Genomic DNA, 563,522 nt, shown 5'->3' with positions numbered 1-563,522 from the left:
TTGCCTTGAGAACCCCATGAACAGTATGAAAAGGCAAAATGATAGGACACTGAAAGAGGAACTCCCCAGGTCGGTAGGTGCCCAATATGCTATGGGAGATCAGTGGAGAAATAACTCCAGAAAGAATGAAGGGATGGAGCCAAAGCAAAAACAATACCCAGTTGTGGATGTGACTGGTGATAGAAGCAAGATCTGATGCTGTAAAGAGCAATATTGCATAGGAACCTGGAATGTCAGGTCCATGAATCAAGGCAAATTGGAAGTGGTCAAACAAGAGATGACAAGAGTGAACGTTGACATTCTAGGAATCAACGAACTAAAATGGACTGGAATGGGTGAATTTAACTCAGATGACCATTATATCTACTACTGCGGGCAGGAATCCCTCAGATGAAATGGAGTAGCTACCATGATCAACAAAAGAGTCTGAAATGCAGTACTTGGATGCAGTCTCAAAAATGACAGAATGATCTCTGTTCGCTTCCAAGGCAAACCTTGGAATATCACAGTAATCCAAGTCTATGCCCCAACCAGTAACGCTGAAGAAGCTGAAGTTGAACGGTTCTATGAAGACCTACAAGACCTTGTAGAACTAACACCCAAAAGAGATGTCCTTTTCATCATAGGGGACTGGAATGCAAAAGTAGGAAGTCAAGAAACACCTGGAGTAACAGGCAAATTTGGCCTTGGAATACAGAATGAAGCAGGGTAAAGACTGATAGAGTTTTGCCAAGAAAATGCACTGGTCATAGCAAACATCCTCTTCCAACAACACAAGAGAAGACTCTACACATGGACATCACCAGATGGTCAACACCGAAATCAGACTGATTATGTTCTTTGCAGCCAAAGATGAAGTAGCTCTATGCAGTCAGGAAAAAAAAAGACTGGAAGCTGACTGTGGCTCAGATCTTGAACTCCTTATTGCCAAATTCAGACTTGAATTGAAGAAAGTAGGGAAAACCACTAGACCATTCAGGTATGACCTAAATCAAATCCCTTATGATTATACAGTGGAAGGGAGAAATAGATTTAAGGGACTAAATCTGATAGATAGAGTGCCTGATGAACTATGGACGGAGGTTCGTGGCATTGTACAGGAGACAGGGATCAAGACCATCCTCATGGAAAAGAAATGCAAAAAGCAAAATGGCTGTCTGGGGAGGCCTTACAAATAGCTGTGAAAAGAAGAGAGGCGAAAAGCAAAGGAGAAAAGGAAAGATATAAGCATCTGAATGTAGAGTTCCAAAGAATAGCAAGAAGAGATAAGAAAGCCATCCTCACCTATCAGTGCAAAGAAATAGAGGAAAACAACAGAATTGGAAAGACTAGAAATCTCTTCAAGAAAATTAGAGATACCAAGGGAACATTTCATGCAAAGATGGGCTCGATAAAGGACAGAAATGGTTTGGACCTAACAGAAGCAGAAGATATTAAGAAAAGGTGGCAGGAATACACAGAAGAACTGTACAACAAAGAGCTTCACCACCAAGATAATCACAATGGTGTGATTACTCACCTAGAGCCAGACATCCTGGAGTGTGAAGTCAAGTGGGCTAGTGGAGGTGATGGAATTCCAGTTGAGCTCTTTCAAATCCTGAAAGGTGATGCTGTGAAAGTGCTGCACTGAATATGCCAGCAAATTTGGAAAACTCAGCAGTGGCCACAGGACTGGAAAAGGTCAGTTTTCATTCTAATCCCAAAGAAAGGCAATGCAAAAGAATGCTCAAACTACTGCACAATTGCACTCATCTCACACGCTAGTAAAGTAATGCTCAAAATCTGCAAGCCAGGCTTCAGCAATACATGAACTGTGAACTTCCAGATGTTCAAGCTGGTTTTAGAAAAGGCAGAGGAACCAGAGATCAAATTGCCAAAATCTGCTGCATCATCGAAAAAGCAAGACAGTTTCAGAAAAACATCTATTTCTGCTTTATTGACTTATGCCAAAGCCTTTGACTGTGTGGATCACAATAAACTGTGGAAAATTCTGAAAGAGATGGGAATACAGACCACCTGACCTGCCTCTTGAGAAACCTATATGCAGGTCAGGAAGCAACAGTTAGAACTGGACATGGAACAACAGACTGGTTCCAAATAGGAAAAGGAGTACATCAGGGCTGAATATTGTCACTCTGCTTATTTAACTTATATGCAGAGTACATCATGAGAAACGCTGGGCTGGAAGAAGCACAAGCTGGAATCAAGATTGCCGGGGGAAATATCAATAACCTCAGATAGGCAGATGACACCACACCACCCTTATGGCAGAAAGTGAAGAGGAACTCAAAAACCTCTTGATGAAAGTGAAAGAGGAGAGTGAAAAAGCTGGCTTGAAGCTCAACATTCAGAAAACGAAGACCATGGCATCCGGTCCCATCACTTCATGGCAAATAGATGGGGAAACAGTGGAAACAGTGTCAGACTTTTATTTTGGGGGCTCCAAAATCACTGCAGATGGTGACTGCAGCCATGAAATTAAAAGACGCTTACTCCTTGGATGAAAAGTTATAACCAACCTAGATAGTATATTCAAAAGCAGAGACATTACTTTGCCAACAAAGGTCCATCTAGTCAAGGCTATGGTTTTTCCAGGGGTCATGTATGGATGTGAGAGCTGGACTTTGAAGAAAGCTGAGCACTGAAGAATTGATGCTTTTGAACTGTGGTGTTGGAGAAGACTGTTGAGAGTCCCTTGAACTGCAAGGAGACCCAACCAGTCCATTCTGAAGGAGATCAGCCCTGGGATTTCTTTGGAAGGAATAATGCTAAAGCTGAAACTCCAGTACTTTGGCCACCTCATGTGAAGAGTTGACTCATTGGAAAAGACTCTGATGCTGGGAGGGATTGGGGGCAGGAGGAAAAGGGGACAACAGAGGATGAGATGGCTGGATAGCATCACTGACTCGGTGGACATGAGTCTGAGTGAACTCTGGGAGTTGGTGATGGACAAGGAGGCCTGGCGTGCTGCGATTCATGGGGTCGCAAAGAGTCGGACACAACTGAGCGGCTGAATGAACTGAACTGAAAGTGAATCAGCCACATGTATACACATATGCCCTCTGTTTTGGATATCCTTTCCATCTAAGTCACCATAACACTGAGTAGACCTTCCTGTGCTATATAGTAGGTTCTCATTAGTTATCTGTTTTATACATCAAGAGCCTTGTCCTGGCAAAGGGCTTGCATAACTCAGTGAAGCTATGAGCCAGCAGGGCCAGCCAAGACTGACAGGTCAGTGAAGAGTTCTGACAAAATGCAGTCCACTGGAGATGAAAATGACAACCCACTCCAATAGTCTTGCCTTGAAAACCCCATGAACAGTATAAAAAGGCAGCAGTCCATGGGATCACAAAGAGTTAGATACAACTTGGCAATTGAACAACAAAGTGAATATAAGACTCAATTAAAAAAAATTTTTTTTCCTGTTACTTTTACCCCTATCAGCAGGCTGCTAATTAGAGAAAGCAAATGTCTCAAAACTCAGAATGGCACCAGACCCCTCACCAACAACATGCATTTTGAGATAACATTGGCACAAGGTGAGTCATCCTGGGCCATAAAACGATTGACATGAATCATGAAGAAAGGCAGGTTTCCAAGTCAATATATAGTTTCATTAACGTAGACTATGTGAATAATGTATGAGTAAAACATACTGGTTTGTTGAGCATTTATGGATTTTGAGTCTTAGGTGGAAACCAACTTGAACAAAGACCGAGCCTAGGGTAACTACATAGTTCATTAACATAGCTTAAGAAAAACATTTCCATAAGAAAAACGCATTCGTTAGCTCAAGGTTTGAGAAAAGTTAAGTTCAGGTGGAACCAGGTGTTGTCACGGCAACACAGAATTTTAAGAGAAAGCTTTTAATTTTGTATAGAGAAGGGAAAAAAATCTGACACTTGTAGTTTGTTCCCTCCTGTCACTTAGGAGAGAGATAAAAAAATGTCTGACACTTGCAACCTATTTCCTCTCTTTGGAGACCCCTGGCCTTCCTGCCTGTTACCCTCTCATTTCCCCCTTTTCTTTTAGGAGAATTACGTTGCCTAGGGAAAGGGGATGGAGAAGGCAATGGCACCCCACTCCAGTACTCCTGCCTGGAAACTCACATGGGCAGAGGAGCGTGGTAGGCTGCAATCCATGGGGTCGCAAAGAGTCGGACACGACTGAGCGACTTCACTTTCACTTTTCACTTTCATGCATTGGAGAAGGAAATGGTAACCCACTCCAGTGTTCTTGCCTGGAGAATCCCAGGGACAGGAGAGCCTGGTTGGCTGCTATCTCTGGGGTCGCACAGAGTCGGACACGACTGAAGCGACTTAGCAGCAGCAGCAGGGAAAGGGGCATAGTTCTCATTCCATAACTGCTTCTGAGCTGATAAGGTGCATTTGTTATGCCCGAAGTCCGAGTCCCCAAAACTGAGAGAATAAGATGTCCACCGCAATGCAAAAGCATAAAGGGGTTTATTGCTAGCTTGAGCTAGGGCTCAAGTCTCATCCAGCACAGTGGAGTCTTGATGAAAGAGCCCTGAGCTCTGAATCACAGCTGCTTTTATACAGGTGGTTCTTAGTACAGTTGGAGGGTAATGATTGGCTGAGCCCTACTCGAGTGCGATTTTCAAATCCCGCATCCCTATCCGGATTGGCTCAGGTTTGGCACCATCGGGGACTTTCCCAGGATGTGGTTCCCCAGAGTCATGACTCAGGTTTTAATCTGGTTTGGTGGATTAAAACAGATAACTAATGAGAACTCTCCTTGGGTGGGGCTTCCTGGAATTATGACTCATGCTTACAAGAGCCTGAGGCTTGGGCCTAGTGTGGCCTGTTGAGCCTGTCATGGCTCAGGTTAGGTCCCAACATTCACCCCTGTCTTTTGATCGTACAGAGGAATCTTCCTCAGCATTTTGGGGCAGAGCCTGATATTGCTGCCTAAGTACTAGTACCTGGACTGTATTGATGCACTCTTTAACAAATGTGATAAGTCTATTTAGGATACAAGGGCCAAGAGTGAGAATCAGTAGTAGCACTATGAGAGGGCCCACCAGGGTGGAAATCAGCGTTGTTAACCATGGGGACTGTTGGAACCAGCACTCAAACCATCTTTGTTGGGCCTCTCGTTCTCTTTCGTTGGGCTAGCCCTTCCCTTACTTTGGCCATAGATTCTCTTACTACTCTGGTGTGGTCTGCATAAAAACAATATTCTTCCCTCAGAGCCGCACAGAGTCCCCCTTGTTGCAGGAACATCAGATCTAACCCTCTTCAGTTTTGTGAGACCACCTCGGACAGGGAAGTTAGTGATTTCTCTAGGTGACTAACTGATTCCTCTATGTGGCTGATATCTTCATCTATAGCTGCCCGCAAGGAAGTGAACCCTTGGCCTTGGAGGGACAAAGCAGCTATCCCGGTTCCTGCTCCGGCGATCCCAAGACGAAACATGGTTGCTAATGTGATGGCCGTGATGGGCTCTCTCCTAACTCTGTTCCCTCCCAACTGGTTTGCTGTTTCTCCAGCCCAGTGAGTGTACATGACTTCTTCAGGGTGGTATAAGATCTTTGGCATTACAGCCACCAAAACACAAAACTCTCTACTCTGATTAAAAACTGATGCATGTAAACAAGGAGTCAGCCCAGTATGGGAACAGACCCACCAACCTCTTGCCTCAGGCACAATCCATTTTGTTTTATCTAGTCCAGTAAGATTGGCCATTCGGGTGCACAAGGGGGTCCTTTCAGGGGGAACTGTACCTATGCAAAGTCCCCTTCCCCAAACTTCTCTCATTGTGAGACCGACCCCACGTTCTCCCCAGTGACATTGAGGTGGATTTGCACTGGTGGACAGGTTGTAAGAAACATTTAAGCCTATCGCTTCATAATAGGGAGGGTAAAGGGTATAACAAAGCCAACAGGATTTAGTTGCATTCGGGTTGGCTGCCTTAACTAGATCCTATAATGGGTCTGACATTTTTAAGTCGAGGATGGGGGTCAAGGGGCTGAGGGCCTCTGTTTCATTGAGCTGGTTCCCCAGCTGAGAAATGAAGGGCTTAGGGCTCAGTGTTGTAGCCCCCTGGATCGGGTTTGCCTTAATTACTTTTTGTGAGTCTGGATTCTCGACCTGATTGGGGCCCACTCTTTGGGTCCGGATGGGTTCTATTGTCTGGCTAATAACCAGAATTCCTCCAGGGTATGGGCCGGGCCACCTGACATAGAACTGGAAATCCAAGACCTCTCCTGCTTAGCCGACTCCTGATTGAACATTACTTTCACCTGATCAATCTTGCACCAGGGTGTGTTCCGGGCTCTGCCTTCGATTATGTCTAGGGGATCGAGCCCCCAAATGTTATGCCCAAAGTCCGAGTCCCCAAAACTGAGAGAATAAGATGTCCACAGCAATGCAAAAGCATAAAGGAGTTTATTGCTAGCTCGAGCTAGGGCTCAAGTCTCATCCAGCGCAGTGGAGTCTTGATGAAAGAGCCCTGAGCTCTGAATCACAGCTGCTTTTATACAGGCGGCTCTTAGTACAGCTGGTGGGTAATGATTGGCTGAGTCGTACACATGCGCGATTTCCAAATCCCGAATCCCTATCCGGATTGGCTCAGGTTTGGCGCCATCGGGGACTTTCGCAGGGTGTGGTTCCCCAGAGTCATGACTCAGGTTTTAATCCGGTTTGGCGCCAGCGGGAACTCTCCTTGGATGGGGCTTCCTGGAATTATAACTCATGCTTACAGGAGCCTGAGGCTTGGGCCTAGTGTGGCCTGTTAAGCCTGTAGTGGCTCAGGTTAGGTCCCAACACATTGTCCCTAAATTGGTGAGTCAACATATTCTCCTAACCCTCATATTGAGAGTCTCTGATCCAAGGGCCCCAAGTAGTAATTGGAGGAAGCTGCAGCAGGCGCAGGAATTTGAGCAACCATTTGCAGCTTAAAAGTCTTCACATGGCTAGAAACAAATCCAGTTACACAGTTAACAGATGCAGGGAGCAAACAACAAAAACAGAACAATAAGCAAGGTTAAAACTCACATTATGTCCACAGTTAAGGTCCACAAATTGTTCACCAGTCCATTTTAGGGTTATTAGATGTCATCAGATTAAGAAGAGGCATCACATATGATTGCTGTTGTCAAAGGTATTTGCAGACTTGGAGAAAGTCCTTTCCCTGAAATGGAAAAGCCCAGCAAAGGAAGCCTTCCACTGTGGAAGAGGGGAGCACTCTACAGACCCAGCAGCTAGACCGATTGCGGAATGCAGCCTGAGAATGAGCCCAGGACAGGGAGGCATTGTCTTGAGGGTCAAATGGCAGACTCAGGGCTTTTGGAGTCAACAGAAGTAGGCTAACATAGATTATCAGGCCCATCTGAAAAGTAGAAAGTCAGAGCATAGAAAGTAAAGACATAAAATGATGCCACTTAGTTCTGGTCAGGGTGCCACCTCTTAACTCAAGTGTGATAGACCCACGAATCAGTTCCTGGCACTTTGACAGCTGTGGGAGAAGAAAGAATAACCTGGTAAGGGCCTTCCCAGAGGGGCTCAAGGGATTGGCCCCCAAATCCCAATGTTTTTATGAGGACCTCGGTTCCTGGCTCAAATAGAGGCTTGCTTGATTCAGAAGCTGAGTCAGGAGTTCTTTCAATGCCTGTTGAAAAGCTGAGAGCTGAGTTACATAATTAGCTAATTTTAAGGCTTCAGGGTCTAGAACAATGTCTGTACATAAGAAGGGATTTCCAAGAATATATTCAAAGGGGGAGAGTCCCTCCTTTTGGTGGGCAGTTTGAGCCCTCATTAAAGCTATGGGTAGAACTTTAAGCCAACTGTCCTGTGTCTCTTGAGTTAATTTGCATAGATGTCTGTTAATAATGTCATTAGCTTTTTCCTGAGGATTAGGATCTCCAGGAACAGTGTAAGAGATACTCTATCCCTAGAGCTTTTGACACTTCCTGAGTTACGGCAGCTTTAAAGGTGGAGCATTGTCGCTCTGAAGGTTCTGTAGCAACCCAAACCTGGGAATAATATCATGGATTAAAATTTTTATAACCTCCTTAGCCTGTTCACTACAACAAGGAAAAGCCTCAATTCATCCAGTAAAGCTATCCACCGAAACTTGAAAGCAAGAATATCCATTTGCTTTTGGTATATGAGTAAAATCAATTTCCCAGTCCTCTCCAGGATACTTTTCACTTCGCTGTAACCAGGATTTTGATAATGTTCTTTAAAGTTTTCATTACATTTTTACCTTCAAACAAACGAGAAGCCATCCGGCAAGTACTCTCTACACCTAAATGAAATTTCTTAAACCCTTAAGAATTTTCCATTGAGCATTTTCAGGAATTATTAATCATCTATCCTCAGACTGTAACCATCCTTTATCAGTTATCTTTGCTCCTCTTTTCTCATATCTTTCTAATTCTTCCTCAGTATATTGTGGTTTTTCCTGTTCCACAGGACCTGTCCAGATCAAAGGTGTCTGCAGTGCAGGGGTTTCATAAAGTGCCACCTTTCTGGCTTGACAGTCAGCCAGCTGATTACCCTCAGCTACTTTACTCTGTCCCTGCTGTGTCCTTTGCAATGCATAACAGCTACTTCCTTAGCACAATATATAGCAGTTAAAAGTTTCTCAGTCTCTCTGAAATGCTTAATAGATTCTCCTGCTGCCATTTTAAACTGTCTTTCTTTCCATAGTGCAGCATGAGCATTTAAAGTCAATAAGCATACTTGGAGTCAGTGTAGATATTTACTCATTGCCCTTTGCTTAACTGGTCAGAGCCACAAGCTCCGCTAACTGAGCACTGGTTCCCTGGGAGAGAGTTTGTTTCCGAAACCTGTTCAGCCATCACCACAGCGTAACCTGCTTTATGCTTTTTAACCCAAACAAAAGAACTGCCATCTGTAAATATTTCCAAGTCAGGATTGTCTAACGGGATATCCATCACATCTTCCCAAGCTGCATAAAGTTAAAAAACTGGAAACAATTGTGATCAGGTGCTACATCTAATTCTCTGTTCAGGTATCCCATAGGCTGCTGGTGAGGTCCTTGGGGTTGTGTCAAAACTCCCAAGGCCATACCTTTGTTTTTTCAGTGACAAACAAATTAAATTCTGACCCTGTGGGCAAGCTCAAAGTGGGAGCTTGCAGGAAAGCAGTCTGAAGAGCCTTGAAAGCCTTTTGAGTACCTGGAAACCACAGTAGTTTGTCGGTTCGGGCCTGCGGAGTTTCAGTTATAAGTTTATATAAAGGCTGGGCAAGTTCCCCATAACCCGGAATCCAATGTGGCAGTAGCCTGTGATTTCCACAAATCCTCTCAATTGTCTTAAAGTCATAGGTAGGGGATGATTTAGTACAGGGTTAATTCTCTCGGGGCCTATGGCCCTAGTCTCTCCTGATATGATTAGGCCCAGATATCTAACAGACTGTTGACAAAGCTGAGCCTTTTCCCTTGATGCCTTATAACCACAGCCTGCCAGAAAGTTTAAGAAGCCTTCTGAAGCTATTGAACAAGCTTCCTCTGTCTCAGCACAGAGCAGAATGTCATCCACATATTGTAGCACCACTGCCTCAGAGCTATTAAAGTACTGTAGATCCCATGACAAACAGCCCAAATAGCTGGGGCTATCACAAAATCCCTGGGACAAAACTGTCCAGGTTAACTGAGAAGCTGGCTGAGTAAGGTCTTCAAAGGCAAACAGAAATCGACCTTCCTCTGCCAAAGGTACACAATAGGAGGCATCTTTTAAATCAATTACTGAGAAATATTTGGCTTGTTCAGAAATTTCACGCAATACAGTATAAGGATTAGGCACCATGGGGTGTAAAGGAACTACAGCCTCATTTATCATCTGTAAATCTAGAATTAGTCTCCATTTATCATTTGACTTCTTTACACCCCAAGATAGGAGTGTTGCATGGACTGTTACAGGGAATTAAGAGTCCCTGCTCCTTTAAATCCTCAATGATGGGTTTTAACCCCTCCTTAACCTCATGTTTCAGTGGATACTGCTTTTGATGTGGAAATAAGTACAGGTCTTTGACCTTGACAATGACAGGAATAGCATTTTGCGCTCGACCCACAGATTTTCCATCAGCCACACTCTAGGATTTACATTTTGTTCAATTAATGGGAGAGAAAAGGAGGGCTTCATATTCATGAAAACAGAGGCATGGACCTTGCTCAGTGAACTCCTCTCCAAAAGGGGTGAGGGAGACTGGCACAGTCAGAAACGCATGTGAAAAATAGCACAGAGTCCCAGTTGTAGCTTAGAGGACGACTGAAATAATAACATTTGGCTCATCCAGACAGTCCCATCATGGAAGTGGATTGGGGAGAAAGTGGACCAGGGGCTTCAGTAAGCACAGAGTAAGTTGCCCCAGCATCCAGAAAGAAATCAACAGATTGGCTCCCACAGTTATTAATACCTGGGGTTCCTCAGGTGTAATTAGGACAGGAGTTTCTGTGGGGACCCCTGGGAACCTTCAGTCCTGATTGTTTTGAGAGTCTGGCCCCTGAAACCTACACCTCTGGGGGCAGTCTCTCCTCCAGCATGGTCCCTTGCAGACCAGACATGGAGCCGGGGGCGGCTTAGATGCCTGAGAGCTATCCCGCTTGAGGTGCCCCTCCTTTCCACAGTAATAGCAAGCCCATCCCTTTTCACCTGGGTCCCTCTGGGCATTTTTCTCAGGCCGTTTAAGAACAGTTCTGACAGCCATCACAAGGGCTTCTGCTTGTTTCTTGGTCTTTCTCTGCCTTTCTTTTTCTCATATTCCCTGCTGTAACAGACTGTCTGAGCCAGTTGCAACAGATTATCTAAAGACTGATTTGGTCCATATGCCTGTTTTAGTAGTTTACAGTGGATATCTGGAGCCAACTGAGGGAGAAATCTATCTTTTAACATCATTCTTCCCTCTTTACTTTTGGGAACAAACAGTAAATCTGCAAAGGGCTTCCCTCAGTCTACCTAGGAATTTACCAGGAGCTTCCTTCTCTTCCTGTTCTATATTTGCCAATTTGGCCTAAAGTCTTAGCACACACTTGCCTGGGTCCTTCAAGAACACATCTGCCAATGACTCTGACCCCGTCTTCCTTTAGCGGTGTTATAGTTCCAACCTGGGTCTATAGTTGGGACCGCCTGATTCCCAGTGGGGAGGGCGGCTATCTCATCCTCCCTCTTCCATACTGATTCATTACCAAGCCATTCAACTCCATAAGCAACAGCTTTCCCCAAAACTCGAGTTTTTGAGTTGGGAGTTAGCATTTGCCCCAGGATATATATCACATCCTTCTAAGTAAGGTCATAAAGCAGAGTAAGGAGATGAAAGTTTCATACCCAAATCTATACCCTTAGGACATAATCTGGCACATCTCACAGAGAGAAAAAGGGCAACACATATGCTACTTCCAATCATGTCCCTTGTTTTCCACAGAACCTGTCTAACTGTAAAACAGTATTATAGACCTTCCAACCAGCCACTGTTCACCATCCTCCAATGGATACTGTGGCCATGTAGTATCACACAGGAAGATCAGGCGTGTCTTCTTTAAGCTCTGAGGATCAAATCTATCCCAGTTTTTCAAAGGAGTGAGGCTGGAGTTGTTAGCTCCCATCTGTAAGAGAGAAAAAAAGCAGCCAGTGCTACCTTTCTACCAGAGACATCCCTCCCTGCTCTAGATGGGGGTGGAGACAGGTCTTCCGGCTAAGCTTCCTTCCCTGGCTGGAGTTAACCTGTCTCTTACCAACACAGGTATGACACTACTGTCTCTCCCAGTTCACCACACCAGTATAACTGATACAAAAGAGATGGTGAAGGGCTGGCCAGTGAGGGAAAGTGATTTTGTTCTCAAGTTATTAGGTCCAGTCCTTCCAGTTCATTCCCACAGATTCCAGAGAAAGAGTATCTAGGGAGTTGGGACAAAAGCCACTGGAGCGCCTCCTCTGGTCCACTGAGAGCTAGAGTTACCAAAGGGAGAAACCTGCTGTACTTCCTATCTGAATAACCTTTAACCTGAGAAATGCTCCTAGAGCTAGAGTGCCGGGATCCAGAGTGAGGAATTCCACCCGTGACAAGGTCATGTGGCAGAGCTCTGATGGCAAGGCTAATCAGACCTCAGGTTTTTCCCCTGGAATTTCCTGAGCATCCACCCCCCAAAAAATAAGAATCGGCCTGCTTTTCCACTCTTCTGACATTCTCTGGAAAAAGTCAATTCAGGGCTTTAGTCTTCTGCATTCGAAAGAATGTTTCAATCCAAAAACCCCTCTGATGGCTTTCTAGCCTGCGTGCAGGACTCGTACAGCTGCGCATGTGATTGTTTGAGGCCTCCTGACCGCAGGAGGCACAGGAAGCTTAAAACATCCTAGGAATGTAGGGGCTTCCGAGGAGTCAAAATCATTAGAATAGGACTGATTAAAAGTTTCATTTGTTGAGCCAATACTTGCTGCCAAATTTTCATATCCTTTATTTTTAGATATAGTTGGTATATAGAAAAACAAGTAGTAGACCTGGTATTAGCAACATTAGATCTTTGAGTTAAGTACCTTCTTTGTTATAACCTACTGCGCCTTTGTTCTATAGAGATGTAACTTTAGCTCTTTAAGGAGATGCAGATTAAAGAAAAACACTTAGGGGAAACGAAATTAACATACATTAAGGAAGAGAGCCAAAAGTGTTAACAAGCCTCTTGGCCAGAAGATAATGTAAATCACCTGAGACCTTTTGTATACAAAAAGATATACAGAAAGAGTCTGGGCTGCTAACTACATAATTTTGTATTACCCATTGATCTCTATGTATAATCAAAAGTATAAAAGGCCTTGAAGGACAATAGAAGGAGAGCCAGTCACTGGACTGGTTTCCCCCGTGTAACCTCTTTACTCTAATTTCAGGCTGAATTCCCATCTGGGGCGTGGAGACTCACTTTGTCTACTTACTTGTCCCAGCTTTTAAGATCCATAAGAGAGAGCCCAAGGCGGGGCACTCTCCGATATTCAAACAGGTGCCAGCGGCCTAACGTAGATGGTGCAAGCTCCTTGTCTGGAGCTTTATTGGTTTTCCACGTAACCCAAGTTAATCAGCCTCTTCTCTCCACTTAATCTTCCTACTACACTATTTCTTCCTAATCTAATCTTATATTAATAAATAAATGAGTTTTCCTCGCAGACTCCGTCCACCCTTCAAATTCCCTGGATCCACCAGGGCTGGACCCCGGCACTAGAGCTCCATCTAGCTTCCGAACTTTCAACCCCTAGAGAGGCTAGGCACTTCCTGACTATCAATCCAAGTGTGGGACCTAAGTAAGAGTACACAGTAACAGCACAGATCACAAGTCCCTTGAAAGCCTGTGATCCAACAGTTTAGGTTAGTAGTTCTGATTCCCAGGAAGTCATGAAATGGTCGAAGAGACTGGAAAGTTTGACCAAGAAAGGAGAGCTTGGTCCACATGCTTCATCCATCTCTGGCCATTCCCCAAAGGAGACACTGGGTGCCTCTTGACATCAGCTGCTGCTGCAGCTGCTAAGTCGCTTCAGTCGTGTCCGACTCTGTGCAACCTCACAGACGGCAGACCATCAGGCTCCCCCGTCCCTGGGATTCTCTACTCAAGAACACTGGAGTAGGTTGCCATTTCCTTCTCCAGTGCATGAAAGTGAAAAGTGTAAGTGAAGTCGCTCAGTCGTGTCCGACTCCTCGTGACCCCATGGAATGCCGTCTACCAGGCTCCTCTGTCCATGGGATTTTCCAGGCAAGAGTACTGGAGTGGGTGCCATCGCCTTTTCAGCTTGACATTAACAGGTCGGTATAATCCCCGACAGGGTTTCCGCCATAAGCCGTATAAGGTCACCACAGAACTGCAGATTAGGAAACAGTTCTTGCTTCATACACGTGTGTCTCTTTCAATCAATCACACACACAAGCACACTGCAGAGTTAGTAAAGTACAGCAGAAAACACGTTTGCTAGGAGAACAAAGAACTAGAGCTCTAAGTAGCATTCTTACCTTGTCCTGAAGAATCCCAGATGAGACCCCAAGAGGAAAAGTTGTTGCTGAGCCATGAAAGACACGGGTATTCTTGACCTCTGGAGGGGAGGAACTCAATCCTGGGTCAGTGACGAGGCTTGATCGCTCAGAGCTTTTGTGTGATAAAGTTTTATTAAAGTATAAAACAGACAAAGCTTCTGACATAGACATCAGAAGGGGCAGGAAAGAGTGCCCCCGTGCTAGTCTTTAGCAGTATCTTATATACCTATCAGCAGGCTGATAATTAGAGAAAGGAAATGTCTCAAAACTCAGAGTGGCACCAGGCCCTTCACCAACAACATGCATTTTGAGATAACATTGGCACAAGGTGAGTCATCCTGAGCCATAAAACAAAGAAAGGCAGGTTTCCAAGTCAATATATAGTTTCATTAACATAGATTAGGAGAACAATGTATGAGTAAAACATACTGGTTTGTTGAGCCTTTATCGGTTCTGAGTCTTAAGCAGAACTGACTTAAAGAAAGATAGAGCCTAGGGTAAATACATGGTTCATTAACAAAGCTTAAGAAAAACATCTCCATAAGAAAAATGCATTGGATAGCTCAAGGTCTGAGAAAAGTTATGTTTAGGTGGAACCAGGTGTTGTCATGGCAACACAGAATTTTCAGAGAACCCTTTTAATTTTATATAGAGAAGGGAAAAAAAACTGACACTTGTAGTTTGTTTTCTCCTGCTGCTTCACAGAGAGATAAAAAACGTCTGCCACTTGCAGCCTATTTCCTCCGTTTGGAGACCCCTAGCCTTCTTGCCTATTACCCTCTCAAAAGGATTACATTTGAATTATTTACCCAGGTGTGTCAAGAGAAAAAAAAATGATTACACTTGTTTACTCAGGACTAGTAATCTAATACAAAACAAAGGAAAACTTGTTCTCAAGCATCGAGGATGACAGAAACATTCCAGTGCCTACTGTGGTTCACTGTGAAAAATAGTACATTTACATCAATAAAAACTAGACTAATGTTTCTGATAACTGTTTCTCAGGAGTAAGTAGACAGACAATCATCATAACTTTGTTTCCAGTGAGACACTCTTGGAGATGAACCAGAGGTGCCTTCTCTAATGAAAGAGGAAGCGCACTGTCTGCTTGGACGACTGTGGGGCTGACCTCCACTCCCTGGCTTTGCTCTCACCTAAAGTGCAGTTCAGACTTCCCAGGGGGCTCAGTGATAAAGGATCTGCCTGCCAAGCAGGAGACATGTGTCTGAGCCCTGGGTCAGGAAGATCCCCTGGAGAAGAGAATGACTACCCATTCCAGTATTCTTGCCTGGGAAATACCATCAACAGAGGAGCCTGGTGGGTTACAGTCCATGGGGCCCCAAAGAGTCAGACAACTGAGCAACTAACATTTTCACTTTGAATGAGCAACCACAGGGCAAAGGGAGGCATTCAATCACGTCCACCGACCACCAGTGAGACCTGGGCTGTGAGGTCACCCAGCCCTGGACCAGAGGCATGAGATGAAGAGGAGGGGCAATGAGTGCCTGTGTCCTGTGTCGTCTGCCCTCAGGTACGTACGCCTGTGTCCTTTTTACAAAACAACATTCGACATTCGGCATTTCTGCTGCAGTCCGGTCCCCAGCAATGGTTAGGAGAGCCTGGATTAGCCTGCCCCAGGCCAGCTCCCACCCCTGCATGGATGCACTGCTCAGGGACCACGTGGAACATCAAAGTTCTCCACGCATCACAGGCATCTCCACCTCCCTAGGGGTGGAGACTGCCCCTCTGCAATGACAAGCCCTCCATCACACCTGCGTGGAGTCAGGGGCATAAAGTGTTTATGAGCCTAAAACAAACATACCAAGATACAGGGCCACAGTGTCAAGTATCAAGACTAACAAGTGGGACTTTCCCAGTGGTACACTGGGTAAGCATTCACCTGTCAGTGCAGGGAACGTGGGTGCAACCCCTAGTCTGGGAAGATCCCACATGCTGCAGGGCAACTAAGCCCAAGTGCTACAACTATTGAAGCCTGTGCAGCAAGAGCCCACAACATGCTCCACAACAGCAAAAAAGAAGCCACTGCAATGAGACGCCCTCGCACTCACGGGAACTAGAGAGCAGCCCCTGTCACAGCAACCAGACAAGCCTGAGTGCGGCAACGAAGATCCAGCATAGCCAAAAATAAAGTAAAAATAAATCCAAAATAGTAATATTAAAAAGTGGTCTACGCTGTAAGTCTTAAATAGCAAACCTACAATTGTGCTGAAAAGTAAGAATAACATGTTTACTGACTTCAGTGACCTACTCTAAGAAGGGAGTTTTAAAATAAACCATTTTAATGATCTTTGCTGAGTGTTTATATGCTTTTTAAAAACAATTTTCTGTTAAACAAATATTTTCTAATGATCAATAAAGCATGCTAGTACTAACACATTCTTTACAACAGAAAGAATACATACACATGAAGTATTTGAAACTGGGAAAGTGCTATGTTTTTATTGTTTTTTTTTAATAAAGTCCTATTTTACGATGAAAAGGCAAGAGAGCTCCAGAAAAACATTTGCTTCTGCTTTATTGACTACGCCAAAGCCTTTGACTGTGTGGATCACAATAAACTGTGGAAAATTCTGAAAGAGACAGGAATACCAGACCACCTAACCTGCCTCTTAAGAAATCTGTATGCAGGTCAGGAAGCAACAGTTAGAACTGGACATGGAACAACAGACTGGTTCCAAATAGGAAAAGGAGTACGTCAAGGCTGTATATTGTCACTCTGCTTATTTAACTTATATGCAGAGTACATCATGAAAAACGCTGGGCTGGAAGAAGCACAAACTGGAATCAAGATTGCTAGAAGAAATAAAATAACCTATGCAGTTGACACCACCCTTATGGCAGAAAGCAAAGAAGAACGAAAGATCCTCTTGATGAAAGTGAAAGAGGGGAGTGAAAAAGTTGGCTTAAAGCTCAACATTCAGAAAACGAAGATCATGGCATCTGGCCCCATCACTTCATGGCAAATAGATGGGGAAACAGTGGAAACAGTAGCTGACTTTATTTTGGGGGGGCTCCAAAATCACTGCAGATGGTGATTGCAGCCATGAAATCAAAAGACGCTTACTCCTTGGAAGGAAAATTATGACCAACCTAGACTGCATATTAAAAAGCAGAGACATTACTTTGCCAACAAATGTCTGTCTAGTCAAGGCTACGGTTTTTCCAGTGGTCATGTATGGATGTGAGAGCTGGATTATAATGAAAGCTGAGTGCAGAAGAACTGCCGCTTTTGAACTGCGGTGTTGGAGAAGACTCTTGAGAGTCCCTTGGACTGCAAGGAGATCCAACCAGTCCATTCTAAAGGAGATCAGTCCTGGGTCTTCACTGGAAGGACTGATGTTGAAGCTGAAACTCCAATACTTTGGCCACCTGATGCAAAGAACTAACTCAGTTGAAAAGACCTTGATGCTTGGAAAGATTGAGGACAGGAGGAGAAGGGGACGATGGCGGATGAGATGGTTGGATGGCATCACCGACTTAATGGACATGGGTTTGGGTAACTCTGGGAGTTGGTGATGGACAGGTAGGCCTGGCATGCTGCAGTCCATGGGGTTGCAAAGAGTCGGACACAACTGAGCGACAGAACTGAACAGAACTGAACTGATGGTTATAGAAGGATCTGTATACTAGAGAAACTGTGTATCATCTCCTAAGATGGTTTTGCATTCGCGAGACAGTCAACATCTCATTCTCTGGCTGCCACTGAACTCCTGGGGATTTCTAATGCTTTTCTTCATTTGACAATATTCTCAGTCACTCCGTCATGTCTGACTCTTTGCCACCCCATGGACTGTAGCCCGCCAGGCTCCTCTGTCCATGTGATTCTCTAGGCAAGAATACTAGAGTGGGTTCCCACGCCCTTCTCCAGGGGGTCTTCCCGACCCAGGAATCAAACCTGTGTCTCTTGCATCTCCTGCACTGGTAAGTGGATTCTTTACCACTGCACCATCTAAGAACCCCTAATATTATGTTAGAAACTTAAAAACAAATCCCCCATGTGATAGAATTGGAGGCTAAATGTAAATCTAACAACTGTTCACACTAAGTCCACAAACCCTCTCTTTACCACCCATTCCAAACCCATCCTGTCACTTGGAGCAGGAGCAACAGTACTCACAATAAAGACCCTGTGAGCCCTGCATCTTCTCGGTTCTGCTCCCTCTCCCTGGCCCCAGACAGGCCTCCTTGCTGTGCCCCTGCCTCGGGGTCTTTGCAGGTTCTGTTCCCTCTCCTGAGAACACACTTCCACAAGTATCCCCTCATCTCTGGCACACGCAGAGCTCCTGCACTCTCAGGCTGTTGTTCAAATGTTACCTTCTTAAAGAGATACCCTTAGCCATCTTTACAAACACTGTTATCATCACCAGAAGTTCCCTAAATCACTTCCCTGCTTGTTTTATTCACAGCACTTAACAACATATATCTCTGCAGTTTCCTTTATGGATTTATTAATCCCCCATCTTTTCTCTTTCTCCCCACCAGACTTTGAGCTCCATGAGGACAGGTTTTGATTGCTTATCCAATGCTTGCAACCCTAGAGCCTACACAAGTGCCTTGGATGCAATCAGGTTTTTTCTTAATGGGGTATAGACACTTTCCAATGTCGTGTTCATTTCTACCACACAGCAAAGTGAATCAGCTATACATACACATAAATCCGCTCCATTTCTGGGTTTCCTTCTCATCTAAATCACCACAGAGCACTAGCTCCCTGTGCTATACAGTAGGTTCTCATTAGTTCTCTATTTTATACATAGTAATGAGAGCTAAGGGCTAATTTCATATCATGGGTAAAACTGTTTTTTTTTAACCATTCAATAATATCTGCCTCTGAATTTGCATCTTAGAATGTGAGTTATCACCAGCACATCCTCTAAGAGCACCCATGTTCATCCTAACACCATTCTGCCTGAGGCCCTAACTGTTTACCACATTCTCCTGTGGTCCACACTGAAATGGGGTGGAAAAAGCCTTACTAGCAAAATTTCACCACCCAATCCCGGTGACTCAGCCCTGACATTACATTGAAAGTCAGCATCAGTGCTGTGGATGGAACTGTTTGCAACTGGCTGCTTGGAACTGATGGACCTGGCTGAATGCAGTAATCAGAGCCAATATTCAATCAATACACTATTTAAACAAAAAATGGGTACTCTCTTCTCCTCACAAAAATGTTTTATTGATTCTCTTTTTAAAATTTTTTTCCTTTTTATTTCAGCACTACAAAATGGACACTAAGCCACTGATTTGGAAGGCTGTTTTCCTTTTCATGTAATGTTTAAATTGTCTTGGGGCCACCCAAGACGGGTGGGTCATGGTGGAGAGGTCTGACAGAATGTGGTCCACTGGAGAAGGGAATGGCAAGCCTCTTCAGTATTCTTGCCTTGAGAACCCCATGAACAGTATGAAAAGGCAAAATGATAGGATACTGAAAGAGGAACTCCCCAGGTCAGTAGGTGCCCAATATACTACGGGAAATCAGTGGAGAAATAACTCCTGAAAGAATGAAGGGATGGAGCCAAAGCAAAAACAATACCCAGTTGTGGATGTGACTGGTGATAGAAGCAAGGTCTGATGCTGTAAAGAGCAATATTGCATACGAACCTGGAATGTCAGGTCCATGAATCAAGGGAAATTGGAAGTGATCAAACAGGAGATGGCAAGAGTGAACGTTGACATTCTAGGAATCAGCAAACTAAAATGGACTGGAATGGGTGAATTTAACTCAGATGACCAGTGTATCTACTACTGTGGGCAGGAATCCATTAGAAGAAATGGAGTAGCCATCATTGTCAACAAGAGAGTCCGAAATGTAGTACTTGGATGCAACCTCAGAAACGACAGAATGATCTCTGTTCATTTCCAAGGCAAACCATTCAGTATCACAGTAATCCAAGTCTATGCCCCAACCAGTAACGCTGAAGAAGCTGAACAGTGCTATGAAGACCTACAAGACCTTGTAGAACTAATACCCAAAAGAGATGTCCTTTTCATTATAGGGGACTGGAATGCAAAAGTAGGAAGTCAAGAAACACCTGGGGTACCAGGCAAATTTGGCCTTGGAATGCGGAATGAAGCAGGGCAAAGACTAATAGAGTTTTGCCAAGAAAATGCACTGGTCATAGCAAACACCCTCTTCCAACAACACAAGAGAAGACTATACACATGGACATCACCAGATGGTCAACACCAAAATCAGATTGATTATATTCTTTGCAGCCAAAGATGGAGAACCTCTATACAGTCAGCAAAAACAAGACCAAGAGCTGACTGTGGCTCAGATCATGAACTCCTTATTGCCAAATTCAGACTTAAACTAAAGAAAGTAGGGAAAACCATGAGACCATTAAGATATGACTTAAGTCAAATCCCTTATGATTATACAGTGGAAATGAGAAATAGATTTAAGGGACTAGATCTGATACAGTGCCTGATGAACTATGGACGGAGGTTTGTGACACTGTACAGGAGACAGGGATCAAGACCATCCTCCTGAAAAAGAAATGCAAAAAGCAAAATGGCTGTCTGGGGAGGCCTTACAAATAGCTGTGAAAAGAAGAGAAGCAAAAAGCAAAAGAAAAAAGGAAAGATACAAGCATCTGAAGCAGAGCTCCAAAGAATAGCAAGAAGAGATAAGAAAACCTTCCTCAGCAATCAATGCAAAGAAATAGAGGAAAACAACAGAATGGGAAAGACTAGAGATCTCTTCAAGAAAATTAGAGATACCAAGGGAACATTTCATGCAAAGATGGGCTTGATAAAGGACAGAAATGGTATGGACCTAACAAAAGCAGAAGATATTAAGAAGAGGTGGCAAGAATACACAGAAGAACTGTACAAAAAGGAGCTTCACGACCCAGATAATCACGATGGTGTGATCACTCACCTAGAGCCAGACATCCTGGAATGTGAAGTCAAGTGGGCCTTAGAAAGCATCACTACGAACAAAGCTAGAGAGTTTTCGAAGAAGAGACTGGAGTTCATTGAAAAACAGCATATTCTGCGATAAAACTTAGCACATATTAAAGGTGTAAAGAAAAAGTCACTAAGGGAAAACTAAACTCAGGTCATGGGAAAAATGAGAAATCTCTGCCAATTCACAAGTATACACAGAGAAAACAACATATTTACTCAATTTGCTGGGCTTTCTTCTTCCTTAGGCTTTTCTGGCTTCAAAAAATACCAGAAATGCATGTGGATCCAAAGGTAGATGACAATGAGGTGAAAGGTTCATGTTTGGATGTACTAAAGTCATATGGAGGAACCAGAGATCAAATTGCCAACATCCGCTGGATCATCGGAAAAGTAAGACAGTTCCAGAAAAACATCTATTTCTATGTTATTGACTACGCCAAAGCCTTTGACTGTGTGGATCACAATAAACTGTGGAAAATTCTGAAAGAGATGGGAATACCAGACCACCTGACCTGCCTCTTAAGAAACTTATATGAGGTCAGGAAGCAACAGTTAGAACTGGACATGGAACAACAGACTGGTTCCAAATAGGAAAAGGAGTACGTCAAGGCTGTATATTGTCACCCTGCTTAGTTAACTGATATGCAGAGTACATCATGAGAAACGCTGGGCTGGAAGAAGCACAAGCTGGAATCAAGATTGCCGGGAGAAATATCAATAACTTCAGATATGCAGATGACACCACCCTTATGGCAGAAAGTGAAGAGGAACTAAAAGCCTCTTGATGAAAGTGAAAGAGGGGAGTGAAAAAGTTGGCTTAAAGCTCAACATTCAGAAAACAAAGATCATGGCATCTGGTCCCATCACTTCATGGAAAATAGCTGAGGAAACAGTAGAAACAGTGTCGGACTTTATTTTGGGGGGCCCCAAAATCACTGCAGATGGTGACTGCAGCCATGAAATTAAAAGACGCTTACTCCTTGGAAGAGAAGTTATGACCAACCTAGATAGCATATTCAAAAGCAGAGACACTTTGCCGACAAAGGTCCGTCTAGTCAAGGCTATGGTTTTTCCAGGGGTCATGTATGGATGTGAGAGTTGGACTGTGAAGAAGGCTGAGCGCCAAAGAATTGATGCTTTTGAACTGTGGTGTTGGAGAAGACTCTTGAGAGTCCCTTGGACTGCAAGGAGATCCAACCAGTCCATTCTGAAGGAGATCAGCCCTGGGATTTCTTTTGGAAGGAATGATGCTAAAGCTGAAACTCCAGTCCTTTGGCCACGTCATGCAAAGAGTTGACTCATTGGAAAAGACTCTGATGCTGGGAGGGATTGGGGGCAGGAGGAAAAGGGGACGACTGAGGATGAGATGGCTGGATGGCATCACGGACTCGATGGATGTGAATCTGAGTGAACTCTGGGAGATGGTGATGGACAGGGAGGCCTGGTGTGCTGCGATTCATGGGGTCACAAAGAGTCGGACATGACTGAGAGACTGGACTGAACTAAAAGTCATATAAGAAAGGATTTATTTCCCATGATTCCATACTGATTAATGATTGAAACTGTGCACACTTGAAAATCAATTCTGGACAGGGGTAAAGATATGTATTTCTGAAAGGCAGTGCAACTCCAGGAAGGGAAGATATACCTAGATGCACAGTTACAACTTTTTCTCTCTTCTGAAACAGTTTGTGCAAACACTTTGTGGTTTTAATACTTTAATCATCAGATCACCACTTCAGGGACTTCTTGTGTCGAAAGTTAATTTAACTAGATATTCCTTCTCTGATACATGGTTTCAGAGATGATTTTACTCTTAGTTCATCACATTAACTATTGTTTCATTAATAGAAAAATAAAAAAATTGGATTGTATTACCTTGTTCAGCTCAAAATGGACAGTAACTGCAGTCATTTATTATTGAAAATGGACTTTCCTGGTGGCTCAATGGTAAGAATCTGCCTGCCAGTGCAGGAGATACAGGTTTAATCGCTGGGTCGGGAAGATTCCCTGGAGGAGTGCATGGCAACCCAGTCCAATATTCTTGCCTGGAGAATCCCATGGACAGAGAAGCCTGGTGGTCTACAATCCATGGAGTCACAAGAGTTGGACATGACTTAGCAACTAAACAACCATCACCAATATTGAATACTCCCTAGAGCAAAAGAGTTAATGTATTCCTTTGCTATTGACTTTAAATGAAAGCTTTAATGAATACACAAACACTTGTATATGTATTTACTTGCCTTTCTGAATTTTGAAACAATACTTAAAAATAGCCAGGCTCCATATGAGTTACCAATGACAGCATCTTGAGTCATTTAGAAAGTGTTCATTAGAGAAAAAGCCAAAAATTCATAAAGTGATTTCACTATTGAATCTGCACAAGCCAATAAATATTTGTAAATGTGATCCAATTCTTCTCAAATACTTGTCTTTCTCAAATATATTCTGTTTTAGTGCATGAGATTTCCACCCCCAACCATTGGGAAGGGAAAGGGTTGATGTATAAGCCAGAAAGATAAGCGAAGTTCATGACTTTTCAATTTCTTTCTCATTTAAATTTGTTATTATTCAGATAATTGAATTTTGACCCATATACCTTCATTACATATTCCAGTGATATTTGGTGAGGGGGGGCTATTACTTTAAAAAAATTTTTTTTCGTTTGGAGAAAAATTGCTTTACAGTGTTTTGTTAGTTTCTCCCGGACAACAATGTGCATCAGCCACGAGTACACGTATGTATCAGTCTAGAGAGACGGGATGTGGTGGGGCGCAGGAGGGGGAAACATTTTTATTTTTTATTTTTCCTGTGCTGGGTCTTCTTGTAGCACACGGCTCTTCTCCGGTTGTGGCTTGTGGGCTTAGTTGCCTGGCAGCATATGAGATCTTAGTTTCCCGACCATGGATCAAACCTGAGCCCCCTGCAGTGGAAGTATGGAGCCTTTACCACTGGACCACCAGAGAATTCATCTCTCCCTTTCCTTACTTAAAAATAATAGAGAGTATTTTACCTGCCACCTGGATGGCGTGATTTTTTTTAACAAATCAAGTTAAGTTGTAAGAAACAGATAAAAATCACAGACAGCTCAGAAAGGATAAACTGATGATCAGAAGAAAACTTTGCATAAAACTTAAATAAAAACACGATTACAAAATTTAAAAAAAATAATTCATGCCAAATTATCATCCATAATTTAAGCTACAATTATAGAATTCACAAATATGTTGATGTCATGAGATGTACTTAAGTAGAAATTGACTAATTTCAGTAAGAAACAACACCAGTAGACATAACACAAAAATATTAAAAGTGAATGATAAAAGAATACATTAGAAGAAAATCCTCAACTATAATCTGCCGAGATGTGTGTCTTGCAAGCCTTCCATAACAGGATTAAGCCAGAGAAGCTGAGCTCACGGAAACAGAGAGAGTATTAATAGATGGTGGTGAGTGTCCGTTACTTGACAATGAGACATTAAACATCAATATCCAACATATCTTTGGTACAATTACACAACAAATTGGAAAATGCATTTAAAGTGTGTGGTACACAACAAGCACTCAACAAATAACAAAGATTATTATTAAAGAGATGAATGCAAGTAAGATGTCCATCATCATCCATGAAGATGTTATTTCTTTTTGTGGCTCACTTATTAAAAGACTAACTTCAAGGCTTCCCTGGTGGCTCAGGGGTAAAGAATCCACCTGCCAGTGCAGGGAACACGCATTCCATCCCTGGTCCAGGAAGATCCCATATGCTGTTGGGCAACTAAGCCCCTGGGCTACAACTACTGAGAACACACACCACAGAGCCCAGGAGCTGCAACTTCTGAGCCCACGTGCCCCAAGTACAGAAACCTGCATGCCACAAAAGAGAAGCCACTGCAGTGAGAAGCCCATGCACTGCAGCTGGGGAGTAGCCCCCCTTCTCCGTAACTAGAGAAAAGCCCGCACAGCAGCAAAGACCCCACACAGCCATAAATAGACAAATACATAAATAAACTTTTTTAAAAGTCTAACTCCAATGATCCACGTATGGTTTTGACCCTGTTTGGTTCTGCCTCATCACAGAACTGTTAATATTTAATGGAATCAACATTTCAGTTCAGTCACTCAGTCATGTCTGACTCTTTGCGAGCCCATGGACTGTAGCTTGCCAGGCTTCCCTGTCCCTCACCAACTCCCAGAGCTTGCTCAGACTCACGTCCATTGAGTCGGTGATACCATCCAACCATCTCGTCTGTCGTCCCCTTCTCCTACCTTCCATCTTTCCTAGCATCAGGGTCTTTTCCAATGAGTCAGTTCTTCACATCAGGTGGCCAAAGTACTGGAATTTCAATGGAAACAACACGAGTGATATCTATTCACCAAAACCTGTTTGTAAGGCCTTCCTCATAAGCTACAGAACATCAGAACTAGAGCATTTTTGACTCACCAGATTCTGCTGCTACACACAGCAATTCAAATAGATCCAACCACACTCTCTAGTAAAAACACATCAAGGGCATGCTTGGAGTTCAGAAAATGAGGTGTCCCATCTGCCCACTAGAAGGTACAGTTCACGGGATGGGAACCTACCTGGCCCATCACACAACATTTCCTCAATAAATACTGGAGTGGCCTTTTTCACCACGTTTCTTGTTTTTGAACTGGCACTTAACTCACATTTAAAGCAAAGTGTTACTTGTGCTTTTCCCTGTTTTGCTTTATTTACCACAACAAAACTCCTAGGACTTCTATTCTTAAATTCTTCATCATATCCAGACCTAGTCTTCTTATATAGAACCTTAGTTGCCATATTTAGAGCTAACAACTAAATACAAACTAGGGAAAAAAATATTTTTTCTCCCAATGCATGAGGCCCAGATTCAATCCCTGGTCAGGGAACTAGATCCCACATGTCACAAACAAGACCAGGTGCAGAAAAATAAATAAATATTAAAAAAATAAATAACAGTCTCTATTTCTTATGAGATTGTTTCAGAAACACTTCAGACCCATGATACTGCATTTTCATATGTATATAAAACAGGTTTTACAATAATCAGTGCTATAGCTTCATAGAGCATGACGTTAAGAATAATCCTCACCAAAGACCAGATAGATCTTAAGTGGTATGACATTGTTGAATATACCACAGTTCAATACTGGTCTTCCATTTTGTCTGTATTACAGTAGCAAAAAGTACAAATAAAAGCATAAAGATACCACAGTAAAATTAAGTACTATGGTCAAGAAACTGTGGTCAAAGTCCCTCCATAGTTTCTCTGGACCCGGAGCTCCTCCAGGTGCCCGGCCCCCATTCCAGCTCCTTGGGACACCCTCAGTCCTCACCCCCCCGACACCAGCTTTTCAGATGAATTCAGGAACCCTAACAGCAGCTCTTCGTAACAGTCATGGGCAACAGTGCAAGTGAGGTGAGTATGTAATGCATTTACATTTTTAAAGCTGAAATTATAAATGCCAATAAACTATCAAATAATATGTGAATCTTCAAGACAAGACTTTAAAATGTGTGAAATTATGAGTGCCATGAGACTGAAGTTTGACAAAATATCCAAGAAGGCTATCACTGCACAGCTTTCGTGTTCTGTTGAACGGAAGGGATATTTATATAAATAATTGAAAACAGTGATTTTGCTAAAATGAAGGTAATAAAAGCTTACAAAATATGACTCAATTTTTCTTCCATCTAAACATTACTTTCCCTTCAACAGATCACCTCGATTTGTTCAATGAAAATTAAATTACTTCAACACTATCTTTAAAAGATAAATTAGAATGAAAAATAAAAAGAACTCAGAATGACTTAAATCAAGCTGAATGCAAATACTTTTGAAGATGCAATTAAGTCTTATTTATTTTTATAAAGATAAGACTAATGCTTATATAGTTTAACATTATTTACCTGCCAAAATAAATTATGGACGTAACACTCCACTCATATTTCATCTAAAGCTACCAATTTGAGAATGGTGCTAATTGTTTAACATGGTAAAATGTTTGTAAAGTATTGTGGTTCTTTAAGATTGTATGAATTCCATGATAAATTGGGAGAAATTGATACATTAATTCTTCTCGCAGTTTTTCATTTTGTTGGCATTTTTCATTACTTCTTTCAGAATGACTCTACTGCTTTATTTACACAGATCCTGTGCCTTTCTTGTGGACATTGTTCCTAAGCATTTTATTATTGCTCGACATATCATGGAAGGATAGTTTCCAAATTCTATTCTAGGCATGCCTTGCTATCCTACAGATATATTATTGATTTTTGTGTTTATAGCTTCTGTCAATTTTAGGCTTTAGCAAAATGCTGTCAAAAACCCCACTGACCAGACAAGGCTGGATTTGCTGAATAAGAAAGGAAAACACCCTGGCTGGGTGACAGATTCTCAGACGAGTCTTGTGAGGTCGGGAACTCCTTGGGATACGGCAGCGTGTGAGACACATGCACGTGCATACAAGACCAAGTTCTGAGCTGAGTCTTTATAATTCAGGTGTTTTTGCTGATTTACAGTTGATATTCAGGGCTAAGTATCTCCCAGAGCCAGACTTACCCTTCTAGGATTAGGGGTAGGCATCATCCTAAAAGATGCTGCTGCTAAAGTGCTGTAGTCAATAAGCCAGCAAATTTGGAAAAATCAGCAGTGGCCACAAGATTGGAAAAGGTCAGTTTTCATTCCAATCCCAAAGAAAGGCAATGCCAAAGAGTGTTCACAATTGCACTCATCTCACACACTAGCAAAATAATGCTCCAGATTCTCCAAGCGAGGCTTCAACAGTACGTGAACCGTGAACTTCCAGATGTTCAAGCTGGATTTAGAAAAGGCAGAGGAACCAGAGATCAAATTGCCAACATCCACTGGATCATCAAAACACCAAGAAAGTTCAAGAAAAACATCTACTTTTGCTTTATTGACTATGCCAAAGCCTTTGCCTGTATGGATCACAGTTAGTTCAGTTCAGTCGCTCAGTCGTGTCTGACTCTTTGTGACCCCATGAATCGCAGCACACCAGGCCTCCCTGTCCATCACAATCTCCCAGAGTTCACTCAGACTCACGTCCATCGAGTCCATGATGCCATCCAGCCATCTCATCCTCGGTTGTCCCTTCTCCTCCTGCCCCCAATCCCTCCCAGCATCAGTTTTTTCCAATGAGTCAACTCTTCGCATGAGGTGGCCAAAGGACTGGAGTTTCAGCTTTAGCATCATTCCTTCCAAAGAAATTCCAGGGCTGATCTCCTTCAGAATGGACTGGTTGGATCTCCTTGTAGTCCAAGGGACTCTCAAGAGTCTTCTCCAACACCACAGTTCAAAAGCATCAATTCTTTGGTGCTCAGCCTTCTTCACAGTCCAACTCTCACATCCATACATGACCCCTGGAAAAACCATAGCCTTGACTAGACGGACCTTAGTCGGCAAAGCAATGTCTCTGCTTCTCAATATACTATCTAGGTTGGTCATAACTTCTCTTCCAAGGAGTAAGCGTCTTTTAATTTCATGGCTGCAATCACCATCTGCAGTGATTTTGGAGCCCAACAAACTGGAAAATTCTTTAAAAGATGGGAATACCAGACCACCTGACCTGCCTCCTGAGAAATCTGTATGTAGGTCAAGAAGCAACAGTTAGAACTGGACATGGAAAAACAGACTGGTTCCAAATAGGAAAAGGAGTACGTCAAGCCTGTATATTGTCACCCTGTTTATTTAACTTATATGCAGAGTACATCAGGAGAAATGCCAGGCTGAATGAAACACAAGCTGGAATCAAGATTGCTGGGAGAATTATCAATAACCTCAGATATGCAAATGACACCACCATTATGACAGAAAGCAAAAAACTAAAGAGACTCCTGATGAAAGCGAAAGAGGAGAGTGGAAAAGTTGGCTTAAAACTCAACATTCAGAAAACTAACATCATGGCATTCAGTCCCATCACTTCATGGCAAATAGATGGGGAAACAGTGGAAACAGTGTCAGACTTTATGTTTGGGAGGCTCCAAAATCACTGCAGGTGGTGGCTGCAACCATGAAATTAAAAGATACTTGCTCCTTGGAAGAAAAACTATGACAAAACTAGACAACATATTCAAAATCAGAGACATTACTTTGCTAATAAAGGTCCGTCTAGTCAAAGCTATGGTTTTTCCAGGGGTCATGTATGGATGTGAGAGTTGGACTATAAAGAAAGCTAAGTGCTGAAGAATTGATGCTTTTGAACTGTGATGCCGGAGAAGACTCTTGAGAGCCCCGTGGACTGCAAGGAGATCCAACCAGTCCATCCTAAAGGAGATCAGTCCTGAATGTCCATTGGAAGGACTGATGTTGAAGCTGAAGCTCCAATACTTTGGTCACCTGATGAGAACGGAGTCATTGGAAAAGACTCTGATGCTGGGAAAGATTGAAGGCAGGAGGACAAGGGGATGACAAAGGATGAGATGGTTGAATGGCATCACCAACTCTATGGACATTAGTTTGAGTAAGCTCTGGGAGCTGGTGATGGACAGGGAAACTTGGCATGCTGCACTCCATGGGGTTGCAAAAAGTAGGACACGACTGAGTGAACTGACTGACTGAGATTTACCCTGTCTTTCATTTTTCTCAGCCTTCACATACTGACAGGAATGTATCTTTGGGATGTACAGTTTCTAATCATGGGGAAAACCAAAACCACGTGGGTTTAAAACCTTATATCTAATTATAAATCATCAAGAACTCACATTAAAAGTAGAAAGAAACAAGTGAAATTAATTTTAATAAATTATATTAATCCAAAATATTCAAAACAGTATTTTCAACATGTAATCAATATAAATTAATTTTTGTGCTACATTTTCAACAATCCACTACATGTTTTATACTTACGTACATCTCAATTTAGACCAGCCACATTTCAAGAGCTACATCTGGCTGGTGGCTACTTGCCAATGCTAAGAGTCCACTGGTGAAAACAAAGTTGCTCTTCTGTGCCATCATCATCTATTCCAGTGTCCCTCTTCTTTCTCCCTCCTGAAATCAAGGACTAGTGTTCTCAGAGAATCTCGTTTATACTTTATTAGAGTACCCATTTCACTTTGCCTTACAGTCAGACGTTTCTGTTTTGAATTCCTGAACAAGATGACTAGTGCCTAATGGCATCTGTCCTATTCCCCATCTTCTCTCTTCACTAGGGTTAGCACTTAGTTTCAATAGATGTTTGGTGATGAATGAAGGAGACAATTCTTCCAAGACTGATGAACACGCTTTATGGAAGACTTTGTTTCATCTGGGATATCCAGGTTCATACAACCTATTTCCTGATTAAACAATGAAGCCACTCAGAGCACTGTTGGTCTCAGGCTGGAAAGCAAGGGAAGCACTTGCTTTATCCTCTGGGGTCTCATGTTCATGAATTCAATATAACAAATAGTTCCTGAACAACCTCCATATTCCAGGCACCATGCTGGGTGCTCTGGGAGCTGCAAAGAGAAGCAAGAAATGTCCCTGTCCTCCAGACCCTAAGTATTTAGTAGAGGGCACAAAGAATTACACATTAATCATACACAAATATTTATAATTTTAGATTGAGTAAACAAAGCGCTTTAAAAAGTACTATAGGGAGAGGGCACTTGCGAAAGAGGCTTTATTCAGACTTATCCTTTGAGATGATACTTCAAGGTAAGACAGGATTTGAATAATTGGAATAGAGGGAAGGGAATAAACAGCTTTAAAAATCTAACAGATGAGGAAGAAACACAATTCAGAGGAGGTACAGTGAAGACACCAATTAGGACAAAGAAATTAAATGGACTCCAAAGAGCAGCGTGGAAGACGTTACAGTGTGGCAGAGAAAAAAACCCCACCAGAGAGGGCGAGGGCCCCACAGCTCCTTATTTTTGCATTTCTTTCTTTAAAAAAAATAAAAAGTGAGAGTTCAGCTGCATTCCAGTGTTGCTAGTTTATGCTGCATAGCAAAGTGAGTCAGCTGTGCAGATACATGAGCCCTCTCTTTGTGACCGCAGAGCACTGAGTGCTGCCCAGCAGGTTCTCATCAGCCATCTGTTTTATGCAGAGCAGTGTATACACCTCAGCCATCTGCTTTATGCATGGTAAAGAGTCTGCCTGCCAATGCAGGAAATGCGAGAGGAGGGTTCAGTCCTTGGGTTGGGAAGATCCCCTGGAGGAGGAAATGGCCGGTATTACTGCCTGGAAAATCCCATGGACAGAGGAGCCTGGCAGGCTATAGTCCATGTAGTCCCAAAGGATTCGACACAACTTAGCAACTGAGCATGCACAGAGTATATATGTCAATCTCAGTCTCCCAGTTCATCCCACCATTCCTTCTTAAGCTCTTATTTAAGAAGGCAATGCTGCAAAGAACTCGACTGGAGGAAAGACAAACCTGGGAATTCTGGGAGGTGGGTAAGTCTGTGCCACAAGCTCAAAGCAGCAGAGGCAGGGACTAGAGGAATGAAGAGCCCTCCAACCAAGGAAGACCAAATCTAAACAATGTTCAACAACCAGATCTGAGCAAAGCCCCAGAGTGACAAAGTATGAGAAGAGATCAGATAAGCCAAAACGAACTTTATGTCGCACAGGAGACATAGGTGATATTCTGCCCGGATGGTACTATATGCCCTGAGATCACAGAAGCAGTCAGAACAGGAATCAGACAATAATAGCCTGGGAAACAGAAGAATAGAAACAGTGATTCACTGAGTTGACGTATAAATTACAACCTGCAATAGCCTTCTCCAAGCCACTAGAGTTAAGATTCATGCCTGGAGGTGTGTAGGCAACTCTGCACACAGAGCAACAGAAAATAGTTGAAGGTGGCTCTAAGGCAGGTGTACAAAAGGAGAGCAGAGAGAATCTGGTTTAAGGACAACACTGATTTACCATCAAATTTATTTTAAAATTTAAGATGCATCTATTCCCCTTGAGCACTTTTACTTCAAAAAAAAGAGAAACCAGTCCCTTTTACCTCTCAGAACAGGCACAGCAGGGTGCCCACAGAACGCGTTTTTGCGTTCAGTGGTACACACCCAGACCATGAAGGAGACTCAATGGCCAGCAAACAGAGAGCATGTGCCAACTACCAGGCCATATGCAAAGCACTCCTATCAGAATTTAATCCTCAAAGTACTCCCTATGACATTACGCTACCTTTTAAAGTCTAATGATGTAATTCCTGGCTGCGCTGGGTCTTCCATGCTGCGAGGGCTTTCCTCTAGCTGCAGCAAGCAGGAGATGCTCTGCAGTCTCTCGTTGTGCTGGTTTCTCTGGCTGCGGAGCACAGGCTCTAGGCACTAGTACGTGGGCTCAGTAGCTGCGGTGCCCAGGCTGTAGGGCACAGGCTTCACAGTCGTGGCACGCAAGCTTCGCTGCTCCAAGGCATGTGGGGCCTTCCTGGATCAGAGGTGGAATCTCTGTCTTCTGCACTGACAGGGAGGCTCTTTTACCACTGAGCCACCAAGGAAGCCCTGACATTGCGTTGTTCTCTTCATTTCTGAGATGGGGAAGCAGGCACATAGCTTGCCAGCACCACAACACCAGTAACTCATGGGGCTATAGGGAGCTTTTTATCTTGTAAATTCGTAATTTTTATAGTTAGAGGACTAATCATATTTCCTATTTTTTGCATGTCAGATTTAGTAAAACAGATTTCCTAGGAATTTAGGTAGCTCATTTAAATACTTGAACTTACTGGCATAAGTTTGGTCAAATTTCTCTCAACATTTTTAACATTTGGCTTCATTTCTGATACTGGTTTTATGTGCTTCTTTCTCTTTTTCTTAACTAGTCTTGCTAGGAATGTATCAATTTAATTAGTCTTTTCAAAGAAAACATTTTCTTGATTTGTTGTCCCTTTCTATTATAGATTTGTTTCTTATTTCATTAATTCCCCCTCTTATCTATATTATTTCTTCCTTCTATTTTTCTCAGGAGTTGCTGGTGATTTTTTTCTAGTTTCCTGATATGGATGCTTATTAGATCACTGATTTTTAGTCCTTGTTCTCATCTAAAGTATGTATTTAAAACTACACAACTTCCTGAAGACACAGTTTTTTGAGGCAGAAACCCAGTGTGTCTCCCTTTGCCTGGCAAAGCAAAATAGCTATCTTTTTCTACTTAAATGTCCATACAATAGAATACTACTTTGTGATAAAAATAAAGTACTGATACCTCAAAGTGTAATGTGAATAAACTCCACATCATGCTAAGTGAAAGACGTCTGTCACAGAAGAGCATGTGTTCCATGACTCCACGTACAAATCATGTCCAGAATGGACAAATCTACAGACGGAAAGTAGACCAGGTGGCTGCCTCCAGTAGGGGGTGTGGGTGTGGTAGAGCGGCATGGCTGCTGGCCCAATAGGCAAGGGGTTTCTCTCTAGGGTGATGAAAAAGGGCTAAATTAGACTGTGGTAATGGTTGCACAACTCGGTCACTATACTACAAACCATTAAGTTGTACCCATTAAATGGGTGAATTGTGTGGTATGTGATTGTATCTTAATAAAGACGTTAAAGAGAAAAAATGGCTAGTCCATTAAATCAATGAAATATGATTTTAAGGTACATTCTATTCATTAATTATTAAACACTGAGTTTATTTTCAGGTTTTCCACATTGCTGAGTAATACTGTAACTAAATACTCCATTTGAAAGAACTATTTTTTTTTTAACTAAAGCTGCTATAAATGTAAAAGACATGCTATGTTAAGGTCACCTTTATAACTTCAAGATTAACACTTTACAGATGTAAAGAACTGGTTATCTTCCATACAATTATCTCCCATAAAACAAGGTCAGTAGCCTGTTCTTATGCCTCATTTATGGTTAGTCTGGCAGAAAGAGACACAAAAATAAAGTGCCTTAAACAAAGAAGACATTTTTCTCGGTCACATGAAAGTCTAGAGGTAGGCAACCCAGGGCTGGGGTGGCAGGTATCTCCACAATGTCCTCAGGACCCCAGGCTCCTTTTAGTCTACTGCTTTGCCAGTCACAGTATGCTCTTATGGTTCAAACAGTAGCTAAAAGAGGACCATGCTCCAGTCCCGGTTTAGCCTCCAGTTAGTCACTCTAAGCAGAACACTTTGTCAGGGCCTTCATTTCCTCATTAAAAACAAACAAGTTGGACCCAATATTCTCTAAGGTCCTTTGGTTCATTTCAGAAAACTTAACATTTGTTTACATGAAATCACTTCTGATACATTGATCAGAAACTGTTCATATAATGAACTGTGAATTACTTACTTCTTAACACATTTTTTCAAGCCAGAAACAGTAATTCAGCTATCACATTCTGAGATTTTAATCAAAATAAGATGCCCAGAATCATAAAATTTATCATTTACAGCATTAAACTTAAATATATATATATATATATATATATATAGTTAATAGAACATTAAAGTCAAAAGAATATCGGACAGAGGGAGAGACATTGAGAATTCATGAAGTATGTTTCATCGATAATCACTCCATAACAAATATGTACTCAGAATTTTGTGGACATAACCTTACAAGCTGGGGGAAAATGCCTTCCCAAATGTAAAAACAGAGAGCCAAAATGATTCTGAATTTCTAAAGGTACATTTTGAGGAAGAAAGAATTCTTCCCCATTCCCCCAACCTCCTATCCCAAAGAGGAGAATTTAAAAATATGCACATCTTTGGTAATAGTTTACAGAAAATAAATGCCCAGATAGAAAGACAATATTTAACTTAATACTTATTCTTTAATTTGTTTTTTATTGCAGACATGTTAATTTCATTTTGAACATGGTATGCCAAATAACCTGAACTTCCAGGAATGAAGTCATGTAGCTCCCCAAGAAATTTCTTCATGGCATCAATTGATATATAACCTACAGAATAGAATATATATATTGGAAATTCATACTATCTCCTTTTCAAGGTCTTTGATTTATTAGAGCTAAGATTTCCAAAGAATGTTTTTAGAAAAGAAGTAAAAAGAAGAAATACCAGTGAGAATATTCTCCATAAAACATGGTAACTATCGGGGAACACCTTCCTCGCCTCTTCACCACTATCCCTAGCCTTATACTCTTTTAAAACACCAGATACTTCATTAGCCACTTTGACTATAGAGAGTGTGATGTACCAGTTAGGGCTGGAACTTAAAAGTACCTAGACCAAAATAACTGGGACATGTGTCTGGCTTAGAATGTAATCACTTAGAACTCCCCATCCAGCTAGCTACTAACACAAACAGCTTTCCCTAGTAGGGCAAGCAACACCTTCCTGCATTGCTAACACTGAGATAACAGTCTTTAATAAAAAATTAAGAGGAAAACGGATATCACAACTTAGTCAACAAAGGTTGTAGGTGTAATTCCAATGTCATTAATAATCTGAAATAGATATGAGAATCAAAAAGAAAACCTGAATGGAAAGAGCTTACAGACTCAATGATTTTGAGTAATATTACCTTGATAGCAGTTGCTTATCTGAGTGATAATGTTTTATGTGTAATATAAATGTTTGTGGTCTATACTTATATTGAAACCTAATTTAAAAGTAAATACCATATGAAAAAAAATTCTGCTAAAGCTCAGAGATGACTGAATTTAGACCACCACCATCAATAGTATATCTATACAGTTTGTTTATAATAACAGATAATAAATTCAGTTAATAAATTAACTATGAGGCCAATAAAACTCATTAGAATCTTTATAGATATTTTAAACATAACCATTTACTTTAGAATATCTCTTAAAGCACTATTACTATACTCCATATTGTTCATGGTCCTTGCCTAATGGCTAGATTTCTGTGTAAAATAAAGTAGTGCATTAAAATATTAGCATTTAATTAACTGCACATACATACTATGTGAAGTTTCTAAAGATATGACGGAGGATAGAAATGTTTTAAATATTTACTATATTAAGAAAATTATTCCTGCAAGTTAAAGAAGGATAGGACATTTACGATTTAAAACTGGATTACTGTAGCAGTTTTGAAGTAGTTAGGACTTCAGGCTGAAATTGACAGACACCCAATTTAAACTAGCTTAGACAGAAACTAATGAGAACCTACTGCACGCATAGCACAGAAAACTCTACTCAGAGTTCTGTGGTGACCTAACTGGAAGGAAATCCAAAGAAGTGGGGATACACATATACACACAGTTGATTCACTTTGCTGTACAGCAGAAACGAAAACAACATTATAAAATGACTATACTCCAATAAAAATCCATTTTAAAAGATTAAAAAAGAATAAACTAGCTGAAGGTGAGTTTACTGGAAAGACACTGCTGTATCAACCAAACTATGAGGAAGGCATACATATTGCTAAGCCTCAGAAATAACTAGCTCTCATGGCCATCTCACTGATCTCCAGTTTTTTCCTATACATATTAATTTAAATTAATTTTCTTCTCAACACAAGCTGACTTTCTTTACAGGGTAGAAAATATGGCCACCAATAGCTCTCAAGTTTTTTATCTTAGAGGTATGGTCACTTGAATAAGAACAACATGACTTGCTGCGTTCCATGTCTAGAAATCCAAAGAACTGATTGGTCCAGCTCAAGTCAGGTATTCATTCCCCAAGCAACTGTTTGGGGTAGGAACTAGCTCATGTTTTTGGACAATGTAACCCAAAATAATTGGGAAGAAAAGAGAGTTCCTGAGAAAGACATTCTTGGTGGACAATTCTATATGAGTCTGTGGTAGTCAGCCCCTCAAATGGCCCTGAATGATCCCTATTTCCTGGTATTCATAAATTTGTGTAGGCTCCTCCCACTTTGTAATTGGATTATTCTGTATGACTGACAGCACTTGGCAGAAGTAATGATATGTCCCTTCTGAGAATAGGATATAGAAAAGACACTGGCTTCTGTCTTCAACACACTCTTTCTTGCATTGCATTTCTCATTCTGAGGAAAGCAAGCTACCACGTTGTGAATAGCCCTTATGGAAGTCCACTTGGTGAGATCTAAGCCTTTTGCCAAAACCAACAAGAACCCAAAGCCTGCCAACAACCATATGCATAAGCTTTGAAATGGACTTTTGTGTCCCTAAAATGACTGCAAACTAGCTGACAAACTGACTGTAACCTTACTAGGGAGACTACTAGACATAAGTATCCAACTAAGGCTTCCCTCGTAGCTCACTCAGTGAAGAATCTGCCTGCAATGCAAGACACCTGGGTTCTATTCCTGGGTCGAGAAGATCCCCTAGAGAAGGAAACAGCAACCCACTCCAGTATGCTTGCCTGGGAAATCCCGTGGACAGAGGAGCATGGCAGGCTACAGTCCATGGGGTCACAAGAGATGGACACAACTTAGCAACTAAACTGCCACCATCCAACTAAGATGCTCCTGGATTTCTGGTCCTCAGAAACTATAAAATAATAAGTGTTCACTGTCTTAAGCTGCTAAGTTTTGAAGCAATTTGTTACATAGCAATATATAAATGGAGAAGGGAATGGCAAACCACTTCAGCATTCTTGCCTTGAGAACCCCATGAACAGTATGAAAAGGCAAAATGACAGGACACTGAAAGATGGACTCCCCAGGTCGGTAGGTGCCAAACATGCTACCAGAAATCAGTGGAGAAATAACTCCAGAAAGAATGAAGAGATGCAGTAGAAGCAAAAACAATACCCAGTTATAGATGTGACTGGTGATGGAAGCAAAGTCCAATGCTGTAAAGAGCAATACTGCATAGGAACCTGGGATGTTAGGTCCATGAATCAAGGCAAATTGGAAATGATCAAACAGGAGATGGCAAGAGTGAATGCCGACATTTTAGGAATCAGCAATATAAAATGGACTGGAATGGATGAATTTAACTCAGATGACCATTATATCTACTATTGTGGGCAAGAATCCCTTAGAAGAAACGGAGCAGCCATCAGAGTAAACAAGAGTCCGAAAAGCAGTACTTGGATGCAATCTCAAAAAGGACAGAATGATCTCTATTCATTTCCAAGGCAAACCTTGGAATATCACAGTAATCCAAGTCTATGCCCCAACCAGTAATGCTGAAGAAGCTGAAGTTGAACAGTTCTATGAAGACCTACAAGACCTTGTAGAATGAACACCTAAAAAAGATGTTCTTTTCATTACAGGGTACTGGAATGCAAAAGTAGGAAGTCAAGAAACAGCTGGAGTAACAGGCAAATTTGGCCTTGAAGTACAGAATGAACCACGGCAAAGGCTAATAGAGTTCTCCCAAGAGAATGCACTGGTCATAGCAAACAACTTCTTCCAACAACACAAGAGAAGACTCTACACATGGACATCACCAGATGGTCAATACCGAAATCAGACTGATTATGTTCTTTGCAGCCAAAGATGGAGAAGCACTATATAGCCAGCAAAAACAAGACTGGGAGCTGACTGTGGTTCAGATCTTGAACTCTTTATTGCCAAATTCAGACTTAAATAGAAGAAAGTAGGGAAAACCGCTAGACCATTCAGGTATGACCTAAATCAAATCCCTTATGATTATACAGTGGAAGTGAGAAATAGATTTCAGGGACTAGATCTGATAGATAAGAGTGCCTGATGAACTATGGACGGAGGTTTGCGGCATTGTACAGGAGACAGGGATCAAGACCATCCTCATGGAAAAGAAATGCAAAAAAGCAAAATGGCTGTCTGGGGAGGGCTTACAATTAGCTGTGAAAAGAAGAGAGGTGAAAAACAAAGGAGAAAAGGAAAGATATAAGCATTTGAAAGCAGAGTTCCAAAGAATAGCAAGAAGAGATAAGAAAGCCTTCCTCAGCAATCAACACAAAGAAATAGAGGAAAACAACAGAATGGGAAAAACTAGAGATCTCTTCAAGAAAATTAGAGATACCAAGGGAACATTTCATGCAAAGATGGGCTCGATAAAGGACAGAAATGGTATGGACCTAACAGAAGCAGAAGATATTAAGGAGGAGCCAAGAATACACAAAAGAACTGTACAAAAAAGAGCTTCACTACCAAGATAATCACAATGGTGTGATCACTCACCTACAGCCAGACATCCTGGAATGTGAAGAAGTCAAGTGGGCCTTAGAAAGCATCACTACAAAGAAAGCTAGTGGAAGTGATGGAATTCCAGTTGAGCTCTTTCAAATCCTGAAAGGTGATGCTGTGAAAGTGCTGCACTGAATATGCCAGCAAATTTGGAAAACTCAGCAGTGGCCACAGGACTGGAAAAGGTCAGTTTTCATTCCAATCCCAAAGAAAGGCAATAGCAAAGAATGCTCAAACTACTGCACAATTGCACTCATCTCACACGTTAGTAAAGCAATGTTCAAAATTCTCCAAGCCAGGCTTTAATAGTACGTGACCCATAAACATCCAGATGTTCAAGCTGGTTTTAGAAAAGGCAGAGGAACCAGAGATCAAATTGCCAACATCCGCTGGACCACTGAAAAAGCAAGACAGTTCCAGAAAAACATCTATTTCTGCTTTGTTGACTATGCCAAAGCCTTTGACTGTGCTGATCATAACAAACTGTGGAAAATTCTGAAAGAGATGGGAATACAGATCACCTGACCTGCCTCTTGAGAAATCTGTATGCAGGTCAGGAAGCAACAGTTAGAACTGGACATGGAACAGACTGGTTCTAAATAGAAAAAGGAATACATCAAGGCTGTTTATTGTCACCATGCTTATTTAACTTAAATGCAGAGTATATCATGAAAAACGCTGGGCTGGATGAAGCACAAGCTGGAATTAAGATTGCTGCAAGAAATATCAATAACCTCAGATATACAGACGACTTCACCCTTACGGCAGAAAGCAAAGAAGAACTAAAGATCCTCTTGATGAAAGTGAAAGAGGAGAGTGAAAAACTTGGCTTAAAACTCAACATTCAGAAAATAAAGATCATGGCATCTGGTCCCATCACTTCATGGCAAATAGATGAAGAAACAGTGGAAACAGTGGCAGACTTTGTTTTGGGGGGCTCCAAAATCACTGCAGACAGTGACTGCAGCCATGAAATAAAAAGATGCTTACTTCTTGGAAGAAAAGTTATGACCAACATAGACAGCATATTCAAAAGCAGAGACATTACTTTGCCAATAAAGGTCTGTTTAGTCAAGCTATGGTTTTTCCAGTAGTCACTTATGGATGTGAGAGTTGGACTGTGAAGAAAGCTGAGCACCAAAGAATCGATGCTTTTGAACTGTGGTGTTGGAGAAGACTCTTGAGAGTCCCTTGGACTGCAAGGAGATCCAACCAGTCCATCCTAAAGGAGATGAGTCCTGAATGTTCATTGGAAGGACTGATGTTAAAGCTGAAACTCCAATACTTTGGCCACCTGATGAGAAGAGTTGACTCATCTGAAAAGACCCTGATGCTGGGACGGTTGAAGGTGAGAGGAGAAAGGGACAACAGAGGATGAGATGGTTCGATGGCATCATCAACTCAATGGACATGAGTCTGAGTAAACTCCAGCAGTTGGTGATAGACAGGGAGGCCTGGCATGCTGCAGTCCATGGGGTCACAAAAAGTTGGACACGACTGAGCGACTGAACTGAATTGAACTGAATATATAACTAATAAAGTATCTCTTATAAGTTCCCAAGCTTTTAATTATCAGAACTTTTTGGTTTGGGGACTTCCCTGGTGGTTCAGGAGTTAAGAACTTTAATGCAAGGGGGTCTAGGCTTGAGATTTTTTGCCTGCAAGAAATTTATCACTCTTACTTATTCTTTTCCTTTTTATTAACTATATGTGCTCAGTTGCTTCAGTCATGTCTGATTCTACAACCCTGTGGACCATAGTCCTCCAGGCTCCTCTGTCCATAGGCTTTTTCCACCTTGAATACTGGAGTCAGTTGCCATGCGCTCCTCCAGGGGATCTTCCTGACCCAGAGATCACACTGGTGTCTCCTGCATCTCCTGCACTGCAGGCAGATTCTTTACCACTGAGCCACTGGGAAGCCACATATGGAACTGTTAATCAGAATTTTTTATTATGGTTATAACCAGTGACAGCAGACTGAGAGAACCTAATTCCAGTCAAAAGCAAAAAAATAAACAAAAAACAGACCAAAAACACTTTGATATTTTATGGGACACTTGTAACACCTGGATATACGTCTGGTTGTCACAACATGGGGGTCATGTGGTGGAGAGGGGCATGTTTCTGGACGGGGTGCTACTGGGCACCCCATCTAATGGGCACTGGCCAGGGTTGCTCTCTACAACAAAGAATCATCTGGCCTAAAATGCCAACAAAGGTCCGTCAATTTCAAACTATGGTTTTTCCAGTTGTCATGTATGGATGTGAGAGTTGGACTATAAAGTAAGCTGAGCACCAAAGAACTGAAGCTTGTGAACTGTGGTGTTGGAGAAGACTCTTGAGAGTCCCTTGGACAGCAAGAAGATCCAACCAGTCCATCCTAAAGGAAATCAATCATGAATATTCACTGGAAAGACTGATGCTAAAGCTGAAACTCCAATATTTTGGCCACCTGATGCAAAGAACTGACTGATTTGAAAAGACCCTGATGCTAGGAAAGATTGAAGGCAGGAGGAGAAGGGGATGACAGAGGATGAGATGGTTGGATGGCATCACTGACTCAATGGACACAAGTTTGCATAGGCCCCAGGAGTTGGTGATGGACAGGGAAGCCTGGCATGCTGTAGCCCATGGGTTGCAAAGAGTCAGACATGAGTGAGTGACTGAACTGAACTGAAAATGCCATATATGACAGTTCCAGGACTGAGAAACTCTGTTCTAGGGTATAGCTCCAACTTGTATTTTCTAAAACCAGACATCTAACTAGATTTATTTTAAGATATTTAACATTCACTGAGTTGAACTCAACCCATTTTGAGGAAGAGACAGTAAAGTTATAGTCACAAATGTTGATAATGCTGCCTAAATTAGAATACTGCTGCCCTACATTTTCAATTAGATTACCACTGCCCTATATTTTCAATTAACACATGCTGATTTTCTCAACAGGAAGTTATTTCTTCCTGTACAGGCAAATGAGCATGATAAAAAAAGGAAAGACTGTCACTTTATGTCAAAATTAAAGACAATTAAATAATTTTTTAAATAAAACTTTCTTTTAAGAAAGTACTATTTTTAAATTTAATGCAGTATTAGAAAGAAAAAATAATTATTCAACTTCACAAATTAAAAAATTAGAAGATTTTACTTCTACCAATAAAATCAATACCAGCTTACCACAGGTTAAAATTATAAAGATGACTAATGATTATTTTTACAGCTTTTAGTAATTTTATTTGGCTGCACTGGATCTTAGTGGTGGCGCATGGGATCTAGCCCTCTGCCTGTGTGCTAAATTGCATCTGACTCTCTGTGACCCTGTGGACTGTAACCCTCCAGGCTCCTCTGTCCATGGGATTCTCTAGGCAAGAGTGCTAGTGTGGGTTGCCATTTCCTCCTCCAGGAGATCTTCCTGACTGAGGGATCAATCCCATGTCTGGCCGGTGGGTTCTTTACCACTAGCGCCACCTGGGAAGCCAGGGATCAAACCCAGGCCCCTTGTATTGGAAGCACTGAGTCTTAACCACTGGTCCACCAGAGATATCCCTATAGTTCTTTTTTAGTTTGTTTTATATAACACTGCCATGTCTTTTTAAACATTAAGATGGCGATGAGATATAGAACAGCATTGTTACTTGTCCAAGCCTAAGCATATGTCTTTACTGTATGGCTGATTTTAATATTTATTATTGGTCTTTATGTTATCAAACAGTCAGTAAATCCAAATAAGCAAAAGACATTTAGTATGTGGTGATGGAGCTGCCTGAAGCAAAATCAATACCAATACTATACCATAACCATCCATGTTTAAGGTACCTACATCTTATGTGAATATTTAGATCTAGGGAAAATCTAGGCAGCAACCAGCTACTCCCAACCGTAGTACTTAAGTACAGTTGACCCTCCAAATAATGTGGGGGTTAAGGGTGCCAACTCTTTCAGCAGTCAAAAATCCGCTTACAATGTATAGCCCTGGAGATTCAATGTTCCTCTTTATCTGCGGTTCTACATCTGCAAACTCAACCAGCTGCAGATTATGCAGAACTGTAGCATCTATTATTTTAAAAACCCTCATATAAGTGGACCCTGGAAGTTCAAACGCTTGCTGTCCAAAGGGCAACTGTACACCCTCTTAGTTCACTGTCCCTTGCAGCCAACAGTTGTCCCTAAGAGTTCCAGAACTGACTTTGCTACTATCATAGTTGGAATAGAAGTTTTCTTTGATATCTCCAACACTCAGCCCCAAACTACACATTCAAAGTTCTTAATTGCTTTTCTGAAGGCCATTTATATTACTCAAATGAATAGAAGGAAAAAACTAATAAAACAGGTGGATAGATAAACTTAGTTAGAGGAACAGTAATATGATAGAAGACATTTATGAATTTGTAAACTAGTTGCGAGAGGTAATTATGACAATGCTAAAAAAGATAAAACGATAAATATACAAATGATTTTGTAATGAAACATCCAAAAGTCCACACATTTTAACTGCAGTGTTTTAAAAACAATTTTTTAATCCTCTATTTTTTAAATTAATGATGACCCTACTAAATACTACCCACATTAAATTATTCAAATAATATCTCCTACTTTGCTTCACTTAGCACTACTCAAATTTCAATGGCCACTTTTCAACTAGTTCCTTTGTTTGCACCCTCTCAATGTCAGCCTCAATTAACTGTCTTCTTTTTATGCTGGGCACTAGAAAACCTAAATATGAAGTCTTTCAACATCTGGGTGACCCATGAAAGGGCTTCTGGGCACATGTGAGCCTCTTTAAATTATATGTAAAGTTTATGTGTTACGTTTGTATGTGTGTATGCTTGGGGGAAGAGACCTATGTTTCATCAGATTCTCAAAGGAAACTATATAATTAGGGTTGTTCAAGCAATTTATCTAGCTTCCCTGGTGGCTCAGATGGTAAGAATCTGCCTACTATGCAGGAGACCTGATCCATGAGTCGGGAAGATCCCCTGGAGAAAGGAATGGCTACCCACTCCAGTATTCTTGACTGGAGAATTCCATGGACAAAGAAAACTGGGGGCCTACAGTCCAGGGGGCCACAAAGAATCGGGCATGACTGAGCAACTAACACTAACATTTTATACAATTAATCTTCCAAATTGGGACACTTAAGAGCAAAAGTTGATGCCAGGACAACAGGCATAAACTGGAACTGTCTTATGTAAACACGGATGTTTCCACCTTACCAATAGACCAGTGTTTTAACACAGGAAATACAGGGCCTATTTGGGGTCAGTTCTGCAGATTAATTTTTTTAATGTGTGAATGAGGTCTCCTATTAGTGTGCATGGCAGGGGAGTTATACTTTGTATAACATATTCCCTTGTTTCTTCCCTACTTGAGTTGACTCTAAATTTTATTTTAAATTACCTGTTACCATGTTGTTCACTGGATAGTGCTGAAGAGGAAAGTACATCTGCTTTTCTACAACTGGAGTCCTTATAAAACGCTTTTCTGTGCTATAAAATGAAACATATAAAAAGTCACATTTATATTTGTTTTTTGGACTTGTTATACAAATTAGAAATTATTCCAGGCAATATGTATAGCAATGTATTGCTCTGTGATAAAACTTCAGTCTTATTAGGTGAAAACATTAACTATGAACTTCTTCTGTGCTTCCCAACAGACGGGGAAACAGTGGAAACAGTGACAGACTTTTATTTTGGGGGCTCCAAAATCACTGCAGATGGTGACTACAGCCATAAAATTAAAAGATGCTTGCTCCTTGGAAGTTATGACCAACCTAGACAGCATATTAAAAAGCAGAGACATTACTTTGCCAACAAAGGTCCAGCTAGTCAAAGCTATGGTTTATCCAGTAGTCATGTATGAATGTGAGAGTTGCACTGTAAAGAAAGCTGAGCACCAAAGAATTGATACCTTTGAACTGTGGTGCTGGAGAACATTCTTTTGAGTCCCTTGGACAGCAAGGAGATCCAACCAGTCCATCCTAAAGGAAATAAATCCTGAATGTTCATTGGAAGGACTGATGCTGAAGCTGAAACTCCAATACTTTGGCCACCTGATGCGAAGAACTGACTCATTTGGAAAAAACCCTGATGCTGGGAAAGATTGAAGGAGGGAGGAGAAGGGGACAACAGAGGATGAGATGGTTGAATGGCATCACCAACTCAATGGACAAGAGTTTGAGTAGACTCTGGGAGCTGGTGATGGACAGGAAGGCCTGGCATGCTGCAGTCCATGGGGTTGCAAAGAGTCAGATATGACTGAGTGACTGAACTGAACTGAGCAGATATTTTTGGTTTTCTTGACTACTTCAAAACACAAGTATTTATTGAGTAATAGAGACCTGGTCTTTTCCCCAATATTCTTGAAAGCATAATAATTCAATAATACTTTATAATTAGATAAAATACATAAATACACATGTAATTTTAAATACTCTAAAAGAAAAGGCCCCATTTTAAATAATCGTCACATTTACTGCTATTGTGTTCAAATAACTGGAGCTCTATTAATTAGTACTTGCACATTTTAGGTGAAAAATGATGTCTGGGAAAGAACATGAGGTACACTAAGTGACTTCTGAGTTAAAAAGAGAAAAAGTTAAATTATTCTGAGTGTGGTTATATAGTACAATTAATTACATTCTAATTTTTACAAAGCTAAGCAGTTTTCAACTAAAATATCTTATTTTCCTACTGCCAAATAGCAATGTTAACTATATTTAGACTATATATAATCCATAGATAATACAACTGTGTGAGAATAAAAACTTCAATAATAAAACATTGAGGTCATCCTTAAATTTATTTTCCTAAAAAATATCTTAAATTATATTGAGAGATAACAAAGACTTTATTTTCAATTTGTTTAAAAGTCCATCTAAAAGAAACTATAGCCTGGAGACTTCCCTGGCGGTCCAGTGGTTAGGACTCTGTGCTTCCACTGCAGAGGCCATGGGTTTGATTTCTGGTTGGGGAATTAAGATCCTGCATGCCATGAGGCATGGCCAATAAATTAAAAGAAAATAAATGAAAATAGAGAAACCATAGCTCATTTAGAAAGAGTCCTACAAATAAAGCAAAACAATGTTCCCAGAAAAGTCAGGGACTAAACAAGGATACCCATTATCATTGTTATAATTTACTACGGCTTTAAAATTTCTGGCCAAGCAGAAAGAGATGGGGGAGGGAAAAGCAAGAAATGCAAGAGATAGCTAGTAAAATAGAAGAGCTATATAGAGAAAAGGAAGAAAAAATACTTTCATTATTAACAAATGATATAAATGTGCATCCTGAAAACCCAAGAGGAAAAACTGAAATATGTTTAGAATCTTAAAGATTCCAAGTGGGTAAATGTAAGACAAATACTCAAATAAATTTTCTATGTATCAGCGATGACTAATTAAAATAAAATGGAAAAAAATGATCCAATCCACTATAGCAACAAAGTTCATAAAAATCTAGGGATAACATAATAAGCAGTTTCTGATTCTATCTGTAGAAAAATTAGGGAACCTTTCTGAGATATCAAAAAATAAAAACAAAAAAGGCATTGTCTTGGATAGGAATACTGAAAATTATCAATTATTCTCAAAGGGATTTTAGTGCTCAAGAAGAAATAATTCTAAAATTCACAGGAACAATCACATTAGAAGATCTAACAGGAGGTAAGATTAAATTTATAATAAAATGAAAAAATACCTAGGACTAATCTTAAAATAAATATAAGATTTACATGAAGAAAATATGAAAAGAATTCTAATATGTATCTATTATGTGGCTACACCAGATCTTAGTTGCAGCGTGCGGGGTCTTTAGCTGCAGCATGTAGGATCTAGTTCCCTGATCAGTGGTCTAACTGGGGACCCCTGCATTGGGAGCACGGATTTTTAGCCACTAGACCACGAGGGAAGTCCCCTGAAAAAAAAATTTTAAGGTCCACAAAAGAAAACTTGAACAAGTGAGGGAAAATATACCATTTTCTCAGATAGGAAGATTCAGCGTCAAAGTCTCCCTAAATTAACCTATAATTTTTGTAATGTTACTAAAAATAAAAACAGGAATTTTTAATATGAACAGGCTGGTTCAAATTCCATCAAAATTCAGATGGAAAAATAAACCAGGAAGAATAGCTAACTAAGAAAATTTGGAAAAGAGTAAGGAGGAGGAACTAGCTCTAGATATTAAATCATATTATAAATAATTAAAACAGCGGGACTGTTGTATGACAAACAGAATGTAATAGAATATATTACTAATAAAGTCCAGAAATAGACCCAAATACTTAAAGGGATTTAACCTAGGATAAAGGTGGCATTTCAATACAGTGGCAGGGGGGAGATAAATTATTCAACCAACAGACAAAAGTAGGTAATTATCTGAGGAAAAAAAAGAAGGTGAGATCCATACCTCATATCTTACACCAAGATATATTCGAAATGTGACAAAGATTTCAATTTAAAAATTAAAAAGTATCATTAAGAAAAACCATAGCAAAATAATAACAATAACCTCATAGAAGGCTTTCTTAAAGAATGAAACAAAACGCAAGGAGCCATTAAAGAAAATATTAGTAAGAATGAATACAGGACTTCGTCCAGTGGTTAGGAATCCACCTGCCAAAGCAGGAGACATGGGTTCGATCCCTGGTCTGGGAAGATTTCACATGCCATGGGGCAACTAAGCCCCTTGTGCTGAAACTACTGAGCCCTCATGCCAAGCCCATGCCCCACAACAAGAGAAGCCACTGCAATGAGAAGTCCACTCGCTGCAACTAGAGAAAGCCCGTGCACAGCAACAAAGGCCCAGTGCAGACAAAAATAAATAATTTCTTTTAAAAAAGAATGAATACATATAGTACAAAATTTCTACATGCAAAACCCATTTTTTATTTATGAACTTTATTTTTTTTATAAAAATTACGTATTTCTTTGGCAAACAGTCTTCACCTTATTTTACTCATAGCATATCTGGAATGCCACACTACAGGATAAGTCTTAACAAGGTCTACATTTCCAAAGTAGCACGTGTCTACCAGGCACTGTAGAGGAAGATAAAGAAAAGCCAGGATCTGCTGAGGTGAAGAAGAGGGAAGGGGTAATATATATTAGCAAAAGGCTAATGTGAAGGTAGAAATATGTTATCACACTGTGTCAGAGAAAGTATAAAAGAATGATGACTATCCCAGTTTACCCTGGATTGAGGGATTTCTCAGACATGGGCTTTTCAGTGCTAAAACCAAGACCATTCCAAGCAAATCTGGATGTCTGGTTACCCTAACCATGTAAATACAAAATCAATTGGAATGTAATTTGGTTTAACCTCTTGGAGGGCAATTTGACAAGGCCTATCAAGCATACAAAATGAATACACTCCTGACTCAGCAATCCCCTTCTAAGAATTACTCTACAGACACTTGCACACATACAAAATGACATTACTTGATCAGTCACTGAAGCACTGATTTTAACAGCAAATGAGAAATTACCTCAAGTCCAGGAAAACAGGAAAACAGTTAAATTATGGTAAATCCATATAATAAAACACCACATAGCACAAAAATGAAAACATTCTTTATGTAGTTAACATGGAATGATCTAAAAGGTAAATTATTAAGAGAAAAGAGGAAAGGTGCTGAACAACGTTTATAGAATATTACTATCTACGAAGAAAAGGAAGAATATTTACTTGAATTTGCCAGTATATACATATACAAGAACCTGATAATACTGGTTGCCTCTGGGAGGGAAACGGGCTATTTAGAAGCCAGTATATTTCATCAGTTCAGTTCAGTTCAGTTGCTCAGTCATGTCTGACTCTTTGCGACCTCATGAACCACAGCACACCAGGCCTGCCTGTCCATCAACAACTCCTGGAGGCCACCCAAACCCACATCCATCGAGTCGGTGATGCCATCCAACCATCTCATCCTCTGTTGTCCCCTTCTCCTCCTGCCCTCAATCTTTCCGAGCATTGGGGTCTTTTCAAATGATTCAGCTCTTCACATCAGGTGGCCAGCGTACTGGAGTTTCAGCTTCAACATCAGTCCTTTCAATGAAGACCCAGGAGTGATCTCCTTTAGGATGGAGGATCTCCTTTAGGACTGGTTGGATCTCCTTGCAGTCCAAGGGACTCTCAACAGTCTTCTCCAACAAAACCATCAACTGTGAACTTCTCCACAGTCAAAAAGCATCAATTCTTCTGCACTCAGCTTTCTTTATAGTCCAACTCTCACATCCATACATGACCCCTGGAAAAACCATAGCCTTGACTAGATGGACCTTTGCTGCCAAAGTAATGTCTCTGCTTTTTAATATGCTGTCTAGGTTGGCAAGGGCAGTGGCCGAGAGGAGCTACCTCACATCAGAGGTAAGAGTGTATTTCATAGTTTCCCCTATTGTGTATCTTGAATTTCGAACCATATGAATATATTCTCTATTAAAAATAAAATTTGACAATAGAAAATAATAAGTAGGCATGAGGAACTAAGGAAAAGATTTTCAAAAGGAGAGCAATGAGTTTGGTATTTATGTGCCTTGTTTGGTATTTATGTGCCTTGTCGGCTATTTATGTTATTTATCTGGACATAAAAGCAGTAAAAGAAAAAGAAAAGTGATTAGTTTAACAATGTAAAAATCCAAAACTTATGTCTCCAAAAAATATAAGCCAGATAAACATCTGAGGAAACAATGTGACTAACTGGATATGTGACAATGTGACAAAAAGTACAATATAGCTATTATGTAAAGATATCAGACAAGTTGATAAGAAAAACAGTAAGACTCCCAGTAGAAAATGAGGAAAGGGTAAAAATAAGTCATAGAAAAGGACATGTAAAATGCTAATAAATTAAAAAAGATTCAAACCTACTAGTAATCTAATAAAAAATACAAATTAAACCAAGATCCTATTTTTTATCTATCAAGTTAGCACAAGACTTATTAATATACTGATGAGGATATAGTGAGACAAACACTAGTGGAATTTTTAAATTTGTACTTTTATGGGAAGCAACAGGCATCATGGCCTTTAAAAACATTCATGTTTCATTAATATCATAAAATTCACATCTGAGAAGATTTTAAAATTTAAGAAATAAATTTAAAAAAATAATAATAATAAAAAAAAAAAAAGAAAATCATCTAGGGAATTTCATGGCTGTCCAGTGGCTAGGACTCTGCACTTTCACTGCCAAGTAGCTGGTCGAGAAACAAAGATCCTGGAAGCAACATGGTGCAGCCAAAAAATGAAAAGAACATTATCCAAGAAGTGGAGAAATATTTATTTTTATTTTTATTTTTTTTTTCAGTGTCTATAATCAACTTTATTTTAATATAATCTAAACACATATCATTTAGAAAGTACCAAGAAAACTTTATGTACAAGAGCTGATGCTATTGCATTTTAAAAAAGCTGGCAAGTTCCTGCTACGAGTGTATCCCAGGAGATACCACTGAGGAAACCTGATATATTGGAGTAGATGTTGCGGCATTTGGCCCAGTTTGATAGCCCTCAGGGTTAACCTGAAGTTGTCAATGTTTGATGCTAGATGTAGAACATCTCGTAAAACCACTTCATTGATTTGCAACAAAATCAAAACCCTGCAATCATTAAGACTTCTTATACATATCTAAATTTTTAAGCAGACTGTCATATTTTAAGTCCAAGTTTCCTGGAATAGTCTGCAGTGCTAATCTTGCAAACAAAATATCAATCTCTATCCCATCAAACAGTTTGATAACTGGTACAAATAAATGCCTCTTTAACAGTTCTTAAATCTTTACTTCTCCCTGTAATTTCAACTTATCATAGAATGAGGTGAAAAAGTCACTTCAATCAGCATGTCTTGCTGCAACACACAACGCATCAATATTGGCAGTTTTTTGTATATACTCCTAATCTGTAAAATCCAGGTGTAAACATTTTCCCATCAGCATGTTCAATTACAGATTGCGGAAGATTCTTGCTTTCACTGATTTCTCGTATCCAGTCTTTCACCAGTGTGAAACCTCCGAAGACACCGACGCGGATCCCCATCCCCCCTCTACCTGAAGTCCTGCCGCCTGTCAACCTGGTCCACAGGGATGTCATTCGTGCTTGGTGCCAGCAGTTAAAACTGAGCACCAAAGGCCCGAAACTAGATGGATATAAACGACTCTGTGAATATGCTTACCCTCATCAAAAAAAATTCCTGCCACAACACAGGAGGCCAGGATCCTGTCACTATCGAAAAGGATAAAGATAGAAAAGGGGGAACTACCACTGGAATGCTCTGTTGAGAAAACATCTTCTGATGGGGCTGCTCCTCTTGCACGGGGGCCACCTGCCCTTGAGGGAGCTCCTCCGCCTCTTGAGGCAGTTGTATCCACTTCTGCCCTCGACTCAGAAGCTGTGTTTGCCTCCTGGAGCAGAATGGCAGCCAGGGCCGTGAAGACGGAGTCAGTAGGATCACAAGAGACCTGTGAGGTCCGCTGGTGTGTGGTCCACGGGAGAAGTCTCCCAGCTAACACAGAAGGCTGGGTTCGTTTACAGTTTCATGCTGGGCAGGCATGGGTGCCTGGAAAACGAAGGAAGGTGTCCGCATTCTTCCTGATACCTTCTGGTGATTTTCCACCCCCACACCTGGAGGACAATATGCTGTGCCCTGAGTGTGTACACAGGAATAAAGTATTAACAAAAAGCCTGCAGTGAGATCATAATACCAGTAAAAGGATACAGCTATGATTATAATTAATGATAGAGAAGTGACTACAATCAACTCCACGGTGACTAGACAGCTGAACTCGGCCGCTCCGCTCTCTCCATGCTTCCTGCTTCCAGGGTGCACAGCCTGCTTACAAGGTTACATGAAAAAAGAAAGCCTGTGAACTGATGGGAAACAGAAGCAGAAGTGACTGTCTGTCCAAATATTTATTTTTTAAAAGATATTTATGAAGGTGCTACAAGAGTAGCAAATTATAAATTTTTTTTAATTTGAAGGGAGGTGGTTAAATGGATGATAAGACTAAATGCCAATACAGCCATTCAGTTCAGTTCAGTCGCTCAGTCGTGCCCGACTCTTTACGACCCCATGAATCGCAGCATGCCAGGCCTCCCTGTCCATCACCAACTCCCGGAGTTCACTCAGACTCACGTCCATCGAGTCCATGATGCCATCCAGCCATCTCATCCTCTGTCATCCCCTTCTGCCTCCAATCCCTCCCAGCATCAGAGTCTTTACCAATCAGTCAACTCTTCACATGAGGTGGCCAAAGTACTGGAGTTGGTTAGATCTCCTTGCAGTCCAAGGGACTCTTAAGAGTCTTCTCCAACACCACAGTTCAAAAGCATCAATTCTTTGGTGCTCAGCTTTCTTCACAGTCCAACTCTCACATCCATACATGACCACTGGAAAAACCATAGCCCTGACTAGACGGACCTTAGTTGGCAAAGTAATGTCTTTGCTTTTGAATATGCTGTCGAGGTTGGTCATAACTTTTCTTCCAAGGAGTAAGTGTCTTTTAATTTCATGACTGAAATCACCATCTGCAGTGATTTTGGAGCCCCCAAAAATAAAGTCTGACACTGTTTCCACGTTTCCCCATCTATTTCCCATGAAGTGATGGGACCAGATGCCATGATCTTCGTTTTCTGAATGTTGAGCTTTAAGCCAACTGTTTCACTCTCCACTTTCACTTTCATCAAGAGGCTTTTTAGTTCCTCTTCACTTTCTGCCATAAGGGTGGTGTCATCTGCATATCTGAGGTGATTGATATTTCTCCCGGCAATCTTGATTCCAGCTTGTGTTTCTTCCAGTCCAGCGTTTCTCATGATGTACTCTGCATATAAGTTAAATAAGCAGGGTGACAATATACAGCCTTGATGTACTCCTTTTCCTATTTGAAACCAGTCTGTTGTTCCATGTCCAGTTCTAACTGTTGCTTCCTGACCTGCATACATTACAGACATGATATCAAATAAGGTTTTTCAAAATGGGGAACTGCCCATACAATAATAAATAGAAAATGAAGAGACAGACTCTCTGCTATCTGACCTCAACTCTACTTAATGTGTACACGGAAATCACTTCAGTCATGTCCAACTCTTTGCAATCCTATGGACTTCTGTGTCCATGTGTCTGGTTTCTCAACCACCAGCCTCCTCTGTCCATGAGATTCTCCAGGCAAGAATACTGGAGTGGGTTGCCATGCCCTCCTCCAGGGGATCTTCCTGACCTAGGGATGGAACCCACGTCTCTTACATCTCCTGCATTGACAGGTGGATTCTTTAGCACTAGTGCCACCTGGGAAGCCCACTTAATGTGTGTATCTGTATAAAACTAGCAAGAAATGTACTAATGTTGATGGTGGTTATCTGAGTGGTGGGTTTGGTTACAATTTAAATTTTCTTTATTCTTTTTTTGTCAGTATTTTCCATCTTGACAAACTAGATGCATTTATTATAAAATAAGAACAAGAAAAATAAGCAAAAATTCATGCCATTTTCAGAAGATTTGGGAACATCCTGGGAAAGAAAAATAGCACAATGATTAAGAGTTTGGACTCTACAATTGGTTTCAAAGTACCTTCACTACTTAAATAACACAGGGTGAATTATTTAAATCTCTGAACCTGTTTCCTCAATTGTAAAACAAGGCTAATACTATTTATCTATCTTATAGAGTTGTGAGAATCAAATGAAATACTGTGAATTGCTTAGCTCATAAATGTCTTTCATTTGGCATGTGTTCAATAACTAGTTCACCATTTAGTGTTCAATATTACACGCTCTGGTGGTTCCACAAAGACATCTACCTTTATTTTTGTTATTTTGTTGTTACTGGAAAATATTAGACATATTTCCCCCAGATTTGTAAGCTCTCTTTGTATATTAGGGCTTCCCTGGTGGTGCAGAGGTTAAAGCGTCTGCCTGCAATGTGGGAGACCTGGGTTCGATCCCTGGGTCAGGAAGATCCCCTGGAGAAGGAAATGGCAACCCACTCCAGTATTCTTGCCTGGAGAATCCCGTGGATGGAGGAGCTTGGTGGGCTACAGTCCACGGGTCTCAAAGAGTCGGACACGACTGAGTGACTTCACTTTCACTTTCTTTTGTATATTAAGGAAAATAGCTTTCGTCAAATGTTTTTTCAAGTATATATTTTTCTTTTAACTTGGTTTATATTTCTATTTCCAGGCACAAGTTTAAAATAGTTTTGGTAGTCATATTATCAGTCTTTTCCTTCAGTTCAGTTCAGTTCAGTCACAGTTGTGCCCAACTCTTTGCGACCCCATGAATTGCAGCATGCCAGGCCTCCCTGTCCATCACCATCTCCCGGAGTTCACTCAGATTCATGTCCATCGAGTCTGTGATGCCATCCAGCCATCTCATCCTCGGTTGTCCCCTTCTCCTCCTGCCTCCAATCCCTCCCAGCATTAGAGACTTAACCAATCAGTCAACTCTTCGCATGAGGTGGCCAAAGTACTGGAGTTTCAGCTTTAGCATCATTCCTTCCAAAGAAATCCCAGGACTGATCTCCTTTAGATTGGAATGGTTGGATCTCCTTGCAGTTCAAGGGACTCTCAAGAGTCTTCTCCAACACCACAGTTCAAAAGCATCAATTCTTCGGCGCTCAGCCTTCTTCACAGTCCAACTCTCACATCCATACATGACCACTGGAAAAACCATAGCCTTGACTAGACGGACCTTAGTCGGGAAAGTAATGTCTCTGCTTTTGAATATACTATCTAGGTTGGTCATAACTTTTCTTCCAAGGAGTAAGCATCTTTTAATTTCATGGCTGCAGTCACCACCTGCAGTGATTTTGGAGCCAAAAAAAAATAAAGTCTGACACTGTTTCCACTGTTTCCCCATCTATTTCCCATGAAGTGATGGGACCGGATGCCATGATCTTCGTTTTCTGAATGTTGAGCTTTAAACCAACTTTTTCACTCTTCTCTTTCACTTTCATCAAGAGGCTTTTCAGCTCCTCTTCACTTTCTGCCATAAGGGTGGTGTCATCTGCATATCTGAGGTGATTGATATTTCTCCCGGCAATCTTGATTCCAGCTTGTGTTTCTTCCAGTCCAGCGTTTCTCATGATGTACTCTGCATATAAGTTAAATAAGCAGAGTGACAATATTCAGCCCTGATGTACTCCTTTTCCTATTTGGAACCAGTCTGTTGTTCCATGTCCAGTTCTAACTGTTGCTTCCTGACCTGCATATAGGTTTCTCAAGAGGTAGGTCAGGTGGTCTGGTATTCCCATCATTTTCAGAATTTTCCACAGTTTATTGTGATCCACACAGTCAAAGCCTTTAGCATAGTCAACAAAGCAGAAATAGATGTTTTTCTGGAACTCTCTTGCCTTTTTCCATGATCCAACGGATGTTGGCAATTTGATCTCTGGTTCCTCTGCCTTTTCTAAAACCAGCTTGAACATCTGGAAGTTCACAGTTCATGTATTGCTGAAGCCTGGCTTGCAGATTTTGAGCATTACGTTACTAGCGTGTGAGATGAGTGCAATTGTGCAGTAGTTTGAGCATTCTTCGCTATTGCCTTTCTTTGGGATTAGAATGAAAACTGACCTTTTCCAGTCCTGTGGCCACTGCTGAGTTTTCCAAATTTGCTGGCATATTCAGTGCAGCACTTTCACAGCATCACCTTTCAGGATTTGAAAGAGCTCAACTGGAATTCTACCACCTCCACTAGCTTTGTTCATAGTGATGCTTTCTAAGGCCCACTTGACTTCACATTCCAGGATCTGGCTCTAGGTGAGTGATCACACCATTGTGATTATCTTGGTAGTGAAGCTCTTTTTTGTACAGTTCTTCTGTGTATTCTTGGCTCCTCTTCTTAAATCTTCTGCTTCTGTTAGGTCCATACCATTTCTGTCCTTTATCGAGCCCATCTTTGCATGAAATGTTCCCTTGGTATCTCTAATTTTCTTGAAGAGATCTCTAGTATTTCCCATTCTATTGTTTTCCTCTATTTCTTTGCATTGATTGCTGAGGAAGGCTTTCTTATCTCTTCTTGCTATTCTTTGGAACTCTGCTTTCAAATGCTTATATCTTTCCTTTTCTCCTTTGCTTTTTGATTCTCTTCTTTTCACAGCTATTTGTAAGGCCTCCCCAGACGCCATTTAGCTTTTTTACATTTCTTTTACTGACAGAATGTGATCCACTGGAGAAAGCAATGGCAAACCACTTCAGTATTCTTGCCTTGAGAACCCCATGAACAGTATGAAAAGGCAAAATGATAGGTCACTTAAAGATGAACTCCCTGGGTGGGTAGGTGCCCAATATGCTACTGGAGATCAGTGGAGAAATAACTCCTGAAAGAATGAAGGGATGGAGCCAAAGCAAAATCAATATCCAGTTGTGGATGTGACTGGTGACAGAAGCAAGGTCCGACGCTGTAAAGAGCAATATTGCATAGGAACCTGGAATGTTAGGTCCATGAACCAAGGCAAATTGGAAGTGATCAAACAGGAGATGGAAAGAGTGAACCTCGATATTCTAGGAATCAGCGAACTAAAATGGACTGGATAGTGTGGATTTAACTCAGATGACCATTATATCTACTACTGCAGGCAGGAATCCCTTAGAATAAATGGAGTAGCCATCATGGTCATCATAAGAGTCTGAAATGTAGTACTTGGATGCAACCTCAGAAACGACAGAATGATCTCTGTTCATTTCCAAGGCAAACCATTTAATATCACAGTAATCCAAGTCTATGCCCCAACTAGTAACGCTGAAGAAGCTGAAGTTGAATGGTTCTATGAAGACCTACAAGACCTTGTAGAATGAACACCTTAAAAAGATGTCCTTTTCATTATAGGGAACTGGAATGCAAAAGTAGGAAGTCAAGATACACCTGGGGTACCTGGCAAATTTGGCCTTCGAATACAGAATGAAGCAGGGCAAAGACTAATAGACTTTTGCCAAGAGAACACACTGGTCATAGCAAACACCCTCTTCCAACAACACGAGAAGACCCTACACATGGACATCACCAGATGGTCAACACCAAAATCAGACTGATTATATTCTTTGCAGCCAAAGATGGAGAAGCTCTATACAGTCAGCAAAAACAAGACCGGGAGCTGACTGTGGCTCAGATCATGAACTCCTTATTGCCAAATTCAGACTTAAATTGAAGAAAGTAGGGAAAACCACTAGACCACTCAGATATGACCTAAATCAAACCCCTTATGATTATACAGCGGAAATGAGAAATAGATTTAAGGGACTAGATCTGATAGATAGAGTGTCTGATGAACTATGAACAGAGATTTGTGACATTGTACAGGAGACAGGGATCAAGACCATCCCCATGGAGAAGAAATGCAAAAAAGCAAAATGGCTTTCTGGGGAGGCCTTACAAATAGCTGTGAAAAGAAGAGGTAGAAGATAGAATGGTAGAAATAAATGAAACAGAGAGGAAAAAAGAAAAAAAAATATTAGAAGAAATGAGGACAACCTCAGAGACCTCTGGGACAATGTTAAATGCCCCAACATTCAAATCATAAGAGTCCCAGAAGAAGAAGACAAAATGAAAGACCATGAGGAAATACTTGAAGAGATAATAGTTGAAAACTTCCCTACAATGGGGAAGGAAATAATCACCCAAGTCCAAGAAACCCAGAGAGTCTCAAACAGGATAAACCCAAGGCGAAACACCCAAAGACACATATTAATCAAATTAAGAAAGATCAAACACAAAGAACAAATATTAAAAGCAGCAAGGGAAAACCAACAAATAACACACAAGGGGATTCCCATAAGTATAACAGTTGATTTTTCAATAGAAACTCTTCAGGCCAGAAGGGAATGGCAAGACATACTTAAAGTGATGAAAGAAAATAACCTACAGCCCAGATTACTGTACCCAGCAAGGATCTCATTCAAATATGAAGGAGAAATCAAAAGCTTTACAGACAAGCAAAAGCTGAGAGAATTCAGCACCATCAAACCAGCTCTCCAACAAATGCTAAAGGATTTCTCTAGACAGGAAACACAGAAAGGGTGTATAAACTCAAACCCAAAACAATAAAGTAAATGGCAATGGGATCTTACTTATCAATAATTACCCTAAATGTAAATGGGTTGAATGCCCCAACCAAAAGACAAAGACTGGCTGAATGGATACAAAAACAAGACCCCTATATATGTTGTCTAGAAGAGACCCACCTGAAAACAAGGGACACATACAGACTGAAAGTGAAGGGCTGGAAAAAAGATATTCCATGCAAAGAGAGACCAAAAGAAAACAGGAGTAGCAATACTCATATCAGATAAAATAGACTTTAAAACAAAGGCTGTAAAAACAGACAAAGATGGATGCTACATAATGATCAAAGGATCAATCCAAGAAGAAGATATAACAATTATAGATATATATGCACCCAACATAGGAGCACCCCAATATGTAAGACAAATACTAACAAGTATGAAAGGGGAAATTAACAATAACACAATAATAGTGGGAGACTTTAATACCCCACTCACATCTATGGATAGATCAACTAAACAGAAAATTAACAAGGAAACACAAACTTTAAATGATACAATAGACCAGGTAGACCTAATTGATATCTATAGGACATTTCACCCCAAAACAACAAATTTCACCTTTTTCTCAAGCGTACACAGAACCTTCTCCAGGATAGATCACATCCTGGGCCATAAATCTAGCCTTGGTAAATTCAAGAAAAATGAAATCACTCCAATCACCTTTTCTGACGACAATGCAGTAAGATTATATGTCAATTACAAGAGAAAAACTATTAAAAATTCCAACGTTTGGAGGCTGAACAACACGCTGCTGAATAACCAACAAATCACAGAAGAAATCAAAGAAGAAATCAAAATATGCATAGAAATGAAAACACAACAACCCAAAACCTATGGGACACTGTAAAAGCAGTGCTAAGGGGAAGGTTCATAGCAATACAGGCTTACCTCAAGAAACAAGAAAAAAGTCAAATAACCTAACTCTATACCTAAAGCAACTTGAAGAGGAAGAAATGAAGAACCCCAGTGTTAGCAGAAGGAAAGAAATCTTAAACACTAAGGCAGAAATAAATGCAAAAGAAACAAAAGAGACCATAGCAAAATTCAACAAAGGCAAAAGCTGGTTCTTTGAGAGGATAAATAAAATTGACAGACCATTAGCCAGACTCATCAAGAAACAAAGGGAGAAAAATCAAATCAACAAAATTAGAAATGAAAATGGAGAGATCACAACAGACAACACAGAAATACAAAGGATCATAAGAGACTATTATCAGCAACTATATGCCAATAAAATTGACAACTTGGAAGAAATGGACAAATACTTAGAAAAGTACAACTTTCCAAAAGAAATAGAAAATCTTAACAGACTCATCACAAGCACATAAATTGAAACTGTAATCAGAAATCTTCCAACAAACAAAAGCCCAGGACCAGATGGCTTCACAGCTGAAGTCTACCAAAAATTTAGAGAAAAGCTAACACCTATCCTACTCAAACTTTTCCAGAAAATTGCAGAGGAAAGTAAACTTCCAAACTCATTCTATGAGGCCACCATCACCCTAATACCAAAATCTGACAAAGACACCACAAAAAAAGAAAACTACAGGCCAATATCACTGATGAACATAGATGCAAAAATCCTTAATAAAATTCTAGCAAACAGAATCCAACAACATATTAAAAAGATCATACATCACGACCAAGTGGGCTTTATCCCAGAGATGCAAAGATTCTTCAATATCCACAAATCAATCAACATAGTATACCACATTAACAAATTGAAAGATAAAAAGCATATGATTATCTCAATAGATGCAGAGAAAGCCTTTGATAAAATTCAACATCTACTTATGATAAAAGACATTCTAGAAAGCAGGAATAGAAGGAACATACCTCAACATAATAAAAGCTATATATGATAAACCCACAGCAAACATTATCCTCAATGGTGAAAAACTGAAAGCATTTCCCCTAAAGTCAGGAACAAGACAAGGGTGCCCACTCTCACCACTACTATTCAACATAGTTTTGGAAGTTTTGGCCACAGAAATCAGAGCAGAAAAAGAAATAAAATGAATCCAGATTGGGAAAGAAGAGGTAAAACTCTCACTGTCTGCAGATGACATGCTCCTCTACATAGAAAACCCTAAAGACTCCATCAGAAAATTACTAGAGCTAATCAGTGAATATAGTACAGTTGCAGGATATAAAATCAACACACAGAAATCCCTTGCATTCCTATACACTAACAATTAGAAAACAGAAACAGAAACTAAGGAAACAATTCCATTCACCATTGCAATGAAAAGAATAAAATACTTAGGAATATATCTACCTAAAGAAACAAAAGACCTATACATAGAAAAGTATAAAACACTGCTGAAAGAAATCAAAGATGACACAAATAGAGGGAGAAATATACCATGTCCATGGATCAGATCAATATAGTGAAAATGAGTATGCTACCCAAAGCAATCTATAGATTCAATGCAATCCCTATCAAGCTACCAAGAGTATTTTTCAGAGAACTAGAACAAATAATTTCACAATTTGTATGGAAATACAAAAAAACACAAATAGCCAAAGCAGCCTTGAGAAAGAATGGGACTGGAAGAATCAACCTGCCTGACTTCAGGCTCTACTACAAAGCCACAGTCATGAAGACAGTATGGTACTGGCACAAAGACAGAAATATAGATCAATGGAACAAAATAGAAAGCCCAGAGATAAATCCATGCACCTATGGACACCTTATCTTCAACAAAGGAGGCAAGAATATACAACGGAGAAAAGACAATCTCTTTAACAAGTGGTGCTGGGAAAGCTGTTCACCACTTGTAAAAGAATGAAACTAGAACACTTTCTAACACCATACACAAAAATAAATTCAAAATGGATTACAGATCTAAACTTAAGACCAGAAACTATTAAACTCCTAGAGGAAAACATAGGCAAAACACTCTCCAACATAAACCACAGCAGGATCCTCTATGACCCAGCTCCCAGAATATTGGAAATAAAAGCAAAAATAAACAAATGGGACCTAATTAAATTTAAAAGCTTCTGCACAACAAAGGAAACTATAAGCAAGGTGAAAAGACAGCCTTCAGAATGGGAGGAAATAATAGCAAATGAAGCAACAGACAAAGAGTTACTCTCAAAAATACACAAGCAACTCCTGCAGCTCAATTCCAGAAAAATAAATGACCCAATCAAAAAGTGGGCCAAAGAACTAGACAGACATTTCTCCAAAGAAGACATACAGATGGCTAACAAACACATGAAAAGATGCTCAACATCACTCATTATCAGAGAAATGCAAATCAAAACCACAATGAGGTACCAATTCACACCAGTCAGAATGGCTACTATCCAAAAGTCTACAAGCATATATGCTGGAGAGGGTGTGGAGAAAAGGGAACCCTCTTACACTTTTGGTGGGAATGCAAACTAGTACAGCCACTATGGAGAACAGAGTGGAGATCCCTTGAAAAACTGGAAACAGAACTGCCATACGACCCAGCAATCCCACTGCTGGGCATACACACCGAGGAAACCAGAATTGATATGTACCCCAATGTTCATCACAGCACTTTATAATAGCCAGGACATGGAAGCAACCTAGATGTCCATCAGCAGATGAATGGATAAGAAAACTGTGGTACATATACAAGATGGAATATTACTCAGTCATTAAAAGGAATACATTTGAATCAGTTCTAATGAGGTGGATAAAACTGGAGCCTATTATACAGAGTGAAGTAAGCCAGAAAGAAAAACACCAATACAGTATACTAATGCATATCCATGGAATCTAGAAAGAGGGTAACAACAACCTGTATGTGAGACAGCAAAAGAGACACAGATGTATAGAACAGTCTTTTGTGACTCTGTGGGAGAGGGCGAGGGCAGGATGATATGGGAGAATGGCACTGAAACATGTAAATTATCATATGTGAAACGAATCACCAGTCCAGGTTCGATGCATGATACAGGGTGTTCAGGGCTGGTTCAGGGGATGAACCAGAGGGATGGGATGGGGAGGGAGGTGGGAGGGGGGTTCACGATGGGGAACACATGTACACCCATGGCAGACTCATGTCAATGTATGGCAAAACCAATACAATATTGTAAAGAAAATAAATAAATAAAACTGAAAAAAATAAAATAAGAAAAAATTTCCTTTTCCCATTCATCTCTTACAAGGATGCTTGGGATAACTATTCCCTCCTTTACTAATTCCTTAATATCTTCATGGTCTCACGTTTTCAATTTCATTTTTCTTCCTAACCTTACCAGTTTCTTATCTCAAAAAGCATAACAAGTTCAAAGGAGTTCTATGAATAGAGATTCAGTTCAGTTCAGTTCAGTCGCTCAGTCATGTCCAACACTTTGCAACCCCATGAACTGCAGCATGCCAGGCCTCTCTCTCCATCACCAACTCTCAGAGTCTAGCCAAACCCATGTCCATCAAGTTGATAATGCCAACCAACCATTTCATCCTCTGTCGTGTCCGTCTTCTCCTGCCCTCAATCTTTCCCAGCATCAGGGTCTTTTCAAATGAGTCAGCTCTTTGCATCAGGTGGCCAAAGTACTGGAGCTTCAGCTTCAGCATCAGTCCTTCCAGTGAACATTCAGGACTGATTTCCTTTAGGATGGACTGGTTGGATCTCCTCGCAGTCCAAGGACTCTCAAGACTCTTCTCCAACATCACAGTTCAAAAGCATCAGTTCTTCAGTGTTCAGTTTTCTTTATAGTCCAACTCTCACATCCATACATGACTACTGTAAAAACCACAGCCTTGACTAGACGGACCTTTGTTGGCAAAGTAATGTCTCTGCTTTTTAATACAAAGACCTAGAATATGGATATTCAAACTTAAGTGGTGGATTATCTGTAAGTCACAGGACCATGAGGCAATAGTTCACTAAAATTCAATACACAACTTTGTGCTAAATCAGATAACAATGTATATCAAATTAAGGAAAACCATATAGGAGGTACAAAAGGAACAAGAAAAAATTATGGGAAAAAAAAACTTGCAGGTAAAAAAACTACACTATATAGATTAAACTCAATTTTTATATTGAAGAAAGATCACTTTATTTCAGCAGCTAAATCCCATACTTTCAATAGTTAATGCTTCCTATGAACATCTGGAAGCCACCGAAGTGGAAAATATAGTATTGGGACTAGATAGTGAATAAGCCTGAAACAAGGGTTCGTCTCACAGATTAGCCCTAACACAACACCAAGTCCATGTTTGTTTGTCTTTTAAAATATAACTTTAATTTCTTAAGCCAAAGTAGCCACATTATAAACAATGTGGAAAAGAAAGAGGGAAAGCCTCTTTCTAATCCTCCAATCCTAATAACATTACTAATATTTAGTTTATTTCCTTATTATTATATATATTAAAAATAATATCACAGTAATCAAAAAAATCCTGTTTCTTTTCTGTAAGGCTAGGCTAGCATAATATGGTTAAATGCACAGGTTCTGGAATTAGACTGACCCAGTTAAAATCCTGCTTCTCCCCATTTAATAGAAGTTTGTGTGACTTTGGGGAAATAACTTCATCTACCTACACTTGTGTTCCCTCCCTGTTGTTTGACTTGAGGCCAGTCTATGGTGGAGGTGATGAGGATAACAGTGACCTCCTTCAGAAGGGTCGTGCATGCACTACCGCACTCAGTGCCCCCAACCCTACCGCACGCCACCACTGACCCACGCCTCCACCAGAGATGCCACGACACTCACAGACAAGTCTGGGTCAGTCTCTTGTGGGGTCACTGCTCCTTTCTGCTGGGTCCTGGTGTGCTCAAAGTTTTGTTTGTGCCCTCCAAGAGTCTGTTTCCCAGTCCTGTGTAAGTTCTGGCCATTCTGTGGTGGGGTTAATGGTGACCTCCTCCAAGAGGGCTTAGCCATACCCAAGGAGGGAACACAGCCGTGCCCATCAGAACAGGACCCAGTTTCCCCCTCAGTCAGTCTCTCCCATTAGGAAGCTCCCATAAGCCCCTTATCCTTATCCATCAGAGAGCAGACAGAATGAAAACCACAATCGCAGAAAAGTAATCAAACTGATCGTATGGACCAAAGCCCTGTCTAACTCATTAAAACTATAAGCCATGCTGTGTAGGGCCACCCTATACGGATGGGTCATGGTGGAGAGTTCTGACAAAATGTGGTCCACTGGAGAAGGGAATGGCAAACCACTTCAGTACTCTTGCCTCATGAACCCCAGGGACAGTATGAAAAGGCAAAAAAATAGGACACTGAAAGATGAACTCCCCAGGTCGGTAGGTGCCCAATATGCTATTGAAGAACAGTGGAGAAATAACTCCAGAAAGAATGAAGAGACAGAGCCAAAGCAAAAACAACACTCAGTTGTGAATGTGACTAGTGATGGAAGTAAAGTCCGATGCTATAAAGAACAATATTGCATAGGAACCTGGAATGTTAGGTCCATGAATCAAGGCAAATTGGAAGTAGTCAAACAGGAGATGGTAAGAGTGAATATTGACATTATAGGAATCAGTGAACTAAAATGGACTGGAATGGGTGAATTCAACTCAGATGACCATTATATCTACTACTGTGGGCAAGAATCCCTTAGAAGAAATGGAGTAGCCATCCTAGCCAATGAAAGAGTCCAAAATGCAATACTTGGATGCAATCTCAAAAACGACAGAATAATCTCTGTTCATTTCCAAGGCAAACCATTCAATATCACAGTAATCCAAGTCTATGCCCCAACCACTAATGCTGAAGAAGCTGAAGTGGAATGGTTCTATGAAGACCTACAAGAACTTCAGAATGAATACCCAAAAAAGATGTCCTTTTCATTTCAGGAATGCAAAAGTAGAAAATCAAGAGATACCTGGAGTATCAGGCAAGTTTGGTCTTAGAGTACAAAATGAAGCAGGGCAAAGGCTAAAAGAGTTGTGCAAAGACAACGTACTTGCCATAGTAAACACCCTCTTCCAACAACACAAGAGAAGACTCTACACATGGACATCATCAGATGGTCAACAGCAAAATCAGATTGATTATATTCTTTGCACGTGAAAATGGAGAAGCTCTACATAGTCAGCAAAAACAAGACCAGGAGCTGAATGTTGCTCAGATCATGAATTCAAAATTGCAAAATTCAGACCTAAATGAAAGAAAGCAGGGAAAACCGCTAGACCATTCAGGTATGACCTAAATCTTATACAGTGGAAGCGACAAACAGATTCAAGGGATTAGATGTGATAGACAGAGTGCCTGAAGAACGATGAACAGAGGTTCATGACATTGTACATGAGGCAGCGATCAAGATCATCCCCAAGAAAAAGAACTGCAAAAAGGCAAAATGGTTGCCTAAGGAAGCAAAAGGAAAAGGGGAAAAGGAAAGATATACCCATTTGAATGCAGAATTCCAAAGAATAGCAAGGAGAGATAAGAAAGCCTTCCTTAGTGATAAATGATAAATTAGAGGAAAAGAATAGAATGGAAAAGACTAGAGATTTCTTCAAGAAAACTAGAGATCCCAAGGGAACATTTCATGCAAAGAAGGGCACAATAAAGGACAGAAATGGTATGGCCCTAACAGAAGCAGAAGATATTAAGAAGAGGTGGCACCAATACACAGAAGTATATAAAAAAGATCTTAATGACCCAGATAACCATGATGGTGTGATCACTCACCTAGAGCCAGACATCCTGGAATGTGAAGTCAAGTGAGCCTTAGGAAACATTACTATAAGCAAAGCCAGTGGAGGTGATGGAATTCCAGTTGCGCTATTTCAAATCCTAAAGATGATGCTGTGAAAGTGCTGCACTCAGTGAGTGAGTGAGTGAAAGTCTCTCAGTCATGTCTGACTCTTTGAGACTCTATGGACTGTCCCTGGAATTCTCCAGGCCAGAATACTGGAGTGGGTAGCCTTTCCCTTCTCTAGGGGATCTTCCTAACCAGGGATCGAACCCAGGTCTCCCACATTGCAGGTGGGTTCTTTACCAGCTGAGCCACAAGGGAAGCCCAAGAACACTGGAATGGGTAACCTATCCCTTCTCCAGAGGATTTTCCAGGCCCAAGAATCAAACTGGGGTCTCCTGCATTGCAGGTGGATTCTTTTAAAACTGAGCTATGAGGGCTCAATATGCCAGCAAATATGGAAAACTCAGCAGTGGCCACAGGACTGGAAAAGGTCACTTTTCATTCCAATCCCAAAGAAAGGCAATGCCAAAGAATGTTCAAACTATCACACAACTGCACTCATCTCACACGCTAGCAAAGTAATGCTCAAAATTCTCCAAGTCAGGCTTCAACAGTACATGAACCATCAACTTCCAGATGTTCAAGCTGGATTTAGAAAAGGCAGAGGAACCAGAGATCAAATTGCCAACATCCGCTGGATCATCGAAAAAGCAAGAGAGTTACAGAAAAACATCTGCTTTATTGACTACACCAAAGCCTTTGACTGTGTGGATCACAAAAAAACTGGAAAATTCTTCAAGAGACGGAAATACCAGACCACCTGACCTGCCTCCTGAAAGATGTATCTGCAGGTCAGAAGTAATAGCTAGAACCAGACATGAAACAACAGACTGGTTCCAAATTGGAAATGTACGTTAAGGCTGAATATTGTCACTCTGTTTAGTTAACTTATAGAGTACATCATGAGGAATGCCAGGCTGGAGGAAGCACAAGCTGGAATCAAGATTGCTGGGAGCAATATCAGTAACCTCAGATACACAGTTGACACCACCCTTATGGCAGGAAAGTGAAGAACTAAAGTCTCTTGATGAAAGTGAAAGAGGAGAGTGGAAATGTTGGCTTAAAACTCAACATTCAGAAAACTAAGATCATGGCATCCAGTCCCATCCTTCATGGCAAATAGATGGGGAAACAATGGAAACAGTGACAGACTTTATTTTCAGGTGCTCCAAAATCACTGCAGATGGCGACTGCAGCCATGAAATTAAAAGATTCCTGCTCCTTGGAAGAAAAGCTATGACAAACCTAGACAGCATATTAAAAAGCAGAGACGTTACTTTGCTGACAAAAGTTTGTCTAGTCAAAGCTATGGTTTTCCAGTAGCCATGTATGGATGCGAGAGCTGGACTATAAAGAAAGCTGAGTGCCGGAGAATTGATGCCTTTGAACTGTGGTGTTGGAGAAGACTCTTGAGAGTCCCTTGGAATACAAGGAGATCCAGCCAGTCCATCCTAAAGGAAATCAGTCCTGAATATTCATTGGAAGGACTGATGCTGATGCTGAAGCTCCAATACTTTGGCCACCTGATGCAAAGAACTGACTCACTAGAAAAGAACCCTGATGCTGGGAAAGACTGAAGGCAGGTGGAGAAGGGGACAACAGAGGATGAGATGGTTGGATGGCATCACCGATTCTATGGACATGAGTTTGAGCAAACTCTGGGAGTTGGTGATGGACAAGGAAGCCTGGCGTGCTGCAGCCCATGGGGTCGCAAAGAATTGGACACGACTGAGCGACTGAACTGAACTGACCTGACCTATACTTCATCTCTTTTTCTGTAAAATGGCAATGGTGATAATGATGCCAATGTCATAAGAAGACTGAAGATTAAATGAGATTAAGACACAGTGTTCAAAGGTGTCTATATTGAATGAAGTATACAAATCAGTGAAGTATACAAATTCAGTACCTTCTGGATAAGTCTTTCTTGTGATCTGTTGCTAGTACACTGCTTTCCCTAAAGGCCTTTAGTTCATTTGATGTTACTTCATCTTGCTGTGGACAGCAAAAGAAATCACATTTAAAAAAATCAGCCATATCAATCATGCAATCAATATCAATTTTTTAAAAAGTAAATTGGCAATATATATATTAACAGTCACAAAAGTATCTACAGACTCAGATCCATTCCATTTTGTTTCATAGGAAAAACTCACAAAATTTTGTATATACACACACAGAATTATCTATTTTTAGAGATACATAAAGAAAGGAGACCTGGATTTTTAAAATATATGCTATGCTTGTATTAGATAGTAAAACTGACTGATTTTATTCTCTTACTGATTTTTGAAATTTTCCCTAATGTGGTCATATAACTCTTTGGTTTTTTTTAAAAAAAAGAAGCCAAAGAAAGTGTTATTGATTTAAACTTTCTTAAAATCCTTGACATGAAAACTCCTAGGCATCCTACAAGTTGTAAATCAAAAATATGAAGTAAGTTGAACAAATTGTTTCCCCTTCAAAATTAAAGAAACATTTAGCTATGGAGTTACAAAAGAACTAAACATATATAAAGCTTTTCCAAAAGATTATGTTAAAGTTGAAAAACCTCAGATTCTGGTATCTATAACAATATATTTACGTAATATTCCATTAGGAAATTTCTATATATAGGTTGCAAGCCCACTCTAAATAATAATAATGTTTCCCAAATTACTTTCCAGATTTACCCTTGCTATTGCCATTAAAAGAGGTAACTTCTACTTACAAATTTCATGGTTGTGTTATTATAATTAGTTAATATTCAATATCAATCAATATTTGAAAGAACAAAATCCTTTACCATATAATCATACAATTTCTAGAGTCAACAGTCAATACAGGCATATGCTACTAATACATTAGAAAAAACACTGGATTGGGCTGGAGCTGAGAAAACTTGGTTCCACTTTGCTAATATCTGGCTATGTGAACTAAGTCAGAGGTCTTTCCTTCTTACCTCAGTCTTCTCATTTCTAAAGCAGAATAATTAATGATCTTCAAGGGTCTTTTGGTATACTCAATAATTATTATCAAATAGTAACCATTCTACCACCATTTATGTCCCTGGAACATTCTAACAAGTCAAGGATTAGAGTATTTTCTCATAATTAGATTCAGAACTTTGAACAAGAACACAAGATAATACTGCGTTCTCTTGATGTTGTTTTGGCAGTTCCTGGGATCTTATTTCTCCGACCAAGGATTGAACCTGGGCCCTCAGCAATAAGAGTGCAGTGTCCTACTGGACTGCCAGGGAATTCCCTATACAGTGTCCTTTTTATTATATCACATTGAGCTGAACGTAACAAGAGGTTGTTTCAAATTGGTGATGCTAAATTTGATCAGTTGGTTAAGACAGTGTCTGCCAGATCCCTCCATTGTAATGGTACAAGCAATGCTTGCCTTTGTAATCAATAAGTAATCTGTGAGGTGATCATTTTAGATAATGATTTTAGCATCCATTTATAACCCTTGCCTAAATCAACTATTTTATTGGGAGTGGTAAAGTGCAAATTTTCTACCCTATCATCCCTTCTACATTTATTACTTTTTATTCGGAAAGGAAATTTTCCCTACCCCTCTTTTACTTCCCTCCTTCCCTCTTTCCTTTCTTCCTTTTTTCCTCCTTTTGTTCCTCTGTTCTTTTTTTTCTTTCTTTATGCTTTTGGAGTATCATTGTGGAATCATCGATTTTTTTTTAATTTTAAGTACTATAATCCATCACCATCATTATTCTTTTTGGATAAATTCTTATCCCAATTTTGCCTTTGCATAAAGATTTTGAAGTAAATAAAAAACATGGCAAATGTGAGGCAGGATGACAAAAGTTAAAAAACTTACAGTATTGCATACATTTATTGAAGTATTATTCATAACATTTAACAAATAGTACAAGAAATTAATCAAATAGCATCTACACTGGCAGCAAAGAACCGGTAAATACTGTGTACCTATTATTCCCTTAATATTACTGAGGCAAATTTTAAAGCTTTTTATTTTATTCATACAAAAATCTCAATTTCACTAATGTTACTAGCGTAAAAACAATGCCAAATGAGATAACGTTCAATAAAAAACATGCCCTCTAAATTTCTTACTCTGGGTCACTGGAACTAACACATCACTAGTACATATTTTGAAGATTACACTGCTTTCAAATTTTTTTGAAACTGTACATTCTGTATCAACTGTATACCTTAATTTACTCTTACCTTTTCTATCAGAAAATGTTGGTCTTGTTCCCAAATAAAACTACCAATTTTTCTCCTTATTTCTGTAGTAAGAAAAATAAATCCAATATTATTTTTCAAAAAGAAACTGTAGAATTCACTGAATTTTGTTTAGGTTTCAAATTTCTAGGTCAGCCTTATTCCACTGTATCAAAAGTACCTGAGATACTTGTTTAAAATGAGGACTCTTATTGAACCAGATTGTTGAGAAGCTGGAAACTTGCATTTCTAACAAACTCCAGATGATTCCAATGCATTATGTAAATCACTGTTCTAAACTTTTTCTGCTATGATATTTTCATAAGATGTCAGTGTGTTTAGGCCAATAAAGATAACTGTCCAGTCAAAACAGAAGGCATAAAATTCCTGAATTTGTGGAGTGCTTTATTCAATAGTTTAGTTTGTTAAAAGAAGGTAGGATGAGCAACATGTCAATTGGGCATGATAGTGCAGGAATTCTACAATGTTCAGCATGTCAAAGGACTGACATCATCTTAAATCAATGATGTCAGGTTTCCACAGTAGCCCACTCAAGGATAAAATAGTTAACATTCCTCTAGACCTAAGCTGTCTAGATTCCTCTAGACCTAAGCTACCTAGATAAATGTGGGTACATATTTGAAATGCGTAGTTAGCCCAACGTGAGATGTGCTCTAAGTTTAAAATAAACACTGGAATCAAAAAAAAAAATGAACACAAAAATTTATCTATAATTTTATACTGATTATATATTGAAATAATATTCTAGTTATGTTAAATAAAACATATTCTTAATATGAATTTCATCTTTTTTATTAACTTGTGGGTAATATGAAACCTAAAATTAGTATGTTGCTTACATTTGCCTTTCTTGCTTTTACTAGACAATCCCGGTCTAGGTGAATAATAATGCATACTTTTAATTTTTTAAAAGGAGCATGTTTTCATTTAAAACGGATTTTTTTTAAGTCGAATACATTTTAATATAAGTTGTTAAACTCAAAGATTTAATAGGAGTGGTAACTTAGATCAGATAGTCATTCCATAATATAAGCTCCCTGAAGGTAGGTATTCACTGATTTTAAGTAAATCAATTCTCCTATCCAGTCATTAATTTATTTGCATGACCACTTAAAACAATTTATTTTTTAAGTTATAACTAGGTTTTTCCAGGACATCAACTATGGAAGAAAGCCAATCCTAGAAGTTCCCAAAGCTCTTCTACAGAAATATTTTTCAAGTTGTTTTTTTTAATAAATACTCTGCTCGCTGGGAATTTGTACTATTTTCAGTCTGTCTTTCTAGGGATGGACACATACACATCAAGAATTGGGTAATAGTAAGATCTAAAAAATGGGTTATTTAATGCTATTTCATAAAACATAGGTAGGATTTGGACAGAACAGGCTAAGAACGTGTGTTCCTAGCAGGGAAAACTGAAAGAACCAATCTCAGAAGCAATTTATTCATTTGCTCTATACTTCATACGGTTGCTAAGATAATGTGCAAGTTCTTTAAATAATATAAAACAATACAAATACATGGATTTATTATCATGATGAATCTTGAAATATCAGTGGTGGGGGGGGGGGACAGAAAAAATAACGGTGAGAGCCAAAACTAGCAACGAGCGTTTATTATATACTCACAGGTCAGATTACTTAATGTATTATCCTCAAAACAACTGGGGAGAAATGCTGGAGGCCACAAAAAGTAGTTAAGTGCTGGATTCTCGCCAGTGAACAATGTGAGGATAATATTTGCATCAGTCTTATTCACCATTGAATCCCCAGCGCCTTGGTTGAAACGTGGCACAGTAGGAGCTCGGTGAATGTAAGACTGAATGATAAACAAATCGAGAATACACAGCCAAGGCAATCTGATCCAAAGTACATGCTTTTCTGTTTACACTAAATGATATAAAACAAAAAGCTCTGATGAAGAACAAATATCAGTAAAGTTGGATGACATAGCCGGATTTCGGAGTTTAACAGCAATTAAAGATCTTTGCTAACCTTTTTGCAGGCTTGCAGGAGGAAGAATGAAATGACCTAAAGCCACCGAGTTTTTTATTTCAGCATTGGCTACAGCAGAGAGATAGTAGGCATGAAAAACTGTAGCATTATCTTCTATGTAATCAAGACTCTGATATATTCTAGGAGAAAGGAAATAATTTAGGTTATGAAATAAACAAGAATGTATTCAACATTTCAAAAGAAAGAATAAATGAATGGAAACAGAATTACTGTAGGTGATCAGGAGACTGGAGGGTGGGGAGTGAAGGGGTGAGAAAGGGAGGGAACCAGAACCGTGATCAGGCCTCTGTTCTGTAAACATAATCCCACTGCAATGTTAAGGGGGCTCACAGGTGGACAGACTGGAGTCAGAGCAGCCTCCCAGAAAGTTTTTGTGATATCAGGGCAAGAGGCAGTTTACGGTGTGTACTAAAATAGCGGCAGCAAGAACAAAGAACATTTACAGGAGCATGGTACACGGTGTTTGACCTTGGATTAACTGGATTAATTAATAGACTAATGGAAATAGGAGTTATTACTCAAAAAATTACCAACATTTTCAGAACACAACGTTTAAGATAACAGGCAATCAGATTTTGTTTAAATATACCGAATAGGAGAGCTCTACAAGGCATCACATGGATGTGGGAAAGTCTGCTGGAAAAACACAACTTGAAGTCGGGAAGACTTGAGGAGTGGTTAGGAGGCCAGGCCTTAGCGGCAGAAAAAAGGGACTGTGAACTATTCCCGCGCCTGCCCCTCCCCCTCCCTGCACATCCGACGGGACTGAAAATTTGCTCGTTTCCAGTCTTTCTTCATATTATCAATATTCATTAGCCGACGGCAACTGCCAGCGACAACTCCTGGTTCCTGATGACCCAAAAGGTACCCCCAGGTGACCTTCAGGTACCTCAGCGTGTCTGGGTGTGAGGCATCGCAGCTGAACAAGAAGTCGGCGGCCCTCGGGTCACTGATGGTCCCCCCTTCAGCCACTGTGGAGGCAAGAGCACATGGTGAGCCTAGCAAGTGCCCTGGGGCCAAGGTACCAGAGGGAGGGGCGGTGCTCTCCTCACCACCTCACCCACCCCTGCTGCCCAATCTCCTACCCCAAAACTGCCTCAGGTCGTGGCTGACGCTGCCACAGAACCAACCCCGCTGCCCTTGAAACATGGCGCTGCCTCACGCTCCTCACACGCGAGGACTCGGGCCGGCGGGGGGGGGGGGGGGGGAGGGGGCGGGGCGGGGTGGAAGGTGAGGTCACTGATTGGTCCCGGGTCCGAAGCCCAGCTCCATGATTGGTTGTCAGAGTAATACCTCCGAAAAGCCTGAGACAAGACGGAGAAGGTTCTGGTCTCTACCAGCTGTGCGTCGCTGCTTGTGGAACTGTGAAGAGTCGTCTAAGCTTTCTCTGACTCGGCAGAGGAGGAAGGTGTCCTGCTTGTGAGTTTTAAGCCCTTAGCATTAACAAAGGTTTTGTGCTGTGTCATTATTTTGAAACAAAACCCATTTTATCTCTTTTAAATAAATGTTTCAGTCTCTAAAAGAGAAGAATTCTTAAACAAAAATATCATCATCACATTTTAAAAAGGACTTCCCTGGTGGTCCAGTGGTTAGGATTCCACAGCTGCCATTGCAGGCCTAAAAAAGGCAAAAAACGAAAACCCAAAAACCTTTTTTAAAAAACTTGTTTAATATACTAAGGAATCACCGGTGTTCAAGTTATGTTATTCTTTGGTATTCCCCCACATCAGTTTTGATAAGCTACATTGTTCCTGCATGGGGTCAATTTATTCTAAAATTTAAATATTGATATAAAGTTGAGCACTGCCTGCGAAATTCAATGAACAAAGAAGCCAGGCGGATTACAGTTCATAGGATCACAGAGAGTCACACATGACTGAGTGAGCATGCAATAAAAACTTCTATGATGCTTTGTAATGTCAGGCTCTGTAGCAGTGGTTCCATTTTCATTTGTGATACTAGTTACTTGTGCCTTCTTTTCATTTCTTAGTCTTACTAGAAGTTTGTAGTTCTTGTTAGCCTTTTCAAAGGACAAACTTGTGACATTTTTGATACTTTCATATGTCTCATTTGTATATCATTAATTCCTGCCCTTATAATTTCCTTCTACTTTTCTTGGCTTTAAATTGCTATTCTTTTTCTAATTTCTTGAAAGAGATGACTTTTTTCATACTTTGTTTTGCTAGTGTGCATATATAAGATTATCGATTTCCTTTAAACTGCCAGTTTTTCAGATGTTGTTTTTTGTTATCATTCAATTAAAACTATTTTCAGACTTTGAATAGGATTTTTTTTATCCATGGGTTATGTAAAATACTAAAAATTTCCAAGTTCATGTGACTGTTTAGTTATCTTGTTATTGATACCTAGTTTAAATGACTTAAGGTCAAAGAATATAACTGGTGTGATTATAATCCTTTTAAATTTGTTGAAACTTTCCTTCTGACTGAAATATATGGTCAGAGTCCTGTGTGTGTTTACAAAGAATGTCCTGCAGCTGTTGGATGTTCTCAGATGTTGGGTACAGTGTTCTATCTAACCTATGTTCATTGAGTCAAATTTGTTAATCATATTGTCTGATTCTTCTATCAATTACTGAGAGAGGCATGTTAAAATCTCCCAAGTTATTTGCAGATTTATTAATATATTGTTAATTTTTGCCTTATATGTTGAAATTATGTTTTCAGGTGCATGCACATGTATGCTTGTTACTTTCTAGCTGATTGACTAATTAAACACTTAAATATAAAAGGCAAAACTTTATAATATGTAGAATAAAACACAGGAGACTATCTCTGACCTGTGAGAAGAATTTTTTTAAAATGAGACGAAAGTATTAAGCTGTACGAGAAAGTATTTGCAGTGTAGACAACCAACAGGATTGGTATCCAGAACATATAAGTAATCTTATGAATCAGTGAGAGACAATCTTATGCAAAAATTGGGCAAACATTTGTATAGGCATTTCACAGAAGAGGAAACTTAATGGATAGTAAACTTTCCAAAAGATGCTCAACCACAGTGGTAATTAGGGAAATGCAAGCTAAAACTATGAGATAACCTTATGTATCCACCTTACATATGTACCCTCCTACTAATAACAATGACAAGAGAAAGTGAAAGTCGCTCAGCCGTGTCCAACTCTTTGCGACCCACGGTTCTCCAGGCCAGAATACTGGAGTCGGTAGCCTTTCCCTTTTCCAGGGGATCTTCCCAACCAAGTGATGAAACCCAAGTCTCCCGCATTATACACGGATTCTTTACCAGCTGAGCCACAAGGGAAGCCCTAGATTAATGGGGATTCCCACTGCTAGTGATGGTGTAAATTGGCACAATTTGACCAACTGTTGAACATTACTTACTTGAAGATGTGCATGTGCTGTATGCTGCTGCTTGTTAGGTATAAACCTAGACAAATTCTTGCTCCCATTTACTGGTACACATATCCAATAATGTGTATGCCAGCATTGTTGCTAATAAGGATAGCAACAGAGATCATTTAAAAAATGAAACAACTAAAAACAACTACTTACTTATTAACAGTAGTTTGGATTATTTAAATTGTTTAATTTTCATACACTGGAATACAACAAAAGTTTGAATTTTAAAGAGCTATGGAAGTCATGCAGCATGATTCCATTTATTTAAAGTTCAAAGAACAGGCATAATGAAACTATACTTTCTAGGGATACATACATGGGAAAACTAAACATACATGTATAATGGGAAAACTAAACAATACATTTGTTGAAAAAAATGTATTTATGAATTATTTACAAACAGGAAAAACAGACACAAAACATAGAATAGTGATTAACTCAGGGCTGGGAGAGATACACAGGGGCCTTCAAAGGTTTTCAATACAGTTGTATTTCCAAAGCTAGATAGTGAATTAATGAGTGGGATTTTTTTGTATTATTCTCTAAACTGTCCATTGCATTACATATACTCTTCGGAATGGATTTTACAAGGCATTTTCCTTTTGAGGTTCTCACCTCAGTGAATCCCAACACACTGACTGGTGCCTCTTTATTCTCTACTTCATTTTTTGGTTATTATCGGCCTCATCTCCTGTGGCATGAGAGAAAACAGTATATAAGATAGCCCTAGTCATGCTTCTTAGTGAAAACTATTCTGAGTCTGGGCTTCCCAGGTGGCACTAGTGGTAAAACCCATCTGCCAATGCAGGAGACATAAGATACGCAGATTTGATCCTTGGATCAGGAAGATCCTCTGGAGGAGGAAATGACAACCACTCCAGTATTCTTGCCTGGGTAATCCCATGGACAGAGCAGCCTGGCAGGTTATAGTCCATGGGGTCAAAAAAGAGTTGGACACAACTGAAATGATTTAGCATGCATGCATTCAGAGTCTGTTTCCAACAGGGAAGTCTTATATTGGTGTTTTATAATTCATACTCCTTAAAAAATTCCTACTTTTAATTGTAATCTGAGTTCTCAGTAACTGGGTTGTTCAAATTATTCAATATAGAACAACCAGGTATCTGGGGAAACTGTGGGAAAATTTGTGTCATCTATGTTCAGACAAACACTGGAAAGCTGAAGTAGCATATCTGAAAAAGTGTTAAAGATTGGTTCCTGCAGATAGCGGAAGATATGTGTGCACCTGCGACCTGTTGTAATTCCCCTGGTGATCTGAATAAAACACTCACAATTTTCTTTCCCTTTTATAAAAACACTTTATTGTGTATAATCTACTTCCCATAAAAGTTGCCCATTATGTTTGCAGCTCACTTATTCATAGCATGGGCTTCCCTGATGGCTCAGCAGGTAAAGAGTCTGCCTGTAATGCAGGTGGAGAGTATATGGGCGCTTATCATACAAGCACGCGATTTTTCTCTATGTTTAAAGTTGTTTTTTTTTTTTAAGATTTAAAAAAGAGAAATCACGTTCCTTTAGTTCAGTGCTTCTCTGCCCTGGACACATTAGAATCTGCCTGTGGGTTTGCTGCCGGGGTCAGGAAGATTCCCTGGAAAAGGAAATGGCTACCCACTTCAGTATTCTTGCCTGGAGAATTCAGAGAAGCCCAGCAGGCTACAGTCCATGGGGTTGTAAAGAGTCAGACATGACTAAGCGATTAACACTATTTATAGTATATTTGTGTGGCTATGCAACCATTCCCAAAAAACATTGATTTTTTAAAATTAATTTATTTATTTTTTTAAATTTTAAAATCTTTAATTCTTACATGTGCTCCCAAGCATGAACCCCCCTCCCACCTCCCTCCCCATAACATCTCTCTGGGTCATCCCCATGCACCAGCCCCAAGCATGCTGTATCCTGCGTCAGACATAGACTGGCGATTCAATTCTTACATGATAGTATATATGTTAGAATGCCATTCTCCCAAATCATCCCACCCTCTCCCTCTTTTCCAAGTCTAGATTAGAATTTACATTCATTCCTCCTTATCTTTCATTTTGTCCAACTTAATCACATCTTTTCCTTTGAATTTTCTCCTCCTCTACTGGTGAATATTGACCCCCCCTTTCTCTGAACTCTGTAGCACTCGTCTGTCCCAAAGGACAGACTTTACATGTCAGTTATCTAAAACATTGCCTGTATATGACTTAACTAGACCCTCATCTTTCCCCCAGATTCTTTGTCATATTACTTGAGGGTTTTTTTTAACCATAGTGCCTAAAATCCCACCATTAGAAATATTTACTTATTTATATGGACTATATATTAGCTAGTAAGTAGTATTGTGTTGATGTTAAGTTTTCTGAATTTGATAATTTAGTGCTGTGATTATGTAAGAGAATATCTTAGTTCTTAGAAGATACTTGCTGACGTATTTAGAAATAAGAATCCTAATGCCTGCAACTTATTCTAAAGTAGTTCAGCAAAAATGACATTAGTAATAATTATAGACACACACAAAATCACATGGGGTGGATGTCAGGAAGAGAGACTAAGAAAATATGGCAAAATGTTAATGATTGGTAATGTAGGTGGAGAGTATATGGGCGTTTATCATACAAGTATGCAATTTTCCTCTAAGTTTATAGTTTTGTGGGGTTTTTTTAAGATTTAAAAAAGAGAAATCATGTTCCTTTAGTTCAGTGGTTCTCTGCCCTGGACACATTAGTAAGCTTTTAGAAACTACAAATGCCTCGGCCCCAACTGCTAGAGATTCTTATTTAATTGGTCTTAAATGGGGTCCCGGCACCTGAATTTCTTTTAAGTCCTCCTAGGTGAACCTTTTTTTTTTCTTTTTATACTTTTATATCCTTCAAAACATTCAGCAAGGTTCCAGGTACAGAATAGGTCTTTATTACATTCCAGTTTAAATGAATTCATTTTTTTTTTTTTAATTTCTTAAATGAAGCCTTAACATGTCATGGCTGTTTGCCCAAATCAGCAGTTACAAATGCATGTATATTGTGTATTCCAACACTACATAAATATTACCTGTAGTGTAGGTATCCTTCCACTATGACAGATAGGATAGGGGGCTTTTACCTTGCCAAAAGAGCTGTGCTGATTGTAATTTTAGAGGGCCATGCTGCAGATCCTAAGCACTGCTCCCTTGCCCTCCATCCCTCCCCAAAAAACTGTCAAATATAGAGAATGAAGCCAGGTGGGAGTTCTGTGGAAAGGAGACAGGGATGGTTCCTCAAGGGTACTGCTGAGGTTAGTAATGCTTAGAAAGAAGCAACAAGCTAGAGAATTAATATATTGGAGAGTACAAAATGAAATACACTGCTGTTTAAATTATAGGCAAGAATGTTTACAAGGACATAGTCAAAAGTAAATGGATATACTTAAATATATTTGAATACAGAAAAACAAATGCTCCACAGGTAGGTAAAGCAAGAAAAAGAGACTGAGAAAGAGTCAGAGTTTAGCTGGACTAAAAAAGTATCTTGAGAGAATTCAAGACCAGATTATAAACAAGCCCAGTCCATCTTATTTTTTAAATCTCACGAACAGTTTTCTTTTAATTAAAATAACAGTTTCCAGGAAATAAATGTCTTATAAAATGTACATAAGAGCATAATTAAATAGGAAGAAGAGTGCACGTCTAAAAATAATCTGTTAAAAGTCATTATGTTGGAGAATAAGGACTGCATGATAGAATTTCTGATCATGTTAGAAAAGGGTTCCTGATCATCACAAACTCAAGTTGCATTTTGCTCTGGTGAAAAAGGATGATGAGCATGCCCATGAAAGTGGCTCCTGTGTCATAGTAGACCCCAGAGAATTAGAATAACATCTCGAAAAGCTCCAATGAAATCCATTTAGAATACTGAGAATGGAATTCAATTTGTGAATCCTCTTTTCATTTTCCAGAGTTCCCCATACATTGGGAAGAGAAACCAGTGAGACTGGTAAACTGTTTCAGTACCTCTTTAATAACTCTCTGAATTTACACAATAGTATGACAGATTACTGTGGATGTAAGATATGCAATGGTTCTTTATTCTCTCCACCATCATTAAGGCAAGGGCAGAAGTAGGGGTAAAGTTTCTCCATGAACGTGCTACTGAAGGTATAAATGTGGGTCATAGTTTTAGCATTGTAGAAGGACACTTGTCCTCCCTCATAATCTAGATATATGCCCACCTTGTTGAGGCTGTTAGTCAGTTTCAGACTGCAAGAAGGAAAATCCAGAGCCTTTAGATCAGTTTGGTTCCTTAGTCTTAAAAGCCAGAATCCTTGCTCAGGAGTTAGAGGACAGCTGCCCTTCCGAAGGATGGATTCTCTGACAACTCCAACTGTCCATTTTGTCTTCTTTGCTACTTCCACTTCCCAGTACCACTTTCCAGATGTGAAGCCTTTTGAGCCCAGCACAGCCACGCTTGAGTCAAACCTCTCTGGATCATCAGGCATTACCTGTTTAATGTCACCATGCCACACACTCGTTCGGTTTTTGGAGAGCACTAGATTTGGGTGAGCAGTTTTAGGGTCCAGAGTTAATGGAGATAGGCCTAGTAAGAAAATAAGAGAAAGCAGGGCATGGGGAAAAAGGGATGAGTGCAGGTTCCCATAAACAGTATTTATGTGCTTTCTCTCCCCGTGCCGTATATGCTTAGATGGGCAGGTAATCTTATATACTCTCTCTATATGTATTGTTTTGCTATCCATGTGGCTACATTCTAGACATTTTTTATATTTGTGGTAAAAAATCAGAGTTTACTCTGAAGCAATTTATACTCCAATAAAAACTACAGGTAAAATAAATCTGTACTAACACATATAAGAAAATACAAATGCTGAAAGGATAAAGATTCGGCAAGTGTGCCCAAAAAAGATTTCTAAAGCAGTAAGTATTTTAGTTTGATGTAACATGTATGAGGTGTATCAGGATGCTTTGGGTAAACAATGGCAAAAACAGAATGGGTTAAAAACAGTAGCTTGCATGATAGAGAAGATAAGGACTTGCCTGTTAGGAGCAGGTGAGACTGAACTAACTGATACAGAATTTAGAGGAAAATGGTGGTAAGTTTGCATTTGGTTTAATAGACACTGGAACTTTTGAGGTCTAGAATGGTTAATGCCACTGGTGAGCCAACTGTGATTCACAAACTGTACAATTGCCAGTCTGGGACAGGATGGTAGAGAAATTAAGAGTAAGTTCTTAGAAACTGTCATAGAAATCTGACAGAATAATTTTATGTCAATCAATTTAGTTAAAAAACTGGCCTTGCACTTTGCAATTTTTTAACTCCATTTTTTCAAATAACATTTATATTCTGCAAACATCCGTTTTTTTTAAGACTGGTCCTTCATCACAGGTAATTTGACAAGTGGTTTAGACAGATCAATGGACAGCAGTATAAAAAGGGAATTTCTAAATGAAGAGAGGTTGGAAGCCTATTAGCAAGAAGGTGACACAAATTCTAAATGTGAGATAATTGAGCCTTGGCACAAAATTTGATAAAGGAAACACAAAAACTGTTCAAATCATGGACAAGGATACAAATATGCATTTGTATTTGTAACACATTTGTTGTTAATGGATTTATTTATCCTGGAAGCAAGAACTATCCACCCTCTCTCTCTCTTCTCAGAAAAGCTTGAGTCTTTTCCATCATCTCAGAGACTTTTTCTTTCTAACAAAGAGACTGAGGAATCCTGAAGATTTTCCATGTAGGCCAAGTCTTCTCACTCTCACAGATTGATCCTCATTCATGTAGGGTTGTTATTTTTCCGGATGTGAGCACTATAATTTCTTTGGAGGTATCATAAAGAATTTCTGCTAACCTTTTTAGAACCCCAGTCTGCTCTCATCACCAAGCCTCTGACATCTCCAGCTAGCTCAGCCTGCCCTCGCTTTGAGGATTCCTAGGAGTCCACTTTGCATACCAGCTTTTCTTCTTATGCCATATTCAATCCAACAGTAAATTCTTTCTGTCAGCTCCACCTTCAGAATATATTCTGAGCCTACTCAGAATATATAGACATAACTTCCACAAATACCAGTGTCTTGGAACTACTGTAGTAGCTTTTTAATTTTTCTGTTTCCACTCTTGCCTATCTGCAGCCTATTCTGCCAATAAGAAGAATGAGATCATCTAGTTCTCCACTCAAAATACTCTTATGCTTCCCATCATCCAGGGTAAAATCCAGAGTCCTTACTGAAGAGACAAGACCTGCATGACTTACCCACTTCTCTGACCTCATCTCCCACCACTTGCCACCTCCCTCCCCCCATTCAGTGTGGTCCAGCCACCCTTGCCTTTTGGCTGTTCTTTGAACATTCTAAGTTCATTCCTACTTCAGGGTCTGTACGCTTTCTATTCCTATTTCTATTCTGGACACTCTTTGCCCACATTGTTTACTCCTTAATATCATTCAGACCTTTATTCATGCAAGTGCAATAGAATGTTATTGATAGAATCTAGCTAGGTATAGAAGTGTTTACTGTAAAATTCTAACTTTTCAGTATGTTTAGAAATGTCTACAGTAAAACACAGGGAAAACCTGCTCAGAGAGATTTTCTCTAGGCATTCTATCTAAAGTAGCATGTTCATCCATCTGTCATGGTTTATACTCTTATCCTGCTTTCTTTTCTCACATAAATAATTATCTGTTGAGTGTATCATGCTTTGTTTTCTTCACAATAGTTATCAGTATGTGAAATTACTTAATTGTCTCTTCCACTAGAGTGTAATCTCTGGAAAGGCAGGGACTTTGTTTTGTTTCCTCATCTATCTTCAAAATTTGAAACTATTCCTAGGTATTCAAGTAACTATTTATTAAACAATTAAATAAACTGCAATTAGAGTTCCATATGAATCTTTGACACCAACTGATTTCACCATGCCTTGTATTCCTGTTATCCTTCGCATAAACACACAGATTGTAGATCTCTCTAATGATTTAATGTCTACTGTACTTTTATCCTCATTATTCTGTTCTTTACTTCCTCTGCGTTCACCCCCAACCATTTCCACCCTGCCCTTTGGATCTACTTCCCCATTTAACTCTCGCACATCTTCAGTTTACAGAATTCTCTTATCACCTCCTTAATTTAACATACTCCAGACTGATTCTTCCAAAAAAAAGAAGGTAACTGAATAACAGCTTCCAGAAGTTCAAGAGACTATTCATTTTCTAAAATCAGATGCTGAAGATCAGGTAGCCACCACCACCACTTCCAGACCTGTGCTCTATTCCTCAATCTCATGTTAAAAAATCGTTCTTTGTTTCAGGCTCTTGTCATTCCTTTTCACATTTCCCTCTGTCTCTGTTTAATACCATCACCTACAAACTTTTCCTGGCTACACCCCCGCATTTCGGGCTGGCCTCACTTCCCGCATCGGGTCCAGCCCACCATCCCGGGGCTCTGCTGTCCTCTGGGCGTAGCTGCCCGTCGCTTCTTCCATGGCTTCGACTTCACTGCTCATGACTTTTGAACTCTTATTACATCTAAGCCGCCCATATCAGTGCCTATGTTCTGGAGCTTGTAGTCGCCAGGAACTGTTCATTCTCTAAAATCTTCAATTCAGGTATGCCAGACTCTCATTTTTTGAGCTTTCTCACTCCCATCTCTCCCTACAACCATTACTTGACTTCATTAACATCTCTAGTCTCCTATTTCTCTTTATTATCCTAATCTCTTTGCTTCCTGGCTTAAAATTCTTCCCTAAACAGTTTAGCATTGATAGCTTCGTTGCCAATAACCTCAACACTTTCGTCCTCTCATGTTTCTTGTTTCTGCAGCATCTGCCATGCAACTCTCCAAGCTTAGATCTATTCAGCTATTCAAATTCACATCCTAATTCCTCACCATTGCAGGATGAAAATCACAGAATTATGCATACAGATACTGCTACAAATTCATTATTTCTACTCTATGCTTGGCCATCAGCACTGCCCCAAACTCTTATATTTCCCTAATCAAACCTTCTCCACTTCCTCACAACAGCAATTTCAAACCTTCAACTCCTCCTCAAATCACTGTTCCACCACTTTGCTCCTCACTTCCAGGCAGAAGGCTTCATCTCCTCTTTCACAGAGAAACTGCAGTACATTTTATAAATGAATAGATGAATGAAGAGATGAACCCCCCAATTCTTCCTACTCATACTGCAAACCTTATCTCACAAAATTATTTGCTTCTACTGTCTTTATCTCCTCTCCAGTTTTGGAGAAAGCTGTGTAAAGTCAGTACCTCTCTCTTCTGTAGCTCTCACTCTTTCCGACATTCACCAATTATTCCCTTTCTTATGCTACTGATTCTGCCCTTCTGCAGGCTGCTTCCCTTCAGTATGTTTTTAGAAGTCCGCTTTTGTCTTTGCTTCTACATATACATCTTCCCTTCTTATTGAAACCTCTCAAATGAATGATCTATTCACTTCATTACTGCCTCATTCCAAATTGTTCCTGAACCCTATACAATATGTAATAATTTATACTCATTCCACTCTTTTGAAATCACCCCTATCAAAGCCACCAATTTTTTTAATTTATTTTAATTGGAGGTTAATTACTCTACAATATTGTATTGGTTTTGCCATACATCAACATGTATCCACCACAGGTATACACATGTTCCCCATCCTGAACCCCCCTCCCTCCTCCCTCCCTGTACCATCCCTCTGGGTCATCCCAGTGCACCAGCCCCAAGCATTGTATCATGCATTGAACCTGGGCTGGCGACTCGTTTCATATATGATATTACACATGTTTCAAAGCCACCAATTGTTAAAAGCATCTCTTTTCCAGTTATTTTCTAAATTGATCTTTGCGTTTGGTATGAGTGACCATTCCCTTCTCCTTGACACTCTCTTTGCCTTAGATTCCATGGGGACTTTATTTCCTGTTTTTTCTCTTTTTTCTCTTTCCAGATAATTCCTCAGTCCCTTCTGAGGCTTAATTGACCTTCATCTGTTGTTATTCTCTATCACACGTTCTCTCCTTGACTGTATGTTCTCATTCTCCTTAGGCAATCTCATTTATATCAATAGCTCAGCTACCCCCACTCAATATTATTTGTACCAGCTCTGGCCTCTCTCCTAAGCTCTAGTTAGAATAATTATCCATTTGAATATATTCATTTAATTGTTCTATAAGTCAACACAACATGGCCAAAATTGAACTCATCAGCCCCCTCCAAAATCTGCATCCCCTGTATTTCCATCCTTGACATCACCTTTCTCTATGCCTTACCACTAATTACTGTCCTATATATTTAACCTCTCAGAATTCTGTCTCTGGAATCTATTCTTTATGTTCCATTACCATGCCTCTGGCTTACATCTTAATAATTTTTCACCTAGAAGGTTGCTGCAGACTCTAACTTGGTCTTCAAGACTCTCCTGGGGAGCAGAAACTGTGTCTTTTATTTCTGTATCCTTGGAGCCCAGCTTAATGCTCAGCATGTAGTAGGCCTCTCTGAGTATGTCAAATGAGTGAACTTTGGTGATATTTTATTGATACACACAAAACTAAAGAAAATATATTAAAATATGTTAAGATAAAAACAATTCCCTGCACTGAAATACACGGATGGCCATATTGTCCATGGGTGCTTTCTCACTACAGTGGCATAGGTAAATAGTTTGACAAGACCAAACAACCCCCAAAACCAAAAGTATTTACTATCTAACTCTTTACAGAAAAAGTATGAGCCCCTGAATTAAAGCAATAGCCTCATTTATAAGGCAGGAAAGAAGAAAATAAGAATCTGCAGAATAAGAATAAGCAAAGGCCTAGAAATAAGAAGTATAAAGTATATTTTACCAAGGTTTGACCATAGTTACATTATTATTAAAATAGCCATATATTAAATAAATCCCATTTGATTTTCTTAAATGTAAAATTATACCAAAAGTAAGGAAAAAGTCAGTTTGTGCTTTAAATGATGCTAGAAGTTAAGTTTGGGGGCAAAGAGTACAAGAAGAAAAACACTGTGATCTTGAGACAGCTAGAGTTTTCAGGGTAGAGTAAGAGAGGAGGGAGCTGCATAGAGACATCAAAACGTCTACAAAGGGTTTCCCTCAAGGTTGTGACTGAGTGTCACCACACGACTACAGTGAAACTCTTTAAATCTAGAGAGGGAATCTCCAGAAAGCAGAGCTCACGCAAGACTGGGAATAGTTTTCAATCCTGCCAGTCAGAATGGAAAAAATGTTTTAATATGCAGAACATCAGACAGAGTACTCAGAAGGGTGATATCTTGGAAAATTGGCAGAGTTAGCCCCAGATTAAAGGCTTCTCTTGAAACACACTAACAAAGCTTAAAGGCTCAACAAAGCTTAAAGTGTCGAAAGGAGCAAAGTTATTTCAAATAACTTCGCTAAATGCCAGTTAAATCAATAGAGCTTAAAGGATTACACCAAAATTAGCAAATAGCAATGTAAAACAGATCATGTTTGACAGCCAGAAGAGACAGATTGCATAGCTGCCCATTCCTTCAGTGTGAGCTGCACATGGTGAGTTGCTTCCACAGTATACAGTATGGAAACGAGAGGGGAAATAACTTACACTAACTCAGCCAGGTGATGAAAGCCAACATCAACAGTCACAGACTATGCTGACAGAATCTATGCTTGATATGATGAAAATGACAGTTTAATTCCATGGTCTTCCTCGCAGTAACTCACAGCCCTAGCATTATAGTGAGAAAAACATCAGACAAATTGCACTAACGTGGCATCCTACAACATACAGAACCAGCAGTCCTCAAAAATGTCAAAATCTTCAAAAAACAAGGAAAGCCTGAGAAATTGTCACAGCCAAGAAGAGCTTAAAGAAACATGACAGCTCAGTGTAATGTTGCACCTTCGATGGGATCGTGGAATGGGAAAATAACATTAAATAAAAACTAAGGAAATACACTCCGGGAGTTGGTGATGGACAGGGGGCCCTGGTGTGCTGCAATTCATGGGGTCGCAAAGAGTCGGACACAGCCGAGCAACTGAACTGAACGGAACTGAAGGAAATTCAAATGAACTATTGATTTTAGCTACTAGTAATGCATTTGTAATGGTTCATTAATTGTAAATAATGTATCACACTAAATATAAGATAATATAAACTGGGGGTGAGGTATATGAAAACTCTCTACTATATTTTCAATTCTTCTGTAAATCTAAAAGTATTCTAAAAAATAAAGTTTTTTAAGAAGAAAAAACTATATCAGCTATGCAAAGTGGCAGGAAAATATAACGCACAGTCAGGAGATAACACACACAGTAAAAACATGTTAGAAATTACAACAGTGGTGGTATTAGCAGACAGAGACATTAAAACAGACATTATAAATATCTCTCATTAGCCTGAGAATGTAGATGAACAATGAACATGTTAAAGAGAGAAACTGATGATATAAAAAGATGCAACTTTTTGAAGAAGTGTAACTGAAATGAAAAACATCCTAAACAGGATTAACAGAAGATTAGACAGTACAGATGAAAAGATGAGAGGACTTGAATAGCAATAGCAACTGTGTTTCAAAATGAAACACAGAAAAAAGGCTTAAAAAATGCTGAACATCAATGAGAAGTGAGACAATTTTAGGTGGTCTAATGGACTGTGAAGAAGGCTGAGCGCCAAAGAATTGATGCTTTTGAACTGTGGTGTTGGAGAAGACTCTTGAGAGTCCCTTGGACTGCAAGGAGATCCAACCAGTCCATTCTGAAGGAGATCAGCCCTGGGATTTCTTTTGGAAGGAATGATGCTAAAGCTGAAACTCCAGTACTTTGGCTACCTCATGTGAAGAGTTGACTCACTAGAAAAGACTCTGATGCTGGGAGGGATTGGGGGCAGGAGGAGAAGGGGACGACAGAGGATGAGACGGCTGGATGGCATCACCGACTCAATGGACATGAGTCTGAGTGAACTCCGGGAGTTGGTTATGGACAGGGAGGCCTGGCGTGCTGCCATTCATGGGGTCGCAAAGAGTCGGACACGACTGAGCAACTGAACTGAATTGAACTGAACTGAATGTGATTGAAGGCAGAAGAAGAAGAGGGTGACAGAAGATGAGACGGTTGGATGGCATTACCGAGGCAGTGGACTTGGGCAAACTCTAGGAGATGGTGAGGGACAGGGAAGCCTGGTGTGCTGCAGCCCATGGGGTTGTGAAGAGTCGGACACAACTTGGTGACTGAACAACACCAACATGTGTACAGTCAGAGTTCCAGAAGTAGAGAAGAAAAGATGGAGAGGTACAAAGTGCTAGAAAATAATAGCCAACATTTTTCCAAACTTGATGAAAATTATAAACCCATGGATCCAAGAAAACACACCGAGACCCAGCATAATCAACTTGGTGGGAAAAAAGTGACAAAAAACTAAATCTTACAAGTAACCCATGAGAAAAAAAGATAGTACATACAGAGAAATGATATAAAAATGATAATAAATATCTTATCAGAAACTGTACAGGTGAGAAAACAATGGAGTGGCTTTTCTAAAGCAGTAGAGTCTATCAACCCACAATTCTATATGAGGAAAAATATTTTCTTTAAATAAGGTAAAATAAAACTGTGGTGGTATCCAAACATTGTCATGGTAAAACTCAACGTGTAGTAAAAGATTAAAAAGACATAAAAATGGAGCCTGATATTAAGAGAAACAAAAGGAGTCTTCTAGACCAGCATGGATATTACTCCATGCTGGATGAACCAGAGGCAGGAAAAAAAAGGCTGAAGGCAAAGTGCAAGAAAGGAAAGTGGGAAAGTAAAGGCAATGAAGGGTTTCGGCTGGTAGACCCTTAAAAACACTCGAAAAATGCCACATGGAATAGACATTGGTTTCAGAGTCCACCAAATGAAAACTTTATTTCCGTGTTTTAACTTGGCTTTTTTCAATTTAAATCCAGCATAACTTCTCAAATTTGTTTTGGGAGCCTGAACAAAATATTTTCTTTGATGGATTTAAAACAACCAGAAAGATAGACGTTATCAAACTTTGGCAAGGATTTGAAGAAACTGGGACTCTCATCCATTGGAGGTGGGAATTAAAATGATTCCACCATTTAAGGGGAAAAAATGTGATAGTTTCTTATAGTTAAGCATATACTTAACACACAACCCAGCAATCCCATCATTAGATATTTACACTGAAAAAATTAAAGCGTGGACGTCCCTGGTGGTCCAGGGATTAAGAATCCAACTGCCAATTCAGGGGACACAGGTTCAATCCCTCGTCCAGGAAGATTCCACATGCTGTGGAACAACTAAGCCCGTGCACCGCGACCACTGAGCCCAGGGGCTGCAACTGCCGAAGCGCATGTGCCCTAGAGCCCGAGCTCTGCACCGAGAGAAGCCCCTGCTCACCAAAGCTAGAGGCAGCCCAGGTGCAGCGACAAAGACCCAGCGCAGCCAGTGACTCAGTTAAATGGAAATTAAATTTAAAAAAGAAAGCAAAAAGATTTATAAACGAATATTCAGTCAAGTTTCTTCATACTAGCCATAAACTAGAAACTATCCAAATGTCCATCAATTGGTGAATGAATTAAGCAAATTGTGATGCATCCATAAAATACAGCGACTGATACATGCAACAACATAGGTGATCTCAAAAAGCATTTTGCTAAAGGAAAAAAGCCAAAAGGAAAAGAGCACATAATATATGCATGAGATTTTAGAAAAGACGAAGTGAAATAAAGTAGATCAGTGATTATCAGCAACTGAGGATAGAAGAAAAAGATTGTCCGCAAAGGGTTATGCAGGAACTTTTGGGGATGACAGAAATTTTCTGTATCTTGATTTTGGAGATGTTAACATAAGTGTGTACATTTGTCAGACTCATCAAATTGTACATTAAAATTAGCGAATTTTCTTCTATGTTAATTATACCTCAGTAAAGCTGATTTTTCCCATTGTCGGCTACCTGGAAAAATTAGCAGGGGTAGATGTGTGATTTTCATTAAATCAGTAATTACAAATAATAATGAGTCTATAAGTCACTTTATTTAGAGCTCTATTTCTGTAACTATTTTTATTTAGAATGTCGTTTTATGTTCTTGAAATGTTGTTTGTGTTCTTTTGTCCTGTCCTGTCCAGTTTTTTTTTTTAGTATCTGCAGGATGACAAAAACTTAGTCACAGTTATTGAAATAATTGGTTTTCTTTTGAAGCACTGAAGATCTGTAAACAATCTCCTAAGATGATATACTCTGTGTTATGAACATTAACCACAAGAGGAACTGTACTCATACATATGATGAATATGTATAGTAACTTCCACCTTCAGGGCAGAGATGCCTCAGAGACTTACATAACTGTTTTAGAAAAATATTAAAATATTGGTTGCTACATTTGATAGAACAGTCAAGCAAAATCATAGGCTGAGAAGTTAGTTCTGACACCAGACTCTATTCACAAGTATAAGATCCTGCATTCTTAGATAACAGTAAAAGAAATTCAGTCATACCAACTAGCCTTTTGGCTAAACTTCACCCCTCCCTCCATCTAGACTCAAACGTACTGTTAGGGCCACAGAAGAGGTCCTGAGGATGAAACATTAAATTGGGAGCCCCAGGAACTCCTGGGGCTCCTACCCGAGGCGCCTACCCACTGATACCTGGAGAGAGGGTGGGCTGCATGTCCCTCCACATCATGTACTGGATGGGCCCTTTAAACACGCCTGGGCTCAGCTTTCTGGAGACAAGCTCCTTGGGCGTCAGCACTCTCATTCCTTGCTCCAAGCTGCAGGGGATGTAAACTGTTTATTCTTAGACATCCTCCAGGGACTGAAGGCAGGCTATTAATACCACAAGGAAACACTTACCTATCCAAGAGAGGTATGATGTCCTAGAAGAGGAAAGGAGAAATGGAAAGGTTAGATGCATGTTCATCAGCTCAGAAATTTGTTTGGTGTTACTGGCCACCATCAGAATCTGATGGTCAAAACTGCAGTCCTGTGCAGATGGCCCCCATCCCATTGCCACCAACTCCTCTCATCCTCCAAATGCCTTTTCTGATCTTCATCCTTCATCTATCCCAGAACAAACTGGCTTACTTTCCTCTGATTTTCTAGAGTTTCTTGTTAAAGGAAACAAAAAAATTAAGGTTAAGCTGTCTTTACCTATACTGCCACTTAGTCTCAGGAAAACAACACAATAGATATTCCCACCCCAAGTCCACTTTCTTTACAATGGCTAAATTAAGCTTCTGAGTCCTAAGGTAGTAACCAATGCCACTTTAGAGGTGAAGCGTCAGGTAGCAAAGATTGGCAAACAGCTTTTCAAACAGGTCAATTTACGATTACTGAGAGCCAGTAAAAGATACAGTTTAGGTGGCAACATTATTTTTGAGAAATAAAGCTTCAGAGTTCTTTATGGGGAAATATTAAAACATTGCTTTTAATGGCATCTTACTATCTTCTTTACTAGGCGTATGAAAACTTTCAATTGAGTCTAAGGCAAAAGGAACCTTCTGCTTTTCTCCCAGGGAATCTTAAAATCACTACAGCAGAATTTTTTACCCTCCTGGAAGGGAAAATCTGCTTGTACATTCTTTCCAACCCTCTCTTCCCCCCTCTGTTGTACCCATAGTCATGTCGGTGTGGAGTCTCACTTTGAGAAAGTCGAAGGGGTTCTGCTGCTCCATCCGTCCCTGGATGCTCACCAACATCTCCTTGGCTAGGAGACACTGTTCCTGAATGTGGCTCAGATTCAGCTCCATCTCCTCATTCAAGGCTTTCCCCTCTTCTCGGAGCTCACTTAAAAGGTCCTTTTCTTTGCTGTGCAGGAACTGATGCAGCTTTAGAAACTCCAGGGAGATGTGTTGCTGCAGATGTAGCTTGTTTTCCTGGAAACCTCCATGATCATCACCATGGTAATTACTGAGACTAGCATTTAGGGATGGGGGCCCACACCACCAGCACTCCCACAACTTGGGAAATACCATAACAGGAAAACGCATGCAAACACTGCATATCAACATCCAACTGTACTAAAAGGAGGCCTTTGGGAAACTTACTCTGTCTTTCCCAGCTAGTTTAATAGTTAGGGTTGGAATAGTCAAAAGTCATGTCTAGGTTCCTGTTGCAAAACTGAGGTGGTAACCAATGCCATCTTAAATAAGACTGTGGGGTTAATCGAACACTTTTAAATGAACAATAATACCCTTTTATCCACAAGTACAAACCAGTATCTACCAAGGGATGCTGTTAGACTGGGTCCAGAGGAGGCTGGAAGAACTGCCCTTTTTCAAGAAATCAGAACGGAGGAGGCACCATTCCTGCTGCCAGGACAATACAAAAGAAGCCAGAGATGGGTGGTGTCTGCAGCACTTGAAATCGGTAACCGTTACACTGGCAGCTCTTTCCCTAGGTGACTTCAGCTTCCTCATGGGCAAGCCATCTGGCATCCTGGCTTCTCAGTTCCTCATCATCATTTCTAGTGATTTTTACCTATATCTACTCATTCTTTTAGTCACATTGAGGGTTTTATCTTCCTCGGCAATTGTACCATCCCCAGAATTACTTTTTATGTTTGCTTACCCAGGTTCCACTGTTGCAGCAGTTATTGGATTTCATAGAATCCTCCTATTCATTGACCCTCCGTTTCTGTTCTTCAGCTTCTCTGTCTTCATGTCCCCTCTTATCCAGCTTATAGTCTGTGGTCAAGCACTGTAATTGTACTCTTTAAAATAGTCTTAACTCTCACTGTCCTCTAGGTCAGACATTTCCATTTTTCCTGTTACCTATTTCACCGCTATTTCTCAGTCTCATTTGTTAGTTGTGTCTCTAACCAAGCTTTGAATATTAAATTACTTGATACTCTGTCCTAGGCTCTTTCCCTTTCTCATTCTACACTCTCGTTCTCGGTAATAGCCTCTGCTCTCACAACTTTGAAGTGCAGTCTGTACGCTGACCTCTTATTTTCAGCCTAGACCAGCTTCTCAACTCCAGGTCCATACATCCGGTTGTCCATTTGATATCACCACTCGCCTCTCACATCTAATCGGTCACCACATGCAGGCAGTTTTTCTTTCCAAAGCATATGTTAAAGCCGTTTATTTCTTTCGGTCTCTACTGCCATTTTAGTCCAAGCCATCATCGTTCTCTGGGACCACCTCAGTAGTCTTCTTCTAACCGTTATCCTTCTTATTGCCTTTCTCCAGTCCACACTCCACACAGCCACCAGACTGATGCTTTCAAAATGAGATGAGACCGTCCTGTTTAAACCCTTTAATGACTTCTCAATTATGCACAGAATAAAATTCAAAATTCATGACATTATCTACAAGGGCCTACATGATTGGGCCTTATCTGCCTTTTTGGTCTCAACTCGCCTACCAAGATCCATCTTAATTGGCCTTCTTTCTGTTTAACATAGTAACTAGCTTCCTGTCTCAAGAACTTTTCTATAACGCTCTTTCCTCTTCATAGAACATTCTACAGGCCATTTCCTTCATATTCCCCTCACCCAGTTCACTTGGCTAAAGATAATACTTATCCTTTCAATTCTCAATTTTTAATAAGAATTTTTAATTTCAATTTTTAATAAGTGACCTCTTCAGTCTAGATTAGGCTCTCCATTTATATACTCTAATATACTGTATATAATCATTTATAGTAATTATCACAGTGATGTTTCATTATTGGTGGGATTATTTAATTAACATCTGTCTCCCACCATAGTTGGAATACAATATCTAGCATAATGCTGCACCACTCAAATATTTGTTGAATGAATGAGTGTTGACTGTAATAGCTGAACTAAGAACTCTTACAACAGGAACACGATTCTCTTGAGACATCTTTATTTCCATCTAGCCTTCTTCTTTCCCTCATTATATTTGTTTCTTCTTCCAGATGCCAAATGCCAGAGAAGACTCTCCTCTGTAGGATAATTAATGAAGAAACAGAACTCCCAAATTATTCCCCCAGCCTAGGAACTGATTTGCCAAGTCCCTAACCATTAATGTTGCCCTAGAGCTCCTGTGAAGTTGAAAGTATAAGCAGTAGTTTTATTTAGTTTGGGAGAAGCTAAGAAGGATTAGATCACAGAGAAAAGCCAGCAGTCTAAGAGACCTTGGTTCAGAGAGGCCTGGTTTTAAGCCCAAAGGAAAGAAAGTTATTTCTTTGAACATCACAATCTTTAGTGGATTTTTTAAAAATGAATTCCTTATTTTACGATAGATAATAGGAAAGATCAGACAGATCACAGCCCCAGAGCAATCACCTAGGGACTGCACCATGAAAAGGATCAGCTTATCTAGGGGAAAGGTCAGTCTGCTCTCTCTGTTGATCAGCTATTGGGAACCTACTCCACTGCCGTATTTCTTTCCACTCTACAGTGTCTGTTTTCTACTTCTAAGGCCAGATGCCATTTAGCATGTTGTTGTATATGTAAAGGTACCTTTCCACCCACATAGCTGAAGTTACAAGGAGGGTACAAGTCCAGTTCTGTCTCATGACCCCTCTACCCTGCTCCTCACCTTGTGAGCAGCGATAGCATCCTTCTGCATATTCTTCAGGGACAGAAGCTCCTTCCGGGCTGCCTCCAGTTGACCCTGATGGATGGTAAGCTCCTCCTGGGGATACCATAAAGAATTAACCCATGCTAATTGGGAGATGAAGGGCCATGAAGAACATCTACCCCAAAGCCCCAGGGTGTCAGGGGGAAAGAAAGCAAGCTCCCACTACAAAAGTTTCCTTTTCCCTTATATGATAATTCCTGTCTCTTCCAAAAATTGTGAAGAAAATTACAAACTGCAGAAAAACTAAGTTTTATCTTCTTCTTAGCTAACTACAGGGCTTTGAGGAAGATAACAGAACTCTGTACACTTTCTACTATATTTACACTGTTCTTGCTATCTCTACTTTTACTTACATTGTTCTCAGAACACTCGTTTCTTCCTTCTACCCATCCAAATTCAAATAATTGCCCCCCCTTCAAGCTTTCTTTCACCATGCCTCCCCTGACTATTTCAGTTTTCTCTAATCTCTGAAACAAATGTGACAAAAATTTAGCTCTCAACAGTAGACTGTCTTATATCCCTTCTGTTGTTTTGTTCACTTTAAACTTGACTGCATTTCAAGACTTCAGTAACAAAAGCATTATTTTACATGTCCATGTTCTGTACAGTGCCTAGTAGAATGCTGTCAAGGCAAGGTTCAGGTAAATGTTTGATTGATTGAGGAAGTAGGCCAGAGCTCCTTTACTGCTTCCCTATAATTGACAACTACAGAGAAAGAACTTTGCAAGATACGTTGTATTTTTTGAGCACTCTGAGCTTTCTAATAATCACTTGAATGAGGGGTGGTATTGAAAGAAGAAGTCCAACAGTTTTTCCCAGCCTTCCTAAGGAATTGCTCAAGACTGTTCAAGACCCAGGGCTCACCCACCGTGAAGAAACGGACAGCATCAGAGATCTGCAGGAATTCTTTAGACTGCCCTACAGACAATCGAGCATCTTTGCATTGAAAGCATATTAGTCTCCCATCTGGCTTACTGAACAGTTTCAGGTTCTCTCCATGCTCTGGGCACCGTGGATGGCCCTTGAGCAGGGGTAGCTTCTTAATCTTCTCTACCAGCTTCTCCAGTACAAGATTAAAAGTACAGTTGCTGTATTGACATAACATCTTACACTCAGGACAGAATGTTTCATTTGCTTGCTGCTTCCAAAACTTTTGGATACAAGATTGGCAGAAGTTGTGGCCACAGCTTAGCATTAGTGGATCACAAAACCAGTCATTACACAATGGGCAGTGTAATTCCGTAGTAATATCTTGTATCTGCACTTTGGAGGATATTTGGGTGATCACATCATTCACTTCAGCGTAGCTGTCTGAGTCAGTTTTGGAGGAGAGGTTGGAAGATACCTTTGAAAAAGAACAGCTAAAATGAGTTTCTCTTTCTTGTTGCCCACTTCAGGGTAGTGGGCTCTGTTCCTAAAGGAGCTGAGAACTGGTGCAGCCAGAGGAAAAGCACTATCGTCTCTTCTCTGAAAGTGATCAGTAAACTCAGTGTTCTCTAACATCAGAGCTCATTCTACTCCCAGCATTATTAGACTTAATAGAGAACCAAGGCAGAAGACGAAAGAGCACCCAATCAAAAAATGTATTTCATTGTATATCACTTCTTCCACTCCCTTTCTCCTTATATCAGTCGAAAGTTTTACTTTAAACATCTGTTCTATTAGTTATTACCTTTCATTTTGTTTTCTAGAAGTCATGTGCAAAGAATTGGAAGATCAGTCAGATTCCTCAGTCAATGCCATGTCATCAACCATAATATCATCCAGGCCCTTCACCCTTCCTTTTTAAAAAACACACTCCAGAAAGAACATTTTACAGAAAATGTAGAATCATAAGGGTACAGATCAATGACTTCTCACAAAATGAACATATCTGTGTAATCATAACCCTGATCAAGAAACAAAACATTTTCAGGATAACCAACAATGTCCTACTGTATAGCCTAGGGAACTCTGCTCAAAGTTATGTGGCAATCTGAATGGAAGTGGGGAGATTGGGGGAGAATGGATACATGTATATGACTGAGAGTCCCTTCACTGTCCACCTGAAGCTGTCACAATGCTAATTGGCTATACTTCAATATAAAATAAAAAGTAAATTTGAAAAAAGAATAAAATTGAAAACAGCATTAAAAAAAGAAAAACATTTTCAGCATCCCAGAAGCGCCCCCCATAGGTCTGCTGCAAGTCACTATCCCTCATTAAGACTGACCCCCATCCTGACTTCCAACACAATATATTAGTTTTATCTGTTTTTTAATTTTATATAAATGCAAATATATACTCTTTTGTTGCTGACCTCTTTTGTCAACTTATATTTGTGAGATTTATTCATATTCTATATAATTTTGGTCCATTCATCCTCATTGCTGCATAATATTCAGTGTGTAAATATGCCATAATTTATTTCTCTGTTCTACTGTTGATAGACTTTTTGAGTAGTTACCAGTGCGGAGCTATTATAAATAGTGTTGCTAGGAACATTCCTGCTCATGTTTTTTGGTGAACATATATTCTATACAGACATATGTTGGAGATGTTGTGGGCTGGGTTCCAGGCGACCACAATAAAATGAATATCAGAGTAAAGGGAATCACATGACAGTTTTGGTTTCCCAGTGCCTGTGGAAGTAGTTTTAATTTATTACATGTGCAGTAGTGTGATGACTAAAAAGTACGTATCTTAATTAAAAATACCTTTTTGTTAAAATATGCTAACCATCATTTGAGCCTTCAACAAGTGGAGTCTTTTTGCCAGTGGAGAGTCTTGCCTCTGTGTTGATGGCTGCTGACTTCTCAGGGTGATGGTTGCTGAAGGCTGGGGTGCCTGTGGAGATTTCTTGGAATAAGTAGTGAAGTCTGCTGCATTGATTGACTCTTCCTTTCACGAGTGATTTCTCTTTAGCATGTGGCACTGTTTGATTCCATTATACCCGCACTAGAACTTCTTTCAGAATTGGAGTCAGTCCTCTCAAACCTTGCCTCTGCTTTATCACTAGTTTTATGTCATAGTCTAAATCCTTTGTTGGAATTTCAACATTCTTCATGGTATCTTCACCTGGAGTAGATTTTATCTCACGAAACCACGTTTTTCCCTCATCCATAAAAAGCAACTTCTCTTCTATTACTGTTTTTTTTTTTTTAAATGTGAACCATTTTTGAAGTCTTTGCTGAATTTGTTATAATGTTCCTTCTGTTTTATATTTTGGTTTTGTGGCCACCAGGCATGTAGGATCTCAGCTCGCTGACCAGGAATCAAGCCCACACCCCCCACATTGGAAGGTGACTGCCACTAGACCGCCAGTTATTGTTGTTGTTCAGTGGCTCAGTTGTGTCCCACTCTTTGCAACTCCATGGGCTGAAGCACACCAGGCTTCCCTGTCCTTCAGTCTTTCCTGGAGTTTGCTCAAACTCTTGTCCATTGAGTCAATGATCCCATCCAACCATCTCATCCTCTGTCGTCCCCTTCTCATCCCACCCTCAGTCTTTCCCAGCATCACGGTATTTTCAAACGAGTCAGCTTTTTGCACCAGGTGGCCAAAGTATTGAAGCTTCAGCTTCAGCATCAGTCCTTCTGATGAATATTCAGCGTTGATTTCCTTTAGGATTGACTGGTTTGATTTCCTTGCTGTCCGAGAGACTCTCAAGAGTCTTCTCCAGCATCACAGTTGGAAAGCATCAATTCTTCAGTGTTCAGCCTTCTTTATGGTCCAGCTCTCACATCCATACATGACTACTGGAAAAACCATAGCTTTGACTATAATACGGACCTTTGTCGGCAAAGTAATGCCTCTGCTTTTTAATACGCTGTCTGGGTTTGTCATAGCTTTTCTTCCAAGGAGCAAGCGTCTTTTAATTTCATCACTACAGTCACCATCCACAGTGATTTGGGAGCCCAAGAAAAGAAAGTCTGTCACTGTTTCCATTTTTTCCCCACCTACGTGCCATGAAGTGATGGGACTGGATGCATGATCTTAGTTTTCTAAGTTGGATTTTTTTAGTTGGGTTTTAAGCCACCTTTTTCTCTCTCCTCTTTCACCTTGATCAAGAAGCTCTTTAGTTCCATGAAACTGCAGTCAATTGAGTCATATCTCTAGGCTCTACTTCCAGTTCTAGTTCCCTTGATATTGCACCACATCCACAGGTACTTCCTCCACTGAAGTTCTGAACCCCTCAAAGTCTTCCTTGTGGGTTTTAATCAGCTTCTTCCAAATCCCTGTGTATGCCGATGGTTGGCCTCTCCCCACAAACCATCAGTGTTCTTCATGGCGTCTGTAGTGGTGACTCCTTTCCAGAAGGCTGTCAATCTACTTTGCCCAGATCTATCAGAGGAATCACTATCTAATGCAGTTATAGCCTTATGAAATGTACTTCTCAAATGGCAAGACTTATAAGTTGAAATTTTCCTTGTTCCATGTCCTGTTGGCAGGCATGAAAACAGCCTGAATCTCATTGCACATCTCAATCAGAGTTCTTGAGTAATCAGACAAATTATCAATGATATTTTGAAAAGAATTTTTTTCTGAGCAGTAGATCTTAACAGTGGGCTCAAAATATTCAGTGAACCATGTTGTCGGCAGATGTGTTGTCATCTAGGCCTTGTTTATAGAACACCGGCAGAGTAGATTTAATGTAAATCCTAAGGGCCCTAGGATTTTCAGAATGGTAAATGAGCACTGGCTTCAATTTAAAGTTACCAGCTGCATTCCCCCTTAGCAGGAGACATGTCCTGGCCTTTGAAACTAGGGAGCCAGCCACTGACTGCCCCTCGAGCTGTGAGAGTCCTTGGTAGCATCTTCTTCCAACATAAGGCTGCTTCATCTACACTGAAAATCCGTTGCTCAGTGTGGCCACCCTCACTAATGACCTTAGCGAGAGCTTGTGGACAGTTTGCTGTAGCTTCTGCCTCAGCATTGGCTGCTTCACCTGGAACGTTCATGTCTTGGCGATGGCTCCTGGAGCCACTCTTCTTCTGCAGCCCCTCACCCCTCCCAGCCTTCCTGAGATCGAAGAGTTAGGGCCTTGCTTGGATGAGGCTTTGACTTAGGGGTTGTTGTGGCTGGTTTGATCTCTTACCCAGACCCCCAGAGCTTCCTCCATTATCAGCAGTAGGGCTGTCTTGCTTTTTTATGCTTCACAGCTTATTGGACTCACACTTTTAGTTTCCTTCAAGAATTTTTCTTTGCGTACACAAGTTGACCACATAGCACAGGAAGCCCAGCTTTCAGCCTGTCTTGGCTTTTGACATGCCTTCCTCACCAAGGCTTAATCTTTTGTAGCTTTTGATTTAAGACACGCGACTCTTCCTTCCCTTTGAACACTTAGGGGTCATTGTAGGGTTATTAGTCAGCCAAATATCAACATTGCTCTGTCTCAGAGAAGAGGCAGGCCCAGGGAAAAAGAGAGAGACAAAGGAGTGGCCCATCTGCAGCAGTCAGAACACACACAGCATTTATTAAGTATCCTTGTCTTACACAAGTGTGATCTGTGGGGCCTCAGAACAGTTACAACAATAACATCAGAGATCACTAATCACAAATAATATAACATCTGTGGTAGGAAGTTAATAGTACATATAATTATATATTTAATATATAATAACATGTAATATCTCAGATATTAATATACTAATTTAAAAGCTTGAAATATTACAAGAATTTTCAAAATGTGGCACAGAGACACAAAGTGAGCAAATACTTTTGGGAAAATGGGACCAATATGCTTGCACAGAGCAGGGTTGCCACAGACCTTAAATTTGTGAAAAAATGCACAATCCTATTAATGACATTCTTACATGTGTTATTGTACGTCTTTCCTGTATTTTTTTGTGGGCATGTGTAAATTTGTGCATTATACATGTGGAAATAGCATTGATAGATCATGGGATATGAACGCCTTTAGCTTTACCACATAGTACCAAACTGTTTGCCAAAACAATGGTAGGAATTTATACTCTACTAGCAGAACATGAAACTTTTGGTTGCTCCACATCCTCACCAACGTCTATTTTTGTCACATTTTCTGTCTTATAACCAACCGGTGTGTAATGGTACCTCAGTATAGCTTTAGTTTGCATTTTTGTGATTACCTAATGCAGCTTAACCAAAGAAGGCAATGGCACCCCACTCTAGTACTCTTGCCTGGAAAATCCCATGGATGGAGGAGCCTGGTGGGCTGCAGTCCATGGGGTCGCTAAGAGTCGGACACAACTGAGCGACTTCACTTTCACTTTTCAGCTTTCATGCATTGAAGAAGGAAATGGCAACCCACTCCAGTGTTCTTGCCTGGAGAATCCCAGGGACGGGGGAGCCTGGTGGGCTGCCATCTATGGGGTCACACAGAGTCGGACACGACTGAAGTGACTTAGCAACAGCAGCAGTAGAGTTTAACATTTTTCACGTGTTTGTGGATCATCTTAAGAGAAGTGTCTTAAGTCTTTTGTTCATTTTTTAAATGAGTTGTTTGTCTTATTGATTCAGAGTAGTTCTCTATATATTCCAGATACTAGTTCTATTTTGGTTGTTTTATAAATATCTTCTCCCATCTCTGGTATATGGCTTGTCTTTTCATCCCCATTATAGTGTCTTCCCAAGAAAAGAAGTCCTTAATTTTAGTGTAATTCAGTGTAATTTCGGAGAAGGCAATGGCAACCCACTCTAGTACTCTTGATTGGAAAATCCCATGGACAGGGGGAGCCTGGTGGGCTGCCATCTATGGGGTCGCATAGTCAGACACGACTGAAGCGATTTAGCAGCAGCAGCAGTGTAATTTAGTATAATTTAGTTTATGAATCTCTTCTATTTTATATTTTGCCTAGATTAAAGGCAAGTCCCTACAGGGAATATCTGTGTTTATTTCTGCTTGGAGATCCAAATTACACCAACCCTCCACCATTTTATGTTAATATTATTGGTTTCAAATCTGTAGCTCATAGCGTACATGCTAAATAAGTTGCTTCAGTCGTGTCTTACTCTTTGTGACTCTATGGACTGTAGCCTGCCAGGCCCCTCTGTCCGTGGGATTCTGCAGACAAGCATACTGGCGCGGGCTGCCATACCCTCCTCCAGGGGATCTTCCCAACCCAGGGGTAGAACCTGCTTCTCTTGCGTCTTCTGCATTGGCAGGCGGGCTCTTTACTGCTAGCCAGCTCATGAAGTTTCCCTGGTGGCTCAGACAGTAAAGCGTCTGCCTACAATGCAGGACACCCGGGTTCGATCCCTGGGTTGGGAAGATCTCCTGGAGAAGGAAATGGCAACCCACTCCGGTATCCTTGCCTGGACAATCCCATGGATGGAGGAGCATGGTAGGCTACAGTCCATGGGGTCTCAAAGAGTCGGACACGACTGAGCGAGCTTCACACAGCTTCACAGCTTCACACAGCTTCACAGCTCATAGAGGGGATTGTACATTTTAAGCCTAACCCTGTAGGAGGTCAAGCTTGTGGTTAAAAATTCTCCACAGACACTCTTGTTTATCACTCAGACCCCAGATCAAGATAGTAAAGGTCCTTTATTATTTTTCTTTGCCACTCCTTCGCTGAGGATGTAACCCTTCAAATGTGTTACCATTATTTAGGGTCTGAGGTCCAACTCCCTACTTGATATGAGTCTAAAGATTGTTAAATCAATTTTCCACAAGTTAAATGAATAAATTTTTTTTAAGTTGTTAAATCTTGGTTTTCCTGAGATACACAGAAACTCTCAGTGCTGATACAGCTCTCAGTGACTCCAGCCCATCTCGCTGTTTTCCAGTCTGTATTCTTTGGAATGTCTCTTTACTTTCTTGTACACTCAGGTATGCATTACAAAGGGTGTTTGTGGCATTTTGATATGTTTTATAGTGGCAGGTTTTCCAGGATAAACGGTTCACAGCATTGCCAGATATTTCCCAGAATAAATGATTCACAGTATTATAGCTGCTGTTATTAAATAGTAACCAGCAGAAGTGGATTTGATATCAGTACCTAAGAGTCTGATGAAGTAAACATTCAATAATTCCAGCTCTGTTCTAATGCCCAAACTTGTTAGGGCATAGATGTGGGTAAGATAGAGGCTCTGCCCTTGAACTGCTCCCATCTGGGTTTTCACTAGCATTTGTAGGTCATGGCAAAGTACTGCTCGAAGTCCCTGGCCCATTCCTCTTAACCTCCCAACTGCCTTACCCTATCCATACCTCATAAGCATGTATGTGGAAAGCCTAGCCCACAAAACAAAGCTCCATACATGCATACACACACACCCCTATACACAGCGGCCCTTCAGGCACACAGTTGCCTATGGGAGCTATGGAGGTCCCAAAAGTGGACACAGAATCTCTTGAATAGAGAATTTTAAGAGTCCTGGATGCATAGCATGTAATTTAAAATATTTATGGGAGAGAGCATGTGCTCTGTGTCCAGTCATGGCCTCTTTATCTTATAAAGAGGAATATAGCTGGAGGAGGGTCAGAGTGGGAGCCTTGCCCAGGTCTAGCCATGGCACTTCCCTGCCCACTCCATTCACTTTTATTCTGCCTCATCTGAGCACTAGCCATGGGTTGAGCCTGTCTCTGTTCTGGAATCAGCAACAAGAGGGTGGCCTGAAACCAAGTCTGGAGTTCCATCTCACAGGCGATATCTTTACCACAACTGAACTTCTGGAGTCTCAGGGCCCTGTGGGGTCTGTCTGACTTAGCTGTGTGGAGGACCTTGTCACCATTGACAGCCCAGGGCTCTCCTTCTTCCAAAGTTTTCTGCCAGGATTCCTGAAATGACTTTGCCCCCAGCTTAGACTTTTCAAATGCCAGGATCCACTGCTCCCAGCATATACCATTACCAGCTCTGTGTATTCTTACCCTTTCCTAAATGCTAAAGCTGAAATGCTATTATTCAGGAGTATAGAAATGGAGACTGAGATGAAACCTCTTCAGAGCAGGAGGATAATTTGTATAGCAGAGCTAAGTATTTTTTCAGTTCAGTTCAGTCACTCAGTCGTGTCTGACTCTTTGCGACCCCATGAACTGCAGCACGCCAGGCCTCCCTGTCCATCACCAACTCCCGGAGTTCACTCAAACCCATGTCCATCGAGGCAGTGATGCCATCCAGCCATCTCATCCTCTGTCATCCCCTTCTCCTCTTGCCCCCAATCCCTCCCAGCATCAGGGTCTTTTCCAACGAGTCAGCTCTTCACATGAGGTGGCCAAAGTATTGGAGTTTCAGCTTCAGCATCAGTCCTTCCAGTGAACACCCAGGACTGATCTCCTTTAGGACGGACTGGTTGGATCTCCTTACAGTCCAAGGGACTCTCAAGAGTCTTCTCCAAACACCACATTTCAAAAGCATCAATTCTTCAGCATTCAGCTTTCTTCACAGTCCAACTTTCACATCCATACATGACCAGTGGAAAAACCATAGCCCTGACTAGATGGACCTTTGTTGGCAAGGTAATATCTCTAGTATGTTTTAGGAGAGCATAATAGATGGGTCCTTGATGTATGACTAGGGGGTGTGGTCAATGGAAATATATAGGCTATATAAGACGGGACTCAAAAGATCAGATCTTAGGCAGACGAAAGTGAGGAACATTATTATGGGAGAAAAAAGAAATGTTAAATGTACATACACTATTTTTCAGTTTGCATATTGTGTCCTCCAAAGGATGAAAAGCTTAAATATAGATGGAAAATTTATTCTGAGGCAGAATCCCTGATGATTAGTCCATAGGTTACTCTCATGCTCTTGAAAGGAAAACTGGAATTCAGAATTTGCTGTGACACTCAAGTCAGTCGTAGAATCAAGGGAGTCCAAAGGGCTCTGGCCCTAAGACCTCAGTTGTCCCTATCTGCTGTACATCCCTCAGGAATCTGAGTATCCAGAACTCTTAGCTCTTCATTTCTAACCCTCCATTACCTGTCATAACTTTGTGCTTGCCTCTACTTGTAAAGTTAGTTTCACTCATATTCAGATCTGTTCTAGCCAAGAGAACATGGCTAAAAATGCTTTGCCTCACCGTTCATCAGATTCCATACTCATCGATAACTCTTCTGCTCTCTTTCCACACTTATACTTTCACTTCTTTCTCCCCAGATGCTTTGCTTGAGTTCTTAGACCTTTGCTCCCTAGTGTCCCTGTGTTGCCTGTGTCCTTCACCCCTGACACTTGCCTGCCTGAACCTAATAGAGCCATCTCTCTTGGAATATTACCCCTCCACCATTCTCCTCAGTCTTTCTGAAACGTCTATCAGGCAAATGTAGGGGCCTCTCCCTTTAGCCCACATTTCTCTTAATGTGCTCATATTCTCTAATTCCAAAGTTCTCAGTGCTTTGCTCTGGACATTTTTCCCCACTCTTTTTTTATGGACACTACTTATTTTTTGCTTTTTTTAAACATTGAATGAGCTGAGTTCTTCATCGGCTGTTTGCAAGAGACTTTCAAGAGGATGGAGGCAGGGGCATATTTAAGGTCATTTACTCCATGAACCAGTATGTGCTAGTGCTTGCTTTTCCCCATGATTAGCATTTCAGGGTTTCTTACGACACAGAGTCCATGTCCTTCACTATTCCTTACCAACAGACTGCTTTTTACAGGCATGACTGTTTGTCCTTGTTCAGCTTCACCTTCCCAATACCTCAAATCTTTGTGGCAAATGAAAATTTTTTTTATAAAAAGCTCCAACTTTGGTCTGCTTGCCTGTTCTTGTTGTTCAGTACAAGAGCTTTTTGGTCTTGGGTCACTTTCTTTGGAGAGCAATATTACTCTCACATTGTATAAAATGTGCATCCCTAGGCATCCATTATCACATTCCTGTTTGACTTTTGCTATACTGGGCTGTAGTCATAGGCTGTAGTCCAGGCTTACAGACTATTTTTATCTGTTTTCATTTATCTCTTTTGTCTGTTTTTCATTCTCTTTATAGTTTCAAGTTGGGTGGATTTCTGAGAGAAGAAAGTGTTTTATTCTAACACTTGAAAACCGACGCTTAAATTGTTTTTGACCATTTATCAAATCCTTTTATGTATGTAGAAAAGGGCTGGGGAGAGGGTAGGGGAGGATATTTCAATATGTCTTTCATACACCATCTTAATCAGATTAAGTAATGGACTTTCAGCAGTCATCAATGTAGATGCCTCTCTTCAAAGATTACAAGTTACATTTCCTTCCAGCAACAGGTATAGGGACTCAAAGTCAATATTAAGCAGTGTTATAGAAAAGGCTGTGCTCTGTCCTTCCCACAGCTGGATTTTTAAACTAAGATTCACCCCCCAGGACCTACTAGATACATTGATACAGTTGCTGTCATTCCCATAGTCCATGCTAAAGGTCAAGCCTCTGTATAGCTTGTGACCTCCACTGACCTTCTCCCAAGTGATTAAAATACAGGTCAGCTTCTGACCCATTCCGTAGGCTGTTCAACAACCCAAGATGTGGCTCAGTGAAAAAAGATGGTATGGGAAAAACAGAACCTCTTGTGAATTTAGCTCTGGAAACAAGAGAGAGAATCAGGAAATTGACGATCGAAGCAGAAGGTTTAAGGTTTCCATGAGGTAGAGTTTGAAGCAAAAAGGTCACGCCATGGAGAATCATAAAGAAACAGAATCTAGAAGATGAATTTTAAACGTAAGGCCAAAAAAAAAAATGCAGATATGTAGGGTGGAATGTGAAGTCAAGTGGGCCTTAGAAAGCATCACTATGAACAAAGCAAGTGGAGGTGATGGAATCCAGATATGGAGATGACAACACCCTTAGGGAAGAGAGCAAAGACCTAAAGAGCCTCTTGATGAAAGTGAAAGAGGAGAGTGAAAAAGTTGGCTTAAAATGGCATCTGGTCTCATCATTCATGGCAAATAGATGGGGAAACAGTGGAAACAGTGACACACTTTATTTGGGGGGGCTCCAAAATCACCACAGATGTTAACTGTAGCCATGAAATTAAAAGACACTTACTCCTTGGAAGAAAAGCTATGACCAACCTAGACAGCATATTAGAAAGCAGAGACATTACTTTGCCAGCAAAAGTCCGTCTAGTCAAAGCTATGGTTTTTCCAGTATGGATGTAAGATTTGGCCTGTAAGGAAAGCTGAATGCCAAAGAATTGATGCTTTTGAACTGTGGTGTTGGAGAAGACTCTTGAGAGTCCCTTGGACTGCAAGAAGTTCCAACTAGTCCATTCTAAAGGAAATCAACACTGACTATTCATTGAAAGGACTGATGCTGGTGGCCAGTACCTTGGCCACCAGATGCAAAGAGCTGAATCATTTGAAAAGACCCTCATGCTGGGAAAGATTGAAGGTGGGAGGAGAAGGGGATGACAGAGGATGAGATGGTTGGATGGCATCCCCGACTCAATGGACATGAGTCTGAGTGAACTCCGGGAGTTGGTGAGGGACAGGGAGGCCTGGCGTGCTGCAGTCCATGGGATCGCAAAGAGTCGGACATGACGGCGCGACTGAACTGAACTGAACTGAGGAATAGGGAATAATGGAAACTTTTTTCTCTAGAGATTATAAACAAAATAGTTACACCTTTTTTGTTACTCAGCCATGAAAAGAAGGGAAGAATGCCGTTTGCAGCAACATGGAAGGACCTAGAGATTGTCACCCTAAATGAAGTCAGAGAAAGACAAATATCATCGAATATCACTGGCATGTGGAATCTAAGTTTTTAAATGGTACAAATGAGCTTATTTACCAAACAGAAACAAACTTTTGATTACCAAAGGGGAAATGTCGGGGGGAGGGCAAATCCAGAGCTTGGGATGAATATGCAACACTACTATATATGTAAGATAGATAACCAGCAAGGACCAGCAATTGTATAACACAGGGAACTCTACTCAATATTCTGTGAGAACCTGTAAGAGAAAATAATCTAAAAAAAAAAAAATATGTGTGTATGTATAACTGAATCACTTTGCCATACAACTGAAACTAATACCACATTGTAAATCAACTATACACCAGAAACATTAAAATTTTAAGACTTAAGTAGCCTAGTTGTTGCTAGGGCTGGAGCAAGGGGAAAAGGAGGAGTGACTGCTAATGGTATGGAGTTTCTTTTGGAGTGATAAATGCATTCTACAGTTAGATAATGGTGATGGCTGTATAACTTTGTGAATATGCAAAAAGCCACTGAATTGAACACCATAGAATGGTGAATTTTGTGACATGAAATATATGTATTTCATGTGAATTCATCTTGCCAGTTGAGGTTTTGCCAGTTATCCTGACTTTCAAGAGTATAGCCACTGCTATAAAACAAGGGATTCTCTTAATCTTATTAGCTAATATTTATTGATCTTTCATTGTGTAAAATACTGTGTATAAATGAATCCTCATAAAAATCTATATAGAGTCCGCAAAGAGTTGGACGTGACTTAGTGACTGTACAACCACAAGTTTATGAGATAGATATTTTTCCATTTTTATGGAGATTGAAGATTGTGTGTTAAGTCACTCCAGTCGTATCTGCAACCCTAAGGACTATAGCCCACCCGGCTCCTCTGTCCATGGGATTCTCCAGGCATGAATACTGGAGGTGATTGCCATGCCATCCTCCAGGGGATCTTCCCGACTCAGGGAGTGAACCCACATCTTTTACATCTCCTGCACAGGCAGGAGTGTTCTTTACCACGAGCACCAACTGACATGGAAGCTTAGAGAGGTTAAAGAACTTGCCAAGGTTACATAGTAATTAAGTGATGAAGCTTGGGTTTGGTCTGTTTGTATGACCAAGAACCCATTATCCTAATAATCATTTAGTCACCAGAAAGCCAACCAGTGTTTTATGCAGTTGAATTTATCAAATGGATCAAATTTGTGAGGCAAAAAACCTATAAAAACCTCCTACTGCTCTAGAGGGAGGAATGTAATTGGAAATCAAAGAAGTTTCTGACATTGCTCTACCTGGAAATCTTAGGAAATCACACCCACTGACAGACCCTTATGGAAAGTCGCCCAACCTTAAGGCAGAGGGAGGGAAATCCAAGTCAGGAATTGATTTCATCCTTCTAAGCCTGTCTAAGAAAGCCATCCTTCTCCACTCACCAAGCACATTCTTCTAGAACAGAGAAAAGGCAAGGAGTAATGAAGTCCTTGGAAACTTGCAGAAGAAATACTTAGTTTTTCCCTGAGATTTTTTTTTCCTGATTTTTAAATTGTGATTTTTGAAATCATGATTAATAAAATATTTAAGGGAATTTGCTGTTTGGTAAGGACCTTTGTTGCATTATTTAAGAGCATTTTTTTCTCAGTTTTTATTACCTCAAAGAAAACTTTGATGGGCAGGTTTTCGAAGAATTAACCAAAAGAACAGAGAAATACAATTCATCTGTACAGGACAAATCACATGGCAGAGTTACCATACTAGCGAGACATATGCTTCACAAATCCCTCCATTTTCACATAAGAGGGGAGAATTATGAATTTTTTTAACTTATCAGAGCTCAGAATTGAACGAGATCTTAAGTCATTTAATTCACTCCTTTCTAGCTTCTGCTTGAAATTTTGAAATAAGGGGAGGTTCACAATTACACAATTTTTGTTTATTATTAGAAAAAAGCATCTATTTTTACTGACCTCACTGTAAAGGAACAAGAACGTAGTAGGAATAGGGGACCAGCCCTGGGATTGCTTTGGAGGGAATGATGCTGAAGCTGAAGCTCCAGTACTTGGGCCACCTCATGAGAAGAGTTGACTCATTGGAAAAGACTGATGCTGGGAGGGATTGGGGGCAGGAGGAGAAGGGGACGACAGAGAATGAGATGGCTGGATGGCATCACTGACTCAATGGACGTGAGTCTGAGTGAACTCCGGGAGATGGTGATGAACAGGGAGGCCTGGCGTGCTGCGATTCATGGGGTCGCAAAGAGTCGGACATGACGGCGCGACTGAACTGAACTGAACTGAACTGAACTGAGGAATAGGGAATAATGGAAACTTTTTTCTCTAGAGATTATAAACAAAATAGTTACACCTTTTTTGTTTCAACAGCTAAGGACAGAGAAGGGTAAGAGCAAATCTAAAGGTCCTGTGATAGGGGAAATTAGAACCTGATCTTAATGATTAATATACATCTAATTTAAACTATATAAGAAGTGATAACTAATGGAAATGATAATTCATGTCATAGTTTCTTGTTGATGAATCTTAGTGAGTTTTTTTTACTTTCCTGTAGTCCTAGTAAATAAACATCTTATATCTATATGACAATCAAGAAAACACTAACTCTGAAGAGATCTTGAAGGAATTCAATTTAACATGTTTAATCAATTCAACTTTAAGTGTTAAATACCAAGTGTGATAGTATAATGAACAAATTAAATTTTTTAATATAAAATTATAATAACATGATTACATTAAGAAGGAAAGTATATTTTTGTATAGTTAATTTTTCTCAAAAGTTTGTGATGGATTTCAATACTTCCTACCATACTCTCTTCTCTAAATTCTCAATTATTCAGGGCCTAGAAAGAATATAAAGCTATAAACTGCCACAAGTTAACTCTTTCCCTGAATTTTCTTTCATGCTGTAAAATCCATGCCCTCTTCTGTGATCCAGTTTTCCACATTATACTCAGGAAACCAGCTAACTTAGAGAAAGGTTGCTCACCTCCATGAAGCTCTATCATCAAGCCACCAGGGGGCAGAGATAGACACTTGGACCAGAGCTCAACAGGCCTCCAGGATGGCTGCAGATCAGGAGTCAGAGACTTGTTAGTTTGCTGAGAATGGGCCCAGAGCATGAGAGAAGGAGGGGAAGTTCAGGAGCTGGGGAGACAGGAAGGCCAGTGTGAGGTCTGGCAGATTCCGTGACAGTTTGTCAGTTGCTTTGGTCATCGTTAGCTTAAGAGAAAGAGAAACCCTGATTGGAACAGCCTCCCTGCCCACCGTTTTTTGGCAAGGAATGGAAAACAACTCATTTAAATTCAAAGTGGCAGTCTAATCGTAAGGGTCACATATCCCCATTTCTGGCCTACATTGCTACCTGAAAGTGGAACGTCGTCATTTGCCTGTAAGACTAATGCATGAGGAATAACCACTTCATCCCTGCTCCTGATATCATCACAGCGTTGAGACCCAGCTGGGTGGCGTTAGTAGAGAGCTGTTCCACCTGAGAGCTTATATTCCATTGAAACAGCCTATGCATTGTGTCTCTGAGAAAGTAACATGCCTGGAGAACCCCAGACCGTAAGGACGCAAGATGAGAGAAGTCTCATTTTAGGCACTTCGACAGTCTCCGCTGGCAGCGGCCGGCCCCTGGCCTGTGCTCCTGAGTGGCCTGTTAAGCACAGAACAGGACCCGGTTCTCACAGTGGCTCCTCCGGCTCCGTCTGTTTTCTCCTGTGTCAGCTCCTACCTAGGTGTCCAGCCTTGCGCCCGTGACCCTCCCACCGGTGTGTGCGATTGCCTGCATCTGCTGCTTCTGTGGCTGCGCACATGCTGATTCTTCCTCTGGGGGCCCACCCTCCCTCACCCCAATCTTGACCTCTTTAGTAAACTCTTCCATAGCCAGTCCCTTGTAGAAAATACTTTGCTGCCTGTACACCACCTCAGCCTCAGCCCTGCTGACAGTTTGGGCTGCCTAAGTCTTTGTTGTTGGGGAGCTGACCTATGAATTTGAGGGTGTTTAGCCACATCTCTGGCCTCTGCTCACTAGATGCCAGTATCACCCCCACCCCCAAAGTTGTGAGAATCAAAATTATCTCCTAACATTGCCAAATGTCTGCTGGGGATATGGGAGTGTGACCCATCCTCCAGCTGAGAAGCACTGCTTCACACATTTGTATAGCGCAATAGACCTTTGAACATGTTTGTACCTAATTATTTTAACTGTTTGACTGCACGTCTGCCCCCTCCCTAAGTTATGAACAGCTGCTGGGTTATGCTGTGTCATGCTTACCTTGATGGTACACAGCATTCATTGGATCAAGTTCTTTGCCAAATAAATGGCTATGAAATGCTGATGATCACCTAGAAATCATGTTCCCCAAAGTAAAAAAATACGTTTGTTTCATCTTGAATGTTTTGTTGTTGGTTACAGTGTTTAACAATGTTTAGTAAAGATGATTGTACTAAACATTGAAGTCAGCACATTCTTGAGTCTTTGACCCTGGGGCGAGAATAGTGGGTTAGGAGAGATAAGCCTTGTCTCCCTCCACCCTCCAGAACGATGAGTAACCTTGGCTAAGATGTCTAACTCCTCTGGAATCAGTTCTTCCATCTGTAAAATATGAACTCCTGAGGCTTCCCTTCCACCTCTGAAGTTTGTTATTTCAAAACCTATTTAGCATAGAGGTCCAAAATCTCACAAAAAGGCATTTTGAGATTTTATTTCATTATTCAAAAATAAAAGTTTTGAACAAGGGGGCAGTAGACAGTGGTGTTTAATAAACTACATACCAGCTCTGTGATGACCTAGAAGGATGGGATGGGGGGAGTGGGGCGGGAGGGAGGTCCCACAGGGAGGGAATATAGGTATACATATGGCTGATTCATGTTGTCCTGCAGCAGAAACTAACACAGCATTGTAAAGCAATTATACACTAATAAAAAAAAAAAAAAACTACATACCAGGTTTTACCATATAATTGGTAATCGGGGGTAGTAAAAAATGAAAATGTAGTCATAAGCCAAAGTTGCTTTTCTTTTCCAAGCCTTAATTTTATCATAAGTAAAATGGAGATGATAGGGAGCTCCCCGGTGGTCCAGTGGTTGGGACTCTGCCCTTCTGCTGCAGACCAGACAAGTGCCATCCCTGCAAGATCCTGCAAGGATCCCTAAGATCCTGCAAGCCATGTGGCAAGGCCAAAAAATTTTAAAATAAATAAAAAATAAAAGAGAGATGGTAATACAAACCTCAGAGGATTGTTTCAAGGATTAAATGAGATAATTTATGTAAAGTACTGAGCAGTATCTGGCATATAGTAAGCACCCAATAAATAGTCATAGCTATCGTTATTGTTATCGCACCAACATTGATAACAGAAAACAGTTTACAAAACGAACGCCCCTTCAAATTAACTTTGTCTTGAAATATAACAAGAGATATAAGTATCTATAAGAGGTATTAATCTTAACAAGAAGTATTAACCTTCAAGAACTCCAGTGGAACTTAAAATAAATTGGAAGTTCCATTTTCCAACTCCAGGGAAGCCACTGAGAAGTCAGTTATTTCCTCTTTTATGCCCAGCAGCACCTAACAGAAACTTCCGTCATGGATTTTATTTCACTGCATCATTACTTATTTCTTAAATACATAACTTATTTACTGCCTCTGCTGTGTCTGCGTGGCTGCATGGTTTTCTCTAGCTGTGGCGAGCAGGGGCCAGTCTCCATCGCGGTGCTCAGGCTTCTCATTATGGCGGCTTCTCCTGTTGCGAGCAGGGACTCTAGGCGCGTGGGCTTCAGTCACTGTGGCACGTGGGCTCAGGAGTTGCGGTTCTTGGGCTCCAGGGCACAGCTTCAGCATTGTGGAGCACCGGCTTAGTTGCCGCTTGGCACGTGGAATCTTCTCAGAGCAGGGACCTAATGAATGTCCCTTGCATTGCAGGGCAGATTCTTAACTACTGGACCAGCAGGGAAGCCCTTCACTACATTCTCTTCCCCCCCCCCTAGTTGTGAGCTTCGTGAAAGTGAAAGTCGCTCACTCGTGTCCCACTCTTTGCGACCCAGAATTCTCCAGGCCAGAATACTGGAGTGGGTTGCCTTTCCCTTCTCCAGGGTATCTTCCCAACCCAGGGATCAAACCCAGGTCTCCTGCATTTCAGGCAGATTCTTTACCAGCTGAGCCACCAGGGAAGCCCAAGAATATGGGAGTGGGTCACTATCCATTTCTCCAGCAGATCTTCCTGACCCAGGAATCAAGCCGGGGTCTCCTGCATTGCACGTGGATTCTTTACCATCTTGGATATGATCTTATTCATCTTTTTAACAACATAGGTCTATCATACAATCAAAAAACATTTATTTTACACTGGAGGATAACTGCTTTGCAGTGTTGTGTTGGTTTCTACCACACAAGAACATGAATCAGCCATAAGTATATATATGTCCCTTCCCTCCTGAGCCTCCCTCCTACCCGCCACCCTACTCCACCCCGCTCCTCTAGGCTGGCACAGAGCACAGGGTTGAGCTCCCTGTGTTATACAGCAGCTCCCCACTAGCTAGCTGGTTTTCATATGGTCATGTATATTTTCAATGCTGCTCTCTCAGTTAGGTCCCTCTCCTTCCCTGGCTGTGTTCATAAGTCTGTTCTCTATGTCTGCATCTTTATTCCTGTCCTGCAGATAGGTTCATCGGTACCATTTTTCTAGATTCCATATACATGCATTAATATACGGTATTTGTTTTTCTCTTTCTGACTTGCTTCACTCTATAACAGGCTCTAGGTTCATCTACCTCCCTAGAATTGATTCAAATTCGTTCCTTTTTATGACTGAATAATATTCCACTTTATATATGTACCACATCTGCTTTATCCATTCACTTGTCAATGGACATCCAGGTTGCTTCCATGTCCTAGCTATTGTAAATAGTGCTGCAGTGAACATTGGGGTACATGTGTCTTTTTGAATTATGGTTTTCCCAGGGTATATGCCCAGTAGTGGGATTGCTGGGTCATATGGTAGTTCTATTCCTAGTTTTTAAAGAAATCTCTGTACCGTTCTGCATATGGTTATATCAATTAACAGTGCCACCAACGGTGCAAGAGGGTTCCCTTTTCTCCATATCCTGTCCCCCATTTATTGTTTCTGCATTTTTTGATGATGCTCACTCTGACCGTGTGAGGTGATACCTCATTGTAGTTTTTAATTTGCAAAGAATCTGCCTGCAGTACAGGAGACCCGGGTTCTCTGGGTTGGGAAGATCCCCTGGAGAAGGGAAAGGCTACCCACTCCAGTATTCTGGCCTGGAGAATTCCATGGACTGTATAGTCCATGGTGTCACAAAGATTCAGACACGACTGAGCGACTCTCACTTCCACTTTTCGTTTCATCTGAAAATGAGCGATGCTGAGCATTTTTTCATGTGTTTATTGGCCATCTGTATGTCTTCTTTGGAGAAATGTCTTTTTAGGTCTTTGACCCATTTTTTGATTGGGTTGTTTGTTTATCTGATATTGAGCTGCATGAGCTGCTTGTATATTTTGGAGATAATCCTTTGTCGGTTGCTTCATTTGCAATTATTTTCTCCCATTCTGAGGATTGTCTTTTCATCTTGTTTACGGTTTCCTTTGCTGTACAAAATCTTTTAAGTTTAATTTCCCTGGTGGCTCAGACGGTGAAGAATCTGCCTGCAATGGAGGAGACCAAGGTTCAATCTCTGGATCAGGAAGATCCCCTGGAGAAGGAAATGGCAACCCACTCCAGTATTCTTGCCTGGAGAACCCCATGGACAGAGGAACCTGGAAGGCTACATAGGGTCGCAAAGAGAGAGACTTAACACTTTCACTTTTCAGGTCCCATTTGTTTATTTTGGTTTTTATTCCCATTATTCTAGGAGGTGGGTCATAGAGGATCTTGCTTCAATTTATGTCAGAGGCTTCTGCCTATGTTTTCTTCTAAGAGTTTTATAGTTTCTGATCTTACATTTAGGTCTTTAATCCATTTTGAGTTTTTGTGTTTGGTGTCAGAAAGTATTCTGATTTCATTCTTTTGCACTAGCTCTCCAGCTTTCCCAGCACCACTTATGGAAGAGACTGTTTTTCCCCATTGTATATTCTTGTCTTCCAGTGGCTACTGGAGCAGGCGATATAATACTATTAGGATTCTTTTCTAGCCACTGGCAGCTGACACTCAGAAGGCCGCCCTGGCAGGTTCTTCCCTGTTGCTCAGAGGGTAGCCCTGATTGGGGTCCTTCTCAGTTGTTCAGTGCAGCAGGGGCTCAAAGGGCAACACTTGCTGGGGTCTTTCTCCATTGGTCAGCTGCAGGCGCTAACACTATGGGACGAGAGAGGCTACAGTCATGGTGACTGTGGTGACTACTGCTACGTGTGTCTCAGCAGTAGGGCCCTGCCTCCATGGCTGCCCAACTTTCACCCAAAGGCATTTTTTCCCATAAAGCAGAGATCAAAAACTCAAATGTCTACATAAGGAAAATATGGCTGGGTAGAGCACATAAGGGAGAGTCAAGGGCTGCTGGCAAGCTGGAGAAAATAGGCCCTTTTCCCTAATCACATGGACATGTGCATGCATGCTGAGTCGCTTCAGTTGAGTTCAGTCGCTCAGTCGTGTCCGACTCTTTGCAACCCCATGAATCGCAGCATGACAGGCCTCCCTGTCCATCACCAGCTCCCGGAGTTCACTCAGACTCGCGTCCATTGAGTCAGTGATGCCATCCAGCCATCTCATCCTCTGTCATCCCCTTCTCCTCCTGCCCTCAAACCCTCCCAACAGCAGAGTCTATTCCAGTGAGTCAACTCTTCACATGAGGTAGCCAAAGTACTGGAGTTTCAGCTTTAGCATTATTCCTTCCAAAGAAATCCCAGGGTTAATCTCCTTCAGAATGGACTGGTTGGATCTCCTTGCAGTCCAAGGGACTCGCAAGAGTCTTCTCCAACACCACAGTTCAAAAGCATCAATTCTTTGGCGCTCAGCCTTTTCACAGTCCAACTCTCACATCCATATGTGACCACAGGAAAAACCGTAGCCTTGACTAGATGGACCTTAGTCAGCAAAGTAATGTCTCTGCTTTTGAATATGGTATCTAGGTTGGTCATAACTTTCTTTCCAAGGAGTAAGCATCTTTTAATTTCATGGCTGCAGTCACCATCTGCAGTGATTTTGGAGCCCAAAAAAAATAGAGTCTGACACTGTCTCTGCTGTTTCCCCATCTATTTGCCATAAAGTGATGGGACCAGATGCCATGATCTTCGTTTTCTGAATGCTGAGCTTTAAGCCAACTTTTTCACTCCCCTCTTTCACTTTCATCAAGAGGCTTTTAGTTCCTCTTCACTTTCTGTCATAAGGGTGGTGTCATCTGCATATCTGAAGTTATTGATATTTCTCCCAGCAATCTTGATTCCAGCTTGTGTTTCTTCCAGCCCAGCGTTTCTCATGATGTACTCTGCATATAAGTTAAATAAGCAGGGTGACAATATACAGCCTTGACGTACTCCTTTTCCTATTTGGAACCAGTCTGTTGTTCCATGTCCAGTTCTAACTGTTGCTTCCTGACCTGCATATAGGTTTCTCAAGAGGCAGGTCAGGTGGTCTGGTATTCCCATCTCTTCTAGAATTTTCCACAGTTTATTGTGATCCACACAGTCAAAGGTTTTGGCATAGTCAGTAAAGCAGAAATAGATGTTTTTCTGGAACTCTCTTGCTTTTTCCATGATCGAGCGGATGTTGGCAGTTTCATCTCTGGTTCCTCTGCCTTTTCTAAAACCAGCTTGAACATCTGGAAATTCACGGTTCACGTGTTGCTGAAGCCTGGCTTGGAGAATTTTGAGCATTCCTTTACTAGCATGTGAGATGAGTGCAATTGTGCGGTAGTTTGAGCATTCTTTGGCATTGCCTTTCTTTGGGATTGGAATGAAAACGGACCTTTTCCAGTCCTGTGGCCACTGCTGAGTTTTCCAAATTTGCCGGCATATTGAGTGCAGCACTTTCACAGCATCATCTACCAGGATTTGAAAGAGCTCAACTGGAATTCCATCACCTCCACTAGCTTTGTTCATAGTGATGCTTTCTAAGGCCCACTTGACTTCACATTCCAGGATGTCTGGCTCTAGGTGAGTGATCACACCATCGTGACTATCTGGGTCGTGAAAATCTTTTTTGTACAGTTCTGTGTATTCTAGCCACCTCTTCTTAATATCTTCTGCTTCTGTTAGATCCATACCATTTCTGTCCTTTATCAAGTCCATCTTTGCATGAAATGTTCCCTTGGTATCTCTAATTTTCTTGAAGAGATCTCTAGTCTTTCCCATTCTGTTGTTTTCCTCTATTTCTTTGCATTGATTGCTGAGGAAGGCTTTCTTATCTCTTCTTGCTGTTCTTTGGAACTCTGCATTCAGATGCTTATATCTTTCCTTTTCTCCTTTGCTTTTCGCCTCTCTTCTTTTCACAGCTATTTGTAAGGCCTCCCCAGATAGCCATTTTACTTTTTTGCATTTCTTTTCCATGGGATGGTCTTGATCTCTGTCTCCTGTACAATGCCACAAACCTCCGTCCATAGTTCATCAAGCACTCTGTGTATCAGATTTAGTCCCTTAAATCTATTTCTCACTTCCACTGTATAATCATAAGGGATTTGATTTAGGTCATACCTGAATGGTCTAGCGGTTTTCCCTACTTTCTTCAATTTAAGTCTGAATTTGGTAATAAGGAGTTCATGATCTGAGCCACTGTCAGCTCCTGGTCTTGTTTTTGTAGACTGTATAGAGCTTCTCCATCTTTGGCTGCAAAGAATATAATCAATCTGATTTTGGTGTTGACAATCTGGTGATGTCCATGTGTATAGTCTTCTCTTGTGTTGTGGAAGAGGGTGTTTGGTATGACCAGTGCATTTTCTTGGCAAAACTCTGTTAGTCTTTGCCCTGCTTCATTCCGTATTCCAAGGCCAAATTTGCCTGCTACTCCAGGTTTCTTGACTTCCTACTTTTGCATTCCTGTCCCCTATAATGAAAAGGACATCTGTTTTGTGTGTTAGTTCTAAAAGGTCCTATAGGTCTTCATAGAACCGTTCCACTTCAGCTTCTTCAGCGTTACTGGCTGGGGCATAGACTTGGATTACTGTGATATTGAATGGTTTGCCTTGGAAATGAATAGAGATCCTTCTGTCGTTTTTAAGATTGCATCCAAGTACTGCATTTCGGACTCTTTTGATGACCATGATGGCTACTCCATTTCTTCTGAGGGATTCCTGCCTGCAGTAGTAGATATAGCGGTCATCTGAGTTAAATCCACCGATTCCAGTCCATCTTAGTTTGCTGATTCCTGGAATGTCGAGGTTCACTCTTGCCATCTCCTGTTTGACTACTTCCAATTTGCCTTGATTCATGGACCTGACATTCCAGGTTCATATGCAATATTGCTCTTTACAGCATCGGACCTTGCTTCTATCACCAGTCCCATCCACAACTGGGTATTGTTTTTGCTTTGGCTCCATCCCTTCATTCTTTCTGGAGTTATTTCTCCATGGACCTCCAGTAGCATATTGGGCACCTACTGACCTGGGGAGTTCCTCTTTCAGTATCCTATCATTTTGCCTTTTCATACTGTTCATGGGGTTCTCAAGGCAAGAATACTGAAGTGGTTTCCCATTCCCTTCTCCAGTGGACCACATTCTGTCAGACCTCTCCACCATGACCCGCCTGTCTGAGAAACAGACAAATAAACCAAGGAACAGAACACAGTGGCCAGAAATGAACCCACATTTTATAGGCAAATAATCTAGGCCAAAGGAAGCAAGAATAGTACAGGAGAGGAAAGATAGCCTCATCAGTAAATGATGTTGGGAAAATTTAACAGCTATATGCAAAAAAACAACTGGAAAAAACTACTTTCTCACAGTATACACAAAAATAAATTCAAAATGGATTAAAGACATATATAAGACCTAAAACCACAAACCTCTTAGAAGAAAGTAAAGGCAGTAAGCTGTCTGATATCACTCTTAGTAATATTTCTTTGGATATGTCTCCTCAGGCAAAGGAAATAAAAGCAAAAATATCCAAATGGGACTTCATCTAAGCTTTTACATAGCAAAGGAAACTATTAACAAAATGAAAAGGCAACCTACTGAATAGAAGGTATTTGCAAATTTATATGCAATAAGGGGTTAATATCCATAGTATACAAACAACTTACATAACAAAAGATAAAAAAGAAACTGATTTAAAAGTGATCAGAGAATCTGAATAGACATTTTTCCAACAAAGACATACAGATGGCTACAGACATAAGAAAAGATGCTCAACATTAGTAATCATCAGAGAAATGCAAATCAAAACTGCAATGAGATATCACCTCACACATCAGAATGGCTAGTATCAAAAAGATAACAAGACATGTTGGCAAGGATGTAGAGAAAGGGGAACCCTTGTGAACTGGGAATGTAAATCGGTACAGCCACTGTGGAAAAGAGTATAGAAATTACCCAAAAAAATGAAAAATAGAACTAGAACTACCTCATAATCCAGCATTTCCTCTCCTGGGTATTTATCCAAAGAAAACAAACTTACTCAAAGAAAACTAATTAGAAAAGATATATGTACCTCTCTGTCATTGCAGCATCATTTACAGCAGCTAAGATATGGAAGCAGCCTAAATGCCCATCAGTAGATGAATGGATAAAGAAGTCGCGGCATATATATTTATAGAATGGATATTACTCAACCATAAAAAAGAATGAAATCTTGCTTTTTGTGACAACATGGATGGACCTAGAGGGTGTTGTGCTAAATGAAATAAGTCAGAGACAGACAAGTACTGTCTGATTTCACTTATATGTGGAATCTAAACTTCAGAACAAATGAACAGACATAACAAAATAGAAACAATTCTAATTACAGAGAAAAATTGGTGGTTGCCAGAGAGGAGGGAGGAAGGGAGGAAAGAAAGCAGTGAGGGAGATTAAGAGGTACAAACTTCCAGTTGCAAAATAAGTCATGGGCACAAAATGTATAGTATAGCTATGTGACATCTTTGTATGCTGACAGTATAATCACGGTTACTGTCTTGAAGTGAATAGAAATATCGAATCTCTACATTGTGTAACAGGAACTAATATAGCATTTTCAATTATACTTCAATAATAAACTCATAGGAAAAGAGATCATATGTGTGGTTACTCAGAGGCAGGGGGTTGTAGAAGGGAGAATTCAGTGAAAGCAGTCAAAAGGTACAGATTTCCAGTTATATGTATAGGGATTAAATGCACATGATAAATATGAACAGTAGGATGTTATATATAAAAGTTAAGAGAGAAAATCCTGAGTTCTCATCACAAGACAAACATTTTTTCTATTTCTTTAATTTTGTATCCATATGAAATTATGGATGTTCACTAAACTTATTGTGATATAATACCCTAAACTTATGTGCTGTATGTCAGTTATATCACAATAAGATGGGAAGAGAAAAAGATGTTGGCACGGATGTAGGAAAATTCGGACTCTCATATGCTTCTAGTGGGAAGGTAAAATGGTATGGCACCTTTGGAAAACAGCCTGGCAGTTCCTGAAAATGTTAAAGATATAGTTACTATATGACCCAGCAATTCCACTCCTAGACAGAATTCCACTCCACCCAAGAGGACTGAACACTTGTACATGCATGTTGTACATGCATGTTGATGGGGCTTCCCAGGTGGTGCTAGTGGTAAAGAAACTGCCTGCCAGGGCAAGAGACATGAGAGATGCGGGTTCAGTCCCTGGGTCAGGAAAATCCCCTGGCAGAGGGCATGGCAACCCATTCCAGTATTCTTGCCTGGAGAACTCCATGGACAGAGGAGACTGGCAGGCTACGGTCCATAGGGTCACACAGAGTTGGACATGACCGAAATAACTTAGCACACATCAGTTCAGTTCATGCATGCATATAAAAGTCGATAATAGTATTTTTAATAGCCAAAAAGTCGAAACACCAAAATGCTCATTAACTAATGAATGATTAAACAATATGTAGTGTAATATACAATGGAATATTATTCAGCAATTTTTAAAAAGTGCCAATAGTTGCTAAAATGGATGATCTTTGAAAATACTATAGCAAGTGACAGTAGCCAGTCACAGAAGACCACATACTGTATGTTTCCATTTGTATGATTTATCAAGAATAGGCAAATCCATCCAGATAGAAAGATTAGTGTTTCCTTAGCCTGAGAGTGGTTGGGGAGAAATGGGTAGTGATGGCTAATTGGTACAATGTTTCTTTTTGGAGGTGATGAAATGTTTTAATATTGAGAAGATAGTTTCACAGTTCCATGAATATACTGTAACCCCCTGAAGAACATTGTAAATAGGTGAATTTTACGGTTTGTGAATTATTCAGTAAAGCTTTCATTAAAAAAAAAAAAAAAAACACCTAAGATGCCACAGAAGTGATACACACAACAGTGTGAGATATTTAGATTTAGATACAAGTCCTTGAACCTAGTGAGGAAGTGTGGCGCCCCAGAGGAGAATGGTGGGAGCCCAGAGGGGACAGTGCCCAGTGCTTAATGCTCCACTTAAAGCACTGACCTGCTGACTCAGGCGGTCCTTGCCTTGGACCCACAAACGCCTGTCTCCCAACAGACCACTGACCTCGTGACCAGGCTGCCCCTCCTCCGCTCTGCCCAGGAAAAGAGAACCCTTGGGGTGACACCAGGCAGCCCTGCAAAGCAGTGCCCAGCGTCCTCAACCCCCATCGGCGCACCCAGCAGCTTATCAACGACCGTGGCGTTGTCTCCTGTTTCTCCCTGTCCCGTCTGGGAAGCTGTCGTGTGAGAACAGAACAGGAAGCCTGCGCTCCTGCGGCTGCCAGGTTCTGGCCTCGCCGCGGCTTGTTGGTCTGCTCAAGACTGAGCTTGAACAAGCCGAGCCCGGGTGCCTAGCTACACCGCGCGGGCAAAGAGTACCAAGGAGCCAGAGGTCGGGGCTGAACGCGAGAAGCAGAGCGCGGGGCGGGCGGGCGCGCGCGGGGTCTCAGGGTGAGCGCGTCAGGCTGGCGGCGCGGCAGGCCCAGAGGGGAACAGAGCCAAGGTCGCGGAGCGAGAGTCAGGGCGCCCATTCCCACCAACCCGTTGGCAGAAATCACAGGCTTTCTCTCCTTTCCACCCGCTATTTTAGTTTCTCAACTGCCCAATCAAAATCCAAGCCCGTGGTAGCTTGTCACAAGTCTCTGGGCAGAAAGCGCTGTTTAGGTTAGAAAGGGGACTTTGCAGTCCGGAGTCTTTCTCGGAAGTCTGTTTTCCGAGAAAGGGGAGGGGCCAAGTTGGTTTCCTTGTTTGTTTGTGTTTGTTTTTGTTTTCTCCCCTAGTCATTAGATTAGCGACTCTCATTTTCTGGAAAACTGGTTCCTAATGGTATTATGTCTCTCTGGGAGAAGTTTTGAAAATTAATAGGGCTGCCTTTGCTTGTTCCGGGGATGGGGTCCCTCTGGATATTTAAGGGCTGAGCCAGGGACCCCAGCCTATACACGACTGTTTCTTTCTTCCTCTCCATCTTTGAAAACCCTGCTTGTAATCTGGGCTTTACAATCACATGATGAAGTGAGTTTTGTTTTTCAATTATTTTAATTTTTTTCCTTGATTATTTACTGATCATTTACTATGCCAGACCCATATACACTGAATTTTCCAAGACGGCAACTACCAGGCAACTCAAAGGAAGATATGTATTTGAGTTTTTCTTGTTTGTTTGCTTTTGGTTTTCTACCTAGAGATTTTTCACCGTTTCAGAGAATCACACCGCAGCAAGCAGTACCATATCTGAGCTGGAGCCACGCATATAATGCAGCCCTCAGGCAGCAGTGCCATGGGTGACGGAGACCCTAGGCCAGCTGCGAGCACCTGGCGCTGCTTTACGGCAGCCAGTGCAGCCGGGCTAGAGCGTTCACACCCTGAGTCGCTCAGCTTTCGTGATCGAATTAGCAAAAAGATGACCACTGAACAGTTGCTGTAAACAGGAGGTGCCAGATGTGACTGGAGTTGGAGCCTCTCATCCACACTGGAGCCCTAGGGACTGTGCCCACCTCAGTCTGCCAAGCCTGAACTTGACTGCCAACTCCCTCTCCTAGAGCTCTAACAGGTAATCACTGGTTAGTAGCTGAGAACTGTTCATTTTACAGATAAGGAAACCAATGACAGGAAATGTTAAGAGATTTGAAAAAGGATCAACTGTGACAGAGGCAGGTCTAGACACTCTGGAAGCAACTCTAGTTGGTTTTTTTCCCCCAACCAGCTCTGTACGAAGTTTTTCCTTGTATCTCCTGTTGTGGTTTAGGCAATTTTATGTGTTCTAGTGAGCTGTGAAAATAAATAACCACTGGAAATAAAGCAGTTGCCTAGAGCTTTACATTTTACAGAGCTCTTCTTACCACTGTCCCCTTCTCAGAATAACCCTAGAACAGAACCTGACTCAGAGTAGATACTCCATATTCACTGAATGAATTATTGACCAAATAAATGAGTAAACATTTGATGTAAAGATGATTCTCCCATTTATGGATTTGGTGACAAAGAATCAAGATAGTAATAATGACTTTTCCAATTTCTTTTGTGGAGTTAGAATTCAGACTTAAACAGAAACATGACTTTTCCCATTCCATTTGTGGAATTAGGATTTAAACTCAAGTCTGAGTTCAGTGGCATTCACTCACACTTTAATGCTTTGTTTTTGGTGTTCAGTCACCAAGTTGTGTCCGACTCTTTGCAACCCCATGGACTGCAATACACCAGGCTTCCCTGTCCCTCACCATCTCCTGGAGTTTGCTCAAGTTCTTGTCCATTGAATCGGTGATGCCACTCAACCACCTCATCCTCTGTCGTCCCCTTCTCCTTCTTCCTTCAATCTTTCCCAGCATCAGGGTCTTTTCCAATGAGTCAGCTCTTCGCATCAGGTGGCCAAAGCAATGAAACTTCAGCTTCTGCATCAGTCCTTCCAATGAGTATTCAGGGTTCATTTCCTTTATGATTGACTGGTTTGATCTCCTTACAGTCCAAGAGACTCTCAAGAGTCTTCTCCAGCACCACAATTCAGAAGCATCAGTTCTTTGGCACTCTGCCTTCTTTATGGTCAGAAACTTATAACTTACAGTGGAAGTTTGTGATTACATGTGCTGTGCATCCACCAGAGGAAGTTTACAAGAAACCCACAGTAGCAAACTGATGCCCCACCCATGGCTGTGAGTCCATCCCCAGCTTTTTCATATTTTGCTGCTCTCAGTTAGCACGTGCGCATTACCCCTAGGGCTGCAAATTACCCTCAGGCAATGGAGTGAGCTGGAAGTACCTGGGCATACTGTGTTTCACCCCTCACACTCCTGGCATCACCCAAGCAAAGCCAGGCTGATGTGGAATACCAGAGCGCAGCTCCTTTGCTACAAAGCAGGACAGTCTCTGACGTGCACTCCTGCGTTCTGAGCTCCCATGGGCCTGGGTTGAGGGTAGGATTTTTGAAATCACACCCTCATTTGGCTTCTTCTCATTTCCTATCCTTCATCCCCACACCCTCTTAGGTTTCTCCTGGAAGCCCTAAGTCACAGATTAATACATCCAGATCCTTGACTCAGGGCCTGCTTCTGCAAGAACAAGATGTAAAACATTCACTGACTCTTCAGATGAGGAAAATGGTATGCACAGTTGCAGACGGCTTAATATACCTAGAAAACCACTTCAAGTAACAGTATGGCATTGTGTGGCATCAAGAGCCCGCTCTGTTTTCTAAGTGAAAAACAGTAAAAAGAGGAAGTGGCCCATGGGGGAGAGGAAGATTGCACATCATTGCCGTCTTCAACTGAGCCTGTGTGCTATAGAAATACAACATCTCCTTCAGTTCAGTTCAGTCACTCAGTCGTGTCCGACTCTGTGACCCCATGAACTGCAGCACGCCAGGCCTGCCTGTCCATCACCAACTCCCAGAGTCCACCCAAACCCATGTCTGTTGAGTCAGTGGTACCATCCAATCATCTCATCCTCTGTCATCCCCGTCTCCTCCTGCCCTCAATCTTTCCCAGCATCAGGGTCTTTTCAAATGAGTCAGCTCTTCCCATCAGGTAGCCAAAATATTGGAGTTTAGCTTCAACATCAGTCCTTCCAAAGAAGACCCAGGACTGATCTCCTTTAGGATGGACTGGTTGGATCTCCTTGCAGTCCAAGGGACTCTCAAGAGTCTTCTCCAACACAATTCAAAAGCATCAGTTCTTCTGCGCTCAGCTTTCTTTATAATCCAACTCTCACATCCATACATGACCATTGAGAAATGGTCCACCTTGACTAGACGGACCTTTGTGGACAATGTCTGCTTTTTAATATGCTGTAGTTTTGTAGAATTTGTGATCATCTGTGTTGTGGAGGACTAAGGAAGATAAATAACTCCGTATCCAAATAATGAGAGGAGACGTATGGGATTTAGTGCATAGCAAGTACTTGGGCTCCCCTCATAGCTCAGTTGGTAAAGAATCTGCCTGCAGTGCAGGAGACCCAGGGTCAATTCCTGGGTTGGGAAGATTCGCTGGAGAAGGGATGGGCTACCCACTCCAGTGTTCTTGGGCTTCCCTTGTGGCTCATCTGGTAAAGAACCCACCTGCAATGTGGGAGACCTGGGTTCAGTCCCTGGGTTGGGAAGATCCCCTGGAGAAGGAAAAGGTTACCCACTCCAGGATTCTGGCCTGGAGAATTCCATGGGCTGTATAGTCCATGGGGTCCCAAAGAATTGGACACGACTGAGTGACTTTCACTTAAGTAATTGATATGTGATCAAAGTGTGATTTGTAATCACATTTACTACTTGGTGGTTTTTTTTATTAAACCCTTCTTGTGCTCTCTGAAGTATCAGAATATTTTCTACTGCATAACATTTCCAATTAAGGTACTCACAGGTAACTTTATTTCTTTTAAGATATCTGGGACCCCAATTTTAGTCTTCAGGTTTTTTGTGTTTGTTTTTTTTTTGTAAAAGCTTAGAATTCAAGGAAAAAGTGAGGCAAAATCTTGATGGCTACATCACAGAGAAAATGCTGATTTTATTAAAGGCTTTGAGTTTTACCTCAAGTTTAAAATATAAGAAATATAAGTAAAAGCGACAGCGCAAACGTATTGGGACAGTAGTTGTCGACAAAAACTGCTGCTGAGCCGCTTCAGTCGTGTCCAACTCTGTGCGACCCCATAGATGGCAGCCCACCAGGCTCCCCCATCCCTGGGATTCTCTAGGCAAGAATACTGGAGTGAGTTGCCATTTCCTTCTCCAAAAACTAGATATGAATATTTGCCAGGCCTCTGTACTGCTTCCTTTTATGCCATGTTTTCACTGAGGACAGTGGAAACAAAGTGAGATATAACAATTATTCCAAAAAATTTAAAAATAATAAGTGACCAATTTTTAAAAGATAGAACAAAAGTTAAAATCTCCTGAAAAACTAACCACACTAGGGACTTCTGGTAGTCCAGTGGCTAGACTCCACCCTCCCAGTGCAGGGGACCAAGGCTCAATCCCTGGTTGGGGAACTACATCCCGCATGCCACAGTGAAGATCAAAGATCCTGTGTGCCACAACCAAGACTCAGTGCAGAAAAATAAGTAAAAATATTTTTTTTAACTAATCATACCAAAATGAACATCATCTCTGGGTAGTAGAATTCACAAGTTGGTTTTGGGTTTGGTTTTTTTTTTTTTGCCTATACAGACTTTGTGTTTTTCGAAAATTATGAACATACATTCAAATAATAAAAGAAGTATGTAGAATTATATTTTAAAACTCTGTCTTCATGTTCTCCTGACATCTTGGCCCTTGCCCCTAGATAAACATCATTAAGAGATTGTTGTATACATTTCTGGACCTTTTCTTGTTGGTGTTAATCTGCTTAGAGAGGTTGAGAAAAAAAATTAAAAGGTAAATATGGTTTGCTTTAAGCCTATATAAAAATGGGATCAGAGGTAGCACCTCAGCGTGGAATACCTGAGATGGTAAATACTGATGCTCTGAAATGAATGAGCAGGCTGACTGCCATGTTGCCAAGATCTGAGCACCATTCTTGAGGAATGTTATCCACAAACCACTAAGTTAGAGTCACAGTCTCATCTCTTGATGTTTCCTTATAGGTCCTTGGGTCAACAGAGCAGTTCTGTTAAAGTTGTTGAATTCTAACCTGCGTTTCTGTGTTTCTTTATAGACTCTTCCAGGTGTTTTTTTCTCCCTTTACTATGGTTTATTGCCTTTAGTCACAGCTCCCACCCTACAGCTTTTTCTCAGTATCACTTGCTTTGGTCAGTGAAGTTATGGGGTTCTCTCAGGCTACCCTGCAGTTCTAAAACTTGCATCCAATTCTGTGCTGTCTTTCCCTAGTTTCTTGGATCTTTCTAAATTATCCGAAGTGGGAAATTACATGGAAATGCAAGGAGAATCTATTTAACAAAGATCTCTGTAACATAAGATGGAGAATGATGGGTTGAGAGAAGCCAGTGGGATCCAAAAGGTGGTTCACTCAGTCGTGTCCGACTCTTTGCAACCCTGTGGACTGTAGCCTACCAGACTCCTCTATCCGTGGGATTCTCCAGGCAAGAGCACTGGAGCGGGCTGCCATTTCCTTCTCCATAAGAGAAATTACAAAGGTTTATAATACTTTCTTTATTTTCATTACTTGATGATGTGTGTGTTATGTGTGTTGTCGCTCAGTTGTGTCCGACCCTCAGCGACCCCATGGACTGCAGCCTTCCGGGCTCCTCCATCCGTGGGACTCTCCAGGCAAGAACACTGGAGCGGGCTGCCATTTCCTTCTCCATAGGAATTACAAAGGTTATAATACTTTATGTTCATTACTTGATGATGTGTGTGTTATGTGTGTTGTCGCTCAGTTGTGCTCGACTCTTGCGACCCTGTGGACTGCAGCCCGCCAGGCTCCTCTGTCCGTGGGATCCTCCAGGCAAGAACACTGGAGTGGGCTGCCATTTCCTTCTCCAATGCATGAAAGTGAAAGTGAAGTCTCTCAGTTGTGTCTAACCCTCAGCGACCCCATGGACTGCAGCCTCCCGGGCTCCTCTGTCCGTGGGAGTCTCCAGGCAAGAACACTGGAGCGGGCTGCCACGCCCGCCTCCAGGGCGCCTCCCGACCCAGGGATCGAGCTTGAGTCTCGTGTCTCCCGCCCCCCAGTGCAGGCAGGCTCTTTACCACTAGCGCCACCTGATAGGGGGCAGTTTTAAAACAGTTATAAAAGAAATTTCTTGAAAGAAAAAAATTTATATATCAATTAGCAAAACAATTCTTCAAATAATCAATTTGCTCCAAACTGAGCGACAGCTTCCTTGGGCCCTTTCACCAGCATAGACTGGAGTGAGACCAGTTCTCTGCCTGGGAGAATGTGGGCAATATTGATAGGTCCTACCCTCCTTCCATCTGGCCAGGCCATGATAGGTGGTGGTTGGCTCAGCTGCCACATCTCCATGTTGAGAAGAGCAAGGCACAGGCCTCACTGTTGGCCACGGTAAACAGCAGGAGGGGAACACCACTGCTCAGAGTCTGAGCCTGCAGTTTCCCCTTCTAATCCCCAACTCCCATCCCTCCCTCAAATCCCTCCCAACTCCCTCCAGTACATATGGTTTCTGAAAAACACCAGCTGACACTAATGAAAATGACTTGCTTTCTCTTTATTTACCCTCATCCATACCTTGAATGGGCTTCCCTGGTGGCTCAGAGGTTAAAGCATCTGCCTGCAATGCGGGGGACCGGGGTTTGATCCCTGGGTCAGGAAGATCCCCTGGAGAAGGAAATGGCACCCCACTCCAGGATTCTTGCCTGGAGAATCCCATGGATGGAGGAGCCTGGTGGGCTGCAGTCCACGCAAAGAGTCTGACACAACTGAGCAACTTCACTTTCACTTTCATGCCCTGAATAACAATTCAGAGCAGGGCATTACTTACCAGACCGGCTTTGGTGTATGATACAAATATAAAATGCATGTACTTATATATAAAGGCTTACAATATATATTTTCTAGAAACTGCTTTTCTGCTTCAGCCATAGAACATGGGTATTCTTCCAAGTCAGAATATAAGATCTAATTCTTTATTACTTTTTAATTTGCAACTGCAGTTATATTTAATAAGCTTAATTAAGCTCCAGTATTTATCCTCTTTGATCAATCTCTTCTTCTGAAATGGGAGACTAAAGCATGCTCCAAAGTGTCATTACATTGAAACATCAGTCAGCAAAGCAGCTTTTCACAAAATAGTTGAGTGACATGGAACAAAAAAGTCTTTATGATGTAACTCAATGGGTTTCAACCTTGGCTGTACATAAGAACTATGTAAAAATTTAAGCAAGTACTGTGAAAACTTACATCCACAATAACCTGCGCATGCTGTCTATAGCAGCTTCATCCATAATTACCCAAATTTGGAACAAACCAAAATGTACTTCAGTAGATGAGAGGATAGACTGTGGTACATCCAGATAATGTAATATTACTCAAAGCTTAAAGATGAGTTATAAAGTCATTTTCAAAAGACATGGAGGAACTTTAAATGCATATAACTACATGGAAAAAGTCAATATGAAAAAGCTGCATATTGCATGATTCTGGATATAACATTTTAGATAAGGATAAACTATGGAGACAATGAAAAAAAGATCAGTGATTTCCAGGGGTGGCAGAAATTAATAGGTAGAGCACATAGTTTAGGGCAGTATGATGATTGATACATGTTATGATATTGGGTTGGCCAAAAAGTTCATTTGGGTTATACCTATGGAACAAAACACCAAGAACAACCTTAAATTATGAACCTTGTAGGTTCATCAGTTTTAACAAATGTACAACTCTGGTGGGGGATTTTGACAGTGGGGGAGGCTATGCATGTGTGGGTGCGAGGTATATGGGAAATATCTGCACTTTCCCCTCAGTGCTGCTGAGATCCTAAAACTGCTGTAAAAAAAAATAAGGCTTTAACTAAAAAAAAAAAAAAAAACAATAATAATACTGGTATGTGGGCTCCATACTTACAGATCGTGATTTAGTTGGTCTGAATTGGTGCTTGGGAAGGTGGCGGGTTTTTTTAATAGGCTTTAATTTCTAGAGCTGGTATTTTTTATTAAGTTCCATAGGTGATTCTTGAAGGAAAATTACATGGCTCAAAATAGCCAGGAATTAAAACTCCCCTCCAGGTCCTCCCCACGATCCTGTGCAAAACAAACAACTCTCTCACCCAAAGAAAAAAATGGACGTTAAGGCTGATAACACCCAGCCTCTGGCCGATCTCCAAAATTCCTTGCCCCAGCCATTTAAGAGAAAACTACTCTGAACAACCTTGAAGAACAGGCCCCCTAAGGGACAGTAGCTTTCCACATACATGCCTACATATACATACTTTTTTCTTGGGTTAAGGCAGCAGCTCACTAATCTGACTACTGCCCCCTCTCACCTCATTAACGGTGATGTGTTCCTGTAAAGTGCCGGCCTCTTCTTTTTCCAAACCCCGCCTTCTCTGACTCCCTTACCCTACAACCCTAATGTGTATCCAGGGTGCACATTTCATCTCTGCACCACTGTTTGTCATACCTCTAGACATCTCACCATTTTACTTCCTTAACTCAGGCCCCATTTAACAACCGGAAGAACCACTACCCAGTAAAACACAGCACAAACAAATGGCTTCCGTAACTCTTTACCTAAAGTTTGTGTTTTTGCATATTGAAAGTTAGTCAGTCAGTCAGATAGATAGATATTAGAGAAAAGGGAACCCTAGTACATAGTTGATAAGAATGTAAATTAGCAATCGCTATGGAAAACAACATGGGAGTTCCTTAAGAAATAAAAACAGAACTACTGTACAATCTACCTGAAGTTTTTTATTCCCTGAACACATTCTCCTCTCACCCAGTTCTTCGGTTGTAACTGTGCTATCTGCTCATCAGGATGTATTTTAACTATTTAAGTGCATGTCTCCACCTCCACTAAGGCAATTTGAGAGCAGTGTTGAGTTTTATTCACCTTGTCAGAACCTAGCACTAACTCAAATTCACGGTCAGGTTTTTAAAAATGCACCAACCTGATCATCAAGTATACACTATGCCTCATGTATGCCTTATGAGGCTCTAAGTCTAGTATTTTTCATTGGGATATATCGCTTGCTAAAGCTCCTCCAGATACTTTCGCTCCTTCTGAGAGTCTGCACATCCCTCGTTCCTTAGCCCAGGGAGCAGAATTCTGGTTAAAAGACAGAAGCCAGATCTCCCAGCAGACCACAGACCCTCTACTTATTTAACTTCTTAGGGAGGCTTTCCCTCATTTGTAAAATCCAAATAGCTGATGCTCCTTCCACTGTGAGCAGCCCTACACATCAGGAATTTATGTTCTTCTCCAAACAACGAATGAAGGCAGTAGAAGAGGAGCTAAAAATAAATACTATACACATCAAGTTTTACCACATTTTAATTAGTAAAACAAAATAAAATGAAAACAGGCATAACCATGTCTCAACAGAAGAAAGAAGTAAATATCATTTTATATGACACAATGCCATCCACCATAACACATTTCCAATAATTCTGACAAATATCTGTCATAACATTTTGCAAAATTCTAAGGAAAATTACAAATTGTGGATTTACTCTAAATATGCATAGCTATCTGATTACAATTTGTGTGCAAAACACCCTGACCAAGATGTTGATGTTGAACATCAGAGTTCTTCCCTCCACACCGCTAAGATGCTGGCATAGCACCTCCACTGCAGCATACTGCCAACACAGACCAAACTACAGGGAAAGGCAGGCACAATGAACAATTAAAAGATGTTTGTGGTAATATCAATGTAATTTCTAATTATGTGCACAAAGCATAAAAGTGTATCAGTATTAAAAAGCAAGAAAACAGAATTTGGAATTAGTCCAACCCAAATGAGGCATCGTCAGACCTGGGGGGGGAAAAAAAAGAGTTATTACCAAATACATTTATTTTATTTAGATTACAGATAGCACCACCAAACTTATCTAACTTGTGCTGTATATAAATCATTCTTGGTAACAGTAGTAGCTGCAGGAGATTTTCCAGATGAATTAAAAGAGCATAACCTACTAGTTTATCCCACTGATCCACTAACAACATTAAAGAAAAGGATACTGGTATTAGAGTTCACATCCTAACTGCACCACTTAGTAACTGTGTGACGCTGGGCAGGTTAGCCAAACTCTCTGATGCTCTCACAAATTAACTTCCCTGTCCTACAGTGCAACAGGAAATGTGAATAGGTTTTCCATGCCAAGATACACTGAGTAATACAATTTCCCAGAAAAGCTGGATTATCTGCCTCTGGCCTCCACCTGAAGTGGCAGGGAAGTCCAATCCCTCCCTGTTCCATGCTGCTGGAGTTAGGTGTGAGAGCTGCAATACATCTGTTACAGTGTCTTTACACTGAGTTACAACAATCTTGTTTCCACTTCTCTCCTCTGTTGGACTGGGAGCTTTGAGACCCAACTACAGTGCCCAGATACTTAGGAATGGTGTCTCTGCAGAACCACGTCACTCTTCTCTTCAGGCTATTTAGCAAAGAGCTGCCACGCAAAGGGAGGGACAGTTCACCTTTGAAGGCCCAGAGGTGCCCAACATGGAAATGGCAGCAAGAGCAAACACTTGCAGGTGCTGCCTCTGCCTGTAACCCCACACCTGCAGCTCCTCTGTCCTCCCTTTAGAGGGTTAGTGATGCTGGGAAAGTCACACCCAGGACCACGGCCTTCCTCATCTCCCCCGCTCCCAGGGGCAGGGAATGGGACCCCATGGGATTCTTCTCTGCCTGCTGAATTGTTACCCTGATTAATGTCTTCCAGACTGTGAGGCTTATCATATTAGAGCTGTCTGTAATGGTCCCCAGGATACTGATATTACAATAGGGTTTCTTAAGGTTAGAAACCCACCTTGATGGTGCTGCTTAGAGGTCTCGATCTGTGGAAAAGAAGATGGAGAAAGAAAACAGTTAAGTTTGACTTCTGAAATGCTGCTTACTACAAAAGTCTAAAATTGTTATGAACAAAGATGGCAGAAGAGCCTGTGAGGAAAAACCTAGACGTTTCCTACCAGCCGGAGATCCCAAGCCATCCAGAGAGCTGGAGGAGGCCAGGGTTGGAGGGCCCTACCGTAGCAGGGCTTGCACTCAAGGCCCGTGCCTTCCGGAGACCCTCCTTGGTCCTGGGTGTGCCCGAGGCTGCCAGGAGAGCCGAGGAGGCCACAGGGAACAAGCCTTGGGAGTGCCTGCGCACGTGCCGCTGCTCCCTGCTCTCACTGCAGGGAAGCCACTGTCTCAGCGACCACACTGTGCCCAGCTCTCTCAGAGGGTGCCACTACGCAGAGCTTCAGTAACACTCCTGATAATCCCAGGATGCAGATGTCTTTATATCAAAGCAGCTTTATGCCGTGGCTGTGCTCAGATACAACTGTCAGTGGTTAACCAAAGAACTTGACAACTTACCCCACTTAACTATCTTGGGTTGTGTTAGAGTAACGTGATTCACTCGGCAGCTGTACTGATCCTTGCTGTTGGGAGTGAACTCAGCGTGGGACAGAAGGTAGAAAGACCAGTCCTTGCTGAAAGACAGGTCTGACTGCTCCGATTTAATCTTCTCCCCGTTCTTCAGCAAATCGATTTCAATCTGGGGTGGATGGAACCCATACACATAGCAGTTCAGGTAATTTGGCTTTCCATCTTCTGGCGGGTGTCTTGAGTATACCTGGACCTCTGGAATACCTGAGGAGCGGCAGGGAAAGACCCATGAAATTGCAGAGTATTCCACTTGGGGCTCCTTTGGTCTGAAGCTAGATCAGGCACCAAATGTTTATACTGGATCCTCCATTTCTCCCAATTCCTCTTTCCCTCGGGCCAAATGACCTTCCATTTTTGCAAAAGGCCACCTCCAGTTTGTGGGAAACGCCATGACTTAGTATCTCTCCCACATAATCCCCTACACAGGCCTTTCAGGCTTTTCCTGGCAGATTTCTGGTAACATCTTTTTCTGTCAACGGACACTATGCTGTATCTTTTAAGAACTGTGTGGAGGCTCCCAAGAGGGCTTCACGGCTCCTCAGCACATAGAATCTGTATCGCTCAAGAGTCTACATGATTTGGCCCCAGTCGACTGATCGGGCTTCATTTCTCACTTCACACACCCTCCAGAGTGGCCACATCAAAAGACGCCCATATTATACCCTGTTTCAGCCCCGCCAGTTATTTTCCTCACATTTGCTTCTTTCTTCCTGGTCTCCTGTCTAGATGCACACCCACCAGACTTCTCAGCAGGTGCCTAGTACAGAGCCCTGCACAGCGCAGCTGCCCGGTAAACGGCAGGTGTAATCATCATTACCTCCTCGCTCAGGTTCCTAACAGAGTCCACCCACGGTGTATTTCCACAGAACACAAGCTGTTCACCATGTCTATAGTTTACATGACAAACCTCTATCTGAACGTGTACCCGATTCATGAGCCAGACAAGAAAGAAGCAAAGGGAAACACCGACAGGAGCTGGGAACACCTTAGATGAGCTGGGTGAGACCAACAGAAAGAGTGAGGCCTGCGGCAAATGGGAAAGATCAGACTCTCCATCAGGACCAAGTGGCGTAATGCATGTGACGGTGGGAGCTGCGTTGTTAATGAGCACGGTCAAGTGACTTCCACATCTGCCAGGCTGCGAATATGACACATTGCTACAGGACAGGTGGATTCCAAAATGAGACGCACGTTTAGACCCTCCATGAGGATGTGGAAGAAAGTACTATAAGCTCTGTATCTACATTTTCTAAGTGAACTGTTAATGCTGCTAAACTTACAGACTGATATAAATATATGTATATAATCCACTTAGATACAAATGCACTCAGGGGACATGATTACAAAGGTCAGTTCATCCTCTATGTCCAGGAGGCACAGAGGAGGAGGAGTCCAGGCCACTGTGACTGGATGTATCTCTGTAGAATCTTCCAATCATCAAAGAAAAGATCCCTAGTCCCACTAAGAGCTAGACTGGAAATACTATGAAGCCCTGGTATTTTTCCAACGTTCAAAGTGAAGATAAATCAGAAACCTCTATTTACACCTCTTTTTACCTCTATTTAAACCTTTATTTACATTTGAGCTTCTAATAAGTGACAGTTAAGTTGCTCAGTCATGTCCGACTCCTTGCGACCCCATGGACTATCGAGTCCATGGAATTCTCCAGGCCAGAATACTGGAGTGGGTAGCCTTTCTCTCCTCCAGGGGATCTTTCCAACACAGGGATCGAACCCAGGTCTCCCCCCATTGCAGGTGGATCTAATAACTAGACCATAACACATCCAACAGCACAGGTTCATCCCACCTGGAATCCTCCCTTTGAGGGAGCTAGGCAGGTTTGTGCCGGGGGGTGGGTTTGCAAGGGTATCACAATAGTGATTTCCAAAAGGAGGAGGTGTATCCGACAGGTCTGGGTTTGAATCTGGCTTCGGCCACTTACTGCTTCTGCATTTTGGGGAAGAGCTATTTTAGCTTCTGTAGTTTAACTGAAAATTTACGCCCAGACTGAAATAAAACCTACACAGGGAAAGAGCAGAAAATAGATCCCCCCCTCCCAAAGTGAATCACACTTACATGTTATTTGTATGTCTTCTAGAAATCCCCTGTGTATTTTCCAGGCATGTATTCTCTTGGAAATTTTCTAATGAACATACTTTTTAATATCTGCTTGTTATTTTTTGAAAGCATTCTATGGCCACAACAAAATATCAATAGTGATAATACAGACATCATGTGTTCTTTTGGCAAATACATTTTAAATTCCATTTTCACATGAAAGAGAAATCTGAGCTTCACTGTGTTTAGAAGGTATCTGAACACAGCGTCCCTGATAACCTGGGTAAGTGTGTTGATTATTCAGCCCTAGTTTTACAACCTTTCTGACTGATAAACCTTCACTTACTCAAAACTGAAAGTAGAGAGACACTTCATATTGGAAAGAACCAGGCAAGGAGCCAAAGGAGGAAGCCCTTTGTGAACAAAGGTCACAGAGGCCCACGGCTGCCCAGCTTGCTCCCTAGAATCTCACCCCAGAAGATTGTGGAAAACGTACCAGTGACTGCCCAAGGGGCGCACCACCAGGCCAAAGGCTCTGGTCAGGCTCTACTGTCTGCCACTGATCCCCTGGCGGGATTAACTTGTTTCAACTTTTCAGCCTCCATTTCCTCATTTGTGACACCCTGATGATAGGCAGTCTAGGTTGGTCATAACTTTCCTTCCTTTATGACCAACGAAGACAGCATATTAAAAAGCAGAGACAGTACTTTGTCAACAAAGGTCCAACTAAGTCAAGGCAATGGTTTTTCCAGTAGTCATGTATGGATATGAGAGTTGGACCATAAAGAAAGCTGAGCGCCGAAGAATTGATGGTTTTGAATTGTTGTGTTGGAGAAGGCCCTTGAGAGTCCCTTGGACTGCAAGGACATCCAACCAGTCCATCCTACAGGAGATCAATCCTGGGTGTTCATTGGTAGGACTGATGTTGAAGCTAAACTCTAATACTTTGGCCACCTGATGGGAAGAGCTGACTCATGTGAAAAGATCCTGCTGCTGGGAAAGATAGAGGGCAAGAGGAGAATGGGACGACAGACGATGAGATGGTTTGATGGCATCAGCGACTCAATGGACCTGGGTTTGGGTAGACTCTGGGAGTTGGTGATGGACAGGGAGGCCTGGCCTGCTGCAGTACATGAGGTCGCAAAGAGTCGGACACGAGCTGAGTGATTGAACTTCACTGATGACAGACACCGTATTTACATCGCAGACCCCTTTCAACAATTAAATGACAGCACACAGCGCAGGATAGACAGCTGTCAACGGGGACCTCTATGATTGTTATTAAAAGCGACGTGTAAGGAGAAACAAGAGAATTAACGACGAGCATTGGTTTCTTAAACCTCAAGGCATTCCACCAAAGTCTCCGAAAATTCCTCGTTCTGGTTTGGTCCCTTATTTGGGGAAAAGTACAGAGGGGCAGATGAACCTGCCCGGCTCCTGCTGGAAGCTCCAGGCCCTCAGGATGCCAGCTGGCCGACATACCCTGGCGGCGACTCCCCCAAAGCCCACGCGTTGTCTCCACCCGTTCGCAGCCCCCAACCCTGCCCTCTGGGACCCGCCAGCCCGCCCCCAACACGAGATGCGCGGGGGCAGCCAGAGCCCCGCGAAGCAGCGGAAGAGAATCCCTCCCCCACCTCGCCCGCCCTGAACCACATCCGCACCCAGGAACTCCGTCCCGACCCGCGCGGTACCGTCCGGCCGAGCCAGCGGCTCCCTCCCCACATCCCGGGGAAGCTGGCGACCTGAGGTCGCACCCTCTCCCCACTCCCCGCGCACCCCGCCGCTTCCACTGCCCGAGACGAAGCCGGCTGCTCCTCCACCGAGCTGGGATGGAAAACTTGGGAGCGGGACCGGGGTGGACAGAGTTAGTGCCCAGGGTGCCAAGTGGGTGTGATCGGGACAGGACGGGCTGGCGGAAGAGGGGAGAGAGGAGAGGACACTCACGCTGGATGGCGTCCAGTCCAGACAGCGACAGCAGGCCGAGAAGGACCAAGGCCGCGGAGACAGCCATCCTTGCAGCAGCTGCGCGGGTGGCCGAGTGAGCGGCCGGGGGCCGCGCTCGCCTTTATACCCCGCATTCAGGCAGCCAATCGGAAGCCTGCCCGCCGGGCCGTCACAAGTCTCCGAGCGAACTAAGCCGGGGCAGGTTAGAAACACGCTCCCCGTTTTCAGTTTCATTTTCTAGTAAGTCTCATGATGCTGAGGAAGGCAGGGTTGGGCTCGGTGCCTTCGCTGCCTGTACATCAGCGCCCTCTTATCTGGGGTGCGCGCCCAAGCTTGGGGCGCGACCCGCTCACCCTAGAACTTCAGTGTGGACGGACCTTCGCTTTTTGGAACAGCACCGGAAAGGCTAAGGGACTCGCGTACCTTGCATGCCACAGCCGGTGAGGAGCCTGGCACCTGATTATCAGTCGGGAAAACTGAAGCATAGAACTGTTCAGGCTAAGGACAGAGGCCGAACGGTACTGGGCAGAATCAGAACTCGGTTCGCAATTCCAGCCCAGAAATACATTGCACGTCCTCTGGATTCCCTGGGCAAGAAAAGTTTCCAGGAACCTCGAGGCGTCGTGGTGCCAGCTCGGAGAACCATCTGGCAGGGAGGAGGACCTTCTTGCTTCCTGAATATTTTCCAAAATGGAAAGGCATTTCGGAACGTCTGTGCCAAGAAACTCTGGTCCGTATCTTGCCGTTGTAATTTAAGTAATTGATGGTTTCTGGAGAAATGACCACTGATAGTAAAACCTCTTCTAAAAGCAGTAACTGCCTAGAGCATTAGAGTATCTACCGCCTCGAGGAACTTTACTCCCTGCGACTTAGCACACTAGAATGGTGGTTGGCAGGGACTAGGTACTGGATGAACCGGATGAGTGAGTGTACAGATGAGAGGCTGCTTAAACTCCTGAAGGAAGGAACGGCTGAACATGTGAGGGAGTCCGTGAATAAACCCTAGGCTGTAGGAATTACCTCGTTATATTTTTAGGGATAGGAAAACAAAGGCTGAGGTTACAGACTGGCCTGATATTGACGTCATTTGCGCTTCAGACACTCGGAAGATAGAGGACTGGACAATTTTAGTATGAATTTGGGTTGCATCTTCTGTGGACTCAAACAAAGTTAGACCTATAGATTCTAAGAGGGTGTCAGTGTTACAAAGACTCGTTAAGAAAACTCCTTCTCCATAGATAACATAAAAAGGAGCTGACGTTACCTGGTGGCTGAGTCCAAGGCTCATTTCTGGAGTGGAATACCCGGAAGAGGAAGTGAACCTGGGGGCCGAGAGTGGCAGAGGTCTTGGAAATCACCCTGGTGTGCAGTTGAAGGGAGTTGGGTGGTGCTTCCCCAGAGAGCCCAAGAAATGTCATCTAGATTCTTTCCCCTACTTTTAGACCTTTCGGTAATCCCTGCTGTGGAGCTTGAGTCGACACTAAAGAAAGCAGGTTACTCTCCACAGACCTAATGAAGGGGAATGTGCACAGAGAGAGCCCCAGGGAGCACATAGTGGGTGTTCTGTGATGACTGAGAGTCTACTACGATTATTGATGCTCTTTACCTACTTTTTCTACCAGCTCGCTCTATGGCTCTCTTGAAATAAGAGAATAATTGTCAGATATAATGTCATGAGGAAAGACATTCCTTCCCCTCCCATTTGTTTGTTGTTAACTCATTTAAGGCTCTTAAGGCCTGTAAAGTTATGACCAATCTAGACCGCATATTAAAAAGCAGACATTACTTTGCCAACAAAGGTCCATCTAGTCAAAGCTATGGTTTTTCCAATAGTCGTATATGGATGTGAAAGTTGGACTAGAAAGAAAGCTGAGCGCCAAAGAATTGATGCTTTTGAGCTGTGGTGTTGGAGAAGACTCTTGAGAGTCCCTTGGACTGCAAGGAGATCCAACGAGTCCATCCTAAAGGAAATCAGTGCTGAATATTCATTGGAAGAACTGATGCTGAAGCTGAAACTCCAATACTTTGGCCACCTGATGCAAAGAACTGACTCACTTGAAAAGACCCTGATGCTGGGAAAGATTGAAGGCGGGAGGAGAAGGTGGCAACAGAGGATGAGATGGTTGGATGGCATCACCGACTCAATGGGCATGAGTTTGAGTAAACTCTGGGAGTTGGTGATGGACAGGGAAGCCTGGCAAACTGCAGTCCATGGGGTGGCAAAGAGTCGGACAGGACTGAGCAACTGAACTGAACTGAAGGCCTGTAATGTTGGTGTTGAATTATTTTCTACTGCCCTGGTGGTATAGGAAGAAGGAGAGCTAGTGGAAACTTCTATAGTCCTTGTTTACCACATTACAGACAAATACTGTAATACTTAAAATACTTACAAGATAGAATCTGATCTATTCCCTAAGAAAGTCTATTTTAAAAATGCTTTTTAAAAAAGCAGTGAAGACAGAGAAAAGTGCATTTTTCAATTTCTTCCTTTATATTCTCTTACGAGAGCAAACTTCTGGAAATCTACAAACATGGCTTTTTGATAGTGTTTTCTCCCGTGAGTAGGATGAATGATGGAAATGGTGTTTTTGGCCCTAATGAGTTTCCTAAAAAACTTTTTCCAGTGTTTATTCACAGTTGTAAATATTTCCAGAATGTGGAATAAATGGAACTTCATACTCCTCTGTTGGTAATGTAAAATGGTACATCTACTTTGGAAAATAGAGAAAGTTTTTTAAACTTAATCATACACTGGCCATATGACCCAACCACTCCACTCTAGGTGTTTACCCAAGAGAAAATGAAAGTGTATGTTGATACAAGGGCTTGTGCAGAACTGTTCAAAGCACCTATATTAGTAGCAATCAGAAATTGGAAAAAAGCCAAAGTTCCATCAACAGGCAAATGGATAAACAAATTATGGCAGCTATCAGAGAAGGCAATGGCACCCCACTCCAGTACTCTTGCCTGGAAAATCCCATGGACAGAGGAGCCTGGTGGGCTGCAGTCCATGGGGTCGCTAAGAGTCGGGCACGACTGAGAGACTTCACTTTCACTTTTCACTTTCATACATTGGAGAAGGAAATGGCAACCCACTCCAGTGTTCTTGCCTGGAGAATCCCAGGGACGGTGGAGCTGCCGTCTATGGGGTCGCACAGAGTCGGACACGACTGAAGCGACTTAGCAGCAGCAGCAGCAGCATCCATACAATGAAACACTATCAGCAATAAACAACACATGAGTTACTGGCACACACCATACCACGGATGAAGTAATTAGGCTGAAAGAAAAAAGAGACAATAGATGAGGCTTCCCAGGTTTCATTAGTGGTAAGAACACCCCTGCCCGTGCAGGAGACATAAGAGACGTGGGTTTGATCACTGTTTGGGAAGATTCCACTGGAGGAGGGCATGGCAACCCACTCCAGTATTCTTGCCTGGAGAATCCCATGGACAGAGGAGCCTGGAGGGTTATGATCCTTAGGGCTGAAATAATTAGGCTGAAAGAGGAAAAGTGAGATAGTGAAAGAGTAAATGTGCATGATTCTTTGCATTTAGATTCTAGGAAAGGCAGACCCGTGTGTGTAACAGAAGCAGATGGCTGGTGTCCAGGGTCGGAAGGTGCTTTGGGAGCTTAAGGACACTTTGGGCGGGTGATGGATATGTCATTATCTTGAGTATGATGATGGTTTCTCAAGTGTACACATACTGTTCAGTTCGGTTCAGTCACTCAGTCGTGTCCGACTCTTTGCAACCCCATGAATCACAGCACGTCAGACCTCCCTGTCCATCGACAACTCCTGGAGTTTACTCAAATTAATGTCAATCGACTTGGTGATGCCATCCAACCATTTCATCCTCTATCGTCCCCTTCTCCCCCTGTCCCCAATCCCTCCCAGCATCAGAGTCTTTTGCAATGAGTCAACTCTTCGCATGAGGTGGCCAAAGTACTGGAGTTTCAGCTTTGGCATCAGTCCTTCCAATGAACACCCAGGGCTGATCTCCTTTAGGATGGACAGGTTGGCTCTCCTTGCAGCATATATTGTGGAACTTATTAAATCCTATACTCTAAGTGCAATTTATCATGTATCAATCATACCTCAATAATCTTTAAAATATAATCTGGACTTGCCTGGAGGACCAGCATTTTAAGAATCCTCCTGCCAACACAGGGGATACAGGTTCAATCCCTGGCCCAGGAAGATTGTGCAAGCTTCGGGTCACAACTACTGAAGTGGGCATGCTCTAGAGACCATGCTCCACAACAAGAGAAGCCACCGCAATGAGAAGCCCACTCCTCAGAACTGTAGAGTAATCCTGCTCACAGCAAGTAGAGAGAGCCTGCATGCAGCAGCTAAGACCCAGCAGAGCCGAAAATAGTTAATGAAGAATTATAACCTAAAAGCATAGGTGCCAGTATCTTTGTTAGGCCAAAGAAGAATGAAGTCCTTGAACAGATAAAACAAAGGATATTGAAGTGGGGAGAAAATAGGAACAGGTTGAAGCTCAGGTGAGTCGGGTTGCACCTTAAGAGATCTCAGTCAGCACTTCTCTGAGGTGGGCTCATCAAGCAGCCGGAACACCCAGGCCCCCTGGAAGGAGAGGAACAAGCGCAGGCAGGACGTTCACGCCTGGACTCTTGCGGGTGTCGTGTCGCTCACCAGAGTGCGGTTCATGCATCACAACATCAGCTCCATTTCTAGGAGCTCTTAGGAATGCAGACCCCTTGGGGCCATCCTGGACCTAGTAAGTCAGAGCCTGCATTTTAACAACCTCCCAGGTGATTCATCAACACGTTAAAGTTTGGGAGGCTGCTGATCCAACAACATGACAATCCAGAAGGTAGGTCTGTCTTTCTTTTACAGATGAAGAGACAGTTTCAGAGAATTAAGACGCTTGTCCATCTTCACTCTGAGCTATGATTCAAGTGCTGACTGACTGACTGACTGACTGAAGGCACTCAGTCGTGTCCGACTCTGCGACCCCATGGACTGTAGCCTACCAGGCTCCTCTGTCTATGGGATTCTCCAGGCAATAGTACTGGAGTGGATTGTCATTTCCTTCTCCAGGGGATCTTCCCAACTCAGGGCTCGAACCCAGGTCTCCCGCATTGTAGACAGGCACTTTACCATCTGAGCCACCAGTGCTAGCCCATGTGATTTGAAAGGCTTCATAATATCCACTTGAAAACCACTTCTGAGAAAGGGTTCACAGGAAATGTTTCACTGGGTGGCTTGGATCGGGGCAAGAATTCAAAGCATACGAGTGATGCAGAGAAGCAGGAACTATTAACACCATGTGTAGTGGTTTGGGGTATTTTTTTTAATTCACATTTATTTTTTTCTGCCATAGAGAAAAAGTATTATATGCATATGATAGAAAATTGGAACAATCTAAAAACTATAAAGAAAATTAAAACCACAGTGATTCTGCACATCAGAGGAGTATCGTTAATCGGCTTAATGAGCTTGAAGATGGCTGCCTGCTCAAAAGAATGTCTATACGTGTATAACTGAATCCCTTTGCTGTACAGCAAAGGTTGGCACAACATTGTAAATAAACTCTACTTCAATATAAAAAAATAAAAGTCCATCCTGGTTAGATCTGTTTGGGGGCTGGAAATCCTCAGTCTTTTGTGTTAAATTCTCTTAGGTAGTTAGAATAGGTAACAGGAGTCCAAAATGGCGCTGGCCAAAAGACAAGGAAGAGGAAAGCCCTTGAAAATAGAACAAAGGAAGGTCAAAGGAAGGTCAGGACCGGAATGGGCACCTCAGGTAGAACAAACAGCACCCCTGGCTAGCCCGATTTACACAGGGCAGGCCAGGGGGGGAGGGAAAGACATAAAAAGAGGAGCCAGAGCTGCTGTCTCTCTCTCTCCCGCACGCTGGCACCTTCCCGCACTCTCTCCTCTTCACATCTCTGGGTCAGCATGCCGCCACGCCTCGAGGATGGATTCCCTTCCTATTTTCTAAATAAAATAGAGCTGTAACACTGATTTGTCTAAGAGCTATAACACGGTCTGTCCAAGACCCGACAGCTGTGACGCGCGGAGGGCTTTAATGTCCATCACTCCAAATCTTTGTTGTGACAAGACAGAACCGAGGAGGATACACTCACCTGATCATTCCATTGAATGAGTGAGTGTTGCATGAGTGTTGCTGTGTCTGACCCCATGGACTGTAGCTCACCAAGGTCCTCTGTTCACGGAATTCTCCAGGCAAGAATACTGGAGTGTGTTGCTATGCCCTCCTGCAGGGGATCTTCCCAACCCAGGGATTGACCTGGGTCTCCCACATTGCAGGCAGAATCTTTACTTGTCTGAGCCATTAAATACAGGCTATGTCAGTTGAGTGTAGGCTTGTGGCAAATGTAAATACTGTAAGGGTAAAGCAGAAGACTCTAGACTGCCAACCAGGAGATACCAACCTAGAGTTCAAGTCAGCACAATAATTAACTTATTAGCAGCCACCTAAGGTGTTCATTCTGACTGAATTCTCAGGTTTGTGCTGTTATATAACAGGCAACAGATCCAAAGGAAATGGGACACAGAGGGGAGTGTTGTTTCCTGAGAGTTAGAAGCCATGCCAAGGACTGGAAAAACCTGGCAAGATCCCGGGAAGCCTAGTACTGTTATCACTAATTGAGGGAGAGTTACCTGGGCGGACTAAAGTTGAGACAGAGGAAGGATCTGGTTGCTGAGGAATCTCTGCCCACAGGCTTGTGTGTAACCACCACACTCTCCCAAATGCCAATGTGATCTCACTGGAAAATCATACCGACTGGGTACAAAATAAACTAAGCAGCACAGAACTAAACTGTAGTAACCACAGTGTTGCAAGTACTGAGTGCTTCTTATTTTTAATTACAATTCCAATACACGATGGATGTCTGCTGCCAAAATGCAATCGCTCAGAGGTCTTCTGAGTGAAAGCGGAGTTGCCCTCCTGTGTCTGCTCCTCTCTCGTGCCTCCCCACAGGAAACAGTTAAGCTTCGTGCCTTCCCTTCATTTGCATGCATGCTAAGTTGTGTGTGACTCTTTGCAACCCTACAGACTGTGGCCCACCAGGCACCTCTGTCCATGGGATTCTCCAGGCAAGAATACTGGCGTGGGTTGCCATTTTCTCCTCCAGGGGATCTTCCTGACCTAGGGATCTAACCCATGTGTCTTACACCTCCTGCATTGGCAGGCAGGTTAGGGTTAGGGTTAGGTTTAGGGTTAGGGTTAGGGTTAGTCAACTAGGAAGCCCACCCCTTCCTAGATATATTGAAATATTGTATATAGTTTAGAAGGTGAGGAATTTTTAAGTTATGACTACAGAGTTTGCTCTTATTAGGTATTCAGAACTCAGTGTCTACTAAAAGCATAAATGGAGTTAGAGTTAGCCTCAGTCCTCAGCTTGGATGTAGAGTAAGGTTAGGTAAATGCTGAAGCCAAGATGCCCTGTCACTGTGGGGGCACGGGACAACCCCAGGAGCCAAGGCTTAGACACCATCCCTGCAGACCACTGCACCAGTGACTAAGCTACTGGCACAGCCTCCTTTCTTGGGTGTTTTCCCTTCATAGGCCCTTGGGTCTGCATCTCAGAACCTACCCCAAACTGCAGAATCCCAACTTGGATTTTTTGATCCTGCCTGGGATTCCATGCAGCACTCTCAAAAATTAAGAATCTCCTGCAGATGTCCTTTTTCCCTTTCGGCAAATTCCTCTAAGCCCCACCTTCCCACTTCCCAGCTTGCTTGACTGACACCTGCCTCTGACCAATCAGACTGTGTGGTCCTTTCTGGCCACCCCCTCCTATGCTGAACCTGCATCAGATTCTTTCCTCTCTACTTTCTGGTTTCTTGTACTTTTCTAAACACTTCTCCTCAAACAGGACTGTGAAGAACCCAGGAAGAATTGTTTAGTAACCAATCAGAAATTTAAAACAAACAGGGAAAAAAATGCCAGAGATGTATACACAAGAGCCATCAAACACACAGTAGGGCCAGTGCAGGTGCGAAGGAGGGGCCGGTGGATAGGAGTTTGATGAGGCTGCAATCATTCCCCTTATTTCATTACTTATTTTCATTGTTATCTATTATGGTTTAACTGTAGATCAATTTGCCACAAATGGTTTGCTAAAAGATAACTTTTCATTTATCAAATTAGCCAAAAAATCTGTTTAATGACCAATGACTACAAAACTGAGGTGGGACTTCCCCCTCTGCCCTTCGTGGGGGGGGGTGGGTCAGAGAAAATTCATTCAGCATTTATTGGGAACAATGGAGATTCTGCAAAATTAGGACATTCTATAAATATTTACTGAACTTGCTGACTTCTAGTTCATAATATATCAGATATTTTCCAGATCTTTCTATAGAGAACTGCCTACTTATCATGAACAATAATAGACATTTCTGTGGTTGGGAGAATAATGCCTTCCCCATACCCCAAAAAAGATGTTTATAGCCTAATTCCTGAAACCTCTCAATACATTACCTTACATAGCATAAGGGGCTTTGCAGGTGTGATCAAGGTTAGGGACCTTGAGATGAGGAGACTATCAGAGATGGTTTGGATAGGCTCAGTGTAACCACAGAGGTCGTCAAGGCAGAGAAATGTATTTCCCTGATGGTGGTCAGAGGGAGTTGCGACTACAGAAGCATGGTCAGAGAGCTGCAGCATGCTGGCTTTGCAGGTGAAGAAGGGGCCATGTGTCAAGGAATGTGAGCAACTTCTAGAAGCGGTGAAAGGTAAGCACATGGAATGTTCTGTACTCTCCCTGCTGAATTTTAAGCCCAGGAGATTTGTGTTGGACTTCTGACTTAAAGAACTGTAGGATGATAGATTGTATTGTTTTAAGCCATCGGGTTTGTGGTAGTTTATAACAGCAGCAAGGAAAAAAACACAAACAAAGAAACATTCATGTGGCTCCAGAATCATACAGTTTCGGGCCTTTGTTACCAAGAGCCTATCTCAGTGTAAACATTTGCCTTTTCTGTGTTGTCTTTACCTGTTAGTTACCTAGATCTAGCCACACGGCGCATCTGGGGTACTCTCCTTGTGAGGGAGGGCTTTCAGCAGCCCAGCAGCTGAGGGGAGGAGCTTTGCTGGGCCCCAGCTTTGTCAGGAGCCTTGGTCCTCCCCTCCTGCCATGGCCCCAGCTGAGCTGAGGCAGCCCGAGGGGTGTGGGCGCAGCTGGCGCTGCCATTTCTGTTCAGCTCCTCCAGCGTGCACCCACTGAGGCAAACCACTCCTGCTCTCCCAGTGGTTGCTGTGCTGAACAGGGACTGAGAGTAAGAGCAGCAGCCCTCTAGTCTCCGGGACGACAGTGCCCGAAGCTGTGGCTTCTCTCTTCTTGGCTCAGCCCCAGCCTGTCCATCAGGCCTTGGTGTTCACAGCAGCCAGTCAGGTGCTACCCGCCTCTACTGTCACCTTGCTAGGTGCTGGGTGCTGGGCTGGTCTGGGGAAAATTTCTTTTCTCAAAGAGTTCAGGCATTCTGGTTCGTATACCTTTGATAGATTATGAATTCCAGAAAAGCAACCTATTTCACATAGAGGGTTCAAAGAGCCTGTGAAGTACTTCAGTGCCAAGAAAAAGAATGTGGGCTTAACCTTTGGACCATGATGCCAGTGCCAGCAGAGCTGGGACTTTGTTTTTGTTTTTTCCTTGTGGTTTCTTTACAGCATTTTCTGTTTGGTATTTTAAGTAACTTTTCCACTTACCTTATTTTTTCAAATTATAAAGTTCATATCACTTATGAAAAATTCACACAACATAGGTAAAAATAAAGATAAAAATGTAAATCACCTGTTAAAACTACCATCAAAAAATAACCACTTCTAATTAACTGATGTTTGTTCCCAAACTCTGTGTATTCATATACAGGTTCAGTTCAGTTCAGTCGCTCAGTCGTGTCCGACTCTTTGTGACCCCATGAACCGAAGCACGCCTGGCCTCCCTGTCCATCACCAACTCCCAGAGTCAACCCAAACCTATGTCGATCGAGTCAGTGATGCCATACAGCCATCTCATCCTCTGTCGTCCCCTTCTCCTCCTGCCCCTAATCCTTCCCAGCATTAAGGTCTTTTCCAATGAGTCAACTCTTTGCATGAGGTGGCCAAAGTATTGGAGTTTCAGCTTCAACATCAGTCCTTCCAATGAACACCCAGGACTGATCTTTAGGATGGACTGGTTGGATCTCCTTGCAGTTCAAGGGACTCTCAAGAGTCTTCTTCAACACCACAGTTCAAAAGCATCAGTTCTTTGGCGCTCAGCTTTCTTCAGTCCAACTCTCACATCCATACATGACCACTGGAAAAACCAAAGCCTTGACTAGATGGACCTTTGTTGCAAAGTAGTGTCTCTGCTTTTCAATATGCTATCTAGGTTGGTCATAACTTTCCTTCCAAGGAGCAAGCGTCTTTTAATTTCATGGCTGCAATCACCATCTGCAGTGATTTTGGAACCTAGAAAAATAAAGTCTGACACTGTTTCCACTGTTTCCCCATCTATTTGCCATGAAGTGATGGGGCCAGATGCCATGATCTTCGTTTTCTAAATGTTGAGCTTTAAGCCAACTTTTTCACTCTCCTCCTTCACTTTCATCAAGAGGCTTTTTAGTTCCTCTTCACTTTCTGCCATAAGGGCGGTGTCATCTGCATATCTGAGGTTATTGAGATTTCTCCCGGCAATCTTGATTCCAGCTTGTGCCTCTTCTAGTCCAGCGTTTCTCATGATGTACTCTGCATATAAGTTAAATAAGCAGGGTGACAATATACAGCCTTGACGGACTCCTTTTCCTATTTGGAACCAGTCTGTTGTTCCATGTCCAGTTCTAACAGTTGCTTCCTGGTCTGCATATACAGGTTACAAATGTGTAATTATTCTGCCCGTATTTCTTTGCAGTAGCTGTTTTATTTAATGATGTATCAGCTTCTCTGATGACTCAGTGGATGAAGAATCTGCCTGCAGTACGGGAGACACAGAAGATGAGGGTTTGATCCTTGGGCTGGGAAGATCCCCTGGAGGAGGAAATGGCAACCCAGTCCAGTATTCTTGCTGGAAAAATCCCATGGACAGAGGAGCCTGGCAGGCTATAGTCCATGGGATTACAAAGAGTTGAACGTGACTGAGGTCACACACACACATGCACACACACACACACACACACATGCACACACACACATGCATAGCATATCTGTAAGGTCTGTGTAGTTTTTTCATATTTTCATAGCATTTTATTACATGCATATTCCATATTTTTATCAAATCCTGTATTGGAACATTGCCAATTTTTCCCTATTTTAACTCATCCTGCACACTATGAAATTGCCTTTTGGAGTCCAGGTTACACCACATTCCTAAACTAGAAAGGGTGTTCACCTCCCCACAGACTCCGACAAGCTGATTATTAACACTGAAACATTTCATCTCCTTGTTTTATTTTTAAAAAGCAGTCATGTTGAAGAGTCTTCACGTGCTTAGTTGTTATTTGCGTTTCTTGTTCTGTAAATTTCCTGTTCATAGTCTCCAGTCACTGGGGACAGATACCGCCTAATGTAGCAGAGAAGGAGTTTATTTAAGGAAAACCGCTAGGCAAAATGTTATCAACTTCTGATGAAGGACACACAGAAGTTAATTTTATCATTCTCTCCGCCTTTTGTACTGAAACTTTTCAAAATAAAATGTGAGGAGGAAGATGGTACTGAGGAGGCAAAGGCCCACAAGGGTTCAGAAAGTGACTGCGACCCATCCTGCATCTCTCAACTTCTCAGACCATCCTCCCAGCTCTGAGGAAAACTGACACCACAATCTGGAAATTCTCAGCCAGCTTAGATGAGCTCCCCTTGTCCAGCTCAACAGGATGGGTGAGCCAGGCTCAGCCCTCCTGTAGAGTAATTTTCACCTCAGTAGAGGTCAACTACCACATTTCAGGTGAAGCGGGAAAGGATATTGACTTCCATCTTTCCTCACCCGGAAGAAAAACCTGAGTTTTTGAACAGAGAAAATCAGGTGGAGTACGCAGTGTAGACACTAAGGTTGGTACCTATACATTCAGCACCATTTCCGAAAGGTGACTTTCCCTGGACTAATTCAGATAATTAACCATAATAATTAACTCCAGTGACAAACCTAGACAGGGTGTTGAAAAGCAGAGACACTACTCCGCCGACAATGGTCTGTATAGTCGAGGCTCTGGTCTTGCAGTGGTCATGGTACAGAAGTGAGGACTGGACCATGAAGAAGGCAGAGCACCATAGGGTTGATGCCTGGAGACTGGTGCTGGAGAAGACTCCTGAGAGCCCTTTGGACAGCAAGTCCTTGTCAAACCAGTCAGTCTCAAGGTAGATCAACCCTGAATATTGACTGGAAGGACTGATGCTGAAGCTGAAGCTCCAGTATTTTGGTCATCTGATGAGAACAGATGACTCATTGGTAAAGTCTCTGATGCTGGGAAAGATCGAGGGCAGAAGGAGAAGAGGGCGTCAGGGGATGAGATGGCTGGACGGCATCACCGATGCAATGAACATGAATTTGGGCAAACTCTGGGAGGCAGTGAAGGACAGGGAAGCCTGGCATGCTGCAGTCCATGAGGTCGCAAAGTCAGACATGACTGGGCGACTGAACAACAGCAACAACCACCCTAATAACATCGGGGGGAAGGGCCAAGGAGGGGATTTACTGCAAGTGCAGATGAGTTACGCACAAACCAAAAGACATCCTGGGACCATCACCAGCACCAAATCAGGGTTAAGCAAACATAGTCACATCCATATTCTGCTTACAGCATCTAAAGCTCATGATAGAAATACGATGATGGTCTAGTTGCTGAGTTATATCCAGCTCTTTTCAACCCCATGGATTGTAGCCCACCAGGCTCCTCTGTCCATGGGATTTCTCAGGCAAGAATTCTGGAGTGGGTTGCCATTCCCTTCTCTCTATTTCATTCTTTTTAATGGCTGAGTAATATTTCACTGTGTATGTGTAATGTGTACTTAGTTGCTCAATCACGTTCAACTCTTTGAACCCCATGGACAGGCTCCGTTGTCCATGGGGGTTCTCCAGGCAAGAATACTGGAGTGGGTTGCCGTGCCCTCTTGCAGGGGATCTTCCCAACCCAAGGATCGAACCCAGGTCTCCCACATTGCAGGCGGATGGATTCTTTACCATCTGAGCCACCAGGGAAGCCCACATATGTACTATCTCTTCTTTATCCATTCATCTGTTGATGGACATTTAGGTCGCTTCCTTGTCTTAGCTATTGTAAATAACACTGCAACAATTATTTATCTTACTTGCTCCATATAAACATATATATAAATAATGCTATTTACTTTTGGGCACTGCTTAATTTTGTATACAATGGAATCACTATATATATTTTGGGGGACCTTGCTGGATTTTCTTCACTAACACTTTTTTTTTTGTGATCCATCCATGTTCATTTTTATAATGACATTTGGACAGTTCTTTCATTTTCAACCTGTATAGCATTCCGTATCCAGCTTTAGGTTGTTTCCAGTTGTTTGCCATTAGAAAGAGTGTTACAGTAAACAGTTTTTTACACCTACTGCAGTGCCTGTGCAAAAGTTTCCGCATGTTGGTAGTAAAAATGCTGGGTCATAGGGCATGTGCATATTTAATTTTACTACACAATACTCTAGTTTTCCAAAGTTGTTTTATCCATTTATGCTCTCACCAGCAATGTAATGAGTTCTCTTTAGGGCATGTTTTTCACAACACTTGGTGCATCCGGTCTTAAAGCTTGTGTCCTTCTGATGGTGTGATGGGCTTTAATTTGCATTGTGCACACACTTACTCCACTAATTTAGTATATATTACACTGTATTGTAGTCTGATATATTCCAGATACAAATCCTTTGATTTAGGTATGGCAAATATATTCAAATCTGTGACTTGACTTTTTACTTTTTTATGGAGTCTAATTTTATTGTAGTTCTAAATCATGAGATTAATCAGTCTTTAGCTATATGCATGTAATTTGTGACTTCTATGTTAAGGTCTGAAAATGGTTTTTTTTTTTTCCTGTTTAAAACTTTTGTTTGGCATTTAGCTCTTTTTCTGATGGGACTTACACTTGTGCACAGTGTGAGGTGGTGATTGTTGAGTCATTAAGTCGTGTCTAACTCTTCAACGCCATTGGACTGTAGCCCGCCAGGTTCCGCTGTCCACGGAATTCTCCTGGAACGAATACTGGAGCGGGTTGCCATTTCCTTCTCCAGGAGATCTTCCCAACCCGGGAATCCAGCCCACGTCTCCTGCATTGACAGGCAGGCTCTTTACGCTGAGCCATAGAGAAGCCCATAGTGTGAGGTAGGGTCTTATTTTTCCGCCACATATTGATAGCCATTTGTCTCAGCACCCTATTTTTTCAAAACCCCTTCCTTTTATGATTGATCTGAAACGTCGTGTGTATCAAGTTTCCGTGTATTCACAAGTTTGTTTCTGGGCTCTATTCTGTTCGTTGGTCTTGATCCATCCGAGTCATTTCCATTGTTTTAAGTATAAATCTCTCACCTTATTATTCTTCAGGAGCGTCTTTATCTTTCTCCCTCCGTTAGCCCTCTTCCATATTTTAGGATCAACTTGTCAAGTGTCATGGAAACCTATTAAAATTTTTAAAATAATCACAGTAGATCTATATATCCGGTTGGGAAAAAATTATGTCTTTAGGGTATTTAATCTTCCTATCCATACCTTACTCTCTCATTTTTTGTCATTCTTTCAATAAAACATTGTAACTTTTCCATTAAAAGCTTGACATCTTTTGTTAGCTTTATATTGGCATGTGCATTTAAACACTATTTGAATATATATAGCATTATCTATTTTATATATAGTTAAATGCTATGTCTGTTACTATCATAAATTGCTCTTTTGTCCATGGGATTCTCCAGACAATACTGGAGTGGGTTGCTGTGCCCTTCTCCAGGGGATCTTCCTGACTCGGGGATCGAACACATCTCTTAAGTCTCTTGCACTGGCAGGCAGGGTCTTTACCACTAGCGCCACCTGGGAAGCCTATTTATATATATTTAAGTACTATGTCTATTGCTATTATAAATTATATATTTTTAATTTACTTTGTTACCAGTACAAAGAAATGCATTTTTATGTTTTTGTCCAGCAAATTTATTAGGATTAATAAGAGAATTTATCTTATTGACATTTCTATATAATCTATATATAGCATCAAAGTAATACAATCTTGTTTCTTCTCTTCAAATATTTATTCTTTTTACTTTTTTTCATTGTCTTCATTTGCTGCTGGGACCTCTAGTATAACATCACTCGAAAGGTGCGGTGGGCGTCTTAATTTTTTAAGGATTTACTTATTTGGCTGCTCTGGTACTTAGCTACAGCATGTGGGATCTTAGCTGAGGCATACAAATTCTCACTCGAGGCACTGAGAGCACAGAGCCTCAGCCACTGGGCCGCCAAGGAAGGTCCACGGTGGAACTTCAGGAAAGACCCTTATTTCTGCTTTTACCTGTAAAATACCTATAATATCTATTAATGAGTGCATGTGTCTGCTTATGTATATTAAGAAAACTTCTATAAGTCTAAGTAAATTTGCCTTTTTCCCCAGCTATGAGTTTTTAATGATAAATTCACTGAGTATTGAAAATTAACTGAATGCTTATTGTGAATCTTTGAGATAATATAAATCTCCTTCAGTCTGTCATAAACCACATTAATAAATTTTATTATTGTGAAACGTAAGATTTCTTTAAAATGAGCAGAATATATATACATTTAACAAAAAATTACAAAGCAAAATCTGTTGTAACTACCATCCATGTCAAAAAGTGAAACATTACTACCACTCCATAAGCTCCTATGCCATCTTCTAGTTGGATATTAAATAGTCAGCCTATGTTCTTTCTGAGGACAGCCCCAAAATATATTGTACATATTTAAATTACCAAAAATTTGTAACTTTACCCTTCAGGGTAAAAAGTCCATCGAACACTTTACCATTGTTTACTCTTTCTATACTTAGGTTGTTGTTGTGTTATTTTTCTAACCACTTTAGAAACCACTACTGTTTTATATTTAGATGACAAAGTTGATACATTTCCATTACTCTCCCTTTCTCTCACATTTTGGGCCTTTCCTCTGCCTCAAATGTATCATCTAGAATCTTTGTGAGGATCTGACAGGTGCTGCAATCTTAGTTATCTAATAATGTTTATCATGCGGTCATTTTCTTTAAAGATTTTTATTGAATACAGAATTTTAGATAGCAAGTTGTTTCATCACATTCATGATGACTTTCTGCTATGTTCTGGATCCCACTGACATTGAGAAGTCAGCTGTTGTTCCTTTGAGAAGCTGAACACAATGTTTTACCATTGTTTTAAATAGTAAAACAAAATATATAGTAAAACAAGGCACAACCAAGTTTCTAACAGATACAGGAGATAACATATAAATTTTAAATGGCAAAATGCTTCATCCACAAGCTCCATAATTCTAAAAATTAACAAATTCCCATATTTCTAAAAATTATCTTTCCAAAATTTTCCCAAAACTGTAAACAAAGTAACAAAATTGGAGGCTCACTTTAATGTGCATAAGTATCTATTACCCAGTTTTGTATGAGAAGACACCCAGATGCTGATGTTAAATCTGCAATTGTCTTCCCCACCTCCACGATGCCAGCGCCTCCACCACAGATACCTGCCTAGACAGGTCAAACATGGACAAGTAGGGCCCAAGGTAGAATTATAAAGAAAGTATTTGTGGTAACATGAATATGACTTCTTGTTATGTTCATAAAGCAGAAAAGAATAGCAGTATTAAAGAGCAAGGAAAGAGAATTTGGAATTAGACCAAATGAAGAATCTTCAATCTGAAAAAAAAAGAGAAAAGGAATAATAATAAATACATTTATTTTAGATGACAGATAACACCACCAAACTTATCTAACTTTCACTGTATAAATCTCTGTTGATAAAACTGCAGATGATTTTGCAAACCTTTTAGTTTACCCCACTGGTTCTCCTAAACCGTAGAGAAGAGAGTGCTGGTATTAGAGTTCATATCCTCGCTCTAACACTTAGTAACTGTGTGACGCTGGGCAGGTTAGCCAAACTCTCTGATGCTCTCACAAATTAACTTCCCTGTCCTACAGTGCAACAGGAAATGTGAATAGGTTTTCCATGCCAAGATACACTGAGTAATACAATTTCCCAGAAAAGCTGGATTATCTGCCTCTGGCCTCCACCTGAAGTGGCAGGGAAGTCCAATCCCTCCCTGTTCCATGCTGCTGGAGTTAGGTGTGAGAGCTGCAATACATCTGTTACAGTGTCTTTACACTGAGTTACAACAATCTTGTTTCCACTTCTCTCCTCTGTTGGACTGGGAGCTTTGAGACCCAACTACAGTGCCCAGACACTTAGGAATGGTGTCTCTGCAGAACCACGTCACTCTTCTCTTCAGGCTATTTAGCAAAGAGCTGCCACGCAAAGGGAGGGACAGTTCACCTTTGAAGGCCCAGAGGTGCCCAACATGGAAATGGCAGCAAGAGCAAACACTTGCAGGTGCTGCCTCTGCCTGTAACCCCACACCTGCAGCTCCTCTGTCCTCCCTTTAGAGGGTTAGTGATGCTGGGAAAGTCACACCCAGGACCACGGCCTTCCTCATCTCCCCCCGCTCCCAGGGGCAGGGAATGGGACCCCATGGGATTCTTCTCTGCCTGCTGAATTGTTACCCTGATTAATGTCTTCCAGACTGTGAGGCTTATCATATTAGAGCTGTCTGTAATGGTCCCCAGGATACTGATATTACAATAGGGTTTCTTAAGGTTAGAAACCCACCTTGATGGTGCTGCTTAGAGGTCTCGATCTGTGGAAAAGAAGATGGAGAAAGAAAACAGTTAAGTTTGACTTCTGAAATGCTGCTTACTACAAAAGTCTAAAATTGTTATGAACAAAGATGGCAGAAGAGCCTGTGAGGAAAAACCTAGACGTTTCCTACCAGCCGGAGATCCCAAGCCATCCAGAGAGCTGGAGGAGGCCAGGGTTGGAGGGCCCTACCGTAGCAGGGCTTGCACTCAAGGCCCGTGCCTTCCGGAGACCCTCCTTGGTCCTGGGTGTGCCCGAGGCTGCCAGGAGAGCCGAGGAGGCCACAGGGAACAAGCCTTGGGAGTGCCTGCGCACGTGCCGCTGCTCCCTGCTCTCACTGCAGGGAAGCCACTGTCTCAGCGACCACACTGTGCCCAGCTCTCTCAGAGGGTGCCACTACGCAGAGCTTCAGTAACACTCCCTGATAATCCCAGGATGCAGATGTCTTTATATCAAAGCAGCTTTATGCCGTGGCTGTGCTCAGATACAACTGTCAGTGGTTAACCAAAGAACTTGACAACTTACCCCACTTAACTATCTTGGGTTGTGTTAGAGTAACGTGATTCACTCGGCAGCTGTACTGATCCTTGCTGTTGGGAGTGAACTCAGCGTGGGACAGAAGGTAGAAAGACCAGTCCTTGCTGAAAGACAGGTCTGACTGCTCCGATTTAATCTTCTCCCCGTTCTTCAGCAAATCGATTTCAATCTGGGGTGGATGGAACCCATACACATAGCAGTTCAGGTAATTTGGCTTTCCATCTTCTGGCGGGTGTCTTGAGTATACCTGGACCTCTGGAATACCTGAGGAGCGGCAGGGAAAGACCCATGAAATTGCAGAGTATTCCACTTGGGGCTCCTTTGGTCTGAAGCTAGATCAGGCACCAAATGTTTATACTGGATCCTCCATTTCTCCCAATTCCTCTTTCCCTCGGGCCAAATGACCTTCCATTTTTGCAAAAGGCCACCTCCAGTTTGTGGGAAACGCCATGACTTAGTATCTCTCCCACATAATCCCCTACACAGGCCTTTCAGGCTTTTCCTGGCAGATTTCTGGTAACATCTTTTTCTGTCAACGGACACTATGCTGTATCTTTTAAGAACTGTGTGGAGGCTCCCAAGAGGGCTTCACGGCTCCTCAGCACATAGAATCTGTATCGCTCAAGAGTCTACATGATTTGGCCCCAGTCGACTGATCGGGCTTCATTTCTCACTTCACACACCCTCCAGAGTGGCCACATCAAAAGACTCCCATATTATACCCTGTTTCAGCCCCGCCAGTTATTTTCCTCACATTTGCTTCTTTCTTCCTGGTCTCCTGTCTAGATGCACACCCACCAGACTTCTCAGCAGGTGCCTAGTACAGAGCCCTGCACAGCGCAGCTGCCCGGTAAACGGCAGGTGTAATCATCATTACCTCCTCGCTCAGGTTCCTAACAGAGTCCACCCACGGTGTATTTCCACAGAACACAAGCTGTTCACCATGTCTATAGTTTACATGACAAACCTCTATCTGAACGTGTACCCGATTCATGAGCCAGACAAGAAAGAAGCAAAAGGGAAACACCGACAGGAGCTGGGAACACCTTAGATGAGCTGGGTGAGACCAACAGAAAGAGTGAGGCCTGCGGCAAATGGGAAAGATCAGACTCTCCATCAGGACCAAGTGGCGTAATGCATGTGACGGTGGGAGCTGCGTTGTTAATGAGCACGGTCAAGTGACTTCCACATCTGCCAGGCTGCGAATATGACACATTGCTACAGGACAGGTGGATTCCAAAATGAGACGCACGTTTAGACCCTCCATGAGGATGTGGAAGAAAGTACTATAAGCTCTGTATCTACATTTTCTAAGTGAACTGTTAATGCTGCTAAACTTACAGACTGATATAAATATATGTATATAATCCACTTAGATACAAATGCACTCAGGGGACATGATTACAAAGGTCAGTTCATCCTCTATGTCCAGGAGGCACAGAGGAGGAGGAGTCCAGGCCACTGTGACTGGATGTATCTCTGTAGAATCTTCCAATCATCAAAGAAAAGATCCCTAGTCCCACTAAGAGCTAGACTGGAAATACTATGAAGCCCTGGTATTTTTCCAACGTTCAAAGTGAAGATAAATCAGAAACCTCTATTTACACCTCTATTTACCTCTATTTAAACCTTTATTTACATTTGAGCTTCTAATAAGTGACAGTTAAGTTGCTCAGTCATGTCCGACTCCTTGCGACCCCATGGACTATCGAGTCCATGGAATTCTCCAGGCCAGAATACTGGAGTGGGTAGCCTTTCTCTCCTCCAGGGGATCTTTCCAACACAGGGATCGAACCCAGGTCTCCCCCATTGCAGGTGGATCTAATAACTAGACCATAACACATCCAACAGCACAGGTTCATCCCACCTGGAATCCTCCCTTTGAGGGAGCTAGGCAGGTTTGTGCCGGGGGGTGGGTTTGCAAGGGTATCACAATAGTGATTTCCAAAAGGAGGAGGTGTATCCGACAGGTCTGGGTTTGAATCTGGCTTCGGCCACTTACTGCTTCTGCATTTTGGGGAAGAGCTATTTTAGCTTCTGTAGTTTAACTGAAAATTTACGCCCAGACTGAAATAAAACCTACACAGGGAAAGAGCAGAAAATAGATCCCCCCCTCCCAAAGTGAATCACACTTACATGTTATTTGTATGTCTTCTAGAAATCCCCTGTGTATTTTCCAGGCATGTATTCTCTTGGAAATTTTCTAATGAACATACTTTTTAATATCTGCTTGTTATTTTTTGAAAGCATTCTATGGCCACAACAAAATATCAATAGTGATAATACAGACATCATGTGTTCTTTTGGCAAATACATTTTAAATTCCATTTTCACATGAAAGAGAAATCTGAGCTTCACTGTGTTTAGAAGGTATCTGAACACAGCGTCCCTGATAACCTGGGTAAGTGTGTTGATTATTCAGCCCTAGTTTTACAACCTTTCTGACTGATAAACCTTCACTTACTCAAAACTGAAAGTAGAGAGACACTTCATATTGGAAAGAACCAGGCAAGGAGCCAAAGGAGGAAGCCCTTTGTGAACAAAGGTCACAGAGGCCCACGGCTGCCCAGCTTGCTCCCTAGAATCTCACCCCAGAAGATTGTGGAAAACGTACCAGTGACTGCCCAAGGGGCGCGCCACCGGGCCAAAGGCTCTGGTCAGGTTCTACTGTTTGCCACTGATCCCCTGGCGGGATTAACTTGTTTCAACTTTTCAGCCTCCATTTCCTCATTTGTGACACCCTGATGATAGGCAGTCTAGATTGGTCATAACTTTCCTTCCTTTATGACCAACGTAGACAGCATATTAAAAAGCAGAGACAGTACTTTGTCAACAAAGGTCCAACTAAGTCAAGGCAATGGTTTTTCCAGTAGTCATGTATGGATATGAGAGTTGGACCATAAAGAAAGCTGAGCGCCAAAGAATTGATGGTTTTGAATTGTAGTGTTGGAGAAGGCCCTTGAGAGTCCCTTGGACTGCAAGGACATCCAACCAGTCCATCCTAAAGGAGATCAGTCCTGGGTGTTCATGGGTAGGACTGATGTTGAAGCTAAACTCCAATACTTTGGCCACCTGATGGGAAGAGCTGACTCATCTCAAAACATCCTGCTACTGGGAAAGATAGAGGGCGGGAGGAGAATGGGACGACAGACGATGAGATGGTTTGATGGCATCAGCGACTCAATGGACCTGGGTTTGGGTAGACTCTGGGAGTTGGTGATGGACAGGGAGGCCTGGCCTGCTGCAGTACATGAGGTCGCAAAGAGTCGGACACGAGCTGAGTGACTGAACTTCACTGATGACAGACACCGTATTTACATCGCAGACCCCTTTCAACAATTAAATGACAGCACACAGCGCAGGATAGACAGCTGTCAACGGGGACCTCTATGATTGTTATTAAAAGCGAAGTGTAAGGAGAACAAGAGAATTAACGACGAGCATTGGTTTGTTAAACTTCAAGGCATTCCACCAAAGTCTCCGAAAATTCCTCGTTCTGGTTTGGTCCCTTATTTGGGGAAAAGTACAGAGGGGCAGATGAACCTGCCCGGCTCCTGCTGGAAGCTCCAGGCCCTCAGGATGCCAGCTGGCCGACATACCCTGGCGGCGACTAACCCAAAGCCCACGCGTTGTCTCCACCCGTTCGCAGCCCCCAACCCTGCCCTCTGGGACCCGCCAGCCCGCCCCCAGCACGAGATGCGCGGGGGCAGCCAGAGCCCCGCGAAGCAGCGGAAGAGAATCCCTCCCCCACCTCGCCCGCCCTGAACCACATCCGCACCCAGGAACTCCGTCCCGACCCGCGCGGTACCGTCCGGCCGAGCCAGCGGCTCCCTCCCCACATCCCGGGGAAGCTGGCGACCTGAGGTCGCACCCTCTCCCCACTCGCCGCTTCCACTGCCCGAGACGAAGCCGGCTGCTCCTCCACCGAGCTGGGATGGAAAACTTGGGAGCGGGACCGGGGTGGACAGAGTTAGTGCCCAGGGTGCCAAGTGGGTGTGATCGGGACAGGACGGGCTGGCGGAAGAGGGGAGAGAGGAGAGGACACTCACGCTGGATGGCGTCCAGTCCAGACAGCGACAGCAGGCCGAGAAGGACCAAGGCCGCGGAGACAGCCATCCTTGCAGCAGCTGCGCGGGTGGCCGAGTGAGCGGCCGGGGGCCGCGCTCGCCTTTATACCCCGCATTCAGGCAGCCAATCGGAAGCCTGCCCGCCGGGCCGTCACAAGTCTCCGAGCGAACTAAGCCGGGGCAGGTTAGAAACACGCTCCCCGTTTTCAGTTTCATTTTCTAGTAAGTCTCATGATGCTGAGGAAGGCAGGGTTGGGCTCGGTGCCTTCGCTGCCTGTACATCAGCGCCCTCTTATCTGGGGTGCGCGCCCAAGCTTGGGGCGCGACCCGCTCACCCTAGAACTTCAGTGTGGACGGACCTTCGCTTTTTGGAACAGCACCGGAAAGGCTAAGGGACTCGCGTACCTTGCATGCCACAGCCGGTGAGGAGCCTGGCACCTGATTATCAGTCGGGAAAACTGAAGCATAGAACTGTTCAGGCTAAGGACAGAGGCCGAACGTACTGGGCAGAATCAGAACTCGGTTCGCAATTCCAGCCCAGAAATACATTGCACGTCCTCTGGATTCCCTGGGCAAGAAAAGTTTCCAGGAACCTCGAGGCGTCGTGGTGCCAGCTCGGAGAACCATCTGGCAGGGAGGAGGACCTTCTTGCTTCCTGAATATTTTCCAAAATGGAAAGGCATTTCGGAACGTCTGTGCCAAGAAACTCTGGTCCGTATCTTGCCGTTGTAATTTAAGTAATTGATGGTTTCTGGAGAAATGACCACTGATAGTAAAACCTCTTCTAAAAGCAGTAACTGCCTAGAGCATTAGAGTATCTACCGCCTCGAGGAACTTTTACTCCCTGCGACTTAGCACACTAGAATGGTGGTTGGCAGGGACTAGGTACTGGATGAACCGGATGAGTGAGTGTACAGATGAGAGGCTGCTTAAACTCCTGAAGGAAGGAACGGCTGAACATGTGAGGGAGTCCGTGAATAAACCCTAGGCTGTAGGAATTACCTCGTTATATTTTTTAGGGATAGGAAAACAAAGGCTGAGGTTACAGACTGGCCTGATATTGACGTCATTTGCGCTTCAGACACTCGGAAGATAGAGGACTGGACAATTTTAGTATGAATTTGGGTTGCATCTTCTGTGGACTCAAACAAAGTTAGACCTATAGATTCTAAGAGGGTGTCAGTGTTACAAAGACTCGTTAAGAAAACTCCTTCTCCATAGATAACATAAAAAGGAGCTGACGTTACCTGGTGGCTGAGTCCAAGGCTCATTTCTGGAGTGGAATACCCGGAAGAGGAAGTGAACCTGGGGGCCGAGAGTGGCAGAGGTCTTGGAAATCACCCTGGTGTGCAGTTGAAGGGAGTTGGGTGGTGCTTCCCAGAGAGCCCAAGAAATGTCATCTAGATTCTTTCCCCTACTTTTAGACCTTTCGGTAATCCCTGCTGTGGAGCTTGAGTTGACACTAAAGAAAGCAGGTTACTCTCCACAGACCTAATGAAGGGGAATGTGCACAGAGAGAGCCCCAGGGAGCACATAGTGGGTGTTCTGTGATGACTGAGAGTCTACTACGATTATTGATGCTCTTTACCTACTTTTTCTACCAGCTCGCTCTATGGCTCTCTTGAAATAAGAGAATAATTGTCAGATATAATGTCATGAGGAAAGACATTCCTTCCCCTCCCATTTGTTTGTTGTTAACTCATTTAAGGCTCTTAAGGCCTGTAAAGTTATGACCAATCTAGACCGCATATTAAAAAGCAGACATTACTTTGCCAACAAAGGTCCATCTAGTCAAAGCTATGGTTTTTCCAATAGTCGTATATGGATGTGAAAGTTGGACTAGAAAGAAAGCTGAGCGCCAAAGAATTGATGCTTTTGAGCTGTGGTGTTGGAGAAGACTCTTGAGAGTCCCTTGGACTGCAAGGAGATCCAACGAGTCCATCCTAAAGGAAATCAGTGCTGAATATTCATTGGAAGAACTGATGCTGAAGCTGAAACTCCAATACTTTGGCCACCTGATGCAAAGAACTGACTCACTTGAAAAGACCCTGATGCTGGGAAAGATTGAAGGCGGGAGGAGAAGGTGGCAACAGAGGATGAGATGGTTGGATGGCATCACCGACTCAATGGGCATGAGTTTGAGTAAACTCTGGGAGTTGGTGATGGACAGGGAAGCCTGGCAAACTGCAGTCCATGGGGTGGCAAAGAGTCGGACAGGACTGAGCAACTGAACTGAACTGAAGGCCTGTAATGTTGGTGTTGAATTATTTTCTACTGCCCTGGTGGTATAGGAAGAAGGAAAGCTAGTGGAAACTTCTATAGTCCTTGTTTACCACATCACAGACAAATACTGTAATACTTAAAATACTTACAAGATAGAATCTGATCTATTCCCTAAGAAAGTCTATTTTAAAAATGCTTTTTAAAAAAGCAGTGAAGACAGAGAAAAGTGCATTTTTCAATTTCTTCCTTTATATTCTCTTACGAGAGCAAACTTCTGGAAATCTACAAACATGGCTTTTTGATAGTGTTATCTCCTGTGAGTAGGATGAATGATGGAAATGGTGTTTTTGGCCCTAATGAGTTTCCTAAAAAACTTTTTCCAGTGTTTATTCACAGTTGTAAATATTTCCAGAATGTGGAATAAATGGAACTTCATACTCCTCTGTTGGTAATGTAAAATGGTGCATCTACTTTGGAAAATAGAGAAAGTTTTTTAAACTTAATCATACACTGGCCATATGACCCAACCACTCCACTCTAGGTGTTTACCCAAGAGAAAATGAAAGTGTATGTTGATACAAGGGCTTGTGCAGAACTGTTCAAAGCACCTATATTAGTAGCAATCAGAAATTGGAAAAAAGCCAAAGTTCCATCAACAGGCAAATGGATAAACAAATTATGGCAGCTATCGGAGAAGGCAATGGCACCCCACTCCAGTACTCTTGCCTGGAAAATCCCATGGACAGTGGAGCCTGGTGGGCTGCAGTCCATGAGGTTGCTAAGAGTCAGGCACGACTGAGAGACTTCACTTTCACTTTTCACTTTCATACATTGGAGAAGGAAATGGCAACCCACTCCAGTGTTCTTGCCTGGAGAATCCCAGGGACGGGGGAGCTGCCGTCTATGGGGTCGCACAGAGTCAGACACAACTGAAGCGACTTAGCAGCAGCAGCAGCATCCATACAATGAAACACTATCAGCAATAAACAACACATGAGTTACTGGCACACACCATACCACGGATGAAGTAATTAGGCTGAAAGAAAAAAGAGACAATAGATGAGGCTTCCCAGGTTTCATTAGTGGTAAGAACACCCCTGCCCGTGCAGGAGACATGGGTTTGATCACTGTTTGGGAAGATTCCACTGGAGGAGGGCATGGCAGCCCACTCCAGTATTCTTGCCTGGAGAATCCCATGGACAGAGGAGCCTGGGGGGCTATGATCCTTAGGGCTGAAATAATTAGGCTGAAAGAGGAAAAGTGAGATAGTGAAAGAGTAAATGTGCATGATTCTTTGCATTTAGATTCTAGGAAAGGCAGACCCGTGTGTGTAACAGAAGCAGATGGCTGGTGTCCAGGGTCGGAAGGTGCTTCGGGAGCTTAAGGACACTTTGGGCGGGTGATGGATATGTCATTATCTTGAGTATGATGATGGTTTCTCAAGTGTACACATGCTGTATAACTTATTAAATCGTATACTCTAAGTGCAATTTATCATGTATCAATCATACCTCAATAATCTTTAAAATATAATCTGGACTTGCCTGGAGGACCAGCATTTTAAGAATCCTCCTGCCAACACAGGGGATACAGGTTCAATCCCTGGCCCAGGAAGATTGTGCAAGCTTCGGGTCACAACTACTGAAGTGGGCATGCTCTAGAGACCATGCTCCACAACAAGAGAAGCCACCGCAATGAGAAGCCCACTCCTCAGAACTGTAGAGTAATCCTGCTCACAGCAAGTAGAGAGAGCCTGCATGCAGCAGCTAAGACCCAGCAGAGCCGAAAATAGTTAATGAAGAATTATAACCTAAAAGCATAGGTGCCAGTATCTTTGTTAGGCCAAAGAAGAATGAAGTCCCTGAACAGATAAAACAAAGGATATTGAAGTGGGGAGAAAATAGGAACAGGTTGAAGCTCAGGTGAGTCGGGTTGCACCTTAAGAGATCTCAGTCAGCACTTCTCTGAGGTGGGCTCATCAAGCAGCCGGAACACCCAGGCCCCCTGGAAGGAGAGGAACAAGCGCAGGCAGGACGTTCACGCCTGGACTCTTGCGGGTGTCGTGTCGCTCACCAGAGTGCGGTTCATGCATCACAACATCAGCTCCGTTTCTAGGAGCTCTTAGGAATGCAGACCCCTTGGGGCCATCCTGGACCTAGTAAGTCAGAGCCTGCATTTTAACAACCTCCCAGGTGATTCATCAACACGTTAAAGTTTGGGAGGCTGCTGATCCAACAACATGACAATCCAGAAGGTAGGTCTGTCTTTCTTTTACAGATGAAGAGACAGTTTCAGAGAATTAAGACGCTTGTCCATCTTCACTCTGAGCTATGATTCAAGTGCTAGCCCATGTGATTTGAAGGACTTCATAATATCCACTTGAAAACCACTTCTGAGAAAGGGTTCACAGGAAATGTTTCACTGGGTAGCTTGGATCAGGGCAAGAATTGAAAGTATTGCAGAGAAACAAGAGCCAGTATCACAATGTGTAATATTATTTTTTTTAACTCATGTTTATTTTTTTCTGCCCCACAAAAAATTGTATGGACATGATACAAGATCAGAACAATCTAAAAGCTATAAAGAAGAAAATTAAAACCCCAGGGGTTCTGCAACCCAGAGAGAATTATCATTAAATGTTTCAACTTACTGAGTTTGAAGATGGCTGCCTTCTTATAACTTCATCATGATTAGGTCTGTTTGGGGGATGGAAATCCTCAATCATTTATGTTAAATTCTATTAAATGCAGACAATATCAGTTGAGTGCAGGCCTTGTGGCAAATGTAAATACTGTAAGGATAAATAAAGCATAAGAAGACCCCAGACTGCCAACCAGGAGATACCAACCTAGAGTTCAAATCAGCACAATAACTAATTTATTCAGAAGAGTTCAGTCGCTCAGTCATGTCCGACTCTTTGTGACCCCATGAACCACAGCACACCAGGCCTCCCTGTCCATCACCAACTCCCGGACTCAACCCAAACCCACATCCATTAAGTCGGTGAGGCCATCCAACCATCTCATCCTCTGTCGTGCCCTTCTCCTCCTGCCCTCAATCTTTCCCAGCATCAGAGTCTTTTCAATGAATCAGCTCTTTGCTTTAGGTGGCCAAAGTATTGGAGTTTCAGCTTCAGCATCAGTCCTTCCAATGAACACCCAGGACTGATCTCCTTTAGGCTGAACTGGTTGGATCTCCTTGCAGTCCAAGGCACTCTCAAGAGTCTTCTCCAACACCTCAGTTCAAAAGCATCAAATCTTCGGCACTCAGCTTTCTTTATAGTCCAACTCTCACATCCATACTTGACTACTGGAAAAAACATAACTTTGCTAGGCGGACCTTTGTGTTTTTTTTTTTTAATTTTAATATCTTTAATTCTTACGTGCGTTCCCAAACATGAACCCCCCTCCCACCTCCCTCCCCATAACATCTCTCTGGGTCATCCCCATGCACCAGCCCCAAGCATGCTGCATCCTGCGTCAGACATAGACTGGCGATTCAATTCTTACATGATAGTATACATGTTAGAATGTCATTCTCCCAAATCATCCCACCCTCTCCCTCTCCCTCTGAGTCCAAAAGTCCGTTATACACATCTGTGTCTCTTTCCCTGTCTTGCATACAGGGTCGTCATTGCCATCTTCCTAAATTCCATATATATGTGTTAGTATACTGTATTGGTGTTTTTCTTTCTGGCTTACTTCACTCTGTATAATCGGCTCCAGTTTCATCCATCTCATCAGAACTGATTCAAATGTTGACAAAGTAATGACTCTGCTTTTAATATGCTATCTAGGTTGATCATAACTTTCCTTCCAAGGAGTAAGAGTCTCTTAATTTCATGGTTGCAGTCACCATCTGCAGTTATTTTGGAGCCCAGAAAAATAAAGTCAGCCACTGTTTCCACTGTTTCCCCTTCTATTTCCCATAAAGTGATGGGACCAAATGCCATGGTCTTAGTTTTCTTAATGTTGAGAAATAATGTTTCTTAATGTTTCTTTTTCACTTTCCTCTTTCACTTTCATCAAGAGGCTCCTTATTCTTCACCTTCGGCCATAAAGGTGGTGTCATCTGCATATCTGAGATTATTGAGATTTCTCCCGGCAATCTAGATTCCAGCTTGTGCTTCTTCCAGCCCAGCATTTCTCATGATGTACTCTGCATAGAAGTTAAATAAGCAGGGTGACAATATACAGCCTTGATGTACTCCTTTTCCTATTTGAAACCAGTCTGTTGTTCCATGTCCAATTCTAACTGTTGCTTCCTGACCTGCATACAGGTTTCTCAGGAGGCAGGTCAGGTGGTCTGGTATTCCCATCTCTTTCCAAATTTTCCACAGTTTATTGTGATCCACACAGTCAAAGGTTTTGGCATAGTCAATAAAGCAGAAATAGATGTTTTACTAGAACTCTCTTGCTTTTTCCATGATCCAGAGGATGTTGGCAATTTGATCTCTGGTTCCTCTGCCTTTTCAAAAACCAGCTTGAACATCTGGAAATTCACGGTTCATGTATTGCTGAAGCCTGGCTTGGAGAATTTTGAGCATTACTTTACTGGTGTGTGAGATGAGTGCAATTGTGCAGTAGTTTGAGCATTCTTTGGCATTGCCTTTCTTTGGGATTGGAATGAAAACTGACCTTTTCCAGTCCTGTGGCCACTGCTGAGTTTTCCAAATTTGCCGGCATATTGAGTGCAGCACTTTCACAGCATCATCTTTCAGGATTTGAAAGAGCTCAACTGGAATTCCATCACCTCCACTAGCTTTGTTTGTGGAGATGCTTACTAAGGCCCACTTGACTTCACATTCCATGATGTTTGGCTATAGGTGAGTGATCACACCATCGTGATTATCTGGGTTGTGAAGATCTTTTCTGTACAGTTCTTCTGTGTATTCTTGCCACCTCTTCTTAATATCTTCTGCTTCTGTTAGGTCCATACCATTTCTGTCTCAAAAAAGCCCATCTTTGCATGAAATATTCCCTTAATATCTCTAATTTTCTTGAAGAGATCTCTAGTCTTTCCCATTCTATTGTTTTCCTCTATTTCTTTGCACTGATTGCTGAGGAAGGCCTTCTTAGCTCTTCTTGCTATTCTTTGGAACTCTGCATTCAGCTACTTATATCTTTCCTTTTCTCCTTTGCTTTTCTCTTCTCTTCTTTTCACAGCTATTTATAGGGCCCACCCAGAAGCCATTTTGCCTTTTTGCATTTCTTTTTCTTGGGGATGATCTTGATCCCTGTCTCCTGTACAATGTCATGAACCTCCATCCATAGTTCATCAGACACTCTGTCTATCAGCTCTAGTCCCTTAAATTGTTTCTCACTTCTACTGTATTATCATAAGGGATTTAACTTAGGTCATACCTGAATGGTGTAGTGGTTTTCCCCCACTTTCTTCAATTTAAGTCTGAATTTGACAATAAGGAGGTCATATCTGAGCCACAGTCAGCTCCCAGTCTTGTTTTTGCTGGCTGTATAGAGCTTCTCCATCTTTGGCTGCAAAGAATATAATCAGTCTGATTTTGGTGTTGACCATCTGGTGATGTCCATGTGCAGAGTCTTCTCTTGTGTTGTCAGAAGAGGGTGTTTAGCTATGACCAGTGCCTACCCTTTGCAACACTCTATTAGTCTTTGCCCTGCTTCATTCCACATTCCAAGGCCACATTTACCTGTTACTCCAGGTGTTTCTTGACTTCCTACTTTTGCATTCCAGTCCCCTATAATGAAAAGGACATCTCTTTTGGGTGTTAGTTGAAGTACTGCTTTTCAGACTCTTTTGTTGACTATGATGGCTACTCCATTTCCTCTAAGGGATTCCTGCCCACAGTAGTAGATACAATGGTCATCTGAGTTAAATTCACCCATTCCAGTCCATTTTAGTTTGCTGATTCCTAGAATGTCGCCGTTTACTCTTGCCACCTCCTGTTTGACCACTTCCAATTTGTCTTGATTCATGGACCTAACATCCCAGGTTCCTATGCAATATTGCTCTTTATAGCATCAGAGACCTGGGGAGTTCATCTTTAAGTGACCTATCTTTTTGCCTTTTCATACTGTTCATGGGGTTCTCAAGGCAAGAATACTGAAGTGGTTTTCCATTCCCTTCTCCAGTGGACCACATTCTGTCAGACATCTCCACCATGACCCATCCATCTTGGGTGGCCCCACATGGCATGACTTAGTTTCATTGAGTTAGACAAGGCTGTGGTCCATATGATCAGATTGGTTAGTTTTCTGTGATTGTTGTTTCAGTCTGTCTGCCCTCTGATGCCCTCTCTCAGCTCCTACCATCTTACTTGGGTTTCTCTTACCTTGGACGTTGGGTATTTCTTCATGGCTGCTCCAGCAAGGCACAGCCGCTGCTCCTTACCTTGGATGCTGGATATCTCCTCACGCCGCCGCTCCTGACCTTGGACATGGGGTATTTTCTCTTGCTGCCGCTCCTGACCTTGGACGTGGGGTAACTCCTCTGGGCCGCCGCTCCTGCTAATAAATTAATTTATTAGCAGCCACCTAAGGTGTTCATTCTGACTGAATTCTCAGGTATGTGCTGTTATATAACAGGCAACAGATCCAAAGGAAATGAGACACAGAGGACAGCTGTTTTGTGTGCTGAGAGTTACTAAGTCAGAAGCCATGGAAAAGAGGGCAAAAAACCTGGCAGGATCTCTGGAAGCCTAGTACTGTTATCACTAATCAAGGGAGAGTTATCTGGGCGTACTAAAGTTGAGACAGATGAAGGATCTGGCTGCTGAGGAATCTCTGCCCACAGGCTTGTTTGTAACCACCACACTCTTCCAAATGCCAATATGATCTCATTGGAAAATCATACCAACTGGGTATTAAGTAAATCAAGCAGTACAGAGCTGTAAACAGTAGTAACCACAGTGTATCAAGTATTGACTGCTTTTTATTTTTAATTGCCGTTCCTGAATGTGAATATGGTTCTGCTGCCAAAATGGAGACGGAGGCCCACTGAGTGAAGGTGGGTGCACCCCCCTGTGCCTCTTGCCACTCACTCTCCTCCCCTCAGGAAGCAGTTAAGCTCTGCTGCCCATCCCTTCGTGGATATATTGGAATATTGTATATAGTTTGGAAGGTGAGAAATTTTTAAATTATAACTACAGAGCCTGCTCATTAGATGTTCAGAACTCAGTGTCCACTAAAAGCATAAATGGAGTTAGAGTTAGCCTCAGTCCTCAGCTTGGATCAAGAGCAGCATTGGCTAAACACTAAAGCCAAGACCCCCTAACAGTGTGGGGGCACAGGCCAACCCCCGGAGCCAAGGCTTAGGCACCACCACTGTGGACCGCTGCACCAGTGACTAAGCTACTGGCACAGCCTCCTTTCTTGGGTGTTTTCCCTTCATAGGCCCTTGGGTCTGCATCTCAGAACCTACCCCAAACTGCAGAATCCCAACTTGGATTCTCTATCCTGCCTGGGATTCCATGCAGCACTCTCAAAAATTAAGAATCTCCTGCAAATGTCCTTTTTCCCTTTCGGCAAATTCCTCTAAGCCCCACCTTCCCACTTCCCAGCTTGCTTGACTGACACCTGCCTCTGACCAATCAGACTGTGTGGTCCTTTCTGGCCACCCCCTCCTATGTTGAACCTGCATCAGATTCTTTCCTCTCTACTTTCTGGTTTCTTGTACTTTTCTAACACGTCTCCTTAAACAGGACTGTGAAGAAAGAATTGTTCAGTGAGGAATCAGAAATTTAAAACTAAATGAACAGGACAAAAATGCGAGGGATGTATACACATCAAACACAAGAGTAGGAGCAGTCTAGGAGGGAGCCAGTAAATACAAGGTGGTGAATCTGTGATCATTCTTTATTTCATTATGTATTGTCATCATTGTTACTATCATTGTTAGATCAATTTGCCACAAATGGGTTTGCTAAAAGACAACTTATCATTTGTCAAATTAGCCAAAAATCTACTGACCAATGACAGCAAAATGGAGGTGAGACCTCTCCGGCTGCCACCCAATACCCTGAGAGCTGAGGGGTGAGGTAGGCTCCACCATCTGCCCCCAGAAGCCAGGCTTTGACAGTCGACGTGGCTTAAACAGAATTCACTCAGCATTTATTGGGAACAATGGAGATTCTACAAAATTAGGACATACTATAAATACTTACTGAACATGTTTATTTCTAGTTCACAATATATCATAGATATTTTCCATGTCATTATATACAGAACTGCCTACTTACCATTAACAATGGTAAACTTTACCAAAAGTAGACTTTTCTCCATATCACACCTTGTGGTAGGGAGAATAATGTCTCCTTCATCCCCCCCAAAAGATGTTTATAGCCTAATTCCTGGAACCTCTCAGTATGTTTCCTTACATAGCAAAAGGGACTTTGCAGGTGTGATTAAGGATAAGAACCCTGAGATGGGGAGATTATCAGAGATGATGGGTCAGCCTAGTGTAAAGGTAAAGAGTCTGCCTGCAGTGCAGGAGACCCAGGTTCAAACTGTGTGTCGGGAAGATCCCCTGGAGAAGGAAATGGCAACTCACTTCAGTATTCTTGCCTGGAGAATCCCATGGACGGAGCAGCCTAGCAGGCTACAGTCCATGCGGTCGCAAAGAGTCAGACACAACTGAGCGACTTCACTTTTACTTTCACTGTCTTTAGTATAAACACAGAGGTCATTAAAAGCAGAAAATTTTCCCTGACTGTGGTCAGAGGGAGATGTGACTACAGAAGCATAATCAGAGAGCTGCAGCATACTGGCTTTGCAGGTGAAGAAGGGGCCATGTGTCAAAGAATGCAGGCAGCTTCTAGAAGCTGGGAAAGGTAAGCTCATGGAATGTCCCATACTCTCCATCAAGAAAAGCAACCCTGCTTAATTTTAAGCCCAGGAGATTTGTGTTGAAATTCTGACTTACAGAACTGTAGGATGATAAATTGTGTTGGTTTAAGCTATCAGGTTTGTTGTAATTTATAACAGCAGCAAGGAAAAAAAAATACGGCTCCAGAATCAGTTTTGCACCTTTGTTGCCAGGTATCTAGATCAGTATAAATATTTGCCTTTTCCATGTTGTCTTTTCCTGTTGGTTAACCAAATCTGGCCACACAGCACACTCGGGATACTCTCCTGTGTGAGGGAGAGCTCTCATCAGCTCAACAGATGAGCGTGGAGGAGCTTTGCTGTAGCCTGGCTTGGTCAGGAGTCTTGGGCCCTGCCATTTCTGTACTATTTAACTCCTCCACCATGCAGCCAGTGGGCCAAACCACTCCTGCTCTCCCAGTGGTTGCCGTGCTGAACAGGGACTGAGTGTAAGAGCAGCAGCCCTCTAGTCTCCGGGATGACGGTGCCCGAAGCTGTGGCTTCTCTCTTCTTGGCTCGGCCCCAGCCTGTCCATCAGGTCTTGGTGTTCACAGCAGCCAGTCAAGTGCTACCCACCTCTACTGTCACCTTGCTAGGTGCTGGGTGCTGGGCTGGTCCAAAGAATTTATATTCTCAAGAGGAAATGTTTAACATGTTTCACATGTTTACATATTATTTGTTTCCTCCAGTTCCATTCTTCTTTCTCAAGATTGCTTTGGCTATTCGAGGTTTTTTGTATTTCCATACAAATCTTGAAATGATTTGTTCTAGTTCTGTGAAAAATACCGCTGGTAGTTTGATAGGGATTGCATTGAATTTGTAAATTGCTTTGGGTAGTATACTCATTTTCACTATATTGATTCTTCCAATCCATGAACATGGTATATTTCTCCATCTATTGATGTCCTCTTTGATTTCTTTCATCAGTGTTTTATAATTTTCTATATATAGGTCTTTAGTTTCTTTAGGTAGATATATTCCTAAGTATTTTATTCTTTTCGTTGCAATGGTGAATGGAATTGTTTCCTTAATTTCTTTTTCTACTTTCTCATTATTAGTGTATAGGAATGCAAGGGATTTCTGTGTGTTGATTTTATATTCTGCAACTTTACTATATTCATTGATTAGCTCTAGTAATTTTCTGGTGGAGTCTTTAGGGTTTTCTATGTAGAGGATCATGTCATCTGCAAACAGTGAGAGTTTTACTTCTTCTTTTCTAATTTGGATTCCTTTTATTTCTTTTTCTGCTCTGATTGCTGTGGCCTGAGTTTCTCTTAACTAAGAGTTTTCTTTGTAAACGTGACAATTACAGATTAATCACAGAAAGTTGAGTTACCTGACTACAGATTGAATATAGATTTGGAAAGTCCCACTTTTCTCTGTCCACATATGCACCTATCCTACAATGCAAGTACAAGCACAGTTTTGGGGAACAGTATCATTTTTGAGATTTTCATAACTAAATATTATAATTTAATATAAAATAACAGTTAAAAATAGTAGTTTTATAACGTTAGCCTATATTCCTCAAAGGTCATGGCTTTGGAATAAATATCTGAGTTCTCCCCAAATTCATGTTGAAATCCTATCCTCCAAGGTGATATTATTACAAGGTGGGGGCGGTCCTAAGATGGCAGAGGAATGGGACAGGGAGACCACTTTCTCCCCCACAAACTCATCAAAAGATCATTTGAACGCTGAGCAAATTCCACAAAACAACTTCTGAACGCTGGCAGAGGACACCAGCCACCCAGAAAGGCAGCCCATTCTCTTCAAAAAGAGGTAGGGCAAAATATAAACAATAAAGAGAGACAAAAGAGTTAGGGATGGAAATCCTTCCCGGGGAGGGAGTCGTGAAGGAGAAGAAATTTCCAAACACCAGGAAAACCTCTCACCACCGGGCCTGTGGGGAGACAGATTACATGCCTAGCCACGACTCTGGTATCCCAGACGCTTGAGTCCACCAGCAGTGAGTGGGGGCTGAACAGAGAGATGCATGCATGCATAGGGTGGAGACCAGGCCTGAATGCCCTGAGGACAATCTGAAGGAGCTAATGTGAGATAGCAACCCAAACTGTGGGATAGCCAGAGAGAAAAAAAAGAGAGAGAGAGAACTTTCCCGTGAAAAGCTCTAAGGTATAGCCTGGCCTGCTCACAGAACAAAGGATTGAGCAATCACCAGAGGAGAGCTCGCCGGCTGCGGACTGGCCCCTACCCCCCCACCACCAGAGGCAGAGAGGCAGGCAGGCGACAGCCAGAGCTGGAAGGCAAGGGGCAATCTCGGCCCCAGAGACAGCATCCTCCACCAAACTGTGAGCAGCCTCCCAGTTACTAATGAAGTCTTCCTGGGATCCTGGACGGTTGACATCTGCCAGAAGTCAGAGATCAGCTCCCCAGAGGAGACACATGGCACCCCGAGACGCTCTTCCGCTCGCTGCACACCCAGGAAACTGAGGGGCTAGGACCAGGGAGGTGATAAGGCTCACCACCCAGCTGGGAGCGTGCACTCACCAAGCATGGTTGCCTGAGCTGCTCAGACCTGGGAAGAGCACAAAATGCAGTCCAACAGAGTCTGTGCCTTTGTGGAGTACCCGAGAACCTGAACCTGAGCAGCTTAGACCTAGGAAGTGCACACAACCCAGGGCCTGCTTTAGACTTCCCCTGCACAACCTGGAGCCTGATCAGTGTAGACCACGAAAGCACACACGCCGTGAGCGGGGCCAAACCCAGTGTGGCCCAGACACTGCGAGCTCTCCCCACACATGCCAGTGATATTTGTTTGCAGTATTCCTCCCTCCCTACAGCACAACTGAACAAGTGAGCCTAGATAAGTGACCACCTTTGCCCCCTTATGTCAGGGTGGAAATTAGACACTGAAGAGACTTGCAAACGAGAAAGCCAAAATAAGCAAAGAAGAGAGAACTGCTCTGGAAGGGGCAGGTGCAATGGAGCGAAGCCCTGGAATCAGCACTGGCTGCAGTGGGGAGGGCCTAGAGAAAAAGGTGGTAGGGGACAGCCCCCTGTTAATGTCAGAGGAGCTGGTGAAAGGCATAACAGAGTGAGGCAGACAGACTCTGGTGAAGGCATAACACAGTGAGGCAGACAGACGCTGGTGAAGGCATAACACAGTGAGGCAGACAGACTCTGGTGAAGGCATAACACAATGAGGCAGGCAGACTCTGGTTTTGGGGCAGATGCACGAGCAGATCCAGCGAGGCTCCCTTAAGGCCCAACTCGCCTTTGCCTGTCGGGCCCCTTGACCTCATGACCTTTGCCACAGGCGGGACTCCTCGTGCTGGCTCCCGCCATTTTACTATTACCATTTTTTAATTAAAAAAAAATTTTAAGTTCTTTATTACTGCTTTAATTTTCATTTTTATAACCTACTATTATTACCTTGAAAAAAGACCCTACTTTTAAAGCAAATTTCATATATATATATATTTTATAATTCTTGTGACTTTGTTTTGTTTTTTTAATGTTGTATTTTTGAGAGTCTAACATCTACTCTAGATTTTTAATCTTTGCTTTTGGGTTTTTGTTATCAATTTTGTACCTTTAAGAATCCAATCTTCAGTACCCATTTTTACTTAGGAGTGTGATTATTGGCTTGATTGCTCTGTCCCCCTTTCTGACTCTCCTTTTTCTCCCCAGGACACCTCTATCTCCTCCCTCCCCCTTCTCTTCTCTACCCAACTCTGTGAATCTTTCTGGGTGCTCTGGGCTGTGGAGAACACTTAGGGAACTGATTACTGGCTAGATCTGTCTCTCTCCTTTGACTCCGCCTCTTCTCCTCCTGGTCGCCTCCATCTCCCTCCTCCCTCTTCTCTTCTCCATGTAACTCTGTGAACCTCTCTGGGTGTGGAGAATCTTTTCACCATTAACCTAGATGTTTTATCAGATGTGCTGTATGGATAGAGAAGTCTTGAGACTGCTGTAAGAATAAGACTGAAAGCCAGAGGCAGGAGGCTTAAATCCAAAACTTGAGAACTCCAGAGAACTCCTGACTCCAGGGAACATCAATGGACAAGAGCTCATCCAAAAGCCCCCACACCTACACTGAGCCGAGCTCCACCCAAGAGCCAACAAGTTCCAGAGCAAGACATACCAAGATAATTCTTCAACAACGCAGGAACATAACCCTGAGCATTAAAATATGGGTGCCCAAAAGTCGCACCAAACCCACAGACACCTCAAAACTCACTACTGGACACCTAATTGCACTCCAGAGAGAGGAGATCCAGCTCCACCGACCAGAACACTGACACAAGCTTCCCTAACCAGGAAACCTTGACAAGCCACCCATCCAGCCCCACCCACAGCGAGGAACCTCCACAATAAAGAGGAACCACAAACTACCAGCATACAGAAAGGCCGCCCCAAACACAGCAATCTAAACAAGATGAAAAGGCAGAGAAATATTCAGCAGGCAAAGGAACAGGATAAATGCCCACTAAGCCAAACAAAAGAGGAGGAGATAGGGCGTCTACCTGAAAAAGAATCCAGAATAATGACAGTAAAAATGATCCAAACTCTTGAAAACAAAATGGAGTTCCAGATAAATAGTCCAGAGACAAGGATTGAGAAGATGCAAGAAAAGTTTAACAAGACCTAGAAGAAATAAAAAAGAGCCAATCAATACTGAATAATGCAATAACTGAGATCAAAGACACTCTGGAGGGAACCGACAGTTGAATAACTGAGGCAGTTATAACTGAGGGAGAAGATAGGATAAGTGAGGTGGAAGATAGAATGGTGGAAATAAATGAAGCAGTGGGGGGGAGAGAAGTAAAAGAAATGAGGACAGCCTCAGAGACCTCTGGAACAATGTCAAATGCCCCAACATTCGAATCATAGGAGTTCCAGAAGGAGACAAAAAGAAAGGCCATGTGAAAATACTTGAGGAGATAATAGTTGAAAACGTCCCTAAAATGGGGAAGGAAATAGCCACCCAAGTCCAAGAAACCCAGAGAGTCCCAAACAGGATAAACCCAAGGTGAAACATTCCAAGATACATATTAATCAAATTAATGAAGATCAAACACAAAGAACAAATATTAAAAGCAGCAAGAGAAAAACAACAAATAATACACAAGGGGATTCCCATAAGGATAACAGCTCATTCAAATATGAAGGAGAAATCAAAAGCTTTACAGACAAGCAAAAGATGAAAGAATTCAGCACCACCAAACCAGCTGTTCAACAAGTGCTAAAGGATCTTCTCTAGGCAGGAAACATAGAAAATGTTTATAAACTTGAACCTAAAACAACAAAGTAAATGGCAATGGAATCATATTTATCAATAATTACCTTAAATGTAAATGGGTTGAATTCCCCAACCAAAAGATGAAGACTGGCTGAATGGATACAAAAACAAGACCCCTGTATATGCTTTCTACAAGAGACACACCTCAAAACAAGGGACACATAGAGACTGAAAGTGAAGGGCTGGAAAAAGATATTTCATGCAAATGGAGACCAAAAGAAATCAGGAATAGCAATACTCATATCAGATAAAATGGACTTTGGAATAAAGGCCATGAAAAGAGACAAAGAAGGACACTGCATAATGATCAAAGGGTCAATCCAAGAAGAAGATATAACAATTATAAATATATATGCACCCAACATAGGAGCACCACAATATGTAAGACAAATGCTAACAAGTATGAAAGGGGAAATTAACAATAACACAATAATAGTGGGTGACTTTAATACCCCACTCACCTATGGATAGACCAACCAAACCGAAATTTAGCAAGAAAACACAAACTTTAAGTGATACAAGCACCAGTTAGACCTAATTGATTTCTATAGGACATTTCACCCCACCACAATGAAATTCACCTTTTTCTCAAGCGCACATGGAACCTTCTCCAGGATAGACCACATCCTGGGCCATAAATCTAGCCTTGGTAAATTCAAAAAATTGAAATCACTCCAGGCATCTTTTCTGATCACAGTGTGGTAAGATTCGATGTCAACTACAGGAAAAAAAATATTAAAAATATAAACATATGGAGGCTAAACAACACGCTTCTGAATAACCAACAAATCACAGAAGAAATCAAAAAAGAAATCAAAATTTGCCTAGAAATGAATGAAAATGAAAACACAACAACCCAAAACCTATGGGATTCAGTAAAAGCAGTGCTAAGGGGAAGGTTCATAGCAATGCAAGCTTACCTCAAGAAACAAGAGAAAATTCAAATAAGTAACACAACTCTACACCTAAAGCAACTTGAAAAAGAAGAAATGAAGAACCCCAGGGTTAGTAGAAGGAAAGAAATCATAAAAATTAGGGCAGAAATAAATGAAAGAGGAACAAAGGGGACCATAGCAAAAATCAACAAAACTAAAAGCTGGTTCTTTGAGAAGATAAATAAAATAGAGAAGCCATTAGCCAAACTCATCAAGAAAAAAAGGGAGAAGAATCAAATCAACAAAATTAGAAAAGAAAATGGAGAAATCACAACAGACAACACAGAAATACAAAGGATCACAACAGACTACTATCAGAAACTATATGCCAACAAAATGGACAACTTGGAAGAAATGGACAAATTCTTAGAAAAGTATAACTTTCCAAAACTGAACCAGGAAGAAATAGAAAATCTTAACAGACTCATCACAAGCACAGAAGTTGAAACTGTAATCAGAAATCTTCCAACAAACAAAAGCCTAGGTCCAGACAGCTTCACAGCTGAATTCTACCAAAAATTTAGAGAAAAGCTAACACCTATCCTACTCAAACTCTTCCAGAAAACTGCAGAGGAAGGTAAACTGCCAAACTCATTCTATGAGACCACCATCACCCTAATAGCGAAACCAGACAAAGATGCCACAAAAAAAGGAAACTACAGGCCAATATCACTGATGAACATAGATGCAAAAATCCTTAACAAAATTGTGGCATACAGAATCCAACAACATATTAAAAAGATCATACATCATGACCAGGTGGGCTTTATCCCAGAGATGCAAGGATTCTTCAATATCCACAAATCAATCAATATGATACACCACATTAACAAACTGAAAGATAAAAACCATATGATTATCTCAATAGATGCAGAGAAAGCCTTTGACAAGATTCAACATCCATTTATGATTTTAAAAAAAAAAAACCCTTCAGAAAGCAGGCATAGAAGGAACATACCTCAACATAATAAAAGCCATATATGATAAACCCACGGCAAACATCCTCAATGGTGAACAACTGAAAGCATTTCCCCTAAAGTCAGGAGCAAGACAAGGGTGTCCACTCTCACCACTACTCTTCAACATAGTTTTGGAAGTTTTAGCCACAGCAATCAGAGAAGAAAAATAAATAAAGAGAATCCAAATTGGAAAAGAAGAAGTAAAACTCTCACTGTTTGCAGATGACATGATCCTCTACATAAAAAACCCTAAAGACTCCACCAGAAAATTACTAGAGCTAATCAATGAAAGTGAGAGGTGGACTGTGAAGAAAGCTGAGCACCAAAGAATTGATGCTTTTGAACTGTGGTGTTGGAGAAGACTCTTGAGAGTCCCTTGGACTGCAAGGAGATCCAACCAGTCCACCCTAAAGGAGATCAGTCCTGGGTGTTCATTGGAGGGACTGATGCTGAAGCTGAAATTCCAATACTTTGGCCACCTCATGCGAAGAATTGACTCATCGGAAAAGACCCTGATGCTGGGAGGGATTGGGGGCAGGAGGAGAAGGGGATGACAGAGGATGAGATGGCTGGATGGCATCACCGACTCAATGGATATGAGTTTGAGTAAACTCCAGGAGTTGGTGATGGACAGGGAGGCCTGGAGTGCTGTGATTCATGGGGTCACAAAGAGTTGGACATGACTGAGCGACTGAACTGAACTGAATCAATGAATACAGTAAAGTTGCAGGATACAAAATTAACACAGAGAAATCCCTTGCATTCCTACACACTAACAATGAGAAAACAGAAAGAGAAACTAAGGAAACATTTCCATTCACCATTGCAATGAAAAGAATAAAATACTTAGGAATAAATCTACCTAAAGAAACAAAAGATCTATATATAGAGAACTATAAAACACTGATGAAAGAAATCAAAGAGGACACAAATAGAAGGAGAAATACACCATGTTCATGGATCAGAACAATCAATATAGTGAAAATGAGTATGCTACCCAAAGCAATCTATAGATTCAATGCAATCCCTATCAAGCTACCAACAGTATTTTTCAGAGAACCAGAACAAATAATTTCACAATTTGTATGGAAATACAAAAAAAAAAAAAAAAATTCGAATAGCCAAAGCAATCTTGAGAAAGAAGAATGGAACTGGAGGAATCAACCTGCCTGACTTCAGGCTCTACTACAGAGCCACAGTCATCAAGACAGTATGGTACTGGCACAAAGACAGAAATATAGATCAATGGGACAAAATAGAAAGCCCAGAGATAAATCCATACACCTATGGACACCTTATTTTTGACAAAGAAGGCAAGAATATACAATAGAGAAAAGACAATCTCTTTAACAAGTGGTGCTGGGAAAACTGGTCAACCACTTGTGAAAAATGAAACTAGAACACCTTCTAACACCGCACACAAAAATGAACTCAAAATGGACTAAAGATCTAAACATAAGACCAGAAACTATAAAACTCCTGGAGGAAAACAGGCAAAACACTCTCTGACATAAACCACAGCAGGATCCTCTATGACCCACCTCCCAGAATATTGGAAATAAAAGCAAAAATAAACAAATGGGACCTAATTAAACTTAAAAACTTTTGCACAACAAAGGATACTCTAAGCAAGGTGAAAAGACAGCCTTCAGAATGGGAGAAAATAATAGCAAACGAAGCAACTGACAAAGAATTAATCTCAAAAATATACAAGCAGCTCCTGCACCTCAATTCCAGAGAAGTAAACAACCCAATTAAAAAAAAAAATGGGCCAAAGAACTAAACAGACATTTCTCCAAAGAAGACATACAGATGGCTAACAAACACATGAAAAGATGCTCAACATCACTCATTATCAGAGAAATGCAAATCAAAACCACAATGAGGTACCATCTCACGCTGGTCAGAAAGGCTGCTGTCAAAAAGTCTACAAACAATAAATGCTGGAGAGGGTGCAGAGAAAACGGAACACTCTTACACTGTTGGTGGGAATGCAAACTAGTACAGCCACTATGGAGAACAGTGTGGAGATTCCTTAAAAAACTGGAAATAGAACTGCCATATGACCCAGCAATCCCACTGCTGGGCATACACACCTAGAGACCAGAATTGAAAGAGACATGTGTACCCCAATGTTCATCGCAGCACTGTTTACTATAGCCAGGACATGGAAGCAACCTAGGTGTTCATCAACAGACGAATGCATAAGAAAGCTGTGGTACATATACACAATGGATTATTACTCAGCTATTAAAAAGAGTGCATCTGAATCAGTTCTAATGAGGTGAACTGGAGACTAATGAAACTGGAGACTATTATACAGAGTGAAGTAAGTCAGAAACAAAAACACCAATACAGTATATTAACTCACATATATGGAATTTAGAAAGATGGTAATGATGACCCTATATGCGAGATAGCAAAAGAGACGCAGATGTAAAGAACAGACTTTTGGACTCTGTGGGAGAAGGCAAGGGTGGGATGATTTGAGAGAATAGCATTGAAATATGTATATTCTCATATGTGAAATGGATCACCAGTCCAGGTTCGATGCATGAGACAGGGTCCTCAGGGCTGGTGCACTGGGATGACCCTGAGGGATGGGATGGGGAGGGAGGTGGGAGGGGGGTTCAGGATGGGGAATACATGTACACCCATGGCTGATTCAAGTCAATGTATGGCAAAAACCACTACAATATTGTAAAGTAATTAGCCTCCAATTAAAATAAATAAATTTAAAATAAAATAATTTAAAATTGTTTTTAAAAAAAGGAGGAGGGGGCCTCTGGGAGATAGCTATGTCCTGAGGGTACAGCCCTCCTGAATTGGATTAGTACCCTTATGAAGGAAACCCCCGAGAGTTCCCTTGTCCGTCCCTTTTCACCTATGAACCAGAAAATGGGCTCCAGACACCAAATCTGCTGGCACTTTGATCTTGACTTCTAGCCTCCCAGACTTTGAGAAATAAGTTTCTGTTGTTTATAAGCTACTCAGCCTCTGGTATTTGCTTACAGCAGCTCAAATGGACACACACATTAATTAACTAAGACTATAAAGTCATACTTTTCTTATTTAAATTAGGATGAATTTTCCTTTTGAAGAAATAAAGAACATGATAAAGATTTTTCACTCTCCATAAGAATGCAAGGGCTTCCCAGGTGGCACCAGGGATAAAGAACCCATCTCCAATGCAGAAGACATAAGAGACTCAGATTCAATCCCTGGGTCAGGAAGATCCGCTAGAGGAAGGCATGGCAACCCACTCCAGTGCTCTTGCCTGGAGACTCCCCATGGACAGAGGAGCCTGGCAGGCTACAGTACATAGGGTCACAAAGAGTCAGACATGACTGAAGTGACTTAGCATGAATGCATTCAAGAATGCAAATGTTCTGTTTCAAGATAGTATTCAGCACTTAATAAAGGATAGGATTTTAAAAGTAAACGTGAAAGAAAATAGCAACCTTATTTTTATATTATCCATCAACAGTGTTATGTTAATTTTGATATGGGTGCTGATAGGATAATATTGATTACTAGCAGTTGTGAAGGAAATATGAATGAAAGAACCTGGGTTTAACATAAATATATCTTTTTCTGAGTCCCCAAAACTGAGAAACTTTACAGAGAATCTTCACCTAAAAGTTCTTTTAAATAATTTTTAAATGTAAATAAACCCTGGGATTTCTTTGGAAGGAATGATGCAAAGCTGAAGCTCCAGTACTTTGGACACCTCATGCGAAGAATTGACTCATTGGAAAAGACTCTGATACTGGGAGAGATTGGGGGCAGGAGGAGAAGGGGACGACCCAGGATGAGATGGCTGGATGGCATCATGGACTCGATGGACGTGAGTCTGAGTGAACTCCGGGAGATGGTGATGGACAGGAGGCCTGGCGTGCTGCGATTCATGGGGTCGCAAAGAGTTGGACATGACTGAGCGACTGAACTGAAATTTAAGGTGATCACATCAAAATGAAAGTCATTTGACTTTGTTTACAGCTTTATTTTTTGCCACTCAGAAGCTGGACATTTTTATGTAGACAAATTTTGTCAACCTTCATGGCTTGTGATTTGGGATCTTGTTTAGAAGGGCCTTCTCTACTCGCTCAACATTTTTAAAATGTTTTACACTTACTTTCTTTGAATATTTTAAGGGCTTTTTTTGTAATATTTAGAACTTGGCCCCATAAGAATTTACTTTGGCATAAATATATCTTCAGTATGGAAGGTTTACAGTCAAGGCTGTATTTTGTTTGGTTTTTTGGCCATGCAGCATGTGAGATCTTAGTTCCCAACCAGGGACCAAAATGGCACCCCATAGGGAAGGTATGGCAGCCCACTCCAGTAGTGGGAGCAGGGAGTCTTAGCCACTGGTCCACCAGGGAGTCCCCAGCTCTGTATGGCCTTTCTCTTATGGTTTCTGCCTTGGGTGCCATGAGGTTTGTTGTTGTAGAATGGCATTTCTAGGGAACAATGTGGATGGTGGGCCGGAAAAGGACACACCCAGGGGACAGGCAAGAAACCCCATTGAAGAAGGCTTGGCCGGGAAGGAACATTATTTTCTATTTAAGTTCAGCTCATTTCACATTTACTGAGAATCTGCTCTGTGTTAAGTGCTGGAGGTACAAAGATGAAGAAGACACATCTCTGTTCTCAATTGGAGGTGACAGATACAGAAGCCGAATTACAATTCAGTGTAACGGTTCACACTCTAGAGTGTAGTAGGGCCCCAAAGCACACATAGAAAGAGCAGCTTATCCAGCCTGGAAATCAGGCTGTGACCTCACTTTCCAGTTAAAATACCTCCTCCTTCACCAGTCCTTTTTCTTTAATCATTTACTTTAATCATCAAGACTTTGCTGCTCGGGTCTTCACTGACGCAGGGCTTTTCTCTAGTTGCGGTGAGCAGGAGCTCCTCCCTGGCTGGGGTGCCATGGCTTCTGTTGCTGAGGAGCTTAGGCTGTAGCGTCCAGGAGTCACAGCACGTGGGCTCAGTAACTGTGGCTCAATCGTTACGGTGCACGGGCTTAGTTTCTCTGTGGCTTGTGGTATCTTCCTGGACCAGGGATCAAACCCAAGTCTCCTGCATTGGCAGGCGGATTCTTTTTCCACTGAACCACAAGAGAAGCCCCACAAACTCATTTTGCTTATGTGACATGGTAAACAACGTATTACCTACTAAGATATATAGGTAGCTGCTTTAATAGTAATTGAATACAACTCCCACACCAAGGGAGAGGGGTCCCCAGAGTAGGGAGAAACATCCCTGGTGCAGAGTGATAATGAGGGAGTTCCATCAGAGTCCTACTTTCCCCACATAGCTAAAAGCAGTTCACTATTTCTGAAACCCGAGCTGCAAATCAGGGAACTTGAAAACAGGAGGCTGGAGGGGCACTCAGGGTGTGACTTTAGAGAGACTTGTGCTCTTAATCGAGGACAGGGGATGAAAGTCACCGAAGTGCTCTTAGTCGAGAGCTGTCAGATCTGCCAAAAGGACTTGGAAATCATCAGTGTGTAGGTGGAAACATGGGGAAATGTGAGTGGTTCTGGTTGCCCAGGGTTACCAAGTTGCAGAGGACTTGATGTTTAGAGGAATTCTTGATCTCTTTGAGAATGTGATGAAAGCTCTGGGCTGTCTCTCCAGAAAAATGCACATGTTAAAAATCACACAAACTTCTATACAGTTTCAGGGCCCTCTGATTAAGAGTATTTGACAGAGGAGAAAGGGAAGAGGCTTGAGGAAGAGGATATTTGAAACAAATGGAAAGATTGCGAGCAGAGTAGGAAAGAGGCCAGAGAAAGACAGGCAGAGAAGCCAGGAAGAGCCGGGAGACTGAGGCTGCAGGAAGCTGTGGGAGAGCAGAGACGCAAATAGGGCCGAGTCACATGCCGTTGGGGCTTCTGCTGAAGTAAGTCCTGAAACATGTCTTTTGCCCTTAGCTAAGGAGTCCCTGGTGGGAGATTTCCCTGGTGGTCCAGCGGCTAAGACTGTGTGCCCCAGGGCAGCAGGCCCAGGTTCCATCCCTGGTCAGGGAACTAGATCCCACGTTCCACAACTAAAGATCCAGCATGCCACAGCTAAGACCTGGCACAGCCAAATAAGTAAATCAATTAATTTGAAAAAAAAATCAGTGGTGATCCAGAGTAGTATTGAGAATAGTTTCTGAGGAGTGATGGGTAATGATAGTTCCGGGTTCTTGTTGTTGTTGTTGTTAATCCAAGAAGTGTTTAGGGGTGGCATATGGGTAGAAAAGAAGGTAGGGGATTTGTCTTGATGACGTGTTTGCAGAGTACCAACATATGGTTGAAAAATTGTCAGTGTCCACAGAAAGGGCTGAGGGGCTTTTGGGACTAAGCCCATTCATCCCCTAGGCACTCTATATGATGGGATCAGGAGCCGAAAGATCAGTGGTGAAGGAATGACACATGCTGAGGAGATTGAGAAGATTGAGGAGATTGGTGTGTCAGGTAGGAGGGAGATAAGGGGCAGAAAGTGGAGAGGAGCTAAAGAGCCTCTTGATGAAAGTGAAAGAGGGGAGTGAAAAAGTTGGCTTAAAGCTCAGCATTCAGAAAATGAAGATCATAGGATCTGGTCCCATTACTTTATGGCAAATAGATGGGGAAATAGTGGAAACAGTGTCAGACTTTATTTTTGGGGCTCCAAAATCACTGCAGATGGTGACTGCAGCCATGAAATTAAAAGACGCTTACTCCTTGGAAGAAAAGTTATGACCAACCTAGATAGCATATTGAGAAACAGAGGCATTGCTTTGCCAACAAAGTTCCGTCTACTCAAGGCTATGGTTTTTCCTGTGGTCATGTATGGATATGAGAGTTGGACTGTGAAGAAAGCTGAGCGCCAAAGAATTGATGCTTTTGAAACTGTGGTGTTGGAGAAGACTCTTGAGAGTCCCTCAGACTGCAAGGAGATCCAACCAGTCCATTCTAAAGGAGATCAGCCCTGGGTGTTCTTTTGGAAGGAATGATGCTAAAGCTGAAACTCCCTTACTTTGGCCACCTCATGTGAAGAGTTGACTCATTGGAAAAGCCTCTGATGCTGGGAGGGATTGGGGGCAGGAGGAGAAGGGGATGACAGAGGATGAGATGGCTGGATGGCATCACTGACTCAATGGACACGAGTCTGAGTGAACTCCGGGAGACGGTGATGGACAGGGAGGCCTGGCGTGCTGCCATTCATGGGGTTGCAAAGAGTGGGACACGACTGAGTGACTGAACTGAACATTAGAAAGGAAAACAAGAAAGTAACTTTGTTTCTAAGAATGGACATCGCCTGATATTTCTCTGCTTCCCTCTAAGAAGGACGAAGGGAAAGTGGAGAGGGTAAAGACATAGGGGAGAGAAGCAGGCCTGAAGTGCCAGAGGGCACAGGATCCCAGAAGAGAGGCTGCACTTGGAACGAAGGAGGGACAGCCACCCCCTACACGCTAGGCACAACACGTGAGGCGGTCTGTGACGTGTGTACATTTCCTCCAAGTATAAAGTGAAAGTCGCTCAGTTGTGTCCGACTCTTTGCGACCCCATGGAGTATACACTCCAAGGAATTCTCCAGGCCAGAATACTGGAGTCAGTAGCCTTTCCCTTCTCCAGGGGATCTTCTCAACCCACGGATCGAACCCAGGTCTCCCACATTGCAGGCGGATTCTTTACCCGCTGAGCCGGAGGGGAAGCCCGAATATGTGAGCGGATCAGCCCAGACGGCCTCTGTGTGGGCGCCAGGTCGCTTCCGGCGTGCCTGAGTCTCTGCAACCTGTGGACTGCAGCCTGCCATGCTCCGCTGTCCATGGGATTCTCCAGGTAAGAACACTGCAGCAGGCTGCCAGGCCCTTCTCCAGGGGATCTTCCCCACCCAGGGATCAAACCCGCGTCTCTTGCCTGTCCTGCATTGGCAGGCAGGTTCTTGACCACTGGCGCCACCTGCTGCTGCTGCTAAGTCGCTTCAGTCGTGTCCGACTGTGTGACCCCATGGACCGCAGCCCACCAGGCTCCTCCGTCCATGGGATTCTCCAGGCAAGAGCACTGGAGCGGGGTGCCATCGCCTTCTCCACCTGGCAAGCTCAAAATGGCCTCTATTTTCTCACTAACGTAAGGGGTGAGGTGGACTGCTGAGAGTCAAGAGATGAGGTTGCCCCGGGGGCCCTGACCAACGGTTCTGTTTCAGAATCCTTGATGATTAACAGATGGGAGAGGAAGCCGAATAAGAACAAGAAAAGAATGACTCAGCGGGCTGGTGAGAGACGGGTCCTGACAGAAAGCAGCCGGCACACTCCAGTGGGGTCACTGAGGAGGGTCTGGGGAAGGGAGGATTTACCCAGCTGTGAGCAGGGCTGGGGGGAGGTATGAAGAGCAGTGAAGTCCACGGGGCCTCGCAAGAGAGGGAGCCTCGTGCGGTGAGTCCTCACCTTGAGAGCGTTGCAGCAAAAGCAGAAGTGAATGAATGGCCTTGAGCGCAGATCAGACAAGCAGGCCGCCAGGAGCGAAGCGACCCCGCCTGTTCTCCGCCTGCCACTGCTGACAGGGGCAGCCAGGCTTGTCCTTCACAAGGCTGTCGTTGTTGTTGTTTGGCCGCTGAGCTGTGTCTGACTCTTTGCAAGTCCATGGACCTTAGCTTGCCAGGCTCCTCTGTCCATGAGATTTCTCTGGAGTGAGTTGCCATTTCCTTCTCCAGGGGATCTTCCCAGCCCAGGGATCAAACCCAAGGATCCTCCACTGGCAGGCAGATTCTTTACCGCTGAGCCGCCAGGGAAGCCCTTCACAAAGCTAAACAAAGCTAATCACTCTCTGACTCCATGTGAACGCGCACCTGGCACCCTTCTCCCCTGCGCTCTCTTGTAGCATTCTGCATTTCAAAAAAGCTATCCATCCTGTGACTCCAGGGACTGTAGACTCAGTTGCTGAGTTGCCTGATGCCAGCTGTGGCTTTTTCAAAAATTTTCCAAAGGAAAAAATATATAAGCAAGACCTTCATGAGGATATAAAGCCTCTCCCTGTTCCCAAGAGCATGGGACACAGTTCTTGAGGCCCTGGTCTGCTGTGCTTTCCTTTTGCCTGGTAAAAAGAATATAGCTATTCTCCTCTGTTTCTTCCAGACTCTGACTGTATTTCTACTTGGCATCAGAGGACCGGAAGCCAAGATTTTGGCAACAAGAGCAGGTCCCAGATCCCAGAGAGAAGGGATGTTGGTTAGGAGAGGGCCATCCGATGGAGCCCACTGGACACAGGTGTTGAAGTTACCTGGCAGCCAGACAGCCTTCCTGTCTCTAGGTTCTGGTAACCCCTCTGTCCTCTTGCCTAAGCTATACTAGTCCCAGGGGACTGTACTATTCCTCATGATCACACTATATTCATTCTATACATTTTTAAAAATTCTATCTTAATAAATATAATTTTATTATAATTATCCAATTTGAATGTACTATTTCCTGAAGAAACTCTCACTTATATATGGTGTTTTGAAAAAACAAACTCTGGAAAGAAGAAAAGAAGCAGGGTGTAATATATAAATAATATTAGACATTTAAAGGAGGACAAAGTACAGATATAGCATGCATTTAAAAAATGCTCCTATACTAGGAAGGATTTTATGCCAATAAACTTGAAAACTTACAAGAAATGGAAAAATTCCTAGAAGATATATACTTGAACCAAAAAGCCTCAAGAAGAAATTGAAACCAGTATAGACCAACAACCATTAAAGAAACTGAAATAATGGATTAAAAATCTCCCCATAAAAGTGGGATGGTCCTTAGGTGTTTTATTTAGCAAATGTAAACACTTCTAATGTATCTTTTTTAAAAGTTGAAGTAACTGATTTACAATACTATGTTACTTTCTTTTGAATAGCAAAGTGATTGTTGAAAGTCTATGTAAAAATACATATTCTTTTTTGTATTTTTCCACTGGGAGACTGAACACTGTGCTGTGCAGTTCTATTGTATCTTTCATCTGATCCAACTGTTCAAAATGTATTTTATTTTACTTGGCTGTGCTGAGTCTTAGTGGCAGCATTCAGGCCTTGAGTCGCGGCTTATGAACTCTTAGTTACAGCATGTGGGATCTAGTTCCCTGACCAGGGATCAAATCGAGGCCCCTTTATTGGGAACTCAGAGTTTCAGCCACTGAATCACCAGGGAGGTCCCCTGTCTGTATTTGGGAAGCTCTATGAAGGTCTAAGACATTGTTTCATTCACTATTTATTCACATAATGCCACCGTTGGTAGCATTGTTTCATTCACTGTTTAACCCAGGCTTGGCTTAAACTTAGCATAAACTATAGCAGAAGCTAGAAAAATCGAAAGGATCCGTAGACATATAAGACTTCAGGCAAAGGGAGGAGACTTTCACAGAGCCTCTAGGTCCCAAATGAAACGTCAAACAGCCAAGACAGGGCTGTGATCTTGCAGACCGAGCCGGAATCCCCCGGTTCCGGTGCCAGTGACATACAAAGTCCCTTCAGAATGGAGACCTGCATGCAGCGAGTGACTCTGCCCGACACCGGGTCACTACAGCAGCCTCATCAGTCACTTCTGGGACAGTGGAAGCCACCATCTGGCCCTTTCGGTGATAATACCAGGGTTAATTATTAGGAAGTTATTGTGAGAAACAGCTGAATAACATTACCAAAAAGGCCTGAACCCAACTAGATATCGGAAAAGAGTTTCAGTAATTCCAGTTCAGTTCAGTTCAGTTCAGTTGCTCAGTCGTGTCGGACTCTTTGCAACCCCATGAATCGCAGCACGCCAGGCCTCCCTGTCCATCACCAAATATCACAGTTTAGCCCAACTCATGTCTATTGAGTCGGTGATGCCATCCAGCCACCTCATCCTCTGTCATCCCCTTCTCCTCCTGCCCCTAATCCTTCCCAGCATCAGGGTCTTTTCCAATGAGTCAACTCTTTGCATGAGGTGGCCAAAATATTGGAGTTTCAGCTTCAGCATCGGTCCTTCCAATGAACACCCAGGACTGGTCTCCTTTAGGATGGACTGGTTGGATCTCCTTGCAGTCCAAGGGACTCTCAAGAGTCTTCTCCAACACCACAGTTCAGAAGTATCAATTCTTTGGCTCTCAGCTTTTTCCATAGTCCAACTCTCACATCCATACACAACCGCTGGAAAATCCATAGCCTTGACTAGACGGACCTTTGTTGGCAAAGTAATGTCTCTGCTTTTAAATATGCTATCTAGGTTGGTCATAACTTTCCTTCCAAGGAGCAAGCATCTTTTAATTTCAAGGCTGCAATCACCATCTGCAGTGATTTTGGAACCCAGAAAAATAAAGCCTGACACTGTTTCCACTGTTTCCCCATCTATTTGCCATGAAGTGATGGGACCAGATGCCATGGTCTTCATTTTTGGAATGCTGAGCTTTAAGCCAACTTTTTCACTCTCCTCTTTCACTTTCATCAAGAGGCTTTTAGTTCCTCTTCACTTTCTGCCATAAGGATGGTATCATCTGCATATCTGAGGTTATTGATATTTCTCCCGGCAATCTTGATTCCAGCTTGTGCCTCTTCCAGCCCAGCGTTTCTCATGATAAACTCTGCATAGAAGTTAAATAAGCAGGGTGACAATATACAGCCTTGACGTACTCCTCTTCCTATTTGGAACCAGTCTGTTGTTCCATGTCCAGTTCTAACTGTTGCTTCCTGACCTGCATACAGATTTCTCAAGAGGCAGGTCAGGTGGTCTGTATTCCCATCTCTTTCAGAATTTTCCACAGTTTATTGTGATCCACACAGTCAAAGGCTTTGGTGTAGTCAATAAAACAGAAATAGATGTTTTTCTGGAGCTCTCTTGCTTTTTCCATGATCCAGAGGATGTTGGCAATTTCATCTCTGGTTCCTCTGCCTTTTCTAAAACCAGCTTGAACATCTGGAAGTTCATGGTTCACGTATTGCTGAAGCCTGGCTTGGAGAATTTTGAGCATTCCTTTACTAGCATGTGAGATGAGTGCAATTGTGCGGTAGTTTGAGCATTCTTTGGCATTGCCTTTCTTTGGGATTGGAATGAAAACTGACCTTTTCCAGTCCTGTGGCCACTGCTGAGTTTTCCAAATTTGCCGGCATATTGAGTGCAGCACTTTCACAGCATCATCTACCGGGATTTGAAAGAGCTCAGCTGGAATTCCATCACCTCCACTAACTTTGTTCATAGTGATGCTTTCTAAGGTCCACTTCATTTAACATTCCAGGATGTCTGGCTCTAGGTGAGTGATCACAGCATCATGATTATCTGGGTTGTGAAGATCTTTTTTGTACAGTTCTTCCATGTATTCCTGCCACCTCTTAATATCTTCTGCTTCTGTTAGGTCCATGCCATTTCTGTCCTTTATTGAGCCCATCTTTACATGAAATGTTCCCTTGGTATCTCTCATTTTCTTGAAGAGATCTCTAGTCTTTCCCATTCTGTTGTTTTCCTCTTTTTCTTTGCATTGATCACTGAGGAAGGCTTTCTTATCTCTCCTTGCTTTTCTTTGGAACTCTGCATTCAGATGCTTATATCTTTCCTTTTCTCCTTTGCTTTTCACTTCTCTTCTTTTCACAGCTGTTTGTAAGGCCTCCTCAGACAGCCATTTTGCTTTTTTGCATTTATTTTCCATGGGGATGGTCTTGATTCCTGTCTCCTGTACAATGTCACGAACCTCCATCCATAGTTCATCAGATACTCTGTCTATCAGATCTAGTCCCCTAAATCTATTTCTCCCTTCCGCTGTATAATCATAAGGGATTTGATTTAAGTCATACCTGAATGGTCTAGTGGTTTTCCCCTCTTTCTTCAATTTAAGTCTGAATTTGGCAATAAGGAGTTCATGATCTGAGCCACTGTCAGCTCCCAGTCTTGTTTTTGCTGACTGTATAGAGCTTCTCCATCTTTGGCTGCAAAGAATATAATCAATCTGATTTTGGTGTTGACCATCTGGTGATGTCCATGTGTAGAGTCTTCTCTTGTGTTGTTGAAGAGGATGTTTGCTATGACCAGTGCGTTCTCTTGGCAAAACTCTATTTGCCTTTGCCCTGCTTCATTCCGTATTCCAAGGCCAAATTTGCCTGCTACTCCAGGTGTTTCTTGACTCCCTACTTTTGCATTCCAGTCCCCTATAATGAAAAGGACATCTTTTTGGGGTGTTAGTTCTACAAGGTCTTGTAGGTCTTCATAGAACCATTCAACTTTAACTTCTTCACCGTTACCGGTTGGGGCATAGGCTTGGATTACTGTGATATTAAATGGTTTGCCTTGGAAACGAACAGAGATCATTCTGTCATTTTTGAGATTGCCTCAGTAACTTTCAAGCTACTTAAATTTGTCCCCTCACTCATGTAGTTCTAACCTACAGAGAAACTTTTGAAAAGAATATTTTTCTTTGGAGGCACCAGAATCATGGCTCTGTAACCGTGACAATAGGCCTCTCACTTGCATTTTTAATGGAGAGAGTTCCCTTCATTTCTTCAGTTTTTTCAGAGGTTTTCAGCTGAACACAAGACGTGGGCACAGACCCCAGAATCACTGAGGAGCTGGGTGAGGCCCAGGCGAGTCTCAGCATTTGCTACCAGCAGTCCTAAGGTGTTGATTTGTATTGTTATTTCCTTTTCTTTTTACTCCTGAGCATCAGAACCAGGTTTCCATTTACAGCAGCCAAGAAGATAGGGGATTATCTGTGTAGCTCATGCAGAAGTGTTTTCATCTGGAAGATCTGACTTCTGCATTCACTAAGAGTGGCTAACAGACTCAAGCTCAAGCAGACACAAGTTCCCCAGGAAGGGCAAGTATCTCCAGCTGGCCTTTCAGGATCCGCAAGCATCCTGCCCTGAAGCACTGAGAACTTGGCTACTCCGTAGTAGCCTCATGATCTACCAGGGATTTCCTATCCAATTTAATGGAGCAAGTTTAGGAATTGAAGAGACCATAACCCTAGAAAGTCCCTATTAAAACAGGGATCCTCTTCTTAAGTACCTGCTCCCAGATAACCCATCCCAATAAACTGTACTCACGACCACAGATGGTTCAAAATGCACTCTCATTCTCTTGCCCTTTCAAGGCTTTGCTTTCTCATGAGTTTGTGCTCTGACGTTTCTACCGAGACGCAGCGGTTGGAGGTGCTGGCCCTTTAACGGGGGAGCAGGGCAGCGGCTGGGAGCCTTAAAGCGGGGGCGGCGCGCCGGCCCGGGCTGCTATGGCCAAGCCGAGCAGAAAGGCCAGCCGCGGCGCTGGGGTGGGTGCTGGCACCCAGGAGGCTGGGACCCCTCCCTGCGCGCAGACTGAGGCTGGCGGTGACCGTGGGCGGGCGCGCTTCTCCCCCAGCTCCTATCCCTGCCTCTGCTTTCTGCCCCTCTGCAGGACGGCTCCCTGGAGCTGAGGTCGGAGGGGGGTGGAGGAGGTTAGGGCCGTCTGAGAGCCTGGGATTCTGCTCCTTGGAGATCTGGACCGAAACTTTTCTGACAGCTTTGCTGGGGGGACGCCTTGGTTGTCTCGATGCTAGACCATCCTTTACTAAGGACAGGGGTCTCTGGGTCTCTTCCCTGTCCCAGGTTTACCTTCCAGAGGCTAACAGTGCTCTCTCGCCAGAGGAAACAGCCACAGAGCAAGTCTGCCAGCCCGAAAAGATAAAGTGCCTCCAAGGTAACATCACCAAACGGTCTGTGGTATCTGGTAACAATCCCAGGAGTGCAGCGGCTTGGGGCTGTGGTTCAGTGGATAGACATGTGTTTGAGTCGAAGCTGCTGTGAGTAATTCCCAAGCCCTTTTACCTGCTGCTCATCATGAGGGTGACTGAGATCACGCTTATGGGGTCTATTTTCCTCACCTTCAGAGAAAAATGACCAACACCAGCCTTGTACTGTGGTTGTGAGCCATACGCGAACATGTGCATGTGAGGTCTCCGGCACGTGAGGGTTAAATTGCCACGAGTCAGGGCAGCTGGAACTTGGTTGATTAAAGAGGCATAGAAAGGGCTGTCAGGGGGATGAGCAGGTGGGGAAGCCTGTGGTGGTACTAATGAGGCCATGCAAGAGGGGCTGAGGAAGGTGAAGGCGACTGGCACCTGCCGGGTTCTATTTGCTCCAGTCAGGGGTGGCTAGGGGCGGCCTTGGGTAGTGAGGCTGAGTTGAACTCACAGCAAGAGGCAATGTTTGAAGATGGTGCTGGAGACGGCTTGTAACCAGAAGTGCTACGAGAAGCGACCTCCCTCGGCCAGGCGCTTCGCAGCTGAGCCTGTTTCACCTCCTCCACAGGCTGCCGCTTAAACCAAGGCTCAGGCAAGCCCCGTGGCCCCTTGGCTCTGGAGGAAGAGCTGGTGTCTGCCTCTCAACTGGAGGAAGAGGACCTGGGTCCAGATTTAGCGCCAGACGTGGAGGAGGAGGGAGCGGAGGAGGAGGAGGAGGACGGTCTGGGGGACCCAGCTGTCCAGAGCGCTGTCCACAACAGCCAGGTGCGCGGCAGGAGGGTGTGGGGTTGTCCCGAGCGGTCTGCGTCTCACAGGCTGTTGCGCAGCATCTCTCCTCTCTTCACCTCTCTCTAGGTGGGTGAGCACTTTCTATTTCAGGCTTGAGCCCCAGTAGACTCTTACCTCCCTTCCCCCCTTCCGTCTGTCTCCGCTTAGTTTCTGATGCTGCCCTCACCTTGAACTCAGGTCCAGCAGGGCTGCGTCACCCACCCAGGGATGCTGGCTCTGCTCCTGAAATGAGTCATTTTCATTCCAGCTGATGAAATGAGTCGTCTTTGACCTTGGACCCCTGTGTCTTTGCAGTCCCTTGGATTCCGTCAGCATGTGGGGAGGCACAAGGGGTTCCCGTGCAGAAATGAAGTTACTCAGACCCTGCTTCAGCTTAACTCCTCAGATGCCAGCTGGCTTCCTTTTGGCAGAAGGAGAGGGGGTCCTGACCCTACTGACTTTGAAACTGAGGGAGGGCCAGGCTGCCTGTATCCTGGGTATTGGAAATTGTTGGTCCTGCTGCTCACCTCCCCCATTAACACTGGTAGATGTTATCACAGGGGCTCATTCCTGCCTGAGTTTTCCTCCCTCCCATTCCAGAAAGGTCTTCTCAGCTCCCCTGGAATCACAGACCCTGGTGTTCTGGGGGTGCCCCCTGCCTCCTTGCACTTCCTGTGGCGGGTGTCTCCAGTCTCCATGATGTGAGAAAAAGACGGGGTGCTGAGAAGCAGTGTTTGGAGGGTCCCCTTTCTTAACATTACACTCTGCTCTTGACCTTGCTCTGGGGATGCAGCAAAGTGAGGTAAGGGTATGGACGGGGGGACGCCTGTTGTTCAGAGAAGCTTGGTAAAAGACAGAGTGGGTCCTGGGACAGCTGGCCTTCCTAGAAAAAAGACAAACAATTCCAGCTTACAGAACATAAATAGCACTGAGCCTCGTGCTAGAAAGAGCACGTGACCTGGAGTGGAGGGGCTGCCAGAAATCCAGAAGGGAGAAGAGAAGGGAACTGTAGGCTGAGGAGGGCTTCAGAGGAGTCTGAGAAGGGCTGAAGACCAGGTCTGATGACAGTCGGGGGGAAAAGAAGAGGAGTTGACCCACACATGGAGGAGAAAGCGCAGGCTTCCACACTGTCAGGGGCCAAGAGTTACTCCCGAGGGGGTGACAGACCTGCTGGAGACAAGAGGGGGCCCGCAGTCCGGTGTCCTCACGACTGGCTTGCGAGGCCCCAGTGTGGCAGATGTTGGGTGAGGTTCTTCAAGGCAAAGACAGGTGAGACCCTAGGGCAGAAAGGCAACCAGCAGCAAAGGCAGGATCTGTTGGTGGAGACGTGCTTCTCTCAGACCCTGAAATTCCTCTCGCAGACCCCGGACCACCTGGCTCCCCTTCCGTTCCGGCCCTCCCTTCCCAGCGCCGGCTCTGCAGCCCGCCACTTTGGACCTCAGCTGCCCGCCCCAGACCCGTCGCTTCTCTGCAGCCCGCCCACCTCGTGGCCCCTGAGGCTCAGGTGCTAGATCAGGGCGCCCCTCCCCTGGGGTCCAGACAGGCTGGGTTACCTCCAGAAGATGGGAGGTAGTAGCTGAGGAGGCATGGCTGCCCTTCTACCAGCTGCCACAGAAAAGTACTTAGAGAAACTCACTAAGGGAAGCGTGAGCTGACATGCAGCCCCTTCCCTCACAGATGAGAAGACGCCAGCCCAGCGCTCTCTGGAGTCAGCTGGCCCAGGAGAGCTGAGCCTAGGACTCAGAAGTCCTGATAGCCAGGCCAAGTGGTTTCCATTGTGTCAGGGTTTCCTGCAGCCCCATCTCAGGGACATACATCTTGGAGGGGGTGTGAACTCTGCTGAGCTAGGATAGTGACGCTTCATGTGGCTGACGTTGGGGAGGGTCCTGAGCAGGTCAGGTCCCATAGCTGTCCGGTTGAGGTTCCCAGAGGTGAAAAGAAAGGGGGAGGGTGCTAAGAGCTTGCTCCCACCCAGCCCACGTTTCTTTCTAAGCCTCCGCAGTCATCTGACCCAGCTCCACCCTCAGCACCAGCGGATCTTGAAGCAGCAGCAGCAGCAGGGTCGACCACGAAGGTGCAGCCTAGAGGAGACGCAGGACTGAGTGGCGCCCCCTGCAGGCTGGGTTTTCCCCTGCTGCAAGGCACCTGCCCCCAAAGCCCCTCCACCCTCCCCCTGATACCCAGCTCCAGGCTCTCTATTCCTTGGGGAGTTCTCTGGGGATGGGGGGTAGGCGGGTGGGGTTTAGGTAGGAGGGGAGGTGTAGGTCTAAAGAGCCCTCCTCCTGGCTTGAAGTCCCCCAGCCAAGAAGTGGCCTCAGCAGCCAGACTCCTATGCTAACCTCATGACGCAGAAAGAGAAGGAGTGGGTGGTAAAAGTGCAGATGGTTCAGCTGCAGAGTGAGAAGCCGCGCCTCGCTGACTATTACTACCAGGTGAGTCCCAGGGCCTCTGACCTTGGCGTCAAACAGCCTGACTCCATCGCCCTGAGAGCCTTCCTTCAGCTCACAGCCGCCACATCCCTTCTCGTGGGAGGGACGACTGTGAAAGATGGGGCCATGTTTCTATACTTGACATCCAGACTCCTTCCCTTTCTCCTAAACTGCAGCTGCAGGGGGTTGTTTGTGATTCCCTAAGCACTCTGAGATGTTTGTCTCCATCCTTTGACAAGAATTTCTCCTCCTCAGTTTGAAAATGGCATTCTCATCTTTTGTACACATCGGTTTCTCTTGGAAACGACTTGTTATAAACATTCGTCTACTTACCTTTTACTTTTCTTTAAGATCTAAAACACAAGGAACTTTTATAGGTAATGGAATTCAATTTCTTGAACAAATGTGGGTTTTTTGACTCCTTTCTGTCTTCTTCCTGTCTACCCTTTGTCCATGAATTCTGGGTTGTCTGGGCTTCCCTTTGGCTCCGACGGTAAAGAATCTGCCTGCAGTGCAGGAGACCTGGGTTTGATACCTGGGTTGGGAAGACCCCGTGGAGAAGTAAATGGCTACCCACTCCAGTATTCTTGCCTGGAGGATCTTATGGACAGAGGAGCCTGGTGGGCTACAGTCCGTGGGGTCACAAAGAGTCGGACACGACTGAGCAAGTAGCACTTTCACTTTCTGGATTGTCTAAGTTTTATTTCACTTTCTCTTCAACCACCTGAGCCCACTAGCAAGGTTCCCACCTTTATCTCCTTCCTATTGACATTAGATTCTTTCTTCCCACCACGCTTCAAAACCTCTCTACCTTCTGCCAGAATCAGTTGAATGTGATCATCTTACACTCTTGGCTTTTAGACATTGCTTCTCAGTGAAGGAGCTTTTTCAAACCTTTGTTTAACTCAGTCAGTGGCTGTATTTTACTTCTGGATTTCACAGTCTTAAGATAGTAGAGCTGCCGTGCCAGCCCACACAAGAGTAGAGCTGGCTGAGAGGCCAGTTGACAGCAGTGTCCCCTCTGTCCTTCAGTGGAGAGAGGTGGTCTGCCATGCCATCAGAGAACGCTGATTTGGGACAGAACAGGTAGGACCATCAAATTAAAATGGGGAGGGGGAGGATGGCGTGACCGCGTGTAACTTAGAATAAGGAGTGAAGGAAGCCTGCAGACCCTGGGGCACATTTACTTCTGGGCTCTCTGCTTTGCTTCTCTACCTTTCCATCCTAGCTCTTCAAGCCCTTAGGATGGGGGCCCCAGATCAGGTGGCACGGGGCTTAGGGTGCTGAAGATGTTTTATCATGGCTCTAGAAGGGCCTTACATCCCAGGAGCACTTCTGGAATGAATGCTGTAGACAAGGGTGTACTAAGAGGTCGCACCGGAGAACCCTAACTCCTACGTTTAACCAACGAGTCTGCTGCTGCTGCTGCTAAGTCACTTCAGTCGTGTTCGACTCTGTGTGACCCCATAGACGGCAGCCCACCAGGCTCCCCCGTCCCTGGGATCCTCCAGGCAAGAGCACTGGAGTGGGTTGCCATTTCCTTCTCCAATGCATGAAAGTGAAAAGTGTAAGTGAAGTCACTCAGTCGTGACTGACTCTTAGCGACCCCATGGACTGCAGCCCACCAGGCTCCTCCGTCCATGGGATTCTCCAGGCAAGAGCACTGGAGTGGGGTGCCACTGCCTTCTCCGAAACAACGAGTATACATTTGACTAATCCGTGAACTCTCAGGAATATTATCAGAAACTAGAGAAGAAGCAGGCAGATGAAGAGCTGCTTGGGCGAAGAAGCAGGTTTGAGTCTCTCAAGCTGGTCACACCTTACATTCAGAAGGCGGAGGCTTATGAATCAGGTAGGCCCGGGGCTGACCTGCTGGGTTGGGGTGGACATCTGGCTGGACCCAGGTGGAAAGCAGAGGGGCATGCACCTGTCTGACTCCTTCCACACAGTGGTTCGAATTGAGGGTTCCCTGGGCCAGGTAGCTGTATCGACGTGTTTTACCCCTCGCCGAGCTATTGATGCTGTGCCCCACGGAACTCAAGAGCAGGTAGGAGTTTATCTTCCTGCAGCCTTTTTCTCTCCCTGTGTTTTGGAGAAAGGTCGGGAGCACTGTCATGCTTGAGTTCTGATTGTGAGCTAAGAGAAAGAGAAGTGATCGGGCTTTGCGATTTAGTCTTTCCAGCTCACGTCCTGGCCTGCCTAGGCATGGGCTGCTGCTGTTGACAGCCAGGGGCTCTTTCTCTAGGAGACAGCAGCTGCAAGCAGTCAGAGGCTGTGGGTGCTGTACCGGATTGAGAAGGTGAGACCTCAGCCTTAGCAGTGAGTTCCTTGCCTCCCCTAAGAACAGGATATGCTCACACTGGCCCCTTCTCCCTCTCTCCCCACCCTCACACTCCCAGATGTTCCTTCAGTTGCTGGAGATAGAGGATGGCCAGCAGGAGGCCCAGCCCCGTGACTCAGAGCAGCGGAGCAGCCAGGTTGAGAAGCTCTTCCAGGCCTTAAAGGCCCAGGGGCAGAATAATTTGGAGTGAGTGTGGGACGGTCACACCCCATCCCAGGAGGAGACAGTGGCTTAGCTTCGGCCCCTCCCTTCTGACCCTGGCCCTCTGCTCTAGCCGAGCCCTGCCATGTTTGCCTGTGTCCCTGCAGGGCGGCGGATGACGGCTTCCTGCAGGCGCTGTCCGTGGGGAAGGGGAAAGCCCTGGTGGCCCGGCTCCTCCCCTTCCTGCCCCGAGATCGAGCTGTCAGCTTGCTGCTGGCCATCACCCGCCACCTGCCCTTCCTGGTCAAGAGGGATGTGGCCGATCAGGTAGTGTGGCATGGAGTGGAGGAGAGGATGGTTTTGTGGATGGGTTAGCAATGCTTATCCCTTCTCCTTCCACTCCTCACCCTCAGAGAAGCCAGAGAAGGTTTCAGGTGGTGAGGGGAAGGGGTCATAGAGACCGCCACAGGAGCAGCTGATGGTCTTTGATCTTCAGGCACAGTGAAGGAAGGAAAACCCGCAGGCATATGGTTACACAGGTGTGTGTATGCTCTGGCAGTTAGAGAAGATGGGCACCCCTGATAGTGCCAAGCCCCAAGCTCCTTCTCTTAGGCAAGGCATGCAGGACCAGCGGGTGTCGAAGGGCCGCTGCTAGGGATGAAGACGCTCGAGTGGTGATGGGCCCGGTAGGTCTGAGCTGACCAGAAGGGGCTAGAAGCAGGTTGGCAGGAAAAAGACTGGAGGTGAAGTTGTCAAGGAGTCAGAGAGGCCCTTACTGATCTTCCTGCAGGCCCTGCAAATGTTATTTCAACCTCTAAGCAAATGTATCAGGCACTTGACCTTCTGGGAACTCCTCCAAGGACTTCAGGGACTCATGCGGCTACCACCTGGCTCCTCTGAGCGGCCAATCACTGTGGTGCTTCAGAATCAGGTAACACGTGTGGGAGGCTCTGGCCTCTCCACAGGAGGCTCCAGGTGCCAACTGGCATGGACCCAGGGTGGGGTTGCTTTTTTAACAAGCTCCAGATGATGATGGTGCCTCTAGACCAGAAGTCACCCAACATTTTTGATAGTGAATCCTTTTACTACAAAAAATATTCTGAGCTACACCACCTGTGTGCTTATGAATCACATAAATGGAACACTATACTTATATTAGGGGCACAATAAATGCAAGGTGGAATATGTATGTGAAAGATCTCGTATCTTCTAATACTCCAGTGGCTTATCCTGTGAATCCCTTCTGAAGATCTTTACCTCATGCAGTGCCTCTTAAAATGGGCTCCACATCCTACCCGCATCAGATTCCTGGGTCCATTCCCAACCTACAGTCTCTGACTCCTCAGGGTAGAGACCACAACTGTGTATTTCATCATCAGCTCCCCAGAGGAATCTTTTGGACAATTCAGAGCAGTGATTTCCTTGGAAAGAGCTCAGAGTTTCTTGGCCAGCCAGGGTAAACTTGCTGGGTCTATGGGTGTTGGACTCCATCTGTACCTGTGAACTTGCCCTTTTAGTTGGGAAACGACAGAGCCAGGCAAGCACTGGATGCCTCTGGTAAACTCACTTTCACCCTGGACACTTTGACAATTTATCACTTGCAGTTTGGCATATCTTTGCTCTATGCACTGCTAAGTCATGGGGAGCAGCTGGTGTCTCTGAATTCTTCCCTCAAGGAGCCCAGCAGTGACCATTCAGCTTGGTAAGATCATAAAAACCTTGTAAATACTATTTCAGTACCACTGGGATGTGTGCTAAGTTGCTTCAGTCATGTCCAACTCTTTGTGGCCCTGTGGACTGTATCCTGCCAGACTCCTCTATCCATGAGATTCTCTAGGCAAGACTGCTGGAGTGGGTTGTCGTGCCCTCCTCCAGGGGATCGTCCCAACCCAGGGATCGAACCTGCATCTCCTGCATTGGAAGGCAGGTTCTTTACTGCTAGCGCCACCTGGGAATCCCCTGGGATATGTAGGCTAAACCAGAGTAGCTGTTTCCTGAGTGGTTTAATCAAGCACCAGGGAGGAGGTTGGACAGAGAAGAGGCAACTAGCAGAGTTGTAGCTGTTTTGCCTTTTTTTTTTTTTCCTGTAGTGCCTAGAGTGCTGTCCCTCATGGGAGGCAATATATAGTGAAGTCGCTCAGTCGTGTCCGACTCTTTGCGACCCCGTGGACTGTAGCCCACCAGGCTCCCCCGTCCATGGGATTCTCCAGGCAAGAACAGAAACAAGCCTTAGAGTATAACAGACCTAGGTGTGAATTCTGCTTCTGTCACTTACCATCAGCATAGCACTGGGGCACATCATTTCACTTTCTTTAGCGTGCTCCTCCTGTATAAACTGGGGATCAAAGGGTGACAGTACCAACCAGTTAGAGACCTGAAGGTTAGGCAAGGCGGAAGACGCGTGAAGCACTAAGCATTGCCTGGCCACACCAGACAGGCGAACGTCCTATCTTAATTGCTGTAGGTGCAGAGGGTGGTAAGTGGTGGTAGACGATAACAAGAAACCTGGGCCCTGAGTCTTTCCCGCATAAACACTAAGATGCCGATGTGTTTCTTCTCTGCCCTCCAGGACAGACATGGTGGTTCTCACTGCCTGGGAGATTGCTCAGATGCCTACAGCCTCTCTGGCAGAACCGCTGGCCGTCCCCAGCAACCTTCTTCCCCTGTTCTGTCACCACGTGGACAGACAATTGGTACAGAAGCTGGAGGCTAGGATGGAGTATGTGACCGTGGAAATAAGATCATAGCCCCGGGTTGAAGCCCAACTAGGCTCTATCACTTCTCTACTATGTTTAAACCAAGAGTATGGAGGATAATTTGCTTTTTGAAGTATTTCTAGACGTGGGTACTTACTGAGTAACCAGTCTGCTCCAAGTTAGGGTTGTATGGCCTGTTTCTTCAGCCAAACATTTCCATTTTTTTCCTAGGAACTTTGATTATTTATCACACCAAGATATTTGAGAGTAAGAATTAGTTTGAGAAGATGAACTATTCATTCAAAAAGCATTTGAGGGACAACTCAAATGTAAACAAGAGGTAAACGCACAAAGAACGTGTAGCTCATCTTTGCTCAGAACTTTGCATCTGCTGGACAGAGATACTAACCACACCATACAATGCTTTAAAGGGAAGTTATTTGGAGTTGATCCCTCTTTTTGTAGGTTTGTTTTGATCTACTGATCAGGTTGTTCCAGAATGCCTATATATGGGGAAATTTTAGTGATCAGACACTAGCTGTGTATAGGTTTTTGCCCACAGGGATCCAGAGAGTCTGAAGACAGTTGTACACCTTGATATATTGGCAAACCTTGGAAACCTTTTCTCATGCTTCAAAAAACTGAACTATGTGCCTAAAAAGGCAGAGCAAAATGAGGTATAATTAAAAAGATAACAGAATGTAGAGCTGCAGCTTGTTTGTAAGTCAAGAGGTATAATCAAAGTCACTTTCTTTTGTGTGAAGCTTCACAAGTGTCCTTAATGTAAGGGACAAGTCCTTGTTGTGCTGAACAATAGGTTGACTTTGAAAACTGTTCTAGTGTTGCCATTTTTTATAAGTAGCCCTAGCTGAGCTAAGAGGGTTGGATATAAATATCTCCCTTGAGATGTGAAATGTTTGGTCTACTTTGACAAACAGGGTCATTTGCTCATCAACAAACACTAGAGCCCCTTTTTTGAACCAGGCATCATTTTAGGTGGTTGAGAAACAGCAATGACCAAAGAACAGTCCTTGCTCTTCTCAAGCTCACATTCTGGCTGGACAGGGGCTGACAGAAGGTGCCAAGCAGTAATAAACGCTATGGGGGAGGCGCAACTGGAGGCTGAGTGACTGGAGTGAAATGGAAACTGTCAATCAGAGGCGGGGGTTAGGCTGGAATCAAAGATGAGTATTCCAGACAGAGGCAATAGTGAGCACAAAGTCCCTAAAGTGAGGAATTTGGTTGGCTTCCCTGGTGGCTCAGAGGTTAAAGTGTCTGTCTTCAATGCGGGAGACCCAGGTTCTAATCCCTGGGTGGGGAAGATCCCCTAGAGAAGGAAATGGCAATCTACTCCAGCATTCTTGCCTGGAGAATCCCATGGACGGAGAAGCCTAGTAGGTTACAGTCCACGGGGTCGCAAAGAGTTGGACACGACTGAGCGACTTCACCTTCACCTTTACCTTGCAGAAAAGAGAGAAGGAAAATGTGGCTGAAGTGTATAGATAAGCGGTGGGGGCGAAGAGGTATGAGAGCAGTAGGCAGGGTATACATCTGTAACCCTTTTTAAAAAAATCTGGATTTTCCACTGTGCTAGGAAGTCAGAATTTTGAACAGGGAAGTGACTTTGATTTGATCACTTTTGTTTTGAGACGATTATTCTTGACTGCTGATTGCTAGGGGAGCAGGATAGAAAGCAGAGGGAAAACAGGTTCAGAAGTTTTGTTCCCCCCCCCCACCCACCCCTCTTCAAAGTTGGAGCAAGAATTAAAGAGCTGAGGGGACAGAAAGAGAAGAGGTTTGAAAGGTTTTGGAAATAAGAGTTGACAGACATTGCTGATGGGCCGCATAAGGGCAGCGGTGAAGAATCCAGGATACCTCTCTGGCGGAGTGGATGGGGGTGCCCTAGAATAATGTGGGGAAAGCAGGAAAGCGCATGTGGGGAGCAATCATCCATGTTCCAGACATCCAATTAGTCCTGTTAGAAATCCAAGTAGATGTATCAAGTAGGTAAAGAGCAGTCCGGAGTTGAAGGAAAAGGTCAGGGATAAAGACACCAAAGTGGTAGCTATCACCACACAGAGATATTACAAGTTAGGAGAAGGGGAAAGATGGTATAGGAAGAAAAGCCAGCCTAGGGGACTGAGGAGGTGTTATCTGTGGGAAAGGACAGGGAGAAAACCAGGGGGATACCAAAGCTGGATAAGAAAGTATTTCAAGGGGGGAGTGTGGAATGAAGAGAGAGAGAAGTAATGGTTGGTTTTGGCTTTTCTGCTCGTTGACCTTAAGGGACAGTTGAGGTGGAGATGTTGGCCTAAATAGAAAGGTTGAGGGAAGGAGAGAGGGGTTGACTACAGAAAGACCCATTTTGGAATCTTCTGAAAGGGAAGCAGAGAAATTTTGACAGTAGGTAGAACTCAGTGTAGGTTAAAAGACTATTTTTAAAGTGATATATATATATATATAAAATAATGAAAGCACGCATGTTATCATGAAAGCACTCCTATAAAGGTGTGGGGGAAGGGTAGGCACGGTGGAGAGAAAGAGTTTACAAATTCCTACAACAGGATGAGGATGGGAATCAAAGCACAAACAGGAGTCGGCCTTCGATAGTTGTGTGACCCCACAGACTGTGGAGGAGGTGTTAAGAAAGGCACTGGTACCCTTAAGGAGACTTTTCCAAAATGCCTGCTCCCCACCTCTTCTTGCCCCTGCTGCTGTGATCTAGCGTCACATAGTTCTTAAAGGAAAGAGAAGTAGGAAACAGGAGCTCTGCCACTTCACCCTCTCCCCAGCCTGTTATTAATATGATGGTATCATTTGACATCAGCACCAACTCAGCCCCACTACGATGGATTGGTCCAGTCACCCTGCCCCACCCAGGGCCTGTAAGCAGAAGCAGCAGCCCAGCAAGCAGTGGAGAAGGGAATGGCAACCCCCACTTCAGTATTCCTGACTTGAAAACCCCACAAGCAGTATGAAAAGGCAAAAAGATAGGACACTTAAAGATGAATCCCCCGGGTTGGTAGGTGCCCAATATGCTACTGGAGATCAGTGGAGAAATAACTCCAGAAAAAAATGAGATGGAGCCAAAGGAAAACACCACCCAGTTGTGGATGTAACTAGAGATGGAAGTAAAGTCCGATGCTGTAAAGAGCAATATTGCATTGGAACCTGGAATGTTAGGTCCACGAATCAAGACAAATTGGAAGTGGTCAAACAGGAGATGGCAAGAGTGAACCTCGACATTCTAGGAATCAGCAAACTAAAATGGACTGGAATGGGTGAATTTAACTCAAATGACCATTATATCTACCACTATGGGCAGGAATCACTTAGAAGAAATGGAGTAGCCATCATAGTCAACAAACGAGTCCGAAATGCAGTATTTGGATGCAATCTCAAAAATGACAGAATGTTTGTTTCAGAGGCAAACCATTCACTGTCACAGTAATCCAAGTCTATGCCCTGACCAGTAACGCTGAAGAAGCTGAAGTTGAATGGCTCTATGAAGACATACAAAACCTTCTAGAATCAACACCCAAAAAAGATGTCATTTTCATTATAGGGGACTGGAATGCAAAAGTAGGGAGTCAAGAAACACCTGGGGTAACAGGCAAATTTGGCCTTGGAGTACAGAATGAAGCAGGGCAAAGGCTAATAGTTCTGCCAAGATAATTCACTGGTCACAGCAAACACCCTCTTCCAGCAGCACAAGAGAAGACTCTACACATGGACATCACCAGATGGTCAACACCAAAATCAGGCTGATTATATTCTTTGCAGCCAAAAATGGAGAAGCTCTATACAGTTAGCAAAAACAAGACCGGGAGCTGACTGTGGTTCAGATCATGGGCTCCTTATTGCCAAATTCAGACTGAAATTGAAGAAAGTAGGGAAAACCACTAGACCATTCAGGTATAACCTAAATCAAATCCCTTATGATTATACAGTGGAAGTGACAAATAGATTCAAGGGATTAGATCTGATAGAGTGTCTGATGAACTACAGAGGGAGGTTCATGACATTGTACAGGAGGCAGCGATCAAGACCATCCCCAAAGAAAAGAAATGCAAAAAGGCAAAATGGTTGTCTGAGGAGGCCTTACAAATAGCTGTGAAAAGAAGAGAAGTGAAAGGCAAAGGAGAAAAGGAAAGATATACCCATTTGAATGCAGCATTCCAAAGAAGAGCAAGGAGAGCTAAGAAAGCCTTCCTCAGAGAGCAATGCAAAGAAAAAGAGGAAAACAATAAAATGGGAAAGTCTAGAGATCTCTTTAAGAAAATCAGAAATACCAAAGGAACATTTCATGCAAAGATGGGCACAATAAAGGACAAAAATGGCATGGACCTAACAGAAGCAGAAGATATTAAGAAGAGGTGGCAAGAATACACAGAAGAACTATACAAAAACAGATCTTCATGACCCATCACCCATGGCGTGATCACCAACCTAGAGCCAGACATCCTAGAATTCGAAGGCAAGTGAGCCTTAGGAAGCATCTCTACAAACAAAGCTAGTGGAGGCGATGGAATTCCAGTTGAGCTATTTCAAATCCTAAAAGATAATGTTGTGAAAGCACTGCACTCAATATGGCAGCAAATTTGGAAAACTCAGCAGTGGCCACAGGACTGGAAAAGGTCAGTTTTCATTTCAATCCCAAAGAAAGGCAATGCCAAAGAATGCTCAAACTACCGCACAATTGCACTCATCTCACACTCTAGTAAAGGAATGCTCAAAATTCTCCAAGCCAGGCTTCAACAGTACGTGACCCGTAAACATCCAGATGTTCAAGCTGGTTTTAGAAAAGGCAGAGGAACCAGAGATCAAATTGCCAACATCCGTTGGATCACAGAAAAAGCAAGAGAGTTCCAGAAAACATCTATTTCTGATTTATCGACTATGCCAAAGCCTTTGACTGTGTGCATCAAAATAAACTGTGGAATATTCTGAGAGGGGAATACCAGACCACCTGACCTGCCTCTTGAGAAACTTGTATGGAGGTCAGGAAGCAAGTTAGAACTGGACATGGAACAACAGACTGGTTCCAAATTAGGAAAGGAGTACATCAAGGATGTATATTGTTACCCTGCTTATTTAACTTATATGTAGAGTACATCATGAGAAAAGCTAGGCTGGATGAAGCACAAGCTGGAATCAAGATTGCTGGGAGAAATATCAATAACCTCAGACATGCAGATGACACCACCCTTATGGCAGAAAGTGAAGAACTAAAGAGCCTCTTGATGAAAGTGAAAGAGGAGAGTGAAAAAGTTGGCTTGAAACTCAACTTTCAGAAAACTAAGATGGCTCTTGGCCCCATCACTTCATGGCAAACAGATGGGGAAATGGTGGAAACAGTGACAGACTTTATTTTGGGAGGCTCCAAAATTACTGCAGATGGTGAGTGCAGCCATAAAATTAAAACACTCTTGCTTCTTGGAAGAAAAGTTATGACTAACCTAGACAGCGTATTATAAAGCATAGACATTACCTTGCTGAGAAAGGTCCAACTAGTCAAAGCTATGTTTTTCCCAGCAGTCATGTATGGATGTGAGAGTTGGACTATAAAGAAAGGTGAGCAACGAAGAATTGATGCTTTTGAACTGTGGAGGTGGAGAAGACAATCTTGAGAGTCCCTTGGACTCCAAGGAGATCCAACCAGTCCATCCTAAAGGAGATCAGTCCTGAATATTCATTGGAAGGACTGAAGCTGAAGCGGAAACTCCAATACTTTGGCCACCTGATGCAAAGAGCTGACTCATCTGAAAAGACCCTGATGCTGGGAAAGATTGAGGGCAGGAGAAGGGGACGACAGAGGATGAGATGGTTGGATGGCATCACCGACTCGATGGACACGATTTTGGGTAAATTCCGGGAGTTGGAGATGGACAGCAAGGCCTTTTGTGCTGCAGTTCATGCGGTCGCAGAGCCGGACACGGCTGAGCGACTGAACTGAGCTGAAGAGGTGGATAGAGAGGCAGGGGCTGGCAGCAAGGGTGAGAGAGCAGAGGGTGACGGGACATTGGAAACAGTTGCCAGGTCCCTCTTCGGCCGCTAACTAAAACCCCCAACTTTCTCGCCCTGAAACGAAGACTTGGTATCGCAGGCGTGGGCGGCGCCGGGGGTCACGAGGCGGGGAGCGGGTCGCCGCATCGCGCAGGCGCACGACGCGACGGGAGGCGGGGTCACGAGGTGGAGCGGGTCAGACGCACGGCGCAGGCGCACGACGCGACGGGAGGGGGGGTCACGAGGTGGAGCGGGTCAGACGCACCGCGCAGGCGCACGACGCGGCGGGGAATCAAGAGGCGGAGAGTGGGCTGGGCGCAGTGCGCAGGCGCAGGACGCGGCACGCGGCCCGGAAGGGGCGGCGGGCTAGGATGGCTGCGGAGGAGCGGGTGCTGCCCGTTTTGTTAGTGCCGGTCTCCGCCGAGGCCAGAGGGCGGCTGGGGCCCCGGGCGCAGCTGCACAGAGAGCAGGCGGCCCTGGGCAGTCTGACGGCTTCAGGCAGCCTTCACGTGCTCCCCTTGGCGCCGGGCGGCCGAGGCGGGGGCGACTGCCTGCTGGAAGGCTGTTTTCGGCAGTAAGAGCTGCGGCCGGGCCGGGCGGTGAGGGAGCGCGCCTCTGCTGGCCTGGGGGCGGCGGGAGCGGAGTGACGGCGGGGCGCCCGCCCAAGGCGGGCCCGGCCCCCCTCAGAGCCGCATGGTGGTCGAGTTCCCCTCTTGCGTTCCCGCTGGGCGGAGGCCGCACGCGGGGAGCTGTAGGAGTCCCTGTTTGGGCGCTGAGCTTTTTATTCGTTCGACATAGTTTGATTTCTCGTCACCGTGCTGTTCCCCCACGCCCGTTTCTTCAGTTAAATCTGTTGAAGACGCCAGCCGGGGGGCATCATCTCATTTCCATTGTCCTGTTATTCTAATGCGCGATACGGATAGCTGTTTCCTTCACTTTGGGGCTTCCTCCCCCCGCTCCCCTTTGAAGGATAGAGCCTGCATTTTCTACTCATTAATGTATTTTCCTAAGAAATGCTTATTATGCGCGCTGCACGTTACCTAGGAGTAGTGCCTAAAAGGTGTAGTAAGACAGTTCTTAATACACGTGAGGCTTTTTGGTCGGTTAGACAGAAAAGAAACAATTTCAATCGTCTGTAACTCTTACATTTTATATCGTTAAGTTTGAGAGTGCCATCCGAGGCTTTGGACTCTTCAATAAAACGTTTTAGGAATGTTTCTGAAATTACGACTTTAGTAGCCAGAGTCTTGGAATCTCCAGGTCTTAGAGCAGTGCCTCACAGTAGAGGTTCGTTTGGTATCTTTATTCCTGGTCTCTAGCTTCTAGGAGGAGAAGGCAATGGCACCCCACTCCAATACTCTTGCCTGGAAAATCCCATGGATGGAGGAGCTGGAAGGCTGCAGTCCATGGGGTCGCTGAGGGTCAGACACGACTGAGCGACTTCACGTTCACGTTTCACTTTCTTGCATTGGAGAAGGGAATGGCAACCCACTTCAGTGTTCTTGCCTGGAGAATCCCAGGACGGTGGAGCCTGGTGGGCTGCCGTCTGTGGGGTTGCACAGAGTCGGACACGACTGAAGCGACTTAGCAGCAGCAGCAGCAGCTTCTAGGAAAAGGATTCTCTCTCCTCAAGTTAGTTGATTCCACATTGTTAAGTATCGGTGAACACAGTCCTGTAAAGAGAGGAATGAGTCAGAGATCCCAACAGAAGATAAGGAGAACTGACCTGAAGCAACTGGGGGGCTTATGGAAGCTGTTGCGTGAAACTAGTGGGAGGCAGAGCATGGAGGACAACGTTTTAGCTTTTTTTCTAACTGAATTTAATGTTAATTCGAATAATTCATCGGGTAAAAATAAGGACAAATTTATAGGGTTCAGAATTTGCTTCCTGCTTTTCTACCAATGGCACTTCCCTGATAGCTCACTTTGTAAAGAAGCCGCCTGCAATGCCGGAGAGTCGGACACGACTGAGCGACTTTCTTTTTTCTGCCAATATCGCATGTTGGTAGACTACCGATATACACGTTTTTTGCATATATTGTTGAATCATTGTGCGTTGTGTAATCTGTTCACTGAAAAGTCTGTCTTTGCACGTGGCAGTATGGTCCCATGTGCTAATGATGTTACTTGTTTCACAGTATTTTGCTTTTAAATATATTTTAATTTGACATTTTCAGATTTCAGTGTAAACAGTCATGTATTGGCTGTTTATGAGACATTCTAGGTATAAAGACAAAAGTACAAAATGTCAGTATATTTTCTCTGACATGGCGCCAAGTTCACTGTTTTTAGATGTAAAACTTACTATTTTGGAAAAAAGCTTTCTTAAAAGAAAGAAACTATCAGCATGGTAGCTTCATCTGCATTGTTTTCGAAATCTGGGCTCTTGTTTTTAAATGTAACTATTTAACTTGAAGCTTGCATTAATAGTCTCTTTCCATCCTTGTTAGCCATGTTGGTATGTTGACTTTGTACTGCGTTATATATTTTGTAACTGCACTGTCCCATATGGTAGCCATTAGCCACATGTGACTTAAAATTGAAAATTTAGTTCCTCGGTTGCACTCACTGAGCATGTTTCCAGTGCTGAGTAGCCATGTGGCAGTTGGCTACTGTATTGGACCTTGCAGATTCTTAGAACACTTCGGTCTCATGGAGAGTTCTGTTGGACAGAGTTCTTCTGTGATATGCCTCTTTAAAGTCTTCGAAGTCTATAAATGCAATAATCACTTTTTTAAAATGTGACTGAAAGCGTCTATTTTAGCAGAACATATTTTTTGTTTATTGTGAAGACCATCGTGTATAAATAATAGACATTTGGTTATTGAAACTTATCCTTGATCATGACAGTTTCTTTGAGCGTAGCATCAGTCCTCGTTTAGGATGAAATGGAATAAGAGCAGTCACCATTTCTTGCTCTTTGCCCCCTCGTCACCACCCATTCCTGTATTCTTGTGTTGCCCTGAAGGATGTTGAGGGGAAAGAAGTGAGGAAAGGGAAGGAGAAAGGGAAAAGGGGCTGAAATCTAGAGCAGTTTACATCCCCTTAGGTTGTATATAGAATGAATGTGATTAGGTGAACCAAGAAGTTCTCTACTCTTCCTGCCATTTTACCCTCACCGTTGTGGGTAAGTATTATTGTGGATGTAGAATATAATAGTCTAAACTTTTTCCTTAGGTTTGTATGGGAGGATTCTCATCACAGTGGGACACCAAACAACAAGCCCAGACTGGTTGCTCTTACTGAAAATTATGAACTGCTCATCTATGAATTTAATTTGGAAGATGGAAGATGTGATGCAACCGTTTTGTGTAGCTGTAGTGAGAAGACATTGCAGAAGCTTGTTGAAGATCAAAATATCAGTAAGTGTTTGCAGGTAGTCTTTCAGCATGTTTGAATCTGCATAACTCTAACTGCATGTATTTCAGGAGCAGTTCTTATAGAGGTAAAACCAGGGAGGGGTATTTGCCCTGTCTAGTATAGTAGGCACTAGGTACATGAGGCTGTTGAGCTGTCAATGTGGTTAGTATGAATTAATATGTCCTTTAAATGTCAAGTACATTCCAGATTTGAAAACTTGGTACTAAAAAAGTAAAATAGCTCATTAATAGTTTTTGTATTAGTTATATGTTGATGTATTGAAGATGAGGTAACTAATATAAAATTAGTTTTACCTGTTTCTTTTTTCAGTGCTGTTACTGGAAAGTTTTAAATTTTTTTTGTGGCTGACATTATATTTCTCTTGGTTAATCTGCTGATCTAGGCTGGTCACAGAGCTGTTTGCTACATCCTATCCAGAGGGCTTCAGGGAGCAGAAATCAAAGCACTCAGGCATTTATTTTTAAGGCAGTAGCGTTCTTGCCACCCTGCTTATGTCTCTTCCTTTTAAAAATCGAGTCTGTGATGGTTCGTAGGGGTCTCGTGGGTAGGAACCTTTTTTAATCATCCTGTGGGTTTTTAAATCACACTCTGGCCGGAAACAGAAGGCACAGAGAGAGTGTAGGTCATCTTCGTTCATTCCCTCAGCTACCTTCCAGTGACCACTTGCTCAGCTGAGTGTGATCAGTAATTGTCCAGAGTTGGACTAAGATAAATGCTGATTCTTTCTTGTTTCATCTGTTTGTGTTATGGTAGCAGCACCAAATTTACCAGTTGTAAAATTGTGACCAGTGAGTTTGATGTGATGTCCTTTTGTTTTATAGGTATTTCCTTGTTATCTTTGAGGATTCTGTCGTTTCACAACAACACATCATTATTGTTCATCAACAAATGTGTTGTCCTACATGTTATGTTTCCTGAAAGAGATGCTGAAATTAGGGTACTCAGCTGTTACACGTTGCCCTTACCTGCGCAGGCAGTGGACAGGATTATTGACACGCAGCTCTGCAAAGGAATTCTCTTTGTTTTGAGTAGTTTAGGCTGGATCTGTATCCTTTTTGGTAAAGATGTTGATGTCGGGGGAGGAGAATACCTAGGAAAATGAGCCTTTTTAGGCTCATAGGTTTAGGGACTGGGCTATAGGTGGAATGGTTAATTTTTCAGTAAAACTTTCAGAGAAAAAGCTGTTCATGAACTTCAGATACTCAACTGCATTGCTCTATATTCCATTCAGATATTTTTCAGTTTATAAATATACATTTTTTCATAGTCGTAATCATCCAGCTTATCTATATTTTTAAATTGGGTATATTCTGTATTACCCATTTATTTAAAATATTATTTATTAAATATCTGTTTTGTGCTTGTTCCAGGAGGGATTTAGATGACTGCTTATGATGTAATACACACATTTTTGTGTATGAGTATAATCTTATCTCTTTTACTGCCTCTAATGCTTCTGTCATATTAGGAAATCATATTGTTTGCATAACTGTTTTTTTACGTTTGTTTTTGGAAACTGTCACAGATTTGTTTTTTCCTTAGATTCATAGGTCACCAGCAGAATTATATTGAAGATTATTTGAAGAACAACCCTTATAGTAGTGTTTTGGGGGCTTTTATTTCATTTTCTTTCCTATTTTACATATTTCATTTGTGTGCATGCTTGCTGAGTCATGTCCGACTCTTTGTGACCCCGTGGACTGTAGCCTGCTAGGTTCCTCTGTCCATGGGATTCTCCAGGCAAGAATACTGGAGTGGGTTGCCATTTCCTCCTCCAGGGGATCTTCCTAACCCAGGAATCAAACACATGTCTCCTGCGTTGCAGGCTGATTCTTTACCACTGACCCACTGTGGTGGTGACCAAATAGTAGTAGTTTATATATATCACAGTCTGTATTAACATTTCTTTTGTAAAAATACAGGTTATTGTATTATAAGAAATGTGACAGAATATTGGGTTAACTTCGTTTTTGTTGCCAGGTTACAGAACTGTGCTGTCCGACATGGTAGGCAGTGGGCATGTGTGGCTGTTGAGCACTTGAAACTGGCTAGTGTGACTGAGAAACTGAATTCTTAGTTGTATTTAATTACTTGAACGTCTGATACTCGATTCATTTATTGGAGAACTTTAAAGTATGTTTGGAACGACTTGGCTGTTCCAAGTTCTTAAATATAAATTTTTGCAGTCTAAATACAGACCAAATAATTGCAGTGAAAATTGTCCCAATTGAGATGTGCTATAAGTATAAAATAACTCAATTTGAACAATTTCGAAGAAATACGTACAATGTATCAATGTTTATATTAATTACATGTAGGGATAATATTTTGGATATCCTGGGTTAAATAATGTATTAAAATCAGGGTCACTGGTTTCTTTGTACTTTCTCAGTAAGGCCGCTAGAAAAAGTACCGTGGCAAACACGCCTCGCGCTGTTTCTCTTGAACAGTGCCGTGGGAGAGCACTAGTGGAAGGTGTTCGTGATGTCTCGGCAGCTGGCACAGAGTGGAGGCTGAGTGAGCGCTGTTGAGGAAACTCACATAGTCGCCTGGTCAGCACAGTGGGCTCTTTAATGTCCATTCTCCTTCTGTCATCATAGCTACAAGGTTGGAACGACGAGGTCTGTAACTCTGTCCTGTCCTGTGTTTTAAGTGTTTGGGCATACTTAAGACTGACATTGTCTTTAACTCTGAGCTCAAAGACATGTTTGATATTGTGGGTGGCAGACAAGTAGCTCAGGTGGACTTAGCGCTTCCTCAGGAAGATGTGTGTAACGAGCAGCAACAGGAGCCAGCCAGGAGCTCTTCGTTCACTTCGCTGAAAGTGTCTCAGGACCTGGATGTTGTCGCGGTGGTGGGTTTCCCCAACACTGCAGTTGCTGTGAACTTGACTTTGTACTTCAGGTATGTAGAGTACTTGCTTCTCTAATTTGAGGTGAATGACTAGAGCCATAGAGAGGTTAAGAAATGTACTTGTTAGCCCTTTTTTCCCTTTCTTGTAACCAGTTTTTTTCCTCTATCTAGTTGGTAACATTCTAGGTACTACATAGTGAGCTTGTTACTGTATAAAAATATGTACAGATGACCACTGGCTATTTTTTACTTCTGGATGCATATCCAAGTTTTCATTTTGATTTATATTCATATTATAGACAGCTTATGTCATCATATGTAAAAAGTAACCAATCACAATTTTAAAAACTCTGAGCTATTGTATGTAATCTCCTCACTTCTTTCCAATGCCCGAGTAGAAGAGTGGGATTGACCCTGTTAGGGCTGCATCTTACGTGGCTTGTGGTCCTGGCCGCCTGCGGGGTCCGTCTTTTTCCACCTTAGGGTTTCCTAGGGTGTTCCCTGTGGAGGGCCCACACCTGCAGCTTCCTGAATATATTAGTGAAAATTGAGTACTTCTGTGTGTAGCTTTTTGATTTAGAAATTCTAGTTGCTTCTGGTCTTAGGTTGGAAAGGAACCTGTTTGTATCTGACTATGCATACCCATGTACACAGCACCTATTTATTGCAACTTGCAAGTAGGCTAATCAGCTTTTATGACTTTCAGAATTAAGGGACATTTCAAGCCATTAGGATTTTGGGTCATAGCTTAATATGAATGAAACAAACATACCCTTGAGTCATTGGGAATGTACTTCGATGAGTTAATTTCATCCTCACATATCAGCCAGAACTTCTTACTACTGTGATTTTTTTTCACTTGTTTTTAATGGCTTTTTAACATATTTTTTAGAATCTTGAAGCCAGGATGATTATCACATTTTCAGGTTGTATGCTTGTGTATCAGTAGGCCATTTTCACCGACTGAAATATATCTTGTATCTATAGAGTTACCTCCTAATCAGTTTCTTTGGAAAACAGTTTAACAGGTGAAGAGGAAGGAAACCCACTTACCTCCCCTGATCCTTGAGTGCAGGGTTCTGTTCCTCTGGATGTTTTGGCAGTACCCCAAGAGAACCCTGAGGGTCACCAGGCGCATTCCTTGGGGCAGATTCCTTTGAACTCAGCCACTGTAACATCAGCCGGTAAAGAACTTCTGCTCCCTTCCCTATAGCCAGTTTGGGGATCTGTCTTGACCATCTAAATGAACAATCTGTCTCTACTTGTTAATTATCTACGTGAGTGCTCTTTAATTAGTATAACTTCTCGAGGAACTTGACTCTGTATTTTGTAAGTGTACTATGGAATCTAAAAGTATTTTTTCCATTCGGGCCTCCAACTCTAGTTCTTTCCGACCATATGGAGTATCAGCCACCCCTTTTGATTTTGTCATGTCCTGTTCCTGCTCTGAGATCCACCTCTCTTATGAAGTTATTCCTTACTAAAATCCCTTCCACTTGTAAATTTCTGCTCATTTTATAAGTTTTCTTCTCTTTGAACTTTGGCACTTTTTGCTTTGAACTACAGTTTAACACTCAATCGTATAGTCTTTCACTACTTCTCTAATTTTTTGTGTTTCCTATAGAGTTTGTAAGCTCGTGTAAGCTCCACGTGATTTGTTTGTTCAATTTGCCGTCAGTGACTTTTTCCTCCAGCTTACCTTAGCCGTCCATTCTCACAGTCATACCCTGGGCTTTGTCAGTATGTGACACTGTTCCTCCCCTAAATCACTTTTCCACGCATCCCGCTCTGACCACAACTTGCCGAACTACATCTTGCTTACTCAGGTACCCCCACTTCTCTCATCTGACTTCACTGGAATCTGCATAAGCTGACCTCACGAGTGATGGCTGCATCTCCTCTGTCTTCACGTCCCCCTTTTTATAGTGTAGAGTCTGTGACCTGGCATTGGAGTCACTGTTTTGAATGCGCCCTAAACGCTTGATGCTGCTGTGTGATAGCACTTGGTCTAACACGTTCTTTAATCCTGTCTTATTCCCTGCATCCACACAACTGAGCACTTGTGAGGACGCCACAGATAAAATTGATGCCACTGAAGTTCACAACTCAGGCCTTACGTGGTCTCTCGTGTTGCCTGGCAACTTTACGGTGATTTTTTCCATGAGCCCTTTTTTTTTTTGCAGCAGTGTCTTAAACATCCGTTTTTCTCGAACCTTTATTTATCTCTTTACCCCCAACTGTTCTTGGATGACTTTGCCTCCTACTTCGTAAAGGAAGTAGACCCCATCTCACGGGGTCTCCTTCAGTTTCTCACGTGAAATGTCTCACTTTCTTGCACTTGTCTTCTCCATGTTCTGTCCTGTTACAGGGAAGGGGTTTCCTGCTCCCATGCAGGCCCATCCCTCTGAGTGTGCTCTGAATCTCATTCCTTCCCTCCTCCTCAGGGACCATTTTCTGTTTCCTGTCTTTTCTAGATCTCCAGCCTCTTAAGTATTAGATCCATGTCCATCTAATCACCAGGTCCTAGTCATTCTAGCTCTTCAGGGCTTCTTGAATCTTTTCCACTTTTCTTAACTTCTTTGTCCTCACTTACCTGAACTAGCTTACCAGCCTTATAATTGGTCTCACTGTATCTGTTCTTCCCCCCTCAAACGCACCCTCTATGGAGTAGCCAGAATGATGCTGTTCAAATTCGAATCTTTTCAGAGTGCAGGCAGGTATGAGCATGTGGGGACAGAGTATATATATATACCTTTTGTTGCGGGGGAACTGCTTTCTCCACAGATCATATTTCTTCACTGTCAGCCTGCTTTCTCTAACATCATCTCCTTGGCAAATGCAAGTCACACTGTTACCTTCAACTTGTTGGAATGGTCAGTAATCTGAGTGCTCAGGGGGTTGTGCACACCCCAGTCTCCCAGAGCCACTCCTCTGAGTCTGCTCATGTGGCTTCTCCGCTTAAAGCCCTTGTCCAGCTTCTTTCCTCCTTCCCCAAAATGAAAGCTAACAGTCCTTCAGTTCAGTTTGGTTCAGTTCCTCAGTCGTGTCCGACTCTTTGTGACCCCATGAATCGCAGCACACCAGGCCTCCCTGTCCATCACCAGCTCCCGGAGTTCACTCAGACTCACGTCCATCAAGTCGGTGATGCCATCCAGCCATCTCATCCTCGGTTGTCCCCTTCTCCTGCCCCCAATCCCTCCCAGCATCAGAGTCTTTCCCAGTGAGTCAGCTCTTTGCATGAGGTGGCCAAAGTACTAAGTTTCAGCTTTAGCATCATTCCTTCCAAAGAATCCTTAGTAGCCCATAAAGCCTGACCTCATTTGTCTCTTGCAAAGCTCTCCAGCCTCATCTTACATACATTCTGCATCTACACCTACATTCACACTGCTTTCCTAGCTTTTATGTATTTCCCTGGTCTCAGCCCATATCTCACTTTGTGGCGGTGGGTGATTACACACCTGTAGTTATGTCATCTTTACCTGGTTCAAACCCAGCTGCACTGTTTCGCTGAGCCTTAGTTTCTATAGCTACAGAACTGGCATATATTTACCTCATAGGGTTGTTGAAAAATTCAAATACATTAGTTCAGGTAAAAGTTACTAGCTTCACATCTACAGTGTAGTAGATAATACATGCTCTTGTCTCTTCATAAAACTTCCCTTAAGGGTAAATTTTTGAATTCCTGTAATTGACGCACAATGTTACATTGTCAGCTTCGTATGCACGGCCTGGCTCCCTCAGTGTACCCCCAGCACTGGGGTGAGGCGCCCAGGCCAGGGCAGCCGTCTGTACTGCCTCTGCTCTGCGACGCCTCCACCCCCTTTTCATGTTTAACAGGAGCGGCAATAACATGGATTTGGGTTTGACCATCGTTTTTTACCATGACTATTGTTTTCGAAACATAGGCAGTACCCAGGACATCTGTTATGTGAGAAAACTCTACAGGACATCCCTGTTGACGGTCCCGAGGGGGTAGATGAAGATGATCCTGTTAATTCTGACTACAACATGAAACTGACCAAGTTTTCCTTCCAAATTGATAGGTACAGAAACCTCCTTTTTAGATTTACTTTATTATTCTCGTGTGTGTGTGTGTGTGTGAGGCTGACACTGTACCTTCTCACTTCAGTCTTCACAGAGTAGACACTCGTGTCTCCCTAAGTGCGCCTCCTTTCACTGTCACCGATGTGAGCTCTGTCCTGTCTCCCAGGTCTTGGAAAGCCCAGCTGTCGTCATTGAATGAAACAATACAGAGTTCCAAGCTGGGAGGGTCCTGCTGTGCTCCGTGGTTCCAGGATATTTTGCATCTGGAGTCCCCTGAATCTGGTGACCGCAGTACCAGTGTGTCAGACTGGGCCTTTGCTCCACAAGATGTGACGTGTAGCCCGTGTAATTTTCCACAGAAAGGCCCTGCGAGGACCAGTGACCCAGGACGAGTGTGGAAAAGGATGCGCCTCAGGGAACGGGAGGAGCCCCTTGAGCTCACCTGCATGTCTGTGACAGGCTTCACTGCACTGTTCACTTGGGCAGAGGAAGGCACAGGCTGGACCATTGTCCTGTGGGACTTGGAGACCCAGAGCACGCAGTGTTTTTTGCTGGGCAAAAAGTGTATTCCTGTAGACAGTGGTGGAGTCCAGCAGCTGTGCTTCGTCTTGACAGGTGAGGACGTCTTACCCAGGTTGGAGCCCGTGCTGAGGGCTGCCCCACCACTCTTCCTGAGTGGTGGTGGTGCCTGCTCGCACCTCTTAAGCCTAGGCTTTGATGGAGAAAATTCGGTGTTACTCTTAGTACTGTTGTCCCTGTGTTTGATTTTTAGTTAAGATTAATTCTGCTCAGCTAAATGCTTAGCATACTAAGTCAGAGAGTTTAAGAAAGGTTGGTTTTTAACCTAGCAAGTCTTTCACAGGACTTCAGTCTGTGTAGGCAGAGGTTGCAAGCTGGGTGCTCACGGACCATGTTTGAACTCAGATTTATTTTGTTTGGCCTGTACTACCTAAAATTTAAACAGTTTTTGAAAGTTTAGTTGTGCAGTTGTGTCTGACTCTTTGTGACCCCATGGACTGTAGCCTACCAGGCTCCTCTGTCCACGTGATTTTCCAAGCAAGAGTACTGGAGTGGGTTGCCACTTCCTTTTCCAGAGGATCGTCCCAACCCAAGAATCGAACATGAATATTCCACATTGTAGGCAGACGTTTTACCATCTGAGCCACCAGGAAAATCCAGACTTTAAAAAAAGATTTTATTTATAAGCATGTAAAATTAGAGGATTTCACACAATCTGGCATTTTAGTTGTTACTGAAAAAAGATTTGGCCCACTGGCCTTCATCCCTCCTCCAGTTTATGGATGGAAGCCAAATTTCAGTGGCCTTAGATGGGCCAGTTCCTTTCAGGTTGTTTATTTTGCTTTGTTTTTGTTTTTTAATTTTTTTTTTTTAGCTTACGTTCTCTTGTACTTCTCTCCCTACCTGCTTGGCTCCCATCGGTATTTGGGTATGGTGTGTGAGATATATGTTGATTCAGCATTTATCCCATAATTTCCTGTAAAGCTACTGAGTGTTCTGGTTGAACTGTGTGTTTCTTCTTCAGTATCTCAATTTTGGTAATCATGTATTTCTGTGTATCAGAGCATGCTATTAAATGCTTTATTTTGGTAAAGGTTCCAGGTATTGATCGTGCAAGATACAATTTTTTACATTATACAAAATACAATTATACAGGATACAATTAAGACAGTATTGATTGTGCAGGATTGTACAAAGTAGAGCGGTTTAGTGCTGTTTCGTAGGATGCATTGTTCTTATGAGAATTTGTCTCGTGTTTAACTGTTTTGAAAATTGAAATTATTCTTTGAAAAATTATGATGAATTTATTAATTGAGGTCATTAGTTACCAGTACCCAGTAAACATTAGTAATTACAGTGCTGAAGTATTGAGTAGTTAGAAATTAATTCCTGTCATAACACGGAAACCTAAGTCCTAACAATTTATTAAAGCTGACTTTTTGTCTTGCAGAAAATGGACTCTCTCTGATTTTGTTTGGTTTGACTCAAGAGGAATTTTTAAATAGGCTGATGATCCACGGAAGTGCCAGCACTGTGGACTCTCTTTGCCATCTCAATGGTTGGGGGCGGTGTTCCATCCCCATACACGCGCTCGAGGTAACAGAATTGAGTGTCTGTAGTATGATGGTGTTCGATTATTTTCTGTTGTTTACTCTTATGTGGCCAAAGAGTTGGGAGATACATGCAACCTAGCAACAAAAGATATGTAGCCTTTACACATCCATTTGCTCAGTTTTGTCTGTTTCATTACCCTAATTCTGCTTAGCAATTTACCCTTTTTGGCTTTGAGGATAGCATAATGAACACTAAGAAATAAATCTGACTGTGGCTCAGATCATGAATGCCTTATTGCCAAATTCAGACTTAAATAGAAGAAAGTAGGGAAAACCATTAGACCATTCAGGTAAGACCTAAATCAAACCCCTTACAGTTATATAGTGGAAGTGACAAATAGATTCAAGGGAATAGATTTGAAGATGGAGTACCTGATGAACTGTGGACAGAGGTTCATGATATTGTATAGGAGTCAGGGATCAAGACCATCCTCAAAAAAAAGAAATGCAAAAAAGCAAAGTGGCTGTCTGGGGAGGCCTTACAAATAGCTGTGAAAAGAAGAGAAGTGAAAAGCAAAGGAGAAAAGGAAAGATATACCCATCTGGATGCGGAGTTCCAGAGAAAAGCAAGAGGAGATAAGAAAGCCTTCCTCAGTGGTCAGTGCAAAGAAACAGAGGAAAACAACAGAATGGGAAAGACTAGAGATCCCTTCAAGAAAATGAGAGATACTGAAGGAACATTTCATGCAAAGATGGGCTCGATAAGGGACAGAATGGTATGGACCTAACAAAAGCAGAAGATACTAAGAAGAGGTGGCAAGAATACACAGAAGAACTGTACAAAAAAATCTTCACTACCTAGATAATCAAGATGGTGTGATCACTCACCTAGAGCCAAACATCCTGGAATGTGAAGTCAAGTGGGCCTTAGGAAGCATCTCTACAAACAAAGCTAGTGGAGGTAATGGAATTTCAGTTGAGCGGTTTCAAATTCTGAAAGATGATGCTGTGAAAGTGCTTCAGTCTATATGCCAGCAAATTTGGAAAACTCAGTAATGGCCACAGGACTGGAAAAGGTCAGTTTTCATTCCAGTCCCAAAGAAAGGCAGTGCCAAAGAATGCTGAAACTACTGCACAACTGCACTCATCTCACATGCTAGTAAAGTAATGCTCAAAATTTTCCAAGCCAGGCTTCAGCAATATGTGAACTGTGAACTTTGAGATGTTCAAGCTAGTTTTAGAAAAGGCAGGGGAACCAGAGATAACATCCATTGGATCATCGAAAAAGCAAGAGAGTTCCAGAAAAACATCCATTTCTGCTTTATTGACTATGCCAAAGCCTTTGACTGTGTGGATCACAATAAACTATGGAAAATTCTGAAAGAGATGGGAATACCAGACCACCTGCCTCTTGAGAAACCTGTATGCAGGACAGGAAGCAACAGTTAGAATTGGACATGGAACAACAGACTGGTTCCAGATAGAGAATGGAGTATGTCAAGAGAATGGAGTATTGTCACCCTGCTTATTTAATTTATATGCAGAGCACATCATGAGAAACGCTGGGCTGGAAGAAGCACAAGCTGGAATCAAGATTGCCGGGAGAAATATCAATAACCTCAGATATGCAGATGACACCACCCTTATGGCAGAAAGTGAAGAAGAACTAAAGAGCCTCTTGATGAAAGTGAAAGAGAGTGAAAAAGTTGGCTTAAAACTCAACATTAAGAAAACAAAGATCATGGCATCTGGTCCCATCACTTCATGGGAAACAGTGTCAGACTTTATTTTTGGGGGGCTCCAAAATCACTGCAGACAGTGACTGCAACCATGAAATTAAAAGACGCTTGCTCCTTGGAGGGAAAGGTATGACCAACCTAGATAGCATATTTAAAAGCAGAGACATTACTTTGCCAACAAAGGTCCGTCTAGTCAAGGCTGTGGTTTTTCCAGTAGTTATGTATGGATGTGAGAATTGGACTGTGAGGAAAGCTGGGAGCCAAAGAATTGATGCTTTTGAACTGTGGTGTTGGAGAAGACTCTTGAGAGTCCCTTGGACTGCAAGAATATCCAACCAGTCCATCCTAAAGGAGATCAGTCCTGAATATTCATTGGAAGGACTGAAGCTGCAGCGGAAACTCCAATACTTTGGCCACCTGATGCGAAGAGCTGACTCATTTGAAAAGACCCTGATGCTGGGAAAGATTGAAGGCGGGAGGAGAAGGGGACGACCGAGGATGAGATGGCTGGATGGCATCACCGACTCAATGGACATGAGTTTGAGTGAACTCCGGGAGTTGGTGATGGACAGGGAGGCCTGGTGTGCTACAGTCCATGGGGTCGCAAAGAGTGGGACACGACTGATGAACTGAATTGAACTGAACTAAAGAAAGAAAAAGTTACAGAAGACGGAGGCAACAGTAAGCTAATGAGAATAAATGAAGTGGAAACAAGCCACGGGAAGCTCAAGCAGGAGTGAGCACTCATCCTGCTCTATCTTCCCCACCACTCTTATCGTACCGTTGTAGTGGCATCCCTGAATTTATACACCAGTGCTTAGTTCCCCCACTCCAGTATTCTTGTCTGAGAAAGCCTATGGACAGAGGAGCCTGGTGGGCTACAGTCCGTGAAGTTGCAAGAGTCGGACACAACTTTAGGGAGTAAGCAGCAACAATGTAGTTCACAAACACTCTTTCTGTGCATCCTCTGAATTGTGCTAAAATAACCACAGGTGACCAGTTGGGTAGTTTGTATTCATTTCATTTTACAGATGAAAAACTCAATACGATTGAGTGGTCCATAGCGGCACTAATAAGGCAGGAGCCAGAATCAAACTCGGGGCACTTTCTACTATACCGCATGGAAAGGTTGAGAACTAGATCTTAATAAAGTTACATACCAGACTCGTCTTTTAGTGGCAGCTTTATTGAGATATAATTCACATACCGTAACACTCACCCATCTGTGGGTGGGAATATCATTCACTTACGAGTGGTTTCTAGTGTGTTCAGACTTATACAACATCCTCTCTGCTAGTGTTTTCACTGTCTCAATTTTTTCACCCCAATTTTTTTAGCAGTCACTCCCGACTCTTCACGCACCCTCATATCCACACGCTGATCTGCTCTGTCTGTGGCCCTCTGTGGCAGCTTCTCTCACTTGGCGTGTGTGCAGAGTCCGTCCACGTAGTGTGTGTCGGGACTTCACTCTGTCTGAGCAGCTTTGCGCTCTGTGGGTTTAGCGCCTGTTTTCAGTCCATCAGCAGCAGTGGACACTCCGCTGGCTCTCCCTTGCTTGCTGTGAAGAATTCTCCTGTGGACGCGGTGTACCAGGGTTTGTTATCACCGTAGTTTTTCGTGTCTCCTGGGTATACACCTGGCAGTAGAGTTAGCAAGCTATTTAACTTTTTGAAGAACCACCAAGCTGGTTTCCACAGTGGCTGCACTGTTGAACATCCCCAGAGCGAGATAAAGGAGCTCCAGGAGCTCCCGGTCCACGTGCTCTGTCCAGTTTTGCTCTATCAAAACCATCCTAGTGACTGTGAAGTCAGCGTGAAGCGGTGTCTCACTGTGGTTTACACTTGCATCTGCCTAACGACTAATGTGTTGAACATGTTTTCATGTGCTACTTGGCCGTTTGTACTATATATCTCTTTGGAGAAATGTCTACTTAAATCCTTTGTTCATTCTGTAATTGAGTGATTTGTCTTTATTGTTTTTTCTAAGGGTTCTTTACATAGTCTAGATACTAGACCCTTATGAGATGTATGATCTACAGATATTTTACCCTATTCTGTGGGTTTTACTTCCAGCGTTTTTGATGGTGTCCTTTGAAACATCAGTTTTTAATTTTGATGACGTCAGTTTACCTGTTTTAGGGAGTTTTGCTTTTCAGTTGTGCTTTCGGTGTCACACCTCAAGTAACCAGTGCCTGTTCTGTGAGGTCATGGAAATTTACTCTTATAAAGTTATGAGTTTTATTGTGTTAGTTTTTGCATCTGAGTCTTCGATGCATTTTGATTAATTTTTATGTGTGGTAAGTGGAAAGGACCCAACCTCATTCTTTTGCATATAGATTTTCAGTTACCAGTACCATTTATTGAAAGACTTACCTTTTATGTACTACAAAATAATTATTATAGAGAATTTAAGAATGGGAAAAAAAGAAAATTAGTCTCTTATGAATCTGGTATCCCAAAGTAATCATGTTTACTGTTGGGATATTTCCTATAGTTATTTTTTCTAAATATTAATGTTAATAATCAGGTACTAGCTCATTTTCTTACCTGTAGATAAAAACTATTATTTTTTCCATTTTACAGTTGAGGGAACATAGAGGTTAGGAACCCTAATTCAGATGTACTTGGACAGTAACTGGTAGTGGCAGGGTTTGGACCCAAGCAGTGTGACTGCAGAGCGTCTCCCCTCACACACTGTGTCCATGTGGTCAGTTTGATTAGGTGGTGCTACAGCACTGTTTTGGCCTTAGTCTCCCACAGCACACAAATGAGTGAGTTAACTGAGACTCAGGTATAGCCTAGTGAACACGCAGTTTTCATAACTGTTCCTGTGAAAGCTGGAGGCGCATTTTCCACTTGTCACAGGGTTCTTCACTTTGATCAGAAGTAAGTTAGAATTTTCATACTTTGCTCAGTTCGTCTTAATCTCTTTGAGTCTTTGGGTAATTCAGCTCACTATTTCTCTTCTCAGGTAGGTCTAATCTGGTATTCAGTATGTCCGCTGAGTATCTAGTTTCAATTTTTATTTATTATTTCTAGAGTTACTATTTGGTCATTATTTTTAAATGTGTTATTTTGAAACTTTTCAAATTTATAGAAAAATTGTAAAAGTTATAAAATGAAAATCCATTTACCTCTTTTCCATGGGCAGTCCACTCTAGTATCCTTGCCTGGAGAATCCTGTGGCCGAGGGGCCTGCCAGGCTGTGCAGTCCATGGGGTCACCCAGAGGCGGGACATTGAGCGACTGGCACAAACGTTTGCTGCGGTTGTTCTGACTATATGTTACTTACTTTTGCTGAGCTATTTGAAAGTTGCAAGCTTCCTAACTGTTTGCAGCCGTATTCTCACTTAAGCATACACAGTCTAGTTTTTCCTTCCACTGTGTAGTACGAAGTCAGGGGCTGTTTCCTGTCTCCCTCAGGGAAGTCCCTTTCTTCTTTTCTTTTCCTCTGCACATAACTTTCACCAGTACTTCCCACCCAGCCTGCTTGGCCTCGCACCCAGAACTCAGCCCTTGGATTCTCAGTGTGGTCCCCAGACCAGCAGCATCACATCTTCTGGAGATTTATTAGAGATGCAGATTTTCAGACTCCACCCCAGACTTAGGAAATCAGAATCTCTGGGGACTGGACTCGGCGGCCCGCGTTTGAACAGGCTCTCCAGGTGCTTCTTCGGTGAGGTGCTTTAGCCTTGGTGTGGCAAGCTTCTCTCCAGGGCCAGAGACCCCAGGCAGGTTTCTGTTATAACTACGCAGATGTGCCATTGTAGCCACTGACGATATGTAAGTGGATGGATGTGGCTGTGTTCCTATAAAACGAAGACAGGCAGGAATTGAATTTGGTTGGTTCGTCCTGTTTTTCAACCCCTTCTTAAGGCCATCAGAAATTTGTTTTTACCTCTGAGGATTTTCTCACTCTGTTTTCAGTTCAGCTGAGCATTTAAAGATACAGACACACACGCATGCACACACACCGTCATTGACCTTTGAGCAGCTTGGAGTTGAGCTGCACAGGCCCACCTATACCAGGGTTTTTTTCAGGAGTGAGTGCTACAGGACTATGCAGTCCAAGGCAGGTTGAATACATGGGTGTGAAACCTCTTACTCAGGGAGATGGCTGTAGAGTTAGACATGGGTTTTCCACTGTGTAGGAGGGTCAGCATCCCTAACCCCCGAGTTGTTCAAGGGTCAACTGTATATATAATTTTAAATCTATGATTTTTAAGTGTTCTTTATAGAACAGTTTCCTCATATTCCTAGTTAGAAACAGAAGTCTGCTTTTTCAGTTTAACTTTGTATTAATCTGCTATAATATTTTAATTCAAATAGATTGTAACTTAACTGTGAGGGTGATCCCCAGGTACCTAGCTTTGAATGGTTTTAGAATTACAAAATGGTTGGGAAGATACCCTGGAGGCGGGGCGGGCGATTTACTCCAGTATTCTTTTCTGGAGAATCCCATGGGTTCTCCTGGCAGGCTATAGCCCATTGGGTTGCAAAGAGTTGGACACAGCTGAAGCAGCTTAGCATTCAGCATGCACAGAGCTAGAAGTGCTTTCTTTCCTAACCTCCTGTTTCTGCTGAAGCAGAGACTGTTGCTTCAAAAAGCTGAAGAGACTTGCCCTAGATTACACAGTCGTTCTCAGAATCTGCACTAGAACTCAGGTACTCCTGCAAGATAAAGATAGCCTGGCATCTCTGTGTTAGCACATTAAGTTATAAAGTTTTAAAAAACAATTTGTATCCCAATTTTTTTTTTCCTATTGTAAATTTTTCCTGATCTCCTCCCATTTCAGGCAGGTATAGAAAATCGTCAGCTGGACACAGTAGATTTCTTTTTAAAGAGCAAGGAAAATCTTTTGACTCCATCCTCAAAATCTTCTGTACCTGATCAGTTTGATCACTTTGCATCCCATCTATATTTAAAACGTAAGTGGAATGAAGGCTTCTACATTTGTATTTATCATTTTTCCTTTTTAATCACTTTCAAATTATTGTTATGTTTTCTGATGACTTCTTTACTAGCCAAGACTCAGTCATAATGTTTTGTCTACTTTCTGGACTCTTGAGAGAATTGTAAGAATCTGTAAATGCTCTCATTGTACTTTGAATATTAATTATTCATATGCTGTACTGTGCTTTGTATTTTTAGTATGCAAGGAAGAGATGATCCTTGAAATTTCCTTGAAATTTAAGAGCATTTTATTCAAAAGAAAATAAAATTCATCTGTGAAATTCCCCACTCCTGCAGCTGTCTGAGGCATATAGTTACAGTGCAGCTGGCTTAGCTTTCAGCCTGACTTTTCTTTTCTGCTGCATTACCAATTCTTCTTTTTAAGACCTGGGCTTTCATTTTTAATAAACAGGAGCTCTGCTTTTATTCCTCAGCCAGATAGTCATTGCAAATCCTCTCTTTGGAGGGATAGGGTAAAAAAATGTATTTTCCCATGTACATAAAGTTTTATAATTTGCTTTTTGTTTTTTCACTTGATAATGTATTACAGACATCTTTCTTGATAACAATAGGTATACCTATTTATGGTGGCACATAATTTCATTATTTGGGCTGTGCCATAGTTTCCCCAACCAAACTGTTACGCATTTAGGTTGATTCTAATTTTTGCTGTTGTTGGCAATGTGCTATAAGTGCTGTGTGTTTGTATAATTTCACATATGTACAATTACTGGGATTGATTGCTACCAGTTTATACTCTTAGTGGAGAAAAGAGCAGCCTGCCCTGTCAGTCAGTGTAATGTTGGTTCTCACTTGCAGTGTGAACTGACATTCTCTTGTTTTGAGTGCAGAGTTTGCCCTCCTCCCTCTTGAACTGCTAACTTTTATGCTCCACTTTATTTTTTTTAAGTCTGCTTAAATTTACAGAGAAAAGCCTGGTTTGTGGTGTTGAGGGAACTGCAGGAGCAGCTGTGTGGTCATTACTCTCTTCTGCTGCTCGGTGGTCAGTGATTACTCCTCCCTCCACTCACGCCTGCACTGCTCTGTCCTAAAAGGTGGGGATAAATCTGGAAATAAGAAGCATAGGGTTAGCTTTTCCTGCTCTTTTGGTAAAACCCATGTTTCCCATCATTCTCACACAGACGCAGTTCTAGAGGTGGGGCCGATGCTGGAATGAGCAGGCAGCATTTTATTTCCAGATGGCAGACAGAAGATTCAGGGGCCTCCATCCTTGCCTTCACCTGTATGTTTAAGAGAATGGTTTTGGAATCAGCAGATTTACATTCAAATTTGTTCTGTGCCACTCATGCTCAGATTAGCTTGGACAAGTTGCTTATCCTCTTGAAACCTCAGTTTCAAAAAAAAAAAGAAAAGAAACCTCAGCTTCTTCATCTGTGGAAAGAGGGATATAACACCTACCTCTCTGATCATTAAATGGAATAAGTGAGATAGCATTTATAAAACACCAAGTACAGTATTTAAAATAGAGTAGGTGGTCAGCAAAATCCTAGTTACTAGTAATACCAGTAAATAACGACTAGTGATAAGTAGAGTCCCTGAAGTTTGCAGGTAATAAGACTTCGTGAAAGTTTTGTGAGCTTTTTGAGAGTAAGACATTGGTCTTTGTCTTATGTTTTAAGGTATTGGAGCATAGAATTTTTGGATAGGTTAATTTTATTGGGAGTGTCCTGGTGGTCTTCATAGTACTTTCTTTGGTTTTTCCTCAGATGTGGAAGAGCTGACACCAGCATTGGATTTACTTTGCTCAGCAATTAGAGAAAATGATTCTGAAACCCAAAGCAAACACTTTTCAGAACAGTTGCTTAACCTTACACTGTCTTTTCTTAACAAACAAATAAAGGAGCTTTTTATTCACATTGAAGGTAAGAAAAGCAGGAAATAAAGGGACAGTTACCCTGCCCTCATGTCAGGACAGATATATAAGTGATCCTGTTGCACGAGAGGGCGTAAGCCAGCGGAGTGCCGTTTGCTAAGTTCAGTATGTGATTGAGTGAGTGAGCTGGGTTCTAATCCTGGAAATTTGGGCAGGAAGAACTAATCATTGTGAAAACGGTGAAGGGGGTTATATTAAAACACGGGGATACTTGTAAATAGGAAAAAAGATCAGATTTTTTTGTTTGATCTGAAAACACTTGAGTTTGAATTTTGCCATTGTGTAAACTTCATTATGGTTATATAGCTCATGGTGAATTATTTCTCTCTCTCGGCTCACATACACACACACACTCTCTTTGTTTGAAATTGGTACATTGGTGTTTTCCATAGAGCTAGATGAACATCTACAGAAAGGAGTGGACATTTTGACCAGCTACATTGATGAACTTCGAACCTTCATGATAAAGTTTCCCTGGAAGCTAACAGATGCTATAGATGAGCATGACGTAGATGAAAACGTCCCCAAAGTAAAGGAGAGCAGCATATGGGAGAGGCTCAGCGTTGAGGTAAATATGAGTAACGATCACTTCTTCTATTTTTCAGATTCAGAGAATCTGAGAAAACGATAGAAATGGAATTTAAAGTCTGTATACTTGTGGTTTGTCCATATTGTAACGTGTGATAGTATTGATTTTCCTTCTTTTTTTTTTATTTGGCCACACTTGTAGCATGCAGGATCTTAGTTCCCCAGCCCAGGATCAGTCCCGCCCCCTCACCACTCCCCACAGTAAAAGCTCAGAGTCTTGACCTCTGAACCGCCAGGGAAATCCCTAGAATCTGTACATTTGCGATTCAGAGTCTTTGGAAAGGCTTTTACCTTTTATAGATTTTGGGATCTCTGAGTACAACTTCAAATATATGTTTACAGGTTTCATTCATTCAATTCAGAATACAGATAGGCAGCTTCTCCATGTCAGATCTGCCCATTTGGATCCAGTGAGAAACACCCAACCCCAAACCCACCGTGAACTGGCGCTCCTCCAGTATCTGGGACACGGCGCTTCAGACTCGTCCATTCTGCCTGACTTTGGAGTGAATCACATTGCTGCTGGTGATTCGATCTTAAGAAAGCTATGACATTATATAGTTGGAAGTATATTCAGTTCAATTCCTATCTCAGATTCTAGTTAAGATATTTTGCCAGTTAGGTTTTCTATACTCATCAACTTGGCTTTCTTTTTATAGTAGAAGTTTAGACAACCAACTGTGATGCCCTCTTTTTGACTAGGGACTGGAAGGATTCTTCTAATCTCTTGGAGGATGTTGGCGTTGAAAAGACCGAGGCCAGAGTAGCCTAACCCCGATGTCCTCACTGATGGGGCTTGAAAGCGCTGCGGCTGAGATGCTGCCAGGCTCACAGGGCTGCCCCTCTCAGGGAAGAAGGGCGGGGAAGCGCCTGGTGTGACTGCGCTTGCTGTCTCTCAATCATTCTCTAACCAAAAATTACTTGATTTTCCTTCCACTCTCTTCGGGCTCTCTCTTCCAGTCTCCTTCAGTGGTTTCATCTCCTGTTTTTCCCATTTTTAATGTGTCCAAGGTTCGTCTGTGGCCCTCTGCTCTTTTTACTCATTGATTTTTAATTTGGGGGGAGGTTACAGTCCACTTCGATGAAAGCTGTGGAATCTGCCTGCAGAAACATGCATGCCAATATGTGCGTGTCCTTCCTAAAATATATGTATCTTCCAAATATATCTGTATGATTTTATCATCCTAGCTTTTAAGACCCTTCAGTGGCTCTGCATAACTTTCAGGATAAAACCTGTGTCACACACACCATGCCGTTGTGATGGAGATTCTGCTTTTCTTTCAGGTCACTTTTGCTACTCTCTTCAGCTTTTTCTCTAGTTACATTAAGTGCTTTGGAGTTCTCTGAAGGCTTGATACTGTTCCTGGCCCTTATGCCTCTGCATATTAAATATTCTCTGTTTTTGGAAGTTATGTTCTTTTCTCATTAAACATACATCACACTTATTTGTCTTTAAAACTTTTACCTCGTCTGTCAGCTCTACCAGGAACCCTTTTCTTTTTTACTCATTTCTCTTATTTAGATGCTCCTCTTCTGAACCCTCCTCTCTGGACCCTGGGAACACCTGTATCATCGCCCTAACCGTGCAGCGCTGTAGTCTGCGCTCTATTTGCATTTCTTCCACGAGTCTGAAAGCTCCTGGAGGGCAGAGTGTATTCTCGTCAATTCATACCCCCTTCCAAGCCCCAAATCTAGTAGTAGATTTTCAGCAAAAGTCTCTTATTGAGGTACTCAGAAAATATATCAGTCCCTTGTTGATAAACATATTAAGGTAAGGAAAAGGAACTCAAAAGGCAGATGTTTTTCTTCCTTTTCCTAGGAAGTTATTGCCAATGCCATTTTAAGCAACAAAATACCAGAGGCACAAACTTTCTTCAGGATTAACAGTCATTCTGCTCAAAGACTTGAGGAGTTGATTAGAATAGGCCTCGATTTGGTCTTTGACAATTTGAAAAAGAACGACATAGAGGAAGCCTCTGAGCTTTTGAAGAATATGGTAAGTGGCACAATTTGTTTGTCTGATCATAAAGTTGCTAATGAAAGAAGTTCTCTTATGTGTTTAATACAGTTTCTGGCTGTTAGGAAAACTGGTTTGTATTTGTAGTCATGTCACAAAAGTAAGAAGTGTGTGTAGCTTTTACTGGGAAATCACGACAGTGGTATTGGGAAACCTTCTTTAGTGCTAAGAACTGTCTTGAAGAGAGTCTCCGTTAGAATTTCCATCATTTGTTCTCTATTAGATTTGGTACTTTGGTGAGAAGGGGAAACAGTGTTTCTCATAAAAGGTTGCACACGTTTCGGAGCGTGCAGAGGACCTCGCTATTTGCTGGGGGACATTCTTCATGTTCTCTCTTACGTCGCCGTCGGAGCTTTCAGGTGGTGTACACCTCTGCTTTGTGCTCCATGGTTTTACTTCATTTGAGAGAGGGATGTCCTGGAGATCGGGCTCCTGGACTGCCATGTGGTCCTCATCTGCGTGGCTGAGGTCTTGCCCGTGGTAATTTTCTGGACGTTCAGAGGGTGAGGCTGTCAGATTTGCTGTGCGCATTGACGGCTGTCTTCAGGTGAACCATAGTAGCAGAGACCTGCAGTTTGGGTCCTTGGTAGCCTGGCCTGGCCTCAAATTGTTCCGTGTGCTGCCTTTGCCATTCTGGCAAATCAAATCACCTAAGGATTTGGAGATGGTCTGTGAATATTATGATAAACATAGAAAATGCACGTTTACAAGAGCAGGAGAGCTGTGGAATTCTAACAAGGCACATTTCTGCAGTAGAGTACCTCTGTATTGACCATATGTTTAGGTTCAGATAGCTCCATTACAAACTGTGAGTTTTCTTGATTTTCTGTGTTTACTTCAGGGCTTTAACGTAAAAGACCAGTTGCTCAAGATATGCTTCCATACAACTGATAAAAGTATCCGGGACTTTCTGGTAGGTAAAGGTGAGACTAAGTCGTTTACGTTTTCTAGTAAATGTTGGTGAAACTTCAAATTATTTTAACATGCAGCTAATACCTAGTAAAATAAAAGTATGACAACTCCTTGTCTTTATTTAAATGAACATTTTGCCTTTATGTTAAAGGAAGATTTGTGTGAATACATACATTGCCTCAGAAATTCAAAATATAATTCTTAAGTGGCATTTAATGTTATGGACTTTGTTTTGCAAATGTTCTTGATTCTTTGTGATTTTTTTCTTTAATTGCTTTTTGTTCAAGGTTGAAATTTTTAAAGAAAAAAATTATTTTTCTGAAAAAGAGAAAAGGACTGTAGAGTTTGTGCATCAAGTTGAGAAGTTTTATTCAGGACATTTACAAGAAGATATACAGATCCAGTCTTTACCCAGGTAGTCTCATTAGCCCTGTTTTTATAACATAGGAAGAATACTATAGATAAGGCTTAGTTTTTAATTGTTATCTTAGACTTCTTATGTGGAATTGACCTCATATGAAAATTAAACTTGTGTCATCCAGAAGGGCCTGAGGAATCCCCTGTCATATCAGTGTGTACATATCAGATATATTTTAAGATAATAAATACAAAATTAAGAGTATTGAATTATGTGTTCCCCGAAAGAGTAGAACTTCTTGAGCAGAGAAAAAGGAATGATGCCTTTCCCTCCAAAATTTAAAAATTTCCCATCACGCTTTTAGGTATTGGATAAAGGAACAAGGTTTTTCCAGGCACAAGTCTGTTTTGGACTCGTTCCTGAAATATGATCATAAAGATAACAAGCAGGATCATAGAATTGTGTTAAATTGGGCTCAGTGGTGGAATCAGCCAACACAAGAATCCATCCTTCTCCCCCGGATAAATCCAGAAGGCAAGTATGAAAGAGCCTAAAAGAAGGAATGAAGATTAAGTTAGGCATTCGTATTTGAATATTTTGGTGTGTCTTCATTTTCGAATTCGTTTGGGGGAAAAATACTCAGTTGCTTTAAAATGCAAGTCTTTATATGGAGAGCTTTTTCTTGTCTTGAGGTTTCTGTAAGGGATTTATAATGTGATTGTGAAAGAGAAAAACCATCTGGTTCAGTGAATATGAAATTTCAAGGCTAAGAATTCTCTTCCTAGCGTCCATGACGTTCTTTGTCTTTCAAAATAGTCTTTGGTTTCTCTTTGTGTAAACTGAGAATCTGTATCATACCAGGGCTCTGGGGAATAACTTAACAATGGTAAACAGTGGTAGTTTATAGGGTGTCAAATTCACGTTTATTATTACAGCTGAAGTTTTTGTTTATACTGAGGAGAAGAAAAGGGAAAAAGAAGGCTGACAAGATAAATGAAACACACAGGTAATTCCCAAGTTTCATTTAACCACTGTAGTAACGGTAGGCAACATTTAGCTCTTGCTCCTGCTGACCATCAATTAGAAAACAGACAGTGCAAAAGAGGGAACTAGGAAAGGAAGCAGAGGGCCTGAGCAGCTCTTCTTTCATGTTAACTGTTTCCCCAGATCGCCATGTTTACTCAATTAGTGTTGGACTCTGTGTCAGTGATCATCATCCATTGCTATTTTAAAATGAATTTTGTTCTTGTCTAGGATATAACTCATATTCTCCTGAAGCCCTCTGGAGATACCTCACAGCACGCCATGATTGGCCCAGCATTATCCTGTGGATTGGAGAATTTCAGACCCAGAGCAGTTATGTTTCACTTGAGCAGAATAAATGGCCGCCTCTGACTGTTGATATTGTTGATCAGAATACTTGTTGCAACAACTACATGAGAAATGAAATTTTAGATAAGCTGGCCAGGTATTGTAACTGTTGTTGATGTTTAGTTGCTAAATCGTAGCCAGCTCTTTGTGACCTCATGGACTGTAGCCCATCAGGCTCCTCTGTCCGTGGGACTTCCCAGGCAAGAATACTGGAGTGGGTTGCCATTTCCTTCTCCGGGGGATCTTCCTGACCCAGGGATCGAACTCACATCCCCTGCACTGGCGTGCAGATTCGTAACCACTAGACCACTAGGGAGCCCTCCAGGTAGTTTTTAAAACTTAAGTGTAAAATCATAATGCTTTTAGAAGATAGGGAAGACTGTCTTCATGACCGTGGGATTAGGGGGTGCTTTCTAAGAGGCTTGGCGTGGGACAAAGGGAGATGACACTCCCTGAGACCAGGGGAACTGGCTGGTAGGACATGTGTCCCTCAGTGGACAGCGCTGGCCGGCCTGCTGCCGCACAGCACAGAGCGCGCCGAGGCGTCCCCATCCTCCCTTTTCCTTGATTTTTGTCTCCTAGCGGGGATCTTCATAGGTCAAGACAAAGCAAAGCAGAAGCCTGAGGGCACAAGACTCTTGTAGACCATCCCACTTAGGTGAGCGAGCCTCTAGGGACACACAGCAGGAGAGTAGAGCTTGGATCTGGCGAGGAAAGATATCGGCACACAGATAGTTCACAAAAGAGGAACCATACGTGACCAATAAATATCTGAGAAGATGCTCCTCATTTATAGTCACAGAAAGGGAAATTTATTTTACAGAAAATCTAGGAACAATGACTATCAAAGGTAGAATAGAAAAAATGTGGGATAATCATACAGCGGAACAATGGAAACTACCCAAGTGAAACTGTGACAGTGAAAACACGCTGCAGCTGTAGGTGTCGGCCTGGCCAAGCCGCACAGTGTTACCTGGGAGGAAGAAGCAACAGTGTGTCCAGGATGTTCCATTCATAGACGTCAAGTTTGAATAGCCAGAGCCAAATATTATTAATACTTCAGGCTACACACATGGGTAGTCAGACTATGTTGGTGAATGAAAGTAGGGAAAAAGTTATCATGGTAATCAGGATAGTGGTTACCTCTGTGGGCAGAAAAGCTCGTGTAAAAGGGGAGGAGTACTCCAAGGGCTTGCAGGTACGATGTCCAGTAATCGAGGTGGTGGCTGTGTGGTGTTTCTCTAAACTCCACATAATGCCTTCTGTTTGTACTCCTTTAATGGTATATGTGGACTTCTTTGGTGTCTCAGATGGTAAAGAATCTGCCTGAATGCGAGAGATCCAGGTTCGATTCCTGGGTCAGGAAGATCCCCTGGAGAAGGGAATGACTACCCACTCCAGTATTCATGCCTGTAGAATTCCATGGACAGAGGAGCCTGGCAGGCTACAGTCCATGGGGTCGCAAAGAGTCAGACACAACTGAGCAACTAAAACTTTGTCTTTCATGATGTATTAACAGTAAACTTATAAAGATATTTAAATGCAAATTTCTGTTCTTTAATAGTTGGTCTGTTTAAGTTACTCTTTATTGTGCTTTAATCTCTTAATGGTTTTGTTTGGATATTTTGGTGAATTCCTCTGTGTGTAAAGCATCTAGCTTCAAAAGCCACAGTGGGTTGTATAGTTCCAATCAAAAACAAACAGATAATTTTTGTTTGTAATTTAGATTAAGTAGTAATTTAGGAAGTAATTTAGTTTAGGGTTTTGAAGTGTTTAAGGTATTAGAGACTGTCATCACTGCCTTAAAATACTACAGTGTTGCAGAAGCCTTCATTGGAGACCAGCAAAAGACACGTTTCAGAGCATGTCTATGGGCAAGAATGGCAGTCTTGGTTCGTAAATACTCGTTTTTAACTAGTTGAGGTTACTTAACAATGGAGATGGTTAGGTCTGCTCTGAATCTAGCAACTTCTAAACTTGCCGTGTTTTATTTAAACCTTCCCAACAGGAATGGAATTTTTCTTACATCTGAGTTAGAAGACTTTGAACTCTTCCTTGTCAGACTGAACCGTGTTGGGGGTGTGATGCAGGACGCCCTCGCTGTTCAAAACTATAGGTCCAGAGAAGGGTGGGATTTCCACTCTCGCTTCATCCTCTATTGTTTGGAGCACGGTCTGCAGCATCTTCTTTATGTCTATCTGGACCATTACAAGTGAGTACTGAGAACGAAGCCTTCGTGTTCCCTCTTTCCGTATCACATCTGAATATGACTTTTAGGGAAATATTACACGTTCATGTGAGCAATACTGATCTTTTTGAAGTAGTTCCCCCACTCTAACATTTGGTGACGTCTTTTAGTTTAATACTCCATTCAACTAAATGCTTATCATGTGTTTTTTAAATGTTAATTATGTAACATCAATATTAACCTTTTAAATGATTGGATATATTAATTTATTAATATTTAATGCTTTAAAAGTTTAAAGGAGGGAAGATTCTAAAGGTTAACTTGGACTTTCATACCAAACAAATGCTACAGACTTTGACTTCATAGCCACTGCAGGGTATCTTAGACATGCTCTAAAGTTTATATTTAGGTAGTCAGACATCAGTATATATACTTACTTAAGATCAGCTGGCACAATCGTGTCTGTGGCCAGTGTTGCTTGCTGTTGGGTCAGTAATGATGATGACAGCGATAGTGAGCACTTCCAGCGTGTCTGGCACTGTTCTTAGTGCTTTAGGTGCACTATCTCACTTGACCTTCAGAAACTCCTGTGAGGTGGTTATTCACACCTCCATTTCATAGATGAGGGACCTGAGGCTTTGAGAGGGACCTAGTGCCTTGTTTAAGGTGCACAGCTAGTAAATGCTAAAGTTAGATTTAGTTATATTTGATTCCAGAACCCACATTCATCTGCGAATGAGAATATTTTTATTTATTTTGTGTAGAATAGGCTAGGAATTCAAGCAAAGGATGTATTTCTTGTTCATATCATTGAGGCCTACTTGAACACAGAAATATTTCCCCCAAAACTACTGGCAAGTGAGGGTTTAGAAGCCACATTTTCAGAGGCCCTGTTACTTTCAGAGGCCCTGTTACGACCCTTAACTGCTTAGTCCCCTCTTCTCTCGTAGTTATATAAAAGTTTTCAATCATCTCTTCAGCTTGAGAAAGAGCTTAAAGTATACAGGTATTCTGGTAATCTTATACAGCGTTGGTAAAATTTCATCATGGTAGGAAACACTTTAAGTGATATTATCTCTGTCTCTCGAGTTTTCTTTATTCCCAGATCATACGTAAGGCATATGAAAAACAGACTCTTATTGTTGTTTTTTAATGCTGACATCACCTGAGCAAACATGGTTGTAATTATCTCTTACTGTTTATGTTAATCAGATATTTTTTGTGTTTGTTTTATATACAGACTTAGTCCTCCAAATTGTCCTTTTTTGGGAAAAAAAGAATTACATGAGGCTCACCCTTGGTTTGAATTTTTAGTTCAGTGTCGACAAGTTTCCAGTAATTTAACAGGTATGGGTGTCCTGTGTTAAAACAGAAATTGCTTTAGATAAATAACCAGTCTTTTGAATGGAATTTAAATTGTAAACTCTTTAAATAAGTCATATAACTGTAGACAAATATTTGACCATAATCTAGACTCAAGCTTTATCTAAGAAGCAGGTGATGTATGGTATCTAATTCCTGTTTTAGTTTGCATTTTTATTGCTAATGAATTATATATATTTGTGTATCAGGCATTTATATTTTCTGCTTTGTAAGATAGTTATTCTGTCCATTTATCTGTTAGAGTCAGTATCTTGGGCTTCTCTATGAGCTCTTTGTTGAAGACATTAACTGTTAGGCTGTTGCCTTTTGTTTATTTCTCCTCTTGTTCATTAGTACCTTTCAGTTTTCCTTGTTTCCATTCCCTGAATGGAAGTTTTTATTCTTATGTAGACATCTATTTTTCTTTCCCTTTGTAATCTGATTTCCTATTGCTTTTACATTTAGAGAGTCCTTACTGTGGGTAGAGCTAAAAATTCATTTTCTTTCTTAGAATTAAATAATTCTTGTGTGTGTCTGAGTCACTGAGTCATGTCCTACTCTTTGCATCCCCATGGACTGTGGCCCTCCAGGCTCCTCTATTTATGGAGTTCTCCAGGCAAGAACACTGGCGTGGGTTACCATTTCCTTTCCCAAAGGATCGTCCTAATTCCGGGATTGAACCCGGGTCTCACACGTTGCAGGCGGATTCTCTAGCATATGAGCCGCCAGGGAAGCCCACGTGATTCTTAGCTTAGTGTTTCTCTCTCAAGGAGAAAAATGCGCTTTCTTATTTTTCAGATCCCAGACTGATCTTCCAGGCTAGCCTTGCAAATGCTCAGATACTGATTCCCAGCAACCAGGCCAGTGTCAGCAGTATGCTGTTGGAAGGACATACCCTCCTGGCCCTTGCTACCACAGTGTATGCCCCTGGGGGCGTCAGCCAGGTATGGACAGCACTTTCACATGTTATGGCAACCTAGGACTGATTATAAATTTAGCAGAAATACCTGTGGATCTTCTAGGTCTCAGTTGATTTAAAATGTAACCGCGTACCAGCATTTCATTAAAGAGTATGAAACAATAGTGAATTTTTAAGCTTTATGTCATATCCTCTTAAGTTGAAAGGAGACCGATCCAGTCAGCCCTCCATATCCAGGGGTTCTGCATCCACAGGTATGGAGGGGGCGACTGTACTACAGCATTTTATTTGAAGGACTTGAGGTCCTCAGATTTTGGTTATCTGTAAGGGTCTTGAAACCTATCCCCTGTGGATACAAGGGGCAACTGAATGTTGCATAGAGATTTTTTTTTCCCCCTTTATTTGCTCTCTGATAGCCCAGGTTTGTTTTTAGGATGGAATCAAGATGTAATTGCTCCTTGGAGTGAGTATACTTTGAATCTGTGGCTTGGGAATTATTCTCTATTATTTGACCTCTTTGAGAGCTAAAAAGGAAATCATAATTTTTAGCTACCCTTAAAAACTTTTATGAGGAAACCAGTGAAAATTTGCCCATCTCTGCTTTTTTGAAAGTGTAGCGTGGCTGGTTAGAGGGAACTTAAGAATGCTGCTAAACATCTAATCTGTAAGTTCCTTACTGATGCTAGCTTAATTTAATTCCACCTGTTTGAGATGATGCATATATATGATATATATCTTAACTTCATGGTTACTTATGCCTCTGTTTGTAATCAACCTGTTAGAAATTACTCATAGAATAACTTGAGACCTGAGAGAAAGAACCTAAGAGTCATCTAGTCTAGTAGGTGTTTTTCTTTTAAAATATTTACTATTTAATATCCAATTACATATTTAATGTTTTAAAATTTTGAATATTGTTATAACAGAGCCTGTTTGCAAATAGATTTCCTTATGCAGTTTGAAAGCCACTGGCCTAGCTGAACGTTCTTATTTTGTAGTTGAAGAAACTGAAGCCTGCCTGATCCTAAGTGTCCAGCCCAGGGCCACACAGCTAGTTTGTCCTAAGTCAGAGCTAGAGCTGTTAGCCTGTTACTCCTTGCATCTTATGAAAAAAGGACTTAAATTTGGAAAAGAGAAAAAACATGATTCTGTTATCACATTATCTGTCTTTTTATTTAGGTTGTTCAGAATGGAGAAACTGAGAACTCTCTGAAGAAAGTAGATCCCCAGCTGCTGAAGATGGCATTGACTCCTTACCCAAAGCTTAAAGCTGCTCTGTTCCCACAGTACACCACCCTTAGTGTCCTGCCTCCCGACATCACACTCTACCACCTCATTCAGGTACAGCACTGAGACATAGCAGCTAGGGTTCAGCCAGAGTGGAAGAGAGAGACCATTCTGGGTCTTCCAGGTAAGGTGGCCTGTGCGTGCTCAGTCATTTTCGACTGTGACCCCCGTGAACTATAACCCACCAGGCTCCTTTGTCCATGGGATTCTCCAGGCGAGAACGCTGGAGTGGATTGCCATTCCCTTCTCCGGAGGGTCTTCCCAACCCAGGGGTCAGACTTGTGTCTCCTGCATTGGCAGGCGGGTTCTTGACTACTGTAACACCTGCGAAGCCGGAGTCTTCCATGTGTAGGCCATGTAATGTAGGAAATTACTTAGAACGATAGCAAAAGAGAGAAGCCAAGTGTGTCATGATGAGACAACCTCAAAATTGACAAAGATGGATGTCATCAACACCCCTAAGGCTGCCGGAAAGTGGTGTTACTGAGTCCAGCAGTGGGAGCCTCTCTGAGAGACACACTCAGAGCCAGGCTGCCTGCTGGGGGCTTGGAAAAGAATGTAGGGCTGGAACCTTGTGGGAGATGCTCCAGAAAACACAGAAGGGGAAAGCGTCTCAGTCCCTCCCCTCTTCCCACCTTCACTCTCTCGTGGCCAAATGTGTCTGGCAGCCAAAGCGCGGGTGAGCTTGGGAAACGCCGCTGTCCGGTTCAGGGCAGAGCATGGGAAGGGTGGACGTGGGTGGGAGGGCAGACAGGGTCGGCCAGCATCCTGGTCTGCTCACTGAGAGCTGCTCATGCCACCACTGGTAAACGTCTCTCTCCCCTCAATGAATAGGGCTGTTCGTTTAAGTCACCTTTTTCAGGACAAAGACTTCTTCAAGAATGTGAGAGAGCTACAAACTGTACCCAGAAAAATTGCATATAATTTTGCTTATATTTCAAAGGAATTCACAGGTTCCCTGAAACCTATTGAGGGATCCTCAATTAAGAACACTGTCTTGACAGAAAAGGACAAAATTCTGAAAAGCAGTTATCCGTCAATTAAAAATTGAAGGATATCAGTCCTTCAATTTAAAACTTAATCTTTTAAAAAAAGAACACTTTCTTTTGATCATTTCTCATTTTAGAAGGCTTTTGCTTTTTTTCCTGAGTACAGATATTCTCATAGTGTCTTCAGTTAAACGTAAACCTTATAATCCTGTAAAAATATAAACCCTCTTACCCTAAAGTGAAAATTTTACAGACCTGTGCTACTAAAAATGTGGTGGACCCCAGGCCTGCGTGAGTCTGCGGACTACTTGCTGCTGATATGTGTCAGCGGGGTTTTTTGGTTTGTTTTTGATGTAGCAAAACTTTCTTGAAGGAAGCAGTCAGCTAGATTTATATTGATCACAGGCATCTTATCTCATTGCAGAAATGAGATAAATGGTTACATAGATACAAGTGGATTACATAAAAGCATAAAAAATACATGTTTTACTACATAAAGTGGATCCCATCAGCCTAAAACAGAAGTGGTTTCCAGTTGTTGTTCTGTTTTCAGGTTGAAGCAATTTGTTAGTCCTGTTGTTGTAGGAAAAGTGTTCCCTCTTCACTAGACCCCAAGATTCTCCCTTCATCTAAAGTTAGAGTTGCTTTGGAATTCCCCGGTGCTCCAGTGGTTAGGACTTGGCACTTTCACTGCCGTGGCCCAGGTTTAATCCCTCGTTGGGACCTTAGAATAAATGAATGAATGAATTGAAGCGCACTCCCATAAATAATCTCACACACACACACAGACACACACACACACACACACACACACACACACACACAAATAGAATTAGAGCTGCTCTTTTCCCCGCCATCCAAATCTGGGCCTGATAGCTCTGCTGTCTCCTGCATCGCCCTCTGTCCCCGTCGCGCAGGCTGCTCGCCGTCTGCTCAGCCCTCGGCCCCGCATTTCAGGCAGCCAGTGCTCCCTGCTCACGGGTCCTCTCTGGCTGGCCTGGCCTTAGTCTGTCTGTCTCTGGTGGTGGCATTGCTGCTTTGGCCATCGCATCGCTTTAGCCCGTGGCCTGGCTGTCTCTTTCCTGACCTGCTGCAGCGCACCTTGTTGTATTTATGGTGGCATTTTCTAGCCACTTGGTCCTCTTTCCTCTGATTCCAAAGCATTTATAAAGCCCATTTTTATATTGGAATTGTTGCTGGTTCTAGCAAAAGACAGTAAACTTTGGAGACAAAATTTGAAATGAAGAGAGTCTTTAAAAGAAACATAGCCAGTTCTGTTTTTATTAAAGTAGAAAAATGTCTCATACCCTCTTTTTCGTTTGTAGCTGTTTTCAAAGAATTTATATCTAGAAAGATGGGAAGTTTTTAATTGCCGTGGAAAGGGAAGCAGACTGAAAGAGAGAAGCTCTTTCATGTGATTTAGTTTACTTTAGAATCAGTTAACTTTCAACTCTGATTTGACCTCTCCCCTTTTTCAGTCATTGTTGCCCTTTGATCCCAGCAGATTGTTTGGCTGGCAGTCTGCCAACACATTGGCTATAGGAGGTAAGTCATTATGTATTCTTCTTGCTTTAGAAGCGTTTCAGCAGTGTTGACAGTAGAGGATCATTTATGTAAAGCCAATCTAGCTTTCTCATACTTTCTATCTTAAAAATAGAAACGTAAAAAAACTGGCGTGCCTTTCTGCAGTTGAAGTATAGCTGATTTGCAACATCATGTTAGTTTCAGGTGTACAGCACTATGCTCCAGCTATATGCTCTTTTTCAGATTCTTCTCCCTTACAGGTCATCACAGAATATTCAGTGTGGCGCCCTGTGCTATGCAGCAGGCCATTGTTGGTTCTCGGTTTTACTTGTCGTAGTATGTATGTGTTACTCCAGCCCGATTCACCCCCTCCCTGCCCGCCTCCCTGTTGGTGACTGTAAGTGTGCTTTCAATGTGTCAGTCTCTTTCTGTTTTGTAAATAAGTTCGTTTGTAGCATTTTTTTAGATTCCACATCTAAGCGATATGCTATTTGTCTTTGTCTGGCTATATCACTTAGTGTGATAGCCTCTAGGTCCACCCATGTTGCCGCTGCAGATGGCACCATTTCATTATTTTCATGGCTGAGTAGGATTCTGTTGTACATATATACGCGTGTGTACATATGTACATATATATCTCTCACATCTTCCATTACGTGTGTGTATATGTATATATGCACACACATATTTTCTGCTGTGTGAGAGTGTGTCTGTGTGTGTGTGTGTCTGTGTGTGTGTCTGTGTGTGTGTGTGTGTGGCGTCTTCTTTATCCGGCCACTGTTGATGGACATGAGGGTTGCCTCCCTGTTGGAAATGGTGCTGCTGCAGTGGGCGTCGGGATCATTCTGTGTTCGTTCTCTGCAGACACATGCCCAGGAGTGGGGTTACTGGATCTTGTGGTAACTCTGATTTTAGTTTTCTTCAGTAACCTCCATACCGTTCTGCATGGTGGCTGTTCCAGTTTACATTCTCACCAACTGTGTAGGAGGGTTCCTTTTTCTCCACACTCTCTCTAGCATTTATTATTTGATGATGGCCTTTCTGACCAGAGTGACTTGATAGCTCATTGTAGTTTTAATGGGAAACATTTTATAGAAAACTGAATTGAAAACATACTTCGAGTTAAAAGTCATGAGGTCACTAGTGCTGTACTTGCTGGGAAATGTAATATAGACTTTCTGCTTAAATTTCTCCCTCTCCAGAAATCCTTGTTCACTTGCAATATAGTATTAATATTATAAAGGTTAAAAGCGTAGGTGTTTTTAACATCAGACAGGTCTTGGCTCTACCATGTAATAGCTGTATGACCTTGGGCAACTGATTTAACCTCTCGTCAGTTTTCCCTGAAATAAGGTAAGTGACAGTGCCTTCCTTACACGTCACGAGACGCGTTTAAAAAGCTCTTAGATGGTAAGCACCAGGTGTGCACACACTACCATCCTCTCTAGACCGTAAACATTTCCCTCATTTTTTGTGTGCCATCCCTTAACTCTGCTTTTTCTGTTTCTTTTTCGCTTACTCATTGTGAGTTAGCTTTCAATATCACATTACCTGTGTTGCCTCTGCCTGTATTACTGTAAAGTAGGATTCAAATCTGTACTTTTCGCATAATACCTACCCTATAAATAGTTACTGATGTACCTAAAATGCATTTTCTGACATGTCAGGTTTATAAGTTCTAATTCCGGTGTACTGGATTTACCTGGTGCGCAGCCCAGCGCTGGGCCTGAGGGGGACATTCAGCTGGCCTTCGCTCAGTGCAGGATGAGGCAGTGTTGCTGCATCTTCAAGTGAGAACGTTCCTTCTGGTCTCAGTGAGGGTCCTGGAGAGCAGGCAGAATCCCCTGTGCGGGTTCCGGTGGCTCCAGCTCCGCCCGTTAGCCGGAGTCCTGACGTCCTGGCGAGTATGGAGCACTCGACCAGGAGCACTAGGGGAGCTAGGAGGGAGCTGAAGGCCTGTTCCCTGCCTTGTTTTTAGAAGTTTAAAACATTTTTGAAGAAATAAAGCACAAATTAAATGAAATAATTCTTATGAAGGTGTAATACAGATGGTTTAAATTGGAGGGTTGTATCTAACTAGAATGCGTGCTTCTCTTTTCATACGGTGTCACCACGGAAAGTGACCGTAAGGCGACTGCATGGTAATTTGGCTCTTGCAGCAGGTCAGAGAAAACTTTCCCTTACACAAAACCTCCATACTGGCCCCCCAAACCACTAAAAAATTCAGGGTCTTATTTGAATAAAAACCCAAGTTTGGGGACTTCCCTTGTGGTTCAGTGGTTAAGACTCCACACTTGCGCTGCAAGAGGCACGGGTTCAATCCCTAGTCAGGGAACTAAGATCCCACATGCTGTGCTGTGTGACCCAACAAAAAAAAAAAAACAAAGACTCAGATTTGTTCGTTTGGCTCTATGTGCACTCTGTAAATGATGAACGAATGAATGAATGAATGGTTCTACATGCAATCTTAAGTTACCAAAATCAATCTGCTCTTACAAAGAATACAGGTAAGACGTGACAGTTTTTTAATCTCGAGGGAGGTGTAATTTTAAGGAATAGCTTTGTAAGATGATGGGCTCCTCTAAAGTCTTCAAATCTTTTTTTAATTAAGAGCCTAGTCAGAATGTAAAAATTTCTTTGGAATTGCATGGGAGGATACAGTTTTACTTCAGCTTTGAACTATGAAAATAAGAGCAGATGCACTGTTTTCCAGAAATGGTTCCTTACAGTTCAAAATATTTTATCTCCTTTTTAAAATAGGTCTTTAGTGGTTAAGAAGCAATTAAAGATTAGGGCTTGATAGGAACAATTATTTCATATGAACTTTCCACATCCACATATCTTTTGACTTCATATTTCTCTAAAAAGAGAAAAAATGTTTTTTCTGCTTTTTCCATGGGCGCAGAGGAACTTTGAAACACTCTCTGCTGGTCTTAGAAAGATGGTATAATGTAGATAATAAGGTGCTCATGAATACAACAACAGAAACAAAAGTAGCTATAATAAAAGATTATTAGGGTGTTAATGTGGAGAAAAGAATATTCTTCTCAGTATTGGAAAAGGTACAATGCATTGGTCTTGGTGAATAGAGGATTCGTATAAATATGATACGAAGGCGTTCACTGTGTAATGAGCTGTGTGAATGAATTGAAAAGCTCTGTTTGCTGATCATTAACAGATTTTGTAGTTAAAGGGTTATTGCCAATGTGAACTTAAAGAATCATCAAATACAGAATTACAGCATCTAAGATAAGAAGTTCAATAGGTTTACAACATAATGTATAGGTTTTTATGTGGCTTCTGAGGCACACATTTTTGTGTAAAATGAGGGCTACTGCTCCACATTAAAGTAAAATTATTACATTTTGGTGGTTCAGAGTGATACACAGTGGTACAAAATGATGATAGCGACCAGGTTTCTTTCACCGTTGCCAACTTAAGTTTTCCACGTGCCGATCTGAAGTTAATCATGGTGAGGTGCAGAGGATTAACGTTGCTTCACTTTCCCCCAGATGCAGCGAGTCAGCTCCCACATTTCTCTAGCCCTGACCTGGTTGGTAAATACGCTGTAGTAGAGCGTCTGAATTACGCTTATTATTTACGTCATGGGCGGCCGTCATTTGCGTTTGGTACTTTCCTGGTTCAGGAATTAACCAAGAGCAAGACCCCCAAGCAGCTGTGAGTATTTAAAACATAATTGATACTCTTAAAAGCATATTTGTGTATTTTTATACATGCGTTTATAAAAACCTACTGGAAACATACCACAGTTGGTCATTTTATTTTTCATTTGTACTTTTCTGTATACCCTAGGATTCTCGCACTTAATCTTACTTTGTGAATAGGAAAAAGATTAAAATATATTTTTAAATATCATAAATATATCCTAGAATCATGTCTTTAAAAATTGAACCAGGAGCTTGCCTAATGTTAGCAGTTTCAAAGAGGGAATTCTATAAGATGTCAATTCTGCATTTAAGATCTTGGTCTTTTATAATTCACTTTTGTAAAGAACAGAATTGGGAGGAGTATTTGATATAATCAGTAGCTAAATACAGATTTAGTATGTTGGTTTATTTTATAGGTAACTAATGCATCTTTATGGTAAAATATTCAAGTAAATCAGAAGGGTGAAAAATGAAAAAGTTTTATCTCTCAGCTTCAATTCTATTGTACATAGTAAAAATAAGCATGGTTAATTTCTTGTGTATCTTTCCTTTGAATTTTTCTATTCATATAAAAGAACATATATGAGTCCTTTAAAATGCATGAGCTTTATGATGTCACGCTTTAGGTGCCATTAATTTTCTTGGTAGTTTGTGCACATGCTTACAATTACTAAGACCACAGGCTGACAGTCTTTCATAAATTCTATTCCATGTTCCCCTGAATGAAGTTGGAAGCAAAAATTACTTGGACTATGAATAGGTGTTTTAGGAAAAGGTGAAATATAAAGGGTTAGGGAGCTGTGGAGCCAGAAGACAGCTGAAACTCCCAAGAACCTGAGTGGATGGAACAAGGAGTGGAAGAAAGCGGGGGCGGGGCGGGGGAGGGGGAGTCACGCGGTCACTGGTGCATCGGGTATCACTGATGCAGTTGCATCTGCTTTTCCTGGTGAGAAAAAAGTTTCACGTGCTGATGTGATTTTTGATTCCTTTCTTTCTCAGGATCCAGCAAGTAGGCAGTGAAGCCTATGGTTTAGGGCTCTCCTGCTTCCATATGTCTTCAATAGGAGCCGCCTGTGTGTGCTTCTTAGAATTGCTTGGTCTCGACAGCCTCAAGCTCAGAGTTGATATGAAAGTGGCCAATATAATTTTGAACTACAAGTGTGGAAGTGAAGATGCTCGGTACGACTCTATCAGAGAGTCTCTAGGTATAGCACCTTTATGTCGTTTGTTTTGTTTAAAGGACAAGGGACAAATAGGTCTAAAGCATTGAATTGTGAGTGGTTGGGGAACAGTTATCTTCTGTTTCATCCTTTTTCTGCAGAATGTTTGTACTTTATCTCATTTCTTTGGGCCTTTAATGGGTTTCTGAAATGTCTCTGGGCCACACTTTCCTGGAAGAAGTGCCCAGTCCCTGGAATCCCCTGGCAGCCCAGTGGTTGGGGCTGGATTTCCCTGCAGTGGCCCAGGGCTGATCCCTGTGTGAGGAGCTAAGATCCTGCACACCTTGCCTTGTGGCCAAGAAAGAGGCAGTGCCCAGTTCCTGGCCGTGCTTTTCTCTTGACCGTGTTGTGTTGTTTAAATTTCTTACAGCTGAAAAGCTGTCTAAACTTGCTGTGGGGGAGAGGGCAGCCACAGAAGAGTTGCTTGTTCTCTTAGAAGAAGGCATGTGGACCGGCATGCAGCAGCAGGAAGCACAGAGGTGTGTGAGCTGCAGCCCCCGCCTCTCTCTCAGGAGACTGGGCCGTTCAGTCTGCATTTGCCTAGTGTTTCTTCTCTCAGATGCTTTTGCCAGTCCCCCTAGACCTTATCTTCTTCCTCATGTAGCCTATTTTAATGCATCTTGCCATCAGTGAAAGGAGAAGGAAGGTGATGATTCCTTCTTTAGAGAGGGTTCCCGAGAGCTGGAGGGGAGCTTTGCCTTTCCCAGGGCCCTGCTGGTCTGAGACGTCTCCACTGTTAACATGTCAGAATCGGGTGCAGGATGGGTCTCACAAAATTTGACTTTAAGTGATGTCCTTGATTTTTTTTTTCTTGCTAATATATATCAACTGATAATGGAAGGTGAGGTGACCATCTTTCCACAAAATCCCCTCTTTACACGTTGATGTCATGTTTCCTCTCTGCTGTCCACTGGAGCTGACCCTGCCACCCCAGCCTGGGTGCACCCTCCTGTCCCTCCCGTCACTGACCGTGTGCTCAGCAGGTACCCTCCCCTTAGCGAGGAAGTCCAGGTGCCTGTCAGGCCTCCCTCTGACACTCTGAAGGGAGTCATGCAAGAGAATTAGGCACTCAGGTTCTCGAGGGACTGTTTTCTCAGTTCTCCTGAAGACGCTACATTGCATAGCTGGTTTGACAGACGCTTGGTTGGTACTGGCGTGGGGGCCGGGGGCGGGGCGGGGGGGGAGGAATTTTGCCAGTATGCTGAGAAAGCTGTTGTGCATTATGGATGAAAGTTCTTTTTTCAAAGCCTTCTAGTAAATATTTGGTGTTTGTTGAAAGGCATTTTAGAGAATATACTGTAGTTAAATTTATTTTTTGCTAAGTTTCCAGTTTAAAGCTGTATTTTAACAAGTTCTTTCCCTCTTACCCCCATATCCACTCCCAATTACAAGGTTGTCCAGTGGATCCAGCAGCCAGTGGGCGTTAGTGGCACAGTTCTGCAGGCTCCACAATATGAAGCCAAGCACATCTTACCTTAGAGAGTGTGCCAGAGCAAATGATTGGCTACAGTTTATTATCCACAGCCAGCTCCATAGTCACCACCCAGAGGAGGTAAGCCACCGGTTGCTCCTGGTTATTAAAGAAGAGGAAATTGGAGCACTTGTCAGAAGACAGTGTTCTTTCTGCCGTATATCATAAGCTTTTGTTTGCTGTGGTGGCTATTTTTACTGAGATTTCTGTGGGTTGGCTTCAGACAAAGGACTAGTCATCACTACTAAAGAGCTGAAGAAGAGTTTGTGTGACTCTAGATTGAATCTGGAAACTCACTCAGACATAACAAATGACTTTAAAATTGTGTGGTCACTTCTGATATACAGCGGTCACTTCTGACAGTTCGGGGTGAGAACGAGCAAGTCTGCCTCTTTGTCCGACGTTTTTAGCTGCAGCTGAAATTGGAATTTGGTTGTCTTATTTGGTCATCATCTGACATGCTTTTTAGGTGAAATATCTTCTCCAGCATTTCAGCCCTGTTCTTCAGGACCACTTAAGACTGGCTTTTGAGAACTTGCCCTCAGTGTCCAGCTCCAGAATGGACAGTGACCAAGTCTGCAGCACGTCCTCCCAGGAACTCCAGAGACACAAAGAAGAGACGACGAATTTCTTTCAGCTTCTGCTTCAGTGTTCAGAGGTGCCAGGCTCCTGGTGCTGGCTGCTGAGAGAAGCAGTGAGACAAAAGGCCCCAGTCCTTAGTGTCCTGGCCTCGTGTCTCCAGGTGAGACTCTCAAAAAGCCTAAATTAAGGACTCAGAGGGCTGGAGAAAACGCTGAAAGGAGACAGAGAAGGCTGGCGTCAGGGAGGCTGCGAGGCAAGGGCAGTGAGGCGCCAGCATGGGCTTGCAGGTCACTGACACCTGTGCTCCTCCCGCTTAGGCCCCGGGCCATCTCGTTCACTTCGCTGTGGCTTAATGTTCAGTAACTTAAGCGGTCAGAGCCTCGACTCCGGGCTGGCAGTCACAGAGAAGGGTGCCTTGGTGGGCCGACCTCCTCTGTGTCTTGAGCAGGACGGGGGACGCTCGGAACGGTCCCTTGGTCAGCAGGTCTGTGGAGGACAGGCCTGTTTTCTTACACATAGTGCTTCCCTGACCCCCACATAGAGCCCCTCAGGCTTTTGGCCTGGTCTACTCTTACTCTGCAGGGCAGCTTATAATAGTCCCTTGGTTGTTCATTAGAGTTTGTTTCATGTCGGAAGGCTTTTCAAGTCATCTTAACCAATGTAGTGAGGTGACTTGTTCTCAGCCGGGAATACCCATCTGTGGTTGTAGCGTTGCTGGAAGCTCCCTCAGGCAGGCAGTCCGTGCCTAGTCATCCCTTGCTCTGAAGAGTTTTCTCCGCTGGCAGGATGCCAGTGCTGTCTCTTGCCTCTGTGTCTGGATCATCGCCTCTGTCGAGCCCCACGTTGCCGCTGAAGCAGGGGGACCCCTTCATGACTCAGTGGAGGGCCACGTCTGGGGCCTGGAGGACCTCTCCGTCATCTGGAGGACATTGCTGACAAGGCAGAAGATCAGGACTCTGATCCGAGGCTTCCAGCTTTTCTTGAAGGTGATGTTGGTTCATTGCTTTCCTCAGTTTAAAGGCCTTACTCCAGAATATCCACCGTTGGCTTTTTCAGTTAGTCCTGTCCCTGGGTGATTTTTTTTTTTTTTTCCCCAAGCCAAAAATAGATAATGATACTAGAACTATCACTTATTTAGCAAAGTGCTTTCTATGTATCATTTTAGTTGATTCTTACAATAATCCTGTGTAAAGTAGTTTTTATAAGGATGTTATGAAGTGATATTATCCTCATTTTAGAGAGTGATATACCAAGGCTCACAGAGCTTAAGAAACATGCCCAGGGTCTCAAAATGCTTTAGTAAATTGTTTACTTATGGTTCAGATCCATACTCTCTAATTCAAAAACTCCTATCCTCTGAACAGAACGCTCCCATCGAAGTGATGGAAGTGTGTTGGCTGATGCCACAGACAGGCGGTAGTTAGCAGGTCAGTGGAGGGCCACGGGGTCTTGGCGGCACCAGCGGAGCATCCGCTGCTCGTGTGTGGTGGACCAGGCACAGGACAGGCAGAAAATGGGCTGCTGAGTAGGTGTGCCTGGCCTGAGGTCTTTTTTCCGAAGGAAATATAAATTTAATTTCTGTTCTTTTTAACATAGATGATGTCACTTTACTATGAAGCTTTGTTAACAGTTTTGTTTTACTATAACCTCTCTTGTATTGGCATTATTCATTGAGAAAACAGTATTAAATTTCAGGATTTTGTAACTTCATTCAAACTCTTCCTCAAAGGATTCCCCACTCCTCTTGATGATGGAGATATATGAACTCTGTATGTTCTTCAAGAATTATAAGGAGGCTGAAGCTAAACTTGTGGAGTTCCAGCAGAGCCTTGAAACTGTAAGTTGGAATTACAGTAATCTTTCTCACTGACCTGAAATTGACTACAGTGGCCTCTTGTCTGCTCAGAGTCAGGATATGACAACAGTTGAATAGCTATTAACGTGGCCTGATTCATACTGGACCCTTTGTACCGCTCTAGAGATGGAGCGGCAGGACAGGAGTCGCAGTGGCCTTGCTTCTAGCACATCCGTTGCCATGGATGACAGGGAGGGTTCATCCAGTGTGCTGATGACCTCTGATCAGGATCCTGACGCTGTAGCCAACCTCAGTGGAAAAGGAATTCATGGTGTCTGCTGTGGATGCTACAGAGGAATGTGGTGGTTACATGGGACGTGTTTTGCCAATCCAAAACCAACTTTGAGTGTGAAGGGGATTTAATACTGCTTTTGTTCACTATGACAGAAAATAATGGCTTTTTCCATCAGTACTCGTGGTTTCTGTCCAAATGATGCTGAACCTTACATTAATTTCAGGCTTTACCTATTCCGGTGCTTTGGCCTGTTCAGCATGTGGAACTGAATGACCCTGTGGAAAACAGAGGAGCTTAGAAAAAGGAAAAGAAATACGCCTACTCCTGCTTGGGGTTTCAGCACTCTTGCCCTCTGTCCTGAAAGAGCTCTGTGATCAATGAGACAAAACCATACACTGATTTTATCCAACAAGTATATCACGACGGAATCTTAGTATAAGATTTTCCTGCCAATCACATTCATCTTAACTATAGTGAAACTTTTTTAAAGTTTTATTATTTGAAAATATTGAATCAGTTATTCAAATACCCCTGAGGCTCCTAAATTATGGAAAATAGAGGCATTCATTTCCTTGGCCTGTCCCTGCCCATGACTGGAGCCACACCAGGCCATTCTTTTTTTTCCTAATTAACTGTGAGAAAACGCATCTAGCATCTCCCATTCTAACTGATTGTAAGTGTGCAGTTCAGTGGCACTATCCACATTCACATCATTGTACAGCCATCACAACCGTCCATCCCTGTAGTTTTTTTCACCTTGTAAAACAAATTTTATAGCCATTAAGCAATAATTCCTCGGTCTCCCCTACCACTGGCCCCTGCCAGTCACCATTCTGCTTGCTGTTGTCACGATTTTGACTGAGTCCCTCTTGGCAATGGAGTCACCCAGTCCTTTCCTTCTTGTGACTTGCTTATTTCACTAAACGTAACATCCTCTGATATCCTCAAGATCTGTCTGTGCTGTAGCGTGTGTCAGAATGTCCGTCCTTTTCGGTGCTAAGTAATACTCCGTTGTGTCTACATACCAATCTGTTCATCTGTCAGCAGACGTTTGGGAGCGTCTGTTGTAACTGTTGCAGACGATGCTGCCATGACCGTGCTGCACAGATGTCGCGAGGCTTTGCTTTCAGTTTGTTTGGGTTTCTGCCTAGACGTGTGCTTGCTGGATGGTAATGGCGGTTCTGTTGTTGATGTTTTGAGAAACTGCCGTGCTATTTCCAATGGCAGCCGTACCGCTGCCACCGCAGCACACAGGCTTCCAGCTTTCCACATCCTCTTAAACACTTGATGGTTTCTGTTTTTTTGATAGTCGTCCTCCTAAGTGGTGTGAGAATGATATCTCATTGGATTTTTGACTTGCATTTCCCTAACGATTAGTGATGCTGAACATCTTTTCATGAGCTTATTGGGCACTTAGATATTTTCTTGGAAGAAACATCTATTCAAGTCCTGTGCCCATTTTTTAATCCAGTTGTGTTTTGGGTGTTGAGTTTTAGGAGTTCTACATATTCTGATATTAATCCCATATCATACGTAATGGTGTGCAGAGATGTTCTCCCTTTCTGTGGGCAGCCTTTCTACTCTGTTGACAGTGTCTGTTGATGCACAAAGTTGCTTGAGTTTTCATGAAGTCCGATTTGCATGTTTTGTGGGGGTTTTTTGCTACCTGTGCATGTGGTGTCTTAGCCAAGAAATTATTGCCAAACCCAGTGTTGTGAAGCTCTTCTGTTTTCTTCTAAGAGTTAGAATTTTTTAGACGTTACATATTTAGGTCCTTGGTCTGTTTTGAGTTAATTTTTGTGTATGTTGTTAGGTAAGGGTCCAGCTTCATTGTTTGGCTTGTGGATATCCAGCGTTCCTAACACCTTTTGTTGAAAAGACTGTTCTTTCCTCATTAAATGGTCTTGGCACCCTTGGCAAATATAACTGGACCGTGTGTGTGAGGGCTTATTTCTGGACTTTGCATTTGAGATCATTGGCCTGCATGTCTTGTCTTTGGCTATTTCGGTTACTGTAGTAGTCTTGTAGTACGTTTTGAAATCGAGAAGAGTGCTCTCGGTTTTTTTAAGTTTTTTTTCATGATTGTTTGGGCTATTCAGGGTCCCTTGAGATTACATATAATTTTAGAATTTTCTGTTAAAAAAAATGTCATGGGGATCTTGATAGGAATTGCATTGAATTTGTAGATTTGGGGATAGTAATGATATTTTAACCATAGTAGACCTTCAATTTATAACCATAGAATGTATTTCCATTTATTTATGTCTTTAATTACTTTCAGTGGTGTTTTGTAGTTTTCATTGTACAGATCTCTTACCTCATTGTTTAAGTTTAATTCCTGAGTACTGTTATTCTTTATTTTTGGCTGTGCCATGTGGCATGTGGGATCTTAGTTCTCTGACAAGGGATTGGACCCACACCCTCTACGGTGGAAATCCTAACCACTGGACCAGAAGGGAAGCCCTACTTTTGATGCTATTGGAAATGGAAGCATTTTATAATTTCCTTTTCAGATTGCTCATTATTTGTATATAGAAATGCAGTTGATTTTTTGGTGTTGACTTCATATCCTGCGACTTTGCTCATTTACTATTAAGTTTTATGGTAGTATCTTTAGGATTTTCAATGTAAGATCATACCTGCAAACAGAGATAGTTTTGTTTCTTCTTGTGTGCCTTTTATTTCCTTCTTTCCTAAACACTCTGGCTAGGCTTATCGAAATGTTTTGAATCAGTTCAGTTCAGTCGCTCAGCCGTGTCCGACTCTTTGCAACCCCATGAATCGCAGCACGCCAGGCCTCCCTGTCCATCACCATCTCCCGGAGTTCACTCAGACTCAGTCCATCGAGTCCGTGATGCCATCCAGCCATCTCATCCTCTGTCGTCCCCTTCTCCTCCTGCCCCCAATCCCTCCCAGCATCAGAGTCTTCTCCAATCAGTCAACTCTTCTCATGAGGTGGCCAAAGGACTGGAGCTTCAGCTTTAGCATCAGTCCTTCCAATGAACACCCAGGACTGATCTCCTTCAGAATGGACTGGTTGGATCTCCTTGCAGTCCAAGGGACGCTCAAGAGTCTTCTCCAACACCACAGTTCAAAAGCATCAATTCTTCGGCACTCAGCCTTCTTCACAGCCCAACTCTCACATCCATACATGACCACTGGAAAAACCATAGCCTTGACTAGACGGACCTTAGTCGGCAAAGGAATGTCTCTGCTTTTGAATATGCTCTCTAGGTTGGTCATAACTTTTCTTCCAAGGAGTCTTGTAACTTCATGGCTGTGTTGAACAGAAGGGGTGAAAGCAGGCGCCTTCGTCTTGTTCCTGATCTTAGGGGAATGTTCGGTCTTGCACCACTGAGTCTGATGTTTGTTTCAGGCTTTTCACGTGATGTTTTTTTTTTAGTTGTCTTCACGTGTTTCTGGTTGTGCTGGGTCCTCGGTGCTGCATGTGAGCTTTCTCTGGTTGTGGACAGCAGGGGCTGCTGTCTAGCTGCGGTGTGTGGCTTCTCCTTGCAGGGGACAGGCTCTGGGGCGCACGGGCTTAGTTGCTCTGTGGCGTGTGGGATCTTCCTGGACCAGGGATGGGACCTGTGTCTCTTGCTTTGGCGAGCAGATTCTCAGCCACTGGGCCACCGGGGAAGCCTCGCGGGAGGCCCTATTATGTGGAGGGAGCTCCCTCCTGTGCCTGGTTGGCTGAGAGCTCTCTTGCCGTGCTGTTCTGTTTTTGTCAGATGCCTTTTCCGCATCAGTTGAGATGATCATGTGCTTTTTTTTCCTTCATTCTGTTTGAAAACTGTGATGTGTACATTGAATTTTGTACGTTCCATTTGGCTGTGGTATGCAGTCCTTTTAATATGCTGCTGAATTCATTTTGCCAGGCTTGTATTAAAGATTTTTGCATCGTTGTTTATAAGGGAGATGGGTCTGTAGTTTTCTTTTAGTGTCTTTATGTCTTTGGTATCAAGTTTATGCTGGTTTCATAGAGTAAGTTGAGAAGTGTTTTCTCTAGTTTTGGGGGAAAGTTTGAGGAGGATTGGTATCAGTTCTTCTTTAAATGTTTGGTAGAATTCACCACTAAACCCATCAGGGCCATGACTTTGCTTTGTTAGAAATTGGTTTTGGTTGGGAGTTTTGACTACTGATTAAATCTTACTAGGAGATTTGGTCAGATTGTCTAATTCTCTGTGATTTAGTCTTGGAAGGTTTTGTGTTTCTAGGAACTTGTCCATTTCCTCCCAGTTCTCCAGGTTTTGCTGTGCTCTTGTTCATGGCACGCTCATAATTCTTTCTGTAGAACAGGCACTAATGTCGCCACTGTCTTTGGTAATTCGAGTCGTCTATCTTTAAAAGTTGCTTAATTTCCATAATTTTGTGAGTGTTCAGTTTTCCTTCTGTTACTGACTTATACGTCATCCCACTGTTGTCAGAGAAGATACTTCATACGATGTCTGTCTTTTGAAACCTGTTGAGACTTAACTACAGGTTAACATATGTTCTCTCCTGAGAAGTGTGCCGTGTGGGCTTGAGAAGGATGTGTTGTTGCTGTGGTTCGGTGGAGCACTCCGTGTGCGTCTGTTAGAGCTAGTTGGTCTTACGTGAAGTCCTCTGTGTCCCTACCTGTCTGCTGCCAGCTTGTGCTGTTCATTACTGTAAGCAGAGGGCAGGCACGCCTTGGAGATACTGCCGGCTGAGCTCCAGACGGCAGCGTAAAGAGTGTAGCACAGCGCGTCTCGGCACTTCTGCCTTCTTGTGCGCGTGAAGGTCACGCCTACAGTGTGGTGTAGTTTGTTAGTGTGCAGTGGTGTTATGTCTCTCTGCTGGGAAGGTCCCCTGGAGAAGGGAATGGGAGTTAACCCACTCCACTGTTCTTGCCTGGAGAATTCCATGGACAGAGGAGCCTGGCGGGCTATAGTCCATGGGGTCACAAAGAGCCGGACCTGGCAGAGTGACTAACACTTCCACTACAGTTTCATGTATCTTCACAGACCTTAATTTTAAAAGTGTATTGCCGAAATATTCTAACCATTATCTGAGCTTTCAGTGAGTAATAATCCTTTTGTAATAGTAATATCAAAGATCACAGATCACTATAACAAATATTATAATAATTAAAAAGTTTGGAATATTGTGATAATTACCAAAATGTTACTGGATTAAAAAGTAAGCTAGTGCTTTTGGAAAAATGACCCTGGTAGACTTGCTCAGCTTAGAGTTGCCCTAACCCCTCAGTTTGTAAGACGTGCAGTATCTGCAGAGCCCTGTGAGGCACAGCGCAGGGACAGGAGCGCACCAGTGCTGGAGCCTCCCCGTAACTGCGGAGCACTCTGGTCCTCCCTGCAGGCCCGTTAGCCTCTGCTCCACGCGTTGCAATGGTCTGTCGCTGGGTGTGTGCGTGTGTACAGCTGTGGCGTTTCCTGCTCTGCGGGTGCCTAGCAGTGTGCGTGGCCCTCTTTTGGTTCTTTGGCCTTTCTAACCACAGTCTGTTTTGCCTGATCTCAGTACAGCCACCTCTGCTTCCTCTTGGTGGTTTACTGTTTGCACAGAATACCTTTTTCCATCTTTTCACTTTCAGCCTATGTCTTTGGATCTCAAACTAGGCTCTTGTAGACAATATACGGTTTCTGTCCGTTATCGAGCTCATCTTGAAGAGATCTCTAGTCTTTCCCATTTGGTTGTTTTCCTCTTTCTCTTTGCATTGATCCCTGAGGAAGGCTTTCTTATCTCTTCTTGCTCTTCTTTGGAACTCTGCATTCAGGTGCTTATATCTTTCCTTTTCTCCTTTGCTTTTTGCCTCTCTTCTTTTCACAGCTATTTGTAAGGCCTCCTCAGACAGCCATTTTGCTTTTTTGCTTTTCTTTTCCATGGGGATGGTCTTGTCTCCTGTACAATGTCACAAACCTCCCTCCATAGTTCATCAGGCACTCTATCGGATCTAGTCCCTTAAATCTATTTCTCACTTCCACTGTAGAATCATAAGGGATTTGATTTATACCTGAATGGTCTAGTGGTTTTCCCTCCTTTCTTCAATTTGAGTCTGAATTTGGCAATAAGGAGTTCATGATCTGAGCCACTGTCAGCTCCTGGTCTTGTTTTTGCTGACTGTACAGAGCTTCTCCATCTTTGGCTGCAAAAAATATAATCAGTCTGATTTCAGTGCTGACCAGCTGGTGATGTCCATGTGTAGAGTCTTCTCTAGTGTTGTTCGAAGAGGGTGTTTACTATGACCAGTGTGTTCTCTTGGCAAAAGTCTATTAGTCTTTGCCCTGCTTCATTCCGTATTCCAAGGCCAAGTTTGCCTGGAACTCCAGGTGTTTCTTGACTTCCTACTTTTGCATTCCAGTCCCCTATAATGAAAAGGACATCTTTTGGGGGTGTTCATTCCAAAAGGTCTTGTAGGTTTTCATAGAACCATTCAACTTTTTAGCTTCTTCAGCATTACTGGTTGGGGCATAGGCTTGGATTACCGTGATATTGAATGGTTTGCCTTGGAAACGAACAGAGATCATTCTGTCATTTTTGAGATTGCATCCAAGTACTGCATATTGGACTCTTGTTGACCATGATGGCTACTCCATTTCTTCTAAGGGATTCCTGCCCACAGTAGTAGAATAATGGTCATCTGAGTTAAATTCACCCATTCCAGCCCATTTTAGTTCACTGATTCCTAGAATGTCAACATTCACTCTTGCCATCTCCTATTTGACCACTTCCAATTTGCCTTGGTTCATGGACCTGACATTCCAGGTTCCTATGCAGTATTGCTCTTTACAGCATTGAAACTGGACGTGGAACAACAGACTGGCTCCAGACAGGAAAAGGAGGAGCGCGTCAGGGCTGTATATTGTCACCCTGCTTATTTAACTTACATGCAGAGTCCATCATGAGAAACGCTGGGCTGGAAGAAGCACAGGCTGAAATCAAGATTCTTGGGAGAAATATCAATCACCTCAGAGATGCAGATGACACCACCCTTATGGCAGAAAGTGAAGAGGAGCTAAAAAGCCTCTTGATGAAAGTGAAAGAGGAGAGTGAAAAAGTTGGCCTAAAGCTCAACATTCAGAAGACGAAGATCATGGCATCTGGTCCCATCACTTCATGGGAAATAGATGGAGAAACAGTGGAAACAGTGTCAGATGTTATGTTTTTGGGCTCCAAAATCACTGCAGATGGTGACTGCAGCCATGAAATTAAAAGACGCTTACTCCTTGGAAGGAAAGTTATGACCAACCTAGATAATATATTCAAAAGCAGAGACATTCCTTTGCCGACTAAGGTCCGGCTAGTCAAGGCTTTGGTTTTTCCAGTGGTCATGTATGGATGTGAGAGTTGGACTGTGAAGAAAGCTGAGCGCCAAAGAATTGATGCTTTTGAAGTGTGGTGTTGGAGAAGACTCTTGAGAGTCCCTTGGACTGCAAGGAGAATCCAACCAGTCCATCCTAAAGGAGATCAGTCCTGGATGTTCATTGGAAGGACTGATGCTGAAGCTGAAACTCCAGTACTTTGGCCACCTCATGCGAAGAGTTGACTCATTGGAAAAGACCCTGAAGCTGGGAGGGATTGGGGGCAGGAGAAGGGGATGACCGAGGATGAGATGGCTGGATGGCATCACCAACTCGATGCACATGAGTTTGGGTGAACTCCGAGAGTTGGTGATGGACAGGGAGGCCTGGCGTGCTGCAATTCACGACTCTTTGGGGTCGCAAAGAGTCGGACACGACTGAGCAACTGAAGTGAACTGAACTGAGACAACATTAGTTGGATCGCATGTTCTTATCCATTCTGCCCCTCTCTGTCTTTGATGGGCGAGTCTGGTCTGTTAACGTTTGCAGTGGTTGCTGATGGCGAGGGGCTGCTGATGTGCTGCTTGTCTGCCGTGTGCCTTACAGCTTCTGTGTCCCTGGCCTCTGGCATCAGTGTCCTTTTTCGTGTTTAGTTGATTTCTTTGTGTAGTAAAATGTTTGAATTCCTTTCTCATTTCAGTTTGTTTCTATTCTGTAGCTGTTTTCTTAGTTGTTAACCATGGGGGTTACACTTAACGTCCCAAAGTTACACCACTGTAACTTGAGTTTTATAGAGGTTTAACTTCAGCAGCAGACAGACTGCTACGTCACAGCACTGGCCCCATTCCTGTTGGTTGTTGGTGTCACAAAACTATGTGCCTGGAAACATAAACTAGTATTTTTTTCAAAGCATTAGTCTCTTAAAGTATAAAGAAAACAAGATTTCGAATTACAGGTCAAAGCTACAGTAATACCAGCTTAAACTAATAACTGTTCTTTTCTCTTTAAATGTATTGGTCTCTTAGACTGTATAGAAAACAAAAAGCTATTGCTGCGATAATACGGGCTTTATAATTGGCCGTTTATTTACTTTTACTGAGCTCTTTTATTTCTCCGCATGGCTTTGAGGTAGTATCTAGTGTCCTTTTATTTTACCTTGCAGGACTCTCTTGAACACTTCCTGCAATGCAGGCCTAGTAGTCCCAGATTTCCCAGCTTTTCTTTATCTGAGAATATCCTAATTTCTCCGTCACTTCTGAAGGGGAGTTTTGCCAGATACCATACTCTTTTCTCTTTTTTTTATCTAAATAAGACATGTAATGTATTTTTTAAATTGATTTATTAATTTATTGTTGTGTTGGTTTCTGCCATACATCTACATCAATCAGCCATAGGTTCAGTTCCCCAACCAGGGATTGAACCCATGTCCCCTGCAGTGGAAATATAAAATCTTAACCACTGCACTGTCCCTTTAATGTCCTAATCTTTAATGTCTGGCTCCCAAGGGTAAAAGCAAAACAGAAGATGGGGTTGAAAAGGGCACCAGCCTTTTAAGTCCCCTGGAAGTCACTTCAGTTGAAGGGAGTAGAGCTTGCAACAATCAGGTCAGTTCAGTCGCTCCGTCGTGTCCGACCCTCTGTGACCCCGTGGACTGCAGCACGCCAGGCCCCCCTGCCCATCACCAGCTCCCGGAGTCCACCCAAACCCATGTCCATTGAGTCAGTGATGCCATCCAGCCATCTCATCCTCTGTCATCCCCTTCTCCTCCTGCCCTCAATCTTTCCCAGCATCAGGGTCTTTTCCAATGAGTCAGCTCTTCACATCAGTGGCCAAAGTATTGGAGTTTCAGCTTCAGCATCAGTCCTTCCAATGAAGACCCAGGACTAATCTCCTTTAGAATGGACTGGTTGGATCTCCTTGCAGTCCAAGGGACTCTCAAGAGTCTTCTCCAACACCACAGTTCAAACGCATCAATTCTCCAGCGCTCAGCCTTCTTCACAGTCCAACTCTCACATCCATACATGACCACAGGAAAAACCATAGCCTTGACTAGACGGACCTTTGTTGGCAAAGTAATGTCTCTGCTTTTCAATATGATGTCTAGGTTGGTCATAACTTTTCTTCCAAGGAGTAAGCACCTTATTTCATAGCTGCAGTCACCATCTGCAGTGACACTGTTTCCACTGTTTCCCCATCTATTTCCCATGAAGTGATGGGACCAGATGCCATGATCTTCGTTTTCTGAATGTTGAGCTTTAGGCCAACTTTTTCACTCTCCTCTTTCACTTTCATCAAGAAGCTCTTTAGTTCCTCTTCACTTTCTGCCATAAGTGTGGTGTCGTCTGCATATCTGAGGTTATTGATATCTCTCCCGGCAATCTTGATTCCAGCTTGTGCCTCTTCCAGCCCAGCGTTTCTCATGATGTACTCTGCATAGAAGTTAAATAAGCAGGGCGACAATATACAGCCCTGACGTACTCCTTTTCCTATTTGGAACCAGTCTGCTTGCAACAGTAGGGGAGGTGAAATATCTGTCAGTGTCTGCCTGCCTCTTTATTTGCACGGTGGTCAGAAGCAGCAAACAGAGCTCCGATCTTTGAAAGACCCAAGGTTCTTCGTGCCGCCCCCGCTGCCTCCTCGACACAAGGTGCGTGTAAACTGCTCCAGGAACATGCGCGAGCTGCCCTCCAGGTGGCTAGGAGTGAGAAACAGGTAGCTGCCACCGTGCTAAGGACTGAAATGGACCAAAATCATCCACAGTTTATGTTGCAAGTTTTCCCCTGGAAGTTGTAAGGCTTTGGCAGACCCCAGAGTTCCAAGAGTTCCGTGTTGCACAGATTCTGCCAGTAATTGTCGTCTAGGTGACGAGACAATTCTGGTGTTTTAAATCTGCTGTTCTACACACACACATGTACAATTTTTTAAAAAGGAATTTATTTTTTAGAGCAGTTTTGGTTCACAACAGAATTGAAAGGAATGTGCAGAGATTTCCCGTGTACCTCCTGCTCCCACACATGCGTGGCCTCTCCTGTTACCTGTACCACTCGCCAGAATGACTTGTTAGCAGGCATAAACCTACGCTGACACACCGTGGTCAGCCCAGTGCATAGTTTGCCTGGGTCACTCTCGGTGCGCCTTCTTTGGGTATGCGTTTGGACGAGTGTATAGTGACTTAAATCCGTGATCGCAGTGTTGCGCAGCGTGTTCTCACTGCCCTAGAAGTCCTCTGTGCCCCCTGCTCATCCCTCCCTACCCCAGTCGCTGATAGCCACTGTCGCGTCTACTGTCTGCTCGGTTTTGCCTTTTCCAGACTATGGTAAATTGTAACCATACAGAATGTAGACTTTGTAGATTGCCTTCTTTCGCTTAGTAACATACATTTAAGTTTCTTTTATGTCTTTTCATGGCTTGATGGATCATTTCTTTTTCGTGTAGAATAATACCACATGGTGTGGATATACCAGTCCATTCGCCCACTGCAGGACTTCTTGGTTGCTTCCAAGGGTTAGCAGTTACAGCCAGAACAGCTGCTCTAAACACGCACGGGCAGGTTTTCATGTGGACGTGGGTGTTCAGCTCGTTTGGGGTCACTAAGGGATGCTCGGTCACGTGGTGAGCGCGTGTCTAGCTTTGGGCGAGGCCGCCAAACTGCCTTCCACAGCGGCTGTGCTGTGTTGCGTTCCCACCAGCAGCAGAAGCTGCTGAGGCTCCACGTCCTCGCTAACCTCGCTCCTCTCGGCCTGGCTCATAGCTGTGTTGTGATCTCTCACCGTTGTCTCATTTTGCATTTCCCTGATGACACAGGATATGGGTCCTATCCTCACATGCTTAGTAGCCGTTTGTGTGTGTTTGGGGTCAGGTGTCTGTTGAGGTCTTTAGCCTATTTGTTTTAAAAAGTGTTGCTTATTTTCTGTTTCGTTTTAAGAGTTCTTTGTGTATTTTGGGAACAGCACCTTAAAATCAAACGGGTGTGTTGCAGATGTTTTTCCAGGCTGTGGCTTTCCACCTGATTCTCTTGACTCTGCCTTTTGTAGGGCAGAGGCTTGTCCAGCTTATCGGTTATTCCTTTCATGGATCTTTCTTCGATATTTTATCCTAAAAAGGCATCACCACACGCAAGGCCATTGAAGTCTCCTCCCGTGTGAACCCCTAGGGGTTTCCTAGTTTTGCGTTTCACCCTTCGGCCCTCCAGGGTATACTCTCCCTCTTGCCTGTCTGCTCCTGCCTCAGCCCCTACAAGGCGGGGTGCAGCTGCTCCGTCTCTGCCTCAGCGCTCCATACGTTTCTTCCTTTAACCAGTTCCATCATCTGTCTGCTATAGACCCTCTTCTTAGAGCAATAGAGGTAGGGAATCAAGGAAATACAAACCAAGAAGTAATACTCTGATTCAGGCCTAGTGTAGCTGCTGCTTGGGGTCATCTTCCTGTTAACATTTGTAGCGTCTGATTGAAATGACAAAAATTCAGGCTTACTAATTGAGATTCTTCTGTAATGATAGTGTAAACTATAAGCACACCAGTACAACCAGCTCAGAAATGTTAAGCAAGTCTCTTTAAGAGGTCTTCACATGTGAATTTCAAATCTTCTGGACTCCAAGGCAAGCTTAGACCCTCTCTGAAGAAGCTGCCAAGTGAAGCATGTCTGGTTAATTTCACAGTCACTTGCAGGGCTATAAGTTTGGCGGTCACTGTCTGGGGGGTGTTTGCATCGCTTCACTCCGTTCAATCTCTAGGTCTCTCTCCCTTTTTCACCTTTTACACACACAGCTCTCTACACCAGAATTCCCCACAAAGAGACAAACTACAGAGCTGGCAAAGAGGGCTTATATTTGCTATGCCAGTTACTGCTGTCCGAAAAGGACCCGAAGGAAGCATCCGTCTCCTCTGCGATGGGAGATGCCTTGGATGGGACCTTGGCTTTTCTAGACATCCTCAAGTTTTGGAGATTTTTTTGATGTGCTGTTCCTGTGAAACCACTTTCCCTACCCCTCTCTTCTTTTTAATAGCTTGAGACAGCAGCCACAAGGGTCCCCGCTGCCATCCCTGCGCCGTGGCTGAAGGAGCACGTGTGTTTTCTTTTGAAGCTTATGCTGCAGCAGTGTGGCACCCAGTATGAGCTGGGGAGGCTTTTACAGCTGTTTGTTGGAATAGAGCATCTCTTCTCTGATGGTAAGACAGTCCTTACATCTAAGTTGCTGCTAGGGAGTTAGCATACTTAATCTTGAACATAGTTTAGGAGAGCATTCAGGAAATTAAAACGCATGTGACCTGAAAGATTCCAGGCCAGAACGCGGTGTGAGGAAGAGGTGGCAGGAGACCTCAACCAAGGGCGAAGCGTTTCAAGCAGCGCAGCAGGGTGGAGCGCACCCAGCGCGGCCATCCGCCGATGCTGAGCAAGCAGCCGGCGCTCCCCTGGCTGACGCCGGCTCTCCCCTGTCACTGCTGCTCTTTCTCTGACAAGTGACCTTAACGTGTCACCGTTTCTCAAGGTCACAAACTTGTTTCAGGAATGCCTAATTCATTTTGAAGGTTTCAAGAGACAAATTGTGCTGATTTTTTGCAGATTCCTCTAGACACTGGCAGTCTCTAAGCTTATTGCTGATTGGATGAAACTAGTATTCCCTTATTTTCTTTTCTACTTTTTGAGAATTTCAAGTTTTTGTTGAGTGATAATGTTACTCTTTTACACTAGATTCTAGTATTTTTCACTCCCAGGGTTATGTTATCACATTTAAACGCACAGATGTTCAACTGGAAGCTCACATTTGCACAGAGCAGTGCTAGAACACCTGGGCTTCATGCCAGTCTTATAGGCTGTGCAGGCTTGAAGGAAAGAGGGGGTGTTTCCAACATGTATTATACAGGAGCTGCTTGTCAATTACTGTGTAGACCAAACCGTAGATCCTTTTAGTATATTGTCATCGGTGTACAGTAACTAAGTTTTTCAGAAATGAATTTCCTGTTTGCTTGCCAAAGTACCATATCTTAAAAGATTACAAAGATTGTCTATGTTGCTAACCATTGCCATAATGACTTATTCACTGAATTACATTGTTTTTGTATAATATTTTTATGTGTATACCATGTGTGTGCTTAGAGGAGAGAAACATGTTTTTTTTTAACTTACATTATACGTTGTGCCAGCATAGAAAGCCAGCACACCGGTACTGGGGGTTATTACACAGGGTGTCTCTGTCCCTGGAATTAGCTGCCTCCCAGCGCAGCCCGGCCGGTGGCAGGGGAGCAGGCCCTGTGCAGTGGTTTGCGTGCCCCTCCTTTATCACAGGGCAGACAGGGGCTCTGTGTTACTCTGTCTGAGAGTAGGCACAGACCAAACCACGTAACTGATTGGCAGAGAATTCCTAGGGTTATTCAGGACAAGAATTTCTAGGGCAGATAAATATCGCATCATCTCACTTACATGTGGGATCTAAAGAGTGAATGGACAAGCAGAGCGGGACAGAAGCAGACGCGCAGGCACCGGAGCAACGAGGCGGTTGCCGGAGGGAGGAGGGTGAAGGGCAGGCAGAGTAAGAAGAGGGTCGAGAGGCACACACCCAGCTGCAAAGGAAATGAGCCACAGGAGGCCCTGGACAGCCTCGGGAATGTGGTCAGTAAACGTGTAAAAACTGTGTGTGGTGGCAGACAGTTACTGGATGCATTGTGGTAATTGTTTTGTAATGTTGAGAAATGTCAGGGGCTTCCCTGGTGAGTCACTGGTAAAGAATCCGTCTGCCAGTGCAGGAGACATGGGTTCGATCCCTGGTCCCGGAAGGTCCCACGTGCTGCAGAGCAGCTAAGCCCGTGCGCCACGACTGCTGAGCCTGTGCTCCAGAGCCCGTGTGCCACAGCTTCTGAAGCCCGCACACCCCAAAGCATCTGCTCGTGTAAGAGAGAAGCCACCTCGGGAAGCCTGCGCCCCGCAACCAAGAGAAGGCCCTGCTTGCCACAACTAGAGAAGAGCCCACGTGGCCGCAGAGACACGGCACAGCCAGAGATAACTAAGCAGAAGAATGTAAACAATCAAGGTTAAAAAATGCCGAACCACTGTGTCGTACACTGAAACTGATGTAATATTGCACGGCCGTTATCGCTGGATTAATATTTCCTGGGGCCATCAGGGAGTGCTCAGCTGGGTCTCCTTGGGCTGTGTTAGACAGACGTCCGGGAGAGCACGCGGGGCTCCGTTCTGGATGCCAGGGAACCACGTCAGAGTTCTGGCTGCTGTTTAGCTGCCCTGCAGGCTATGCACGTTGATCCACATGATGCTTGGCGTAAATGAATGAGAACTTCAGGTAGAAAAGTTTGGAAAAAGATGGAACTGACCTGAAAGGCCAAAGCTTCCCAAAGCTGCTGCGTGGGAGGCCAGCAGCTTCCGCCTGGTGTGTAAAGCCAGATTTATAGATGGGGCCCATGTGCTAATCTCTAACAGTGCCTGCTATATAGGAGCTGCCTTGGGCTTCCTCTGCCAGCCAAGCAGAGTAGAGAAATAGGTGGTTGTTTTCCCTTTAAGCACATTATTAGGTTAAATATACACATTCTTCCCTCATATTTAGTTGCTCTTGAAATGGCCGTATCAGTATTTTGCTTCTGTTTTTTAATGTTTCATTTCGTTTTAATGCTTAACTCTGCTTCTGTTCGGCACAGGCCCAGATGTGAAGAAGCTGTGTGTCCTCAGTCAGATTCTGAAGGATACACCCATAGCCATTAACCGTGCACTCATTACCAGCTACAGCCTTGAGAGTTTCCAGCGTGAATGTAGGTCAGTTTTGGAAAAACTGGAGACAGACGGACACTTTGCTTTGGCCAGGAGGGTAGCAGAACTAGCTGGGCTGCCTGTGGACGACTTGGTGATTGAAGAGGTATCATAGGTCTTTAAGTTAATTAAAAACTGAGCTTTTTGAACCAGCATTATTTGGAGAATTCATTGAGATATGTGACTTATTAGAGATGATACTTTTTCACTTTTGACACACAGATTACTTTCAGAAATGGATGAGCCTGCAATGCCCATTTTTGAGGAATATTTGCTTTAATATAAAGTTAGCTTACAGGACATGCTTCAACTATATTGAATAGAATTAAATATAGCGTGGCTTCCTCTTGAACTTCATTCAATTAGATAAATTTAGAATTGTTTTTCATATTTTACCTTTACAGATAAAACTTCCAGGATCCTCTGTAGCCAAGTCCCATGTTCTCTAGTTTGATGTGGATTCTTACAAGTAGGGAGCAGTAACATCTGTGACACTTCTCTATCTAGGAAAAGCTAAGACTCGCTTTGCTCAATTTCACAGATGACACAGGAAGTGCAGACCTTAAAGCGCATTGACCAGTGGTCCCTGAAACAAGCGCGAATTGACTTCTGGAAAAAGTGTCATGAGAATTTTAAGAAAAATTCCATTTCCAGCAGAGCAGCAGCTTCTTTTTTCTCAGCCCAGGCCCTGTGGGCAGGTGAGTGCCCCGCTGCAGGGGGCCCCAGCAGCGCCGAGGAGCGCCACCTGCTGCTCACGCTGGCGGGGCACTGGCTCGCCCGGGAGGACCCAGTGCCTCTGGAGGACCTGGAGGGCCTGGAGAAGCAGATCTGGCTCTGCCGTGTCGCCCAGCACACCCTCCAGGAGGAAGGAGGGCCCAGGGCGCCTCAGCAGGCCTCAGCTGGAGGTGACCTTTCCTTTGATGGCTTAGCCAGTGAGTTTTCGTTCTCTAACTTGGCTGTTCTGAACACATCAAAATACTTAGAACTCACTGGCCTTCCATCCAGAGACATTTGCGACAGTGAACTGAACTGGAAGGAGCAGGCGTCCCTAAACTGTTTGATCGGGCGCCTGCTGGATGACGGCTGTGTGCACGAAGCAAGCCGAGCGTGCCGGTATTTCCGTTTCTATCACCAAGACGTTGCCTTGGTGCTGCACTGCAGGGCGCTCGCTTCAGGGGAGGCTAGTGAGGATGACCTGCACCCGGAGATCCTCGCGCTCTTGGGGAGTGCTGAGCTTCCTGAGGAAGAAGAGGGAGCTGGCGTCCCCCTAAGGAAAGCCCAGAGCAGTAAGTGAAGGTCCTGCTGCCGCCTCCCACGAGGCACTCTCTCCAGGTAGAAAGAGGCTTGACACACCAGTTACACTAAGTTAAGGGTGATCCATAAACTAGATCATTAACTACTCAGCGAGGTAGAAACACCTGTATTTTTAACTAGCTGTGTAGCAAGATTAGAGGGAATCTGTCTGATTTACAGTTAATTCACTGGAATTTACTCTGTGTAAATAATCATGTTTCCAGTTGTACATGATCACATTTAGAATTATGGTTGCTTTTTTACATTAAGCTTAAATTCTGTGATCTTGCTAAACTCACTTACCCTAAGAGTTTTCTTGTAGATTCCTTGGGATTTTCTATGAAGATAGTCATATCTGCAAGTAGAGGTGGTTCTGTTTCCTTCTTTCCAGTCTCTTTCCCTCATTAATTATTCTTCATTTATTGTACTGACAACAGCTTCCATCCTTGCCTTGTTACTGGTCTTAGGGAGGAGGCATTTGGCCTTCATCATTAAGTATTAGGTTAGGATTTTTTAAGATACCTCTGTCATGTTGAGGAAGTTCTATTCCTAATTTGCTGATAGTTTTTATCATGAATCATTGTTGAATTTTGTCCCTTTTTTCTTCATCCATTGATAAGATTGTGTTTTCCTCTTCTCTAGACTAGTAGTACAGCGTGCGTGTGTGTGATAAGTCGCTTGAGTTGTATCCGACTCTTTGCAACCCTAGGGACTACAGCTCACCAAGCTCCTCTGTCCGTGGGGATTCTTCAGGCAAGAATACTGGAGTGAGTTGCCATGTCCTCCTCCAGGGGATCTTCCTGACCCAGGGACTGAAACCTTGTCTCACACCTCCTGCATTGGCAGGCAGACTCTTTATCACTGGCACCACCTGGGAAGCCCTGGTAATGCAGTAGATTACATTAATTGATTTTTTAAAATACTGAACCAGCTTTCTGTATTCCTAGGAAAAACCTCGCTTGGTTATAGTACATCATTCTTTTTGATATACTGCTGGAATCAACTTACCTTGTTGAGAACATTCGCATTTTTGTGCATGAAGAACACGGATCTGTACTCTTATACTCTTTGGTTTTTCTATCAGAGTAATGCCAGTTTCATGAGTTGGAAAGTTTCCCTCCTCTTGTGTTTTCTGGAAAATTTTGTATGGAATTGGTGTTATTTCTTCTTCAAATGTTCAATAGAATTTAGCAGTAAAACCATCTAAACCTGGAGATTTTTGTTTTGGAAGATTTTAAACTGTAATTTATTTCATAGTTATGTGACTAATCAGGTTTTTTTTTTTTTTAATCTTGGGTGGGTTTTGGTAGTTTGTGTGTTTTGAGGAAACCTTTTCTTGCCTTTGGGTTATTTTAACAGCTTTTAGTCTTCCATTTTAATTTGGGATTTTGACTATATAGCTTTGCATCTTTTTTTTTTTAATTGGTTGCTTTAAGGGTTCCGGTAAACACATGTAACTTTTCACAGTCTACTTAAAATCATGTTTTCTCACCTCAACTGAAGGTTAGAAACCTTGTGGGTCACGTCCCTTCTCTCCCTTTATGTCCAAGTTGCCTCATTATGTAACTCCTACATACATTGAAAATTTCATCAAACAGTGCTAAATTTTTTGTTTTCAACTGAAAAATATATTTTAACAAACTTGAGAGTTTATTATCAGTATATTTACTCAGATATTTAGTCTTTTTTTTTTTTCCTTCTTCTTAATTTTTTGGCCATACTGCATGGCATATGGGAGCTTAGTTTCCTGACCAGGGATTGAACTCGTGCCCTTCTGCATTGGAAGCGCAGAGCCTTAACTGCTGGGATGCCAGGGAGGTTCCAATACTCAGTTTCTGTTGCTCCTCCTCCATTTCTGATGCTCTGAGCTCCCTTCCCGTCCCTTTCTCCATCTGTGTGAAGGGCTCCGTGGTGACTCCTTAGCGTCATCTGTTAGAAGCAGATATTTACAGTTCTTGTTGCTCTCCCTTCATTTCTGATGCTCTGAGCTTCCTTCCGTCCCTTTCTCCATCTGTGTGATTGTTAGAAGCAGAGTGCTTCGGTTCTCACTTCCTCAGTGTGTTGTTCGTCTGGGAATGTCTCTCTTACTCCTTCCATTCCTGAAGGCTCATTTTTTGCTGGGTATAGAACGTTGATTCTTTTCTTTCCACACTTAAAAATGTTCCGCCGCTTGCTTCTTGACCCGCATGGTATTTGATGAAAAATCTGCAGTCTTTTGAGTTGTTGTTCCCCTATAGATATGTTTTTCTCTTGTTGCTCTCAAGATTTTTTTTTTTCTGTCTTTTCAGCAGTTTGATTTTTGGCCGGGGGGTGGTGTGGGTTATGCTGTTTGAGCTTCTTAAGCATGCAGGTTTACCAACTTTAGGTAGTTTTCAGACATCGTGGTTTTGTGTGTTTTTTTTTTTTTAATTTTTTCCAGCACCGTGCTCACACTGCTCTCCTAGGGCTCCAGTGCCATGAGCCTTAGAATGTTGTCTCAAGTCCCTGAGGCTTCAGTCAGCTTTTTCAATTTTTCTTTCTCTATTCGTCTGTCTTCATTTTCACTGACTCTGGAATTTCTATTCTGTTAGCTTTTATTTCTGTGAGTTTTAAATTTCAGTCTAAAATTTCCTTTCTATTCCTTATACCTTTTATTTCTTTGCTAAGACTTTTTCTGTTTAAGTGCTGAGCGTTCGTAACTGCCTGTTGGAACATTTCTAGTAGCGGTTTTAAAGTCTTTCGGTAATTTCAGCAGTCACGCCATTTTAGTGCTGAGTTTCAGCATTTCTTTTCTTGCGTGAGTTGAGCTTGTCCTGTATCTTTGTATGCTGAATAATTTTGCGTTGTATCTTGGACATTTTGAGTGGTATGTTATGAGATGTTGGATCTTGTTTAAATCCTGTGAAGGATGTTAATAGATTTAGAGCAGCCAGTTGACCTGGCTGCGTTCAGACTACGAGTGCCCGCCACTTTGTGTGGGCTGTGGTTCCGACAGCCGTTCTCCGTTTCTTTGTGCTGCCGTGCAGACCATCCTGTGTGTGCCATCCTGCGCCCAGTCTGCAGCCTGAGTAGCGATCTGTCTGTTGACTCACTCCTCTGAGTCTTTGACTGTTGGTCAAGACCAGATCCATAACGCAGAGCCCAGGAATGGATGAGCCCTAATGTTTATGAACAGCTTTATTGTGTTGCTTTCCTAAATCCCTCTCCCGGGCACTTTCTGGTTGCCTGAGGCTTCCCATTTCAGTCTTCCGGCCAAAGCTGGAGCTGCCAGTTGCCCCGTTCTATCAGACGCTTTCCGGATGGAGTGCGTCTTGGGCCAGCCAACGGGATGATGCAGAAGAGAGCAGGGATTCGCTCTGCCTGCTCAGGACTGGAGCACCTCTGTTCTGAAAAGAAGGTCCCTCTCTGAATTTTGGCTCTTGCCAGCTGTCGCTGCAGCCTGCCCACCACAGCTAAGGGGTTGCTTAAGAGCAGAGACGAGAGATAATGGGCGCTCCTGGGGGTTCCCGTTCCACTCCGTGAGCCTGTTCTCGAGGACGCCTCCTGAACTGCTCCTTTTCTCTGTGAGCTACAGGGATGGGTTCTGGGTTTCGGGCAGCACTGCATTCAGTCTGGAGGTTACTAGCAGGGAGACAGTGGAAGTACAGGTTATCTCCAACCCACCTGCTCCTGTTTACTTTCCAGAGTCTTCACAGAGGGCTCCGTGCCCTGGATCTAGGCTTTATGTGGAGTTCAGTGGGAGAGGCCTAGAAATGGAAACCCTGATGAAGGGTTTTAAGCAGAGGAATAACATGGTCTGAGTTGCTTTTTATTTTTTTGTGTTTAAAGTATTTTTTAAATAGTATCTTAAATACAAAAGGATTATATTCTTAATGTAACAAATCACACAATACAGAAGTGTGTAAAGTAGAAAAGTAAAAGTTATCCGCCCGTTCAGCACCACCCCCACCGACTTCCCCAGGATAACCTCTTGTGCTTGCGCGGCCCCCGTCGTCCTCTGTGTGTGGGCTTGCACGCGCGCGTGCACGTGCGTGCTGTCAGTGCAGAGAGACGAGCCTCGTTCTTCTAGTGGCTGCAGAGTACTGTACGATGATTCACTGATACACACTTAAAATTTTTCAGTTTTGTTTTTGCTATTAGGAGCAGTGTCATGTAAATATCCTTTCCTATTTTTTCCCCTGACAGGAAACCCTTTATTAAATTGAATTTTTATTGTAGGCTAAGAGCTTTTTTTAAATTATTTTTGTTTTAAAGAGAAACCAGGAATGGCTTTTACTTTTACTATGCCTTTAAGATACCTATCCAGCAGAGCCTTGATTTTCTTGATCTGTATTTTATAATGCAGAGGGCACCAGGTTTGCGAGGCTGAACTGGGGGAGCAGGGAGACTGGCAGCAGGGGACAGGGAGAGCCTCTTAGATGCACGGGGTGCAGGCTGGACGCCAGGCAGTGACCACAGAGATGTTCCGAGATGCAGTCAGGCAGACCTGTGATGACTTAATAGAAGGGGAAACTGGAAGAGGGAGTGTGTGTGGGGGAGAGTCTGGCGAGCGTCTTTGATGGTCTCTAGTATGTGTGTGAGAAGGCAATGGCACCCTACTCCAATACTCTTGCCTGGAAAACCCCATGGACGGAGGAGCCTGGTGGGCTGCAGTCCATGGGGTCGCTAAGTTGGACACGACTGAGCGACTTCACTTTCACTTTTCACTTTCATGCATTGGAGAAGGAAATGGCAACCCACTGCAGTGTTCTTGCCTGGAGAATCCCAGGGACAGGGGAGCCTGGTGGGCTGCCGCTATGAGGTCGCACAGAGTCGGACACGGCTGAAGCGACTCAGCAGCAGCCGCAGCAGTATGTGTGTTAGGTGGCTTTGAGTCTGTTTTAGCCTCTGAGACCTTCAGAGTATCCTGGGCTGGGATTTCCTGGAAGAGGGCAGTGACAGAAGGGTAGGTGGGGTGTGAGCCCTGTTAAAAGTGGTCCCAGACCCGAGGGAGTCCAAAGGGTGCAGTGAAGGAAGCTGTGAGCAGAGAGGCAGGGTCGTGGGGGCCAAGGAGAGGCCTTGAAAGCCCCCCCACAGACCTCTGTTTGCTTCCAGCTTCCAGTCTGGACAGTCGGTCGTTTGTGATGCTGCCCCCCGCGGACGAAGTGGTGACGAACCTGGAAATTCTGACAAGCAGGTGCCTCCACGGGAAGCACTGCTGCCGGCAGGTCCTCTGTCTCTACGAGCTCGCCAAGGTGCGCGCCGCGGGGCCTCCACGGGGGGCTGCCTCGGGGGGCTGGGGGGCAGTGGGGACGTTGCCCGGTCAGCTCGTCAGTGATGACCCCGACCTGGAGGGAGCGCTCTTGTCGGTGTGGTGGCCCCTGTAAATCCGCCCCCTGAGCCATAGAGGGGAGCTCGCCGTGTGGGACAGGGCCCTAAACTTCAAGTTTTTGAAATGAACTTGAGTGTAAAGACAGGAGCCAGAGCGGCCAGCAGCTGTGTCGGCTTTGTGCTGATTGAGGGAGAAAAAGATTCTACCCTAAATGCAGTGGAAGAGCGCGAGAAAGCTAGCCAAGGGTGAAGCCCTGCCTTGGACAGAGCGCAGAGGCGGCTTTGGAAATTAAGATTTCCTGCTGCCATGGGAACAGTAAAGAAGGGCTCCGCCTTTTATGTAGGTTTCATGACATTTGAAAAGCTCAGTGTTCAGTGAGAGAGGGTAAGTCACCTGATGATTTCTGAAGACAAACCTCTTGCTTGGATTCAGCTCATTGCCAAAGTGATAGAAGGGACTCGAAAAACAGGTTTCCTTCTTGTAAGCTTCCTGCTCAGGGTGAGGGATCTTGAAGCTCAGAAAATCACGGCCTCTGTCCATGTCAGATTCCGGGAAGGGTGGTGGTCTGCTGGCTTCCGCTGGCCCCTCATGATGGCCTGGGTTGCCTCCCTCTCAGGAGCTGGGCTGTTCCTACGCAGACGTCGCTGCCCAGGATGGTGAGGCCGTGCTCCGGGCCATCTTGGCCTCTCAGCAGCCTAATCGATGCAGGCGAGCTCAAGCCTTCATCAGCACCCAGGGCCTCAGGCCAGACACAGTGGCTGCACTTGTGGCTGAAGAGGTGACCCGGGAGCTGCTGACACCGTCGGAGGGAACAGGTACCCTGCTCCCAGGCCCCCCGGCCTTTCAGACCACTCTCCAGCTGCCCACAGCAAGGATTTGACTTATGTTCGTGTGCTTCCTGTGTGCTGTCCTGGCAAGGTGCCGGGTTGCACTTGAAACAACACACTGCATTCATTCCCTCCTTTAAAAATATTTACTCACTTGTTTATCTTTGGCCGTGTTGGGTCTGCATTGCTGCATGCGGGCTGCTCATAGCTGCAGAGCGCGGGCTGCTCTAGTTGAGGAGCGCAGGCCTCTCTTCGTGGTGGCTTTTCTCCTGTTGCGGAGCTTGGGCTTTGGTACCGCTGCACGTGGGCTCCATAGTTGGAGGTCGTGACTCGGCAGCCGTGGCGCGTACACAGGCTTAGCTGCCCCGTGGCGTGTGGGGCCTCCCAGGACCAGGGCTCAGACTGGTGTCTGCTGCCGTGTGAGGTGGCTTCTTAACCACTGGACACCAGGGGCCCCCTGCATTACTTTCCCCACTGTTGCTTCTTGTTCACCGCTTTAGGGTTGTATCTAGAGTGACGGTGCTTTTCTCTGAGCTGATGAGCCCCTGCTGTCCTGTGCGAGGCCATCTCGCCTGCAGTGCCAGAGGACAGCCGTCCGGGCAGCTCCCTCGGCGTGGCCCCCTGGGCCCAGGCCTGCGCAGTGGCCTCCTGCCCTGGGGCTCCTGTCTTCCTTTGATCTCTCTCACGGTAAAACTAGCGCCTCTCTCCACGTCTTTCTGTACAGGACACAGGCAGGTGTTTAGCCCAGCAGAGGAAAGCCAGATATTTCTTCAGCTGACCGCTTTGTGTCAAGACCCCACCTTGGTGGGCATGAAGTTGTTGGAGAAGATTTCCTCTGTTCCCCACGGGGAGCTGTCTTGCAGTAAGTTGTTGGCCATCTTCTTACATGTTTTGGGCCCGAGCAGGTCGCTGAGAAGCCTTCTGTTGGACACTTGTTCCCTGTCTGGATCCCTCCTCCTCCACGATTGTTTATGAGTTCTCAGTAGAGAGCCATGAGTCCACTGAAGAAAAGCTAGAAAATGTGTGTGGAAACGCAGCCCAGAATTGAAAATCACACCAAAAGTAACCTTTCCCATTTTGTATATTCAGCTTATTTCATTCTTACATTACCCTGCAAAATGGCTACTATTGTCCCCATTTTAGAAGAAGGAAACTAGAACTTCAGAGCAGTTGATTAATTTATAACTTATTATGTGACACAGCTGGCATCTGAACGCTGTGGTTTCAAAGCCCATTTCCGTGCTGTTGGGCTCCTTCAGTAGTGTGTGCCCCTCTCATCTTTTTCCGTGCAAGCCCATAGATGCTCATTTTTTAAAATGGCATTATACTGTGGCTACTACTTATAATTATGAATATGCTATCATTAATATCTTTCCATGACACTGACTATTCTACATAATTTTTTTACAGTTACACAGTATTTCTCTTACATGTAATTTTAAAAGGTTTACCCTGTTCCAGGACCTGCAGATTGCTTGTAGTAGCTTCTGCTGCTTTAAACACTGACAGACATGCTCACAGGCAGTCTGTGTGCACATCCATGATTACTTCTATAAGAAAAATTCCTGATTCAGGAGTATGCCCGTTTTTAAAGCTTTCAGTTCAGTCACTCAGTCATGTCCAGCTCTTTGCGACCCCATGGACTGCAGCTCGCCAGGCCTCCCTGTCCGTCACCAACTCCCGGAGTTTACTGAAACTCATGTCCATCAAGTCAGTGATGCCATCCAACCATCTCATCCTCTGTCGTCCCCTTCTCCTCCTGCCCCCAATCCCTCCCAGCATCTGGGTCTTTTCCAGTGAGTCAACTCTTCGCATGAGGTGGCCAAAGTATTGGAGTTTCAGCTTCAGCATCAGTCCTTCCAGTGAACACCCAGGACTGATCTCCTTTAGGATGGACTGGTTGGATCTCCTTACAGTCCAAGGGACTCTCAAGAGTCTTCTCCAACAACACAGTTCAAAAGCATCAATTCTTCAAATAGCAGCCCACTCCAGTACTCTTGCCTGAAGAATCCCACGGACGGAGGAGCCTGGTGGGCTGCAGTCCGTGGGGTCGCTAAGAGTCGGGCACGACTGAGTGACTTCACTTTCACTTTTCACTTTCCTACATTGGAGAAGGAAATGGCAACCCACTCCAGTGTTCTTGCCTGGAGAATCCCAGGGACAGAGGAGCCTGGTGGGCTGCCGTCTCTGGGGTTGCACAGAATCAGACACGACTGAAGCGACCTAGCAGCAGCAGCTTTCTTTACAATCCAGCTCTCACACCCATACACAACTACTGGAAAAACCATCGCTTTGACTAGACAGACCTTTGTTGGCAAAGTAATGTCTATACATAAAATATAAAATATATATATTGCCAAATTTACTTCAGAGAAGAAAAATTCACTTCGCCCTCTTAAGCAGTGTGTGAGAGTCTCATTTCCTGGGATGCATTGAAAGGGAAAGTGTTAGTCACTCAGTCATGTTCGACAGTTGACCAGCACGTGGACTGTAGCCCTCCGGGCTCCTCTGTCCACAGGATTCTCCAGGCAAGAACACTGGAGTGGGTTGCCACTCCTCCTCCAGGGGATCTTCCCAACCCAAGGATGGAACCTGGGTCTCCTGTATCTTAGGCAGATTCTTTATGTTTGAGCCACCAGGGAACATTATACTCTGCAAATCTGATAGATGCAAAAAAAAGGCATCTTACTGATGTTTAGTGAACAAGTGAGATTTTAAGAGGTTGAACAGTTTTATTTTTAAAATAACCTTCTGGGAATTCCCTGGCGGACCAGTGAATTTGCTTTCACTGCCGTAGGCCCAGGTTCAGTCAGGGAACTAAGATCCTGCCAGCCGTACGGACAGCCAGAAGACAGGCACAGACTGCAGCTCCTGTCAGTCCAGTTCAGGAATACCTGCCAAGCACTGACTGTGTGCCAGTGACTCTAGAAGCCAGGACTGTGGTGGACAAGTCAAACAGCAGCCCTGGAGCTCACAGACGAGGGGTGTCTCACACAGTAAGAGGCCCAGTGGCGTCAGGAAGGGTTTGGAGAGGAAATGTGCAAACCAGGGCCTGAACGACTCGGAGTGGGTGGGTCTGGGGAGGGCCCCGTGCACACTCAGCACAGTGTGGGTCAAGGCTGGGAACCCCCCTTCCGGCTTCCAGCACCACGGATAACTTTTCTCTTTCCCTTTTAATTGTGTCCATAGTGATTGTGTGTAGTAGTTTTAAATTTGTGTCATCAAATCTTAATCGGACAAGTCCATAGAAGGACCAGGCATCAGATAGCACCTGATTAGGCCCTGACGCCCCGCTGAGCTGCAGAGAATGACCTCGGACTCGGGGTGGCAGGCACTGCACCAGTCTGCGTGCAGGGAGTCTCTCCATCTGTGGAAAGCTAGGCGCCTCTGCTCTCACTGTTGCAGCCTTTCAGAAGTGCTGTCACTATATGTGGACTGTCTGAGGGGAGTTAACCCTGTGCTATCACTGAGAGAAAACTGACTCCGTCAGGGGGCTGTCCCAGAGCTAGAGCTGGTACGGCCAGGGATCTCAGGGCCTGGGGAGCGCCTTCTCCAGAAGGCCCCGGCACCCTCCGGCCAGACGCAGAGCGAGACAGCGGGCAGCCGGAGTGGACAGTCCTGTCTGAACGTGTGCCCCCCCCCCCCCCCCACCCAGCCACAGAGCTGCTGATTCTGGCTCATCAGTGCTTCACGCTGACCTGCCACATGGAGGGCATCACGCGCGTCCTGCAGGCCGCCCGGCTGCTCACCGACAACCACTTGGCCCCCAGTGAGGAGTACGGGCTGGTGGTAAGTCACCCCTGACCTTTGCGCCCATCCTGAGATCACCTTTGACAGACAGGTGGGCTGGAGGCCGTCTCAGAGCTGATGTCTCTTAGGGAATCTGCCCGTCTCGGTACCGCTACCTACTTGGTAGCTGGCTGGGCAGCTCAACCTTCTGCTCCAGACTTCTGTCAGAATCCAAGCGAGCGCCAAAGGAACAGAAATCAGAGAGGATCCCTGCCGTGCCCCAGGCTGTCGCAGCCATTCACCCCACTCTTCCAGAGGGCTAAGGCAGCGGTCGCTTTCCCCACAAAACAGGGCTCAGACCCGCCTCTTCCATGTGAATTGAAAGGAGCCGACAACTCAAGCTTCCCGCACTTCCGCAAATTCTGTAGGCTTGAAGTGGACCCGAGTAGCTGAGCAGGCAGTTGGGTGCTGTAATTAGGAGTGTGGGGGCAGAAGGGTGCCTGCCCAGGAGGATGACCCTGCAGCACGCGATGGTCATGTTTAGACAGCAGAGGAGGGGACAGCCAGCGGCTAGTATGTATGAATTCTCCAGAGAAGGCCCCTGTTGGGTACGTGGGGCCGGGACAAGGGGAGGCAGGCGGGAGGAAAGGAGGGGAGCCTGGCAGCCTGGCCATTAACCCTGCTCCCCGCTGGAGCCGGGTATGTGAACGCGCCTAGCCGAGCTGTAGAGGAGGGGAGTCTGGCTCAGAGAACGCCAGGCGGTGCTGACGCAGGCTGCCTTCTCTCCCTGCAGGTGCGCCTCCTCACTGGCATCGGCAGGTACAGCGAGATGACGTACGCGCTCGACCTGCTGCACGAGAGGCACTGCTTTGAGATGCTCATGAGGAAGAAGCTGGACCCTGTAGGTGCACAGTTTCGGAGCTGCTGCTCTCCTGACCCTGGGGAGGCTCAGGCTTTCTCAGGAGTAATCCCACCCAGGGTGGACTTCGGGATATGGAAGATGAGAACCAAGGACCTCCCTCAGACATACTCCGAAACCAGTAGCTTGAGGTTCCAGAGCTCCAGCCAGGTCACAGATGTGCTGATAGACGCCGAGTGATGAAGAGCAAGTCTCCTCACTCACTGTCCCAAGGCCTGCTTTGGCAGGGGCAAAACCCCTCCCTGGATTGACCTGCCTGGGCCCTTAGAGTGGAGCGTTTTCACGGGACCATGAAAAAGTGTTCCTAAGAGCTGTTCAGACGTGGGTGCCAAGCTCTGGGCCTAGAAGGCTGTGGGGCTGCTTACAGTGGCCAGGAAGGAGGCTGGGAAGCAAAGGCCTGACTCACCAGGCCTTGGGCCTCTGCTGTTTGTCTGTCCTTAGACAAGCTGTGTCTGACACCAGGCTGCATCTGAGAGTCTGTTCCCAGGTCTTTCATGGGCTGAGTATTGTTTCCACCCATTTCACCTCCCTGTGGGCCTGCCCGGGGAGTGCAGTGGCTTAGGACACTGCTTCCGATACAGGGGGCGCAGGTGTGATCCCTGGTTAGGGAACGAAGATCCCGCATCCTGTGTAGCAGGGCCACAGAAATTAATTAAAACCTAGGTGCACTTTGTTATCTGAGAACTTGGGCCAGCCAAGCAGGATTAAGAGACATATTTTTCTATATGTTGTGCGGGTAGGAAGTAGCCTGCTTTTCTGAGTTAACAAGCAGCATTCAGAGAGGCAGAAAAAGTCTCCTCAGTGGCGTCAGGACAGACTAGTCCAGTTACAAGGAAAGGAGCAAGAGATGCCTTTCAGGGCTCTTAAAATTGTTTTGGAGGCATTTTTGTTTCTGCATTGAAGCATTCTTTTAATAACTTTGTTTCCAATTATGAAAGTAATGCATTTTAAGACATTTGCTTACTTCAGCACATACACTAAGAACTAGAATCGTACAGAGATTAGCATGACCCCTGCACAAGGGTGACACAGAAATTTGTGAGCATTCCGTATTAAAACCACCACTTGGGAAACAGAACACGGAAGAAGCCTTGTGTGTCTAGCTGCTGTAGTCACTGCCGACACTGTGGTACCGGCCCTTGGTTTCCACGTGCACCCGCAAGCATGAACACGTGCATGTTTACGTGTGTGTGTACATGTTTACACTTTTTACTAAACGTGTGTCATGCAGAGCAGATAGGGAATAGCCTGCGTTTCTCAGTGTTCAAGTCAACGTTGGTTCTAATGGCTACATTAGCCTTTTGTTGGCCATCTGGATTATTTCTAATTGTTTGCTATCAAATATCCTTGTTATATCCATCTTAGCACTTTCCTCTGCTTGCTTCTTGAGGGACAGAACTTAGAGTGGAGTTGTGAAGGCTTTTCCTCCGACAGGTCAGCAGGGAGGATGTGCCGTTCGCCTGTATTCAGGGTAGCAGAAACACGCCTTCATTTGTGCCTCTTTTCCTTTTCCGTGGGAGTTTTTGAGGAACTCGCACAAGCGAAGGACTAGGTCAGCCCTGCCTGCTCTGCAGTGCCTGGTTGAGGCCTTGGTAACCCTGCTTTTCTGGGCAGAGTGGCACCCTGAAGACGGCCCTGCTGGACTACATCAAGCGCCGCCGCCCCGGGGACAGCGAGAAGCACAACATGATCGCACTGTGCTTCAGCATGTGCCGGGAGATCGGCGAGAACCACGAGGCAGCTGCCTGTGTCCAGCTGAGACTGATCGAGTCTCAGCCCTGGGGTAAGCAGAGGCCACAGCGGCACCCCCAGGGGCAGTGCTGCTGGCCAGGGCAGGGTCTCAGGGCTAAGAAGGGCAAGAAACCAGGAGACTGATACCCACCTCAGCTTCTAGACATTCATCCAGTGGGTCCCAGCGGGGCAGAAAGGAGGCGGAAGGGGGGTCGGAAGGCATTTACCCCTCTTGTAGCCCGTGCGTCCAGAGGTGTCATCTGTCAGGAACCGTTGCATGCGGAGGCTGTGGGCGCCTGCCGGGACGCTTGAGAGGAGCGAACCAGGCAGGGCAGTATAGAGGGAGGGAGGGAGCGCGCGAGCCTCACTTCCCCTGAGTGAGATGCGGCTGCCTCCCTGGGGGCGCGGGCTGGGCTGAGGCTCTGGCCCACGCTGCTGCTCTGTGGGGAGAGAGTAGCCCGCTCTGGGGGCCAGACACAGGCACGTCCGCGCCACTCCCTGCAGAGGACCACGTCAAGGATGGGCGGCGACTGAAGCAGCTGCTGCTGAAGGCCCTGACTCTGATGCTGGACGCGGCCGAGAGTTACGCCAAGGTAACCGGGAGCCTTAGTCAGACTGGCCTTGGGGCTTGGTTTTGCGGGAGGAGTGATTTTGTTCCGCGGCTGGAGGGGTCATAGGGGAGACGTCACAAAGTCCGTCCGTGCCGACCTCCGCCCTTGCCCCTCAGGACTCCTGCGTGCGCCAGGCCCTGCGCTGCCAGCGGCTCACCAGGTTGCTGACGCTGCAGATTCACTTTCTGAACTGCGGCCAGGACACAAAGCTCATCAACCTGAGCCGCCACAGGCTGACGGACTGCATCACGGCCCTGCCTCGGTTCTACCAGGTGAGCACAAAGGCCCAGCAGTACCGCCGGCCTCGTCTCTCCTGGCGTCCCTGTCACAGGGCCCAGAGGCTGTGCGGCTTCCCTGGGGGTCTCAGGTCGGCCAGCCCTGCCTTTGCAGCCTGACCCACCCAGCCGCCTCTGCACAGTGGTGCTTCTGGCCAGCATGTCGTCTGGGCAGAGGCCGGAGACCAGCGAGGCCGCATGCCGTCCCCTTTCTCCGCACCGTTAAGCCTTTGCACTTCGACAGTTGAGGTTCAGAGGAACGTCCCTGCTCGTGGTCCCGTGAGCACCTCTGAGCCCGTTTCCAGAATGTGTGTGCTTTCGGGATAGCGTAAAAAGCCAGGGCTTCGGGGAGGCTGGTTCCAGCCCTTTAACAAGGAGGGACAGTTATCAGGGAATCAGCCCTTTCACTGAACAGAGCTGAATGAGAGAAATATTCTTCATCAGCAGTTCTTTTAACTCATTTTGAAGATCAGAATGGGGTGTCAGGGGAAGGGTAACGTCAGACTTCTCACCAGCCCTGACAGCCAGGCTTGCACGTCATCGGCAGCGGCCACGCTCGCTGAGCGTGCAGTGTCGAGCGGCCTTCTAGAATCGTTTGCCTCTAACCGTGCCCTCCTTCCCTTCCTCCCCTCCACCCTTTTCAGGCTTCCATTGTGGCAGAGGCCTATGACTTCATTCCTGACTGGGCTGAAATTCTGTATCAACAAGTGATTCTTAAAGGAGACTTTAATTACTTGGAAGAATTCAAGCAGCAAAGGTTATTAAGACCCAGTATATTTGAAGAGATTTCAATAAAGTAAGTACTAAAATGCCTCTGCTTTGGTGTCAGGCATGGGTTTTAAGAATTTTATAGCTAAGTATAACATGTCTAACCCCTTGGCTTTAGATGGCAAAGAGATGTCAAGAATATCCAGAGGGATAAGATCTTTTAACAGATTTATGCAGAGGAATGAGAATAGCTTGCTTATGATGCTCTGTACCCAAAATGGGAGGAGAGCTACTCAGCTGGCCTGAGGTGCCAAAAACACTAACATCAAAAAGTCCCTCTGGAGCAGGAAATTAAGGCCGGCATTAAGATACTCATTTTTAATGAAATTTCATTGTTATCAAGCACTGATAGCGAGGGCTATACTGGTGCCCTAATACTAGTCTGATTTCCTAGACTCAAGCACGTTCTTTTCTCTAGGTAATGCTAAGTATGAGAGCTTACAGCCCTCGCTTAAGATACAGTATTTTAAACCTGAACATCCTTGCTTCTCTGTTTAGATGTAAACATCATCAGCCGACAGAGTTTGTTCTGAAAAACCTGGGGAAGTTCCTCGCATGCTGTGAAGACGTCTACCTGCATTACAAGCTGGCGTACGAACACAGGCTTTATGATGTTGTCAGTGTGCTTCTGAAGGACCCTCAGACCGGCTGCTGTCTGAAGGACATGCTAGCAGGTTAGAGGGACTCAGGTGACACACGAGGGTGGTTACTGCCAGGGATTAAGTGCCTGTTTCTTGTACTGAAACGAGGCACTTACAGCTTGTGGTCAGCCTGGAGAGAAACACACTGAGGATCTTTGATGTCTGAACACCAGGACTGGCCATACCAGGCCTTTGTGAATAGTGGGCAAGAGAATGAGACATGTTCACAAGGGAGTTCTTTTTGAAAATGATTATGCATCTATATCATTTTCTACATATATCAATATCTGTATGTTGGTATTAAGAAAAAAAGTTCCATCTTCCTCAGGATCGTTTCACTTTAGGGGCTGATACAGTATTATTAGGAAAGAATAGCTATGCCTGCAGATTCCAGTTTCAAAGGAATTTAATAGTTTACACAGTTGAGGAACAGATGATACATTTCCATTTGTTAGAAACTGATCTCTATAATAAAATAGATTTGAAATTCAGTGTATGTCAGTGTTACTGCTAAGGAAATCTTAGCCCTTGGCTGCCTTAAAGGAAGCAACCTTTATTGGCTGTAATTATTGCTGAAGAGTCACTGCATTCTGTAAATTCCTCAAGTCATGGGATGGTCCTGTCTCCACTTGGTGGTCTACAGAGCTCGGATTGAAGCTTCTACTCCTATGTAAGAGAAATTTAAAATACTTGCTCTGTCCCTATTTTTGATTCCATGGCAGTTTCCAACAAAGACTCTAACCACAGATTTGGTTAAATTGATAACCAGAATAATAGAGAAGATCGCCCAGTCCCTGCATACAGCCGTCACCTGAGTTTAAGCTCAGTTCCTCCAAATAAATACTTCTAGGTATTTAATTAGGCCTTAGTATCTAAGCAACCAAATAATTTCTCCAAATAAATACAGAAGCCTGCAGCTCCTCTGTGGCTCTAGAGTGACACTATTAAGGACTTTGCAAATCATTTTTCTCCTAAAACTACATCTGCTCATCAAGCACTTATAAAGCTTTGTAAGCATATAGAGAACTCAAGTCCCAAGAGCTCTGTTCTATACTCTCCAAAAATATCTCTTGGGAGGTAACACAAAATTTAAGTCCTCACAATAGTGACTTTATTAAATTAGTTGCTTTATAAAACATTGCAGATGTCATAATTGTTAACATAACAATTTACCAAACTGTAGTTAACCGGTGCAGTTTGCTGAGCATGTTTTATAAAGGAAAGGAAATGCCAAAACCCTGTTGAAAGTTGCTCCACTGCAGCCTTGGAGAACAAAGGAAGATTTGTTTCTCAGACACTTACATCAGGCAAATAAAACAGGTGAGGAGTTCCCTGCCCCACCCCCCCATCTGAGGCTCTCCGTCAGTAGAACAGTCTGATAAATGGCAACTAGACAGTCTGTGCAGTCAAGAGATTCCACAACTTGTAATGCAGCGATGGAGAGGTTTACCTTCTTCAGCTTCAAAGTTGGAGGGTTTTGGTCATTTGCTTTTCAAACTAGTGCTTTGCAGCCGCCGTGTCTTCACTCTGAGATTAGCAGTCTTCGTCACAATATATTTTTAATATCCTCACGCTCAATTTTAAGACAAAGCAATTTTAATACTAGGTGGACACCACATGCCCTTGCAGCAGACTGCTTTTCTTGACAAGTTATGAAGTAGTTCAAGGAGGTATGGTTAAGGCTGTATTACTGAATGGTGCTGGTAAATAGGACACAATTTTTTTTGTCATGTTGCAACCTTTGTTTCCAATTTAGTGACTGCTGCTATGGAATCAGATAGCAACAATGACAACATTATTAGGTTTGTTTTTTAAAACTATGATTTAGTAGCAACAGAGGTTCCCAATTTTAACCCCTTGGCAACAAGATCCAAGTTCCCTCATTTGCACATTAGCACCTAAGTGTCAAGGGATTCAATAACCAGCACAAAAGATACTGCACTTCTGATTGTAGCATTTGGCAGAACTGAAAGGAAAGGAAGTTGTGCTACATGTTGAAGGGATTGTGGGCAACAGAAAGAAGACGCCAGGAGAAGATAAAATGTCACATGAAGTCTTCGTAGTCTTGTGCGTATCCGCCGTCGTAACCGCCATAATCTGCCAGGTCATCTTTCATGGTGGCCTTTAATCCCCCTCCAGGAACCACACCTTTCTTCTTCTTTTTGGCTTTGCTTTGCTGAAGATAAAAGAGTTAAGTCATAAGACTTTCTCTACTGTGGGATCTTTATTTGGTACAGCAACCCTCAGAGTCAAAAAAAAGCTCTGGTTCCAGAAAAACCGAGTTCTCTGAGATTCCAGAACTAAGCCAGGGTAATTTCTATTACTAATTTAGAAAAACATGAATATATCTACAAACAAAGGATGACCACGGCACTCACGTTCCTGCTCTCTTCCAACACAAACGGCGTCGTGAGCCCCCGACTACGAGCGAGCCCCGTGGAGGTGCCGTGTCTGCACCCCAGTGTCCGTGCAGCACATTTCCCACCCAACTCGCGCTCTTACCTTTTCTTGCTTCTGTTTTTCACTGCAGAGCACAGTCAATGAATTGGTAATCTTTTTCAAGTCATCAATTTCCACTAAAAAAATAATTAAGAATTTTAGAGAATAAGTAAAAAAGCAAAATACACATTCTTCACAGGGACATGAGAAATGTAGTTTGTCCATCATTAACTTCAGCAACTTTGAAAAGGCTGTTCCTTTCTCCTAACATGACAGAGAATCTTAAGTCTATGGCTAGGCTCACAAACCAGAACTGTTTAAAATGGCAAACCCGGCAACAAACCTTTATCATGATCTATAATCGCCAAGACACCACCGTTTAACCAGACACTAGAAACATCGACAGCTCACAGTGCTCCCTGCCGTTCTCCCATATCCAGGCTAAACACACAGAATAACCATGCCTTACAGAAATCACACCCCCTTGGCTCTCAGAGGGGAGTATCTGAATCAGTACGGAAGGCCAACGCGTAAACCCACAGACAACAACTCCCCAACCCTTGAGGTCTCCATTTTCTAGCTCAAGAATGAGAATGAAAACAGTAGGTATCTCAGAAGTCTATGTGCCTGCCTCAACCAGGAAGTAAACCTGGCCAACGCATCCTTCCACCCCATTAAAATATAAAGCTGGAAACAGACACGCGTTTTTAGCTACCAAAAGAAGTGTTCAATTTCGGTTAGCACCTCTGAAACAGAAAAAATAGTGTGTACAAAATAAAATGACAACTATGGGCATGTCACCGACCATGTTTAGAACCTTCCACTCAGTAATCATTTCCCAAAGAAAATCCACTTTAAAATTACTGTGAAGAATTTCGTTCTCAGTCTTAAAAACAGCAAATACTAGCAAACCTAGTCCCTTCCACCTTGGTGCTGTACCACCACTGGATGTCAACTCCCACACCCCCTGCCCCTGAAGTGCACGACTCTTCTGGAAGCGTGAAACGAAATCCATGGACCCAGAGAATGCACGGCAGCTCTTGCAGCTGGCTTCCTCATTTATGAAGTGAAAAGACACTCGTCTGTGGTCTCAGTTGTAAATTCTGTATGATTTTCCCCAAAAGTTACTTCCTTAGCTCCCTTCAATATAAAATAAGAAGCTAGTCTTTTATTAGCTGTTGTGCCAACAAGCACAGATGGCACTCAGAAGGCATCCTCAAAAGACCACTCGCTGTGTATTTGCAGAACATCATTCCTAAGCTACCTGCTAAAAAGCAAATCTTCAGTGTATCATAACATCCCCTACTGAAATCCATCCACAGGGGTCAGAGATGAGAATTACTTACATGAAATACAAACGTCTCGAACTAAGGCTTCCAAAAAATTGGCGTAATATAGTGACTTTTCATATTGTGTAATTTTATCTTTTAGTAACTTTCCAAACTCTGTGAAGTCATCTCTGGAGGATGGGTTCATAGCATCTATTCCATAAACTGTATTATTAACACCTGTAGGAGAAAGGGGACACACACACTATCAGAAAGATTTTTTTTAATTTAGAAGTATTTAAATCCAGTATTTCAGTATCATATCTAAATAACCCTATTATTTCATGCTAAAACAGGTTCTCAACCTGAGTCGACAGAATTGAAGTGGTCTGTACATAATTACTGTATCACAGGCTATTTCAGTATTTTGATACCTATTCCAAAATAACAGGTTTCCTTTGTAAGTGAAATCCTCTGTATTTTATACATTTAAAAACAGTATGTTAAGAAGGGGACCACAGGCTTCACCTGGCCCAAAGGAGCCCCTGGCACAAAAGGGAAGCTCTAAAAGCAATTGTCCAGCAACAGCCTACAGCAAAGACGGAAGAGAAAGGGAAAAAAGCAGACAAAGGTGGTTCCTGTCAAAGTATGCAGCTAACTACAGAAGCTAAGTAGGAGTAAACCACGTGTTACATCCCAACAGAAAAATCAATCCAGCTTAAGAGGATTCCAGGCTATGAGACACGATGCTTCTGTATGTGTGCCCAGTCACATCCAACTCTTGCAGCCTCACGGACACGGGATGTTCTAAGAAGACTGGAGTGGGCTGACGTTCCCTACCCCAGGGGTCTTCCCTCCCCCCAGGGATCTAACCTGTGTCCCTTGCGTCCACGGCACTGGCAGGCCAGTTCTTTTAACCCTAGCATCACCTATTCCTCAATGACCAGGAAATCACTTGTTAACACCAATCCAGTATTTTAGTATTAGAAACACAACATTAAAATCCTATTTAGCAAATGATACATGTTTTTGCTTTTAATCTATAACTGGTGTCCCATCTTACAATTTTTTACCACATAAACCCTTCTCTTTAACAAACACAGGGGTGGCTTCTACCATCCTATGAAGACAGGATAACGGGCATGTGCCCTCTGTAATGAGATGAGAGTGGTGGAGACATGTCGAGCACCTGCCAGTACGCAGGAGCAGCCACAGCAACTCGAGACTGCTGAAGACGCACTGAGGAGTCAGCTCACACGGGCCTCCCCGCTGGCGCAGAGGTTAAAGCGTCTGCCTCCAATGCGGGAGGACCTGGGTTCGATCCCTGGGTCGGGAAGATCCCCTGGAGAAGTAAATGGCAACCCACTCCAGTATTCTTGCCTGGAGAATCCCATGGAGGGAGGAGCCTGGTAGGCTACTAGTCCATGGGGTCGCAAAGAGTCGGACACAACTGAGCGACTTCACTTTTCAACTTTTCAGTGAAGAGGAGAGAGATCACTACAGTCAGCCTGCTCGGTCCATTTTAAAGAAGGGACGGGGATAGAGATCAAGTAACTAGATCCTTCTAGGGTTCTTTTCAAGGTTATTTAACTGTTTCAACAGGATATTCTACTCTGAAAAAGTATCAATAAGCAGAGCAAGTAAATAAAATGAAACTTTTAACTATTTCTCTGACTTTGAATCTTTATCCTCCGTGCCACGTAACTTCCCCTAACTTCCCCGGGGAGCTCTCTAAACTTACTGTTGACAGAACCCTGAACATACCTTTTATCTTCTACACTAAGGACGGCTGCAGGCATGGGGCTCAGGAATGGAAGTCCTCCGAGGGTGGGGCCCAGTGAGAGCCAAGAAGGGGCACAGCCTCAGCCTCACCAAGGCCAGCACGCTCTTGCCTAAACCCTACCAGACTTAAGACAGTGACATGCCTACAGTCAAACGCTTGAATCTCACAAAGTTACAGACTTCACACTTCACCCAAATTTCATCCAGCTGATACATATTCTTAAATCAGCAGTATACTTTATTTGGGTTCAATAACTTACTTTAATCATCTTTCATACAATACTCAAATCATTCAAACATCCGAGCATGTGTCTCACTCTGCGTCAAGTAATGAACCCTCAAATACAAATGAGAGAGATTAGGAACTGCTTTCTAGTAAAACCCAATCATCATGCTTCTTCAGAAAAGATGTCTGCTGAATGTTCAAACTAGTAAGGCCTCCACAGTATTCACTCCAACTCCAATACGACACTGTTACCGCACCCCCACTTACCGAAAGTTTCTTTTGCTAATTCAAGGTCAGACTCTTCCTGTAATTTCTTAAGCCTCAGTTTATCTGCTAATTGTTCTTCTGGAGTTAGCACTTTAGGTTCTTCAGGTTCTTCTAACTAAAATGAAGTTTGAAAACAGGTGGTTATAATGAACGCAGCACACATCTGTACTGTATAATTTTTTTTTCTAGACACATAAATAGCAAACATTCATAGTGTTTACTGTATTTCTACAGTAAATTCTTTTAGATATCCTAATGTTATAGGAAAAAAACCTGAGTCACAAATTAAGCAGCCTGCCCATGGTAACCGAAGGCTAACATAGGTAGTAACGTCACAGAGTTGAGATTTGACGACTCGGTTTATTTCATGGTGATTTTTTTAAATTAAGGAATTGAGACTGCTTATACTCTGGCTAAAACTGTATACTGAAAATCTGTTTTAGAGTTAACTCTGGTAATATTCATCAAGTCTTTAAAGTATTACTATCTGCTTCAATAAAATAACTCCATTTTGAGGGATTCCTCCTAAGAAACCACAGATGCACACAAATGTCTAACCAAAGGGGGTCAGATGGGGTTTTATTCGTAATATCAGGCGAATGTGGAGATGATCTAAACGTTCCACAACAGAATGGTTACAAGTATACGGCACATCCATAACAGATATTATGTAGACATACAAAAAACTTTTTTCAAAGAATTAGAAAAACATTTCCCCCTTATTGATCTTTTTATTCCACTTCTTTGAGAGGACAATTAATAGTCTAATTTATATCCTTTCTATATGCCATAAGTTTCTATAACAAATATGTTACTAAGAGGAAATACCTTTGATAATATTTATCAAAGTGGGAAAACGGTGAAGGGAATTTGTGCCATTCACAAATATCCATACCTGTGCAGTTTGAAGATTTTAATTCAAAAGGCCACTTCTGAAACAGGTCACATTTTATTTCTCATGGAGAAAATTTTCTAGAAAAAGGGAACTACCTCAACTGTATTGATGGAACTGAACACCCTTATTTCCTGCATCAAAATTGAGTCTGTTCTAAGCAAACACTTCACCTGAGATAAAAGCAACGCACTGAGTGTAAGGGCTCTTTACTTTGGAGACTAATCAGGACACAACAGAGTAAGTATAATGCTAAATTTCAAAGACCAACTTCTTTGAGCTATAAGAATCCATTCCTTGTTCTGAACATATAAACATTTTTAGATACACAAACACAAGATTACTAAGAAGGATCTAAAATGATCCTGACTGGGGAGAAACAGACATTCTCACAGATTGTTGGCCATGATAATCTGCTACTAAAAAGGAATCACAGTAGCTGATTCCAGGCCTAAGAGAGTTTGCCAGATGAGTCTATTGTACCAGAGAACAGGAACCTTTCACAGACTAGCGGGGTTCTGTGAGACAGAGGAAGACAGGGACAACATAGAGGGACCCCACTGCCCAACACTGGGGCAATTTAAGCAGGAAAAAAATAATCACTGTATCTAAATGAATTCATAAAGACCTGTAAGTCCATAAATTTACTCAAAAAGAAAAAACCGAAACCTACAAAATCCTTCATTTTTCACCACTTAAAGTCACCACACCCCCTCCTTACTCTGAAAATTAGTAATTATACGAATTAAGCTTTTATGGTTTCTAGTACAAACCATATCCAAAGTAACCAAATAGAAAAAAAGGCGGGGGGGGGGAAGCCAGCCAATAAGAAACTGGAAGTCACAGAATGGAATACCACCATTCGGCCACACCCGAAGAAATACTCAGGCAGTGATCACTGACCCTGAAACCAACCCTGAAGCTGGATTACCAGAAGAAGAAATCTGTCATTTTACAGGAGAAGGACCAAGCTGTCATCAGCGTAACTCAGTCATCGATTTCAGCATCACTAGTAATAGTACAGACAGCGTATGACTTCTGATGTGATTGATACAACATGAAGCATACAGCCTTATATGTGAAGTATTCCAACCAAAAGTGTTCACTCTAATTCCAATTAGACTTCCAGACACCACTGCCAAGCTACAGGAAACTCAACTACAAGGAAGCAGTAAGACAAACCTGGAGGCTGGGTGCTCTACCGACGCTGCCCTGCTCTCTCCAGCAAGTCAGTGTCGTTTGAGAGAGAAAGACAGATCCTAGGAGATTTAGAGTACATTAACAACCAAATAAATGCAAGGTGCTTGCCTGAACAAATCATGTGCAAGGCTATTTTGGGACAAATAAAGAAATGCACACAACCTGAATATAGATGGTGTTTAAAAATGGAACATAATTATATGAGAAATCACTTTGCTTTTTCAGAAATGCATACTGAAGTATTTAAAGGAAAAATGCATAGTTTGTTATTTATTGGATTATATTTTAGCAAAAAAAAAAAAAAAAGAACAGATGAAGCAAGTTGGCAAAATATTAACAACTGGTAAATTTAGATGATTTGTATATGACCCATTATGCTATTTTCTTGAAATTTCTCTTAATAGAAAGTCAAGGGAATTCCCTGGTGGTCCGGTGGTTAGGCACTTTCAGTGTGGAGTTGTTTCACCAGGTTAAAAATAAAATAAGAAAGCTTGCTATGATCTATGGTAAGATTTCCATGATTATTAAATAAAGCCAGGGTGAAAACAATAAAAAATGGGAGGAATATGACCATATAGTTGTATACAAATATATAAAGTCACCTTGGAGACATCATAATACACCAATATTTCAGTAAATACTTAAGTAAATATTTAAATAAATACAGTATTTAATACACCAGTGTATAAGTAAATACACCATATTTACTTACAGGATAAAGGGGAAAAAACAGAACAAATCTTTGAAGAGCTGGGAGCCCCTCTTTAATACCATTTTGATTTCTCAATCATGTCAACGTGTTTTTTATTCAAAAAGTGAATGAACACAAAATTCCTGATCCTGCTCCAAATGATCAAAAACAACGTTTATATAGTACATGGCAGAGAAATGGATGCGTTTTACATTTACTCAAAATGTACACTGAAAAAAAAAAAAAGACTAATCACAGCTAGAGAGAACTGCAAGACACTGATAAAAACCTGACTATGGTCACAGACAATCCTGAGTGCTTCCGAATGTCTGTGAAAATCTAGAAGGCATTCTAACACATAAAGCTTCTGGGTTTGTTTTTTGCAAAAACCACAAATTCAGTTTGTCTGGGATCACCTTATCTGATAATATCCATTCACAGCCTTCACAAAGCCCTTTACACGATCAGGTAGCATCTGCGGCTGCTAAGGCAGGGCACCACTACCGACGTGAGGATTCTGTGTTCTGGAGAATAAATAGGACTTACTCTCTTTTTAATTTCCTCTTGCCTTTTCTTCTGCTGCCGTTCTTTCTCTTTTATTTTCTCTGCTATTTTTTTCTTCTCTGAAATTTTTACTTCTGAAAGTAAAGAAATGTTTTAATCATAGTTAATCTTAAATATTTTCTAGTTTATGAATGAGACAGACATGATACTTATATACTTCATGAGATCAAACCTCTCCCAGCTCCAATTTAGATGGTGATATCCTGGCAAATAAGAACAGAAAAGTTCCGGGACTTCTTTTCTCCTCTCTAATCTAACCCCCAAGATCCAAACACTTCCTTTCATATTTCCCCACTGTCCTTTAGGCAGGACTTAGACCATTCAACTCTGATGCCTCATCCTCTAACCTGATTACATTTTAAAGAGAGAGAGAGAGAAGAGATGTAGGGAGAAGAGAAGGAAACAGAAGGATGTTTGGTTTCTAAAAATAACCAAAATTTCCAATTTTGCAGCATTTTGTTAGTTGTCTTAACATAAGCATCAGAGTAAGATCTAAACCCCAAAACAGGAAGCCCATGGATCACCTGGTTTTGCTTCTGCTGCTTCTTTTTTTTCATCTTCATCATCATCCCAGTTTTCCTAAACAAGAGAAAACTCCGTTAATGCTTCTTACACGCTCACCTTTCCATGTGATCTTTATTATTCTGACACCACGGAAACAAGTTTGCTGGGTTATTTTTTTTTCATCTTTTTTGGTGTTACATTAAATTTATAATTTTGGGAGAACCAATATAATGTTGAACTGCCCTAGCCAAGAAAAAGGGCTATCTTTTCACTTGTTCAAGCCTACCTCTGTATCTTTCGAAGAATTTTTAAAGTTTCTCTTAAAAGATTTTGCATGCTTCTCATTAGGTCTATCCCTAAGTATTTCGTCTTCCCTGTTGCCACTGAAATATTTTTTTTCCCATTTTATGTCCTCTGACTGGTGGTTTTATCATTTATACAAAAGCTATAGGGTTTTCTATGCTAACTTGATATCCTGCTACCATATAAACGTAAATACATATATGTTGTGCTCAGCCATGTCCGACTCTTTGTGACCCCACGGACTGCAGCCCACCAGGCTCCTCTGTCCATGGAATTTTCCATCAAGAATATTGGAGCAGGTTGCCATTTCCTACTCCAGGAGATTTTCCCGACCCAGGGATCAAACTCACGTCTCCTGTGTCTCCTGCGTCTCCTGCATCAGCAGGCAGACAGATGCAACACAGTGCCCCACTCTGGAGCCCAGGTGCCTGACCCATTGCGTGTATCACGTCAGTTAGTTCCACCACTGAGTCTCCATGGGCTTCCAGGTACACTACCATATCATCTGCAAATGAGACAGCTTTATGCCTTCCTCACCCATCTGTGCGGCTCCACAGTTCTCTCTCCTATCTAACCACACTGGCAAAGCCTCTACCACAGTGTGGAGGGCAGTGGCAGGCAGTGGGGGCCAAGCCCTTGCTCTCTGAATGGGGACGCCTGCAGTGCTCCCTGCGAGGCGTTATGTGGCCCCCACATTCACGGAGCGAAATTCAAGCTTTCTTCCACTGCTCTGAATTCCAATTAGAAAGCCTTTTCTCAAAGCAAGGAATTTCCTTCTAGAAGATGTATGCTTCCATTGTTTCTTCATTTACATCTCTGATCCTTTGGAATTTTTTCTTTTCTATGATGGATCTAAGTACGGATCTAATTTTATCTTTTCCCAAATAGTTACCCAGGTGTCAAAGCACCAGCTATTGAAAAGTCCACCTTTATAATACTCTATAATAACTATAAATGGAGTTTATCTTTAAAAACTGTGAACCACTATGTTGGTTCCAAATTGCGAAAGAAGTACATCAAGGCTGTATATTGTCACCCTGTTTATTTAACTTATATGCAGTGTACATCACGAGAAGTGCCGGACTGGATGAAGCACAAGCTGGAATCAAGACTGCCGGGAGAAATATCAATCACCTCAGATATGCAGATGACACCACCCTTATGGCAGAAAGCGAAGAGAAAGAGCCTCTTGATGAAAGTCAAAGAGGAGAGTGAAAAAGCTGGCTTTAAACTCAACATTCAAAAAACTAAGACCATGGCATCCAGTCCCATCACTTCATGGAAAACAGATGAGGCAACAGTGGAAACAGTGTCAGACTTTATTTTCTTGGGCTCCAAAATCACTGCAGACGGTGACTGCAGCCATGAAATTAAAAGACGCTTGCTCCTTGGAAGAAAAGCTATGACCAACCTAGACAGCATATTAAAAAGCAGAAATATTATTTTCCCAACAAAGGTCTGCCTAGTCATAGCTATGGTTTTTCCAGTAGTCATGTATGGATGTGAGAGTTGGACCATGAAGAAAGCTGACCATCGAAGAATTGATGCTTTTGAACTGTGGTGTTGGAGGAGACTCTTGAGAGTCCCTTGGACTGCAAGGAGATCCAACCAGTTAATCTTAAAGGAAATCAGTCCTAAATATTCACTGGAAGGATTGAATCTGAAGCTCCTCCAATACTTTGGCCACCTGATGCAAAGAACTGACTCCTTGGAAAAGACCCTGATACTGGGAAAGATTGAGGGCGGGAGGAGAAGGGGACGACAGAGGATGGGATGGTTAGATGGTACCACCGACTAGATGGACATGAGTTTGAGTAAGCTTCAGGAGTTGGTGATGGACAAGGAATCCTGGCGTGCTGCAGTCCATGGGCTGGTAAAGAGTTGGACACGACAGAAGGGACTGATACCGCACACCTGAACCCTACAACACTGCAAGTCAACTATACTTCAGCTTTGAGAAAGCCCGTCCTTGCCCTGGGAGCCTCCATACCCTAAGTCTCCTAGGTGCCTCTGCTTCCTATGCTACCCCACTGGCTTGCCGTCTCTTCATGTGCCAGTGCGTCCTGTTTTAATGAGAGGCTTTATAGTATGTTTTTAATGTAAGCTGGGGCTAATCCCCCCTTTTCAGGTTTTTTAGTGTTTTCCTGGCCATTCTTGCACACTGTTTCCCCATATGAACTTTTATATCAACTTGTCTAACTCCACAAAGAAGCTTCTCCATTAACAATTAAAACACAAGACCACCAAGCCAAAACTAACGGCCTCTCTTAAATAATTCACAGTAGCTTTAAACGAAAAACTGAGCTGTGTTTACACTTACTTTCCCAAATGTAGAAGCATCCAACATTCTGGCCAATGGTTCTAATTATTTCAAGCAATATTCCATACAACATAACCCTGGCTAATGAATTAAATCTGTATAAAAATTTAAGCCCAATTTTTAAACATTAAACTTAAAAAAAAGAAAAAATAGTTCAGCTCGGCGTCAAGAGGTGACCCTAACCCTAACCCTAACCCTAACCCACAGCCTCGCGGAACCAGCTCCCTAACTCGGGCAGGGCGCCTTCAGGTGGCTCTTTTCTAGGCCTAGCACAGGCCCTGAGCGAAACGAAAACAGTCATCAAACCATGTTTAAAGGGGCCGCAGAACTTACAAGGGTTAAGTCTAACAGAGAAAGACACAGCCCTGTGTTTAAATAGGGCTTTAACCTACAGGGAACCTGACCACTGTCTCAACCACCACCCGGCACTCAAGGACGCGCCGTCTGAAGCTGAGCCAGAGGATGACGGACAAGGCAGGAGGCCCTGGCACGGCCGGGGCAGGGCTGACTAATGTGCCACAGCCGCAGCAGCAAGCGTCTGGCTTTGTAACGCAGGAGGCCGTAAATCTGAATCAGGCTCGGTGTCTGCAAACTAACCAAGCCTCGACTCTTAATAAAAATCTAAATCCAAAGAAATAAAAAACCTTGATCACGGCTGCCATGGAGTGGGAAGAACTCGGAATAGAAGCATTTTTATAGTCTCTTTACTTTACAATTTAACTCACAGTTCACAGTTCACAAACACAATGAGAGCAAACCAGCCAGTCACTGTGTGAACATCTAAGAGTCAGAAATTGGACGGCAAACGTCCCTATCACCTGGCCGGTTTGCTTAAGTGCCTCCATCAATACAGCACTGTCCAAAAGGAAGCAGAGAGCTGAAACTAAAAGTTGACTACTACTGTAAGTTTTTGTCATTTTAATCTTCGCAGCACATAAGAAAGCTGGGTTTGTGAGTGGTATGCCGCTTAGATGGTTCTTAGGTAAAAGAACTATCTGCTTGCTTCCTAGGGATGCTTACAGCTCCCCACTAATACCAGTGACGGTGACAATGGTGGCAGCAGCAGATCGCATCGACTAAGTGCTTACTTTGCACTAAGCGCCATGCAAAGGACTTTATGTTTCTTTTTTTTTAAATTCTTTGGCCATGCTGAACAGTTTGTGGAATTTTAGCTCCCTGACCAGGGATTGAACCTGGGCCCGTGGCAGTGAGTCCTGCCAGGAAAGCCCCCAAAGAACTTCGCATATGGCCACACAGTTAACCCTCACAAAAGTTCTGCAAGTAAGGTAGTGTTATCCCCAGTCACAGAAGGACACCAAGGCCCAGAGATAACTATCACACAATCTGAATGGGAAAATAATGAAGGAACCTGTTTTGAACAGGACAAAATGTCTTTAAAGTGTCATATTAAACATCATTTCTTACTGGAACCCTGAAGTATAAATGTCTGGCAACTAGGTCCCTCCACATCACAATTTGTTCTTTCAATTAGTCCTGGAATGGAGTCCCCTGGAATTGCAGGGAATCCCATATCAAAGAGAAGGGTTAGGGCACATACTAAGACATGCCCAGCTACAACTATGCCAGATACTAAGACACGCCCAGCTACAACTATGCCAGATACTCATTTCAAATTGCCTGAGATGGATTTCTACTAATTTTAACAAATGAGTCTGGCAGCCTCTGGGAGCAGGAGCTCAAGAGGAGCGAGGCATAGCTGAAAATGAGCAGCCCCATCCCAGTAACTCCCACACAGGGAAACAGCACAACACGGCAGGGTTTTTGCTCAGTGCTGGTGTTCCTCAGTTCCCTGGACCAGTAAAACCTCACCCCTGGGTCACCACTGGTCCAGGGTCGCATCCACCCTGACTCTGCATCCCGCCTCTCCCCGCCCCTGGCCTCCCTTTCGAAGAATGACCTCATTCCAGACAACGACACACCGTCCCCTCAGTCCAAGTGTGAGGAGGCCACCTAGACTTTCAGCACAGAAAGGACTGCAGTAGCAGAAACAGTGGTTCCTATCTCTAAGTCCTGGAAACAACTACGACATGTGCTCCTCAGTTCATGAACAGACCATGAAAGGCACCCTTCACCCCACAGTGCTGGAAAAAAGTTTGCTCCTTTTTCATAGAAGTTACTCCTATACTGAGGATAAGCTCCTCAAGAAGGGAGCACAGTGATGTCAGAAGAAACAGACTGGTCACATTTCCCGAACAAATGTAATCCCCAAAGCAGAAGGCCACGTAGCTTTCCCCATGAACTTACGACAGTTTTTGCATCCTTAGTTATAAAAGTAAATGCATAAAAGCAGAATGTTTAAAACTGCCCAATTTTCCATAAACATCAAGACTTTGTAAATGCTGACAATAAATTCAGATAAAATACAAGAAGGGTTCCAAGAGAAACAGCTAAAATTAATGGTTGTTTTTGGTTCAAGAGTTACCTATCAATATCCAATTAAATTTTTAACCAATTATCACTGGTAGTCAATAAATCTTCCAACTACAATATCCAAAAGTATTTATCTCCAAAAGTATTTTCAAGTATTTAAAGTATTAATATCTCCAGTATTAACCAGGCTCTTCTAAAATGGCCAACTTTCTCAGAAGAGCAGCTGTTTATAAACTACCTGCTCATCTATACTTACGTTCTACAGATAAACATCCAGCGTCACCTGAGCCATTTCTCTTAAAAAAGATGGGTGTTTTTCAAGTTTAAAACCTGCTTCCCAACTAAATACAACTAAAAACGTAACAGAAAAAGTTTAAACCCTGGCTCCTTTTTATTTCTAATAGCGCAGCCAGTAGGCGGACAGCCTGTCATTTTATAATGTGTAACTACAGAACGTCACGTGCAATGAGAGAACACGCGAAGGGCTGAAAATGCTTTCCAACTTAAGCAAGATATATTTATAGACCATCCAACAGAAGCGGCTTCACATGAGCAGGAAGACTCTCCTGCCCCACAGCAGAAGGCCGTGAACTAACATACGCACCCCTCCTCTTCTTCTTCAGCACAATCGTTTGCTTTAGAGAAAGCATAATCTCTTGAAGCAAGAGAGTCTTTGCTGGGCGTTCTGTGAGCTGTGCCAGTTCTGTGCTGAGAACCCTCAGAACTCTGCAGTGAGCTCCTGCCACGGCTGGGCCTGGCAGCGAAGGTTAGCTTTTAAAATGAGCGCAAACGTTCTTCTGTCACCTCAGCACTCTGCTTGTCTCTGGAAGCCAGGGCACCTGTCTCAATCAATTCTACTTCACTTAATCCATTAAGTTTTTAACACACTACTATGGCTCAGCACTCTGCTGAATTCCATCTCAATACCGACCTGTCTCATATTTGGAAGTGTTATCAATCAATTCTACTTCAAATTCCTGGCTAAGCTAGGTTAAGAACAAGACACACAACACTAAACAAACAGCCTATTTATTTTCGATGGTCCAGGACAGCAAATATATTAGGTAAATATTTTTCAGCAACAAACGCACTTCCCAACTAAAAACTTACTAGTTTATAAAAAATTGTCAGGGTATTAAAACAATACAACTGATATTTTCTTCAAAATAATCTGGCTGGGTGAGGAGAGCAGCAAGACAGAATATAGAAAACAGGTTGGCCATGGGCTTATGAAGCTTTTCTTTCCACTTCTGCGTATGTCTGGAGTTCTTCATGAGACACGCCCGTGCACACACATACATACGCCTTCCGGATTTCCCTTCCTAGCAGAATGCCTGCCTTCTGAAACTTCCCAACAATCTCATACACCTTCCAGATTTCCATTCCTAGCAGAATGCCTGCCTTCTGAAACTTCCCAACAATCTCCCATGTTTTGAAATGTAATCCTCTACTTCAGAGTGCTGTTTCCAATGCTTCAAAAATGTCCTTACTCTGGTATATCTAAACCATTAACTGGGATGCGGCCCTCACAGACAGCTGAATGGGCACAATAAGGCACGCAGTTTTCAAGGCATCCAGTTCTCTAGGGTCTTTTAAAGACATTTTGTAATAACATGGAAGCAAATGTGTGAGACGCTTAATTACAGCCAGAAGTTTTCTCAAAACAAACTACAGCCTTTGAATAAATCTAGCTTCTGTCTGCTTTGGTGAAACGATGGGAGTCTAGTAAAATGGAGTAAAAGTTGTATTGTTCCTGCTTGCAGTGGGGAGGTGCTCACAGCCAGCAGAAAAATGATCAACACAGCCTCCCTGTCATTCCAGAAGTGGGGAAGGAGTCCAGAGATATACGCCAAGCAAACAGTTTCTCCCACTGCCTCCGCACTGATATCAGGATAGGGTAGAAAGGGGAAATAAAGCACGGTAAGAGGCAAGTATGCTCCCTGGTTCTCACCTTTTAAACTGGTGAGAAGCACAGCCTCCCCACCTCCCCCTCCCACCCCCAGTGAATATGAACAATCCTAATTTCACCTAAATCCACCCCTGCCACTATCAGACAGCTGCCTGAAAAGTCAAGGGCAGCAAAACGCTATGTCTACTGAAAGACATTAACCTACTGGAGCAAGTTACTGTAACAAAAGACCTTAGCTTTCCTTTCATTTCTCAGGACGTTACAAAGGACATTAAGCCTATACTCTTAAAGGCTAAACCTTGGGTGCTGACACAGACTGAAGAACTTACTGTTTCTTCCTACCTTACTTTCGAAGGACTTTTCAAAAATTCACATACTGTATTCTTTAAGGACCGTGACTATTTAATCTCATGAAACTAAACCTTGTTAACAACTGCTACAAAAGGATTAGCATTAGAATATTAGAATGCAGAAATTTGGTATTAATGTATTCCTTACTCTTTGAAAGTTCACTTTATGACACTTCACTTTTTTTTAACGACGTACCTTAGTACCTGTGTTCGATAAGTGAAATCCAAAGACAATTTACAATCTTATGACAAGTGAAAATAGCATCTGTTTTTGCACTGAGCTATTACAGTGGCAGTGAGCACCCTAAGCAGCAAGAGTGGCACCATCAAGACCAAGTTCATTCTCCACCAAGCTCCTCAGAATCTAAGCACCAGGCTGCCACAGCTTTGAACTGTGTCTGTGAGCATCTGTACATTTGTTAGCAAGATGTGTCCTAAAGTAACTGCTTCTTTCAGCTTAGGAAAAGTTTGATAGGAATGCTCTAGTTTCAGAAAGCAGGGAAAACCTGCTCATTACCATTCAAGGTGACAAATTTCAACTCTAGATTCTGAGCAAGCAAAAACTTGCCTGACAACGGTGGTCATTCCATTCAAAACAAAAAACACACAGTAAACACCCATTGTGGAGAGAACTTACTCCCACTGAGCTAAAGAGAGCACAAACTGTGGCACAAAAATGACCCCAGATACACGATCTAAACAGCCTAAGCATATTTTCCATTAGCCAGAAAAATTAAGACTACATCTAGAAGCAAGAGAGAATTAACATTTAGCCAGTGCCTACCAAGTGTCAGGCAACTCTGCCTAACGCTTCCTATATTATCTCCTTTAAAGTGCAAAATAATGCCTGAGACAGCTTCTGTAACGCTAAGGTTGGGAAATGGGGGAGGGGGGCGATTAAAAAACTGGTTTATGCTCACAAACCGAAATTGCCAAGGCAACAATATGGATCCAGGTCTGTCTGACCCTGAACTGCTAGGAACCAAACTGCTCCACGGACACCTGCTCTTGGAAATCTCTGAGGAACTCAGCAGAAACAGAGCTACATCTCAACGTGGAAATAAAATGGGCAAGTTCAGCTTTCTGCTACTTAAAGATCAACTTCAAAGTTTAAGTAAAAGAAATAGGCTATTTGTATAAAACAAATCCTGCACTGGAGAGACAAGATAGCCTTTATGTAACATTTGCCTTTAAGTAAGATTTATAACTCCTAAACCTCCAAAATTAGTTCAAGTGGTCAGAATTCTATTTATCAGGATAGACACCATTTAGATACAACAATTTCAGTCAGGCTTCTCCATATCAGTCTAGACTACTTCATTCAAACTTCATTTTCTGGTAATTCCTGATTCTCTAGTCGCTTCTTCTCACTTATTCCCAATTTTCCTAACAGATGTCTTAACTCTTGGATCTACTATGCATAGAAGTGAAAGGACAAATCTGAACTAAAGGCTCAAAACACAGAGTCTGCCACAGTGTAGGGAGGGAACTAATATTGTGCAATGAGGGTGATAACACAATCCATTCCCACGCCTACACAACACGTAAGTGAAACAAAAATGTAAATATCTCCACAACAGTGTTGCTTATTAATTAACCCCAAGGTCTGACAGGCTCACATCATCCCTGAACCTCAGGCTGTTCAAGGAACTGGACATCCACCTCATCAGACCAAAGTAAAATCTAAACAAAAGCAGTATGGACACAGAGTTCCTAACGATTATCTAGCTTAAATTTTTTCTTTTAACTCAAGCGGAAAGATTTGTAGGGTTTGTTATCATGAGCTGGGGGTAGAAGTCAGAAGAATAAACAATTCACTAAATGAATCAACACCACAGAAAACCATTTTCCAACTCATATTAAATTTTATCTTCATGGAAATAAAGATTTTGAGAACTTCATTAATAAGAATCCTAGCATTCTGCACTTGAGAGATTTGTAGCTACTAGAAAAACAAAAACGCAGCAGTCCTAATGTCATCTGAAGCCACACGATGAGTCCCCAGGAGGCGTCAAAAGCAAACGAAATATACAAAGCATAGGAAAAACAAAACAAACACCGGGCTCCCTCGCCTTATCCAACCATGAAATCAGTATTTCCTTACGGGTTCCCCTGTAGATTAATAACCCACTCTATCAGCGCTCCATTTTCCAAGTCGCTGTGAGTGTAGACTAGCCAGGTTTCTGACCACTAAGGTAGCTATCTCAAGCCTCAGTTCATCCTTCTACCACACGTGGGGGGGGGGGGGTCTAAAAATTATTTCACCTGTGTGTGGGGAAGAAAGGTGGCTGAAACTACACCACAATATTTCACACATTTAAAAGCTCTAACAAACTCCACCAGCGGGCCTTTGGGGCTGCAGACGAGCTACCAGCCCGAGGGACGCCTGAGCTCCAAAAGGCAAGAGGGTTAGGAAACGCCCCATCTGGGATGAGCCATCTGGCCCCACCTCACCCTCCCTTTAGGGCTGCAGACGAGCTCCCAGCACGAGGGACGCGTTACGAGACGCCCCATCTGGGAAGAGCCAGGGGCCGCGCTCTCGCCTCCCGGTCTCAGCCCCGCGCAGTGCGCACGTGGGCCGGCCCAGCCGCGGCTGTCACCGCCTGTCGCCGGCTGGCGGCGGGTCCAGGCAGGCGCGGACCCTCTAAGAGGGGCTGGGGCCCGCCACTCGCCCGGCAGGCTCGGCAGACCACGCAGCACGCCTCCGGCCCTGTGGCCGGCGGACCGGGGGAGCAGGGCACCGCCGGGCCCTGCGCTCGCGTCCCCACACGGCCCGCAGGCCCGGGCGGCGCCCAGGGCCCCGCGTCCGACCTCCCGCCCCAAGGCGGGCACCCCGGCCCACCCCGCGCGGACCCACCTTGACGTCCTCGTCCTCGTCCTCGCCCTCCCAGCGGTCCCCGCCGGCAGTGCCGCCGCCCCCCACCTTCCGCACCGGGTCTTCCACTGCGAACGTGTCCGCGTCTGCGGGAAGAGAGTCGCGTTAATGACAGTCTGGGGCCAGCGCCGGCCGGCCCGACCCCCGAGCTTCCCCTCACCCCAGGAGTCGGAGTCCCCAGCCGCCGCCGCCGCCGCCATATCGAGCCGGGCGTGAGCGTGTGTGAGGGAAGACGGGGGAGAGTTAGCGCGGCGGAGGTGAGTCACCGGACCCGCGCTCGTCGCCCGCGCGGGGAACGCTGGGACCGCGGCAGACTCAACGCCGAGGCCCCGCCCACTCAGCGGCCGGAAGGGGCGTGGGAGCGGCCGGAAGGGGCGTGGGAGCGGCCGGAAGGGGCGTGGGAGCGGCCGGAAGGGGCGTGGGAGCGGCCGGAAGGGGCGTGGGAGCGGCCGGAAGGGGCGTGGGAGCGGCCGGAAGGGGCGTGGGGCGCGACGGGCGTCCGGGGTCTTCCGCGCTGCACTGGGCGCCTGAGCGGTCCAGCGGGCCAGTGCGGCAAGGCGGGGGGTGGGAAGGGAGGGTCGGCCCGCCTCGCGCGCCCCGGGAAGGAACAGGCAGTGCGGGGACCGTGGCGGCACCCTGTCTGGCGCTTGGCTGTCGCCTGCCCTCTCCCTTCCTCCCGGGCCACCCTGCGCCCGCCGCAAGCGGTGCAGCGGGCCTCTGGTCGCGTGAACCCCGCACCCCGGGCGCGGGTGACAGCGGCAGAGAGTCCGCACGCCGCGCCCGGCTGTGGGCGGCGGAGTGGCCTCCACGTCCCCGGGGCGCGCGATCGCGCGCTGGGCGAGATGGGCCTCTGGAACCCGAAGGGCGCAGGGCGCCGGGAGAAGCGAGCGGAGAGCACCGAGTTCCTGGCAGCCTCCCAGCCGAACTGCTCAGATTTAGCTCCCGGCACGTTTGCCGGCAGTGCGTCACGAAGGGATCGAAGGGAACCCCGGGGCTAGAGGACCTTCCCTTCTGTGAGCCCCCAGAACCCAGTACACGATTCATTCTTTCTCAGAATGATTTCGGAACTCAGTCAGCTAAACTTATTTGCTCTAGCCTTACCCTCAAGAAGCGCTCAATCAAGCAGCAAAAACAGACACGTAAACAGGTTTCGACACAGCACAATGACTGCAACAAAAAGAAGCGCTGTGAGGTTAAATACAAAAGGTTAGCGTTAACCGCGGAGGGTATTTGAAAGGTTTCCAGAAGGTGAGCGCTGCAGTAAGGAGTTTTCAAGACCAAGTGAAATTTGCTCCAGTGCGTTTCAGGTAGAAAGTACACAGGTGGTCCCTGATATGCCTGGCAACTGGAGATAAGCTGAACAGGTAAACTGATTATTATAAAGAGCTTAAAATGGGCTATCAGGGAAGCACAGTAATGCTGAAGAAGCTGAAGTTGAATGGTTCTATGCAGATGACACCACCCTTATGGCAGAAAGTGAAGAGGAACTAAAAAGCCTCTTGATGAAAGTGAAAGAGGAGAGTGAAAAAGTTGGCTTAAAGCTCAACATTCAGAAAACGAAGATCATGGCATCCGGTCCCATCACTTCATGGGAAATAGATGGGGAAACAGTGTCAGACTTTATTTTTTGGGGCTCCAAAATCACTGCAGATGGTGATTGCAGCCATGAAATTAAAAGATGCTTACTCCTTGGAAGGAAAGTTATGACCAACCTAGACAGCACATTAAAAAGCAGAGACATTACTTTGCCGACAAAGGTCCATCTAGTCAAGGCTATGGTTTTCCAGTAGTCATGTATGGATGTGAGAGTTGGACTGTGAAGAAAGCTGAGCGCCAAAGAATTGATGCTTTTGAACTGTGGTGTTGGAGAAGACTCTTGAGAGTCCCTTGGACTGCAAGGAGATCCAACCAGTCTATTCTAAAGGAGATCAGCCCTGGGTGTTCTGTGGAAGGACTGAGGCTAAAGCTGAAACTCCAGTCCTTTGGCCACCTCACGTGAAGAACTGACTCATTGAAAAAGACTCTGATGCTGGGAGGGATTGGGGGCAGGAGGAGAAGGGGATGACAGAGGATGAGATGGCTGGATGGCATCACCGACTCAATGGACATGAGTTTGGGTGAACCCTGGGAGTTGGTGATGGACAGGGAGGCCTGGCATGCTGCAATTCATGGGGTCCCAAAGAGTCAGACACGACTGAGCGACTGAACTGAACTGAACTGAACTGAACTGATGAAGACCTACAAGACCTAGAACCTAACACCCCAAAAAGATGTGCTTTTCATTATAGGGAACTGGAATGCAAAAGTAGGAAGTCAAGAAACACCTGAAATAACAGGCAAATTTGACCTTGGAGTACAGGAGGAAGCAGGGCAAAGGCTAACAGAGTTTCTCCAAGAGAATCGCTGGTCGTGGCAAACACCCTCTTCCAACGACACAAGAGAAGACTATACACGGACATCACCAGATGGTCGACACTGAAATCAGACTGGTTATGTTCTTTGGAGCCAAAGATGGGGAAGCTCTATACAGTCAGCAAAAACAAGACCAGGAGCTGACTGTGGCTCAGATCATGAACTCCTTATTGCCAAATTCAGACTTAAATTGAAGAAAACAGGGAAAACCACTAGACCCTTCAGGATTATACAGTGGAAGTGAGAAATAGATTTAAGGGACTAAATCTGATACACAGAGTGCCTGATGAACTATGGGCAGAGGTTCATGACATTGTAGAGGAGACAGGGATCAAGACCACCTCCAAGAAAAAGAAATGCAAAAAAGCAAAATGGCCCTCTGAGGAAGCCTTACAAATAGCTATGAAAAGAAGACAAGTAAAAAGCAAAGGAGAAAAGAAAGATATGCCCATTTGAATTTAGAGTTCCAAAGAATAGCAAGGAGAGATAAGAAAGCCTTCCTCAGTGATCAATGCAAAGAAATAGAGGAAAACAACAGAATGGGAAAGACTAGAGATCTCTTCAAGAAAATTAGAGATACCAAGGGAACATTTCATGCAAAGATGGGCTCAATAAAGGACAGAAATGGTATGGACCTAACAGAAGCAGAAGATATTAAGAAGAGGTGGCAGGAATACACAGAAGAACTGTACAAAAAAGATGTTCATGACCAAGATAATCACAATGGTGTGATCACTCACCTAGAGCCAGGCATCCTGGAATGTGAAGTCAAGTGAACCTTAGGAAGCATCACTACGAACAAAGCTAAAGGAGGTGATGGAATTCCAGTTGAGCGCTTTCAAATCCTGGAAGATGATGCTGTGAAAGTGCTGCACTCAATATGCCAGCAAATTTGGAAAACCCAGCAGTGGCCACAGGACTGGAAAAGGTCAGTTTTCATTCCAATCCCAAAGAAAGGCAATGCCGAAGAATGCTCAAACTACTACACAATTGCACTCATCTCACACGCTAGTAAAGTAATGCTCAAAATTCTCCAAGCCAGGCCTCAACAGTATGCAAACCATGAACTTCCAGATGTTCAAGCTGCTTTTAGAAAAGGCAGAGGAACCAGAGATCAAATTGCCAACATCTGCCATATCATCGAAAAAGCGAGAGTCCCATAAAACATCTATTTCTGCTTTATTGACTTATGCCAAAGCCTTTGTATGGATCAACACAAACTGGAGAATTCTGAAAGAGATGGGAATACAGACCACCTGACCTGCCTCTTGAGAAATCTGTATGCAGGTCAGGAAGCACCGGTTAGAACTGGACATGGAACAACAGACTGGTTCCAAATAGGTAAAGGAGTACATCAAGACTATATATTTAACTTAATATATTTAAATATAAATATATTAAATAAATAACATTAATTAAATAAGTTAACTTATATGCAGAGTACATCATGAGAAACGCTGGGCTGGATGAAGCACAAGCTGGAATCAAGATTGCCGAGAGAAATAGCAGTAACATCAGATATACAGATGATACCTCCCTTATGGCAGAAAGCTAAGAAGAACTAAAGAGCCTCTTGATGAAAGTGAAAGAGGAGTGAAAAAGTTGACTTAAAGCTCAACATTCAGAAAAGTAAGATCATGGCATCCAGTCCCATCACTTCATGGCAAATACATGGGGAAACAGTGGAAAAACAGCAGCAGTGATTTTTTTGGCTCCAAAATCATTGCAGGTGGTGACTGCAGCCATTGAATTAAAAGACGCTTACTCCTTGGAAGAAAAGTTATGACCAACCTAGACAGCATATTAAAAAGCACGTGCGTTACTTTGCCAACAAAGGCCCATCGAGTCAAGGCTATGGTTTTTCCAGTAGTCATGTATGGATGTGAGAGTTGGGACTATAAAGAAAGCTGAAGGCCGAAGAATTGATGCTTTTGAGCTGTGGTGTTGGAGGAGACTCCTGAGAGTCATTTGGACAGCAAGGAGATCCAAGCAGTGCATCCTAAAGGAAGTCAGTCCTGAATATTCATTGAAGGACTGAAGCTCAAGCTCCTCCAATACTTTGACCACCTAATGGAAAGAACTGACTCATTGAAAAATACCTTGATGCTGGGAAAGATTGAAAGCGGGAGGAGAAGGGGACGACAGATGAGATGGTTGGATGGCATCACCGACTCAATGGACGTGAGTTTGAGTAAACTCTGAGAGTTAGTGATGGACAGGGAGGCTTGGCGTGCTGCTGTCCATGGGTATGCAAAGAGTCAGACACCACTGAGTGACTGAACTGAAGATGGGCTAAACTGCACTCTGCCCTTTTGGCCTTTGGGCTCCACTGCAGGATTTTCAGAGGCGTGCAGTTTCAGATATTTTTTGTTTTGTTTTTGCTGTTTCCTCATTTGTTTTGAATATGTCACACCTCCTTGGTACAACATTCAAGTTGTCTAAAGGTATATACAATCATCAGCCATTCTGTTTTCTTCTGGTGGCAACCATTGTTCCCCATTTCCTGTGCATCTTTTCATTTAAGTCTTCCAAAAAATATTCTACAGTCCACTTACTCAAAGTTTGTTCTTGATCAGCAACACCTGAGAGCTCTCTGACCTGGTCCCAGATGACTATGTTAAAGTGTGAGAGGCAATGCTATGCAGCCCTCCATTTATAAAGAGGGATTGGAAGGAGGCAAGACAGAAGGCAAAGACTAGCATGTAAGGTCCCTAAGACACAATCTTTCATCCACAGTTATATCTCCAGCATTTTGCACAGTATCTAACATAATAAGTAAGTATTTTATGAATTGAGAAGACAACCCTAAAGTAAGACAATGGCAACTGAGAGGCAGGAACCAATCTGAAAGGTAGTTAACTGTCAGAATCAGCAGGATTCAGTGGCTGTGATGATTAATTTTATGTGTCACTTTGACTAGATACTCAGTTTTTGGTCAAACACTAGTCTAATTATTGCTGTGAATGTATTTTTTGTTTGTAATTACCTTTAATCAGAGAATGAGATGGTTGGATGGCATCACTGACTCATTGGACATGAGTTTGAGTAGGCTCCAGGAGTTGGTGCTGGACAGGGAAGCCTGGCGTGCTGCCGCCCATGGGGTCGCAAAGAATTGGACACGACTGGCAGACTGGGCTGACTGAACCTTTAAATCAGCAAACTTTGAGTAAAACGGGTTACCCTCCATAAGGTGGATGGGTTCTATCCAATCAACTGAAGGCACTGAGGAAACACTGAGGAGAAAGGGATTCTGCCTGCAGACGGCATTTGGACTCTTGCAGCTTCAGCTCTTCTGGGGGTTCCAGCCTGTGGACCTTCTGTGCAGAACTGAGACTTGCCAGCTCCCATAGTTACATGAGCTAATTTCTCTCCAATTTTTTTTGCCACACCCCACAATTTGCACAATCTTAATTCCCCTGACCAGGGATTGATCTGAGCCCTCAGCAGTGAAAGCTGGGTGTGCTAACCACTGCACCGCCAGGAATTCCCTGTGAGCCAGTTTCTCAAAACTTCTCTCCATAGAGACACATCCTGTTGGTTCTGTTTCTCTGAATGAACCCGATTAACACAGTAACAGACTGGATATGGAGGAGGAGGGGACGGAATCAGTAGAGGATGATGCCTTTGGAAACTAGAGGAGTGGAAGTGACACCCACCTAGAGGTGCTCCAGTCAAAAGCCTGGGAGCTGTCCTTGCATTCCTCCTGCCACGCACCTCTTAAATCCAGCCCGTCACCAAGGTCTGCGATTTGCTTCTGCTGTTAATCCTGAGCCCGTTTGGCCACCCCCGCGTCTCTTGCTGCCACTGTGGTCCGAGCTTTCTCTAGGCGCTTCACCTGTAGTCTGCCTCCAGTGGGTTTCCTGCCTTCTGCTCTTCCCTCTCCACAGCCCATTCACTACATACCAGGCAGTTTATTTTAAAAGTCAAACATCATACCCCTTCCTCCTCGTTGAAATCCCTTTAGTGGCTTGGTGTTTGCTTGGGGTTTAAATTCACCTCCTTATGAAGGCCCACAAGGCTCTGCATAGTCTGACTCCTGCCTCCCACCCAGCCCCCTAGGCCATTCTCTCTCACTAACATCATTGCTACTGGCCCTCTGAGGCTACTAAGGCTTTTCCTGTTTTTGGACTTTGTACTTGCTGTATTCTGCCTACAGTGCTTTTCCCACACCTTTATACAGTTGGCTTTCCCTCCTGCTTCGAAGCTGCGTTACCTTTGCAGAAGGTTCTTCCCTGGCCTCTCTCCAGCAGGGGCCTCCCCAGTTCCTTATCTCGTCACTCTGCTTTTGCCGTAGCAGTTCTTGCAGTTTCTAATGATTTTGTTTCCCGTTTAATATCTGTTTGGAGCACAGGGATCTGGTCTGTGTTCTTTGCTACTGTGTTCACAGTGCCTGGCATGTAGTCAGTGCTCCATAAATGTTTCTGAAAATGCCTGAATGGTGGTTCTCAACATTAAGGAATGAGGGTAAGTTTGGGCCACACAGATCTTGACAATCCTTTGAGGCATCTGAGTAGAAATGTGTAGCATACATTTGGAACTGGAACGTTCTGAACCTGTTTTAAGGAGAGAGAAATTCTCAGCCATCACCCGGCTGTTTCAGATTATCTCAGTGGAGATGTCAAACACGGGAGCAGAGAAGGCATACTGGATGTCCTGCCTAGTTGAGCTGTCAAACGATTCCATCCACAAGCACCATCTTTCTGGCCGCGCAGCTTGTAGGGTGTTAGTTCCCTGATGAGAAATTGAACTTGAGACCCCCCTCCAGTGGAAGCTCGGAGTCCTAACCAGGGGACCACCGGGGAATTCCCAGTCTACCACTATCATTTGAATGTAATCACAGAAGACCCCGGGGCCTCCCTGGAGGCTCAACAGTTAAGAATCTGCCTGAGATGCAGGAGACAAGGGTTCGATCCCTGGGGCAAGCAGATCCCCTGGAGGAGGAAATGGCAGCTTACTCCAGTATTCTTGCCTGGAGAATCCCGTGGACAGAGGAGCCTGGTGGGCTAGCCCATGGGGTCACAGAAGAGACACGACCGGGCACGGCTGCTGCAGAAGGCCCCAGGCAGGAGCTGCCAGGTGAGCCGTCAGCCCACAGACCTGAGAGAGATCTTAAGCTTCTTAAGTCTTGAAGTAAATATACTGTGGAGCCACCGCGGGAGATCCCACCCATGACAAGGTCATGTGGAAGAAAACTGTTAGGCAAGGCTTCAGGACTCGAGGGGCTCCCTAGGCTTTCTCGAGCATCTGCCCCCAAACCAGAATATGTCTGTTTTACTATTTCATGACTTTCACCAACTCCTCTGACATTAACAGGGGGCTATCCCCGGACCACCTTTCTCTGGAAAAAGTTAACTTAGAGCTCCAGTTTACAGTCTCCTGCATACAAAAGGAGTGTCTCAGCTCAAACCCCCTCTGTTAGCATTCTAGCTCGCTTGGCAGGTTTCCCCAGACTTTTACAACTACGCCTGTGATTGTTTACAGCCCCCCAACTGTGAGAGGCATGGAAAGCCTAAAACATAGAGCCTTTCAAAGAGTTTAAAGTTATTAGAGTAGCTGGTCTAGGATTTCACTGTTGAGCCAATGCTTGTTGCTAAGTCCCCCTATCTCTTATCCACTGTGCACCTGGGAGTGCAGTAGTTAACATAGTTGGAAAGTAAGAAAAACAAGTGTTGCCTTGAAATTAACCACATCAGACTTTTGAGCTAATTGGTTTTCTTGTAACTCACTGCACCTTTGCTCGTGAGAAATGTAACTTAATACTTCCTGAGGCTGACATAGATTAGAAATGTATAAAGAAAAAAACATTTCAAGGGAAAATAAGTTTTCTGGTTGAGCAGCCTTTATCAAAAGAGGGTCATAAAATGTCCACAGGCCTCCAAGGCCAGAAGATATGTACACGACATTGTCTATGGGCAAGGTTTGCAGAAAAAATCCTGGTTCTGATGAAGACAAAACAGATGTAATATTTGGGCTGACTCTGTATGACTTTGCATCTTTCATCTCCCTCTATGTACAAGTAAAGGTATAAAAGACCCTTTTGAAAATAAAAATAATGGGCCTCGCTCACTGAAGAAGCTTGGCCACCCTGTGTTTTTCTTTTTTCTTTCTCTCTTACTTTTTCAGGCTGATCCCTTGGAGCATAGAGGCTCCCTGCTTTCACTTACCTGCCCGCGTTTCTAAGACCTGAACGGGAAGACATTCTGCATCTTCACTCCCTCTGGAGACCGGGAGGGCACCTGTTGCCTCCGTGAACAGGGCAAACTCCTTGTCTCGGAGTTTTATTGGCTTTCTAGGTAAACCAAGGAATATCAGCCTCTTTCTCTCCTCTATTTTATCTACAATATTCTTTCCTTATCCCTCTCTAAATCATCTGCCAATGCCGTTTTTCGTTCAGACTCCCCTGGATCCTGTGGGGGCTGGACCCCGGCAATATACTTTCCTAGAACTTTAGAATTTGGAACTCAAGACTCTCAGGCCTGGGAGCTGGTGGCAGATGACAAGAGCCTGAAGGAAAGCCCTCTTGCTGAAGCGATGGTTTCCCAAGCCACCTTACTTCCTCACCTTCCCTTGAGGTCGTTGTCCAGCTCTTCCCTAAATGCCATGAGGTATTCCAGGATCTTTCCAGTCAATTCCGTCATTGCCCTCAGCTAACATTTCTAACAAATGCGTCCTAGTCGTCTCACCTGCAGGTGAAAACTCCTGAGGAGCTAGGGTCTGCCGTACCCACGTCTGTCTGGCACATAGTGGGCACTAAACTGGAATGACAGCGTGAATAAGTTTCCAGGCATTTTTCTCAGAAATCCACCCATCAGGCCATTGTATTTCTTCAGGAAAGGGAGCCTCAAAAGACAGCTAATAGAGCTGGGTCCCAAAGAAAGCTGCTTTTGTATTATCTTACTAGTCAGCCCACACACTGTAGCATGACCTGAACTAGGAAATAGTAAATAATTGGCTAAAAAGGTGGCAGATTCAATCAAATACACCAAGGTGAAGACTCTGGAAAGCAACACCATTTCTGAAGTGGTAATGTAGTCATCTGTATTAATTTGTTTGAAGATGTTCTAAGACAATGCCTCTTCAATGTTAATAGAAATAAGGTGAGATATAGGGGATAGGAGACCAAAAAAACCCAAGATTTTCACAGTCCCCAGAAATAAGGCTAAAGTGTCCTGCAGACTTCTGGCAGATGCCCAGTAGAGATGAAGGTGAGCGCATCCAGTCGCCTTGGCATTAGCCGTCAGGGTTCTCGTTAGTTCTCCCCTTACTACCAAGCAGCCATCTGATTGTGGTTGTTTCATAAGAAGGGAAATGAAGGAAAGTGAGCCTAGAAATTTGTGCTCCAAGTTAAAACCATTCATAGGGACTTCCTGGTAGTCCTAGCGGTTCAGACTCGTTTCTAATGCAGGAGGCTTGGGCTCAACCCCTGGTCAGGGAACAAAGACAACACATGATGTGTGCCCCACCTTAAGAAAACCTATAAAATACCAAAATCACTGATTTGAGGTAGAAACTAATGACTTTCTCCATTTTTACCCTCTTTCCCTGAAGAGCCTTCCCATAACACGAAATCAATGACAGCAGGTCTCCTTTCAACTCCTACACATCTCTTCTGTACTTCTTATAGTGACATAAAATCAGAGTGCCTTTCTATCCGTCATTAACCTGGATAAGCCACACTCCCCCCAGAGCTGTACCAACCTCCAGGCTCAGGCTACCCATTCATGGTGCTAGCACCCAACACATCTTAACCATGTTATCACGGGGAAAGGAAACTGGTTGCAGGGAGAATCAGGTCCACACCTGTATTTCTAACTGGCCCCCCTTCAATCTAGTCCCTATTAGATCGCCAGTGATCTTTCTAGAACAAGCCTGATGCGCTCCCTTGCTTAATTTACCCCCACCCAACCAAGCTGGGCTCAACAGTCCATAAACGCTGCACAGATGCTTCAGGCAATCGGAGCCTGACTGCAGACTGTGCTGTTAGCGTCCCCAAGTGTCCTTTCCGTCCCTTTTCTCAACGTCAGTCTCCACTGCCCAGCTGTCACAGCTCGAGAGCAGCGCCAGGCTTGCTTTCTTCTGCCATCCAGAGCCTGGCATAGTGAAGCAGTGTTTTTACATTACTTTCACCGTCACTGGGAAGTCTCGTCAAAGGTACCTTCAAGGGTTGTCATACATCAAATATACTAAAGCTCATTATATGAGCTACTAAAAGCCCTAGTTCATTTGGTTCATAAGAGAATGACAACTTTGCGTCATTCATATGAGCCTGCTACCCCAATCACTTACCAGATTTCCCAAACCATTTAATAACCCTGCTTTAACTTCCGCAGCGTCCATCTCTTCTTCCCACTCAGCATTCTCTCACCAAGCGCATCCGTGACACTCACGGTGGCCTCCCCGGCAGCACTGCTCCGTCTCTTTCCAGACTGCTTCCTGCTCAGTCGCCCCACCCCCACAGACTTTTTATTTTTATTGGGGTGTAGCTAACAGTGTTGTTGAGGTTCAGGTGAGCAGCAAAAGGACTAAGCCACATACATACATGTATCCAACCTGCTCTGTTCCTTGGAGGCCACCCACCCAAAGGGAAAGCAACATGAAGACTGTGTACTTGTAAACAAAGCACTATACAAACGTAAGCTGTGAGATATTATAGTTTCCAGTGGCTGATAAAATATCACCAAAGAAAAGTGCTTCCATAAAAGTTTTATTTATCCCCACAACAACCCTGTGAGGTAGGGTGATCAGGGCATTTGAAGATGAGAAAACTAATTCTACATTACTTGTTCACGGCTATACTGCATAGTAAATATGTAGAAATTAAATTGAGTATTTTAAATGTCCATGATTTATACTGATTCATGTGGAAAAAGGCAGAGAGAATATTAACTCCCCCCTACCTTAATGCCAAAAGGACACTGCCTTGAAAAATCCCATTTCAAAAGATGAAAGTAGTATTTCATTGCTTATTTCTACAAAGATTTATAAAATAAAAAAATAGTGAAATATTTTACAGTTAATATATATAATGGTCTCATTCAGGGATATGTCCTTCAGCTGTGTATATGATCAACTATTCCAAGCGCTCGAAACGCAAACTCTTAAAGTATGAAAGACAATGATGATGAGCAGTAGCCTCAATCTTCTTTATCCCTCCATGTATCCTGAATAAGTTCTGTGAAATCTGGTGAACTCCACCACAAAGAAATCTCTGGGAAACTTTATTTTGTTGCCTACTCTCAAACCACTGTCACATTAAGCAGCAATTGCCCAAATCTATCAGAATCATTTGGAGAGCTTTTAAAAAACACGGAAATCTCAGGCCCCACTCTAGACTCAAAGACAATTTTGCAGAGGTTAAGGCCTCAGGAATCTGTATTTCGAAAGCTCCAGAGAGTAACACAAATGAACAATCAGGTTTGGGAACCACTGATGTATTTTAAAATACTAGTATCAAAACCATAAAGTAAGTATAAACCTCTTGCTCTCAACTCCCCTTTTAAAAAATTTCTCAAAATGCATTATAACCCTGGAATTCTGCCTCTGGGCAAGTAATTTTAATTCAAGATACAGAGAAACATTTTATAAAAAGGTATCCTAGTGAGTTGAGACGTGGATTCCAATTAAAATTTACGTAGCATTTAGATACAAGGTACTGAGTTCTGTGGTTCTGATTCTGAAACTTCAAATTCTATTTTATACAGGTTCCTAGTAGGCTTTTAACTCAGGGGAAGACATGAAAAGTAATGACATAATCAAGCACATAAGCACTGAAAAAAATATTATTCTCAAAAACAGCTTCATGAGAGGAATAAGAAAGTGGGTGAATGACAACCTAAGACCTTTTGGCCCATACACTTTTGTTCCCAGTCCACTCTTCCCCTATAAGGGGAAATAAAATAAACATTCTTTCCTAGTTGCTTGGCATAGTTATTCGGTGGGTGACTATTAACACTAAGTTAATTTAGATACACAAGATTAAAAGAGATAACAAATAAATACCCAGGAAGACAAAGAGAATTCAGGTCAGAAAACCTTAACTAGCTAATGATGTAGTAGACAACACCATCATGTCAGTACAGTTAAATGAAGGCGTCAGTGTCCTTTACACTTCAGCTTTATGTGATTGACAGAAGACGTGGAAAAGATCTGGTCCTTATGAAGAAGTCTGTGCTTGCTGTAAAGATTTGTAGGAATAATGAAATGCGTTCTTCATTGATGAGATGAAGTCTCTGTTTTTCAGGGAAGTTGACTGAACAAAACAATGAAAAACAGACTTCTTTAGATGGTTAAATGAAAGAAATATCTAATTGAAAAAGTCATTGGCCAAAGATAACCTTTTTTTAAAAAAAAGATTCTATGTTTAACCATCCCCCCCAAAACCCCCCAAACAAACAAACCAGGAAAACCAGAGAAATATAAAAAAACAATATACACATCCATTTTCACTGACAGTTACAAGAAAATAGCCATTTATAGAAGTTACAATGCTTTCAACAAATCCCCCTCCAAATTCTGGGAAATAAGATAAAGCCATTGGGTAAATAAATATACATACTAGCTAATATAAAACAATTTATGCTTTTAAATTGTTGTCAACTTTAAGACCCAAGGAGAAATACGCTGCTATAAATCTGATCAGGGCTACATATATTACATGGCGTTAAAAAACACAACTGATTAAAACATCCTAACAATAATACAAATATTTAAAAGAATGTCTTTGAAAGTCAGACATCTACCACTGGAAATATCACAATTATAATATGCACTTCAGAGCTGTGATGTGTATACAGGTCACCTTTTCTGTGTTATATCAGGTATCCATCTCTCCTGCATTTACTGTGGTCAGTTTCTAAGAGTTCACGTTTCCTGTGTGAACTGAAGGGGCTGGGCACATCAATTCATAAACACCCCCATTTAACTAAATGGAAATGTGCAAGACGACATCTACCAACAGATAAAGGAAAGAAGGGCTAAGAAAACATATTAAGGAGGAAGGAAGCTGGATAACGGTCTCTGACTTATACTAGATTTTGCATTAATAACAAATTCAAAATGACTCAAATCAAGTAATGAAAAAAATATATTAAGCTGATATCAAGAAATTTTCTCAGGCCATAGAAGATTCTCCCTTAGCTTATTTCTTTACTGAATCTTGTTAGGCTTGATTCATTTGTCAGTTGACTTAAAGGAACTCTCCAGCAGGGGATCAAAAGCAGCTTTACAAATAAAAGGTGGTTAAAGTAGTTTTTAAAGTGCCTATCGGCACAATGGTTTATACAGGTGCTTACCTTTCCCTTCTAGTTCTGGGAAAGCCCACAGAGTCTATATATGTACTTAACTGGTAAAGCTTTCAGCAATTATAATGTAAGCTGAAAGTTTAGACCGTAAATAGGTTTTGCTGTTTGAACATAAAAAGGGAGCAAGGAGAAATGTAACCAGGTTCACAATCTTGAGCAAGAGCATATGTGAAGGTAACATATGTACATTTTATTTCAAGAAAGACAGGAGACAAGCAGCAGAGATGCCCAGATGCCTAAGATAGATACATCCCAAAGATTCTCACTGAAACGAGTCTGCATTGTTTTTCCCTGCGAGCAAAATACCCTTCTTTAAATTAAAAACAAACAAAAAAACCCCCAATATTCTGAATTGCAAATGTTTTTTTTTTTTTTGCAGAAAATCTGCCATGATTATTTTTTTTTTAATGAATAAGGATTTTCCACAAAACAGGCTTGCTCTACATGCTAGATTTTTAAACAGTTCAGTGACACAATATGCTAGCTACATACACAACAGATAATATAGTAAGAAAACACTCAGCCTGATGAAAAGTTAAAATCTTCATTAATACACTGAAAGTTGACATAACTCATGCCTTTAAAATCAAAAATACAAAAATTAAATGTTTTCCTAAAAAGATTTCCTTATTTTAAGGATTCATTTGAAAATGAAGCTGCATGTAATTTGTACAATAAGTTGTACAAGTAAACAGGTAATATACATAAAAAATTAAGTGACATACTCCTCAATTATCAGTTGTCCACCTTTAATTTCCAATACTGTACTTTCTTAACAAGCATACAAAATAGCAAACTTCTCTTTAGAAAAAGTGCCGTTCTTTGACATCCTTTACACAAAAACAGTCTGAGCCTGTGGCATGTTACTGCAGTTGAGAGGCAAAGCATCCTAACTTTTACAAATTCTACCTCCATAAAAAGCCTCCCGAAAAAGAGATTACACGCCACTATAAAAATATCGACCTCTTGTGGTAGCTGCATCAGAGAACCAGGGCTTGCAGACTAGTTTCATGCCGCACAGAAAGCCGCTAGGAGAGCATCCTGGCTGACTGGCGGCTTGGGGGTCTACTGTGCCACGGGGTTATGCATAGCTACTGCACGGTACCAAGACTGCTACACAGAGTCTGAATTGATTGTAACCGAGAGCATAACAGAGGTACTACCAGCCCATGCAAAGGAACTAAAAATACTGAATCACTGTGCTGAATACTTCATTCCTGGAGAAAACCAAAGGCATCAGCAACCAAATCAAGCCCAACAGGTGACCCAATCCATCCTCCTCAAAGACTGGTGAGCACAGTGAGGTCTGAGGTATACCTTTATCCATCAGGTCTGTGTGCCACTGCAAGATAGTACCACTTGGAACACACGCCATCACAATGGTCTACATCTTTTGAATATTAAGTCATTCATATATTCTTATCTACCCAGTCTCTTGATTTTTGAAAAGATTTCACCTACAGTAGAATATTACAGAAACAAAATATAAATGCATGTTCTCTCTAAATGAAACTTACATGGACTAAAAGTAGAGGATATTTTTTAAACAAATATACAATATGCAGGCAGACAAAGCAGGAAAACGGCCATTCAAATGTATAATAAAAAACTAAAAATTTACTATTTCCAGAAAACTATGAAGCGCCTCAACTAAAAGGAATGCATAATGAAATTCTAATCTATTAATAATACAGGTCAAAAATGTAAAAAGGTTATAAACCTTAACAGGAAAAATAAAACAACTTTTACTGGCCATTCCTGTTGAAATGAGAATTTTAAAGTAACAGAAAAGTGGCTACAAACCCACTTAGAGCACCAAACAGAGAGAAAATAAAAGTCCATTTTCATCTCTGTTATTATCATAAAATCCTGTGTGACTACAGGTCAAACTGCTGGTGGCAGAAACAGAATTCTTTATAAACTGCAGATGTCCTGTACATAAAAAAATTTCACTGGAGTTGCACTAGTTCTAAAGACGCTTCTGTTTTCGCCTACCTACTGTGTGTATTCAATCTGAGAAAAAGTCTCTTTCTGTAACCCTTGATTATTACTGGGCACCAAGATAAGAAAAGCAAGACGGGTACAAAAATGCAAAATTTCAACAGTAATGGCAATGCTTTTGTCTTAGTCCAAAAGGGTCCTGCATCCTCTCCCCTCCAGCGGTCTGACAAGTCTCTGCACTTAATCAGGGGGCAGCAAGTCATGCAAGCGAAACCGGTCTCTGATGTGTGGTCGGACGTCTTCATTCTGTTGGGGACAGACATTTTAGAAGCCACGTAACGTAAAAGCCACAAGCCTCACAACATCAGGAACATTCTTACTTTGCAGGGAAACGATGGCTATTTATTTTATAATTTACGTTATTATTTTTGCCAAATACAAAGACACTACATAGAAGTAAACTTAAATTTATATTAAAAAGAAAAGCCTGTCATTAATGTATCAATTTTGTAAGAACAGTGATGCAGTAAGAGATCAAACCAAAAGACAGGTAAAGCATTAAGCCACTGAAGTCTACTTCACACAGTAGTTTTAAATTTAACCCATGGGTACAGCAGAAAAGATTCCCAGAATAAAATCTCAGTACCATAAGCATTAACTCTAGACCCGAACTACAAAACCGATTTAACACAACTAGTTAGTGACTTGCCATAGGAACTGTGGTGAAATAAAACAATGTATAAAATCTTAAATACTGATAAACATAATATAATTTACAAAGTATAATCTTTTTCAACTTCTGCCCTAATCTCTCACCAAGTTTACTTAAAACATCAGTACAGATAAAAACAACTGAAAAGATTTATTTCAGTAGAGTTAAAGCAACAAAAACCTAACAAGAAGGTAAATGAAAAGATATACTCACCAGTTCTACTAGCTTCTCCAGAAATGGAATCAGTTTTAGTAGTTCATTGTCATTTTTATCCATAAACCAGCTTTCTATAGGGATTCCATTAGATAGCTAAAACGATAAATCAGGAATTAACTCTACTTTTCATTTACAGTTCGCCTAAGCTGGAAAAGCTACAAAAAGGAGTAACAGATTTTAGTATATATTAATCTATTAAGTTCCTTTAAAAAAGGAATGCCATCAGAGTTTACGCCTGTCACATTCTCTGACATCTTAATAGTGCCAGACACAGATGTTAAGGAATAAACTGAAACCTAACTGGTTTCTCAGAGTAATTCTTAGTGTATATAAAGTGGCAGTGAAGTCGCTCAGTCGTGTCCGACTCCTTGTGATCCCATGGACTGTAGACTATCAGGCTCCTCTGTCCATGGGATTCTCCAGGCAAGAGGGCTAGAGTGGATTGCCATTTCCTTCTCCAGGGGATCTTCCCAACCCAGGAATCAAACCCGGGTCTCCCACAATGCAGGCAGATGCTTTACTGTCTGAGCCACCAGGGAAGCCCCAGTCTAGTGTATATAAAACTTAACAAGAAATATTCATTGAAATAAGCTTTGGGTTAACATAACTAACAACATTACTCTTTAGAGAATATCAGTCAGTGCGAGGCATTCTGAATAAAGGAACACTGCCGTCTTAGCGAGAAAGCATGTATGCATTCACTGGCTTACTCCCGACAGATTTTACTCCCTAACAAGATGCTCTGAAACAGTAGGAACACAACAAATTGGCTCAATGGTGTTTCGCTGAAATCTAAAATCTACAAACCATATTTGTTTTATAGTAAACATTCTCTAGGATAATATATCTTTTAATATTTACACAGAACACTGTGTTTAAGATGGAGGGTAACTGAAATTATTTTGTTTACGAACCAATTCTTAAAAACATTTAAAATGCAAGGAAATGAGAAGCAGTGACCTACACTGAACATGTCTCAGTGCCATGTGCCACCCTTCCTCCTTGTATGCATTCTCTCCCGTGTTCTATTGTGGGCTCTCTGAAACACAGAAGTTGAGGGCCAAGTCTTGTTCCATCTACACTCAACCCCCTTCCCACATCCCAGTTCTGCACTGATTTATTCTGATGGAAATCTCAGTCATATCTCATGAACAAACTCAATGTAAAATCTATCTTGCAAAGATGGCCCATCTCTTTGTCTACCTACGTATGTGTCTGTCTGTCTATTTGTGCCGTGCTGCACGGCCTGTGAGAGCCTAGCTCCTTGACCAGGGGTGGAATCCAGGCCCTCAGCAGTGAAAGTGCTGAGTCCTCATCACTGGACTGCCACCAAACTCAACTAGAGTTGAATTTAGATGTCTAAGAAACATTGACAAAGGGTGTAAATATATTGACAAAATAGTCTAAGATTTCAAAATGTCAAATTAAACAGACTAGAAGAACACAGTGTAATTCTCAAGTTTGTTTGCAATTACAATTACTGATTTAACAACTGATAAGAATGCTATTGGGGCTCCCCTAGTTGCCCAGTGGTAAAGAATCTGCCTGCAATGTAGGAGACCTGGGTTCAATCCCTAGGCTGGGAACATCCCCTGGAGGAGGAAATGGCAGCCCACTCCATTATCCTTGCCTGGAAAACTCCATGGACAGAGGAGCCTGGTGGGCTACAGTCAACAGGGTTGCAAAACAGACACGACTCAGCAACTAAACGACGACAAGAAGGAGGAGGAGGGCGCTGTCGAGCGGCATGTCCCTTACAGTCCCTTCTGGCGGGAGCCAGCACGAGGAGGCCCGCCCGGGGCAGAGGCCATGAGGGTAAGGGGTCTGACAGGCAAAGGCCAGTCCGGCCTTAAGGGAGCCTCGCTGAGTCTGCCCCAAGACCAGAGTCTGCCTGCCTTACTGCACTGTGCTTTTCGCTTAACAGGGGCTGTCTCCCCACCACCTTCTTCTGGAAAAAGTTAACTTAGAGCTTTTAGATAATAAGTCTCCTGGGCATAATATGAGTGTTTCAATCCAAAAACCCCTCTGATGGCTTTCTAGCCTGCCTACAGGATTCTTACAGCTGCGCATGTGAGTGTTTGCGGCCTCCCTACCGCGAGAGGCACAGGAAGCTCAAAACACCCTAGGAATGTAGGGGCTTCCGAGGAGTCAAAATCATTAGAACAGGACTGATTAAGGGTTTCATTTGTTGAGCCAATACTTGCTGCCAAGTTTTCATCTTTTATTTGTTGATATAGTTGGTATATAGGAAAAAAAAACCAAGCAGCAACACAGATCTTTGAGTTAAGTACCTTCTTTGTTAGAACCCACTGTACCATTGTTCTATAGGGATGTAACTTTAGTGCTTTGAGGGCGATGCAGATTAAAGAAAAACACTTCAGGGGAAATGAGATTAACATTCATCAAGGAAGAGAGCCACAGAGTGTTGACAGGCCTCTTGGCCGGAAGACAATGTCAATCACCTGAGACCTTTTGTGTCCGGAAAGCCCTGCAGAAGGAAAGCCCGGTGTCGACAAGGCTCAGGACTGCTGCCCCTGCATGACTCTGCATCTTCCATTATATAAAACTTAGGGTGTGTAAACACCTTTTAAAAATAAAGTTATGGGGTTTTTGCACAAGCTTGGCCTCCCCCGTGTTGACTCTCTCTCTCTTTCTCCCTCTCCCTCCCTCTCTTTTTCAGGCTGATCCCTTGGAACCGGAGGCTCTCCGTGTCTACTTATTTGCCCGGGCTTTTAAGACCCACGTGAGAGGGAGCCCAAGGCGGGGCACCCTCCGCTATTCAAGCGGGCACCTGTGGCCCGACGCAGTTGGTGCAAGTTTCTTGTCTTGAAACTTTATTAGCTTTCCATGTAAACCAAGGAATACCAGCCTCTTTTCGTCACTAATTTTCCTACTACACTATTCTTTCCTAATCTCTCTTTATATTTCTAAATAAATAAGTTTTTCCTCGCCAACTCCGTCCCCACTTTGAATTCCCTGGATCCACCAGGGCTGGAGCCCGGCACCCTTCTTAGGGTTTTACTATTTCAAATTTACATGTATGTTGTACTTCATTTAAAAGAATAATTTCCACAAGGAATATACTAATTTGGCACTTCTAATTCTAAGATGACATTAAACAAGGAAATTCCACCAGTGAAAACCCTGCTGTCCCATCATACTGTTTGGCAGCGTTCGTCTGAGCTTGTTTAGCAGCCTTCTTCCTACCTGATATGCAAAGGCTTGCGGTGAGTTGTCAATTATTATAGTTTTTGAAAGATCTCTTCCAAGGATATTTAAGTCCTTTATATAGTTTCCTTGTACACAAACACAATGTTCACGGAAAAGCCGGTGCCTAAACATAAAAGTAAAAACAAATTAACTAAAAGATAATGTATCTGTAAAAAGCACAAGACGTACTGAAACATATATACAGTACACATACCACAGGCTTTACAGTTTAAGCCTTATCATTTTCTCTCACAAAGGAAATTCAATTACAAGTGGGGGCCTAGGCTTCGGGCTACGGTCTTATAAAAATTCTTAGCAATTATTGAAACCTTACAACTAAATATTACCATGTCTTAAAGAACTTTGGTTTATCCCAAAATGTTATATTTAAATGACAAAGAGGGATGAAAAACTCTGTAAATTGTTTTTGTAATTTATTTACCCAGGAGAGCTCAGTTCAGATGCAGCATCTGGTTGTCATCGAGGTCCTGCTTTTTAACCAATTTTCCAGATGGTTGACTGAGGCACAAGGAGGTCAAGTGACTTGCCCAAGGTCACACAGTGAGTCAGCGGTTAGCCCCACAATGGGACCCAGGGTCCTCCTGGCTCCCAGTCCTTTGCTCTAACCAGAAGGCCACACAGCCTCCCTATCCCTGCACATGCCAGAACAGAAAATGTAAGAAGGAATGTTTCCGTGTTGGCATTAAAAAAAAAAGTTTTTAGTTTCTCTTATAGATTTTGAGGGAAGGTGCAGAGGCCAAAACATTCCATCATTTCAACTTTTCCCAAACACCCGTGCTTTAACTGTGTGTGTGATCATTTGAAAAAACAAGTATTGAATGAAAGGATGAATTCAGATTTAAGTGTTACAAAATTGATCTTTCACTGTGAAAACTGAAAAACATTACATCATTTTAAAAGGAAAGCTATTAAGTTTTGTAATATTTACATACATGGAGTATTTACATAATCTCTATGTAGCGCTCAGAATATATCAGCTTCTGAGCATTGCTAATAGCTGGTGCAGACCATCCTGAAACACTGCTTGCAGACACTAATAGTTTGGTAGTTTGGCTTCCTTGTGTCTTAATGCCACTATACAACTTTCAAGGAGCTAGGACTTACACATTCATAATATTTTTAATTCTCCAATTTTAAGAAAGGGGCATTTTCTACCAACAAAATCTGTCCTAGGTCTAAGAACAACCAGTAACTGGTATTTTAATCAGTGCCAATGGTCATGGAAAAGGGGAAGAATCTTAAAACCAGACAAAACGTAAAAGTATAAACAGTTTTTTCCAATGATCATCTACGTCTGAAAGGGTTAAAGACAGTCCTACTTTGAAAATACAAGGCTGGACAAAAGAATTTAGGTTCTGGTTGGACCTAAACAAGACGCTACATTTTATCTGTATAAACATCCAGATACAAGTCATCACACTGATACCTTCTTCTATAGCAGCAACTCACCAGACACAGGGGACAGCTAGCTGAGTATGTATATGGAGACTAATGATTACTTTCATTCAATTATAAACTCCTTCCAGTTAGCAGGAATCTGAGTGTTGCTGCTGCTAAGTCGCTTCAGTCATGTCCGACTCTGTGCGACCCCATAGACGGCAGCCCACCAGGCTCCGGCGTCCCTGGGATTTTCCAGGCAAGAACACTGGAGTGGGTTGCCATTTCCTTCTCCAATGCATGAAAGTGAAAAGTGTAAGTGAAGTCACTCAGTCGTGTCTGACTCTTAGCGACCCCATGGACTGCAGCCTACCAGGCTCCTCCATCCATGGGATTCTCCAGGCAGGAGTACTGGAATGGGATGCCACTGCTTTCTCCAATCTGAGGGTTAGTAGCATGTATTTTCAATTTTAAAAAGAAGCTACTTTTGCTAGTCATCGAATGAGCATTCAGACTCGTGGGACTTTCTGGACCGACCTTGTCACCAACACAGGTGACGCCCTACAGTGCTCTTGGTGCAGGCAACACACAGTTCAAGAAGCTTTTCTTGTTTTAAGTTTTTCAAAATACAACTTGATGAAACGCATTTAAACTCCCAAAGGCGTAGGTTTTATAAAACTAGTTTAAAAGAGGGCTTCTAACTTGTAGCATTGCAACTGCATGATTATGATCTGCCCCCTAGCAAAACGAAAGCTCCAAAGGGAAGGGCGCATGCTGCTCACCACTGCTCCCTGGAACACTGGAGGCGCTAAACAGAAATCTTCAGAATCAGTGAAGTCATCAGAGCAAGATCACTTGTATGCTTTTATTATCAGGTAAAATGAGCATAAATTATAATATACTTTTATGAAAATAAAATACCATTTTCATTTGTGTGTCTGAAGCTTGTTTATATGGAAGATAAAACGGAAACTGACTAAACAACAAATTTTGGTCCTTTAAATTTTTTTTTTTTTTTTAAAAAGAGGGAAAAATCTCCTAAATGTGGACATTAGGAAAAGCCTTTCACTATAGTTGAAACCACTCAATAATAAAGGTACTATTAACAGTAGAAATTAAGTTTAGGATTTTCCACTAGGAGAATATGTGAGGAAATATTCAAGAAGATGAGCACCCAGCTCCCAAAGCCTTCAGGAGCCTTTTCCTGCACTTCTCAGCTCTTGATCAAAACTCACAGATTAGCTCCTATACTTCAGAGGGTGCAGCGAGACTGCTGAGTCCCACTTCAGTTGACAGAAGTAATGAAACTAATTTTCAAACTGTCTTAAATTACTGAAAACACCCCCACCTAGCCAGTAATACACTGCATCTGCTGGCTTAGGACACACACAAGGCACTGAGTCCAGATCAGAATAACCCAAGCGACCAAACCAACCACAATTTCCAATTAGACTCATGTGACATTTTCTTTCCATGGAAGATAAATTTGCTCTTGAAAAAAACCCAGGAGTTTAATCTGATCTTTTTTGTTAAAATCAACTTTCATTTCTATGTCGTTAAAAAGATGCCGTAACATGCATTATCTCAGAGGCATTAAGTGAGAACATCACGCGCAGTGAGAAGCTCCACACACCCCCAGTCCCCCCAGCCCCGAAGTGAGGGCACAGATGTGCGAGTGAACAGACACACTTGATCTTTGCATCCACTAAAGAACGTCTGTCTGGAGTTTAATTAGGAACTCTTAAAGAGTTTGGGGGGGTAAAAAACTAAAAATCACTTATTTTCACCATTTAACACAACAAATCTCTATAAATGCAGCCAACTAAAAATGGCCATCAAAATTAAATAGAATCATAATAATCTCATAGTTCAGTGTGACAGACATTCCCACTATTTCTTAATTGAATTTACCTGACCAGTTGCTTTTTAGGGTCTAGTATGTTCAGTAACTTGTCTGCATACACCTTCTTAGAAGCAGTAAAAAGAATGATCTACAAATTCAGGGGAAAAGAAGTAGTCATTACACATGATCTAAATATGGGCACTGCATTGAATAAAATAAAAATGCTTAAATAATTAACTCAAGTGTGTTCACCTCATACATCTGAGACATTCGTTCCAGGAACTCCCTGAAGAATGGTCTTAATCTCACGTAAACCTGAAAGAAACACAAAGATAAGCTTCAGCAAATAAAAATACAAAACAGAAACAACTTACTTATAAGATATGTTCTAACTTCGAATATAATTTAAAAGTTCATATGAATAAAAAAGTTTACTAAGTACCACTTGACCAAATATATTTCACATACCAACAATCACTTAAAACAATCTTTTGGTAGGGTAATAATAATTGCTGGTGATCATTTCACTTTTTAATAGTTAAATAGCAGCATATAATAGACCTTTGTGAATGCAATTTTAATGAACAGGTAAACTAAGAATGGCAGGTTGCCCTCTGAGATTCTGATCCACCAACCAGCTCCATCTTCCAGCCAGGTAGCATCCATCCAATTATTAGGCAGGCTGTGTGTCCACCTCTAGCTGACCTGTCTCAATGACCTTCCTCAATGATCACTCAGAATTTCTTCTCACTTGCTTAAGAATACTTTTATTTTCAATTTCTATTAAGGTAAATAATGTTTAAGAAGGAGATGTCTGGATTGGTGGGTTTAACTAACAAGACTTTTTCAGAAATCAAGCTTGTTCTGCACTTACTGATTCAGATGAGGTATCTAAATTAGCACTGCTGGGCTACTTGAGATTGAAAACATAATAATCAAACACCAGTTATCAAAACCAACTGACAATATCAGGACAGACTACAGTAACCAAAGAACTGACTCTAAATACATTACTCTCTTACTTCTGTCTGTCTTTCTGCCTGTATTGAACGGAGCTCTTGTAATATTTTCAAGAAGCACAGAAATAGAAGTCATGAGCAACCACTAAACACTGATTTACAAACGACTTCAACGCCTTTAAATTACATTTATTTTGTGACAAAAAATTTTCGAGAAGTTTGTACTTCACTCAAAGATGACTATCAAAGTCAAAAAGCATGAAAAGCAAATACTTAGAGAGCATCTGTGCACCAGACTCACTTGATCCAGATCTTTTTTTAAAGTTGTGGTGGCAGCAAATTCAAAATTTGGGCTTCATCATATTTAATTGTGTTATCAGTACACATATAAACAAAAATGACCTTTGATAAAAAGCTAGTTCCGTGAATGTCTCAGAGCAGAACAGGGAAATCGGGCAAAGGATTTTAGAAGAAAGGGACTATGTGCTAACAGTCTTCGTAATTTCTAAAGCCCAAACAGTGTAAGAGAAAGCCAAATATATAGTAAGTATATGATAAAAATCTGTCAAATAAATTGAGTTTAATAATAAACAGATTTAGGCAAATAGCCTGCCTTAAGCAATATAAACAAAATTGAGAAGGAAAGGCAAGACCACACCCTACAGGACAGCTGCACACCAGAAGGACAGCCACTGAATTTCCTTAAGAATCCATCACTGTGGAAGACAAATCTCAAACAACTACTGATACGGTAATAACATCACCCTATCCCCACGTACAGGCTAGAATAATAAGTCAGAGTGTGTGCTAGTCACTCAGGAGCGTCTGACCCTTGCGACCCCACGGACGGTAGCCCACCAGCCTCCTCTGTCTGCGGGATTCTGCAGGCAAGAATACTGGAGTGGGTTGCCATTCCCTTCTCCAGGGGATCTTCCCGACCCCGGGACTGAACTCACGTCTACGGCACTGCAGGCAGACTCTTTGTAGTCTGAGTTACCAGGGGAGCCCAGCATAATCGAGATTTACTCATTTCTAATCCTGTTATAAGGCAGCTGATCTCAGCAGCTTTGACTAATCAAAAATGAAGTAAGTCACACGCTCCCAGCACTAGCAAATAACAAAATCACTAGTATCCAATCCCTGTCCTTTAGGATGAGATACAAAATTTTTAACTAGATTTGCACTTCTAATTAATTTTAACATTTGCATCCTAAAATATTTGGTATAGTTTGGTAGTTTTCAACACACCTTATTTGATAGTCCTAGTAACTGACAGATTTAGATATATTACTACCTTAACTGACAAAATCAATTTATATTCATTACGGAACACTTCAAAATATATTTGTAATGGTTAAGGAAAAAACTATCAATTCAGTCAATACTTTTTTTCAGTCAACCTTATCTCATGGAAGATGATAAGCCATGAACCATCAGAGCCCTCTGTCTGCTGCTAAGAAGCAGTTAAATGCATTTAACAACCAGAAACACTTCATTTCTGCATGTGTATAAATGCTTCCATTTGCTTTCAATATCCCTATCACTTGCTCATACTGTAAATTAAAATAAGCAGGGCCTCTACAATTTGGGGTTTGTCTCCTCTGAAACCTAGAATACTCCCACTGTAGAGAAACACTTCTATTTAAACAGCACTATCTAAGCATAATCAGTGGAACACTGTACAGAGGGGACACTTCCCACTTCTCGCACTTCTGGATCAGGTAAAAACTGTGACTCCGTTATGATTCGACGACTTTGACTACACTTAAAAATGTAACACACATCTTAGAATCTGACATTACTGTCATAATGCGGCCATTTACTGGGGATGAAAGGCAGCGCTGACATGGGGGAACAGAGCGCCAGAGTGTTTTCCTACCACGAGAATAGAAACTGTTCACTGTAAATGTTCCTACTCTCAGAGCAGGTTAACGATTTGAAACACAGGAAGGTGTTTCAGGATTAAAAGACGTAAGCAGAAACTGAGACGGTTAGGGGGAGAAAGGGTTGAAAGGTAGACAGCAACAGCGAGCAGGGATGGGGCTGGGACCACGTGAGGGTCTGTCATTTGCTGTAAAGGCAAAATCTCAGAAAGAAAAATAGAAATAGAGTCACAAGGCCAGCAGGATCTAAGTCATCTGGATGGATATACTGAAGCAGAAATATATACAAGTCAAGAAGCACTAAGCACTGTCCAGCAGGAAATAAGCACAGCTGAAAGGGACGCGCGATACGACGAGACTACCACCGCTTCCTGGGTTAGGCCAGACAGCCAGCCAGGCACACACACACACAGACACGCCTCTGCAGGCTCCAGAAGCGACCCCACAGATGCCCTTTTCCTCTCCTAACCGTCTCACAACAAAGATTCCCATCCCACGTTCCTCACTCCCTATTTTCTACATCCTTCCACCACTTAGAATTTCAAAAACCATCCTCCTTTACACCTGCAACTCTTCGGAATCACTGAGTCACCCAAATTTAAGTCTCACTTCAGGGTGGTGTATATGCTCCTTTAACTATACAGCGATTATTCTAGGTACAGAACAAATAGTTTTAATCACTAAACCAAATATATTTTGAAAAAGTCAAAGTCTTAACGCATAATGCTATAATAATGAGCAATTATTATGTAAGAACACCATACACAAAGACATGTCTTAAATAAGACTGCCTACTACCCAAAGATGTTGCTGCTGTGAAATGTTTATTATGTAGAACTTCTGTACATTTCATCCTCGTGACTCAATTTACTTTGGAACTGGAGCTTTGCACCTCTTAGCTCCCCTCACTTGTTTCATTATGTGTTCAGCTGTAAACTTTCAAAACAAAATCTACTAGAATAATATCTGTAAAAACAGTGATAGCTAATCTTGTATAATATATTGTGAACTGATTTTACCAAAACTTAGATGATATCTGACAGTCAGCCTGTACTTTCTTTAGTACTAAGACAAGAGAATGTTCTATAACTGTGCATATAAGATGCTGCTGCTGCTGAGTCGCTTCAGTCGTGTCCGACTCTGTGCGACCCCATAGACGGCAGCCCACCAGGTCCCCCGTCCCTGAGATTCTCCAGGCAAGAACACTGGAGTGGGTTGCCATTTCCTTCTCCAGTGCATGAAAGTGAAAAGTGAAAGTGAAGTCACTCAGTCGTGTCCAACTCTTAGCGACCCCACAGACTGCAGCCCACCAGGCTCCCCCGTCCATGGGATTCTCCAGGCAAGAGTACTGGAGTGGGGTGCCACTGCCTTCTCCTAAGATGATGCTAATAGGTTATAAATGGTTAACAGAACTAGACTCCTCAATAAAAAGTCATTAAAATAGCTATCCAGTTATAAATTGACAATATTTTGTGGACGTCTATCTAAATTCAAATTCATGTCTAGGTATGCAATGTCAGTCATATACACTGATTTCTGTAACTAAACCATTATCTCAGTTACCTAGGTGACCTTATGAGCATGACCAAGAAAGCGAGGGGACACCCAACAATCTTAATTTGCGGCAAAACTAGGAAAAATTCTTACATGTAGATCTTTTTAGGAAAAATACTTCTAGTTTTAAGCACAGATAATATGACCCTAACATATTTTGGAAAAAAAGTATCTCTTAATACGTTTTCATGAAATCCTTTGAACCTACTGCTACGCTGCTGCAGGAAGGAAAGAAGGGATCACATTCGGTGGCTCTCGCCCGCTGCAGAGCACGGAGTGTGGCATCTCTAAGGTAAGAGGTCGGTGGGCACTACCTATTTAATCATCACCCACTGCAGAGCGCAGCACCTTTACATTAAAAGATGATTGGTGGGGACTACTTATTTAATCAGCAGTAAGAATTTAAAACAACAGAAAACCAAGAACACTGAAGAAGGTAAAGAGTATCAGCACACATATACCAGTATATACCACAGAGACAGAAGAGGCTCTGACAATGTTTTTAAACCTTCTGTACACCTCAGTTTCTTCATCTATAAAATGGGTATAATAACAGTCACCTACATAAGGTTACTGTAGTAAATAAGTTAATACATATAAAGCACCTAGAACATTGCCAGCACATCGAGACCTTCAATAGTAATTATTACTATCCACGTGATTATTTAAAAGTAATCAGCCATAAGGAGAATACCTGGAAAGAGCAGGATTTTATGAGGGTAGGACTGGGCAACCACACTCAAAGAGAAAGCTCTATTTTTACTTGAAGAAGAGGTTAAGTAAGTCAACGGATTACCTAATTATTTAACTTGGTTAACACTGTCTTTGCATCAATACCAGATCATAGAGACAAAACCCAAATCTCTTCCATAGAAAGAGGGTTGCTCAGATACAGCCTGTGGAGGCCTCGACTTCATAACCCACGGGTGATTTTACAAATCATCTTTTGCTTCACACAGTTTCAATAAAAGGCAGATTGCTGCTGGGGATAGTATCTGTAGGTGGATCAGTCTGAGAACGAATAGGTAAATACTGAACCATCATAACCAATACAAATGAAACTCTCAAACTAAAACCTCCTGTAAAACCTTACACTGTATTAAACAGAAATAAATTTGAAAAGATATTTTCTTATGTAGTCCAAACAGGATAAAATGTTTCATGTATTCACACAGAAGGTATATTAAAAATTAGCAATGAAGCATACTTTTCAAGTCATGGCCATTTATATACATACACACACACACAATTTTTCAATTTGAGTATGTATGTACACATATTTGTGTATGTGTGTGTATATATATATATATATGTAAGGTTTAATGTGTTTCTTAAAATCAAGTTTACTAACTTTAAAAGCAAAAAAAAAAACCCAACAATAACAAAAGCCCACAAAGCCTTCAAAACCAAATTCTAAATTCTTAAAACTCCAATTTAATATGTTTAATAGTCAACTGTCACCTCTCCTAAAGTTGCGAAATATTTTCAGCTACTGAACAAGAATTTTCTGTATATTTTTAAATGAACTACTTCTAATTTTAAGATACACTTATAAGGAATACAAAAGCATGATGAAAAAATTAGTACCAATGCCTGACCATATTTACTAATAAGGATGGTAAAATTATTTTAAATGCTGACTTACAACTCATTACCAAAAATATTCCATATCAGATATAAAATATTACTTTCATCCTCCACACTGTGTCCATGGCCCCAGGTGTTTTAAGGAGCAAGCATACACACTACTCTTAGATAATAAAATTAGACTTTATGAATGTCCAAACAAAATGCCTCCTGTGTAGCATCAATTTAAGTCAGAGCATGAGTGGGGGAAAAGCCTGATTAAGTATCTAGTAACAGAACTCTTCATTCAAACAATTGCTTTTTTTCTTCATCAAGCAAAAATGCTGACTTTTCTAGGAAAGATTGCAGAAAAGAGATAGGTGCCGCCGACCTTCTCCTTCTATTTTTCTGTAGTATAAAATATTTGAAATCCTTACAAAAATTATCCTAGGCTGTAAGCCTCCCAGAAAACAAGCTATAATAATGAGGAAGAGGCTGAGCTTTGCTAAACATGGGGCTTCCCACCCACCTTCCCCCCCAACTCTTCCCATAAAAGCAACCTCGACTATTAACACAAAGCATACTTTAGCAAGTAGCTCCCTACAGGATCCTGACTCTCCTTGAGTGCTTACCACAATCTGATTTCTGGACAGCTGACCCAAAGTTTGTTGATTTTACTGATCTTCAGAAAGCCACTGACTGGCTAAAGTCTTACTGGTGAACAGAGTCAAGAATCAGATGCCCTGCCATACTTTACAGAGTGAGGAGTTGGACAACACAGTTGCGCTTGGTGGCACTGTGGTGAGACATAGGAGGCATCTTCTTTTTGTCTTCAATTAGCCACGTTTGGGCTGGGTAGCTCTATTACATCTTCAAAAAACTGAGCTCCAGTTCTTGATGGAGACAGAGGAAGGTCATTGAGGAGGTGGTTCAGCTCAAGAGCTAAGTGAAAAATCTGTCTTTTGATTCAGTCCTGCTTGAGGATAGAAGTCATCTTCTGGATGGAAGAGGGAGTGAGATGACCTAGAGTCTTGAATTGGTGGATCTGCAGGAACAGAAACTAAATACAGTGGAGACCTCTTAACTGAGTAACACCACGAGATGGATTTGCTGACAATGCGTCAATATAAGCCAAGTATAAAAATGAAAACGTGTGCATTGGAACTGATCATGCACTTGTTTTTCCAGATGTCAAATGCATTTGTACCATTCTACGAATAAACATGTTTTCCAGTATCTAACTGTAAACCAATTCACGGAAAAACTACCAATTAAGGGAAAAGGAAAAAAACATTCAAACAAAAAGCCTATCGACTCTGCCTTAGTGAATGCCACACCCTCACTTTAAACACTCAGTTACTCTTTCACAAACTATAATCTGTCTGACCTATACAGTGTCAGTGGTAATATACATCAAAATTTTCATTTGAGTTAGATCTTTTAGGTTTATCCTCTAGAGAAATGAAAATTCGAATACACTCAAGGTACTAAATTGAGGCTTGAATAATCTATCTCTTCATTATTCTAAGTCTTGCATTAACTAAGCTGATCCCTACTTATCAATCAAAAGAAGTAAGGCAATCTTTAAATGTTGAGTAGTGACCACCTTAAAATTTCCCTCAAACTTTCATCTGCAAAAACCTTAGAAAGTCCATAATCAGGGTATACTGGATCTAATTCTGAATCTCTCTATCTATTAAGAGGAATTCTGATCAACATTTGATTACTTACTTCCATTTAGAATTTGAATATGTAAATTTACTGCACATACTCTCGTAATTATTAGACCAAGGGTCAGCAAACTATGGCCTTTGAGCCAAATCCAGATCACCACTTATTTCTGTTAAGTGAAGTTTTACTGGGATGCAGTCAGGCTTGTTCATTCTGTGCTCCTAGGACTACTTTCATGCTACAATGGCAGAAAAAGTGGCTGTAACACAGACTGCAAACCCTAAAATAATGACAATTGGCCCTTTACAGGAGAAAGTTTGCCAACTCCTGATACAGGCAATTATTGAAACATACAGAAGACAAGTTACATTTTAAATGGTTCTGAAAGAGAACAGCAAACAATTAAAATTAGATACAGTTCTATCTCAACAAACTTACCATAAAAAGAAAGCAAAAGTAACAGAAGTGCCAAGAGGACACTTTATCTGGCTTTGATTCAGATGAAGAATTCTGATCCTATCTTAACATTACCATTTCATTTTAAAGCATGTATGTGAAAATGTTACAGTGCTGACATTTCCAAGAGTATACAGGAAAATGCCATGAAACTGTTCCCGTAAAAATGGTTAATTTTATGTTGTGAATTTAAATCTCAACCAGTTGTTCTTTAAGAGTACATACAGTCTTTCACAGATATCTGCCTCTAAGTGGGCCACATCACACTGCAGCTGTTAAACACATAAGTCGCGTCTTACCTAAACATGTGGCTCCTCCAAACTCTTAGGCCATCCCAGACCCTTGTGTCTACTTCTTCTTTGCCAGCAGATGGAGACAACACCACTGAAAGTTTAAAAGACATCATTCCCTGTTTAAAGGGAGCTTGCCGGTCTGAAAACTGGGGGAACCCTAACCCAAGATTTCTGCAAAGTTATTTTTAAAAAGTAGACAGAATGGCTATGCCAACACCAGAAATCTAGCATTGGCCACGGACATCCTCAACAGCTTACTGAGAGGGAACTGAATTCTGCACACAAGGTAGTAGCTAAGTCGTATTAAAATGCAGTCATCTCTGTGACTTAGATTCAAACTTCCTGCTCATTTTTCCTGACTTGGCCAGACCACTTAGTTTACCTGTTTCGAAAAGCGGAACCCGGATATGTAAGGAGGAGCTCTTTGAGCTCCACAGAGGTAGGGGCAGTGCCTGTGGAGACCATTTCTAAGCATCATCTGCACTGCTAAGAGCCTTTTTCAAAATGAGACAACTATCCGGATCCACATGAGATAGGAAGGATTTTACACAGAAGAGAGCTAAAGAAGAAATGGTGGGAGCAGTAAGGAAGAATTCACCTTTGCGGTCAAACTGAAAAGAACCTCATGAAAGGAAAGTCAAACTTATCCACTCTCCAAGGTTTTTATTTCACTACTAAAAATTATGGAAACAGACAAACCAACTGTAGGAAATAAATTTTAAACCTGGAAAGCTTAAGAAATCACATCAAAGTAATTCTTTGCATTTTTCAGTAATAGCTTTCTTTTCCAAACTCAAAGCTTGAGAGCCATTGTTTTTAAGGCCAATTTTGAACATAAAAACAAGGTTATCAAGCTAAAAAGAGAGAACATATTGCTGTACTATTTATATTTGCTACAAGATTCCTGTCTTTGAAGTACACTGAACAAGAACAACCTATTTGGCAGAAAATGGCTTAAAAGAAAGATTTACCTTAAATAACAATAACATCCAGTTATTAAAAGTCTTAAAATTCCTTATTTTTATGTATATTTTGTTCATCCTCTGATTATATATCAGAACTAAAATCAGTTTACATAAAAGGGAAATAAATACAGTATCCAGGTTTTACCATACCCACAATTCCTTTCCAGGTTACACTAGAACTGACGATAACCGCTTAAATAAATCCTCTTATGACTAATTACAAGATCAGGTAGGTAAAGTAGATCCTGAACCACAAACTAACTCTAAAATCTTATGATTCCTAAGATCTAATAACTGTCATGTGCCGAGAACTCCACGCCAATATCCTGCCTATTAAGAGCGCATAAGCAATCGTGAGCACCTCTCACCACGCGTCGTAAACGTGCTGTGACTTAACTCAGCCAGCCCTTGGGTGGGCTTTATCTGACAAGCAACAAGGCTCTGGACCCTCTGCCAGCCTTTCAAGAACTGGGACACAAGGCAATGCTGCTAACGGTGCCCAGGGCAGAAAGGCGCTTTGCAGTTCTCAAAATGTATCCACACATATTAATTCAAATTTCATGATAGGGAAATCTCAAACAAAGTAAGAACTATGGTCAACAGATAATTCGCAGTGATATCTGTAACTGATATTTGTATTTTGCACGGTTCCCTGTCCACCAACACAAATGAGGGAGACACGCGCTAACTTCTTACAGGAAAAGCAGAGTGCCTAGAGGAACTAGGAGAGTGCCCTGGAATTCCGAAGAAACCCCCGACTCACTGCACTGCAGCCCACAGACACGTCCCTACGGAAGGCCGCGACAGCGACCCACATGGGGGCTTTCTTCGCACGAGCCGCGCTTTGGAAAAGCAATGACGCTGCCGGCTGTCGCCCTGGCCAAGCTCCCGGGGACCTGAGGTGTCAGTGTTCTGCCTCCACCTGCTGGCAAACTTAGTACAGATCAGTGGGTAGGAAGAGTCCACGTTCTTCTGGTGACAATGTTTAGATGCAGCCCTTCAGCAGGATGCTGCCTTGTGCTACTAAGTCACTGAAATAGAGATGAAATCCACTGGGAATAAACACCTTAAACTTTAGCCCCCCCCCAAAAATATATATATATATACACACACACACATATATTTACAAAGAATTTCTTGGTTCAGAATATCTAACAGGCCAAAATTCAAGTTAAAAAGGTTTAATTACCTGATAAATGACATCTTGGAAAAGGACTGGAAAAGTAAGTGCTGCGTCTTCCAGCTCATTTAAACTACAGTGTACTAGTGTTTCATCCTTAAAATAAAAAGCACATATTGAACGAACTAAGATACTGAGATATTTCAAATGATAATTATATGTATTCATGATCACCAAAAACGTTTATTGAAGCACCCTTCAGCACATGAGTTTCATAACACCTTCCTGTGTATGCACGGCACAGCAGTCAGGGGCAGAGCTTTCTAAGTCACTGGTTCTCCGGTGGCGGCCACCAGGACTGCGTGCGCCGTTGGCATTATCCGGGCACTGCCAGTGAGAAATGAAAGCTCGCCAGCTCTTCTGGTAACTCAAATTCAGCAGGGAGCAGAGCGCGGAGCTCAGCAGTCTGTGCTCCAGAAAGTCCTTCAGGGTCAGGCGATCGGGCGAGTCTGAGGGCACTGCTCAGTCCTGCAGCTGCCCACTTCTGCTAACCACATATGTACTTTCTTCTTCTTAGTTTTACAGCTCAGCAATAGAAGCTCAGCATTTAATTATTTAAAAATATGTGTCTTTTACTCATATATAGCTCCTTATCTGTAAACTAAATTAGCGGTGAATCAAGACGTATCTTTGATTACCAAACCCTCTTTTCTCATTGTGAGGAAAGGAATGTGAGGATCGTTCATCTAAGGTATGCGCAAGTATCTGTATTTCTCAAATCCTGGAGGAAAAACAAGAAGCCTTCCATTTGCAGAACCAACAACACTTTATGCTCAAAATGAATTAAAATGAAATACAAATGCTCACACCTTATGATTCCACATGTTACTAGCTGCAGTGTTTCTTTGAACCTAAAGTTAAACTCGGTGGAGGCAAAGAGCAAAAAATACTCTTGACATGCCTCATTTTAACAGCATATCAGAGTACACAAATTAAGATATTTTCTTAGTACCTTTTAAATCTTAGTATCTTTTTAAAAGGTATTCTCTTTCCTTTAATTGGATCGTAACTAACTCTGCTACTCATCTTCATCTATAGCCTACCTAAATTTTGATCATTCTTCTTTATATGCGTCTGTAAAATTACTCATTTATGCTCACTATTCTTAGCTTCCCTTCTCTTTTTACCCTTCATATTGGTTTAAAAATTTTACGGCCAAGCTTGCTATCATGATATCAACTACTAACATAAAAATCTAGCGAAATCTTTTTCAGTTTCTCCACTAACTTGCATATCAAATCTTACTTACTCATAATCACTTTCAATATTTTTCTTTCTTTTTTCCTACTTAATCCTCTAATACACATTAAATGCTTAGGACTTCTGGATACATAGCTTCTATCTCTTTGGCCAGGCAAAGGCTAAGGTGCTGAACTCCCAGAACTGTACCTGCTAGTTAAGATTTAAAAGAATAATCTTTTCCTAAGATAAGAAACAAATTAATGAGAACTGAACTACATCTCCAATTATAGGTTAGTAGTAACAAAGACTAAATAGTAAAATGTTTTCCAACATTACATAATGAATTATATTTTTGCTAATATCAAGAAACTGCTGGCAGATATAAATTAATGGTGACTATATATTAAATTTGGTTAGGAAAAGGTAAGAGATATTCAGTTTTCAAAGCTCTCTTGGTACCCTAAAATATAACTTTAAAATCACACCAAGAAAGCATATTAAAGGTCTTATTAGTCAACATTAAGTCATGCTTTTGAGAGTCTATTAATAAAGTTATTGGTATGAGACAATATACAAAACAAACAAACAGGAAAAGGAGTATGGTCTTGCATGAGGTTAACTCATCAAGACCCAGGTCCTCAAGGGGACATGACTGTGGATTCCCTAGACTGAATTCTAGGCATGAAATTATAATTAACTGGGAGATTAAAAAACAGAACAAAAGGTATAGGAGTGTTGGAAAAATAAATGAATTTAAATAGCAAAGTAGCAACGGGGTGGGGAGAGAAAAAAAGAAGCTTAATTTATTTTCAAAAGGTACTGGATACCAATGCAATGGTAAGCCCTGGCATTAGATGGTGCTTAAAATAAAAACATTTCAGAACACCTAAGACATGTTATTACAGTAAATGTATGTGTAAGGCAATTCACTCTCTCGTATTCTTTTAGGTATTTGGGGCTAATATTTTTTAAAAAGAATATAACTCCTTCATTTTTCCTAACTCTAGGAAAAACAGACTCACCAAGTCTAAAACTAGGGAGAATTCTGGTGTGCTTCTCGTCTTCAACGGAAGAGCGGGTTTCCTATTCAGCTGCTCTTCTGTCAGCGGCGGAACGTGTTTGATGAAATAATAGCTATAAATCAAAGTTTAAGAAAATTTCACCATTTCTATTTTTTGTAAATATAAAACTTCTTACTAAACTCAGCCCATCTTTAAGTTTTTAATTAAATAATACATATTTAACCTAGTAAACCAAACTTATAAAACATGTACGTAAAACTGAAAATTAGTATTTCAGTAACTCAGTAGAAGTATTAATACCTACAAGTAAGATGTTCCTTGCACTATACCATTCAGCCACCCCTGTACACATGTACTTTCTTTCTATCCCAAGAGGGAAAGGAAAAAATAAAAACTCACGGGTCAAATACTTCCCAGTCTTCTTCATAGGTGGCCTCTGCGTGGGCGGATGAATATCCACTCTCTGGTGTCACTGGTGCTATTCAATAAAGGGAAAAACAAAGTGTTGCTCTTACTCAATGCTTCCATCAAGTATACATATTTACTGCTTTTATTAAGACTGTCCTGAAGCCCTGTACATTTCTGGTTAAGGGTAAGACAGAAATAATTTATAAACAGTATTTAAAAGTAACTTTATTAACACAGAGATCTAACTCTGGATCCAAAGGAAAAAAATACCATTACAGACAAAGTGGCAAGCTATACCATGGCTAACAAAATTTAAATCCCGAACAACTAACAGAAGATTTACTACTCATTATTAGGAAACTACACTCCACAAAATTTCCATTTCTAACTGAATGATGTTTGTATATATAAGAAAAACTCCATGGTGCTCTTATAGCAGTTAACACTTCACAAAGCACGCTGCACACACAATGTACATGCTGGGGCTCCCCTGGTGGTGCAGGGGTCAGGAATCTGCTTTTCAATGCAGGAAATGCAGGGTCAATCCCTGGTCGGGGAACTAACATCTCGCAACCATTAAGCCTGGGTACCGTAACAAAGAACTGGCACACCCAAAAATTGAACACTAATATGTGTGTGTGTGTGTGCTGAAAAAGACTCGGAGGCAGCTCCAACTTAAGATCCATGGACAGCCTCTGAAGAGGCCCACAACCCCCTAAAGACACACAGGACCTCAAGGCTGCCTACGACCTCGAAAGTTAAGAAACGATGCTCTACATAGAAACCAGTGCTTTAGGTGACCCATTATTTCACTTCTCACTCACAGGTAATTTAAAAATAATCAAGAAAAAATTCCATAAAATTCAATCAACTGAGAGAGCTTCAGAGATTATGTTGAGAATTTTCTTATATTTGTAACTTAAATTCAATGAGAGGACAAAGATATCCCACAAACTAAACAGGTAACGTCTCAGAGATGAAAGTTTAAGGTGGGCTAGAGACTGAGTGTGTGTTTCCCCACAATTCCTGCACTGAAATCTAACCCTCAGAGCGACGGTGTCTGGAGACGGAGTCTTTGGGAAGCCATCAGGGCATGCGAGTGGAGCCCTCATCGGTGAGAACAACGGCCTTTAAAAGGGACGCCCCAGAGAGCGCACACAGCTTCCGGAAGACAAGGGCACAGCAAGAGACAGCTGTCCACGAACCAGAAAGCAGGTCTCCACCGGGCACTGAGCCTGCTGGGGTTTGGGGCTCCGATTTCCTAAACTCCTAAACTACATTTGTTGTTTATATGTCACCTAGTCCAATGGGAGTCTGTCATTACAACAGCCTGAAAGAACTGACGGGCCGCAGCAGAGACTGCTGTGCACTGTCCACAGGAACGGGCTGGTGGTGGTCGAGTCACTCAGCCGTGTGCGACTCTTGCGACCCCACAGACTGTATGTAGCCTGCCAGGCTCTCTGTCCATGGGATTCTCCAGGCAAGAACACTGGAGAGGTTGGCGTTTCCTTCTCCAGGGGATCTTCCCGACCTAGGACTCAACCTGGGTCTCCTGCATCTCAGGCAGAGTCTTAACCGACTGAGCTATGAGGGAAGCCCAGGAATGGAATACTGGTGGATAACAGCCTTTCAGGACAAAAAACTTACCTGTTCTTTACTCTTTATTTTACTATTTCCACATATTAACACCTTCTCAGAGTCAATGCAGTGTGTATGCTCGATAAATGCCAACAGATGCAAGGCAGAATTTTGTTCATCCCCAACAACTTTACACCAGTTAACGGTGCATAAGCACAAGGGGACAAAAAGAAAACACGCCTACCACTTTACTGCTTCAAGTTCTTATTAACCACAGAAAAAGGGGGACAGGAAGTGCTCACAGCATTTGACACCTTATGCTGGAGCATCTTTCACATTTCATCTCAGTCTCCAAAGCTCTAAATTTTTATTGCCACTCTAAGAAAACCACCTCAGAGAGCTCGGGTTATCTAAAGTCACACAGCTACGTAAATGGTGCAGCCAGCCTCCTTCCTCCCTGTTCTCTTTGGCGACCTTCCTGAAGCTGAGGAAAAGCAACACTTCTGTCCCTCATCCTCATCTCTTCACATCAGCAGAACTCTCTCTCGTCTTCCTCTCCTGATCCTCCCGGAGGAGCTGCAATGTGCCACCTCCACGTTTTGCTCATCTATTTGGAACAGCACTCATCACACTGTACAGTAATTTTTGTGTATACCTGGCTCATCTATTAAATCATATACTCTTCAGGGTCAATGAGCATATCTTATTCATCTTTATAAACAGTGTCCGTCACAAAGAGCAGGTGTTCAATTATGCAAGTGTTCAGTTCAGTTCAGTCGCTCAGTCGTGTCCGACTCTTTGCGACCCCATGAATCGCAGCACGCCAGGCCTCCCTGTCCATCACCAACTCCCGGAGTTCACTCAGACTCACATCCATCGAGTCCGTGATGCCATCCAGCCATCTCATCCTCGGTCGTCCCCTTCTCCTCCTGTCCCCAATCCCTCCCAGCATCAGAGTCTTTTCCAATGAATCAACTCTTCGCATGAGGTGCCCAAAGTACTGGAGCTTCAGCTTTAGCATCATTCCTTCCAAAGAAATCCCAGGGCTGATCTCCTTCAGAATGGACTGGTTGGGTCTCCTTGCAGGTCAAGGAACTCTCAAGAGTCTTCTCCAACACCACAGTTCAAAAGCATCAATTCTTCAGCGCTCAGCTTTCTTCACAGTCCAACTCTCACATCCATACATGACCACAGGGAAAACCATAGCCTTGACTAGACGGACCTTAGTCGGCAAAGTAATGTCTCTGCTTTTGAATATGCTCTCTAGGTTGGTCATAACTTTTCTTCCAAGGAGTAAGCGTCTTTTAATTTCATGGCTGCAGTCACCATCTGCAGTGATTTTGCAGCCCAAAAAATAAAGTCTGACACTGTTTCCATTGCTTCCCCATCTATTCGCCATAAAGTGATGGGACCAGATGCCATGATCTTCATTTTCTGAATGTTGAGCTTTAAGCCAACTTTTTCATTCTCCTCTTTCACTTTCATCAAGAGGCTTTTTAGTTCCTCTTCACTTTCTGCCATAAGGGTGGTGTCATCTGCATATCTGAGGTGATTGATATTTCTCCCGGCAATCTTGATTCCAGCTTATGTTTCTTCCAGTCCAGCGTTTCTCATGATGAACTCTGCATAGAAGTTAAATAAGCAGGGTGACAGTATACAGCCTTGACGTACTCCTTTTCTTATTTGGAACCAGTCTGTTGTTCCATGTTCAGTTCTAACTGTTGCTTCCTGATCTGCATACAGATTTCTCAAGAGGCAGGTCAGGTGGTCTGGTATTCCCATCTCTTCCAGAATTTTCCACAGTTGATTGTGATCCACACAGTCAAAGGCTTTGGCATAGTCAATAAAGCAGAAATAGATGTTTTTCTGGAACTCTCTTACTTTTTCCGTGATCCAGCAGATGTTGGCAATTTGATCTCTGGTTCCTCTGCCTTTTCTAAAACCAGCTTGAACATCTGGAAATTCACGGTTCACGGTTCATTGCTGAAGCCTGGCTTGGAGAATTTTGAGCATTACTTTACTAGCGTGTGAGATGAGTGCAATTGTGTGGTAGTTTGAGCATTCTTTGGCATTGCCTTTCTTTGGGATTGGAATGAAAACTGACCTTTTCCCGTCCTGTGGCCCCTGCTGAGTTTTCCAAACTTGCTGGCATGTTGAGTGCAGCACTTTCAAGTGTTAGAGGGACAGATAATGAATGAGAAATGGAGTAAATCTCACTTTTCCCCACTAGGAACTAAAGTTTTAGAAATCCCCTCTCTGTCGCCATAGTTGTCAGAAAAAATAAGCACAAAGGTTAATAAAGAACCACAAAAACAGAAAAACATCAAACAAAAAGTCAAGAGCCTTGGCTTCAGTCCGTATCTCACAAGGCTGTAACACGAGGGAGGCAATCAGCATTATTAAATGACAGGTCAACAGTAAGCTCATCTACAAGTCTTATCCACCCAGGAATAAATTATGTGCATAATTCATGCTGACTTGCTCGTTAAATTCAGTATTACTCTAAAGTTAGGTAATAAATGCTGACCCTACATGTTTCCATATTTCTAACTGGCTCAGGGACCTACCAGTTATGGTAGGCCTTTCAAGGGACCCAGATGAGGCTGCGAAGTCTGTATACAGAGAGACCCGAGAACAGGAGTTTCTTCTGTGGGGATGCCATCCGTACATGAAACAAACCTGAAGGTGCGAGATTGCCTCTACACAGGGACTTCAGATCTTAAGAATGCAAAACTCACACACTTAGAATAAATGTGCTCATAAATGTAAGCATATTATTTTGTTAGCTGTGTTAAATTTAGATTGGTACAAATAATTAAGCTGTTAAGTGTCTAAAATGGTAAAATAACCTTTAAAATATTCAATTTCAAAATGACTAGATTTGGGAGGAAACACTTTATTTCCAATTTTATTAATTTCCAGGAAGAAAGATTTATGCAGTTAATCTGCCTATTTAAGAAAAAATATGAAGTACTGCATTTTTACAAACTTTATGAAAACGTATAAGAAAAAAAAATATTTTTCACCTGTAAGGGGTGGTATATCACGATTAACTGTTTCCTCTGCTTCTTCTAAACCATTATTTATTGACGGCCTCACTTGGACGGCCTGATGTGAGTAAGCCGCTCCATTAGCTGATGTAGTGGTGCTGGTAGTGATCTCATCCACCTGCTCCATATCAAGCTGCTTTACTATCTCCTCAGCTTCCACAGCCTGTCCTGGGGAATCGGATCCTGATGTTCCTGAAATCATGATTCAGTGTGCATTAATCATCACTTAACAGCTCGCAGTGGGAGAGGAAAGACAGACACAACTTTAAAGCAAGTAATGAATAAGCTTCAGAGACACGATGCAGACTAGAGTGAGCACGGACACCACCCCCGAAGGCACCAGGCCTGCTAGGAGATGAGAAGCCAGCTAACCCAACCACTGGAAAACAGCCACGTAACATGACAGCACATGCTCATCATCACTACGATGACCCTAGTTCGGTTCAGTTCAGTTCAGTTCAGTCGCTCAGTCACGTCCGACTCTTTGTGACCCCATGGATCGCAGCACGCCAGGCCTCCCTGTCCATCACCAACTCCCAGAGTTCACCCAAACTCATGTCCATCGAGTCGGTGATGCCATCTAGCCATCTCATCCTCTGTTGTCCCCTTCTCCTCCCGCCTTCAATCTTTCCCCAGCATCACGGTCTTTTCAAATGAGTCAGCCCTTCACATCAGGTGGCCAAAGTATTGGAGTTTCAGCTTCAACATCAGTCCTTCCAATGAACACCCAGGACTGATTTCCTTTAGGATGGACTGGTTGGATCTCCTTGCAGTCCAAGGGGCTCTCAAGAGTCTTCTCCAACACCACAGTGAAAGGCATCAATTCTTCAGCGCTCAGCTTTATGGTCCAACTCTCACATCCATACATGACTACTGGAAAAACCATAGCCTTGACTAGATGGATCTTTATCAGCAAAGTAATGTCTCTGCTTTTTAATATGCTGTCTAAGGTTAGTCATAGCTTTTCTTCAAAGGAGCAAGTGACTTTTAATTTCATGGCTGCACTCACCATCTGCAGTGATTTTGCAGCCCGCCAAAATAAAGTCTCTCACTGTTCCATTGTTTCCCCATCTATTTGCCATGAAGTGATGGGACCAGATGCCATGATCTTAGTTTTTTGAATGTTGAGTTTTAAGCTAGATGACTGTGTAATCAGCTGATGATCACAGGACAATATATAAATTATCAGATCAACATGTTGTACAACTTGAAATTTTCACAATGTTATATGTCAGATATATTTAATAAAAATAAAAATTCATCAATATTTAGAAAAACTTCCTGGAACAGAAACAAATCCGAGGACACCATTATTCAGTGAGTCTTCACTAGACATTTCAAACAATAAGGAATAAAGACTATTATAAGCTAGAGTGATATTTGTGAACAGTTTTTCTTAAGAGTAGCTTAAGCTATTTCAAATAGCTTAGAAATACCTATTTATAGTTAAATGAGTCAATTCAGAACTTTAAAATATTTTTTATTGAGATATAATTAACTGATTTAATACTTTATATAATGAAATATGATTACCAACTGAGCATTAGCTAAAACCTCTATCTTGCCACATAATTATTTCTTTTTTGTGGTGAGAACACTCAAGATCTAGTCTCTCAGCAACTTTGAAGTTTCTATATATACTGTTGACTTCTGAACAACATAGGGGCTGCAGGCAGTGAGCCCTCCACACCCACAGTTCCAAACCTTCAGATCCAACCAACCAGATTGTGTCCTACTGTAGTATCTATAATGAAAAAAATCCTTGTAGAAGTGGACGTATACAGTTCAAACCCATGTTGTTCAAGGTCAAGTGTAATCCAGTACTGCTGGCCAGAGAACTTCTTTTCATTAGTGAGTGTTGTTTATGGAGTGCCTACCACGTGCTGGGCAACATACATACACACACACTTTTCCACTAGCCTCAAACAGCTTCTGATGTTTTTAAACTAGAGATACTTCTCTAAAAATGAGTCAGCTGTTCCCGTGAGCATAAGAACCTTTTTATTCCAAGACACAGGAACAATTTCTCAACGAGATTCCACCTCGTTAACAAAGAAGTCAATTTCCTCGTTACATTCAACTATCACCAAGATGAACCTGCTGCCCAATCTTTCTCCCACTATGGACTGACCCCAACTCTCCATTTCTTTCTGGAATCCTCCAAATATCATTTTCAACAACAAAATCAACCTCCAATAATTCTCAACTTTCTCACAGACTATCCCTTCTCCCTCCACTGCCTTAATTTTAACCTCTTTCAAAAAAAATGTCTCTCTTCCTATTACCCTTCCCTGAAAGCTGTTTATTGTCTCATTCTTGTTACTCAATCAGAATTCACGCACCTCCATTGCTGCTGCCAGATCACTGGTTTTCCCCTGACGTGTAAAAATGTTTGCTCCTCTGAGGCTGACATCACCAGACTACACAATTCCTCTCTTGTCCCCCATGCTGTCACCCACCACCTACAGCCAGCACCCTCTTAATCACAGAGCAATTTAACGCCTAGCTACAAGTTTACTGCTCTATTCAATGCCTATAGAGCTGTTACTATAGGAGACGTCAGTGACTCCTCCAATAACCAGCCTCCAAGGCCTGGCCCTCTTCAGCCCTATCTACACTCATCATGCTCTTTAGTAGTCATAACCATGGGCACAGCCTGGCCACTGTCATTGAGAAACCATTCCCCTCTGAAACCTAAAATTCAAATAATGTATCTCCTACAACCGCCTACTCTTCTAACTAGCGTCTCTCTCATATATTTCTATTACATGGGATCTTCATGTCTGATAGAAGCCAGTCTCCTTCATCCACACACATCTCTCGCATCCCACCCGCCTCATCTAGTTGGACTTTATGGTGCATCGTTTAAACCACTCTCACGCCAGCATCCTCAGTGTCCTTGCTTCCTTGTCTTTCCACTGTCATTCATCACAGAAATCCTCCTTGAATCAATCTATCAGATTTCTCAGGCACTAGACCCAGCCTGGAATAGGCAACAATACAACTATAAATAAACTTTAAAAAGAAATGTCTAGGGTATACTGGGTTAAAGTTGAAGGTAGGGTTTTTTGGGGGGTGGGTTTTTTTCTTTTGGCTACACCGTGAGGTATGTGGAATTTTAGTTTCCCAACCAGAGATCAAACCCATGTCCTCTGCTTTGGAAGCATGGAATCATACCACTGGACTGCCAGGGAAGTCCCTAAATGCAGGTTTTTTTGTTTTATTTCTAGTCTAAGACTTCACAGTCCTTTAATGTGCTAATACATTTTTCTGCCCATACAGTATCTTGACTTTATAGTGTACCATTGTGCCTTTTAAAAACTGCTTTATCATCCAGAAACATAATTCAAATTAGAATTTAAATAATCAGGCAACAAGTATTTAATGGCTATTTCCCATGAGCCGAATAATACATCAAACAACATAGCAGATGCGAAAATAAAGACACTTGACCTCTTACCCTCAAATAATTTCATGTAGGAAATCAGATACTAATCATCAGCAAAGACAGGACATCAGAAAATACTTGAAAAATATGTTGAGAAGGCCATTTTTTTGCAAAGGCATTATACAATGGAAATATTAAATTCATTTGAATTAAGGTAGTTTTACTGTTTGTCTAAACTGAGGATTCTCAGAGGTGGGAAAAAAACCAAGCAAATGATAATAAAAATAAACTGTATTACAAAAAATAACCTGGTCTCAACTCACTTAAAATATTCAACAAATTCTACTTTACTGATCTCTAGAATATAGAAAATGCTTCTCAATTCTCTCCTGTACATACTCTAAAGATGCAAAAATCATTCTAACACATAAAAAATAATACTTTCCCTCCAGCCCTAAGTTTATCATCTAGCTTTTCAGACAGTTAAAGCAGAGTTCATTAACTTACACAAAATTAAACGTAATCTACATTTATTTCAGTCACTACAAAAAAAAGTGCGTTTTAGAAATTGTGTATTTTTAATGAAGCTGAAAACAAACATGAGATGCTAAGAAATATGCGCCAAAAAACCCAGACCTTTAAAAAACCAGAAAAACAATTTTTAAACCCAAATTATGGTTAGTGATTTATATTTACCATTTTTATTTGCTGGTGAAAAAAAGTTGAAGACAGGAGAAAATATGGTCCCCAACAATGTAGTCCTTGGAGGACTGCCAGAGGAAGGGCTCTCTTCTAGTTTCCCATTCTGCTTCACATGCTGATTTGTCATTTCATAACCACCAGCTTCTAAGAAAGAAACAAAAGAAAAAGGTTGCAATCTAGAAAACATAACTTTCACAAATGTGTTCTAAACCATTCATTAAGAAACTTTTTCCCTCAAAACAATGAAAATTGATTAACATTAATTTTGAAAACCTTATTGTTTAAAGAAATCTTGAGGTAAGTCACTTGCAAATCAAATGATCTTTATAATAAATTTATTTATAATGCTTTGTAAATGCTAAATTTACTGAGTTTTTACAATGTAGATTTATATCTGCAATTATATAGTCTGGAAGCCTTAAATAAGACAATGAAACAAACTCTTTGTGAGTAAAGCAAGCAAGTTACAATATGAAAGACATAAATGTAAAGATTCTGCCTTGGCTTATTTACATTTTGGGATGCTGTTTACTTCACAAAATTTACCCTCTATTTCTATGTCTAACAAATAACAGCTAAAAAATAGAGGCAACCAGTCTTACTGAAGACTATCTATACAGAAAAAGACTACACGTACAGCAGCATCAGACGTCACTTATGGATGCTGCGGCACCACTTCAGAGTGCTTACAGAGAATAACCAGGTTTTTCCCCAAGCTTCTTATAAATAAAATGTGTTCTGGGTTTTGGGAAAACATAGTTGGAAACGTTTAAATAAATCATCCTCAACCCTCCACAACTTTACCCCATTTCTTCCCTTCTTTCTTTGCTAGAGGTCTGCTAACTTGTCTATCCCTTTCCTCCCTGATGGTCAATTCTAGAGATAAGTCACTGCATTAAGAGCAAAGAAGTTGAGAAAAAAAAATCATATAAAAAAAAGAGGAAGGAGATTGAGGAATGATTATTACTGTTGTGTTTAAAATCGCATTTGTTAAAAGGCAGCACTCCATGCTCTAAAGTGCTGTTCAAGCTTTCTCTGCTTATCCATCTTGTTCTACTCCTTTTTGGTGTTGGTACTGACCCAGAAGAGGGTTTATTAACAGTAACACTACTGGCTTCGGGCTGGATAATTCTTTGTTATGGGATGTCCAGTGCACTGCATGGCGTTTAACCCTGACCTTTACCTGCTAGATGCAAGCAGCAACCTCTCCACAGGCTGCGGCAAACCAAAAGGTCTCCAGACACCGAAAAATACCCACTGGCAGACAGAGACACCCCTACTGGAGAAACACCGACCCGAGAGCTCCAAGCCGCCTCTGAGCTTCGAAATTTCATAATCCAGAAACAAATTCTTTATACACATTTCAGAAACTTTATTATATTATTCATAATATATTATATATAATAATATATATTACTCATATATATTAGCACTCATAATAAAAATTATTACTGCTTTAAGAAATTTCATACATATTTTCTTGCCAAACAGTATAAAGCTGGTTGCTCTGCCTTTAACTGTCACTTTAACTCATCAAAGTAGACGGACATTAGGGAGGTAAATTTCAATTTACTTCATGGTATTCATACTTAATACAAAGATTATAAAAAGGCAGAAACTGCTCAAAGCAGATTTTTTTAAAACAGAGGAAAAAACACATCAAGTGATCTCTGCTTACACCTAATAAAGCACCAGGTAAACATCAACAAACCTCCATTTACTTGACTTTTCCGTCTTACTCGAGATAGCTGTTTGTTAGGCTTTTCTCCTGCTCTTGGTGTTGATGTGATCAGGTTGTTATCTATATCGCGTTCAATTCTACTCCGTTTTGAAGGGTTTTCTCTCTCTTCCTTAAGATATAAGAAGAAAAAGCATGCATTGAACAGAGTCATTCTGCTGAATATGTTGCATTCTTTTTGCCTTACATTTTTTTTGCCGCTCTGTGCGACTTAGCTCCCCAGTCAGGGGCTACACCTAGGCCACAGTGATGCAGGCGCCAAGTCCTAACCACTAGGCCACCAGAGAATTCTCCACATGTTGCACACTTTTAAAGTGATAAAATATGTTCACTACATTATTTACAATAGCCAATGTTATCTGTTATCAACTGATGGACACTCAGGTTGTGTCCGTATCTTGGCTATTATAAATAACGCAGTGAACACAGCTCACGTGCACAAACAGTGGACTACTATCCAGCCATAAGAAATGAACTCCTGTCACTGGTGCCAGCATGGGTGAGCCTAAAGGGCATTTCACTAAGTGAAAAAGGCAGAGAGAGACTTATACCATATGATCTCACTTACATGTAGAATTAAAACAAAAACAACAAAAAAAACCCCCACCAAGCTCACAGAGGACAGACTGGCGGCTGCCGGAGGCAGGGAGGTGGGGTGAACGGAACGGCTGGTGAGCATTATCGAAAGGCACACAGGGCCACACAACACCGCAGGTCCCGGGGGCACGGCGCGCAGCGCAGCGGCCGTGCTTACAATGCCGCGCTGCGTGGGTGGAAGCGCCCGTAAGAGTGGACCTTAAAAGGTTGACACAAGAAAAACCTGCAACCCAGAATGGTGGCAGTTATTAATTCAACTTGCTGTGGCGACCGTGTTGCAACGTATACAACACTGAGTCAGGCTATATGCCTGAAACTGATATATGTCGCTTCTCTCAGGTTTTTAAGAAGATAAAATATGTTGTTAATTGCTTTATTCTCTTTTTTTCGTATCAAGGAGAAACAAACAGAAATATCGAACAACAGAAGAAAACACAGAATAAACTCTGGCAAGAGCCACGAGAGCACCCATCGCCGGCATCGCACGACACGAACACCTCACAGCCACTCGAGAGAGCAGGGGCCGTTTCCTTGAGTGAACCCGACTGGAATCCGCTGGCATATCACGTATCACCAAAAATGACATAAAAATAACAGGGCCTGTCCACCGCCACCCATCTATGCCAACCTCAATCCTCAAAAGGTCCCAATCAGCAGTAAGGAGTCTACTCTCTAACAAAGTTCCCCATTAGTCTCCTCACGCAGGGGCAAGTCCACATCGCAGTTTACACTATTCTGCAATGCACAGCTGTGACAGTTTGCCTGAAAGATTTTCTGACTTTCACAGGTCAGAATGTGAAAGCAGTACATGATACTCAGTAGACACTGTGCTTTGAAGCCTGTTTCTTCCCCAGGCCAGCAATGTGCAGGCACTCCACTCTCACGTGATGCCAGGCTACAGCCAGACACTCGATCACGATCACGCGCAACCGTTCTGTATCCATGCAGCCATTTTCACTTCCAGTACAGTATTCAATACGTTAAATAAGATATGCAACACTTAAAAAGTGCTCCAAGCATGTTAAAGGGAGGCTAGCATAAGCTATGATGTCAGGCAGGGTAAGGGTATTAAGAGCATTTTCAACTTACAAAATTTTCAATTTACAATGGGTTTATCAGGACATAACCCTTCCATAAATGAAGGAAGATCTGCATTACTGACTAAAACAGTCTACTCCATGCGATAACCTGGATTTTTTCCATCTGTACCTCCATTTTTTGTCATTAGTACAATTCTTCCAGTCATCTCCTACATGAGCAATTTTCTTACATTACTGTAATACTGGCCTATAATTTCTTGCTGTTTCAATACCTGAAATCTTCTGATAAGGATTAGATTTTTCCACAGCAAATAATAATATACTATTGTGCATTTTCTAAAAGTTGAATATTATTTTACTGTCTCTGAAACAAACTTTGGTATTGCAAATAGCCAAAATTATAATTCCACAATTCCCTATCTGGATCAAAATGACAAAAAAGTAAAACTGCAAATATCACTCAATACAGAATTCTACTTTTCCCACCAGTTTCTCTAATTTTATGTAGGCTCACCAAGACAAGCTCCTTAGCACAAAATAACGTGTCAGTGATGCACAATGTGATTCCTCTGCTGCTTACTATTCCCCTGCGCTTAACAATGATGACCAGGAAGCCTCAAATCCAAAACACTGGATCTTCATCACAAGAAAACTATAGGGGCTCTTTTCATAAAGTCCCCAAGAACAGAAATAATGCTGCAAAGCCTTATTTCACTCACTACTCTAAGCTCCAGCATTTTCCTGAAGAAGTCTCTTAGTACATCTGCTATATGTAAATACATACATGCATTCCTGGAAAATTCTCACTCTGCAAACCCTAAAAATAACAAGGGTTATGGGGGAAAATGGGTCCACGAGGGTAGAGAAGGGTACATGGGAGGCAGATGAGCCAAAGCCGCTGTAAATCTGTGGCCACAGCACCAAGGAAACCAATGATGGGGACTTCCGGAAATGACCTGGACACCCCAGGTAAGCAGCTAAGAGCAGCTAAAATGCTACCTCAGAGTTTAGTAAAAGGGATTTAAAACAAGCAGAAACAAAGGTTTATGGGAGCCGACAAGTGGAGCTTTAAGGCAGGAAGACTGCAAAAATGGACACGAAAGGAAATGCAAACTGCCCGATGAGAAGAAGAGTCCATGACAGACCAGGGGGTTCCCTCTTCAGGAGGGAGTCCCTGATACAGGTCACTACTTTTAAATAAAAACTGTGTGTAGCATAAAATTCTACCACCATTATTCAGGAATCCCTTGTCCAGTTTGGAAAAAATCATATATAAACCAAAACCCACTCATGTTATATTGAAACTATTTCCCTATTTATCAATATATATCAAGATCAATGTGTAAGAGCTAACAGGCATCCTCGGCAGCTCATTGGTAAGAATCCACCTGCAATGAAGGAGATGAGAGTTCGATCCCTGGGGTCGGGAAGATCCCCTGGAGAAGGAAACGGCAACTCACTCCAGTATTCTTGCCTGGGAAATCCCATGGACAGAGGAGCCTGGTAGGCTACAGTCCATGGGGTCGCAAAAGAGCTGGACACGACTGAGCGACTCAACCGCACATGAGCTGACTGTCAGTGTGGAGGCGCCACACACCCAGCAGAGACACTGCACTGTGGCCAGCGGAGAATACATGCAGATACGCTAGCTTACCTCTCTAAAGAGAAACAGAAAACTAGTAAGGCCAGGGATAGACTTCTGCAGTCATTGACAATAATATTCTATTCTTCACAATAATGCATTTAAATGTCTGATGAAGCTCCAATTCTGAAATTTGTCACCAAATCCTCATCTTTCTTAAACACTCATGTATATAATTTGGGGACATTTTTGGATATAGGATGAGTTTTAGAAGAGGAACTAGGAAAAAATATTTCTACATTACTGTACAGGTTATTTAGAATTTTTTTAATAACCCTACAATGTCTTCTCTGGAATCTGCATTTTTCACAGTTGCCTCTAAGACACGCTTTTAAGGGTAAAGTCTTGGGAAGGTAGCATTCTAAATCTCTGAATCCCAAAGGAAATACAGAGAACTAAAGAAGCAACAAAAACCCAAGAGCACATTTATAACGAAACCAGGAAACAAGGTTTCTCCCCCAGACTCCAAGCCGATGAGGACAAACCAGCAGCCGTAATACCGAAGGAATCATCTTTATCAGTGTTGAAGAAAGCAGAGCAATGCAAGACAGAATGGGACCCATCTGAGGCCAGGAGAAGCCACCCCAAGCTGCTAAGAGGGTAGGTACTCAAAGGAGAGCATGGCAGGCCAATCTGATGGCAGCAGATGAAACAGGGCAGAGGGGCTGCTGCTCAATCCAGTAGCAAGGGATCCACGACGGAAATGGCAGCAGCGCAGCTCCCAGGAGCTCTTGGCGCCGACCAGCTACAGCTCCCTTACAGAACAGGCCTGCATGGGAGGAGCTGCTAGGAATGGAGTCGAAGTTTCCCTGAAGAAAAAGGCACAACAGAAAAGCAAAGGAAAGTTCCAGATGAACAATGAATAGGGACAAAGAAGGCTTCCTAGGTGGCTCAGTGGCAAAGAATCCACCAGCCAAGCAAGAGACTCAGGCTCAATCCCTGGGACGGGAACATCCCCTGGGACGGGAACATCCCCTGGGACAGGAACATCCCCTGGGACAGGAATATCCCCTGGGAAAGGAAATGGAATACCCACTCCAGAATTCTTGTCTGGAGAATTCCATGGACAGAGGAGCCTGGCGCGCTACAGTCCATGGGGTGGCAAAAGAGTCAGACACAACTCATCAACTAAACAAAAACAAAGAGGGATAAACATATACAAAACTCAAAAAGCAATCACTGTATTTCTAACACTATTCAAAAACATCAAAATTGATTAGGAAAGATACCCTGAACCATACATTCTAAAAATCTAGAAAAACTCATGTAAGAATGAGAGAAAAGAAAGCACAGATCTCAGATTCCACACAAAATCACTGTAATAAAATGATGCTTAGTAGCTAAGTCTGTCCCTCTTCTGCAACTCCGTGGACTGTAGCCGCCAGCCATTTCCCTCTCCAGGGACCTTCCCAACCCAGGGATCCAAGCTGTGTCTCCTGCATTTGCAGGCAGACTCTTTACCACTGAGCCACCCGGGAAGCCCATAGTGAAACACAGGAGAAGTGAAAGAAAGCGGCTCAGGAAAACAGGTGTGAGAGAGCCCTCCCTGGCTGTCCAGGGGCTAAGACTGCAGGGTTCCACTGCACGGGGTGGGGGGCCGATCGCTGGTCAAGAAGCTAAGAGCCCTGTGGTGAAACCCCCCAAAATGCATTAAGAGAACAGATTGAAATTATACCTTTATTTCAAAACTGACAAAAGACATTAAGAAAGTAATATGGCACACACATCAGAGTTAGAAAAGCTCATGAATGAGAAGACAGAACGAAACAGAAATAAAAGAGGAAAACATTCTAGAAATGAAGACTAGGACAGACATGAAAGTTAGTAAATAGGACAGACTGTGTGCCTTTATGACATTTAGAAGGTCAGATTAGGGGGAGGGGAGTTTAAGACATCAAAATGTAACAGATACTAAGGAAGATCCCACGAACAGAAAACAGCAGTCCCTGAGCAGGAAACCAAGGCCAGGACCGAGGTGCAAGAACGAGCATCGCAGAGCTCTCCGCACATGCACACCCGAGGGTCCACTCCAGGAGCGCACGCGCCCTGCTTTGCTCTGTGTTTTGGTCTGTGCGACTCAGCTTCACAGTCTTCAAGGCCCACACCAGGGACTGAATCCAGGGCTTCCGACAGGGAGAGCTCACAGTTGTAACCTAACCACTGGGCTGCCAGGGGGCTCTGAGAGTGCACTGTTGGACCACAGCCGCCCACCCCGAAAAACGACAAGACAGACCCTAAACTTGCCAGAATTTAAAGAAAAAAAATTCTTTGGAAAACAAGGAAAAATGTTTGTTTAAAAAGAGAAAATTAGACCATCATCAAACTTTGAAAGCAGTGCATTTAATGCTGGAAGAAAATGGAATAACACTTTTAAAAATCAAGAAGAGAAACTGTGAGACAAGGATATCCTATGCAGTAAAAGTGGTTTCAAAGCACAGAACTCAGAACATCGTTTCTGTGTCTGCTTCATGTGGCATCTGCCAAAAACGGCCGCAGAGAGCAGCCAGAGGGCTGCGGAAAGCACTGGGCACACCGCGCACAAACGGGCCCCGTGCAAGACGAGCAAGGGCGAGAGGCCGCGAGCGACGGCCACCGGCTCGGGACGGACACACCACAGCGAAGACCGGTAAGAGAGATACAGATTCCAAAACTGCTCACTTTAAAGACATTCTGAGAAAAGCTGACAGAATTCATTTTTAGCTGGTAAGAAATGACAAATGACATTATCTAGGCATGAAAGAACAGAGAAGGCAGTGGCACCCCACTCCAGTGCTCTTGCCTGGAAAATCCCACGGATGGAGGAGCCTGGTGGGCTGCAGCCCATGGGGTGGCTAAGAGTTGGACACGACTGAGCGACTTCCCTTTCACTTTTCACTTTCCTGCACTGGAGAAGGAAATGGCAACCCACTCCAGTGTTCTTGCCTGGAGAATCCCAGGACGGTGGAGCCTGGAGGGCTGCCGTCTATGGGGTCGCACAGAGTCGGACACGACTGACGCGACTTAGCAGCAGCAGGCATAAAAGAAATAATACCAGATGAGATTCTAAATCTGCAATAAGGAATGGACACCACTGAGGCAAACATGAGCACATTCAGAACATCTCCGTGTCCAACAGTTCTAGCATGTTCTCTCTAGCTGTCTTCAACACTGACACCTGCTGCAACCTCTGCAGCCTCATCAGGCTCCAGCAAAGTGCTCCGAAGCCTCAGAGTCTCCTCTCTCTGCACATATATGGGAGCACAACAGAGGTGCTCTCACTGTTCTGCTTTGCAATATTATTAAATTTGGTCTTTGAAACTTACTCTAAAGTTATTTTAGAATTTAGTAATTCTTTAAAAGAATTATAATTTATAATCAAGAACAGATTATTGGATTGAAAAAGGGAGCTGGGTGATCTGTGATTCCAGTCCGCTACTCCTAGTGGTGAAGCTGACATGGAATGCTATAGCTCATGAAAGGGGGAAATGCACTCCAAGGAAACTACATGCAATTGTAAGTTACAAATGAAAATAAGATAAAGTTAGCGTCCCTTTGGCTGCAAGATTGTCTTATGCAACAGAACATATTCAGATAGAATTATAGTGCCAATTCAGTTGTCCTGTCATTTGAGAACAATCATTCAGTTTTTAAAAAGGAAACAATACTTTAGATGTACACGATGAGATCTTTAAAAGCCAAAATAGTTATAGCCTTTCAAGCTTAAATTACAAAACCCAAAGAGGTGTCTCAGAAAATAAGTTTGTTATATTGCTTTGGTTGAAACAAGGTATATACTTATGAGAGACTTACAAACTCTTACACAGTAGTTAGTGCTGAAAACCTACTCAATGAAAGTCAGTAAAAGAAATAAGCAGAGGCTTTCCTGGTGGCCCAGTGACTAAGAGTCCACCTGCCAACGCAGGAAACTGGCTCGATACTGATCCCACGTGCCGTGGAGCAACAAAGCTCCTCTGCCGCAACGACTGAGCGCTAGAGCCTGTACCGTGCAAGAGGAGAAGCCACCACGAGAGGCCCAAGGGCCGCAACGGAGACCAGCCCTCCCGCCACAGCCGGAGGACGCCTGCACGCAGCGACGGCAGACACAGACAGACAGGCCAGCAGGCAAGAAGACAGAAAGAAGCAGACGCTTCCACTTTCTAGTGATGAAGCACATCACCGGAAGCCTTAACGGTAAAAACAGAAGATGAGTTGGCACCAGTGTGACTTGCACTCATCTGATACTACTGCTGCTGCTGCTAAGTCGCTTCAGTCGTGTGCGACTCTTAGCGACCCCATGGACTGCAGCCTACCAGGCTCGTCCGTCCATGGGATCTTCCAGGCAAGAGTACTGGAGTGGGGTGCCACTGCCTTCTCCGTATCTGACACTAGTATCAACTAATCATCAAAGGTCTTCTTCACCATGAATGCAAGGTAACAAACACAAGTGAATTAATTTTCTGCATCTCAGTTTATCCTGGAATAACTTGTGTCAATGTCTGTGATGACTATGCAAAATAAAAAAAAGGCTTATGATTACTGCCACCTTAGCACAAATCAAAACGTGGGCACCCAAGGTTATTGCATTTTTCACAGCCATGCACTCGCACGGGGAAAAAAAGTCAGCTATACTTGAGAACGTCCCTGACGAAGCCGTGAAACTAACTGTATCCCAGCCCTTAAACAGGTGCTAAATTCTATGCGACAAGACGGGAGGCACACACACAGCGCTTCTGCGGCATACTGCGCTTCCACAGCTGTCCTGAGGAAAAGCATCTGACTGACTGTTGAGTTGTAAGCTGAATTAGATCACTTTTTTGATCACTTCTTGGCCTTTTGGCTAAGATCGTGTAGATCACTTTTTCTGATAGAAAACTATCTTTACTTGAAGTAGATTATTTTCTGAAAAATGAACAAAGCAACTCAACAAAAACTAATACACTTTTTGTTGCCAACAATAAAATTTGAGCATTCAGGTAAAAACTGGGATTTTAGGAACCTAGGACAAGGCATTGTTAATCTCAAGAGGTTCCCAATATTGTTCTATTGAGATCAGTGGGGTTGTTTAGAAATGTGACTTCTGAACATTAAATAGATGGTGAAATATGCCATGTGGATGCATATGTGGGAGATTTACATGATAAAGTGAACCATTATTTTCCTAACCAAAAACACAGCGCACGATGTTACAAAATCATACGTAGGTAAAAAGATTCATTCCAAGTGCAGGACAGACCAATAAAAAGATCACTGTAGAGCTTTCAAAGTCAATATTGGAACAAGAACTTAAGATATCACACCACTTGTCAAGTTTTGGTATAAAAGCTGCAATTATCTAAAAAGTATACTCCCGCTTTCTAAATACCTGTGTAATTTCCTTTTTGTGTATCAAAGACAACCACAAGCTACGTTCTGTGAAGCAACCGTTCAAGAGGTCTATAAGGCTTCCTTGCTGGTCCAGCGGTTTAAGAAACCTGCCTTGCAACACGAGGGGCACGGGTTCGACCCCTGGTTGCAAAGCACCACAGCTGCCAAGCCCGAGCCCTCGAGCCCACAGGCGGCAGCTTCTGAAGCCCTCAAGCCCAGAGCCCATGCTCCTCAGCACAAGAGGCCACTGCAGTGGGAGGCCCACACCCAACTAGAGGGCAGCCCCTTGTCGCAGCCAGAGAGCCCTGCACAGCGACCAAGAGCCAGCACAGCCAGAAATAAACGTGAAGAGAGAGAGAATATCAGAAGAAAAAGAGGGCCCTAGAACCGTGCATATTGTCCTGTTTCCCACTAACTCCCTCTTTGTCTTTAGAAAATAGTTAAAATATTAATTGTACCAACATGTAATGGGTTTAGAATTAAAATTTTGATATTTTCAAAATTCCTGTTGGTATCTGAGATACAGATAGATATTACCCCCATAAACAAAAAGTTCTTTAGGGTTTCCAGTAATTTATAAGATTGTAAAGGATCCTAAGTTCAAAAAGTTTAAGAACCACTTGCTCAAGAGGGACCACTAATGAATTCACAAGACAAAATGTAAAAAATCACTCCCAACAAATGGGGAGAAAATTTGAGCTGGAAGGGAGAGCTGACGAGTGGCAGTCAAAGGGTACAGAGTTTCTTTAGGGAAGGATATAAATGGTTTAAAATTAACTGTGGTAACGACTGCATAACTCTGTGCATATACTAAAGGCTACTGAACCTATGTCTTAAATGGGTGAGTTTTAGGCCATGTGAATCACATCTCAATAATGTCACATTATATCTATCTATCATATAATCCAACAATATCAATCTTAGTTATTCACCCAGGTTTAACTTAAACAAATGTCCACACATGGATTCAAAACATAAATATTCATAGCAACTTCATTCACAATAGCCAAAACCCAGAAACAACTCAAGTGGATAACAAATCACGGTATGTGGCGCGTGAGTGCCAAGCCACTTGAGCCGTGCTCGACTCTGCGACCCCATGGACGGCAGCTGGCCAGGGCCCTCTGTCCGCTGTCTTCTCTAGGCAAGAACACTTCAGCGGGTTGCCATGCCCTCCTCCAGGGGATCTTCCCGACCCAGGGACTGAACCTGTGTCTCTTACGTCTCCTGCATTAGCAGGCAGGTTCTTCCCCACTCGCACCACCTGGGAAGCCCTGTGATATGTGGTGTGCTCACACCATGAACACTGTTTGGGGCACAGGAGAGAGAGGGGATAAATTACAGATACATGCAGTAACAAATGAATCCAAAAACTTTATGCTGAATGAAGGAAGCAAGACATGTTATATGCATAGGTAACTTTAAAGAAGATTCATACAATCTATAACAACAGAAGGTCAACAGTTGTCTAGGATGATGCTGTGAGATGGTCTGCAATACTCCAAGGATACTTTTTGGTCATGGGTGTATAATTCTGTTAAAATTCATGAAAACATATAATTTAAATCAGTGTGTCTTACTGTGTTTCATTATACCCCATAAAATTAATTGTTAAAAGTCAACATAGGAGATAAAGTGGAATTCTAAAGATAACTAGTTCACCAAAAAGAAGGCAAGATAAAACAGAGTAAAAAATAACAAATGGGATAAATACAGAATAAACTACAAGATGGGAACCTTTAAACTGAACCATATTAATAACTACATTAAATGTAAATAAACAAGCCAATTTAAATACAAATACATACGGTGTATCAGGCAAATGGTAAGAAAGAAAGCTGGGTGGTTATCAGTATCAGGCTGAGTAAATCTCAAGGCAAGTAGTACTACCAGAGATGAGAGACATTTCACAGTGGTAATAACTTATACCCAACAATCACAAACGTGTATGCCCCTAACAAGAGGGCTTCAAAACATACGCAGCAAAAACTGACAGAACTGAAAGGAGACGAGTTCATAATTAAGAGATGGAGATTTGAAAGAAGACATAGAGTATTTGAATATTATCAAACTATCTGATTAACTGATATTTACAGAACTGTACTGATCAATTCCAGAATGTACATTTTTTTTTTCAAACACATGGGACATTTACCAAAATTGTCCATATGTTAAAAAATATCAAAAGACATCAAAGAAGTGAAGTCACACAGTGTATGTTCTTGGGCCACAATAATACTAAATTAGAAATAAGCAATTAAAAGATATCTAACAAATGCCCAAATATCTGATCTGGCAATTAAATAACATATTTCTAAATAATCCATAGACCAAAAGGTAATAAAAATACAGTCAGAATGTATGGGAAAGGAGTACTGTGAAACGCATAGCTTTAAATATGTGAATTAGAAAAAAACTGAAGGGTAGTATTACTGATCTAAGCAAGGGGCTGGGAAACTACAGTACAAACGCCAAGTCTAACACACCGCTTTCACACGACCAGCAAACCAAAAGCAGTTTCTGTATTTTAATATGGTGGTGGGGGAGGTGGGAATGAAACGAATGGCACCATTTTATGACAATTACATGGAAATCAAGCACCAACAGCCAAAGCCGTGCGCACTCCTTTACGCATCGTCTGCAGCAGGAGAGTCGAGTAGTAAAGACTTGAACGTTACTTATCTGAAATATTCACATAAACAGTTCACTAATTCCTAATCTAAGTTCTCGCTTGTATAAGCTGGAAAAGAGGAAACCAAACATAAAGTAGAAGAAAATATTAAAAATAACAAGTAGAAATCAAATGGACAGTGGAAAGAAACGAGAAAATGTACAAAGACAGATGTTGGTTCTTTGAAAAAGTAATAAAACTGAAGAAGCTCCAGCTGCAAAGGGATCAAAACAAAAATGAATTGTTCACATCAGGAGGGAAAAGAACATCATTATAGACCTACAGAGTTTATTAGTTGGTAGAGAAACACTGCCAAGACTTTACATCTAATAACTGACAACTTCAATGAACAGACAAATTCCTTGAAAAAGACGTCTGACCAAAATTCAAACCGGAAGAGAAAAGCTCAAATTTATAGCAAAAAGCTATCACACAAAGAAATCCCAGTCACATTCCAAAAATCCCTCTCCAGAATTCACCACTAAATTCTACTAATAATTTAAGGCTGAGATAATACTTTGTCACTACAAGCTCTTTCAGGAACAGAGAAGCAGGGGGACAGTTCTTCCGTCAAGACGCTGGCGTAACTAACTCTGACGCCGGCGTAACTCTGATCCCAAATCTCAAAACTATCACAAATCAAAACTACAGACCAAACCCTCATGAGCAAGACACAGAAAATCTTTAAGAACAACAACACACAGCAGCAAATCGTATCCAGCCATACAAGTTTAATTTTCAGCTAAAAAAATCCATGTTCTACTCCACATTAAAAGAGGAATATCTGAAGAACATCTCATTAGATGCAGCAAATCTCATTAGATGCAGCAAAGTCTTTGACAAAATCCAATATAATAAAACCTTACAGCAAACTAGGAATAGAAGGGAACTTTCTCAAACTGCCAGAAGATAACTATGGCAGACATTTAGCTAACATCATACCTAATGTAAACAAACTCTGTTCCCCTAAGACCAGTAACAAGACAAATGTTTGCTTTTACCACTCCGACTCAATGTCCTAGAGGCCCTCACCAATGCAATGATGAAGAAAAAGAAATAAAAGGTCTAGAAATCAGAAAAGGAAGCCGTATCTGGTATATGATATGATTATATGTGTATAGAACCCTATGAAATCTTAAAGACTGGAATGATTAAGTAAACCTAGGGATTTCACATAGCACCCCAGTCAGCACAGAAAAATTAATTATATTTATATATATTAGCAACGAACAAAGTAAAAACTTTAAATGTATCATATCATTTAATACAGCACCATAAAACATCAAATACCTAAGAACGGAACTAATTAGTATGTGTAATACTTTCAGATTAGCGCAAAAAAATTAAAAACACTTATATTAACACAGAGATATATCATGATCATGAACTGGCAGGCTCAATACAGTTAAGATGTACAGTCTCACCAAATGATATATACATGTGATATAGTATTATAATCCCAGTAGGTTTTCTTTGGAGAAAGACGAGCTAATTCTAAAACTGATATATGAGAATAAGGGATCTAAAATAGTATTTAAAATGTATCTTTTATCTCAGAATCTTAAATACAGTGGTGTGGTCTTTTTCAGAATTTGGATAGGGGTTGGCAGCTAGTGTTTATTGAGTATCAGGTACTTTATAACCTTCACTTGGTATTTTATAGGTTAAAAAGTTAAAAAACTTAGGCTCAGTGAATTTAGATAACTTACAATGTTAATTATAACAATAGTGGTCACAATAAATAGCTTGTCCAAGATAAGAAAGACTAAAGCGAGTGTCACAGCCAGTGAGCAGCCGCCTTACGATGTTAATTGTAACAACAGTGGCCACAATGAACAGCCTGTCCAAGCCGAGAGACTAAAGCGAGTGCCAGAGCCAGCGAGCAGCCGCTGTGCACTCCTGCGCGCCCTCTCATTCCTGGCGCTTTCAGAAAACACCTTCTTACAAATGCTCACGCTTTCAAACCACATGGTACTGCTACTACCATCTCTACATCACAGGTGAGGACACTGAGGCACAGGAGAGGTAAGCAACTTGGCCAGGGCTACACAGCTGTCAGCAGCAACCCTGGAGCTGAAACTGATGCGCCTGGTCTCAGAGCCTGCACCCTTGCCTAGTAGGCACGACTGCCTCTCCAACGAGGGACAGGCTGGGATCTAACCCAGGTATAATTCCACTCTGTCTCAAAGCGGTCAGATGGTATCTTCATAGCATCACCTACCTTATGTAAGGACCGAAAATTTTCTTGATGAAAGAAAGAAAGAATTGAGTCTTTCTATGCTACTGGCTTGGTCATTTATTTATATTCTATCATCAGCTCAAAGTTGAAGCTTACCCTGTCTGGGGAAAGTCTGCACCCTCGTATTCTTTCATGACTCATCATCCTCTGTCTTCAGTGGCAGAGTACTTCTCTTACTTCCACAAGGATCCTTTCTAAATCCAAGTTAGTTAGAAAATTTCTTATGCAGCCACTGGCTTCTTTGGTTCCTTTGCTTTCCCTTCTTGTGACCTTTTAAAATTAATGGTGAAACTGGACATCATGGCCCGGCCTTGCCTTCCCTTCTGAGCATCCCCCTCCCAGGTGCCTGACATCGTCTCGCGCCTGGCTCACAACTCTGGCTTTTCGAAGCTCAGTCTCTGCGTATCAGCCAGGCTTTCTGCTCTTCTTTACTGTTCTGATTTCTAGACATGGAACAACACACTAATTCCAAATAGGAAAAGGAGTACATCAAGGCTGTATATTGTCACCCTGCTTATTTAACTTCTATGCAGAGTACATCATGAGAAACACTGGGCTGGAGGAAGCACAAGCTGGAATCAAGATTGCTGGGAGAAATATCAATAACCTCAGATATGCAGATGACACCACCCTTATGGCAGAAAGTGAAGAGGAACTAAAAAGCCTCTTGATAAAAGTGAAAAAGGAGAGTGAAACATTCAGAAAACGAAGATCATGGCAACCAGGCCCAGCACTTCATGGCAAACAGATGGGGAAACAGTGGAAACAATGGCTGATTTTATTTCTGGGGGCTCTAAAATCACTGCAGATGGTGACTGCAGCCATGAAATTAAAAGACGCTTACTCCTTAGAAGGAAAGTTATGACCAACCTAGATAGCATATTCAAAAGCAGAGACATTACTTTGCAAACAAAGGTCCATCTAGCCAAGGCTATAGTTTTTCCAGTGGTCATGTATGGATGTGAGAGTTCGACTATAAGGAAAGCTGAGCACCAAAGAATTGATGGTTTTGAACTGTGGTGTTGGAGAAGACTCTTGAGAGTCCCTTGGACTGCAAAGGAGATCCAACCGGTCCACTCTGAAGGAGATCAGTCCTGGTGTTCATTGGAAGGACTGATACTAAAGCTGAAACTCCAGTACTTTGGCCACCTCATGCGAAGAGTTGACTCATTGGAAAAGACCTTGATGCTGGGAGGGATTGGGGCAGGAGGAGAAGGGGACGACCGAGGATGAGATGGCTGGATGGCATCACCAACTCAATGGACATGGGTTTGGGTAAATTCCGGAAGTTGGTGATGGACAGGGAGGCCTTGTGTGCTACAGTCCGTGGGGTCATGAAGAGTCGGACACGACTGAGCAACTGAACTGAACTGAACTTCTAGCTCCGACGACTGCCAGTATTCTTGCCAGTTTAGTATCACTGATCCATTTTTATTAACATTTTGCTAATAAGTTTTAATTTGTATTCTAGCCCTAACTTGATATAAAAGTCATTAGAATACTTAGATAATTTAATAAACATATATTGTTCATTTAAGAGGTGTTATTAGTTCACTATTAACATAAATACACAGTAAAGCATATTAAGAAGAATAATGCATTATTAAGAAGATGGTTCATTAACAATTTAGATAAGAAAGAATGAATACTTAGAAGCCAGTATAAATTTCCCAGGTGGCTCACTGGTAGAAAATCTGCTGGCCAATGCGAGAGATGCAGGTTCGGCCCCTGGGTCGGGATGATCCCAGGGAGAAGGAAACGGCAGCCACTCCAGTACTCTTGCCCAGGAAATCCCACTCCAGTACTCTTGCCCAGGAAATCCCACTCTAGTACTCTTGCCCAGGAAATCCCACTCCAGTACTCTTGCCCAGGAAATCCCACTCCAGTACTCTTGCCCAGGAAATCCCACTCCAGTACTCTTGCCCAGGAAATCCCACTCCAGTACTCTTGCCCAGGAAATCCCACTCCAGTACTCTTGCCCAGGAAATCCCACTCCAGTACTCTTGCCCAGGAAATCCCACTCCAGTACTCTTGCCCAGGAAATCCCACTCCAGTACTCTTGCCCAGGAAATCCCACTCCAGTACTCTTGCCCAGGAAATCCCATGGGCAGAGGAGTCTGGTGGGCTATAGTCCATGGGGTTGCAAAGAGCCAACACAACTTAGCAAATAACACAACAGCATAACCTCATTAGCAGTTAAATGACAAAATAATCTTTTAATTTACTTCTAACAAAAGGATAGTAGATGGGAAAAGAAACATTCAAATACTAATTTATCACAAAAATCTTACTGAATATAATAATAAAATCTGGGATGAATTAAATGAATTTGTAGTTGTGGTGAAAACCTTGCTCAAAGAGATTAATTAATGAATAAGAAATTAGCTTGCAAACAGGTTTTTATTGGCCCCATCCACTAATGGATAGGCATTAATAACAAAATTTTAGTTTTTGGCTTAAAAAAAATAACTGACAACCCTGAGTGTTTTAACTGACATGGGAAAAATCTGCTGACCAATAAAGAAGAGCGAAAACTACTAAATGAAGAGAAAGCAAGCAAGCATGAATGAGCAGAAGTCAGAAGACACAGGAAAACCAGCAAACCTATTTCAATTTCTGGTTGTTACCTTTCAGGAACAAGGCAACCAAGAAGCAGCTGTCCAAGATGCTAACCTATGATCGCGACTGCCACATAGCGAAGACTAGCACTTTCAGCCAGGACAGCGGTCGAGTGCTCGGACTTGCACCGGAAAGAGAGCGCGTGGGGAAGGAGAGGCGGGCGCGCTGTCTTCAGGGTGAGGAAGGGCTCCCCAGTAGCCAGGGCTGCTCAGGAACCAACTCGACACAGCGATGTTCTCATCAGAGGACTAAGGACAACCCAACGGGGATTTAAAGACTCAGGCAGTCCTGTTTCTGGAAGGGATTTCATCTTTTTTATACAATACTACTAGGATACTTATAGGTCTATGTAAATTAACTCAAAGAAACTTTAAAAATTATACTAAAATTAGCAAAGGAAATCTATCAATATGAAAAAATAACATTTCACTTTTCTACTTACCAAAGTGACAAATTTACACTATAAGAAACTTCTCATATATAATAATCCGAGGTAAGAACACAACCACAGTCAACAGTGATAATAAAATCAACATACAATGAATAACAACACTATATTTACAGAATGCATTAAAACTTCTCAAACTGCTTTTCCACCTGTTTGCCATCTAATCTGAAGACAACTCTGAGGTAGACAGGGCAGTCAGCATTAGTCCCGTTTTACTGTCTTCTTGAGGCTACGAAGGGAAAACGGCTTTTCTCAGAATTCAAGCTGGTCCGGAGTATGAAGCGTGAACCCAGAGCTCACGCCCCCTGGTTAGTGCCCTTTCTCTCCTTCTTTTGCCACGAGGCCAGCGGGGTCTTGGTTCCCTCACCAGAAACTGAACCCAGGCCCACGGCAGGGCAAGTGCCAAGTCTTAACCATGGACCTCCAGGGAACTCCCCGTTCTTTCCTTAGTAACTCTGTTCTCCCTTCAATGAATAAAACATTTTCATTGTACAAGGGTTAGAATTCAGACAGATAAATCATCTTCCTAATTACATAATGTATCAATATTAACAAGAAACTTTAACTTATGTTTGAAATGAATTTTAAAAAAAGAAAAGAAATAACTCAAATGACTAAGAAACATTTCTTTTCCTTCCCTTAATACTAAGCTGAAAAAACAGAAGGCTAACGGAGTCAGTTAAGTAGAATGCTGTTTTCCTGACCAACCACTAAACATTTTACACGTAACTACTCAACACCAAAATGCAGACACGCTCCGTTAAAGGGGGCTCTAGCAACATCAGGCCGCTCATCTCCGCAAGCTTAAGGCACGGTCTGGGCGCCCTCCCTAGGGTATACTTAGCAGGTGCAGCCATTACTTTGGGTGTGCTCCCTTTAATGAACTTTTTGATTGAAGACAGCAGGCCGGTCTCGCTCTTTGGCGGCTTCTCCCCTCCTGAAGGCAGGCTGTCGTCCACTTCCGAGTGTTTCCTCTTGGCTCTGGCAGTGCGTTGCGTTTGGATTTGATTTGATTGCTGAGAAGCTTTCCGTGTTCTCAGCCTCATCTTTTATGGGTGTCACATGTAAAACTATAAAAGAAAAATAATACAGGTTATTAAAATTAAGCCTAGCGTACCCAAAGGTGCCCCGTTTACCTAGGTTTGTGGAATCTTTTTTCCCTGATGGGGATCAAAACCAGGCCCTCAGCTGTGACAGTGCAGAGTCCTAACCTCTAGACCACCAGCGAATTCCCAAGAAACTAACTTTTTAATTGAAAGGCATAGTGCTTTGAATTTTATTACATTCTTCCAAACAGCCTTCCCACCGCTTCTGAGACACTACACCCTGCGATCTAACAGGATGCGCACCTTCCTTTCAGAATGCTACGTTGCCTCCAACCTTGCTGACGCTACCATTCATTCAATCACTGACTCAACAAGTCTTTACTGGCCAAGTAAGTACCTGGTGAAACAAGAGAGAGAAGGTCTTTACCCTCTGGAGATCACAGTGTAGTGGAAAACACCCTTAAGTCACTGAATGAATTAGTTCCAAGAACACACTTCTAGTCATCAACAGGTACACAAGTGTGACGAGACTGAGTCAATCATTTTACAGGATTTGATCTCACCATATGTAACGACCCTTTAGAAACCAAACTCATCTGGCTCAAGCTGCCGGAGTAGGACGGTGCTCATCTTCTGCAAGAGCACCAAAACTCCAACTAGCCGCTGAGCCACCAAGGGCAGGAGGGCGCTGGAGCCCACAGAAATGGATGGCCCGCACCCAAAGGCAAAGACGCCGCCTCAGCGAGACGGTGGGAGGGGCACAGCCGCAGTGAGATCAAGCCCCACGCCCACCGGCTGGCAGCCCACAAACCGGAGCATGACGCCAGAGAAGCTCCCCCACTGTCGCACAGGTCGGGAACCCCGCGCCAGGCTCCCCAGCCTGGGGGTCCGACAGAGGGACTGGGAATCCCCGGGGAACCTGGCCTTGCAGGCCAGCAGGATTTGTTTACAGGACTTCCACAGACTAGGGGAGACAGAAACTGCAGTCTTAGAGGGCACAAACACTCTTGCGCACACCAAGACCCAGAGGAAAGGAGCAGTGAGCCCACAGGAGGCTGAGCAGAGACACCAGCTGGCGTTGGAGAGCCTCCTGTGGGGGTGGGGGTCGGCAGGGGCTCAGCACAGAGAGGGGGTGCTGGTGGCTGCAGGTGGGGCAGGCCCCCTCAGCGTAAACCCTCTTGGAAGTCTCTCTTAGAAGTCGCCACTGACCCTACCACGGAGCCTGTAGAACCCAGGGCCAAACGACTACCAGGGAGGGAGTGGAGCCTCACCCATCAGCAGGGAACTGGGTTAAAGTTTTACTGAGCAAGGCCCTGCCCACCAGAGCAAGACCCAGTTCTTCCCACTACCAGTTCCTACCTCTGCACCTCCTCCATCAGAAGAAGTAAGAGCCACAGTCCCACAGTGGCTCCAACAGAAACCACATGATCGAAAATTAATTAGGAAGAAAGGCAGAAAGTTATGTCCCAGATGAAGGGACAAGATAAAACCCCAGAAAAACAACTAAATGAAGTAGAGATACGCAACTTTCCAGAAAAAGAATTCAGAATCATCATAGTGAAGATGATCCAGGATCCTGGGAAAACCAAAGACCCGCGAGAACCAAAGAGCCGAGGCGCACAGCGCACCAAAGAGACAGATGACCGAGGCAGGACAGACAGATGGCCTGCAGGACGGGACAGCGGACGCCACCGTCACGAAATGTACACAGAAAAGAACAGAGAGAAAGGGAGAGAGCCTAACAGACGTCTAGAACAACGCGGAACACACCATTCACGTTACAGGCTCCCAGGAGGAGAGGACAGAGGGAGAGGGCCTGAGAAAGCACCTGCAGAGACAATGGCTTAAGAACGCCCCTGACCTGGAAGAGGAGACAGTCAACCAAGTTCAGGAAGCACGGAGAGGCCCAGGCAGGACAGACCCAGGAAGAGACACACCAAGACGCGTAGTAAGCAAACTGACACAAGTTAAAGACAGAGGGAAAATATTAAAATATTAAAAGTAACAATGGAAAAATGACAAGTAACATAAGGGAACTCCATCAGGCTATCAGCCGATTTCTCAACAGAAGCTCTACAAGCCAGAAGGGAATGGCGTGATATATGTAAAGTGACGAAAGGGAAGAACCCACAGCCAAGAATGCTCTACCTAGCAAGACTCAGATTTGATGTAGAGAAACCAAAAGCTTTCCAATCAAGCAAAAGCTAAGAGAATTCAAATTCAGCACCACCAAACCACCTTTACAGCAAATGCTAAAGGAACTTCTCTAGACAGTAAACAAGAGAAGGAAAAGACCCACCTACAGAAAATAAACCCAAAACAATTAAGAAAATGGTAACAGGATCAAATGAGCCAACCTAAAGACAGAGGCTGGCCGGGCAGATGAAAGAGCGCGCACGCACGCTCTCCCACTTGCCACGCCGCTCTGCTCGGCACCCCCCACTGTCCGCGATTATTCTACACTGCTCATCATGTTCCCATGACGGCTTGCAGCTGTACTGTCTCCTTATGCTTTGTCAGGCTGTTGGTTGTGAAAACTGACAAGTGCCCTTCCCTACTGCGACCAGGCAGCCCTTGCTCAGGTACTGCCACTGCATCGCGACTGGCCGACAGGACTGCAGAGCTCTGCGCCACACAGACCACTCACGACGCAATAGGGACGCCTGCAGCCACTTTTAAAATCCAGACGCATATCAGAATTATCTCGACATTTTTTGAAACACACAAGTGTCCAAGCATCGATTTTTTTCCCCGGAGCTCCAGACACGTCCCTAGTGAGCAGTCATGTCTAGAAGCAGCTGGACCACACGACGGGCTTGTGTCCAGCTTGCTTCCCTCTCCCTATCTCGTGCTCAGTGCGCCCGTTTCACTTACGTTCATGTTTTCCAATTTTTCCATCTTTTTTAAATGTTCTTTCTCAACCTCTATCAAGCGTAGTAGAAAAGCTTTGTACAGATATATATAAATAATATATACAACATACGTATTTTAGAAACTTACAAATTTTTGCCTAACTAAAACCTTTATGACGTTTTGGCTCCACTTGTTTGACCTAGTATGAACAGAATGCTAAATTTCTAATTTAGAAAACAGACATGCATCAAGCAACAGAGGTTTATTGTGCAGCACAGGGGACCACAGTCAGTACCTCGTGAAGCGAAGTGAGAGCCGCTCAGTCGTGTCCGACTCTTTTCGGCCCAATGGACTATACAGTCCACGGAATTCTCCAGGCCAGGATACTGGAGTGGGTAGCCGTTCCCTTCTCCATGGGATCTTCCCAACCCAGAGACTGAACCCAGGTCTCCTGCATTGCAGGCGGATTCTTTACCAGCTGATCCACAAGGGAAGCCCAAGGAGTGGGTAGCCTATCCCTTCTCCAGCAGATCTTCCTGACCCAGGAACTGAACCGGGGTCTCCTGCATTGCAGGCAGATTCTTTACCAACTGAGCCATCAGGAAGCCAACCTTTCAAAATCTCAGGTTATCTCTATTTGCACTTGCATTTCCTAGCCCCTTTCAGTGGTTTTCAGATGGCTACCACTGTTTCAGCATCAAACCCAAACGGAAAACATCCAGACACAGCATTATCCAATAGAACTTTCTGCAACGATGGAAATACTCTGTGTCTGCACTGTCCCGTACGCCAGCCACTAGACCCGGGCGAAAACCAAGCACTTAACCTATAACTAGCGTGACTGAGGAACTGAATTTTTAATTTCACTTTTTATTAATTTTTTAAAATTAATTTAATTTTAAATAGCCACCTGTGCTTAGTGGCTATCATATTAGAGACTGCATGTCTAGAGGACGAATCTTAGAATAACCTATAATGGAAAATAATTTCAAAATAATATATATGCATAACTGAATCACCTAGCTGTGTACCTGAAACTCTACATCTACTGCGCCTCAGAAAAATATATAAAGGAAAAAGTTCTCATCAGAAAGAAAGTAGGAAGGCATCCTAAAATGACTCTCTCATTTTACTGATGAGAAAATTAATGACGGGCAACGTTGTCCCAAGACTCAGTAGTTGAGAACATTCCCTGAATTAGAATCTGTTAGAGATGACTGAGAATAGAATGGAAACTACTACACCAAGAATTAAGACATGTTACTTCTAATCCTACTTCAAGCATCACTAAACTACAGCCCCTTAACTATTTTTTCCCCTGTATAATGAATACATTCATCTTGATGCTCAAAATGAAAATGGACTTAGAAAAGGCTGTAAAGTGCAGAGGACACGCAACTACCCACAGCAGTGAGTGCAGCCCCAGGGAGGTCCGACCCGTTAGGCACGCTGACTCCTGAAGGTGCAGAAATTCTTGGCAAAGAGTAAGGTCTTACAGACAAATTAGGAAGCTGAAGAAGTGATGTCTTTAATAACCCAACACAATGTCCACAGAAGAGGAGTTAGGATGCCTCCCTTTTTTAAAATACAAAAGTGCACACAGGCGCACACACAAAATCTATTTCAACCAAAAGCCCAAATGCAAAGGCTTCACCGGAAGAGTACTACCCTGTCTTTCCGGATGGCCATTTGCTTTTCATCACCGAACGGTGCTCAGTTTCTGAGCTGTCAGCCGCAAATAAAATAAATGTTGCCTTTTTCCCTGAAGAGTCGATGTGAACTTCTAAAGGGATCTGCTCTAGGCATGTATTACTTAAAAGCTCTATGCACAGAGTACAAGCTTTGCTTTAATTTCTTTGCTCTTCAGCACATCACTCCCTAGAAGAGAAAAATTCCCATAGAGCAAATGCATAGGGGAATTTTTCACAAAGAAAGTTGTTTGTATTTAAATTTTTTTTAATATTTTCAGAAATATCTACGAATGAACCTATCTTAAATCGAGAATCGTTCAATGAAAATGAAACTCAGACGTCACTGCCGGCCACCATGCTCTCTTGGTTCTGCACCCTCTCCGGCACCGCACAGCAGAGGCAGCCTAAGCCGACGTGGAGATGAACGGACACAGCTGTGTACAAAGCCAAGGAACCGGTGTCTGGAAGCAGCCAGTCAGCCCACGGGCAGCAGTCTGCAGACAGTCGCTAAGCGACTTTGTAACAGAATTAGACTATCCTAAACTTTTCAGTAACAATGCTTCCTGCCAGATGAAAACTGGAATAATATAGTTAAAATAAAATAATCAAGGGAAGAACATACAAACCAAAGGTTTTATATCCAGCAAAAATAAGAGCTCTGGACAAACTATTACTGAAATGTGAGAATTCAGTGGGCACTGCGCTCAGGGAATCTCTCCTGGAAACTTAAATGAGCACTTCAGAAAACCAAACTGACTGCAGGTATTCCTTTAGAACCAATGGTGACTGTCACACATGAAGCACGCAGCTACAGACAGCCATCGAGCACGTGATAGCCATATCCTCTGACAACGGAAATGCGGATTCACTCAGCCATTTAAGGGCGAGGCAGAGACTTCCCGGTGGTCAGGACTCCACACTTCCACTGCCAGGAGCACCGATGCGAAGCCCCTGGTAGGGAAACTAGGCTCCCACACGCCACCCGGCACGGCCAAGAAAGAAAGGAAGTAGGGAAGAGTGGGGAGAGCACTGCCAAAAAAAAAGAAATTATGTACTATTTCGGTAACCATACACATTATTTTCAAACCTTCCGGTACTGGTACTGCTCCTGAGACTGCTTGCTGCTTGATATTTCGGTTTCTAAGCCCACGTCTGTCATCTACCAGGCTCCTGAGAGGCAAGGCACGGCATGGAGCAAAGCAAAAGGGACGCAGGACGGAGACCAGGACGCAGCCCCTCAGAGCCTGACCATGGCCAGCGAGGATGTCAACAGACCCTGCCCTCAAAAACCAGCAGTGCCCCTGGACAGAAGACAAAGGCCACCTCATCAGCTCAGCTCAGTCGCTCAGTCAGGTCCGACCCTCTGCGACCACGTGGACCACAGCACGCCAGGCCTCCCTGTCCATCACCAACTCCCAGAGTTCACTCAGACGCATGTCCATTGAGTCGGTGATGCCATCCAGCCATCTCATCCTCTGTCGTCCTCTTTTCCTCCTGCCTTCAACCTTTCCCAGCATCAGGGTCTTTTCCAATGAGTCAGCTCTTTGCATCAGGTGGCCAAAGTATTGGAGTTTTAGCTTCAATATTCAATTCCAATGAACACCCAGGACTGATCTCCTTCAGGATGGACTGGGTGGATATCCTTGCAGTCCAAGGGACTCTCAAGAGTCTTCTCCAACACCACAGTTTAAAAGCATCAATTCTTTGGTGCTCAGCTTTCTTCACAGTCCAACTCTCACATCCATACATGACCACAGGAAAAACCATAGCCTTGACTAGATGGAACTTTGTTGGCAAAGTAATGTCTCTGCTTTTGAATATGCTGTCCAGGTTGGTCATAATTTTCCTTCCAAGGAGTAACCGTCTTTTAATTTCATGGCTGCAGTCACCATCTGCAGTGATTCTGGAGCCAAGAAAAAAATAAAGTCTGACACTGTTTCCACTGTCTCCCCATCTATTTCCCATGAAGTGATGGAACCAGATGCCATGATCTTCATTTTCTGAATGTTGAGCTTTAAGCCAACTTTTTCACTCTCCTCTTTCACTTTCATCAAGAGGCTCTTTAGGTATTCTCACCTTCTGCCATAAGGGTGGCATACCTGAGGTTATTGAGATTTCTCCCGGCAATCTTGATTCCAGCTTCTTCCAGCCCAGCGTTTCTCATGATGTACTCTGCAAAGAAGTTAAATAAGTAGGGTAACAATATACAGCCTTGACTCACTCCTTTTCCTACTTGGAACCAGTCTGTTGTTCCATGTCGAGTTCTAACTGTTGCTTCCTGACCTGCATACAGATTTCTCAAGAGGCAGGTCAGGTGGTCTGGTATTCCCATCTCTTCCAGAATTTTCCACAGTTTATTGTGATCCACATAGTCAAAGGCTTTGGCATAGTCAATAAAGCAGAAATAGATGTTTTCCTGGAACTCTCTTGCTTTTTCCATGATCCAGCAGATGTTGGCAATTTGATCTTTGGTTCCTCTGCCTTTTCTAAAACCAGCTTGAACATCAGGGAGTTCACAGTTCATGTATTGCTGAAGTCTGGCTTGGAAAATTTTGAGCATCACTTTACTAGCGTGTGAGATGAGTGCAATTGTGCGGTAGTTTGAGCATTCTTTGGCATTGCCTTTCTTTGGGATTGGAATGAAAACTGACCTTTTCCCGTCCTGTGGCCACTGCTGAGTTTTCCAAATTTGCTGGCATATAGAGTGCAGCACTTTCACAGCATCATCTTTCAGGATTTGAAACAGCTCAACTGGAATTCCATCACCTCCTCTAGCTTTGTTTGTAGTGATGCTTCCTAAGGCCCACTTGACTTCACATTCCAGGATGTCTGGCTCTAGGTGAGTGATCACACCATCGTGATTATCTGGGTCGTGAAGATCTTTTTTGTACGGTTTTTCTGTGTATTCTTGCCACCTCTTCTTAATATCTTCTGCTTCTGTTAGGTCCATACCATTTCTGTCCTTTATCGAGCCCACCTTTGCATGAAATATTCCCTTGCTATCTCTAACTTGCTTGAGGAGATCTCTAGTCTTTCCCATTCTGTTGTTTTCCTCTATTTCTTTGCACTGATCGCTGAGGAAGGCTTTCTCATCACTCCTTGCTATTCTCTGGAACTCTGCATTCAAATGAGCACATCCTTCCTTTTCTCTTTTGCTTTTCGCTTCTCTTCTTTTCACAGCTATTTGTAAGGCCTCCTCAGAGAGCCATTTGGCTTTTGCATTTCTTTGCCCTTGATCCCTGTCTCCTGTACAATGTCACAAACCTCCGTCCATAGTTCATCAGACACTCTATCAGATCTAGTCCCTTAAATCCATTTCTCACTTCCACTGTATAATCATAAAGGATCTGATCCAGATCATACCTGAATGGTCTAGTGGTTTTCCCTACTTTTCTTCAATTAAAGTCTGAATTTGGCAATAAGGAGTTCATGATCTGAGCCACAGTCAGCTCCCGGTCTTGTTTTTGCTGACTGTATAGAGCTTCTCCATCTTTGGCTTCAAAGAATATAATCAGTCTGATTTCGGTGTTGACCATCTGGTGATGTCCAAGTGTAGAGTCTTCTCTTGTGTTGTTGGAAGAGGGTGTTTGCTATGACCAGTGCATTCTCTTGGCAAAACTCTATTAGCCTTTGCCCTGCTTTATTCCGCATTCCAAGGCCAAATTTGCCTGTTACTCCAGGTGTTTCTTGATTTCCTACCTTTGCATTCCAGTCCCCTATAATGAAACAGACATCTTTTTTTGCGTGTTAGTTCTAGAAGGTCTTGTAGGTCTTCATAAAACTGTTCAACTTCAGCTTCTTCATCATTACTGTCAAGGCATAGACTTGGATTATCGTGATACTGAATGGTTTGCCTTGGAAACGAACAGAGATCATTCTGTCGTTTTTGAGATTGTATCCAAGTACTGTATTTCAGACTCTTCTGTTGATTGTGATGGCTACTCCATGTCTTCTTAGGGATTCTTTCACACAGTAGTAGACCTGGGGAGTTCATCTTTCAGTGTGCTTTCTCTTCGCCTTTTCCCACTGTTCATACCGTATCAGCACTACGGAAATCAACCAAAGGCAAACAACAATCTGAGCGTGCTTAAAAAAACGTTTAGCTGTTAGCAAAAACACTGAAGCATCTGAAAACAAAACATTGAGAGCCTGCGTCATTCTTGTTCGGGGCTGCTCCGTTGTACACCCATCTGCAGGCACCCAGGTCTGGCAGGCTGAGATGGCTGGCAGCTCTGAGGCTACCATAAAAACAGGCTCACACGATTGAGAGCAGCTGGACAATGACCACATTCTGGGGCATCACCAGTGTAAGTGACAATTCTGGTCTTCGTGACAATTTCTGTGGCAGAACTAGGAGGGCCGAGACTTCCCCATCCTTGAGCTCTGGGGCTGTTGGGACAACATTCCTGGCGGAGGCAGCACACACGCACAGCAGCGACTACAGAGGCACAAGCTCCCACACTCTCCCGGCCAACTCTGCAGCTGTATCTAAGAACACAGGAGACTCAAAGTGAACCAGTGGGAAATAGGAGCTGGGAAAGACCTGCAAAAGGCCGGGACTTTGAATGTGCGCCCCACACGAATCCACAGGTAAGAAACAGCAGCACTGCTGCGCAAGAAGGCTAGGCGTGGCGTTCGTTCAGTCATCAGCTGACCACAAGGCAATGCAGACACGAGGGTGTGCCCCAGTAAAGCTCCAAAATTAAAACAAAATTAAAGAAACAAAACAAAACAAATAACACAACAACAAACTAAGCAAGTCATCGGCAGCTACATCCTAAAGGAAGGCACAGTCCACAGATTTTGCCTATGTGAATTCCGAAACAACCAACCCTCAGGGAAAAAATTCTGAATCCAGAGTGGCTGTATGTTATCTAAGGGACTGGTTTTCAACAAAAAATTATGAGACATGCAACGAAACAGGAAAAATATGGCCCAAACTTGGGGGGGAGGGGAGCGGGAAGCTGTGAATATGTATCATATGCCAGGCTCACAACAATCCAAGGAGACGAATGGATTGCTCTTTAGTGTATGAAAGACAAAAAAATAGTCCCTTACTAGTTCAAAATAGCCTCCATTTCAACTGGACATATTTTTTATCCAAAACATACGTTGTCAGAAGTCTTTAAAAGCACAAAAATACGAAAAGAACTCACATAATTCCTCAGTCCAGAGATGACTGAAATCTGGCTATGCATTACTGATTGTTTAAAACATATAAATATTTTAATCAATAGTTAGAGTTATACTACAGTTATGACCTGACCTGTTTCTTCCCCTTTTATACTATTGCTCAGTAGCTCAGCAGTGTACAACTCTTTGCAACCCCATGGATTGCAGCCCACCAGGCTCCTCTGTCCATGGAATTTTCCAGACAAGCATACTGGAGTGGGTTGCCATTTCCTCCTCCATTTTATTCTGTTAACTCCCTATTAATATTCTCTGAAAAATCTGAAAACATAATTTTTAATGGCCACATAATATTCCAACATTCAGATAAATGTTCTACAATTTATATGGCCACCGACCTGTCAGAAAATTAAACTGTTCATAATTACGCACTAATATCACTTCAAATGTAATAACCTTATATACAAATTTCAGTCCAAATATCTGATTCTTAATTTCTTAGAAGGGAATTCATTAGGTCAAAAATTGTTAACATTTGGTAGTACCTCTAGAAATACTAGACTTCCCTGGTGGCGCAGATGGTAAAGCATCTGCCTACAATTTGGGAGACCGGGGTTTGATCCCTGGGTCAGGAAGATGCCCTGGAGAAGGGAATGGCAACCCACTCCAGTACTCTTGCCTGGAAAATATAACAAAGTATTTTTTGGAAAGATGGTTTCAACCAGCAGGATACAAATAATCTGATTAAATAAACATCAGAATTTATTTGTAATTTTCAAAATTTTGGCTAATTCAAAGTAAAAATTATTTTAAATTATAATCATAACTAACAAAACTAAACGTTTTAATTCTGTTCATAGGTTACTAACAGTTCACATTTTTTAAAATGCCTATGGAGGCCCTTTTCTCTTTTTTTCCTTGAGAATCTGAAATACTAGGGTTGAAAAGAACTTTGGTTCAACTGTCCCAACCAGAGCAGAAACCTCTATGGTAGCACTCCTGTCTAAAGGTGATCTAGAATCTGCTAGAATGCTGAGAGAGACAGTTTACTGCATAATAATGCAAATATTAAGAAATATTGAATGAACTCTAAACAAAAAATCATTTTTAAACTGAGCAAATCCTGCAAATATGTACTATCACTTCCCTCATTTAATAAATGTCTACAAATTTAACTCTAGCAACTTGGTTAGCCATAATTTTCCCTGTTTTAAACACAAAGTTTAAAAATTATATAATCTTTTTTAGTTTGCCAATTAAGGCCTAATTTTGAGGAGTTTAGATATTTGCAATATTTTCCCCCAACTCCCCAAAATAACAGAACTGTATTTAATACTTTAAAATAAAGGTTCAAATGTCAATGCTTATCTGAATACAGAAACATAATCCAACCAAATATTACACACAACCAAAGCACTATGTAGAAACTTCTGTGTTGGTTTTCTGGTAGGTTGACTTCGGAAGACCCAACCATCAACTTTCCAAACATAAAGTAACTGCTTCAGCTACAGGAAAGGTTAAAGTGATGTGTAATGAACAGCTGTCCTTTAAAAAGTAGTACTCATTATTTCCATTTCACTTTTTTCATTATTTCCATTTTATGACAGAAAGAAAATAAGATGGAGACAATGGCAAAAGTGTGTTACTCTCCAGATAATTTCAATAAAAATAACCAGCAATGTAAAAATAGTCTACCATTAACAAAAATTTTAATGAATTAAAAAATCATCAAATTTTTCAATTTTCTATATCCTGTTCTGTTTTTCACTTCTGCGCTTCTTCTCATAGTTATCCACAATGGGTGATTTTACTGCAAACAAAGGGTTGAGCAGGTTAAGAGAAAGAGGGGTTCTGGGCAAAGACAAGGGAAACTACAGACGAGGTGCTGACCACAGGACAGTTTTGGGGGAATCAGCGTTTAGGTTAAAAAAAAGTACGCCAGGGCCAGTTAGGAAGTTAGTCTCTTTCTTTTGTGCCAGTTTAGCCAGTCGGAACCCTTTCCTTTGGTTCAAACCAAAGAGAAGGCAAGGGAGTTATCCCGAGCATCTCGAGGGCACAGAAGTCGTGCAGTTACGAACCCCAGCTTCCAGCAAAGAGAGCTCCTCTGACTAGTAACTGGAGTTTCACCTAAAGATTCATTTTTATGCATTAATAGGGTTCTGCCTACGGAAAGGAAAAAGCTGGGGGAAATGCCACTACCAGTAAGACAAAAACTACAGACTTAAACTTTTCTTGAAGACAGAGAGCTGAGGACGCAGGCCAACGAAAGTAAGATACAAGACGAGGCAAGCCCTTTCCAGGAGACGGGATGTAAGCACGGGCTCACCTGTGGCAGAGCAAGCAGGGGGACAGTGGTGTCGTCAAAGCAGGTAAACAGAGTTCACCTCGGCTGGTAACACACTACTGAACGCGAAGTGTAGGCCAGCGCTCCCGGGAGCAGCAGGCACACGGGAGCCCAGACCTGCCGACAGGCCCCCCGCCACAGGCCACCGCCGGCGCTGACCGCGTGGGCACGCGAGGCTGGAGCGCGGAGGCCTGGAGCGGCCGGGGCGCCCCACCAGGCCCTCCTTCTCTAAGAACAAACACCGGAGGGCAGGGGCCGTGCCCCGGAGCGCCAGTCCAGACATCACCAGGATGGGCCAGAGCGCAAGCAAAGCCCTCTACCGACGCCTCTGCACGACTGCGGGGGCAGGCCTTGGGGCCCGGATCTCAGACCACCTAAGGCAGGTTCCTCCACACAAGATGTGTAAGGACGCAAGGCCCAGACTGGCACCCCGCGGCAACAGCACTGAAAGCCCCCGGCTCTGACGCCAGACGTGCAGAGCTTACCCAGGACTGAGACGGGACGAGGACAACGGACTCCCGGACCCCAGCACGTGGGAGGCGCCGACTGCACTGACCTCTGGGGAAGGGCAGGGGCGCCTCGATTCCAGAGAGCCACAGGCACGCAGGGAAAGCCGGGCTCTGGGAGTCAACCAGGAAAGCTGAGGAGCACTCTCTCATACCTGCACTTCCAGCCTAAGCACAGAGTAACACTAGAGCGATCTGAAGCCCACCGTGCACTTGAGGCGTCCTATGAAACAACACAGCCAAAACTGAGCATAATGAGGCCCCCTAGACTACGCCACAGGATATGCCATTTATCAGGTGTAAACACTAGCCAGTCTTTACTGTCCTATTTATAATATTCAGAATTCATTAAAATACTGTAAAACACACACTCAAAAAGAAGAAAATACCACCCACTGTCAAAAGCAACAGAAAATCAATGAAGTTAAAAACAGAAAACTCAGTAAAACCAAAAGTTGGTTTGTTTTTTTAAAAAGCAATAAATTGATAAACCTATAGCAAGAATGGGGGAAAAAAGAGAGAACACACAAATTATCAATACTGAGAATAGTTTAGTGAACACTACTATTCATCTTGCAGCCGTTAACAGAAAAATAATATACTACAACTTTATGCCACACATTGAACAACTTAGACGAAACGCTCAAACCTCTAAAAAAACAAAAAAAAAAAGAAAAAGTACCACCAAAGCTCACAGGTAACCTGATCAGCCCATATTTAAAAAAACTGAAATTGCAGAGAAAGTCTCAAACCTAAAAAATTCCAGACCCAGACGGCTCTGACAGCCTGGGACCCAGGACCCTTTCGCTGTAGTACTCCAAAGCTTGCATCTGGGCAAACCTCTCTTCCAGCAACAAAATTACAAAGAAACTGTATGGGACTAAAAATAACTGTCTGCATGAGCAGTTGGGGCAAATTCTGGACAAAAGATACAAAGAGACCAAAAAACCCCCAACAGCCACTTTTGAAGAACCTGGAACAAGAGCAGGGAGTCGGGCAAAGGCAAAGCACTAAACACGCCCTCTGCGCCCACCACCACCTGAGGAAGGGGTGGGGAGCCCTCCGAGCCGCCTCTCTGGCCCTGGACACACCCCTGCACTCGCCCCATGCAAGGAACAAGTCCGCTTCCCCACAGTGCGCGAGCGGACAGGGGAGCCTGTTTCTTGGTCTCGCCCCCATCCCTTGCAGCAGGGCCCCAGTAAAGCCTTGCCTGAGTTTCTTATTTGGCCTCTGGCCAATTTCTATCCATTGGGGAAGGTTAAGAATTCTGGTTGACTTCAAGTTCACTCAAGAATCCTACCAAAAAATTAAAAAAACACACACAAACAAAAACCCAAACAAACCAATTCCCCCACACTAACCCCGGCAAAACCCAAATCTAAACAAAACTGGTCCAGAGAAGAGAAGGGAACACTTTCCAACTTATTTTAAGAGGCCAACATTTCCTCATCAAAACCAAAGACCATACCTATTAATTGGGCCAAGTACTGCCAGAAATTACCTACATAATATCTGCAATAGTCTAATTTCATTACCTACACTTAAAAAAGTTTACACATACATATATAGCCTGATTTTGGTAATTCTACCGTTTACATTACATATTAACCATCCTCTTAAGTTCTTTACAGTTCCATTACTAGGTAAGCTCTCTATTATCAGCAATAATGAAATAATACAAGTAAAGATTGGAAAATAAGCTGTTGTTCAGGGGTAAGTCGTGCCCAACTCTTTGCATGGACTGCGGCACACCAGGCTTCCCTGTCCTGCGTCACATCCCGGAGCTTGCTCAAACTCATGTCCGTTGTGTCGACGATGCCACGCAACCATCTCATCCTCTGTCGTCCCCTTCTCCTCCTGCCCTCAGCCTTTCTCAGCATCAGGGTCTTTTCTAACGAGCCAGCTCTTAGCATCAGCTGGCCAAAGTATTGCAGTTCCAGCATCAGTACTTTCAACGAATATTCCAGGTTGAGTTCCTTTAGGATTGGCTGGTTGATTTCCTTGCTGTCCAGGGGACTCTCAAAAGTCTTCTGCAGCATCACAATTCGAAAGCAACAATTCTTCGGTGCTCAGCTTTCTTTATGGTCCAACTCTCAAATCTGTATATGACTACTGGGAAAACCATAGCTTTGACTATACGGACCTTTTTTGGCAAAGTGATATCCTGTCTAGGTTTGTCATAGCTTTCCTTCCAAAGAGCACGTGTCCTTTAATTTCATGGCTGCAGTCACCATCCACAGTGATTCTGGAGCCCAAGAAAATAAAGTCTGTCACTGCTTCCATTTTTTCTCCATCTATTTGCCATGAAGTGATGGGACTAGATACCATGATCTTAATTTTTTGTATGTTGAGTTTCAAGCCAGCTTTTTCACTCTCCTCTTTCAGCCTCATCAAGAGGCTCTTTAGTTCTATTTCACTTTCTGCCATTAGAGTGGTATCATCTGCATATCTGAGGTTTAAGATATTTCTCCCAGTAATCTTGATCCCAGCTTGTGTTTCATCCAGCCCGGAATTTTGTATGATGTACTCTGTATATAAGTTAAATAAACAGGGTGACAATATACAGTCTTGTCATACTCCTTTCCCAATTTTGAACTTGTCTGTTGTTCTATGTCTGATTCTAGGTGTTACTTCTTGACCTGCATATAGGTTTCTCAGAAGACAGACAAGGTGGTCTGGTATTCCCATCTCTTTTAAGAATATTTCACAGTCTATTGTGATCCACGCAGTCAAAAGTTTTAGCATAGTCAATGAAGCTGAAGTAGATGTTTTTCTAGAATTCTCTTGCTTTCTCTATGACCCAACAAATGTTGGCAATTTGATTTCTGGTTCCTCTGCCTTTTCTAAATCCAGCTTGTATATCTGGAAGTTCTTGGTTCACATAGTGCTGAAGCCTAGCTTGAAGGATTTTGAGCACTACCTCGCTAGTATGTGAAATGAATGCAATTCTACAATAATTTGAACATTCTTTGGCACTGCCTTTCTTTGGGATTGAAACGAAAACTTGACCTTTTCCAATCCCGTGGCCACTGCTGAGTTTCCCAAATCTGCTTGCATGCTGAATGCAGCACTTTAACAGCGTTATCTCGTAGGGTTTTTAGACGAGCAGGTCAGGGAAATACACCGCCACTGGAACAGACACAATCTAAGCAGATTCTGTCACAGAACAAGCACAGCAAGGGGTGGAGCAGCATTCCAAGCTTAAGAATTCATGGCCCTAGAAGGAAAAGTATAGAGCAGAAAACATTTCCACTTTTTCAACATTTGAACCAGATCTCATTTCAGGAACAAAAAAGCTGATTGTTCAACAATCTAAACCGAGGCAATTAAGTCTGCTTTCCAAGTCTCTGCAGTCTGTGGGGGTGGGGGTGGGGGTGCTTCCAAATTGCATCATTAATTCCTTGTCTTCTAGCTTCTCTATCACCTTTAAAATTTCAGACTCTCATCCAAGAGCTTTCTCAAAACTTCCACTCTGCACCTCCAATTCAACTTACCCAAAGCTGAACTCTCCTTTCCCATCTCACCCCTATTCCTTTTGTATGTTTGCTACTCTCTTCTTTCTGTTTTTTTCTGCCGCGCTGTGTGACATGCGGGATCAAGCCCACACCCCCTGCACTGGGAACACAGTCTTTACCACTGGACCGCCGGGGAAGGCCCCCTACTCTGTTCTTGATCACAAGTCACCTGCCTGACCATCAAGCCAGAAGTCACCCTAACACCTCATCATTCATCCCTCCCTTGTCCCCTACAGTCAGTCACCAAATCCTGACGATTCTACCTCTAAAATGTTTCTGTCTGTCCGCTGTAAATCCATCTTCTGCACTCCACAAACCTGCCTGTTCCTGCCACCACCTCCCTTCGAAACAGAAACGAAACCCTAGCAACACACACAGAGCCCTCCAAGATGGGCCTCTCCAAGTCCCTCCGCCGCCGCCCGCTGCCTCCCCCTTTCCAGTCCAGCAAGAGCAGCTTCCTGCCCACGCTGCGGCGCCCCACTTCTCCTCCTCTCCTTGCTTCACATTCCTTCCTTTCCACTGATTCTTATCCTCATCACTTACAGCTCAGCCCAAGTATCACACACCCAGCAAGTAACCACCCCCACAGGCCCATGCCTGGATAAACCTGCGACTCTCTCTCCACAGCTCTTAAAAAATCGTATTAAAATAATCTGTTTATACATCTTTAACTGCACTAGATTGTAAGAGCGCTGAAGGCAGAGATCTTATAACTCCAATAAGCTGGCAAACATAATAGCGCAATCTTTGCTGAACTGAATCGTAATTTTTTTTCATTTCCCTCAAAGAGGCTACAGAATGGAGAAAAAACTGTATCACCAAAACACAAAATCCTCACTGCAATAATCAATTCTTGCTCACAAACAGAGGTCTACAAATAAAACTAAAAATATTCCTTCCTCATAAGATTTCCTTCCTCTTCACAAAATCCCTGACCCCAAGCAATACTGGATGCCAACAATTATGGTTGCAATTAGCCTTGTGGGAACAAGATTACAATAATGATATGAGCATAATCTCAGTTGAGAATTTGCTACAGAGGTCTTAACTACACAAATTTCTTTCAACAACAAAATAGTATACTGTAGTCGAAGGATTCTTAACAAATTATCTAACGCTAACCTAATGTGCATTCTTTCAAACAAATTTTTGCTGAATAAAAGAAAAGGGAAACAAAAGTGGACCAAAAGATATAAAAAGAAAACTATTACAGTGACCACAAATCAAATTTTAAAGGCAACAGTTTGGGTTTCCCCATAAAATATACGTATATGTAAGCTATAAACTGGCTATATAAAGAAACTATAATTGCAAAGTTCTGGAGTAGGCTCCTGAGTGAGTTACTAGAGGAATAGCCCCTGGACTGGGAGGCATCAGTCCTGAATCTACCACGTTAGCTGTAATACTGATTAGACATTGATTAAGACCTGCATTCTAGCAATCATTTCATTTCCTCAACAGTAAAAGAGGTTATTGGACATCATAGCTATGCATTTTACTACATGTAAATTTTACCTTAAAAAAGATCTGTCAAAACAGGAGATGAGTCATTAATTAATCTGAGCTGTCTTTATTCTACTATCACATACGACTCACCTAGAAGACTCACCCTAATTAAGACAAACATTCACTACATGTTAGAAGTCTTCAGATGGTTCATCACAGGGAAGCAAAGACTAGATGACCCCTTTGGTACCCTCTAGTTCTAAATTTCTGTAAGTTTGTTAATTTACGCTCTATTACACACAGCAGCACTACTCAGCTTACACCTGAGAAAGAAAATGCTAAAAAAAAAAAAAAAAAAAAAATCACTGCCTTAGTTACACCCCATGACAAAAATATCAGTGTCTGTTTTCACTGTCTCTTCCAGTTGTATCATCTGAAATTAACAGGTTCAGATACTACAACTGTCCACTTTTACTCTCCACTACCTTCCCAAGCCCTTCATTAAAAGATTTTACAGAAGGAAGAGATTTCTTGGTCTCTCCCACTTATCATCCAACAAAAGTCAAAAGTCAACCAGACCAGGAAGATTAAGCAGAGGAGTATTCTATGAGTCATCAACTTCAGGACAGGGAGACTCTTTTCACTGAGCCCTTCCCAACAAAGTGTGTGATGAAGTAGTCTTTTTAGGTTATTATTACTCGATATGTAATTTTCTCTGTTTTAAAACATTACAGAATTCTTAAAAAAAAAGACATTATAGAATTCTTCAAAAACTACTAAATATAAACATAATAAAAAGCAGAAAAACATGGGGAAATGTACAAAACATAAAGGAGCTGCTGAGTCAGGTTGATGAAATTAAGACTCTTTAAAGTTTTCAATGAACAATCAAAATTCTTAAAAAATGCTTTCTCTAAAACCATGATCAATTTTTCTACAGAAACAAAACATATGGGTTGTTAGATTATTGATGAGTAAATGCTCAATGAAAATATAAGCTGATTTTTTTTAACATTTATTTATTTTGGGCAGTGTTGGGTGCTCACTGTGGCACACGGGATGTTCTGCCGCTGGATGCAGGCTTCGTTACTGGCGGCGAGTGGGATCTTAGTTGCCCGACCAGGGATGGAGCCCGAGCCCCCCCGCACTGGAAGGCAGATGCTTAACCACTGGACACCAGGGAAGTTCCCGCCCTGATTTTTTAAAGATGGCATTATTCAGTTTGTTGATCACTAAGGCACAGCCACTAACATATGTGTTTTAAAATACGACTGGGGCTTCCCTGGTGGTACAGTGGATAAGAAGCTGCCTGCCAATGCAGGGGACACAGGTTCGGTCCCTGGTCTGGGAAGGTTGGACATGCCACAGACCAACTAAGCCCACGGGCCACAACTAGGGGACCCGTGTGTCGCAGGCACTAAACCCCGGGTGTCCAGAGCCGTGCTCTGCAGCCGGAGACGCCGTCACAGAGAGAAGCCCAGGCACCTCAGCAGCAACTGCAGGAGCCGCAGCACAGCCACCAAGACCCAGCACAGCCAAGAAGGCCCAGCGTAACTGAAATAAGTGCCTTTTTACAAACCTGGGGAAAGAGGACAGGGGATGCAAAGGGAAAATGAGTTTTTAAAAAACACTATCTCAGGACCCCAACTTAAAACTTCGTATATACTCCGCAGAAATACCATTAGGGCAAAAATCAGTATTTGTTATGTACAGAATGAGATAGCATGTACTTCTGCTGAGGACAGACTTGTATTTCTTCCACCTAAGCGTTAGAGGAACAGCAATCTGAAGACTGCTGTGATTCTAACTACCTGCAGCACCACTCACACATGCTGAATAAAGAGCACTCTGCCGCGCAGCGCGGAAAGAGCCCGTACTGATCGCACTCCGCGGCAGGATGTGCCATTCTAGGAAGATGCGGAGCTGTGAATTCCTAAGAAGCGAGTGCTACAATGCTCATGAGAGAAGCACATGGGAAATCTGTCACTCCAGTCTATTATTTTCCACCATATTTCTGTCCTTTCTATAGAATATACATATACTCCAACATATATAATGTCTCAAGTTTACTAGGGTTCCCTGTACACATGCAAGCTACCATGCACTTACTGGACACATGAACAAAGAAAATTTTGAAGAATAAAAGAGCAAAGACAATTTTGGCAAAATTTTCCTAAAAGTACTCTTTAGGTAGTTCTCACCAAAATTGTGCAAGGGGAGGGATACAACTATTTATACTTTTTAAATAAAAACTTTTATTTAAAGAAAGTTAAATTTATATTCAACTTACTCTCAGGTCAGTAGAAATATGAAACTCTCAGACCACATTAATTTGATAGTAAAAAAAAGAATCAATGAGACGTTAGCAAAAATGAGGATTAGTTTTTAACTAAAAATCTTTGAGTACCTGAAATAATTTCCTACTACTCATATTACTACCTACCAAAGAAAAACTAATCCTTATGATTGAGATGAACTGAAGACAAAGTGAAAACTTCCCTGGCGGCTCAGTAAGGAACCCACCTGCCAATGCAGGAGACCTAGGTTCAATTCCTGGTCTGGGAAGACCCTACATGCTGTGGGGCAGCTACGCCCATGGGCCCCAACTACTGAGCCCGCCACCCAAGGGCCCAGGCTCCAGACGAGAGAAGCCCCCACGATGAGAAGCCCATGGACCACAGCTGGAGAGAAGCGCCCGCTCACCCCAGCTAGAAAAAGCCTGCATCTTGCAACAAGGGCAGCACAGTCACAAATAATATACATAATTTTAAAGTTTTAACAAGAGTGAATTTTTATCAACATTACCAGTCAAAGATGAGATATGATCATAATTCTCTAAGAGAAATATCCTGTTGTTTGCTACTACTAAAAAGCAGGATAAAACAAAGCGGGAAAGACTGAAGGCGGAAGGAGAAGAGGGTGGCAGAGGATGAGATGGTTGGATAGCAACACTGACTCAATGAACATGACCTTGAGCAAACTCCAGGAGATAGTAAAGGACGAGTGAACACGCCGCGCTGTAATCCATGGGGTCGCCAGAGCAGGACTCGGCTTGGCAACTGAACAACAGCAACAAACATCACAAATGAGGGGAGAAGCATGACAGTTTGCAGTGTGATTATATTTTCAAACAATTTTTATCAGTGCATCAGAAAACTAAAGGATTATATTTTATAATTACCTTATTTAACAAAATACACTAAAGCAGGTACTTGTAAGGTCAGTAAGAAGTTAATCATTTTCAACTCAACAGGATAATCATACATATTTGGGGAACATCAGGAAGAAAGCAATTATTACTGAAACACATAATCATAGTTTTCCTCAACTGAAAAGATACTTACTGGTCCTGTAAATTTTTAACAAATATTACACTCTTTTAACAAAATGTATTTTAAATTTCTACTTCAACAGTAACTGGTCAACAGGAGAAACTTAAAATATCATGTTATGATACTAACAGATTCTTAATCTCCCTTTCTTGTTTATTTTTAGCAATGGCTCTGCTTTTTTAGTTTTCAATTCCTCCATATAGAAGTATTTAGTCCAAGAAAATCTTCTTCCTAAACTATATATAAGCCACTATTACTAAATGTAATCCCGATTATTTCCGAACTATTCAAATGCCTTCCACCAGCACACTTTTATGTTGCTTTACTCAAAGTAATAAACACACTTCCTTGTTCTACAATTATTATGCTATTATGAAAACCTGACTGCTAAAACCTCAAGTCAAAGCACAGCTGATGATTCATGTTTTATCTAGATAAACTTCCTTTTCTATAATTTCTCGAAATGAATATAGGAGAGCCTACAATTATCATAAAACATGGGGTCACTAATAGAGTTAAATGGCTTACTGTGACCTTATTTTACAGCTATATTGAAGACTTCTTAATGTAAATATTTCACAACACTGATTTTTCTCCAATAGTATTTTAGTATTCCCCTCCATTCTTTTCTAAAATTACCGTAATAAATGGGGGACCTGCAGATGAGGTAAATAGAAGGGCCAGCCACATCTATGATCCATGCTTGTCCTCAAGGTCTCACAGTTCTTCCTGGGACCACTCTTAGTCTCACTCATTACTGTCAGATTCGTAAGATTTTCAAAAGACCCCAAGAAGCCCGCGTTCCTCACTATAACCGTACTCCCCCCACGCCCTTCTTCCTTACTGTTCTGACACACCACACCTTTCCTGACCACAGCTCACTTCTATGTTCCATTGCCTCTGAATCCTGTTGGTGCTATCAGCAAATTTCTTTGATAAACTAATCTGCGCTAATACTGTCAATAAAAGGCAATAGTTTATAAAGCATCTCTTCCAGAGAATTTGTAATTTTAAACAAAACACTGTAGAAAGAATTCCGTAACACAAAGGAGAGACACAGAGTTTGGCATTGGCTATTCTCAAGTTAAAGCACGCAGTCACCCACGGAGTCTAGCCTTGCAAGTAAAAATTAACGTGGGCATAACTCAGTAGTGAATGTATGTCTGGCATAGATATACGTGTCATAGCAAATGTAAACTGGAAACTAAAAGTTGTATGGATTCATCTTAAGTCCCACCTCTGTTAAATCTTCTCATCTTCAAAGAAGAGCAAATGACCCCTGTAGTCAATCCAGCTAAAACGGTCAGGTAAGCACCCAAAAGAATTACTTAGAGCATATCACATACGAGGTCTTCCCAGCACACCTGGGACTGATGACTAAAGTGTCTTTTCCAGTTTATGCATGTGCAACAATTTGGTAAATTACAAATTTAGTTAGATACGGTTTATTCCCAATTCTGACAAACCACTTTGTTCTTTATCACATTAATCCAAAACTCTACGAATGAGGTAATCTTATACCAGTTCATTCGATCTGCAGTTAATCCTACAGTTACAAGTCCAGAGTCTAGAACATCCTTTCTGAACAACAGGTCGAAGGTTTTTTTAAAAACCGCCATTGGATGGATTCTGCTGTATAATAATCTCATGAAGAATCCTCTTGACCTAAAATCTCAAACATGGGATCAGCTAGATGAATTGAGGAAAGATAAAACACCCCTAATTCTGAATTTCTTAACCACGAAAAAAAGAATAGCATTACTAGCTCAGATGGAATGTCCAAGAGACACTATATAGAGTGCTATGAACGTTACATTATAAACAAATATTATAAACCGATTCTGTTTGTTTTTTCTATGCAATCCTATTTAGAATTTCTGTACAGTCACAAGTTCACAAAGGTTAAGGACTACACCACTTAAGAGCTTTCACAGCCTTTCAACCTACACTGAAAAGATTATTAAAAGAACGGAATGAATGAAGAGCTAGAACAATCTGGAAGAGCTCCTGAAGCAAAGTCTACATACAGTGCACACTCACCTATCTGCACCACAGATTTTATTTAAAACATTAATGCTTTATAAACCACAAAAAAGGTCACTTAAGTGACCAGACAAAATCTACACTAGACCAATACTTTATTTTATATCCTTCTAAGTCACATATCTGGCCCGGCTGTTTAAACAAACCGACTAAGCAAGTATCCAATTGCCCTTACCTCCACTACCCACCCCCTATTCTTTTTGCTTTTAAGATAAGTATGAAGTTCAACTCAATCCTAAAAGACTGCTTCACCTACGAGCTACATTTTACCTTGACTTTCTTTATGACCTTGGGAAGAAATCTACCAAATGACAATTATAACACTGTTTGTGTGTTCCTGCTTATTAATGAAATTCTAATATGCAAACAATAGTGAAATCTTTTAAACTGAACCTAGAGAGCTGAAAGCCTCTGAGTTACAAATATCAAATGATGTGTAATGTAAACCACATTTTTAAAACTTAATTTGAAAAATTAATTTAATTAAAAAAATTAAAAATTAAAAAAAATTAAAAAAAATTACAAAGGCCCCAAAATAAACAAGATTGAAAAACAATTCTGAGAAACACCAACAGCCTCTTGTTATTTCTCTTTATGGACAACTGATTTGCAATGTGGAAAATAACAAAAAGGAATAAAAGTAGCTTTAACTAGCCATCTCCTTGCTTTGTAAGCATAACAGCTGGACAACAAACGAAAACTTGGCAAAGAACGGGAAGAGGGTATATAAAGAAACCTACAACCTGAAAACTACGAAGATAACCTATCTCTGAAGTCACTGATTGTGTACTTATGTTGGGCAGTAATCTTGGTATTGCCTTATTAGCACTGGAAAGGTAAATCCCTGCCTTGGAGGAACAGCTACTAAGCACATCTCAAGATCCTAGCGCAGTTTACGAGCAGTATCTCGGTAGGTTTCCCTAAGGTACTCTAAAGTACTTAACACCCTTCACACATCCAGCCACCACGAGAGTGAGAAGTAAATAAACACGACTGACTTATGCAACTATTCATCACGGAATTCTAGTCAAGAATGCAAAAGTCAGTATCTACACAGGCATTTACTACCCAAAGAAAGCGTAGACTGCTACGTACAGGAAGATTCACCCTTAACTGACCACTACAGAAACCAGAGGCCTTCGCTCTGGTTTTAAAAAGTACCAATGTCAACTCCACATTTTAACAGCAGACAAACAGTGCTTCGTGAGATCTCTTCTTCCAGGTCTCCACAAGGTGAATCTAAAAACTGAGAGCAACGCCCCCTCCAAAAGCACCCTACCGTAAAGAATGAAACAACGAGAACATCAGACGGGGCCAGGTTCGGCAGGCAGATCCAAGCCGACACCGGGCGGGACCGCGGGTCTGGGGACCAGAGACGTGAGATCGGGGTGTGTGCGCGGGGGGAGCAAAGTGAAACCCAAGCCCAGAAGCCACCACACAGGCCGCAGCCTGAGCGCTGAAGCGGGCGGGAAGTGAGCTCCGCGCCGCTCCCGGGGGAGAGCGCAGCGGCGAGCGGCTCCACTCGGCGGGCGGGCGCGCGCCCACGGGGCATGCCTCCCCAGGCGCCGGAGCCGCTGGCGAGCCCGGGCGCGAAGGGGAGGAGAGCCGGGCAGACGGCCGCGGAGAGGCGGCGGGCGGCGGCGGGCGCGGCGGCAGCGTCCGGGCCGGGGGGATTACCTGACTGTGACGACAGAGAAGGGTCCCCGGGCGCCGGCGCCGGCCCCGGCTGCGCAGCGCGTGGTGTCTTTCCCGCTTCGCCCGCAGCAGCAACAGAACCAGCTCCTTCAGCCAGTCGCCATTTCCCGCCTACCGACCTGCGGCACCGCACGGACGGGGACCCGGATGGAACGCGGCCGCCCCGCGCAGGCGCCCTGCCCGCCCGCTCCCCCTCCCGCCGCGACCCCGCGCGGAGGGAGGGAAGGAATGCGGGCGGCCCCGGCGGCAGAGAAACCCAGGAGCAGCCGGGGGGGCAGAAGACACGCCCCACGAGACAACTTTCCTTCCGTGAAGCGCGCCGGAGCTCCTGCGGCCGGAAGAAACTCGGGCGCCGAGCTCCTGGCGCCAACAGACGGCAGGGCCTCGGCGCCGGATGCAGCCGCGAGGACGAGATCCGCCGGGCCCCGCCGGCGCGCGGGATGTTTGAGCGTGCGGGGCCTCCGTAGCGGCGGTCGCAGGGGGAGTAGGGAGCGGAGAGGCGGGGACGCGGGGACGGTTTTCCCCCCGCGGCTAACGGAACCGCCTCCGCGCAGCGAGGGGGCGCGCTCGCCCGGGGGCGGGGCTCGGGCGGCGCCCCCTGGCGGCGGCGGCGGAGGCGCAGGCCCGGCGCGCGCGGAGGCGGGGCGCGGGCCGCGGCGGGGCCGCGTCCGGCCGGTCCCGGAAGGTGCTCTTTTCCCGCGCGCCGCCTCGAGGGCGCCGCCGGCGCTCGGGGGTCACGTGAGCCCACGCCTCGCGCGGCGGGCCGTCCTGAGGAAAGGGCTCCTCCTACCGCGGGCCCGGGTCAGGGGGCTGACGGACTCACGGCGGAGCGCGGACCCGCGCGGGGGTCCGGTTCCGGTGGGGAGGCGGCGAACCAAGCGTGCGGACGGGAGGAGCGTGGTCTGCGCGTGAAGCTCCGGGCCGCGCTCGTCGTTCCGTCAAGAAACGCGTCCTGTAAACGCTTCGTTTGTTAGGACCGTGCAGACGCCAGGCATGCGACAGGGAACAAGGCAGGCACTTCGAGAGTTCACAGTCTGTTGAAGAAGCCCGACAAGGAAACAGAACTGAGAGGCGTTGTGGGACAATGACGGGCGTCGTAAGAGCACCGGGGAGACACGGGCTAGGAGGTCTCAACGGCTTGAAGACGACGTCTGAGTGACACGTGAAGAGACGATGTAACGAAGGCTGAACACCTAAGTAAAGCAGACGAGAGGGAAAGTCCAGAGACGCGGGCGCGCTGAGCGCTGGGGGAGGTGGTCCCGTGCCGCAGGGATACAGGAGTTGCCCGGAAGATGGTGAAGAGTTGAGGTGAGAGGTAGGCAGAGAACCTTCTGAATCTGGTTGGTGCTGTTTCAAAGTGTGGCGCAGGTGGGTTGTCTCCTGAAAGCCTTATATTCTATAGATCGTGTCTGTCAGAACTCAGGATTCATTTGGATCCTAAATCTTCCCGGTACCGGAATGCTCTGCGACGTTTATTGAGAGCGGTGGTATACAGCGTGCAGAACTGGTAATACTTCACAATGTAAGAGTCCTGAGAAACGAATTGAAAATCAACAAATAGTTGTTGATTATCTAGTGTGTACATGGAAAGCAATAGAATATAAGCAGTTACCCCAATTGATTAATAAAATGTCTATTACACCAAGTTAAAATTGGAAATATTTCTGGAACAATTTCAAGTAGTAATTATTTCAGATCTTCGCTCTTATAACGTAAATATTGATACAATATGCTATTTACAAAGCCTTGGGTATGCATTTTGATTCTCCCAACAGAGATAGGCAGGTGATATTAGTCCCTCCACTCTTTAGTTGAAAACACTGAAATTTTTTTTTTAAAGCAAGGAAGAGAAAGGGAAAAACAGACACCATATCCAGAGACGATTTCAGGCAGCTGATAAATGCCTTGAGGATTCAAGTCCTCCTCCTCATCATTACACCACATCCTGCTGTGTTCTACGGCAGTGTTACTGCTGTTTAGATGTTAAGGTTAGAAAGGTTGATGGTAGTAAACCTAAATACTTTTGCACTTTATTTAACAGTAAGTTTTATAATTTATTTGTTAACTTATAGTAACATTTCAACATTATTTACATACAGTGCTCTCTTTCTACTAGCCCTTTTTCTGGAATATCTAAAGATCAAATGAGATTTATGGTGTTTTCCTTTCTTCTTGAGTGGCAGTTGTCAATGTCATTAAGCTTCAGCACCAATACTGTTGAAGATTTTAGAATAAAAGTTTAAAATTTTGCACTTTAAAAAAATGTGAAGTATATTTAGATGCAAAGCGTTAGCCACAGGGGAAAAAATGGAGAAAGCCAGTGGCATGTATACTGTTTAAACTCTTCAAAACTATGTTATATGAAAGCATGAATGAACTGCCATGTTCACTAAGTAAGCTAATACAAGTATCTGGAGTCTTCAGAGTCAGTAGACCCCTTATTCCAGAGTATATGGAATATATATTTACCTTTTAAAAATGTATTCGTTTGTTTGGCTGGATTGCATCTTAGTTGCAGCACATGGAATCTTTGTTGCGTCACGCAGGATCTTTCGTTGCTGCGCCAGACTCTCCAGGCCGTGTTGTGGCACGCAGGCTCAGTAGTTGAGGCGCTCGGGCTTAGTTGATCGACGTGCATGCAGGATCTTTGTTCCTTGACCAGGAATTGAACCCATGTCCCCTGCATAGGTAAGCGGATTCTTAACCGACAAGGTTAAGACTTCCTTGGACCACCACGGAAGTCTTGAATTATACATTTTAAGCCCCTATAAGTGTGAGTGTATAACAGTAAATTTTATGATTTTTACTATAAGGAGCTAAAAACTTATGTCCACACAAATACCTGCTCACAAATGTTTATAGTAGCTTTATTCATAATTGCCAAACTTGGGGCAACCAAGATGTCCTTCAGTAGGTAAATGTATTAAAAAAAACTGTGGTACATTCATAAAATGGAATCAAGCCATGAAAAGATGTATGCTTAGTCGCTCAGTCTTGTCTGACTCTTTGTGATACCATGCGCTGTAGCCCACCAGGCTCCTCTGGCCATGAGGATTCTCCAGGCTGGAATAATGGAGTCGTTTGCCATGCCCTCCTCCAGGGGATCGTCCCAACCCAGCGATCAAACCCAGGTCTACTGCATTGTAGGTGAACTCTTACCGTCTGAGCCACCAGGGCATCCCTGAAAAGGTATCAGTTCAGTTCAGTTGCTCAGTGGTGTCCGACTCTCTGTGACCCCATGAACCGCAGCACACCAGGCCCCCCTGTCCATCACCAACTCCCGGAGTTCACTCAAACTCATGTCCATTGAGTCAGTATTGCCATCCAGCCATCTCATCCTCTGTTGTCCCCTTCTCCTCCCGCCTTCAATCTTTCCCAGCATCACGGTCTTTTCAAATGAGTCAGCCCTTCACATCAGGTGGCCAAAGTATTGGAGTTTCAGCTTCAGCATCTGTCCTTCCAATGAACACCCAGGACTGATCTCCATTAGGATGGACTGGTTGGATCTCCTTGCAGTCCAAGGGACTCTCAAGAGTCTTCTCCAACACCACAGTTCAAAAGCATCAATCCTTCGGCGCTCAGCTTTCTTTATGGTCCAACTCTCACATCCATACATGACTACTGGAAAAACCATAGCCTTGACTAGATGGAACTTTGTTGGCAAAATAATGTCTCTGCTTTTCAATGTGCTGTTTAGGTTGGTCATAACTTTCCTTCCAAGGAGTAAGCATCTTTTAATTTCATGGCTGCAGTCACCATCTGCAGTGATTTTGGAGCCCAGAAAAATAAAGTCAGCCACTGTTTCCCCATCTATTTGCCATGAAGTGATGGGACTGGATGCCATGATCTTTGTTTTCTGAATGTTGAGCTTTAAGCAACTTTTTCACTCTCTCCTTTCACTTTCATCAAGAGGCTGTTTAGTTCTTCTTCACTTTCTGCCATAAGGGTGGTGTCATCTGCATATCTGAGGTTATTGGTATTTCCCCCGGCAATCTTGATTCCAGCTTGTGCTTCTTCCAGCCCAGCGTTTCTCATGATGTACTCTGCATAGAAGTTAAATAAGCAGGGTGACAATATACAGCCTTGACGTACTCCTTTTCCTATTTGGAACCAGTCTGTTGTTCCATGTCCAGTTCTAACTGTTGCTTCCTGATGTGCATACAGATTTCTCAAGAGGCAGGTCAGGTGGTCTGGTATTCCCATCTCTTTAAGAATTTTCCACAGTTTATTGTGATCCACACAGTCAAAGGCTTTGGCATAGTCAATAAAGCAGAAATAGATGTTTTTCTGGAACTTTCTTGCTTTTTTGATGATCCAGTGGATGTACCTGAAAAGGTTTGGGGGAATCTTAATGCATATTACTAAGTTCAACCAATCTGAAAAGGCTATATACTGTATGATTCCAATTATACGACATTATGGAAAACTCAAAACTTTGGAGACAGTAAAAAAGATATGTGATTTCCAGGAGTTTCCGGGTAAGGGAGGAGGAATAAGTGCAACATAGGGATTTTTAGAGCTGTGGATTTATTCTATATGAGACTACAGTTGTGATTACATATCATTATGTGAAAGTGAAGTCGCTCAGTCGTGTCCGACTCTTTGTGACCCCATGGGCTGTAGCCCACCAGGCTCCTCCATCCATGGGATTTTCCAGGCAAGAGTACTGGAGTGGGTTGCCATTTCCTTCTCCAGGGGATCTTCCCGATCCCGGGATCGAACCCGGATCTCCCCGGATCTCCCACATTGTAGGCAGATGCTTTACCCTCTGAGCCACTAGGGAAGTCCACGTATCATTATACGTTTGTTCAAACTCAGAATTTACAACACAAAGTGCGAATCCTAACGTAAACTAAGGACTTTAGTTAATAATTATGTGTCAGTGTTGGTTTATCAATTGAAACAGTTCTACACTGGTGCAGGATGTTGATGGTGAGGAAAACTGTGTGTGTGTTTCTGTGTATGTGTGTAGCAATACGGTATGTTGGGTCTCTGCTATGTTCTATTCAACTTTGCTATCGACCTGAAAGTTCCCTAAAAAGTAAAGTCTGTTGTAAGTATGCTTGGGCATGAATACATAGATATACTCATTCAACTATAAGTTTTATAAACTCTAAATGCCAACCAAATATTTCCAGTGACAAGTTAGTGTCCAAATTGAGATGTACTGTACGTATGAAATATACATAGATTTCAGATTTAGTACAAAAGAATATAAAACATCTCAACATTCTTTATTGATTACATGTTGAAATGGTAATATTTTTGACATATTGGTTAAATATCAGAATTTCACTTTTTTTTTTTTTGACAGCTCCATGCAGCTTGTGGGATCTTAGTTTCCTTACCAGGGATTGAACCTGGGCCTTTGGCAGTGAAGACATGGAGTCCTAACCACTGCCAGGGAACTCCCTCACCTCTGTTTTCGAGGAGGCTACTAGGAAGTGCTTGATTACGTAGGGAGCTTGCATTATGCTTCTATCAAGCAGTGCTGCACAGGATAGTCACATGGCTTGTTCTGACACCACATCTTCAGAGAGGCCCTCCCTGGTTATCCTGTTTGAAATAGCACTCTTCCATCATCATTTATTTACTCAGATCTAGTTTTTCTCATAGCATTTATCCCCGAGTATAGAAAATAATTATTGCTCCCTCTGCCATGCAGGTCCCATGAAGGCAGCAACTGCCGCTGTTGTATCCCTAGTACTCAAAACAGTTCTCCGCTCCAGAAGGAACTGAAAGAATGATCCATGCTCTTTCATGATGGATTCTTTAGGCTTATGTGTTAGGGAGTGGGGTGGATAGCACCTTGAGGACTTAATAAATATTTGAAGAATGACTTCCAAATTCACATTTCAGGGTCTCAGCATTTCAGCCCTCCTTTTCCAAATACAGAAAACCACATTTGTATGTCTTCAGGTTCATTCCGCTGCCACCTCCAATCTGCTGTTTAACCCGTCCAGTGGATCTTTCATTTCAGTCACTGCACTTTGCAGTTCTGGGATTCTCATTAGGTGTTTATTTAAACTCACTTTTAATTTGAGGACAGTCTCTTTACATTACCGTGTTGGTTTCCACCCACGTGAATCAGCCGTAGGTCCAGTGCCGTCGTGTTGCCTCCTCCTTGACCCCCCTCCCAGCTCCCAGCCCATCCCAGCCTCCTTGCTTGTCGCGGAGTACCGGAGTGAACGCCCTGTGTCATAGAGCAGATTCCCACTGGCTCTCTACTATTACGTTCGGTAATGCGTATGTTTCCATGGTGTGCACTGCGTTCATCCCACCCTCCCCTTCTTGCCGTGTCCACAGTCTGGTCTCTATGTCTGCCATCTCCAGTGCTGCCCTGCAAACGGGTTCATCAGTACCATCTTTTTAGATTCCATAGATATGCATTAATATACGGTAGTTTTTCCCTGACTTCACTCTGTGTAATAGGCTCTATCATTAGGTGTCTATAGCTTTTGTTTCTGTGCTAAGATTCTCTGTTCACTCATATTTTCATTTAATCTCTGAACATGCATTATCAAATAACAACAGTAAAAGAGGCCATCTCAATTTGTCTAACTATGGATCACAATTTTGTCTTTGTATATCCAGTAATTTTTTAAATTGAATACTGAGTACTGTGTCTCTCTTGTAGCGATTCTGAACTCTGTGACCTCCTGAAGCTTGGTGATTCTTACTCTAGCCAGCACTTCAGTTCCTGGATGGCCATCTTAAGCGAGTGTAGGCTTGGTTTTATGCTTCATTAGCTCAGATCTGTGGAGAGCAAGGCGTTTCATAAGCTCTAACTTGGCAGGACTCAAATCCCCACACTGTGACTCCCCTGCAGTCGTGTCAGAGCACGCTAGGGCTGTCTACAGTAGGGCTCACTCCGGGGCAGGTCTTCACACTCCTGAAGCGCAGTCTTTCTAGCGTTTTAGCTGGATACGCTGCTCTTAAGGAGAGTTCCTCCTTCGGAGGCCCAGACACCCAGCGCCCCTCAGCACTGTTTGCTGCCAGCACTGCTTGGCCTGGGTATCTCTGTTCCGTTCTCATCTCTGTCGCAACTGTGTTCGGTTAAGCGTCTGGTGGTCTTGCTGTGGTTGTATACCCTGTCCTCAGGCATGGACTTCTGGGGACCCCTGTATGGATTTCCGAGGCCACCTCTCTAAATAGCTTCCTTCTCGGACGCCCCACCCCACAGATTCCAGCGTCTCAGCTGCTCCCCACGTGATCTCCATCTCGGCTTGCACTCCAGCCTCTTTACACCTCAGGGAGCAGGGTGACTGTGGGGCTCAACTGCTTGAGTTTCTCCTCTGAGAAGTTTCAGGTCTGTGCTACCTGCAAACAGTTGCTTAATGTATCAACATCTTGTCCAATTCCCTACTTGCTACTAATCCAGGAGGGCTAGTAAGTTACCAAGTCATAGCCAGAACCAGAAGTCGGCCTTCCCTCAGAGTTTCTGATGTGGATCTAAGGAAGGAGGAGCAGCAGCGTCTCTCCGGGCAAAACTAAGAGCCGCTGACCTCCGGGAATCCTGCTCGGAGCTTTGGGGCGGGGAGCTGGCCTGAGAGAATGACGAGCAAGCGGAGAGCAGCAACGAGGGCGGTGACGCAGGGCCGCCGGTGTTCAGTCCCCGCTCAGCCGTCCTCCAGCCCAGGAGGAACTTACCCCGAAGGCGTTTGCTTACGTGGACCACGCGATTTCCCCCTTCCCGCCCCGTCATTTTTTCTGGGATAGTTGGTTTAATTTTCATCTAGAACCCTTAGTGAGGGGTATCATTTAAAAGGAATTAGATGTAGTCCAGTTAGAACTGAATGTTAACATCCCACATGTGATGTTAAGACTCAATAACCTAAACTTTGAACATGAATTCATGTCACATTGCCTTTTTGGAGCCGTATGGTAAAATATGTGAAAGAAGTTTCCAAGGTCAGCCATTAGGGAAAGTGACTGTCTGCCTCATAAATTTTTTTTTTTTAAATTCTCTACCCTCATATTCTCGCAAATTTTGTTATCAGTTCAGTCGCTCAGTCGTGTCCGATTCTTTGCGACCCGGTGAATCGCAGCACGCCAGGCCTCCCTGTCCATCACCATCTCCCAGAATTCACTCAGACTCACGTCCATCGCGACACTGATGCCATCCAGCCATCTCATCCTCCGTCGTCCCCTTCTCTAATGAGAAGTCAAAAAGAGCATGTAATCTTAAGACTTTTAAATAAAGGGCTATGTTTGAGAAGTGACTTTGCAGTCATATTCACATTTTCTCTGGAACCATTTTTTTCATGTATATTTTATATCTGCATTTTCTCTTTATTGGGTCAGTAGCAAATAACCCCGGAGAAGGCAGTGGCACCCCACTCCAGTGCTCTTGCCTGGAAAATCCCACGGATGGAGGAGCCTGGTGGGCTGCTGTCCATGGGGTCACTAAGAGTCGGACACGACTGAGCGACTTCACTTTCACTCTTCACTTTCATGCATTGGAGAAGGAAATGGCGACCCACTCCAGTGTTCTTGCCTGGAGACTCCCAGGGATGGGGGAGCCTGGTGGGCTGCTGTCGATGGGGTCGCACAGAGTCGGACACAACTGAAGCGACTCAGCAGCAGCAGCAGCAGCAGCAGCAGCAGCTAACCTGAACTTATGCGGTTCTCCCTGTCTTACCCCTTCCATCCTGCTTTTAGCCTCGTTTCTATTATCCTTGCTCATGAGACTCTAGCCTCACAACTGCACTGTTTCAGTTATATGAAAATCTGATTATCTGGAACTTTATAGAACTTGGAACCTTGGAACTTTTTGTTTATGTTGGAATAAATGTGTTGTATATGAATAAGAATCAGAAAAATAGGAAAACAAGTTTAATTTTTAATTTATTAGAACCCAGTAAGTGATGATTTTAAAAGCAGAGTTTCCATCAAGTTAACACTGAATTCAGGGCAAAAATACATTTAAAAAACAGAAACTGTAAGGCAGAAGTAAAACAGTATGAAACCAGGAGGTCTAATACAGACTGGAGCCAGGGTAAGAGGCTCGCATAGTGGCCTATAGCACTGGAATGCTGATGCAGTCAGAAGCAGTGTCAGTTGATCCAAGGTTTCTCAGTTTATAAAATGTCTGGACTGCTAACTGATTTTGCTGTGTAAGTAATAGCTACTATATAACCAAGTGATTGCTTTATGACAAAGGGACTAAGGCAGGACATTCATGGTTTTCATTTGTAAATGTTTCACAGTATTTAAGTATAAAGTGTCACTAGGGATATGTTTTAGGTTCATCTTCCCACCCTAACTTCCAGAAGGGAGACATCACTTCCCTTTAACTCCATTTTAAAAAATGTTGCAAACTATCACTATAGGCCTGACTCTACTCACAGCAAAAGCATGAATTACTTACTTGGATAGGGTAGAAAAAACAATTTTAGTAAATCACTACATCTTTTCTTGGTTGCTAAATAATTTTAAACAGAGATCTAAGAATTTTTACACCTCCAATAAGTGAACAATCTTTTTTTTAACCTCTGTAAGTTTGAATTTTGACTAGAACCTGAGTTATAGGGGGGTAAAAGAAAAGCATCTCATGTCCATGTGCAATTAACAGTAGCCCTTCTGAAAAATAGAGTTAACAAGTTTAAACTTCTCATGATCAAAACCTTTTATTTAGGGGGTGGGGGATAAGATTTAAAAGTGCCTTCAATCAGAAAATAAGGATTAGCTAGCTTACATATTCTACTGAAGGGTGTCAAAAAAGACAAATGCATTTAAAATAATTTTTAAGTCTAGCAAATATGAGGTTTATGGGCTCTTAACTAACATATTAAGTAGATAGAAAGATTCTCCATCTTCATTACAAACTTTTAAGCTATTTTAATAAAATGGCTATAGACCTCACTGTATTTCTGTTTGTGCATTAATAAAAACCTGTTAAAACTGCTAATTTAATACTTCTGAAAAAGTCTAGTCAAATAAGGTCACTAAAACTAGCAGAGAAGCTTTGAAATACCAACTGAAAATTCATTTCAAGGATGATTTAGCCTCTTTCGGAATCTGGCATTTAAATCATTAATATCTTCACCAACTTTAACTCTGAAAATATAAAAATTTTAGCCAGTAACAGTTATAGTTAAACAGTATTGATATTATGTGAAAAAATAAAAATAGAAAATAGATCATCAATCATGCGTTTGACAATTTCATGAAGTAAGGTAAGTATAACTCGTCGATACTGTTCCGTTTCTGCAGGTTTTCTCCGCTCACATCAGGCCTCAGCTGAAAGCTTATCTACCAAACACACCAGCACTCGCGTGGGACGGGAACAGGAGGGCGTCTGCCCGTTGCCGCCAGTGTTTGGCTTCAGGTGCCCCTCTCTTCTGAAACTGTTCTGAGTGTAACTCCTTGAACAGCATGAGAAGAGTGGCTAGCACGGAACACCTGCTGGGCTAGCGAGAATAGATCAGGGCGCAAACGTCTCTCAGCTGAGTCGTTGCTCTCACTGGCTCTGCTCTGCGCAGCATATAAATGGGACAACCGTTTTTCCTGTGTGTCTATTTGTGGAAAGAATTAGGCTCAATCAAGTGTAAAACATACATTAGTTTGCTGTAAATGCAAGGATTAAAGTTTTCCTTCCTTTGTTTTTGGCTCAACTGTAACATAACTCCAGGAGTCTCTGCTTTAATAATACAATATGAAAAGTTCACGTATGTACACGGGTACATTCTTTCATTAAAGTTTTCCCTTAAATCTGTCTCAGTGTATCTTCACAACTGATACAACTGATCTTTACAACAGAAGTCAAAGGCGACGAAGGAGAGATGGCTCCGCTTCACAGCACGGTAGGCGCTCTGAAGTCTCCCTTCACGGCTCAGAGGGCGTCGTTGAAGCGCTTCCCGTAGTCTGCAGGGCCCATCTGAAGTTCTCGCTCTTCATCGTCTGGGAGGAAAATGATCAGGGGTCAGGAGTGTTGGTTTTAAATCACTTGCAAAAATCCAGTCAAATAATGCATCTTTTTCCCTTCAGCCCACGTGCGGTTTCTGTTCCTTATCTCACACCTTCTGTAGGTACTGCTGTTTCTTAAGATGCTCCGCTAATGAGTGGAAAGTCCCTAACTGTTTTAGAAGATCACTTAATTTTAACAGATCTTTTGATGATAGAGAAGAAACAAGCAAAGGAAGGGAAGAAAGGAAGGGGAAGAGGAGGGGAGGGGAGAGAGAGAGGAAGAAAGCAAGATGGGGAAAGAAGATGAGAGCAGCAGAGCCGGACGGTCGGCAGAGCCGTCGGGGCCGGGAGCGCTGAGGAGCTGACGCTTCGTTTCTAGGTACACGGAAGTCAGTCCTCCAGCGCTTTGAGAGCGACTGTTCTCTGTACATTTTCATGCCTTTAAAAAACAAACATTTTTTCTAATAATACAATTAATCCATAACCATCATGTAAAAATTAGAAAATAAAAGGAAACTAAAAGTTACTCGTAACCCCCATATTTTAGTGAATTTCTTTGCTCCTCTCCAAATAGCTTACCAGCAACTTCCAAAATGGAGTGTGTTAACTAAAAAAAAACTTTTCTTGACCCCCCCAAAAAAGAGAAAAAAGTATTATAAAATATAACCAGACACTAACATCCTCACAGTCACTTTTAGTAGCTGTATCAAACGACTTCCTATAGTGCTTCAGAATTCGACTTACTTGGCTACCGACAGGTTTCTCTGGGTCCTTGGCTGTCACCCCTCACTTCCCTACCCTCAGCTTGACTACCAAGAACAATCTTCCTTCTAGTTTCATAGTTATTTCTATCTTCAGGTTTTGAAATAAGACTGCTCAGAGTATTAAGGTTAGTATTTTAATTAGAGCTTAAGAGGCTCTATATTTTTTAGTACATGGTTTTTAATGACATCTTTTGGCTCCTTCACAGCCTTAAAAATAACTTTCATTACCTTTTGGTTCAGTTACAATTACCCAATAGATTAGTCTCTGACAGACTGAAAGTATTCCTATCATAACTGGGAAATAAAATTTAAAGCAGCTTAGATGTCGGACTCCGAATTCACGTTCACTGTGGCTGTCTCCACTCTGTTCCTTGTGGCGGACGGGCTCCCTCCTCTCAGCTTCTCCAGGGCGCTCCGCGGCGGCGCTCTGCTCAGGAAAGACGCCCTGTGCTGGGGGCGCTGTGCACGTAATGTGCCAGGCGGTGTGCCAAGCAGGGACCGCAGCCCCCGGGCTCCCCTGCCCGTGGGGTTCTCCAGGCAAGAGTACTGGACGGGCTGCCATCCCTTTCTCCCCAGGCAGTGCACGCACGATGTATTAACTTTCCACAGTGACATGTTCTTATTTCTTCTTTGCAGTTAGTCATTAACAATGCCAAACAAACCAACTTTCTCTCACCCTTCAGTAACTTTCCCGTTAATTTTACAGAAATTCTCTTTTAGAATTGCAGGTGGCCGTTCTTCATGCTCTCGCAAATTGATCTCATATTTTACGTACTGTAATTCAGTAGGAATGATAACCCCAAATCTGTTATTTGCAAAGGCTGAAATTATATCCATAATCACATTTGTATTTTAAAAATATACTAATCATTCTCTTATTAAAGAACTCTTTGCACTTTAAGAAATTATCTTGGTTTTGAAAGAGAAATAATCACAGGCACCTCTGTGCAAAGCTCTCCTTAAGACCCATGTTATGGGAACCCACTACGTGGCTATAAACACATCTTTCAGGATTTTAGCAACTAGACGAAAACAATCACCACAGAGCAGTGGGGAAAGCTACTATATAAAGGAGAATTTCTAGAAAATTAACAGGAAAATTGTGAAAAGGAAAAATGAGATTACCTTTGAGACTTTAAAATAAATAATTGTAAAGAGAAAACAAGAGCAAAGTTATGGGAACAGAAAAACTGAATTCTAGTCCTGGCTGAGGCACTTAACAAACTTGATCTTATTCCTAAGCCTCTTTAGACTCCTAACTACCTTCTTGGTAGAACAGGGATAGCAACTATTTTTCCTGCTTCAAAGCACATTAACGCATAGGAAGGCAGCCTTCACTTCTGAAGGTCCTCTGTAAACTCAAGGAGGGATCTGCTGGTTTCACTAATCTATGCTTCACAGCACATTCTAACATGGTGCCTTCACACTGCTGCTCGTGATCTCAGGACTTCCGCCTGCCCTTCTCCTACACCGAGCCAGCATCTACAGGGACTCGCGCTCACTCCCGGTGGAGCCGCTCTAACCAGAGTCCACGTTCTGCCGACAGCTCCTTTGCATTTCTCTATAAATACAACGAAATTACCAGATCTGATGTAGGAGAACAGCCACTAAATATAATTATATGGACTAATATTTTACTTCATTTTACAAAGCAGCAAATCTGTAAATAACTCAGCGACATAAAATGACTCATATAAAGATACTTATGATTTATCAAATAATTTCTAAACTCGCTCTTGAGTCAAGAAAGGACCACCTCCAAAAGGCAAGCTCTACCAACCAAGAATGCCTTGGGGAAATAAGCAGTGAGGCTCCATTAAAATGTACAGGTTAATACACAGGCTAAAATGCGATTGTCCTGTAAAGCATGCAAACCAGGGGAAAAAATTCTGTAATTGTTTTATTTTTTTAAATTATTCAACAAACACTTATGTAGTGCTTACAGTGTGAAAGACCCTATTCTAAGTGCTGGATAAATATTTTAATCATATAATCCACATAACAGTTGTTGAGTTAGGTAACTATATTTATCCCTGTTCTACAGTTGAGGATTCTGAGGCACAGAGGTATAGGTAATTCACACGGTCACAGAGCTAGTAAGCGGTGGAGCTGCGATTCAGAAGCAGTCTGGCTCCAGAATCCAGGGATTTGGGCCCTATGGATTCTGCTCAGTGGTGTGCACTCCGTATCTATTCGGCAATATGGAGCTTCTATAGGGTTAGAGAAGAGAGGAAAGGGAATCTAACATCCACGTCCTCATTGGAATAAAAATGGCTTGGAGCATCCATCCCGCAGGTGCGCAGTGCTTCCGGATTTCATCGCTTAGTTACTTTTTCATTGTTGTTTCACTGGGAAAAAATGTTTCTAGCAATGTAAATAAAAAAATATTTCTCTCAGTCAGGATGCTTCAGGAAACCAGGAATTAAAAATCAAACCGGGACTGTAAATACAGGGAAAACAGGCTTCCCTTAATTCTGCAGGAAACACTGCCGGCAGTACTGACCCAAAGGACCAACATGCAGCGACAGACATCAGAGAGAGATCTGGCTGCTCCAGCTCCCTGCTGGCAGTGAAAGTGAAACTCGCTCAGTCGCGTTCGACTCTTTGCGACCTCCATGGGCTATACAGTCCATAGAATTCTCCAGGCCAGAATGCTGGAGTGGGTAGCCGTTCCCTTCTCCAGGGGATCTTCCCAACCCAGGGATCAAACCCAGGTCTCCTGCATTACAGGAGGATTCTTTACCAGCTGAGCTAGAGACGCTGTCAAAGCCTGCATTTCATAATTCAGAATTTCAGAGACCAAAGTCGGTGTCCTTAGTTAGAACCTCTGAAGCTAGAACCTCACTCCCACAGGTAGAATCTCTAATACAAGGGAGCCAACAACAGCTTGAAAAAAACAACAAACAAAACACCTGCTCCTAATCCTACGGAGAGTAGAGCGGGCCCCTAATGGGAGGAACGTTCAAGTGCTTCTAAAGCGCAAGCTTCAATTTTTGACATCTCTGCCTGCAGAGTTTCGGTGGTGGCATAAAGTTCCCACTTTCTTTCCAGGGTTTGGGGAAAGATGTTGGTTTAGGCATGCTGAGATAGGAAACACATTTATCCCTAACACTTGTATACAGTGATTCCACCGTGAATGTGACCGCAACATTTTAGAACTGAGAAGGGCCATCTGTTTATTCAGTTCAACGCGCTCCCAGGCGGAGGAAGAAACGGTGGCCGAGCGAGCACAAAAGACCCGAAGGGCGACACGCAGCCTGGCTCCCGGCTCCGCGGCGAGCGGCGTTTCGCGTCTACGGCCGGCTTTGGCTTCGCGTGCAACCTGACCCGGGAACCCAACTACTATTTCCACATGGAATCTGCGGATGAATTCTTCTAACTACTGTAATAGTAATCACTGGAAGTACATATTGTTGATAAGCCAGAGAAGAACCATAATTTTCCCTCCCACGTTTTAGACAGCTAATACTATATCTAGAGACTCTCTGAAACCTATTTAAAGTTATCCGGGTTTCCGGAATATTCCCGGGTAGTCAGCTCACACACACTCCTCCCTCCGCGTTTGCTGGAGCGCGGCTCTGGCATTTTTCCGCCCCTGTGGTGCCGTCGTCCCGGGGAAGCTGCCCTATCCTGCCGCCGCTCTCATCTACTGAGCCTCAAAACGGGATAAAAAAACCGCAGATGGCAACGCCCTGCTCAGGTAAGACCCACGTGCAGATGAGGAAGCCCCGGCACTCACCCGTCCCCTCCCTCCTGAACTGCGGGCAGCACCGCAGGTCGTGCCGTGTGCGCCAGAATCAGGGCACTCATCTCCCGGCGGGAGGAAAGGCCGGGGTGGCGGAGGGCCGGGGCCGAAGGGGGCAGCGGCCGCGAGGACCCGGGGCGGGAGGGCGGGGAGCGGGCGGGCGCGCGGAAGGCAGAAAGGCAGCGAGCGAGGGCCCTGCAGCCGGCACCGGGAAGGGCCGTGGGCGCGAAGGTCGCTGAGATAAACGGCGCTAATAAAAACGGCAGAACGGCCCCAGGAGCTGGCAGGAGAGCAGAGTGCTTAAAGCTAACCAAGCGAGGCTGTAAGACCGGAAGCTAGTGGGCTGTTAGCCAGTCACGGTCACAGGGGTAAAAGCTCAGTGGGACAGGCGCAAAATGACCAGTTAGCAGCGTTTACCAAGGGTCCTGTGGGTGCTAAGGGCTATTTGGGGGGTGTGAAAATGAAGGCAGAAAATGACGCGAACGAAATAGATGGAAAAATAAATGGAAAGAAACTCCTGCCTTCCAAGAGCTTACAGGCTAATTGGCGATATGATATACATGCATGAGAAAGCCTTAAGACATCGTTACAATAATTGCAAATAAATATAATCCAAACAGATTACAAAAGCAACGAGAAAGAAACAGTAAGATTTATGAAAAACAGATGATACTAGAAAAATGGATGAGCACAATTTTCTCAATGATACCAAAACGTGTTTGAGAAGTTCTCATGGATATATCCTTGTATAACCATAAATCTCTTTCTATTCCCAACCACCATTCTTCTAACACTAGACTGTACTATCAAAGTGATGCCTCGGTGGAAGGCAGCGCCACTAGTTCCCCTTTTTCTATTAAATATATAACGTTCTAGGACAACTATATTTTCTTGAGTTTTACAGAGATAATTCTTTTCAGGAACCGAAATAAAATTTAATTACTTTAAAAAGAGTTAAGAAAGAAATCAAGGCAGGTTACATTGAAAAATACTTCATGCAATGTATTATAAAATTGAATACATCACACATTAACTTCATAATCAATTTTTATAAAGAGAAAAAGCTCCAGAAATACTACTAAATGATAAGCAGGCAGAAAACAGGCCTAAGAACTCGCAATAAGCAGCACACTCGGACATGCATGCATGGGCAGGGTGCGTGCACGGGCGGATTCTGGGCTTGCACTAAGTTAAAATCAGAAGGGACACGGTTAACAGGGGAATGTGTTGAATCTGTGTATTAAACATAAAACAGACAAGTCTTCACAAACTGGTAAGGATAAACTTTAAACCTCTCAGAAAAATTTTAAAACCAGACTTCCTCTGCTGAATCATTAGTGAAATAATCTTATCTTCAGTGTGGAAGAGACCATTCCCTTTGTGGCTGTCTGGTCAAAATCTGTACCTAGAATGATGAAATGTTTTCAGATGAGAAATTGGAAAAGAATTATCTTCTGGGAGTATTTGCCTTAGGTAAAGTCTAGAGCCAGTTTAAACAATTTAGTGCTAAAATTTCTGAAGTGTTTGAGTTTCAAATTAACTAAAGTCACTAAAACATGTAACATAATAACTAAAAATGAAAACAATTAAAATGATCCATTTAAAGATCTGTAAATACCACTATCATAAAATGGTTTTCAAAATAGAATTGAAAAACTGCACAGAATACCTCTCTGTATGAAGATCGTACTGCTAATAAGTGGGGAAAATTCTACACAAATTCAACCAAAAAATTTAGGAGGTGGGTTTCACGGTCACGGCATGGAGGCCAGGCCCACGCTCACCTTGGACGTCTTCCTCTCCACCATCACCATCTTCTTCCTCATTGTAAGCCAGCTCAGCCTGCTTGTCTGCCTCATACTCACCTACGTTACCATCATCCCCATTATAATCCGCCAGTTTAGAGCCATGCTGCGGATCAACAGGGGATTCATTCTCATCAAAGAATCGGCCTGTGAAGTAGGCAGAGGATTAAATCAAGAGTGAAAGAAGAAAAGAAGGGACCTATATTGGAGGGAGATCAGAAAGCAGACAAGTGAACCCCGGCAACTTTCAGGATACGGTTATAAAAAAAGATACATTTTCTGAAGGTTATTTAAGATAAAAGGAAATAAGAATGAAGACTGAAAATAATTTTAAGAATTGCTCCCGTGTATTAACTTCAGTACTTGCTACTTAAGGTTTGAATGTTTTCTTAAAGAAAAGGGCACAATTTTCAAAACTGTTTTCCTAATAACCAACAACTTCTCTGATAAAAGTATTTGTCTAACTTAACAGTTTAGGAGAAGAACCAAAAATTTTATGAGTAGACATAATACATATATGAAACCTGTAGTCATTTCTTGTTTTATAAAATATTACTTTCCAGGGATAATTTTGATAACTTTTCTTATCAGAATAAATGAGTACCATGTAGGCTTGTAGAAACCATGCAGTTTCTTTTTGGAAAATAAGACAAACTAACATACTGGTGAGCTATCTTAAGTTTCTTCAGCAATAGTGATTCACCATAGCCATGCATTTCCAAGGAGGTACGGCAAAGAGTAAATTATTAGAATCCCTAGTAGTGTGTGTTTTGAGAAACATCCCAAGTAATTCTGATCTATTCTTTCCCATTTCCCAAACCAGACTTCTGAAAGTCAACGACAGGGAGGCTTAAGAAAGTTGACCTACACAAGGCTATCACCTCGCACACATAGTAACTGGAATCAAGAACAGCGATAGATGTAACATGTGCTGCGCAAAGCTATTCAGTAAATGGACATCGAAAATAAAGATGCCACGCAAACTAAGATCTGACTCCCAAACACAAGTGAAACTCTGTTTGACATTAAATTTAAGTAGCATAAAAGTAAATTTTATTCCAATCCCTAAAATATGGATATCATTAACTTACTGATGATTTAAGACTTTTAGAAATTATAAAGACTCTGTGATAGGTTTAAAATTTAGGGAATTATATTCTAGAAACTCACACTGCAATGAGACAAGCTTCCTCTGCTTGCTAAGTAAGGTTAAGTTCAAAGAGAAAGGATCATGGAGGTATTGGTCAATTGCACAGATGGCTCACGATGTCATTAGGCCAATATATTTTTAATTGCTGAATAGAGAGTCAATCAGAAAATATCCAAAATACATAAACAGCTTCTATAATTTAATATCAAAACCACAAACAACCTGATTAAAAAATGGACTGAATAAACATTTTTCCAAAGACATACTGATGGCCAACAGGCACATGAAGAGATGCTCAACAATGCTAATTAGGGAAATGCAAATCAAAACCACAATGAGGTATCATCTCACACTGATCAGAATGGGTATCATAAAAAAGCCTATAAATAATAAAGGCTGGAAAGGGTGTGGTGGAAAAGGGATCCTTGTACACTGCTGATGGGAATGTAAATTGGTGCAGCCACTACGGAAGTTCCATAAACAACTAAACACAGAACTACCGCGTGGCCCAGCCATCCCACTCTTGGGCGTGTACCTGAGGAGCATGCAGACACCGAGTCAAGAAGGTGGATGGACCCCCCTGTTCAGAGCAGCACTGCTCACAGTGGCCATCCTGTGGGAGCACCCTAATGTCCGCCAGAGGACAGACGGATCAAGAGGATGCGGCGTGTGCGGCTATGAGACATACACTAACTATACAAAAGAAGGGCATGTTGCCATTTGCCACAACATGGATGGATCTGGAGGACATTATGCTTCGTAAGTCAGAGAAAGATACATACTCTATGTTATCACTTATACGTGGAATCTAAAAATCAAAACAAACTAAAGAATATCAGAAAACAGAAAGAGACTCACAGGTACAGAGAACAAGTCAGTGGTTACCAGAGGGGAGACAGGCAGGAAGCACAAGATAGGGGAGTAGGAAGTGCAAACTGTCACGTATAAAGTAAGTGAGCCACGAGGACACACTGCCCAACACAGCGAACACAGCCAACATTTTATAGCAATTTTAAATGGAGTAGAAACTAAAAAAATGTTGAATCACCATGTTGTACATGCGAAAATAATACAATACTGTAACAGCTATACAGCAAATAAAAAAGTCAATCAGTTTTTCTTTTAACTAAAAATAGCTAAAGAACAAATCATACTCACATAGGGGTTTTGAGGGGAGCCGTTTACAAGAGGAAACTGAAGTAAAGGGGGCTAACAAGAAAGCACAGAGAATCATCTTAAATCTGTTCCAGAATAGAGCTGGGCATATACAATAGACACGTAAGCTGATAAGAAGAGAGGGAGAGAAAATGAATGGACACACAAGAGTTAAGAAGGAAAAGAGAGCAGCAGGAGAAAAGACGCTCTTTGTGAGAAAGACGACCTGTCTTCTGATGGCAGCGATGCAGAAAGGACAATCTGGTGGCTATGATTCTCTCTTCTTCTAATGATAAAGCAAAAGATGCCAACATAAGAAGGAAAAAAGGGATTTACAGAAAACTACCTTTTGTTTTTCTTAATATGTAATATTATGGACAAAATGCCTGGAGCAGCTAAATCATCTTTATGCAATGTGAAATTGCTGTTTTAAGTACATAAACATTTTAACCTGGTGGTTACCAAGTGAGTTTCTCAAGGTACACAGTTTCCTCCAAGAAAATAATTTCATTTTTTAATCAGAATTATGAAATAGAGACCAAAAATTAGTCTAAAAATGTTACTGCAAAATACAATTAATTAAACTAATATTATCAAACATGGCATATTAATCAAAGAATTGGTCAACCTGTTCCTATTATATTCCAACAGAACAATTTACAAAGTTTCTTCTCTTTTTATTTTAAAGGTGTCTGATGTTCTGACTAGCTTGAATTCAGTCATAAAATGTTCATGCTACAACTACAGTAACACTCAAGAGATAATAAGAAAATCAATAACAAGAATGTATGACCACAATAGTAACTCATGTTGTCACATATACAGTGCGATAAACAGCAAGAAAGGAAAAAAAACAGTCAACAACATAAACTCGCTACTTGCCAGTCAAGTAGGGGACATCAAGCTTCACAGTGAATGAATATGACCATATAAATAAAATGTATAATGCCGAGCAATGCAAAAATTATGCATTTATATATATTTAAATGTATGTCGCTGCTGCTGCTGCTGCTAAGTCACGTCAGTCGTGTCCGACTCTGTGCGACCCCAGAGACGGCAGCCCACCAGGCTCCCCCGTCCCTGGGAGTCTCCAGGCAAGAACACTGGAGTGGGTTGCCATTTCCTTCTCCAATGCATGAAAGTGAAAAGTGAAAGTGAAGTCGCTCAGTCGTGCCCAACTCTTCGCGACCCCACGGACTGCAGCCCACCAGGCTCCCCCGTCCATGGGATTCTCCAGGCGAGCGTGCTGGAGTGGGCTGCCACGGCCTTCTCCATATAAATGTATAAATTTGTATAAACGTATAAATTATATAATTATTGGGCAATATACTTACAGAAAGTTATACAAGGAGAAATCAGTGTGCGTTACGAGCTAGAAAGGAAGGTTTCAACCACAGGGGCGTGGGGACGTGGGAGAAACGGGCGCAGGCAGGACAAAAGCAAAAGAAAAACTGTATTTGATGTAAAATACTCATACGATTTTCGAATCATATTCAAAATACTGACTTAAGTATGTTTATATATGCTAATATATCGGACATGGGTATATTTTATAGTATATTTAAAAACAATGATTCATACCTATGATTCTAAAAGAGTGAAAATAGAATACATTCTAATCTTTGAAATGAACCCAAATATTAGCGTATTCTTAGAATTTTGCATTAAAAATTTTAGAACCAAAAGCCAAGGGAAAAAAAATCAGTCATATTTCTGTGCATTAGCAATAAACAATCTGAAAAGAAAATTAGGAGAACAACCTGATTAACAGTAACATAAAAAAGAACACAATGCTTAGGAATAAACTTAACCAAGGAGGCATAAGATTTGTCACTGAAAACTATAAAGATTGCTGAAAAAAATTAAGATGCCCTAAAATAATGGAAAGACATCCTATCTTCATGGATTAATAGACCTAATATTGTTCAGATGACAGTCCTCCCCAAAGCAATCTACAGAGTTGATAAATTTCTATTAAAATCCTAACTGTCTCTTTAGTAGAAATAAACAAGCAGATCCTAAAATTCAGATGGAATTGTCAGAGAGTCCAAAAGTCAGAATAATCATCTTACAGTAAAGGGCAAAGTTGGAAAACTCACACTTCCCAATTTCAAAGCTTACTACAAAGTGACAGCAATCAGAACAGTGTGCTGCTGGCATCTGCTACCAGTGGAACAGAACTCAAAGCCCAGAATAAACCCATGCACGTGCCATCCACTGGTTTTTGACAAGAATGCCAAGACTGCTCAATGGAGAAAGAAGGTCTCTTCAACAAATAGTGCTGGGACAACTGAATACCCATATACAGAGTATAACTGGATCCTTACCTCACACCATATATAAATATTAACTTAAAACACATCCAAACACCTACATATGAAAGCTAAAACTATTATTGTGGTGACCATTTTGCAATGTATACAAACACTGAATCATTATGCTGTACACCTGAAACCAATAGAATACTGAAGGTCAGTTATACCTCAAATTTAAAAAAAAAAAAGACCAAAAACTATAAAGTCCTTAGAGGAGAACATGACCTTCGATTTGGCCAAGATTTCTTAGACATGACACGAAAAGCATGAACCACAGAAGAGAAACAGGCGGACTGGACTTCATCAAGATTAAACCTTGTGTGTTGTCGGGCTATCAGAGCGTGAGAGACAAACTCTAGACAAAGACATTTGCAAATCACATGCCTGATAAGGATCTAGTGTCCAGAAGATAGAGAGAATGCTTAAAACTCAACAGCAAAGAAAACAACCCAATTTTAAAATAGGCAAAGGACTTGAATAGACATTTCTCCAAAGAGGACATATAAGTGGCCAACAAATACATGAAAAGATGATCACTGTCATCAGTCACGAGGGAAATGCAAATGAAAGTCGCAATGAGATACCACGTCACACGTGCTAGGATGGCAACGGCGGAAACAACAGTAATGGAAAAAATTAAGTGCTGACCAGGACGTCGAGAAACTGGACCTCTCATGCATTGCTGACGGAACTGTGAAACGGTGCAGCTGCTGTAGAAAACAGTTTTCCTTATAAAGCTAAACACAGAATTACTGATAACCCAGCGACTCTACACCTACGTACATAGCAACACTTTAAGAAATGGAAAACGAGTGTTCAACAAAAACTTGTCAGTAAATGTTCAGAGCAACACTAGCCACAAGAGCCGAAAAGCAGGAACAATCCCGATGCCTGTCTATGGGTGAGCGGATAAACCAACTGTATTCATGGGACTGGGTGATATCCAGCCGGAAGAGGAATAAAGGGCCACAGGGGTGAACCTTGAAAACGTTATGCCAAGAAAAAGAAGCCAGACAGAAAAGGCCACATACTGCGTGACTCCATTCACATGGAATATCCAGAACGGGCGAATCCACAGTCAGAAATAAGGTCAGTCGTTGCCAAGGACTGTGGGTGTCAGCAAACGCAGGGTGACTCGTAATGGGCGCAGGGTGCCCTCCTGAATCAACGCGCACTTTCTGGAGCTAGAGAGCGGCCGCGACGACTGCACACCTTCACGAAGCTGCCAACACCACTGAACTGTGCACTTCGGTGGATTCTGTATGTGTTTCACCACGAACTTAAATCTCTGGTGACACTGTGGAGCTGTCCTAGAGAACAGTCTGACAACTTGTAGCAGGAGCTACAAAGTTAGCCAAGCACTCTGCAAATTCAGTCAGGAGATTATACTTAAAAAAGAACACTCAAAGTAGAAGCAGGAAATAATTTGAAATAAAAGATAATCATAGTCATGACTGCTAACATAAGACACTGTGAAGTAATTTAAACAATCAATTAAAGAGCAGAGCTAGGTGAACTATTCTCATTGCCTAAATACAATGGAATATATGTATATATCTTTATGTGTGTGTGTGTATATATTTTAATGACAACTACATAACCATTTGATAAGTTAAAACGCATGTAAGAAATAATGTCAAAGTCAACCACAAAACAGTGCTCACACTGATTTCAACTCTCTCTGTACATATTGAAAAGAGTTCAGAATAAGATTTTAAAACTCTTTTAAAAAGAGATTGTCGGGAATTCCCTGGCAGTCCAGAGCTTAGGGCTCCGTGCGCCCACCATGCAGGGGCACGGGCACGGGCGTGGGCTTGGTCCCTGGCCGGCGAGCTAGGAACCTGCACACCACAGGGCATGGCCAGGAAAAACCTTGCAGAAAGTAGTGATTTTCCAGTCACAGCTACCCAAAGACTGGCTGGGAGCTAAAAGAGTGATAACAATTTTTACAGAATAAACTATAAATAGAAGAAAATCTTGAGTGATCAAATTAAGATATTTTCTCTTAGGAAGATTCTGGCCTTACCATAAACCTCTCCCTGTTGAGCTAAAAAGTTTTGAAGCCAATCCTCCAACAAGATTTGGAGGAAATATTTTTTCACTGTATTTAAAATGTTAGCCATATCCTTGTAAACAAAAACATTTTTTACATAATATTTCAGTCAAGATACATGGATAGGCTTTAAAACATCAAGGAAGGAAAGTCAATTAAATGTAAGTAAACTATATGTTCGTATAGATGCAGAAATAGGAATAATCGTCCTAAGAGCAATTTTAAAATGTAACACTGTGCAGTCCTCTCCATACGAACACCCTGTGTACAAGTAAATGCCTGGACACTGCTCTGAAGAGCTGCTGCCGTGAAGCCATCCTTAAAGGTAAACAAAAGCAAACTGGAGCTCTCAGACAGCCTGTCTATTCAGAAGCTGAAGGGAGGAAGGTTTAAATAGCAGAGGCAGTGAAAAGGACAGTTTAAGAGAGCTGGCCTGTTCCTAATTCTGTCAGCTACCAAAAATTTTTCTTCTGCAACTTGAAAATCTACCAATTAGAGAATTATGCAAAAAAACAGGTATTTTCCACTTATCATAATCAATATCTCTGAAACAGTTAAGCAGTCAAACCTTATTACCCAGTACTATGACCCTGCTCCATTTTTTTTCAGTTCTCTCCTAAAACCTAAATGAAGCAAATCGCAGCAGGAAGAAATGGAAAAGCAAACAGCGTTGCGCTTTCCACCACGCAGCCTCCATTGCTCCAGAACCCAGTTTCCAAGACTCGAGCTTCCCTCTCTTCTAATCGAAGTTCCATTCACTAGCTTAACAGAATATTATCTTTCCTCACTGCTCAAAAAATGCTTCCTTCATAAGAACTGATAGCATTTTAAAAAATCAACTCACCTAAATTTTTTTTTAATACTGGAGAACAAAAGAAGCCTTTGAATGTGTTCTTTAGAATTTGTAAAACCTACTTTTCTTTAAAATCTTACCACCATCATGCTTTCTCTTTATATGTGTAAAACTTTACTATACATTCGTTAGAGATTATAATAATGAAGATACAGACTGAGCCTTGTAAACCAATATATTTGAAGAAATCTTTTCAGCATAATACTTATCAACCGCTTCTTACTTTGCTTCAGTTTCTGGAAATCGCCAGCTCCATCCTTGGCAGCCTGTTCTAGAGCTCCTGCTTGAATCCTGGGCTCACTCCCCAAGTTAGGGCCTGGGATTAAACGCTGAAGAGGATTGGAAGGGTTCTGCTTTGAAGTTCTAGAGTTTCCATTGTGGTTTATATGAGAATCTAAGGCAAAAATAATCAAATTAAGGTCATATTTTGCAGAAAAATTTCATGAGACCTACTTGGGAAAAGTAAGACACACTGTTGCCTGATACTGGGTTAGCAGGTAGGGTTGGTTTTTTAAGCTTTATTTTATTTCTTTAATCAAAGCTTATAACCAATGTGATTTTAGTTGTGTGATATTTACTGACCATTCCCAGGGAGATATATTTATTACTGATTATAAACTTATTCGCCAACAGTATATATGATTTTCCAGTCACTCACTCTCTGAGACCTCATGGACTAATGTAAAGCCAGTGATATCTGCATCTTCCCTCCAAATTCTAAATTGCTGTCAGAAATCACCAAAATCCATAAGGCTTTTAGAATTTCTATTCTCAAAGCCATTTTCATCTACACAGTGACACAGCTCCTGATTCTTATTAGTATCTCCTGGATATATCTTTTCTTTCCTTCACTTCTCTTTTTAACTCATCAAAGAATTGATTTAGATCTTTATTACAATGAATTTTATTCATCTCAATTCTCACTTTAGGGGAACATTTCCGTCAAACTGAGTAGGTATGCAGCAGAAAACAAACAGAAAAGTTCAGAGTAGGGAGCTGAATACAGATGCATCACGTAACTTTGAGGAGGCCTCTGGGAGATACACTTGAGCACATTCTGAGGAAGGTAAGCACACACACACCAGCAACACTGGCAGGGAAGATAGTCCAGGGCGGCAGAACAAGTGACTCTTCTGCTCTTAACAGCCCCTTAGACAAGGCTGACTTTGTGACGATTTCTCCCTGAGCTTCTATCAGTCATCTGACAGTACATGATGTTAACTAGAAGCATGAACGGCACTTCACTGCGCTCCTGAATGACAGGTTTCATTCCCTACGTAATAGTACATAGCCAGCACATTGATTTGCAAATGGACTTTCAAGAGTAAGACTTCATACCTGGAACCATATTTGGGGAGAGAGGTTGTCCAGTTGGAATATGGGAGATTACTTGATGACGTTCATATTGAGAGAAGGAAACAGGGGGTTTCTTTAAAGCTAAAAGAAAAAAAAAAAGATCCATATTATTCCCAGTGATATTAGGGTTTATAAAACCAACCACCATGAATCTATTTACACTACATTAATCCCATGATGCTTATTCTAATTTTGTAGTCCTTAGAGTTGGTATATTAACAATTTATGGTTACTAATTGAAATATTGTACCATCCATAACAGATTTTGGTGATCAATAAATCTGACCAGAATACAAGACAGGAATTCTGTCTTGTTGACCACTACATTCTCAATACCTAGAATAGTGCCTGGCATATAACAGGAGCTCAATTAAAATTTGATGAATGAATAAATAAATGAATCTCTTCAGATACACTGAAAACTTGTTGGGATTCTCTTCTCCCATAAGAAATGAAGGCAGCAGGCAAACAGGCTAATTATCGCTCACTGCACCACAGCCTTGGGCAGCTTAATGTGACAGAAAGGCAGAGAACAAGACGAAATCTCCAGAGAAGGGAAACAGATAAAGAGGGGAGAGCTGAAGGCCACCCGTGGACTCCCAGACGTTCGAGCTGGATGTGGAAAAGGCAGAGGAACCAGAGATCAAATTGCCAACATCTGCTGGATCACTGAGAAAGCAAAAGAGTTCCAAAAACCCATCAACTTCTGCTTTATCGACTACACCAAAGCCTTTGACTGTGTGGATCAAAACAAAGTGTGGGAAATTCTGAAAGAGATGGGAACACCAGACCACCGGACCTGCCTCCTGAGAAACCTGTATGCAGTTCAAGAAGCAACAGTTAGAACTGGACATGGAAAAACAGACTGGTTCCAAATCGACAAAGGAGTACGTCAAGGCTGTATATTGTCACCCTGCTTACTTAGCTTATATGCAGAGTACATCATGTGAAACGCTGAGCTGGATGAAGCACAAGCTGGAATCAAGATTGCTGGGAGAAATATCAATAACCTCAGATATGCAGATAACACCACCCTTATGGCAGAAAGTGAAGAAATAAAGAGCCTCTTGATGAAAGTGAAAGAGGAGAGTGAAAAAGTTGGCTTAAAGCTCAACATTCAGAAAATGAAGATCATGGCATCTGGTCCCATCACTTCATGGGAAATAGATGGGGAAACGGTGGAAACAGTATCAGACTTTATTTTGGGGGGGGGGGGCTCCAAAATCACTGCAGATGGTGACTGCAGCCATGAAATTAAAAGACGCTTACTCCTTGGAAGAAAAGTTAGGACCAACCTAGATAGTATATTCAAAAGCAGAGACATTACTTTGCTGACTAAGGTCCGTCTAGTCAAGGCTATGGTTTTTCCCGTGGTCATGTATGGATGTGAGAGTTGGACTGTGAAGAAGGCTGAGCGCCGACGAATTGATGCTTGTGAACTGTGGTGTTGGAGAAGACTCTTGAGAGTCCCTTGGACTGCAAGGAGATCTAACCAGTCCATTCTGAAGGAGATCAACCCTGGGATTTCTTTGGAAGGAATGATGCTAAAGCTGAAGCTCCAGTACTTTGAGCACCTCATTCGAAGAGTTGACTCATTGGAAAAGACCCTGATGCGGGGAGGGATTGGGGGCAGGAGGAGAAGGGGACGACAGAGGCTGAGATGGCTGGATGGCATCACAGACTCGATGGACGTGAGTCTGAGTGAACTCCGGGAGATGGTGGTGGACAGGGAGGCCTGGCGTGCTGCGATTCATGGGGTCACAGACTCGGATACAACTGAACGACTGAACTGAACTGAACTGACTGAGACAACATATTCAAAAGCAGAGACATTACTTTGCCGACAAAGGTCTGTCTAGTTAAAGCTATGGTTTTTCCAGTGGTCATGTACAGATGTGAGAGTTGGACCATAAAGAAGGCTGAGTGCCAAAGAATTGATGCTTTTGAACTGTGGTGTTGGACAAGACTCTTGAGAGTCCCTTGGACTGCAAGGAGATTCAACCAGTCAATCCTAAAGGAAATCAGTCCTGAATATTTATTGGAGGGACTGATGTTGAAGCAGAAACTCCAATACTTTGGCCACCTGATGTGAAGAACTGACTCATTGGAAAAGACACTGATGCTGGGAAAGACTGAATGTGGGAAGGGAAGGGGATGACAGAGGATGAGATGGTTGGATGGCATCACCAACTCAATGGACATGAGTTTGGGTAAACTCCGGGAGCTGGTGATGGACAGGGAGGCCTGGCGTGCTGCAGTCCATGGGGTCGCAGAGGGTCGGACTCGACTGATAGGCTGAACTGAACTGCTCTGTAAGATACAGTTAGTGGCCCATTTTATTCTTCTAAAACTTTGGTGTGGCAGATACAGTGCTTCATGACCCTATTCCACTATATTTTTCCTAGGCATAGCGGAAGATAGGCCTTCCTTATGGATACGGGCCATGAAACTGGGCTCCAGCTGTGAGAGTGTGAGTGGGATTGAATGTGCCACTTTTAAGTGTGCCGATAAAGTCTCCTGTGCAATCAACTGCGATCTCTCTTCTCTTCTGCCACGGATTCGGAGGCTACCTGTGAAGATAGTGGCATCAAATAATGTAAGAAGACAGCTTGGAGGAGAGCTGCAAAGAGAGTAATCCAACCTGCACCCGACTGCAAAGTGACCATCTACATAAACAAAACTTTGTCGCTTTAGGCAACTGCAGTTTGGACATCATTTGTCAACACGCCACCGCCTTGTCAACCCCATCTAGCGTATTTGGGCCATTTTAATAAGCCTCAAAGTTTGTCTCAGTGACTGTATCTCATCATTTTTTCACTATTTATGTATTCATTATTTTTATTCATTATTTTATGTATTTATTATGAAATAGATTTCTAAATTTAAGGGCCCAAGAAGCTTAAAATTCACCCTGATATAGCAACCCATTCAAAGTTACAGAAAGTTGAGGTTTTCTATATCCCACTGGGTGCCCATTTCCTTGTACCTATTCCAAGCTGCAATGCTCAACACCCACATCTGTACATAAGGCAACTGAATAGCAACAATCAGCCAACATCTTTAAAGAGCAGTACTTTGGAGGCCTAACAACACAATCTTGATTTGCTAACTGACTCTGAGGACACTAAGCATCTAGTAGAAATACTGGAAAGAGGAGGTAGTCACAATCTAGAAATTTGCTGATCACTGTTGGACCCTAGCTGGCCTCAGCACTATGTAAACCAAAGGACAAGAGAGGGTACTTTCGAGATTAAACAGGAAGTGCTCATGCACGTTACATGCTCTTAGTTTATTTAACACTCCCTCCTGCTCAAGAACAAGCTGACTGTTTAGAGGAGAAGCTATGCAAATTTAGATAAACAGAAAAAGCTGGATTAAAAAGAGCCTTTATATATGGATTTGATACCTGGTTGGGCAACTATGCGGCCCAGCCTTTACACAACATCCGGAAGAGTTTAGAACCGACAGACAGGCGCGTCTGCTGCTGTGTCGGTTCACTTCCACGCCACAGCAATAAAGCGATCACAGCAATAAAGCGAGTCAAGGCATTTTTTTGGTTTCCTAGGACGTATAAAAGCTATGTTCACATAATACAGTAGTCTATTAAGTGGACAGTTGTGTTATGTCTAAAAAATCAATGCACACACCTTAATTTTAAAACACTTCATTGCTAAAAAACACTATCCGTTACCTGAGCCTCTAGCAAGTTGTAATCTTTTTGCAGGTGCAGGGTTTGAAATGTTGCAAGAGGTACCAAAAAGCAGCACAGAGACACGAAGTGAGCAAAGGCTGTTGGGAAAATGGCACCCACAGACTTGCTTGACGCAGGGTCGCCACAAACATTCAATTTGCGAAAAACACAATCTTGAAGTGCAATAAAGCTGAGCACAATAAAGCGTGGTATGTCTGTACTGGAAACCACAGTCATCCCTCAGCATCCGTGGGGGACTAGTTCAGGACGCCCTACCCCATGCTCAGGCCCCTTGGTTCTCTTTATCCACGGTCCTGCACCGGAGGGTTCACACAACCAGAGTGTAAACAGTACGCACTCCGGGGCAGGGTGGCCCCACTGATGAGGAGCCTGAGGACACAGCTGTGGTAACACGGAGCCTCCTAAGTGTGACACGAATACCACATTGCCATAAAATTTCAGAAAAGCAGAGAAGCAGGAAGAAATGTAAAATGAGCTGCCACTTAAAGATGAGCACTGCTACCCTTTCAAGATTATCTGCTTTTTCTGTTCATTACACAATATACCTTAAAATTATGATACGATCATATATCCTATTTTATAATCGGGCTTGTTTACCATTTTATACATATTTTTCCGTGCCATCTCAATTTCTCCTATAACATTCCTAAATGGAATCACAGTACTGACTCAAAACTTCCGACTTCACAGCTTCGATTTGAAGACCTGGGTAAAGGGCCGCCGCCGCGCGTCGCAGCACCGTCTGCGTCCGCTGAGCTGACCGGCGGGCAGCGCCTTCACGGCTGTGGACAGAGCAGCGCGGGCTGTGTGGCTACGCTCGCTTCCACGCTCCTGCTCTGACTTCTTGTTCACTCTCCTAGAAAAGTTCCTTCAGAAAAAACCTCCAGTCTTGCTCTTTTTTTAGGGGAAAGGTGATTTATTTACACCCAAGACAAGACAGAGGCTTGCCCAGGAGCCAGAACTAATAGCTACAGTTAGTGGTGCAAAAAAAAAGTGAAGACATAAAAAATGACTAGTGGACCTGGACACGCAAACCAAGACTGCTGATCTTGCTCTGCAATTTGTACAGAGTTCTTCAGACCCTTTTTCTGTACATATACAAGCATCTGATTTAGTCACAAAAATGAGATTCTACTGTACTTGCTCCCTCGTAACCTGCTTTTTTTCATGAAAACAAAAAAAAAAAAATCATAGATATATTGGGAATTCCCTGGCAACCCAGTAGCCAGGACTCCACACTTTCACTGCCGAGGGCCCAGGTTCAATCCCTGGTTGGGGAACTAAGATACCACAAGCTACACAGTATGGCCGAAAACAATCATAGTTATACTTCAGTTCAGATCAGTTCAGTTGCTCAGCCGTGTCCGACTCCTTGCGACCCCATGAATCGCAGCACACCAGGCCTCCCTGTCCATCACCAACTCCCGGAGTTCACTCAGACTCACGTCCATCGAGTCCGTGATGCCATCCAGCCATCTCATCCTCTGTCATCCCCTTCTCCTCCTGCCCCCAATCCCTCCCAGCATCAGGGTCTTTTCCAATGAGTCAACTCTTTGCATGAGGTGGCCAAAGGACTGGAGTTTCAGCTTTAGCATCATGCCTCCCAAAGAAATCCCAGGGCTGATCTTCAGAATGGAGTGGTTGGATCTCCTTGCAGTCCAAGGGACTCTCAAGAGTCTTCTCCAACACCACAGTTCAAAAGCATCAATTCTTCAGCGCTCAGCTTTCTTCACAGTCCAACTCTCATATCCATACATGACCACAGGAAAAACCATAGCCTTGACTAGACAGACCTTAGTTGGCAAAGTAATGTCTCTGCTTTTGGATATGCTGTCTAGGTTGGTCATAACTTTTCTTCCAAGGAGTAAGCGTCTTAATTTCATGGCTACAGTCACCAGCTGCAGTGATTTTGGAGCCCAGAAAAATAAAGTCTGACACTGTTTCCACTGTTTCCCATCTATTTCCCATGAAGTGATGGGACCGGATGCCATAGTTACACTTATATGTTAATAAAAACTAGTCAATGTCATTTTTTTTAGGACTATATACCAAATTTTATGGATAGAACACATTTAATGACCTAATAAGCTTCTCTGTAACATTTATATGGTTTTAAATTTATCATGATAAATAATTTTACGGTGAGCATTCTTGTATTTTATGGTGAGCATTCTTGTAACCAGATAGAGTAAATTCTTAGGTTCCCTGGTGGCTCAGAGGATAAAGCGTCTGCCTGCAATACAGGAGATCCAGGTTCAATCCCTGGATTGGGAAGATCCCCTGGAGAAGGAAATGGCAAGTCACTCCAGTATTCTTGCCTGGAAAATCCCATGGATGGAGAAGCCTGGTAGGCTATGGTCCACGAGGTCACAAAGAGTCAGACACAACTGAGTGAATTCACTTTCATTAAGCACTAGGTCAATGACTATGTGTACTTCTTAAAAAAATTAAGAAAAACTAAATAAATGTGAGCTTGAAATAAATGTGAGCTAAAGTAAGGGGAAAAAATCAGACACTGAAAGACTGCAAAGAATTACATATAATATTAAAGTTATGTTGTATATATATGTTGTATACCATGGACTGCATGGTATGGGGTTGCAGAGTTGGACAGGATTGAGCAACGTTCACTTCACTTCATATATTACGGTATACTTCACCCAGGACCTCTCCACTGGGGGCCACCAAGAGCCAGGGGAGAGTACAGACGGCGACAGAGAACTGCTGCTACCAGACAATATCACTACTGACCACACCGCTCAAGCAGGCATCACTGACAAGACCATCGTTACGGAAAATCACTAAAGATAAACAGAAAGCAAAGAGGAACCAAAGAGCCTCTTGATCAAAGTGAAAGAGGAGCGTGGAAAAAGTTGGTTTAACACGCAACATTCAAACAACTAAGATCATGGCATCCGGTCCCATCACTTCGTGGCAGAGAGATGGGGAAACATGGAAATGGTGGCAAACTATTTTTCGGCTGCAAAGTCACTGCAGATGGTGACAGCAGCCATGAAACTATAGACGCTCGCTCGCTGGAAGGAAAGCGAAGACCGACCTACACAGCAAATCCAAAAGCATCACTTTGCCCACAAAGGTCCGTCTAGTCAAGGCTATGGTTTTTCCAGTGGTCATGTGTGGATGTGAGCGTTGGACTGTGAAGAAAGCTGGGCACCAAAGAATTGATGCTTTTGAACTGTGGTGTTGGAGGAGACTCTTGAGAGTCCCTTGGACTGCAAGGAGATCCAACCAGTCCATCCTAAAGGAGATCAGCCCTGAATATTTATTGGAGGGACTGATGCTGAGGCTGAAGCTCTAATACTCTGACCACCTGATTTGAAGAGCTGACTCACTGGTAAAGACCGTGATGCTGGGAAAGACTGAAGGTGGGAGGAGAAGGGGATGACAGAGGGTGAGATGGCTGGATGGCACCGCCTATTCAATGGAGATGAGTTTAAGTAAACTCCAGGAGATGAAGGGAGGGGAGCCTGGCGTGCTGCAGTCCATGGGGTCGCAAAGGGTCAGACACGACCAAGCGACTGAACAACACAAGAATGGTAAACTCGTGTAGCCGTGAAGACAGGATACGGAGCCCGGAGCAGACGCTTCTGTCCTGCCACTATGATGCTGGGTCTTGTAGTTTTTTAACAAAGGAGAGCTACTGATTTGGAAATTCAATCATTCAGCAGGAGTTATTTATTAAGTACCTACTATATGCTAGGGCGTCCTGGTGGCTCAGGGGTAAAGAATCCCCTACCAAGGCAGGAGATGCAGGTTCAATCCCTGGGTCGGGAAGATCCCCTGGAGAAGGAAATGGCAGCCCACTCCAGGATTCTGGCCTGGGAAATCCCATGGACAGGGGACCCTGGCGGGCTACCGTCCATGGGGTTGCGGAAGAGTTGGAATGACTTAGCAGTGGACAACAGACCAAGTCATAAAACGACAAATGAATTAATAAGTATCTATAGCATACAGTGCAAATGTCAGAGGGAAATGTTATGCATGAAGGAAAATAGGGACATGTGATTAAGGGCACGTAATGATGACCCTATATGCAAGGCAGCAGAAGACACACAGAGGCCAAGAACAGGCTCTCGGACTCTATGGGAGAAGGCAAGGGTGGGGTGATTTGAGAGAAAGCACTGGAACGTGTGGCCACCACATGTGAAAGCGATGCCAGTGCAAGCTCGACGCCGGAGGCAGGACGCGCAAGGCCGGTGCTCGGGACCCGGAGAGACGGGTGGGGAGGCGCGGGAGGGGGCTCAGGACGGGGGGACACGGGCCCCTGCGGCGAGCCACATCAGTGTGAGGCCAAACCGCCACAACGCTGCAGAGCAATTAGCCGCCAATTAAAGTAAATAAATGAGTGTTTTTAAAAAAGAGTAGTGGGTGTTCTGTTTCAGATGGCTTGGTCAGGGGAGGCCTTTCTGAAGGCCTCTTTGGGCAGAGGTGGGAGGGAAATGTGAAGACTGTCTCAAGCAGAGACCAGCAGGTGCACAGGCCCTGAGGCAGAGGCACGCGCAGCGGCTCTGAGGAGACGCAGGGCCAGCCCCGAGAGGAGGGGACAGCGATGCAGGCAGAGACGGGAGGGGACAGCGATGCAGGCAGAGAGCGGAGAGGACAGCGATGCAGGCAGAGACGGGAGGGGACAGCGATGCAGGCAGAGAGGAGGGGACAGCGATGCAGGCAGAGAGCGGAGAGGACAGCGATGCAGGCAGAGACGGGAGGGGACAGCGATGCAGGCAGAGACAGGAGGGGACAGCGATGCAGGCAGAGACGGGAGGGGACAGCGATGCAGGCAGAGAGGCGAGCAGGGCCTGTGCGGAGCTGAGGGACAGGAAGCAAGCGCCAGAGAGGGCCGCATGGGCCGAGGGCTGGGATGGAGCTGGCAGCTTCAGAGGGAGCGGCAGCAGCCCTACTCAGCGCAGCAGTAGCCCCCGCTCTCCAATGCTTAGTGTGGACCAGGCTGTGATCTCATGTTGCTCTCAGAGCCATGTGAGGAGCTGGTGCCTTTCACAGATGAGGGACGGAAACTCAGACAGCAGAGAGAAACACATCTCCTACTCGACTTGAAAATTCACAGCAGCCCTTTCTGGAGAGCTGGCTGATGAGCTTACCAAGTAAGTCAAGTCGCTCAGGCGCGTCCGACTCTCTGTGACCCCATGGACTGCAGCCCACCAGGCTTCTCTGTCCATGGGGTTCTCCAGGCAAGAATCCTGGAGTGGGTTGCCATTTCCTTCTCCAGGGATCGTCCCGACCCAGGGATTGAACCTGGGTCTCCCGCATTATGGGCAGACACGTTCACCTCTAAGCCACCAGGGAAGCCCAAATAGGAATAGGAAAAAAAAGATTAACAGGAAGTTTAGGGTTAATCCTCCTCACCTTCTCTGTTAGCTCTCAGCTGCAGCCTCTACTCGGAGAATCAGCAAGAAATTGGTCTTGCCTTTCACTCTCATTTCCTTATTTCAATGGAAAACCAACAGTCTTTAAAAGGTTCACACTCCTGGTCTCCTGACTGACTGGGCTTCACAGGCCAGTGCCTGTGACTATGCAGAAGGCATGGCATGAGGAAGCATGGTGCTCAGCTCTGGCAACACAACAGTTTCACAGCTATCACCCTGACACGCGCATCCCAGCTGGCTCAGGGGTAAAGAATCTGCCTACCAGTGTGGAAGACACGAGCTGGGGATCCCTGGGCTGGGAAGATCCCCTGAGAAGGAAATGGCCGCCCACTCCAGGATTCTTGCCTGGGAAATCCCACGGACAGAGGAGCCTGGTGGGCTACAGTCCATGGAGTTGTGAAAGAGTCGGACACGACTTAGCAACTTATACCACAGCCCAGATATACTGAGTGCAGGGATGGTCCCCAGGAAGCTGTGTCTATCAGTAGCTCCAAAGGGGCTTCTGGTGCACAGCCAAGGGGATAAAAGACAGGACAGAAAGTGTGGGCTCTGGAGTTGGACCAGGGCTCAAATCGCGGCTCTGCAATTTACCAACTAAAGACTCAAGTGCCTAGTTTCCTAAAGCCTGAGGTTTCAGCTGAAAAAAAGGAATAATGCTATTCGCCCCACATGGTTAAAGTGAAGGATAAGTCAGAATATTTGCTAGTAGATTATGACAGATGCCTGGAAAATAGTAGGTGTTTAACATATACTAAGTATTTAGAGTTGTCAAAGTTAAGCTTTATCATTAAAACGAAAAAAGAATCCGAGATTCAGGTTGAAGGAAACAAAAACATTTAAATGTAAAACTACCAGCCCTAACCAAATTATTGAGCCTCTTGATTACATAGTTTGCTCACACTTAGGAATCCTGACGAATGTTTACGTACAGTATGTTTTTAGAACTTCATGAAACTCTGATCAATAATTACCCATTAAAATAGTAATTCTGAAGCATGAACATTAAATACAAAACAATGATGTAACATCCTTATTTTCTTCTGTGTACATGAACAGATATAACATGCCTGTAACTGCTCAAATATTGGCCAGTGTCTAGTCAAGGCTATGGTTCTTCCTGTGGTCATATATGGATGTGAGAGTTGGACTGTGAAGAAGGCTGAGCGCTGAAGAATTGATGCTTTTGAACTGTGGTGTTGCAGGAGACTCTTGAGAGTCCCTTGGACTGCAAGGAGATCTAACCAGTCCATTCTGAAGATCAACCCTGGGATTTCCCTGGAAGGAATGATGCTAAAGCTGAAACTCCAGTCCTTTGGCCACCTCATGCAAACAGTTGACTCATTGGAAAAGACTCTGATGCTGGGAGAGATTGAGGGCAGGAGGAGAAGGGGATGACAGAGGATGAGATGGCTGGATGGCATCACTGACGCGATGGACACGAGTCTGAGTGAACTCCGGGAGATGGTGATGGACAGGAAGGCCTGGCGTGCTGTGATTCACGGGGTCACAAAGAGTCGGACACGACTGAGCGACTGAACTGAACTGAACTGAGGCCATCTCAGCCCTCTAAGAAATATATGTACATGTCTACAGAGACTAATAAAATGATGTTCTCATATGGCTCTATAGATCTGGTCTATGAACTGAAATTCTTTCACACTGAAAAATCCACTTATACAACTTGAAAAAGTAATATGAATTTCAATCTCAAAAACAACAAAATGATCTCTCTTCATTTCCAAGGCAAACCATTAAATATCACGATAATCCAAGTCTATGCCCCGACCAGTAACGCTGAAGAAGCTGAAGTTGAACAGCTCTATGAAGACCTACAAGACCTTCTAGAACAAACACCCCAAAAAGATGTCGTTTTCATTATAGGGGACTGGAATGCAAAAGTAGGAAGTCAAGAAACACCTGGAGTAACAGGAAAATTTGGCCTTGGAATGCAGAATGAAGCAGGGCAAAGGCTAATAGAGTTCTGCCAAGAAAATGCATTGCTCATAGCAAACACCCTCTTCCAACAACACAAGAGAAGACTCTACAAGTGGACATCACCAGATGGTCAACACCGAAATCAGACTGATTATATTCTTTGCAGCCAAAGATAGAGAAGCCCTCTACAGTCAGCAAAAACAAGACCAGGAGCTGACTGTGGCTCAGATCGTGAACTCCTTATCACTAAATTCAGACTTAAATTGAAGAAAGTAGGGAAAACTACTAGACCATTCAGGTATGACCTAAATCAAATCCCTTATGACTATACAGTAGAGGTGAGAAATAGATTTAAGGGACTAGATCCAATAGACAGAGTTCTTGATAAACTATGGATGGAGGTTCATGACATTGTACAGGAGACAGGAATCAAGACCATCTCCATGGAAAAGAAATGCAGAAAAGCAAAATGACTGTCTGAGGAGGCCTTAAAAATAGCTGTGAAAAGAAGTGAAGCAAAAAGCAAAGGAGAAAAGGAAAGATATACCCATTTGAATGCCGAGTTCTAAAGAAGAGCAAGGAGAGATAAGAAAGCCTTCCTCAGTAATCAATGCAAAGAAATAGAGGAAAACAACAGAATGGGAAAGACTAGAGATCTCTTCAAGAAAATGAGAGATACCAAGGGAACATTTCATGCAAAGATGGGCTCGATAAAGGACAGAAATGGTATGGACCTAACAGAAGCAGAAGATATTAAGAAGAGGTGGCAAGAATACACAGAAGAACTGTACAAAAAGATCTTCATGACCCAGATAATCACGACGGTGTGATCACTCATCTAAAGCCAGATACCCTGGAATGTGAAGTCAAGTGAGCCTTAGAAAGCATCACTACCAACAAAGAGAGGGGAGGTGATGGAATTCCAGTTGAGCTCTTTCAAATCCTGGAAAGATGATGCTGTGAAAGTGCTGCACTCAATATGCCAGCAAATTTGGAAAACTCGGCAGTGGCCACAGGATTGGAAAAGGTCAGTTTTCATTCCAATCCCAAAGAAAGGCAATGCAAAAGAATGCTCAAACTACCGCACAATTGCACTCATCTCACACGCTAGTAAAGTGATGCTCAAAATGCTCCAAGCCAGGCTTCAGCAATACGTGAACCGTGAACTTCCTGATGTTCAAGCTGGTTTTAGAAAAGGCAGAGGAACCAGAGATCAAATTGCCAACATCTGCTGGATCATCGAAAAAGCAAGAGAGTTCCAGAAAAACATCTATTTCTGCTTTATTGACTATGCCAAAGCCTTTGACTGTGTGGATCACAATAAACTGTGGAAAATTCTGAAAGAGATGGGAATACCAGACCACCTGACCTGCCTCTTGAGAAATCTGTATGCAGGTCAGAAAGCAGCAGTTAGAACTGGACATGGAACAACAGACTGGTTCCAAATAGGAAAAGGAGTACGTCAAGGCTGTATATTGTCACCGTGCCTGTTTAACTTCTATGCAGAGTACATCATGAGAAACGTTGGGCTGGAAAGAGCACAAGCTGGAATCAAGGTTGCCGGGAGAAATATCAATAACCTCAGATGTGCAGATGACACCACCCTTATGGCAGAAAGTGAAGAAGAACTAAACAGCCTCTTGATGAAAGTGAAAGGAGAGAGTGAAAAAGTTGCTTAAAGCTCAACATTCAGAAAACGAAGATCATGGCATCTGGTCCCATCACTTCATGGCAAATAGAGAGATGGGGAAACAGTGGAAACAGTGGCTGACTTTATATTTTGGGGCTCCAAAATCACTGCAGATGGTGATTGCAGCCATGAAATTAAAAGACGCTTACTCCTTGGAAGAAAAGTTATGACCAACCTAGACAGCATATTCAAAAGCAGAGACATTACTTTGCCAACAAAGGTCCATCTAGTCAAGGCTATGGTTTTTCCTGTGGTCATGTATGGATGTGAGAGTTGGACTATAAAGACAGCTGAGTGCGGAAGAATTGATGCTTTTGAACTGTGGTGTTGGAGAAGACTCTTGGGAGTCCCTTGAACTGCGAGAAGATTCAACCAGTCCATCCTGAAGGAGATCAGTCCTGGGTCTTCATTGGAAGGACTGATGTTGAAGCTCAAACTCCAATACTGTGGCCACCTGATGTGAAGTGCTGACTTGCTGGACAAACCTTGATGCTGGGAAAGATTGAGGGCAGGAGGAGAAGGGGACAACAGAGGATGAGATGGTTGGATGGCATCACTGACCTAATGGACGTGGGTTTGGGTGGACTCCAGGAGTTGGTGATGGACAGGGAGGCCTGGTGTGCTGCGGTTCATGGGGTCTCAAAGAGTCAGACACGACTGAGCGACTGAACTGAACTGAATATTAATTTCTGCTGCTACCCATGACATAATAACTAGTATGGGCCTTACCCTCTCTCACATCCTGAACAATTCTCAATATAGTCAAAAGAGATAAGCCTGCTGTTTTCAGGTACTGGACAACCAGCAGTATAAAACCAACCCTTGAAAGAAGGGATATCCATGAGGTGAACAGTCTCAGTAAGTAGAGGAGGCAGACTGGGTTGCTGAGTGGCTGGAGTTTGTAGGGCAAAACACTATAGAGAAAGGAGCGGTGTGCGGTGAGACGGGGACCAAAATCGGCAGGATGCTCCCCTTGGGTCTCTGACCAAGGCCTGGGCTGTGACTACACAGTGTGAGACTCTATCGGACCCAACACACAGCGCCTGCTGCAGGGTTGGGAGCTGAACAAAACTAACAGAGGTCACGGAGTGCTTGGAGCCACCGGACCTCTGAGCCATCACAGTGCAGGGCCTTCACTGAGCATCCTTCACATTCAAATGAGATGCTACAAGTCCTACTTAAAAGTAGGGATCACAGCTCAGAGTGAAAAGCCATGTCCTCAAATAACAAGATCAACACTGACCTGCCCTTTTTCTCCTCTCAAATATCACTGTAATGATCGCTCTTTTTTTAATGCTCTCTTTAATATTCTAAAAATATTTATTTTTTAAGTAGGTATTTCATAAAATTACCTTGTGAAATTTTGAAACCAACATTCAAAAGGTTTTCAAAAGCTTATGTAATGGAAAGATGCTTTTCTATCGCTGCCCTCAGTCTTTTCCGCAGAAACAAAGCCAATGACCAGTTTCGATCAGCACTAACGAATAGGGTTTTCTGCAGTGATGGAAATGCCCCGTACCCGCGCTGATACAACAGCCAGGAGCCCCGGCGACTGTTAACTACTGGACGTGAAGCCAGCATGACTGAGGACGTGAGAGACCGAGGAAGTGAAAGCGCAGTTCACTCAGTAAAGTAAGTGAAGTCACTCAGGCGTGTTTGCGACCCCACACCCATCAGGCTTCTACTGTCCATCGGTTTCTCCAGGCAAGAATCCTGGAGTTGGTTGCCATTTCTGCCATCTCTTCCGGCAGCTCTTCCCGACCCAGGGATCGACCCCGGGGCTCCCGCACTGCAGGCAGACACTCCACCTCTGCGCCACCAGGGAAGCCCATTACTCAGTCTACTGAACTTAAACAGCTACCTGTGATCAGCGGCTAGTGTGTTGGGCAGTGCAGATCTAGAGAATCCCCCGAGCGCAGTCTTCCAGGTTGGCTACACAATACAGTCGCTTATGAAGCGTTTAAACATTCAGAGCCCTAGCTGCATCTCACATCAAATACGCAATAAACATCTCTGGAGTGGGACTCAGATATTGGTCTTTTTTTTTTTACCTCACCATGATTCCAGTATATGGCCAAGGTAGAAGCCTTCTGTTCTAGAAAATAACTTATCTTATAAATAGAGCAGCTCTACCTAACATTAGAAAACCAAAAGGAGTTACTTTTCTTTATAAATTATTGAAGTAGAAAAGAACTTCCGATTGCTTAGGCACCTAAGAAAATCTCTGTATCTTTAAGGCGTTTTCCCCCAAAGTAAATCATTAGAGGCGATTTTTACTGAGTTTGAGTAAATTTCCAAGCAAGAAATAAGGTTTTCCTCTCTGTTAATATGCATAACATGGAAAAATATCCGCACTGCGTACTGTTAAGGAACTCTTAAGAGTCAGTACGGAAAACACCAACAATCCAATAGAAAAATGGGCAAAAATGATCACCAGGCAAATCACAGAAGGCAACAAAAACGGCCAATACAAATATGAAGAGACGCTTAACGAAATTAATACCAAGGCAAATTTAAGGTTTCATTTCAGATTGGCAAAGAGTTTAAAGTATAGCAAACCCAAATATCAGCGAGGATGTGGATAAACAAAACTGTCACATGTCACTGGCAGCAATGTGAGCTGGTGTAAGAATGGTAAAGGTGAGGATACCCTGTGACGCGAGAATCTTCTTCTAGGGTCACATCCCCATGCTGAGCTTTGCAGCCACTGTGCTGGGACCTGTTTACAGATTAACAGACTGCTGAGCTGTTGATCTCAACACTCAGTGACTGGGTAGGGCTCAGGACAGCCAGACCCCCAGGCCTGACCTCTAGACGACAACAGCCTCACCTTTTTATATCCATGTACTAATCAAGCTCTAGAAGCATCCCGACTCTCATGTGCACAGAAAAACACGCATCTAGGAATGCCCACTGTATTATCTGTTTTAAACAACAAAAAACTGGAAGTGGCCTGTTCATTACACATGAATAGATGAATTATGGTGTATTTATATAGTGAAAGAATTATAACTGTTAAAAAGTCATAGGTATGATACAGGCAAGTCTCAAAAGCAAAATACTAAGGCGAAGAAACAAGCTGCAGAATAAGACACAGTAAGACATCGTTTGCTTCTTTATTACCTCTTGGCTGCACCACGTGGCACGTGGGACCTCAGTTCCCGGACCGGGGGTCGGACCCACGCCCCTGCACTGGGAACATGGGGCCCCGACCGCGGGGTCGTGGGGCCACCGGGCGAGCCCCAGTCATCGCTTAGTTAAGTTCAAGGAGCTGACAAAACAGCACTGTGTAGCTTTACAGATGTTTACAAAGGCCTTAGAGCCTAAAAAAAAGTATGAAATTGATATACACCAATCTCAGCAAGAACTGATGCTTTTGAACTGTGGTGTTGGAGAAGACTCTTGAGAGTCCCTTGGACTGCAAGGAGATCCAACCAGTCCATCCTAAAGGAGATCAGCCCTGGGATTTCTTTGGAGGGAATGATACTAAAGCTGAAACTCCAGTCCTTTGGCCACCTCATGCAAACAGTTGACTCATTGGAAAAGACTCTGATGCTGGGAGGGATTGGGGGCAGGAGGAGAAGGGGACGACAGAGGATGAGATGGCTGGATGCCATCACCGGCTCGATGGACGTGAGTCTGAGTGAACTCCGGGAGATGGTGATGGACAGGGAGGCCTGGCGTGCTGCAATTCATGGGGTCGCAAAGAGTCGGATGCGCCTGAGCGACTGAACTGAACTGACTGAATCTCAGCATAGTGTATCTTCTCTGTATATAGTGTGTCTCGAGAATAGATATCTGGGAAATAGATATCATAGCATATCTGGGGAAAAGAGGCAGGATTGGGATCTGGAGGGGACAAAGGGAGGCTTCAATTAATCGGTTATGTCTTTTTCCTTTAACAATAATACCAATAACAGAAGTATCTGAAACACATGTGGCAAGATGTTACATTATTTTTTTGTTTTTTTTAATTTTTAGACGGCAGCGGATACTTGACCATTCATTATATTATTCTCTATGTTTTTCTATATATTTGGAATGTTTCTAAATCTAAGCTGCAAGACTCCTGTAGAATCTTGTGACTAGCTCCACACCGACATTAAAAACAAACCAAACCCATTGAGACCTGGCTCCCTGTCTCTGGAAGCTGAAGCGTCAAGAACCGCGCTGACCACAGGCGCGGGCTGTGCGCTGCGTGGCCGTTCTGGAGCTGCATCTCCGGGAGGCTCAGCAGCGCTCTGCTGTGGTCTCCAGTGCCGTCCTGCATCGCCAACAACACTGCCACCAGCACGTGAGTCGGCTTTAATTCACAAGCACGTGCTCTCTTCTCTACTTCCCCTGTGGGACTGTTGCTCTGCAGTCACTAGGGAGCCCACATACACACCGGAACTTGTGCTGGTGTAGAGAACTGTTACATAGATGACTTCAGGGAGAGAGACAATACTCCATAACAGGAGTGACAGGGAGACCAGAGCACGCTCCTAATGACGTAAGCGGTCGCGGCAGCAGCGGTGGCGGCTGGGGCTGACGGTGCGCAGCGCAGGCCACGCACCGGGCGCTGCTCATGGCGGCTGCTGCTCATTCGCTCAGTCCCGTCTGACTCTCTGCAGCCCCCTGGACTGCAGCCGCCAGGCTCCTCTGTCTACGGGATTTCCCAGGCAAAAATACCGGAGTGGATTGCCGTTTCCTTATCCAGGGGATCTTCCCAATCAAGGGATTGAACCTGTGTCTCCTGCCTGGCAGGGGGATTCTCTACCACCAAGCCTCTTGGAGCTTTACATTCAAACCTCACATCCACCCTGTGAGGTTGAAACTTACAATCCCATCTCACTGATAAGGATAAGGGCAGATAGATGGTCACATGCCTGTGACGTGGCAGAGCCAAGGGTCTGAATCCAGCAGTTTGACTCTAGAGACCACTACCCCGCCACTAAGGATATTCTGGAAATTCAACCGCACACATTTATTGGGACCCTGGATGTGCAAGGCATGAGCATACTGCGCACTCAAGGCACGAAGACACAGCACGGCTTTGCTCTGTGTTCGCTCTGATGGACTGTACAGCTCAGAGTTTCTTTTCACCAGTGACTATATTAAAATAGTCTTTATACTCAAAATTCTTCTGTAAAAGCACCAACAGTCCAGAGATTCAAAATTAATCCAGGAGACTTCTGGTTCCTGGGTCTGCATATAAGGAGCTTAGAAGTTGCCACTGTATCCTAACAACAAGGAAACAGCTAAAACAGGCTGAAAAATCAACAGCTCTTCTAGGTCCATAAGAAAGAGGAAGACAGAGCAGACTGGTACCATCCTATAAGAGAGACAGACAAATGCAGGGGGTCTCGGCTTACAGGAGAGGCTAATGAACAGAAGCTGCCACAGAAGCCAGGGCAGGGAGCCCTGAGCTGCACCTGGTTAGTTGCCAGAGGCTCAGTGCAGACAGCTCAGAGTTAAAACAGAGGCTCAGTATGAACAGCACAGAGTTAAACTCTAGGGGGCCCCAGTCACAGAGGGGGCTCCCACAAAGTCAGGGAATTTACTCCAGGAGCTCAAGTAGATTCCCAGGTAAATACTGGAGAAAGCCCCCTGAGGGTTGGGGGAGGGCAAAAGGACACAAAGCTTTCTGTCCCTAGTAAGGTCTGCCCTTTGCAGAAACCAGGTAAACAGCGCCTAGCTTGCTAGGGCATTATCAGAGTCTAAGTGGCCTATGGAAGGAAAACACCCAACTCTAGCTCCCTCGAGCCACCCTGTCCCACCTAAGAGGGCAAGGAAAAAACTGAGAAGCACTTGTGAAGTTCAGACTCCAGAGGCACAGGCTCACTGAAAGGCTGAGAGCCAACTGCAGAGCCAGGGAGTGCGTGCCCTCCGCACAGCTCACCACCAGGGAACAGCAGGGGCGCTGCCCCGGTGTGTGCGCCACGCCAGGGCATCAAGGAAACCCACAAGGCACACCGAGAGGCACAGACTGCGCTGAACAAAGAGTGAGCTTCTGAACAGACTCGGCAGGAATGAGGGCTATCGCCCGGGAGCGCAAAAGAACCGCAGCTGCGATGCTAAGAACTCTGTCAGATCAAGCAGACAGCACGCAGGAATAGACGGGCAATCGAAGTACAGAGACAGAAACCCTAGAAAGAATAAAAAAGAAATACCAGAGGTCGAAAACACTGTAACAGAGGCGAAGAACGCCTCCGACGGGATTATGAGTAGGCTGGACAAAACTGAGGAAAGAAGCTCTGAGTTAAAGGATTTATCGACAGCATCCTCAAAAACAGAAAAGCAAAGAGGACAAAGACTGGGAAGAAACAGAACCAAGTACCTAAGACAACCGTAAAAAGGGTACCGTCTGTGTAATGAGAATACCAGAAGAGGGGAGGAAAGGACAGGAGAAACACCTGACGCATAATGACAGAATTTCTGCCAAGTTCACGTCACACAAAAAACTACAGATCCAGGAAGCTCAGAGAACACAGAGCAAGGTAAATGCCCAAGCAAACTAAAAGACTTCTTCACAGCATATCATTTTCAAACTCAGAAAATCAAAGCTAAAGGAAGACTAATCCACTGGTGCACTGTTGGTGGGAACATAAGCTGGTGCAGCCGCTGTGGGAAACACTGCGGCGGTTTTTCAGACACGAAAACCAGAGCTACCGCATGGCCCAGCGGCTCACCCCAGGGCAAACACGCAAGCAGCAGCGCCGCTGTGCGGAAAGATACACGCGCCCTAGTGTTCTCAGCGGTCATTTACAAGCGCCAAGATATGGAAGCAACCTAAGGGTCCAAAAGCAGCTGAACAGACAAAGAAGATGTGGTGCACATGCACACACGCACACGTACACACACGCACACACAAGCAGACACGTACATGCACACACGCACACACAGGCACACACAGGCACACACGCACACATGCACGCACACACACGTACATGCACACAGGCACACACACGCACACACACACACGCACACACGCACGCACAAGCACACACACGCACACACACACGCACACACGCACGCACAAGCACACACACGCACACGCGCGCACACACACACACACACACACACACGCAGAGGAATACTACTCAGCCGTGGAAAAGAGTGAACTTTCATCATTTGCAGCAACGTGTATGGACTTGGAGGGCATTTTGCTGAATGAAGTGAGTCAGACAGGAAGATAACACTGGCGATGCCACTCACATGTGGAACATAAAAACTACAATGAGCTGGCGACTAGGACAAAAAGGAAGCAGAGGAGCAGACTCACAGAGAAAGAGAACACCCTAGTGGCCACCCGTGGGGAGAGGGCAGAAAGGGGGGCTGTAGGGTAGGTGGGAAAAGACAGCTATTTTATGGGACTATATAAAATCATGTGTGTGAAACTTTTGAAAATTATAAAGCACTATAGAATTTAAAGAACCTTCCATTTAATTTTTAAAAAGTGAGCACAATATCTTTATAATCAACCTAAACCTCAGTGAATCTAGGACTAGGGTAAGTACGGCAAAAATTCAGAAGAATACATGGTCCTTGCCCTCAATATTTCTTTAACATTGAAGCCAGTGGTTCTAAAACATTAGCAAAGACCAAAATCACCTGGAGAGCTTGTTAAAACGCAGTCTGTTCGGCTACATTCCAAGAATTTCTTACGCTGTCCGTCTGGAACGGGACCTAAGAATATGTGTTTCTGTTAAATAAGTCCCTGGGTAAGGCTGACACTGCTGGTTCAAGAACCATACTTTAAGAATCACTGGATTACTTCATGGCCTTACAAAAAAACACATGATCATCCTTACTCCTTATTTATGAACTCATGTTCTTGCTCTTGCCCTGAACTTTACTTTGAGGAAATACACTGAACTGGCAACTCAAAAGAATATGGATATGAAAGAATTTGAGAAGATAGGAAAACTATACATGGAAAGGACTAATTGTTTTTGCCTTAAGAGTCAAACATATCTGAACTTTTTCTTGATGACTCAGAGTTATTGCTCATGACAGTTATGCTGTGTTCAAGCTACTTATGTTTACTAAAAGTATAAGTGGTTTATTTCTTTCAGGCTAAATGTTCCTAGATTGCAGCGTTGTTGATATTCATTCATTCACTTGGACCTCAGACACTCAGCAATTTCAACCACAAACAATGAGCTATAACTACAGAAATAATCACGGAGATTGAAAAGGAATGAAAACAGCTAAGAAGAACCAAATATATGCTGTTACTTCCTATTTTTCAGAATAAATTGGAGTCAGCATGGAAGGGTATCTACGACAGCTAAGAGACAAACATAGAAATGGTAAGAAAAACAGGGAGACATGAAAAAAGCTGCATGGGATTAGGACAGCAGCAGTGATACGGACCGAACAGAGAGAAAGACGCAGACGCGTTAATGAAGAGACGTACGCTGAGCAGAAGTGGCTCTAAGAGGGGGGAAAAAGGGAATAAGCTGCTTAAACTGTAGGGTGATTAACTGAAACAACATGCCAAGTCCTAAAAGCCTACATAAGGGTATTATTCTGCCATATCAAAGCATACCGACACCACCACAATCTAGGAACATTCAGCCTGGAAGAAAGAAACCACGTATACTTTAAGCAGCTTGAACATATAGCGTAACTGTCATGAGCAATAACGCTTGAGCCATCAAGAAAAAGTTCAAATATGTTTGACTCTTCAGGCAAAAACAAGTATTTATACACTTTAGCAAAATTTTCCATAAAAATTATATCTAAAGCAATTATATTCTGGGAATTAATCCCTGGTGGCTCAGAGGTTAAAGCGTCTGCCTCCAATGCGGGAGACCTGGGTTCGATCCCTGGGTCGGGAAGATCCCCTGGAGAAGGAAATGGCAACCCACTCCAGTATTCTTGCCTGGAGAATCCCATGGACGGAGGAGCCTGGTAGGCTGCAGTCCACGGGGTCGCAAAGAGTCGGACACGACTGAGCAACTTCACCTCACCTCACCTAGTTAACTGAAAATAGTGGTCCCCAAGATATATATGACTTTTCTCAGGTGTTACTCAAAAAAACAACAGTCACATGAAAAATAAGATGACTGCTTCAGTTAAAATCTAGTAACTCTTACTTACCAACAGGAACATCTTCAGCTTTTGCAAGGTCATTCTCTTCTATTCCAGGCATGCCTGCATCACCACCTCGTTTGATTTGTTCTGCTCAAGTAACAAAAACATAATTCTGTATTTTTCCTTACAGACATTGAAGGAATGTAACAATCAGCTTGTAAAGCAATGGGCTACATCGAACGAGTATCTATAAATCTCGCTTTGGACACAGGTATAACTCTATAGACTTATTATTTTTTTCTTCTCTGTTAAAGGATCCACATTTGAAACAGACACCTACACATAACGCAAGTAAAATCAAACAATATTCTTTACGACCGAGAACGTTCACTTCAGAGTGAGAAGCCGATTCCGTCTTAGCATAAGATAGTGGCAGCACCTTTCCCGTGTGGAAGGTGGCGGCTCGAGGGCTCTCCGTTCTTGCCTGCACCGTCCTCAGCAGCTTCCGGAGTGCTTTTAGGCACTGCATGATTGTCCGAATCCAGCTCGTTTCCACCTTTTGATTCAAACTTGTGGGCCTCTTGCTGTAAGAGTAAGATTTGCTGGCAGTAAGTATCTTTCAGCTCAACATGCTAAACACTGACACAACTACACATTACCGCGTTAGCTAAACGTTCTGAAACAACGCATTTTTTTGGAAATACATACCATGGGTCCAAATCCCAAACACTTAATATTCTGAAACAGTTCATTTTATTAACTCAATGTGAATATTTAGTTAATATTAACTAAATATTCTGAAATAGTTCATTTTTTTGACTAAATATTCTGAAATACACCAAATATTCTGAAATACATACCATGGGTCCAAATTCCAAACACTTAAGAGATGTGGGACGTAATATTATTTTTTTGTTCAGTTTTTATACCTAATATGAAGTCAAAGAATAAGTATTTTTTTTAAAGTCTCTAATTACAACAAATGGCCTAAAATGCCCGGCAGAGATGGCACCCTTTGGCTACGCTGAGGGAGTGACTCTGTCAGAAGACAGTCTTGCTGAGCGCTGGCTGCAGAGGCCTCGGGGGAGCATGGGTTCTGGACGGCATGTTTTAACCAAGCAGGAGAGCAGACAGCAGGAGGCCGGCATCCAGGTACCCCCTCAAGTGGGATCAATGGCTATCGACACTCAGGTTCTTCCCCAAGCAGAAACAGCAAGGTGGAAAACAGGCAAACTCTTCCCAGGTGCTCCGCCACCCAAGCACAGGAAAGACGGCAGAACAGTATGCAAGCCAGTGCTCCCTGTAACCTCCCTCACCTGACCACACCGCCTCCGGGGGACCTTGAATCTTCAGGTCATGCTTGCTGGGGCTGCTGAGTCGCTTCAGGTGTGTCCGACTCTGTGCGACCCCATGGACGGCAATCCACCAGGCTCCCCTGTCCCTGGGACTCTCCAGGCAAGAGCACTGGAGTGGGTTGCCATTTCCTTCTCCAATGCAGGAAAGCGAAAAGGGAAAGTGAAGTCGCTCAGTCGTGTCTGACTCTTAGCGACCCCATGGACTGCAGCCCACCAGGCTCCTCCGTCCACGGGATTGTCCAGGCAAGAGCACTGGAGTGGAGTGCAGGTTATGATTAAGCCTGATTCAATCCTGTGGGGCCTAGTTTTCTCTTAACTGGCTGAGCTGCCTCACAGACAACTGGGAGAGGGACGGATCAAGTGCACATGCTTGGGTTGCCATAGTAACACTTAATGCATAATAATATTAACATTAAATGCTTTGCCAACTCTAAAGCACTATGCAGTGTAACCACTGGTAACGTTATAAAAAACAACGGCACTACGAAATCCACAGGAACTCCAGAAACACAGGAGCCGAGCGGCGAGAACTTGTCACAATGAACGGGCACTTTGACCACCAAGTGTAGGTATTCCGGTGGACCAGGCAATACTTCTGCCATGTCTCACAGTTTGCAACTTGTTTTCAAGCCTGTCCTCTAGTAGAGATAGCGAACAGTTTTAAGGAAAACAAAATAAAACTGAGGCTTAAAGAAGTTACATAGTTTGTTCAAGATTACAAAGATGGAGAATTGTGGAAAGGGATTCAAACCATCTTTCTTCCTCCCACAGGATTTGGGAACTTGATAAGCAATAGCCAAGTTTCAGAGCTTAACTGCTGGTGCATGACATGATGAACTGAAATTTCTGAACATGTCAGTATAAAGACCAAAGGTGAGAAAATCCATGAGGTACACAACCTAAGCCGCCCTGCATCTCTGTGCATTTTCGCTGTAATGCCACATTATAAGGCAACTTCCATAGTACGTACTCCACAGCTTTATAATGTGGATAAAACAAACGAACAAAACTTAAAAGTCAACAAACTACGGGTCCAAAATACTTCTCCATTTAAGACACTTAGCAAAGATATTGTCCTCTGATTCATTATTAACGCAACAGTTTTCTGCGAATGGACAATAATAAATACAATTACTAAAACAGGATGGCTTTCTAAGCACAATGTTGTTGATTTGGTAAGGGGGCCACCTAGTTCCTTTTTAAATATAGTTTTTACTCTGAAATAATTCAAATTTATAGAAAAGTAATTACCAATCACTCAATTTCCCTTAGTGTTAACATCACATTAGCATGATACATTTGCAAACCTAAGAAAACAACGTTAGTACATCATTAACTAAACTCCAGCCTTCACTTAGACTCCACTACGTTTTCCATTAAGGCCTTCTTCTGCTCCAGGACCCGATCCGGGACGCCACGCTGCGTGCACCAATTCACTCACTCGCACTTCGCTGCACCACCTCTCAGCACCAGGCCTTCTCAAGTCTCCTCTGCGCTCAGTTGTGCCCGACTCTTTGCGACCCCAGCGACCGTCCCCTGCAGGCTCCTCTGGCTGGAGTGGACTGCCATTTCCTTCTCCAGGGGACCTTCCCAACCCAGGGACAGAGCCTGTGTCTTCCAGGTGTCCTGTGCTGGCAGGAGGGTTCTTCACCACTGAGCCACCTGGGAACCCAAGCCTCCACTGGTCTGTAACAACTTACCCTCCTTTGTGATAGAGGAAAGCAGTACACGAATGAGGGTGGCTGTGTTCTAATAAACTGTGTTTCTAGACACTGAGATTCGAGTCTCTTACAGCTTTCCCATGTCATAAAACATTCTTTTGATTTTTTAACCATTTTTAAAACGCAATAACCACTTTTTTTGGCTGATGGGCAGTATGGAAAAAAAAGGCAGGAGGTTGCAGTTAGTTTGCTGACCCCTTCCTTAGAGTAATTTCTAAGACAGGCATGTACTTGGTTAAGAAAAAAAATCCCTGAACACACCTTATGCTTGTTTCTTATAGCTTATAATGGATTTGTACCTGTGAAAAACAACTCAGATTTCACAGAATTAAGTCATGGCAGCTGAAGAATGCAAGCTGAGGATGAGGAGCAGAGTGAGGCGCTGGTGCGTCACCCTAGAAAGACGTTCTCCTAAGAGAACTTAAGGTCAGGCACCTCTATTTCTCTCCACCTTGTTCCATTCAGGGCAGGATAAGGGCAAAGAACGGGACAGGATATTAGTTAATTAACAATATAAAAATAGGCTAAAATAGAAGAGCAGAAAGAGAGAACTACACTTGCCAGGAGAAAGGAAAAAGCTGACATACTGCTTCTTGGGAGCAGAGAACGAACTTCTCCCATTATTTATACACTGGGCTCGTGACACCGAGGTTCCAACAGCAAGCCTCCGGTCCTCGTCCTTTTGTGTTCTAAGCTGCTGCTGCTGCTGCTGCTGAGTCGCTTCAGTCGTGCCCGGCTCTGTACGACCCCATCGATGGCAGCCACCAGGCTCCCCCGTCCCTGGGATTCTCCAGGCAAGAACACTGGAGTGGGTTGCCATTTCCTTCTCCAATGCATGAAAGTGAAAAGTGAAAGTGAAGTCGCTCAGTCGTGTCTGACTCTTAGTGACCCCATGGACTGCAGCCCACCAGGCTCCTCCATCCATGGGATTGTCCAGGCAAGAGGACTGGAGTGGGGTGCCATTGCCTTCTCCATTTGTGTTCTATGAAGTGAAGTGAAGTTGCTCAGTCGTGTCCAACTCTTTGCGACCTCATAGACTGTAGCGTACCAGGCTCCTCTGTCCATGGGATTTTCCAGACAACAGTACTGGAGTGGGTTGCCATTTCCTTCTCCAGGGGATCTTCCCGACCCAGGGCTCGAACCCGGGTCTCCCGCACTGTAGACGGCGCTCTACCAGCTGGGCCGCCAGTTCTGCAGGGGCTCAGAGGCCTCGCTCAGGTTTCCCTGTTAAGATCTTACAGGAAAAGCGAACAAACTCTCGGCCAAACCACTGCTATGCTCCTCTGCGCACGCAGGGTCCCAGCAGTGTCTACTGGCTGCCCCCGGGCCTCAGCCCCACTAAGGCAGCTCACTCATGCCTGCCATCTCCCCGCAACCTACCCCACGTCTCTGCAAGGAAGGCTGCAGACAGACAGCAGCTGTTTCACTTTATGGTTAAAAAAAAGATGCCCTCAATATCATGTTGCAAAATGGTGAAAAAATAGAGCATGGAAACCTGGTTTCCTGAGCTTCCAGTCCTTTAGATGTGAGACCACCAAAGACCAAGGAAAACACTGTTCACTCTTCAGCCTCTCTTTACTCTACATCACAAGCCTTTATGCAGACGATAGCTGGGCAGACTACACTGCAGGGCGTGAAAGACGAGTGTTGTCAAGACTTGTAAATTTAAAATTCCTTCTGTTTCTAGCAAGCCTTCCATAATATTTATCTACTGGAACTATATGACTTAACAAAAGAATTTGCCATCCCCAAAATATGAAAATAGTGGCTAGCATTTCATTTCTGTATTTCAAGAAAGGAATCAGAAACAACAAAGATTGGTAAGTAAAAGTTTCTCAATTTTTTTTTCTATTTCTCAAAAGCATAAAATACGAAGTAACTTATTTTTCAGTAACATGATTATCCACTTACAAACTGAGAAATAAACAGTAAAAATTACTTTTAAAAGTCTGGTAAAAGTTATTTAGCTCAAAGTTAGTTTTAAGAGCTGAGGTTTTATTTTTGCAGATGTTTAATTTACTCAGTACTAAAGTCACTGAAGTCATTTTTAGAATTACATAGGCTAAAATACTTAAAAATATGTTTTATGACAAAAATACAAATTTTAACTTCTAAATTACAAGATTTATAACAAGAACACATTTTAAGTATTTTTAAAATTTACCTTCTGTTCCTGCAAAAACTGGTCTGCTAACTTTTTAATATTTTCTTCATGCTGAGCTCTTAACTCCTTGATCTGTTGTCCACACTGAAAACTAAATTAGAAAGTCATTCTTTTAGACTATAATATCTTGGGTAGATTCTCAAAGATGTTTAGAAGTTGAAAACATACATCTGTATGGATAAAGCATTCAGTCAGCAGGAGAGTGGATAGGAGAGGGCAGAGAGCAGACGTGAAGACAGCTCACAGTCAAAATTCTTAAAATACCTGAATCTTTAATAGAGGATGAAAATATTGATAAAGCTAATTAAAAAACAAATTAGAAATATGAATTTTTTTAAAGAAATTTTAAGCAGTTGCATCAGATGAGTCATCAAATAGTATTGAGTTATCCAAAAAGTTCGTTTGGGTTTTTCTGTAAGATGTTATGAAAAACTCGAACTAACTTTTTGGCCAACCCAATACTTTAAACACAATAATAAAAGCCTAAACCATAAAAAGAGCAAGAACGGAAAAAACTAATAAAAAAGACAGAATGCAACCAGCAAGACAAAATGTAAAGGCACAAACAGATAAAACTATGAATTTCAACTGGACAAGCAGGCAAAGAACACAGAAAGATCATTCATGTAAAAAGAAACAACAGATACATAGAAAAATGTTACCTTCCACCATTTAAAATGCAAATTAAGCTTCCTGTATGTATATATAGTACTTTCCTTATTCCTATACTAGTGAAATTAAGTTAGAATTATAAAAGTCAATGTTGGTGGGGCTACAGGGAAACATTTACAGTATAAATTAGTATAGTCATTTTACAAAGCAATCTTTCATAGATGTGATAAGACCAATAAAACATTCTATCTCAGAAGTTCTGTATTAGAATATAATCAGTGAAATAACATAAGAAGAAAAAAAAATCCTTTTTGCACAAAGATTTTTCCAGTTGATAATCATAACAGTGAGAAAAGGAAAACTCCTACAGTGGTCCAGCAATTGGGAAAGAGTGAAAAAGCTCTAGCATACTAATATACTGGACTAATTTATTACCTCTAAGTATGTCAACCTTTAATCCTAAAGATACACGGAAAATTACTGAACACCATTAGATTAAAACCACGTATGTAGTAGACGCATACTGACAGCCGGCAAGAGTAAGATGTCAGAAATGGATAAACAGTTTAAAATACGGTGAATCTTTCTAATTTTTGGTATGCAGACCTAAAAAACACCTTTTACTGTAAAACCGATTTCTTACATGATTTTCTGTTTTACAATGTCTACAATGTCTTGCAATGTCTATAAGGGTAGATTCAACATGACTTGTATGAGATATTTTCATGTTCTTCAAGCTATCAAAATAAAAGAAAACAGATTTCACAGACACATACAAGACAATAGAAAAGGAATTTATTATTGTTTTTTTAGAAAAGGAATTTAAAAGACTTAGTAAAATGAAAGAAGAGAAGAAAAACAGACTCTAGAAAGGAAGAAATGACCTGCCTGAATGTTGGACAAATATTCAAGATTCACAGGTACTCACTGCAGGCAGAATCTCACCTCTCATACTCTAGCCTCCTCACAAGGTAAGTACTGTTCTTCCTGTAGTCCTGCAGTTGGTCTTCCTGTCGGAGAAACTCCTGACGAAGCTCAGCAAGTTGCTCTATCCACAGAACGCAAACAAAACAAAGCACAGGGGTGAAGCCTCCTCGCTCTGCTACTTCCTGTTAGGAAGGGACGGGGCTCCTAAAATCACATGCAGGCCTCCATTTACGCACTCATCCTCTCGAGAAGTTAAATTACGTAACTAGTACCATATTTAAGTGCCTTTCGTACCCATGTATAGACAATGAAATTTATTTTTAAAACAAGACAGCCTCAGTGGCTTTCACATCCATCAGAAATATTTAAAAATTTTACATCTTTACACATTATACAGACCATATGCTAAGCTGTGGAAGCAAACCATGAAGAGCTGCCTCTCTCTAACCCTAACTGCTCTGGAAAGTAGGGGAATCACATTTTTTAGATGTGTTGGCTATGGATGCAGAATTCATTTTAAAATCACATTTGATTCCCAACTTAGGTACCTATCTCTTTAGATCTGACTTCCAGTTCTGCTACTGAATTATATCCACATACACCAAAATTCCATTTACAAAGCTTATAATCTCTGGACCAGAGCTAAATGTTTTAGTTGTAATGAATAATATGACATTTCAAACTGGATGGTAAATTAAAAGCTGAGCCAGATGCTCGTTTGTGAACATTTAATCTATAATCACTGTCCTCACGTTTTCTAGAGTTGCTCCATCGAATCCTACAAAAAAAAAATCCAGCCAAGGAAGAGAAAATCTGCCAACAGCCTTATCAGTTAAGCAAAAGCAGTAATTAAGAAAGTCTTGATTTTCATAAATGGGAACAGAGGTCTATTCTATATAAGCAACATCTACTTATTAAGACTAAAATATAATTTCTAACTATAATATGCCAATATTATAACATCTGCTTTCCACAGAAGGCTTAACAAATTAGTCTTATTACTTTAAAGGCGCCCAGAAATCCTTGTAAGTTTTTAAAAAGCAGATATAAACATAAACTTTTAATAGAAATATATCCATGTAAAAAAATAAGAATAAAATTACATCAAAATGCTATCAGTGATTAAGCTTAGTGGTGGGATTCTGAGCGCATTTTTTTTCTCTACAACTTTTATTGTGGAATCATAACTACAGTAACAATAACAAATAAAAATGTTCAGGTCACATGAATGCTTGATGAGGTATATAAAGTTTAACAATACGCATGTAATAGCTATTGTACAGGATTAATAATCAAATATGAAATGTAAATGATTCACATAAAATGCTTGTAGTTGATAATTATGCTTGCCTATTCAAGCCACATTTTTTATTATTTTAAAACTTTAATTAGGGTGTAACACCAGGTGAGTTCACGGCATATGTGCTGGTTTGATTCACCAACATGCGATAAAATGACTGCCCCATCACACCAGCCAGCACCTCCACCACCTCACATAACTACCACTTTTTGTGAGTGGTGAGAACATTTGGGACCCACTGTTTCAGCAACTTCCAACTATACGATGCAGTGTTGTTATAACACAATATTGTTAACTGTAATCATCATAGATCACCAAACCTTACTCATCTTGTAACTAACAGTTTGTACCCTTCAGCCAACACCTCATGTTCCCCACACATCTCCCAAACCCTGGAACCACCATTCTACTCCCTGTCTCTGTGAGTTTAGCCCAAGTCACATTTTAAATTTCTCCACCTGCTCTATTAACTCTACAATATGCAAACATGGTTGATCTCTGCAGTTTCCAGTCATGTCCCCTACCTCAGATAAAAGTAACAAAAGAGGTATCCATGAAACACATACTCAGCTTGTCACCTGCTCCCTGGTCCCACCTACTAAGAAGCAGAGAGCAAGAGGGAGCAGAACCCTCAGCTATGGATGTTGATTCTAAAGAACAATGAGATCCTGGCAGAAGGCAGTGACAAAAAGTTTTGTAGCTTATAGACAGAGTTAACAAGCAAAGATTCCAGAACGGAAAAGTTACTTTAATTTTTTAAAAAAAGTCAAACCAGAAGGGTAATGGATCTCAACTGCTGATCTACAAGACCCCTTCAGGCTTCTTTTTCCTATACAGTAAACTCACTAAACAGCTAAGTTTACCTTCAGAATGAACGTGAAGCATGTATGATTTCTAGATTTGAAATTGCTTCTCTGCTTCCCCAAAATGCTTCTCACTAACAGTATTTGAAATATCTTTATCAGGAAATAAAGTCTTCCATTTTTAAATGGAGATAAAAGGCTTAAAATTCAATTGACCAAAAAAAAAAAAAAAACAGTATTAATTTCAGTGCATGTAAAGTACCAGGTTCTAAGGGTATGGTTTTTCCAGTGGTCATGTACAGATGTGAGAGCTGGACCATAAAGAAAGCTGAGCGCCAAAGAACTGATGCTTTTAAACTGTGGTGTTGGAGAAGACTCTTGAGAGTCCCTTGGACTGCAAGGAGATCCAACCAGTCCATCCTAAAGGGCATCAGTCCTGGGTGTTCATTGGTAGGACTGATGTTGAAGCTGAAACTCCAATACTTTGGCCACCTGATGCAGAGAGCTGACTCATTTGAAAAGACCCTGAGGCTGGGAAACATTGAGGGCAAGAGGAGAAGGGGACGACAGGATGAGATGGTTGGATGGCATCACCGACTCAATGGACATGGGTTTGGGTGGACTCTAGGAGCTGGTGATGGACGGGGAGGCCTGGTGTGCTGCAGTTCATGGGGTTGCAAAGAGTCGGACACGACTGAGCGACTGGACTGAACTGAACTGAACCCGTCTGAACACAGGGAAAGGAATATAAAGCATGGAGCTGACTGGTGCTTTGAACAGTTTAAAATAAAGACTTGAAAGGGGTAACAGCAGAGCTGCCTGGGGGTCTAGTGGTTAGGGTTCTACAGTCTCACTGCTGTGGCCCAGTTCAGTCCCTGGTCAGGAAACTGATACCCCACAAGCCACATGGCAAGGCCAAGAAAGAGCGGGGGTGGGGTGGGGTATAAACAGACCTAAAAGCAAAAGTAAAGACAAAAGTTTTCTGTGTCACAGTTTTACTTCCAGCTGATTGCCATGTGTTTATTTTGAACTCAAAGATACTCTGTCTCGTAGGCTGCTCAAGGTCAGCACAGCAGAATGCTCCGCTTAACTTAAAGAGCGTCAGGCCCAAGGCCGACTGTCCAGACGAGCAGTAACAGCAACAGCAGCGCATGCTATAGAGGGCATGGCCGTAACCCCTCAACTTAACTTCAAAAGATTAGGGATATGGTTGAGAAAGGGGTTGCCTAGGATGAGCTTTTAAAGCCAAGAAAAAAAAAAAACCTTACTTTTCAAACATTTTTATTTCAAATTTTCTTTCAGTGATAGGCATAAAAAAGGGTAAGTTATTCTAAATAAATCAACGTATACTAGGATGTTAATTTACTTTCTCATGCACTAAAAACAACTCCAATCTTTTTATTTCCAAGAAAATATTAATTATCATAAGGGTTTTTTTTAAAAGAATCTGATGTGTATTAACTCCAATATATCTGACATTAATGTCAATGAAAACAGGCAAATATGGATTATACTGTCAACTTGTCAAGAAGTTAGTTTCAGTAGAAATAGTTCCTAAGGTGCAAAAGTCACATGAGTGAAACTCAATCTCACGAGTTCAAAAGTTGCACAGTTACGAGCTCAAATCAAATCCTTTTTCTTCGCTGAAGTCTATCACCTAAAAATCAGAACATCTCAAGACCTACTTCAACTCTGGACACACACAGTGCGGTAAAGATTTTTACTCAGTAACACGGGCTGTCATTTTCTCCAGCATACACAAGGAAAGCCCTAGCCCACCACTGTTTAGTGAGAAATCGCTCTGACGACAAGCAGAATCATTTGCACAAAGTGCGAGCTGCCAGCAGCACTGGCGGGGCGCCGCCTTCTGCGCCATCCTGCACATCCTGAGCCAAACGGGCGAGCGCGGCACAGATGCCACAGAGACAGCCGTGGCCGCCAGGAAGGCGAGCTCCAAACAGAAGAGCAAAGCGGCTCAGATCCGAGACCGCGCGCCGGGAGCGGCCCCGCGTCTGGGCTGTGAGCCGCCGAGGCTGCCCCTAGCGGTTCTGCCTGGTGAGGGCCAAAGCTTGCATGAATTAGCCAGCGCAGGCTGGCTTCCTCAAGGGAGTGTTAACAACACATTACCTAATCCTACAGAGGTTCAAAACGGTTATAAAGAAAAATTTATGAAATCAGAGAGCAAGTACTACCCACATAGATAAATTCAGAGAAACTGCATGCAAAGTTTTAAAATACGCAGTGTTGTAATCAGAGGGTGTGAGGGAAAAGAGGGATAGTCCTTGGACCCCAAGTTCCAAAGGCCAGGGATAGCATGAAGTAACGCGAGCAGTGTATAGAGCTTGTTCTCTCTATTATTTTTCATAAAAGCTTTAGACATCTCCTATCACCGCACCAACCCCAAATATTCACTGGAAGGACTGACGCTGAAGCTCCAATACTTCGGCCACCTGATGTGAAGAGCGGACTCAGTGGGAAAAGACCCTGATGCTGGGAAAGACTGAAGGCAAAAGGAGAAGAGGGCGGCAGATGGTTAGACAGCATCACCAACTCAACCGACATGGCTTGAGCAAAGCTCCGGGAGGCGGTGGAGGGCAGAGGAGCCTGGCGTGCTGCAGCCCATCGGGTCCTAAGGAGCCACACTTGGCTTAGCGACTGGAGGGCAACAGCCACTTCATCAGAATGAAGCAGACACACTGCTCATCTGTCCAGTCCCCCTCCAGGCTCCCTGATTTCCGTTCCAGGCTTCCTTGTTCCCAGGGAATCTAAACTACTGAGCTTGGGGACCTGCCCAAAGCACTCCCAGAACCGAGTGGACTATTTCAGCAGGCTGGACACAGCACAGAGGGAACGCTCCTAACCCTTTCCCTAGCAAGCTGACAGTCTCCGAAGCGACACCGCAATTTTCTTTAAAGATTCTTTTAACATTTCATTGTATGAAATCTGTCCACAGCACAAGAATAAACTGCAGACCTCAAATTTTAACTTGTACTTGTTATATATAAAACAACATTAAAATTTTTTTATTATCTCTTAAGACAAAAGGAAACATGTTTTGCCATCGGAGGAGCTTTGTTCAAAACTCTATTTCATTTAGCTGTCTGACTTGAGGATTTCTTAATTCTTCAGGATTTTAAACATTTAGTGAACTGTAATTTGTAAGTAAGTTTCTTACCCTTTAAATGATGTATGTCTGCCATCTGATATGATATGTTGTTCTGCAGTTTAACCTGAAAAAAAATTGTCTTAATTTTACTAAAGAATATGTAGTTTTGCTCATATTTACCTTTTCCCCCTCATATTCACTTTGAGCTTGATAATAAGTACAAAAGAAAAATATTTAAGTTACGTATGCCACATTTTCCAAAGAGAATTGTAAGTTCTGATTTTGTAATATTCATTTTAAATTTGCATAAGAATATTCATTTAACTTAATATATAGTACAACACTGTTTGAAAGTTTGAGGTGAATATTGCTTTTTGAAAAAAAAAATCAGATTTTTTTCCAAAATCTTACCAGAAGCTTTTCAACTCTATATTAAGAAGAGAATTAATGCCAAGTCGGAAGTACTTATTGTTCATCAAGCTCCCCCAAGAGGACAGAGATTATACAGGACTCTCTGCTGCAGTCGCTGTCCTCTAGAAGCCAGCACATAGGAGGGCCAGGAACTGAAAGCACACCCAGACAAGGCTCAGACTAAGCCTTACCACTTAATTCAAGAATTAAGACAAGGCATGTCCCAGATAGGATATCAAGCAATGAACTACAGTGTCTCAGTTCTTGTTTAAACAGGTTTCAGCTAACTGTAAGTCCAACTACAGTATCACTACAAACAGTTCTCTGTCAATCTTAACAGTGACATTATTTTGAAAGGCACAGATTGATTTACGTTGATCAAACGCAGTACCATGAGTGGCAAATGATTATGCTACATACCACTTAAATCTCTGAAGAAAACAATTTTTAATTTTTCATCTTGAAATAATTTTAGGGTCATAGGAAACTGCAAAGATAGTACAGAGAAGTCCCATATACCCTTCACACAATTTCCCCCAGTGGGCACATCACAACTTCCAAACCAGGAAACTGACACTGACCCAGCAGGTACAGCTCTACGCTGCCTTATCATACGTATGGACTCGTGGAAACACCACCAGACTCAAGACACAGAACTCTGCTGCCATCACAGACATCTCCCTCACGCCTTTACAGTCAGACCCATGCTGCTTCCCCGCGATTCCTGATCCCAGGCAGCCACCAGTTTGTTCCCCATCTCTGTGATTTTATCACTTCAAGAATGTTGATAAATATAATCACGTGGTATGTGACCTTCTGAGGCTCTTTTCAATCCACAGAATGTGCCTGGGCTTCCCGCCTGCCAGTGCAGGAGACAGAGGAGACGGGGTCGATCCCTGGGCGGGGAAGACCCCTGGAGGAGGAAACGGCAGCCCGCTCCAGTGTTCTTGCCTGGAGAACCCCATGGAAAACCCCATGGACAGAGAAGCCTGGTGGGCTACAGTCTATGGGGTTGCAGAGTCAGACACAACTGAAGCAACTCAGCACACATCAATCTTTCACTTCTCGTTATTGCTGAATAACATTCCACGCTTAGTCGCTCGGTCACATCCGACTCTTTGCAACCCCATGGACTGTACAGCCCATGGAAGTCCCCAGCCTGAATGCCGGGTTCCCGGGGATCTTCCCAGCCCTGGGATCAGACCCACTTCTGCGGCCCCTGCGCTGCAGGCGGACTCTTCACTGCTGAGCCGCCTGGGAGGCCCAAGCACTTACCAACTGGCCCTTTACAGAAAAAGTTCGCCAACCCCTAGTCCGAACCGACAGGATGAGGACAAGAGAAAAATATATGTGAGAGAGACCAAAGGGGAACAATGGATAGTCTGGCTGACTGACTAGACTGAGGAGTGAAGAGGGAACCTTGGGTCGCGTCTCGGTTTGTAGAGGGAGGGGACTAAGGGGAGTGCGACTGCCGCGCTCCACCTCAGGGAGACACGGGGAGAGCAGGCCTGCAGTGGGAGGCAGCCGTGGGGGGATGGCGTTGCCTCAGGTCTGAACCCAGTGAAGCTGAGGCACTCGTGACACAGCCAAGAGGAGGTCCTTAATAGGGAGCTGGGTCTGTGAGCGTGGAGTGGACCTAAGAGCCACGACCAGCCTGGACCGCATATTCAAAAGCAGAGACATCGCTCTGCCAGCAAAGGCCCGTCTAGTCAAGGCTATGGTTTCTCCAGTGGTCACGTATGGATGTGAGAGTTGGACTGTGAAGAAGGCTGAGCACCGAAGAACTGATGCTTTTGACCTGTGGTGTTGGAGAAGACTCTTGAGAGTCCCTTGGACTGCAAGGAGATCCAACCAGTCCATCCTAAAAGAAATCAGTCCTGAATATTCACTGGAAGGACTGATGCTGAAGCTGAAGCTCCAATACTTTGGCCATCTAATGCGAAGAGCTGACTCATTTGAAAAGACCCTGATGCTGGGAAAGACTGAAGGCAGGAGGAGAAGGGGACGACAGAGGATGAGATGGCTGGATGGCATCACCGACTCGATGGACCTGAGTTTGAGTGAACTCCGGGAGTTGGTGATGGACAGGGAGGCCTGGCATGCTGCAGTCCTTGGAGTCACAGAGATGGACATAGCTGAGTGACTGAACTGAAATGATTTGAGAGTTACTAGCAATTCACTTTCGCTTTTCACTTTCATGCACTGGGGAAGGAAATGGCAACCCACTCCAGTGTTCTTGCCTGGAGAATCCCAGGGACGGGGGAGCCTGGTGGGCTGCCATCCATGGGGTCGCATAGAGTCGGACACGACTGAAGCGACTTAGCAGTAGCAGCAGCAGCATACAAATAGGAGAAGGCAATGGCACCCCACTCCACTACTCTTGCCTGGAAAATCCCATGGATGGAGGAGCCTGGTGGACTGCAGCCCATGGGGTCGCTAAGAGTCAGACACGACTGAGCAACTTCACTTTCACTTTTCACTTTCATGCATTGGAGAAGGAAATGGCAACCCACTCCAGTGTTCTTGCCTGGAGAATCCCAAGGACGGGGGAGCCTGGTGGGCTGCCGTCTCTGGGGTTGCACAGAGTCGGACACGACTGAAGCGACTTAGCAGCAGCAGCATACAAATGGCAATTGAAACCACGGGAATGAGCTCACTGATGAAAAGCTGCAAGAGGCAGCAGGAAAAGCTGACACCAACAGCTGTGTGGTCTGCGATCGAAGGGCTGCTCTCTAATAACTTCTAATTAGCCTCTGTCTATTTTCTTCCCACTTCTTTTTCAGTAGCCCCCCTCCAATCTGTGATTTTGCTTTCTGCGGTTCCAGTTACCAGCAGTCAACTGTGGCCTGAAAACTGAGGAAAGAAACAATTCTTAAGTTTTAAACTACGTACTGTTACGACTAACGTGGTGGAACCTGGGCTGACACGGTCTGTTGCGCCTGGGATCCCTAACCATCATCATCGCCTGCTGCTAACAGCCGACTCACAGCACCACAGCTCGACGAGCCGAGATCACCCAGAGCAAGCGCTCCTCCTAACCCATCACCAGGAGAGCAAGCGCTCCTCCTAACCCATCACCAGGAGAGCAAGCGCTCCTCCTAACCCATCATCAGGAGAGCAAGCGCTCCTCCTAACCTAACGCTGCGTCATTTCCTCATCGCACATCATCACAAGGTGAGTCAGGTGAGAGACATTCTGGGAGGGAGAGAACACATTCATATAACTCTGATTTCAGGATATTGTTATAACTGTCCTATTTCTTTATCGTTGTTGCTAATTTCTTACTGGCCTAATTTAGAAATTAAACGTTATCATAGGTATGTATGTATGTACAGTGAAGTCGCTCAGTCGTGTCCGAATGTAAAAACCTAACTGAATCTAGGGTTTAGGCTACCTGTGGTTTCAGGTATACATGGGCAGTTCTAGGGATACCTTCCCTGTGGATACGGGGGATTACTGTATTTCCATGATGCAGTTTCCTTTTGCATTCTTTACCCCTCCAAAGACCACAGCTATCCCTCACTTTTGTTTACAACAAGTTTTCATTACTTTGGTTCTTTTATTCATTTTTATGATGCTATTCTGGCTTCTCTGTATTCTCTTTTAAATTCTACTCTTGAAACAGCTAGAGAGATGCTATTTTTGAATACTAGCCTATGAGGGACCTCAGCTTCCTGGACTGTCTCTTTCATATCCTAAAACTCTTAAAAATTTTTTAATAGAGAAGAGGAAATTCACTCTATAGACTATGAAAGTACTAAAGGATATTATGAGCAGTGCTACTTTATTCTTATCAGTTTAACTTTCTCGTCAACCTTTTTAATTGAGGATGGAGACGCTGATCCCAACAGCTCATATATACAGTCCTCATATTTCAAAAGCTGCTCTGGAACAATTAAAGAGAAAACCACAGCTTGTCTAAATAAAAGCCTTTCTTAATTCAAACAGAATGAACTTATTTCCCACCTCATTCTCTGGCCGGGTAAAGATTTTCCAGTTAGCTTCTCAGACCCCCTCTACGGCACATCTCATGCTCTCTACTGTTCCTCTCGGTCTTTGCGGCAGGATTCTCACAAAAATCTTATACTCAGCGTTTAGTACTAGCAGCAGGCACCAGTTCCCAGCTGATCTCGCTTCCTGTCACCACGAGCTCCACAGCGCTGCTCACCTCGCCTTCCACATGCCTCTGAGCAGAGCTGCCGAAGGTCCACTCAGAGGCCTCTGGTAGATCATTAGACCCAGAAGCTCTCTCCCTTCTACAGTACTTGTATTATGTTGTTTAGTTTCAGAGTCTAGATGTCTGCTACTAAATTATCTGTTCATCTTTTTGACACTGCACTACCACGGGCATCTGATACCTCTTCTCTCCACATATACAACGCAATCCCCCAAATCCTTATGTAGCTCCTAAAACAGTTTGACAAAAAATTCTTCTAACTTTCAGTCTCACCCTTTTTAAGGCAATCTGAATGTGTTTCTTACCTACTACGCACTCCTTTGTTTTTGCAAAATCCGAGCATGCAAAGCAGTGACCTAATTTCAGCTCTAACCTTGCGTTTCTGCCATCCTGGGTCTGCGTAAAGCCTTCTCCCGCTTGGTTTCTGATTTCTAATGTTTCCTTCAGCGTCTTCAATCTGGTTTTCTTTACTGTTATGCTTTTCACTAATCATTTCTGCGCACAGATAGGTCTCTTCAGTCCTTTAACTTCTTTGGTTTTTAACCCTCTGGGAGCCTTCCCCTCTTTTAATACTTCCACCACCGCCTCACCTTCAACAGGAAGCTGATTATTTCTCCTCATATTTTTAATTTCCTGGTGTTCCAACAGGAATTTGTTTATCTTTGAAATGACTCTATCAAAACCTCTCAGCTGTTGAGAAATTAATTTGAGTTCTCACCACTGCATGATTGGAAAAAAGGTATTTCACTTTGCCATATATTCTGTCGACCTGGTGACGCCATAAAATACAGATGGTCCTGTGCACCCACCATTTTATATAAAGAACTTGAGCATCCATCTCTGCACAGGGGCTTCTGGAACCAATCCCTTCGGTACTGTGGGAGGACTTTTCTTTCTAAATATATTTTAGACCAGTAACAGTGTACAAACCTTAAGAAGTATTATTTAATCCTTATTTTATAAATGGATTTTCACTGTCTGGCTTCTTGGGTTCTTTTTGGTTACTTTCAGATTTTTCCCACAACATCGTTATTTACAATATGAAAGAAAGACACCAAATACTCATTTTCTCTTTTAAATTTCTTTGGGGATGAGAGGCAGGTGTGTGCAGACAGACACACGCACACACGTGCATTCACAAACATCTAACGTACACCTATGGCCAGAGAGACTCCAACCCAGACTTGGCCGCCCCTCCAGACTCCCACAGTGCTCAGAGTGCCGGGCCGGCTTCAGGCTCTGCTGGGGAAAGCCTCACATTCCGTCTTTTAAAGACCAAAGCATTCCCTCAGATCACAGGCAGTCCTGTCCCTAACCAGCGCCACTTTGTGTCTTTCTGCCCCCAAGGTTATCAGAAACGAGCATCCACGAGAACAGAAGCTGTCCCGCGGGGCATCCCCTGCCCCTGTCGGGCGCGCGGCCTGACCCTGGTGAACACCGGCAGTGTCCGCTGAAAGCCTCCTTAGGCTTCAGTGTTCCGTTTCTCGGTACTATACGCTTTCCTACCCTGAGTTGGACTTTATCCCCACTTGTATAATTCTAATTATCCTTCAGTACTTCTGACCGCCCTCGTTTATTTCCCTTTGTTATCAGCTTCACTGCCTTGGCTAGGCTTCGCGGCACCTCTCTCCTCCTATAGAACTGGTGTGTCTGGCATCTGGAGTGCATTTACAAATCGGTCGTTTATCCGTGCTCCCTTTGGCCTTTTCCATGTTAATCTCTCAAAATGTGTTTACGATTCTTCCTAAGACTTTTTTCCCCTTCTTCTTCTGAGGCATGTGTTCTTTATCTCTTTTCCCAGTAAGAATTATCTTCTCCTATTTCCTTATAGCATTTCTTGCTCACCCCAGCTACTTCATCTATTTCCCTCTAATCTTTCTTCCTCTAATACCTAACACTTAATCTTTATATTTCTACCATCTCCTGCTGAAGCTCTCTTAATGCCTCCCCATCCCACATGGCTACTCTGAATTAATTCTGGCAGCTGTTAACAGCTCACTTGCTCTGCTTTTCTTTTCATTCTGGGACCTTGAAAATGGCTCAGCTGTGCCTGCTTCACTCTCATTATGACCTGTTCTCAGGCAAATCAGCTCAACCATACGACCACTGGTCCCAAAGGCTACAGACAACTGGCTTTTCAGAGATGTCATTTCTGGCTCCTTTCCCTTCACACTGGAACCATTTTTCCTGATTATATCTCATACTCAGATGATTTCTAGAAACAATTCTATCTTCAGTATTATAACTGCCAAACCTGACTGATGCTCACAATCTCCTGGGGAGCTTTAAGAAATACATACCCTTGCCTCCCCTCCCCTACTCCACTCCCCCCTCCCCACCTCCAGTCTGACTCAGCAGCCTGAGGATGGGCCCCAGAGTCTTTTTTTTTTTTTTTAAGCTAAAGTGATTCTGATAAATAACCATATTCAGCACTCATCTACTGTATGTCTTTGACTGGCACCTATATGAACTGGATCAAAATGGAAAATTAATAATAATAAGTACTAAACACTTATTCTGTGCCAGGCCTTGTGCCAAGCTAAATGCAACAATACAAGTATTATTGCGGTTAGTCCTCTGAGGTGGGTTCTGCATTTCACAGATGCATCGCACAACTACAGTAGATTCTGAGTATTCTTCCTCGTAGTCCCAAACCAAAGCCTGTGCTCGTGACCAGCATACCTACACCAGATCAATAGTTAGTAGGGATCTATAACCTTTTGATTTCTTATTCCTCATACACTGCACACATATAATTCAGTCAACATTCCAAACACACCTGCAACTTTTATTGATAGTTGATCTGTTAAAGAATTAATCTCTCATGAAGCAAGTTTTAGTTTAAGCTATACTCAGTTACATTTTTAAAGAGAATAAGATAAGCAAGGTCTTTGGTCTTGGTTGGCTATAATGAATCATTACAAAGGTTTTTATTTACTCATTCTTTTTTTGATAAGTCATTTATAAAGCATTTACTGAGCATTCACTATGTGCTAGGCCTGAGGATATGAAGGATTTGGTTTTGGTCACAAAGAATCATTAAAGTTTGTTTATTCATTCGTTCTGTCAGGCAGTCTTAAGGAAAGCATTAACTGAATACCTAATAGGTGAACGACACTGTAGAAGGCCTAGAAATTTAGCAATATACAAGAAACAGGAGACAGGTCTGGATAAAGAAACATTCTGGAGTCATCAGCATAACTGAAGTTTTCTGCACAGACATGATTACTTCAGAAAAGGACAGAATAAGAGAAGAGGATCTCAAATATAAAACTATGAACTTTAATACTTAATAGGAGAGAAGCCAGCAAAGGAGACTAAGAGCCGAGAAGAGGAAAACAGGAGCGTCTGCGCCATGCAGGGCAAGAGCGCAGCACTGGACAAAGACGCCGAGATATTAGGAACAGGAGGAGAAAAGTGCAGATGTGAGCAGAGATGATTTTCTGTTCAAGAAGCGTGACTGGGGAGGGGAGAAGAGACTCAAGTATATTCTAAGTGCCGAGGAACAAGAATAGATAAAGGGATTGAGCGTAACAGGGAGACTGGACCAGTAATAGAAAAGGGTCTTTGACAAATGTAAAGGAGACTGGATCCATGGAGCAGGTGGAGAGGCTGGTCCTTTTTTATTCTAACAGGAGGAAAGACATATGGGTGGAGATGTAGGTATGCCTGCAGATTTGTTAGTGTGGTAGCTCCTGTTCAATTCTTGGTCAAGCAGGAAACAAAATTATCTGTTGAGGTCAAGGAGAAGAGGAATTTAAAGAGACTCAGGGTCTGAGGAGGGCAGAAGTTTGAAAGCTGTTGGAATGAGTGTGTTGACTAGAGATACATAATTTGTAAGGTGCTGCTGAAAACCCACCTGAGGTAGCTGATCATAAATTTCTATAAGTAACAGTCTGGTTGTAAGAATTTCTCCAGCTGCGCTTGAAATAGACATGTGAAAGAAAAATGGCAAGACACTAAAACTGTAGACCATGGACTCTCAGCTGCGTAGAGGGGCAAGGAAAGAGTAAACAAGCATCCTGGAAAGGAAGAAAAAAGGATCAGCACTCCAGGTGAAACCGAAAAATAAGGATCGTTTGTTTGGCAGTTCTAATCTTTTTTTTTTTAATATATTCTCCCAAGAATACACACGTTTGAAGTTTATAAACTTTCGAGGATTTGATATCTCAGGCCAGGTTCATGCTAGAATGAAATAATGGTCCGGCTGTCTGTGCTCACTGCTGCTGCTGCTGCTGGGGCGCTTCGTAGTGAAGGGCAAGGTTTCTAACTCTCACCCCAGGTGCTCTGTAGGACTGCTGCTCCCGATTCTTTCGAAACTGGGTTAAGAGGGGGACAACGAGGGCGTTCCTGGAGGCCCAGACAGTAAAGAACCTGCCACAAGGCAGAGATCCAGGTTTGATCCCTGGGTTGGGAAGATCCTCCGAAAAAGTGGACGTCAACCCACTCCAGCATTCTTGACTGGAGAAGGCCCCGGACAGAGGGGCCTGGCGGGCTGCAGTCCATGGGGTCGCACAGAGCCGGGCACAACTGAGCCTGCAAGCATAATGAAGCGTGAGCAAACGACAGGAATCGCTTCCAGGCATAAGTAATCACAGGCAGCACAATTCACCACCCATTTTACCAAAGCTACCACGTTTCAGATGGCGGGCTGCTTGACACTGGGCAATGCCTCCAATCGACACACAAAGGGCACGCTGAATATCAATTTTAAGCCACATCAGAGGGTGCCAAGGGCTTCCCAGGGAGCGCCAGCGGTAAAGAACCCGCCTGTGAAAGCAGGAGGCATAATGGACGCTAGTCCATCCCTGGTCGGGAAGATCCCCTGGAGGAGGGCATGGCAACCCACTCCAGTGTTCTTTCTAGAGAATCCCATGGACAGAGGAGCCTGGCAGCTGCCATCCACGGTTGGACACGACTGAGCACCCCAGGGTGCAGGTGAAGGACTAAGAGAGGGAAGGAGAGGATGAGAGGTGGGCAAGGAATGCAAGGCCGATCCGGAAGGGAAGCAAGGCAGCCCACACCGGAAAGCATGAGCGCTAAAGTCTCCTTCTTAACGTCAAGCCCATCAGGCATTTCCATTTGCACATTTCACTAATCCCTGAAACTTGAATGTAAAAAAAAAGAGAGGTTTCTCCACTAGCTAGCACCCTTCCTCAACTTTCCCATTCCTTTCAGGGGCTTCTTCGTCCTCTGGCTCTCCTGCCTCTTATCTCTTCTCATCCTGCTCACCAGTCCATCAGCGCCTGCACCTATATGACACAAGCTGGCACCAAGGGCACGGGTTCCCTGATGGTCCCCTGGTTAAGATCCAGTGCTTTCACTGCCACGGACCCATGTTCGGTCCCTGCTCGGGGAACTAAGACCCCATAAGCTGTGTGGCCAAACATAATAAATCGAACAAATGAAAATCATCAGCAAGTCCTGCCAGCTCTCCTGTACTGTCTCTCAGATCTGACGCTTAGCTCCTTCTGGGCTCACGCCAACCACCTGCAGGGACCGTTTTCACACAGCTGTCCTAGAACATAAGCTCAACATTATTACCGCATACATAAATGAAGATATCTAATCTATCATTTGCCTCTTCCCAATTTTATTTCCTAACAGTAGCGAGAAACATCTTTGGAAAAACTTTATTTTCCATTAAGTCTTTCCACTAGTCAAGATCCAACAATAGAATACTATTATTCCTAGTGTGTAGAATATAAGATTCTGATACTGAAGATTCAACGCCTTCCACAAAGTGGGCACCACTTTCTCTATCCAGCTATCAGAAATGGTCTCTTTGACATGGTCAAGTTAGTTCTAACCATCTATAACGACTCGATTCCTCTTTCCTATGTCCGTTTATATCAGCAGATAGTAGTAATGGGGGTCAGGAGAACTGTCTGGGTTCTGGATATATGGATTGTGAAGCTAAGCGAACGGAATTTGCTGATAAGCTGGAAGTAGGGGTGAGAAAGAAGGAGTCAAGAACAACTCCAAAGTTTCTGGCCTGATAAAGGAAGGAGTCACCACTAACTTCTTCAGGAATAGCTGTGAGTAGACGTTCTAGGATTGGGGAAATACCAGGGGTTTGGCTTTGGACAGGTTAAGTCCAAAACCCCAGTTGCCATTCAAGAGAAAACGAGTAGGGAGTTCAAGATGATATCAAGGAATATCTAGAGATATCAAGCCTAGAATCCAGGAGAACAGTTTGCGGTCGTTTAGTTGCTAAGTAGTGTTCAACAGCTTGCAACCCACGGACTGCAGCACGCCAGGCTTCCCTGTCCCTCACGAGCTCCTGGAGTTTGCTCAAACTCACGACTCATTTGCTGATGTCATTCAACCATCTCATTCTCTGTCACCCCCTTCTTTTCCTGCCTGCAATCGTTCCCAGCATCAGGGTCTCTTCCAATCAATCAGCTCATTGTAGCAGGGGGCCAAACTACTGCAGCTTCAGCATTAGTCCTTCCAATGAATATTCAGGACTGATTTCCTTTAGGATGGACTGGTTGGATCTCCTCGCAGTTCAAGGGACTCTCAAGAGTCTTCTCCAGCACCACAGTTCAAAAGCCTCAATTCTTCGGCGCTCAGCCTTCTTTGAATAGATAGTATATAGGTAGTATTTAAGTAAGAGTCAGCAGGAGCTCTCCAAGAGACTGACTATAGATAAGGAAGGTGTCCCAGGACTAAGTCTTGGGGCATTTCCCTTGAGGAGAAAAAGGAAAAAAAAAAAAAAAAAAAAGAGAAGGAATCGATAAAATGCAGAAGAAAAGCTTGATTTCCTAAAAGCCTAATTCAAGGAAGAGGAGGAGGGAGTGGCCAACTTATCAAATGCTGTTTATACGTAAGTAAGGTGATGTCTCAAAACGACAGAATGATCTCTGTTCGTTCCCAAGGCAAACCGTTCAATATCACAGTAATCCAAGTCTATGCCCCAACCAGTAACGCTGAAGAAGCTGAAGCTGAACGGTTCTATGAAGACCTACAAGACCTTTTAGAACTAACACCCAAAAAAGATGTCATTTTCATTATAGGGGACTGGAATGCAAAAGTAGAAGTCAAGAAACACCTGGAGTAACAGGAAAATTTGGCCTTGGAATGCGGAATGAAGCAGGGCAAAGACTAATAGAGTTTTGCCAAGCAAATGCACTGGTCATAGCAAACACCCTCTTCCAACAACACAAGAGAAGACTCTACACATGGACATCACCAGATGGTCAACACCGAAATCAGACTGATTATATTCTTTGCAGCCAAAGATGGAGAAGCTCTATACAGCCAACAAAAACAAGACCAGGAGCTGACTGTGGCTCAGATCATGAACTCCTTATTACCAAATTCAGACTCAAATTGAAGAAAATAGGGAAAACCACTAGACCATTCAGGTATGACCTCAATCAAATCCCTTATGATTCTACAGTGGAAGTGAGAAATAGATTTAAGGGACTAGATCTGATAGACAGAGTGCCTGATGAACTATGGATGGAGGTTTGTGACATTGTACAGGAGACAGGGATCAAGACCATCCCCATGGAAAAGAAATACAAAAAAGCAAAATGGCTGTCTGGGGAGGGCTTACAAGTAGCTGTGAAAAGAAGAGAGGCAAAAAGCAAAGGAGAAAAGGAAAGATATAAGCATCTGAATGCAGAGTTCCAAAGAAGAGCAAGAAGAGATAAGAAAGCCTTCTTTAGTGATCAATGCAAAGAAATAGAGGAAAACAACAGAATGGGAAAGACTAGAGATCTCTTCAAGAAAATGAGAGATACCAAGGGAACATTTCATGCAAAGATGGGCTCAATAAAGGACAGAAATGGTATGGACCTAACAGAAGCAGAAGATATTAAGAAGAGGTGGAAAGAACACACAGAAGAACCGTACAAAAAAGATCTTCACGACCCAGATAATCACGATGGTGTGATCACTCATCTAAAGCCAGATACCCTGGAATGTGAAGTCAAGTGGGCCTTAGAAAGCATCACTACGAACAAAGCTAGTGGAGGTGATAGAATTCCAGTTGAGCTCTTTCAAATCCTGAAAGGTGATGCTGTGAAAGTGCTGCACTCAATATGCCAGCAAATTTGGAAAACTCAGCAGTGGCCACAGGACTGGAAAAGGTCAGTTTTCATTCTAATCCCAAAGAAAGGCAATGCCAAAGAATGCTCAAACTACCGCACAGTTGCACTCATCTCACACGCTAGTAAAGTAATGCTCAAAATTCTCCAAGCCAGGCTTCAGCAATACGTGAACCATGAACTTCGAGATGTTCAAGCTGGTTTTAGAAAAGGCAGAGGAACCAGAGATCAAATTGCCAACATCTGCTGGATCATGGAAAAAGCAAGAGAGTTCCAGGAAAACATCTATTTCTGCTTTTCTTGACTATGCCAAAGCCTTTGACTGTGTGGATCACAATAAACTGTGGAAAATTCGGAAAGAGATGGGAATACCAGACCACCTAACCTGCCTCTTGAGAAATCTGTATGCAGATCAGGAAGCAGCAGTTAGAACTGGACATGGAACAACAGACTGGTTCCAAGTAGGAAAAGGAGTACATCAAGGCTGTATATTGTCACCCCGCTTATTTAACTTCTGTGCAGAGTACATTATGAGAAACGCTGGACTGGAAGAAACACAAGCTGGAATCAAGATTGCCGGGAGAAATATCAGTCACCTCAGATATGCAGATGACACCACTCTTATGGCAGAAAGTGAAGAAGAACTAAAAAGCCTCTTGATGAAAGTGAAAGAGGAGAGTGAAAAAGTTGGCTTAAAGCTCAACATTCAGAAAATGAAGATCATGGCATCCGGTCCCATCACTTCATAGAAAATAGATGGCGAAACAGTGGAGACAGTGTCAGAGTTTATTTTGGGGGGCTCCAGATGGTGACTGCAGCCATGAAATTAAAAGACGCTTACTCCTTGGAAGAAAAGTTATGACCAACCTAGATAGCATATTCAAAAGCAGAGATATTACTTTGCCAACTAAGGTCCGTCTAGTTAAGGCTATGGTTTTTCCTGTGGTCGTGTATGGATGTGAGAGTTGGGCTGTGAAGAAGGCTCAGCGCCAAAGAATTGATGCTTTTGAACAGTGGTGTTGGAGAAGACTCTTGAGAGTCCCTTGGACTGCAAGGAGATCCAACCCGTCCATTCTGAAAGAGATCAGCCGTGGGTGTTCTTTGGAGGGAATGATGCTAAAGCTCAAACTCCCGTACTGTGGCCACCTCATGGGAAGAGTTAACTCATTGGAAATACTCTGAGGCTGGGAGGGACTGGAGGCAGGAGGAGAAGGGGACAACCGAGGATAGATGGCTGGATGGCATCATGGACTCGATGGACGTGAGTCTGAGTGAACTCCAGGAGATGGTGATGGACAGGGAGGCCTGGCGTGCTGCGATTCATGGCGCCACAAAGAGTTGGACACGACTGAGCGACTGAACTGAACTGAAGGTGATGACTATGAATTAACAAGTGGAGTAAACAACACTGAAATCATTGGTACCTTGAAAAGGACACTGGTGTGATGGCAGAGGCAAAACCCTGATAAGAAAGGATTTAAGGGGACTATATCTAGGCTGTCTGCAGCACAGGCTGCCACAGGAATTTACTTTCAACAGTGATCCTTCTACTTAGCAGGAGGCCAATCGGGCTTTAGCTCATTCTCTATGAAAGTTATCTCAGTTACACTCATTATTTTCAAGTAAAAAAAACTGATCACACTTAGTCCTTGGTCCTCTGGCGTGGATTTTTCCAGAAATAACTGTATTAGAAAGCTCACTTCAGTTCTTAGCACCTAGAGTGAGTACATCCTCAATTTTCTAAGGTTTCAATTTAATAGAATTTTGTTCTATTAATGAAGGGAATTTTTTCTATGTGCAATTAAATGTGATTTAATTTTATGCCACTACAAGAGGTTTTAGATTAAAGTTTCTTCTCATATTAAAAAAAGCTCATTTTCAGCTACAGGCTGGGAAGAAGGGAAACGGAGAACGTTGTGGAGCAGGCTCAGCGTCTCAGGTCTATGAGATGAGCACGCTCTGGGATCTGCTGCACAGCATGCAGCTGACGCTGAGAGTCGCCAGTCGCGTCCAACTCTTCGCAGCCCCAAGGACTGCGGCCTGCCAGGGCTCTGTCCACGGGATTTCCCAGGCAAGAGTGTTGGGAGCTGTTCCCTTCTCCAGGGGACCTTCCCAGCCCAGGGACTGAACCCACGTGTCGCGCATTGCCGGGGGATTCTTTACCAGCTGAGCCACCAGCTAACATGACTATTCAAAATGATTAAGATGTAAGTTTAATTAAATTTGACTAAAAATGATTAAGATGTAAATTTTACATTATGTGGGGTTTTTAAATCACAAGTAAAAAAATTATTTTACAGACATCACATCCTGCTGGCAAATAAATCTATAATAATAATAACTGGAGGCACGGCAGATAGCATAACAATATTTGAGGAGTGAAATGTGTTTTGTTTGTGGGAGGGGCACTGTTTAAGGAAGTAAAACGTTAAGAAACGTTCTCACTAAGCTGTAAAATAGTTCCTGTTTTCCCTCCAGTTAAGGTAGGAGATCCTGTGCAGCATTAGCGCAGCATGAGCTACAGGAAGGCGTCATCTGTAAGCCAATTACGCACAAGCACAAAGCTGCCTTGCAGAACTCGGTACGAGGGTTTCTATTCATATTCTTGAGTCATATAGTCTGTCAAGGTTTTCCCAGTCTTTTTACTTGGTTCTCTAGTAACTCTCTCTCATCCCTTGATTTTAGCTGCTCTTCTCTGGATCTTTCTTAAAACTTAAAATAACAGCAGCAAGAACAGAGAATAATAGATCTGAAAGGCTGATTAATTTGATATTTATCATGAAACTGTAAGGCAGATAGGGCTTGCACTTCCCATTTTATAGGGAAAGCTAAACTTTTTAAAAGGGATTTTCCTCTGATCTCATACCAAATGTTAAATCTAAAACCTAGGTCTTCTGATTTCTAATCCAGTATTTTTTCCACTATACCACAGTTACTTTCTCAGGTGAAGGATAATAAACAGCAGAGAATAAGAGATTAGTTTTGCAACTGGTCATATTTAATCTTTTTAATGAATGATCTAGAAAACGTTCACAGAGCAAAAGAATGAAGTTGGACCCTTACCCTGCACGATATAGGAAGATTAATTCAAATGGATCAAAAACCTAAATTTAAGAGCTAAAACTATAAAACTCTTAGGAGAAAACATAGGGGAAAACCTTTATCACCTTTGATTTGGTAACTTTTTTTAAAATATGACTCAAAAAGCACAGGCGACAAAAAAAATAAAATTACATTTTATTAAAGTTTAAAACTGCAACGGCACCCCCTCCAGTGCTCTTACCTGGAGAACCCGAGGGGCGGGGGAGCCTCGTGGGCTGCCGTCTATGGGGTCGCACAGAGTGGGACGCGACTGAAGCGACTCAGCAGCAGCAGCAGCGGCAGCAGCCCTTCACTGTCGGGACTCTCCTCTGCAGCACAGAGCACCTGCCATTCCCGGCTCCACACCTAAACCCGTTACCCCTCCGCAGCCAGCAGTACTAACGAAAATGCCCTGGAGGCTGGTAAGCACAGAATTACGCAATGTGCTTAGTTGAAGACACCATTATCCTCCAACTGTACTACTGAAAAAAAATTTTTTAATAAAAACCTATATTTATTTTTCCTGTATCTACTTTTTCGCCTCTCTAATCACTTCTCTATTCTGCAGCCAGAGTTTTAAGCTCAATCTACCAAAGTAACTCCTCTATTTAAAGTCCTCCCATGTTTCCAATCGGAGAAGGCAATGGCACCCCACTCCAGTACTCTTGCCTGGAAAATCCCACGGACGGAAGAGCCTGGTGGGCTGCAGTCCATGGGGTCACTAAGAGTCGGGCACGACTGAGCGACTTCCCTTTCACTTTTCACTTTCATGCACTGGAGAAGGAAATGGCAAGCCACTCCAGTGTTCTTGTCTGGAAAATCCCAGGGACAGGGAGCCTGGTGGGCTGCCGTCTGTGGGGTCGCACAGAGTCGGACACGACTGACGCGACTCAGCAGCAGCAGCAGCGAGTTTCCAGTTGTAGGAGAATGGCCTTTAGTCTCTTGCCACTGAATGTCACGCCAGCTGTGGGGTTTTGAGAGAGACCTCTGATGAATATGAGGAAGTTTCCTTCCTTCCTTTCCTTCTATTGCTATTTTGCTGAGAGTTTTTACCATGAATGCGTGTTCAACTTTGCTAAATACTCTCTCTGCAAGGATATTCAATCTCACGACTTCTATTTAACACTGTACTGGAGGTCCTAGCCAGCACAGTATGGGGAAGAAAAATAAAAAGCAACCAACTGGAAAGGGGGGGGAACTGTCTTTATTTCCAGATGACATGACCTTGTCCAGAAATTTTAAGGAATATACCTGAAAAACTGCTACTACTGAGTCCTAACGGCTTTTTGTAGAATCCTCTAGAATTCCTTAGACGCCGTCAGTGCTAGAACTAAGTCCTAGAGCAGGGAAGCAGCCGATATACAAAAATTATCAGCACCATTTATACACCTGAAAAGAAGACGCGGAAAACGGGGCAAGCACAATTCCATTTGTCACAGCATCAAATACATGGAATACGCGGGGATAAATGTGATGAGCTATGTGCGTCTTGAACACTTGAAAAGCGTAAAATGTGCTGCAAGAATACAGAGAAGATTTAAAGCGGAGACGCTCCGAGCTCGTGGACTGTAACGATCTACACGGCGAAGGTTCCGTGTACTCCAAATCGATTCGCAGAGACTGATTACGGGTTGGTGCATTCCCCAAAAGGTTATGTTTAAGTCCTAACAGCCGCCGCCCCCAGTGCTGTGACTGTGACCTTACCTGGAAATCGTGTCACTGCAGATGTAATCACGTTAAGATCAAGTCATACTGAATTAGGGTAGGCCTTAATCCAGTATGGGCTTCCCAGGTGGTGCTAATGATACAGACTGCCTGCTAATGCAGGAGACATAAGAAACGAGGGTTCATTTCCTGGGTCGTGAAGACCCCAGAGGAGGGCACGGCAGCCCACTCCAGTGCTCCTGCCTGGAGAATCCCATGCACGGAGGAGCCTGGCGGCCACAGTCCATGGGGCCGCAGAGTCGGACACAACCCACCAAAGTGGCCCACACAGAGCACACACAGTGCGACCCTCGATTAGAGCAGAGTGACTAGTCCTTGTGAGAAAATTCAGCAGAGTTAGGGAAGAGGCCTCCAGCGACGAGACGGAGACACGCAGACAAGCCGGAGACGGCCGCGGCAGACGGCGACAGAGACCGCAGCCGCGCCGCCCGAGGCCGGAGAGCGCCTGAGGCCGCCGGAGCCAGCCGTCCCTCCCCAGCGGCTCCGGCGAGGCAGGTCCGCAGGGCCTGGGTTCCCTGGGTTCCGGCGCCGGCCCTCCGGAACCGCGAGACACGCCAGCTCCGGCGCTCCGAGCCGTCCAGGGCTGGCCCTTCCGCACAGCAGCCCTGAGAAGCCAGTGCGCACGGCGGGCACGCGGAGGCTACTTGACTTGCTGGCGAGATAACTGTTTATATATTGATAGATAATTTCGCTCTCTATATATAATTTCATATATTTTAAAACCACATAGATATAGGTGCACAATGCGTGGCAATGCAGTTTAGTGGAAAGGATTGATGGAATCAAGCATCTCTGAGTTTAGGATTCTGCCATTTTCTCACCTAAGCCTGTTTCTTCAACCATAAAATGAGGAGAATTAATGGAAATACATAAAAGCCTGTCCACTACAGACTGACATTTAATAATGTTAGCTCCTTTATTTCCTGTACTGGAAGAGTTAACCTTGAAGAGTTTTTTTCTTCTGCTGTGCCACGTGGCTTGTGGGGTCTTAGCTCCCCATCCAGGGACGGAACCGTGTTCTCTTCAGTGGAAGCGTGGAGGCCTAACAACAGGGAAGTCTCTGATCTTACATTAAAACCCTAACATTTTAATTGACAAAAATATATTAATCACACAATGTACTCTGCACTACAGAGATCTGAGACACATGTCCCCGCGTTTCTTTCATCTTCCTTTCTTATTTCCTTATTTCTCTGCTTCTTCTCGCTCCCACGATAAGGGTCAGAGTAATCTCAGGAGGTTCCATGAAGATCATAAAACTGATTTTTGAAAAATGTTGGTTACAATTTAAACAGAGAAAAACCTAAAAGAACATTCAAGGAGATTCCTTCCACCCACTCCAGAGAGGAAAGAAACAATTCATATGCCGTGGGGATGCGTCTATGTCCTCTGATAAAACAGGAGAAACTTGAACTGTAACCTTGATCAAGCAGGGAACGACGTCTGTGAATGAAGACCAAAGGTTTCCGCATTTTGGCTTCCTCGTAAGAGAACTACCGTTCCATTTGACTGAAGTTTGTGTTCCCCTTGGCGCAGACAAGGCACGCAGTAGCTTTAGTTTCCCACGACGCTTTAAATTCCTCTTAACGTGTTTCCCTTTCGCTGTCCAACTTCAGTGATTTCCACTCCTCTGCCTTCCCGCTCACAGATCCGTTCCTTTGTGTCGTCTCATCTACTGCCGATTCCCTCTAGTGTGTTTTTCATTTCAGTTACTGTAGTCTTCATCTGGTTCTTTTTTCACATTTTCTCACTCTTTGTTAAAAACTTCTAACTTCTCACTCTCCTCATTCAATCTTCTCCTGAGTTCTCTGAATGTCTTTACACTCATTACTTTGAACCCTCTATTGGGCAGGTTGCCCATCTCCACTTCACTGAACTCTTTAGGGGTTTTATCTTGCTCCTTCATTTGGAAGATACTCGTCTGTTGCCTCATTTTGCCTAATTTACTGTTTTTATTACTAAGTATCTGGTAGGTTGGTTTCATTTCCCAACCTTGGAAAAGCGGGCTTCTGGAGATTTCCTCTGCATCCCAGCAGGACACTGCCCTCTGGTCATCAGAGCCACGTGCTCGAGGGGAGGCCCCTGTCCAGGCCACGTGGGTCGTGGTGGTGGTCTACTGGGGGCCGTCTGACAGGTGCGGCTGGCCCCAGTTCCATTGGTTGCCAGGCCGTTCCTTGTGTGGAGGCTGCTGGCCCCTGTTTGGGGAGGCTGAGGGCCCTGGGACCCGAGGGCTGGTGCTGGACTACTGCTGGGTGGGGCCGGACACCGGAGTAGCTAGTTAAGGGGCTGAAGGTGGTGCTGGCCTGCTGGGAGGTGAATCTGGGTCCCAAGAGGTCCCCAGGGCTGGTGATAACCTGCTGGTAGGCTGAGCAAGGTTCCTGGGGGCTCTAACTGTAGGGCCCTGGGGGTCTTAGGGCTGGTGGTGGCCTGATGCTCAGCAGGGCTGGGGCCCCGGGACTGGTACTGGCTTGATGGTAGGTGGGCTGGGTCCTGGTACAGGGGGCTGCACTGATACAATTCTCGATCTGATACATCTATTCTAAATATGTCTTCCAACCCATGACTTGCTTTTTCTTTCTTTTTTTTTTAAATACTGCCTTTTGAAGAACAAAACTTTTAATTTCCATAGTCAAATTTATCTATTTTTCTCTTTATGGTTCATGCTTTTTATGTCCTCAAAAACCCACACAAATCCAAAGTCACAAATATTTTCTCCTGTGTTGTCGTCTAGATTTCTAGCTTTACCTTTTATGTTTAGGTCCATGATCCAAGTTAATTTTATTTATGTTCTGAAGTAGCACAAGTTACGTAACACCACCACCCACCCCACCACCATAAAGATATCCAGTTGCTTTAATATCTTTTGTTGAAAAAGACTTCCCTTTCCTCATTAAACTGCCTTGGCACTTTTGCCAAAAACTAATCAACCATATATCTGTGGGTCCATCTGTGCACTCTGCCCCATCCCAGTGATTTATATGCCCATTCTTTCCAATAGCTCTGCAGTCTTGATCACTGTATCTATATAGTATTACATTACCATATAACAAGCCTTGAAATCAGGGAGTATAAGCTCGCCTACTTTGTTCTTGGAAAAATTGTTTTGACTATTCTAGGTTATTTGTATTTCCATACATTTCGGTATCAGCTTGTCAGTTTCTACAAAAATAATAAAATAACCTTCAAAAGGCTGCCAGAGTTTTTAGTGAATCTAATATTAGTTTCCCAGAGCCACTGTAGCAAAGTGCCAGCATTCCTGCCTGGGAACCCAGAGGTCAGAGGAGCCTGGGGGCTGCAGTCCTGAACACCAACGAAACAAGCCACAAGCCCAATGACTAAACAACCAGAAATACCCTCCCAGCTCTGCAGCGTGCAGGTCCGACACTGAGCTGTCTGCAGGGCCGTGCTCTCTATCTGAAGGCCCTAAAGGAGGACTCTCCTCGGCCCTCTCCTTAGCTTCTCGTTCTCGTGGCTGCTGACGATCCTTGGCATTCCTTGGCTTATAAACGCATCACTCCAGTCACGGCCTCCATCTCCACGCGGCCTTCTTGCCTGTGTCTCTCTATGTATCCAAATTTCCTCTTCTTATAGGGACATAAGAAGCTGGATTAGAGTCCACTCTAATCCTATAACCCGTAACACTTTGTATCAGCACTAATGACTATCAAGAACTCATTGGAAAAAATTTTAAATATGGTTCTTCCTCAAGTAACTTAAAAATTTTGTTGAGAAGACAAAGTTAACATTTAGGAAGCTATCAGTGAAAAATGAAAAAATAATTTAGAGTGCTTCAAACAATAAATGTTACCTGTGCATAAAAAAAGCACACGCCAGGTCAGAAGTCAGAGGGCTTCAGGGCCGATGTACCAAAAGGCTGGTGGAACAGAAAAGAGGCAAGAGGCTAAGAGTCAGATAACAGGGACAGAAGCAGGAACTGACCTGACACAGAAGGGCAGGCGAGGAGACAAAGGTCAGCAAAGCAGCACCTCTGGAGCAGCCCGGCCAGGAGACAGCGGGACGGAGTCCATGGAGGCCTCCACGGCGGCCGTGAAGGCTGGAGAGCAGAGTTCTGATTCGACACGTGAGCGACACAGGTGCCCCGGAAGCCAGGCGGGAGGCAGAGCTGGCGTGCTCAGCGGGCAGGGCACACTGACAGAAACAGAGCTGGGGAGGAGGCGAGTGAGGGGCTCCTGCTTCCTGTCCAATCAGTCCTCTACTCTGCAACCAGGGTGAGGTTTTAGAAAATTCAGTTTGACCAAGAAGCTCCTCTGCATGTTGAAGCACAGAGTCTGAGATGCTCAAGGAATCAAAGACGATGCCAAAATGTGTGACCCCGGTCTCAATAATGACTGCAGGAGCGTTACAGGGACCAGGAAGGCAGGAGAGGGTACAGTCTGGAGAGGAGGCAAGCGCTCTGTATGGATTACGGATAATTTGAGGTGGCAATTAGATGACAGCTAGAATTTGGCCAGGTTATGATGGGGAAGGCAAAGGCAGGAATATGCGTGTGTAGTGTTAGAAAACCTGCACAAGGCTGCTCTCCACACTACAGGGGCAGGCGTCAGTGGAGGAGGAAATGGCACCCCGCTCCAGCATTGTCTGGGAAATCCTATGGTGGAGGAGCCTGGTGGACCACAGTCCATGGGGCCAGAGTCAGACACTTTGTGACTAAATAACAAAAAAAAGGCAGGTGCTGGGGAGTCAGCTGAGACAGGCGTAAGAGGAGTCAACCAGGCCCGCTTAGAAAAGGACCAGGAAAGCTGGCAAGGGTGGAGTCAGGCAGCCGGGGCGAAGGGCAAGGCAGGCCAGCTAAGCTGGGACCGGATCTTAAACAACACAGACGGAATCCCATCCTGGAAAGAAGGCCGGTCAGAAATAAGGAAGTAGTTGTGGAATAATAGCTTAATAGCTAACATAACATTTACTAAACATTTCTTTTTTTTTTTTTAACACTATGGTATGTTCAAAGCATATAAATGAATTTATCCATTGAAACTTCACAAGAATGAGAGAGATGACTATTACTGTCCTCAGTTTACAGATGCGGAACGGAGGCACAGAGAAGTTAAGCGGCTTGCCCAAGGCTCCACTTGCATTAAATGGCAGAGCCAGGACTTGAGATCATGGTGAGTGCAGGTCGCTCAGCCGTGTCCGACTCTTTGCGACCCCAGGGACTAGACAGTCCGTGGAATTCTCCAGGCCAGAACACTGGAGTGGGCAGCCTTTCCCTTCTCCAGGGGATCTCCCCGACCCAGGAATCAAACCGGGGTCTCTGGGCACTGCAGGCGGATTCTTTCCCAGCTGAGCCGTCAGGGAAGCTCTGAGATCATGGTGGTGAGCGCTTACTCCGTGCCGTGGTTTCACATATATGCATCTGGTATGTATATGAGCACTGTGTACATACACACGCAATGAGGCTGTTTTGGGGGGAAAAAAAGCAGTATGTTTCCCACCCCTCTTTCTGGCACACGACCTGTTCTCTGTTCAAGCAAACACACGCACCGCCCCAAGGAGGATTACAGTTGGTAAAGGGAAAAGAGGGTAGTCATTTTTGGCTTCAAACCTCAAAACTGATTCTTTTTTTTAATCCATTTGTAACAAAACAACAGTTTTGGGAAAGACTTTATTCAAACAGTTCTAATTTATCAAGCACTTGCCTGGGCCCACCATAACTGGTACAAGATACAGGCAGGAAGAGTGCAAGCTAGGACAGGAGAAACAACCCCACCCAGGAAACGGGAGAGAGGGTCTTCCCAGCAGAAGGAGGAAAGAAAGGGCAGCGAGTGTGTCAGATTCCCTCTTGGCATGGGCTGAACTGTGTTCCTACAAACCCACACACTGACGTCTCAACACCCAGTACCTCAGAATGTGACCTATTTGGAAACAAGGTCTTTAAAGAGGTAAGTAAGTTAAAATGTGGAGAAGGCAATGGCACCCCACTCCAGTACTCTTGCCTGGAAAATCCCACGGACAGAGGAGCCTGGTGGGCTGCAGTCCATGGGGTCGCCGAGAGTAGGACACAACTGAGCAACCTCACTTTGACTTTTCACTTTCATGCACTGGAGAAGGAAATGGCCACCCACTCCAGTGTTCTTGCCTGGAGAATCCCAGGGACAGGGGAGCCTGGTGGGCTGCTGTCTATGGGGTCGCACAGAGTCGGACACGACTGAAGCGACTCAGCAGCAGCAGCAGGTTAAAATGAGGGCACTGGGGTGGCACCCTAGTCCAACACGACTGGCGCCCTTATAAGAAGAGGAAGAGCCCAGAGATGCAGGAGCACAGAAGGGGAGCACACGACGAGAGGGCAGCAGGGGGGAGGCCCGCCGCCAGCAAGGAGAGACCAGCCTGCCGGCACGCCAGCCTCAGACTCCGGACTCCAGGGCCGGCGGGACACGGACTTCAGCTGCGTTTAGCCAGCCAGTCTGTGAGGTTTGTATGGCAGCTGTAGACAGCTAACACCCCCCTCTAGACTGAAACCCATTAGGGAGGAAGGTCTAGAAAAAAAAACAAAAACAAAAAAACAAGGTGAATATGGGGGGAATCCCAGAGAAGTGGAGCTTGTTTCTCACTTCCAAGGACAATTTCAGGCTCCCTTAAAGAATTTCTGTGTTCTTACGCTTGTTGGAGGGAAGGGGCAGTGAGGGAGTTTGGGAAGGACACGCACACACTGCTATATCTGAAGCGGAGAACCAGCAAGGACCCGCTGCAGAGCGCAGGGGACTCTGCTCAGCGCTCTGTGACGGCCTGGACGGGAGGGAGGCTGGAGGAAGAAGAGACACACGCGCACGCACGGCTGAGTCCCTGTACCGCTCACCCGAAACATTACAACACTGTTCATCGGCTACACCCCAGGACAAAATCAGAAGTTCAGAGTGTAGGAAAAAAAGAGGATTTCTCTGCTCTAACAGCCCAGGTAACAGACTGAAACTGGGAGGACAGAATAATAAATTGGAAGACACCCAATGTCACCGTCCTGATATCTGTGGAGCAGGGATTTCAGGATTTCCAAAGGTAGTCTGACAGCAGCAATGAGTATACCTCACACCTAGACTTTGGTCTCTAACACCATTTTCCAATCAAAGGAGCTAGGGCTCTGTGGAGGATTCTAGGACTGGGGCAGGAAGTATACAAGAAAGTCAGAGCATCTTGTAGTGACGGAAACTAAGGAAGGGGGTTGTGACAATGATGGGGTATTATGCCCCGAGGTAAAGGAAAGAGCTCCCGATGGCCAAAGCCGACACAATGTGAGCAACTGCATACACAGAGTAGCAGGGATTATAAAGCATAAAATGGATGTCCCTGAGCTCATACTGATATAAATAACTGAGCAATAAATACGGGAGAAAAGACTACGGTCCATGCAGAAAAACTGCAAGTAAGTTACATAGACTCTCTGCCCTTAAGGAGACAGAACAGCTCCCAAGTCATGAAGCACTGGCTGTACATAGCAACCTCCTTTCAAAAGGGTGCAGCACGGAAGAGGAAGGAAAAACCGCATTCTTCCCCTTTACGGTAACTTTGCAGTGAAGAGACCTGACAAGCACTACCTCAAGCCAGGTCAGCACTGAGTGGGAAATCACATCCAGGTCAGCACTGAGTGGGAAGCCACTTTGAGAGACGCTCTGATATGATGACAAAGGCGCTTTCCCCGGCAGTCTTCCTCCGCCAAACCATGACCTGAGGCTAATCCTGAGAAAAGCATCAAACAAATGCCAACAGAGTCTCATTCTACAAAACACCTGACCAGTAATCCTCAAAGCCGCCAAGATCAGGGCTTCCCTGGGAGCTCAGTGGGAAAGCCGCCGCCTGCCAACGCAGGAGTCTGCTCCCTGACCCGGGAAGATCCCACGCGCTAAGCCTGAGCTCTGGAGCCTGGGAGCCACACCCGCTGCGCCCACGCGCCGCGCCTACTGGGGCCACACCCGCTGCGCCCAGGCTCCACAGTAAGAGAAGCCGCTGCGAGGAGAAGCCCCCGCGCTGCAGCCGGAGAGACGCCATGCAGCAGCGGAGACGCAGCACAGCCGGAAACAATCGGTGAAAGTCATGGAAAAAAGCAACACTGTCGAGGTCATGAAAAGCAAAGTCTGAAAAAACGGTCACGACTACAAGAAGCCCACAGAGACGTGACAGCTAGCTGCAACGTGGAGCCTTAGACGCGACCCTGGAGCAGAAGGGCATTGGGGAAGAACTGAGAAAACAGACTGTGCGCTTCAGTCATTACTAATGTACCAATTGTGGGTGTTCACTCGGTTGTGACCAACTCTTTGCCGCCCCATGGACTGCAGCACACCGGGCTCCCATGTCCTTCACCATCTCCTAGGGTTTACACAAACTCATGTCCATTGAACAGGTGATGCCATCCAACCATCTCATCCTCTGTCGTCCCCTTCTCCTCCCGCTTGCAATATTTCCCAGCATCAGAGTCTTTTCCATTGAGTCAGCTCTTCAAATCAGGTGGTCAAAGTATTAGAGCTTCAGCCTCAGCATCAGTCCCTCCAATTCAGGACTGATTTCCTTTAGGATTGACTGATTGGATCTCCTTGCTGTCCAAGGGACTCTCAAGAGTCTTCTCTAGCACCACAGTTCAAAAGCATCAATTCTTCAGCGGTCAGCCTTCTTTATGGTCCAACTCTCACACCCATACATGACCACTGGAAAAACCATAGCTTTGACTAGATGGACCTTTGTCAGCAAAGTGATGCCTCTGCTTTTTAATATGCTGTCTAGGTTTCTCATAGCTTTTCTTCCAAGGAGCAAGCGTCTTTTAATTTCATGGCTGCAGTCTCTGTCTGCAGTGATTTTGGAGCCCAAGAAAATAGAGTCTGTCACTGTTTCCATTGTTTCCCCACCTATTTGCCATGAAGTGATGAGACCTGATGCCATGACTTTTTAATGCATCAGTAGGGGTTGATTAGTTATGACAAATGTGCCATTTAATAACAGGAAAAACTAGGTGTGGGGCACGAATAAACTGTCTGTACTATCTTTGCAATAATCCCATAGATCTTAAATGTTCTAAAATAACTTTTTTTTTTTTTTAAAAAAAGGGTAACTTGAACAATCAATAACCTCAGATATGTAGATGACACCACCCTTATGGCAGAAAGCAAAGAAGAACTAAAGAGCTTCTTGATGAAAGTGGAAGAGGAGAGTGAAAAAGTTGGCTTAAAGCTCAACATTCACAAAACTAAGATCATGGCATCCGGTCCCATCACTTCATGGCAAATAGATGGGGAAATAATGGAAACAGTGAGAGACTTTATATTTGGGGGCTCCAAAATCACTGCAGACAGTGACTGCAGCCATGAAATTAAAAGACACTTGCTCCTTGGAAGAAAAGCTATGAGAAACCTAGACAGCATATTAAAAAGCAGAGACATCACTTTGCCGACAAAGGTCCATCTAGTCAAAGCTATGGTTTTTCCAGTAGTCATGTATGGATGTGAGAGTTGGACTATAAAGAAAGCTGAGCGCCGAAGAATTGATGCTTTTGAACTGTAGTGTTGGAGAAGACTCTTGAGAGTCCCTTGGACTGCAAGGGGATCCAACCAGTCCATCCTAAAGGAGATCAATCCTGAATATTCATTGGAAGGACTGATGTTGAAGCTGAAACTCCAATATCTTGGCCACCTGATTTGAAGAACCAACTCATTTGGAAAAGACCTTGATGCTGGGAAAGATTGAAGGCAGGAGGGGAAGGGCATGATAGAGGCTGAGATGGTTGGATGGCATCACCAGCTGGATGGACATGAGTTTGAGTAAGCTCCAGGAGTTGGTGATGGACAGGGAGACCTGGCGTGCTGCAGTGCATGGGGTCGCAGGGAGTCGAACACGACTGAGCGACTGAACTGAACTGAACTTGAAAAAGGGCTGCCTTACCAAACTCCCTACACACATATCAATACCTAAGGCAGCTATCTTATCAGGGCAAAGGGAGTTTGGCTGGGAACATCCATGGAGTGGGCAAGGGTATACAGGGAGGCGATGCCACCCAAGGACCCCGATCTCCAAAAGACTGTGAAGCAAGTACCGACTGAGTCAGGCCTCCAAACACCACTACTGATCTTAAGACAAAGTCCCTTGAGGAACCTCAAACCACATGCAGATTTGAGGCCACTGCCCACACCGCCCTGGGGATACAGAAGATTCTACCTACATCTCAGACACGGCTGTGATGATGAGAATCTTAACAGTCAGGATGCCTTAGTTAGGCCGTAACTAAGGGACTCTCAGCGAGACTGGCGTACACAATAGGGATTCTAACCTTACCTACTTTTGGCTGTGTTGGGCCTTCAGTGCTGCTCTGGCTCTTCTCTAGTTGCGGCCGGCGGGGGCTACTTTCCCGCTGCAGCCTGCGGGCTTCCCACTGTGCCGGCCTCTCCTGCTGCAGAGCGCAGGCGCTGGGTGTGCCCAAAGGTCTCGGCAGCCGCAGCCCGTGGTCTTGGGAGCTGCCCCTCCTGAGCTCCAGAAGACAGGCTCAGTGGTTGTGGCTGCACCGGCTTAGTTTCTCCAAAGCATGTGGGTGTTCCGGGGTCATGGACTGAACCCCCTGTCTCCTGCATTGGCAGGCACACTGTCTACCACTGAGGCGCCAGGGAGGCAGGGAAGCCCCAGGAATGTTTCTTTATTTCACATAACAACTGCCAATACCCTGTTCTAACACTCCACTCTGCCAACTTCAGGGCCTCAGCCATTCCTTAGCTAACTTTTCTGGCGCTCTGGCTTCCCTGATTCCAGGTGTCATGTAGTGAAGCAGTAACATCTGGCAGAAGAGACCGACCGCGTCAAGTGTGACTCTCTGAAGAGTACTGCTCAGGTGCTTTGTAGAATGTCCCTGAATGTGAGTTCGTCCGATGCTTTCTAATAATTAGACTGGAGATTTTTGATTTGGGGGAAGAGTATCACTGAGGTTCAAGACTCTTAAGGGGCAAAGAAGCTTCCCCTCGAAATTCACTAGCCAGCCCCTTCCTAAACTAAGCACTGGGAATAACGAAATCACCATACTCAGTTCACACCAATCAGGACACAATCCTGAGTCATCAGGAAGGATATTTACCAAACCAAGGGGCACAAATGACCACTGAAGGGGCCAGCGCCAGTGTGCGCCACAGGTGAGACGTGAGAGGCAGAGAGAGCCTCTACTCTAAAGAGACTGCACTAACATGAAGAAACATTAAACAAGTCTAGTTTAAAAAGGAAGACACGTTTAATTGCCAGTTTACTTGTTTCTCCAACAGTATCACCATCGAGAAGGAGTTTAGATCATTTACACATGATAAATCTCTCTTCTCAGCTCTTGAGGGAGCAGCAGGAATAAAGGAAACACCTCTAAAGACAGATTTCATCTACACCTCACCTAGATACCTAGGGCAACACTTCCCAAGCTAGTGTGCTTTGCTGCCTTCTTCTGTACCACGGCAACAAGTAGGCCATGAAAATAGTAATCTGCGATCAAACTAACTGATAGAGACTAAGGTAGACAAAATTAAACAGGCTTCTTTACTAACACATCTCTCAGAGCCTTTCAGTCCAGCTCAGTTCAGTCGCTCAGTCGTGTCCGACTCTTTGCGACCGGATGAATCGCAGCACACCAGGCCTCCCTGTCCATCACCATCTCCCGGAGTCAGAGCCTTTATATGCTAGCAAGATTATGAATTTGAAGAGGAGGATATACTACTTACACTGTTTAACATTTTCCTCCAAAAAAGAAGGTTTTCGTTTTTTGTCCTGACCATGTATGAGCAATTTCTAGGTCAGTATTCTGTTTAACACCACCTTGAGAAATACTGCTGTAAGGGAAAAACAAAGACTCAAGAATACAGTTTATTATTCTTAGACAATTGTGGTGGGGGGAGGAATCAGCAAAAAATAAGTATGCTGAAGAAGGTAGGAAGCAAATTCAGAGAATTCAGTGATAAAGAAGCGAGAAAGCAGATAGTTCCCAAAATGTTAGAGACAGTCATTATTGAGAAATTAAACAGAATTAAATTAAACAAAATAAAAATGCTTTTTTATTTGACCAGGAAGACTGCCATTTGTAACCTTCAAGAAAATAGCTTCAGAAAAGAGGAGGCAAGAAGGACGGTATACAGAATGAAAAAATATTAGGACAGGGATGAAAAAGAAACGCATGAAGCATTTATAGACCATCAGTAACTAGAGTTTGGCAGCGAAAGTAAAAACAAAGACATCGGTTGATTGGGAGAATGGAGTATATGGAAGAATACAAAAATTTTAGAACAGCTAACACCTACATATGGTTGAAGATGAAAGTGAAAACCTACAGAAAGAAACTGATAATCACAGTCCAGTACACGGAAGAAACGGAATCCAGAGTATAAATCACTAGAAAAGACTTATCTTTCTTTCCAGATTGTAGAGAATTTGAATAGTAATGCCTAACCATTCAAGTCTGAAGATCTCCTTTTAATACTCCAAAATTTCATGGATATCTGTTTATTCCACCCCAGAGAACTTTTCAGTCTAGAGAGTTCAGTGTAGTGTAAGTTTCCTGATCTCTTGCTCCTCTCAGAAGCTATGCTATGGTGAAGGGCAGGTTACTGAAAAGCACTTAGCTCAATGCTTTTGTGCCTCAACCCTCATGAAATAAGAAACAAAGTATTGGTTGGTGACAATAAGGAAATTGGGAGCTCGGGAGATTTTAACTTATAACGATTAACGATAAATAATTGACATACAAAATAAAAACTTATAACAGGAACACACGCCGACACAGAAATCACTGTGGAGATTACCAAAAGAGGCTCCAGAAAGAAAGGGATCTATTACACTCATCCCACCCAGAAGTTTCCACAGGTCTGGTATATCGACAAAAATTGCATAGGTCATAAGTCAATAATATAGTTCCCAATATGCTGGTGAGAACAAAGACCACTCAGCATCCGTCTAGTTACAGTCTAGCTTTAAACTTTCACTATTTAAACTTAGTATGACTTTCCAACACTAACCCTAAAAGTTAAGCATACAAAACTGTATTTTTATTTCCTTTCAAGATCAATTAGGACAATGACATGAGATGCTGTTGCTTAGAATGTTATTTTTAGAGTCTATCTTTTGGGTTACTTTCACTAACAATTCAAGCTGAGTACATAATTTTGGATTGTCTATGTCCAAGTCACAAATGCGGCTCATATATGGCTCCACAGCCCACCTATAAAAAGATTTTCGCACAAAAAAAGGCAGTAATTCTGATGATTTAACTCCTTAATACTTAGCCCTATAGAGATTTAAGAGAAGTTAGACTGCTTAAAAAATATATGGTGATCGCCATAAGTAGACGGGTTAGAGGAGGCCACCTTCTTTAAATAAAGAAATCAATAATGATCAGCGAGCATGGAATAAAGGGTAGGGCAACAATACTCACACCAAATCCGGCAGTCTCCAGCCCTGTGGTCTGCAGACGTAAGGCGGCCGGCCACATGGACCGGCCAGATCATCGCGACTGCCAGCTCAGCAGCCCGGCTCGGGGGGGGGGAAAGGCGGCATCCACGGAGAGGCCACCCTTGAGAACCAAACACACACAGTTTCGTCTGGCAGGGGCCGGAAAACGTGGCCGTGGCGAACCAGTTACAGTCTGACAGAAACAGGGCTGCCAGCGGCAAGGGGAGCCTCCAAGGCCGCGACCCCGGAAAGCAGAGGCAGCCACGGCCGCGCTACCACCCCCGCCACGGAGCTGAAGGAAACTATGGGGGCTGGCGGAGGCGGCTTCGTGCTTACCTTGTCATCCTCGCATCTCTTCCCCAGGCCCTCCCGGGCCTGCAGCCGGCTGCTAAGGCGGCCGTAATCGGCCTCCTTCTGGTCGATCTGTTTCTTGTGCGAGTCCACCAAGAGCAGGAGGTCCGAATTGCGCTTCTCCAGGCGCCCGCGGGCCACCTCGGTGCGCTGGACCTGGCCCTGCAGCTCCGCCACCTCCTCCTGCAGCAGGACGTGGCGTGAGGAGATGCTCCAGTAATTGAAGGCGAGCACCGCGATCACCACCAGCAGGACCGCCAGGACCAGGGAGGGCAGGCGGCCGGCCCGCCGGTTCGCCCCGAAGCCCACCATGGGGCCGAAGCAGGCCGCGCCCGGGAGCCTCGGCGCCGACACCTGCGGGCAGAAGCTCAGGCCGCGGCTGAGGAGCTGCCCCGGGGACGCGGCCCCAGGGCCGGCCGACGCGCCCGCCCCCGAGCCGGAGAAGGGGGCGGGGCCGCCAGCCGCAGGCCCCTCCCCGCCCCCCCCCTCAAAGCCGGCCGCGGCGCGCTCCCTCGGCTTTCCTCCCGACCCTGCACCGGCGGGGCGGAACCCGGAGAACGCGGCGCCCGCACCGCAGGCCGGACACCTCAGGGTTAGGAGGCGGGGAAAGAAGCCGGAAGGGGTGGGCTTAATTCTGGCCCCGCCCATCGGCTGGTCCGGGTCTCCAAGGGAGCCATTTCCTAGTTTCCGTCGACGCCTCCTCTTCTCGCGAGGAACTGGGCGTCTCTCGCTGCTCGCAGTCTCGTCTCGCGAGGGTCATCTCTGTGGAAGTGCGTGGTCGTTTGCGCTGTCTGCGTGAGCTTTCGGACTTGAGCCGGAATCCCTTCGGCTTTTACCTGGTCGGTCCCCTTGACCCACGGTCAAGGCCCTCCGAGTTTTTGCTTTTGAGGTCGCTGAGGCTGCGACCGCTGTGTAGGGAAAACTGAGGGGAGCTGCGGGCAGAAGGGGCGACAAGAAGGATCGTGTACTTGCTTCAGTAGATTTTCTCGCTCGTGCCGACGTTGTGAAGAGAAAACAACCGCCAAAAGAAAACGACCATGAAATAGCAGTGTCCCCAGTCTTACGGAGATAAGAAGAGCTAGAACTAAGCTTCATGACTGAAAGGGGTGGTGCCAGCCTGGTTTCCAAGGTTACTGCTTTCACACTGAGGGAAAGAACTTCAGGAAGGGTGAGCTTTTAGAAACTGTTCGTCAAGTCGCTGCTGCTTTTGCCTCGAGCTAGGCTTCCAAGTAGAAAGTCCAGAAGCTGCTGGCAATGAATAATAACTCTTGCTGTTACTGATAGCAAGCACATTCTAGGAGAGAAATAATAGCTCTCTTACAAATTGTTTCTGCATGCTTTGTTGTCGTTTAGTCGCCAATTCATGTCCCATTCTTTGGGACCCCATGGACTGTAGCCCTCCAGGCTCCTCTGTCCATGGAATTTTCCAGGCAAGAATATTGGGAGTGGGTTGCCATCTCTTTCTGCAGGGAACCTTCCTGACCCAGGGACTGAACCAGTATCCCCTGCGTTGGCAGACAGACACTTTACCATTTGAGTCACAAGGGAAGCCCTTTTCTGTGTTACCCTCTCAGCAGCAGTTTTAGGGATGAGGAAACGAAACCACAAAGATGTCCCAGAAACTTTCTCCAAGTCCTGTGCCTTGAGCCAGAATTAGGCTTGAATTCGGATCATTGGTGTCTAATATCCATGCTCTTTCTGTTATAATAGGCTTCCAGGCTAACTGTTGCTGTATGTTCAGCATTAATTAAAGTGATGCAGAACAAGCCCCTACGTTTTGTTTTTTTCTGCATATTTATGCATGAAAGTTTTAAGTTATTGGCTCTGTCCTGTTTAAGGAGAAGGTGGTGCTGATTTATTTTTTTCAGACCTCAGGATGCTTCCCTGGTGACTCAGAGGTAAAAGAATTTGCCTCTAATTCGGGAGACCTGGGTTCGATTCCTGGGTTGGGAAGATCCCCTGGGAAAGGAAATAGCAACCCACTCCAGTATTCTTGCCTGGAGAATCCCATGGACAGAGAAGCCTGGTGGGCTACAGTCCATGGGGTCGCAAAGAGTCAGACACGACTGAGCGACTTCACTTACACTTTCAGGATCAAGAACATACATGAGCATGCTGCTGCTGCTGCTAAGTCGCTTCAGTCGTGTCCGACTCTGTGCGACCCCGTAGACGGCAGCCCACCAGGCTCCCCCGTCCCTGGGATTCTCCAGGCAAGAACACTGGAGTGGGTGGCCATTTCCTTCTCCAGTGCATGAAAGTGAAAAGTCAAAGTGAAGTCGCTCAGTCATGTCCGACTCTTAGCGACCCCATGGACTGCAGACACCAGGCTCCTCCATCCATGGGATTTTCCAGGCAAGAGTACAAGAGTGGGGTGCCATTGCCTTCTCTGATACATGAGCATTAAACCCCCCATAGCAAAAACTTTGGTATTTTCATTGAGATCAGAGTGGTATGATTCTGAGGCAGGAAGACTTATCATAGAATTATTCTGTGCTTCTTGTCCATTTAAAAAATAAAGATACCTGCCTAATAGTTCTAGAGTAGACTGGAAAAACTATTGAACCATCAAAGAGTGATGATTTCTCTCCCAGTTCAGTTCAGGTGCTCAGTCGTGTCCGACTCTTTGCGACCCCATGAATTGCAGCACGCCAGGCCTCCCTGTCCATCACCATCTCCTGGAGTTCACTCAGACTCACATCCATTGAGTCCGTGATGCCATCCAGCCATCTCATCCTCTGTCGTCCCCTTCTCCTCCTGCCCCCAACCCCTCCCAGCATCAGAGTCTTTTCCAATGAGTCAACTCTTTGCATGAGGTGGACAAAGTACTGGAGCTTCAGCTTTAGCATCATTCCTTCCAAAGAACACCCAGGGTTGATCTCCTTCAGAATGGACTGGTTGGATCTCCTTGCAGTCCAAGGGACTCTCAAGAGCCTTCTCCAACACCACAGTTCAAAAGTATCAATTCTTCGGCGCTCAGCCTCCTTCACAGTCCAACTCTCACATCCATACATGACCACAGGAAAAACCATAGCCATGACTAGATGGACCTTTGTTGGCAAAGTAATGTCTCTGCTTTTGAATATACTATCTAGGTTGCTCATAACTTTTCTTCCAAGGAGTAAGTGTCTTTTAATTTCATGGCTGCAGTCACCATCTGCAGTGATTTTGGAGCCCAAGAAAATAAAGCCTGACACTGTTTCTACTGCTTCCCCATCTATTTCCCATGAAGCGATGGGACCGGATGCCATGATCTTCGTTTTCTGAATGCTGAGCTTTAAGCCAACTTTTTCACTCTCCTCTTTCACTTTCATCAAGAGGCTCTTTAGCTCCTCTTCACTTTCTGCCATAAGGGTGGTGTCATCTGCATATCTGAGGTAATTGATATTTCTCCCAGCAATCTTGATTCCAGCTTGTGTTTCTTCCAGTCCAGTGTTTCTCATGATGTACTCTGCATAGAAGTTAAATAAGCAGAGTGACAATATACAGCCTTGACATACTCCTTTTCCTACTTGGAACTAGTCTGTTGTTCCATGTCCAGTTCTAACTGCTGCTTCCTGACCTAGCATACAGATTTCTCAAGAGGCAGGTCAAGTGGTCTGGTATTCCCATCTCTTTTTGAATTTCCACAGTTTATTGTGATCCACACAAAGGCTTTGGCATAGTCAATAAAGCAGAAATAGATGTTTTCTGGAACTCTCTTGCTTTTCCATGATCCAGCGGATGTTGGCAATTTGATCTCTGGTTCCTCTGCCTTTTCTAAAACCAGCTGGAACATCAGGGAGTTCACGGTTCACGTATTGCTGAAGCCTGGCTTGGAGAATTTTGAGCATTACTTCACTAACATGTGAGATGAGTGCAATTGTGCGGTAGTTTGAACATTCTTTGGCATTGCCTTTCTTTGGAATTGGAATGAAAACTGACCTTTTCCAGTCCTGTGGCCACTGCTGAGTTTTCCCAATTTGCTGGCATATTGAGTGCAGCACTTTCACAGCATCACCTTTCAGGATTTGAAAGAGCTCAACTGGAATTCCATCACCTCCACTGGCTTTGTTCGTAGTGATGCTTCCTAAGGCCCACTTGACTTCACATTCCAAGATGTCTGGCTGTAGATGAGGGATCACATCATCATGATTATCTGGGTCGTGAAGATCTTTTTGTACAGTTCTTCCGTGTATTCTTGCCACTCTCCCAGAGATACAAAAACTAAAAACACCAAAATTATTAATATTTACTTCACGTCAAGCTTGAGTCCTTTCTTTGCTCTGGTTTCATAAGATCCAAGAAAGGATAACCTCAAAGGACAACCATACTTTGAAAAAAAAAAAAGCAAGACAAAAATGGGAAATCCTTGATTGTAATGGATTCACCTATCCTTTCCTCAATTGCATATTGGCCTTGCTTTGCTTAGCCTAGGAATTGAAAATTAATATGTAAAGTGATGTTAACTGCTTAAGATGTTACTCTTTCTTTATAGAAAGTGTTTTCATTTTTATATGAGATTCAGGCATGTAAAAGTATGTTTCTACTTTCACGTTCACGTATATTTTTTCATCAGGTGCTTAACTCTTTTCCAGATGTGGACGTAACTTGCCCAGAGTCTTACATCTAGTAAGAGGCAGGGCTGAAGCTGGAAAACCAATCCTCTTTCCACCCATCCCCCAGGAAAAAAACCTTTTCTTTAATAATCTGCTTTGATGGTTACCTCTTCAAGCTCTTCTCCCTATTAAAGAGCCCAAACCAGATGTCATCAAGACAGTGTATAAGTGTTGTATTGAGGGCTTTCCAGGTGGCTCAGTGATAGAAATCCTTGTACATTGCAGGAGATCAAGGTTGGATCCCTGGGTCAGGCAGATGCCCTGAAGAAGAAAATGGCAACCGAGTCCGATATTCTTGCCTGGAGAATTACATGGACAGAGGAGCCTGGCAGGCTACAGTCCATGGGGTTGCAAACGAATACATCTGACGCAGTGGCTCTTGCTACGGGAATCACTTGGCTCCCAGGAGGAAGGAAGGCTGTTTCATGTTCCCTCTTTTGCCTTGTCTCATGGCCAAGCCATTCATCTTCAAAAGCAGGAGCTTCCCTGAAACTAGAGCTCTCAGGTCAGTCATTATGTTTCTCCAAATAAGCTCATGAAGTTAGTCCTGTAAAGGCTTCTGTGTACTTTTTGGATCCTCTAGGTAGTCTCGACCACAATTGGGACTGTTTGAAATTCTACCGAGACTGAGGCAACCCCTCCTAGAAGGGTGCCCTAGTTTTCAGCCTTTTGGGAGCCCCAGATACAGGGGCACAGTAAGAGGACAGGAGGCAGCTGAAGTTTTCACACCCAAATCTGCACCCTTCGGACACAAGTCTGGCACGTCTTGCAGAGCACCACATGGGGCACTTCTGCCCATTTCTCTCGCTTTCTACAAAACTGGTCTAGTTGTAAAACAGTGTCATAATTAAGGCCCTTCAACCGGCCAGTGTCCCCCATCTTCCAAAGGCTACTGTGGCCATTCAGTGTCACAGAAGAAGATCAGGCGTGCCTTTTTAAATTCTGGGGATCAGAATCGTCCCAGTTTTTTAAAATACAGTTTAAAGGAGTGGCTCTAGAACTGTTAGCTCCCATCTGAGAGAGAAAAAAAGGTGGCACCCACAGCCATGGCTTCTGTCCACCGCAGCGTCCCTCCCTGCTCTAGACGGGGATGCAGACAGACTCTCCTCCGGAGCTTTCCTTCGCTGGTCGGACTTAGTCTGTCCCTTACCAACGCAGGTGCCGTACTCGTCCCTCCCGGTTCTACCACCGAGGCGGGGTGGCGATGCACCAGGGGCAGACCTGGTAGCATCCCAGGTCGATTTCTAGTTCCTTAGCACAGAGACCTTTGTTCGATTTGTCCTTTTCTCTGATGCCACCCGGGGCGGAGCAGAGGAGCTTTCCTGTGCCAAGCTAGGGCTTCTAGGGGAAGCGCCCATCTTACATGTGCCTGTGCTCACTCCTGAGTATAGGCCTGACTGCAGGAGCAGTGGTGAGTCATAAAGGGGTCAGCTGCAACCAAGGTGTCCCTTCTGAGCGTCCCCACGCCAGTATAAGCCATCGCAAAAGAGATGGTGAGGGGCTGGCCAGTGAGGAAGAAAGCGATTCTGCCCTGAAGTTACTAGGGCCAGTCCTCGCAGTTCACTCCCACAGATTCCGCAGAAAGAACACCTAAGGAGCGGGGACAAAAGCCACTGCAGAGCGCCTCTGGTCCACCGAGAGCCAGTGTTGCAAAGGGAGAAGCCTGCTGTGCTTCCCGACAAGCGGCGACCTGAGAGCCTCTCTTTGAGCTAGAGCTCCATCTAGCTTCCGACTCCTAGCAAGGCTCTGCACTTCCTGACTACCAATCCAAGTTTGGGACCTAAGTAACAGCACACAGTAACAGCAGAGACCACAAGTCCCTTGGAAGCCTCTGATGTGACGGTTTAGGTTAGTAGTTCTGAGTCTTTTAGGAAAAGAAAACAAGAAAAAGTATAAGGAAGCAAAAACAAGCGTATAAACAGGGTGATCATAAGGTTTCTCTCCTAGGGTCATGTGCAAATTAAATGAGTTAATGCATCCGTGCTTAGAACAGGCACTTAGCACGTATTCAATAAATGCAGCCACTACTGTGCTCACTTTGGCAACACAGACTAGAACTGGAGCAATGCAGAGATTAGCCTGGCCTCTGTGCAAGAATGACAAGGAAATTCATGACCCATTCCGTAATTTTTTGTAGAGACATGGATGGACCTAGAGACAGACTGAAGTAAGAAAAACAAATACCATACATTAATGCATCTATGAGGAATCTAGAAAAATGGTCTAGATGATCTTATTCGCAAAGCAGAAGTAGAGACACAGACATAGAGAACAAATGTATGGATCTCACAAGGGAAAGGAGGGGTGGGAGCAATCAGCAGATCGGGATCGGCGTACATGCATTATTCACAGTATGTATAAAATAGATAGCTAATGAGAATGTGCAGTAGAGTGCAGGGAACTCTACTTGATACTCTGGTGACTTAAAAGCAAGGGAAGTCAAAAAAGGGGATATATGTATGTGTATAGCTAGTTAACTGCTGTACAGTAGACACTAACAGCCTTGTAGAGCAATGATAACCCAAGAACAATTGATAAGAATGATGTCGCCGCTACTGTTGCTATTGCTGTAGCCGTAGTTTTCAGTTTGTGGCGGGGCAGGGATGGATCTGTTTGTTCACTAACGTTTGTCTATATATTGAATAAATAATTTCTGCATAATCTCACCACTTTTAAAAAAAAGTCTGAGGTGCTGTGGTGATGAATAAAATAGAAACTTACTTAGGGTCAGGATGGGACACGTGCACCCACGGCCGATTCACTTGAGTGCAGAAACCACCACAATATTGGAGAGTAATTAGCCTCCAGTAAGAATTTTCTAAAAACTTATGAAAATTACTAGTGATTTATAACCTTTTCCACTGCATACTTTCTTGATCAGTGAACACTAAATGTACAGTTACTGTCACATGAGTATAAGCTGTCTGCACAGTTTCTGACATCATGAAAGATGTTCTTAGAGTCAAAATATTGGTAAACTTAAACCTAAAGGGCAGTGGTTTTAGTAAGACTGCAACCCAGCATCTGCCAGCCTTTCCAGCCTCATTTTTTCCCTATATCCTATGCCCTAGCTCTAAGGATGTCCTTTTTTTCAGGCTCTATTATGTTTCTGACCCTTTGTTTGACTATTTCCTACTGGAATGCTTCCCCAACTTACTTTCTTTTTTCATTACCATTTATTGATAAACTTCTCCATTATTAAAAATAGTAATACAAATCTCTCAGACACCCATATGATCATAATTACATTATTACTATAATTGTTGATTGAGAAAATACTCATTTGAAAATTCTATTATGAAGTGAGTAATCTAAATGAAAATAATTTTTTATTGAAGTTGATTCATAACATTGCGTTAGTTTAAGGTATTCCAAGTCCTGGAAGGTGATGCTGTGAAAGCGCTGCACTCAACATGCCGGCAAATTTGGGAAACTCAGCAGTGGCCGCAGGCCTGGAAAAGGTCAGTGTTCATTCCAATCCCAAAGAAAGGCAATGCCAAAGAATGCTCAAACTGTGAACTTCCAGATGTTCAAGCTGGTTTTAGAAAAGACAGAGGAACCAGAGATCAAATTGCCAACATCCGCTGGATCATCAAAAAAGCAAGACATTTCCAGAAAAACATCTATTTCTGCTTTATTGACTATGCCAAAGCCTTTGACTGTGTAGATCACAATAAACTGTGGAAAATTCTGAAAGAGCTGAAAGAGATGGGAATACCAGACCACCTGACCTGCCTCTTGAGAAACCTGTATGCAGGTCAGGAAGCAACAGTTAGAACTGGACATGGAACAACAGACTGGCTCCAAATAGGAAAAGGAGTACGTCAAGGCTGTATATTGTCACCCAGCTTATTTAACTTCTATGCAGAGTACATCATGAGAAACACTGGACTGGAAGAAACACAAGCTGGAATCAAGATTGCTGGGAGAAATATCAATAACCTCAGATATGCAGATGACACCACCCTTATGGCAGAAAGTGAAGAGGAACTAAAAGCCTCTTGATGAAAGTGAAAGTGGAGAGTGAAAAAGTTGGCTTAAAGCTCAGCATTCAGAAAGCTAAGATCATGGCATCTGGTCCCATCACTCCATGGGAAATAGATGGGAAACAGTGGAAACAGTGTCTGACTTTATTTTTTGGGGCTGCAAAATCGCTGCAGATGGTGACTGCAGCCATGAAATTAAAAGACTCTTACTCCTTGGAAGGAAAGTGATGACCAACCTAGACAGCATATTGAAAAGCAGAGACATTACTTTGCCAACAAAGGTCCATCTAGTCAAGGCTATGGTTTTTCCAGTGGTCATGTATGGATGCGAGAGTTGGACTATAAAGAAAGCTGAGTGCAGAAGAATTGATGCTTTTGAACTGTGGTGTTGGAGAAGGCTCTTGAGAGTCCCTTGGACTGCAAGGAGATCCAATCAGTCCATCCTAAAGGAGATCAGTCCTGGGTGTTCATTGAAAGGACTGATACTGAAGCTGAAACTCCAGTACTTTGGCCACCTCATGTGAAGAGTTGACTCATTGGAAAAGACCCTGATGCTGGGAGGGATTGGAGGCAGGAGGAGAAAGGGACGACAGAGGATGAGATGGTTGGATGGCATCACTGACTCGATGGACGAGAGTTTGAGTGAACCCTGGGAGTTGGTGATGGACAGGGAGACCTGGCGTGCTGCGATTCATGGCGTCACAAAGAGTCGGACACGACTGAGCGACTGAACTGAACTGAAGGTATACAGCAACGTGATTCAGTTATCTGTATTTTTCAGATTATGTTATAGGTTATTACAAGATATTGAATATAATTCCCTGTGTTATACAGTAAATCCTTGTTGCTTATCTGTTTGATGTATAGAAGTTTGTATCAATTAATCCCATGCTCCTAATTTGTTTCTCCTTCCCTCTCCCTTTGGTAACCATAGTTTGCTTTCTGTGTCTGTGAGTCTGTTTGTTTTGTATATGGATTCATTTGTATTATTTTTTAGATTCCATGTATAAATGATGTCACATAGCATTTGTCTGACTTACTTCACTATAATATTCCCTAGCTCCATCCATGTTTCTGCAAATGGCAATATTTCATTTTTTATGCTGAGTAATATTCCATTGTATATATGCACATATATTCATACCAGGGGCTTCCCAGGTGGCACTAATAGTAAATAACTCACTTGCCAATGCAGGAGACATAAGAGACACGGGTTTGATCCCCAGGTTTGGAAGATCCCCTGGAAGAGGGCATGGCAACCCACTCCAGTATTTTCGCCTGGAGAATGTCATGGACAGAGGAGCCTGGCAGGCTCCAGTCCATGGGGTTACTAAGAATCAGACATGACTTACCTAGTGCCTGGAACAGCGGCCAGGGTGTGCAGTGTCCACTTGTCCCCCGCTCACTTTGGCCCCACAGCAACAGAGGGCCACTGTTGGCCTGGCATGCGTGCTAAGTCATTTCTGACTCTTTGCAACCCCATGGACTGTAGCCCTCTAGGCTCCTCTGTCCATGGGATTCTCCAGGAAAGAATACTGGAGTGGGTCACCATGCTCTCCTCCAGGGAATCCTGACCTAGGGATCGAACCCATGCCTCCTGTGTCTCCTGCAGTGGCAGGCGGGTTCTTTACCACTAGCGCCATGTGGGAGGCCCGGCAGAACTTGTCAAAGCCGGGAGCAAGGGACCTGGGCGGAAGTACCACACTAGCTGGCTGGATCCTTGGGTTTGCTGAGAAAAGGCGAGAATGCAGCCCATTCCTTTTTGTAGAGCCTTTATAGTTCCACTTTTAGTTGGAGCATAACACACACAGGAAAATGCACCTACGTGTACAGCTTAATGAACCTTCATAAGATGAACAGACCCGTGGAACCAGCATCCTGGTCAAGACACAGAGTATTACCAGCATCCCAGAACCTCCCCCGCCATGCCCCTTCCAGTCATCCCCCTCCACGGCCCCCAGGAGAGTCACCACTACCGTGACTTGTAAACCCACAGGTTAGTTTTGCCTGTTCTTCGTGGGTGTTCACCCTGTGGATCATACAGTCTGTGTCTTTTAAGGCTGCGTGCCTTTGCTCACCAGCAGCGGGCTCATTCTCACTGAGATGTGGCACACTGCTTATTCAGTCGCTCAGGCGTGTCCAACCCTCTGCGACCCTATGGACTGTAGCACGCCCGGCCTCCCTGTCCATCACCGACTCCCAGAGTTCACTCAAACTCATGTCCATCAAGTCGGTGATGCCATCCAGCCATCTCATCCTCTGTCGTCCACTTCTCCTCCTGCCTCCAATCCCTCCCAGCATCAGGGTCTTTTCCAGTGAGTCAGCTCTTCGCATGAGGTGGCCAAAGTACTGGAGTTTCAGCTTCAGCATCATCCTTCCAAAGAACACCCAGGACTGATCTCCTTTAGGATGGACTGGTTGGATCTCCTTGCAGTCCAAGGGACTCTCAAGAGTCTTCTCCAACACCACAGTACAAAAGCATCAATTCTTCGGCACTCAGCTTTCTTTATAGTCCAACTCTCGCATCCATACATGACCACTGGAAAACCATAGCCTTAACTAGACGGACCTTTGTTGGCAAAGGAATGTCTCTGCTTTTGAATATATTATCTAGGTTGGTCATCACTTTCCTTCCAAGGAGTAAGCGTCTTTTAATTTCATGGCTGCAGTCACCATCTGCAGCGATTTTGCAGCCCAAAAAAATAAAGTCAGACACCGTTTCCACTTTTTCCCCATCTATTTCCCATGAAGTGATGGGACCAGATGCCAAGATCTTAGTTTTCTGAATGTTGAGCTTTAAGCCAGCTTTTTCACTCCCCTCACCTCATTGCTTTTATCTCACACTATTGCTGACGGACGTCGGAATCCTTTCCAGCATAGGGTTTTTGCAGATGGCGCCATGGAGAACACTGCAGTGTGTGCGTGTTGGGCGCACACGTCCTGGTGCTGTTCGGCGCACACCTACAATTGTAGGAAATATACTTGCTCAGCTTTAGGAGATGCTGCCAAGCGGCGGAGATCTGACCAGGGTTCTTGGCCTTCCCCAGTCAACAGAAATGGATGAGGCCAGGCCAAGACATTCAGGCAAAGCTTTATGGGGGTTCCCGTGGTTGCAGGAGGGAGTGAAGACAAGTAACAGGTCCCTTTGCTTGCTCCCTGAGGCCGAGTGAGCTGGTTCCTCGTATGGGGTGAGGGTGGGGGTGTGTCCAGGGATCAGCAGGACGGTGGGCTTCCTTGTTTTGCCCACCTCTTTATGGTGTTGAATGCAGGGGGCATGTGAAGTACCCTGCTTTTGCTCCCAAAACAAAGCTTTTGCTCCCAGCTCTTCAGAAGTGGCAGTTGGGTTTTTCATCTTTTTTAATTTTTTGCCCAGAATTTGTCCCCGCTGCTCATGCATGCAGTTGTGTTTAGCCCCGTGTAGTTTCCTTGCATCTGGGTGCTTGAGGAGACGTCTGTCCAGGTGCAAGCAGTCCAGCACTCCAGCACAGGGTCCCGGGTCCCAGCCTGTCTCTGTTTTACTGATTGACATTCCCCCCAGGGGCGTGCGAGTTCCTGGTTGCTCCGTATCCTCTTCAACACTTAGTATTGCCTGCCTTTTCCATTCCAGCCTGTCCAGTGGCATCAAATGGTGATTTTAATTTGCATTGCCGTGATGAGTAATGCAAATGAGTGCCTTTTTGTTTTGTTTTGTTTTGTTTTGTTTTTGCCCATTTGGGTATCCTTTCTGGGAAAGAGACGGTTCACATTTTTTGTCTGGGCAGGTTCTTAACTGAGCAGGCCCGTGAAGCCTTGACTCCCTCCAAAAAGACAGTTTTAGAGGAAGATCGCCCCGCCATGCCTACCACGTGCAGGCCACATTCTCCTCTGGGGACAGCCAGCCCATCTCTGGAAAGGCAAGTCCTTTGGTTCTGGAGGCAAACAAACGGTTTAAATCCCACTTCTGCCTCTGACCAGTGCCATGACCCTGGGCTTGGTTTTGCCATGGATTAGATGGCAGTAATCATACCTTCCTCAAGGAGAACTCCCTGAGTCCTTTCCTATATGTAAATTACCCAACACACAGGGCTTCAGAAAGTAGGGGTTGGAGTTAGACTCACTCAGCAAATCTTGTGAGGACATTTAAAATTATTGTATAGGGATTTCCCTGGGGGTCCAGTGGGTCCAATGTAGGGGGTACAGGTCCAATCCCCACTCAGAGAACTAAAATCCCACATGCCACATGGCATGGCCAACAAAATAAAATAGGGCACAGAAGCAGCCTCCCTGGGGCTCAGGAGGTAAAGAACCGCCTGCAATGCGGGAGACCTCGGTTAGATCCCTGGGTTGGGAAGATCCCCTGAAAAAGAGAACGGCTGTCCACTCCAGCATTCTGGCCTGGAGAAGCCCATGGACAGAGGAGCCTGGCAGGCTACAGCCCATGGGGTCGCACAGAGTCGGACACGACTGAGCAACTAACACGATTTCAAGGCGCAGAAGAAATTCTTAATGATATTAAAAGAAGTTTGGGATGTATCATTAAAGGAACATTACCAGGTAAGAAAACAGTAGTCTCAGCATATTCTCCTTTTTAAAGACAATAAGAGAAAGAACTGGAAGGAAGCACATCATGTTCATCACGGTTATCTCCACTGACAAGACTGTCGGTGATTTTAATTTTCTTTTTTATGCTTTCCTTAATATGCTAAAAATTATGCAATAAACAGGTATCAATCTGGAACTGGAGGAAAAGCAAACAAGAAAAGTTATGTTTCCCAAAAAAGGCTATTTCCTTTAAAAAGATCACCCCAAAGAAAACCATAATTGTACTCTTGGAGAAATCATCTCGGTGACAAACCTCCTAAATGCCCGGCTTACTCTGTCACCGTGTGGACGTTTCTTTTTGCAGCAGAATTCATCAGTTAATATTTTCTGAATGCTTATTATGTGTTAAGCATTTCTCTTTCTCTGTGTTAAGAAATTTATGTGTGGACTCATCTCTACTTTATACAAGAAGCGAGTAAGGCTCAGAGAGAGGGAGGGACTCTCCCAGGGTCACACAGCTGGTGTGTGGAGGGGTCATGCCTCAGACAGGTGACCCCTGAGTCCCTCTCAGGTCACCGCTGGGCTGTGCACATGCCCCCCCCCCGCCCCCCGCCCCGCCACATGGGTCCACCACCACCTTGGGCACCTTCCTCCTCGGGGATGGTCGTGAGGCAGATGCGGGCCTCTGCAGGGAGAGTCTGGGGCTGGCTCCCACTCTGACTGCCTGGAACTCATTACTCCAAAGCCTGCAGTGCCTGCCAGCGCCACAGACTTTCCAAAGGGGGACAAGGACACCCCCTACTGCCAAAAGCCCAAGGAAGCTGGCTGCGTGGCTCAAGCGAGCCCAGCGTACTCCAAAAGTAATCTAGAGTGAGTGGAAGGGAATTCAGCCAGCCTGGAGCCTCCCAGCCCCTAGCCACCCCTTTCTGACCTCTGAAGCCTGTTTCCAGAGCAAACTGGATGACTACCATAAATCACGAGGTAAATAAATGCACACAAAGCTCCTCTGTTTCCTTTTCAATTAAGCGAATTTCTAAGGTTGGTGTTTTGGTTTTGTTCACCTCGACTGCCGGTCATAGCGAGTCCCTGTGCCGTCCCTGTCAGTAACGGCACCTGCACGGCGCCCTTTTGGGGGGGCTGTGGACATGTGAGGCAGGGGCGCTCGGGTCTGCCCTCTCGGGCTCCATCCAAGGTCATGACAGCCTTTTCTTTGCGGAGAGAAACAAAATGAGTCCTCTGGGTCCTTTTACCCAAAGGGCAATGTTTTCCTTTTGTTTGAGTTTAATAACGAGAGACAAAAAAGGAAAAAGCAAAAGCCTTCAAACATTCCTAATTTGATTTAAACCTTGGGAGACATAGTCCCAAGCTGGAGAGCTCTCGCTGGCCCACAGAAACAGCTGCTTTCCTCGTGGGGGATCTGCCACACGTGGCGGCTAACGTGGGCCCAGCACCTCACCTCCATCAGCTCCATGGACAAGGTTCTGTAGTTACTTTCTAGCAGGGGCGGCTTAGAGAGGTCAGACGGTCTGCCCCCAGAGGTGGCCAGTAAGGAGCAGCGCTGTTCCCCTGGCCCCCCTCCCCCAGGCTCCAGTGGGTGGAGGTCGACCAGGTGAAGCTGCTGTTTGCTGGCCCATCATGTCAGAGGAGGGCTGGGGTCCACTGTTGCATGCTGACTCTAAAGCAAGCTTCCAGTGCTCACACCTGCACCCCTCCACCGTGGCGCGGGTCTGGGCCACGTGACTTGCGTTGCCAGTGGGATGTCAGGAGTGTGAAGCAAGCAGAGGCTGGACACGTGCTTGCGAGTCAGGGTTTGCTCTCCTGGAGTGTTTCCCACGGAGGCCTGAGCTGCTCTGAAAGGATTCTGGCCTCCGCTGCTGGAGAGGCTTCCTAGAGAGAGGGATGCAAGGCTGGCCCCAGCCATGTCAGTGGACGGTCCAGACGTGTGCGGGAGATACCAGCTTGGTGGGCTACCCAGGAGACACCACGTGCAGCCGAGGAAGCACGCCGCTGAGCCCAGCCTCAGTGTAGATTACGGGAATGACGGTTGAAGCCACCAAGTCTGGGGTGCTTTCATAGGCAACAATAGATTCTGTTGGCCCACAAACAGCAACAGAGGACAGATATGTCCAGAAACAACGAACATTGTCCCACTTTAGTATTTTAATCTGTATTGCCCACGGTTCCACCATAACCAGAAACATCTTTCTTATTGTGAAACTTTGCTGGGACTTAGGTTGGAGAAAACATCTGTTTTCCAGCTGGTGCTGGAACTTTTGGAGCCTCAAGTGTCACTCCTGGCATATAGTGTAGGGAAGACCAGTCCACGTGGGGAGACGCGGTCTCAATCAAAACTAAACTAAAATGTAGCATAATCTAGGGAAACTTCTCCCACGAGGGAAACCCTTATCATCAGCGGCCACGGGGGTTCTTTCTCCCCGTGGATCTGTGGGCCCCGAGCAGAGCTGCGTGGTACGAGACTTCGCACCAGAGTCTGGTCCAAGGCATCAGCTCCTTCTAGAAAGTCAAGCAGTGACCAAGGAGAATCTCCTTCTGCTCTGACTTTCTGTCTCCCGGTTAGAAGCTGGGAGTCTTGAGAGTTCCTGGGAACGGACATGGCTGGTGTTTCCAGGGAATTCTTTTTTAACACCCAGCACCACTAACCCCTACTCACGATGGACATATTTCTGCCGTTTGGTTTCTTTTGTAGAACCAAACTCCCTACGGCAGAGGGCAGGCAGGGTTTCAGGTGGACGATGAAGGCCGCTGCGCGGTCCCTGAATGGGCCACCGAGGACCCGAGGCAAGGACACAGAGGAACAGGGGAGAGCCCCCCACTGCCCGGAAGGGGCAGGGCCAGCATCAGGACCACCGCGCAGCCGGCCCAGGGCTGCTCCTGGCGCTGCTCTGGGATGGCAGCTGTCTGCAGCCAGCTCCCCCCTACGCTATCCCCTCATGTCTCGGTTTCTAAAGAGAGACTCCTGACACTTCAAGAGCTTCACTCGTGCCCTTGGCCTGGCCTGGAATGTCCTCCCTGCCTCCTTCCGGAAGGCCTTTCTGTTCCTCAGAACGGGTTCGGAATCTCCTGCCTCCACGAAGCATCTGCAGGCTCTCACTGCCTGCTGCTGGGCTGCCTTGCCGCCAAAGCGTTCTGCAAGCCGCCGGTTTCGGCCGGATGTTTTACTTGCCTCTGAATCCTGCTTTTCTCTCCCAGGGAGACCGCCGAGTTCCGAGGGGGCAAGACTACACTTTAGGACTCTTCCACCGGCCCGAAGTGCTTATCACAGCCCGAGCACACAGCACACACCAAACGCACTTGTGAGAAACTGGAATCAACAGGCCGGACTCTCTGTCTACACCTGACTTCCCTCACGTAGATCTGGGTCCTAGAAAGCAGAGATTCTATGTTTTCTTCTTTATAGCCCCTTCTCACCTCTGCTATAGACATACTGTCTTACAGATTTTTTGGTGAACGAATACATACTGTAAATTTAAAAATAGTCTCAAAGCTCCAGGAAATTATGCTCTAAAAGTAATTCTACAAATTGACTTCTTATACCCTGTAAAGAGGTGTCAATGTGTCAGCAAAATTTAGGGCTAGAAAGCTACACTGTGTTGGCCTCCAAGGCACAGCCCATGTCTTCCTCATGTAATTAGACCATATGCCTAGCATAGCATCTGGCACAAAAGTGAGAGTTGATGGGTGTTTGTTGAGTGACTGACTGCAGAACGGGTGGAAGCAGAATTCAAGAGCAGTGTCCGTAGCGAAGGGTCCGTGTAAGCTTGGTTTCCCACAGTTCTCTGTATCTATAGAGAAGAACCCAGTGGGATTCCGAACCACCAGAGTTGTTTTCAACTCTAACCTCCCAGATAGAAGATCATGTAAACCCCATTGCCATTCTCATGAAGAATTTGAGATTTTATAGAATCTCTAACAAACAAAATATAAAAAATACTGCCTTGGAAGGTGGTGGTGTTCAGTTGCTCAGTAGTGTCCGACTCTTTGCGAGTCAGACTCAGCATACCAGGCCCCCCTGTCCATCACCAACTCCCAGAGTTCACTCAAACTCATGTTCATTGAGTCGGTGATGCCATCCAACCATCTCATCCTCTGTCATCCCCTTCTCCTCCTGCCTTCAATCTTTCCCAGAATCAGGGTCTTTTCAAATGAGTTGGCTTTTTGCATTATGTGGCCAAAGTATTGGAGCTTCAGCTTCAGCACCAGTCCTTCCAAAGAATATTCAGGGTTGATTTCCTTTAGAATTGACTGGTTGGATCTCCTTGCAGTCCAAGGGACTCTCAAGAGTCTCCAGCACCACAGTTCGAACGTATCAATTCTTCAGTGCTCACCCTTCTTTATGGTCCAACTCTCACATCCGTCCATGACTACCGGCAAAACCATAGCCTTGACTAGACAGACCTTTGTCGGCAAAGTGATGTAGAGATGTATCTAAGCTCACAGCAGGTGCTCTAACAGCTGCAGGAACAGCATGCGTGAGCACACAGAGGAGAGAACAGCCAGTCCCTGCGGGCTGGGGGGGGGTGCTGGGAGGGCCAGGTGGGGCTGGTCTCCACACCCTGGTTGAAGACACAGGAGCTTAACGCGGCTGCTTTGGCAGGTCAAGCCCGTGTTTGCCTGCTGGACTGAGACAGCCCGCCTGGACCTGGCAGGCCTGACTTCTTAGCCAAACAGCCAATGTACCAGCTAAGGCCCTGACGTCTGTGGTTCCCTGAGGTCCCTGGCGGGGGGCGGGGGGTGGTTAGCACCTCGGCCAGGCACTCAGCAAAGTGTCCTCTTACAAGAGAAACATTCAGCAATCACGTGGGAACAGTGGCCGGATCCCAGCGATAACCGACCTCACTTCACATCTGGGAGAGCGAATGGCGTTTATCCAAACCGAACAGAATGAGACACCCCACAAGTTGTCTGTCAGCCTTCACCCCCATCATTGGTCTATAAGGCAGCAGGTGCAAGCTCAATATTGTAAATTGTAGCCAGGAAACCCAAATCTGAGGGTCACTGCCTTTCCTTTTTTATGTATTGTTTTAACATAGATTCCAGTGGATCTGGGTAATTCCTGTAACAACGTTACTTTCCTAGCCTGGGGACAGATGAGTGCAGAGAATTAGAAATCCTGGCCTGTGCAATGCATGCTGGGAGCGTGCCGAGCACTCAAATGCCACGGGCCAAGCACGCTGGCGGGCCAAGCACGCTGGGAGGGAGAGAAGGCCAGGAATCACACCCTGCAGGTGCATCCCTTCAGAGGCAGGGGCCAAACAGAGCTCAAAGTACACTCCCATTGACTGCTGCCAAAGAGATGCCCTCAGTATACCACCCAGAGACCGTCCAGTCACAAACGACAGCAGCAGCCGCCGCACAGAGGAGACCATCGAGGGCCAGGCTCTGTGCCAGGCCACCTACCCTCATTGGCTTGTGACTGTTGGTGCCGCTTCACAGAGAAGACAATCCCACTACAAACAAGGAAACGGGCTCAGAGCGATCAAAGGAGTCACCTAAAGTCCCAAAATAGGAAGTGGCAGCACACGGATCCAAAGCAAGCCTAAGTTCGTGCCTGTCTGATCGATATCTGCTTCCCTGGCCTACGCATCTGCGTGCCCACCTCCCACCCATCCACGCATCTACCTGCCCATCGTCTGTCCCCTGGTGGTAATAGGGGTCACATCCTCAGAGACTCAGGAACGGCAACAACCTTCTCCCTCTTCCCCACAAGGTGACTCTGGGGTCAGAGTTCAAACATGTTTCTTTGTGGACTTATCCCTGAACTCAGGCCTCTCAGGACCTGCAGTGAACTCACTGCTGAGTGGTCCGGGTGCTCTGCTGCCTAGCAAGGTCTTACTCTAGAAATGAGGCAGGATGGGACCCAACCTGTGAGCCGTGGCCAGACTCCAAGAAGCCACCTTTCTGTGACTTTCTGTGAGAGCTCTTTTCTCTTTAATGAATAACAAACCATCGAATCCACAAATATCATTCCCCAGCATGGAATATATGGGGCGGGGGGATGGACAATCAATTCCTAGCAGAATCGGAGATACTCAAAGCCCCAGGACAAATATGTCTCATCCCTGCCTATCACAGATGATTGGAATTCTACCGTTAGAAAGCCATTCCTCTGCTTTACCTTCTGCAAATATGACCTTCAGATGTGTTTAAAAAGTGGGTGGGATAATAATGGCATATGGCAGCACTATTTGTCATAAAACAATTTTGAAACAAGAGAGGATGATTAAATACATGGAGGACTGGTTAAACAGAGGAATAGCTAAACAAATCTGCAACAATTAAAAGAATGAGCCTACTGATGTTGAAGCTGAAACTCCAATACTTTGGCCACCTGATGCGGAGAGCTGATTCATGTGAAAAGACCCTGATGTTGGGGAAGATTGAGGGCAGGAGTAGAAGGGGACAACAGAGGATGAGACGGTTGGATGGCATCACCGACTCGATGGACATGAGTTTGAGTGAACTCCGGAGCTGGTGATGGACAGGGAGGTCTGGCGTACTGCAGTTCATGGGGTCGCAAAGAGCCGGACACGACTGAGTGACTGAACTGAACTGAACTCTATACACAATGAAACAATCTCCCAAAGCTATAAAATGAACGAGGCAAGATGAAGAATTCCATGTTGAATAACACCCACACAATGGGTCAGTTCAAATGCATGAAGACCAGCTCTGGAAGGATGGAGGCCTTTGGTATCAGCGGTGGCTGCAGAGAGGGAAATCGGGTGCATGGGGGCCTGAGCGGGATCAGTGGCTGCCACACAAATTTTTGTGAATGGCGCCCTCTGGAGTTGTGCCATGAGGCGGTCCTGGTGGAATAAGGGCTCTGCAACCTTGACTAGCACAACACATATTATGTAATAGAAAATGAAATTTAAATTTAAACATATGTTAGGAAGGTAGAATGAGGTCATTATGATAAAATACGTTATTCCTTATACTTCTGAGGATTTGGGTCATTTATTTTTTTCATTCATTCAGGAAATACTGATTTAGTCCCAACCAGTGGGGTATGCTGAGTACACAGAGGTGAGTAAAGGAGATCTGAGGCCTATGTGAAAGGCACGTATGCCTGGGAGGGTGCATACCATCAGCTGTCACTCACTGAGCGCCTGCTGGGAGCCCAGGGCCCAAGCAACAGGACTGTGGCGCAGAGCACAGTTTCGGGGCCGCCCGTCTGGATGTGAAGCCTGCCTCGACTCTTAACGGGGGATCATTAACCCTTCGTGCCTGTTTTCTCATCTGTAAACAGGGACTAATGACAGTTTGTTCCTCACTGGGCTGTGGTGAGGATGAAATTAGCTGACACTTGTGAGGTTCTTAGAACAATTCCTGGCTGGGCTCACCGTGCAGGCATCGTGTGTGTCTCTTACTCCCTGCCCAGCCCAGCATGCTTCAGATACAGCGGGAATGAGACAGCCCCAGCCCGCGCGCACAGAGGGTTTACCATCCCTGGAGGCAGACAGCAAACACATAATTACCATTGTGTCTATCTCCCAGGGAGAGACAGAAAAATAGGCAACCATCACCCCACGTGCTGAGCACTCCTGGGCCAGAGGACAGCAGGTGGAGGAGGAAAGACGCTGAGCCTAAAGGCAGAGTCGGGTCTCAGTAGCAGCAGGTGGGGAGAAGGGTGCTCCAGGCCAGGGCACAGCTGAGCAAAGGCAGGCAGGCCCGCGGAGGGAACGAGCTTCCGGGTCAGAGTGTGTGATGCAAGGGAGGGTGAGCTGGGAGCAGGGAGGGCAAGCAGAGGCCGGCTCAGGAAGGGATCTGGGTTCATCCCCAGAGCAACGGGAACCCACAAAGGCGTTCAGCAACTCGGGAAGACTTGCCCTTTACGAAGACGGCACTGACCGCAGGCAGCACATGGCCTGCAGGGCGGGCAAAGTTGGAAGCAGGCAGACGAGAGAGGCGGCCAGGTCAGAGAGAGGAGCGTCTAGAAAGCCTCCCTCCCAGAAGAGAACCTTGCAGGGGAGAGACTGCCTAAACCTCCGTGTGCCTGCTGGGCCAGCCCGTGCTCCGCGGAGGTTACTGCTGTGAAGAGGGGTGAGGGATCGCACGCACAGGAGAGGCTTTCTGTGTCCCTTCAGTTCTGCCAGGACAGGCCCCTGGGTCTGCTTCTCTCCCTGCTGGATCTCCAGTGCCAGCAGCAGAGCCTGGCACGCTGTCAGGCAGGAGACAAACCACGCGGCTCAGCAGCCAGACACGCGAGCACTTCAAGGAGCGATTTGCCGCCACGAAGTTCAAGGAGGATAAATCCTTCCCAGCGGTCCAGTCGTTAAGAATCTGCCTTCCAATGCAGGGGACGCCGGTTCGATCCCTGGTCAGGGAACTAAGATCCCACAGGCTGCAGTTACAGAGCCTGCACTCGGGACCCGGTGCACCCCAGCTGGAGAAGGCTCTCGCTGAAACTAGAGGCCTGCTTGCCATAGCAGAGTTCCAGCACAGCCAAAGAGGAGACAGGGAGGATACATCCGAAAGGCATCCGTCAGAGTTTGTAGCTACCACCCTGACGATGTCACAGCTCTGTCAGCCAGCAAGCTCAGGGAGCATCACGTACATACAGGCTGTATTTAGGGCCTGACCTTGAGCGGCACAAACACAGTAGAAGACACAGCCCATTTCCTTGATGTTCTCAGGCTAGTCAGGAAGATCTCGTTATTCACAACATAGGCAGTTCACAGTATTACAAAACTACATTTCTGGTTTCAGGAGCTCTCCCCTGGATCACTTCCCTAGAGTCTTATATCTTGATAATGAAAGCATGGGATAAATCGGTCCACAGGCCTTGTCTTCACTCATTAATTCTTGAGGTGGGAGTTGCTCAGTGTTTGCCAAGAGAGTTGCTTAAATACAACTGCAAATTTGTAAAACAGATGTTGCCATAAGGAAGAAGGCATCCTAGCTGTATAAATATTTCATAAAATTTTTTCATTACAATAGCAAAGACAGAAGATTGGAGAAACGCTGGCAGTCAAAATTAGTATTGTCTGATAGGTCAGAGGGTGAGATGGCTGGATGGCATCACGGACTCGATGGATGTGAGTCTGAGTGAACTCCGGGAGTTGGTGATGGATAGGGAGGCCTGCCATGCTGCGATTCATGGGGTCGCAAAGAGTCGGACACGACTGAGCGACTGGACTGAACTGAACTGAATAGGTCAGATACGAGTACACCCAATATGCAAAGGACTGTTAATAACAACAAGTATCGATACTTTGAGCCAAAGTAGCGGTCCCATTTACTTCTTCCTCCTAAACGATTCAGTGCCAAAGGCATCAGGTGGAGCAGAGAGGTGGGCATTCACGGTGGGGCTGGAGGGCAGGCCATGGAGGCCCAAAGTGGGGTCAGAGCCCCAGGGACAAGGAGGACGTGTGCTGCCACCCGCTGACCAGGGTGAGGGGCAGACTCCTCAGAGGCCTGAGGAACAGCCGCCTGGCATGTGGCATCAGAGGGTAAGGAGCGTCTCTGAGTGTGTGTACACAGGCTGGCGTATCCTCCTTAGCTTTGCCTGGGAGCAGCAGCATCTCAATAGAAATGAGCACACCTGCCGTCCAGACCTTCCATTTCCATTAAAATGTGCGACTCCCCTTGCCAATCCTGGGGACACAGGCTCGAGCCCCTGTCTGGGAAGCTTCCACACACCCGCTGAAGCCCACACACCCTACAGCCCGCAGCTCGCAGGTACTGAAGCCCGTGTGCCCAGAGCCTGTGCTCCGCAACCAGAGGAGCTCTGCAGTGGGGAGCAGAGAGCTCTCTAGGAGACCTGCTCTCCGCAGCGATGGAGAGGCCGCTCGGCGCAACGAGGACCGGCGCAGCCAGCATGAGCAGAGCCAGCGGCGCGCAGGCCAGAACGGGGCCCCCTGAAGGAGGCCGCCACCATCTCCATCACCTCCACCTTCTCAGTCCAGTTCAGTTCAGTCACTCAGTCGTGTCCGACTCTTTGCGGCCCCATGGACTGCAGCACACCAGGCATCCCTGCCCATCACCAACTCCTGGAGTTTACACAAACTCATGCCCATTGAGTCAGTGATGCCATTCAGCCATCTCATCCTCTGTCGTCCCCTTCTTCTCCTGCCTCCAATCCCTCCCAGCATCAGGGTCTTTTCAAATGAGTTAGCTCTTTGCATCAGGTGGCCAAAGGATTGGAGTTTCAGCTTCAGCATCAGTCCTTCCAATGAACACCCAGGACTGATCTCCTTTAGGATGGACTGGTTGGATCTCCTTGCAGTCCAAGGGACTCTCAAGAGTCTTCTCCAACACCACAGTTCAAAAGCATCAATTCTTCAGCGCTCACCTTTCTTTATAGTCCAACTCTCACATCTGTACGTGACTACTGGAAAAACCATAGCCTTGACTAGACGGACCTTTGTTGGAGAAGTGATATCTCTGCTTTTTAATATGTTATCTAGATTTATCATAGCTTTTCTTCCAAGAAGCTAGCGTCTTTTAATTTCATGACTTCAGTCACCACCGGCAGTGATTCTGCAGCCCTAGAATATAAAATCTGCTATTGTTTCCACTTTTTCCCCATTGTCAATTTCTATTGACTGAGAAAGGCCAAGAACTCTGGTTGGTAACATAGAGGTGGGGGTACGGGGGAATGGGGAATTAGTGCTTAATGGGGACAGATTTTAAGACAGGGATGCAGAAAAAGACCTGGAGGGGGATGGTGGGGATGGCTGTACAATGTGTGTGTATGCTCACTGTTACTGAACTGCACACTTAAAACTGGTTAAGATGGTAAGTTTTGTGTTATACATATATCTTACCACAATAAAAATTTTAAATTAAAAAAGGAAACCAATTGTTAAGCTACATTCACTTTAAATGTTTAGTTTCAAACTGTTGGTGGGAAAAGTGATGCCAGCATTTATGCGTGTCTTGAAGTAAAAGTCAAACAGTCTCTAACTCAGGCTTCCTGTTCCAGCACCATAGAAAGAGTCTGATCTCAGAAAGGAAGGTTTCCGTGTTTGTTTCACACGGCCAGACATCAAGTTTATGACTCTGTGAAAATTTGGGAAAACTCTTTCTGCCAAACCTGACTGTGAATGTCCATTCTTAGAGAGTTTTAGAAGATTTGAGAGCCTTGTTCTTCAAAGCAAATCTGCTTGTAGTTACTAAGCCAAATAAAGCAATCCAACCCAGTGGCAGAACTCCAAGGTGCGACAGTGCTGTGGGTGAGAAAGGCAAGCCCGTCTGTTTCAGAGTTTGCTTGGCCTGAAACACTGGAGCACGCGTGTTTGCCTGTTTACTTCAGAGATTCTGCGGTGCGCAGTCACACCAAATTCCTGTAGCCACGAGACACGTCACAGGGGCCCCAGAGGCAGTTACATGCGTGATGTTACGAACAGCAAGTGTGGACTCACATGATTCCACAGATGCGTCTAGGGATAAACCAGGAAGTTGCTTTAATGTCTGGCTACACTTTCACCGCACAGCTCCACCAGTGGCATGACCTACAAGCCTACTTCAAGGTCACCACTCGCTAGCTGGAGGAGCAGAAGGCTCCACGCACGCCCAGTGCTGGGGGAAGGACGGGCCGAGTGATAATGACCTGATGCTCTGCCTGCATCCATAGAAGACATGCTGAGCTAAACAGCCAAGCTCTTCGATTCACTGGGGCTCAGCCTCTTCACGTCAAGCCCCAGATATGCCAGGACAGACACTGCTTTAGAGCCTTCCGCTGCTGTGATTCTCTCCTTGTTCTGTCTGGCCACCCCGCACGGCACGTGGGATCTTAGTTCCCTGAGCAGGGACCGAGCCTGTGCTCCCTGCTCCACGAGCACGGAGTCCCAGTCGCTGGACGGCCAGGAAGCCCCCCAGTGCGACGACCGTCATAATCTGTAGCTACCTAGGCAGCAATTCGTGAGTTGGTAGTGGTATGACTATCAAGTTTTCTAAATTCCTTTGTTAAGAGTATGTGTATGTTTCTTTGAGAGTAAAATTAATTTGAACTGGTCATTACTTAGAATGACTTGTCTCAGAAGTACACTTTGGTCCAGAACTATCCTCATGCTGCCCTGCAGGATGTATGCCATCTGACAGTGTAAATGCATGGAAACAAACGTAAAAGAGCCCTACGGCAAAAGTAAACACGACGGGACAAATATAACGTGTGTCCTTTAAACTTAATCCTCTTATGCCAGGTCCAATATAAGACAGTTCGGTTTAAAGGGCATGTGTACATATGGGTTATATTTCAAAACATGCATAACTGATCTAAATCCAAACAAAAACAAGCTGGGTTCCAAAAGGATCGTTTACATGCATCTGCAGACAGCGATGGGCTTCCCCGTGCTCAGCGGTGAAGAAGCGCCGGCAGCGCAGGAGCCACAGGAGACTGGGGTCAGATCCTTGGGTTGGGCAGGTCCCCTGGAGGAGGGGATGGCAACCTTCTCCAGTATTCTCGCCTGGAGAACCCCATGGACAGAGGAACCTGTGGGCTACAGTCCATGGGGGTGCAAAGGGTTGGACACGACTGAAGCAACCTGGTAAGTACTTCACAGACAGCGATGCCGAGGTGGTCAGAGGATGCTACGGGATGGCTCAACCAGATGCTTCAAAGGGCGTTTCAGCACATCCAGAGACAGCTGAGCCTGGGCAGCGTCTGAACTGCCCGGGGGAGGGTTCACAGGCTGAAGGCACAACCTGTGACGTCAGTACTCCCTCCCCGCTTTGCTTTCTGGTTGAGATCCTCTGAGATTTCATTTTTGAGTACTCCTGGCCACCAAATGTCTGGGATTCAATCCCAGTTGTAAACACTCTTTATTACCATTGCATAAAACCAGGCACTGTTCCCTGCCCCATCAGTGGGCATGGGAACCTTGGCAGTGTTACTTTAGAGGTCACTATTGGCCCAGAGTATAGTTTAGAAGCCACGATTGGCTCCAGGAGTTGGTGATGGACAGGGAAGCCTGGTGTGCTGCAGTCCACGGGGTCCCAAAGAGTTCCACACGACTGAGGGGCTGGACTGAACTGACCGATTGGCCCAGAGTGCTTCCCAGGTGGCAGAGTTGGTAAAGAATCTGCCTGCCGATGCAGGACGCATGGGTTCCATCCCTGTGGCCGGAAGATCCCCTGGAGTAGGAAATGGCAACCCACTCCAGTATGCTTGCCCAGAGAATCCCATAGACAGAGTAGAGTCGGACACAATTGAGCTCCTGAGCGCGCACGGCTGGCCCAGATGAAAGCCAGGGCTCTACTAGAAGTCTCCTGCAGACTCAGAGGGAGGCCCCTGGGCGCCCTTGGAGGGCGGTGTGCAGTCAATCATGGGGAGATGCTGGAAGCCTCCCGGGGCCACCCTAACGCAGCGTCTGCCCTTGGCCACAAGGGTGGCGGGCGGAACCGGTCCTTCAGGGTCCTGCCCCGACCTGCCACCGGAACACAGAGAGGCGGGCGGCGGTGTTTCCATGGGAACGCTGTGGCGTGCGCTTGTCTGTTTCTGTGGAACCTGTCGCCATGGCACCTACTCGATCTGAAAAACACGGGCTAAAAACAGAACATCCAGGAGAGCCCGGAGTCACCTCCCCGCAGTCCCCTTCTCCCGCAGCTGCTCAGCGGGCCTTTCGCTTCCCAGGTCCACGCTGGAGTGGCCTTTAAAAGACAGAAGGCTTGCTGGCGGCATCTGCGTTGTCTTGGGGGTAATGTGTCCCGAGGCTCCAGGAAGTTTGCTCTCCACTCGCTGCAGATGTGAAATCCCTGGCGAGGAGGGAGCCCAGCCAGGAAACAGTCGTCTGGGGCTTGTTCGGGTCTTGGGGGCGGGGGAGGTGCCGCCAGTTCCCACGGGGGAGCCAGGAAAGGACTGTGTTCACTCCCGCCGCAGGGTCGGGCGTTCTCCTGGCATTCTCTCCGGGGAGGGACCCACAAGGCCTCAGAGCTCCGCGGAAGGTCACCCCTCGGCTAAGTCGCCGCAGCCGCGTCCGGCTCTTCACACCCGGTGGGCCGGAGCCGCCAGGCTCCCCTGCGCATGGGGGTCTGCAGGCGAGAACACGGGCGTGCGATCTCCCCGGCCCGGGGCTGGAGCCCGTGTCGGTTACGCCTCCTGCCTCGGCCGGCCAGCTCGCCAGCACTAGCGCCACCCGAGAAGCCCCTTCTCAGCCGAGCGTCTGTTCCAGTCTCTGGATTCAGACAGAACCTGGGTTTAGATTCCAACTCAGTCGCGTGCCAGCCGGGTGAGATCCGCGGCGCCCCCCCAGAGGTCGCTGTCCTCGTCTGCAGAAAGGCCCCGGGGGCAAGCTGCGCCCTCGGCGCTCACGCTGGCTCTGGCTTGGCCCATCGCGGAACTGCTGACGCAGAGCAGAGCCCTCCCAGCTGCCGGAGGGCGGGTGCCACAGGGACGCCCGGCCTCGGCCCGGGATGCTCGGCCGCGCCCCGTCCCGCTCTCGCCCGGGCTGGGGGCCTGGGGGCGCAAGCAGAGCCCCGTTCCGCAGCCGCCCAGCCTCCTGGCACCGCGGTGTCCGCGGGCACGGCCGGTGTAGCTGAGAGCAGGCTCCTGCTCCCAAACAGGCTCCCCACGCGGAGAGGCCGTCACCCTGGGGACTGCTGACCCAGGACAGCGGACTTCTCCGGAGCCGGGGAAATTCCAGCGAGGTGCCCTGTTTGTACGGCTGGGGCCCTCCAGGCTGCCCACTGCCACCGCCAGCGGAGCGACTCAGGTCCGGCCTCCTTCCCTCCCGCCCCGCCTGCCAGTGGGGCGCAGCCTCCTGTCCCCGGGGATTCGGGGGGCACTGAAGGAGAAAGGGCCTCCTACCGAGAGTCACACACAGGGCTCCCTGCTCGTCTAATCTCTACACTGAACGTTTTCAGGAGGAGTCACTACTGGTTAATGAGAAAAGGGTTAGCCTTTATCACAGAAGGAAGGGCCCACTCCCTGAACTTGCTGGTGTGCCCGGCAGTTAGACCCCGGCTCAGGAAGGCCGGCCCCACAGGCTGGCACAGCCCCCCGCAGGCCCCCGCAGCCCCCTGGGGCCGCTTCGCCCCAAAGGCTCCAGTCCTCGAGGCTCCGCAGGGACAACTGTCCCCCCGACAGGCCTGGGGCCTCGCTCTCAGCCACAGCTTCCTCCATCCAAAAGCAGCTTCCCAGCTTTGTGGCACCTCCCCGACAAACTCCATGTGTCAAGAGCTCCCAGTGGGGAGTCATGTGCTTCCGAGGAACCGGTCCCTCCTCAAAGGTGGAGGAACAGTGACCTAAGCTAAGCCAGTCTCCTAATGCCATCTTCTGTGTCCACGTGACCCAGCTTGGTCCAATCAACGGCTCCTGGGCACTTCCTGAGGAGGAGAAGGTCCTGTCCTGGAAGCTGCGCCTCCAGCCAGCTGACTGTCAGAAGCAAAGCCGGCCTGAGCGCACAGCCTACGTGCCTGGTCGCTCAGTCGGGTCCGACTCTGCGACCTCATGACTGTAGCCCATCAGGCTCGCGAGAAGACTGCAGTGGGTAGCCATGCCCTCCTCCAGGGGATCGTCCCAACCAGGGACTGAACCCACGCCTCCCTTTACCATCTGAGCCACTAGGGAAGCCCACAGAGACAACCTACAGATGACCAGCTTTTATTTGTCAGCCGCACCTTAACCAGGGTGAAAAGGGAAAGCAGATCAAGCATTTGTCAGCTACACCCCAACAAAGATGAAACAGGAAAGCAGATCAAGCATTTGTCAGCCGCACCTTAACCAGGGTGAAGAGGGAAAGCAGGTCAAGTATTGCACATTTGAAACAAGTGGGGTGGGAACCAGCCTGCAGGTGAAACTTACACAGAGAGAAAGCTGCAGAAAGCACAGCCAGGAGCTCTGTTGCCCTGAAGGGAGCCTCCCTAGTCGGCCCTGCCTCCCGGTGTCTTTGTTTTTCGAGTCAATCGATTTCATTTGTGTTTAAACAAGTTTCAGTTGGATTTCCTATAACATGAGGATTAAAAAACAAATTCCTGGAACATTACTTCCTCTCTACTAGTTTCAGACCCTTCACTTCATTCAGAGCCAATTCCAAAGTTAGGTCTTGATGGAAGTTCACCTAATTCTATTTCATCCTTTATCTCCAGCCCCTGTGCACTGTTTATGAAGCGGTGATCACATATATGCCCCCAACTATAAAATCCTTTGAGACTGGTAGTGTCTCCACTTTTCCAAAGAGGAAGCTGAGGTCCAGAAAGGTGTGAAATCATTTTCTCTGAGGCAACACATTCAGTAGTGGATAATAAGATCAGGACCAGGAATGATATCAACTCTGTATGGTCTATAAACTACTAGTACGTTCTGGGTTCTTTTTCTAAACAGTCAGTTCTTCAGTACCCCAGCTGGATTATAAATTTCTAAAGTCCAAGGCTATTTTTCCTTCTCTTGTAGTCACTCGCAACGTGTTTGCTACCAAACGGTCAGGGAGCCTCCTGCAGCCTGGAACACACTTGGCTCAGGGGCCTGACAATACCCGGAGGTCTGCTGAGTACTTAAAAAAGCAGGGGGCACTGAGCTAAGGGCGTGACGTATGTAATCTCATTTTTTTAAATGGGTCATTGTATTTACGTTATTCTTGGACCCACAGGCAAGTGGCCTTTGGCCAAGGCCTGTGAGTGGAGCCTGTTAGGGTTGGAATAGAGTCTCTATTCCAAGGGACAGACACAGAGGGCAGGGTCCCTGGCAGGGGCAGAGGCGAGGCAGGAAGGCCAAGGACTCTGGTGTTGACTCCTGGTTCTACTTCTTGTGATCTGAGTGGTGTTAGGCAAGTTACTTTGAGTTTTGGTCTTCTGTTTTGTCACTTGTCAAATGAAGATATAGCCCCGACACCTCTCTGGGTTGTTGGAAGATTAAATCGCATTAAATGCCCAGCACAATGGTTGGCACAGTTTTGCTTTTTCCCTATTATGTTGCTTCTTGATCAGCACTTTCAGCCTCCTGCCCCAGCCCATCCCCACCCCAGCTCTGAGGACGGTGGCCAACCCCACCCAGGAGCCAAAGCGATAAAGAAATTCAAGAGAATGCTGGCCTCCAGGGGTGTGTGTGTTGGGGGGAGTTTCCATCCCATTCTTTGCCAAACACAGATTTGCTGCTAGAAAGCGAGAGCACGCCCAGGAATGGCTGTAGCCCAGGCTGCTTGGTTCCATTGCGAATTCACTGTGGTTAGATTGCAGCGAAGGCGTTTCCCTTCTGTCTCTGCCTAGTGAGCCACGGAGAAGGCAATGGCACCCCACTCCAGTGTTCTTGCCTGGAGAATCCCAGGGACGGGGGAGCCTGGTGGGCTGCCGTCCATGGGGTCGCTCGGAGTCGGACACGCCTGAGCGACTCAGCAGCAGCAGCAGCCGTGAGCCGCGAGCAGTTCCAGGTCTGCCTCAGTAAAGAAAGGGAAGGGGGTTTGCTGGGAGGCTCGGCACACATTTTCAATGAAGACGTGCGATCGTCCTTCAGAGCAGCCAGGCTCCCCTCGGATGTGGAGCGTCATCGCGTAGCCAGTGTCTACTCGCTCAGGGCTGCTTCTCAGCACAGGTGACTTACACCTCTCCAGGTGAACTTGAGGGGGCAGTGCTTCTCTGGGGCTTGGCTGAGGGAGGAAGAGATTCCTTTCCATTTCATCCCCTCTTCTCATCTCCTCTTTCACCCAAAGAATATGGGTGGGCCTGCGTCTCTACTCACCCGAGAATGCCACTTCCCATGTTGAACAGTTAGGCCCTCCCCTGGAAGCAGATCGCTTCCTGCTTCTGGGAGGCAGTGCCCTCAAAGTGCAGATGTTGGGACACCAGTGTCAGCACCCTGGAGTGCACGCAAATGTCTGGCTCCATAGTTTTCCTCTGAATCAGGCTCCCTGTGAAAGACGGAGAACCTTTGCTTTTTCCAGTCACTAGGTCGTGTCTGATTCTTTGTGACTGCGTGGACTGCAGCACACCAGGCCTCCCTGCCCATCACCAGCTCCTGGCGTTCACTCAAACTCATGTCCATCGAGTTGGTGATGCCATCCAGCCATCGAATCCTCTGTTGCTGCCTTCTCCTCCCGCCTTCAATCTTTCCCCAACATCAGGGTCTTTTCCAGTGAGTTGGTTCCTTGCATCAGGTGGCCAAAGTATTGGAGCTTTAGTGTCAGCCTGCTCTTATTCAGGGTTGCTTTTTTTTAAGATTGACTGGTTTAATCTCCTTGCTACCCAAAGGATGCTCAAGAGTCTTCCCCAGCACCCCAGTTCAAAAGCAGTTCTTCGGAGCTCAGCCTTCCTTACGGTCCACCGTGACTACTGTGAGCCCTAGGTAGCAGTTAAGAGCTTGGATTTCAGTCTCAGATACATGGACTAGCTCTGAGCTGCAGCTCTACCGCCTGCTGACTGCTCCTGGGCAGAGTGGTCAGCCTTGCTGGGCCTCGGTTTCGTCACCTGTACAATGGGAATGCGCGACAGTCAAAGGACATGGAGCTCATGTGGTTGTTATAAGGGTGAGATGAAATAACATATTGAGCAATAATTGGCATATAGGATAGGAAAGACTCACTACGTGATAACTCTTCAAAAAGTCTTAGGACCCTGTGAAACATGATAAACTGACATCACAGCCAGTGTTAGGGTCCCTGCTTGTGCTTTCTATTGGTGCAAGTTTTGAAAGGTCTACAGATCAGCAACCAGACCTGACGGTGTTCACTGTGAGCCGTGCGATTGCCACCAGGACTCTCCTCTGAGCCTCGCCAACGGGACAGCCAGGAGGGGGCAGCAAAAGAGAGCCAGAGGTGAACTCCGTAGCCCTTAGAATCACGGTGTTTGCGTCAGGGGCATTTACCCGGCATGTCCAGGCTGGTACTAGCTTCAAAAGAGACTAAGTCCGGTAGATGCAGTCTAGCAATATTGATCACATGCTGAGTGAGTGTATATTAGCCCCGTGGGTGGTGGTTGTCTATCTTGACTCCTAGTTTTCATAGACTGTTTACTTTAGGCAGTCACACAGGCATGGCTTTATTGTAGAAAACAACAAAACTTAATTGCAATGTAGATATTAGGAGATAGTATAAACCAAGGGTTGGCAAATATTTTGGTATAGCCTGTGAGTTAAGAATGGTTTTCCTATTTTTCAGTTCAGTTCAGTCGCTCTGTCGTGTCCAACTCTTTGCCACCCCATGGACGGCAGCATGCCAAGCCTCCCTGTCCATCACCAACTCCAGAGTTTACTCAAACTCATGTCCTTTGAGTCAGTGATGCCACCCAGCCATCTCATCCTCTGTCACCCTGTTCTCCTCTTGCCTTCAATCTTTCCCAACATCTCCCAACGTCTACATTTTCAAACGTTGTTAAAAAGAAGGAGGGGGGAGGGGAAAGAATAACAAAGTGATGGCTAATTTTATGCATCAGCTTGGCGCAGTCACACAGCACCGAGACAGTGGGCTAGACGTTATTTCCGGGTGTGCCTGTGAGGGCGTTTCCAGATGAGATTAGTGAGCTGGCACACTGCGTGAAGCAGGCTGCCGTCCCCCGTGTGAAAGAGCATCGCCCAGTCCACTGACGGCCTGAACAGGGCGGGCAGGCGGAGGCAGGCAGGCTCTGCTCTCTGCCCAGCCGCCTGAGCTGGGGCTGTGCTCTTCTCCTGGCCTCTGGCAAGGACCAGCCCATCAGCGTTCCTGGTTCTCAAGCCTGCAGACTTGGGCTGGGACCACCCCACGGGCTTTCCTGGGCCTCCAGCTCACTGACAGCAGGTTGGTACTGCCCCGCCTCCACCGTCCCACGAGTCAGCTCGTGTGTCTGTGTGTGTGTATACCCCCTGGAGAAGGAAATGGCAGCCCACTCCAGTGTTCTTGCCTGGAGAATCCCATGGACAGAGGAGCCTGGCGGGCTACAGTCCACGGGGTCGCAAGCGTCGGACACAACTGAGCGACTGAACCACCACACACGCACACGTGTGTAGATGACCTGTTGGTTTTGTTTCTCTGGAGAATCGTGACTAATACAGAGACGCACATGTTGCCCAAAGCCTACAGTATTCACTATCATCCTGTACATATAAGTCTGCTGAGCTCTCATCACGCCTGCTCAGGAGCTGGCTACTCAGCACATGGTCTGAATATAATTCAAAATCATGGTCCATCAAAACACAAATTCTCATATGCTGCTGATGTGTTCCCAAGCTGACAAAAGTCACCAATTACTATACTTACTTAGTCAGGAAACAAAGTCTATCAGGGTCAGAGAAACCCTCAGGACAAAGCAGAACAAGGACAAAACAGGATAGGGAAGTGCCAGGCCAATCTAACTCGTGAACAAAGACGCCGAACCCCAGGCAGAATGCGAGCAGACTTAGTCCAGCGGTGCACCCAAATCGCTATGTCTTATGTCACAACCAGGCTGGGGCGACGCCAGGAGCGCACGGTTGGCTTAGGGTTAGAAGAGCGGTTAATAGAATTCATCAGATTACCAGGTGAAGCCAGAACACGCAACACCTCAATAAAATTAGAAAAAAACAGTATTTATCACCCATTAAAAATTTTAAGGACTCAGTTACTTTAAACGAGAGCTTGATAAAGAGCATCTAGCAAGAAAAGACAGGAAGGACGAAACCTTGCATCACACTTAATGGTGGAGTGTCGAAAGCACTCCCTTTAAGAGCTGAGACAAGACCCAAGAGGTCCCATTAACACCACATTCTATCAGCCTGTGTAGCAAAACAAGAAAGAGAAAGCAAATGAAAATGCGTAAGGATTGGACAGGAAGGGAAAAACGTGCAGCTCTCGTGATTGTCAGCATGGAAAAACCCAACGTTATTTGGAAATAAATTATTGAAATTAGAGAATTCAAGAAATCTTCTAGGTATCAATACAAAAACCACTGTGAAAAGTAAATTGTATTTCTATTCACCAGTAACTGCTAAAAGCATAATTTTAAAAGGTAACCCCTATAACAGCATGCTGCGTGCTGTGCCTAGTCGCTCAGTCGTGTCCAACTCCGTGTGACCCCTGGACTGTAGCCCACCAGGCTCCTCTGTCCCTGGGGATTCTCCAGGCAGGAACACTGCAGTGGGTTGCCACGCCCTCCACCAGGGGGTCTTCCTGATGAATTTGTGTCTCCTGAATCTCAGGCAGATTCTTCCTGGCCCAGGGATTGAACCCAGGTCTCCTGCATTGCAGACAGATTCTTTACCATCTGAGCCACCAGGGAAGCCCAAGAATACTGGCATGGATAGCCCATCCCTTCTCCAGGGGAACTTTTTGACCCAGGAATCAAACTGGGGTCCCCTGGATTGTAGGCGGATTCTTTACCAGCTGAGCTACCAGGGACGCCCATAATAGCATGAACAAATATCAGATATCCAGGAGCAACCCAACAAAACATGTGAAAGCCTTTTCTAGAGAAAAACTTTACTGCAAGTTTTTAAAAAAAGACAAACAAATGTTCATGACAGGAAGATTTGATCCTATGAATACATCATTTATCTCCAAACTGAAGTATATATTCTAGGCAATTCCAATCAGACTCCTAACAAGATTTTTTAAAAGGAACTCAACAAGCTGATTATTTGAAAGGCAAAGATCCAAGAAACGCCAAGTCTCATTTAAAGAAAAACGACAGGTGCGTGCGGGCGGGGGGTGGGGGGGGTTGCAGGGGTGGGGCAGGGGACATTTCCTTTCCCAGATATCAAAACATATTCTATTACCATAGTAACTAAGATTGGACAAACTCCCCAAACCCAACAACAACAAAAACCAACAAGCACAATTAGACAATGGGCAAATGACTTGAACGGACACTTCCCCGAAGAAGATGCACAAATGGTTGGTAAGCACGTGAAAAGATGCTCAATATCACTGGTCACTACAGCAGTGCAAATAAAACCACAATGAGACAAGACTTCATGCCTAGTAGGACGGCTATTATTTTTTTGGAAAGGAAAAAGAAACACCAGATATATAGCAAGCATTGACGAAGACATGGAGAAACTGGAACCTATGTTCCTTGCTGGTGGGAACGTGAAATGGTGTAACTTCTGTGAAAATAGTGTAATAGTTTCTCAAAAAACTAGACACTGAACTACTGGATATACACCCCAGAAGACTGCAAAGCAGAGACTGAAACAGCTATTGGTGGATCCACGCCTACAGCAGCTTTATTCACAAAAGGTGGAAGCAAACCAAATGTCTATCAATTGATGTCATTCAGTCCCTAAGTGGTGTCGACTCTGTGCAACCCCTTGGTCTGCAGCACCCCAGGCCCCCCTGTCCTTCCCCATCTCCCACAGCTCACTCAAACTCATGTCCATCGAGTCAGAGATGCCATCCAACCATCTCATCCTCTGTCATCCCCTTCTCCTGCCTTCAATCTTTCCCAGCATCAGGGTCTTTTTCTATGAGTCAGCTCTTCTCATCAGGTGGCCAAAGTATTGGAGCTTCAGCTTCAGCACCAGTCCTTCCAAAGAATATTCAGGGTTGACTTATTTTAAGATTGACTGACTTGATATTGCAAGGGACTCCCAAGAGTCCTCTCCAGCACCACAATTTGAAAGCATCAATTCTTCCGTGCTTAGCCTTCTTTATGAGCCAACTCTCACATCCATACATGACTACTGAAAAACTATAGCTTTGACTATATGGACCTTAGTTGGCGAAGTGATATCTCTACTTTTTAATATGCTGTCTAGGGTTGTCATAGCTTTTCTTCCAAGGAGTTAAGTGTCTTTTAATTTTGTGACTGCAGTCACCATCCGCAATGATTCTGGAGCCCAAGAAGATAAAATCTGTCACTGTTTCCACTTTTTCTCCATCTGTGTGCCAGGAGGTGATGGGACTGGATGCCATGATCTTAGTTTTTTGAATACTGAGTTTTAAGCCAGCCTTTTCACTCTCCTCTTTCACCTTCATCAAGAGGCTGTTTCGTTGCTCTTCGCTTTCTGAATAAGAAATATGTGGTGCACGATGGTGCTTCCCCAGCGGCTCAGCAGGTAGAGAATCTGCCTGCGATGTAAGAGACTCAGGAGACATGAGTTTGGTCCCTGGGTCGGGAAGATCCCTTGGCAGAGGAAAATGGCAACCCACTCCAAAATCCTTCCCTGAAAAATCCCATGGACAGAAGAGTCTGGTGGACTCCAGTCCAAAAGATCACAGAGTTGGAGACGACTTAGCAACTGCTCGTGCATATAATGTAACATTATTGAGCTTTAAAAAGGAATTCTGACAGGTGTTGCATCGTAAATGAACCTTGAAGATATTATGCTAAGGCAATGGAAAGTGAAAGCGAAAGTGACGTCGCTCAGTCATGTCGACTCTGCGAGCACATGGACTATAGCCTACTAGGCTCCTCCATCCACGGGATTTTCCAGGCAGGAGTACTGGAGTGGGGTGCCGTCTCCTTCTCCAGGAGATCTTCCCTATCCAGGGATTTAACCCAGATCTCCCACATTGTAGGCAGACGCTTTACCGCCCGAGCCACCAGGGGGGTTAAGTGCAATAAGCCAGACACAAAAGGACAGATACGACGCGATGCCACTTAATGAAGTACCTGGACCAGTCCCGTCTGTGCAGGCAGAAGTAGAATGCTGGGGGATTCCCCTGATGGCCAGGTGGCTACGCATCTGTGCTCCCAACGAAGAGGGCCCAGGTTGAACCCCTGGGTCAGGAAACTGGATGCCACACTCCACAACTGCAGGTTCTGCATGCTGCAACTGGGAGGACCCACACGCCGCAGCTAGAAGGCCCGCATGCCGCAACCAAGACCCGACGCAGCCAAATACGCGACGAGTGCTTTAAAAATTCTTCAGCAGGACGGTGTTAGCAGGGCCTGGACGGAGGGAAGAATGAGGCGGTATTATTTAAAAGGACAAGGTTTCAATTTGGGATGCTGAAAAGTTCCGGGGATGGATGGTGGCGAGGGTCATGCAACGCTGTGAACGCACTCACTGCCACTGAGGCGAGCTCTTGAGCACAGCTAAGACGCTGAATTCTATGCGCTGTGTCTTCAGCCACAGCAGAGCAGACTGAGTGACAGCGCAGCAGGAAGGAGCAGGCTTATCCGTAGGGCGGCACAGACGTGTGCGCGTGTGTGTGCGTGAGTGTGTGCATGTGTGTGAGTGTGCATCTGTGTGTGAGAGTGTGCGTGTGTGTGCGTGAGTGTGTGTGAGTGTGTGCATGTGTGTGAGTGTGTGTCTGTGTGTGTCTGAGTGTGTGTGCATGTGTGTGAGTGTGTGTGCATGCGTGTGAGTGTGTGTGTGTGACTGTATGTGTGAGTGTGTGTGTGCGTGCATGTGTGTGTGTACGCATGGGCGCTCAGTCATGTCTGACTCTCTGTAACCGCATGGACTGCAGCCCGCCAGGCTCCCCTGTCCCTGGGATTCCGCAGGCGAGAACACTGGAGGGGGCTGCCATGTCCTTCTCCAGGGGGTCTTCCTAACGAACCTACATCTCCTGTGTCTCCTGAACTGCAGGTGAATCTTCACCCACGAGCCATGGGAGAAGCCCTCAGATTAGCAGGACTCAAATGTGATCTGAACAGTTCAGTTCAGTTCAGTCGCTCAGTAGTGTCCGACCCTCTGCGACCCCATGAATCGCAGCACGCCAGGCCTCCCTGTCCATCACTAACTCCCGGAGTTCACTCAGACTCACATCCATCAAGTCCGTGATGCCATCCAGCCATCTCATCCTCTGTCGGCCCCTTCTCCTCCTGCCCTCAATCCCTCCCAGCATCAGAGTCTTTTCCAATGAGTCAACTCTTCGCATGAGGTGGCCAAAGGACTGGAGCTTCAGCTTTAGCATCATTCCTTCCAGGGAAATCCCAGGGTTGATCTTCAGAATGGACTGGTCGGATCTCCTTGCAGTCCAAGGGACCCTCAAGAGTCTTCTCCAACACCACAGTTCAAAAGCATCAATTCTTCCGCACTCAGCCTTCTTCACAGTCCAACTCCCACATCCATACATGACCACAGGAAAAACCATAGCCTTGACTAGACGGACCTTAGTCGGCAAAGTAATGTCTCTGCTTTTGAATATGCTGTCTAGGTTGGTCATAACTTTTCTTCCAAGGAGTAAGCGTCTTTTAATTTCATGGCTGCAGTCACCATCTGCAGTGATTTTGGAGCTCAAAAAAATAAAGTCTGACACTGTTTCCACTGTTTCCCCATCTATTTCCCATGAAGTGATGGGACCGGATGCCATGGTCTTTGTTTTCTGAATGTTGAGCTTTAAGCCAACTTTTTCACTCTTCTCTTTCACTTTCATCAAGAGGCTTTTTAGCTCCTATTCACTTTCTGCCATAAAGGTGGTGTCCTCTGCATATCTGAGGTGATTGATATTTCTCCCGGCAATCTTGATTCCAGCTTGTGTTTCTTCCAGTCCAGCGTTTCTCATGATGTGCTCTGCATATAAGTTAAATAAGCAGGGTGACAGTATACAGCCTTGACGCACTCCTTTTCCTGTTTGGAACCAGTCTCTTGTTCCGTGTCCAGTTCTAACTGCTGCTTCCTGACCACACACAGGTCTCTCAGGAGGCAGGTGGTCTGTACACTGGTTCCCATTTCTGGATTCCTCGTCATGGGCCCGTGATCAGCACAGAAGTGGACGGCAAGCGTTTAGAAACGTTTGTAACAATTCTACAAAGTGAGTTTATGCCTATTGAATCTAATAATAAATGAGGCTTTTGTTTTATGCGTATTTTCAATTTTATCTTTTATTGATGCTTTTGAACTGTGGTGTTGGAGAAGACTCTTGAGAGTCCCTTGGACTGCAAGGAGATCCAACCAGTCCATTCTAAAGGAGATCAGCCCTGGGATTTCTTTGGAAGGAATGATGCTAAAGCTGAAGCTCCAGTACTTTGGCCACCTCATGCGAAGAGTTGACTCATTGGAAAAGACTCTGATGCTGGGAGGGATTGGAGGCAGGAGGAGAAGGGGACGACAGAGGATGAGATGGCTGGATGGCATCACTGACTCGATGGACATGAGTTTCAGTAAACTCCGGGAGTTGGTGACGGACAGGGAGGCCTGGCGAGCTGCGATTCATGGGGTCGCAAAGAGTCAGACACGACTGAGGGACTGAAATGAACTGAACTGAACTGAATTAATTTTTATTATATCTACAAGAATATTGATCTGCAAGGGATTAGAGGAAACACGAGTTCAGTTCAGCGGGGAAACACTCGTATTAGAGCTCACAGTCTGACAGAGGCGCTGCCGGTAAGTGAGGGGAGAGATGAAAATGGAGGTCAATCATTCTACAACAGTCCTAGGAATCAAATCCAAGTAGACTAAACGCTTAAACACGAAAAATTAAATACTACATATAAAGAATAAAATGAGAAAATTTTTAGAACACATAAAGAATTATCTTTATGACCTCAAGTTGAGAAAATTTTCTTTGACAAGGTACATTTGACATGAAAATTAAGAACTTCTATTGAAAAGTCACCATAAATGCAAAGACAATCCCCAACTGCAGTAAATCTCTGAACATATGGAGCTCCGTGACGAGACTTCCCTGGCGGAGCAGTGGGTAAGAATCCCACAGCCAGTGCCGGGCACGCGGGTGTGATCCCTGGTTTGGGAAGATCACACCTGCCGAGGAGCGACTACGCCTGTGGGCCACACCGCCGGAGCCCGAGAGACGCGGCTTCTGAAGCCTGCTCGCCGAGAGCACGTTCTCCGCAGTGACAGAAGCTCCCGCAACGAGCAGCCTGCACACCGCAACTGGAGGAAGCCTGGGTGCACCAGCGAAGACCCAGCACGGATAAAAATAAATCAACTTTTTGAAAAAGCAGATGTTCTTATTTAAAAAACACTGATACGGGGTTATAATCCAGACTATATAAGTAGTTCTTATGAATCAACAGAAAAATACCAACAGCTCATCAGAAAATAGAGGGAAAGACCTAAACGGGCATTTCATAGTGGAGGTAAAGAACCAGGTCTGTAAACGAGAGAAGACTCCTCAATAGTTATCAAGTAAATGCAAAGCGTAACTGTGATGAGACACAGACCATACCTATCGGAATGGCAAAAATTAAAGCTGACAAGAACGAGACCAACCAGACACGATCATCGATTGCTCGTGGGAATGTGGATGGTTATGATGACTCTGGGAAGACAATGGGTAGAGCAGAAGGCGGGAGCACGTTTGAACATAGGTCCCACGCAGGTGTGAACTCTGAAGAGTGGGATTGATGCGCGCGACGTGGGCTGATGATTCACAGCAGCGACGAGTGAACTGCAGCTACTCGCATCAACAGAGGTGAATCTCAAAAGCATAACGTCGGATAAAAGAAGTCACAGAAAATATATTATATTCGTAAATATAGCATTTAAAATAGGCGTCTGTATTCTGCCAAATCAAACACTACACTGCTTAGGGATTTCAGCGTGTTTGCGCGCATGCGTGCACGCGTGTGTGTGTGTGTGTGTGTGTGTTTGCAGAGAAACTCTAAAGAAAAGCTCGTGATGACGAGCACAGAACTCTAGTCCCCGCTGATTGACGGACGCGTGACCGGGGAGGAGCGTTCAGAGGTTTCTAAGGAACTGACACCGTTCCACGTCTTACCCTCTGCGGCGGGATACAGGTGTCTTTCTGTTCTTAAGCCGACCATAAGGTTTGTGTGTGTGATACATCGCACAATTTTTAAAAAATCAAAAGGTAAAAAGCTTCTCCGTGATGGCTGAGGACGGGTCAAAATGAGAACGAGGCTGAATCCCCTGAGGCTGAAGGCAAAGGCGAGGCAGGCTGCGAGGTCCTGACTAACAGGGAAATGCCGATCAAGAGCCTGGGCAGAGACCTGCCCCCAACACTGCCTTGTGTCTCCCCAGAACTTTCTGCCTTTCAGAACCTCCCTTTCCCCCATCCCAGAGGGGCTGTCCTTCCTGCCGCATCACCAGTCACGTCAACTGTGGGCCTCAGGCACACACAATTAACTGTGACTCAGGCCAGCTAATTAGGGTATTTCTAGTTGTCTGGCCTCAGCAGCTAATTACAGGGATTAGCAGAGGTCCAAAGCCAGCCCCAATCAGAGCCATTCCTGCCCTTCGGCTGGAACAACCAGGAAAGAAGTGGTTCTGCTACATGTGAATGGACGCACGGTCCGCCCTGGCCCCGTGAAAATCAGCTTGAAAATAGAGCCGTGCTGAGAGCAAAGCAGAAAGGAGGGCTGTGCGTAGCCGCTCAGTCGCGTCCGACTCTTTGCGACCCCCTGGGCTGTAGCCCACCAGGCTCCTCAGCCCGTGGAATTCTCCAGACAAGAATGCTGGAGTGGGTTGCCATTCCCTTCTCCATGGGATCTTCCAGTCCCAGGAATCGAAGCCAGGTCTCCTGCCTTGCAGGCAGATTCTTCACCATCTGAGATACCAGGCAAGCCCCAAATGAGGACTAGAGGATCACAGAGGACAGAGAGAGGGGATGAGGGAGAGAGACAAGTCCTCCCTGAGTGTCTGCACCTAGCCGTTCCCGATTCCCATTAAGTAGAGAGTTGCACATCCAAGCACAATCTAACAGGTCCTGAGCAGCACAGACTTCCGTACCAGGAGCAGGGTTTTGGAAATTGGCTGTATTGGGGTGGAGAGCGGGGCAGTGTTAGCCACCCCTCTGACCAGGACGTCAGCTGCATCTGTAAAGTGAAGCAAAGTTGGTAAACTCTCTCCAGTTGAATCTGGTGAGGTTGGAAATTTAGAGGACCTGTTTTCTTTCCTTTCCTAAAGTCAGGTTACTGGAGTGTGTTGGCAATTTCTCCAACCTATAGTGAGGTTCTATAAGAAAAGATACAGCCGGGCCTTTTTGAAAGTGGGGAAAGGGAAAACCGAAGCCTCTTTTGCTTGGGGCCAGAAATTCAACTGAGCTGAGGGTCAGAAAATAACTTTTTTTAGGATTGCAACAGTCGGGTTCCTGCCCTAGGCTGATGCTGGTGCAAGCACAGGCTGGAGAAGGGAAACAGAGGGGCTGGGAGCGGAGCCTGGGGGCTTCTCCCTCCAGCTGCCCTGCGGGCACTCCCTGCCCACAGGAAGCACCTTGTGCCCCGGCGGCCCAGCCTGAGGGCACGGGGCCTCCCTAGGCCAGCCCAGCGTGTCCAGGGCAGAGGCCAAGCGGACGAAGTCGGAAGGAGAGCTGGGCGAGGCAGGGCACAGAGGCGGCTGTCAGCAGGCGGCCGTGGTGAGGTCAGGCTCCCCACTCCAGGGCGCGGCCCGTCTGGGTCCTGGCTCTGGGTGCAGCTCGTGAAACCATCAGGACACTAACTTCCCAGCAGTTGCCTAAGAGCTCAGAGAGCCAGACTGCCAGAGACATCTCAGTCTTGCAACCGCGGCACGAGGTTGCTCAACCGCTGGAGCCAGACCCAGACTTCTGGACTGACGTCCTCAGACAGTGAGTGGCCTGCCAGAGTCTACAGTTTCCAGAAAGGACGTTCTCTCTGATGCACCAAGGAGGCCCGTGGGCGTGGGAGAGTCTCCCAGCGACAGAGCCCCAGGCAGCCCTGGGGACGGAGGAGCTCGCCGCTCCGGGAGGTCGCTGCGGCTCCTGGCGGCGTTCTTCCGCAGGGCACTGGGGGCTGCCTGCAGGGTGTCGGGTCCCCCTCCCTCTTTTACTAAAAGCAGGTGGCTTTTATTCCAGGTATCTTACTTTCCTCCGCTATTAAATGCCGAGGGTGTTTGAAATGATCATTTAGCTGTCAGTCAACAGACCATGAGGAGCAGTACTCAGACCTGATCCAGAAGATGGTAGATCCGCTGGCTTGCCTTTTATGTGAGCAACCTACTCCATGATGGGGACGGGTGGGGTGCACTTCTGAAACTGTTCTTATGGGAAGAGGGTGTGATGGATGCTGGCCAGTCAAGGAGCAGAGCCGAGCGGACATCTATCACTCCTGCCCTGTAAAGGCTGTTTATGCCTCTGTATGTGTGTGTGCCTAGTCGCTCAGTCACGCCCGACTCTGTGCAGCCCCGTGGACTGTAGCCCGCCAGGCTTCTCTGTCCATGGAATCCTCCAGGCAAGAATGCTGGAGTGGGTTGCATGCCCTCCTCCAGGGAAGTATGCCTCGACTCCTCTCCAAAGATTTGTTCATGTCCTAACAACCAGTACTTGCGAATGTGATCCTATTTGGAAAAAGGATCTTTACAGATGTAATTAAGCAAAGGATCTCAAGATGAGATCATTATGGATTAATCCACTGGATCCTGAATCCAATGACAGGTATGCTTCTAAGAGGAGACGAAAGAACAGGAGAATCACAGAAGGGATGGTCGTGCGGAGATGGAGGCAGGGATTGGAGCGATGCAGCGGGAAGCCAAGCATGGCCTGGGGCCAAAGACGCCGGAGGGCTCCCCAGCGGCTCAGCAGGAAAGAACCCTTCTGCCAGGGCAGGAGATGCCAGTCTGCCCCTGGGTTAGGAGGTCCCCTGGAGGAGGGCATGGCAACCCACTTCAGCATTCTTTCCTGGGAAATCCCATGGACAGAGGAGCCTGGGGTGTGGGGGGGGGGCGGGTTGTACAGTCCATGGGTCACAAAGAGTCAGACACGACCTAGCCAGTAAAGACGGAGAAGGAAATGGCAACCCGCTCCAGTACTCTCGCCTGGAAAATCCCATGGGTGGGGGAGCCTGGAGGGCTGCAGTCCATGGGGTCGTGAAGAGTCGGACACGACTGAGCACCTTCACTTTCCCTTTTCACTTTCATGCACTGGAGGAGGAAATGGCAACCCACTCCAGTGTTCTTGCCTGGAGAATCCCAGGGACGGGGGAGCCTGGTGGGCTGCTGCTATGGGGTCGCACAGAGTCGGACAAAAGGAGCTGGAAGAGGCGAGGCGGAGTCACGCCCTCAGGCTTCGGGAGGAGTGTGGCGCTGCCGATGCCTCGATTTGGAACGTCTGCCCTTCGGGACTGAGAGAGGTGCATTTCTGCTGGTTTTAGCCGCCCCTTTTGTGGTGAAGCAGCAGCTGGACAAGGCCGACACAAGCCCAGAGGCTCGAGGCGAGGCTGCCTCTGACTCGGTGGTGCCGTCAACCACCATCTCAGACCCAGGCGGCCAACCAAGATGCCCCAGCGCCACGATCGGCGCGTTTGGTTTGAGATGGTCGCTGCAATGGACTGAATGTTTCTGTGTCCCCAAAATTGATATATTGAAATCCTAATCCTAATGTGATGCTGTTAGAAGGCAGGGCCTCTGGGAGGTGATTTGGGCGTGAGAGTGGAGCCCTCATGAATCAGTCAGCACCCTGATAAGACCCTAGAGAACTCTCCTTCCCCTTCTGTCATGTGAGGACGTAGCGATAAGACAGCCATTGACAAACTGGGAGCTGGGCTTTCATCAGACACCAAGTCTGCTGGCGCCTCGATCGGGGACTTCCCCGTCTCCAGAACTGTGAGAAGTAGATGTTCACTGCTTAAGCCACCTCGTCTGCGCTATTGTTGTTTTAGTGGATCCGACAGACTGAGACAGGCCCAGGAGAGAGCCGGCTCGTGCAAGAGCCAGCAGAGAAGGAGGCAGACTCAGGGATGTAAGGGAGAGCCGGGCCCCAGGGATGTCCGCTCTGGACCCACAAAGAACCGTGTTTAAACACAGGTCTCCCTCTAGGCCTCCGAGTCAGCACATCCATCTCTTCTGCAGAAGTCAGTCTGAGTCCGAGTCGTCACTTGCGAACCTCCCAGGTCCCGACGCGCACACTGTCAGGTAGCGGGCCCCAGCAGACGCTCTCAGCCAGGGCGAAGCCCAGGCTTGGGGGAGAAGCAGAGGTGCCGGAGGTGATGGGGTGAGGCTTCTCGGGGTCTGGGCCACTGGACCTGCCTGGTCCACCGAGCTGGACAGACAGCCAGTTGCCTCACTGGACATGACTCAGCACTGCAGAGTGTACGGGAAGCAAGCGCATTTCAAGCTCAGTAGGCAGCATTGCGTCGTGTTAATGGCAAGCAAGGCACCTTCTGCAAAGCGTGAAGCTGGCTTCTGTTTGACCACAGCATCAGAGTGAGTTGCGACCAGCCCTGCTGGGACACAGCGGGTTCCCTGGCCGACCTCCCTCGCCTTCCGGCCGCACTTTGGCCAGCCTCAGGATGCTCCTGGCTGACAAAAGCCAGACTGTTGGCGGAAACTCGAATCTGCCTCAAATCAATACACAGCTACCCGCACCGGGACCCCAGTTCCAACCTTGGGCCTTGAGTCCCGCTGTATGTGAACCCTGAGTCCAATGCAATTCCACACGAGTGCGGGACCCGAGCCCAGAGGAGGCAGCTGTGAGAAGGGCCCGTGGCGCGCCCCTCTGCTCGGCCCCCGGGATCGTGTCAGTCAGGGCTGCTGTCTGTCCTGGGTCAGCTGGCTGTGCCGTTCCCAAACGTTTGGTTATTAAAGCCAAACGATGCCTCTATTAATCAGACACACTCAGGAGAGTTGTTACAAGACGCCTCCACTTAATGTGTTGGGCTTTATGAGTAAGAGTTAAAGGTTTCTGAAAACATGGTGGGTTGGGACTACCCTGACAGTCCAGCGGCTGGGAAGCTGCCTCCAGGGCAGGGGCGTGGGTTTGATCCCTGGCTGGGGAAGTGAGCCCCCGTGCCGCAGGGTAACAAGTCACAGAGGCTGAGTCCGGGGGCCTCACCGGGAGAGAAGCCTGCCCACAGAAGACCCAGAGAGCCGCAACTACGGCAGGAGGCAGCCATAAACGGATTCATTAATTAAAAAAAAAGATGGGTTTCTCTGGCCATTTATAGAGCACCTTCTGTGTGCTGGCAACACGCTTAAGCCTCGCAACTGCCAGTGTGGAGAGAGGTTCGCGACACTCTGATGACAGGGCCAGGCAGTTATGGTCTGGAGGTGCCGCACGAGCTGCTCTGACAGCTGGGAGTTAGCCCCAGGCGGGAGGGCGGAGGGGGCACCGAAGCAACTCCCTGTCCGAGCGATTGGGGGGCACTGAGGAGCGGGAGGGGGCTCTGAGCAGACACCCCGGCCGGACGGCCCAGGGAGCCTGCTCGGAACCTCCGCCCTAAACCCCTGGAGGAAGTTCACGCTCTCCAGTCATCGCGGCACCCTTCCCTACCTGCTTCTTGTCTGCCCTGCCAGCTCCTCTCCACGTTCACTCCCCGGGTGCCCGCCACCCTGTGCCGCTGCCACGCCTCGGACACACCTCTGCTCCCAGAAAGAGGGGGTCAGAGCACGGAGCAGAAGCGCCGTCTGGACCTGGAGTGTGGCTCTCTCTAGTGACTTCAGTCTGGGCAGTGATCCTGAGAACAGGAGGCAGGCTGCAGCGGGCGGTGGAGCGCTGGCCAGCCAGCCAGGCAGCGCAGGTGATTCTTTCAGGAAGGTTCGCCACGAAGGGCGAGAGAAAGGGAAACTGAAGAGAGAGGTTAGAAGTCTGGGATCAAGAACGGGATATTTTTCAGGCTGGAGAGACTGAACATGTACCGGTGCGAAGCCGTGGTGGAAAAGAGGCTGGGGGTGGGAGAGAAAAGGCTGGAGGCTCCAGGGGTGCAAGGGGAGGAGGCCGTGGGCTGGGGCACAGCCCTCACTTGGCACTGGGGGAGGAGAGGACGAGCAGGAGATGCGCTGGAGCAGGAGGACTTCGAGAGAGTTTCCTGGGGCCTTAATTCTGCTCAGTCTTATCAACGGACAAGACGGGTTCTCCGACAATGGCAGTGAGTGAAATGGAAGCTCAGAAGGGCTGCGGGGCCGCCCTGGTGCCTCAGTGGTGAAGAACCTGCCTACCAGTGCCGGAGCCTCGGGATCGATCCCCGGGCCGGGAGGCGCCCACGTGCTCAGAGCCGCTGGGCCCATCCCTGGGTCATGACTACTGAGTGTGCTGTGCGGCCGGGAGCCACACCCGCTGAGGCTTGAGCGCCCCAGAGCCCGTGCTCCACAGTCAGAGAAGCCGCCGGAACGATAGGCCCTCAGCCACAAGTGGTCACCCTTGCCGAAATTGGAGAAAAGCCGAGCAGCAACAAAGACCCAGAGCAACAGCAACGAAGAAATAAATACGTTTAGAAGACTATTTTAAAGAAGACGAAGCATTGATGGGGGGCTTCCCTAGTCCAGTGGCTAAGACTCAAAGCTCCCAGTGCAGGGGGCCTGGGTTTGATCCCTGGCCGGGGAACTGGAGCCTGCATGCTGCAACGGAGCTACCCCACGGCAACATCCAAAGAGCCCAAGAGCCCCAGGCACCGTGGCCAGCACCGGCCAGGCACCAGCCAGACAGGTAAACAGCAAGCAAATCCTGAAAAGGAGAAGGGTTAATGAAAGAGGGACAGTCAGGAGGAGATGCCAGCGGCCACGGACAGGGAAGGACCTAGGGATATCTGGAAGGGTTTCCTTGAGGCCCAGGGAGGGAATAGCCCAGAAGGCCATGGTCGAGCAGTCCCACCAGCAGCAGTCGGCACCCCAGTCAGCACCCCGGGAAGCAGCTCGGCAGAAACGTCCTGGGAGTGGGGTCCGGCCGGGCGGAAGGACGAGTGGACAAGAGTGGCCAGAGAGCGATGCAGACTTGAGACAGACGCTGACCACCAAAGTCAAGCGGGCCGACCCCCGAGGCAGCAGCAGTCGTCCGTCCAGGCCTTTAGCAGCGGGAGCACGGTCTCCTCCGCGCAGACCAGACGCTCTTCAACAAGAAAGGGCCTGGGGGCAAACAGCGTATCCATGGAGAAGCAGGATTTTTAGACTCAGATGTGGGTCTTTACTATTTCTCTCTCTGAGCTCAACACCTTTGTCTGTGAAGGATGAAACCCTTTATATTAATCCTTTGCAGAGATTGGAAGGATTAAACACAATGATTAGTGAAAGTGGCTCAGCTGTGTCCGACTCTTCATGACCCCACGGACTACAACAGTCCCTGGAATTCTCCAGGCCAGAATACTGGAGTGGGTAGCCTTTCCCTTCTCCAGGGGATCTTCCCAACCCAGGGATGGAACCCTGGTCTTCCACGTTGCAGGCGGATTCTTTACCAGCTGAGCCACCGGGGAAGCCCTGAATAATTCTTAGGCTGTAAACTCCAATAGCTGCCTTACTGTTTACTGTTCCAACTTCTGCTTCTCGTAGGTGCCCGGCACATAGTAGGCCCTCAACAAATACAAATTTCCTTCTTCATCTCTTAGGCAAAACTCATCATTGCACCTCCTCCGGCCCTGGAGTAAGCTCCCCTGAGACAACTGGCCTTCCCTTCCTTGACCCGTCCACTCTCAGTTGCTCGCAGTAACGAGAACGGGATGTTGACCCACACTTCCTTTCATCAGGCCTCGTTGTTCCCTAACTTTGACGTCAGGGAAGTGTACATCATGACGGTTGAACTCTAGGATCACAGAGGTTCAGGACCATGGCTGCCCACCCATCCACCCAACAAGTGACCTGGCTTCTTTGTTCAGCTCTGTGGGCTCACAGATGATTCCTGATGTGGTGGGAATATGGTTCATTCATCAACGCATGAAAAGATGGACTCCTGGGGAATGGAAGGCATACAGGTACCCTTACTTACCAGCCACCAGAGACTCAACATCCAAGGGATAGTGACCCTCTAGAGACAAGGGAGTATGGAATTTACTTAGCATACTGAGGAAGAGTTCGAAAAATCCAGAAGGAAAAAACATTTAAAACAGAGCCCAGCGCCACTCTTGCTGGGAGATTTGGGCAGCGAAGGAACAGGCTGTTGCCCAATTCAGGGGTCAGTCGGCCTGACCAGCCTGCTGGACAGCAACTCATGTCAACAGAGGTGTTTATCTGGAATACGGAGCCAAGAGCCACCCCTGAATTTTGCTAAAGAAGAAACTCAAGAGTAAAGCAGGCATCCAGTAGATAAGATACAGGGCACCGACAGGCTGAGAAATGGGCAGAGAAGATGCCAGCGACTTCAAATTCAGGGCATGCAGCTCTGGCAACACGGCCCAGAGGCGGTGAGCTGCTCCCAAGGTCCACTCTCCCTTTCTTCCTTTTAATAAGAGAGTAAGCTTTAGTTGAGCATATTTAGTTGGCCCAGAACTCACCTGCAACTTCCAGGGCCAAGTTCTGGACAATGGGAGGACATGAACCTCTGAGTAATGGCCTTTAGAAGGGGGTTGGGAGTTTCCTGGTGGTCCAGTGGATGGGACTCCCCGACTTCACGGCTGTGGGTGCAGGTTCAACCCCTGGTCAGGGAACTAGGATCCCGCATGCCAGCAGCATGGCCAGAATAAATCAGTCAATTAAATAAATAACCAAAGTAATTATTAAAAAAAAGAAGGGGGCTGTTGGCTGTCCACCACCTTTCCTCCTCTTTCTCTAGGCGGGAGCAGGAGGGGGACGTGAAGCTGAGCCAGCTTTGGGGGTGCAGAAGAGGGCTTCGTGAGGGATAGGGAACAACGCAATGGACGGAGCCTGGGCTCCTGAATGACCCTGCGGAGCAGAGCTGTTCACCTGTCCTGGACTGACTAGCCTCCTCTTAGCTATGAGGTGAAGGAGAAATACATTTCTATCCTTTAAGGGGTCTTTCTGTTACAACTTAGCCTGTACTCCAAATAATATGGAGCATTTCCCAAAGGAACAGATGGCGATCATTCTGTACTGATAGTAATACTTACTGGGGGCTTCCCTGATGGCTTAGCAGGTAAAGAATCTGCCTGCAATATAGGAGCCTCAGGAGACGCAGGTTCGATCCCTGGGCCAGGAAGATCCCCTGGAGAAGGGAATACAGCCCACTTCGGTATTCTTGCCTGGCGAATCCCATGGAGATAGGAGCCTGGCGGGCTGCATTCCTCGGGGTCGCAAAGACCGAGCAGCGGGCACACACGCTTACTGAAAGCTCACTGTGCGCCAGGCACTGGTCTAAGTACTTCCCATGTGTTATCACAGTTAGTCCACACAATGCTCCCTGGATGAGCGCTATTATCATCTTACAGGAAAGAAAGCGCAGGTAGGCTGAGCACTGTGTCCAGAGCCTCGTGGCTGCTGAGTGGCTGGAACAGCAGTCAGACACGCGCTCTGGATGGAGACCAGAGCCTCGCAGCCGTGCTTCTCATGAGTCCACACGGAGGGCTCAGCTTAGGGCTCCAGAGAACTGTGCCCACATTTCTTCAAAATCACCGCAGGACCAAGGGAAGCCATTAGCTTCTTGGCTAGCTGATTTCTCCAAGGGAGTGCAGGAAGGAGACCCCAGCTACCTGGCCTCACGCAGCTGCTGGGAAAATAAAATGAATTCACATGGGTTCAAGAAACGCTGTGCAAGCTATAAACTGTGAGATAAAGAAAATATCGCCTTAAGGCAGGCTGGGAAACCCTTAAAACCAAAATAAGAAAATGCGCTGAAAAAAAAAAATTTTAATGCAAATACCGTCTAGCAATTTGGCAGATCGCCTGGAAAGGCTGCAAACTCTGTTCAGGAGAAAAGGCACGCTTGGCTTTGTGCAGCTGTCATCCTCAGACGAAAGAGGGGAGGATTAACTGAAGTTAAGAGAAAGCTGGCATACCCGTGTGCCTGGCATGTGCGTGCATGAACAGACACATGCACACACAGACACGCACACACACTCACAGGCTCTCGACAGAAGAGAACCACCATTATCGAGGGCAGGAGCAGCCGCGATCTGCACTGTCTATGGGGAGCGGGCGGGGAAGCTGGGCGTGGGGTGGGGAAGGCAGAATGCTGGCAGCGTGAGCGGGGAACTGCGGGGAACTGTGGGGAACAGGCAGCTCCGGCTTCCGCAGCCCAGCTGCAGCGGAGCTGGTGTCTCAGAACGCTCAGGGTCACGTGTGACATTCTTCCATTTTCTAAAGATGCTCGGGTTTACAAATAAAACACGCCACAGGCCAGCCACTGATGTCCCGGGACCAAGCCCTGCAGCGGGAAGTCGCATCTGACAGGTTGAGATGTTTCACTCTGTACAAGCCTCAGTCTGCCCTTTAGCCAACCCCCCACCCGGGTCCCCTGCCTCTTCCTTCTGCCCCAGTTCGCCCCACCCTCGGGGAGCCCGCCTCCCCTCTGCTCTCTGCTCTTGGAGCGCGCCCTCCCTTCCTTTCCCTTGTACCCGGTTATCTTGAAAATAGCTTCCCTCCTCTGCCTGCCAATCAACGCCAGCGTTCTTCTTTCTGCCAACATTATCTCAACCTGCGACCTGCCCCCAGCACGTGACCGCTTTGGCCCGCCACCTAAGGTGGGCTGCAGCAGGTTCTCAACTGTCCAGGGAAGGGGCACAGGTGGTGCTCCGGGGGCGCTCCACAGGCACAGGCTCTGTCCCTGGTGCTCGGTCCCAAGCCCAGCACGGGGTCACCTGCACCACGTGCTCCTGGCCCCGAGGAGACCCCGCCAAGGGGCGCGGCCGGGATGGGGCTCCGGCTCCAGCTGAGCAGAGGGGCAGCCGGCTCCCGCCTGTCTGCTTGCTCTCCCAAAGGGCCCCGCCCGCGCCCCGCGGGCGCCCAGGAAGCCTGCCGCTGACTGCCCCGTCTGCCGCACCCCCTGCCACCCCCGGCCCCGCCCTGGGACCACGACCGTTAACTTCGTGTCTCATCACCAGCCTGTGGCCCGAAGGCCAGCAGTGACCGCGACAGGCTTCAGTCTATGCTCTCACGGGACCGGCGGTCCTCCTGGCCCTGACCTGACTGGGGGGACGGGGGCCCCCAGGTCCATCAGGCATCAGGAGCCACCTGCCGGGGGCGGCGGAGCCCAGCTTTCCAGAGAAGAACAGACTGGGGTCCCCCCGGGGACTTTCAGGGAATTCTGTGCCCTGCTGATCGGCTTTGCTCGGGGCAGACCCTGCAGACCCTCGGCTCCCGGTGGCGGCGGTGGGCGGGGGGACATCGCCTGGGGCAGCGGGGCTGTGCAGTGTCCCGCGCCCTCCTGACCTCCTGTTTGCTTGGCGCGGCTGGACGAGGGCTACCAACAGATCTTCTCTTTGTTTCCACTCACTTGCAAACTGTATGTTTCCCTCAGAAAAGGCACAAAGGCCCCCTTTCTTCGGCTTGCCTGTGCCGCGGGCTGCTCTGCAGGGCTGGGGTCGGAAGCCCAGGCCAGCCCCAGCACAGACCACCAATGAGCAGCCTCTGCTCGGGGCTGGGCGCCCCCGGTGGCCCCCCAGGCCGGCAGCCAGCCCTGGGTCTTAAAGTCTCAGAGCCCGCAGTTGCTGGGTGGGTGCTGCAGGCTTGGGTCCAGTTTCCCTGGAGGAGTTAGCCTGCCCTCCTTGGAAACAGGGACACACAATGGAGCTCCAGGGAGCTTTGACAAATTCTGATGCCCCAGAAATCCTTGTTTCTTTACTTGAAATATAATGGATATTACCACATTGTGCTAGTTTTAGGCATACTGCAGAGTGATTCAGTTACATATGTATACATTTTTAGATTATTTTCCATTACAGTTGTTACAAGATATTGACTACAGCTTCCTGTGCACACCGTGAACCCTTGCTGCTCGCCTCTTCCACGCATGGGAGCTTGTGTCCGTTAGCCCCATGCTCCTCGCTCACCGTCTCCTTCCTTCCCCTTTGGTAACTGTCTGTGAGTCTGTTTCTGTTCTGTATGTAGATTCTTTTGTGTTACTTTTTTGGATTCCACATGCAAGTGGTATCATAGTATTTGTCTTCCTCACTCACTTCGTGGTCGTATTTACTTCACTGTCTGACTTACTTCGCCCAGTCTGATAATCTCCAGGCCCACCCACATTGCTAAAAACAGCAATATTTCAGTCCTTCCGCGGCTGAGTGGCATTCCATCGTATGCATGTGCCTCATCTTCTTAAGCCAGTCGCCTGCTGATGGCCCCAGAGATTCTGACGTAATTCATCTGGGAGTGCAAGATGGGCACCAAGGATTTTCAGAACCGCCCAGGAGAATCTAACATGCGGCTGGCTTGGGGAATCGCCATCCGTGCTTCTGAGATGTCAGTGAGAATCACCCGGGGACCCTGTGAAAATGCAGGCTCTGATCTAGAAGTCTGGGCTGGGGCTTGACATTTCTATCAAGCTCCCAGGAGATGCGGTTGCTTCTGGTCCATGGACCTCATGGATTAGGCTGGACCACGCGGAATAGCCTGGACCACGCGGAATGGCCTGGACCACACGGAATAGCCTGGACCTCGAGGAATGGCCTGGACCTCGCGGAATGGCCTGGAGTTCGCGGAATGGCCTGGAGTTCGCGGAATAGCCTGGGTGGCGGTTGGGTCTGCATCCTGCCACCCCTGCTTGGAGGCCTTGGTGAGTTTCTCTCCAGGCCTGTCTCACTGTCACTCACCTTGGTCAGCCGCTGTGAGGACTGATGAGAGCAGAAGCCTGAAGCCAGAGCCGCACTCAGAAAGTGTGCTGCAGACGGCGGCTCCTGTGGTTTCCCAGTAGAGGCCTTCTGCAAGGGAAGGACAGGACCTCTTTCTTCCGATCTGCCTGTTTCCTACTTCAAAGCCATCAGGACTTCTCTTTTGCCCCAGGATGAAGCCCAAACACCATACAAGGACCCTCCCGTGGCCCACACCTGTGGCCTCACTTTTCCTGCTTTTCGGGAGTCTCAGCATCCCTGCCTCCAGCCACAGGCCACCCAGCTAAGCCCACTGCCGCGCTCCTCTTCCGGGTGCAGGCCTGGCTCCTCTGCCGCCCTCCCCTTGGCGCAGGTGCGACTTCCTCCATAGACTTTCCCGAGTACAGGTGGGGGCCCCCTCTGTGTCCCCCAGACCACCGTGCTTTTCCTCACCAAACCCTCAACCTTTGGGTGCTGTCAGGAGGAAGAAGTTTTTTAAATATCTTTTTTTTTGAAGTGGACCATTTTTAAAGACTTTATTGAATCTGTTACAATACCGTTTCTGTTTTCTGTTTTGTTTTTTGGCCACGAGGCATGTGGGATCCTAGTTCCTGGATCAGGAATCAAGCCCACATCTCCTGTACTGGAAGCTGAAGGCTTAACCACTGGGCCTCAGAGAAGTCCCAGTGGTGATTTAGGTACTTGTCTCTCGCCTCTAGGGGCTGAAAGTTCAGGGAGGGCTGAGCGCACTGCTGCGTTCAATAATGTTGGGATGAGTATGAATGAGTGAATGAGCTTAAAGGAAAAGTCTCTTTTACTACAGCATCAGAAACCCTGCGTTGTGCAGCCCCATCCATCCAGGGTGCGATCTCCCACCAGCTCTGCAAAGGTCCATCCATAACCAAGAGCTATCCACGCTTTCCCCTCGCCAGCCCCTAGCTTACCTACCCCGGCCCTGGTCCAGGATACCCTGTTTGATATCCTAGTTCCAGAGAACAAACTAAAGGGAATCAAAGGTGTTGTTCAACGGGTCACAAGTCACAGAGGAGGTCCCGTCTACAATGGTAAAGGTTATTAGACAAAAGTCACTGGAAACAACCCGTGTCCAACAACAGACGAACGGGCACAGAGCAAGCGGCACCAACGCCAGTAGAACCCTATTCTGCCATAAAAAGAAATGACATTCTGACACGGGCCAGTGTGGACGAGGCTTGAGCGCACTGTGCCATGAGAAATAAGCCAATCGCAAAAGGACAGCTCTTGTCTGATTCTGCTTGCATGAGACACCTCGAATCGGTGCATTCGTAGAGACGGCAGGATAGCAGACGCCAGAGGCTGGGGCAGAGAAGAATGGGAGACACCATCCAGTGGATACGGAGCTTCTATTCAGGATGAAGAGAACATCTAGGGGACGTCCCTGATGGTCCAGTAGTTAAGGCTTTGCTTTCGAAACAGAGGGTGCAGGTTTGATCCCTGGCTGGGGAGCCAAGATCCCACATGCCTCATCGTGAAAAATCCAAAAAGCAAGCAAGCAATATTGAAACAAATTCAATACAGACTTTAAAAATAGTCCCCAACAACAAAACAGAAAATATTCTGGGGACTTTCTTGGTGGTCCAGTGGCTAAGACTGAATTTCCAATGCAGGACGCCTGGGTTTAATTCCCGGTCAGGAAACCAGATTCCATACACTACAACTAACACCCTGCACAAATAAAATAAACACTTAACCAAAATAAAAATGTTCTGGAAAGGGACAGTGGTGAAGAAGTGACAAAGTTCCATAATAGTTTTCCCAGGGGTCATGTGTGGATGTGAGAGCTGGACCATAAAGAAAGCTGAGCACCAATGAACTGATGCTTTTGAGCTGTGGTGTTGGAGAAGACTCCTGAGAGTCCCTTGGACTGCCAGGAGATCCAACCAGTCCATCCTAAAGGAAATCAGTCCGTATATTCATTGGAAGGACTGATGCTGAAGCTGAAGCTTCAGTACTTTGGCCACCTGATGCAAAGAACAGACTCATTGGAAAAGACCCTGATGCTGGGAAAGACTGAAGGCAGGAGGAGAAGGGGATGACAGAGGATGAGATGGTTGGATGGCATCACTGACTCTGTGGACATGAGTTTGAGCAAGCTTCGGGAGTTGGTGATGGACAGGGAGGCCTGCCATGCTGAAGTCCATTGGGTCACAAAGAGTCAGACACAACTTAGCAGCTGAACAACAGCAAAGGGGTGAAGGTTGAACAACGTTACGAATAAGCTTAATGCCGATGCATTTCACCCTGAAAAATGGCTAACTTGGTACATTTTAGATCATGTTTTTTTTTATCATAGGCACACACGCAAACTACTGGAGACTTCATCCATGGCAACACCCTAACCTACACCCCAAAGGGGATGACGTTCATAAAGAAGCGGAGATTCAGGGCCAGAAACACATCCTGTCCTTTTCATTTTCCTGGAGGCTTAAGGCTGACATACAGAGCTCCAGAAGGTTAAACTGTGTGGATGACCAGAGGGGCAAGGAATGCCAGATATTTGCAGCTGGTTTTCAGTGGGTGAGATCCAAGGCAAAACTGCTAAAGGAGAGAAACATTACAGTATTCAGAGCATGCTTTGGAAAAGAAGCAATTGCTTGTGTCAAAAGAATTTAGAAGTATAATCAGCTATTGTTTGCAACTGCTTAGCTAAAATGAGGCCTTCTCAAAAAAAATTTTTTTTTAACCTAGGTAACTATTGTATGCCAGGTAATTGTAGCTATTTAAAAGTTAATGGGAAAAAAAAAAAGTTAAGTAAAGGGAAGGCAACTGAAGGGATTCAGTGGGTGATCAAAATCGGAATTTAAGATGCTTTTCCTAAAGAGACACCTCAACCTGAATGAGATGTGAAGCTCCCAGAAATGACTGCCTCTGAGAGAGGCAAGGCTGAGGGATTAGGCCTCTGGTTGGAATCAAGATTTCAGCAAATCACTGAAGAGAGATCAAAGCCATTTTCTATTTTAGTTCCATCTAGCTGGAGTCTCCAGGCCCTGCCTGGAAGGAGAAATTAGCAGCCAGCCTCCTCAGCATCGGGAGCTTCCTTGGTGGCTCAGCTGGTAAAGAATCTGCCCACAATGTTAGAGACCTGGGTTCAATCCCTGGGTTGGGAAGATTCCCTGGAGAAGGGATTGGGTACCCACTCCAGTATTCTGCCCTGGAGAACTCCATGGTCTATAGTCCATGGGGTCACAAAGAGTCCTACATGACCGAGCAGTTTTCACTTTCATCCTTAGCGTCATTGTGCTTGTTTTCACAGCAGCACAGGAAAGTCTAAGTCAGGGCAGGAAACATGCAGGGGTTTGCGCGCTGGGTACGCAAAGCTAGCAGGGAAGGACCTGGACTCCGGCTTCCTGCTCAGACGGGGTGTCCATCCAGCCCTCCGCCTTTTCAGGGGTCACACACCTTCCCCTTTTCTGCAAAGTGCGCTTGCAGCGCTGACCTTCTCCAGCCTGCTCCTGTCTCGCCAAAGGAAAGGAGGGAGGCAGGTCACTGAGCAGTACAACCTGACCCGAGCCCTGGGGGTGAAGCCCCCAGAGCGCGGCAGCCGCATGAAGGCAGCCAGGCCTTAGAGCCCCCGAGGGTCCCGGAGGCACCGAGCGACAGCCTTCATCCTCTCCCTCATCTTCAGACCTCAGATCAAGCTTCGTTTGCTCCAGACGTCACCCTGACCCCCCAGACCAAGCCAGCACCGCGTTATAAATTCTCAAAGCTGCCAAGCTTTTCCTGCAAAGCACATGTTACTTGAGGGAATTCTAAATCCACAAGATTATTTGCCACTAGACATTAGGCTGCGTGAGAGCAGCAAATATGCCCGTCTGCCTGCTGCCGTGTGGCCTGTGCCTAGCAAAGCGACTGGCACATCGGATAGCAGGTGCTCAGGAAGTTCTTGAATGAATGAATCGAGGGAACTAGAGGCGATGCGAAGGGACTTCTGAAATGTTTCATCGAGGTCCTGAGAATCACACTTGCTCCAGTGTTTATTCCAGGGTATCCCACAGTTATGTTAATAATAGAGACCATTTCCGACCATACTGGTGATTATAGTGACCATTTACTGAGCTCCTACTGTATGCCATGTACATGGCTTCTGTAATTCAGGGGGCTGTCTCACTTGACGCAGACAGCTGTGCCTGAAGTAGACACTATTGTTATTCCCACACCAAGGAGAAAAGTGAAGCTCTGAGGGGTTGGCTAAGGGTCTTGCCTGTGGCCATACAGACAGCAAGTGCCGGAGCAGGGATTTGACTGTTGCTGGGTCCTTTATATATTAAACTGCATTTCATCCTTATGGAAACTCCAGGGGGAACTGAGGCTCAGAGAGGTTAAGAAACCCGCAGGAAATGATACAGCCAGGAAGCCGCAGAGTCGGGCCCCAAATCCGGCTCTGATTCCAAAAGGCCGCTCTCTTCAAGGCTTAATGACAATTTGACTTTTGGAAAGTGATTGAACGAAGTTCAGGTGACTGAGCCAGCAGGGTGTGAATCAAAATGAGAGATCCGATTCCCCGAACAGGAGCTGGAACTTCCTGCTGAGGCGGCGGGCGCCCCACGCCAGCTCGGGGTCCCCCGCACCTTCCCGCCGCCTCTGTCTCGGGAAGTGACCTGTCCTGCAGCCGCCACCTCAGACTGAACGTCTAGGACCGGAGCCTACGCAGGGAGGCCCTCCTGCGGCCTTCCCGGGGCCCCCTCCGCGGTGCCCGGCCAGCGCCGCTGGAAGCGCCGGGAAGGCTCGGGAAGCAGAGCGGCTCCTGAGGCCCAGCTGCGCGCGGAGCCGCGGAAACCACGGCGCTGCGGGGACGGGCCGGCCGGGCCCCCGCCAGCTCGGCTGAGCCTCGGCGCGAGGGGCCCGCGGCTTTCCGAGCGTCGGGAGCACGTTTCTCAGCCACGAGTAATGCGCTCGTCACGGGAGCACTTCCTGCGTTGCACAAACCGCCCGCATTAAAGCCGGACGGAGGCAAGAAACCGCGACGCCCGCAGCTGTTTGGGGAACGCCGGCCCGCAGCGGTCTCAGGCCAGCAGCGGCAGGGAGGGCCCGGGCCCCGCCCCGCCCCCCCCCCCCCCCGCCCCGCCCCCGCCTCGCCCCCGCTGCCCGCCCCGCCCCCGCTGCCCGCCCCGCCCCCGCTGCCCGCCCCGCCCCCGCTGCCCGCCCCGCCCCCGCTGCCCGCCCCGCCCCCGCTGCCCGCCCCGCCCCCGCTGCCCGCCCCGCCCCCGCTGCCCGCCCCGCCCCCGCTGCCCGCCCCGCCCCCGCTGCCCGCCCCGCCCCCGCTGCCCGCCCCGCCCCGCCCCCGCTGCCCGCCCCGCCCCCGCTGCCCGCCCCGCCCCCGCTGCCCGCCCCGCCCCGCCCCGCCCCCGCTGCCCGCCCCGCCCCCGCTGCCCGCCCCGCCCCGCCCCCGCTGCCCGCCCCGCCCCGCCCCGCCCCCGCTGCCCGCCCCGTGCCCCGCCCGCGCCCCGCCCGCGCCCCGCCCCGCGCCCCGCCCCTCCCCGCCCCGCCCGCGCCCCGCCCCGCCCCGCTGCCCCGCCCCGCCCCGCCCCGCCCCGCCCCGCCCCCGCTGCCCGCCCCGCCCCCGCCCCGCGGCCCCGGCTCCCGCCCCCGCTGCCCGCCCCCGCTGCCCGCCCCCCCCGCCCCGCGCCCCGCCCCGCCCCGCCCCGCCCCGCGCCCCGCCCCGCGCGCCGCCCCAGCCTCGCCGCGCAGCCCCGCGGCCCTGAGGCTCCGCGCCCCCGCGCTGCACACGCCTCCGCGCCCACCGCCGCAGGTGGTGCTTCGGGCACAGCCCCTGTTTGACCCAGACCCTGCAGTGGCCGTTCCGCAGACCACGGAGGAAATTCCGAGGCCCTGGCCCGCGCCCAGAGCCCCCCTCCGTGACCGTGACCCCATTTACACGGGCCCCGCTTCCGGGGCTGAAACCCGGGCGGGACCAACGCCAGCTGTAAAAGGGCACCAGGCGACTCAGGAGCTAAGTACTGATTCTCTCAAAAATAGAAAAAATGGTGCGAAAACATCCACGATGAGCGAAATACCAAAACTTCACACAGAGGTGAAATTTTAAAATCGACCCTGCACTTTCCGCGCTCGCCTCGCGGCCTGCTCCCGTCTCCCTCGGCTGGCCTCCAGCTCCTCTCCGTCTGCCTGGCTCTTTCACAGCAGGTGGTTCGGGTGATAAAGCCTCTGCCTGCAGAGCGGGAGACCTGGGTCTGATCCCTGGGTCAGGAAGATCCCCTGAAGGAGGAAATGGCAACCCACTCGAGTATTCTTGCCTGGAGAATCCCATGGACGGACGAACCTGGCAGGCTGCAGTCCGTGGGGTCACAAAGAGTCGGACACCACTGAGGACGAAGCGGCTAACGCTCTCACTTCCGTCGCCATCTGATGTTCCACTCAGTGTATTTCTCTCCAGTTATTGCGCTAGAATCTAAGCTTCATAAGAGCAGGGCCTGATGTCTGTTTGTCCGTGGCCAAGTTCCAGAGCCTGGTGTGTGGCACATTCTCGACTCACATTGGTACAATTGAATCACTCCAGCCTAACTCATGTACATCCTCACTGTATAAAGCAGGTAAATGAAGTTTTCTATTTAGGATGAAACAATCATATACATTCAAATTTATATAATTACTGAGAAAGGCAGTCAGAGGAAATATTTGTTTGGCTTGAACATAAAAATTTGAAAACTGGTATTATGGATACTTGTGGGCATCAGATGGCACCTTGCAGTATCTTTATTTCACTTTATATTTGCATTTTCTGTGATTCCACAAACTCAAGAGAATCTAGATTCATTAAGATAAGCAGTTGATATCTGTAACTATTTTAAAAAGACACCCAGCCATTAAATGAGTGAATTATATGTTCAATAAGCTGTTAAACAAACTGAAACAAAATAGTTCTTCTTGCAAGTCTTATTTAGATAAATGGAGCTTTCCTTTGTTAAAAGAAATGGAAAGAGATGCTTCATCACAGCCTGGACAAAAAAAAATCTATCAACCTGAATGAAAGCTTTACATATTGATATTACCATTTTAAAATTTTAATTATAATTTAAAATACACTTCAGAATAGAAACTTGAATATTGAAACATTACACTGTACACTTGAAACTAAAATAATCTTATATGTCAGTTATATCTAAATTTTTAAGAAAGGATAAATAAATCCCCGGTCTTGGTATGGTGCCTGTCTCACGGTTCATCCTCAGATTGTGGTCTTTTGTTTGTTTGCTTTGTTTTAATTTGACTGAACTGAACACCAGTCTCAATTTGATCTGGTAAGTCCTCAGTATCTGTTTTTAAGCTCTCTGATAAAAAGTTTAAAAAAAGCAATTTTTATGGCTTAGAGTCATAAGTAAAAATAGTAATAGCTAACATGAATTAAACTCTCTGTTGTGCATGTATTTGGATTTCCTCATTTAGCTATTACAACTCTGAGCAAGAAAGTGCTATTTTTATCAGCCCCATTTGACTGAAGAAGAAACTGAGGCTGCCAAAGAATACAAAAGAAATTGTTACCGTGGACCTAGTTGGAAGGCTGAGAGCTGGCACTCCTGTTAGACAAGACTCCAGAGTCAGCTTGGCCATGATCTGAGCTGCTGGGTGAAGAAAGGCCAGGACTGAGTCAGAAAGCGAGGCTCGGGCGTTAGTGGCCCACAGCACAGGGGCAAAGCAAGAGCGAGAGGAGTCTGGGAGCCCAGAGGACCCCGTGTGATCGGCCTGCAAGACAGTCTCTCACACGCGGCATCACGGGAGCCCTTGGCGACTTTGACAAGAAGAGGCCTCAAGCAGGTTTCTCAAGTGCTGCACACGGACGCCGTGGCTACACAGTTCTGTGTTGCAGGGGGCTGCCCCAGGCCCCGCAGAATGTTCTGGAGCAGCCTCGGCCCCCATCTGCTAGACGCCCCCTCCCCTGGGTAGTGACGACCAAAAAGGTTTCCAAACGTGCTCCTGGCTGGGAACTCCTGCTCTGAGAGTGGTGGGGGCAGAGGGCGTTGAAGTAATTAGAGGAGATACTGGGAGGGGAGGCGGGTGATAGCTACAGTGGGGCGGGGGCTGCAGGTGGTGGGCAGGGCCAGGGAGACGCTTGCTGCTTTAAAACTCATATCTATATATATGGGATATAGCTGTATCTATAATGTATGTGTTCGTGAACGCTAAGTCACTTCAGTCATGTCTGACTCTGTGACCCTATGGACCATAGCCCACTAGTCTCCTCTGTCCACAGAATTCTCTAGGCAGGAATCCTGGGGTGCACTGCCATGCCCTCCTCCAGGGATCTTCCCGACCCAGGGATCGAACTCACACCTCCTAAGTCTCTCGCACTGGCAGGTGGATTCCTTACCACCTGGGAAGTCCCATATTAATGTTTGTATAAATAGACATTCATATGCAAACACACACATACATACATACGGAAGTTAAACTCATTATGTATGCATGCGTGTGTATATATATTTCTGTATATACATATGCATATATAGATATATATAGGTTGATGGCATGGATCCAGGAGGGTGAAAATCTCCTCTTGGATGAAGGAGAGAGACAGAGAGAAACAGTAGATGTGATTTTTCTGGGACAAACATAAAAGGAATAGGATCCAGATCACAAGCTGCAGGGTTTGCCTTGGAAAGGAGTAGAGATGCTCCAGCGTTCGGAGCAGACAGAGGCCTGCTGCCCAAGCAGCCGTAGGAAGGTGTGTGCATCTGGGGGGGCAGAGGATGAGGGGAGCAGCTCAAGGGAGGCGGGGAGTGTGCTGGGCGCGGTGTGAGCCCTTCTGCAGTCTGAGGCCAGGAATCTGAGATGAAGCCAGGCTGCATGGTGTCAGGATTTTCTGCAGAAGTCGTCTGTGGGGGACAGCACGGAGCAGCGGGTGCAGGAACAGGGTGGCTCTTCCTCCACGGCAGGGAAGGCTGGGGGTGTCTGTGCACCTTCAGACCAGGAGCTCGGGCGCAGAGAAGAGGTCTATTCTGGCTTGATTCAAGAGTGCTTCAAGGGGCCAACTTTACGATTCGCGTGGCGTTTGGAACCTCCCTAAGGTCTTAGGGTGTTACTGCCTTGCCAGAGGGTGGGTGGTTTTCAACATCCTGGTGGAAATGTTGTGTCATTGTGACATGTGATATGAACATCAGAAGCACTGACTTTCGGGGGATCCCAGGGTGACAGCTGACCAAGCTACTGCCAAGAGGCAGCCTAACATTTAACGAGGTTCTCAAATGTGAGTGTGCGTCGGAACCTCTGCGAGGGCTTTGAACTAGATGGCTGGGGACTTCCCTGGTGGCCCAGTGGTCAGGACTCCACATTCCCTGTTCAGGGGACCCGGGTTCGATCCCTGGTCAGGGAACCAGCTCCCAAGTGCTGCAGTTGAGGATCCTGTGTCCTGCAGCTAAGACCGAGCCAGCCAAATAAACAGTTAAACAATATTTTAAAAACCCACAGGTTACTGGGCCCACCTCCAGAGCTTCTGATTCCCTAGGCCCAGGGAGCTTGCATTTCTGAGCTGCCAGCTGATGCGGAGACTGCTGGCATCAGCGCCACACTTTGTGCCCGCTGGGCTTCCCCGTGGCTCAGCGGTAAAGAAGCCACCTGGCAATGCGGGAGACTCAGACGTGGGTTCGAACCCTGGGTCGGGAAGATTCCCCTGGAGAAGGAAGTGGCGACCCAGTCGTGTTCTTGCCTGGAGCATCCCAAGGACGCAGGAGCCTACGGTCCCTAGGGCCGCAGAGTCGGACAGGACTGAGCGCACGCACACGCTAGTGGAAGAGGACAGGCGTGGGTGTTAAGCCTTTGCGTTAAATCCTGGCCCCATCCGGCTGCGGAAGCCTGGGCAGGTTACGCCACTGCTCGCGTGTAAAGTGGGAACTGTGCTGCACACACTGAGAGCTTGTTTTGAAAACAGGAGAGAAATCACGTCAAGTCCAAGGCTCCAAGGAGGCCCTCGGGAAAGGCAAGTGGCAGCTATGTTTTTATCAGCTTTCTGACACACTTCCACAACACATCAGACACCCAAGACAAGCAGAGACTGGGCCTCAGGAGTCGGAGAAGGTGACTGAATCGGTAATCTCTCCACCCTCTCTTCCTCCTCTTCTGAAAATCCAGGCACCAAAATAACCCCAAACACCCACCAATGACTCCCAGGGATGACATTTCCAAGTGGAGGAGATAACTGATCACTTTCACATTCTGTAATATTTTAAGTACAGTATCTTTAAAATCTAGGTCAAGTGGGGAATGAACTCGGGCTGATATAATGCTAGAGCTGAGAAGAGACTTCTAGACCGTCTCCTTTCCAGGCGAAGGTGAGGAGCCCGAGCCCCTTCAGAGAGGAGGGCAGGTCGCCGCTGCGCCCGAGGCCGGTGGGCTGCGCGGCGCCCTGGGCTTGTCTCCGCGGCCTGAGCCCCCGGGAGAAGAGGGCAGAAAGCAGCAGTGAGACCCCGGCCCACACAGCCCAAACGCCGGTAGAGTCTTACGCTTATCAGGGAAGAACGTGTGTTAAAGTAGATCTCGAAATACTGAGCCCCACCCCGTCGCCTCCCTCCTCAGCTGTTTTTCTCTTCTGGGGTGAGGAGGCAGTAATGCCCTGCTGGGGGCTGCGCTCACCTTGGCCGCTGTGTGCGGGCTCTCTAGACTTGGTTCTCTGCGGCATGTGGGCTCTTAGTTCCCCAATCAGGGATCGAACCCGTGTCCCCTGCATTGGAAGGTGGATTCTTGGCCACTGGACCACCAGGGACGCCCCCTACTCCCCATTTTCTCTCATTCTCCTCGTGACACCCCACATGCAGAAGGCACTTGTTTGGGGCCCACGATAGAACAGACAACTTTTACTTTTATTAAACTTGACAAGATGAATAAGCCAAAAACCTGTTTGCATTAAATTTTGTCTTATTCCGTTTTCTCTGATCCCAAACAGCCAGTATTTTCAGAAACCTGTTATTTGCCAACATTCTTGAATCGCTGCTGTGGTTACAGAGATGGCTCTCTGCTGTCCATCAGCGAGCTCATCCTGAGCACACCGAGTGCCCGGGGCCGCCGGGCCACATGGGCCGTCCGACGACCACAAGCTGGGTGCTCTCCCCGCCCTGGAGAATGTCCAAGCTGCCTTCCAAGTAATTACGTCTTTTCAGCAAGAGGACAGGCATAGTCAGGGTAAGACAGGCTGGAGCTGGCTCGTTCAAGCTTACAGGAACTGACTGATCGGTTTTCAGGGATTTTGTGTGCCAGTGGCTAAACGCCGCCATTATTAAAAGTAAATTATATATACGTCCCACTATTTCTGTATCCATCCATCTGTCGGCGGACGTCGAGGTTGCTTCCGCGTCCTAGCTATTGTAAAGCGTGCTGCAGTGAACACTGGGAGGGGGGATTCCGGAGCGAGGGGCGTCTGTATACCTGAGGCTGATTGTGTTGATGTGTGGCAGAGGCTGGCACACTACGGTAGAGCAACTGTCCTCTGGTAAGTGTATTTTGTTCTATACGTCTAAATAGTGTACAGCTATAATCTTCAAAAAATAAAATTACATATGCTTACAATTAAACAAATTACATCAAGGACAAAGGTGGTACATAGTCAAACTTCATCCCTTCCTAATTGTTTTATGATGAAGACATCTACAGGTGTGAGGCTGTTTCTTTTTTAGGTTAACACATGAGACCAGAAATTGTGAGTTAATCTCAGATTGTTTCATGGGCAGCATGCTCTGTGCCAGTCCAGAAATGTATCCAATTTCCGGAGGATGAGCTCAGTAAAATAGTTACTTGACCATTGCTGCTGCTGCTGCTGCTAACTCGAATCAGTTGTGTCTGACTCTGCGCGACCCCCATAGACGGAAGCCCACCAGGCTCCTCTGTCCCTGGGATTCTCCAGGCCCTTCCCTTCCCAGTGGGCCAGCTGGTTTCCCAGAAGGAGCAAGGAGGCAAAGTCTACCCGGTAAGCGGAGCTGTCATCAGAGGCGGCCCCAGGCTGAAGCTGTGAGCTGTGATCCTGTGGCTGAAGAATTCAGAGACAGCCAGAGGGAGTGCCCACCCCAGCAGAGCCCTCAGGGTGGAGACCCAGAGCTTTCCGAGGGCAGAGAGCATTCCCAGCGGGGCTGTGCTCAGTCCCCAGGCACTTCTGAGAAAGCCCCACTGCGGGAGCACAGCCTGGACGCTGACTGGCGGTCCCAGGGCACGGGAACGAGGGGCTCGCGCTTCAGGTTCCAACAATGCGCCGCTGCACTGCTTCCGCGGGCCCCTCGTGCAGTTTAGCTGGAAGGCGTGGTGAAGACCTCACCGTCTCCCAGTGTGCTGCCTCCCGCCTATCACCAGGCGGTAACGGATTATATTCGTAGGTGCGTAGAGAGAACACAGGCCTCCCAGGCAGCACTGCTGGTAAAGAACCCACCTGCCAGGTTTGATCTGGGACCAGGAAGGCCCCCCGGAGGAGGAAAAGGCAGCCCACTCCAGTGTTCTTGCCTGGATTGGACAGAGGAGCCTGGCAGCTACAGTCTATAGGGGCACAAAGAGTTGGACACGACTGAGGCAACTTAGCACGCACCAGCATATCGAGCATCTGAATCCCCATCCTGTCTCCGAGTTACGACATTCTCTCCGGATGGCACAGGCGAGGCTCCTGTGGGGCGGGCCTGAGTGGAGCAGGACAGCCGTGCCTGTGGACACAGTGGCTCAGGTCAGGGTCTCAGGGCAGCAGGACTTTAGTTTGGGAGGCAGAACCGGATCCTGCCTCCGTGGGCCACTGGGACCCGAGGTTTGGGCTGCAGAGGCAGTGACTGTTCTAGGTTGTGAAGATAAGAGTCTACACCCCACCTCAGGGGGCCCAGGTTCGACCCCTGGTCAGGGAACTGGATCCTGCATAACACACTGAAGATCCAGTCCAGACAAATGAAAAATGAATAGGCAAATATTAACAAAAAAAGAGAAGAGGATATGTCTGGGGGAAACACGGGCCCAGATGAGAGGCTGGGGAGGGCAGTGTGAATAAATGGGGTGGGGGTCCCACTGATGAGATCCAGAAAGGAAAGGGCCCAGCATGTGAGGAAATATCCGGGCGCATTTGTTTCCTCCCCCCAGCCCGCCCCGGTCCCTTCAGCTCTCAGTTTCTGCCATCTCCACACCCGCCCTTCCCACTCTACGAATAATTGCCAGGCTTTGTTCTTTGCCTTTATTCCCCAGCTGCTGCCATATTTCTGAACTGAATAAAGTCTCTCTTTTGAAATCGACAAAAGAAATTGATTGAACCTTGTGTATTTTTGATGAGAGGCTTGATTTCATTAGGAAAAGAAAGATACTCCCTGGAGAAAGAAAGAGTGCGGAGTGTGTCTAACAGTCCATTATCTTCATGCAGAGAGAGGGGCTGCGAGCCCACTCTTGCCTTGTCCCAGGGAGGGGAGGCTAGGCGTGCTCAGCCCACATGACCTTGAGAAGCACCCCACCTCCTCCTCTCCCCGCAGGAAACAGCATTTCCCACCTGGGCAGCAGTGGATGGATTGCTTAGGAAGGCAGGACCACCAAGGAGTGACATCTGCTCGTGGCTGCCGAGAAGAGTGAGCACATGTACAGGGCGCTGTCAGGGCCAAGGTCATTCCTAAGGGAATCTCGTGGGGCCATCGGGGAGGGGAGGGGGAGGGGGAGAGGGGAGAGGGAAGGGGAGGGGGGGGGGGGGGGGGGGGGGGGGGGGGGGGGGGGAGGGAGGGGAGGGGGAGGGGGGGGGGAGGGGAGGGGGGGGGGGGGAGGGGAGGGGAGGGGGGAGGGTGACTTGAGTTTTGTGAGACGAGAGGTGACCAGCGATGGAGGCTCAGAGTGAGTGGGTTTCATTCACTGCAACTTGTGGTGGGTGCTTTCACAAAGTTACACATCCTTTATATCACGCCCAGATGACAGCCCAGTCCCCTGAGATCACGGCTTGAGCTCTCACTACCAGCCTGAAGAAATTCCAAAGCGCTCTCAACTGTGTCTGCAAGCTTCCAAACTGCTCTTTCCAAATGGTCACCCCCGTGTCTGGGATCCTGGTCATGGGCTGTTGTTGCTATTTTTTTAAATTGTAGTGAAGGTGGCTCAGCAGTAAAGAATCCACCTGCCCGTGCAGGAGACGTGGGTTCAATCCCTGGGCTGGGAAGATCCCCTGGAGAAGGAAATGGCCGCCCACTCCAGTGTTCATCATGGGAAGTTCCATGGACAGAGGATCCTGGCTACATACAGTCCCTAGGGTTGCAGAGAGTCAGAAATGACTCAGTGGCTAAACAACAACATACTCATAACATGAACTTTGCCTTCTGAAAGTTTGAAACTTCAGTGCCATTAAGCATACGCACAGCGTCCCACGGCCACCAGCACTGTCCAGTTCCAGAACTCGTCATCACTCCAGATGGAAACGTGGATATTAAGAAGCACTCCACAAACCCACTGCTAAAATTAGGACAAGTAAACACCAAGGACCTCGTGTCTAGCGTAGGCAACTCTACCCAACGGCTTGAAATGACCTCTCCTGGAAAAGGATCTGAGAAAGAGTAGGTATGTGTGTAACCAAATCACTGCTGTGCGCTTGAAACTAACCCAGCGTCGTAAACCAGCTATACTCCAACAGCAACCAAGAAGCACTCCCGTCGCCTCCGTGCAGCACCCGGCCAACACTGGCCCGCGCCCTATCTCTGCAGGCGCGCCTCCCCTGGCCACCCCGTGTGAGCGGGAGTGCGCGCTGCGGCCTTCGCTTCTGGCTCGTGTCGCTCAGCCTGCTGCTGCGAGGCCCCTCCTGTCGCAGCGTGCCCCTCCTTTTTATGGCCGAGTAATCTTCCATCGCACGGAGGGAGCACATTCTGTTTATGGCAGTTGCTGCTTTAAATTCCATCTACCCAAACGCAAAGCTTGGCCTCTTTCCGCATTTCGAAACAACCCCACTCACAGTCTCCTAGAGGGACTGATGCTGGTTCACAGCATTCGGTGAAGGTTAAATCATCACAGTAGGTAAAGTGAAGTGACCAAAGGCACCCAGCAATTAGTGCTCAATCGCATGTTACTAACGTTATCATCATGACAATACGAACTCCTCTAACCTCTTGCCTGTTGTATCCAGCCATTTGTTTTACAAAATACCTTAAAGGCAATCAGGGCTTCACAGCAGCACAGAGAAGGTGCCTGGGTTAGGTACTGGCAAGGACTGTGTAGAACGCATACCCCAGAGGTTCCCAGCCTGGGTGCCAGGAAGCAGTGGGGCCTCTGCTATAGAGTCACAGCCAGGAGCTCCTGCGCTGTATCTGCCACAAGCACCCCCAGCACCCAGTGGCCACTCGCTCTCCCGAACTTGTAGGTGTGGCTGATTCGCAAATGTGTGCAGTTGTTGGAACGAACAAAAGGTTCAGTTCAGTTCAGTTCAGTCTTCAGTCGTGTCTGACTCTTTGCGACCCCATGGACCGCAGCATACTAGACCTCCCTGTCCATCACCAGATCCCAGAGTTGACTCAAACTCATGTCCATTGAGTTGGTGATGCCACCCAACCATCTCATCCTCTGTTGTCCCCTTTTCCTCCCATCTTCAGTCTTTCCTAGCATAAGAGTCTTTCCAAATGAGTCAGCTCTTCGCATCAGGTGGCCAAACTATTGGAGTTCCAGCCTCAGCGTCAGCCGTTCCAATGGATATTCAGGACTGATCTCCTTTAGGATGGACTGGTTGGATCTCTTTCCAGTCCAGGGGATTCTCAAGAGTCTTCTCCAACACCACAGTTCAAAAGCATCAATCTTTGGTGCTCAGCTTTCTTTATAGTCCAACTCTCACATCCATACATGACTACTGGAAAAACCATAGCTTTGACTAGACAGACATTTGTTGGAAAAGTAATGTCTCTGCTTTTTAATATGCTGTCTAGGTTGGTCATAACTTTTCTTCCAAGGAGCAAGCGTCTTTTAATTTCATGGCTGCAGTCACCATCTGCGGTGATTTTGGAGCCCAAGAAAGTAAAGTCTGACACTGTTTCCATTGCTTCCTCATCTATTTGCCATGAAGTGATGGGACCGGATGCCTTGATCTTAGTTTTCTGGATGTTGACTGTTAAGCCAACTTTTTCACTCTCCTCTTTCACTTTCATCAAGAGGCGGAACAAAAGGTAGGTCATGCAAAAGCCTTTTCTCATCCTGAGTCTTGACCTAACGGTACTCAGCAATCACTCACTTCACGTGGCAGTGTTCATAGTGGAGGAGATTAGGAACCACTAACAGCAAGACCAGCAGAAGCCAAAGCGTTTCATCTCGGTGTGGAAATCGAACCATTAGCAAGAGTTTATTGAATTCGTACGGTGAGCTTGGTACCATCCTAAGCACCACGATTGGGGAGTAGGGATATGAACACACAGAGGCAGTTTCTGTCGCTGAGAAACTCCTGGACCTGGGAGGCTTAGACCTGTGGGCAGTGTAATCGTAAAGAGTGTGTCCACACCAGGCTTCCCTGGCAGTCCAGTGGCTGAGCCTGCTTTGCAGTGTAGGGGACATTGGTTCGATCCCTGGTCCTGGAAGATCCCACATGCAGTGGAGCCACTAAGCCCGCGTGCCAGAACTCCTGAGCCTGGGCGCTGAAGCAAGAGGAGCCGCCGGGAGACGAGCCCGCACTGCGGCTGGAGTAGCTCCCGTAGCCGCAGCCAGGGTAAGCCCTCGGGCAGCAGCAAGACCCCACTGCAGCCAAAACTGGCTAAATAATTAAACAAAATTATCTTTAGAACGTGTCCACATGAAACTGATTGTTAAGTTAGTCATATGGATAATAAATGAAATCCAGGTGGACAGAAGTCCTCAGGAAAGCTTCAGGAAGAGTCTACCTTGAAGGACAGCAAGTCAGGCAGGGGCAGGGGACTTCAGGCAGGCAGAGGCAGGAGTGAATGAGGAGAGCAGGATGACGGCTACCAACCTGCCTGGCAGCCGGGGCGCAGGCCTCCCGCATTGCAGGTGGCTCTCTACCAGCTGAGCCACAAGGGAAGCCTCGGGAGACGTGGAGGTCGGTCAGAGGAGAGTGCACCGGAGTCGCAAGGGTGCCTGATGGGGCCGAAGCCACTCAGGCTTCCGAGTAGAAGAGGGTTGGATGAAAGCTGTGTCTCAGGAAACTCAGCCTGGCTGAGGCCAGAGAGCCTGGAGCCCGGGGACCCGAGGGCATTTATTCCACAGTGCAGTCACTACAGGGACCCCACCAAGGACGGAGCAGAGGTCTCAACTGAGAGTGGTCTCTCACGGCAGAAGCTGGTGTCTTTATCTTCTGCCCTGAAGTGCAAATCTGAATTGTCCAGGCAGGCTGTGGACCTTTGCCAAGTTGCCAGAGCTTTTTGCATGACTTCCAGGTTCAGGAAAAGGCCTCTGCCCTCTGGAAATGGGCAAGTGGACTGGAAATTGACCAAGCCGGTTTAACAGACATCTTCCCACGCTCCATGCTGCTTAAAGCAAAAGCCCTTTGTGTGGTAAAGTCCACACTGGCCCCACCTTCCTCCCAGGCTTGTTGAGGGCAAAGGGTAGAAGACGAAGATGCTGGCTTGCTTAGTGAAGCCAGAGTCACTGGTGCAATTACGCAGAGGACGCAGCCGCCGGGCTCTCCTGGACCAGGCCCTGACAGCTCACCCTCCGTGACTCTGGAGGACGGGTGCACACCCCCAGCGCACACACTTCCTGGGATTCTGGTGAGGACAGCCTGGCTCCATCAGGAGGGCATGGGCGCCTCCCGGGATCTCCCTCATGCCCGCTGTCCCCGACGACTGACCTGGGCGATTCCCCAGTGACAGCAGACGTGGTCTCGGGGCTGAGCCACACACCCCAGCACCCGCGGACTCTCTGCAGTCGACAGGCCTGCCAGAGGCTCCCTGTCTCCTAATTAGGACGGACCTCCCCCAGAGCCCAGGCAGGAGCTGCCGCCCGGCCTTCCGGACCTCCTCGCCACCCTCGGCTCGGACGAGAAGTCAGAGCTGATGGTCCAAGGAACTGGGAGGCGAGGTATCAGAAAGGCGAGGCAGGTGGTGACCCAGGAGACGGCAACATCTGAAACAGAGGGCCGAGGCTTGGGGAGGACAGTGTGGTCTTTACTGGCTCCTGCCCCTCAGCATCTGCGGTCACGGGAACTGGGGGCCAGAGGGAGTGAGTGGTCTTTCCTGGGACCCACGGCTCGGGCAGAACCAGTCTAGGGCCCGATCTGTGAGGTCCCCTACCCCCACAAGCGATTTCAGAAGGCGCAGGATGCAGAGCTTCCCTCTCCAAGCTGAGTGAGCACGGTGCGCAGCAGGGAGGGAGGAAGAGCCTCTGGGGGCCCCCATCTCCACGGCCCCCCTGCACCCCCACGGGGACTCCCAGCTTCACACAGAGTCCCGGGTTACACCTGTCATCCCCCTCAGTTCCCACGATGGGGTGTCATTCACCGGGGGAGGGCAGTCCTGGAGATGAGGGGTCCGGAGGGTGGGGGTCCCAGAGTGCTCGTGGCCTTGGATGAGGAGCCCCCTGCCTGGGTGTGTGCTCACACGCGCCCGTCTGCATTCACGGGGCTGGGCTCTGGGGGCCGAGGTCCACTGTGACCACGGTGGCCCTGTGGAGCGGGCCTGCCCCCCATCCCTGGCGGCCCTTCCCTGCAAGCTGGAGGCGCGGTCTGCCTTGGAGGGGCCCTGCCCCAAATGCCCACGTGCCCCGACGCGCTGCCTGCCGGCCACAGAGCGGGCACGAGCCCCTGGGGCTCCAGCTCCCCTGGTTTTCTCCGGAACTGCAGAGTCACCGCGGCTCCCAGGGACCCGCAAGGTGCTGGGGTTGTGGGCTTGTTGTGGAAGGAGACGCCCCCGAAGGGAAGAAATGTCCCTATAAGCAGTGGGCTGGGGCTCAGAAGGAGATCAGACTGCCACTTTATGAGCGCCTGTCCACCCCACGGGGTAGCAAAGAGTCGGACATGACTGAGCGACTGACCTGAACCAAACCCCACCCAAGTCGGTTGGAACACAACGCCCAGACTGTGTTTCTGCACTTTGCGCGGATCTTTTGCTGTGAATTCCTCGTGGGCAGGGCCCCTGTGTTCTGCTTTGCTGGAGCCCTGGACCTGGGGGCAGCACTCAGCACACACGCACAGCTCTCGGTTGTTGCTAGCAGCTCCCAGCAGGGCCTGGCCTCCCTGGCCTCCTGCTCGCCGTCTCCTCCCAGGCCCCTCGTTTGCCCAGCTCCTCCTCGTCCTTGGAAGCCACTCGGCGGTCCCCTCTACCCAGGTTGCCCCCTTGGACCACCAGGCTGGGTCAGAGGCTCCGCCCGAGCTGGCAGGAGGCGCGGGCCTCACTGAGGGTACAGGTCCCCCCACACTGGGCAGAGGCCGTCTGCAGGCCAGCACAGATCAATAAACACTTTCTGAATGGATGAAGATGATTTTGTAAGCAACGTTCCAGGCACAGATCAGATGAATGAGACACCGACCAAGTCCCTTGAACTTCTTTGGGGTGAAAAGGACTCAGGTAACAAGACCGGCTTGGATTGACACTGTCGCAAATTGCTGGAGCCCCTCAGCGCCTCTGGCTTTCAAAGGTGGCGCCCAGGAACTGCAGCCGCCTCTTGGTACCCCTGCGCTGGACTGGACCCTGGGACCAATCCTGCCCCTCGTCACGGGGAACTGAAGGAGGCCTAGGTTCATGACTTGTTTAAAAAATGTTTCCTGAGGGGGACTTCCCTGGTGACCCAGTGGTTGAAAACCCGCTTTGCAATGCTGGGGACATGGGTTCAGGGATCTAAGCTCTCACAGGCCACGGAGAACGGAGCCCAGGCGCTGCAGCCCCCGAGCCTGCACTGTGCTGCTGGGGCGTCCACACGGCGCACGAAGACCCCGCGCGGCAGCTGACGCCCAGCGCGGCCAAGTAGATGCTGCGAGACGTTCACTGCGTTTCACAGACTGAACGTTGTGCCCTGCCTCACCCCCGATGCGTAAGCCGGAGACGCTGCTGCGGGGAAACGACCAGCAGCGTGGGCCCCTGGTCTGACGGGATCAGCGTCCTCACAAGAAGAGGGCTTCCCGCCTGTCTCCAGCATGAGGGACGCCGCAGAAAGCAGGCCACCAGCCAGGAGGGGAGCCCCCGCCCAGGCCCAGGCCTGCCGGCCCGCTGGCCTCGGACGCTGAGCTTCAGAGCGGCGAGAAAACGGACGCCGGGGTGTCTGGGCCGGGCCGCGTGGCAGTGAGCTCTCAGTTCCCCAGCTGAGGACGGGGCCAGAGGCCGTGCCCTGGAAGGAAGCGCGGGCTCGGAGCCACCCCGGGGCCGCCAGGGGAGCCCCAGAAGACAAGCGTCCATCGTTCCAGCTAGTGCGGCGCCCCGCTGGACAGCCAGGTGGACTGGGACCCTGAGCGCCTTGCCCTCGCGCCCCAGTCTGACGGGGATCTGAACCAGTGCAAGGCGGTGACCCGTCAGGGCTGCGGACACGCTCCGTGGGGCTTCAGGGGTGGGCGGTTCGCTCCGTGCGGCAGAGGCGGAGGGTGGGCAGGCGTCGCAGGAGCGGCCTTTGGCCGGCCCGTGGAGAGGACTGGGAGGTCGGGGCGGCGCGCCCACGCGGGGAGACACAGGAGGGCGGCCCGTGGCCCGTCTGGGAGAAAGATCAACTCACGCCTCTCTCGACTCTCAAAGGCCGCACCCTCACCTCCTCGATGAACAGAATCTGAGGCCCTCCCTCCATAGTACTTGATAGGAAAAACGGAGGTTTTGGAGTACGGAACAGAGCGAAGCTCGTGGGAAAACCACTGCTTTGCTTTCAGTCTGAGCTTCGCACTCTCACCCCCAATTCCAAGGCAGCTCCAGGGGCGCCCCTTCTCTTCCACCACACGGGCGATCAGCCCGGGGATTTGCAGGGAGGGGAATGAAGGTGCGTTACAAACGGGGCAGCGGCAGGGGGCGGCGCGGGAGGGACCCTCGGCAGCAGCCCGCCGCGGGGATCCTGCAGTTGTCTCGGGAGCCGAACGCTGGGGCCGCGGCGAGGGAGGGCGGAGAGGCAGAGGTGGTTACAGCCGGGGCGAGGGGAGGCGAGGGCGGCGGGCTCGGCCCTGAGGGCTCGGGGCCCGGCCAGCACGTGTCTCCAGCTCCCTGCGGACGTGTGTGGCAGACCACAGGCCTGCGTGTGGTGACGGCGTGAACGTGCTCGGGGTGGCCCCCGAAGGAGGCCCTCTCCCCTGTCCTGCTCCTCACACGGAGGTTTGGTCAGAAGCGGGGACCGGACGTGCAAGGCCTGCAGATTTTCCCAAATAAGCACAGCCCGTCCCTCTAACCCACTGAAGGCCTGTGCTGGGGACAGAGAAGCCTATACCGAACACAAACTTCCCTCAGAGACAAAAACAGGAGAAAAGCGCTAGGAGAAGCGATTCCGCTAGCAGCCGAGGCTGCCCTTGGGCGGCTGGAAACGCGCTCATTCCCCCTCTCCTTGTTACTCTCTGTACTGCCAGCGCTCTTCAGAGAACACGCTTTACTTTGAAGACCAAAACCAAAAGCTCCAGAGGCTGAAAAGCCCAGAACTTCAGTGTGGCCCAGTTCTTGCTTGCTTGGGGCTGTCACACCCTCCGGGGTGCAGGTGACCTCCTTTCCTAACAACTGCTACTCGGATCCTAGCTGCTGAGGTCAATCTAGTGTTTTCAAAAAGAGCATCTGTTTCTTGGCAGAAAGGCACACTGACCAGTTTAGGGAATGAAAGGATGAAAAGGATTGTCAGAGAAAAGGACTCGGAGGAAGAGACCCCCGGGACTGGTGGGGGGGCTGGTGGGAGACAGGGCAAGCTATTTCATTCTCCCCACTGCAGCCTCACCATAAAAAGCTAGGCTCTAAAACACTTGTTTTCATGTTCAGGATAAAAGCAGACAACCAAGTCCCTTGACAGTACATGTAGGTCAGCATTATGAAATTCAGTTTTCAAGGGGAACTGAATTTAATTGCTCATTAGCATATCCTTAAAGTAGCTTTTATTGACATTGATATTACCTTTAAAATTAATTAAAACAAAATAGTGTTTCAAGGCTCGTCAATGTTTACTGTAACCAGAAAGGCACTAGAAACAAGCTCTGTTTGGCAGGATGTTATGAAAAAGAGATTTATTTTACTCTGCCATCTGTAATTTCCCAGCTCCGGGTCCGGGGGGGGGGGGGGTCACCCTGGCCCTGTGGCCCAGCGCGTGACTTCCTCCCTGCCTGCAGCCTTGCTGGCTCCAGGCTTCTGCAAAGCTTCAGGCTACTCTGCTGCTCCCCTGCTTTTCCCTCAACGCTGCCTTTCCCTGGAGTGCCTCCTCCATCCCTTGCCTCCTCATCTTTCAATCCTAACCCACGTGTCGCCCTCCCTACCCCTCCCCGTGCAGGGGAGTGCATCAGGTTCCAAACCTGAAAAGGCTGACTGCCGAAGAATTGATGCTTTCAAACTGTGTGCTGGAGAAAACTCTTGAGAGTCCCTTGGACAGCAAGGAGATCAAACCACTCCATCCTAAAGGGAATCAACCCTGAATATTCATTGGAAGGACTGATGCCGAAGCTCCAATACTTTGGCACCGGAAGAGCTTGATTCATTGGAAAAGCCTCTGATGCTGGGAAAGATTGAAGGCAGGAGGAGAAGGGGACAACAGAGGATGAGATGGTTGGGTGGCATCATTGACTCGATGGACATGAGTTTGAGTAAACTCCGGGAGCTGCTGATGGACAGGGAGGCCTGGCGTGCCTCCCTGCATCCATGGGTCGCAAAGAGTCGGACACAACTGAGCGACTAAGCACGGCACAGCAGTCACTTTTATTTTCTATCCAGCTGGACTGCCAGTATTCCTTGGACATTCTCTGGTTGCTCCTGAAAGGTCTTATGGAAAGTAGAACAAGCAGGAATCAAGAAGATTTGGGTTCAAATGTGGATTCCTTCACTTCACAGTTTTGTGCTTTTGGGCAACTGATTTAATCTCTCTGGCTCAATCTCCCTAGCTGGATGTAAACTGGTTTTCAAGTCTCAACACGCTACGGGCAGAGGCGGAGTCACCAGTTCCCCTAGTGTTCGTCCCTACCTTCTCATACAGGGCCCTTGTTGTTGTTGCTGTTCAATCACCAAGTTGTATCTGACTCTTTGCGACCCCATGGACTGCAGCATGCCAGGCCTCCATCACCAACTCCCGGAGTTTACCCAAACTCGTGTCCATTGAGTCGGTGATGCCATCCAGCTATCTCATCGTCTACCGTCCCCTTCTCCTCCTGCCTTCAATCTTTCCCAGCATCAGGGTCTTTTCCAGTCAGTTGGCTTTTTGCATCAGGTGGCCAAAGTATTTCCCATCAAAACTTCCCTCAGCAGCTCCTGGGGTCATGCTGCCCCCTCCGCCCCCCCCCCCCGCCCGACCCCTGCCATCTCGCCTCTCGCTAATGTCCTGGGTCCAGATCCCAGCTGTGATCAGAGCGGTTTGGTCAGTCGTCTGGATGACTTGGGAGGAAGATTGCATTGTCCCGTCTACAGTTCACTGTTAGCAAAGCGCCAAAGCCGTCCACGTCTGGCCCCACACGGAAGAGTGTTTCTGGTAAAACGAATCCTCTCGCCTCCACCCTGTCGAGTTCAGGGAGGACATCACTGGGGGCTGAGCCAGAAAACGCCTCAAGGCTCTAGCCAGGAGACCAGCGTCAGAACTGCTCAGCTTCTCGGATGACCCTGACATTCTTATCAGGGAAATCTCTTTGTGCCTGGCTGGGCTGCTGCTTCTCCTGGGATCTGCACTCCCGAAGGCTCTTTAGCTGGCCCTGAAAACAGTCCTCTGTTGAGATGATCCAGCCCATTAACTCTGATTTGCGCTGACTGTCTCCCTCCCCTGGCCCCACACAAGTCCCAGGGTCAAGAATAAAAGCAATGACTCAACTCAACTTTCGTTTGCATTAAAGGACATCTTAAACTCTAGCTCACAGAACCCGGCTTCCACTGACACATACAGCTGAGTTCCTCCCGATCTCTTTGCATGGTGACCTGGTTCTTCTCACGTGAAATGACAGTCATGAACGGGGACAACATCCCCACACGTAGCCTTCTTGGAAAACACGCACCAGTGGCTTCTGGGATTTTCCCAAGTGCGGGCGTGCGAGGGTTAGGCAGTGTCTGTGGCATCCACTTCCCCTCGAAGGTGGCAGCTGTGTCTGCCGCTGTGAACAGCTGGCCCTGCTCAGCTGTGCTGCAAGGTTCAAAGTCATGCTCGCATCTGGCTTTGCCTGGGAGAAGGGGGTTCGCCCTCGGTCCAGGTTAGTACCACCATATCTGTGCCGTTACCACCCCCAGTGCGAATCACTCTGCAAATACACTCATAGCTGCTGCACAGTCCTACAACATAAAACGTGATTTATTTAACCATTCTATTGTTAAGCAAATACGTCATTCTCAAAGGGTTTGCTCTTATAAAAATTGCTTCTATCGTATTTGCACAGGAACCTTTGAACCATTCAGTGTGAAATGGACACAGGAATCAGGAAACAGTGACGAGGCCGACCCTGCCTGGGGAGGAGGCCGTAACCCCTCAACCGAAAGAAACTCAGAGGCCCCTGCTCTTCTGGCTCAGTTGAATTAGAACTCGGTGTAAGCTCAACGCCACAGCTCTCCATCAGCTTCCCAATTAACTTATTCAGAAAGACTCAAGAAGCGATTTCATCCATAAAGAAAAGCACACAAGATGAGCTCTTCGAAGGTAAAAGCGCAACAGAGCTACAAAAGGATCAACACAACATTTGGAAGATGAAAAACTACAGCACTCTGTCTGAAAGCAGAACCGGAAAGCAAATAAATCTTTAAAAAGTAGAAAATAAGATGTAGAAAATAGAGAAGCTTTAACATCCAATTAATAGTAGACAGAGAAAGAGGGAGGAAGAAGTGTCAGTGGAGAGGACAGTGTCACAGAAATCCCACGAGAGCTGTGCAGCACTGAGGGTCACGCAGCTCCAGACAGTGCGTCCACTGAGGGGTAAACGCAGAGTTTGAAAAAAAGACCCACCCAATCACATAATCTGACTTTAAATACCAAAGAAAAAGAGAACAATTTTAAAAATTTGCAATTTAAAAAAGTAATTGATAGAGCAGTGAAAATAATAATGAGAATAAGATAGACTTCTCACTAGCAGCACTGAGTGTTAGAAGGTAAGAGTGTGGGGGGTTCCCTGGTGGCCCATGGTATGACTCCACGCTTCCACGGTCGAGCGTCTGGGTTCAAACCCTGGCTGCGGAACTAGGGTCCCATAAGCCACACAGCTGAGGGCAAGAAGAACGAAAAGGCAAGAGTGTGGTGCCTTCAGTAATCTGGAAGAAAATGATTTTCAACCCACAGTGTTGTCCCAGCCAAACTGACATCCCAGTGAGAGTGCAGAATGAAGATCTTTTGGGACAAACAGGGCCCAGAAAATTGACCCCTCGTGCATCATTTCTTAGGAAGGTACAGGAAAATGAGCTTCAGGAAAAGAAAGGCATTGTCTAAGAAATGGGAGAACGTGGGTCTCGGAAAGCCTGGAAACCCATGGAGGCAGCCTTGGAGGGAAGTCCCCTCTCACCAGCCGCGCCGTCTGCTGCAGGATGATGTCCGGCCTCAAAGGGGAGGGCTTAAAAGCTCAACAGAACACCTGCTTAGATGCAATCGCTGGGGGAAAAATGAGCCACGGCAAAGAAAAATGTAACAAGGTGAAAGAGAGGCAAATAGGAAATTCAGGGGAAGAAACTGCATCATAAAAGCAAGGGCAAGCTTCACGAACATTCTGCTTCTTCGGAGAACAATATGTACTGAGCTGCAATGTAAATGCTATTTAGTTTTCATTTTTTTTAGGATTGGTTTGTGGGAGAGTCGGTTGTAATTAAGAGTAGAATGTATCTGTTCTTATCCTTAAAACTGTAAATGGCAGAAGTTGGGAGGTAGATGTGGAACTGAAGTGTAGAGACGCTGTGACCTCCATCTTAGAAAGTGAGCAGTCAGGAGGCACAGCCCTCGTTAATGGAGCAGGAAATAGAGGCCTAACACTGTAACACAGGTAACCTGCAGAAAAACAAAGGAGTCACACAATGGCATAAAGAGAAGGGGCGTCCTGGTGAAAATGATCTGCTGCTGCTGCTGCTAAGTCGCTTCAGTCGTGTCCGACTCTGAGCGACCCCATAGACGGCAGCCCACTAGGCTCCCCCGTCCCCGGGGTTCTCCAGGCAAGAACACTGGAGTGGGTTGCCATTTTCTTCTCCAATGCATGAAAGTGAAAAGTGAAAGTGAAGTTGCTCAGTTGTGTCTGACTCTTTGCGACCCAATGGACTGCAACCTACCAGGCTCCTCCGTCCATGGGATTTTTCAAGCAAGAGTACTGGAGTGGGGTGCCATTGCCTTCTCAGGAAAATGACCTAAATCTGTATTTACCATAAGAAAAAAAAATATATGAAACCAGTCATAGTGACATTAGCATATTATTTACAGCTATAGAGATAACCCCAGAAGAATTCTCTAAAAGAGCTAAGATGATTGTTTCTGAGGGATGGAACTGGGAGAAAAAGATTGGGTGGGGCGGGGTGTTTTCCAGTTCCTGTCTACCTGGCCTCCCGCCACGGTGCTTTCCTACACTCTACCCTGTGTGTTCCTGACCCTCCCCTTCACCTCCAGCTTCCTGACTCAGACTTGTCTATTTACCCGTGTAAAACTAAATTTTTGTTTGTTGTTTTCAAGTCAACTGGGGCAAAAGGCATAATCTGATCCAATGCCTCCACAAACATCTAATCCAAAACTGGAGTCTTCCGGCCGTCGTACAAAATGGTCCATTTCTCACAGCTCATGCGGGGCTTCCAGAGGTCCTCTGGGCTCTGCAGATGCAAAGGCAGGCCCTGCATCAGAGCGAGCACGGCCCGGGGACGGAGGGGGCTGGGGAAGGGGACTCTGGCTCTGTAGGTCTGGCCTGGAGAGAGACACGCACTGCTTGCGTTTGTTTTGCTTTCTCTTTTTAACAGGAAGTATAGCTGCCCTGGGTTCCCCGGGCGGCTCAGCGGTAGGGAATCCCTCTGCCAATGCAGGACATGCAGGTTCGATCCCTGCGTCGGGAAGATTCCCTGGAGGAGGAAATGGTAACCCGCTCCGGTATTCTTGTGCGGAAAATTCCATGGACAGAGGAGCCTGGCGGGCTGCAGTCCACGGGGTCACAAAGAGTCAGATTGGACTGAGCGTGCACACAGACACACACATAGCTGCTTTACGATGCTGTGTTGGTTTCGGCCGTACAGTGAACTGAATCAGCTGTGAGTACACACAGACATCCCCTTCCTCTTGGACCTCTCCCCCACCCGCACCCCCGATTCCATCCACCCAGGCCCCCGCTGAGCACCAGCTGAGCTCCCTGCGGGTTCCGAGCGATGTTCTGCACGAGGCAGTGCATACTGGTTTCTCTCTCACTGGGTAACAGAGGACCACAGACCTGCAGCAGTTACGCTCTCACGGTTCTGCAGGGCAGCACCTGCCAGACCACACGTGTTAGCACCTCACAAGGCTGGAATCAAGCAGGGCTTCTGCTCGGGCGCTCTTGGCCCTGCAGGCCAAGCTGGGCTTCTGCCCAGGCGCTCCGGCAAAACACCTACTCCAGAGTTCATTCACGCCATAGGCAGAGCTCACGTCCTTGCAGCCCTAGGGCCAAGGGACTGCTTTTCCTGGTCGTGGTTGGCGAGGGTTGCTATCAGCTCTGGGAGGCTGGCTCAAGGCAGGGCCTTTTCAGGTGCCCGCCTCCATCTTAAAGCCAGCGTCAGGGTATCTATTGGCATTGAAGCCTTTCCATGCTTTGAATCTTGTCTCTTCTGCTACCAGTTAGAGAACACTCCCAGCATTTCCATGCTCACACCACTAGGTTAGGCCCACCCTGCTCATCTCCCAAGGGTAAAGTCGACTGCTTCATAACTGTGATCACACCTGTGAAACCTCTCTTGCCATGTAACATACCCTAACCACAGGGGTCACAGCTGAGGACGAAGGCCACGGGGCCGCTCTACTGTTCCACCACACTACTCGGGGAGTGACTGTTGCTTTTATACGTCACATGTTTTCTGATAAAATAATGCAAAAGTACAAAGAGGAAGTTTTTTTTTTAAAAAAAAAAACATGCCCCAAATCTCACTTCCTAGAAACAGCCATCAACATTTGGAGTATATTATCTCAACGGGTCTGTGTGCTCAGGGGAGGGGTGAGAACAACAGGCCGCAGTGGGGTTTTATTCTGCAAATTACTTTTAAGTAAAATGATGAAAATTAATTTTCTAAAAAAAACCCTGAAATGAAATTGCAGGAATTGCTGAACTTCAGCTAAACGTTTCTGTACCACAAACATTCTTGCCGTATCCCCTTGAAAGATGATAAGAAACATTAATATAAGAATCACCAAGAAGTTGGACTCATGCTTGCTTGAAAGGCTCCAATTCACGCATTCCATTTTTCAGAGTGACTATTTCCTTGCCACTACAGATGAGCAAGCTTGCATACTTCCAGGTTCTCCCACTGCCTTTTGTCCCAACACCCACATTTTTGTTAGGTACATAGGTATTTTTACTCTGTAGAGTTTGGAAAATTTACATTTTTCTCTTAACCTTCAACCCCATAGCTGTTGAAACAACTCCACATTTGAAACCATTCAAAACTCATCTTCAGCAGTTTTTCTCTATCCTCAGTTCTCGATTTGCTTTGATTGATTTTTCAGTTAACTGGGTTTGAGTGTAAAGAACTTTGGAGAATGTGCAAAGCCCGAGTTTTTAATGTGCAAGAAAGACTGCCAGCAGCCTTTATACTTAAAGGATGACTTGGCGGAATAGAAAATTCGCCAGCCACTTCCTACGCTCTTGGCTTTTGCAGACTTGCTGTCATTCCACAGGTGTCCCTCTGATGCGCGCGGCCGCTGATCCCTCGGTGACACAGTGTGAGGTGTCTACGTGCGGACTCAGTTCTTTCTTCCAGTTAAATTTCTCCTCTTGCTCCATTCATCCGAGTGCTTCTCCAGGCATGCCAACTATTCACAGGCTGGGTCTCCGCTGCCCCCTTTCTGTAACCATCACGGTTCTGAACACTGTGAAGCCCTTCTCTGTCCCTCTTCAGATGGTTCTACTGCGTTTTCACTTGTTCATTTTATTTTCGGTTGACTCCACGCTTTTCTTTCTTGAGTTCTGCCACTTGGCTTTATCCTCTTTTGTTGCTATATAATTCCTTATTTGTACCTCAGAACCTC

The 563,522-nt window shown here is 44.5% G+C and overlaps 11 protein-coding genes, 4 long non-coding RNA genes and 1 other non-coding gene across 37 annotated transcripts; 8 read left to right on the top strand and 8 right to left on the bottom strand.

Annotated features, from left to right (window-relative positions):
• Positions 1-34,652: 34,652 nt before the first annotated feature.
• On the bottom strand, positions 34,653-73,058 carry TERB2 (telomere repeat binding bouquet formation protein 2). Its single transcript, XM_027972214.1, has 7 exons — positions 72,995-73,058; positions 72,799-72,880; positions 71,889-72,028; positions 69,877-69,938; positions 67,590-67,675; positions 44,328-44,416; positions 34,653-34,795 (listed from the first exon to the last, which is right to left on the bottom strand). Exons 1-7 carry the CDS (start codon positions 73,056-73,058, stop codon positions 34,653-34,655), a joined length of 666 nt encoding a protein of 221 aa, XP_027828015.1.
• On the top strand, positions 45,467-51,616 carry LOC114115674 (developmental pluripotency-associated protein 4-like). Its single transcript, XM_042252887.1, is given in 3 exon segments — positions 45,467-45,490; positions 50,916-51,108; positions 51,111-51,616. Coding segments are annotated over 3 exon segments (723 nt in total).
• A 6,208-nt stretch (positions 73,059-79,266) lies between the features above and the next one.
• On the bottom strand, positions 79,267-93,875 carry LOC101120839 (E3 ubiquitin-protein ligase TRIM69). Its single transcript, XM_042252883.2, has 4 exons — positions 90,909-93,875; positions 90,121-90,143; positions 89,914-90,038; positions 79,267-79,863 (listed from the first exon to the last, which is right to left on the bottom strand). Exons 1-4 carry the CDS (start codon positions 91,275-91,277, stop codon positions 79,322-79,324), a joined length of 1,059 nt encoding a protein of 352 aa, XP_042108817.1. The 5' UTR covers positions 91,278-93,875; the 3' UTR covers positions 79,267-79,321.
• Positions 93,753-103,829, bottom strand: LOC121820091 (E3 ubiquitin-protein ligase TRIM69-like). The gene is made up of 3 exons (XM_042253135.1): positions 103,807-103,829; positions 94,686-95,212; positions 93,753-93,904 (listed from the first exon to the last, which is right to left on the bottom strand). The coding sequence occupies exons 1-3, from the start codon at positions 103,827-103,829 to the stop codon at positions 93,753-93,755; spliced, it is 702 nt and encodes a 233-aa protein (XP_042109069.1).
• A 17,190-nt stretch (positions 103,830-121,019) lies between these two features.
• On the top strand, positions 121,020-131,261 carry LOC132660144 (uncharacterized). The gene is made up of 2 exons (XR_009601391.1): positions 121,020-121,370; positions 122,161-131,261. It is a non-coding gene; the product is annotated as an uncharacterized LOC132660144 (long non-coding RNA).
• Positions 130,846-137,065, bottom strand: B2M (beta-2-microglobulin). Of its 2 annotated transcripts, XM_012180604.3 has the most exons (4): positions 136,970-137,065; positions 132,896-133,171; positions 132,345-132,372; positions 130,846-131,347 (listed from the first exon to the last, which is right to left on the bottom strand). In XM_012180604.3, exons 1-3 carry the CDS (start codon positions 137,034-137,036, stop codon positions 132,359-132,361), a joined length of 357 nt encoding a protein of 118 aa, XP_012035994.1. In that variant the 5' UTR covers positions 137,037-137,065; the 3' UTR covers positions 130,846-131,347; positions 132,345-132,358. The 2 variants fall into 2 exon arrangements, with proteins under 2 accessions (XP_012035994.1, XP_060274677.1); XM_060418694.1 differs by having other exon boundaries at positions 130,846-133,171.
• A 15,594-nt stretch (positions 137,066-152,659) lies between these two features.
• On the bottom strand, positions 152,660-159,505 carry LOC443295 (beta-2-microglobulin). Of its 3 annotated transcripts, XM_027971438.3 has the most exons (4): positions 159,410-159,505; positions 155,349-155,624; positions 154,797-154,824; positions 152,660-153,829 (listed from the first exon to the last, which is right to left on the bottom strand). In XM_027971438.3, the coding sequence occupies exons 1-3, from the start codon at positions 159,474-159,476 to the stop codon at positions 154,811-154,813; spliced, it is 357 nt and encodes a 118-aa protein (XP_027827239.1). In that variant the 5' UTR covers positions 159,477-159,505; the 3' UTR covers positions 152,660-153,829; positions 154,797-154,810.
• Positions 159,506-191,834: 32,329 nt separating this feature from the next.
• Positions 191,835-201,535, top strand: PATL2 (PAT1 homolog 2). Of its 4 annotated transcripts, XM_060418503.1 has the most exons (15): positions 191,835-191,876; positions 192,193-192,283; positions 192,895-193,091; positions 193,695-193,775; positions 194,456-194,598; positions 195,088-195,168; positions 195,388-195,526; positions 197,255-197,375; positions 197,473-197,570; positions 197,769-197,822; positions 197,923-198,050; positions 198,173-198,332; positions 198,796-198,936; positions 199,610-199,707; positions 200,575-201,535. In XM_060418503.1, exons 1-15 carry the CDS (start codon positions 191,838-191,840, stop codon positions 200,750-200,752), a joined length of 1,749 nt encoding a protein of 582 aa, XP_060274486.1. In that variant the 5' UTR covers positions 191,835-191,837; the 3' UTR covers positions 200,753-201,535. The 4 variants fall into 4 exon arrangements, with proteins under 4 accessions (XP_060274486.1, XP_027827946.1, XP_027827948.1 ...); XM_027972145.2 differs by lacking the exon at positions 193,695-193,775; XM_027972147.2 differs by lacking the exons at positions 193,695-193,775; positions 199,610-199,707.
• Positions 201,536-207,067: 5,532 nt separating this feature from the next.
• SPG11 (SPG11 vesicle trafficking associated, spatacsin) lies at positions 207,068-281,799 on the top strand. Of its 2 annotated transcripts, none has more exons than XM_042252881.1 (40): positions 207,068-207,281; positions 209,885-210,069; positions 210,910-211,134; positions 212,791-212,992; positions 216,847-216,984; positions 217,152-217,600; positions 218,955-219,100; positions 225,592-225,724; positions 227,477-227,632; positions 228,036-228,211; positions 230,051-230,227; positions 231,090-231,161; positions 231,448-231,575; positions 231,883-232,052; positions 232,773-232,986; positions 234,898-235,101; positions 236,318-236,424; positions 237,238-237,383; positions 238,538-238,699; positions 241,113-241,179; positions 244,671-244,836; positions 245,826-246,031; positions 246,417-246,525; positions 247,439-247,598; positions 247,987-248,259; positions 248,885-249,085; positions 249,829-249,936; positions 262,475-262,637; positions 265,116-265,330; positions 265,766-266,510; positions 271,591-271,730; positions 272,424-272,622; positions 273,359-273,496; positions 276,290-276,423; positions 277,157-277,264; positions 278,897-279,065; positions 279,518-279,606; positions 279,741-279,896; positions 280,544-280,695; positions 281,166-281,799. In XM_042252881.1, the coding sequence occupies exons 1-40, from the start codon at positions 207,079-207,081 to the stop codon at positions 281,344-281,346; spliced, it is 7,272 nt and encodes a 2,423-aa protein (XP_042108815.1). In that variant the 5' UTR covers positions 207,068-207,078; the 3' UTR covers positions 281,347-281,799. The 2 variants fall into 2 exon arrangements, with proteins under 2 accessions (XP_042108815.1, XP_027827945.2); XM_027972144.2 differs by having other exon boundaries at positions 279,488-279,606.
• On the top strand, positions 278,239-278,340 carry LOC114115922 (U6 spliceosomal RNA). Its single transcript, XR_003590027.1, has one exon. It is a non-coding gene; the product is annotated as a U6 spliceosomal RNA (small nuclear RNA).
• On the bottom strand, positions 281,697-310,339 carry EIF3J (eukaryotic translation initiation factor 3 subunit J). Its single transcript, XM_027972149.3, has 10 exons — positions 310,263-310,339; positions 302,452-302,456; positions 301,450-302,214; positions 301,272-301,375; positions 291,162-291,216; positions 290,620-290,711; positions 287,291-287,405; positions 285,094-285,255; positions 283,811-283,884; positions 281,697-283,484 (listed from the first exon to the last, which is right to left on the bottom strand). The coding sequence occupies exons 1-10, from the start codon at positions 310,337-310,339 to the stop codon at positions 283,353-283,355; spliced, it is 1,581 nt and encodes a 526-aa protein (XP_027827950.2). The 3' UTR covers positions 281,697-283,352.
• A 2,050-nt stretch (positions 310,340-312,389) lies between these two features.
• CTDSPL2 (CTD small phosphatase like 2) lies at positions 312,390-390,232 on the bottom strand. Of its 5 annotated transcripts, none has more exons than XR_006060491.1 (14): positions 390,099-390,232; positions 365,376-365,585; positions 347,890-348,028; positions 346,173-346,322; positions 342,065-342,280; positions 337,452-337,530; positions 337,053-337,164; positions 334,858-334,944; positions 324,574-324,636; positions 324,390-324,469; positions 321,078-321,204; positions 317,868-317,963; positions 316,319-317,248; positions 312,390-313,950 (listed from the first exon to the last, which is right to left on the bottom strand). XR_006060491.1 is itself a non-coding variant. In XM_042252879.1 (14 exons), the coding sequence occupies exons 3-14, from the start codon at positions 365,559-365,561 to the stop codon at positions 317,183-317,185; spliced, it is 1,401 nt and encodes a 466-aa protein (XP_042108813.1). In that variant the 5' UTR covers positions 365,562-365,585; positions 365,865-365,958; positions 390,099-390,232; the 3' UTR covers positions 312,390-317,182. The 5 variants fall into 5 exon arrangements, 4 of the variants coding, with proteins under 4 accessions (XP_042108813.1, XP_014952726.1, XP_014952728.1 ...); XM_042252879.1 differs by adding an exon at positions 365,865-365,958 and having other exon boundaries at positions 312,390-317,248; XM_015097240.3 differs by having other exon boundaries at positions 312,390-317,248.
• Positions 390,233-390,757: 525 nt separating this feature from the next.
• LOC114115667 (uncharacterized) lies at positions 390,758-447,095 on the top strand. 4 transcript variants are annotated; one of them, XR_009601319.1, is made up of 9 exons: positions 390,758-391,424; positions 392,663-392,804; positions 400,332-405,488; positions 430,460-430,591; positions 437,017-437,253; positions 438,295-438,588; positions 440,107-440,208; positions 440,717-442,876; positions 444,646-447,095. It is a non-coding gene; the product is annotated as an uncharacterized LOC114115667 (long non-coding RNA). The 4 variants fall into 4 exon arrangements; XR_009601320.1 differs by lacking the exon at positions 444,646-447,095 and having other exon boundaries at positions 437,017-440,208; positions 440,717-444,610; XR_006060494.2 differs by lacking the exons at positions 430,460-430,591; positions 437,017-437,253; positions 438,295-438,588; ... (1 more) ...; positions 440,717-442,876; positions 444,646-447,095 and adding an exon at positions 418,626-421,143.
• Positions 398,947-481,766, bottom strand: GOLM2 (golgi membrane protein 2). Of its 6 annotated transcripts, XR_006060489.2 has the most exons (12): positions 481,157-481,766; positions 450,038-450,092; positions 444,778-444,880; positions 443,221-443,311; positions 438,420-438,564; positions 438,047-438,127; positions 436,553-436,627; positions 416,203-416,301; positions 415,088-415,258; positions 407,318-407,485; positions 405,528-406,938; positions 398,947-401,018 (listed from the first exon to the last, which is right to left on the bottom strand). XR_006060489.2 is itself a non-coding variant. In XM_027972139.2 (11 exons), exons 1-11 carry the CDS (start codon positions 481,481-481,483, stop codon positions 400,951-400,953), a joined length of 1,383 nt encoding a protein of 460 aa, XP_027827940.1. In that variant the 5' UTR covers positions 481,484-481,766; the 3' UTR covers positions 398,947-400,950. The 6 variants fall into 6 exon arrangements, 4 of the variants coding, with proteins under 4 accessions (XP_027827940.1, XP_027827943.1, XP_027827942.1 ...); XR_006060490.2 differs by lacking the exon at positions 436,553-436,627; XM_027972139.2 differs by lacking the exon at positions 405,528-406,938.
• A 169-nt stretch (positions 481,767-481,935) lies between these two features.
• Positions 481,936-490,778, top strand: LOC132660094 (uncharacterized). The gene is made up of 2 exons (XR_009601321.1): positions 481,936-482,339; positions 485,992-490,778. It is a non-coding gene; the product is annotated as an uncharacterized LOC132660094 (long non-coding RNA).
• Positions 490,779-540,072: 49,294 nt separating this feature from the next.
• LOC114115664 (uncharacterized) lies at positions 540,073-547,960 on the top strand. 3 transcript variants are annotated; one of them, XR_009601389.1, is made up of 3 exons: positions 540,073-540,934; positions 541,788-545,513; positions 547,814-547,960. It is a non-coding gene; the product is annotated as an uncharacterized LOC114115664 (long non-coding RNA). The 3 variants fall into 3 exon arrangements; XR_009601390.1 differs by lacking the exon at positions 547,814-547,960 and having other exon boundaries at positions 541,788-544,666; positions 545,278-545,637; XR_003589982.3 differs by lacking the exon at positions 547,814-547,960 and having other exon boundaries at positions 541,788-545,637.
• Positions 547,961-563,522: the final 15,562 nt, after the last annotated feature.

Source organism: Ovis aries, chromosome 7, assembly GCF_016772045.2.
Source record: "Ovis aries strain OAR_USU_Benz2616 breed Rambouillet chromosome 7, ARS-UI_Ramb_v3.0, whole genome shotgun sequence".
Taxonomy (NCBI): domain Eukaryota; kingdom Metazoa; phylum Chordata; class Mammalia; order Artiodactyla; family Bovidae; genus Ovis; species Ovis aries.
This window is presented reverse-complemented; position numbering and strand designations above follow the sequence as displayed.

What these genes read in the sequence shown, in the direction of transcription:
- TERB2 (XM_027972214.1), bottom strand. Translation starts at nt 73,058, where the DNA reads ATGTTTCAAGGGCAGCGGGGTTGGTTCTGTGGCAGCGTCAGCCACGAC. An exon ending in TCACACCCAGACACGCTGAG is followed by an intron (nt 72,029 to 72,798) that starts GTACCTGAAGGT and finishes CCTTTCTCCTAG; the next exon opens with AATATATCAGAGTCTTGATT. An exon ending in AACATTTTCTGATAGAAAAG is followed by an intron (nt 67,676 to 69,876) that starts GTAAGAGTAAAT and finishes TGCTGTCCACAG; the next exon opens with CAAGATGAAGTAACATCAAA.
- LOC101120839 (XM_042252883.2), bottom strand. Translation starts at nt 91,277, where the DNA reads ATGTTGATATGCAGTGTTTGCATGCGTTTTCCTGTTATGGTATTTCCC. An exon ending in ACCCCTTCGACTTTCTCAAA is followed by an intron (nt 90,144 to 90,908) that starts GTGAGACTCCAC and finishes TTCCTCTTCTAG; the next exon opens with GACATCATACCTCTCTTGGA. An exon ending in ATCATACCTCTCTTGGATAG is followed by an intron (nt 90,039 to 90,120) that starts GTAAGTGTTTCC and finishes CATCCCCTGCAG; the next exon opens with CTTGGAGCAAGGAATGAGAG.
- LOC121820091 (XM_042253135.1), bottom strand. Translation starts at nt 103,829, where the DNA reads ATGAGTATGGAATCTGATGAACG. An exon ending in AGTATGGAATCTGATGAACG is followed by an intron (nt 95,213 to 103,806) that starts GTGAGGCAAAGC and finishes ACTACCCTGAAG; the next exon opens with TGGGCAACAAGAAAGAGAAA. An exon ending in TGTCCGTTTCTTCACGGTGG is followed by an intron (nt 93,905 to 94,685) that starts GTGAGCCCTGGG and finishes TCTCCCAATTAG; the next exon opens with CATGGGTTAATTCTTTATGG.
- B2M (XM_060418694.1), bottom strand. Translation starts at nt 137,036, where the DNA reads ATGGCTGTCTCCGCGGCCTTGGTCCTTCTCGGCCTGCTGTCGCTGTCT. An exon ending in TGGACTGGACGCCATCCAGC is followed by an intron (nt 133,172 to 136,969) that starts GTGAGTGTCCTC and finishes GCCGCTCCTCAG; the next exon opens with GTATTCCAGAGGTCCAGGTA.
- LOC443295 (XM_060417772.1), bottom strand. Translation starts at nt 159,476, where the DNA reads ATGGCTGTCTCCGCGGCCTTGGTCCTTCTCGGCCTGCTGTCGCTGTCT. An exon ending in TGGACTGGACGCCATCCAGC is followed by an intron (nt 155,625 to 159,409) that starts GTGAGTGTCCTC and finishes GCCGCTCCTCAG; the next exon opens with GTATTCCAGAGGTCCAGGTA.
- PATL2 (XM_060418503.1), top strand. Translation starts at nt 191,838, where the DNA reads ATGGCCAAGCCGAGCAGAAAGGCCAGCCGCGGCGCTGGG. An exon ending in CCTTGCACTTCCTGTGGCGG is followed by an intron (nt 193,776 to 194,455) that starts GTGTCTCCAGTC and finishes TTCCTCTCGCAG; the next exon opens with ACCCCGGACCACCTGGCTCC. An exon ending in GGCGGAGGCTTATGAATCAG is followed by an intron (nt 197,376 to 197,472) that starts GTAGGCCCGGGG and finishes CCTTCCACACAG; the next exon opens with TGGTTCGAATTGAGGGTTCC.
- SPG11 (XM_027972144.2), top strand. Translation starts at nt 207,079, where the DNA reads ATGGCTGCGGAGGAGCGGGTGCTGCCCGTTTTGTTAGTGCCGGTCTCC. An exon ending in TGTTGAAGATCAAAATATCA is followed by an intron (nt 210,070 to 210,909) that starts GTAAGTGTTTGC and finishes TTTGTTTTATAG; the next exon opens with GTATTTCCTTGTTATCTTTG. An exon ending in CGGCCGAGAGTTACGCCAAG is followed by an intron (nt 279,607 to 279,740) that starts GTAACCGGGAGC and finishes CTTGCCCCTCAG; the next exon opens with GACTCCTGCGTGCGCCAGGC.
- EIF3J (XM_027972149.3), bottom strand. Translation starts at nt 310,339, where the DNA reads ATGACGGAATTGACTGGAAAGATCCTGGAATACCTCATGGCATTTAGG. An exon ending in AGCAGCAGAAGCAAAACCAG is followed by an intron (nt 290,712 to 291,161) that starts GTGATCCATGGG and finishes CTTTACTTTCAG; the next exon opens with AAGTAAAAATTTCAGAGAAG. An exon ending in AAGAGGAAATTAAAAAGAGA is followed by an intron (nt 287,406 to 290,619) that starts GTAAGTCCTATT and finishes ACTTCATTTTAG; the next exon opens with TTAGAAGAACCTGAAGAACC.
- CTDSPL2 (XM_042252879.1), bottom strand. Translation starts at nt 365,561, where the DNA reads ATGAGGCTGAGAACACGGAAAGCTTCTCAGCAATCAAATCAAATCCAA. An exon ending in GAAAAGTCAAGTAAATGGAG is followed by an intron (nt 346,323 to 347,889) that starts GTTTGTTGATGT and finishes TTTCTTTCTTAG; the next exon opens with AAGCTGGTGGTTATGAAATG. An exon ending in CCTAAAAAGCAACTGGTCAG is followed by an intron (nt 321,205 to 324,389) that starts GTAAATTCAATT and finishes TTTTATGTTTAG; the next exon opens with GCACCGGCTTTTCCGTGAAC.
- GOLM2 (XM_027972139.2), bottom strand. Translation starts at nt 481,483, where the DNA reads ATGGTGGGCTTCGGGGCGAACCGGCGGGCCGGCCGCCTGCCCTCCCTG. An exon ending in AGTTTTTGCAGGAACAGAAG is followed by an intron (nt 438,565 to 443,220) that starts GTAAATTTTAAA and finishes TTACTCTTACAG; the next exon opens with CAAGAGGCCCACAAGTTTGA. An exon ending in AGCTGAAGATGTTCCTGTTG is followed by an intron (nt 436,628 to 438,046) that starts GTAAGTAAGAGT and finishes ACATATTCTTAG; the next exon opens with GTCCCGTTCCAGACGGACAG.